General features: G+C 46.0%; 2 protein-coding genes across 2 annotated transcripts; both read right to left on the bottom strand.

The window, feature by feature from the left end:
* Window positions 1–90632: 90632 nt before the first annotated feature.
* LOC147712675 (opsin-3-like) lies at window positions 90633–91769 on the bottom strand. The gene has a single exon (XM_086919683.1). It carries the CDS (start codon window positions 91767–91769, stop codon window positions 90633–90635), a length of 1137 nt encoding a protein of 378 aa, XP_086775809.1.
* Window positions 91770–235800: 144031 nt separating this feature from the next.
* DDX20 (DEAD-box helicase 20) lies at window positions 235801–538708 on the bottom strand. The gene is made up of 11 exons (XM_086923351.1): window positions 538483–538708; window positions 465726–465820; window positions 462153–462321; window positions 411654–411768; window positions 411430–411572; window positions 375242–375380; window positions 345661–345719; window positions 296616–296698; window positions 294477–294582; window positions 260746–260847; window positions 235801–237587 (listed from the first exon to the last, which is right to left on the bottom strand). The coding sequence occupies exons 1-11, from the start codon at window positions 538679–538681 to the stop codon at window positions 236227–236229; spliced, it is 2571 nt and encodes an 856-aa protein (XP_086779477.1). The 5' UTR covers window positions 538682–538708; the 3' UTR covers window positions 235801–236226.
* Between the last annotated feature and the right edge of the window lie 38008 nt (window positions 538709–576716).

Genomic DNA, 576716 nt, shown 5'->3' with positions numbered 1-576716 from the left:
GTATGCCTGTTTACTAGGGACAGGTAATGCTCAATGGGGACATAAGCGTCTCAGGTAGGTGTGGCGGTGGCTAGAAAGAGAATGAAAAACTTACCTCTATACACATGGGGGGAATCTAAGGTGCGATGGGCTTCAAGGGCATCACACAAGGCTCTCTGTGTTGAAGGGTGGATAAATCTCAAAAAGTATCCCGATCAAAGGTTTTTTCTGGAAGTAGGTGGGTTCGTAGCAGAGGGGGTCCCAGGATTTTCTATATATGAGGATACAATATATCACATAAGGACAGGGAAGTGGACATCAGAGTATCCTCGCGATTAGGTCAGGGGAGGGGGAGGGGAGAACACAGATGGGGTAGGCGGATTTACCTTGTAGGGCATAGAATATCCTGGCGATGTTATTCTTCTTTTCAATAGGATATAGACTGGATCACGTAGATCTTAAAGCGGAGGGAAGGGGGGAGGCCCATAAGCGGTGATGAGGGTTTTAAACACCTGGTGATGCAGATAAAGATAATAAAGAGAAAAACACAGAACAATTCAGTTACGTAGGATATTTAGCGGATCAGTGATAGGTTTAGGGAATAGACGGGGCAGGTAACATGTTTACCTAGAGAGGTCACACCCGTGACTGAAGAGTCCCGCTTTGGTAGGAACGGATTCTCAGAGATATCAGGCGGGAGGAGCATCAAATATATAAATAATTCAATATCAGGTTCCGAATTATCGGTGTGGTTAACTCAGTCTTAAAATCGCCGGTAGTCGAGGGGGATCCTGTCAAGGTTGAAGAGACAGGCAAATATTCAACATACATCGGAGGTCGATCAGGTCACAGAATAAAGAGACAGGCAAATATTAAACGTATATAGGAAACCGATAAGGTCACAGGGAGGCAGGATCTTTATAAGATATGCTCTTACCCCGGGGAGACGATGCAAGGTGCCGCTTAAATCGGTCGATGTCTCTAGCTCGTCCCCAGTTATGCGTGGGCTCTGGGATGTATGCAGCGTCTACGGTATGACCTGCAGGCTGCAAGGACAGCGGCAGAGATACATACCCTATTATCGACAAATTGCCCCGTGCATTTCGTAGAAATGTTTAGCCAAATTTTAAACATGTCAGATACCAGTGGCATCGCATATGTATTTAAGACCATTTTTTCTGGACTGTTAGCACCATTTGAAACAGTTCTGGGCTTTTTCCCGAATTTTGTGCATTCGCTATTCGGCGGCCAGCCTCTTATTTTGGGACTCGTAGCAGTAATTTTATTTTTGTTCTTTCTGCTCCGATATGGCAAGCCAAGTCACAGACAAAACTCAGGCTACGATTGGAGAAACGATCCTAGCAATACGATACCGAGACCGTATTACTAAGGTCCTCGGATTGGTCGGGCTAAGAGATATGAATACTACCTGGTTTCTTTCATTCAGACCAATCTGGCAAGATTGCATCTTACCTGTGCTTCGATTTCTGCTATGCGGAGAAGAATGCGTGTTGAACGTCTGTCTTACACTACCATCAGCAGTACCAATGGATATCGATACTTTGTTCAGTCCAGTAACGACTCATGCAATGTGTTGTCCCCAGCGGCTACCGATTCTGATGACAGCATTCGTTGAGACTTCACCATTACGATTTGGTGGCGGTGAAGTACGAGATGAAAGCGGCACCACACAGGTACAACCTTCTGTGAACATTGCTGGTCCTGACATCGATGATAGCAATGCATCTCACATAAGCACTATAGCAGCTTTTTCAAACTTGGTACAACTTTCACCTACTGTAGTAGAGGAATTTTTCAACAGCCTACCTGATTTGATGTTCTCTCCTAACAACGAATAACTTTTGAAACAGCGAGCACACAGCGTTCCCTGAACTCTGAATTCGGCTTTCAGTTTTTATAAACAACACTACTTAAAACATTTGGAACTAATTTTTTTCCCATGAAAGCGAAATAATTTTTTCCCAATTTCCAAAATATTTACCCTTTTTTTGGCACATGGTACTCTGCTTAAAGTAGAACTATTCTTAAAGAACAGAACTTCTATTTTTAGAGACTCTAGAGACAATACTTTGAATCAAACTCTAGCACATGTACAATCTTGTATAAATATGTGATGAAATGGTCTCGACCTTCTCTTCTGTATTAAGAGCCATTTCATAAATGTAATTTTCGCAATTCATTCAGCTGATATTTATATTTGCATTATCTGAATGATACCACTGCTTGAAAGCGTACAGTATAAGACTCATGTTCGTGTATCTATACCATTTCAAATGCATTTGATGTATTTGGGGTGGGCTGGAAAACACATGCATACCTATATGTTTATATATTGCTTAGTATTTAGTAATGATGGACATTATACTTGGAGTGGGTGTTGTGAACGTTTCTAGGACCCTAATTAAATATTCCCGATTTATGCCCTTATGTGGTTATAACAAATCATATCCTTATAAAGGCATAAGAATCATATCCATATTTAGTCATAGCCAATGCAGTCCAAATACGGCAAGGCTACTTCCTTAGACTCCTAGAAAGTACAACGAGTTCTTTCAACAAAACAAACTACCAGCAACCTGGGAATTCCCCATGCTTTTGTTTTGATTTGTTCTAGAACTCCTGCGAGTCCGAAAGAACGGCCAGTTATTAGTGAAATCTTTTATTGACGTATTATGTCCAACCTTACGTCAAACACGGCACCTTCCAGGTATAAATATACCAGCGTTTGCCTTAAGCAACACACAGTGGTTTGGAGCAGAGCGGCTATCTATTTATCCGAAACCCAGCTGATGCGAGTGCCGAAGGAAGCCGTCCCTCCCATTTGACGCACTGAGAAAGACGCTGTCTTTTTCTCCTGCTGAGAAAATCCAGCTCGAGTGTTTCCAGTCACCCTTGCGGGTTACTGAGAGATCGAGTCCTGAGAGCGAGAGACCTCCTTAATTTTAAAACCAAGGTACGGAGCTGATTAGATCCTTAGAGAATTCTTGAGTCAGATTCTTGGCAAAACTAACTTAACTTAAAAACTCATTTACTCCTTCCCACGTACTAGGCTTAGGTTAGGTACACTGTGGTAGGCGTATTTAGAAACATCAGTTGAGTATGTTTAGTCAACTTTTATCATTGTATGTAATTGTATATATTTTATACATTTTAAGTATCATATGGCTCAGAAACCATATCAATGCTTTTACAGTATTATTTCATAATACTCCTTTTACTGTACGCACTTTACTTTATGACAAGTATTGCAATTGTAGCAATTCACTTCTCTTGCATGAGAAAGAAGACTGCTCAATAAATAACACCTTTTATTGAAAACGTCTGTCTCTCTATTTCTCTGCACTCTGGTGAAACTAAGTATGCACGATTGACTGAGTGAAATAGCTATCTATTGTTTTCACACAACTCTGGAGATATACTCCATATTCTGGGGGAGCAAAGTTGTCATGTTTATGCGGTTGTTCGAAACTAATCCCTTCTTGTCTAATCATGGAAGTTAACTCCTCCCTGTTCATTCGAGAAAGTTTCTAGTGACCTCTGAGCTAGCTGGCATACCTAATTAAGTCTAACATAGTCAATAGAGACCTAGTCGACCTCAGTCCTAAGTCTAAACTATTGTTTATGTTATTCCAATGTGCAGAGCCTTTTGGGAAAATAGGAACTACACTACAGGCTAAATCTTCCTTCATGAACTTAAAAAGACAGCTTATGGATCTCCTCAGCAATTGACACCTCAACCAACCAGATAGCATCCACCCAGTGCGACAGGGTGCCTCTGCAACAGATGATTAACAATCACCCAACGCAAGAGGGTTTCTACACACTGTGGCATTTGCTTCCCCTTCTATGTTCCTCTCTAGGACTTCACTTGATTCGACACACAACACTGCTGTTTGCTGAACTAACGCTTGTCTGTTATCATTATGATAATTGTACAGAGCACCAATACCCTCGGGTCTGGTCAGCGCTTTATAAAACTCTTAAATAAATTAATAAAAAACTGACATCCTTGGAACTCTCACCACCTTAAATTCTACAAATCCTGACATCATAACACATCCCCACCTGTCACCCAATAACAAAATATAACAAAGAATTCAATAGAACATGTAACATAACAGTAAAAGCAAAATAAATGAACATTACAAACAAATATGTTTAAAATGAGAAGATAAAATATTATAAAATACTAGAAAAAAATAACATTACTAGATTCCTGGTAGAAATTATGATCTCACACAGTCCTCAAGATAATAAGGTGATCGGTAAACTCCTGCCTCCCTGGTAACTCTCGAATAACAAATTAATTATTAGTGGATCCCCTTAATTCCCCTACTATTCATTTCTTCATCTTTCAGAAACATAACACCTGAACATCCATTATCCCCTTTTCTCACACACTCGCTTCCTTTTTTATATAAAGCCACATTTCTCAAATTACACCTTTCACCTCCGAACACAATTAAAAAAAATGACTGACCTTTTCAACACGAAAAGGACCCTGGAATTTAGAAAGTCCACCCTTCACTCATCCAAACTTTATTTTTACCCAATAACCAATTTCCACTTCGGAGTCACAACTTTCTCTTGTCCCAACAGTTCCTCTATCACCTGAATTGACCCATTCTTTCAATCAGGCAGGAATTGATTTGGTACCTGGGAAACATCCTCCCAACTCCTGGAAAGGACACTTCTGTGTGACACTAAGAGTAGTTGTACAAAATGCTCAATCCATTGAGGTTCTGTGAGAATCGTAACAATGTTTTTGGCTTGTTCGAATATGGACGAGTTTGGTATCTACGAACCGCAAATGACGAGTTCAGTAGGTGTACGCGTTTTCGCTACACTACCTGAAAGGGTTCGTCTTATTTGTGGGTTTCTCCATCTGAACCCTCGGGTTCCATTTTTAGATACGGCATCCATTTTGTTTCTTGCCCTCACGTAGCCGGCGAACGGACAAATGTTCGCTTGATGACCCTGGGTTTCCCAAGCTCTTGCGGAAGATGCATATTCCTTTGAATGTGCCTTTATGACTAGGGGGATGACACGGCAAAGGCAGATGGCTCCGCTCGAGGCTCAACTTGCCGTGTCGGTCTATTGTTTCAGCCGTGCATGCATTAGGCTTGAATCCTTTGATCCTGTGATCATGCTTCCGATATTGCCCCTACACTCTTTTCAATCTGTTGTCCGTCTTTGTCTTCCTTGCACCTGTTTCTGTCTCTTCTCTTAGCTCGTTTACAGCTAGAATGGAATGTGCCTAATGGTGAGATAACGTGCTTTTACAGTTGGGAACTGTCAATGTTACTGTAATTATGTTCCGGGCTTCTGAAAACATGAATGCAATTCTTTTGAAGTTTACTGTGGGAACTGAGTTGTAACCTTTTGTTCGCCATGTTGTGCAATGACGAAAATGTGTATAAAAGGAGCGATCCACTTTTGCAATTTGAAGCAGACTCTCAGAACCTACACTCTGTTGTACTTCTAGCGATTTCTGTATCCCTGCAGTAAATAAACGCTGATCTTTGACGCCGAAGGAAGTGTCCCGTGTCTCTGTGATTTGTACGCCGGAACAGGTAACCCATGAAGGTTTCAGGTGTTGTTCCCTGGCACCGCTGGGCCTTAAATTAGCCCAGTCCTTCAGTTGGCGCCCATGTGGGGCGACATCAGCGGTACCGGTCCAAAGCCTGACGATCGTGAGGAACTTTGTGTGAAATCTCCGAGGGAAGGTGCACCCCGCTTCATCGATCCTGTTGTCGAAATAAGTGGTCCGAAGATTTTTCCCCTGAAGATTCCCGCCTCCTGACGGCTGCGACGGACTGATGCCCTGACTGTCGACCTGTTTTGGCGCCTGGCGTAGTCCTTTGTACGGCGAGCTGATAGACGGGCCTTCCTGGTGACGCCATTGTTCTCTCAGTTAAGTATTTTGTGGGTCGCTCCCAGTCCTTGGGTTAACTCTTTGGTTAACATTTGTTGCTTCGTATTCTGATACTTGGTTGTTGTTGTTGAAACTTGGTTGTTTGCATGGTTCCATTGCATTTGTGGTTCTTAGTTGTTGGTTCTCTCCTTTGGGTTTTTCTTTGACAATTGCAATTGCCAAAAACCGAGGGTCTCGTATTTTTGCGAGGATATCGTAATTCGATAACCCTTGAAGTTTGTAAACTCGGTTAGTGTGCACGATGCCTGGCCGTAGTATTTTGTTTGGTTTCCTTAAATGTTGCAACACGGATTCCCGGTTGGAGGACTCATGTCCGATACCTCCAGTTGGAACTCCGATTTATGAGCTCTATAGTCGACATAGATTGGGGGCCCTATTGTATATAATGAATGTTGGATCCGTTATACTAGAAAGGATGGTGTCCTTAGTTGACCACCCCATGGTAGTTTTGAAACTGAGATTTTAGATAGTCTCGAAGCGAAATTGTTTAAAAAGAAAGCTAGGCCAGCAATGTTTGATTCCTTTCGGTTATGGCGCAAAGAGGCCAGACAGAAAGAAATCAAACAGATTAAGAAAAATAAGAGAGACGGTATCATTATGATGATGCAAAGTGCAGAACAGTATCAGCGTGACAAAGAAGAGAAGGAAAAGGATGTTTCTACCAGATTGCATCGTATGGCGGTGGATAAATATTATCCGGTTTTACCGTCAAGTTCTGAAAAGAAGGGAGAGGAATCGAAAGAGGATCCTTTGTTATCCTATTTATTAAAGTCACCACCTCCTTATGTACAGGGTACTACAGCCCCTGTAGTTCCTCCTGTTCCTCCGCCTGTTGTTCCGGCGGCTGCTGGTCAGCCTGTCGTTGGTCCTGTTCCTCCGAATCCCCTTGGTCCTCAAGTGGGCCCTGCTCCTTTACCTCCCCTTCTTCCTACTGCTCCTTTGCCTGTACCTTCTCAGTCTATTGTTACTACTACTCCTGCTGTCTTGACTACTCCTACTGCTCCTACGTTTTCTCCTAATATCGTTGCTCCTGTTCTTCTTTCTTCTACCCCTTCTGCTCGTACTCGTATACCTAATTCTGTAGCTACTCTCTATTCTCCACTTTTCGGATCGTTATTCGAGTCTGATGTCTCTGAAATCTCCCAGAGACGAAGCCAAATGCCTGGTGGTAGGGAGAGTGAGACGTTAGTGACTATGGCACGTAGGTGGATTAGACATCCTGCTAAGTACACTCCGCGCATAGTTTTCGATACGTTTTCTCAGTTTAATGAGCCCACACAAAGATTCGTGTTCGAGGAGATGTGCAAATCCTTGAGAGAAGAGTGGGATAATGATGATCTAGATAACGTACCGCCCGATTTGACTGAACTCCAGAGTCAGTTTTCGAACGGTATGATTGTAGGTGGTGATGTACGACGTGCATTAGAGCGTTTGTTAGCTTTTAGATCTACAGTGCCTCCTCGAGTGTCGTTTGACGACGACTCCGATGATTCGAAAGCACAATCTGGTCAGTATCCTATGCGGGAAGTTCCCCCAGTGTGGATGCCAGGTGATGCTGCTGCTAACCCTGCAATTCCGCCACACTTCCAGAGAGTTTGGATACATCTCCCGTGGAAGCAATCAGAAGTTTTACAGGTGAAACAATCTTTACCTGACCCCCGGAAGAATCCGGCAGGTTATTACAAGGAGTTATCCCAACTTGTGGATGCTTCTATTATGAACCTTGCTGATATTGATATGTTGTTTGGTAATGTAGTACCGCAACCAGTTTGGGCGAAAATTCGTCAAGAGAATCATGCAGCTGAGTTAGGTGGTGATTGGGCTGCTCTTGTAGCGGCTGACGGACGGCAAGTTGGTGGGTCTAAGCCTGAACAGTTAATTACGGATCTGCCCCAGAGGATTATTACGCTCATGAAAACACTTATGCCAGCAATGAGGGTGAACTGGGATAAATTGTCTGCTTGCAAACAGAAGAAAGATGAGAGTGTCTCCGATTTCTTTACTAGATTTGAAGAGGCATTTATCGATCATAGTGGTCAGGATATGAGCACTGAGGGAGGTCAGCGACTGTTTGTCGATAAGTTTGTGTTAAATCTGTTGCCTGAGTTATGCAACAAATTAAAAAATTCTGAAAGTGCATGGGCTGTTTCGACCACAGCTCAAATATTAGCAATGGCTCAATATTATGAAAATAGAGAAAAAGAAGAGAATGATCGTGCAGATAAGAAAACGAAAGAGCTAAAAACTAAGGTCTTATTGCAGCAAGCGTATCCTCCGCGCTCGAATCAAAACGACTCACAACAGCAATATCGTCCACATGCGCAGTCTTCTAGGATGCAGTCGCGCTCTGACTCTTCTGCATCCAGATCTATGCTTGGGTATAATCAGTGTGCATATTGTAGGGATGAGGGCCATTTGAAATTTAATTGCCCTGTTTTACGTGACCGAACGGATGGTGTCTCGGGTCGAGGAGGTCGTGGTGGTCATCAGCAGGCCTCTCGAGGTAGAGGTCGTGGCACCTCTCGAAATCAAAACGAGCGTTCTGCTCCTTCATCGGACACGGACAATTGTTTTGATCAACGGAATACATCGTCTGGTAGATCTGCACAGTATCATGTGGATGACTATTATGTCAAGCATGAGATTGGTACAGATGGTAATTACTAGGACAGCCACAGACAAAGAGAGGGAGTAGTATCATTTCCGGTTGATCAGAGAGGGCCTTACGTCGCAGTTGCCACATCAGGCGTAGTTGAGCCTTTTCTGTTGGACACTGGTGCAGCAAAAAGTTCCATCATGCATTCGAAACTCCCTGGCGCACCTTTGTCTGGCTTAACAAATGTTTCCGTTGGATTCTCTGGCGCCCCGGTTAGCAATCCAGTTTCTAGCCCTTTGTCCCTTACGATCGGGCCACGTGAGCTAGAGGCTCCTTTGATTTTAACTACTGGTTGTGGTGAGAATCTTTTGGGTCTGGATTTGTTGAAGCGGTTATATGCGACTCTGTATTGCTCTCCTACGGGAGTGGAGCTTACATTAGGTCAGAGAGTGATCTCTCCTATGTACTTGTCAATTGATAAGCTCCCACCGGAATTGAGTTCCCTTCCTGAGTCTTTATGGGCAACAGGTCCCAATGATGTGGGCCTACTGGACATTCCACCTTATGTCGTCCAATTGAAATCGAATGTGCGATTGCCACGTATTCCCCAGTATCGTATCTCTCTTGATGGTGAGCGAGCGCTCTTAGCGATTATTTATGATCTGATCGGAAAGGATGTCATCGAAGAAACTCGGGGAAATGTGTGTAATAGTCCTGTGTTACCCATTTTGAAACGAACTGACCCCTCTAAGCCTCCTGTGTACCGTTTTGTTATTGATTTGAGAGAAGTAAATAAGATAGTGATCCCACAGTTTCCAGTGGTGCCTGACATTACAGCTTTGCTGACCTTGATTCCAGCCTCTGCCTCCTGGTTTTCGGTAATCGACCTAAAGAATGCTTTCTTTAGCATTCCGATTGCTGAGGAAAGCAGAGATCTAGTCGGCTTCTCATTAGGTGGTCGCAGTTTTAGGTTTAAACGCGCACCTCAGGGTTACTGTGAGAGTCCACCGATCTACAGTCAAGCCCTTAAGAGTCAACTTGATGCGTTTGTGTTACCGGCTGGTGCGGCCTTGATTCAGTACGTTGATGATCTGTTAGTGGCTGCTGACACTGAGCAAATTTGCAAAACTGCTACAGTATTGCTGTTAGAGCATCTATGTGACTTACATCACAAGGTGTCACCTTCTAAGCTGCAATATTGTTGTCAAGAAGTAACCTATTTAGGTCACTTATTGTCAAAGGAGGGAAGAAGGTTGACCCCAGAAAGAATTGCAGCGATTGCTCGAATGACTGTGCCAACAACTCAGAGAGATGTCCGTGCCTTTCTAGGTATCCCGTCATACTGCAAGCAATGGATTCCAAACTTTTCATTGTTAGCGAAGCCATTGTTAGCTCTCACGTGCAAGGATGTTCCGACTCCTTTGCCATGGACCGAAGAATGTCAGAAAAGTTTTTCTGAATTGCGTGATGCGTTGTGTTCGGCTCCTGTGTTAGGTACTCCTGATTACAGCAAGCCGTTTACACTATACGTTCACGAGAGAGAAGGTTGTGCGTTGAGTGTTTTGACGCAACAATTTGGTGGTAAACAGCGTCCATGTGCATATTTTTCCTCGACCTTAGACCCAGTAGCTAGAGCATTGCCGAGTTGTCTAAGAGCGACAGCGGCGGCTGCGGTGTCCATTCGACAGTCCGCAGGTCTGGTCATGGATAATATGCTTACAGTGATGGTTCCGCATGCAGTTGACACTCTCTTGAATCGAACGAAAACTCAACACTTGACGAGCGCACGGTTGTCTGGTTATGAGTTGACACTTTTGGCAAGTCATATACAGATAAAACGTTGTAATGTGTTGAATCCAGCGACATTGTTGCCGATTAATGTGGAATCAGGTGATGTAGCACCACATGACTGTTACTTAAGAACCGAAGAAGAAACGACCTGAAAAACACTCCATTGGTAGATCCCGATGGTACTTTGTATGTTGATGGTTCATGCTTCAAGTTGCCTAATGGCGATGTGACGACTGCGTATGCTGTAGTGACGTTGAGTACGGTTGTGGAAACTGCGAGATTGAGTCAGAATTCAGCGCAAGCGGCAGAGTTGATTGCGTTAACGAGAGCGTGTGTTTTGTCTAAAGGGAAGCGAGTGAATGTGTTTACCGACAGCCAGTATTCATTTGGCATAGCACATAGCTTTGGTCGATTGTGGAGGGAAAGAGGATTTATGATGTCGCATGGCACGAAGATCCAACACGGACAGCTCGTGAACGATCTTTTGGATGCACTTACATTGCCTAAGCAGGTGGCAATTATTAAATGCAGCACTCATTGAAAGATTACGGATGATGTTGGTCGTGGTAACATGTTTGCGGATGAGATTGCCAAGGAAACGGCTAAGAATCTGACAACTCGAATGTATGTTACGAGTTCAGTGAGGTGGCCGACGGAGACTGGTATGTGTGAGGACACAGTTGAGAGTGTGAAAGCGATTCAGAATGAGGCCACCGAGACTGAAAAGACTAAGTGGAAAGAAAGCACGGGGAGTTAGATGTGAATGGATGTTGGGTTGATTTGTCAGAATATCAGAGATGGATGCTGCCGGATGCGTATGTGCTTGCCGTTGTTACTATGTCCCACGGCATGTCACATATTAGCGCGAAAGGTATATGTAAGTTGTTGTCTCCTGTATGGAAGAATGATGGGATTGCTAAGTGTGCTGAGAGAGTGGTTAAGAACTGTATGGTATGTTTGATGTATAATCCTGGTAAGGGCACCCCCACTCCACCTGGTCATTTTGCTCCTCCTACATGTCCCTTTGAAGTTATCCAGTTGGACTTCATCCATATGGAGAGATGCAATAACCTGAAATATCTCTTGGTTGTGGTTTGCGCGTTCTCTAGATGGATTGAGGCCTATCCTCTTAAGGATAATACTGCCCTGTCCACAGCAAAAGTTCTACTCAAGGAATATTTTCCCAGGTATGGAATGCCACGGATTGTATGGTCGGATAATGGAAGTGAGTTTGTGGGAAGTGTGATGAAGAGTGTGTGTAAGGGCCTGGGAATCTGTCAGAAGTTTCATAGTGCTAACCATCCCCAGTCGGCGGGTTTAGTGGAAGGGTACAATGGTACTCTGAAACTGAAACTTGCCAAAATCCAAGCAACGACTGGTTTATCATGGCCTGATGCACTGCCTCTGGCTCTCTTATCGACCAGGGCGACTGTGCACTCTCGAGTAGGGCTTAGCCCATATGAGATTGTGTTCGGCCGTCCTGCAAACATTTGGGGGGTACCGGGCCTAAAGAATTCGACAGTCTTGAATATCCAATGTTGATTGACTATCTTTATGATCTGACTGCTAAATTGAGTTTGATTCATCAACAGGTTTTTGAAGCTCTACCGGCACAGACAGAGGGTCCTGGTCATCGGCTCCAACCTGGTGATTGGGTTGTAACCCGCAACTTTGGGAGAAAGCGTAATCTTGAGCCAAGGTTTGTGGGACCCTACCAAGTTTTACTGGCAACGAGGACTGCAGTTCGGTTGGAAGGCAGGAAGCACTGGGTGCACGCCACCCATACGAAGAAAGTTCCGCTTCCTTTGCCAGCAGATCAGTGGGTGAAGCGAGGATTCGCCTCAACGGAGACTGATGCCCTTCCACGCTACGTGCCATTCAGTGATGCTCAACCTGTAGAGAACGATTCAGTTCAGTCAGATATACCTGTTGAATCATCTGGAACTGTACCTTCGTCTTCAGCATTGGAGAATTCAAGTTCTGAACTGTCATCTGAACAATCGAACACTGTTTTGCCATCTGAACCGTTGTTTGAAGAGCAAACTCGATCTGGAAAAAGTCGATATTTTCTTCGTTCACGTGACAAGGACTAATAAAAAATCCCTTTTATTTTTGAATATACATTACCCCCTCACTGTTGCTACGAACATTGTTAACATTTGCATTTTTTCATTGATTTTGAGTTTTTTAATTCTTGTTTTATACATCCCGTGTGTTCCTCTTTTGTGCAGCTAGGAGACTTTTATTAAATTGAATGTTTATTTGATTAAAACCTACCATCTGGGTTGGCCGTAGGGCCGTGCGGGTACCTACTTCTGTTTAGCAGGTTTCTGACACTAGGTCGGTTACTTTTGTCGATTCCTGGGAACTCCTGGGAATTGATAATCGCTACTCAGAACGAGGTGCGTCAAGAACGTTACGGACGGTCTTTAGAGGATGGAGTTCTCTAAGCTGTCGGAAGTAGAGAGGATGTCGGCGCAAAGATCCAAATTGCATAAGTTTTTGCGAACAAAATGTTTTTTGTTTCAGGTTTTCATGTTATTCCTAACTGTTTCTATGCTACTGGTGTGTGGAGTGTATTTTGGGATTCAGTCGTAATTACCTTCCACTTCACCTACTTCTTCTCATGATCTGAATTCTGTTCCCACTATTTCTCCACATTCCTTTCATCTTCTGCCCCAACATGAACAGGTCAGACGTGCAGAATTTATGAACAACTCCTTTGTCCAACTCCTGCATCAGCATCAGTTGGTGATGAATACTACCAACTGTTGGGTGTGTGGGTTAATGCCACATACCATGGATAAGGGTATTCCGTATTTGGTTCTTCCTTATAGTTCCCAGGGATCAGCTCGAGCATTCCAAACTATGTTCCGTAGTGCACTAGATTCCTACCCCCGTCGAGAGCCACGCTCAACAGACCTTGGTCCTGGCCCGTACCACAAGTCTTTGGCGATAGCGATTGCCGATTTAGATAGAGATATTTTTGATGCATCGCTTATTCCAGAGGAAGAGGTGCGAGCATACAAGGATCTGAGTGAGGTTGAGTATAGTATGTCAGTGGGTGATAGACAGCTTAAGAGCTCGTCTCCAATATGGATCGTACCTCATCTTGGTCATTTCTGCCTGCAAGGTCTTGGTCGTAATCCGAGAGCTCAGCTTGGGAAGACTGCTTGTACTGAAACATACGTTTTACCGATGCTCTCTTCCCCTGTCTTCCTGACTGCCAAGGGTACCTATTTTGTATGTTATGATCGCGCTTATACGTGGTTGCCCCGTGACTTCTCGGGCACATGTTATATTGCAAATCTTTTGCCACCGACTTTTACAATTGCCTCAGACTATCACAAGACTAGAGTTGTGAGAGGCGTTATTAGCAAAGAGGACACTGCCGGTCAAGAAGTAGGAGACTTCTTTAAGGGTTTCCTGCTGTTTTGGGGACCTATGGTTAATAGTAGGAACCTGAGACAGTTGACTCGTGTGGTTGAATCGACTGCTAACATAATTGCAAGTGCTCTTGGTAACCTGACAGCAGAGCTTCAAGCGGATAGACTTATGACGTTGCAGAACCATATGGTTGTAGACGTTGTACTCGCAGATAGAGGTGGTGTGTGCAAGGTGATCCATTCGAGCTGCTGTATTTTCATACCTGATAACGCTCCAACTGTTTATCAAGCCATTTCGAAGTTGCATAAAATCTCCGAGTCCATACACGTGGACGAAGGTGATTGGACGCTTCTAGGATGGTTTTGGGGTCTGATGTCGACTTGGGGTTGGAAGATTCTGATGATTGTAGGGGTTGTTGTGACGTTTCTGTTCACGTGCTGTCTTTGTGTACAGTGTGGTCCAGCCTTATGTGGCCTCTGTGCTACAACGTGTATAAGAAGGCCATCTGTTACCAAAGAGACATTGATGGATAGAATAATGTTACAGCAACAACTGAACGATCTGATGAATATCGATATTGATTCTCTTTTCGACTAGTGCTTGCCTACATGAGGGCAAAAGGAGCGTCTGAGGTTCTGTGAGAATCGTAACGACGTTTTTGGCTTGTTCGAATATGGACGAGTTTGGTATCTATGAACCGCAAATGACGAGTTTAGTAGGTGTACGCGTTTTCGCTACACTACCTGAAAGGGTTCGTCTTATTTGTGGGTTTCTCCATCTGAACCCTCGGGTTCCATTTTTAGATACGGCATCCATTTTGTTTTTGCACTCACGTAGCCGGCGAACAGACAAATGTTCGCTTGATGACCCTGGGTTTCCCAAGCTCTTGCGGAAGATGCATATTCCTTTGAATGTGCCTTTATGACTAGGGGGATGACACGGCAAAGGCAGATGGCTCCGCTCGAGGCTCATCATGCCGTGCCGGTCTATTGTTTCAGCCGTGCATGCATTAGGCTCAAATCCTTTGATCCTGTGATCACGCTTCCGATATTGCCCCTACACTCTTTTCAATCTGTTGTCCGTCTTTGTCTTCCTTGCACCTGTTTCTGTCTCTTCTCTTAGCTCGTTTACAGCTGGAATGGAATGTGCCTAATGGTGAGATAACGTGCTTTTACAGTTGGGAACCGGCAATGTTACTGTAATTATGTTCCGGGCTTCTGAAAACATGAATGCAATACTTTTGAAGTTTACTGTGGGAACTGAGTTGTAACCTTTTGTTCGCCATGTTGTGCAATGACGAAAATGTGTATAAAAGGAGCGATCCACTTTTGCAATTCGAAGCAGACTCTCAGAACCTACACTCTGTTGTACTTCTAGCGATTTCTGTATCCCTGCAGTAAATAAATGCTGATCTTTGACGCCGAAGCAAGTGTCCCGTGTCTCTGTGATCTGTACGCCGGAACAGGTAACCCACGAAGGTTTCAGGTGTTGTTCCCTGGCACCGCTGGGCCTTAAATTAGCCCAGTCCTTCACCATATCACATATCATTTTTTTTGCGTTGTAATGGCTTGATAATGCCATTTGAATGCTACATTTGACTAATCTGTTGGCCTGTTCCAACATACAATTCCCCATGGGGAATGTTTACCCCACAATGTTCAAGACATCTGACCATTTCATTGGATGTTAACTGGGTGCCATGATCCATTATAAGTACAAACATTTCTTCCAATATCGCTATGGTAGTTTTAGTGGTAACTTCTTTTATAAATTTCGCACTCAACTATTTTGGACACGTTAACAAACACTATTACAAACCACAGCTCAAGTGGCGATTCTGACATGAGACATATAAAATCGAAACATACAGTGTGCCAAGGCATACCAGGGTCTTTAATATGCCCTCCTTCAAATTTTTTTCTTACTCTATCTTTTTTCACTTTCTTTGCACATCAAGAACTTCACCACCCAACGACTAACTTGATCAAGTTCAAGTTCAAGTTCAGAAATTTGTATAGCGCACTACTCACCCAGAGGGTCTCAAGGCGCTTGAGGGAGGGGTCACCAGAATTCACTCCTAAGTCTTTTTTGTTTTTATCAAACATTGACCTAAATGACCCTCATGTGCTAAGTTGACCAACTTAAACCTCAAACCCCCAGGAGGTACAAAACGATCACCTGTCATCATGACGTTTTTACCACACATAAAGAGTTCATCAACAATCTTTAAAAATGGTCTGGCAGATATACAAATCACACTCTCCCTCACCACTCATCACAAATCATCTTCCCTACCTCCATCAAAACCACATCAGATTTAATTTCTGCTTCCCAGTCCTGCATAGTGAAAGCTCCAAACCCACTGTGCACTACATCTTGACTAGATGCTACTGTTCCTTCAGCTTCAAAATGACTGTTGTACCATCAACACTTTCCCAATCCAATGACATCCTAGACAGGAAATCCGCCTGCACATTCTTCCACCCCTGAACAAATTCTATCTTATACATGTATTCCTTTAGTCTAGCTGCCAATCCGGCTAGCCTCGCTGAACCTTTTACAACACCACCGTGCAACGGAATTTTAATTAAGGGCTTCTGATCAGTTAGCAAAATGAAACGCGAGCCCCACAAGTACACTAAAAATATTCAGCACTCCACAAAGCAGACAAAACACTTCCTACCACATTTGCACTAGCATCTACAGTAAGTACAGACTTTAATTTAGCATCATAAGCTATTAAAATACCGGCATCACAAATTTCCTCTTTAAAGTTTTCAAATATTTTTGTTGTTCAGCCTCCCACATAAATGTGCTTCCCTTTCCAAAAAATGGCTTAGAATTTCAGTTTTGTCTACAAATTTCTCCACAAATCTAGCAAAATACTCTATAAGACCTAAAAATGATCTCAATTGATATTTGTCTTTATTTAAGGGAGCCAAATGATTCGCTTCCCTAAATTAGAGGTCTTCAAACCTTTTGATGCCAAGACCCCCCTGTCAAAACTTTTTAGGCATAAGGACCCCCTCCTGACTAAAATTTCTAGCATCTGGTACTCCTCATCATTGACAACCATCAACAACCATACACGCCCCTAATTCCCACAGCAAATCCTTTTTACAGAGGGGAAATAAACTTTAAGAGGTTTGTGAGTGACTGTTGTTCGGTGTTAAAGGCTTACCAAACATTTCACACAGAAAATCCCCAAAACGAATTACCCAAAAAATGCACAATGGTACTTTATTTTTCACTGACAAAATATAATTTGACAAAACTTATTTGAATGATAACACCTTTCTGAACTGATGTGATGGGCTTGCCTGTTTTTCTCCAGAGAAACGGTCAATCTGTGGTTGCACCTCATTAGTACCAGATGAGCAATAAGCAACAAAAAGGTGACCAGTCCAACTTGGCAAAGGGTCTTTTACTGCACGGCAACATGTGTTGCTGCTTTTTAGTAACTTTCAAACTGCTTGAGTAAATACACATTTTTTTCTAATAGAATCAGCAGATTATGTGGCAGATGATGGATTATGTGGCAAATGCGACAAATCAATCATTATCTTAAAATCGCCATGGCCGCACAATCGCATAATTCGATTGGCCCTGAATATAATGATTGTAATCCATGGGCTACAACTTTAGTGCACGGCATCCAAGGAGAGGCACACTATATTTCATGGGATGCTTTTACAGCTGCATAAACTGGAGGTTGCTGAACATCATTCATCATAATTAAAAAATATCATTCACAATCATTAATGATGAACTGTAAGCTTTCTTTAAACCTAGGGAATTGGTCCCTTAATCATCTTTCCTTCTGTTTTTCCAAAAAAGGTTTTTATTTTTAACATTATGAAAACAGACGCCTCTATTTTAGAAAAAGCTGTCTCTTGGTTATATTAGTGTGCTGCTGTTATTGACTTCAGTCGTGTTTGGGGGTGGAGAGCCTTGAGAGTCTGAACATGGATGCGGGGTTAAAGGTGTGGCTAAAACAAAATATTCTCTTTGTTTTTTTAGGTCTTTCACCGTCAGGTAGCTATATTTAATAACAAGCAGCTTCAATGAATAACATATACATTTTATAAGTTGTTACTAGTGGGAAATGCAATATACTATATTATAAAACCTCTGTTAGTGAATGCACCACAAAGGTCTGTATGTAACCAGAGATTCACAGAATTAAATCTTGGTTGAGGCAGTGGATAATAGTGACTTGTGTATTTTTAGTGCTACAAAGTCTATTTTTAGTGCTACAAGGCCTGTGATAGAAAGCACTGTGAATATGCAAGTCATTCTTTTATTCTTGCATTACACACAGTATAGGACAGACTGCTATAAATGTGCAAAAAATTTAACAATAAAATAATGCTTCCAAAATATAGGGGCTTATTTACAAGCCTTGTGCACCACAGGTGCATCACTTTTTTGACGCTTTGGTGGTGTAGAATGCAGGCCCATATCTAGGAGTCCACACAAAGCCACTTTGCATGGCTTTTCAAGCCTCATAGATATTGTGTAAGACAATGCAGCACAAGTCAATGTTTTGCTTTACACTGCGTCAGGGGGACGTTCCGTGTGCGTTGTGTTGGGTTTTTCCGCGCAACTCCCAGGGATTTTGGCACATTCTTAGATTTACAAGGATCTGTAAACATGGGAATGTGTTAAAACCATGGTCCTCTCCAGGGGAGGCATAACAAGGAGAAATATCCTCCTTGTTTTTTCCTTGTTCTGTTTGCTTCGTTCTTCAACACACATAGAAAGAGGAAAATGCCTCCATGAATTGTTTTTGTTAAGGAAGGTGTTCCTTAACAACAATCCTGCCAACAACGCAGACACTCTTGCTCCATAATGAAAGGATGCCTGCGTTGGCGCTAAGCACCATATTGTGCACTGGCGCAGGCAGAAAGGACAGGAATGTGCCATATCTTGTAAAAACAGTGCATTCCTGCCCTTTCGGATCGGTGTAGCACTGCCCTACGCCAATTCATTCTGAATGAGGCCCATAGATTTGAGTCATTTCCAGTCCATATGCCGTATGTAACGCAATTTCTTTTACATAACAGTCCCTTCAACACCTCCTCAGGAATAGTAAGCGCTATATAAATACAATGACAATTAACTTCACAGATAAGTTGTTAACTCTTTTTGTTACCACTCAAAAAGAATACCTTTTTGCCATCACAAAGCTTCATGTTATTCAATGGGCTCCCAAGCTTCCTTTACATTTGCAGATTAACTTGTTGCGCACATTTGAATTTCTTTCAGGCCAGCAGCACACTGGTGTTTAGCTGAATGCTCGGATTCAGTTTCATAGTACAGGACACTCCCTGAGTGACACTTCAGCTGAAGCATTTCAACTATCAGAATTAACCGTTTGGTTGTTCCGTTAAAAACATACATTTTTCTTGACTTAAAGTCAAACCAGCTTTCCCCAACTTCTTTAACATCATTTTCAAAATTATATTGTGTTGTTTCACCATTTCTCTGACACCAGTATATCATCTTGAAAACAGATAACATTTCTCATACCCTAAACATTTGCACCATCATCCACTGAAACACACTTGCAGCCGACGCCAAGCCAAACAAGCATGCAAGTGAATTGGAATGTGCCTTCTGTCATTATAAATGCTGTTAAGGACTTAGAATCTTCATGTAACCAAATCTAACTTTGAAAAATACTTACCACCTTTGACCGAGGATAACAATTGATTAATATTTGGGAGTGGAAACGTAATTGATTAATTTCTGGGAGTGGAAATGTATCAACAACAATGTCATGGTTTAATGATTTGAGATCAACTCAAAACCTTAAACAACCATCTGATTTTTTTATAACAGATCTTTTTATTGAATACAAGATTTACGCAATGTACAATACAGTGACCATAGGAAATGGATGATAAAAACATTGTATAATACAGTTCCGCTTCACAAATAGCTCATTAGATTACAAGACTTGCATCACTAACCGCTCTCATGTGGGAATCTTGCACAATCAGGTGTCAGGCCCGCCCTGCCCTCCCTCCCCTCCTCTGCTGTACAAAACCCTATTGGTGACCAATTGGTGCTACACTTTCTCCCATTTCTTAGGGCAACCCCTGCCTTCATGCACTACTTTTTCTGCTGTACATCACCAGTTTAAGTCAGTCTTCCATTGACCCACCCTTGGCGGCAGGGCAGCCCCCATGCCCGAGCTATATTTCTTTTAGCCACCATTAGCCAGAGTTTCTGGTATTTCGGCAATGTCTGTTCCCACTTTACACACAGTATATGCCATCTGGCGTCTATAGCAATTTCTTGACCCAGGACCTTTGATATCACCCGTGTTACCTTCTCCAAGTAGTGGTGTATAAGAGGGCAATCCCAGAGGATATGGAAAAAGGTACCTTTACTGTTGCAGCCCCGAATACAGGTGTCTGTGTGTATGTGTCCAAGTTTGTTCATGAGCGTGCTTGTTGAGTAGGACCTATGGAGGATCCGCAACTGTACTAGTCTGAATCTTGCCCTAATTGCTACCTCTCTCGGGCTATGCAAGGCTTCTACCAAATCATCATCTTCCAGTAACCCGATGTCAGCCTCCCAGGCATCCCTTAGCACCCCCAAGGGATCGGGTGAATTATTAACAATCTTCTTGTAAGTTAGGGATAATGCTTTTTTGGGGATAGGATCCAGAAGAAGCCAATCTTCAAAGGGGCTGTATTCCAGAATACGTTCCCCCTCATGGATATGTGTACGGAGTTCATGCCCTAGCTGCATATATTTATATTGTTCTGTTTCTGCTAGCTATAACTCAGACTGTAGGTTTTTGAATGATAAATTCGCCGGGCCCAGTAATGCATCCCCTAGGTGGGCAATATTCAGCAGTTTCCATTTGACAAAGCCCTGCAATTTCCCGACCTCCTCTAGCATATCACTGTCTCATAGGGGAGTATTTTCCGTCAATCTATTGTCCCCACCCAAGGGATTTATTAGCTCCTTTCCACGCATACAACATCGCTTTTGTATGGGGGGCATAGACCTACCAGCTCGTTTGTGATATAGAGCGACAGGATAGCCACCAGTGCCCATCACAAGATGGTCAACACGATATGCCAGGTCGTTCCTGTCCCCGAAGATCGAGTCATTTATCACCATCAACTGCGATTCCCAGTAGTACTTCCTGAGGTCCGGCAATGCCAGGCCTTCCTCATATACGCCTAGTAGTAGTAGTTTGACCAGTGCTATTCTCGCACCACCCCTATCCAATAATAACTTCTGCAGTTCGCTATCGACACTCTTTAAAGAATCCATCAGGTATCTTACACGGGGTGTTCTGGAGTATGTAAACCATTTGCGGTAGCAACATAATTTTAACGAGGACGGCTCTCCCCATCAAGGGGATTGGCAACGTCCTCCAATGTACCACGTCTCTTCTCAAGCGTTCAAGTTAGGGTAACAAATTCCAAGCCAAGAGTTCTGCCTCTGTCTTGGTTACAACAATGCCCAGATATTTAAAGTGATCATGTACTTGAAGCTGGATCCCCTCGGGTGGAACGGATGGTGGGCTGTCAGAGAGCATAAATAGAAGGGACTTATCCCAATTAATTTGATGACCGGAGTACCCCCCGAATAAGTGAAAGATTTGTAAGAGCCTACTGATTGTAATGTGGGATATGGTTGCATATAGAAGAATGTCGTCAGCATATAGGGAGATGCTCTCTTCCCATTGCCCACCCCCATTAATTCCAGAGGCCACTGGTCTGCCTGCACCCACGCCGCAATAGGCTCCAGAGCTAGCGCAAATAACACTGGGGACAGTGGACATCCCTGCCTCATCCCCCTTTACAAGGTGAAGCAGCGGGAGATGGAGCCATTCACCAGTACTCTAGCCGAAGGGCTATTCAATCAATCAATCAATCAATAAGATCTTTATTCGGATATCAAAGTATCCATAAAAGTACAAGTACATAAAAGAAAAATGATAATCACTAAACAATTAAAAGAAGCATCTTAAATTCACATAATACATACATGTTCAAATGTCAAGCATAGTTTGTCTAGCTCGGACAGCTGTGCGCAGAAAAGTGCCAGTGCGGAATATGAGTTCAACATCATCCATGGTTAATATCATTAGATATGCATTTTCCAAGCTGATAGGTTTAGGTTTTTTAAAATACGGAGTTAAAAACCATTTAATGTATTTCATATAAAATTTACAAAAAAATAAGAAATGCAACGCAGATTGACCACTCAAACCATCACAAGGGCAAGGCAAAGAATCAAGGCCCAGATGTAGGTAAATCTGATTTACCGACTCTAGAATACCGAATTTTACCGATTCGGTATTCTAGATTCGGTAAATCAGATGTAGGTAAAAATTCTGTAATTTTTACAGAATCTGTATGATTCGCTAATTACCGAATCGGTATTAACGATTCGGCTATTGCCATTGATTCCTATGGGCCTACAGGCCCAAAGGAATCAATGTCAATTACCGAATCGGTACATACCGATTCAGTAAAATTACCGATTTTTCAAGGGTGACAGGGTGTCACTTTGACACCCTGTTGCACCCCTGATTTTGGCTTGTGTGCCATGCGACACACATACATGCCATTAGGGCATGTATATGTGCCACATGGCACAGGTGTATATGCACAGATGTGCATGTACACAGGTATTCGTTATTTACCATGCAATAGAATTACATGATAAATAACAAATCGGTAACGGCCTGTGGCACTGTTTTCAGTGCCACCTACATCTGGATTTACCGATTCAGTATATTTACCGATTCGGTATTTTACAGAATCGGTAAATTTACTGAATCTGTAAATTTACAGATTCTGTATATTTGACGGCCCCTACATCTCCATTTGCAAATACCGGTCGGTAACGGCCGTTACCGACCGGTATTTGCCGACCTACATCTGGCCCCAAGTTCTTTCTTATGGCCAAGGGGGAAACAAAGTGCAAATTTAATTGAGCCTGCCCTTAGGCGGAATAATAATCCCCGCACCCAATGGTTCATCGGAAGTGTCAAATAATAAGGCATGGGTGAAGTAAAAAAATCATAAGCCAGATATGAGGAAACGGTGATCTGTCTCTGGTAAGTGATTCCGCCGGGTTCTTTCAAATAGAAAGCCAAAAAAGGGCAGGGCGAGCACGAACTAAGTCTTCGATAAAATTCAGATTTAGCTCCTTATGACAATTGGAGCTATCTCTACTATTGTGTAGTAGAGATAAGGATACAGAGCATCTTCCTGAGAAATCTGCTCTCTTCTAGTTGGATGGGTCCACTCTTAGCCACACCCCAGACCTCCACGCCATAAGTTGCTACGGGGGCGCACTGGGCTTTATAAAATTTTAAGATAGCAGATAAAGTGCCAGTGTGTTTGGAACGGGGTAGGCTAAGGATTGAGTTGATGGCCTTTGAAAACCTACCCCTGGAGTGAGCAATATGCTCGGTCCAGGAGTTGTTCGCAGCAAAGACCACCCCTAAATAAGGAAAACTATTGGTGGACCACAATTTGTTTGCGCCCACCGAAATACTACCTAGCTGTCGTTTATTGGGGCCACAAGACATAATAAAAGAATTCTTAAAATTGTTTTTTAGGTCGAGAAACTCCATATTTTCGACAAATCCCTTCACCAAAATGCGTAAGGCATTTGGGGTGCGGCCCTTGAGGACCGCATCATCTGCATAGAGCAGAATGGGAGGGAGTTGCCCATGATTTTCAGGACATCATGAGAAAGAGGGATAAGAATTTTATGGAGACCGTTAATATAAATGATAAAAAGAAGGGGGGCTAAAACACATCCTTGTCTAACCCCTCTTTGGACTTTATTGATATTTGTCACTTCGCCCCCCTGACCAATCCTGACACAAGCGGTAAGGTTTTTGTGTAGGTAAGCCAAAAAGTGCACAAGGGGCTCGTCTAAGCCATAATTCAAGAGAGCTGTCCAGAGTTTCGATCTATTAACAAAATCGAACGCAGAGGACAGGTCCATGAAAGCGAGAAAGACTGGCGATCTGCGTGCGATATTGTATTTTCCCAAAATTAAGTTTAAATTGAGACACTGCTCAATGGTTTTAACCCTATTGCGAAAACCTAATTGGCAGCGTTCCAAAATGCCATTCTTCTCAGTCCAACACAGAATCTTATTATATAGGATCCTGCCAAGAATTTTTAGCGTATTATCGATGAGGGAGACGGTTCTGTAACAGCTAGGTTGAGAACGATCTCCCTTCTTAAAAATAGGAACGATAATGCTTGATGACCAAGTGCAAGGGAGGGGAGCAACAGTAATATTATTAAAAACATTTAAAAGAAGCGGAGCCCAGACATCTAGATTTAATTTGATGATACCAATGGGTAGGCCATCAGGGCCCGGTGCCTTATTCCCCACACTCACACTGGCAGAAGGACAGTGGGGCCGGCTCTGAATGAGGCGCGGCATAGATGGCATTAAAATGATTCACCCATGCTTCACCTGTGATGGAGCAACTGATCGGGGTCATGAGCTGTCCAGAGGAGCGTAGGTCTTCAACGGCGGTCCAGAAGGCATTTCCCTTCTTTAAATCTGCAGCTCCGGCCAATGCGGCCCAGCTACTTTCTAGGATCTCTGTTTTCCGTTTATTTATAGTAGCTTTATACCTGCGTCTTGCTTCTCTTACTTCAATGGGGCAGTTTACTAGAAGACAATGCCCTTCGCAGTTCCCTATTTGCCACTGAGCACTCCCTACGAGGTCCCTACGAGGTGCAGATAGTAAGGTTTTATAGGCTAGACAGATCTTGACAAAATCACAGATGGCCTTGGGATGGGGAGCCATGTCTGATAAACATGAGTTAAAGAGATGTAAATTATCTCTGACGAAGACATGAAACACTTCCCTGATGTTAATACCCCGCCATCTAAGTCTGAGTTTGTCTGTCGTGGAGTGGAAGTTCCTGGCACCACACTCCTTATTAAAGATGGGCCGTGATTCGAGGCTCATAACAACCCTAATAGGGTTGTGGTCCCCTTGGCTCGTTGGAATGACGGCACCATCCAATAAACAATCGGCTATACGGGGTGAGGCAAAGAAATAATCAATAGTTGAAGAACACCCCCTGCCTCTTAAAGTTGGCACTAGCTGGGCATTAAGAGAGAAATTGGCAACAATGTCCATAACATTTTGCAGGTTGTGAGTATTTAAGAGGGAGAACAATTCAGTTGCCCTTTGACAAAAAATGCCCTGCCCATTTGGCCTGTTATGCGAGGGCACACTATTCAGCCTAGCATTAAAATCTCCACCCAGCAAGATACCACAGGCCTTGTCGAAATCTTGCCTGGACTCTAGGTTAGTGATAAAATTAAATAGATCAATAAAATTCCTGTTAGGGGATGTGTTAAAATCATTATTATAAAAATTAATCAAGAAAAATTAAACTTTCCGTTTACATAAAAAAGCTTGGAAATGTGAGTTATCAGTTCATATATTCTTAACACACCCACCAGCAGAAATATTAATCCAGGTCGATAGACCGCCAGAAGGGCGGCCCAATCTAGATTTAACAGCTAGGGTATTATGGCATTGAAACCCATAAAGGTGCAATTCTTGTGTGGCCCAAGTCTCCTGAAACATCACAATATACTGCTGGTTTACCTGGCTAAACCACTTAGCGTCTTCTAACCTAGATTGGAGGCCATCAATGTTCCAGGTCAGAACTTTTAAATCATTAGCTCCCACTGTTCTGGTTAGTCTAGATACATTATTAAAGTCAAAGGTTGGGGGTAAGGGAGTGGAATCTCTTGCATATTCTACATGATGAGTTTGTGAAGATGGTTGTTAGTCGGGAATTTCCAAATCAGACAAAGCAGAGTAGCGGTTAACTAAAGGTAAATCTGCAGGTGTATTAGAATGCAAACGGGTGGGAGGTTTATAAAAGTAGCCCAGAGGGAGAGAGCAAATATCTGTACATGGCCCGAAGGTTTGCTCCCGTGAACAGAGAACATTACGCACCATCTGGGGTTTACGAAAATTGATAACAATGCAATCCCCCTTGATGTTTTTGGGGGATAAACCAACCCACCCCACTCTACGCACCATTAGAATTTCTTGCAAGTTAGCGGGATTGAAACCTTTATGTTTCTTGAGCCAATCCACGCACTTGTTCCACAGATCAACCCATGACTCCCTCCCGTTGGGTGATAGACAGGGAACGCCTGCCAAAACCAAAACATAGGGACAAGAGGCCGGGGGGAGAATCAAAACATCAGTATTAGAGTGTTTACAAATGGGCAACGCTCTTATGTTAACCAGACTGTTTTTATGCCCCCCAACATTAGAAGATATCAAAGATGAAAGCTGCTTATTACGGTCCTCCAACCCAGGACCAGAAGCAGCAGTGGGTTTTTAAAGTAATGCCATCCTGGTCATTAATACATCATTTACTGGCACTAGCTGCCATAGTTGCCGTAGTATGATCAGTAATTAAAGAAGTAGCACGCTCTCCGGGATTGTTCATGACAGACTCTGATGTAATCAACCGTTCCAAATCGTCCAGTCTTTTTTGCAGTGAACCAGTATTCTTCTCAAAAAGTGATTTTACATAGCTCATCATAGTTCTCATGCTAGACTCCAGGGCATCCATGATGTTATCTGTTCTTAATGGGGCTCATAAATCATCAGTCTGGGTGCCAATAGAGGAGGTGATCACTGTGGCTGTGAGAGAAACAATGCTTCTTGCAGTTTTAAAAAAATGATTAGGTTTTTTTAAAACAGGGGGGACAACTCGCTTCTGTTTTGCTGCGGGCTCGTGTAGCTTTGTTGAGGCCATAGTTTTGGGAGCACGCGCCCAAGCTACAAATTTTGGGCCATTAGGGGGGGTCAGGGGGGGCAATGGACGGAGTATCCATGATCAATAACGTTGGCGTTGGAGAGGGCGATGCCTCGGGCAATGGCTGTAAGTTCCGCGTTAAAGAAAGACGAGGATGAAGAGTATCACCCTGATTTAATGCGTCTAGGGATACACGTCTTTCAGCAGTTAAGGCATCCAGGGACAGGCGCCGTACAGTGAGCTCAATTTAGTGCGTCAGATAATTATCAGCCCTAACAAGGAAGTCATCCAATGTTCCCGCTGCACCCTTACGTTTAGTCATTGTCAAATAATTCTTAATGCCCCCTAAAAGCGACAACGCTGAAGTATAAATATCGGTACCTTCTAGCTGATGTAGCCCAGGTGGCAAGTGTCAGAGATGGGCCAGGCCGGCCTCCTCCGGCCTGTGACGGCCTGTGACGGTCCCGCCCTTGTACCGGGCTTTTCCCGGGACGCTCCTGCGATGCGGGGTGACGCTGGATTTTAAGCGCCTCCTGGCGCGCATTCCCAGTTGGCGGCTTCCGGCCGCAAGGGCAGCCGGGAGTTGTGGTTCTGCCCTCTCGGTCACCCCCCCACAGCGGCCGCGCTCAGTTGAAAAGAGCTGCGGCAGCAGTGGGAGACCAGGTCACGGGGAAGGGGCTAGCACCAACAAACGCCCCCAACAGAGACAGCAATGCGGGCAAAAGAACAAAGGCTGCAGGTATGGTCCCCGCTCCACCGAGGACGACGCTGGATTTTAAGAGCCTCCTGGCGCGGATTCCCGGTTGGCGGCTTCCGGCCGCAAGGGCAGCCGGGAGTTGTGGTCCTGCCCTCTCGGTAACCCCCCCCCACCGTGGCCACCCTCAGTTGGAAAGAGCTGCGGCAGCAGGGGGAGACCGGGTGCGGCGGCGATAGTCACGAGAAGGGGCTGGCACCAACAAACGCCCCCAACAGAGACAGCAATGCGGGCAAAAGATCAAAGGCTGCAGGTATGGTCTGTGGTAAATAAAATTACCGGGACTATTTTTCTATACATTAAATGACAATAAAGGATAGCTCAATAAATGAGAGGCAGAGTCCGTGGTATCTGAGTCATACGGGCTTTAATCAAGATTCTCGAGAACCGGGACATCGAGTTCCATCACCACTAAGGTTCAGGAAGGGACATTCAACATTTTATTAACATCACACATTAGATATATTAAAACAGTATAATTGAAATGAATTACAGTAGGCGTAACAAGTGAAAAGAGAGAGAGATAAGAACACATGGGCGTAAAAGAGGGCGTGTACAGGGGCGTACACGGAGGTGTGTACTGGAAACGTCACAGAAGTGTCATAGGTAGGTGGATACATAGAGAGATTCTGCAGGGTCAGCAGAAACCTTTACCCTGGGTGCATGCGCAACTGAGCATGACGTGGTATTGACGTGTAACTGGGGAGAGCTGGGGGGCTTGACTTTAGCACTAGTAGAGGAGACTGGTGTCTGGGATGTCAGAACGACCTGCACCTATAGCATATCTGGTATCTTATGTTTGGAGGATGTGTTATCTGAAGTAAAAGGTCTCTCGGGCAGAGGCCGTTCAATACTGAATGCTAGTGCGTGCATACGTGTTTAGGTGCAATGCGCGGGGCCATGGGCCTACCATGGTAACGGGTTCAGTAAATCACTTGCAAGGAGGACAGGAAGGCTCTTTGCTCTGCAGCCGGAAACATGTTTACCTATTTCACTAGACTGGAATGTGTTTTCGAGGAGGCTGAGCAGATAACTGTAGGCAAAATACTGTCTTGGCAGGCAGGCCAGGCCGAGCCGGGCACCGCTTCGCTGGGCAGGAAGTAAGGCAGAGGTCAGGGATGCATACCTAAACTGCAGCTTTCAGAGACAGACAGAGAAAAGACTCGAAGCCTCAATTAAGGGCCTGGCTCGACTGAGCCAGAAAAACGTGTGCTTCGCGTTATTTAAAAGTGCACCATGTAAAGACGTTGGCACCATAGGGCTAAAAGCCAAATTAACGTGGTTTTCTTGGAGGGCTGAATAACTGACATGTTAACGTTGGACGCAAATGCATATGCGTCTTCATGGCAGGCACGGGAAAGGAATTACACGACATACATGGAACATGGGTGCATGGATAGGGTGCGAGTGGGGGGGACACATTGATTACCTAAAATTTTCTATTTCCTCATTCCCTCCTTGGCCCCTACTACACCCTATGATATATCTATTTTCATGAGACCATCTATCTGTTCGTATACCATCATTTGCTCATCTTTTTTCATTCTGGAACGGGAACGTGAACTTGGACCGGGAATACAAGCTGTGGCGCACAAGCCGCAAATCGCTGGCCCACATTGTAGACAGAGACAACAACTGAATACTATAAGGAATACTAGTCCTAGGAACGACAGTACTTTCCATCCCCAGGCTGATATCACACTCCAGAGCCAACCGGACCAAGTCCAGGTACCTGGATTCTGGTGTATCAGGTGAGCTATTTCATGAAGCCTTGTTATTGCCTTATATACTGACGGTGCGTTATTAGGAATGAAAATACAACAACTGGATCCGATCACTCTACAAGCTCCGCCCCTATCGGCCAAAATGACGTCAAGGACAAGGCAGTTTTGAAGAACAAAAATTCTCATAGCAGACTGCTCTTCGGTCAGGTTACCCAAAGCAGAAGTAGTCTCATTCACTACTGCTTCCAAAGTTCTGGTTAATCTACGTATTAATTTACTATTTTGAATGGGGCCTATGAAGAAAAAGAATCCTTTATTGAAATCTGTATATTGTTCCAATGTTGTTTCAGTCTGGTCGACAATCGGGGTCTTGATCTCCCTTCTGTGTCTTACATGCACAAGATGTGAATTTCGATGATATTCAGGTGGGGCTAGAAAAACAGGTGGTAATAGGAACGCGATATAACATGTTCCATCCCAATCTAATGGCATACGTACATAGGCTGTCTGACCACATATAAAATAAGAATGGCGGGAAGCTTTGAAAGTAGACTTTCCTTTATCACTGAATCCGACCACAGTATTACAATCACTGTGTCCTAGATGTACTGAACCATTCTTTCTGACGCATAATTCACCTTTCACTGGTAAAACTGAAATAAACGGCAAGTCCGAATTAGTCTCGGACTGAACGTTCAGAATCATGAGGCTAAGTGTAAAATTTCCTAATCCATACACTTCATTTTCTAGATCGGTCCCTGTCCTTTGGGGAAGACCTTCCTTGTCTGGGAAACATGCTTTATACATAACTGTATTCAGATCTCCCCATATCCAATTGCCTTGGGAAACTGTGGACTTACTGTCTAAGGAGGACATTAAAGTAAACCATGCTCCGCACGAACCATTATGTGTAAACGGATAAGGAAAGAGGGGCAGAGCTCCCTTGTATTTCTGATAGGGAGGGAGTCGGCCACATACCCAGCAATTTGTGGCATTGCTGGTCTGGTGAGAATGGTGTAACATACGAATAAAAGTGTTGTTGCGCATTGCTATTCGATAGGACAGCTCGTGAGAGGGCAGGTCACTGAAAGTGTGTTCTACAGTGTCATTAGAGGAAGTATGTACATGCGAACCAAGAGGAGGAAAGAAAACATGTAGCATTAAACTTATGCATACAATCGATATACTCAGAACAAACATAAGAATTAAAGTAATGACGCATCTGCTGTGCAGGTTTTTGCAATATTTTTCTCTCTTTTCGATTCGCCTATCTTTCTGACTATTTGGGTCTATCTTATACATGTCAGAAACCTGTCTAACCGCTTCACCCGAGGGGGACTTAAACAATTAAACGCTGTCTGACTTACTAGACCTCAACTTTGTTTTTTACTCCTGTTGTGGTGTTTTCTCTAACAGGGGGAGTTTAGAGTCTGTATCGGGGCAGTCCTTGGGAAATGTCTTTGGACGCAGTCCATGAAATCGTTTGATGTGGCTGGAGTGGAGCCACCCTTTTCTTCCTTCAATCTTCACAGCGGTCCTTGTGGTCATTAACACCAGTTTAGGTTCCTTCCACCTGGGCTCCAGAGGGCTTGAGCGGTCAAAGTTGCGGACCAACACCAGGTCTCCTGGAACGATTTCATGCGGTTTCACTTGGGTGTTGTCCGGGAAGGCAGCGGCGACCTGTGAACGACAAGATAGTAGTGCAGACATCAAGGAAGCCAGGTAATCTGTCAGCATGTTACTATCAACATCTGTAATCGTACGAGGCATAGGCGTACCCCACATATTGGGGGGACGACCGAAGACTACTTCATACGGAGACAGTCCGGTTCTGGAATGAGCTACCATGCGCATGTAAAAGAGGGCAACCGGCAGGGCTACCATCCAATCTACTCCCTTTTCTGCACAGACCTTCGCTAACCGTGTTTTCAGTGTTTGATTATGTCTCTCAACGAGACCAGCTGCTTCGGGGTGTCGTACGCAGTGGAATTTCCACTGGTATCCTAACAGGAGTGATACCTGTTTCATGAGTTCGGACGAGAATGGCTGTCCATTATCAGAGTACACGACACGGGGCAAGCCGTATTGCGGGAAAAATTCACGGACCAACTGTTTGGCTGTAGTTACAGCAGTGTAATCTGGGACTGGGTACGCTTCTGTCCATCTGGAAAGGGCACATACAACTACGAGGACATACTTGAATCCTCTGCCTCTGTCCATCTGGATATAATCCATCTGGAGGACTTCAAAAGGATGGTCAGGAGGATGAAATCCACCTTGTTCCATGGGAATGCCTTTGCCTGGATTGAACTGAAAACAGATCATACAGGTACGTACTTTCTGTTTTGCTGCTGCACGTAAATGCTTGTTGAACCAGATATTCTGGATGCTGTCTAACATAGCTTTCTCTCCTAAGTGTGCTGGACTATGTGCTGTATTAATGATGACTTGAACCATAGAGTCGGGGAGAAACCAAGTGGCTTTTCCCTTCGTCATCCATCCCTGATCTGTCTGGACCCCTCCTTGTTCCGTCCATTTCTTTATTTCATCTGGAGTTGCATGTGTCTGTATGTCGAGTACATCTTGTGTGGGATCCCTGACTGTCATACAATATGTTGGTGTTGATACTTCAGTTTTTGTCGTGTCAGTCGATATGTCCGTTTGAGTCTGAGCTGTAAACTTAGCTGTTCGATCTGCCAGGTCGTTACCCTGGGAAATGGTGTCGGTGACTTTAGTATGTGCTTTGCACTTCATGATGGCTATGGCTGTAGGCAAGTGTATTGCTTCTAACAGTACTTGAATGAGGGGACCATGTTGTATCTTGGCTCCGTGGGAGGTCAGAAAACCTCTCTCTTGCCAGAGAACGCCGAAGTCGTGAACGACTCCGAATGCGTACTGTGAATCCGTGTATATGTTTACTTTCAGGTTCTTGGCTCGTATGCAGGCTTGGGTCAGAGCGATGAGCTCTGCTGCTTGAGCAGACAGTGTGTCAATACGATGTGTTTCTATGACTTCAGTTTCAGTGGTCACTGCATATGCGGCCACTAACTCTCCTGTACTTGTTCTCATACATGAACCATCCATGTAAAGTGTCAGGTCCGGATCGGGCAATGCAATGTCTGTCAAGTCTTGTCTGGGTTTTGTCACGGTATTGATGACGTCCACGCAGTCATGTGGTGCGGGATCTGCTGTAATCGAGGGTAACAGTGTAGCAGGGTTCAGTATGTTGCAACGTCTGATCTCTATGTGTGGTTGGAACAGTGTTAGTTCATATCCTGTCAGTCGTGCTATGGTCAAGTGTTGAGTCTGTGTCCTGTTTAGGAGAACTTCCACGGAGTGTGGAACCTGTACTGTCAATGGATGTCCTAACACTATGGAATCGCTTTGTCTGATAGCTAGAGCTGTTGCTGCAACTGATTTTAGACACGCAGGCAGAGCCTGGGCTACTGGATCCAATGTACTAGAAAAATAAGCACAAGGCTTGTGTTTTCCTGCTTGATCTTGTGTGAGAACAGATAATGCTGTGCCATCGCGTTCTGTGACAAAAAGTGTAAAAGGTTTACTGTAACATGGTGTCGCTAAAACAGGTGCTTGACATAGGGCTTTCTTCAGTTCATCAAAAGCTTGTGTATGTTCCTGAGTCCAAGGGAGGACAGTCGAAGTCGCTGCCTCCTGTGTTGTCAACTGTATGAGTGGCTTGGCTAGATATGCATACTGAGGAACCATTGTCTGCAGTAAGAAGTGAGGCCAATGAAGGCCCGTACTTCCTTTTGTGTCTTGGGCTGTGGAATATGTGCAATCAACTGGATGTGGTCAGGTGTCAACTGTCTACCCCTCTTGGACAGCAAGTGTCCAAGGTATACCACTTGCTGGGCACAGAATTGTAGCTTCGAAGGGGACACTTTATGCCCCTTTTCGGCCAGAAAATACAAGACAGTCAGTGATGCACGTTCGCAATCTCGTTCAGTTCGGGCTGTGATCAATAGATCATCAACATACTGGAGCAGGGCAGTGTCAGTAGGCATGTGAATACAGTCTAGTTGTCGTTTCAGTGCTTGGCTGTAAATACTAGGGCTCTCTGTGAATCCTTGAGGTGCACGTGCAAATTTGAAGCTTCGGCCATTTAAACAGAATCCGAAGAGATACTGGCTTTCCGGATGAATGGGGACACTAAAGAAGGCGTTCTTGAGATCGATAAAAGTAAAGAACGCTGCTTCGGAATCAATGGCAGTCAATAGAGAAGAAATGTCTGGAACCACTGGGTACTGGGGTATTATGCATTTATTTAATTCTCGAAGGTCAATCACCAGTCTGTAGACCGGTGGTGCATTCGGGTCAGTTCGTTTAAGAATCGGGATGATCGGAGAATTACATACATTGGAATCGGTTTCTACAACCACTCCTTGAGCAATGAGCTCGTCAATAATTTTCAGTAAGGCTGCTACCGCCTCGGGTGGTAACTTGTATTGTCGGATTCGAGGCAGTACAACTCCTTGCCTAAGAGTAACACGATAAGGTGTAATATGCATGCAACCTACATCAGTTGGACCTTGCGCCCATAAGTGCTGTGGTACATTCTGTAATCGTGGATCAAAATCTCTTAACACATAATGTCCTTTAAAATCACGTAAAAACAATCTCACTCCCTCTGGAGAACAACAAATCACTGCTCCTAGTGCTTTCAATGTTTTTATACCAAGCAAGTTTTCTGGACATGATTTCGTAAGTAATAAGTCTGTAGTACGAGACAATGAAATGAAATGAAATGAAAAAAATATTTAATAAAGCGCACTGCGGCCAAGCGGCTTCCTGGCGCTAGGGACCTGTTCAGAGCTCACAACGGGAAACCAGGAGAACTAAGAGAGAAAAGCCTGAGAAAAAAGGAAAGTTTTAAGGGCCTTACGAAAGTGAGTGTAGATGGGAATAGAGTGAATAGAAAGTGGGAGGCTATTCCAGAACTGGGGGGCCAGGACAGAAAACCGAGTACCGCCAGTTCTGGATTTGCGAAAACGAGGGATGTGCAAGAGAGAAAGAGAGGAAGATCGAAGCGTGCGACTAGGGGCGTGAGAAGAGATGAGAGAAGTGATGAAAGAGGGAGCGAAGCGGGAATGAGCTCGAAAAGCTAAGCAAGCCAATTTGAAGAAGGATCTGAATCGGATAGGGAGCCAATGAAGAGATTTGAGAGCGGGAGTGATATGGGAGGATTTGGGGAGAGACAAAATGAGGCGGGCGGCCTGATTTTGTATGGCCTGGAGGCGGCGAGTCTCGTAAGCAGGTATGCCCACGTAGAGGCCATTCCCATAGTCGAGGCGGGAGATGATTAAAGCCGCGACTATGGTTTTGAGTGCGTCGGTGGAAAAGAAACGCGAGATTTTCCGGATGAGACGGAGGGACAGAAAACAGGAGGACACGACGGAACTGATCTGGTTGTGCATGGATAAGTCATGACTGACTTTAATACCAAGAGTGCGAACGGAGGATACAGGTGAGGGAGGGGATCCAAAAGATGGGGGCCAGTGTGCAGGGGACCAAGGGTTAGAGGGACCACCAGTGAGGACAAGTTCCGTTTTGTCAGGATTGAGCTTAAGATGATTAGCGCTCATCCACTCGGAAATGAAAATTAAAGTGGAACAAAATTTAATGGACAATGGACCAACTTCTAGGGAAACTGGCTTTGAAACTTCGTTAACAATAGGCTTTCCTGAAAATCCCAGGGAAACATTCTGTGAGCCTGAGAGGGGTGCCCCTGGAACCTCGTCATGACTGATGGTAGTTCTGCTCGCCCCTGTGTCAATCAAAAATTTTCTGTCTTTCCCTAATACCTGACTATGTACATAGGGACCCTCTTGATCTACAGGAACCTCGATAAGGGGCAAGCCAACCTCCCTCTCTAGGCTGTTTCATGAGTACTGCTGATAATCGGGGTAATCTGACTGAGCATACTGGTACATTTGCTGTGTGACATGTTGTGTGGCAGCAATGGGTTGGGGCTGGGGTACAGCTACTGTCTGTTGTGCATTCTGTGGAGATTGCGTGTTCTGTGGAATATTCTGTGGAACATGTTCTTGTCTAGGCGGACACGGTCTTTCTTTCGTCCTACCTGTAGCAATATTGTATTTTAGAACGGCACATTTGTTTATATAGTGACCTGGCTGTTTACAATAGTTGCAATTCCCTTTAACAGGAGCTGCAGGATGACTAGTCTGTGTCGTACCCCTCTTCTGACCATCAGCTGGGACGGACTGGGCAACTAGTACTTTCATTTTCGTGTCTTTAATACGTCTCTGTTCATGTTCGTGTTCCTCTCTGATTCGATTCTGGTGGTACTGTAACATTTGTAACATTTGGGAAGGGGTATTAGCTTGCCATGTACTCTCGACCTTCAGTACTCTGTTTTTAACCTGTGGTAAGGAATTCTCGACTAATTTGGTCACAAAAAGATGTGGATACGATTCACTACTTGTTTTCAGGCCGCTGTTAATAATGAAACATTTCTCGAATCTAGAATAAAAATCACTAGTGTCTTCGTCTTGTTTCTGTTTGCAGGCTGAGATAGCATCCCAGTCTTCCTTTTTCGTAGTTAGTAATCTTGGTAAAACTTGTATTAACAACTCAGGTAATGCTTTGGCTTTTTCCCCCAAGACCAGTACCAGGGACTCGTGTATTTTCTTCGTTTTCTAATACTGTCCAATCAATCTTTTTCTCTCCCACCTCCCATTCTTTTTCTTTAAGTTTTTCGTAAATGCCGGCTGGCAACAGAACCTTTAACATTTTAAGGATATCGGGATACGTATACTCCCCCATGAGGAGCATGTCTTTTAATTCACGGTGGAACCCTGCAGGATCTTTATCATGACAGGGCACTCATTTTTTCATTTCCAATAATTCCATTTTGGTCAAGGGTGTGTATACAAATACTCGTTGAAGCTCACCCCCTTCCGTCCGGACGGGATGAACTTCTCGTAGAGGATTCTGTCTGTCTATATAAAATGTTTTCCTTACTGGAGGTGGAACAGGAACGAAATGTGGAGTCAGGAAAATTCTGTATTTGTGTCGTTGTTCTAGAATGATATTAATTAAATCGGTACCTAGGCCTCTCCATCTCTTTAGGAGTAATTCTTCCAATATATTATATAAGGGACCTGGATCAGAATGCTGACTTTCATACAATGTAATGAGATGTTGAATCATGTACATACCAGCTAGTCGTTGTTCGTCTGGGGAAAGACTCAAAAATGTTTGCGCTACTGAGTCATCTTTATATACGCTAGTATTGCCAGCCCATTGGACTTCTGACCGAGCTAGTTCCTGTTCATGCATGGTACTAAGTTCACTGTAACCAATTCGTTGTTTCAGTACTTTATCGGTGGCTTGGAATAGATGTTCAAGAGAACATTGTTCTGGTATGGGAGAAAGAAAACGTTTCTGGTTTTCTAGACGTATGGGTCTGTCAAAGGGCTTGTCAAAAGGTCTCGCCTTACCTACATACGCTATTCTATCTGCACTTGCAGTTTCTATATCATCGTCTTCTGAGACTTCATCATCCGCTGTCTCGGCTTCTCTCGCTGCTTTTTTTCTTGCGTGTATGTCTAGAATTTCTTTACGAATCTTTCTGTACATGGATTCTATACAACTTTGTTTACTATGTTTACCTTCAGCTATGTTGTCACTCCACTTTATCAGGACTTTCATCTCTTCTTTGTTCTTGCCTGGCTGGTCTTGTTCCCTTATCAAACAATTTATCAAAAACTGTAAGATCATATTTTGTGTCTCCACCTTGTTGTGTGCCATGGCCTCATGAATACTTTCTGGTCTCTCCCCCGTTCTGATAAAATGATATATGTTATCTAAATGTTCTCTCATATCTGGAAAAATAGTCAAATAGTTTGTAACCCGTCGTAAGCGTATTGAATATAGGATCATTTGGTCTTCGCCTGGTACTGGATCATATCTGCAATCAGTAAGGTACTGTTTAAGGGCTGTGTATGTAGTTACTTTTGGTGTGCGTTGTAATGCTGCTTCTCTGAGTGTGGTTCGTTTTATTTGAGGCGGGGTGATAGGGGGACCTCCTACTGCTCCTCCTGAAGCGGGATCTTCAACTATTACTGGCTGTGCTGTCGCTGGTGGCGGTATAGGCGGTAAGCTAGGCGTAGGTAATGCAGGATGGCCCTGAGTTGCAGGCGGATTAAAAGGATTGCTAGGGCCAGTGGCCGGAACAGTGGCAGATGAGACAGTGGGAGAAATCGTGTCATCTACAGGAATGTGAACAGGGTTGGGAGGATGAACATTTGGAGGAGGATTTCTGTTTGCATATTCTGAGACAGTGTCATCTAAGTATGAAGAAAGGAAAATTTCCGCTGCGGTCTGTTTATGACGTAATTTAGTCGGGACCAATGGTGGCGGCAAGTTACGGGGTACTTCCGGGGTCGCCTTGGGTAGGCCCTCGGCGAGAACAGGATACATGCCTGTAATAAGGGCATTTCTTTGTCTGTCTAATTGTTCTGCTCTAACTCGTTCACCTTCTTCTAGTAGCTCTTTTTCTCTAGCTTTTTCAGATTCTTCTCTACTTTTCTCTGCTTTCCTAATTTCTTTCTCCGTTCTTCTATGCGCTTCTTTATGCCACAATTCTATAGCATCTTTCTGGGATTGTCTGGCTTTCTTTTTCCATAGTGCTTCTTCTACTCTCATGATGCATTCAGCATCCCATGTCCCTGAGACAGGCCATCTACATTTCTCTTCCAGATCCTTAGTATAATCAACCCATAAGTCTAAGTACAGTATGGCATCTAAGCCATGTTTTTGGTACATAAAATGACCTGGAGTGTCCCTAGGCGGGACAGGAACTGCTTCTTCGAGTATCCCTTTCCTAGTTCCTATCTGACGTAATTTCGAGAATAGCGGCATATTTGAACTTACTTGAACGTGAACACAATAAACACAGTAATGAATAGCAAACAATCATTCATACCACGACATTAAACACATTAAAACATTTCGGACTGGTACCTGGTACATAGAAAGCATTAAAACTGAAATAATACTAGAAGACTGGATCACTAGATGCACTGCTAAAACAGTACAGACATACCGGTCCCATAAAGAGACACGTCATACCGTATTCACCTAAGTGAACACGTCTGGACCGGGTCTGTGTACCCAGACCCGTCTTGACCGGGCACAAATTAATGAACCCGTCTAGATGCGTTCCCACCAACGGTACTCACCGGGAAGCAAAACTGAAGGCCTCGGAAACTGGACTGGACTGGACTGCATGCGCTTCGGAACAGGTGGGCCTCCGGATACCTCGGACCTTGCTCTCTCGGCTTGGGGCTCTGGTCGGGACTCTCCGCATTCCTCACCGCCTCATCTGGATGCCGGACCGCAGTCTCCGTCTCCTCCGTGGGCCTGAGGGAGATAGCAGGAAAACCCGCAGGTGTGCACAGGAATCCATCACGGCTGTAGAAGAGGTCAGGGGCCTGCGTTACATCGCCGGCGAGTGGGGAAGGGGAGGAGTCCCTATTTGGGCGCCAGATTATGTGGTAAATAAAATTACCGGGACTATTTTTCTATACATTAAATGACAATAAAGGATAGCTCAATAAATGAGAGGCAGAGTCCGTGGTATCTGAGTCATACGGGCTTTAATCAAGATTCTCGAGAACCGGGACATCAAGTTCCATCACCACTAAGGTTCAGGAAGGGACATTCAACATTTTATTAACATCACACATTATATATAGTAAAACAGTATAATTGAAATGAATTACAGTAGGCGTAACAAGTGAAAAGAGAGAGAGATAAGAACACATGGGCGTAAAAGAGGGCGTGTACAGGGGCGTACACGGAGGTGTGTACTGGAAACGTCACAGAAGTGTCATAGGTAGGTGGATACATAGAGAGATTCTGCAGGGTCAGCAGAAACCTTTACCCTGGGTGCGTGCGCAACTGAGCATGACGTGGTATTGACGTGTAACTGGGGAGAGCTGGGGGCTTGACTTTAGCACTAGTAGAGGAGACTGGTGTCTGGGATGTCAGAACGACCTGCACCTATAGCATATCTGGTATCTTATGTTTGGAGGATGTGTTATCTGAAGTAAAAGGTCTCTCGGGCAATACTGAATGCTAGTGCGTGCATACGTGTCTTGGTGCAATGCGCGGGGCCATGGGCCTACCATGGTAACGGGTTCAGTAAATCACTTGCAAGGAGGACAGGAAGGCTCTTTGCTCTGCAGCCGGAAACATGTTTACCTATTTCACTAGACTGGAATGTGTTTTCGAGGAGGCTGAGCAGATAACTGTAGGCAAAATACTGTCTTGGCAGGCAGGCCAGGCCGAGCCGGGCACCGCTTCGCTGGGCAGGAAGTAAGGCAGAGGTCAGGGATGCATACCTAAACTGCAGCTTTCAGAGACAGACAGAGAAAAGACTCGGAGCCTCAATTAAGGGCCTGGCTCGACTGAGCCAGAAAAACGTGGAAAACGTGTGCTTCGCGTTATTTAAAAGTGCACCATGTAAAGACGTTGGCACCATAGGCCTAAAAGCCAAATTAACGTGGTTTTCTTGGAGGGCTGAATAACTGACATGTTAACGTTGGACGCAAATGCATATGCGTCTTCATGGCAGGCACGGGAAAGGAATTACACGACATACATGGAACATGGGTGCATGGATAGGGTGCGAGTGGGGGGACACATTGATTACCTAAAATTTTCTATTTCCTCAGGTCCCCGCTCCACTGAGGGTGATGCTGTATTTTAAGCACCTCCTGGCGCGGATTCCCAGTTGGCGGCTTCCGGCCGCAAGGGCAGCCGGGAGTTGTGGTCCTGCCCTCTCGGTCACCGCCCCCACCGCGCCCACGCTCAGTTGGAAAGAGCTGCGGCAGCAGGGGGAGACCGGGTGCGGCGGCGAGAGTCACGGGGAAGGGGCTGGCACCAACAAACCCCCCAAACAGAGGCAGCAATGCGGGCAAAAGATCAAAGGCTGTATTAATGATGTAATCACTCCTGTAAGGCGGTTCACCAAGGCCTTACCGAGGCCCTAGACTTCCATATGCAATAAAGATATGGGCCTGTAGGAGCTACAGTAGTTGGGCGGCTTACCCACATTAGGTATAACCACGATGGAGGCTGTGCGTTGTTCAACTGGTAAGCAGCCCGCGTCCCTGGTCTCTTCAAACATAGATAGGATGCACGGGCCAAAACGCTTGTCATGTTCTTGAATAGCTCCGCTGGTAGGCCCTTCGGCCTTGGAGCCTTCCCTGACTGTAAATCTTGGATTGACCCTTCTAGTTATTTATTTATTATTTACATTTATGTATAGGCGCAACAGCTACCCAAAAAGGGTTTCTAAGCGCCCGTCAAGAACAGCAGAGCAAAGAGAGAAACCTACTGATTAAAAAGCCAGGTTTGGAGTGACTTTCGGAAAAGTATGAAGTTGAACTGGGTGCGAAGAGACAAAGGAAGAGCATTCCACAGTACAGGGCCTAAATACTTGGAGGGAACGGCCACCCGTATGAGATAGTCTAACCTTTGGCACCTGGAATTCGGCCTGGGTGATAGACCAAAGAGTGCGAGAAGGCACGTAAGGACAAGCCAAGTTTTGCAAGTAAGGGGGGGGCTCTGTCGTGCTTAATTCGGAACATAAAACTCAGAGCTTTAAACTTTACCCGGTTTTCGACTGTAAGCCAATGGAGGTCCCTCAAAGAACTGGAGATTGAGGCGGTTCTAGAAACTAGACAGAGCAATGTGGCAGCAGACTTATACCTGCTGCAGCTGACATATCACGTCTTTATTGGCTCCCAGGTAGAGGATGTTGCCGTAGTCCAGCCTAGATATTACAAGGGCCTGGACTACTGTTCTCTGGGTAGAGCTAGGCAGCATCCACACAATTTTCCTCAGCCATTTCAAGATGGTGAAACATGTCACAGTAACCTTCATGGCTTGATGACGCATATATAGTAAGTCAGCAATAATAAAGCCAAGGTTATGAACATGATGGGAAGGTTGCGGGAACGCACCCATTTCTGTAGGCCAATGTTACGGATCCCAGAGATTTTTATCTTTACCCAGAACCAGAACCTCAGTTTTTTCACCATTGAGCTTGAGGAAATTAGCGTGCATCCATGATGCCACTTTGCTGAGCCCAGTCCTAAGATCTGAATGCTCTGCAGTTTTTCCAGCAGAAAGAGAGAAAATAATCTGGGTGTCGGCGGCATATGAGAAAAGCGACAACCCAGACTCTTCAACGATTGCTGCCAGGGGTCTAACACAAAAGTTAAATAGCAGAGGGCTAAGAATAGACCCCTGGGGAACTGCATAAGGTGAAGAATAGGTCTTAGAATTAGCTTTGGAGGAAAAGACCTGAAAAGTAAGATTCGTAAGGAAGGAAGATAGCCAGCTCAAAACAGGCCCGGTGCCCCCAATGGATTGTAGGGCCTTTATCAGCATGGCATGAGATACCGTATCAAAGGCCGCGCTTAAATCTAATAACACAAGAGCCAACATGTCACCTGTATCCAGATTCTGGCGCATCATTTCTGTGACACTGAGAAGCGTGGTCTCAGTAGAACAGCCGGTCCTGAAGCCAAATTGAGATGGATGTAGAAGCCTATGAGTGTCTATAAACTTGGACAATTGGCTGCCTCTCTAAAATTTTAGAAAAAACAGGGAGCAGAGAGATTGGCTGATAGTTTGAAGACAGTGCAGGGTCAGAATTGGCTTCTTTCAGCAATAGAACCACCATTGCATGCTTCCATTCAGAAGGAACAAAGGACTCCTTTAGGGATGCATTTAGAAGTTCCATGATATGTAAAAGTGCTGGAGGTTCAAGCTGCTGCAATTCTGTGATAGGAAGGAGGTCGCGAGGAGATCCAGTTTTAATACTACTTGAGCATTGTTTAAGGGTAGTAATGTCTAAAAGTGACCAGGTTTCCAATGTATTAATGGGGTCCATAACATGTCCATCTCTGCAGTCAAACAGAGAGCCAAGTTGAACATGAGTAGATAACGTAATTGTAATTGTAATTGTAATTGTAATTGTAACAGTATTTATTAAGCGCGGTTGCTGCCCGCAGGCGTCCAAGCGCTGGGTTGAAGGGAAAGTGACTGGAAGGAGCTAGGGTACATAGGATTGAGCAAACAGCAGTGTCTTTAGATTTTTCCGGAATGCGAGGAGGTCAGGGTTGGAGCGGAGTGAGATGGGAAGAGCATTCCAGAGCCTGGCGGTGTTCACGGAGAACAACCTGCCTCCAGACCTGGCTCGTTTCACTCTGGGGACAACGGCGAGGAATGCCTCCGTCGACCGAAGGACCCTCTTGGGGTGATAGGGGGTGATCAGGTCTGTGTTTATGGCAGGGCCCGTTTTCCAAAAGGCGCGGTGCGCCAAGCATAGCGCCTTAAAGGCCACTCTCTGCCTCACTGGCAGCCAGTGGAGACTTTTTAGAGCAGGTTTGGCCGATTGGGTACGCGGAATTTTCAGCAGGGTGCGTGCAGCGCAGTTTTGAACAATTTGCAATTTCCTGAGGGTCATCTCCGGGGCCCCCAAGTATAGCGCATTGTTTGAGTCCAGGCGGGATTGGATGAGACCTTGTACTGCCACCTTTTTGGCCTCTAGGGGAAGTAACGGGAGCACTTTCCTCCAAATTCTAAGCAGGCCAAAGCAAGTGGCGGATAGCTTTTTGGCCTGGGTGGAGAAGGAAAGTTTGTTGTCCAGCCATACTCCCAGGCTTTTCACACTTTCCTTGTGAGTAGGGGGGGGACCCAGAGCACTGGGCCATAAGGAGGTGAAAGACGTAGGGGAGGTTGGGCCTAGGAGCATGAGCTCCGTCTTGTCTCCGTTTAGTTTAAGGGAGGAGTTGGTCATCCATCCCTTAACGTCCTCTAGGCAGTTTAGTAGGTCTGCTGGGGAGTGAGTGTTGTTCTTCGTGGCCAGCGAGACCACAAGCTGGGTGTCGTCGGCATATGACACGATTTTAATGCAATATGGTTCGACAACACCCGCCAGCGGCCTCATGTACACGTTGAACAACACAGGGCTCAGGGAGGAGCCCTGTGGCACTCCGCAGCTCAAGGGTTTCCTGGAGGACACTGTCTTTCCGTCGAAGATCTGAAACGACCTCCCAGACAGGAAGGAGTCAAACCACCTTAAAGCGTCACCTGAAACTCCGATGTTATAGAGACGGTCCAGCAAGGTGGTGTAGCTGACCGTATCGAAGGCGGCACTTAGGTCAAGGAGGATCACTGCCACTGATCCTCCCTGGTCCAGTATCCTTCTAGTTTCTTCGGTGACCGCAAGTAAGGCGGTTTCGGTGCTGTGCTTCGGTCTGAAGCCTGTCTGGGATGTATGTAGTAGAGAGTGGTCCTCCAGGAACTGAACCAGCTGCGCATTTATGTGCTTCTCTAACACCTTGCTCGCCCAAGGGAGGAGTGAGATGGGGCGGTAGCTGGAGTGGTCGTCTGGGTCTAGGCTGGGTTTCTTTAACAGTGCCCGTACCATGGCCTGTTTCCATGCCATGGGGACTGAGCAAGCGGATATGGATGTGTTAAGGAGATCTAGGATTGCAGGTAGGGTGGTTTTGCTAGCCTGCATCAGGATCTCTGGAGGGGCAGGATCACAGGGGGAGCCCGACTTGACTTGTCGAGCCACCTTGCTTAAGGTGTCGAGGTCCAGAGGGTGGAAGTGCTCGAGGGAGGGCTGGTCTGGGTGGAGGGGTGGTCTGGGAGGGGGTGAGTTGCTCGAGTCCAGGGATGTGGCTGCAATTGGGAATGTGGAATAAATTTTTTGAACTTTGTCGTGAAAAAAGTCCGCGAGCTCGTTACATTGGTCCTGGGTTTTGTTAGGTGGGGGGACCGTGTTGACATTGGAGCATTGTTTTATAATTTGGAAGATTTCTTTTGGCTTAGATTTTGCTTCTAATATTTTCTCAGAGTAGTGGGTTGCCTGGGCTGATCTGATCCCTTCTTTGTAGGCTCTGATCGTCTCTTTGTAGGCAGCCTTCTTGTCTGGGAGGAAGTCTAAGCGCCAGGCTCTCTCTCGTTGTCTGCAGAGACGTTTTAGTTGTCTTAGAGAGTCGGAGAACCAGGGGGCAGAATTCTGTAGTCTCTTCGAGGAGGACCTACGAGGCGGGAGGATCGCGTCTAGCGAGTGGGTGATCCAACTCTCATAGTGGGCGTTTGCCGCATTAGGGTCTGGGCAGGGTAACGGGCGAGTGGAGTCTAAGTTGTGCATCCAGAGCTCCAATGGGAGTTTAGACCAATTCCTCCTGGTGGTGGTTTGGGGAGGTAGCTGGGGGGTCTTGTGTTTGACCCAAGTAAATGGGATCAAAAAATGGTCCGACCATGGAAGGGGGATGGGTAAATCCACAGTTAGATTCAGGCAGTTACTGAAAATAGGATCGAGTAAATTGCCTTTTTCATGGGTCGGGGCAGCAACCAGCTGGAGCAGTTGGAGAGCTTCCAGGTCCTCTTGTAGTTCCTGAGCAATGTGGTCTGAGGGGGAGTTGAAGTGAAGATTGAGGTCACCTAGGATAGTATGGTTGGCGGAGGAGAGGATTCTTTGCGCTGTAATTTCTGGGAGAGACCTGTGGAACTCTTTTACAGGCTCGGGGGGGGCGATAGATTAGGGTGCCGGAGAATGTGCTATTGGCGTTAAACTCTACGTAAAATCTTTGTCCATACTTTCCTCATCTTCACTGGACAATGTAGGTAGTCGGACGTCAATCAGCAGTTCTTGGCATTCAGCTTCCATTCTAGCGGGGTTTGAGGCATAAACTCTGCTCATAGTATTCCGCAAATGTTTCCGCTTTCCTCTTCCCCATTACATGGGTTGTCCCATTCGAGTCACAAATCTCTGCCACCAAATTACGTTCTCTATCCCTCCTCTCCAGCCAAGCGATCTTCTTGTTGGCTTTATCACCAAGGTCATATACCTGCCGTTGGATCCGTCTCTTCTCCAGCCAGGATTCTGGCCTCCAAGGTGACAACCTCAGCTACTAGCATGTCCCATTGGATCCTTTTTTCTTTTTTCAGCCAGCTAGATGGGCCTGAATATGCCCCTGCATCACCGGTTTGAACACTCCCCAGAGGGTGCATGCGGAATCTACTGATCCCTCGTTTTCCTGAAAGTACAGTTTAGCCCTCTCCCTTGTTTGGTCTACCAAATCCTTATTTGTAAAGACCAAGTTGTTTATTCTGGGCTGCAAGACAGTGGTTCGTATCGGGCCCTGGAGGGTTACCTCCACTGGCGAATGATCTGAGATCGCTCTTGATCTGATGTGGGCATTGTGGAGCCACCCTTCATTATCCCGAAGAGTCAGAACATGATCGAGGCGGGAGTAGCTGCCATGTACAGCCGAATAAAAGGTATACTGTTGCTCATGGGGATTGTGAAGACGCCATATATACGTTACGCCCATGGCCTCTGCAAAAGTACACAGTAGCGCCACCCCTCTCCTCATTGTTGCCCTGGTTACCCTATCCGGATCCATGGTGGAGTTTATGTCCCCCCTAATATTAAAATACCGGATGGGAGATCCACCAGCAAGGCCCCCAGAGCCGGCAGTGCTTCAGTATGTAATGCTGGCGGTATATAGCCCCAGTAAGTGTCACATATCTTCCTAAGGGGTCGTGCCAGATATTCCCCACCACAAATGGGAGGGCAGTCCTAACCAGAATCCCTACCCCCTCTGGAACCCGTTGTGTACCCAGAGTGTGCAGCAAGCGTATAGCCATATCTATCTAGCGCCTTGTACCTATTGCCTTTAAGGTGCGTTTCCTGGAGTAGGACCAGATCTGGGGCATGTCTATGGACGTATTGCAAGACTACAGTACGCTTGATATGATTACCCAAACCATTAACGTTCCAGGACAGAAACCTAAGATTACTGAAATGATGATGATTCCCCTGGCGCAACACATCTACACTCTGGTCTTCCATTTGGGAGGAAACGGCCCCTTCACTGTGCATTTAGATATCACCCACGTCAACAGAGCCACTGAGTACTGCATGAAACCTGCAAAGCAATGTTTCACTAACAAAAAATGCACATTCCTAATAAAACTAGAATAACCTCCCATACCCTGATTCCCCCTTCCCCTCTCCCTCCCTGCTACCCTGCTGGCAGGTGAAACAACAACCCACTTCCCCACAGCGTTCTCCTCAGTCTCCCAAGTAAAATGATATCCCTCTTGTGTGGGTGGGGTAAGGGCCTTTGACTGGGAAGAGCCTAAAACAAAAGGGATTAAAGGTTTAGGACCGAGAATGCTAAGCGCTACATTTTTTAAACAATAAGTTTTTAGCCAATTCTACATTGGACACTGTGAGAAGTTGGCCTGATATGTGATGTTTCCAATTCTGGAACCACCTTGTATCAGTCCAAACAATCCCTTATGGTGTCTGGTTGTAAGTCAACCTTGTAGACAAGCTATCCTAGGGGTAGCATGGACTAAGCAGCCTTAAAGGCTTAACTTAAGAGGTTGTGTTAAGCGAGCTGTTTTACCACATACAATCCTGTAATACCAAATGAAAGGACACCACACAAGTATATATTATAAAAATATATGTGTTTATTTCTAAATTAATCCCCAGTACTCTTTATGAGCAAAGGGGCACAAGCGTTAAATCAAAAGCACAGTATAGCATATAAAGTTGCACAATTATGGATGAGGGCGGGTGGCCACTCAAACCATATACTAAAGAAATGGTATTAGAGATACCAATCGAACAGTGGTTAGGCCTAGGGCCTAGAGAATCGCTGGGAGCAGTCAGGACTATCAATGCTGAAGTCGGGAGAAGCCCGCAGGACTCGGGTGCAGCACGTAAAGTGCGGCTGGCACCAATGCAATGCAAAGTTTAAAGATACTTCCGCTGAACCTAGAGGAACAAAACTTAACACACAGACCCTAGAGGTGTGTACCAGTGTAGGAACACCGGCGTTGCAATGTTACCTCACCCACAGGAAGTGGGTGCACAGGGTCAAAGTGGCGTCGGGTTTTGACACGCAGGCTCTTGGTGCTTGGAGCTGAAGATGCTGCAGGCGATGGGAAGCAGAAGTGTCCGGTGTGATCCAAGGGTGGATCTGAAGTGGTGAAGACCTGAAAGCAGAGGGGACAATGTTCAAAGTCACTGACCAGTGACCACCGTGGAACCCGATTGGAACCAGGCAAAGTCGGGTGCAAACAGGTGGTGAGGTGTTGCTTCTCTCTGCAGCCACGTGGACACGAAGAGGTCAAGGACGTCCAGGAGTCGATCACGAGCTGCCCTACAAAGGCTCTAGCTGATGGCCGTGTCTGCAACTCGATTGAAGCAAACAAGCCTTGGCTAATGCAAGCCACGCAGAAAGTGAAAAAGGCTTATTACTCGGACCAGCAAGGTCAAAGCGGGTACTCCTTTCTACAGGAGCGAGAGCAGGTCTGGAGCAACCATACCCACAGTGTAAATTGTAGGTTTCGTTGCCAAGATGGCCGCTGACCACGTGGCAAGTGGCCGGGATGGCGAGTCGAGTGGCACAAAGCAAAAGGGCCCCACGCAGATCGTGGAGATGCTCGAGGGCTGATCTTTGGTGCAAATGTTGCTCGGTTGTGTGGCTTCTTAAACTCCAAAGCACAGAGTCGAGGGTGCCTCGGGTGCTGCGCAGTCAGCGTCTCGGGGGTCTTCCAAGATGTCCGGTCCCACGTCTCTCGGTGCCTCCACGGGTCTCTTCTTTGCAGGGACTGTGGATCAGGCTGTGAGAAGTCTGGGAGGCTGGGTCTTGTCGGGCTCTGCACTCGGGCTCCGGCGGGAGGCGGTGGCAAAGCAGACGTCGAGGTGCTGGGTGGTGCCTGTGTTCACAGGGTGGCCCCTCCTAGGCCACAAGGGAGATGCTCTTCAGTCTTCTATTCATCAGAAAGTCGAAGTCCAGTCGTCTTCTTAGTTTAAAGTTGATTTCAGGATGATCTGATCTGCATTGGCACTGCTCCCACTCTTATTCCAATCTGAGGGGTGGATCTCCTGCTAGGTCCCTCCCTATGGGTGGGACCAGGAAGGGGGGTGGTTACACCCCCTTTCCTTTGTCCAGGTCACACTGGAGCTGGGGCTGGTGTGCCCCAGAACCGGTTTGACCGGATTATGCAAGGGGAAGCCTTGTGCTCCCCAGGCACTGCCTGGTTTCTTTCACACCTCCCTGCTACAATCCACTATCTCCTGTCTGGGGTGGTGTGACACCTCCCTGTGACAGGAAAACCTTTGTCCAGGCCTCCTCTGCTGAGTTTCGGTCAGCAGCAGGAGGTCAGCCATGTGTCTGTGGCAGAAGCATCCATTTTGTGGATCTGAGGCTCTTTTAAAAATCAACCGCGTTTTAGCAAAAGTAACATGTCGTCCCCTCTAGAGGGGTGGAATGCTACCCCCGTCGTCAGGACTGGCGAGGGGGTAGTATTCCAATTCGTATGACACCTTACACAACATGTTTTGATAAAGCCAAACCAAAGTTGACATATAACCGCGAGGATTATAATGCACTTAATAGTATATGGTTTGGCATTATCCCGGAACAGCTAAGGGAATTGGTCCCAACAGCTGCAGACAGGCTCAGCTCATGCTAGAGCACCATCTCACATTAAACCACGCACTCTGCCTTCAGGATTGTTAAGGCCTGCCATAGGAGTGGCTCACAGGTTTATATGTGTCCAGATAGGTTTAGATATAGGCATACTATATCTAAGCAAGGGGTGATTACACCACCTTGCCCCAGCTGAGTGATCAGCCAGTTGTGTCAATTTTAGATAGCCAGCCAGGGGTGGCAAAAGATATGCTGCAGCCCCTGGTAGGCCTTGGATGCACCTATGCCCTGGGCACCTATAGTGCTCTGTACAGGGGCTGATAAGGTGACCCAAGCCAATCTAGTTATGCACCTAGGGTACATGGAATCCATTTTACAGAGAGAGCAGATAGCCTGGGGCCCTGATTAGCAGGGAACCAGGCCAACCAAGTCGAAAACCAGCTAAACACAAGGCAAAAAAATCTGGGGTAACCATAGTCAGGTAGCCACCTTCCTACAGACACCCACAAAAGTGAGGTATCATTTCACTCTGGAGACTAAGGAGAATGCTGTGGGGTCGGACAATTGTGTCGGCATGGTGATTCCACACAAAAATATGTGGAAAATTTGTTTTTTTCAACTAAATTTGAGGTTTGCAGGAGATTATGGGTAGGAAAACGTTGGGGGATCCACGCAAGCCACACCTCGCTGGACTCCTCCGGGTGTTTCGTTTTCAGAAATGTGTGGTTTGGTAGGTTTCCCAAGATGACCGTCGAGCCCGGGGCAAAAAACCCAGGTGACCACCCTTGCAAAACCTGGTTGTTTTGTGATAGGTCATTTTAATGTCTCGTCAATACGTTTTGGGCCTTTGCCTGTCGCAGGTACTTGTCCCACCCACGCGAGTGAGGTACCATTTTTATCGGGAGACCTGGGGGGAATGCTGGGTGGCAGGAAATTTGTGGATCCATGCAGATTCCAGAACATTCCCACACAGAAATTTGCGAAAAAAAGTTATTATTTCAGTTAAATTCGAGGTTTGCAGGGGATTCTGGCTAGGAAAACGTTGCGGGACTCACGCAAGCCATACCTTGCTGGACTTCCCCGAAAGTCTAGTTTTAAAACATTTATAGGTTTGCTAGGGCTCAAAATCTACAGCTAGGCACTTTGCAAAAAAAGGGTCAGTTTTCACTGTGAAAATGTGGGGTGTCCATGTTGCGTTTTGGGCCGTTTACTGCCGCAGGCACTAGGCCTACCCACACAAGAGAGGTACCATTTTTATGTGAAGACTATGGGGAATCCGGGGAGGGTGGAATTCTGTGGACCCATGCAGATTCCAGAACTTTCCATCACATAAATGTGGGTAAAATATGTTTTATTTTTACATTTTAAGTTTGAGGCTTGCAATGGATTCTGGGTAACAGAACCTGATGAGAGCCAGACAAGTTACCCCATCCTGGATTCCCCTGGGTGTCTAGTTTTAAAAAATTTATAGGTTTGCTGGGCTTCCCTAGGTGCCAGCAGGGCTAGGGCTCAAAATCTTGAGCTAGGCACTTTGCAAAAAAAGGGTCAGTTTTCACTGTGAAAAGGTGGTGTGTCCACGTTGCGTTTTGGCTGTTTCCTGTCGCAGGCACTAGGCCTACCCACACAAGTGAGGTACCAATTTTCTCTGAAGACTATGGGGAATGCGGGGTGGGTGGAATTTTGTGGATCCTCGCTGATTCCAGAACTTTTCATCACACAAATGTGGGGAAAATGTGTTTTATTTTTACAAAGTTTGAGGTTTGCAATGGGTTCTGGGTAACAGAACTGGGTGAGAGCCAGACAAGTTACCCCATACTGGATTCCCCCAGGTGTCTAGTTTTAAAAAATGTATAGGTTTGCTGGGCTTCCCTAGGTGCCGGCAGGGCTAGGGCTCAAAATCTACAGCTAGACACTTTGCAAAAAAAGGGTCAGTTTTCACTGTGAAAATGTGGTGTGTCCACGTTGCGTTTTGGGCTGTTCCCTGTCGCGGGCACTAGGCCTACCCACACAAGTGAGGTACCATTTTTCTCTGAAGACTATGGGAAATGCGGGCGGGTGGAATTTTGTGGATCCACGCAGATTCCAGAACTTTCCATCACAGAAATATGAGGAAAATATGTTTTATTTTTTACAAAGTTTGAGGTTTGCAAGGGATTCTGGGTAACAGAACCTGGTGAGAGCCAGACAAGTTACCCCATCCTGGATTCCCCTGGGTGTCTAGTTTTAAAAAATGTATAGGTCTGCTAGGCTTGCCTAGGTGCCGGCAGAGCTAGGGCTCAAAATCTACAGCTAGGCACTTTGCAAAAAAAGGGTCCATTTTCACTGAAAATGTGCTGTGTCCATGTTGCATTTAGGGCCGTTTCCTGTTGCGGACACTAGCCCTACCCACACAAGTGAGGTACCATTTTTCTCTGAAGACTATGGGGAATGCGGGGTGGGTGGAATTTTGTGGATCTATGCAGATTCCAGAACTTTCCATCACATAAATGTGGGGAAAATGTGTTTTGTTTTTTACAAAATGTGAGGTTTGCAAGGGATTCTGGGTAACAGAACCTGGTGAGAGCCAGACAAGTTACCCCATCCTGGATTCCCCGGGGTGTCTAGTTTTTAAAATTTTACAGGTTTGCTAGGTTTCCCAAGTTATCGGCAGAGCTAGGGTTAAAAATCTACAGCTAGGGGCTTTGCAAAAAAGGGTCAGTATTCATTGTTAAAATAAAGTGTGTTCATGTTGTGTTTTGGGCCGTTTCCTGTTGCGGGCGCTAGGCCTTCAAGTGAGGTACCATTATTATTGGGAGTCTTAGGGTAACACAGAATTGTAGAGCAAGTTTTATTACCTATTGACTTTTGATGCATTTCTGCCTTCCAAATGAAAGACAATGTGTAAAAAAGAAGTCACTTTGAAAAATGTCCTATAATTCTCATGCTAGTATGGGTACTCACAATTTTGCAAATGTGCAAAAAGCTACTGTTTCTAAACTTAATACTGTGTTTCAATTTCAGAAATATATAGGTGTCTTTCATCCCGATTTTTCACTGTATATATTTTCCCAAATTAATTGCTAAATACCAGGTGCTCGGTTATTGGCTCTGGGTTCATCGGGTTCTTGGTGAACCTATAAGTCCTATGTATCACCACAATCAGAAAGGTCCAACGGATGTATTGATATGTTGCTTTCAAACATCTGTCATAATTAACCCTTTCGATGCTGATGACGAGCTCAGCTCGTCATCACCCACGGGTGTCGTGTGCTGATGACGAGCTGAGCTCGTCATGGTGCCACTAAAATGGCATTTTCCAGCACAGGGGGGGAAAACGCCCAGCAGCCATGTGGTTAAAAGAAGTATCAGGTGAAAATGTTGGCACAAATGGCTGTTTTTTTCAACTCATTTACATTTTTAGGGCTCGCGCCATGCGTTGCACTGCGTGCAAGCTATCCTGGCTGAAGAGGGCTGAAAGCCCGAAACCGGTCCTAGGATGCTTGTTTCCAGTCCAGGGAGGACCTGGCTTGGCAGTTCGGGCTGGACTGTTCATATGGGGCACAGGGTCAAGACTGATTTGCATATAGCTGGGTTCAAACTGGAATGGCATATTGAGCAAAGAAACGATGGATTAAGGCCCAGATTTCTGTTCTGGGGAGAATGTATGACATTGTTCTGCATTCTGTCCATCAACTGTTGTTTTTGCATTTGTCACCCCGAGTGGGACGGGTATTCTCAGACGTGAGTCCCGTGCTCTCCATGCCACTGGAATCAAGCTATCCTGGCTGAAGAGGGCTGAAAGCCTGAAACCGGTCTTATGATGCTTGTTTCCAGTCCAGGGAGGACCTGGCTTGGCAGTTCGGGCTGGACTGTTCCCATGGGGCAAAGGGTCAAGACTGATTTGCATACAGCTGGGTTCAAATTGGAATGGTATGGTGAGCAAAAAAACGATGGATTTAGGCCCAGATCTCTGTACTGGGGAGAATGTATGACATTGCTCTGCATTCTGTCCATCAACTGTTGTTTTTGCATTTGTCACCCCGAGTAAGACGGGTATGCTCAGACGTGAGTCCCGTGCTCTCCATGCCACTGGAATCAAGCTATCCTGGCTGAAGAGGCTGAAAGCCCGAAACCGGTCCTAGGATGCTTGTTTCCAGTCCAGGGAGGACCTGGCTTGGCAGTTCGGGCTGGACTGTTCCCATGGGGCAAAGGGTCAAGACTGATTTGCATACAGCTGGGTTCAAACTGGAATGGCATGGTGAGCAAAAAAACGATGGATTTAGGCCCAGATCTCTGTACTGGGGAGAATGTATGACATTGTTCTGCATTCTGTTCATCAACTGTTGTTTTTGCATTTGCAAAAAGAAGAGGCAGTAGTCCCTCATCCTCCACAAACACTCCCTCCCATGGGACCCACCCCTGTAGCACAAGCATGGAACAGGCTCTCACACTCTATAGGCGATTTATGTTGCAAACCCACTGCCACTGTTTAGCGAACTCAGTATCCCAGCAACTGTGGTGCCTCATTGAAGCATATGGGTGGTGCACCTAAGCAACTAATTCATAGCCACCAAAGAGATAGGTGGTGAAGTTGAAAGGTAATTACTGCTTCACTAGGCAGGAGAAGACATTTTCAAACTCTTTAAGAATTTGATGGTGATGATTTCTATAATCTGGATGTCACGTCCCTCGACATGTACTTTGATTCCCCAAATAACCATAGGTTCGAGTCCTACAAGCTTCGTTAGGCTCACCAATGAGAGGAGCAATCCACTGGTGTTTTGTTATGCTCAATTAGGTGAACTTCCAGTATTCGTACAGATTAGGACCGTCTAAAATAAATAAGGCCACAATGACAGCCTCGAGAGCAAGGGACAGCAGACGGCATCAAACAGTGCATGCCATTGTGGACAAAAACAATCAGATTACGTTTTCATGGAACACATTCACACAACACAATATCCAAGCTTGTTAGGAAAAAGTAGAATATGAGATCTCCCTCATCTCGTGCATTCTGGGCAGTCACGACAATGGAGGACATTCATGCCCCATGTGTTGAATCTCCGAAAGACGCACAACAATCACATGGTTAATTGACACAGTAGCATGTGCTAATGTATTTAGCAGGCATCAGTTCAAACAACTAGAACAACCACCCAAGCTCTGTCCCACAAACGCAGGGACTTTAGCTTATGATGTGGCAGAACCCTTCCAACTAGAGGGGATGGTTCAGTGCACCATCGCCCATGGGATGGCCAGCAAGCAGACCAGGTTCTTCGTAGCCACTGGCGGAACTGGCCTCTCTTAGCTGCTCAACTGTTGAACACCTTCAGCTGGTACTCCACAGCGACAGCCTGTGCACAGAAGACATACTTGATGCTTTTCATCACCTCTTCAAGTAACCCGGCTGCCTGTGAACTCCCCTTGTGTCATTGCACATTAATAACACTATTAAACCGGTTGCTCTTTGGCACCAACAGATCAGGTTTCACCTTCACCCAGTTGCTGAGGCAGAATTGCAAAAACTGGAAGATTCTGAAATCATCAAAAAGGTATCTGAGCCCACACTATCAGTATTTACCACCGTAGCTGCCGACAAACCTAAACAGCCTATGATGGGAGAGCAGAGTCCATTGTATATAGACGTAATTGATGTATACTACTGCCCTGAGTACCAAACTGTACTGTTGTCTGGATCCCTATTGCTGATTTTTGTTGTCATAGGCAAACACTAATCATGCGTGCGCGCTATGGCCTGTCTCGCGGATTGAGGTGTTGTTGGACTGGGAGGGGTGCTCAAAGTTCTAACCTCAGACCAGTGGAAGGCTACTGCCTTCACCAGGAGTTATGCAGTATGAGCACTGTGGTGACAGCATACTGTGCAGTAATCAATAGGAGCAAACAGGCCCTTTTTAACCTGTATCACTCACGTGAGTCCTACAGGTCACTCACCATTTTAAAGTTCTGCTGCTGTGTGCTTAACTATTGTTCTACATCACTTAGATACAATGTGCTGTGTTGTGTACGAGTGTTGGCTCTGCGCTGGATGTATGTGTGCCTGGGAAGGGTACAATACAGGGATAGAGCAGTGGTGTACAGTACATGCATGGATGTAAGTATACTTGAAGGATATAGTGCTGTGCAACGCATGTGCAGTGAAAGCATGTGCTGGGTATGCCTACAAAAAGTACAATACATGAAGGGTGCAGTGTTGTACAGCACACACATGGTCAATGTGTGTTCTGGCAGCGTCTGTTTTGGCAAGTGGCACAATACAGAAGGGCTACAGTACTTAACAGGGCACGCAGAGTGAATGTATGTGTGTCTGTGAGGGATGGAACTAACGGTACTGAATAGTGTGTGCTGTGTTGATACACTGAGTGCAAGTGTGCATTACATAGAGGATCCTGGGTTTCTTTTGGGACACCCAGGCCTGCCAGGTGGAGATATGAGGGGTATAGGTATCCCCCATTCAGATTTGTGTATTGCTGCATTTCTGTCAGCTGGGTGGGAATCTCTGGATTAACCTTTTGATGCATATATCACTTTGGTTGACATCAGGTGTGAAATATTGTCACTCCTGTGTCTAGTGTTGTGGGTCTATCAGCTTCTGACTCACTCCTGCTGTGACAGACATCCTTTCAAGAGGAAGAGAAGGATGCACTTCAAAAGAAGCAGAACCCCAACATCAAACTTCAGAGACTCAGGCCCTGAATCACATGGGTAGAGACCCCAAAAATGGTATCCTGCCAAGCAGCCAGATGAGTTGTATAAGGAGGGGAAATTCAGCAAGACTTCTGCCTGTCCAGAACTGCTTGTAGCCTTGCTGGGTGAGAGGGTGTCATTCAGGGAAATCAATACCACATGCTCTGAAAACTGGAGCAATAGCACCTGCCTGCTTGCCAAGACCAGAGTGCCCTGTTAGGAAGAGGAGTGCAATGGAGGGAAGCGAGGTCCAGTGGGGAGCTCTGCCAAGAAGACTCCCAGTGTCAGGTGTAAGTTGACAGCTGTGCACCGAACGGTTCATTGCCTGTGTGCAAGATCATTTTGACAAACGGTGCATGCCAGGAAGGGTCCGCCAATAAATCAATTATGAACTGAGCATGGAGGGGCTGCCTTGGATGTAATTGCTTCCAACAAAGCTGCATGACCTGTAGAGGCCACAGCTGTGACTCCATATGCAAGGACGGGCTGCCATAGCATAGGTTGCTGTGCAGTGAAGTCTGACGCTTTGCTAGCAGGTAACACGGCAAACCTGTAAGCCAGGTGGGGCTGCCGGTACCAGATACTGAGAAGTTCGGGCAGCTGCCCATAAAACTGAAAGTTGCAGCCTGCGGGTCGAACAAGAATGATGACCTGCCCTCGACTAGTCCCGTGGACTCAGGAGGATACTAAGAGTACCAGGAACAGCCCCCGCCCCATTTGGGGAACCACTGAACTGTGCCAACAGAAGCCCAGGAGCTCCAATCACTGCTGGAGTCAGCCTCGCAGATGACGAAGAGAGCATATGCAGCCGGGTGCTGCTGCATGTGTAAACTGACTCTACCGAGCAGGAATGGAGCATTGCAAGTGCTTGCAGTCGGGGAACCCATTGAGCGATTAACACTTCCTCATTGCTGGAGCCAGTAAGTCTTGTTGTGGGCCTACCGGGCCCTGGGGGACTTGCTGCTAAAGGTACAGTGGCACCACAGACACTTTTGACTATTTTCTAAGTGTCAGAGAGGACTCTTGAGTAAGGCCGACTAGTGAGCAATCCCTGGATTCGTCCACAAGTGTGTGGGGAATAATGCCAACCACATTACAAGGAGCATTCGGGAGAGGGAACACTAGAGTACTGAACTCACCAGGAGTTTTGTATTACTTATGAATGTAGTAATACTTCTTTGAATGTGTAGAGTTAGAAATAAAAATAAGGTTTGATTCAACATCGATTTATTAGCATTGCTAGAACTTCTGGCCCATCTCTCTGCTCCCCTTCCCGGCCAAGGTCATCGAGAAAATCATCAACAGACAGCTAACCCGATATCTGAAAGAGAACAGAATCCTGGACCCTTCCCAGTCAGGGTTCCGCAGTACCCAGAGCAACGGAACCACCCACATCGCCGCCACCGACATCAGGACCCTGCTAGACAACGGGAAGACCGCAACACTCATCCTCCTAGACCTCTTCGCTGACTTCGACACAGTCTGCCACCGTCTGCCACCGCACAATACGCTCACACCTCCACACCGCTGGGATCCGAGACAAGGCTCTGGAATGGACCACCTCCTTCCTCTCCGGCAGAACCCAGAGCATCCGCCTCCCCCATTCCGTTCCGAAGCCACCAAGATCATCTGCAGCGTACCCCGGGGATCCTCCCTCAGCCCGACACTGTATAAAATTTACATGGCCCAGCTCGCACATGTCGCCCGACAGCACGACCTCAACATAATCTCATACGCTGATGACACTCAACTGATCCTCTGCCTCACCAAGGACCCCATCCCCGCCAAAGCTAACCTCCACAAAGGAATGAAGGCCGTCGCCGACTGGTTGAAGATCAGCCGTCTGAAGCTGAACCCGGACAAGACGGACATCCTCATCCTCGGCTCCAACCCTTCAGCCTGGGACGACTCCTGGTGGCCAACGGCACTGGGGGCAGCCCCGACCCCCACCGACCATGCATGCAACCTGGGAATCATCCTCGACTCAATGCTCTCAATGACCAAACAAGTCAATGCTGTCTCCTCCTCCTGCTTTAACACCCTCCGCATGCTCCGCAAGATCTACAGATAGATCCCAACAGATACAAGAAAGACCCTAGTCAGCAGCAGACTCGACTACGGAAACGCCCTTTACGCGGGAGCACCTACCATGCTCATCAATCGACTACAACGCATCCAAAACGCCTCAGCACACTGATCCTCGATGTACCATGACACGGCCACATCACCCCCCACCTGAGAAACCTGCACTGGCTCACAGTCAACAAATGGATATCCTTCAAGCTCCTCATCCACGCACACAAGGCACTTCACAAGACTGGGCCAGCCTACCTTAACAGACGGCTCTTCTTCTACACCCCCAACCACCAGCTACGCTCAGCCGACCTCTCACTCGACACCGCCCGCGCATCAGAAGAACAACCACCGGCGGGAATACCTTCTCCCACCTCGCCGCCAAGACATAAAACGCCCTCCCACTGAGCCTACGACCGACCCAAAACCTGCTGACCTTCAGGAGGATACTGAAGACCTGGCTGTTCGATCAGTAGCGTCCCCTCAACCCACCCCCCCTCCAGCTCCTTGAGACCCTTGTGTAGTGCGCTTAACAAATTTCTGATTGATTGCTATGCTCGCTTTGAGTTATTAGTCTTGTTCAGTAACCCGCAGCTATACTTCCAATTCCCAATTCGCCCCAGTAGGGAGCCTCCAACTGCCCGTCCACAGCTGTCACTAAGAGTCAAGCGCAGAGGGGTCAACTGGCCCCAGTTGCTCAGGATCCATAGTAGGTTGGGCCCCAGGACGTCAGAGTAAAAGGACTCAATCACTACATTGGGCCCAGTAGCCCCTGCGTGCCCCATGGCCATCTGAAAGGGATTATGACAGCTTGACAATATTTCCATATGCAGAAACATGATCTTGCTGAATAAAGCTATCAAGGGGAGACCCCAACAATAGATGACCTCATCAATCATCTAAATGGAACTTGCTGCTTTTTCCAAGCTGGATCTGAGTTGAGATCCAGCTTGGAAAAAGCAGCAACTCAGGATGTGAAGCCAATACTTGGGTTGTGGAAACCGCACTCTCGTAGTAATCTTGTTTCTTGGATTCTCGATGTGGGTGGTGCAACTGAAGTTAACCCCCTGGGCCCGGGGTGTGATAATGCAATCTGGCGTCACTGCCCTTGAGAGTGACGTCTCTTCAGTGCACTCAGTTGGGTATGTTCCTTGGATTCTTTCAAATAAAAATTTCCATGTGTTTAATCCACGATTGATTTATTTTCAGTTATTCATCGGTTTACACATTATTACTTCATAATGTTTTGGAAACATGAAATATTTCTTCCGCCCAATGCATTTCGGGCATTAGCCCTTTGTCAGGGGACTTGGTCCTGTAAAGAAATCTAGTGTAACACACTTTCAGAGGACACGCCTGTTCACCCTGTTTCGTCGATACATTCCTTTCCCTCATTAGTCCACTGTTTAGACACAGTCCCACTAACTAACTGCCCCGCATATATCCAACCCGCTTGTCCTTTGATACTAATACAAGCACAAGTATGATGAGATAGTTGCAGTTACACACATGAACTGAAAGTGTGTTACACTGGATTTCTTTACAGGACCAAGTCCCCTTATGAAGGGCTAATGCCCGAAATGCATTGGGCGGAAGAAAGATTTCATGTTTCCAAAACATTATGAAGTAATAATGTGTAAACCGATGAATAACTGAAAATAAACCAATCATGGATTAAACACATGGAAATTTTTATTTGAAAGAATCCAAGGAACATACCCAATTGAGTGCACTGAAGAGACGTCACTCTCGAGGGCAGTGACGCTAGATTGCATTATTCCAACTCAGGATACCACCAGCTGCTGCTCCATGAAGACTGTTGTTACATAATGACTTTATCAACTCGCGTTGGCCTCAAAAGATACCGCTGCAGTCATTTTGGCATCTCTCTGTGGCTGAAGTTTTTTTAAATGCCATTCGGGAATTCTTGGCAGAGCTAGATTGTGTCATCAATGTCAGCAATGACAATCTGAAATGTGCGCCCACAATCTCAAACCACCAGACGACATTTGTTGCTGCCCTCCAGAGAATCAGTGATATGAGACTGACACTCAATACAAAGAAATGTCAGGTTTTACAACATGAAATGCAATTGTATGGCTTCACAATCTCTGGCCAGGCATCATTGTAGGCCCTCCTACATGGGCAGATATTTGAGAGACAGAACCACTGCTATTAGATATGCAAGATGGCGGCGGGTAAGGAGCTCAACGAGTGAGCTCCGAGGGCTAGGGATCAAAACTTGATAAATATCCCTGTTTAGCCCATGAGAGACCCACCTATCGTCTGAGACCCACCTATCATCTGAACATACCACATAGTACAGGATCACGCCAGCTGAGAGGATTTCACGGATCCCCGGGGAGGCCAGGACATCGGGTACACGGGACAGCAGGAGTCTGATCCGAGGTAGATGCGGTCGATCGGGCGTGTATAAACACCGTGCCTTACATCATCACCCAGAGCACCAGGGCGAGCCCCTCTGGCATCGAGGACCGAGAAGGCTGATCGGGCGGGTCCAGAGACTGTAGTTGACCCCATTCGCTGGAGTGCCTGGCGCCAGCACCCGGAGCACAAGGACGACCCCCGGCATAGGGGACCGAGACACAGGAGCAGTCCCGATCTTCCCCTGTGATCCCTAGCTGCAGTCATCATTGGAGCAGTCTCGCCTGACGCCTGGGACTTTGCGCTCATGAGGTGGGCAGAGTTGAGCCCGGAGGTGAGCCATGTTGCAGCCACGCTGTAGCCGACCGAGTTGAGGCTACCTTCACGAGTGGCACTGCGCTCCAGCAACCCTTCCCATTCCCTGGCCCCACGCATACTTCTGAGTTGCTCCCCATGCAATTGGAGGTCTGCTGTGCTCGCTCTTGCACGCTGAGGCCAGCACGCTGAGAGACTGATGCAGTGGAGCGTGTCGCACTCAGTGAATTCAGCTATTCGAGTTGCTCTCTCACATCTGCACACTTGTTTGGTCGTCACTCTTGAACTGTCTGTTGAGGGGCATTAAGAGCAGCACACAGAGATAGACGGAGGAAAGGGATCACAAAAGTGACGTAGATGGTCACACATCGATATTCAGCTCAAGCCCCACCATTTTATGCTTAAACTGTGGAACCTCAAACTGCTTAATAAGTTGTAGGGATAACACAAAGAAAGGACCACTCACCTCACGCCACTGCAAAGACATAGGACCTATAGCATTCCGCACATCATCAAACAGAAAGAAAGGACCATGCATAGTGTTGCTCATAGAAACAGACAGAGGACAATACTGTGGTAGTTTTTGTGGCATGGAAAGAGTAATAGGACTAATCCACTGATCTTTTCCATCATAAGATAAAGAAGCAGCCATCTTGGAACGATTAATACATTATGCAACCTTCACAGAGCTTACCCACTGTTCTCAACATCCAACACTCTAATCCACTAATCGATTGATATTATTTACTATAAATAACAGCAACCGCTAATTCTTAGACTAAGGATCCCAGGACACTACCTAAAATGGGACATAATAAGACAAGTTAATCTGACCCTCACAAACAACAAGGACCATCTACCACTACGTGACCTATTAAAAAAGTAAGGTAGCAAGGACCTATCCCAAGGACTCATCACCCGGAATAAACAGGGAGGCCTTCAACTTCTCATACTCCCCAAATATTGCTCCCTCCGTCTACCTCTCTTTTCTATAACTCTCATACCATATTATGGAGCCTATGGGCCCACACACCTATTCCATCAAATACCCCCCAACCTCACAAAAAAGGCAGCCGAAAGCTTCAAACATTATCTACTAAAATAGCACCCAGAAACCCCAATCTCTGAACCTTATTTTTCAAATAACACAGGACACAGAACAAACAACATCATCTACACCAAAAGGAGGGCACAATGGCGGAAAGCCTTTCTCGCCCTATTCTCAATTGCATCAACCAAAAAAACTCCCTCGCTGTTCTACAAAGCAACGGCTACATTTACCATTTATCATAATGGGATTATCCTCATGCAGGCAGCAGACCATAACCTGAATTTACTGGACAACATCTTCCCTAGTATCAAAGCGAAGGTCAGAAGATCCTATTCCACTCCCCCTACAAACCATTCTCCTAGCCCTCTGTCAGATTCCTCACCTGACGCCCCATCCAGACATTCCCACTTGGTATCCCACTGTTCATATACATCCACCTCAGACCTAACCAATACCGCACCAAATTACACATACCCACATAATTTCCACTCCTTCCCCAGCCAAACCACAATCTCTACTACATCCACCTCGCCTATCATTCGCATCACCTCACCCCAGATCTCCCTCATGCCTGCGTCCTCCTCTACCACTACCCATCTCCGCAACCGCACCTTCACCCACCTCACTGCTGGCTCCGCCCCAATCTCTTCCTCCCACACACTTACTCCAGATCCATCCACTGGTTATCTTCTCCCTTTCCCTGCTCTACAAATTTCACAGTTCCTCCTCCCATAGCTCATACCAATAACCCCTCATGTCCCCTCTTCAATTCCCCCTTCCTAGTTACCACCACTCTACAAATATGTCACACAAAGAATTAGATCCCACTAAAGTACACATCAACACCCCTTCACATCCATTCTCCACCCAGCCCTTCCCTATGGACTCCCACACTGAAAAACCATCATGCGTCGAACCAGTTCACCTCTTGCCCCGGAACACCACACTAGCAATAACCCCTCCTCATCTTACCACAGTTCAGGCCACCAACATGATAACTCCGACACCTGACCCCAGACTCGTTGACATACTTTTATCCCTTCAACAAATAAAAGAGGACATCCAAACGCTGCACGACCTGATCCGGCATCAACCCATCTCACTAACGAATCCTATGCATCGGCAATGCTCTAGCCCCCTACCTCAACTCCCCAAATGGAATACAGTACCCTACCCTAATGCCTCATCCCACCCGACCAGGGAAAAGCGAACCCTATCTCCAAGTGAGCTCCAAGTGGAGAAGTGTGGCTCAATGCTTAGAGCGGCAGACCTTGATGCAGAACGCTGGCCAGGGACCAGGGTTCGATTCCCGCCTCGGCGGGTTTCAGGCTTAAATTCCTCTGACCGGATATTCTCGCCTCAGTGCCGATTCTAAGCATGGGTCCCACGCTGCAACTCTGGGCAATAGCTTGCTTAGTCTCCACAAAGGCCCCCTGATACACAAGGGATGCCTGGTTTCACCATGGGATGCCCAGGAGTGGACACCCCAAAAGGAAAAGCTAGGAGGGGTTCCCTTGTGGGAGGAGTACAAGCGCCGGGATGCCTCCGGGTCACTGTTCGCGCTATACAAATACGCCACATTTACATTTACATTACTTCCCTGCTTCATTCCTACGAACTCCCTTCCCTTCCCTCTATACCAGCACACACAGACAACACACAGAAACTGTCCTTATTTCAACCCATCCAGCCCAATGCATCTAGAAGTACAAAACACGCCCCCAGAGGTATTGACGAAAATAACCTCGAGAATACCCATCTCCCATGACCAGAGCACCACTTTGACCAAGGTCCAGCTAAAATGTATCCTACCACACTGTAGATCAGCATCTTGTCATGCCGCCGATATAGCTGACCTCATTATAACTAATGAGCCTGACCTTATCATCCTGACGGAAACTTGGCTAAACGAATCATCCTCACCCATCTTAGACAGTTTAGTTCCCCCAAACTATTAAATCACAAGAATTGATCGACCTGATAAGCTGATAAGCTAGGGGGTGGCATTGCCTGAATTCATAGGAACAACCTCTCTGTGAACCGCTCTAACTCCCCGGTTTTCTCTTCATATGAATACCTCTGCCTAGACATCTCGAGCAATAACAAACCAATATGCTCACTCCACTCTTTCTACCATCCTCCCAGTAACAACCTTACCTTCATCGAGCACATCATGGATATTTTAGCAACAAATGTCAGTCAACAGATTACCCAGATCTTCCTGGGGGACTTCAACCTCCACTGGAACGATCTAAACGACCCAGAGGTCAATAGCCTCAAAGCTTTCCTGTCCGACCTCAACCTGTCCCAAATTTGTGATATTTCCACCCTGATAAGGGCTCAATCCTTGATCTAGTGATCTCCGAAGTAGACTCTAGTCAGCTTGAATCGATTCTTCCTTGCGACTGGTCCAACCATCACATAATCACTTTCCATATCAAGGAAGTAGTTAAATTACTCTATCCAACCTAAGAGAACAAAAATCTGGGAGGAACCTAGATAACCTCATTCCTTCCACACTCGCAACTTCCAGTCACATCTTCACGCCACCACTGGATGGATTAGAAGATGCACAGGACTTGAAAAATCACTACTTCAATTCTATGAACATGGTACTCAACAACCTGACACCCCTACAATTGAAAAGAGTCACCACAAAAGATTCAAACCTTTGGTACGATGGTAGGCTAAATGAAGACAGAAGATCGCTGAGAGCAATTGAAAGACAATGGAGATCCGCTCCATCCGCTGCCCACCTCAAACTACTAAGAAGCATCAGATACTCCAATTACAGAAAGATTAGATGTTCAAAAGCTGACTTCATATGTAAACAATTAGACCAAGCTAAGAATCGCACCAAAAAACTATTCAAAATAATCAAAACTCAATCAAAGGGTGTCTCCCACTCCCCCCAAGCCAGTCCAGAAACGCTCCCCACTTGCCGTCTTTTTCGCTACAAAGACTGAAAACTTAAAGACAGACCTACGTAATGACCCACTATCCCACACCCACACACACACATACTATTACCACAATGACCACACCAGTGACCCCGCCTAACTGTTCTTCAAAGCTCGACCTCAAGAACAACGCTTCCTGGACCACCTTCAACTTCTACAGCGAAGAAACTATCTTAAATACGCTCATGGCTTTGAACATCTCTAACCATTTCACAGATCCTCTCCCAGCAACCCACTTAAAGACCTTCATACCACAGCTAGTGCCCTTATGGACCAGGATTATAAACACCTCTATATTGCAAGAAACTATCCCGGACATCCTCAAAGTGGGTCAGGTATCCCCTATTCTAAAGAAAGTTTCAGCTGACCCGTCACACCTGAACATCTATCACCCTATATCCAAAATTTCCACCCTGGCGAAACTGCTTGAAAAATGTGTCCACATGCAGCTTAGTAACCATATAGACTACTTCAATCTGCTAGATCAATTCCAATCAGGCTTTCGATCTGGGCAAAGTACCGAATCAGCCATGACCCACATCATAGATGACGCCCTACAAATACTGGATCAAAATAAAGCCTGTTTGTTAATCCTACTTGACTTATCCTCAGCCTTCGATACAGTCACACACAGCAACCTACTAGAACTCTTAAGACATAGAATGGGTTTATCTGGAACAGTGTTAAAATGGTTCACTTCCTTCCTCCAAGCCAGAACGCAAAGATTCAAGATCAACCAATCTTTATCCAATCCCACCCCAGTCGCCTTGGGAGTACCCCAGGGATCTTCCAATTCAATTCAATTACTATTTATTATGATTTAGAATTCCGAAGAATTCCACATAAAATACATAAATAAAACATCATTCATTACATAAAAGAATGCGAAGTAAAAATACAGGTACAATTTTTTACTAAGATACCAACAATAAAAAGAGAACACTTTTTCCTTCAGTAGACTAAGCTATACACTGGGCAACATCATATCAATGCAAAAAGACTTCTTTCAGTTAAAACGCACTATGGGCTGTCAGGAAAACCTAATTTTAAAAAAAGGTACACAGGAGAGTTAATAACAGTTATGATCGGATTTAGGGAAAAGGAAAAAACACTACCTTATCATACAAAAGTGCAAGTGCACTGTGCAATTTCTGGAAGAGTATTTACCAAGAGCTCCCCTACAAAAAGTGCAAGTGCTCTATGCAATCCTTTTGAGGCAAATGTTTCCCACCCTCCCCTAGCAGCAGTATAGACGATTTAACATCAAGATATTATAAGTTCTCGAGTCAAACAAAAGGTACACAGAAGAATTAACACCAGTTGAAATCGGGATTTAGGGAAAAGGGAAATGCACTGCCTTATCATACAAAAGTGCAAGTGCTCTGTGCAATCTTTGGAGGAGTATTTACCAAAACTCCCCTAGCAGCTATAATCTAACCCAAAAGTATTAAAAAAAGACCATTTACATGTCATACAAAAAGTGCAAGTGCTCTGTGCAATGTCTTAAGACAAATATTTCCCACCCTCCCCTAGCAGCAGTAAAGATGATTTAACATCGAGATATTATAAGCTCTCGAGTCACTTAAAAATGTTCCAATCCTAATAAATATTTAAAAACTCTTTGAAGAAACGAAATTTTTTAAAACACATCCGTTCGGATGGAGGGGACAGTAGACAATTACGGGCCTGTTCAGCTGTTGAGATATTATATTTTAAAAAAGCAATCCTTAAATATCTTCGTCGTATTGAGTGGAGTGCAGGACACACAATCAAAACATGATTCAGATCTTGTATACCGCAATTACACAGAAGATAGTATCTTTGATTTTTGGGAATACCCCCCAGGCACCTGTTACAATTCTTAGGGGTAATAAATTCATTCTTAACAACAAAATCACCCTACGAACTCCGTGTTCCAGGTTCCATAGAACATACTGCTGGGGGGTTTTAACAATAGAGCTCCCAACAATGCAGTCCATCCTTCCATTCAATGAACATAGTATCAGATCTCTTTTGCGAGAAACCACATATATTGACTTCTTAATTATATGCTTTAACGAGGTTTTACATAAAGCTGCTGCACCTTCCTCATCTAAACCGAACATACTTAAGGCCTTTATATAATTTCTAAAAATAGCGCTTTTCCACATCATATTTACAAATATTTCCCTGAGCAGTGCTGCCCTCAATAAATTATCGGGGCCATTTATCAAAGCATTACACCACCTTAAACAGGCCGCCATTGATAGCACGTATGTCGAGGAAAGACTAAATTAGAGCCGAAGTGCCGCGATTGGCGCAGCATAATTCAAATTACATATTTGGCGCCAAATCTTTCCTTCCACTTTCTCAAATTTGGCCCATTCGCACTCATCTACTGTTTCACTAGCATAATTCAAAGTCGGTGGGATTTTTATTTTGTAAACCGAGATGATGTGGGAACCACATTGCATATTCAGGCGATTAATAGCCGAAGCTTGTGAAATTGCTTTCCCTTTACAATGGTCCATATGTCTGCTAGCAGAACATATGTTTGGGAATATTTTTCCTAAATATGGATAACATTTCACAACTTCCAGTTTTTCCCTTTCCAGAAACCAACTCAGATTTTTTCTAACCATACACCCTTGATAACTAAAAATCATAACTTTGCTCTTCAACATTTTTAAGAAGTATTCTTCTGTGTACCTATCCAACTCTCTCAATCTTCTTTGCATCCCAATTGGTGTTAAATCCATTATTAATGCATCATCTGCATACAACAGACAACTTAGTTTAAGAGTACCTAATTGTGGAGGGTCGCCTTTACTCCGTCCTACCCGACTCGGCAGATCATTGATATAGATAGAAAAGAGTAAAGGGGCCAAAAGGCATCCCTACTTCAGCCCGTTGTGTGTACATATTTTCCTTGATTGGCCTTGAGATCCCCCCAACAAAACTTTTGTCCACGTCAAGGAATGGAGTTCAATTATTAATCTTAAATGGTTCCCTGGGATCCCCATTGTAACCAATTTCCTCCACAGCATCCCCCTATCTACCCTATCGAACGCTGTGGAGAAATCTATAAAGGCAGTATACAACGGGACTTGTGGCCCGGTAGAAATTCATGCGAATAGGCATGAAAATATTAGTGTGTCAGCCAAGGGAAAAGCCTTCTTTTACAGTATACAACGGGACCCCTCGGCCCACAGGATATTTTTCAATTAACGTTTGTAGGACGGAAATGTTATCCAGAGTGCCACTATTCTTATGGAATCCTGTTTGTTCCAGAGGTATGTGATTATTTCCGAATGCCCACTCTTGCAAGTGGCCAAGGATACTCTTTGCAAATAGTTTTCCTGTTGCGTCTAAAAGGGAGATTTGTCTGAAACTGGCCGGGGAATTTCTTGGGCCCTTCTTATATAACGGGACCAATATACTTCCCTTCCAGGAATACGGGATGCTCCCAGTGTCATAACAATGAGCAAACAACGGATATAAAAATGTTGCCCAATCTTCACGATCCTGTTTTATTATGGCTATTGGAACATCATCTGGTCCCATTGCCCCAGAGTATCTTGACCCCTTAATATAACCTACAATTTCCGATTCTGTTGGTTCTCCTACATCAACCCCCAATTCTGAGTTCTTAGGAACCCCCTCAAACTGATCTGCTAATTGATTAGGAGCATACAGTTCGGAAATATAAGTGGACCATTCAGATTCGGAGATTAAAGTGGGTTGTGATTTTTCTCTACCATAACAAAACTTCGCTATTACTGCCCAATACTTTCTAGTATCCCCGGATAAGGCCACTTCACGAAGGGTTACCCATTTTTCATCTTCAATTTGTCTCCGATCTGAAACTATTTTTCTTTTCCGTACCTGTTTTAGTCTATATATCTCTCTCTGATTTTTTAAACTAGGAACTCTAAATTGGAGTCTGATCAACCCGTTAATCTCCTTATTCAGTTTTTTGATTTCCCATGGAATTAATGCTATAGGGGAGGTTCTCATATCTTGTTTATTTCTTCCCAATTTTCTAATTACTGCCAAAACTCTCTCGTACCTCACAACCGGAGTCTCTGGACTTGGCCTAAATGCGATATTCTTAAATACCTTCTGGAAGTTCGGAAGGGCCTATATGACCAACAAGTACGGCCATTATTTCGAGAATAGGTGACATTTTCCTTCCTCTGATTCCAGAGTTCAGGCTTCTCGATATTTATAACCATCTTTACCACTAAAATATCATGGTCACTCATCTTAGAGGGGAGCACCTTAAACTGTGTACAGGCACTGAACAATTGAATGGAAACTGCCATGTAATCAATAAGGGTCTGACCGTAAGTTCCGTTAAAAGTATAAGATGTAGGTGAATCCTCAGGAAATCTACCATTTAAAAGTACTAAGTCAAGATTCCTAAGATTTTGCAAGAGGGAAAGGCCGCGTTTATCAGATTTTAACTGGGCCGGAAGTAAAGACTCTGGAACTCTCCTTATTTAAAGCACCGGGACACTCTTTTTGAGTAGCCGTGCGCTATACAAAAACAAATATAACATAACATAACATAACATAACATAACAATAGCCCACACCTCCTCCAAATCCGTATTAGAGAAGGACAAAACAGCACTATTATTTAACTTAGCGTTAAAATCCCCTACCATCAATATGCGTGCATTTTCTTCCGTATTACATAAACTTTGCACGAAACTGCAGATGGAGTCAACCAGTGGGTAAAATGCCATCCCTGGGGGAATGTACACATTTACCAAAAACAAAACTTTACATGCCCTAAATTATCATTTCCTAATTTCAATTTTGCACAAATACAGCAATTTGAGGGGTGTTTGTATATCATGGGGTCCCATGCTATATTGCAACGAAGTAAAATACCTAGGCCTCCACTTGCGCGCCCTTTTGAGGATTTTTTTGCTATACTGCAATACACATAATAATTCTTTAGCTGGAACTCTTCCATTGCTCACGTCTCTTGGAGACAGATGATTATGGGGTTTAAATCAACAATCGATTTGAGCTTATAACAAGATTTTCCTAGCCCCGCCACGTTCCATGATGTAATTTTCCCCAGTTGGCTACCCCCGCTCCACGGGTTTTATACTTGATGTTTTTACCCCATTCAAGGTACCAGCAACCCAACTCCATTTTGTCACCTCATCATCCCCATCCATTCTAGGGGCCTCCTGAACCTCGGGTGTCGGAAACGTAATTTCTATTACTCCCGTTTTACTTCCTACCGTTATTTCCATGTCTTCAAACTTTTTGTGTGTATTTTCATCCTTATACTCAGTGAAGCCCCTCCCTTGCACCTAATAACATGCTCCAGAATTTTTGATTAGGGTACTATGCCGAACAACACTTGGTAAGATGTCTATTCCTCTTTTCCTGAAGCTATCAATATTTGCTAAAACAAGTGCTGATACTATCCCTGAGGAAAAAGTGGCTATAGTACCAGGGGGGGAGCTCCTCCAATCTAAGTATACCAATTCAATATCTTTAGTGTTGATTAACCCCAGATCCTCTATTTCAGAAATAAGTCTAAGGAGGGCACTTCTATTCAGTATCATTGGTTCAGCATCGGAAAGAGAGCTAAAGATTAGAACCTTGTTCACTTGCCTGGCACCTATATCAGAGTTCCTAGTTGTATTCATGCCTGGTTGACCCGTAGGTGAATTACCTTTTATCTTGCCCCCACTATTGTTATCAACCAACGTTATTCTCAAACCCCCACCCATACCCTGACCAGATACTGCACTCGTTGAGGGCAGAACATGCCCACAGGGGTGTTGGGTTACACCTCCTAAGGCTACATTAGGGTCTATTACGGGCTGTATAATTTGTCCAATTTTCTTCCTGAACCAAGGACACTGTTTAAGCCAATAATTTGCTCACTAGCTTCCTTACCCTCTTGAATCAAAGGGGCATTCATTTCTGTGGTTGAGCTATTATACTGAAGATCATTTTCCTGCCCATAAATTTGTCTCTCTTCCAATATGTGTTGCACCACGGACCTTGTATACTTTCCGATGGAGGGGGATGTGTAACTAATTCCTATTTCATTTTCGGGATGGAACCGTCGTTTTTTCTGTTTACGTTTAGGTAACCGACTGTTCTTCATCTTCTTCTTCTTCCCCCTACGGCCACTTTTAGTATTTCCTTTCCTCGATAGAGAGGCCTCCCGCACAAGTGGACTAACTGAGGAATTTCCTAATTCGTCAGATGGCTGAAGACTTAGTTCTTTTGAATTAATTTTATTAAAAATTTGAAAAAAACTTACTGGGTTTAAAACTGAGGGAACCTCTATATTTATCTTTTCCCCAGAAATAGGAACCTTGTCACATTCCTTAGGATTAGGATAAGGTGAACCTGAGATTGGGTTACTTTCAGGGGAAACTCTTTCAGAGCCATCAATAGGCTCTTTTAATCCCCCCACCACTGTATTTGTACCAATATTTTGCGTCACACTATGTAATTGACCAGCTTGACTAGGTACAGATGGGGCCATTTCCGGGAATAATGGGGCTTGTTTAAGATCTTGAACCCCTATCAATATAGGTGAAAGGACTTCCAGTATGTGATCAGAGTTTAAAGCACTTTTCTCCAACAAAGACATAATTGCAGACATGATTTTCTCCAATCTCAAAGAGAACTCCATGATCCCCCCTGACCAAACATTCTCACTTATATTCAGAGAATTCAAAGAGTTCACTACCCTTTTGTCCTCAGCCCCTGAAACTCCCAATATCTTTTCAACTGAGAGATCTAACAAGTTACCACCCAAAGACAGATTGGTAGGTGTGCTACTGTACATGGCTGGCATATGTGTTTGAGCTCCTATTGGTGGCGGGTGCACTTGAATATCCGGAGACAATTCTAAGTCCATCTCCGAAGTACCAGACTTTTCCAGCTGCTTCATTCGATCTGCATTCTTTTCTATTTGAATAGCAATGTCCTGTAATGTAAGATCCTCCGGTTTCGCCTGCCCGGAATTAAGGCTAGATACTAACCGGCAGTCGATCCTGGACAAAGAGTCAGTTTCTTTTATGGGCAGACAGGTCGGCACTGAACTCTGAGTCGTTTTTGTATTGTCCAAAAGGGTTACGAATTCTGCTAGTGGGGAGAATGAGGTGACTTCCTTTTTTTCGGCGATCTTCTCCCGAGGGTTACCATCTTCCTCCACTCTCAACAAAGCTGTTTCGGTTTCCATTTCCGGGGTATTACCCTCCCTTTCTGGTTGGCATGGATCCATTTCTCTTGGAGGAAGTACCACATCAGATTCACCCCCCTTGTTCTGACATATGATTACAGCGGGGTAAAGCGCCTCTGGTTTTATAGATTGGCACTCTACCCTATTCCCTGGTACTACATGGATGTCCATTGATTCTTCACCTGACTTCTCCCTTTTCTCCTCGTCTTTTAAGCCTTTTCCACGCTTAGAACTTCTTAACCCTTTTGAAAACATTGTCAACACCGATGGCTAAGATTTAATAAGTGTAAGATGCTCACCGTTTCTCCGGCGGCAAATGGTTTTCTGTGGCTTCAGGGAGCTCTTATACCTCAAATTACTACCTCCCTGATTTACTGCTAATTTCCCTTTTAACTGTGAGCGTAGAACCCTAACTGGCATTACCATTGCATAGGAAACGTAGGGACAGCTTACTCTTGATGCTTTTCGGTTATTAAGGCGTGGGGAATGAAGGATAGGAGATAGGAGGTAGGAGATATAGCAAACAGGCCCGCCGCTCCTAACCTTCAGCGGCTCCTACCACATTCAGAATCCAACCGTTCCCACCACGTTTTAGTTCTTGTTGGTTCCTGCTACCCCTGTGCCTGTGCTTTTTAGCGGCTTTCACCTGCTCCCGTTCCTGTGTGTTCAGCGGCTCCTGTGTCTCAAATGGCTCCACAGGCTCCTCAGACGCCTGCCACACTTTGGTCACACTTAGGTCTCTCAAAGGCCCCCTGCTCTGAGCCACGGCTGCCACAAGAACCACGGCAACTCCGACAACCACGACAACTCCGGCAACTCCTACTGCACTCAGGCCTCGCTCCTCCCCTGACCTCGCTCACTCGGCTCCGAGAGACTCCGGAACCGACAGGTGACAGGTAACAGGGTGATAGCGAAGGCCAGGACATGGCGACGGAGGCTACTCCCGCATTTTCAGGCTTTTCAAACTCCCAGCGGTTCCTGGCGGCTCCTAGCGGTTCCTGCCACACCCGCCTAGACCACCTCCAATGCCTGCCTTAGTTGCCTGAACCTTGAGACTCCTGCCCGCTTCGAGGGCGCTCCCAAAAGGTCCGATATGACCGTGCAGATTCCCACTGTACTGGCGCACTCGGGGGACAAAAATCACCCCAATCCCCAGCAGCTCTGGGCACAGGTTTTTCACTTTTACCTCTGAGCCTCCGCGCCGCAGCTCTGCTTTCCCCACCTCCTCCTTCTTTTGCGGGCGCGGCTATGGAAACAGCAAAGCTTCACTCAGCCTCCTTTAGCTGCTGCACCTCTGAACCTGCCTCTCGGCCTCACGGCCGCCCGCTGCCTTCACTTTGTCCACATACTCCGGCCCGGGCTCGTGCACAGGCTCGGGCTCCGGCACAGGCTCCGGCTCCGGCACCGGTCCAGTCCAGTCCAGTCCGCCTCAACTTCAATGCAGGCTCCCTGCCTTGACCTCTACTCAGCATCGGCTTCGGCTTTCAACCGCCGCTTAAGTTGTTGGGCTTTTGGCTTTTGGTTTAGGCTTGCGTGGGATACTGACTGAGATATGGACCGGGATACAGGCTTCTTGCACGACACGCTGCCCACGACCGCTACTCCGTTACACCGCTCCTCTACACCGCTCGTATCGTTACTCCTCCTATAGGGATCTTCCCTCTCCCCTACACTCTTCAATCTGTTTATGGAACCACTCACTGAGCTTCTCAACTCATCAAACATCCAATATCACATGTACGCTGACGACACTCAGCTCTACATTAAGGTCGACTCTCTTGAAGACATCAAGTCCCTTAACTCAACGCTGCAAAAAACACAGATCTGGCTGGCAAACAACCATCTAAAACTGAACACACTAAAAACAGAATTCCTCCTCATCGCTCCCCCCAAACACACACGATCCGCGAATGGATGCATCACCTAACTGCACTGGATGGTCAACCTTGCATTATTTATTCTGCGAAATCCCTAGGGATAACCCTGGATAATAGTCTAAACATGCAGAAACACATCAGCGCTGCAACTAAAGGAGACAATTTTCAGATGAACACCCTGAGAAGACTGAAACCATTCATACCCGCGAATGACTTTAAACAGGCAGTCCATGCCCTAGTATTTCCCAGAGTGGACTAAGGGAGTGTCGCTTTCTGCGGCCTTCCCAGATCAACAGCCGCTCCGCTAAGAGCCGCAATCAATACAGCCGCTAGACTCATCACTGGCTCCAGAAGAAACTGCCACATTTCCCCCGACCTTTGTGCCCTCAACTGGTTACTTTTTAAGGCCAGAATCAATTTGAAAATCGCCTGTAAAAACCCAGATATACCTTGCGGAGAAAGTAGTACTATTGTGTGGTAGCAGAACCGCTAAGAGTTCAGATAATCTTCTACTAAAACCACAACGTTTCTCCAAGAAAAAAACGTACAATCGAACCTTCTCAGGAATGTCCCCCAGGATTTGGAACGCCTTGCCCACAGAAACAAGACTGAATCGTCCACTGCTTTCTTCAAAAAAGACGTGACAGGGATTTTCTTATCTAGATTCACCTGAACTTTCTTATATACTTGTTGATATGTGCTAGTCGCTAGCTTTTACCAGGAATGCATTTGCTTAATTCATCTTTTTCTTATGTATTTGTCAATCACCTTTATGTGCCTTGTAAAGCGCTCCGATACCCGCAAGGGTCTTGTTCGCGCCATACAAAACTGTCAAAATAAGAAATAAAAAAAATCGTTGTCTCAAGATAAACATTTTTCAGGTCTAGCCACATACTGTGGGCAATTTATCTCCAACTCCGCAATACTTGCAGGGCCGCTGCGAACCTCACAAATTCGCCAACGTCATGGAACTGAGGACCAAAAGAGAAGAAAGCATTCTAAACCATCAAAGAGGCACTGTTGCAGGATACAGTAATGTCATATTTTGATCTAGTCAAGGAATCTGAATTTATTGTTGACACGAGCCCTCCAGGTCTCGGCACTGTCTTGATGCTACAAGTAGGCGAGAATCACTAGATGTGGATTGCCTTCATGATTAAAGCACTCACATACACAGAGAAAAGGTAGACACATCTAAAAAGAAGTACTTGTGATCAAAAAAAGCTGCACTCATTTCCATCTCTACTTGTATGGGCAATCCTTCAATGTCACCACTGATCACAAACCGCTTATATCGCTGTTCCCAGGAACAGCTTTGCATCTTCTGCCACCCCCCCCATATAAAAGGGCCAATTGCTGACGGTCTCTCCAGACACCCCAGACCATGGCAACCCACCAAACCTGGCCTGAAGATAACGGCCGACTAATACATTGAATGGGTTGCGGCATCAACTGTCCCTTAACAGTCCACCTCCAAGATATTACCAACATGACTAAATCAGATCCAGGGTCACCAGGGAGCATGCTTAGCCGCCCTGTACAACTAGTGGAAAGAGTTCCTTCGCAATGTCAGGTCACTTGATACTGAAAGTAGCCAAGAACTGAAAGAACAATGGAGCATACAAGGACACCAAATTGTAATCCTCTTTTCGCTACAGCAATTAATGCTGCATCTGGCATATACTGGTTATCAAGCATAGACAAAGATGTAAGCCAGGCTGAGGAGGAAAGTCTGGTTTCTGGCTCTCCACATGAGCATCACCAAATTATTTACCAACTGCCTATGGTGGCAAACCTTCAAGGTACCAGATAGACTGGCACCGGTTATTACTGAAGACCCCACTGAACTACAATGACTGGATGCAAGTGTAGATTTTGGCTCCCTGCCTGATAGTCACCACATGCTGTTTGAAACCAGATGCGTATTTGAAATTTTGCATTGTTGAGGTAGTGACCAGTGCCAACTTTGAACAAACAAGGAGCCAAGTGGACAAGATCTTTGATGTTCAGTCTACTGAAGACGTTGAAAAGTATGGGCCACTGTCCCAAGGGAATGAGTTTGGGTAATGTCTAGATTCCTGGGTATCACTCACAGAAATATTACACCTCAGTGGCCTCAGGCAAACTCAGCTCATAGCACCACAATATGCCCCTTGCCGATGGTATGTTTCGACAAGCTATGAGGGATGTTATTTTCCATGCAGACTCATAGTTTCCTACACCTCCGGATGTAAGTAGTAGCCAGTGGAAACAAACGAAGAACAATGCCTGTGTTAGAGCGGCCAGAAGAATAAGATGCTCATCTATATGAGGAAGGACGAGTAGGATTTCGGTCACGCATTCAGTCTCCTCTAATCTGGAGCCATCAAATAAGGGGTATAATGTTCCACTATGACTATGGCAGCCTCTCAGTGGAGTCTGCATGTAATCATTGGGAGCATGCACTCTTTTGAGCAAGTGACCTCACCCACCTGAAGGTGGCATGGTTCATTATTGGGCTAGCTCCTCTCCGGGCTGTAGGTACAATGCCCTATGGCCCTGCAAGAGGGCTTTTTGCCAATGGGTGGCTGGGGGTGTGAGTGTTTCTCCAGTCAGTCAGTGAGAAGATTAGGAAGAAAATGTGCTAAAATTGCCTTATAGACCTCAGTCTATAATTTGGTATAACTGAATCCTGAAAAAATGGCACATGATAATTATCCTGACACTATAAAGGTGTGAAACATTTCGACCAGGAACTGAGATCCGGACACACCTACTTGATCTCATACCCCATAAAATACCTTGACATTTGAAAGATTAGGACCATTATGTTCAAGAGTCTCTCACTTTGTTTTTACCAAGATGTAGACTCGGATCTCTATTAATTAGATAGCCCCATGAGGTCTAAAAGTCAATTTTAGAACACTTTTAACCCAATCTTCTCACTCACTGATTGGAGAAACACTCACATCCCCATCACCCATTTCCGAAAGATTTCCAACAAAGAGCCCTCTCGTGGGGCCCTGAGTGGCCAAATCTGTGGATTTGGATCATGATTCTTAATTTCTGGCCCTCGCATCACAATTGAATGTGTGCACGGTCCTCCATCCATCTCGGACTATGAGATGGCCCTGTATAGTCATGTGACTTGGAGGGGCATACCAAGCATACCCTCATCTTTTGACAGTGGACTAGTGTCCTTTTCATCAATTTAGCATGTAGCAGTGATGGCAGAATACCGTATTTTGTGGGGCAATAGTGTGACCAGACCTTTTTAAATGAGTCACTGGAGTGATGGCCTACTGGTCCACTCATGTAAAGATCCACTTCAGTGCTCTTAATCAGTCCTTTGCGCTAACACCCTTGGTGCATGTTAATCTTGTTGATGTGTATAGCCTGCCTAGCACATGCAAGGTGTGTGAGGGAACCAGAGTAATAGAGGCAAGTGGGATCCATTTTGGAGGTTAGGACTGTTCTTATAGACAGTGGAAGTGTATTGCTCACATTACTATAGAGGTGGGAAGAGACCTAGACACCAAAGTGAGGGGGAAGAGAGAGGACTTCTATAGATAGTCTATGAGGCCTTCTGTTAGCAAGGAGTGCTGACTGCCCTTTAGAAGATGGCAATGGCAAAGAGTGGAACTACAGACTCTTTTGTGAAAGGTGGTTGTTAGAAACGGGTAGCTGGTGCAGAGCGAGCGGGCCAAACTCCGGAGGAAATGTGTAAAGCATTCACGCAGGCACACTACAAAAAGAGACCACACCAGGTTGTGTGAAAAAAACAGTATGTGTATTCTAAGATAAACACATCAGAAGGCAATAACAGGTGCAGATAAACTGTGCCAACCGGCACTAGGTAATAATTCACATGGGAATATTTACAAGGCAGGGCCAATCGGGCCGCTGCCAGCATCATCACAAGGGACAAAGAATAAATGCAAAACTTAGTACAAAACGTAAGGCAGCCAGTACCTACTGGCAAGGTCAGGAGCTAGTATCTTCACATTAGTATAACTGTAACATCATTAGCACCACAGCATTTTCATAAGTCCATTATGCCTAGCCTTAGCAACATTGCTATAAACATAAAGCATGATCAATCGGCATACAGCTGTGGTCATAAACATGTGAACGTTAGGGGCATATTATGCACAATGACCATCAGGGTAAGGGCCTCCACACATTTGCATACATCATGAGGCTCCTCCCTAGGCATAAAGGCAAACTTAGGCATAAACCGAAACATCAGGTTAGGCATAGGCGAAGTCACATTTGGGGTGTCCTCAGGACACCCCCGTGCCGCACGGCCACCAGCTGTGTGTGTGTGCCCCCGCTGCTGCTCGCAGCCTCGCTGCTCCGTGTGCCTGCCGCCCTAGCTGCCCGCCTCACTGCACGATGCCCCCGCAGCTCCGCCGGTGTCTTGTCGGAATTTGTAATTGCCTGAGAGTTGTATTGCCTTGTGGTTGTTATTATTGTACCTTACCTTCTGTACTCGTTATCGTTCATTTTTTCCCCCCCTGTGCCTTCCCGCCCCGCTCCCCGCTGCTGGCCACGAGGCCACGCCCCCTTTGTAATCTGTGCCCTCCCCGCTCCCGCCTCCCAGCTGCTCCTCCCTCCCCACTTGCCCTTAAATGGCGACCGCCCGACGCAGGTGAGTGTGACCTGTCCTCAGGACACCCCCGCGCCGCACGGCCACCAGCTGTGTGTGTGTGTGCCCCCGCTGCTGCTCGCAGCCTCGCTGCTCCGTGTGCCTGCCGCCCTAGCTGCCCGCCTCGCTGCACGTTGCCCCCGCAGCTCCGCCGGTGTCTTTTCGGAATTTGTAATTGCCTGAGAGTTGTATTGCCTTGTGGTTGTTATTATTGTACCTTGCCTTCTGTACTCATTATCGTTCATTTTCCCCCCCTATGCCTTCCCGCCCCGCTCTCCGCTCCCCGCCGCCGGCCACGAGGCCACGCCCCCTTTGTGTTCTGTGCCCTCCCCGCTCCCGCCTCCCAGCTGCTCCTCCCTCCCCACTTAACCTTAAATGGCGACCGCGCGGACGCGCAGCGGTCACGCGCAGCGGGCGCGCCGATTGTGCGCCGAAGGCGCGCCAAAGGCAAGCCCGTCTGCGCCCGTCCGCGCCTGGACCGCGCCCAGTGCCAGGACTCCTGGCCCCTGCCGAAGCAAGACGACCCGACGGACCTACGACGCCGCAACACTCAACGCACTCAACACCGGACGGAACCCTGCCTGCTACCGAGCCACCCCGAGACGCACCCACGGACCCTTTGCCTGCCAGGCCTGCCGTTTCTCCTGCTACCGGACCTGTACGGCCCCCGCCAAACCCTGCTCCAGCAGCATTCACCTGAAGTGCATCCTGCTCAACACCCGCTCCATCCACAGGCACGCCGTGGAACTCTGGGACCTGCTTCACATGACAGCACCGGACGTTGCCTTCCTCACCGAAACCTGGATGAACGCCTCCTCAGCACCCGACATCGCCATAGCCATACCGGACGGATACAAGATCACCCGGAAGGACCGCGTCAACCAGACGGGAGGAGGCATTGCCACCGTACACAAGAACACCATCCGCATCTCAACTAACTCCGACGAAACCTTCACCGCCGCCGAACACCTGCACTTCCAGATATACACTGACCCCAAGACCACCCTCCGCGGCACCCTCATCTACAGACCACCGGGACCACGCACACAATTCAGCGAAGACATCGCAGACTTCATCAGCCCGCACGCCCTTCCCTCCACCGACTACATCCTCCTAGGAGACCTCAACTTTCACCTGGAGAACAACAACGACAGACACACCATCGCCCTGCTGGACAACCTCGCCAACCTCCGACTCAAGCAACTGGTGAACACCCCCACCCACTACGCCAGCCACACGCTTGACCCAGTCTTCTCATCCAGCAAGCACATCTCCTTCAGCCACGCCACCGGACTCCACTGGACCGACCACAGCTGCGTCCACTTCAGCTTCAAAAAAACTACGACTCACCACCACCCGCAACAGGCCCCCCGCCGATGCTGGAGCAAGATCACCGCCGAGCAGCTCACCGCCTCCCTCAGCCAGAACACTCCCTCCAGCACAACGGACCCCAACAAAGCAGCCAGCTACCTCACCAAGTGGCTGACCGCCTGTGCCGATGACCTCGCACCACTAAAGAACCCTCCCAGCAGACACAGCAGCAAGAAAACCCCCTGGTTCACCGAGTAACTCAAGGAATCCAAGAAGAACTGCCGCACCCTCGAGAAAGCCTGGCGGCTCGACCACACCACAGACAACAGGACCGCCCTCAAGCACGCCATCCGCAAACACCATCAGCTGATCCGCGCCACCAAGAAGACGGCACTCAAAGAACGACTGGACAACAACACCCACGACAGCAAGGAACTCTTCAGCATCGTCAAAGAGTTCTCCAACCCCAGCACCGGAAACAACAACATCACACCCTCGCAAGACCTCTTAAACTTACTCGCCTCGTTCTTCCACCGCAAGATCGCTGACATACACAACAGCTTCGACGCACAGACCACGCACCCTACCACCGAACCAACGCCCACCACCCTCCGCAACTGGACCCCGATCAGCACCGAAGACACCACCCGCACGATGAACTCCATCCACTCCGGATCACTAACCCATCCGTGCCCACACCACGTCTTCAACAAAGCCGACGCCACCACCGCACCCCATCTCCAAGACACCATCAACTCCTCCTTCCACACCGCCACCTTCCCGGAGAGCTGGAAGCACGCGGAGCTGACCGCCCTCCTGAAGAAACTAACGGCAGACCCCACCGACCTCAAGAACTACCGCCCCATCTCTCTCCTTCCTTTTCCGGCCAAAGTCATCGAGAAGACCGTCAACAAACAGCTGGCCGCCTTCCTTGAGACGAACGGATCCCTCGACCCCTCGCAGTCCGGGTTTCGGGCAAATCACAGCACCGAGTCCGCCTTGATCGCAGCCACCGACGACATCAGGACCCTGATCGACAACGGGGAAACAGCGGCCCTCATCCTCCTGGACCTCTCTGCGGCATTCGACACCGTCTGCCACCGAACTCTAGTGAAGCGCCTCAGCAACATCGGAATTCGAGAAAAAGCGCTGGAATGGATCATCTCGTTCCTCACCGGAAGAACCCAGAGAGTCCGCCTCCCTCCGTTCAGATCCGAGGCCACCGAAGTCATCTGCGGCGTACCACAAGGATCTGTCTCGTGAGGTGGCTAGCTTACAGATAATATCTAAGTGTAGCCCAAAAAGAAAGAAAAAATTTCTTTCTTATAGTCCCCTCACTCACCGGAGTTTCCTCACGGTGACATGCTTCATCATTGGGGTCCTCCCAGTTCTCTACGAAAAGGGGCATGCTACGACTTGCGAACTACGTAGGAGCACTGTAGTAGTGAAGGACTATGTGTGGTGTAGGGAAAGTGAAGTGGAGTGGATGGGTGTATGTGAGTTTAAAAATACCGTGCTAGTGGGCCTCAATGTTTTATTCTGCTCCTAGACCGGTATGTTAAAAAAGGGGTTATACTGTGCACCAACCAATAATGTAGTTGGATTCAGTATATGGTCAACATGTTTCACGCTACCCCTAGCGTTTTGTCAGGACCATACAGGGACCAGCCCTGTATTGTGCCACTCCTAAAAAACCTAGAATTAGGATTAGAAATCTGTTAGTGAAAAAATATATTTACAGTGATTAACGTTGTTCCTATTTGGTACACGTGTAGTTCAACATATATACGCTTGGCTTTGGGCGAATGTATTGCTCACTGGTGAACTTTTGTAGGTGCTTAATAGCACATCATGGTCTCTTAGGGGAGCGATATTGCCTCGGTGGAAACAATGTTCCGAATCAGCAATGCCGCGCTGTGTTACCTAGCTGCTTCCCCTCGGACGGCATCAAGATGCATCAAGACACATTAACAATCAGTGCCAGCACAAGGGAAGGGCATTGGCAGCAGCATCTCACATGAGGCATGCAGACATGAAACACAATTAGAATGGGGGCAATACTGTCACTAGGCATTAATCACAGTGGGCATAGATCAGCCTCACTGCATTAGACATCAGCATAAACCTTAGCAGCAAAGCAATAAGCATAAAAGTGTTAGCTTTGACACATTAGCATAAATGTACTAGGATCACCACATTAGCGTAAGTCTCATTAGGAGAGGGCATAAAACATTAACAGCCATGCAGTCATTGAGGGAAAGTGGCACACATTAGAAGTGCCATCAGCCTTGCAGGTTAGCCTTTAACGCCACAGCGCCAGGGAAAAATGGAGCCCCTCTTCCGGGACTCTAAGATTAAAGATGCCCCCTGTTGTGCAACCGCCCTCTCTTCTGCGGCGCAGCTGTGTTGTGTACCAGGAGAATTGACCTACTGTGTCCTGGGAGCCCCACTCCAGGGCTACTAACTTCAAAACTGCCCCCAAAAGAACACTGGGACATTGGAGTCCCTCTTCTGGACTCTGCAATTAAGAGTGCCCCACAATGTTGCAGCTGCCCGCTGTCAACCAAGCAGGCAGAGGGGAATCCCACACGCCAGGATTCCCTCAAAGCGCTTTAGAATCCAGGCGCTGCAGATGTCAGCTCCTCTTCTCCTGGGCACAGTTGGAGCGCCTTGGCATCAAGCAGAGCACAGTCAATGCGAATATGGCACTCTGACAGCACCCCAATGCAGCACACACGCAGGGGAATTTAAATATAGCGCTTTGACAGTACAGCGCTGCAGGCGTCAGATCCTCTTCCCCTGGCACCTTGAATATAGCGCTTGCGAGGCACTAGGTCCCACTAGAAGCTTCAGGGATAGAAGATAGTGTACCTCTTCTGGTAATCAGGAAAACAGTGCCCACCAGGTTCTAGAGTGCGGGCAGAGAAGCACAGTCACTTCAAATATGGCGCTCAACAGACGCTAGGTGACTCACAGTTCCCGGGGTCCCACCCGTGGGAGTAGCGCCCACGCTCCTCACCTCCTTGGAGTACAGGCAGTCAAAGTATAGCACTCATGAGGCGCTAGGCAGCAGAGCAGGCAGGCCAGGCTGGGCAAGATCAGCAGCCAGTGGGCACTCATCAGTACAGGACAGCAGCTCCTAGAAGCAGTCATCTCCCATAAAGTGGCACTCCACCTGACACAGCAGTCTTCACTCCAGCAAAGGCTCTCACTGGCCCTCTGGAAAGAAGGGGGGTACAGATGGGCTCAGGGGCTAGCACACAGGCCCATGCGGCGGTACCTCCTGGCAGAGTGTCCCCTCTCATTCCAGTCCACCCTCAGTCTGAGCACATGGTATCTCTACTGCTCTACATATACACCCCTCCTACCACCTACCAGAAGGAGCTGGAAGCTTCTAGAAGGTCCCTGGCAGTTCCAGCCTCACTGTCACTGGGGGAAGTGTAGAGCACCTTGTCACTTCAAACACTAGACGGCCAACCCACCTCAGTCAAGCGGCACAAGCAGACAGAAACGGCGTCCATTTCAAAAGTGACATTTTACAAAGGTGCATATCTACAGTGGTGAAAGTGACTCTGCGCACGCCATTGCGCAGCATGCATCACTGCATCTTGCACTACACATGGCCTATACATTCCTCTACCATGGGGGGAGATATAGGTGCGTACACCATTGCACAGAATTAAACATTTGCATTTGAAATACATCCATATGACATGTTGATTCCCACAAAAGTGAAAATATTCAGGGGAAAAAGGGCCAAGTCCAACAGTGGTAAAACCTTAAGGTGAGGCCTACCCTTATTACTCCTTTGGTTAAGCTGATAATGGCTAGGTGCAGGACTCTCACACCTCTTTGTGACTGCTGTGGGAGCGGCAAGATGGAGATGGCCCTGCACTTATGAGCATCACAGACTGGGAAGGACACTTGAAAGGAGAAGCACCCTAAACTGACTCTACAGCTTCAGACAGTGGATAGAAATCTCCTGTCTGTCAGTTGTGTATAAAAGTGGAACTCACTACCCCACTTTATTGTTTCAGTTCCATGTACCCAATGGCCAAAGAAGGTCGTGCTCTGTAGGGTCCTCAGAGGGCTTCTGTGAAACCAGGATAGTGAAGTCTGGATCTCTAGCTGAAGAAACTATAGATCAGTCTTGAGGTGCCTAGAAACCTGTTTTCCAACTAACAGTTGGAAGGAGCCTACCTTTCCTGCAAGAGGACAGACTGTCCAGGATGGAGTGAGTTGCAACAAGCTCCCAGTGGCTGTAGGGTGCCCAAAAGAGCAGTCTGCTGGGGAGCGACCTGAGAAGACGCAAGTATCAGAGGACTCCTGCCCCCCACCCCACTCTAAGACTCTCCTGACGGTACCAGTCAGCAAACTCCACAAGGACATGACTGACGAGGCTCAAACAAGGCTGTGATTGCATGTTGCCACTCGGTCCATGTAAAGGCTGCATCTACCTAAACTTGTCTGCCTCTTCAGGGCAGCAGCTACTAAAGTTGTGACAAGCCCTCGCTTAGATGCAACTATAGAAGTTGTGACCAGCCAATACGTGACTCCAACTATAGAAGCTGTGACCGACCAACGCGTGGCTCCAGGTGCTGAAGGTAGCGCCAGCCTGTGAAGAGCTGCAACTGCCAAGTGTTGCGAGCCTCTGTTGAGGGCTTTGTCTGTCATCGAACCAGCACCTTCATGGGTTTGGGCTACAAACCTGAAAGGCCCAAGGGACGACACTCAAAACCCATTCCAGGTGGGACTCCACCATCTCACAACTGCTGCTTTCTGCAACCACTTCAAAGAAACAGCCAGTTCTGTCAAGTTCTGCTCAGTGCTCAGGGCCGGACTGGGAACACAAACCAGCCCTGGCAATTCAGTTGGCCCGGCCTTTTGAGGGGTTGGGGGGCTGCTAGTGAGTAGCACTTCTGTTGCTTTTTGTTACAGGGGGCCAATATAGCAGCACTGCTGCAAAACCGGCTCCCCAGTGACAAAACAGGCCCCCACTGGTCAAAAACATGCCACCATCCTTCCGACCACCAGGACAATGCATGGGCCCGCTACGGCCAGTCTGGCCCTGCCAGTGCCCAAGGTGAAACATACTTATGAACTGCCTTCCGGTGTGGCACTGTCCCTTGGAGTGAGCGAGCATGCACCAGACTACTGGGCAGACCGAGCAGAACCCTGAGCAGTACGCGATGCAGAACGGCCTGAGCTCCAGGAATGACTGGTAACAGCTGCGCGGCAGCCCCAATGCCTAAAAGGCTGTCAAGCAAGGGGAAAGACTATTTTCAATCTGAAATCTTCCGCTGCAATACAAAGTAAAAGTTCAGCTGCAGAGAATATACTGAGTTGACCAGACATACACATGGCTTAAGTGCAAAGACCGGACAAAATGCCCAAGCAGAGATTGAACTAAAAACCAAAGGGTGCAGGCGTTGGCAGCAGACTTCACTGAAGCAATGAGCCGCTAGACATCCAAAGATGAAAGATCACAAAATACACTACCTTGAAGCTAGTCCAAGCAAAGATCAGTACTAATGTGAAAGTCCTTCAGTTAGCAATTCTATGAAATAAAGTATTGAAGGTCCTCTTGTTGAAAATAATCACACAGGGGTACAGCTCACCCTCGGCACCAATGTGGAGGTGTGGTAATCTTTCACTAAGCCCCAGACTCAAAAGTAAGTTAAGGTATTTTATTCTGAACATCAATCTGATCTGGTCCCAGATCTGAACTAACAACCTGTCATTCAAGTCATAACATTCCAATTCCACATAGAGCTCCCAGAACACAAAGAAAGTGGAAACAATACTCTATTCTTATAGCCCGCCGTAGCGGGCTATACCGGCTATTAAAGGCCTGCTGCACTGTTAAAGGCCAGAGCCGAACGCGAGGGACTTTGACAAGGCAGCAGGACTTTAATAGCCGGTATAGCCCTGCTACGAATGGCTATAAGGTTATTAGAACATTCAGCCACTAGAGGACAGAATGTTCTAACAAATAAAACAAAGCCTTGAGGGAGCACGAGGGGATTGAAATCATCTCAGGCTCCCTGAAGCCTTTGTTCACAGCCAGAGCTTTGAGCAAATAAACATTGGAATGTTGGATCTCCGGGTTTACACCAGCCATTATAAGCCCAGAGCACTCCATTGTTTTCAATGGAGCTACCAATATTCTAATATATACTAAACCCAAGTAACACATACCACACCCTGATTCACCTATAAACAGGTAAGAGATTTAGAGTTACGTGGACAGGGCATTCTGCCCCCAATTCAGCACAGTGCCTGGCACACCACACTCTTGGTCCGCCTGGCTCATTTAGAGATGGATGGACTTTGGTACATGCACTGCCGGGAAAAGCCTGGTAGTGAGGGACAGAAAAAAATAATAATGACCTCCACACTGTGTGAGAAAACTCTCCGGGTATGAGTATCATTAGTTTTTTGTTTCGGAAGCAAACTCTTTCTCTGGTACTTTTTTTCTGAAAAACAAAAAAAGTTTTAAAAGTAGTGATAGCCCATCAAAACCAATGGCGGCTGTCCAACAAAACTGTTCTACCTTGCAAAGAATCACTGTGATGGTGGTACCGTTCAAGGTACAGAGATGACCCCGGGATAGGGTTTGTGTCTAAATTTGATGGATGGAGCACTGTCAAGATGATGGACTTTATGTCCTCTGGCATCCCGAAAAAGACTCTATTCCACCCCCACCCTACAGTAGTACCTGTTTGCAGTGTGAACCAAAAATAAAAATAGGGTCTGACTCCCAGCTTCCACGTTAGTCCCAAATTATGTGATATTTTGTAAAAAACCTTATGTCACTGTACTTTATTGTCCTTAAAAGGAAAAAATGAGGAGCGCCAATGAGTGAATCAGCCAAGGCCTATCCCTATACAAAAAAACCTCATTAACATTTCATTTAATAGACTGCAATGTTGCTCTGTCTTTAATGTTATTTGATGCCATTTTAAGGGCACACAATTATAAAACGGCTAATTGACTCAATCAAAGGAAAGTCATCCAGAAATTTCTTCCTAAATCTTTCCAAATTTATGATTAGAAAATATGAATTTTAATAAAAGTCACTCAATGCAGGAGTTTATTATGAATCACCAATGTCAAAAATAACGAACTGTTCATTTCTTATCTTAAGTAATCTTGTTACATTTTTACCTGTTATATGATATGTAATTTACACGACACATCTATTGATCGCTTGGCACTTGCTTGAAGTCAAACCAACTGCCTTGCTCACATTTCCTTTTTTAAAAAGGGAGGGTTGGCCACCTCAACTGATGCTGTCATGACATCCCCTCTTTTAAGCCAAATGCGCTACACAACTACCCCCAGGTTAGCTTATTTTCGATCAGGCGGACGGACACAAACCCTGAAGTCTAGTTTGATGACAACCATTTTGGTTGAGTCCCTGACCAATGCTGGTTTTTAGTCTGAAAATCTTGCACGCTGAGCTAAGAAATCCAAGCCTCATTTGGCTATTTACAAACTACATCAAAATACGCAGGACGTCAGGATGAAGCTACCACGTAAAGCTGCCTCTAGTTACTCTACAATGTGTAGATCCGCTTGATGGTACAGCCTTAAAGTGGCACTATTTCAGATGAGAAATATGCATAGGTTTCACATTTACACATAAGTGAATTATAAAACCATATCTGATTCATCTAAGGTTCTCATTAAGAGTGGCCCAGAGTTAGGGGCCGGTAATTCTGCACTGGATGTTATCGGGTGTCGTTAATTCAAGGTCTAACTACGGAAGGGAAATCACAAGTTGATCCCTTATAGCTCAGTATGCAATAGGGAGTATCATATAGGGCCAAAACTGCTGGTTTTGTACCTGTGACAAAACCCTGCAAGATGTGCCCCTGTAACACATGCAGCCTTACGGTAGCAAGCGATTAGGGTATGGTACTCCCGCATCACTTACGGTTTCTTCTGGGTCGGTAGCTCCTCTTACTGGCCACGCCTGAGACTAATGGCACTCATAGTGAAGACCTAAACATCTTCATAGCGTAGGGTGGGACTCATCAGTCTAAAAATATATTGTTTAGTAGGATCTAGCTACAGGTCTTAATGCTGCGGACTAAATGCTTCGGCCCAATCTGTGCCTCTGAGCTCTTGAGGCAGCAGAGTGGGTCATGGACCTGTTACTTTAATGCCCTTCACCAGCCAGTCGCAGGATGGAGTGCGGGCAAGGCGGACACAGTCTTTCATTGTATTTATTTTTTTATAGCCAGCAGACTGGAGAGCATCATTACACTGTACAAGCAACAAGCCTGGGCAGAGAAGAAAGGACTGAAAGGGCTTCAGCCCCTCACCGTCCACCCCCTCTCCGTGAGCGTAAGCCCGGCTGAGACAGCTTCTCGGGCACACACACAGCCGCACCCGAGTACTTCACAGGCCTTTAAAAGACTTACTTGCTAACGAGGGTTTGTTGTTTTCTCACCTCTTCTTAGAGCCCCTGCATCTCCACTCTATCACTGGAAGAATCGGCCCCCATCACCCCGAAATGTGGTTCTAATTGCGCCTCTGAGTGGAATAAATACTGTCCAGCCTCCAGCACCTTAGCAGGAGGGAGCCGGATGGGGAACCTGGAGTCACCCCTGGAAGCAGGAAGGAGAACCGGGGACAAGTGTAGGTGAGGGAGGGGTGACGTGGGTCATAGTTAGTACAAAGGACAGCCGAGGCTTCCAAATGAAGTGAGCAAAAGAGACAGAGGTGATGCTTGATTACAGAAGAATCCCCAGTCCCAGGATGCTTGTTTCCGGTCCAGGGAGGACCTGGCCTGGCAGTTTGGTCTTGACTGTTCCCATGGGGCACAGGGTCAAGACGGATTTGCATATGGCTGGGTCCAAACTGGGGTGGCGTAGTGGGCAAAAGAACAATCGATTTAACCAAGATCTTTTGACTGGTGGAGAATGTTTGCATTGTCAGCATTCCGTCCATCACTTGTTTGCTGTAACATTATTTTGTAAAAGCATAAGAGCTGGAGCCCAAAGTTTGGGTCAAAAGCCAGTGGAAGGCTCTATTGAGGGTCTGGGGTGCCGAATACAAAGGCTGCGTGGAATTGATTGCTTTCATGCCTCTATCAACCAACGCCAGACACTCCCTGGCCCTTTATCCCAATTTTTCAGTTCTTTGCTTTCTTTCTGACTGCTTTTCTGTCTTTCTATTCCTCCTCCTTTCCCACTTTTGTATTTTTCTCTCTGCTGCGCTGTGCAAAGTCTGATGAGGAAAAAGAAGTGCCTGTCCCCAAAAATAAGTGCTTGTGGGCCCCACCTGCAACCACTGGTTCAAATTAAGCTGGGACATAGGGCCTCGATAGAAAAGGGGGTGCTGTGCACAAGGAGTGAAGGTGGGATCAATCAGAAGGGGTGATAAACAGGGTGCGGTGCGGCTGAGATATCCCTGTGGCTGAAAGAAAGTGGGGCCAGGATAGGAAAGTAGCATAGCCTCTGAATTCATAATGCATGCACGACTGTATTGTAGGTACATAATTAGACTCATTATGGCCACTTATATAGCACATTACTCCATAGTATTCTTTTCTACTGCCTAGCAACCACTGATAATTACAAACTGCTAAATGGTAGTCATTGTATTGCCTTCAGAAGAATGAGTAAGATCTGCAGAGGATCAAAAAATACTCTGCACATTTGGTGCGCTGGGGGCTGGGGGTGATGCGTATATTCCCTTGAGCTATTTTACAGAGAGAGTTGTTTGACCTGCAGGTTACACCTGAATTTCTGTATTAACTGCTTGAACATACTAAATTCTCGTATTGGGAATCACATGTGTGACAAGGAGATATTACGCCGTGCACTTTCAACGATGTGAGGTATTAAAACACTAACGGGTGCTGAAACTTCCTGGATTCACGCAGTTCTGTGCAGAGTGACCTGACTAACAGACTAAGACATTAATACCCTGATTACAACTTGTTCGCTAAAGGATGTGGTATTTCCCACAGCCAGTAAATACCACTGCAGCGGGTAAGGTATTTACTGAGTGCGGTAAATACCTTTTACTTAAAATGTTCACCTTAGAAAACAGGCATATGATCCAGGATTGGTAGTTAACACACTCAATTCTGCATCTTTAGTCTTTTCCCCGCATGCTTTTCCTCCGCAAAATTTCATTATTTGCAGGTGTGAACTGCAAAGACAATGAAGGTGTGATAATTATCACACAATTTGTAATTCCTGTCCGTTAGCACAAGGAGGGGAGCAAGACCTCAATTTGTAATCAGTGCTTGAGATAGTTCAGTGGGCTAATGCTCCTACTACAAAAATCTGCAGATAACTTGAAGAGAATATCATGGTTTCAAATGTCATGCTGTACTCTGTTGGTTGTATTTTGCATAAGCAGCCACATGTATGTCATACGACACTGTTCGCAATTATCCCTAAGTATTTCTACAGCTTATTGCACAAAGGTTTTCTTTGGTCTTTTGGGGGCTTATTGATTAGTTGAATTATTGATATAGATGACTGACATCATAATCTACTTTTTAAGATTTGTTTCACACACTGAATTTCTTGTGTGATTATTACAAAGTGTAATTTCATCTAAACATTCATTGGCCTCGCCATATTAAAATACACATCACTTTGTTAGTGTTAAAAACAAATAAACGTGTGGTGGATTCTGCTATTCCATTGTAATGTCAGCGGTTTGCTTTTCAGAACTTCAACAACACAGCTTTTACTCCACCGTGGAGCATTTCTAAGACTGCATGTGTGAATAGGTTTCATAGGGAAGTGAACAGAATCGAAAAACAATATATGTGTTTCTAGACCACAGATTCAATAACGCGTATCTGTATTAGCGAACACGGATCAACTAATATCTAAACAATGCAACAGGAGCAAAGGTTAGTTCAATTCACACTAGTGAAATAATAAGTCGGGGTTTCATATTATGGTTCCATTAATAAGGAAGAGTGGCTTTGTCACAGACTAAAGCCAGGTTCTTAAAACTCATGTTATCTGAATCCGCTATTTCATCTAAGGCTGATCAAATGAGAGCCGCTAAGTTGGGTAGTAAGACCAATATTAACCATGCAACAAAATTGCATGACTGTGGCAAAAATGAAACCAAAATCTAAAGCTACAGACTATAAAAGACCAAATCTAATATATATGCAAATATTTGTTTTCATTTACAGCAATTCTTGGCACTGTGACAGTGATATGCAAAAGCTTCCACTGAATATATGTGCAAGACAAGCGGAATTCAGTAGTTTGAGTGCCGGACTGAAATGCCTAGTCGGCCGTACAACAGTCCTACAAAGTAGTGCAGAATTAGGTGATGCACCCTGCCTCTCACATAACAGCCAATGTCCAATAACCTGCATTGTGTAACACTACCCTTACTCACCAGTCACTATTGACTACTTACAGTTGAGAAACTATCAAACAACGTCTATTTCAACAGCACAATGCCTGTTCTGGTGATCAGGGGTGGTTCATTTGTGCCTCAACTGTATATTCGGTCTGCGTACGTGCTTAGTAGTGCTTCATTTCGATTGCGACTTTGCAAACAACACAAAAATAAAATACTAATACAATAAAACACTGCCTATTAGGTTAAAAACTAATGGATTAAGTAAATGCACACAAGAATGGCCTTCTGCACAACACATGGATTGCTTGAATAAGACATACCATGAAACTGTCCTTCTTCAGGAATAAATTCAGGAAGAGGATAACGACCAGAGGGATCCAGAATGCTAGGAAAGTTATGAAGATGTATCCAAATCTTTTGGCAACTTTCTCTTCCATTCTCTTTCGGGCATGTTCTTTGGATTTCACAGAGAGGAGGCAAACAGCACCAACTATTTCAGGGATGTCTTCAGGGAGGTGGATCAGCGGCATCGTTGGCTGGCTTCCAGGGGAGCATATGGAAACAGAGAATGGGGTTTCCTTACTGTTCTCCTCTTTACTTTCGGTCATCATGATGGCCGTTGGGCAGTATGGCACTTGAGCAGTAGGCTGGGTTTGGCACTGTAGGCTGTTCGCCTTGGAGAACTTGACACAAGACCTTCCAGCCATTTGCGTGGCCGGCTTCAGAAGTATTCCACTGTCAAAGATTTTATTGGAGTGCTGCTTCACGACAAAAAAGATCCTCAGGTAGTGGAGTACAATGAGAGCCAGGCTGATGATCCAGATCGGAACCAGAATGCAAACCCCAAACGGGTCAAAGTAATTCTGAACATTTATCGGCTGGTGTCTGCAGGTCAGGTACACAGGAGTGTGTTTTGCAAATGTTATAGACATAATCGGCACCAGGAACCCTGCGGCCCAGATCATAAAGATCCATCGCTTGATGCGGACTGTCCTTTGCTGTATTTCAAATGGGAAAGCAATGGCTTGGAACCTCTCGGCGCTGATGATGACCAAGGTCAACAACTGGACGCAGCTGCTGAGCGAGTACGAAAACTGCTGGACGGTGCACACCGTCTCCCCCAAATCCTCACGGCTCACTGCCACGGTAAGCAGCAGCAGAGGGATGTCAAGGGAGCACTTCAAGAGGTCGATGACCGCCAGGTTGACCAGGAGAGCGTTGTTGGCCGTCTGCAAGGACTTGATGCTGTACACAACCCAGCAGACTAGGATGTTCCCAATGACCCCGGTGATGAATGTGAACCCCAGCACTAAGCTGGACGCAGCCAGAGACATTGTGTGGAGGGATAGGGCCATCTTTCCAGTGGCGTTGGCCTCTCTTTCGATTTCTCCCATTCTTCTCGGGACCTCGCTGGAAAAACTAGCAAGAACCTCGCTGGAAAAACTAGCAAACCGAGCCTGAAAGATGCACGGGAGCACAGCCTTCTCAATAAGTTGATAACAGGCAAATAAAGCAGTAGATCCCGAAGGCAGAGAGGCGGTGCGCCTTACTCCCCCTGATCGGCAGCATTTCCTTAGAGACACCTGCTTCACCAGGCTTCAGTTTCCCTGGACACATGAGCCTCTTCTGAGGGCCGCTCATTGAATTACAGAACTCCTTGAATTAAGGGGCAGGCACTTGGGCGCTGAACATCCTCCGCGCTCTCTGCTTGGAATTGAATTGATTTTCTTATCGTCGGCTTCACACTTACGACAGCAGGCAACAAGAAAAAAATTGAATCGGCCTCTATTTGCGCCTGCTTTCCTTTCTGACCAACCCACAGAGGCTCCTGCGCCGAAACTGCTTTTCAAGTCAGGGGAGCGCCAGTTTTTGGCGCGCGGCGCGTCGATGGGCGGACGCGGTTCCGGGGAACGTTCGAGAGGCGCCGTGATGAGCCCGCTAATGACTTCCAGTTCCACGCGCACATCTATTTCCACGGAGGAAAAAGCACATAATAGCACAGCCGGGGCTTGCAGGATGTCAGATTCTGATTCTGATTTGTAATCAAGACCCCTACGCTTTCCTTTTTTCCTAATTTCCATTTCGCTCCTGGAGACGAAAATGTGTTTTTGGCGCGCTGAAGAGGATGAAAGGAGGTCAAGCTTTCAAAACACAGGCTAAAAAATAATAACTATTCGGCAGAAATGGGTGAGAGTCCAGTGAAATCATGAACGTCACTATAAATGCAGGTGAGGCTTAACTTTGTTTGCAAAGCGTAGTGCCTCGCTAAATAGCTTCCAGGCACTTTGAAGAGTTGCTGGCAAGGGCCCCGCGTTACTTTCTCCTGCCCAAGCTCAAATGCGGTGAAAGGAACAAAGGTTAGACATATAGCAAACAAGCAATGGCAAAGCCAATAATAGGTCTCGGCAATGCGCAAGCTATTGGAATTGTCAATGTGAATATCTTTTAGATCGTTTTCTGTAGTAGCTTGTAGAATTGCGAGGCAAGCTTCGATGTGGTAGGCAGCTGACAAAAGTGTGTACAGCTAATACTGAATGTCGTGCTTATTTGTAAAATTGTAATGTGCACCACACATTGCCCTTACTATGCTGCCAATGATAGTAAAAACACAACTACTAACCATCACACTCTTACAAGTGTAACAGTTCGAAATGTTTCAGGTCCCCAAAACTATAAGAATGGCTTAGGCATCACATAATAATCATTTTTAATGGGCAACGGGAGCAACGACCGTTGGCCGACGCAGCCCCGCCCACCCTTCAGAACGCCCGCACCGCGGCGTAATGTTCGCCGCGGTAAACGGGTTAATGTATAATGAATTCATAATTAACTGTTGTTGTGGTAATCTCTACCCAAACAGCACCACCTTGTGGCAGACTGTCAAGCTCCGATGTTGACAATTAAGTGCAAGCATTGGAAACCACTGCCTCAAATTAAGCACTGGCGCCATCTATGACTGGAAAGATTTTCCAGGATGCTTGTTTCTGGTACAGGGAGGACCTGGCTTGGTATTTCAGGATGGACTGTTCCCTTGAGGCACAGGGTCAAGACTAATTTGCATATGGCTGGGTTCAAACTGGGGTGGTGTGGTGAGCAAAAGAACAATGGATTAAACCCAGATCTTTGTGGCTGGGGGTGAATGTTTGCATTGTTCCGGATTCCGTCCATCATTTGTCCCTTTTGCTTTTCGTGATTGACAACCAAAGATACTAACCAGTACAAATTTGGTACTAAGGAAAAAAATTAGTAATGTAATAATTATATATCATTGCTGAGAGATATAACACTCCAATAAACCGCGTCTAGAAGTGGGGGCGAGTAGGAGGAGGAAATAGGTACTTGTCCATACAGAATCAATTGCAAAGGCAAATTACAACCTTTTGAGCATCGAGAAGCTCTAAAAATATCTTGAAACAAATTAAAAACTCCTGAAATGGAAGGTCCTATTTAATAGACACAGAGTAAGTTGTAGAGACCAGTGTGTTTCAAAATAAAATGAAATTGAGAATAACTTGCCTTTGGTTATCAGTACAATATGGATGAAACTAGAAGTACAGTCTAGTAGGTTTATGCACATGCTGCAGAGTTTAGTGAACTTCAGTGCAGAAAGAGTGTGTAACACACCTGACTAGATGTATGAGCACTTATCCCAAGAGTCTTCCAAATTCTTCACCTGGGCTGGGCAGATGGGCCCCCATGCTGCAGCAGCAGTCATTGATGATTTATGTAAGTAGAAGAGCTGTGGACGGTCTTATCTTGGGGTGTCAGAAAACTCACCTGTATCTGCCAGCTAGACCAGAGAGGAAATCACTCCCATCTAACCCTGGACTGGGACAGAAAATAAGCCCTGGCACCATATAAAAGTGACCCCCATTAGCAAATCAGAAGGCTAAAAGAGTGGCCCACATTGCAAACAGTGGCAATTTTGAACTTATGAAGACACGCTATGTGGGCAATTTTAAAGGAATGGGAGACTGCATGAATTTATGCTTGCTGCAGCAAAGGGTTTGCGGTAATACAATGGAAATCAACTGTAAAATCCAGCATACCAGACTCAACAGGCAGACAAACAGCCTAAAAATCAGCCAGCTCACTGACCTGTCACACATACCCTCCAGGAACAGTACAGGCAGTGGCACAGGCAAGGAAAAAGAAAGATCTTAGCTGCAGCCTGCCACTTCGCACGCTGTATGTGTTTAGCACGGTATATATGTGACTGCGTTTGTTTAAGGATACTTCACGTAAGGTTTGTTGTGTTATATGGAAATCACCAGTAAAACCCAGAGCGCCCGACCAAACAGGTCTACAAACACCCAAAATAAATTAGCCTGCACAGCTACCCAGGGCTTTAAGTGGGCCGGGTCTCAAGGGGTCTGAGCACCGGCAGTTTTTTTCAGGGGGCCTCGAAACGGGTCTCTATCGGGCTCTGTTTTGAGCCCTGACACAGGCAGCCCTTTTTTTTCCCCGGACTGCAATGACCGCTGTTTGCTGTCACTGCAGTCCGGAAAAAAGTGCCAGGGCGCAAAACAAAGCCTGATAGAGACCTGTTTCGAGACAGCACCAGGCACATGGATGTGCGCTGCTCACACTGCTCACTTCTTAGTAGTAGAGAAGTTACAGCATGACGTCATGCCAGGGCAGCGTTGTGGGGGAAGAGAAATCCTTTAAGAGTAATTTTCTTTCTGGATTTCCCTTCTCTTTCTGAAACTCCGGAGCTGCAACATTGTGGTAGGGTCACCAGGGATTTATTTGGAAGCTTTGTCAATATTATATACAAGTCATAGTTGCAGCTTATTTATCTTCTGCAACTAATAACCATTGACAAAGCCAATATTCCTTACTTATTGTAGGTATGATGTTACTTGTATCAAATATCTGGATGCCACGCCCCTAATTACATTGGCCACGCCCCTTTGAGAGACCGCCCAGTTTTTTCATCCAACTTAAAGCCCTGCAGCTACCCCTCGGGACTCTACTGCACAGGCAGCGGGCCAGCAATGAAAAAGGAAGCTGCTGACCGCCATAGCATACACTTTATGAATGTTTTCCAAGGTATTGGAGATGTTGACTCTGCATTTAAGCTTTCTGCTGCAAGGTTTGTATAGCAGAGAAATCAGCAGTGAGTAAAACACAATGCACCTGTCAATCATAGCCTTAGGCGACATTATTGGCAGTGGGTGAGGAACGCAAAATTAATGTTTCCTTATGTAATGTAACTGGCGCTCATGAAAAGCACTTCAATACCTTTGGGTCGAGTTTGCGCTATACACAACTGTGCAAACAAATTTCTGTTCCAAGACTACTATCTCTGGAAGGTAGCGACACACGTTTCGGCTCACATCTATCTCCGCCTGAGTTCAGAACCTACCGGAGTCCAATGAGTAAGCCATTTACAAACTTAGTGCAGAGCTCTGCGTTCCAAGTGTCACTCTGATGCAGACATAGAATGTGTTAGGGTTCACTTCAGTTGTATAGTAACCAGACTGTTGAAATCGGTTGTAGTGAGCTCCAAAAAGCATTTTGATGATACAGAGAAGACCTCTCTCTTTAATGTACCCAGGTGCTGCTCGTTGACGATTTTATTGCATTTGCGTTTCAAGCCTCGCCTTGGCAGTGCTTCCGAGGTCCCATCAGTGTACCAGATATGATGTCACACCTGAGCTCTCATTTCTTTAGATGAGCGAGTTTCCTTTGTTCTTTGTATAGCAGCTCTACCGTCCGTGGCGCTACAGAGAGACTCATGGGTAGGATAGAAAGAAGAGAGGGGTGGATGATGCCCCTTTAATTGAATGTGCATTTAATAGCACACATCTGCCCATATTGTACCATACTATATGACGTCTGAGCCCCTAGGGTCAGCCCCTTGCTGACGTAAGCATACAATGACCCTATAAGGTGAGCATGTATTGCCTTGCTCCAGACATGAGCGTGCAGTGTCAGTTTGTGAGTGTCTGCTTCTAAATAGATCAACATTTTTAGATGAGTGTTGTAGCTGTGCTTAACTCCTTCGACGCTCATGACGAGCTCAGCTCGTCATGGTGTACACCTCCATACACTCATGACGAGCTGAGCTCGTCATGAACAATGGAAATCAACATAACTCAGCACAGGAGGAAAATAGCACTAGCATCGATGGTGTTAACATGAGCATATAGTGCCTGCTTTAATATGAGCTTCCAGTGTCCTCCCATAGCTCAGGTATGGAGTGTACCTAACTAATGTGTGAATATAGTGCCTGCCCCTAATTTGCACATGCCGTAGCTTACTCTAACATGAGTTAATGCTCAAGCAGGTGAAAAGAATAATGAGATGGCAAGAGCAGACAGTAGCACTTGTGAAAAGAGCTATTAAAGTAATAAAAAAGTGGTCCTAAAGCAATGCCTTAAAATGACTGTAGCGTATGTGTAGCAGTAATTGGTAGCTGCTCTTGGGGAGGGCTAAAGACAGGAAGAGGCATGATGCATGCATGCTAAGGGCAAATGGAGAAAACAAGTAATGAAGCGACAAGGGGCCAGCAAAAGGCAAGCCTATGGGCTGGCTGAAGCTCGCAAAGTACATACAACAGATCTCTTTTCGAGACAGCGCATGCGTGCCATCTAGAGACGAGACCTAAGAAGTATGTTGTACAAGGTCAGGAGCATCAACTCAGTTTACTGGTGGTTACAAAAATACAGCAATTACAGATATCTCTATGCCCTAAAAGGCTTTCGGTAAATACTAGAAGCACTGTGATCTGCTCAGTTTAACTGTTGAATTTCATTTAAAACCATTTATCATGGGATGATCAGATCTGAAAAAATTAACAGAAATAAAACCCATAACCCTTATCATGCTATGTTATTCAACATGTATCAGATTTTGTCACAGTGTTTACCCCTTCTCCGTACAAAAATATTATTTCCACATAAATATAGATTTTAACATATCTTGTATAATACTGACCCCTCCATAATGCTGATACCTGCCATGGTGAACCTATGGGTAAGGTAACATTCAGCCTTAATTAAGCCTCACTGCTAACTACAGGTGTCTGTGAATAATGGGGGGAACCCTTACTGGTTGTTTGCTGACGCTGGGAGCCGATTTTAAGATTTTACCCTCGCCTGCTTCTGCACAACCCACACCTTGCCGGACCCGCTTCGCGGGTCCCGCTGCGCCCTCCTGGTTCTTGGACTTTCTGGGGCTGTGAAGACCGAGTGATTGCAACCGTCTTGAGGCACCGGCAGGGCTGCGAGCAGTACTGCAGGGACTCAATATCCCAAGAGTCCCTGCCTGTCACACCTGTGGCTGCTCTCCCTGCCGGCAACGCCCCCGCCCCTTCTTAAACTGTGCTGGAGGTAGTGTGCTCTGGGAACCCTTACTGGTTGTTTGCTGACGCTGGGAGCCGATTTTAAGATTTTACCCTCGCCTGCTTCTGCACAACCCACACCTTGCCGGACCCGCTTCGCGGGTCCCGCTGCGCCCTCCTGGTTCTTGGACTTTCTGGGGCTGTGAAGACCGAGTGATTGCAACCGTCTTGAGGCACCGGCAGGGCTGCGAGCAGTACTGCAGGGACTCAATATCCCAAGAGTCCCTGCCTGTCACACCTGTGGCTGCTCTCCCTGCCGGCAACGCCCCCGCCCCTTCTTAAACTGTGCTGGAGGTAGTGTGCTCTGGGAACCCTTACTGGTTGTTTGCTGACGCTGGGAGCCGATTTTAAGATTTTACCCTCGCCTGCTTCTGCACAACCCACACCTTGCCGGACCCGCTTCGCGGGTCCCGCTGCGCCCTCCTGGTTCTTGGACTTTCTGGGGCTGTGAAGACCGAGTGATTGCAACCGTCTTGAGGCACCGGCAGGGCTGCGAGCAGTACTGCAGGGACTCAATATCCCAAGAGTCCCTGCCTGTCACACCTGTGGCTGCTCTCCCTGCCGGCAACGCCCCTAGCTCTATATCAGAGTTAGTGGATCCCGCTGCGCGGTAGCGCGCGGTAGCGCCCGGGGCTAAGCCCGGGCAAAGGGCGGGCCCTCTGTGGCCCTCCGAGACCCGTAGAGCCTGGTCTGGGCCATATCTTCAGGTTATTATTATTGATTGTTTGGTAATTGTTATAAATAAGGGTGTCTTTCATTACTTCTTATAGGGCTGTCCTTTGGGTCCAGGGATGTGCACTCGTGAAACCCGAAGTAAGGCTGCTGCTAGCGCCGCCAAACTGACGGGAACCCTGGATAATTTTATTGTGCGCACTAACTCGTTAATAGATGAGGGAATTGCCCTCATGGAACGAAGAGTGTCCAGGGATCTCGAGGTTGCTAGGAGATCATCGTTAGGCCCTTTAGCCCATGCACCCTCACCAATCAGTTCCCAATGCATTCGCCTCCTAGACCCTTCACAATCCATTTCTGAAAACCAACCGGGTTCTACCAGTCATACTGCATCTGAGGACCATACTCCCTTACTAACCCCCCAAGTTGCCTCTTTGACTTCATTAATAGTACATCCAAATAATCCAAATGAACCTGATGCTCTACTCGCACTTAAAGGTCTTAGGGAAGGTGCTATACCCAAATCCTCGCATTGTTCGAAACAGAATAACACTGTTTTAATACCCGTATTGGTTGAGGGGGGAACCCCTAGAGATCCAAACTGTTTGTCTGGTGGGTTGGAGGTAGAAAGCGATACTGTGGGCTTCGTATTAACCAGCGAAGACAAAACTGCGGAGCATCGTGCTTCTCACCCCCTACCATTGGGTATTCCCGATGACACAGCCTCAACCCAAAGTTTGGAAAACTTCCTTGAGGATTGTTCTCAGGTGGAGCAACCTGATGGGGAGGAAAACGAGAGAGGTATTTTTATGAGCTCTATAGCTACACTGATGGCTTCCCTTCTGGCCCCTATGGAAACTAGATTAAAGGCCATAGAAGATAATCTGAAAGCCTTGAATCTAGAATTAAAAGGTAAACCAATACCATTTCCAGTAAAGACCACTGGAGGGCAAGTTTTAGTTGGCGATATACCTTCCTTGCCCTCCTTACCAGCTGTAGGGAATGTCCCGGCCCCACATGTGCGTCCTGCTAAAATCCTCCCTGCCAAGACTGTTAACAATAGCTCCAACATCCTTCCCTCTAAGTCAACCAGCTTGCCTTTATTAGGGAAGGTTGCCTCAACTACTGCCCCTAAAACTCCCAATACAACTGATCCTAAACCACCCCCAGCCCCTCCTGTAGGTACTAAACCCCCCAATACAATTGATTCTAAACCACCCTCAGCCCCTCCTGTAGGTATTAAATCACGACGGAATATCAACCTACCCCCTGATGCTCACCCTTATGTAATTGTCTTAACAGGAGTTACCGAGCTACCCCCCTCTTCATCTGAACCATTTTGGGCTCTTAAGAATAAAGTATGCTACTGGCTTGACAGAAATTATCCTTTACCGCCAAATACTCGCAGTGACATGCTTATGTTAGAAAGAGCACCTTGGGTGGGCCAGAAGACCAAAAACATTCAGGGGGATTGTATAGTTGTGACATTTGGGGACCCGCGCACAGTAGAATTCATATGTGCCGGATCCCCATGTGACACTAACTCGCCTATTCAGGTTAAATCGCTCTCTTACTTTTATATGTCTCATGATCAACGTAGCAATAGATGGAGTTGGTTAAGAGCTCCGAACAATTCAAGATGGGGATCGAGAGAATCTTTCCGTGATCATAAAGCTAACTTCTGGGATGGAGGGGAAGATAGAGGATGGAGTACCGTACGAAGGAGAACAGGCAGATACCCTCAGGGGGCTAGCCAGTTTCAGGGAGATTGGTCGGGCCAGCAACATTACCCCCCCCCTCTTCCTTGTTTCAATTATTTTAGCAGCTTAGAGGGAGTAGATTGACTTCCAACACACACCCTAGGTGATAGGGTCCTAATACAGACTGGTGGAGAAAATAGAGAAGATTCTTTGATCGATATGCCCATTAGAGCGATTGAATCTGAGTGCAGTCCCCTGTCCTCAACTCCGGTAATAGTCACTGACTCTCGGTCCATCCATATTCTCTCTTGGAATATAGCGGGACTAAGGAAAAACCTTGAAATCCCAGAATGGAATGACTTTGTTGATAAGTTCCACATTTGTATGTTTCAGGAAACATGGTGCATGACTCCCCAATATAAAAATGGGTATTCTTCTTACTTTGTGCCAGCGGTCTCTATAGGCAAAGGGCGCCCCTCTGGCGGCCTGCTTATTTGGGTGAAAGTGATTTTGAATTATTCTGTTATGTTACATAACACACTGTCAAGCGATATCCTGCATATTTCTCTGAAAAGTCCCAATGGGAGCTGTGTTCATCTGTTTTGTGTATATGCTAGAGGGACACCGGGTGGTTCTATTTCCCCAACGATTGAGCTTTTAGATGTTAAATTGTCCGAGCTTCCACCTAAGTCTAGAATCTTGCTGGGGGGAGATTTTAATTGTACATTTGAACCTTTGGATGAGGAGGATGTCATGGGTTCAAATACCGAAGACGTGAGTCAGGCTATTCCACTGTTAACGTTGGTGCCTATCAAAAAGTGGACAGCAAGAGCATTACAGTTGAATGCATTAGCCCTGGACCATAACTTACGGGCATTAAATGGTCGGACAATTTCTGATCGTGAAGGAGCAATGACCTTCAATAGAATTAACTGCCCTTCACGTATTGACTATATCTTCCTAGATGTACCTTCTTGGGCTAGTCTAAAAGATATGGAAGTTAAACAGTCCTCTGACAGTGACCACAACCCACTTTGTATGGAAATTGACTGGGGCATTGGGATTAACAACAAAGGTGGCCCCGAGATGATCACAAAGGATGTTCAACCATCCAATTGCAATCGGAAACTGAGGTGGGAGGTGGTTAAGCTTGAAGAGGGGAAAATCGATAAAATTAGGGAATTGGTCCGAATAGAAACTTCCAACCTTGGCGAAATGGTAAGAAGTAATACTCCCCCTATGGGCCAAAAACTTTTGGACCAATACCAAACTTTCATTGACAAAGTAGGAGCAAATTTTGTTAAAACACCGCAAAGGAAACCCGCAGTGACCAACGGATTGTCTAAAGAGAATCCGTGGTTTACAGCAGAATGCAAAGCCAAGAGGAAAGCTATTGGCACAGCAATAAAATTAAAGGATCCACTGTTAGTTAGATTAGCAAGGAAAGAATACCGTGGTGCCATTGCCTTGGCAAAAAAAAATTGGGAGGAAGAGCACTGGCAGAAGCTTAAAACTGCTGCCAGTGGTAAAAATTCCATTATATTTTGGAAATTGATTAACAAGTTAGACAGGAGGGCTGGTAGCCCAATTGTAAATCATATTACTGATCAGCAATGGTATGCCCATTTTTTAAAACTATACTGTAATCCTGTTATTCAGGCTCCCATCCCGTCTTTGTTGGAGTTTAGTAAAATTGCATCTGGTTCGGAAATGTTGACTAACGGATTACCTTTCTCCGAGTTAGAAGTTAAAGCGGCGATTTTAAAGATGTATCCAGGGAAAGCAGCTGGCCCAGATGGCCTGCCGGGAGATCTTATACTACATGACCCCCCACTCTGGGCTAACTATATAGCTACTTTATTGGCTCTTATCCAGCTAGGCCACCCAATCCCTGCATCATGGAAAGGTGCGGAGGTGATTACAATCTTTAAAAAAGGAGATAGAGAGGACCCGGCTAACTACAGACCCATTAGTCTGATTGACACTATCCAGAAGGTAGTTGGTAGGGTCATCATAAACCGAGTAGAGACCTGGTTAATGGATAATGACATCCTCACGCATTTTCAGGCTGGTTTTAGGCGGAATGTTGGTGCTATGGACCAAGTCTTCCGGTTTTGTGCCGTATACTGGAAGTCAGTATCAATCACCAAGGGTTGCCTGTACTTGGCTTTCATTGATCTAAAAACGGCATTCGATGTTATCCCTCGGGCTAAGTTATGGGAAATTCTTGAAGCTATGGGGTTTCCATGCCCTCTACTCCAATTAGTTATTAAAATGCATGAGAACACCTATGCAAGAATACGTTGGGGAAAGCAGGGCCAACTGACAGAGAGGGTTCCAGTCAGCAGGGGGGTACGGCAGGGATGTGTGATGGCGCCAACACTATTCTCCCTCTTTATAAATGGGGTGGTGGACCATTTGAGGGAGGTTCCGGCAGATGCCCCCATTCTTGCCGGGGAGAAAACCCCGACCCTCCTCTTTGCTGACGACACCCTCTTGATGTCTAAAACCCCCAAAGGTTTACAAACGCTTCTTGACCGTTTCTCTTTATTTTGTGAGGACCGTGGGTTAACTGTCAACACTTTGAAGACTAAACTAATGGTCTTAACCCCCAATAGTAAGTTGAGAAAGGTACATGTTACCCTGTGTGGTTCACCCTTGGAGGTTGTGAGTGAGTTTGACTACCTGGGGGTGAGACTGTCTAACCGTATGACTTGGGACTCCCATATTTCTAAGATGGTACTGAATTTAAAAAGGGTGTCCGGTGCAATAACAAAAAATCAACGACTTTCCATAAGCCGCCCGGTAGCCCCGGCCCTAATAGTCTACGAAGGGAAGGCTTTATCTTCGGCAGTTTATGGCGCCGAACTTTGGGGGGCAGAAAACACTAGGCCACTGGTAATTGCTGAAAATAAGTTTATCAGAGATTTAGTGTCACTTCCGATTTCCTCACCCTTGTTACCCCTATTTTTTGACATGGGTAAAAAGTCAATTGCGGACAAAGTTCGGCTTCGGCCTTTGTTATTTTGGGTCCGCCTTAGAAGAACCGAGGAATTAAGGGGGTACGCTCGAGTGTTGGATGAGCTAATTACTCTCAATGTTTCCAAACAAATAAAATGGCTTAACAACCTCAAAAATCTAGTAGTGTCAGTAGGACTGGGGGAGTTTTGGGCGTCACAGGATCCACCCCCAAAAGAAAGTGTAAAAAAATTGTACTGGGATTGGGTTGAGTCCAAAATTAATAACAGTTCAAACTTGGGAACGCTAACAACGAACTTTCTTGCTCATAAACCACACATGAAGCTAGAACCGTTCCTAGATTTCATCCAAATAGCCAGCCATAGAACATTATATTTGAAATTAAGGTATGGCACCCTGCCCCTTAATGGTTTTGTGGGAAAATGGAATTCTAAGGGGGGAACTGAATTAAAATGTCCAGGGTGCCAATGTCCTGAGGAAACCCTTCCCCATTTCCTATTTGCTTGCCCAACGTATAAAGTTGTTAGAACTAAATGGCTGAAACCTGTATGTAGGGAGTTGGGGGTTAAAGATTGTATGTCAGCCTTACGTATTATTACAACCAACACGGTTTCTTTGTACATTGTTTGTGGGGTGGCCAAATATTTGGGGGGTGCGTGGATATTACGCTCTAGATTGGTGAACAATGTGTAAATTTCGGGAAAGGGGAAGTTAATTTCTTAAAATAATTTCTGTTTTTTCCTGTTTTATGAGATGTAATTGCAGTACTATGGATCATTTGTTTTATATGTTTGTACGCTTGTACTTTTATGATGTATGTTCATCGAATAAAGTATTACAATCAATCGAATAATGGGGGGGAGGGGGAATAATGTATTAATACCATACAGTACAATGTAAGTTAATGCCATGAAAAGTCAGGCTTGTATTCACAGCAACAATACAGTCTCTACTACAATCATAATTTCAGAGTCCATTTTTTTTGCATAGCCATGTTATTTTATGCACTTTTTTAGGTCGAGCATCAGCGCGCATGCGCTGTCTGCTAGACTTGCTGTCATCAATATAACCACTTTATTCCCACCTCCTGCTTACTGTTGGTTTATTCCAGCATTATTATTCTTTGCAGCCCCCTGTTTTGTTCTGGCTGCCAATACCTCACTTCCTTTCAGCTGAGAAGCACCTGTAAAGTACTGTGTACATACGCATGCCGTCTTTATCTCCTGTTTGGGAGATCTTTGTTTTTTAATGGACTCTTCCGTCACTATTTGTTTCGTTTTACTTTGTCTCTTCCTACTCCCAATATTCCGAGATCGCCGTTTAAAAATAAATAAATAAATAAATTAGTAGATCCTGTGATTTGTCTATTCAAATTAGTAGATTAGGGGATTTACTTAAAATCACAGAATGTTGAGCCAACGCCGAGGCTTGAACACTGGTCCCCAGCTCCCGAGCCTGCAGCTCTGACCGCTGAGCCACATCCTCTTCCTCTAGGACAGCACAATATTATATATATTTGCTTGTTATGCAAACACGTTCCGTTAGGAACTACACACAGGCAGATTTCAATTAATAAATGTTATTAACCAAAGCTAGAACACACTTGAAGGCATTCTTGCGTTGGTTATTAACATTTCTCCATTGTAATTTGCCCCTGTGTAGTTTCTATTGGAACGTGTTTTCATAACAAGCAAATATATATATTGTGCAAAATAGTATTTACTAAATGGCTACTATTTCATAACGTTGGGAAAAATATATCATACAAGCTCAAGTGCAGTGAGAATATATTTTATGTTTGTCTTTAAAAAATGGCCGACAGATTTACTTACACATACAAAGGATGGCTGCAATTAACTTGGCTACCATTATCTTGTCAGAGTTGTGGTCACGTGACAGTGCTCTAATGCCCAGTAAAGATGACAGCCAACATTCTGTTAAAAGGGGGCAAGTGACAGAACCAAATAGCATGGCTATTGCAGCATCCGTTAGTGACTTCTAAGACCGGGAGTGTGGTGCTCGCAGCCTTTTGGAGGGTAATCTGAGAATAACACCTGTGGCTCAGCTGCAGGGAATCCTGCCACTGACATTCATTATGCTTTACCCTGGCTGTACAATGACGCACTGCTCAGGCTGTACCAATTCTGCTACAGCATACGTTTATTTTTATTCTGTTTTCTAAGACACAGACCAAAGTGCTCATCTCTCCTGCTACACTGGAAGAGATAATATTGCTGCGGATGAGGTTACACCACCCCATGTAAGCCACAAACAGGGTGGTCCAACGCATTAAAAAAAAAAATTCTTTTACTTTTGCAGAATCTCCCTTGCTGTACCACAAGAGGCAATATCACTGCTCCGGGTGACATTACCCAGGCATGGGCCAAAGTATAATTTATCCATAGACTTAACTTTTAACTTGGATTCTGCAAATTGAAGGTTCGTTATTTGCTTCCTGCTTCAATTACCTATTCGCAGCTGAAGCCACACAGGAGGTTGCTCAGAAAAGAAGCATTTGCAATGCAATAGGTCTTCCATTAGTCAAAATGTGAGCTATTGGCGTTGCAGATGCCAATGTTTTTTTCGTTTCAAATTATGCCAGCAGCAGCATAATAAGCAAAGACATTTATTTCATGTAGGAAAGGGCACCGTACCACAGGCTGCTACTAGGTGTCCCTAGAATTTCATTTATAGGGTCCCAGGGACTCCTAGTAACAGCCTGTGGTGCTGCACCCTTTTCTTCGGGAAAGAAATGTCTTTGCATATTATGCTACTGCTGGCATCATTTGAAACAGAAAAACTATTAGGATCTGCAATGCCAATAGCTCACATTTAGATTAATGCAAGACCTTTTGTATTGCAAATGCTTGTTGAAATTAAATGAAAAATGTATAAAGCGCTACATAGACCTGAGGGTATCTAGGTGCTGGATAGACAAACAGGCAGTGAGGTCGATTGGTAAAGTAAGTTAGTAGAGCCAGGTCTTTAAGCTCTTCCTGAACTGTAACAAGTTGGGTTTCTTTTAAAGGGAGATGAAAGGGAGTTCCAGAATTTGGTGGTGGTATGTTAATGTTAATGACATTTGTACATCGCACAAATACCCTCGGGTGTCTTGGCGCTTACGGAATAGCATACTGTACTGACTACCACTACTGCTGAAAGAGGCAGGTCATTAATTGCTTCCTAAATCCCAGATGGTTAGTGACTTTCTTACACGTAACGGAAGAGAATTCCATTCCTTGATGGTGTTGAAGGTAAGATTCCCCCATCACAGCTCACCTTTTTGATCCTAACTGGCTGCATCAAATAGGTATTAGAAGAACACAGCGCTCTGCTCGGAGAGTACCATCTGAACAGGTCCTCTAAAAATTTTGGCCCTTCTTTATGTAATGCCTTGTGTGCCATGCAGAGGGTCTTAACTTTTATCCGCTGGCAGATTGGCAGCCAGTGGAGTTCTCGCAGTGCTGATCTAACAACTGATATTTTGGAATATCCAAAATGAGTTGGGCAGCCATGCTTTGCACTGCCTGTAACTTCCTAAGAAGGGTGGATTGCACCTTAATGTATAATCCATTACAATAGACAAGCCTAGACAAGACCAAGGAGGTTACAAGTGACTTTCTACACGACTTGGGAATGAAAGGGAGTATTTTTCTAATAGTCTTGATCATAAAGAATGTAGACGAAACAACCTTAGAGACTTGGGCTTTAAAACTGAGCTTTTCATCTATAATAGCCCCAAGGTATTTTGCCTTATCTACAGGCGTAGGGGGAGGGCCTAGATTGTCTGGCCACCAAGCTGGGGACCAAGGAGAAGAAAGATTTCCGAACATAATCACTTTTGTCTTGCTCTAGTTTGACTTTAAGCAATGAGTGCTCATCCAGTGGCTTAAGGACAGCATACAGTTGTGAAGTTTTAGTGAGTGATGGATGTCCTTATCCACTGTCGAGATCACCAACTGGGTGTCGTCAGCATAAGGTGTCGGAATCAAATTGAAGCTTCTCATCAGTGGTGCTAATTCCGCCACATATATATTAAAGAGTGTGGGGCTCAATGATGAGCCTTGCGGAACACCACATGGGAATAGAAAAAGGTACCGACTTGAATTTGTCCAAGTGAACTGATTGAGACCTCTCCGATAAGAATGATGTCAACAGGGTAAGGGCTTTACCTCCTATCCCAATTTCTTTTAAATAATGAACCAAAAGAGAATGATCCACCGTATCAAATGCAGTGGATAGGGCCAGCAGCACCTGACCCACCGCTGTCCAACGAAGAGCGGATTTCTTCTGTAGTCTTAGTCAAAGCTGACTCAGTACTGTGGTTCGCTCTAAGACCAAACTGGCTGAGGTCTAAAATTGGATTAGTTGCAATAAAAGTGGCAAGTTCCGCATTCATGATTTTCTCAAATATCTTAGCCGGGAGTAGGATTCTCGAAATAGGTCGGTAGTTAACTGTCTCCGATGAATCCAAGTTGCATTTTTTTTAAAAGAGGCAAAATACAAGACTGCTTCCATATGGCGGGAAAAGATCCTTGTTCTATCATCTGATTAAATATTTTTGACAGATGGGGACCAATAACATTGCTAATATTTTGTAAAATTTGGGAGGACAGGGATCTTCCGGAGTGCCTGACAATCATGGAAATCAATTTAGTGATTTGCATCGGAGAGGTCAGAGAAAAGTTGAACAGAGAGGTATATTCACTAATATTTTGAACCAACTTTTTTACCATCTGAGATCAAATGAGTGAACTGATCATAAATTTGGTCTGCCTTAGGTCTAAAGGGGAGAGCCAAAGCATCACAAAATTTTTGGTTAAACTTGGAAGAATCATCTTTTTTTATTGTCGTTAGGTTTTTCACGGTGCAAAATAATTCTTTACTTCACCCACTGGCCTTTTCTATCTCTTCCCTCTCTCCTCTCTCTCCTCACTCTTCCCTCTCTCTCCTCACTCTTCCCTCTCTCCTCACTCTCCCCTCTCCCCTCTCCTCTCTCATCACTCTCATCTCTCCCCTCACTCCCCTCTGGCTCGCATTCCCCATTCTCTTCCCTCTCTCCTCACTCTCCTCTCTCCTCTTTCATCACTCTCTCCTCTCTCATCACTCTCACCTCTCCCCTCACTCTCTGTTCTCTCTCCCCTCTCTCTCGCATTCCCCACTCCCTTTTTAAGTCTCGGCCTAAGCCATACGGTTAGGTTAACCAACGCCCCCCACCACCACCCTCAGCGCCTGGACCCAGATCAACACAGAAGACACCATCCGCACAATGAACTCTATCCACTCCGGATCTCCGACCGACCCCTGCCCCCACCACGTCTTCAACAAGGCTGACGCTGTCATCACACCCCACCTGCGGGACATCATCAACACCTCCTTCGACACCGCCACCTTCCCTGAGAGCTGGAAGCACGCCGAACTCAGCGCTCTACTAAAGAAACCAACAGCGGACCCCACCGAACTCAAGAATTACCGCCCCATCTCGCTCCTCCCGTTTCCAGCCAAAGTCATCGAGAAGACCGTCAACAAGCAGCTGGCCGCCTTCCTCGAGACGAATGGATCCCTCGACCCCTCACAGTCTGGCTTCCGAGCCAACCACAGCACCGAGACCGCCCTCATCGCTGCCACCGATGACATCCGAGCCCTGCTGGACAACGGAGAAACAGCGGCCCTCATCCTCCTAGACCTCTCCGCGGCGTTCGACACTGTCTGCCACCGCACCCTAGTGCAGCGCCTCGGCAACATCGGAATCCAGGAGAAGGCACTGGAGTGGATCATCTCCTTCCTCGCTGGAAGGACACAGAGAGTCCGCCTACCACCGTTCAGATCTGCAGCCACGAAAGTCATCTGCGGCGTTCCTCAGGGCTCCTCGCTCAGCCCCACCCTCTTCAACGTCTACATGAGCCCCCTTGCGGCCATCGCATGCCAACACAACCTCAACATCATCTCCTACGCCGACGACACCCAGCTGATCCTCTCCCTGACCAACGACTCCGCCGCCGCCAGAACCAACCTCCACGAAGGGATGAAAGACGTAGCCGAGTGGATGACGACCAGCCGCCTGAAACTGAACTCAGACAAGACGGAAGTCCTCATCCTGGGCTCCTCGCCCTCCGCCTGGGACGACTCCTGGTGGCCCCCCGCCCTGGGCACCGCACCCAAACCGACAGACCACGCGCGCAACCTGGGCTTCATCCTGGACTCCTCCCTCTCCATGACCAGACAAGTCAACGCCGTCTCCTCGTCCTGTTTCAACATCCTGCGCATGCTACGGAAGATCTTCCGGTGGATCCCCACCGAGACCAGGAAGACGGTCACCCAGGCCCTCGTCACCAGCCGACTGGACTACGGCAAAGCCCTCTACGCCGGAACCACCGCCAAGCTCCAGAAGAGACTCCAGCGAATCCAGAACGCCTCAGCTAGACTCATCCTCGACGTCCCCAGATGCAGCCACATATCCCGACATCTGAGAGACCTGCACTGGCTCCCCGTCAACAAGAGAATCACCTTCCGTCTCCTCAACCACGCACACAAAGCCCTACACGACCAAGGCCCGAGCTACCTCAACAACCGCCTCAAATTCTACGCTCCCAAACGCCACCTCCGATCGACCAATCACGCCTTCGCCGCCATCCCCCGCATCCGAAGAGCGACAACAGGAGGCAGGTCCTTCTCATACCTGGCCGCCAAGACCTGGAACACCCTCCCTACCGACCTTCGCCTGACCCAAGACCACCTCTCCTTCAGGAAGAAGCTCAAGACCTGGCTGTTCGAGCAGCAGCGGCACCACCCCACCCCCAAGCGCCTTGAGACCCTCCGGGTGAGTAGTGCGCTTTATAAATGCCTGATTGATTGATTGAATGCTTTGGCGAGATTAAAGTAAGGGCTTTCAAAAGTGCACCCTAAGTGTGGATCGGATACCGTGCATGTGAGCACAACCACGTGCATTGTGCACAGCTTCCATTTGCAACCAGACACTTCGTGCGTGTACTCTGCCTCTGCTGCCACACGCATTCTGCTCACCAGGCTGCACACACCCTCACCCCCATACGCTCGCCAATGTCCCTCCCACCCTTCCTTTGATCTCCTCGGCGAGTTCTCACAGGCTCCTCTCCGCCCCCTTTCTTTAATGGCCCTCTCCCTCCCCCAGCACAGAGCGCGCATCGCTTGTTTTAGGACTTGTGCCCTGGCCACAGCAGATCCATGAGACTCCGGGGTCCCCAGCACAGGACACAGTAGCGAGCGCTTCAAAGCCCGTGATTTCTAGAGCTCGCGTTAAGCAGGGAGCACGAACCGCTGCAGCTCCTTCAAGCCCTTGCTGCCTATAAAACACAAGCCGCTGCAGCTCCTTGTTCTCTTATGGTGTTTGAATTATTGTTTATACAGTTATATGAAGGTGAAAAAGACTAACATACTTACAGAAGAATATCTTGTGGTTTTTACTCTCGTTTTTAACCCTGCCCCACACTCACCAACCATGCCCTCATTACACTCGGGATCTTAGTTCCCATACTGTTTGAATGACTTCACCGCGGGCTGTAGTGGACACGCCTTAGCACGTGACCGTCTTTAATCCTCCTGCCAAACTATGCCAGCGCCGAAGGACCCGCACTGTGGGCTCAGACAAACTACTAACTACTTTCACATAATGACGTCAAAAGACTCTAATTTCTTGTCTCCATGAGGCCGTGACCAGAATGTTAGCCTCGCAGCACTGGCGGAGCCTCCCACTTATCTCACTCACACTGCGGCTTAGCACGGCGTGGGTCTTTGCGCTAAACATTTTTCTAAATGCCCTGTTCCTGCTGAAACGGAGCCCTGTTCGTGATTCGTGCCACAAACCGAGAGTTTTCTCGCTGTTTTTATATTATTACAAGGGAGCTTAGCTCCTATATTGCTACTGAAATGTTCTCCTACTGTACAGTGGGGTTTGCTTTTTGTGATAGAATGCAGGGAGTGGGATTGTAGCAAGGAGCACAGAGGACCAGGCGAAGCGTCACCACCAGACCCACCTCCACCACCACCCCGTCCACCACCACTACCACCGCCACCATGTCCACCACGTCCACCACCACCACGTCCACAACCAAATCCACCACCACTACGTCCACCACGACTACGTCCAGCAATACCATGTCCACCACATCCACCACCATGTCCACCACTACCACCACGGCCACCACCACGACCACCATGAAGCCACTACCATGTCCTCCACCACCACCACCACCACCACCATGTCCACAACCACCACCACTACTACTACTACTATGTCCACAACTACGTCCACCAACACCATGCCCACCACAACCACCTCCACCACCACGACCACACCCACCTCCACCATGTTCACCACCACCACCACGTCCACCACAAGGCCACTATTGAGGCCACTACCACATCCACCAGTATCTCCACAACCACCACCACCACTACGTCCACCACAACTACGTCCACCAACACCATGTCCACCACCACCATGTCCACCACCACACCCACCTCCACCATGTCCACCACCAGCACCACGGCCACCACCACGTCCACCATGAGGCCACTACCACGTCCACCATGTCCACAACCACCACGACCACTACGTTCACCAAGACTACGTCCACCAACACCATGTCCACCACCACCAACACGTCCACCACCTCCACAACATCCACCACACCCACCTCCACCACCACCACCACCACCAACTCCACCACCACCACCACACCCACCACCACCACATCCACCACCACCACATCCACCACATCCACCACCACCACATCCACCACGTCCACCACCACCATGTCCACCACCACCACCATGTCCACCACCACAGCCACCACCATGTCCACTACAAGGCCACTACCATGTCCACCACCACCACCACATCTACCTCCAACCACCACATCCACTACCACCACCACCACCACCACATCCATCACCAAGTCCACCACCACTACATCCACCACCACCACAACTACGTCCACCACCACCACGTCCACCACCACCACCACCACCATGTCCACCACCACTACATCCACCACGTCCACCACCACTACATCCACCACCACCACGTCCACCACCATGTCCACCTTCACATCCACCATGTCCACTGTAAAACATGAGCCCATTTTGCTATCGATGGCCAGGCTGCTGGCGCAAGACGCCTCTTAGTTTCCATTCTAAATAATTACCAAATGAAGAGACGGGCGCTGGAAGCAGGAATCAAGAACAGAGTTTATTTCTCATGAGGAGAGCCTGTCATTTCGGACACGAAACACGGTGTCTTTCAGGAGGTGCTCTAACAAGTGAGCTGAGACTCCGTCTTTTATACTTTACAAAACACTTGGTATTACAATCACGATGTTGTGAGACAAAGAAAAGACATCCCCATAATCCTCGTGTCAATCCTACCCCATATGCGTTCACAATAGGGACCCTTGACCTGCTGATAAGGGGGGGGGGGGCAATCACGCAGCTGAGTGTTCTGTCAACTGTTTGGATGTGTGCGCCTGATCATAGCCCAGGGGAGGGGATGGCCAGGATCAACAGTGGGGCCTTTGAAGAGGAGTGACTTCATACAATAAGGGCAGTAAATGGTATCTTCTGGCTTAGGCGATGGCCTCGGACATGTGTGGTCAGCCGGACTCGGGGGAAGGGGGTCACAAAAGGAGTGGTATTCATGCCGCGTGGACAATCGAGCACGGAGGGAAGGCTTGTCAACAGAGGGGCATTCATGGAAGGAAAGGAGGTGTTGGTCAGGCGCGGCCGTGACTCTCAAGGACAGGGTCTTGCAGAAGAAGGTTTATGACTTGCCCGTGTGAGGAGAAGGGAGGGGGAGCCGGGGTGGACACAAGGGCAGAGTCGCATAGAGAGAGATCTTATGACCCGTACATGAGAGAGCGGGGGCAGTCAGGTGCAGCTGGGGAGGGCTATGTCCGCTAAGGCGAAGGATGCCTCTTCAAGAGGGAATGGGGGGTTTGCGTGGGTCAAGCAGAAGGGCTGCCTTTCAGGGCAGGGTCGCGCAAAGGGAGAGGGTTTCATGGTTTATGCATGTGAGAGAGAGAGAGAGAGAGAGAGAGAGAGAGAGAGAGAGAGAGAGAGAGAGAGAGAGAGAGAGAGAGAGAGAGAGAGAGAGAGAGAGAGAGAGAGAGAGAGGGGTTTCAAATACACGCAGAAGGGAAGCCGGTGATTCTAATCTTAGGCGGACAAAAGGCCAGGGTGCCTAAAATGGCTGTCATGTACACATGGGTACAGGCCTTTGCTGGCAGTGGGATGTAGTTAATGCTTTACGGTATTCATGGTACGCACAGGGAGAGGAGTGGGAAAAGGGAAATGAACGTTGCTTATGTACATCAATATTTCTAATTTTCTACAGTCGCCCCTTTTTACATAGCAAAGTTCATTTTTGTTATCGATGAAGGTACATATAAACAGGTGCGGTCGAGGAATTAGCATTTGTCAATACTAACATATGGCATATAATCATGGACAGTTGATGCGATTGGCAGAATGCAGCATATAGGAGGTTGCATTTGTCGAGTTCCTATCATTTCAAAGCACTACATAGCATAAATGTTTCTGACTTAAAAATGTGACCAATGAACATTTTGACCAAGGAGTTGAGGGCGGAATTCAGTTCAATACACAAGATCTCTTCGTCACAGTGTCTTTTTAGTAGTGAGCCATCACTGGTAGGCTCTAGTCCGTGTCCTTTCGTTGGCGCTGTTGAGCACCGGCGGTGGAGCTATAGGTCCAGCTCGGGTCTATCCTTACGCGTTGCAGGGTGCAGTCAGTCCTCTGCTGTTAGACCACAGTCCTGTTCCCTAAACAATCCGTTTAGCGGCGCCTTATGCTCGGCACCTATATTTCCGTGGCAACACCCTATTCCTACTTGAATGCAGTTCTTCCTTTTGGCAATAAGTCACGTGGAAAAGAGGGTGAGTGGTTCAAATAGTCGATAGGAGAGAGGGCGGAGTTGGGTCAGAGTTCCTGGGACACACAGAAGGGACCAAGGGAGCAAAGGATAACAAGCAGGCAGGCCCATCAATCGGCCCCAAAGAAGGGGGACGGAGACTCCGGGCACACGTGGGTTAGCAGACGGAGGGCTTCAGGGCGGCCCGTCATTTCTCATTTCCCACGTTGAAATTGCTGTCTCGTCCCGTATCTTGTTGCTCTGCAGCTCCACCTTTGGTCGAGGTCACACGTGTCTCAAGATCTGCAGCCAGGCTGTACGTCACATCCGACCCTTCTCCTTCCGGTGATCGTGAATCTTTGAATAGGTACAAAACAAGTTTTAGAGAACTGGCAGAAGAAGACATCTACGCATGTGAATTCCTCCCTCAATCCTACATACTTGGGAGATACGCTCATCGGTCACAGTCAGAGGTCTATTACCAGGCAGTGCATATGTCGGCATTCTTATTGAGTTCATGTCAAGTTTATTCATCATCTATATATGCCACATATAGAGAAAAGTCAGACTCTTATCAACTGTGCATTTCATCAAATTCAACATTTCGGAGCTTCCAGGGAGACTCGTCTTTCTAACCTTAGCCTTAACAGTTCTAACATTTTCCTTCAAGGCTGGCTAACCTTTTCAAAACAGGGCAGGGGTTCCATCATCGAGAGTCAAGTAAAACAGGGTTTTCTCGAGGGACGACAGTTACTCATGGTCATCATGTTTTATATCCGGGACAGCAGCTGGGGTCTATCAAAAGGGGCGGGGATGCTTCGGGTGCTCGCGCTTGGGTGCAAAAGAGGGTGGGGCAATCTGGGCATTGGGGGTCAATCTAGACGTTGGCGTTCGTCTCTAATGAACAGAAATAAGGTGCCACTGACATACAGTTCCCCTATAAATGGCCAGATTGGGGGACCTTAGTCGTCTTACCTGTCCTTTCCTTCTCAGCCAATTCAAGTTCATTCATTTTGCAGAAAGGAGAGGTAGTAATATGGCGAGATACAATCATTTTGATTTTGGTCAATTTCGCTGAACACCTTCGCGTTCAATAAGTATCCAATCAGACTAGTGCCGGCGAGGCACGACTTTACCAAAAAGGAAGATGGAAATAGGGAGACTCTCAGAGAGTGAGAGCCGTCCGTAATCTAAACGAGCCATTTGGTACACGTAAGACATGTAGAGAGAGAGAGAGACAGACAGACAGACAGAGACAGAGACAGACAGATATAGGAAAAAGGGAGAAAGATAGAGAAAGAGAGAGACGTGTACAAACATAGGTCATTTAGTGCGTTCACAACACAGAACAACAGGGGGTCAGGTAACGGAGAGACGAAACAGAGGGAGAACACAAACCCCTATAGTACACACACACACACTCAGACGAAGGAAGACAGTACATGTATTACATATATATATAAGACATTCACGACGAAACAGAAAACAATAGTTGGCCAACAAAATCCATATTATATCCTACGTATCTTTACTATCCTATTTATCTACGTGCTTAGCTCTTTCTACCCTTCCCTCCTTTTCCTTCTCGCTTGTTGTCTCTGCGAGCGTTCTCAATTGCCAATACTTACACCTCGGTTAGTCGATGAGAAATTAACCTGGTCGCGCTATTTACCCATGGTTGGATCTTAAACCATTTTCAGTTTCTTCCTTCGGTGGGAAGTTCTTCAGGCTGGGGCAGCGGCAAGCATTGATCGGGAGAACAGTCGGACAGCTTCGTTATATCTATAAGAGTGTGAGAAAGGGGGGCAGTGCATTTTGAACATCAGCAACCTTTCTAACTTCCCAGACGGGTGGTGCCTGGGTACCCTTACCTCAGGACTTTCCCTAGTCCTTTCCCTATCTAATTAAACGTCATAATCGCGTTATCTAGCGTGCTAATGTCGAGTCAATTTCCGCCATTACAGTACCCGTCAAGTTTCTTATGTCAGTCCATCCTCCCAGTCGTTACGTTCTAAGGAGGAACAGTCATGTTTAAGTCTACGTCTTTTAAAAATTTTATCGTCATAAGGACTATGCACATATTCCCTCCTTCCCTTTTCGTCGGTGGTTCGATCATCGCTCTCCCACACTTCAGCCGACGTTTTGACGTGACCTGCAGAAGGGAGGAGAAAGAAGGGGTGGGGGGGGGGGGGGTGCGGCATTCAAAACACATCAGCGCGCATAAATCCGAAAATGTTTTTACCTACCACATACTCGACCTATCTCCACGTACTGCATTTCTTTACCATCTCGGCGTTTAAGCCCAGAGGTACCAGTAATGTCAGATATATAACCATTAATGATCTGCGTACCTACATGAGTTACTTGGTCGCAACCCCTCTTGTTGGGTGCAAGGGTAGCGGTCAGGTGGCATTTCTGTGGTGTCGATTTAAGTGCGTCTAAAGCATTTTTCCAGCTGCCTGTGACACATAATGCAGTTGCTAAATATCTGGTCCTTTTTAACCTTCAGCTTTCATCATACTTATTCTTCGCTCATCGTAGTAAAACATCCAGAACTCATTAATGCAACTGCTACAACCATGCTTTCTTCTTCAAAATACTTTTAATAAAAAGTGTTGATGTATAAATACAGGCCTACAACCCAGTGGACCGGCCACGGAGCAGATTGGAACTGTATGTAAGAAGAACGAAGTTGGTGGCAGTTCATTGCATAAAGTGCAGCAGTGCAATAAAATCGTATCAAACTTCCCTACAGAGCAAGCATGATGCATGTCAGTAATTCAGTTTTAATTAATTCATAAATTCATTATCCAATGCTCATTCATTATCTAAATTACACCAATTCATTTTCCAAATCATAATCAGTACCCACCCTAAGTCAGTTCATTGTCTAAACATATGATCAATATCTGTATCGCTTTCTTCTCTAAGCCCATAATCACTATCCATCTTATCAACTTTTATTGTCCAAAAAATGCACACTTATCTCAGAGCATCAAGATTCGAGCAATCCGGGTGAACAGGGAGTTTGAAAGTTTTGTTTCGTGCATCGGCGCCATTTTTGGGCGAGGTCAGGCAGGTTCCAGCATAGTCAGAATGTCTCCAATGACTCGTGGTTGGACCAGAATCTTCCGTTGGTAGTTCAAAAAGTTTTGCACAATGTGGTAACAGTCTAACAACAGTCAAAGAGTGGGGAGGGCGGCAACAATTTTTCCTACCGGGTCATTCTGGTGTTCCTCCGGAACTGAACAAGTCTGTGCCGTGGCTGCATTTTAGCCATTTCCAAACTGAGGCTGGCGCCGGCAGGAGTGCACCGATGTCGCTGTTCCCGGCGAGGGGGACGGGGGCGCCCATGTGGAGGGGTCGGGGCCCCCCCCCGGCTCTCATAGAATCTTCAAAGTTGAGGAGAGAAGGCATGGGACGTGTGCTCGTCCCGGGCAAAAGACCGCTTTTCGATGTGGACCCTCTTTAAGCAAAGAGCGTTGGGGTGTCGCTGGAAGCCTCCACCTGGAGGGAGGTGGGGGAGGCTCGTTCGCGTCACCTCCCCCTTCCAGCGACCCCGCGCCGTTCCTCGGCTCCACCGCTTCGGTATTGGCCGTGCCGGCTATTGAAGATGGGGGGGGGTCGGTGGCTGAGGCAAGACATTCCCCCCCCCCCTTCTGACATGTGGCGGGACTACCTACAATTGTCCATGCATTGACATGTGGCGGGACTACCTGTAAGCGCCGCCGTCCTTGCCTCGGTTTCGGCCTTCTTTGCGGACCGGATCAGGCGAGAGTGAGAGGGGGGGGGGTGGTCGGAGGCTGAGGCAAGACAGCCCCCCCGTGGCCTGCAGGGCAGCAGAAGAGGAGAGAAGGAGAGGTCATTATGATTCTTTGAGCCGTCCGCCCAACAGCCTCTCCTTCTGACCGCGGCCAGGCGAGCCCCGCATGCCTCGAGGCCTCGCCTTCCGGATGGGCGTAACCGCGGACCTGTTGCACTTCGGGAGCTTCCGGAATGGGGGTAGGTACCTATTGATTTGTATCTAGTTCATGTGACCGTTATTTGGGCGTGGTGGGCAATGAGGCAGACATGTTTGGAGCAGGAGTAGGCAGCGTAACCTAGCTACCTCGTGGCTGTCTTGCTGTCAAATCTTCGCCATTTTATATTTCTTATTACGAACTTTTTCTAATGTTTCTTATTTTTAGTGAAGTCAAGAGCTCATCAGGGGGTTACTGACTTAGCCTGATTTCTTTTTATTTTTCCTTCTCTTCCTTAGCGTGTTTCGAGCTAAAGCTTTCTGTTAGTAGGGAACGGTGATCACTTCATATTTTTATGTGTCCTTTTCACTAGGGGGTACTTCCGGACGGACCAGACGAGTTCCCTCCAATAAATGGTCCGGGGTGGAACGAGATTATCGATCAAAAGGGGAACATATATTCCTTCATTAGGGTATCATCCTGGACAGACCAAGCGATGTACTTCCACTTACTAGGGTAGCCTCCTGGACGGACCAGATGGTCTACTTCCACCAAATGGCCCATGAGTGGGGAGCATATGTCCTCCATAAGGGTAGTCTCCTGGGCGGACCATGCGAGCTACCCCCCAAATAACCAATCAGTGGGGAGTGGGTAGGACTGACGAATTCACAAAGGGGCATAACCTACCCTTTACTACTTGCAAAGACTAGATAGAATATTTCTACTCCACGTTGTTTGCAGGCAGAAAATACCTCAAACGAAACAATTCCTGGAACAACAATGTCCAGGCAACCAATCAATCAGTGGGGAGAAAAACAGGCATGACGGATTACAACGGGGACAAATGTCTGCATTACCTGCCCTTCGCTATCCAAAAAGGAAGACAGAATATTTCTACTCATCTCAGTTTGTAGACAGGGAAGATCTCAAAGAGCAACAATCGATTATTAATCGATTTCAAACAATCAGTGGGGAGAAAAGTAGGCATGACGGATTACAACGGGGACAAAAGTCTGCATTACCTACCCTTCTCTATCTGCAAAGAGGGACGAACGTTCCTATTCGCCGCTGTTTGCACACAGAGAATGTCTCGTTCTCAAGAAGAGAACCAATATTTCAAGTAGCATCCAAAGCTAAATGAACCAATACCAACAATATCAGTATACAAATACCGATTCCAATACAATCAATCAATCAATCAGATGGATAAAACCATCCTACCAATCAGGCGCAAAACGCCCTACGTAATCTTACCCGGACCGGACCATACGGACAGTTCTTCGTCTTCCTCCTCCAGCGCCCGATTGTTCTCTTTCTCCATGCAGCATTCCTGTGGGATTCCAGTCAGGACAATAGGTCACTCGAGAGAGGTCCGTTCAGAATTGGTGAAGTTCTTTCGATCGGCAGCCGGGCGAGGGCCCTCTCAAGGCAGGTATACTCCGATCATTTAGATGTTCACTTCTTCGTCTGGATCTCTCTTACCGGACCTTATGTCACTGATGGGCCCCGCGATGGGCGCCAATTGTAAAACATGAGCCCATTTTGCTATCGATGGCCAGGCTGCTGGCGCAAGACGCCTCTTAGTTTCCATTCTAAATAATTACCAAATGAAGAGACGGGCGCTGGAGGCAGGAATCAAGAACAGAGTTTATTTCTCATGAGGAGAGCCTGTCATTTCGGACACGAAACACGGTGTCTTTCAGGAGGTGCTCTAACAAGTGAGCTGAGACTCCGTCTTTTATACTTTACAAAACACTTGGTATTACAATCACGATGTTGTGAGACAAAGAAAAGACATCCCCATAATCCTCGTGTCAATCCTACCCCATATGCGTTCACAATAGGGACCCTTGACCTGCTGATAAGGGGGGGGGCAATCACGCAGCTGAGTGTTCTGTCAACTGTTTGGATGTGTGCGCCTGATCATAGCCCAGGGGAGGGGATGGCCAGGATCAACAGTGGGGCCTTTGAAGAGGAGTGACTTCATACAATAAGGGCAGTAAATGGTATCTTCTGGCTTAGGCGATGGCCTCGGACATGTGTGGTCAGCCGGACTCGGGGGAAGGGGGTCACAAAAGGAGTGGTATTCATGCCGCGTGGACAATCGAGCGCGGAGGGAAGGCTTGTCAACAGAGGGGCATTCATGGAAGGAAAGGAGGTGTTGGTCAGGCGTGGCCGTGACTCTCAAGGACAGGGTCTTGCAGAAGAAGGTTTATGACTTGCCCGTGTGAGGAGAAGGGAGGGGGAGCCGGGGTGGACACAAGGGCAGAGTCGCATAGAGAGAGATCTTATGACCCGTACATGAGAGAGCGGGGGCAGTCAGGTGCAGCTGGGGAGGGCTATGTCCGCTAAGGCGAAGGATGCCTCTTCAAGAGGGAATGGGGGGTTTGCGTGGGTCAAGCAGAAGGGCTGCCTTTCAGGGCAGGGTCGCGCAAAGGGAGAGGGTTTCATGGTTTATGCATGTGAGAGAGAGAGAGAGAGAGAGAGAGGGGTTTCAAATACACGCAGAAGGGAAGCCGGTGATTCTAATCTTAGGCGGACAAAAGGCCAGGGTGCCTAAAATGGCTGTCATGTACACATGGGTACAGGCCTTTGCTGGCAGTGGGATGTAGTTAATGCTTTACGGTATTCATGGTACGCGCAGGGAGAGGAGTGGGAAAAGGGAAATGAACGTTGCTTATGTACATCAATATTTCTAATTTTCTACATCCACCACATCCCCCACCACCACATCCACCACTACCACGTCCAGCACGTCCACCACCACACCCACCACCACCACCACCACCACGTCCACCACCACATCCACCACCACCACATCCACCACCACCACCACATTCACTACGTCCACCACCACCGCGACCACCAAAACCACCACACCCACCACCACGTCCACAACCACCACTCCAAATATCACTCAGTGCCACATCATTACACGCCACATAATTACACTGCACTCATTGCAACTTGAACTTACACTCCAAATACCACTCAGTGCCACATAATTACACACCACATAATTACACTCTACTGAATGCAACACACACTCCACACAATACCACTCAGTGCCCCATTATTATATGCTACATAATTACACTGCACTCAATGCAACATACACTCCAAACAATACTACTCAGTGCCAGATAATTACACACCACACAATTACACTCTACGGACTACAACATACACTCCACACACTACCACTCAGTGCCACATAATTACATGCTACATATTTACACTGTGCTCAACGCAACATACACCCCAAATACCACTAAGTGCCACATAATTACACGCTGCATAACTACACTGCACTCAATGCAACATACACTCCAAATACCACTCAGTGCCACATTACACGCAACATAATTGCACTGCACTCAATGCAACATACACTACAAATACCACTCCGTGCCACATAATTACACACCACATAATTACACTGCACTCAATGCAACATACACTCCAAATACCACTCAGTGCCACATAATTACACACAACATAATTACACTGCACTCAATACAACATACACTCCAAATACCACTCAGTGCCACAGTTATGTGCAACATAATTACACTGCACTCAATGCAACATACACTCCAAATACCACTGAGTGCCACATAATTACACACAACATAATTACACTCTACTGAATGCAACTCACACACCACACAATACTACTCAGTGCCACATAATTATATGCTACATAATTACACTGCGCTCAACGCAACATACACACCAAATACCACTCAGTGCCACATAATTATATGCTACATAATTACACTGCGCTCAACGCAACATATACTCCAAATACCACTCAGTGCCACATAATTACACGACACAAAATTGCACTGCACTCAATGCAATATACACTCCAAATACCACTCAGTGCCACATAATTACACGCCACACAATTACACTCTACTGAATACAACATACACTCCTCATAATACCACTCAGTGCCACATAATTACACGCAACGTAATTACACTCTATTCAATGCAACATACACTCCAAATACCACTCAGTGCCACTTAGTTGCACGCCACATAATTACACTCTACTGAATTCAATACACACTCAATACAATACCACTCAGTGCCATATGATTATATGCTACATAATTTTTTTTTGTATGTTCTTATATAGCGCTCGACTACCCGGAGGCATCTCGGCGCTTGCCTTGGGAACCCGTCCTGGCTTTTTCCCTGTGAGATAGCCCCTAACGGGCATCCCCAAGGTGAAAGCCAGGCATCCCGCCGCGGGGGGCCGTTGTGGAGATTAAGCAAGCTTAATGCCCAGAGTTGCAGAGTGTGAACCCATGATTAGGTCAGGCACCGAAGCGAGAATTATCGAGTCCGTGGACATTTGAGCTCAAGACCCTGCCGCGTCAGGAATTGAACCCTGGTCCCGGGTCTGACCTCTGCTTCAGGGTCTGCCTGCTCTAACCAGTGAGCCACACTTCTCCACTGCACTCAATGCAACATACACTCCAAACAATAGAACTCAGTGCCACATAATTACACACCACACAATTACACTCTACTGAATACAACATACACTTCCACACACTACCACTCAGTGCCATATAATTACATGCTACATAATTACACTGCGCTCAACGCAGCATACACTCCAAATACCACTCAGTGCCACATAATTACATGCCCCATAACTACACTGCACTCAATGCAGCATACACTCCAAATACCACTCAGTGCCACATTACAGGCAACATAATTGCACTGCACTCAATGTAACATACACTCCAAATACCACTCCGTGCCACATAATTACACACCACATAATTACACTGCACTCAATGCAACATACACTACAAATACCACTCAGTGCCACATAATTACAGGCAACATAATTACACTGCACTCAATGCCACATAATTACATGCCACATAATTACACTGCACTCAATGCAACATACACTCCAAATACCACTCAGTGCCACAGTTATGTGCAACATAATTACACTGCACTCAATGCAACATACACTCCAAATACCACTCAGTGCTACATAATCACACACAACATAATTACACTCTACTGAATGCAACACACACACCACATAATACCACTCAGTGCTACATAATTATATGCTACATAATTACGCTGCGCTCAACGCAACATACACTCCAAATACCACTCAGTGCTCCACATATTTATATGCTACATAATTACACTGCGCTCAACACAACATACACTCCAAATACCACTCAGTGCCACATAATTGCAGTGCACTCAATGCAAATACACTACAAACAATACCACTCAGTGCCACATAATTACACGCCACACAATTACACTCTACTGAATACAACATACACTCCTCAAAATACCACTCAGTGCCACATAATTACACGCAACGTAATTACACTCTATTCAATGCAACATACACTCCAAATACCATTCAGTGCCACATAGTTACACGCAACATAATTACACTGCACTCAATGCAACATACACTCCAAATTACACTCAGTGCCACATAATTGCACGCCAAATAATTACACTGCACTCAATGCAACATACACTCCAAATACCACTAAGTGCCACATAATTACATGCTACATAATTACACTCTACTGAATTCAATACACACTCAACACAATACCACTCAGTGCCACATAATTATATGCTACATAATTTTACTGCACTCAATGCAACATACACTCCAAACAATACCACTCAGTGCTACATAATTACACACCACACAATTACACTCTACTGAATACAACATACACTCCACACAATACCACTTAGTGCCACATAATTGTATGCTACATAATTACACTGTGCTCAACGAAACATACACACCAAATACCACTCAGTGACACATAATTATATGCTACATAATTACACTGCGCTCAACGCAACATGCACTCCAAATACCACTCAGTGCCACATAATTACACGCCACACAATTACTCTTTACTGAATACAACATACACTCTTCATAATACCACTCAGTGCCACATAATTATATGCTACATAATTACACTGCGCTCAACGCAACAAACACTCCAAATACCACTCAGTGCCAGATAATTACACGCCACACAATTACTCTTTACTGAATACAACATACACTCTTCATAATACCACTCAATGCCACATAATTACATGCTACATCTTTACACTGCGCTCAACGCAACATACATTCCAAATACCACTCAGTGCCACATAATTACACACCACATAAATACACTATCTATCTATCGCCCTCACTCCATCTATCTATCGCCCTCACTCTATCTATCGCCCTCACTCTATCTATCTATCGCCCTCACTCTATCTATCTATCGCCCTCACTCTATCTATCGCCCTCACTCTATCTATCGCCCCTCACTCTATCAATCTATCTATCGCTCTCACTCTATCGCCCTCACTCTATCTATCGCCCTCACTCTATCTATCTATCGCCCTCACTCTATCTATCTATCGCCCCTCACTCTATCAATCTATCTATCGCTCTCACTCTATCGCCCTCAATCTATCAATCTAACTATCTATCGCCCTCACTCTATCGCCCTCACTCTATCTAACTATCGCACTCACTCTATCTATTGCATCACCACAGTATCACTCAGCACCACCACAGCATCACTCAGGGGCACCACAACATCACTATGCGCTACCACAGCATCGCTGAACACCACAGCATCACTCGTCTCCACCACAACATCACTCAGCGCCACCACAGCATCAATCTGTGCAACCATTCAACAACAACTGGTTCAAATATGTTCTCTCAATCATTCAAGATTTATTACAAATGTCACAAAAAGATGTTAATATTTCACTTCTGTTCTTGGATTTTCGTCACAATAAAATACACTGAACATAATCTTCACAAAAGTTATTTACAAAAGTTTGAGCTATTGCCATTATAAATTACAATAACTTTTATTTAAGTATTAATTATTAAACAAAAATTAAAAGCCATTGTTATTTGTAATATGAATACATCTAAGTCACGTAAATACAACACATATTGCATTACAAATGCTATAGGTGTCACATTTACACAGGTTATAACTATTGGCATTGTAAATGACAAAGCTATTAATTTCGCTATTTTCAAAACCAACACATATATAAAAAATGTGTCATTTACAATACCAATAGCTCAAACGTTCCTAATGCGAGACCTATTGCATTGCAAATGCTTGTTTACCTTGCTGACAGGTATTGGAGGAGAATCTATCTAATTTGGCCACCAGCTGTCAGACCAGATACCTGGCGTCATGCCAAACAGCATGACATCTGTTTTTGACGTATTTAATTTCACACAGTTGTTCTTTTTTGGAGACACAAAGATAAAATAGGCCCTTGCCTTCCCTATTGTTGCTGGTACATCTGGAAGAGGCACACTTTTTATTCTTAACTTTAACCAGCAAAGACTTCATTTTCCACGCTGAATGTAGCAAGTAGTTGTCTTGATTGTCTTTGTAAGCAGGTCTTAGTCTTTATTTTTTCTTTTACGCTTACGTTTTAAATTCCTCCCTTCCTTTGACTGTTGTCGGCTGTCCCCTAGACTCTGTTCAATCCTTTAGTCAATGAGTTTGTATTATCGTTTTTTCCCCTAAACATGTTTTGCTTCAGCAGGGTCAACCCTTTCCCATGGTGATCAGTGTCTGTTAACTTGTACGCTTGGCCAGGTCCTTCTCCCACTTCACTGAGTATGACTTTTTATGTCATCCGACAATTTCTCCTCCTCGCTGTAGATTTCTAGGTTAGGACACTGTGGGGAGCTGCTAAATTGGTCTCATGGTTCTGTGTAATAATATTAAATTGATTCGCCGGAGGGTTTATACACAACTGTCAATGTGTGGCAGCGGTCGGTATTTGTGTTACTTTCCTTAGATGGCTGGACAATTCTGCCAGTTCCACAGTGATGATTTAGGCAGTTTGCGTGCAGATGCTGTGCCTATTTACTGAGCTAGAGGGGCAGGTTTTCTAAGAGAAGGTTCGTTCTATTGCGCATTCCGTTTTCTTGTTAATCTAAACTGGACTCTCATAAAATAAGATTGGTGTGGTAAGAAGGTTGAAGAGTTTTGCAGTTAATTTTATTGGTGGATTGACTTATGATAGTTGTTTTTTAAAACGCAGCAAGGTTTTTTTCTTGATTTGCTTTTATTGCCAGTTTACATCTTTATGGTATGCATAGTCTAAGTCTATGGAAGTGTAGTCTGTGCTCGACCTCTGCACAAATAAGAACCGGAACATACTCCAGTTATTCTTTGATTTTCCTTGAAATAAAATATCTATGAATTATTGGGTTTCACTTTCAGGGCTAATGTTTTTCAGCAGTCTTCTAAGAGGCTTACACTGTGCTGGAGACTTGTTTTGTGTAGGTTCTAGGATGCGTAGGTCATCTCCATACTGCAGCAACTATATTTCAACCATTTAGCATGTGGCTTGAGCCCGAAGATTCATCACGGAAGGCTGAGAAATCATTCGCAGAAATGCTGAACAAGGGAGGGCTGACAGGGCATCCTTGTCTGACTTCCCATTACTGTTTTTAGGGCAAGTTTTCATGTTTATCTTCCCTCTGAAGTTGAATGAGATAAGCAGTGGCGGCTGGTGACATTTGAAAGTGGTAAGGCCGGCATAAATACTGCACTGTGGCGAGCGAGCGCAGCCCAGCGAGTTAGGCCGAACCACCTATGGGGGGTCGGGGCTTCTCCCACGAGAACATTTTGAAAAAAGTGGGCAAAAGGTGCATTCTCAAGCACATTTGAGAAAGAGGTGGCTTGGCGAATACATCTCTGGGAGTAGCCAGACAGGTCTCTTTACACTTGCACAGATACATCTCTCTCTCTGCATTCATATAGGCACAGTCACCCTGCACTCATAGACCCATTACTCACCCTTCCCTGACACATCACTAAGCCAGCATTCACCCATCCACATCACTCACCCTGGCCTCACACAGGCACCCTGCTCACCCTGCACTCACACGGACATCACTAACCCTGGACTCACACAGGCACACTGCTCAACCTGCACTCTCACATACATCACTCACCCTGGACTCACACAGACATCACTCACCCTGGACTCACACAGGCACACTGCTCAACCTGCACTCACACAGACATCACTCACCCTGGACTCACACAGGCACACTGCTCAACCTGCACTCTCATAGACATCACTCACCCTGGACTCACACAGGCACACTGCTCAACCTGCACTCACACAGACATCACTCACCCAGGCTAATTCTAAAATGTGGGAACTCATTTAAGAGATGTTTATAAATAGTCACAAATTAGCATTTCCGTTTTCCCCTATGGACTTTGTACAATTTCTGTGGAAAAATATGCCCTGTGGCGGAGACTCAAAGCACTGGAATGTCGAATTTGCTGCCTTGTACTGTCAAGCCACCTGCTAGTCGAGTGGTGTTTCTTTAAACTCATGTGTAAGTAAGACTACATTAGTATGCTTGAGATTAGGCTGCATTTCAATAAACTGATGCGATAATGTGGTGTCCCATAAAGCAAGTAAAAGATTCGTAATTGAGTGCTATGCTGCGACATGGATGGATGGTGACACTTCACAAAATTATAAAAAACAAAAGCTTAATCTATAAAACTTCGACACAGGCACAGCAGTACTATAATTATTAAAACATATAATAATCATGTCGTACTTCCCTCTAAGGTTAAGGGCTGCTGTTGTAAATATCCCACTAAAGAGACTCGGGGGAGGGGACAAAAACAAATGAAAGAGTAATTTCCCCCCATTTCATATAGGTTGCTACTACCTCTTCTCTCTCTGTATAAATAATTATTGCGTGCTCACTCACCTTGAACACGTCCTTTCCCCACTCCAGTCACAACATTTATTGACAGTCTGGAGGTCACAGTTTTGTCTGGAGCACCGGTGATTATGTGCTGCTGCTACCACCTGTGAGTGCTGGGGCAAGCTGGGAGCGTCTCCGAGAAAGTGAAGGAGGGTGGGTGGAATAGTCAGGAGCCTAGAGGCCCAGGATGGTGAGGACTGAAGAATGGCTACAGGCACGTAGACTAGAATACCAGAGGCCTGCCATGTGAGAGAGTGCGCGCAGGCCACCAAACACATTGCAGCATGTCTCCATCTAATGAGGGGGCTTTCTCCCTTCTCCCTCCACCCGCTCCACTTGCATGCCCTTGACACTGCGGCAAATCACGTCTTCGGTGCTGAGCGGACTACACCACAATACTTCAAGGCACCCAGAGAGATGACTGAGGCACCTACAGAGCTCTGGGACAAGTAATGGGCAGAACCCAATGAACACTGCGAAGTGACCTGGGTGACACCGGAGTTTGAGCTCAGTTACACTGCACCGCCTAAAAAGACCCATAATGAAGACATAGGCCAAAGTGGTAATTCCAGGTAGCGTTCCACAGTACACTTCAGGCAACAAGACAATCTGCCAAGACAGAAGACCACGTCATCGGGGTGAAGGCAATCTGCTTGTGGCCCTGCACAGGAGGATAAGTGCAAAGGTAGTCCGATTTAACTGGGGGAACACCGACAGCTCGCATGGGGCATTGGAGTGCCTGCAGGCAGGCGTTTTGATGAAATAACCCAGCAAATAAACCACCCCAGAAGACCCACCTGAACATTACTTTTAACCACTGCACACCATGATGGGAGGAAAAGGTGTACGTTACGAGAGATGTTCCTAAGTAAAAGTAAGGGTGAGGGAGGAATGTAATTAGTAAATGCTCACAGAGTGACTCACAGTATCCGGCTACCGGCTTTGATGTCCCCAGTTTCTTCAGCCCGTCCAAAGGCAGCAGGTCGGCTGAGTCATTGTAATTGTGCATGAACTGCACCAACTTCTTTATCCTCCTCCTCTGTTGCTACTTGCTCCCTGATCTCGGCCTCCTTCCTCCCCGAGTCCGACAGCATGCCCGGCTGCCCGAGTAGAACATCTGGGTGGCGGACCCCAGGGGGGCATACACTTACAGCGCTCTCTCATCCATTCTCTAAGCTTTCCTTAACAGCTCCCGCGACCCGCCCTCATTATAAAGCAGGAGACTAGGTCGGAATCGGATCTCACCCAGCTGGCAGCTCTACCGGTACGTACTACTCAGAGAGTTTAGGCGGGGCAGCGGGGAGTACAGTTTTGCTTTGTTTTTAGGTCTCGTGACCTATCAATGCGCATGCGCATTGAGAGAAGCGAGACTATAGGGCTTTAAACAGACTTTAACTAACTGGCGATTTGGTGCTGTGCCCGTGCGCTTTTAGGTCAATGCGCAAGCGCATTGACCTACAATGCGCGTGCACAGCATCAAATTGTCAGCCATCTGTTGCCCAGCTTGGTGCCGCTCCACCCCCTGCGGCATCAAAGGCTTTCACAGCCGGCTGGCCGTGCTTTCAGTTTCACGGCCGGCCGGCCGTGTGAAGTGTACTTCAAAGGCCGCTCTCCCTGCTCCGCCCCCTGCTGCGGCCGTGTCTCATTTCTCCTCCCGCCTCCCCACAGCAATGCCCTCCATCTTGGTGTCACTCGTGTTTCTCCTCGCATGCCTGCCTGTGCGCGCCACGTTGTGCGACTATTGCCCCCTGTCCTCTCCATACCTCTGTGCCGTCCTGTCTCTTTCTCTGCCGCTGTTCTCACAGGTATCCTGACTCTCAGCATGTCTCTTTAACACTATGTCTCCCCGTCAGTTTCAGCCTGTTTCTCTGTGTGGGCGTGTGCGTCTCGGGGTTCTTACCCCCTGTCTCTTTCGAACAGTGTCCCACTGCGTTTTCCACTGAGTGCCACTGTGACCCGTTAAGATTATTATCCATGTCCAGTTTATCGTCTTTTCGGGATTCAAAGACGTGGCGGTAGCTCAAACCACTGAATCTTTTCCCCTACAACTACCTTTACGTGCTTGGAATCCTAAAAAAAAACAAAGGTAATAATAGTCTTATGGAACTAGCACATTTCTTTCTAAAAGTGGTTGGAAAGTTACATTTGTGCATACCGAAGGCAGACGCTTTTCTTGAAAAAACGCACGATGCTGGAAAATTATAGCAGGCCTGGACTTGGACACCGGAGCAAATTATTTTCAGGTGGAACAGCGGGTCGAAGTGCCCATAAAACACGGGGTGCTTTATAAATCTCTTACGCGAACGAACCGATCAATGACCTTTAAAAGGTGAGAAACTCGTATTTACATTTTCAAGGCTAGGCGAGGACGTGTGGATAAACGGGACTTCAAGAGCGAAATAAAAAAATCACAACCTTGGAAAATATCGAACTTGCAATTTAGCCTTTCAGAACCGGTTTATTGACTCTCTCCTCTCGTAAAACCTCTTGCAGATGCACGTTTGGTACATACATAAACCCACAAGCTCGTTTATATAATAAATCCCTAATTAAGCCACTGTCATGCTAGAAATGTGGGAGTCCGTGTTTCCTTGTGTTGCTATCTGAGACGCCACACCAAAGTGATACAAACTCTGGAGCGGTTATAAACCGCTCTGTGCATCAGCTATAAAAACCGGGGCACAGCCCCCACACCCCTTCCCGGCGCTATCTGTGCGATAAATAAATTATTAAACGGGTTGGTGGCGCGAACTAGTCCACGAGTCTCTGACTCCACAGGGCTTCATAGTATAAGCCGCTTTATTGCCAGTTCTAGGAAACACAACATATGCCAGGGAGGAAATAGTTAGTCAACCCACTTTAAAGAGTACTGCTAACAATATAAACCTCTCCGCCACTCGGGAAGTTATACAAGCCTCTTGTTAAAGGAGCTCTGAATGTGGGAACAGGGACTCCTGGGGCCTATTTGTGGGGAAATACATATTAAACACACCAAAGGTAGGATTCGATTCTATGTTGTGTTCACTGCAAAGCGGTTTACAATATTTTAATTTTCTGCAAGGCAATTAACTACCGCCGTGTGATAAATTCACACCTCCTGAAAAGAAAAATCCAAACACTTCCATGTTTTGCAAATTGTCATGAACGAATGTGAGATTGTACAAGCTGATCTACTTGCTATGTACAACTCCTGTCCAATCATTTGCCCCCCAATCAGTTGGAGTGCGTTTTTTTCACACCTTATTGATAAGACCTCCCTGGATACAAAAAAATGCAAGTCACAAACCTTTTTTAAGTAACTGAGCCTATATAGTCTCTTCACATTCGTACGAAAAGTAGGGTGGAATAGGCTTGGAGTGCAGTCTCCGACTTCCTGAAACATGTTACACCACCATTTGTTCTTCATTATTTTGCATGCTCCATAACAGGGAAGTTTCCAGCAACTGATAAAAGACGCAATAACATGGCTATCAAGTGAAGCACAAATACCTCATAAATCATATGCTTGTCTCCAGGAAGTGCATACCTTAGTTGCCCTCGAACCAAGGACTGGTTAGAAAGGTCAAATTAAAAAAGGTTGAGAGATTTTTTTTAAAGGCTTTTTGAAAAGTGGAAAATAACTCTCCCCCCTCCCATCTTCCCTCTCTCTCTCTCCTCAACCTCCCCTCCCCCCTCTCTTCTCACTCACCCCTCATTCTCTCCCCTTTCTCCCCTCGCCTCTCCCCTCTCACAACTCTCCCCTCCCTCTCTCAAATCCCACTCTCTCCTCACTCACTCCTCTCTCCTCACTCACCCCTCTCCTCAACCACCCCTCTCCCCATCTCCCCTCTCACCACTCACCACTACACTCCCTCTCCAATCCCTCTCGCTCTCCTCACTCACCCCTCTCTCGCCTCTCTCCCCTCTCCTAACTCACCCCTCTCCTCACTCTCTCCAGGCCTGACTCTCTCCTCCCCTCTCACCGCTCTCCCCCTTCACCACCACTCTCCCCTCTCAACACCACTCTCCTCACCACTCTCCCCACCACTCTCCCCTCTCCACACCACTCTCCCCTCTCCCCACCGCTCTCCCCTCTCACCACCACTCTCCCCTCTCACCACCACTCTCCCCTCTCCTCACCACTCTGCCCTCTCACCACTCTGCCCTCTCACCCCTCTCACCACTCTCCCCTCTCACCACTCTCCCCTCTCACCACTCTCTCCTATAACTATCTTCTCTCATCCCACCTCACCAGTATGCACTCTCACCACTCTCCCCTCTCACCATCACTCTCCCCTCCCTTCTCTTTTTCCCCTCACTCCTCACTCTCCCATCACTTTCACCTCCCCCTCTATCCCCACTCTACCCTCCCTCTCACCACTCTCCTCCCTCTCCCCTCTCACAACTCTCCTCTCTCCTGTCTCCTGTCTCCTCTCTCTCCCCTCCCCTATCCCATCTCTCCTCAAGGTACACACGATTGTCAATGAGCACTAACACAGCATCATTTATACCAATTCGGCATTAGTCAACACCACTAGTTTTTCCCTGTTGTTCTCATCTTCATCTCCCCCATGGTTAGTCCTTTCCCAGGTCTATCTCCATTGCTCTGCCTTCCACCTCTTATGCTTCTCTCCCAAACTCATCTTCTCCCTTTCTATACTCAACTCTCTCCCTTTCTATAATCTCAGACTCCCTCTCCCTTTCTATAATTTCAGACTCCCTCTCCTGCTTCTCTCTCTTGCTTCGCTCTTGGGCTCCCTGTCCGTACTTCTCGGCCCTGATACACTCTGTCTCCCTCTCCATGCTTCTGTCCCCTGCTGCACTCTCAGGCTCCCTGTCCGTGCATCTCACCCTTGCTTCACTCTTGGGCTCCCTCTCCATGCTTCTCTTCCTTGCTGCACTCTCTGCTCCCTCTCTGTGCTTCTCTCCCCTGCTGCACTCTCGTGCTCTCTAGGGATGTGGCCTAACGACCAGAGCTGCCATCTAAGTCACGTAAATACAAAACATGTTGCATTCCAAATGCTATAGGTGTCACATTCGCAAAAGTTATAACTATTGGCATTGTAAATGACAAAGCTATCCATTTAGCTATTTTAAAAACCAACACATAAATAAAATATTTGTCATTTACAAGACCAATAGCTCCAACTTTTCTAATGCGAGACCTATTGCATTTCCAATGCTTGTTTTTTTTAGTTAACTTCAGTGCCACATCGGGGCTTGCCGTGCCCTGTCGCTCATCCTGGTGGTGGCATGCTCAGACTGTTCTGGTGGTCTTGCAGGGCAGCTTTCATGAGCTGCTTACTGACTGACACTCGCAGGCGCAGCAATCTTCCGGGCATCGCTGACGCTGTGGGACACCCAGCGCTGGAGATGCGGCCGCAGCGCTCCTCGTGCCCGTGGTGGGCCTAGTTTAAATTCTAGGGCTCGCGCGCGGCGGTAACTCAGCCAATCCTGGCGCAGCATAACATCGCCACTGCGCCAGGATTGGTTAAAGAGCAGGGCTTATAATGCCCATAATGAGACCCGGCTCCCCCGGGTCTCTGCCTGTGTTCCTGCTAGAGGAGGAGGAGGAGGGAAGGGGCTACTGCGTGTGTGATCATGCGTGGGCAAGTCAAAAAAAATGACTTGTCCTAAATGCGCACACACTGCTGCCCTCCCTGACACGCTGCTATCTGCCACTCACTGCCACAGGCCCGCCCCCCACCCTCCCGCGATGAGGTCACTACAGTTACTGACTCACACTTCGAAAATAAATCATTATGACTGTCGACGCTGGCCGCGCTGAGCTCGTAATTCTAATTTTTGGTATGCCCTGCGCAGTGTCAGTGGCGTGACGGTCGTCCATGGGCCATGGCTAGTGGGGCAACGCCCCAACGCCCCCAATGGACGAACCGCCACTGGAAAGCCCAGCTTTTCATCGGCTCTCGGCCTATCCATTATTCCATCCCCCATTAGTTTAACGTATATTCCATGATGCAAGGTCAAATTAAATTATTTAAATTCAGTAAAGCACCCAAATACTTTTTAAAATATATATATATTTAAGTATTTGTTGACCACAGTGTGTAGGTGAAGAAACCAAGCTATAATTACACTTTCCCATGAACCAAGTCTACACACTAAACACTATGCCAGGCCTCATGATGAACACAACCCTGCTTCAAGCTGTAATGTTGAGTAAGTGCTTGTCACTTCAACAATAAATCCATGAAGTCTCACCAGTCTATGTACAAATCAACCATCTGGGAGAAATTAGCTTTCATTTTCACCATACACTGCATGTAGCGTTGTATCAAAATCACATAATGGCCAACGACCCAATGAGAACAGTCATTCAGAGATAATCACTGGGGAACCGCACATCCCATCAGAATGAAAGAAACAACAGCATCCTTTGACAATTGCATTTATGTGCATAACACTCAAAACAACGCCATGCCCTATGTAACCAGCCACTACCCAATATAACCAATCAGTAAATAATAGACTAGTCTTTTTTTAACATGCAGTGTCTGCACTCTGGTATCTTCTATTATCAGACACTTTGAATTTTCCATTATTATGCCCTTGCAAAGCTGTACTGCTCAGGTGCCTTCATGCCTTGGTCTTGAGAATTCCACCCCAGATCACTCTTTTTTTCTGTTTGACTAGACTCGTGAGTACGCTCATCAGTAGTTTGTGTGAGTGTGGTTAAACGTTTTGTATGTTTTTGAGTTTACGTGTAGTATGTGAAAACTGTGATCTGTAACGATTTGGGTATTTGTCAACTGGAGGATTGCAATGCGCATTACCCAGGTTGAGAATTATGGTGGTAAAGAAGTTCTAAGAAGTAACGTATCCATTCTAGAGCTCTCTATGTAGCTAAAATGTAGCAGGTACAAACGCATGGCAAGTCCACTTAACCTTCCAACCTTCCGAGATCAATAAATCTATTACTTGTGAATTGGGTAATAATTTACATGCTATCAAGCCATAGATATAAGACAAATCATGGACTGGCATTATATAGGTGCATTGAATAATATGTGCATGAGGTGACAGCCTATAGTGTCTCTTTAAGATCCACAACATCACTTTCAACCAGTTTAACTGCGAAGTGTTGGGTTGGGACCAGACTATGATCATCTCAGGGTCGTATGCAATAAGTATGATATAATTCACATCATTTTATAGTTTATTTAGTTTTTTAGAAACTGTTCTCAGTAATTCAAGATTTGTTGCACTGGGGTTTTTAGTAAGAGGCTTTTGTAATAAAATCTGAGGGTAGTTACAAGGGACTATTCAAGCCTCTTCAGTCGGGAGTAGCTTGACTCTAGAGGCACAGTAACAACTAAACCCACGTCTGGGCAAACCTGTAGCAATTAGGGTGTCAAACATGCTCACTGTGCCGGTGGAACCAAGTTGAGCCCAAATAAGGTGAACTCACTCTTGGTGTTGTAAACTTCCAAAGCTAGTCTCCGTTTTAGGCACGTTAATTTATTCTTTCTGCCTTTGGTCCACAGTCAGCATGTCGTTATCTTTTGCGGTACTCATGAAAGTATCATCTCATCGAAACGTGGACTTTGCTAATGCATAAGCTGACACAAGTCTGCAGAAAGCTCCATGATATCTACACTTCAAGGTCTGACAGTGGATGTGTGAAATAAACATGTAGCCCGTGTTGACATATTTTCATCAAGCTGTTTCATCCCATTTACAACGCAGATTAATGGAAAAACCCCTGACTGTAGGGTATTAGTCAGTGTTCAACCCTATGTATTGACCACTGAATTGGAGAGGCGTTCATACCAGGTTATTATGAGACATCCTGCTAGATTGCTCCAGCATCCACTCCTATTCCGAGAGTCCATACAGAGAGGAGGGAAGCTATGCCTAGCTGATGTGCTTTTCCCATCCAAGGGAAAACACTCTAGCTGAAGTCTGATAACCAGAGCTGATCTGCTGTGAGCAGTTATACAGTGTGCTGAGCCCCAAGAAACTCTAGAGGCAAGTTAGCTACTCCATGTTCTCCTAGTGTAGCGCATAGAATTAGTCTTTAGGTTGTTAAGTTGCTAGAAACATTCAAATCATGTTAGCACTGTTCATATGGGAAGAGGTGTGGCACCGAGACCAGGGCGACTGACGCTGGACGTGGGGATCACGGTTCGATCCCTGGCTCCGGCGGCAGGGTTCTGCCCAGCATCATGCGACTCTGGTCAATAGCTCGCTTAATCTTCCCAATGGCCCCCAGTGCAGAGATACCCCTTCGTGGGCGATTCGTGCGCTATACAAGTACTGGATTTTTTTTTTTTATTAGTGCTGCTGTCATAAACATACATTGTGCTGTTTTTCTAATTTATTCATTATTATTTTTTTTATTAAGGTGCTTCACAACATAAGAGACTACAAGTCTTGATACAACATTCCACTTAATCGACTTCACAGCTTACAGACCATATTTCTGCAAAAAGTACACAGCCATCATGCCAACAACACGGTTCGGCAGGCGGCGATTGCATTAAGGTGCCACTATTTAAACATACGTACACTTAGCTTGGCATCCCCGGAGACCTAGTATAGAGACATAATCTGTTCTTTATGTGGGCGCATTCTCCAAATTTCTCCTATTTTCTACAGAGTCCCACTTCCACCCTATTCCCCCTTCCCTCCGTCTTCGCACAAGTTCAGAAGCCAGACTGGCACCCTATGGTGTTCGCACAGTCAGCCTCTGGGGTCTCCCCAATAGAACTTCAATAGCTACATTAGGCTCCACCTCCCTTCCCCCCCCCAACAGCGTTGAGCTTAAATCTAGTGCTTAGTCCCCCAAAAATGTTAGGTTCGCTTCTAGGCGGGAGTAACTCGCTGTAAGTTTCAGACTGCGTGCAGCAATACATCATGTCATGTGACCATTGCCATAATGTCGGGGCAGGGCCCCTCATCCAGCACATCGCAGCCCTACGCTTGGCTATCATAGCCCCATGTCTACCATTCTACTGATTGCTTTGGGTAATTTCTTGGTATACCCCAGTAGTGCCATCATTGGGTCCAGGCGCCAAGTCTGTCTCAACCACTCTCCCCAGTTCTCGGAATGTGTTCCCGGGCACCTTCAGGCCAGATGCAAAAAGTAAGCATTCGGTGCTCGGCATCTCTCGCAAGTCGCCTCCTCCTGGAGGCCATACCTGCAGAGTCGCTCTGTGGTGTAATAGACCCTATTAATGAACTTCAAGTGTATGAGTCTATGCTTGCCATGTAGTGAGATCTTCCTAGTATTCATACAGCAATAGGTCTACATTGGGTCATCCATTTGTACCTCCAAGTCCCTCTGCCACGCTAGTCGGGCCGCTGTATATTTGTTTTCCCTGTGCACAATGGCAAGTTTGTACAAGACAGTAATCATCTTGCGGGGTGATTTTGACATAATCACGTGGGACAGCTCAGACACCTCTGGTGGTTCCTCTCAGTCATCATCCAGCAGATCACACAAGGCCCCGCGTACCCTATGGAACTTGAATCGACACAGCAGCGTGCTTCCGCCTACATCTCCCTCAACTTGCTCCCAGGTTTTCACCACTCCCTCGAGGAAGGTCTCCGGTCACCTCCATTGATAGCTTGCGTAATGCCTGCATCACTCCCCTATCTTTACGCGTCTCAAGCCATCGCGCCCACTCGGGCGGCATTGCGGGAGAGTACAATAACGCTCCAGCCTGCTGTTGTAATAGACAATGCCAAGCATGCCGGGTGGTGTTGATGGAGTCCAGGATACCAGTTCTGCGATCCAGTGTCAAATATTGTGGCCGGCAGTGGGGTTGGTTCCGCAAGTAGGGTCTCCATTCGCAAATATAATGTATTCACTTCCCCGTGTATCCAAGCATGAAGGTGAGCCCCCTGTGCAACCCTATAGTATAACTCAAAGTCTGGGGCGCCGAGATCACCCATATTGTACTGAGTATAAGAATGTTCCACTGTACCCTTGCTTGCTTACCCGCACAAGCCAACTTGATCATGGATTGCCGAAGTCTATGAAATAAGGAGCTCGGAAGGACTATCAGTTTGTTTGTAAATAGAAGTAATAGCCTGGGTAGGACCACCATCTTCATAATTGATATGCACCCCATCAGCGACAACGAGAGACGGGACCAGATCTCAACATCATCTTCAAGTTTAGCTATAGCTGTACCATAATTTTTCCAAAATACTATCTCTGAATCAGTATGTGACCTGATACTCAAATATCTTATAGAGTCAGTGGACCATTGCAGCAGGTATTCCATGTCAAATTCCACCGTGGCAGGGGTAAGAGGGAACACCCCAGTTCACTTTCAATCCAGATAGTGCACCAAAGTGGACTACCTCCCTAATAACTGAAGATAAATTGTTCTCGGGGTCCATGACGTACAGCAGCGTGTCATCTGAATAGGTCGAGACCACTATTCTATAGGTTGGACGCACATGCCAATGGTTCTGCCACCAAGACATACAGTTGTGGCGGCAGGGGGCAGCCCTGCCTGGTCCCCCTGGATATGGGAAACAAGTCAGTAACCAAGTCGCTCAAATAAAACACGCGCCGTGGGCCTGTGGTATAAGATTCCTATTAGCTGCAGGAAGACTAGCCCCAACCCCATTCTCGTCAGCACTTGTCTCATGAACGCCCACTCTACCGAGTCAAAGGTTTTTTCCATATCAAGGAATACTGCAATCGCCTTCTTTTCCTGTCTCACGTGCTGCATGGTCCCATACACTGTGCGAACATTGTATGTCAGGTTCCTGATCGGAATGAACCCCGCCTGCTCCGGGGCAACCAGAATATTTGACAGAAGGGCCAGTCTGGTAGCCAAGATATTGGCAAATATTTTAGTATCCACGTTGAGGAGTGAGAGGGACCGATAAGAACTGCACTCTTCAAGTGGTTTCCCTGGTTTAGGGAAGGCAACCAGAAGAGCCTCCCTCATAGTATGCAGCATAGTGCCCGTGACGCACATATCTTCAAACAGGGCTACTAGGTGCGGAAGCAATACGTCTATGAATGCTTTATAGAAGGAGACCGTTAGGCCGTCCTTCCCCGGGGCACTGATGGCCCTCATCCCTGCAAGGGCTTCCGTGATCTCGTCCCTCTCGATCGGATGCATGAGGAGCTCCCTGTGTGTGTTCGAGAGGAATGGTAACTCAAGGTACTCCAATATTTGCTTGTCCATGCACTCCGTGCTGGATTTATACAGGTGTGAATAGTATTGTTTGAAACGCTCTGCAATTTCCGCCTACTCCATCAATAATTCTCCATCTGCTGACCTAATCTACCAGATCTGTGTCTTATTTCGTCTCGCCTTCATCAGCCGAGCTAACACCAAATCAGGTCTGTCCCCTTCACCATAGGTCCTGGCCGTTGCGTATTTGCTCATGTGTTTCACTTCGCTATCCGCAGTGTCATGATACTCCTTTAGGAGGCTCTTGATCTCGTTTTCTAGCGTTGCACCCCCGCCCCCCAGCCAATTGCTGCTTTTCCAGGTCCTTCACCGTTTGTTATAGGTTAGATAATCTCTTCCGTATGTCTTTGAGGACCCCCGTGTGCTTAGACATCACGATGCCTCTGATGTATACCTTGAATGTCTCCCAAATCATCTGGAAGTCATCAACAGAGACAATATCTGTGGAAAAAAAGGTCTCAATGGCGTAAGCCATTTCCTCCCTGAATAACGGATCTAATAAAGAATAAGGGGGGGGAACCGCCACGTGAACTGAGGTAGGGTCCTCTTTGGCGCATCAAGCACCAACAGCAACGGGGAATGGTCTGAGAGAGTGCGCGGCAGTGCCACACAGTGCCGGACCTGCTCCAACAGTGGGGTTGAGGCTAGCCAGTAATCTATACCCGTATGGACATTATGATAAGCTGAATAGTGGGTATAACCACCCCTGTCACTATGACGTGTCCTCCATACATCGCCTAACTCCATACTAATCATTACACTTTCCAGCTTTCTCGCGGCTGCTGACGGTTTTCTAGGTGGACCCGTGGATCTATCCAACTCTGGGTCTCGAACCAAATAAAGTCACCCTCCCACAAAACTTGAGCGTTCCAATAGGGCTTAGCAATTTTTGCCAGGGATCCAAAGAACTCGGGCTATCTTAATTGGGGCCATATACATTAATTATAACCAAATCCATGCCCCGTCCTGTACAATGGGATATTACATAGCGACCCCCTGAATCTGCGTGCAGCTGCGTGAGTGTTAAAGGTGCCCTAGGGTTGACCTATGTCATCACCCCATGACGTGTGAAGTAAACCCAGCCGTGTTAGTGTTGCCTGTTAGTCCCCTACTACGTAACATTGTGCTCGACTGGGGAAGGTGCGTTTCCTGTATGAGCGCAATATCCACATTCTGCCTGTGTAAGTAGGTAAGCACTTTCCGAAGTTTCCGATGGTCTTTAAGGCCCCTGACATTCCAGGACAGGGCCCGCAGACAACCTGCCGTACCCCGGGTGTCGCTTGCATCAGGAGTCATCATCGCTGCAACCAGCACCCATTGTATATTCCAATGCACTGTGTAGTCGTGCGTGGTGCACCCTTGATATAAACAAATAAAGTCTCCCCAAATACCTCCCCCTCAGAAACATTCCCTTTCTCCCCCCTACCCTCCGCCCACAGCAGACCTCCCCAACTTGGTTTGCATGAAAGTTCAAAGAACATACCGTCATCCCCTCACCTCCCCCACCCCCAATATCAGCCCCCAGTGTTGTAACTGCGGTGCCAGGCACTTGTGAGCAGAGGTAGCTCCCCATGCCATACCCCTTCTTTCTGCTCCATCAGGTCAGTCTTGCCTTGTCTCACGTGCGCTGACACCAATAAGTTGCAGCTATTGCTGGTCCTTAAAATCTTACTATAAGTATAGTGTAGTAAATTACTTCTCTACTCTTCTCCACTGAATAGAATGTCCATGACATGACATGACATCATAGAATGCCTGGGTGACTCTCTGGCTCACAGTGTCAGTTAGTCAACTCAGGCTGAGCTGCTTGGAGCCTGCTCCTGGTGGGGTTTTACCTATACTTCCTATCTTCTCCTACTCATCTATCCTAGAAGGAATCTACAATAAAGGATTATCTAAATATACAGCTGGACTGTGTATCTTCCTTTACTACATATAGCATAATGATTTCTGCACACACTTTCTTCTGCTCACCCCCTTACCTCAAATCAAGAATCACCAACCCCTGCGTTGACATGCCACCCAAATCCATCCAATACAGTTCTGCGTTTGACGTGAACACACAGTTCAGTTCCTCAGACGCTACAATTGTAGTGCCACAACCTCCTCCAACCACCGGAGGTAACGTTACTCATTGTGTACCAAGTGACCATGCACTAGTAACCATCCCCCTACTCCCCCACCCCGCTTACGTTCCTGGTGACCATCACCATACTTCCTCAGTCCTGTTCCTCTAGGGATCCTCCTGCTGCCTCCTCCAGTGGCCGCTTCCCTGGGCTCTGCCTCTTTTCCCTCGACCAACTCTTGAGAGTCTGCTGCAACACCTTGGGGTCCGTGAAGATGTGTGAACGGCCTTGTCAATTCACACGGAGCTTCGCTGGGTACAGCATGGCATAGTCTTTTCCCAGGTCGCGGAGCTGTTTCTTTACCGGAACAAAATGCCTGCGGGGCTCTTGTACTCGTGCAGTGAAGTCTGGGAATAGTGACAACTCAGATCCCTCGTACCACAGATTTTTCTTCTCCCTGGCTACGCGCAGTACTGCATCCCGGTCACGATAGTTCAGCAGCTTTGCGATGATCGGTTGCGGGGAGGGGCACCAACCGGGGGCCTGGGCCCCAAGGACCGGTCCGCCCTCTCCACCACAAACATCGTAGAGAAGACACCTTCCCTCAGCAACGAAAATAATAGCCGCTCCACAAACTGCTCCATGTTCCCTGTGAGAGTAGTCTCCGGGAGGCCAGTGTTTCGCAGGTTGGACCGCCGAGAATGAGCTTCCAAGTCCTCCATTTTGTCCTCCAAGACGCAAATCACATCTGCCAAGTTGTTTGTGATCTGCATCCAATGTAGTTTGTGCTTTTTCCACCTCAGTTAATCGCCGTTGTGACATATCAAGACGTTCTACGTGTTTATCGAGTCTGTCTGCCATTCTATCCATCCTATAAGTAAGGGTGTCCATCTTTGTGCCCAGGGAGGTGATGTCGCTCTGTAGGGACTTCTCCATCGATTTAAGGATGTAGCGTATATCAGAGTCGTCACCCGCCGGAGGGGGAGACCTTGCTCCTTTACTTGTGGTGGCATCATGGGATTTTGACTTCTTCATGTCAAAGGCGAGTTTCGTTTGGGTTTTATCCCCTCTGTCCATGTTGCTTGCTGTAAGACGTTGTCAACAGATAGAAGAGTGAAGCCCCGACTTCTCGCCCACCTCGAGCCACACGACAGATGTGAGCAGACCAGAGGCCAGCTTGCGCAGCAAACTTCTTAGCGCCGCGCCCATGGCACCTCAAAGTATCTTTCCGGAGCCTTTTCGCCCTCAGGTCATCCAGAGGTATCCACTCGGCCCCCTCTTCACACAACCTACGGGTGCCAGACAGCCATCTCACGTGTGGCTATCAATGATGCAGAGGGACAGAGCTGCCAGAGCATTCCTCGCCTCTCCAAGTTGTGTAGGCCTCTCTACGCTGTCACCACTGATCCCCTCGAATCTCTCCAGGGCTTACGGGGAGGCAGGGTGGGAGGGGGAGTGAGGGGCACTGCCAGTCTTCCCCCAGCTACCTTGCAGCCACGCTCAGACTGGGCTTCAATTCACTCATGCCCCCAGTGCCCGAAACAGGCTCTTCAATCACTACTCCCAAGTCCGCATGATCTGCAGTCTGTCCCAGGGCAGGCTCCCGGAGCACCTGTGTTTGTCTTCCACACCGCCAGCCGCCACCACGCCCTTCACTTACTTCAAGGCATCGCCACCACCACACTGGGACCGCCTGGGGAGTTCACTGGGCACTTCCAGTGCTCTATCACTGGCTCCTCGCAGAGCTCGCACGCTCCTGTGGTCCGCTCCAGGAAAGGACTGTGTGAGCCTAAGGAGTAGGTGTGAGTGGAGCCCTTCGCGCTCCTCACCACTGGCAAAACGCTTCACTCTGTCAGGGTCCGCTACATGTCCCGGCACTAGGGACAACTGCTCCCTGCGTCACTAGTTAATTAGAAGCTCATTAGTGCCAGTCACGCCAAACATCCGCAGCCCGCGCCCCCAGGAGAAGACCGCCACCGCACGCAGAGCGACCCCGTCCAGCCGGTTCTTTCACTCCAGCGCGGGGCTGTGCGGCCTACCAGCCTCGGTGGTGTTGCATCCGCTATCTTCTGTTTAATTGCGCGGGACACAGTGGAAGCGTCCGCACCTCGTCCGCTGGCCGGGGCAACGAACAGGTGTGCTTACAAGTTGCAAAAAGCTGCCGGATTCTGGAAGTATAGTATTCAGCGCCACGGAGCTCCAGACTCAAGCGTTCATTACGGTCGCAAGCTAGCTACCCCCCCCCCCCCGCCCTGTTTTTCTAATCATATTCTGTACAGGATGTGACTTTAAACACTTTAAAACAGATATAGTGTCTTTTCTTATTGCAGCGCTCAAGTCTGCTAGACTAAGGAATTCTATTGGGTTTGAATTAGCACTGTGTCCCTGACCCTTTAACTGGACTATTATTAACCCAGAAATCACAGGCAGCAACCAGTAGGTATGTTCAGAGGGGTTGTGTGGGGCTACAATAACCTGGACTTCCCCTAATTGATGATGCACTAAACTCAGTCCAGACACCCGTGGGTGGGAAAATGAAGCCTTGTAGACAAACGCCAGGGACCTATATTACGCAAGATTATGACGCTTGTATCCTGGTTCAGAGAGGACCGGGCTTGGCAGTTTGGGCTATACTGTTCCTATTAGACTGACTTACATATGATTCGGTCATATCTGAGGTGGCATGGTGCACAAAAAAACGAAGTGGGATGCGGCCCGAATAATTACCAGTGGCTGTATTGTGCGGCTTATCTTTCCGATATTTGGCAGCCAAGCTCTGGAATATTTTACCTCCCCAGATCCGTGGTCTGAATGACCTTCTGCCTTTTAGGAAAGCTTTAAAAACCTACCTCTTCTGCTAAAAATGTTTATGTTATATAAGTGGCTATCTACATCAACAGCAACCCTCTCTGCATTGGTCTCAGCGCCCGGACGCCCCTTTGCTGGGGCGTCCGAGCGCTACAGAAATTTATATAACATAACACCCAACACTTTTATGTTTACTTCATGGAAACTTGTCAGGCATTGGGCTAACAGACACTAGTGGATCTTTGTGTTTAAATAGGTCAATGTTTGGAGCTAAATGATTGGAGGGTGTTCTCATGGTTTGGTGGTCTGGACTACAGATGCTTGGATGGAGGTGTTAGAAAACGGTTACCAGTGGATGATGAATCCTGTTTTGCTTAGTGAGGGATATCTGTTATCTGCGAAGGTTTAAAATTTAACAAGCTGTCTTTGGTGTTATCTGTCTAGGATTATGAGTTTAGTGACCCCGGGTTCTGTGGTAAGGTTGGGGCGATGAGCAGATTAAGAGTTTCCTAACCCTAGGGTTTGTGGTAAAGTTAGCGGTGGTCAGCTGAAGTAGCTCGAGGGTAGGTCTGAAAGGGGAAGGATGCTCATTTTCTACCAGAAGTTCTAGAAATAATTTCTTTAGGTTCTGCAGTGCAGTCTAAGGTTCTATGGGATGTTTCTAGGAAATTTCCATTAGTGGAGACTAAATGTTCTCAGTGGAATTAGTATGTCTCTTTTGTTGCTGTATATAAGTTTTGGAAAGACTTGTTGAAAAGATGAAGCACAAGATGAGGTGGAGCACGGCTAAGAAAGGAATTAAGGGTTGTAATTCAAAAGTCAGAATTTGTTAGCATACATGAGTACCAGTGCATGATTGCCATTAGTCAGGTGGGCAGTTTGAAGGAGGCATAAGTGGATGGATGTTCTGTAAGTACCTATAGTAGTGTAATCATTAAATGTAGACAGTAGTCAGTGATGAGAGGTAGTGAAAAGTTTAAGGGAAGAAGCAGAGGAGTTTATGTTCATATTATCAGGTTCAGGTTTAAATAGCTTTATTCGACAACATGTATCATAAAAGCATTATTTGACATTTATACAATAAAACAATATATATATATAGTGAGAAAAAAGATCTTTAGATACAAAAGTTTGTTAAAAAAATATCTTGGCATGGGGCAAGATGGCAGACGCACCGGCGTCCAAGTGAGCAGCATCGCTAGTGGTCTCGCTGCCTAAACCTTCCGACAGTATTTGCCCTCCATAGCTTACGAAACTCGGCGACTAACGGTGATTAATGGCATAGTATAACAGGGGGAAATTGGAGCCCTCTCTGAGACTTCGAAATTTTCAAACTTCTTTGCCTGTCTTACCTGGGATGCGGCTGGACCTTTGGTGTTGGTTCCGCCGGTCGCTCCAATTTACGTGGCGGCGCTCATCTCTCCCGTGTTCAAGGGTGAAGACGGAGCCCCGGATCAGAGCAGATTTCTGTGGAGGAAAGAGCATATATCGACTCCTATCAGTCTACAGCTCTTGGCAGACAATTCCGAATACGACAACGATGCGGGGAAGACGCCAGAGGATCAATGGCCCCAAAAAACCCAGCGGCGGCTCCTAAGCCTCGAAACAAACCAAAGACAAGGGCGACCACGGCTGCACAGGAAGGCGTTCAAAACGCTCAGAACAGCGAAAACGGCGTTAGCACTACATTGCAGGATAATTCTCAGAACCCTCAGCAGGTAACTCTCAATTCTAACTTTTCCTCTTTGCCTGCCCTGACAGTGGCCCCAGCCGAAACCACTGTTACTGTTACCACTCATCCGATAGTGGGGGATTCTGGGAGTTGTAGGCTGGGAGCTGTTCCCAAAATTCCAGGCATGTTTGCACTGAAAAAAAATAGTAACATTCTAGAACCGGGGAATATCCGCCTAAGCGGCAACATTGGGAATATATCAGCAAATGTAATTGAGAGTACAAATATATCTAGTGACACCGGGCTGAATACAAATATAGGTAACGCCAAAGACGGGTCAAAAGAGAGTCAAAATCTACCGCCTCCACGGACAATCATTCCGGAGCCCTTACAGACATCTGGAAATTCAACTCATGAGGCACTACCAGAAGCAGTGCGGGAAGCTGCAGAAATATTACTAGTCGTGGAAGATGCTGAATCAGTAGATTCTCCAGTATTAGGGGTGTCTTTCATAGATTCACATGCCTGAATCGTTCCCCGTCGTCGGAGTGGGAGTCCCACGGTATATAAAAAAGCAATAATATGCCTATAATAACCAAAAAACCTTGGTAATAACCAACCAGGAAGTAAAGTAGACTTAGCTTACAGGAGCAAAAGCTCCCACACTCATGACTATCCTAGTCATTATGTTAGACCAAACTGCAGCCAATCAGGCGACAGCACCCACCAGAATGTTCTCCCCAGAGGCTCAGGCTCTCAGATTTTCTACCGCACGTTGTATGAAGGGAGTCTCCCTGAGCTCTGCTCAGTTTCTTCTTACTTTGGTTGGTTTGTTAACCTTCAAAGAATGTCTACTTCTAAATCCCTTTTTCGGGCTTGTGATTCCTGTGGAAAGTTGAGGCTGTTCAAGGAGGATCCTCACAGAAAATGCATCTACTGTCTGTATCCTGATCATGAGGCGAAGGAATGTAAAATCTGTAGAACCTTCCCTCAAAAGACCCTCAGGGACAGAGAGGGACGTCTGCTCCTGTGGCTTCAGAGGATTAAGGACAAGGATAACCCTTTTTCAGAGGTAGGGAGCATTGCCTCAGGGTCTTCTGTCTCCTCTAAGAAGAGAAAATCTGAGGTTGTATTGGCTTCTCCAAGGGCTAAAACTGTGAAAAAGACCCAATCCTCTCAGGATTATGGGTTGCCTTCTACTTCCAAGAAGGTGTCTCCATCTGTGGTATCTGCGCCCTCAGGAAAATCTGGAAAGTCTGCAATTTCCAAAGCACCTGCCCATAAGGTTTCACCTCAGGCCTTGGCAGACTCAGGAGCAGCCTCATCGTCGCCATCTCGTCATGTGGTCACTTCTGCCACTTCAACAGTGACTGTCTCTTCACCAAAACCATCTATGGTGATGTCTTCAGCCTCCTCACCGTCGACGATGGTGTACGTCCAGGTTAGACCCATCTCGTCGACGAAAATTGTCCCGTCAATCGTCGACGCTCCACCGTCGACGGGAATCCTGAAGGTACCGTCGACGACCTCTTAGACGACGACTCTGGCGTCGACGGCTCTCTTACCGTCGACGAAGAAGGCCCTTCCGTCGGCGACATCCCCGTCGACGATGCTACTGTTTACGTCGTCGACGACGACACCGTCGATGACGCCTTCGACGACGAAATTACCGTCAACGACGAAATTACCGTCGACGAAGTTACCGTCGACGAAGAAGACGAATCCGTTGACGACCTCCTCATCGACGAAGAGAATGGAATCGTCGACTACCTCCTCGTCGACGAAGACAATAAATCCGTCGGCGACCTCGTCGACGAAGCTGACAATACCGTCGACACCGTCGACAAAGAGAAAAACATCATCGTCGACGAGTTCATCGACGACGACGCCGCAACCGTCGACGGGCGCACAGTCGACGACGGATCTGAAGGAAACAGGCTTGTCATCAACTTCAGTGGCTCCATCTACACCCCCACTATCGACCTGTACAGCAATGCAGGTGTGGTCGGCAGGAGCATCCACAATACCTTTGCCATCACCAGCTACCACTACTTCGCTCCTACAGAAGCAGGGGTCATCCTCCAAAGCTTTGTCTCCTTTACAGCTACCAGATCAGTTGTTGGACTCTGAGGGGGAAGAATCCTACGAGGATGAGACATTTCGGGCAGCCAGGAGCCCTTCGGACTTGCTTATAAAAGTACAAGATCTAGATCAAGAGGAGGAAGAGAATTCCCAGGAGCACGCTAATCGAGAGACTGGTTCTACACCTGGCATGCAAATGCCTGTGGATTTGTTCCAGAATCTCCAGTACATGTTAAGCGATTATTATCGCAGGTTCCCCCTTCTGAATCAGGCGATTCTCATGTCTCTACACCTAGGCCAAGAGCGTATACTACAACTTTAGGGCATCAAGAATCAGTTTCTCAAGGGGCAGCGGAAGATGCACGCTCTGCACCACCCTCTTCTCCCATACAATCCCATCAGGCAGAGGGTGAAAATTCGTCTGAGGACGAACGAGAGGACGGCGAATTAGACGACAAGTCGGTATCGTCGGAGTGGGACGACTATCAGGCACAAACTTCTTCTTCAGCAGCCCAGCCTGCAGCGGAATCTCCTCCGGTAGACATTGCCAGCTTCCATAATATTATGGATAGAGCCACAAAAAGATTTCTCATATCCATGGAGGCTAAACAGGAAGAATGCTTCCTTTATGATTTTAAGGACTTGCCACAAAAACAATCTTGGTCTATTCCAATAATTGATTTTATATTGAAGGAAGGTTTAAAGATCATGAAGATGCCAAATTCTCTACCCGCAGTACTACCTAGGGTAGATAAAAAATATAAAGCACCCAATTCATCACTGGCATGCCTGGTTGGTCAGTCTAAGACGGAGTCCGTAGTCACCCAGGCAGCACAAAGAAGAGCCAAGAATCCGTCTACACATATCACTACTCCCCCTGATAAAGACGGTAGACGTCTTGACTCAATAGGGAAGAAGGTGTCTACTATTGCGGCAACCACGGTCCGAGCCGCAAATTCACTGGCAATACTTGGAAGGTATGATAGGCAAATGTGGTCCGACATATCGCCCTATATAGAGAAGCTTGCAGAACCGGATAGAACTGAAGCAAAAAAGATCCTGCTAGAGGGAGAGAGCGTCTCCTCTGAGATAATTGATGCTGCAGTGGACGTGGCAGCAACAGGTTTTAGGCAGCTGGCGGGAGCAGCTGTTCTCCGAAGGCAAGGCTGGTTAAAGGCTACGTCTTTTCGTCTAGAGGTCCAGACGAAGATCGTGGACATGGCCTATGATGGAGAGTTCCTCTTTGGTCAACATGTTGACGAGGCATTACAATCAATAAAGAAAGACACAGAGACGGCACGGTAGCTGGGCTCTCTTCAGTTTCGAAAGTCTTCCTTTTGTGGCGCACGAGGAAGAGGCAACTACTCGAACAGAGGAGGTTATAATCAGCAACGCTCCTACAGTAACAACCAAGGGAATCAGAGGTACCAGCCATACCGTCAACAAACATATGGCCAAAGGAGAAGTAATTACTCTCAACCAAGAGGAAAAACCTCTTATCGAGGGAGAGACAACAAGAACAAGTGAGAGACACATCCTGCCACCACTTTGTCCCAGCCTGAAACAAATTGGAGGAAGAATATCCCGATATTGCTCAAATTGGTCCAAAATTACCACGGACAGATGGGTTCTGGACGTGGTTTACAGAGCTCACATTCTCGAATTCGTCAAAGCCCCTCCAAATTCTCCGCCAAAAGGTCCACCTCCAGCTCATCTCAAGGAGCTGTTTTCCCAAATACACTCAATGATTCGGAAAGGAGCAATAGAAAGGGTACCTCAACATCAAAGGGGAACAGGATTTTATTCAAGATTTTTCCTGATCCGCAAGAAGTCGGGGGAATGGCGCCCCATCCTCGACCTGCGTGCCCTCAACAAGTACCTCAAGAAATTATCTTTCCGAATGTTAACACTTCAAGAAATCCTCCAGTTTCTCACAGTAGAGGATCACATGGCAACACTCGACCTTCAGGACGCATACTTCCATGTGCCCATTTTTCCAAGACACTGGAAGTTCTTACTGTTCAGAGTGGCTGGCAGGGACTTCCAGTTCAAAGTGCTTCCCTTTGGACTACGTTCGTCCCCCAGAGTGTTCACAAAGATGTTAGCCCCGGTGGCCGCACGCCTGAGACTAGAGTGAGTTCAAATTTATCCATATTTGGACGACTGCCTTATCAAGGCCAGTTCCATCGGCTTGGCAAGGACTCACATTCAGAGATGTCTATCACTATTCCAGAGCCTGGGTTTTTCAGTAAATTTCAAAAAATCTCACCTAACTCCAACACAGAGGAAGTCGTTCTTGGGAGCCACACTGGACACAAGACTCGTCCAAGTGTTCATATCAAAAGAAAGGCAAGTGAAGATTCGCAAGATGTCCACATCACTGCTAGAAAGAAAGTGCGTTTCTGTTCGCAAGTTCAAATCTTTCCTCGGGATGATCTCATCCTGTATTCCGCTCACCCCGAATTGCCGCCTGCGAATGAGACCTTGCAAGAGGAGCTCAGTCGTCAGTGGGTGCAAGTAACAGGCTCATTCGAGGACGTCATCAACATAACTCCTCGTATGAGAAACTCCATCCAGTGGTGGGGACAAGATGTGAACCTGCAGGAGGGATGCGCTATCCTGTCAGAAGGACCCAGATTCATCGTGACCACGGATGCTTCTCTGGAGGGCTGGGGCGCCCATCTCCAAGGGATGACAGTCAGTGGCAAATGGGACATTCAGCAGAAAAAATGGCACATAAACCTGCTGGAACTAAGAGCCATTTTTCTAGCCATGAAATCCTTTCAGGCGACCTTGGAGGGCTCTACAGTATTGATATGAACGGACAATACAACCAGCATGCATTACCTGAACAAGCAGGGGGGCACAAGATCGGCCCGGTTGTCCCGTCAGGCGCAGGAGATCTGGAATTGGGCCCTGGATCACAACATCAATCTGTCGGCGGTCCATGTCCCAGGGATTGCCAATGTCCTAGCGGATTCACTCAGCAGGTCTGCAGGAAGCAATCACGAATGGGAATTGCATCAACCATCCCTGGATCAGATATTCCAAGTGTGGGGTCATCCCGACCTGCATTTGTTTGCGACAGCCCTGAACCGGAAATGCAAACAAGGACTCGTGCGGGGATGCCCTTTCGATGAATTGGTGTCGAATATTTGCTTACGCTTTTCCGCCAATTCCGCTAATTCCCTAGATCATCAGGAAGATGAGGAGTCAACCATGTCGTCTAATCCCGATTGCTCCAAGGTGGCCCCGGCAATATTGGTTCACCGAGCTTCTCCTCCTCTCGGAGTGCGAACCAATACAACTGCCTCGAATACCGAATCTGCTCACAGTTCAGCAGAGCAGGTTGTACCATCCGGACCCAGATTCGCTGAAATTGTCAGCTTGGCTCCTCAGCACAATGAGTTCGCCCACTTAGACATTCCTCGCGATTGTCAAGAGGTATTGGCTAATGCCAGAGCACCGTCAACCATCAAGACTTATAAACTCAAGTGGAAACGTTTCTGTGCCTGGTGCCAGACTGTTGATCTGCACCCCTTTCATGCTACACCAGAGCAATTATTACCCTTCTTCCTGCAACTGGCTAAATCGGGTTTGGCGCATTCTACCCTGAAAGTATTTCTGGCAGCCATTTCCCGATTCAGTCAGGACGGATCGAACTCTTTGTATTCATCAAGAATAATCCAGCAATTTTTCAAGGGCTTGTTTCCTAGGTTTCCTCCAATCCGTCGGCCACCTCCTGCTAGGAATTTGAATGTGGTGCTATCCCAACTCATGCGTCATCCCTTTGAGCCGATACATAAGGTTGACCTTAAGTTTATCACCTGGAAGGTCTCCTTGTTCTTAGCTTTAACATCTGCCAGGAGGGTCAGTGACATTCAGGCTTTCACATCTAAATTGCCTTTTTTGCAATTTACCTCTGATTCGGTGGTACTCCGTACCAATCCAAGGTACATGCCTAAGGTCCCATCAGACTTTCATTTAAATGAGCCGGTAGTCCTCAAGACATTTTTCCCAGATCCACAAACAACGGCTGAAAGGGCGTTGCACTCTTTGGACATTAAGAGGTGCCTAAAATTTTATCTATCAAGGACATCAACTTTACGCGAGACAGATCAGTTGTTTGTGGCCTATGGCAGACTATGCCAGGGCTGTGTAGTGTCCAAACAGACTATTGCTAGATGGGTCTCGTCAACAATTGAACTCTGCCATCAACAAGCAGGAAGACCTTTACAGGCCTTACCAAGGGCGCATTCCACAAGGGCAGTTTCCTCTTCCACTGCTCTGTTCGCTGGTGTGCCTCTTCATCAAATCTGGAGAGCTGCAACGTGGTCCAGCAGGCACACTTTTACGAGGCACTACTGTCTGGACTCAGCGAGTGATGCAGATGCTTCGGTGGGAAGAGCAGTTCTTCGCAATCTTTTTCAATAAGGTGAGCCTCTGTTCTCCCGCCTCCTCTATGCTCTTTTTCTAGACGCTTTTCCATGTCTTTGCATTTTCTCATTATGCATGTATACTGTGATACTGTTAGCGTCTATGAGCATTGGTTTAGGTGTACTGCTATCTATTCTGATTCAGGCATGTGAATCTATGAAAGACACCCCTAATACTGGAGAAGAACAATAGTTACTTACCTGTAATCTGTGGTTCTCCAGTATTGGTGTCTTTCATAGATTCACATGCAACCCGCCCACCTTCCCCACAGAGGCTCCCTCAGGCAATTGTGTCGGTTTCACTCCTGTGCGAGAAAATCTGAGAGCCTGAGCCTCTGGGGAGAACATTCTGGTGGGTGCTGTTGCCTGATTGGCTGCAGTTTGGTCTAACATAATGACTAGGATAGTCAGGAGTGTGGGAGCTTTTGCTCCAGTAAGCTAAGTCTACTTTACTTCCTGGTTGGTTATTACCAAGGTTTTTTGGTTATTATAGGCATAATATTGCTTTTTTATATACCGTGGGACTCCCACTCCGACGACGGGGAATGATTAAGGCATGTGAAATAATGAAAGACACCAATACTTGAGAACCACAGATTACAGGTAAGTAACTATTGTTCTCTGCGGGTAATTTTTACTCAATGACTGACTTGTCGGTGGCTCTAGATTCAGAAACCCTTGAGGCTGATAGGGGGTGGAGAGGCGATATGAGCGGCAAGAGCTTGAGGTCACAACAAGAATCGCTTGGCTCGGTGGGACAGGAGTAGTGTGAGGAGGAGGATGAGGACGCCCCCCAACACAGGTCGGAATGGGGCACTGAGGACAATACAGTACTCACAATAGATGGAGATACTCTCCCCAGTTCATCAATTACGGGCATACTACAGGAACCGCAGACCCAGGATAGTATGCAATACGCTAGATACACTTTGTCAGCTCATGATTCAGCATCGGGAGGAGACAAGGGCAGAAAACCTCCGCACGCACGTTGCCATTCGCCGGCTCCAAAACAACCTCAGAAAAGTCGCCAAATCCTGTAGCGAGATGTCTGTCAGAGTGACTGAGGCTGAGGGGAGAATCTCAGCGATTGAAGATACTGTGACAAACCAACAAACACAAATGTCATCACTGGTAGGGTTGAGAGATGAGATAAATTGGAAACTGGTGGACTTGGAGAACAGGTCACGTCGGAATAACCTGCGAATCCTGGGTATTCCTGAGGGAAGCGAGGGCGTGAATATAAGACAATTTGTAATTGATCTCTTCTCGGAAGCCTTCCCAGAGCTTGTGCAATGGAAATGGGATATGGAACTTCAACAGGCACACAGATTCCCATTCCAAAAAAATACCAGACAGGATTCTCATGCAAAACCTAGGGCAATCTTGATTTGTCTAAACAATTTTTTGGCAAGAGAGGCTCTTTATGACCTGGCCAGGCCAGATCGGAAAAGAAGGGGGAGAGGCGTGGAATTTTTCATCCGGAATGACTACTGTCATGCCACAGTGGAGCAACGTTGGCAGTTTCGACAGCTAATCCCTGCCTTCCAGGCTAAAGGCGTCCAGGCCTTTCTTTTGAACCCTTCTAAACGTAAAGTAATTTTCAAAGATAAATTGGACTTTTTGACTTCAGAGGGTGCAGCTAAAAAGCTTCTGTCCTCATTTTGAATGCAATTGATGTAACCAATGTAACAAGTATAGGCATTCTTCTTTTTATGCTTTATGGGGGGCACAAAAGGGATATTAAGATTTGATAAGATTGCTGAAATTATGATATTCTTCATGGCTATACAGGCTTATTGACAGCTGGGCATATAACTAGCTAACTAACTTACCTGCTGACTAAAACAAACCAACTTTTTGTTATTCGATCTGGTTTTAAAGGTGGAGTCATAGTGGGTGCATGGTAAGAGATCAATTATGAAGGGAGGAGGCAGTGAGACACCAGATGCTTCTCACATCATCAATACTAGGGACTACCAGTCCTTATGCCCGAGATGGGTTGGGGTCAATGGGGAAGGGAGAGGGGGGCTCACCAGGGTGGGTGGGGGGGTGCAAGAAAAATCAGAAAAAAAATCGATGTGTCGATTGATTGGTGCTCTATTAAAGTTTTTTAGTTTTTTGACTAAAAGGGATGAGAATAGGATTATGATTTGGTACGTAAATAACAAATGTGTTAACTATCATGGATGTACTAAGGTGGACAGATGTGGAGATTGTATAACTATTGAAGATGGGTAAACTTCGAGTCTGCTCTTGGAACGTCTGTGGAATTAATAACAGAAAGAAAAGGGGGATTTGTAATCAGATTATGCAGAGTATGAAAATAGATATAGTGTGTCTTCAAGAAACACATCTTAGGTGGAGTGATAGACATATGTTTAAAGATCTGGGACTGCAGTTACTAGCCTGTACTAGACAAGGCACTACCACAAAGGGTGTGGCAATTCTTATGAGGCAGGGTCGGGATGTTTAAAACGCACTAAGGTTGATCAGTATGGAAGATGGGTAATAATCGACCTTCAGATAGATGCTAAATTATGGACAATATGTTCAGTCTATGCCCCAAATTCAGACGACCCCGAGATCATGAACTACCTAAGCCTAGAATTAGCGGACTGGCCGCCCTCTGTACTTTTTTGTGGAGATTTAAACATGCACTTTGAAGGGGGGATAGATATATCTAGTGATGCTGTATACCCAGGCCCAAAAAAAGAAGACTTACAACGCAGTCAAAGGCTTAGTAACGGAATATGGTTTAAGAGATGTGGGGTATGCAAAAAACCCTATTTTAACCTGGTTTTAATTTTTTCTCCAATCCCGCATCAGAAATTTGAACGACTAGACTATTTTTTTGTGAATTGCGGATTAATCAATAGTATCATATTTGAAATCTTCCCCCGAATAATTTCTGACCACAATCCAATAGTAATAGAGGTAGTGACAGAGACTGGCTCTGCCCCAACTTTGAGATCCTGGTCATTTGATCGGAAATTACTAGCAGATCCAGTGTATATAGAAACATTGAGGAAATGGATCAAAGAGTTTTTTCTCTTTAACAGAAGCAGCACATCCATTCAAAATGTGTGGGATGCTTTTAAAGCTGGGGTCCGGGGCGAAACACTTTCCTACTCAATTAAGAAACAAAAAAAATATTAAAGAGAGAATAGATCAGAATTTTAACCTAGTACGAGAATGGGAGGAAAAATTAGCCACAGCTATCTCTAAACTTCAAGATATTTAACAAATTAAGACTACATTGGATATACATAAGGCAAGGGTCTATGAAACATTTGCAGCTAAACTAGCGGAACAGCTTGCAACATTTAGATCTCAGATCTACGAAATGGGAGAAAATTCAGGAAAGATACTAGCGAAATGAACTAGAGAGAAAGAAATTTTGAATTCTATTAATGCGATACAAGATGAGGCAGGTCAGGTCCATAATCAGCCAGATCAAATTCTCGAGGTATTCCGGCAATTTTATTCCCAGCTGTATAAAAACGATAATGTGGCTTATTCTTCGGATATGTTGCTAAATTTTGTTGGAGAAAATAATATTACAAAACTGAACGATTTACAATCATATTCCCTGAAAGTTGACATTACATGGGAGGAAATTGAATCAGCTTTGCTCTCGCTGGCTACGGGGAAAGCTATGGGCCCTGATGGCATCCCTCTTGAGTTCTTTAGGATTTTTAGAAACGTTATGAAGGAAGATTTACTGATTACATTCCAGGAAGCTCAGAGAGGGTATCCACCAGCATCGAGGAGCCAATCTACATTAATGGCATTTCTCAAAAAGGATAAGCCTCCCCTTAATCCGGCGTCATTCAGACCGATATCCTTGATAAATGCTGATAGGAAGGTCTTTTCAAAAATACTCGCTACCCATATGTCAACAGTGATATCTTCCATTGTTTCATGATGACAACACAGGTTTATCCCTAATAGGGACACTGCGGACCATGTCCGAAGAGTCATTGCTATGATGGATTGGGTGCAGGCTACTAATACATCTATTGGAATCACCCTGTTGGATGCCGAGAAGGCATTCGACAGGGTGGCATGGTCGTATCTTTGGGATGTTTTGGCTTTGAAAGGCTTTGGACCAAAAATTATTGTGGCACAGAAAGCCTTATATTAGCCACCAACGTCATGTGTTAAACTTGTGTCCTGTAACTCTAGCCCGTTCTCTATTCTTCGGGGTACTCGGCAAGGGTGCCCTTCATCTCCATTGCTTTTCTCTATATATATTGATATTTATCTTAATCAGCTAAATCTCGAGGAGGAAATAAACCCGGTGGAGGTTGCAGGGACTTCATATAGGGCATTGGCGTACGCTGATGATGTGGTGGTGATTACCACAGACATTGTAAAGTCAATGCCGAAGATTGAAGGGATAGCGGCTGAGTTTGGTGCTTTTTCGGCCTAAAAATTAAATTCCTCAAAAACACAAATTTTATTTGTTGGTCAGAATCCACCCACACATCTTAACATAGTATCTACGGCAACATATTTGGGAATTAAGATTACAACCCCGAGTTCTGATATTCCTAAACTTAATTTTATCCCCATCCTTAAGAAAGCAAATACCACTCTGGAACGCATTAACCCTTTACATTTGTCATTATATGGCAGAAATAATGTACTAAAAATGTTAATAGTTCCGCGATTTTTGTATCTTTTTCGAACCATACCTCTTGATTTTCCAATAGAATTTTTTAAACAACTTGAGAGAATGGCCGGAAGATTTTTATGAGGATACAAACGTCACCGCAGAGCTTTTAAAAAGCTGACTCTTCCAAAAGATAGAGGAGGATGGAGCACCCCACATTTCTTATTTTATTACCTAGCATCAATATTGCGGTTCATTAATCCCTTAATTATTGGTATCAAAGCCCCAATTCATGAAGCACATTTCCCCTCCATCTATGAATTTTCTTTAAGGGCAGAGGCTCGTGGCTGTCTTCTAAAAAAATATAGAACCTTGCTATTACAAGAAAATTTAATTCAAGATTGTAACAGCAGCATATCGGGCATGGAAGACTATTAAGCGACATCTGGGGATTCCAAAAATTTTGAGATATACCCCCTTGTCATCCAAGTATATTCCTCCTACTATCTTTAGGGACTATATTATGATAAAATGGAGCAAACAAGGAATTAACTGTATTGGTGATTTATGGCATAATGATGAAATGATTCCTTTCCAGACTCTCCAGGCCAAGTTTAATATTTCAACTCTGGATTACTTCAAATATTTTCAATTACATAGCTATTTCAACACTTTATCATCTGATGAACGTTTAGGGCTCCAGAAAATATCTTTGATTGAATCTTTATACACCAAAAGAAGGATCGCTGTTTCTATAATTTATTGATTTCATTTTATTCAGATGACCTATCATTAGTACAAGAGCAGTGGGCAATGAAGCTGGGGTGACAAATGTGCTGATAGAAGATTCCATTTTGATGGCTAACTCCATTTTATTAACGGGTAGATCTCGCACTCAGCACTATATGGTCCTCTTTGACTTATATCATACCCCGGAAAAAATTTCTAAATGGGGACTATCTCCAGGTACAGCCTGTAAGAGATGTTTTCTGGAAGCAGCGGATGCAACTCACATGTTGTTTCTATGCCCGCGGCTATCATTAGTACTTACTGAAATACAGACTTTCTTGTCCTTAATGCTCGGCTGTAGTGTTACCTTGACGGCAGAGCTGGTATTGATAGGTACATCCTCTGATAACATCGCGGAAGATAAGAAAAAGCTGATATTTATTTGCATGTCTGTTTTTCGCGCCTGTGTCACTCAGGAATGGATAAGCCCAGACCCGCCGCTATTTCATACTTGGAGGGCTCGGCTCTTAGCGAAGTATAATTTAGAACAGGCTATTTATGCTGTAAAAGGGTGTGCTAGAAGACTAGTGGGGGGAAAATATGGGCTCCAGTCCAGCAATGGATTCAGAGAGAAGTGGGGGGCTAGAAGGTATGTGTCCTTTTTTTTTCTTCTCCTTTTTTGATTTTTTTTGTCTTTAAATATTGCTTCAAATGTGAACTAATAAGGTTATTTACGTTATGAGCACCTGTTGAACTGTAATGTTGACATTTTTTCTCTCTGCTGTATTTGTGTATTTCCTAAAAAAAACAAAAAAATATCTTGGCATGACATTATTAGCAGTGTGTTAAAATACAAAGCATAAAACAAGTTTCACTAAAAACCTAAATCTAAAAAGAATATGCACATGTAACTTTCTACGAGTCCCTTCCACCCCAGGTGCTCAATAGGTATAATAAAACATTTTTTTAAAGGAAGATAAAAGGGGCATAGTCCATCACAGTAATCAGTACATAAAGGGCTAGTGCTATATATATCATAAGTGGTATTCAAAAACTATAGAGCAATCAATGTGATCTGTAGGTTTAGCACATATTATGTAACACAGCTGCCTAAATTGAAGTAACACCACGTAGGGCTTTGATTCTAACTAACGAAACTTGACCTAATAACTTGGCCACTCCACATGAGAATGAAACACTGGGGTCAGATTTTAAAATGTGCAGAGCAAACCGGTGATCGCGGGTGCCCATGTCACTGCATATTGGTTTTAACCATTTGATCCTTACTTTGTTGTAAGCAGGGCAAGCAAACAAGACATGAGCAACACACTCAACTGATGATCCACAGCAGGGGCAACTCTCTGTTGTGTTCTCAGCTGCGTGCCACTTTGCCATTAGGGTATTAACAGGGAGCGTGTCAAACCTAAACTGAATATACAGAGTCCTATCTCGGGGGACCTGGATCACGTCTAGGTAGGGCTCTAAGCTTCCAGTTTGCTTAAACATAAGGAACTCCTCTGTCAATCTCTAATAGGCTTGCTGAGCTCTTGGTTATCCATCCAATCCCAATAATAACGCTTAAGTTCCACCTTACTAGAGGGAATTTGGGTATACCATGATTCTTTAAAGCCTAGTTACATCATAGTTTTTTTCACATATGATATCCACTTGACCCTATGGTCCACATTCAAATTCATTACCTCCATTAGAGCAGAGGCGTAGTTGGTAAGCTCTTCAGTACGCTTTAGGTGAGCCCAAAAAAGAAGTGGGCATAGCCAGGCAATTGCTCTAAATGGTTGCCTACCCATGTCATACATTAAAGGTGTTAATGGGGTGTTATGGGGGAGCTTTGCCAAATCCCTCAAAAATTGGTGCTCAGACCTACTTAACTCGTCCACGTTTTCGAACCCCCATAGCTCGGCTCCGTACAGAGCCGAGCTAACTGCCTTTGCTTCATATACTACGACCGCTGGGGCAACTGGCCTATCCGAGGAGCGATGTTCTTTGCTAAGTGGCCCGGTCACACGTTTATGGTTCAAAAGCACTTTAGCTAAATGGGGCCTCCAGTGCATTTTATCAGAGAGTCGTATGCCAAGATACTCAAAGTTCCTGACTCTCTCCAGGGGATTACCATTCAGTGTAAAATTATTCCTAAAAGATTCGTGGGGATTAAAATCCATGAGCTTTGTCTTTGTGGTATTAATAACTAAGCCCCGTGCATCACAGAAAGATTGATATCTGTTCATACATTTTTGTAATCAGACTGGGAGTCTTTGACAAGAACAAGGTGTCGTTAGCGAACAGAAGCGTTGGCACTTTGTCGCCCGCCAGGATTGGGGCGTCAGCTGGGTCTTCTTGCAGAAACTTCACCACCCCGTTCAAATAAAGAGAGAACAGGGTGGGAGCAATAACATAGCCCAGGCAGACTCCCTTGCCAACAGGAATCTGCTCGGTCATCTGACCTTGGGCACCCCATCTCACCGGATGTATGACATTACAACGCATGCTTTTACCACGCATGCCTTTACAACGCGGTTTTTACATCGCAATCCATTACAACGCATAGCGCTTTGGGGTGCTGGATAGTGAAAAGTTGAATTTACTATTCCAACACCAGTCCCCGTGGACACTAGGGAAGGTGTTGGATAGTAAATTAAACTTATTCCCTATCCTAGAGCGCCCCCCAGCGCAATGCGTTGTAATGGTTTGCGTTGTAAATACCGCATTGTAAAGGCACTGCGTGGTAAAAGTTGCGTTGTAAAGGTTGTTTACCCATCTCACCTGAGCATAATTTCCCTCAGGAAGATGGATTAGTAAATTAAGAAATAACAGTGGAATGCCCATATCTTTTACAATCTGCCATAATTTAGCCCTAGGTACCAGATCAAACGCTGTTTTTAAGTCAATAAATGCCAGGTAAAGGCTGCCTTTTAAAATTAAAACGACTTTCCAATATACAAGCATTAGTCTAAAAACCTGATCGATCGTCCCGGTACTGGCCCTAAAGCAAGCCTGGTATTGTGAGAGGATGTCCTTCTCCTCAGAATATGATTGAATTCTCTGTAAGCGGACCCTACCTAACACCTTTTGCATTACATGAGTCAGACTTATGAGCCTGTAATTTGAGGGGTCTTCCTGGTTACCTTTTTTGTAAATAGCAACTACTTCTGCGCCTTTACAGGATTCTGGAAGTGGGCATCCTGCAGATATGGCATTAAACAATAGCTGAAAATAGCACAACCACCCTCTAGGATCGGGCTGCCTCCACGACTGGTTGGAAGCTACGAGACGGTCAGTGGGACCTAGCCACTTGCCGGTCTTGCATTGGACGCGCTCTTACTCGCGCTGCTCGCGCTGCCTTTCGCGCTACTCGCGCATGTTTAAATCTTCATTTTTAAAAAACTACTTTTAATTGCGCCGCCAGCCAACTAACCCCCTTTTTGTTGTGCAGGTTCTGCTACCACCTTCATCCTGGTCAGCCGCCCTCGCAGGAGATTGATTCCCGCAGGGTCGCGCTGTTTGGCCGCCATATTGGGTGAGGACGCTGAGGAGGCGAGCGGTGCAGCGCTCGGCCACTCACGACCTGAGCCCATAAAATGGCCCCACCCTACAGGGAGCGCAGCGGGCACGCCATCAGCGCGCCGAAGTCGCGCCTAAGTCCAGCCCGTCTGCGCCCGTCCGCGGCCGGACGTGCCCAGGGGCCAGGGATGCTGCTACTCCTGTATCTTACTCGCCTTCTGCTCTTAGGTGCTTACATGCCTCCGCCAGTCCTCTCTCCCTCGACACCTGGGCTCGCATCACATCTCTTGGCATTGCAGGCATTTCAACCCCTAACCTTGCGCCGATACCATCACTTATTGCTCCGGCTCTTATCGAGTCGTCCATTCGGGTCCTATACCTAGACACCCGCTCAATGGTTAAGCACCAAGTCGACATCTTACATCTACTTATGTCTGAAAGTCCCGATGTCTTATTGCTATCAGAGACTTGGCTTACCGACGACTCTCTCCCAGACATCTTGGCCACGCTATCCCCCGACTATTTTTTGCTGAACACCAACCGATCAGGGGGTCGCATTGGGGGAGGGGTGGCGGCGGTAATCCGTAAGGATCTTAAGATCATTGCCTCGGCGGCCATGACCTTGCCGGAAGTAGATACCTTGGTCCTTAGCCTGGGGACTGAGGTAGGTGCAGTCACTCTTGTGCTACTATACCGTCCCCCCCACTCTATGCCATCTTTCCCTTCATCTTTTATCGACCAGCTGACCAATATTGCTACCTGCTCCCCCCGTATTGTCATCATTGGTGACTTTAATTACTGGTTCCAGCACGAGGACGCTGGCCCACATGCCTCCGAACTGTTCGAGGGTCTTTCGAGCCTGAATTTCACCCAACTAGTCAGGTCTGCCACCCATACGGGTGGTCATATCCTCGACCACATTTGGACTCATGGAGTCACGTCCTCTCGCCCACTTATAACACCTTGTGTGTGGTCAGACCACTTTCTGATCGACACCACATTCTCGGCGGCTGGTCAGACTAAGGTCCCCCCACGGGAGGGTGGCATGGCTCGCAAGTGGAAGGCTGTCGACCCCTCCAAACTATTGGATCATCTGTCCCAAACGTATCCCCTGCCACCCAATGACACTGGTACCGACGAGCTTTGTGGGTTTGTGGCAGACTGGCTCACCACAGCCAGTGACATCTTTGCCCCCCCCACTAAGTTTCCCCAATCCCGGCACAGTCATTCCCACAAATGGTTCACCCCCCACCTAAAAGCTCTTCATTTAGAGCTTCGCCAGTTTGAGTGCAAGTGGAGGAGGGACTACTGCTCCCCAAGCAGAGATGCCTATGTGGCTGCACGCAATAGGTATAAACTCGCCATTTTGGCTGCCAAAAAAACCTACGCCTCTGGCAAAATCCTATCTGCCCCCTGTCAGTCTAAGGAAATCTTTAAGGTGCTTAATGAATTCACTTCCGACCCCAGGACGCTCCCTACTCAGGCCCCTACACAGGAAGCATGCAATACTCTTAGCTCCTTTTTTATTGAAAAAATCGTATTAATTAAGGACACCATCCCCGTCACATCTCCTGGCGCTGGATCTGTTTCCCCTCCTCACAACTCTTCCTCTCTCTCACAATTTCCCCTTCTAGATTCTACATCTCTGGCCACTCTTGCTACCCGCATTAAGTCGGGATCTCCAGATGACTGTTGCCCCCCCTCCATACTCCGGGACATCTGCCATTCTCTACCCAACTGCATTCTCCCCCTGTTAAACTCCTCTCTTTCTTCCGGTATTGTGCCGGGCTCCTTCAAGGAGGCCGTGTTGGTGCCCCTCCTGAAGAAGCCGGGGGCCGACCCCGCCGTCCCGGCAAACTACCGCCCTATCTCTCTCTTACCTTTCTTCTCTAAGATCCTGGAAGCCCACGTCACCACCTGTCTCTCACAATTTATCGAGAGTTCCAACTTTCTCGAGGCCAACCAGGCAGGCTTCAGACCCGGCCACTCTACGGAGACAGTGATCTTGGCCGTGCTGGACGCCCTGAGAGACGGTGTTGACAAGGCTGTTCCCCAGGCCCTGGTATTACTAGATCTGTCAGCCGCCTTCGACACGGTGGACCACAACATCCTTCTCCACTGTGTCGAACAGGCTGACATCCAGGGCCTGGCGCTGGCCTGGGTCAGTTCCTTTCTGACCGGCAGGTCCCAGACCCTTAGCCTGGGCGCCTTCAGGGCTCCCAGAGAGCACTCGCTCTGCGGGGTCCCCCAGGGTTCCTCTTTGTCCCCTCTTCTTTTCAATCTCTATCTTCGCCCCCTTCTTTTCTCTTTGAGGCAGTGGGACGTCACCGTGTTTAACTACGCGGACGACCTGCAACTCATCTTTTCTCTTAACTCCCCCTCTGCTATCTCCAACTTTCAGGCAGTTATGTCCCACATTCTCCAGTGGATGGGCCATAATCAGTTAAAGCTGAACCCCGGAAAGACGGAGCTCCTCCTTCCCGGTAGGAGCGCTACCTTCTGGGGGCCTCAATTCTGGCCGGCGGATCTGGGCCCCTCTCCCACCCCCGTAGCCTCGGTGAAGAGCCTGGGGGTCACTATCGATTCCGCCTTATCCCTAGGGCCGCAGGTAGGGACCGTGGTCTCGTCCTGTATCTACCAACTACGCAGGATCAGGAAAGTGGCATACCTCTTTACACCCGATGCCCTCCTGCAGGTTATCATGGCCCTCGTCCTCTCCCGCCTAGATTTTTCTAACTCGATCTACCACGGTCTGCCCAAAACATCGACGGCTAGACTGCAAGTGGTCCAAAATCAGGCGGCGAGATTGGCCTTAGGGATTCCGAAGTGGCAATCCGCCAGGCCCCTTCTTGTCAAACTCCACTGGCTCCCAGTCATCTCTAGGGCAGCCTTTAAGATCGGCTGCCTTATTTTTAAGTCATTAGCTGGCCCCTGCCCTGCTTTCATTAAATCCCTCATCAGACCCTATTGCTCATCCCGCAACCTGAGATCCTCCCACCTCCATCTCTTGACTGTTCCTCCCTACAAGCTTTGTAGATCTGGTGGCCGGAGATGTGCTTACCTGGCCCCCAAGCTTTGGAATTCTTTCCCCCTCTCTCTTAAAACTTCTAACTCTCTAACTCTTTTTCGTAAGTCTTTAAAAACTTGGCTCTTTCCCCAATCTGGTTAGTCTTTCTGTCCCCTCTACTTCCAACCAGCGCCAGGAAACCCATGGTGTCAGTGCGCTCTATAAGCACCCCATACGATACGATACGATACGATAGGATCGAACAAAAGTAAATCTGGCAGACCATCTGGTCCTGGGGCTTTAACAGGGACTAATTTCAAAAACTCAGACTCTATTTCAGTCCGCGAGAAGGGATCACTCCTATAGGAGGGATGTCTGTGGTGCTGCATGGCTCCTCCAGACATCCGTCCTCTGAAGTGGAATATAGTTTTGCAAAGTAATCCCGCCACTCGTGGCAGGTGATATGGTTGAGCATAGTGCTTAAATCTCTATTGTTTCCCTGACTCACTAAGGATCAGAATAAGTTCTTGTTCATTCCCAGACGTGCGTCCTTCAGCTCTTGCCAATACTGTTCATCCCACTCAATCTTTGCTTTATGCAAAGCAACCTTATAATCCTACCTGGACGTTTTAACCCTGGAGCAGTTTTTAGTTTTAATTGCTAAGGTTAGAGATTGTCTTTTGAACTTGCAGTCTTTAGTATACCACAGGTGCTGTTCTTTTGGCGTACACGCAGAGTGTTATTCTTACCAGGAGCCTGAAAATAGGAGCTTAATGTCTACAGTGCAAGAATGGACGGCAGGGACCATGTCACACTCAGATGTATCTATGACCACAGCCCGAAGTTCTGCTGTTTTCTCGGAGAAGGTCTGACGAATAGCCAATAGATTTGATTCATGCAAAGAGGCCATGTCCCACTTTAGGGGCCTTTTACAATTAAGAGGGGACGAGGTTGGTAATGCAGGTTGCTGCCCTATTATTCTGAGGGTCTGGTGCAGGAGCCCACAGATTCCTCATGGTCATACATAGAGGGTTGTGATCGCTATCAGTCATAGTAAATACAAACAAGTCAGTCATCTCATCCCACAGATTTACATCAAATAGAATATAATTGATTTGTGCGGGACAATTGACTCTGTTGAAGGTGTTAGCCCCCCTCTGTGTCCGAAGGAGTTCTACCGTTGGTTGCCCTAAGATCAAACTCTGTTATGTTATGTTAAATTAATTTATTTCGCGCTCGGCTACTCGTGAGTGTCCCAGCACGGAACCATAGGGAATGGTAGAGGGCTTCACATGAACAGATTAGTCTTCAGTTCTTTCTTGACTACACTAAGGTCCTGGATGGTACGCAGGACCAAAGGAAGGGCATTCCAAGCAGCTGCAGCTTTGACTGAGAAGGAACTACCCCCTATCCTCTGACGCTTAAAACGTGGGCTCTGTGCCAAAAATAGGGACGAGGAGCGCAGAGAATGCGTAGGATCATAAAAAAAAACGCGCTTCTGCAGAGAGAGAGGGCCATGCCCGTGGAGCGCACGGTGTGCCATTACCAATGTCTTAAATTTCACCCTAGCAATCAGGGGGAGCCAATGATACAGTCGCAGCTTGAGATGAACGCTGTCCCTGGATGGCAGTCCCGATAATAGTATGGCTGCGGTATTCTGTACCACCTGAAGCCTCTTAAGCCAGTAGCCAGGAATACCAGCGAAAAGGGCATTCGCGTAATCCAGCCGAGACAAGATCAACGCACAAAGATCAACTCTGTGACTAATACATTAAGTTGAATAGCTAAATTGGTCCATTTTTGACGGGGGGTAGATTAGGTGGCGGGACTGCCCATTTGTCATCAACCCTATCATACTCCAGCATATCATCTGAGCTCAAAGGTTCAAAGGTGGAGTTAAACTCTCCTGCAATCATAATAAGATTACCAGGCGAACAGCTGGATAAAGCCTGCTCTAAGAGCGTAACGGTGGGCGATTGGTTGCCCCCTTGGTTCCTCTAATGTAGACATTAAAAAAGTCTAAAATATCTCCACCATTTAGGCCCCTAATAGTCAGTTGCATGATATCATGACTTAGGGATGGATGCGTGAGAATACGACAGCCTAAGGCAATATTCGCCCAAACAATCAAACACCCTGAGGGGCGCCCTCTCCTCACAGTTGTCACTGGAACGCAATAACAGGCATAAACTGTTTTGGTTAATGACACCAAACTCCATGCCCCCTGGAAGATACAAATATCAAATCCCTCAATAAGTTAATTCCAGTGCGGGAGCAGGAGTTTATTTTGTAAACTTGCTACATTCCACAATATAATCCTAAACTTAGTAGAAGAGGGAATCGCAGCCAAATTATCGTTTGTCAATTGAAGCAGTCTTGGCTGCGCTTGCGGATCGGGCACTTCACGGTAAACTAAAGATTTACTTAATCCTGTCCCATATATCCTTTGATAATTTTCAAGGTGATCACTTAGACCCCTGTTCCCATGATTACCTAATGCTATGTCTTGCGCGTCAGAGTTAGGTAAAGGGGTTTGCGGGTTATACATGGAGTTAAGGATGATAGTACATAGGTCCATGTTAGAGCTGTGGTTGCCTGCTTTGAAGGATGTCCCTTGCTCCGAAATATCGGTTGTCCCACCCCCAATGTGAGAACGTGTGCTCCTAAGTTGTATGGATGAAGCGGACGGGGACAGGTTCTGAATTCTAGGGCGAGAAGATTCTCTGCCAGATTGCTGGAACAAAGTGTAAGTTCAATATGGTTATATATTTGCACGGTTTGAACATCTGCTTGTGCAAATAATATCCTCGCGTATCAACGAGCGGCAGCCCCTAGTGTGGCGGATCCAGTGTATCACTTTGTTTGTTAGGGAGTCAGGACTTTCATAAGCAGCATTAGGATTAAGCTTGAGAACATTGGTCATAAAAATGGTTTGGCCCTGTAACTGGGAAGCAACGGGTGGGTAGTGCGCCTGCAGGTGTGATTTAGCCAGAGTGTTTCTTACCGAGGATATGCTACTAGAGCTTACTTGGTCCAATCGTGTTCTGGAGGCAGTTTGGTTAGGGCACTCTCTGGGTGTGCAGGGCTTTGAGATATTGGAGCCTTTTAATTCAGTAGTATTTATACAGTTATAGAGTTTGGGAGATAGAATTTGTGGGAAATTAAGTACAAGAAATAGCTGCTCCACTTGATCTACCCCTTTGAATTGGAGGCATTTTATTTGGCGATTCCTTTTTTTTGACTAGGATGAAGCAGATGGTTTACTTGCTGCTGGCAATGCGGAACCAGTGGTAATAAAAGTTTGAACAACACAGTGAGATCTTCCATCACCTGTCTTATAATTATTATTTCACCCATGAGTGAATTAATAGTCGGAGAAATATCCTGCGAAATAGAAGATTGTTGATCTTCACTGCCTTGTGCATGTGATTGTACTTGTTCTGTGCTTGTCAACTGTGTATCTATATTTTTGTTGGGGTCAAGCGTGGCCAACAGAACAAAACTATTTGAACAGGGGTGTCATGTCTGGCATCTCTCCTATGCCAGTCTAGTTATCCTGTAGAATGTTATCATTGATATGATGTCATGGAATTCTAGGAACTGGACTCTAGGAGTCAGTTGATAACTGGGCTGAGCAAGAACATACTGCTCCTGGTGGGGTTCATTATTTCCCTTCTTCCTCCTTAACTTATACCTGTAACCTAACTTGGAATAAATACCTTAATCTACCACGTCGTCTGAATCCTGATTACTTCACCAACAATACAATTTTGGCGACGCTTCTGGTGAATTTCTACTTACTACTCCAAGGACTTCTAAGATTAAAGCAACTTAAAGGTATTGAACTTCCTTTTCTTCAATCTAATAATTCTTAAGCATATTGGCACTCTGCGAGCCCCACCAGTGACCACTTTACTGTCGCCCACATGCTTTAAGTGCCAATTTTCGCTTAAGTTTTGTGTCAGTTCGCACTTTATTTCTACTTCCATGTGCCAAGAGCTGTTTAATTTATTTCTGCCTTTGACTGCTGCAGACTGACCTGTTAGTGTGACACGTTCCTTTTTAAGTGTACACATCGTTCGGTCACACTGAAACCAGTTCATGGATTTAAAGCCGATTTTAATGGGAAAATAACTGTGAGCAGTTTTACTTTTGAACTACTTGACCTGTCATCGTTTATCATTTCGCACTAAAGATTAGTCAGCTGCATTCTGTTACAGCCGCTTTTCCTACTCTTCAAGATTTTCGACCTTTCATTTTAAATTCCTGGCAGCTTGGAAACATTTTGTTCTTTAGAAACAGCCTGCAGTCCGCGATTTTTCTAATGTCCTGACATGTGACTGTTCAACTGCCTTTCTATATTTAAATTCTGCTCGAGCTTCATGGCGAGCGCACGCATTCAGCGCATGCCTCCTTACCTGCTTCCTGTGTCACCGTCATTTTCTTCTGTGACGTGAGTCAGCCTTCTGCCACAGCCTTCTGCTACCGCCGGTGTTCTGAGAATCATTGGGTCCCCGTGAGTGGCTGCCTCCCCTACGTCACAGGGTGCAATCATTCTCAGAACCAAGCTATTATCCGTCGCTCCCCCATGGCGGTTTGCCTCCCCTACGTCACGGGGGCGGAGCCGTTCTGGCGCTTTAGTGTAGGGCGGAGCGGCCCCCGCGCGGTGTACTCCGCAGAGCGTTGCCTACATTGACAGTGGGCCCCTTAGACCATGTTTAACTCCCCCCCATGGCCTGCTTGCGTGGTGGAGTGCTCCGGGGAAGCGGCGTACTGGTGTTGCGCCTTCTCCCGCTGCAGAGTCTGTGGAAGGCTCGGTGCACGAGGCTTCATGGCGGAGCCAGACAAGTGCAGGCGTGAGTCGTCATAATTCAAGCACGCTTCAATAGCTCAGTTTGGAGAGCGTTTGACTGCAGAGCTGGAGGACCCGGGTTCAATCCTGGGTTCGGCATAGTTGCAATTTCGGCTTTTATTTTTATTTTATTTATGTATGTATTTATGTATTTATGCGATTTTATATAGCGCGGACTTTACCCGAAGGTGTCAGAGCGCTTCACTTTAGGACCAGTAATGATACAAGAGGAAACAATTGCAAATTAACAAATTCCAAAAGCAAACGTTAAGTTACATGATAAAAAAATTACAATAGTGAGCAACCAAAATACATGAGATAGCAATCGGTACATTACAGGAGAAACAAGCACTGGCGTTGCCAATAGGTTTCGCCTTTGGAAAGTTGGAGCTATTGGTTTTGTAAATGACATTTTATATTTATATATTGTTATTGACAATGTCACGGGCGCCCTCAGGGACCCAATCACTCACCACGTAGGAGGACCCGCCCTCCCCGCTGTGGGTCTCGGTCTCTGGGATGGAGAAGTGCATGTCCCCCGGTCTCGCGCACCACGCTCCTCTCTCCAGGCACGGCACGCGCCGTCTCGCGCCTGCCCCTCCCACACACCTTCCCCTCTCCTCACAGCATCACAGACAGTGGGTGGGAGGGCGGGAGGTGGCACGGACAGTGGGTGGGCGGGGGGTGGCACGGACAGCGGGCGGGAGGGAGAAGGCAGGACAACGGGAGGGATGGGGATTTTATTTATGAAGGCATCTGAAACGGACAGTGGGCGGGCGGGAGGGAGGAGGCACGGACAGTGGGCGGGCGGGAGGGAGAAGGCAGGACAACGGGAGGGAGGGGGATTTTATTTATTTCTTTTATTTATGAAGGCATCGAACACGGACAGTGGGCGTGCGGGAGGGAGGAGGCACGGACAGTGGGCGGGCGGGAGAGAGACGGCTAAAAAAACAAGGCCAAGGGAGAGAGGAAAATCCCTGAACATCGTGAAAGAAACAGGAGCCAGTAGTTGATGTATCTAGGATGTTTCTGTTTTGCATGTACTACACTAAGGGGATACTCTCATCCATCACTCTGCCAGGTTTGTAGGAGGATATTGGGTGGTGGTGTATAAAACAACTGAGAGGGATAGGGAAGGTTCAAGGTTCTATAGATGAGTTATAGGGCCGAAGGGAATGGGATAATATGACTGGGAAACTCCACAAAAAAGTGCCTTTGAAAAATCATGTGCTGACTGGCTCAAAGTAGCGGGCAGAGCGGAGCAACAACGTGAGTGTGTACAGGAAACAATTCTCCAAAACGTAGTGTGCTGGCCGGCTCAGCTTGAGTACGTGAGCGGAGCAGCAAAACATACGATAAAAAGAAATGATGGGAACTCTGAGGAGTGACACCTATGACACGGCGTGCTGACCGGCTCAGGAATTAGGAGCGTAGCAGCAATGCGCGTGCAGGCAGAGCACACGAGGCTGGGGGGGTCGCGTGCTGGCTGGCTCCAAGTTCACAGGAGCGGAGCAGCAACTCGAATAAAGGCGAAAGGGAGATGCCAAAATTAAAGGTGTGGTGCACTGACCGGCTTAGAAGCGGGCGGAGCGGAACAGCGACGTGCACGCGAACAGGAATGTACCTCTCTTGAAAGGGGGCCAAGGAGGTCCGCAGGAGTCCGGGGCCAAGGCTGGATAAACCCATAATTAAAGACGGGACGGAGAGCTGGACAATACACCAAACGCGCAGCAACCAGGAACCAAAATGAAACAAGGGGGGCGTGGTCACGTGTCAAGAACAGTAAGCCAAGCAATGGCTTACGTAGGAGATGGCCTGTTACGAGCCTTAGGGACCATCTCAAAAGTACTCGCATCAGTGGATTTCACAATCCCTGGCCATGCATTAATGTTCTACCTGTTTGTAGTCCTCTGGAGGCATGGCGCTAAACCTAGTTCCTAACACACTAGAGATGTGTCATAAGTGTAAGGTGGTCCTGCTTTGGTGAGGGGGCGAGATAATAAAACAAGTCAGGTCCCGGGCCGTGCTGTGATTGGCTGACGTCACGGGGGTGTCCCGGACCGGCAGCCAATCACAGCGCGGCCCGGGACAAAGGGGCGGGACTTAAAAAAAGCCCGAGAAACGCCCCCGAACCGCGTTTTCCCTGAGAATGCGTGATTGACAGCCTCTGTCTCCCAATGGCTAGCCTCCATTTATGGAGCTAGCCAATGGGAGGCGGTCCGAACATCCCTACTGTAGACTAAAGTTTTCGATCTGGGAGGGGCACTGTGTGCCCCTCGCCAGGTCGAAACCTAAAAAGTGATATGTGTGCAGGCTACAAAAGCATACAAAGTACAAGTAGAGGTATAATACTGCAATAAATGGCAGACACTCCAGCACAAGAACAAACGTTACGTAGGCAATGGTGGCACTTGTGCAAGTATCTAAAGCAAACAAAATGTGAGAGGTAGCAAACAGTGTGTTACAAGAGAAAAGTGACATGTGCAAGTTACAAAACGGTACCATACACCGGTACAAGGATAATACTGGAAAAAATGGTAAACATTCAAACTACCAGAACACACTCGGAAGGAACTTCCATAGTCCAGTACAATAGACTTTTCGATAATGGGAGGTCTTCCTTCAGAAGATAGCGAGGGTGTGAATTAGATTTGGAGGTGTCTTTGGAGGAGCAGTCAGTCTTAAGTCAAAATCAAAATCAAATTAAGATCAAAATACGGCGGTCTATCCTCAACGCGGGTGGCCTTATTAGACTTAGTTTTTATACCCGTTTTACACCCCTTTTACAATAAAGGCCTGACGGATCTCTGTTATATGTGTTCATATGTATTTCCACCTGTAATAGAAGGGACCTTGCAGCTTTTCTGTGTTATTTACTGTCCCTTGGTTTCTCACGCTTACTAAGTGTTCCCGACAGGAATTGTTTTCGCCCACGGGCGGGATACTTGAAATGTTCCTTGACCGGTGGGGTTTTACCAATGTGCGCTTCTAGTTGCAATGTCTGTGCAATTTGCATTATAAGCTTCATGCCTCAACTGCCTAGACGATGTCTTTGTGTCATAACACGAAATGGTTAACACTTCCAGTCACGCAGCCTTAAGACGCTCACGTTGGTGTGGAGATGGCGTGCTCTCATGTTATAGATTGACTCTACATACGATGGCCCAACTGGACGCTAAATCCAGACGGGGCTGGGAGAGCTTGGCCCCGCACTGGGGTTCCAGCGTTACTACTACACCACTGTCGGGTGATGGTAAGGTATCTTACTAATGCCAAGGGTTACCTATTCAGTGCAGGTAGGTACTATATATTGTCCCAAACTAGTACCTTCACAATGTACTTCCATGAGTACATCGGGGACTACTTCCTATCATGGCGCAGTTTCTCGCTTATCCGCGACAGGCCTTCCCAAGTGGCTGAGTGCGGATTAGAGACGATTACGAGCCGGGGGGCGTAACCCAATCAGGTTCCACTTATACCAGTTTGGATTACGCCCTTCGCTCGTGTTCTCAAATTGCTCCTAGGCACTGTCGTACTAGATAGTTCGGTCTCTCTGGGGACTCCCCGGGTTGCAGGGTCCACGATACGGTTTTGGGTACGTTTTTCACCCCTTCTCCTCCAAGAGATGTAAATCCCTTTTTGTGGGAAATGGATGATTTATCCATGCCACATGGGGGGTCGTTCACCATTAACTTTGTGGCAAGGTATCTGGAGTTTTTGGGGCAAGTTTAGCCTTCCCCTAGACCCCCGGGGATACGTCATAATAACGGTCCTTTACGTTTGCACCTTCTTATCGCCATTTTCGCCTATAACCCCTTATGCTTCAGGGTTTCTGCTTCCGGTCCCTTTTCGGGAATACACAATATCAGGGCCGGTTCCAGCTGCACTTCCGTTCCCCTATGCCTCAGCGGGTTCATCCATTATCTCGTTCTCTGGCATTGTCTGAGGGTGCAATCCTTCACATACTTCCCCTTGAAGCTCACTTTGGAGCTCTCCGTGCAAGGGTTCCTTCAGGCGCTTTGGTGTGCTGGTATTATTACCTTCGTTCCCATTAGCCTCTTTGGCTCTTTCCAATATATTGTAAACGGAGCTACCGCCAACTTAGGAGGTTCCTGTTCCTCCTACTAAAGGAGGGGTTGACTCCTTTTCCCTTAGACACCCTTCTAAGGCCTTATATTGGAAAGGGGTGTGGCGTTAAGGCGACTGACGCTGGAATCTGGGGATCACGGTTCGATCCTCGGCGCCAGATTAGCCTGGCACCATGTGACTCTGGCAATAGCTTGCTTAATCTTCCTGACGACCCCTACAGTGGAGGGGTGGAGTGGAGAAGCGTGGCTCAGTGGTTAGAGGCGGCAGACCCAGAAGCTGAGATCAGCCGTGGTCCAGGGTTCGATTCCCCGCCTCGGCGGGTCTCGGGCTCAAAAACAAAAATTCCACGGGGTCGTCAATTCTCGCTCTGGTGCCTACTCGACCCACGGGGTCACACTCTGCGACTCTGGGCAATAGCTTGCTTAATCTCCACTACGGCCCCTCGCGGCGGGATGCCTGGCTTTCACCTTGTGGATACCCGGCTGGGGTATCTCACAGGGGAATACCAGGACGGGTTCCCTAAGCAAGCGCCTTGAGGCCCCTGGGTTAAAGTGCGCTATATAAATCGAAACACATTTACTTTTACAGCTCGAGACCCTTACGGGTGATCGTTTGCGCTTTGCCAATGTGAATTATTATTACACCTTCACTGTCAGCAGAAACAGATCCTATAATTTCTGATGTATGAAGACCTCCATGCCGACTTCAACACCCATGGCCAAGGGTTGTGTCCTGATTACCAAGGTTTCTTGCATGTCCGCCGTCAAGTAAGCAATCACCTTTTTTGGGTTCAGGGTTTCCGATAACAACTGAAAATTGTCAGGCGTTTAACTGCGTGCTGGCGCTCCCCTATAACTCCAGGTTCTTCAGTCCCTTGCGATTCATTCAACGTGGGAGTGCCAGGTTTGCTGGTGGATATATGACACGGGACTCTGCTGTGGGGTTAATTTTCCCCACATGGCGGGCGCTCTTATCCCAAATGTGTGCATATTGATTTTTCGCTCGGTTTTTCCAATGGACCGGGTTTTAGACTATTATTTTCCAACAGAGGGTGAATGGATAGGTTTGAGCCAATATTTCTCGTTAGGTATTCCGTTCACTCCCTCCCAAATCAGAATATTCCTCAGGGGAAGGGTTTTTCTCTACTTTCCCTTATTGATAATGGCCTTTTCATACATACTATCCAGTGATGATAGGCCTAATCTACTTTGCCAGTGTGCAGTGTGTACGGTTTGGCTGGTGTGGATGGGGAGCAGGTAGTATTTCTGCTCCCCGTGGTTTTGTGTACCCCCTAACTCAAAAGGGAGCTTATACAGGCCTAATCTACTTTGCCAGTGTGTGTTGTCTAGGGTTTGGCTGGCGTAGTATTTCTGCTCACTGTTGTTTCCTGTACCCCCTAACTCAAAAGGGAGCTTATACAGGCCCGTTCTAGTTTGCCAGTGTGCGTTGACTAGGGTTTTGCTGGCGTTGATGGGTAGCAGGTAGTATTTCTGCTCCCCGTTGTTTTGTGTACTCCCTAAGTCAAAAGGGAACTTATACATGCCTAATCTTGGTTGACAGTGTGTGTTGGCTAGGGTGATGGTGTTTGTATACCCTCTTTGCAGCTCCTTAATCATTCTAACATATAATTTCTGCACTATCTTTTCAGTTTTGGACAAAAGAGTGTTACCCCAGTGTCTTCTCATCAGGTACGATATCTTTTTCACCTTTTTAGGGCTTGCAAGCGAAGCGAGCGAAAAGCACTTTTACTAGGGTTTCAAAAATGGACCTTGAAATTCCACATAGGTCGTGCATGTGCATTTCAAGGACCATTCTGATTTGGCTTTGCATGCGTGCTGTTATATAACAAAACACGCAATAGGCCATAGGCGGTCGCTTAACTCCGCCTACGGCCTATTGGTGTTTGTTATGCGCACCAAAGCCCATGTGTCTTCAATTATGGCAGCCAGACACGGCGCCACTCAGGAGCTTATTTGTTTTGTTTGGGATCCATTTCACTGTCGAAGCAACTAAACGCTGGATGGTGCCTGGTTGCCCAGGGTGGTCACTCCTTGGCCACAAGGGAGAGTCTTCAGTCTTCAGCTCAGGTTAATGTCGAAGGGCAAGGGACTGAAGGGCAAGGGACTGTGGGAAGTAGTGCTGTCAGAACCATTCGGGAACATGAAATGCCCCGTGTAGATAATCCAACCCTCTACAGTGCGTGGGCACAAGATAACATTTTACCTGGTAGTACTCATGCCCACGCTCTGATACCCACAGATCAGCCTGATCTGATTTCAATATCTTCTGCCTCACATAATCAGGAACTAACACAATCACAAGGCTCCTCTGTTGCGCAAGTGGTCACTCATCACTCTAAAATTAGGTCATTGGCCTCCAAATCTAAAACTCTACCCCTGCCCCCACCACATCTTCAACAGAGCCGCCAACACCATCGCACCCATGCTCCGCCAAACCATCAACCGCGACCGTCTCGTTCCCAGACGACTGGAAACACGCCGAGGTCAACCCCCTCCTAAAGAAACCCTCAGCGGACCCCTCCGACCTCAAAAACTACAGACCCATCTCCCTGCTCCCGTTCCCAGCGAAAGTCATCGAGAAAGCCATCAACAGCCAACTTGCCACATTCATTGAAGAACACAACATCCTCGACTCCTCCCAATCCGGCTTCAGAAAAAAACAGTACGGAAACCGCCCTCCTCGCCGCAACAGACGACATCCGCACCTTACTGGACAAAGGAGAAACAGTAGCCCTCATCCTCCTCGACCTATCAGCGGCGACACTGTCTCCCACCGCACCCTAATACGCAGACTCTACGTTGCAGGAATCCAGGACAAGGCCCTCGACTGGATCTGCTCCTTCCTCTCCGGCAGGACGCAGCGGGTCAGACTCCCCCTCACCTGTTCTGAGAATCATTGGGTCCCCGTGAGTGGCTGCCCCCTCTACGTCACAGGGTGCAATGATTCTCAGAACCAAGCTATTATGCGTCGCTCCCCCATGGCGGGTTGCCTCCCCTACGTCACGGGGGCGGAGCCGTTCTGGCGCTTTAGTGTACTCGAAGAAATTTCTTGAGACAGCGCTCGCATGCGCTATTGATTGTTATGGTTATTTAGGGCGGACTGGCCGCCGCTGAGAGCGGTCCACTACGCGGAGCTTTGCCTACTTTAACATTGCGGCTTGACTTTCCCCGATGTCCTGCGGCATGTTAATTTTTTTCCTGTTTTTGGTATATTTTTCCGGTTATTTTTCGAGCGGTGTATTCCGCCGAAGCTTAAATTAATTATCACTGCTGCCCCTCCAGACAGCTTTGCTTTCCCCCGATTGCCCGCTTGCATGGTGTAGTGCTCCGGGGACGCGGCTAATGGTGGTGCGCCGCTACAGTCTGTGGATGGCTCGGTGGACGAGGCTTCATGGCGGAGCCAGACCAAAGGGCAGGCGCGCGTCGTCTTCATTCAAGCAAGCTTCAATAGCTCAGTTGAGCGAGCGTTGTACTGCAGAGCTGGAGGACCCGGGTTCAATTCCGGTTATCGTCACACTTTCAACTTCCGTTTTTTTTTTTTTCATTTATGTATTTATTGTTTTTTCATTCCATTTTATATAGTGCTATTCATTTATAAATTTATGTATCCGAATTAATGTAGTGCGAAGGTGTTAGAGCGCTTCACTTTCGGACCATTAATGATACTAGAGGAAACAATTTCAAATTAACAATATAAAAAAAGTATGTTAGAGGTAGCAAACAGTGTTTTAGACGAGAATAGTGACCATGCCATTCCAGTTTGGTGCCAGCCTCATGCAAATCAGTATTGATCCTGCACCCAATGTGAACAGTGCAGCCTGAACTGCCAGGCCAGGTCCTTCCTGGACTAGAAACAAGCATCCTAGACCGGTTTCGGCCTTTCTGCCCTCATTACCCAGTATAGCTTCATTCCATTAGCATGAATAGCATTGGACTCATGTCTGAGCATACCTGTTCCACTCTGTGTGAAAAATGCAAAAACAACAATTGATGGACATTGATCACCGACGTCACCTTGGCACTTGTATTGTCGACCGGAACCTTTTTTTATTATATTAAGAATTTAGCAATGTTTTATTAAAACTCCTGCACTTGTACAATACCGTTCCCCCCCCCCCCCCCAAAACTAAACTGGCCCCCTACCCTTCCAGTCGCCCTGTGAAATGCCTGTTCCTGCCCTTTCAGTACTACTGTTCAATTAGTACTCCTGCTTGATCAACATGCCTGGCCCATCCCTTCTCCTGGCCCGCCCCGTCCCTTCTCCTTGCCAGTCACATCGCCTGCCCGTCACTTCTCCTGGCTGTCACTTCTCCTGCCGTTCACTGCTCCCAGCCCGTTCCCTGCTCCCACCCCGTTCACTGCTCACGCCCCGTTCACTGCTCCTGCCCTGTTCACCACTGCTCCTGACCCGTTCACCACTGCTCCTGCTCTTTTCACTGCTCCTGGCCGGTTATCACTCCTGCTCATGCCTAATCACCGCTCCTGTCCCATCACCTCTCCTGCCCTGTCATCTCTCCTGCTCTGTCACTTCTCCTGCCCAGTTACCTCTCCTGCCCAGTTACCTCTCCCGCCCAGTGACATCTCCCGCCCAGTTACCTCTCTCGCCCAGTTACCTCTCCCGCCCAGTTACCTCTCCCGCCCAGGCATCTCTTTTTCATTTTGCCTCTCCTGCTCTGTCATTGCTCCTGGGCCGTGACTATTGTGCCTTGTCACATTTCCTACCCCATCACTTTTCCTGCCCCATCACTGCTCTACTTTCCCTTATTGATAATGGCCTATGCATACATATAATTCAGTGATGATCGGCCTACTATACTTTGCCAGTGTGCAGTGTGTACGGTTTGGCTGGCGTGGATGGGGAGCAGGTAATAATTATGCTCCCCATGTTTTTCTGTACCCCCTAATTCAAAAGGGAGTTTACACATGCCTGTTCAAGTTATTTGTTGTGCTTTGTATAGGGTTCGGCTGGCGTTGATGGTGAGTAGGTATTATTTCAGATACTTGTCGTTTTGTGTACCCCATAACTCAAAAGGGAGCTTATACAGGCCTAATCTACGTAGCCAGTGTGTGATGTGTAGGGTTTGGCTTGTGTAGAATGTAGTTACGTCCTCCCCGGACATACAGGGTGTCTCGCTCGAATGGCCAAATGCCCCTAAGTTAGCAATCATAAGTGTGTACTCTCGTCCAGTTGGTCCCACCATTGAGCTACCTACACTTGATTTTTTTCTTGTCCTTTCTGGGGCAAGTACCCAAAGACTGTAAGATTATGATGGGTGGAGACTTCAATAGTCACTTCGAAACAATGGAAGGATTGATGGAAGGCGGACGCACAGCAGAAGACGAATTTTGGGTTGTTCTGGTGTCAATCTCCACACCCCAAATCTTGGTCTCCTCTTGCTTGCCAAATTATGTCTTTGACACTTAGTTTGGCTCTAAGGGCTTGCAATGGGTGAACAATCTCACACACCCATTCACAATGTACTTTTAAAAGGAAGGATCAGGAATAGCGGCAGTAGCACATTTCTGTAGATATTAGCCTTTGGTCCAAGGTTAAAGATTTTAAAGTAGTTGCACGAACGGACAGTGAGTACAATGCACTTTTTAATTAGACATGGTGTATCCTGTAGCTGCAGTTTGATTGCAGCACGCTGAGAGCATGGTGGACCAAAGTAACTTGGTTCCCACCTTCGTCCAGCGTAGGTTAAAATGGGAGAAAGTGGTAAATTCGCAAGAAAGCATTAGGAAATTGTATGAGCTAGCACTCCCCAAGTTAGAGGTTTTGGATAATTTAATTAAGCAACCCAGACTTCAAAACTTCATTAATAAATTACATTTATTCCACGAAGAGTTAGTGGGCGTTCTGGGTGATGTTCTTTTGCCTGAAGTAGTGCAGCGCAAGCAAAAGAGTGTAACCTCTACCTGGTATAACTCACACTGTAAAAAGGCCAAGTCTGACTTAATAACAGCAATAAAAGCTGGAACAGCCAGGGGCTAGGTCGCTGAGCTTAGTCGGGAATATAAGGACATAATGGTGCGGGCAAGGTCATAGTGGAGCTGGTACAGATGGCAGGATCTCTCTCTCGCCCTCGAGACGAGGGATTGTATGAGATTCAGGTGTTTGGTTAACATTTTTACCGGTGAACTAAAAACTGGAGTGGAGCCTAACATTGCAGCCTCTGTGTGGGAATACCACTTTGGTAAGCTCTACGAAGATCTCTTCGAATGTTCCAATGATGTGGCTGCTGCCGCACTATCTTAATCTGGCGATGGATTTGAATTTAGCCTTGGGGATTTGGTCAGTGCAATATAGAGACTGGCACTGGGTAAAGCACCGGGGCTTGATAGATTGCCTGGTGACCTCTTTAGGTCCCCTCCTGAGATCTGTTCCCCGTATCTCCTTATTTCTTTCAATTCTATTGCGAGTGGCATGGAGATCCCCTGAATTGTCTGGGGGCGGAGATAGTACCCATCTTCAATAATGGCCAGCCAACTACAGGCCGAGCAGCCTTATAGATGTGCCTCAAAAACTTTTTCCCCGCCTTATACTGGACCATCTCTTGGACTGTATGTAGGACAATGACCTTCTAAGTCCACCACAGGCTGGCTTCAGGAAAAACATGTCCACACTGGACCAGATCTTCTGCCTTGTACTCCTGTATTTGCATACTGTGAGGATCGAGGTGGTGAGGCTGTCCTCCTAGACCTCTCCGCGGCATTCGACAGCGGATCCAGAACGCCTCAGCCAGACTCATCCTCGACATCCTGCGAACCAGCCACATCTCCAGACATCTGACAGACCTGCATTGGCTCCCCGTCAACAAAAGAATCACCTTACGCCTCCTCACCCACGCACACAAAGCCCTACACGACTAAGGCCCGAGCTACCTCAACAACTGAATCAACTTCTACGCTCCCCAACGCCACCTCTGATCAGCCAACCACGCCCTCGCCACGTCCTTCTCCTACCTGGCTCGACCTACCTACGCCTGGCCCAAGACCACCTCTTCTTCAGGAAGAAGCTGAAGACCGGCTGTTCGCCCGGGTCAGAGAAGCAGCGTGGGTGGTGGACTGTTCTTGAGTCTGCCTCCTACCCGTAACATCGTGCCCCCCCCCCCCCGACTTCAATTTGATGGATGCCGCCGAGGCAGACCTTCCTGCCACTTATCGGACTGCGCCCCCGATGAATGCACTCCCTACAGAATCCAGGTTAGGTCTTCCACCTTCCCAAGGGAAGCAGTCATAACCTGACCGCCCCCACCGGCGATACTTCTACCGTCCCTCGTGCCAATACGAGGGTGTCGCCTGTGAGTATCGGCACCCCCCAGCTGCATGGACATGTTGCGAACAACGCTAATATGGGCGAAGATTGCTGCGCCCTTCGAATGATTAACTAGTATGTGGTGGGTGTTGTGTGCGTAATGCGCTGTATCACCATTATCTTGCGACCAACCATGTATGCCGAGGCGTAAGCATTACAAGGATACTGAGGTGTGAATTGTTTGTGATACATACACCGAGACTTCTTCACCAATGCATTGCCGCCGTTTAGGAGGCCAGCCAATGGAGAAGAGTGGCGGGGTTTACTGTGTATTACAACGTAGGACACTGATTAATAGGCTGAGCCTTCACCACCCACGGACCCTCCACCATTTTATTTCTACCTCTTTTTCAAAGCCTTATTTATTATATTTTTCCTCTGTATCGACAGTTCTGTACTACGTTTATCTGCGTTATATTACACTTATAATCTTTATTGCAGTTCTTGTTCATCCTGGTGGGGGGAGGGTGGGTGCATGAGTTTAACAGAGATACTCTCAGTAACAGTGATACCATTAGTACCGAATTTTATTGACTGCTAACAAACTACTCCATCAAATCGGTTGACTTAACCTGTTACTCCTCACAGTGCAAACCTGCATAATTCTTCTGTCATTGGCCTCTCACTGCATGTTGGATCCACCACTTTATATTCATGATTAGACACCACCTTGTGTGTACCCACCCTGATAATGGGTCCAATGGGCATTGTTCATGCACACTTTGTCCTGCTTTTTCTTGCATTTTCCGTGCAAATAGTTTTTGAAAGACCTCATCAACCCTTCTCCTTAAAAACACTGCAGGGTTTGTAGGAATTTTATATGCTAGCTCTGCATGCCACAATAATCCCAAAATCATTACAGTAGTTTCTCTTCCCCTTTTATGCAATATTATGTATTTCCAGTATACTTTTGTGTTAGTGTGTTTCACAACAATTGAATTGACCAGCTCCATGCATATTGTGCACGAAAGTAATTGACAACGGAGTCACATTATTTATTTGTTATTATTCTTTATTTCATGTATTTCATTAAAAATTCCACATGTACCAAATACATTAATTTATTAGCATAATAAATATTAAATACATTTAACATCATACATCGCAAATGCAAACAGTACAGTAACGAAGTGTTGAGAATGTTTCCAAATGCACAATTGATTAACATTTTGCAATTCCAACAGTAACATTTAAAAATACAATTCTCTACCTGACACTAAAATTTGTGGGCCCACAAATACTAATTACTATTCTTACAACTTCTGTACTCTTTCACTACAGACCTATGTTACATATGATAAAAATCACTTACATAGTAAGTATTTGTCTTGCATGTTCGGCTGTACATTAACATGGTCGCTGTCTCCTTATATTTTTTCTACGGTCTACATTCTTCTGTTAGCATCAATGTATTGATATGGTGACAATAGAATTTTGAACTCTGTAATAATTTTTTCGGTATATGTTAGTAATTTAAAACATGTAAACTTAAAAAAAATAAAAATATTAATAATTTGCCTTGGTAAAGCGCGAAATCACAAGGAAGGGGCAGGAAGGGGCACAGTGGCCCATCTGTTAGATAAATTAAGCTATTGCCCACAGTCACATGCTGCTGGCCTTATCTGCAGCTGATCGATCGGTGTTCCCCAGATTCTGGAGTCAGTCACCCTACGTGGTGGCACATCTTTTCCCTAACTGGACTGTGCAGCCATGACATCGTACTGATTGATGACATTATATACGACATTGCAAAATCGCAAAGACATTCAAGTCTTCTTTTTTTTTTAAAAAATGTATGTGCACACTTAAGTTACTTCTAATTTCCTCTGTAGACAAAAAATTTTTGATGCTTGTAAATAAATTCATCTACTTTAATGTAAACCAACTTTATGCAAATGTTCTCCTCTATATTTCCAGGCAAATAATGTAATTTTATTTATTGAGCAACTACTCAGATGTCGTATTCAGATTCATTAGAGTTTCATTGATATTTTCAATACTTTGAAGAACCGGACAACTTTTTAAACCAGATAGATTTAAATAGGAAAAATCGGTCCTGTATTTCGATTGTTCTCTTGAAGTACCCATGGAGCCCTACAACCCATGCTCAAAGTGGAAGAAGACCCATGTTGAAAAACCATTGTAAAGTACTGCGAAGAAGCATGGATTAATAGACAAATCAAGTGCACCTTTACTTACTAATGGCATCTACAGAGGTACTCACATTCCAAACGGAGTCTACAGAGGTATCCATGGCTGTTTCAAATGTGTTACGCAGGCTCATACAACATGTTACCTCTCTCTATCAATTTGCTTGCTCAATACGATTATTCCTTATGACTCTAGCATGAAAGGTAATGGACTGAAGGGTGCGTGTACCAAGAGGGGGAGAGAGAGGACCAGAAAGCTAGTCCAGAGCCCCAGTTTATATGTCAAGTTATCAAAAAGAGACTAGCTATGGAAGGGGTTGGTATCATGTTTATTTTATAAAAATGATGGTGACTCAGTTCGTTTTGTCTAATAGGGATGGCACCTGTTGGGTGTCTTTAGAAAGCCCTCACCCACCTACCTAGTTGGTGGTATGCTTCTTTATCGGGCCCACCCAGTGACACCTAGCGTGTCCCGGGTGTGCTACGACGCCTGGTTACAGCAGAGCAGGCATGTCACTGTGTGTGCGGTGAGGGGTAGTGAGATAGTGAGTGTAAAACGGCTTGGCTGGGGTCCCAGTCCTTGAGAACTTTATTAGTCTTGCCTCCGTCAGCGGTTACAAATAAGGCTGTCGGACGTTGGGGGCAGGTTATGACCTCCCACGTCCTTTAAGGTGTCGACATGTTTCAGACAGTGCCTTATCAATATGCTGGCTTTCTTCGGGACTAAAATGTGAGGCAGAAATAGGAATTAAAACTAGTGGGTGTGTAGTGAGGACTATGTGTGTACACGCCCTAAAGTATATCTAACTGTGAGAGGGGGGGGGGATTCCCATATGAAGATCACAAAACGATATAGGTCATATATATCATATCAGCCGCCTTCATAGCGATGAGGTGGAGGCTATCAGCGGCCCAAGTGCAATGGTATAGGTGGTACCATTATGGTGGAAGATCGCACTAGAACTTCGAGGTGAAGTGGTTTCAAAAAACGAAGTGTTGCAACAGTGGTGAGAGAGTGAGGAATGAGGCGTAAGGTGTATGGCTTACGCTAGTTTTTAAGTAGTGTCCTCTTCAAGGTATGTTGAGGCGGCAAGGGGTTCCACCATAATGGTACCACCAATACCATTCCACTGGAGCCGCTGATATATATGACCTATATCGTTTCCTGATCTTGAGAAGGGAATCCCCCTCTCTCACCGTTATATATACTTTAGGGCGTGTATACACATAGTCCACACTACACACCCACTAGTTTTAATTCCTATTTCACCCTCGCATTTTAGTCCCGAAGAAAGCCAGCATATTGATAAGGCACTGGCTGAAACATGCTGACACCGTAAAAGGACGTGGGAAGTCGTAACCTGCCCCCAACTTCCGACAGCCTTATTTGTAACCGCTGACGGAGGCCAGACTAATAAAGTTCTCCAGGACTGGGACCCCCGCCAAGCCCGTTTACACTCACTATCTCACTACCCCTCACCGCACACACAGTGACATGCCTGCTCTGCTGTAACCAGGCGTCGTACCACACCCGGGACACGCTAGGTGTCACTGGGTGGGCCCGATAAAGAAGCATACCACCAACTAGGTAGGTGGGTGAGGGCTTTCTAAAGACACCCAACAGGTGCCATCCCTATTAGACAAACCGAACTCAGTCACCATCATTTTTTTAAATTAAACATCATACCAACCCCTTCCATAGTTAGTCTCTTTTTGATAACTGAAGGTACTGAAGGGTACCTATTAATTTTTCCCAAAATATATTCTTTTTACCATGAACCACCTTTTTAGAATATACATGCACCTTTATCGATACTTTAAAGTATTCGTTCTCTGACAAATACTCATGTTCATTAATTATTAAAGTTCTCGTTTACTTTAAATCATCTACTTTTGCAACGTGTCGACACCACACATCTGTAGCATTACTTCTGTACTAGTGGATTTCTTATTTATTGATATTTGATTTTATTTAATTTTTTTTGTAGCGCAAACCAGATTTTGGAAGAGGGGGGCCTGTACTTTGAAAATGGTGTCCTACAAGTACAGGGCCACAAGTGTGGAACCTTCAAACCACAGTGAATTTTGAAAGCGAACAATTTTCTAGAAAAAATATGCAGAAAACCACTGCAACAGAAACGTACATTGACATCAACGGGTCTATCCACAGGTGTAAGTGAAATCAAAATACAAGCTGTCTTTGACTTCTAGGTGACAAATACCTGACGGGTGAACAAATGACATGAATGGATTGAGGGGAGAAGATGCACCGATGAAATAATGAAACAGGCAGCGGAGTGAACACCATGACAAAGCAAATGTTAACAAAGGCCCCTGGACGAGGGAACTGGCCACACGCATATCTCAAAGAGAACAATAAACAGCTGGTGGTCTACAAGGTAGGCCAAAAGACAGTCGACAAGACCAAGCAAACAGCAGCCAATAAAGGTGTCACTGCCGACAATGCTCAGGCACAGGGTGAAGATGCTGTTCTTTTGCACAGGTAAAAATGGAATGCAGATGTAGACCATTCCACGGAAATTGAAATGACAAAGCATCCAGACTTCTAATAGGTAACATTAACACAATATAAGAAAACTTATATGTATGATATTACAATTTAAGTGGTTTTGTTTAAGTGGAACGGCCGATGGTTTTTATTTTTTGCCCTTCGTTTTGTGCTTTCCTCAGCTTAACCAACATTGAACACCACATTGCTCATCCATTCTTTTGTATTAACACTGACTCTTGCAGCCAGAACCAGCAGAACAACAAAGAGCTGGAGGCCTTCATGGCGCATGAGAAGACTGTGCCCAACACCAAGAAACCAGGGGTTAAAAAATGCAGCAAACCGCGCCCACAAGTTGGAACAGGGGCACGGGGCTGGAGGCTCCCATCCATGTGCAATTGCCACGTGGCCAAGGGATGTTTGCCCCATCCACTGTCCCGAACTCATGGTGATCCTGTCAAGCGTGCAATTCTGTTTAATGTCATAGGAACTAGTGTCAATATCATGAGATGGGAATCGTAGAGTATTCTGAAGAGATGGAGGAAGACACACTTAATGTGGATGCTACTTTAATTTTGGAACATCACACATCTCTTATATGTTCCTGTTTGAAATTTTTTACTTCCATAGGTTCATTGAGTACTGTGCAACCGGAAGGACGGATATGATGCTCTAAATCATTCTGCTGCATGTGGGAGCGTTTGGCTGATTCTCGCATCGTCAAAACCAAGCAAGCAGCGGACCTTAAAGCAGCGGACCTTAAACGTGTCCACGCCGACAAAGCTCAGGCACGGGGTGCTTGAAGAAAAAGCACTTTTGCACACTAACTTAAGCGGAATGGGACCAAAAGGCAGCGGTCAAAACCAAGTAATCAGCAGACAATAAAGGTGTACCTTTTCGCTGTAAAATCTTCATATTGAATGGCAGCAGGGCCAGTGCTTGACCTAAAAAAAACAATGTTGATTGATCCAAGAAATGTGCACAGGTGGGAGAAAAATTAATAGTAATGTTAGCCTGTATGGCCAGGTACTTGTGAGTCGGATTTCATCAACCCAAAGAAGGTTGAAATGCTACAAGCCTGACAAAGGCCAAATGTAACCTTAACAAATCGGTAGGCCTGTAAGGTCGACAGTTTTCAGACAAGTCTCTGCCATGAAGGAAAAATCACGATCTGGTATTGGAATACGAAACTCAACTTCTTCCCCTTCTGCTGGATCATGGCAGCAGAAAAACCAGCTCAAAAGGCTGAAGGAGGAGCCCACGTGTTCCATATGTCTGTGATATTTCACGGACCCCGTGCCTTTGGAGTGTGGACATGCCTTTTCTCATTCCTGTATCTCTAGGTACTGGGAGGGGGCTGCAGACAGAATTCTACTGCCCTCAGTGCATAATAATACTTGACAGTAAAACCCTCCGTCCAAACAGGCAGTTGGCAAAAGTTCGCCAAATCGCCAAAGAGTGACACCTATAGCATTTGTAATGTAATATTTGTTGTATTTACTTGACTATAAAAACAAAGAGGCTTGTAAATACAAACGTTTACAATTGCACATAGAAATTGACGCGAACACATACACAAATTGTGAGGATATTTCAGTCTACTGTTTACTACTGTCCAAGTGTCTGTGTCATAAGTACAACCCTGTGCCCCGTGTGCATGCACATGTACGTACTGTGCGCCTGGCCAGATACCACTGAAGTTATTATCTTATCTCACAAGTACAACTAAGGATTAACACAGCAGAGTACGCTGACATGCTGTTTCCCCAAAAGCTGACACGGCGGGCAGGGGAGGTGGCGGAGCGGGGAGAGGTGCGCCTCGGCAGGCAGGGGAGGAGAGTAGGAGGAGGGGGGAAAAGAGTAGGAGGAGGAGGTCAAAGTAGCGAAGGGCGAGTGCGTTTTACTCGTACCCTGGTCGCCATATCCCAGTCGGTGGCTCTATAGGTCCAGGTTACGAACACCGCGCGTCTGCGTCACAAGCCTCGCTCCGTAGGCACACTGATTGATTGAATCGGATTGGTGGATCGAATGCAAGAACGAGGCTTGACACACATAAGTTGACAAAGCTCACAAACCCTGGAAGACACAGTGATCAGCCATAGCGATGTCAGAAGCTGCTACGGTTGGTTTCTTCTAACGAGCGTTATGATATACAGAACAGGACTACCTCGATGATTTCAATTATTTCAAACTCCGCGAAAAGTCTCTGGCCCTTTATTGCTACAGTAAAGGAGTTTGTTAAAATACATGGCATTGAAAATTATTAGTGGAAACATTGTTTGTGTCTGCTTTGGTAGTTTTACCATTGTTCACAGTCAAATTTTAGTAATAATTTTTGATTCTTGCGTCTCACTGTGACCCAGCTGGTAAAGCAGACATATCACAAAATGGCCGTCTGCAGCTGGGTACATACATGTTGTCTTATCTTTTTGTTCATGACGCTCGCTCCTCTTTATTAAACAGGAACGGTATAGTGTTTCAGGAAGCTACAGTTTAGGCTCTCTAAACGAGTGGTTGTCTGCGCCATCTGCTGATTGGTAGCGGTACAGTTTCAGCTGCCAGCCTGCCACTCACCATGCAGACGTTCCGCCCCCGCACAGCCCCGCTTCTTCTTAGACACTGCATGCGGGATTGGGGACCATTTGGCTGCGCGTGAACTACTGCCATGGTTGACAAGGGCGGATCATGGAAGAGGGGGAGGAGCCTGGCAGATTGGGAAAGACTGGCCCCGGGGGCAGGCTGGACATGAACCACGGCTTCGTGATGCACAACCGCCGACAAAGCTCAGGCACGGGGGGAAGAAGCACCACTCTGGCACACTGACTTATGTGCAAAGGGGACCAAAAGTCTGCCGCCAAGACCAAGCAATCAGCGGCCAATGAAGCTGCATTTTTTGACATTTCAATCGTATTATTCGATGGCAAGGATGCTTGGATTCCCAGGTCATTACACTGATGTACGTCCCGGTGGTGAATCTCATAACAGCAGGACCAAACAATCAACGGGCAAAAAAGGTGTCCCCGCCGACAAAGCTCAGGCACGGTGGGAACAAGCATTTACAATGCAATGGTTTCGCCTTTGGAAAAGTTAGAGTTATTGGCATTGCTCATGACATTTCTTTTTTTTTTTTAACTTATAAATAAATGGCATTGTTATTTACATTGCCAACAGCTCTCTCAGCCCACACAGCCCTCACAGCCCACACAGCTCTCACAGCGCACATAGCCCACACAGCCCTCACAGCCCACACAACTCTCACAGCCCACACAACTCTCACAGCCCACACAACTCTCACAGCCCACACAACTCTCACAGCCCACACAACTCTCACAGCCCACACAGCTCTCACAGCCCACACAGCTCTCACAGCCCACACAGCTCTCACAGCCCACACAGCTCTCACAGCCCACACAGCTCTCACAGCCCACACAGCTCTCACAGCCCACACAGCTCTCACAGCCCACACAGCTCTCACAGCCCACACAGCTCTCACAGCCCACACAGTTCTCACAGCCCTCACAGCTGTCACAGCCCTCACAGCTGTCACAGCCCTCACACTTAAGTTTTTAAGGCACTCCTGATGCAGCAATATTTTACCTGAAAATCCCGAAAGCATGGAGTGTGATAATTTCCGGTTATGGTGTTACCCTTCCATTAGGAGACTGCCCTGAGGGTTTTAGAGTTATTGCTGAAATTGTTATTTTTACATTTCAGCATTTGCCTTCGACACTCAGGGCTATATTACATGGACACACTTTGCCAGGTCTTACCTAGTGAAAAGTGTCCTTGAATAAGAATCAAGATTCCGCCTTTTAATTGTAGCTCTATATGTACATATTGTATTTCAATTTATTGCTCTCAATATCTTCCTGTATCTTTTTACTCGGCTGAGAGGATGTCATTATCAAACCTAAGTAGAGACACAATGACTACAGCATTAGGAGTAACCTAAAAATCAAAAGAAAAGTTTGATTCGCTTTCTAAAAGTCAGTGTGTGAAACACAACAGGCCTGAAAGCACTCGTCTGTGAGGTCACTACCTCTTCCAGGCTCATCACAGGTGAGTAATGTTCAACACTGCCAACACTGCGAATGGAAGAAAATAGAAAACCCCTTCCACTCCTAAATCAAAGAACACATTCCTGAATTTCCGATTAAGGAAATTTCACCCGAAAATCAAGACAAGAGCTACACTGCTAAGGAGTAGCCGCCTTTTAACTACAGTAAAATGAGCCTGACATGTTGAGCTCTCAGGGCCATTATATTAAATGTGGCCTTACCAGGCACCTGTCAAAGATGATGAATGGATCAGTGTATTTTTGGAACCCGTCAAAGTTAGATTAATAAGAGAAAGAGTGCAGAGTGTTTGATTACCCATGCTGGCTGAGACACCACTTACATGTAAAATACAGCAGCAGTGGTTCCACACAGGCAGTGGTTCCAGGCAGCTTTGTGTCGGTCAGAATCTAAGAACGAAGCAAGATCGTTCTTAGGAGAGTCCAAGTCCACAAGGGAGGTGGCCAAGCGCATAGAAGGGAGCAGGGATGGGGTATGTGCATCTTACCAGCCTAAAAAAAAAACTTGCCATTTTGAATCGGAGAACAGGTGAATGAGACTGACAGGATACCAGTTCTCCGGATGGAGTTTTTTTTACTATTATTATTATTTGACATTTGCAAGGTGCGTGGAGTGGCACGGTCTGATATCACAGCACTATGGGTTGTTCAGGGATAACTGGCACGTTTATGAGGTGGACCATTGCAAGCTGGTGGCTCACTAGGATTGTGGGCATGTGTGAACGTCCAGTATTGTGAGTAGTGCCACTTTACAGAACTACTTGAAAGATAAATAGCATGTTTGCTCTTGTGAAAATTATATGGTTTTGGCATTTTGCAAACACCTGAAGAGGTGGTGATACAATTCTATGACAGAGAAATGGTGCTCGCAATGGCAGTATTTGACAAGAGAAAGGCCTTCACTGTGAAAAGGGAGAGGTGGCTGCTCTCCCTCTCTCTCGAGATACCAAGCAGCTCAAACTCAAGGTTAATAATTTCCCAGCCTGTCAAAATGGAGAATTATGCAGGACGTAATGCGGACACTGGGACATCCACAAAAACAGCCAGGCACGGTCGCAAAGGCCCAAAAAGGGTGACAGGCAGGGCAATTGAACATCCCGTCGAGCGTGATGGTCTTGACACACAATGATGTTGAAGCGTCTTCTGATTGTAGAAAGCCATAAACGAAGTCTGACTCTTGGCGGCTTGTCACTGGCCCCTGACCAGAGGTGCATGTCTCAGGATAACATTATACAACTCCACAAAGGAGACAGTGACACATTGCCTGATCTACACAGACACACTGTTCAGAGAAAAGGATCTTCTGTTTCAAATGAAAGAATAGATAAAATACACCCTTTATGACCAAGGAATGGGTGGCCAACAAAGGTCTCGCAGGGGACAAGAAGACAGCCAGCGTGTTTAGTAGTCACTGTAGAGGTAGAGCACCTCGTTAGCATAGTGGTAGAACCCCCCGTGACACGTCTCTGGATAACATTATACAACTCCACAAAGGAGACAGTGACACATTGCCTGATTTACACAGACACACTGTTCAGAGAAAAGGATCTTCTGTTTCAAATGAAAGAATAGATAAAATACACCCTTTATGTCCAAGGAATGGGCGGCCAACAAAGGTCTCGCAGGGGACAAGAAGACAGCCAGCGTGTTTAGTAGTCACTGTAGAGGTAGAGCACCTCGTTAGCATAGTGGTAGAACCCCCCGTGACACGTCTCTGGATAACATTATACAACTCCACAAAGGAGACAGTGACACATTGCCTGATCTACACAGACACACTGTTCAGAGAAAAGGATCTTCTGTTTCAAATGAAAGAATAGATAAAATACACCCTTTATGTCCAAGGAATGGGCGGCCAACAAAGGTCTCGCAGGGGACAAGAAGACAGCCAGCGTGTTTAGTAGTCACTGTAGAGGTAGAGCACCTCGTTAGCATAGTGGTAGAACCCCCCGTGACACGTCTCTGGATAACATTATACAACTCCACAAAGGAGACAGTGACACATTGCCTGATCTACACAGACACACTGTTCAGAGAAAAGGATCTTCTGTTTCAAATGAAAGAATAGATAAAATACACCCTTTATGTCCAAGGAATGGGCGGCCAACAAAGGTCTCGCAGGGGACAAGAAGACAGCCAGCGTGTTTAGTAGTCACTGTAGAGGTAGAGCACCTCGTTAGCATAGTGGTAGAACCCCCCGTGACACGTCTCTGGATAACATTATACAACTCCACAAAGGAGACAGTGACACAATGCCTGATCTACACAGACACACTGTTCAGAGAAAAGGATCTTCTGTTTCAAATGAAAGAATAGATAAAATACACCCTTTATGTCCAAGGAATGGGCGGCCAACAAAGGTCTCGCAGGGGACAAGAAGACAGCCAGCGTGTTTAGTAGTCACTGTAGAGGTAGAGCACCTCGTTAGCATAGTGGTAGAACCCCCCGTGACACGTCTCTGGATAACATTATACAACTCCACAAAGGAGACAGTGACACATTGCCTGATCTACACAGACACACTGTTCAGAGAAAAGGATCTTCTGTTTCAAATGAAAGAATAGATAAAATACACCCTTTATGTCCAAGGAATGGGCGGCCAACAAAGGTCTCGCAGGGGACAAGAAGACAGCCAGCGTGTTTAGTAGTCACTGTAGAGGTACAGCACCTCGTTAGCATAGTGGTAGAACCCCCCGTGACACGTCTCTGGATAACATTATACAACTCCACAAAGGAGACAGTGACACATTGCCTGATCTACACAGACACACTGTTCAGAGAAAAGGATCTTCTGTTTCAAATGAAAGAATAGATAAAATACACCCTTTATGTCCAAGGAATGGGCGGCCAACAAAGGTCTCGCAGGGGACAAGAAGACAGCCAGCGTGTTTAGTAGTCACTGTAGAGGTAGAGCACCTCGTTAGCATAGTGGTAGAACCCCCCGTGACACGTCTCTGGATAACATTATACAACTCCACAAAGGAGACAGTGACACATTGCCTGATCTACACAGACACACTGTTCAGAGAAAAGGATCTTCTGTTTCAAATGAAAGAATAGATAAAATACACCCTTTATGTCCAAGGAATGGGCGGCCAACAAAGGTCTCGCAGGGGACAAGAAGACAGCCAGCGTGTTTAGTAGTCACTGTAGAGGTACAGCACCTCGTTAGCATAGTGGTAGAACCCCCCGTGACACGTCTCTGGATAACATTATACAACTCCACAAAGGAGACAGTGACACATTGCCTGATTTACACAGACACACTGTTCAGAGAAAAGGATCTTCTGTTTCAAATGAAAGAATAGATAAAATACACCCTTTATGTCCAAGGAATGGGCGGCCAACAAAGGTCTCGCAGGGGACAAGAAGACAGCCAGCGTGTTTAGTAGTCACTGTAGAGGTAGAGCACCTCGTTAGCATAGTGGTAGAACCCACCGTGACACGTCTCTGGATAACATTATACAACTCCACAAAGGAGACAGTGACACATTGCCTGATCTACACAGACACACTGTTCAGAGAAAAGGATCTTCTGTTTCAAATGAAAGAATAGATAAAATACACCCTTTATGTCCAAGGAATGGGCGGCCAACAAAGGTCTCGCAGGGGACAAGAAGACAGCCAGCGTGTTTAGTAGTCACTGTAGAGGTACAGCACCTCGTTAGCATAGTGGTAGAACCCCCCGTGACACATCTCTGGATAACATTATACAACTCCACAAAGGAGACAGTGACACATTGCCTGATTTACACAGACACACTGTTCAGAGAAAAGGATCTTCTGTTTCAAATGAAAGAATAGATAAAATACACCCTTTATGTCCAAGGAATGGGCGGCCAACAAAGGTCTCGCAGGGGACAAGAAGACAGCCAGCGTGTTTAGTAGTCACTGTAGAGGTAGAGCACCTCGTTAGCATAGTGGTAGAACCCCCCGTGACACGTCTCTGGATAACATTATACAACTCCACAAAGGAGACAGTGACACATTGCCTGATCTACACAGACACACTGTTCAGAGAAAAGGATCTTCTGTTTCAAATGAAAGAATAGATAAAATACACCCTTTATGTCCAAGGAATGGGCGGCCAACAAAGGTCTCGCAGGGGACAAGAAGACAGCCAGCGTGTTTAGTAGTCACTGTAGAGGTACAGCACCTCGTTAGCATAGTGGTAGAACCCCCCGTGACACGTCTCTGGATAACATTATACAACTCCACAAAGGAGACAGTGACACATTGCCTGATTTACACAGACACACTGTTCAGAGAAAAGGATCTTCTGTTTCAAATGAAAGAATAGATAAAATACACCCTTTATGTCCAAGGAATGGGCGGCCAACAAAGGTCTCGCAGGGGACAAGAAGACAGCCAGCGTGTTTAGTAGTCACTGTAGAGGTAGAGCACCTCGTTAGCATAGTGGTAGAACCCCCCGTGACACGTCTCTGGATAACATTATACTACTCCACAAAGGAGACAGTGACACATTGCCTGATTTACACAGACACACTGTTCAGAAAAGGATCTTCTGTTTCAAATGAAAGAATAGATAAAATACACCCTTTATGACCAAGGAATGGGTGGCCAACAAAGGTCTCGCAGGGGACAAGAAGACAGCCAGCGTGTTTAGTAGTCACTGTAGAGGTAGAGCACCTCGTTAGCATAGTGGTAGAACCCCCCGTGACACGTCTCTGGATAACATTATACTACTCCACAAAGGAGACAGTGACACATTGCCTGATTTACACAGACACACTGTTCAGAAAAGGATCTTCTGTTTCAAATGAAAGAATAGATAAAATACACCCTTTATGACCAAGGAATGGGCGGCCAACAAAGGTCTCGCAGGGGACAAGAAGACAGCCAGCGTGTTTAGTTGTCACTGTAGAGGTAGAGCACCTCGTTAGCATAGTGGTAGAACCCCCCGTGACACGTCTCTGGATAACATTATACAACTCCACAAAGGAGACAGTGACACATTGCCTGATCTACACAGACACACTGTTCAGAGAAAAGGATCTTCTGTTTCAAATGAAAGAATAGATAAAATACACCCTTTATGTCCAAGGAATGGGCGGCCAACAAAGGTCTCGCAGGGGACAAGAAGACAGCCAGCGTGTTTAGTAGTCACTGTAGAGGTAGAGCACCTCGTTAGCATAGTGGTAGAACCCCCCGTGACACGTCTCTGGATAACATTATACTACTCCACAAAGGAGACAGTGACACATTGCCTGATCTACACAGACACACTGTTCAGAGAAAAGGATCTTCTGTTTCAAATGAAAGAATAGATAAAATACACCCTTTATGTCCAAGGAATGGGCGGCCAACAAAGGTCTCGCAGGGGACAAGAAGACAGCCAGCGTGTTTAGTAGTCACTGTAGAGGTAGAGCACCTCGTTAGCATAGTGGTAGAACCCCCCGTGACACGTCTCTGGATAACATTATACTACTCCACAAAGGAGACAGTGACACATTGCCTGATCTACACAGACACACTGTTCAGAGAAAAGGATATTCTGTTTCAAATGAAAGAATAGATAAAATACACCCTTTATGACCAAGGAATGGGTGGCCAACAAAGGTCTCGCAGGGGACAAGAAGACAGCCAGCGTGTTTAGTAGTCACTGTAGAGGTAGAGCACCTCGTTAGCATAGTGGTAGAACCCCCCGTGACACGTCTCTGGATAACATTATACTACTCCACAAAGGAGACAGTGACACATTGCCTGATCTACAAAGACACACTGTTCAGAGAAAAGGATATTCTGTTTCAAATGAAAGAATAGATAAAATACACCCTTTATGACCAAGGAATGGGTGGCCAACAAAGGTCTCGCAGGGGACAAGAAGACAGCCAGCGTGTTTAGTAGTCACTGTAGAGGTAGAGCACCTCGTTAGCATAGTGGTAGAACCCCCCGTGACACGTCTCTGGATAACATTATACTACTCCACAAAGGAGACAGTGACACATTGCCTGATCTACACAGACACACTGTTCAGAGAAAAGGATCTTCTGTTTCAAATGAAAGAATAGATAAAATACACCCTTTATGACCAAGGAATGGGTGGCCAACAAAGGTCTCGCAGGGGACAAGAAGACAGCCAGCGTGTTTAGTAGTCACTGTAGAGGTAGAGCACCTCGTTAGCATAGTGGTAGAACCCCCCGTGACACGTCTCTGGATAACATTATACTACTCCACAAAGGAGACAGTGACACATTGCCTGATCTACACAGACACACTGTTCAGAGAAAAGGATCTTCTGTTTCAAATGAAAGAATAGATAAAATACACCCTTTATGACCAAGGAATGGGCGGCCAACAAAGGTCTCGCAGGGGACAAGAAGACAGCCAGCGTGTTTAGTAGTCACTGTAGAGGTAGAGCACCTCGTTAGCATAGTGGTAGAACCCCCCGTGACACGTCTCTGGATAACATTATACTACTCCACAAAGGAGACAGTGACACATTGCCTGATCTACACAGACACACTGTTCAGAGAAAAAGATGTTCTGTTTCAAATGAAAGAATAGATAAAATACACCCTTTATGACCAAGGAATGGGCGGCCAACAAAGGTGTGCCAAACTGACCAGGCCCAGGGCCAAGCTGAAGATACAGCAATTATGGATTTGGATGAAGCACATTAAATAAATAGACTCCCGCCACGGTCAAGAAGAGAGCCAGCTTTCGAAGCAGTCAGTGTAGAGGTAGAGCACCTCGTTAGCATAGCGGTCGAACCCCCCTCACAGTTATGGATAAGGTTGTTAAAAATTACACAGACATTGGACAAATTTTGAGGGAATTGATAAAGATGGTATTGGAATGAAAGTTCCAGAAATAAGCAACTCTAGAAAAGTGGACTCGATAGTATAGGAAACCAAAAAATAACAACAAACAGCTGGTGCTCTACAAGGTTCACAAAAAGACAGTCATCTACACCAAGCAATAAGCGGTCACATGACTAGACTAAACACATTTATCAGTTCGATCTCATCATACCTTAATCAATCAGGCTTACAAGCAGGAAATAGTACACTAAGTGGTATGACTGACATAATGGTCAAAGCCCAGGAAATCAAAGATCATAATGGTACTGGCCTACTCAAAGTATCGGGATTGAGGGGCCTGTAATTTGGAAACTAGAAAATAAGTTTGAAATTAGAACAATGAAATTACAGGTACAAAATGGGCCTGTAACTATAAAAACACTCCAATAAAGATACCATGTGGTTATCTATCGAGTGTTTCAGGAACTTATAAGGGACTGGACTCGGGAAAGCAGAAGATAAAGTTACAGGCAACGTAGGGGCCCGTACTTTGGAAAACAGAATATAAAAGTACAGGGACAAAGCAAAAAGATCTATAAACAAATGTTCCGTTTGTTTGTAAACCAAACATGCAAGGCTCCCCAATAAACTGTTGATGTGTAATGTCTTAGCAGTTACACACATTATTTTTTGGTACCAACGGTATCATTAACCCTATTTCGCTTTCAAAGAAATTGTAGTAAAATTGGATTCTTGTATATGCACTACAATTCTGAACAACAATAAGATGCCATTTGTCTACTCTATGGACGTTTGCTCGCATTTCACACCTGTTAATGGGGCTAAGATTTGATTAATGACCCGCATTTCTAGACCTTCCCAAACGTTACCTTCAGATTTTGTGACTTTATAGACGATACTCTATTTTGGAAGTTATTTTTGTAGGTACAACACATCTGACCTTATAGCACATTTCGGTTCTGCCTTAACAGAAAATTAAAACAACGAATGAATTCCAATATTTCAAGCTTAACATTTCCATCGAAGGATGCCTACCAAACAATCTTATTAATGATGGGGTTTAAAGACATTTTTATGATATTTAGCTGGCGGGGTGTCGTTGCCCCAAAAACATGTAGAATGTTCCAGACAACGGTTTACTAACGGCCAACCAGGAGTGGTTTCTGAAATGTAAGTTCAGAGACTGATCAGGGAGTAAGGCAAAGCACAATATGTGTTTTACTTTCCGTTAACAACATACTTTAGTATTTGACCCAGGTAAAAAAATTATTGTCTTGCACAGGTGCATTAGACTTTTGTAATTTCTTATAGCTATGTGAGGAGTACAACCAAAAACTACAAAGCATAGAATTTATATTTAGTGAGCAGTGTGGTGGATGTGTGGATTTTAAACAAATATTAAAAGGGCAAAGTTTGCATTAACCCAGTAGTGGGACTTGTACAGGTGTGTTTTAAGGAGGAGCCAAGTGGAGAGACATTAAAAACGTTGAGAAAATGCATTACACATTGAAAACAGAAAATGACTACCTCTTCCATTGTACTAGTATGCCGACCATACAGAGACCGGCACCTTAAAATTGTAATTATTAACTGTCGGTACATGTTGCCGGAAGGGCATGGTGGGTTTCTGGGAATTCAGGTCAGCACGCTGCCATCAACAGGCCCACAGGCAGATAAGGCAAGCTCCATATGAGTGATTGACATAGGTTAGTTGACAAATACATGGCTACAGTTCATTCTCTCAATAAGGGCTGATTTTAACGTTTGGATTTTGGATTCCAACCGGACTTTTTTTGTAAATTCGTAATAGCAAATACAATGGTATACATTGTCTGCATTTTGCAATCATGGCTTTAAAATGAAATGATAACATATGGCCAAAAACTTTGAGAAAAGAGGCCACTTTCTTACCCGTGATAATATGAAAGAACATGAGTTTACAGAACATGGTGATGTACAGCCGACTTGCAAATAGTTGATAAATAACATTAATAGCAGACTTTCTTACAAACATTTGCTACAAAGGAAGCCTTGAGAAGGATGCAATACAGAGGGGTCATTTTTTATGCACCGAAGATGTATCCACCTAAAGCAATCGTGGCAAAGGACACTACTCTGAGATTGAAGACTTGAAGACGTACAACTACATTCACCACAGACATCTTGGACGGAATCTAAATTTGTAAAGAGAAACAAACATGAAGGCAATTTTAGCATCAACTGGAGAAAGTGTAAAGATTTTCAGATTACGTTTTTAACATAAACGAGAATAAATTTACCAATGGAAAATATAAGCAGCTATCGATTTGAGCTTTAATGAAAAATTGGAAGAACCACTAATAACTACAAAAATGTACAGTGAAGGACTTAAATTGTGATAACAAATGTGGCAATAAAATACACTCTAACCTGAAAACTTCATGAGCTTCATTGCTATGAACAATCTGTATTCCGATAGAAAAGAGTCATTGATTATGTCTTGCTGTGGAACGGGAAAACCAGCCACGTAGAATTCAGCAAACTAAGAAGACCATAAAAAAATATAAAGTGACACTACTAACCAAATGTAGAGAACATTATCTTTGTTAACAACAAGGTTGTATATTTTATTTTTTACAAAATCTGCAAAGATCAGTTTCCTTTCGAGTTAATGTTCTTAAGGCCAAAACGTAGGCTCCCACAAACCACCCACCTTACACTGGTCATCAGTAAACAAACCACGAATGTAACAGAAAATTACAATAATATAGAGAAATTACCAGCATGCAAAAAACACCACAATTGTAGCTGTCCTGTTGCTTGACGTTACTTTCTACCACTAACTGCCAATGCTCATTGTCTTGAGAACCGATTGCCTGTAGGAAAGCCCTTAAGAAACATAGGGACAGTTATGTTTCATATTTGTCCCTCCAGAAAAGGAAACTAACACAAAGGAAATGAACAAAACGTACACTTCGACTATCCATATATCTGCAGTCTAAAAAGTACACAGTTTTGCAGATTACAGACATTTTAGATAGATTGAAAGTAGAGTGGTACCTCCAATTAGTTAAACACTTCTGGTACTTGACAGCATCGCCGACCAATGAGTCGTATAGTAATAAACGTTTGGCCAAAGGTTTCACTATCTGCAACGGAAAGGATAAGATTGCCAATCAATACTGGATACATTCCATGTTAACATACATTTGCATCATCGAAACATGTGGACAGAAACTGCATGCTAAGGAATAATATTTTGGTAACAAACATGGAGGGTGAGAAAACTTACATGTGAAATTAATGTATATAACTAATGAAAGTTGACACTCACCAATAGTATCCAATGCATTCCGGTATTGGTTGGACAGAGGATAGTCTCATTTTCAAAAATAGGAAGCTATGCAATGGGAAACAAAAAGGAAAAATGATGGAAGTCAGATACAACAAACAAAGTAAAGCAAGTAACCATAACAGATCATGCGGTTGACAATTGAATGAAATTTTAACAAAGATTACCCCCAAAAGGGCAACCCCAAAAATGGAGACTTGCAATAGCTAACATGAAGCAATATTAAGAAAGTTTGAAGTACATTAGAATTCAGAAACGATTGGACCACCACAAAAACCAAGATAAATCAAATAATAGCATTGAGGAAAAGAACAATATTTACCCGGCAAGAAGATGAAGGGTAATTGCCACTGAATACACAGGAAGCCACTGTGGCAGACATCAATAAACACTAAATATAACAAACTAAGTATTAGGGAATGAAATATACATCATAAAGTGAAATTTCATGGGTATTAACAATGAAAAGTAGACCTATGACTTATCATTCAAAAGTTAAATACCTTTGGTCGGATCAAACAGATTGTGGACAGATAAGCATCGATTACCTGGAAAAGAATTACAAGAAGGGAGAATCTGAGCGTTACTCCTAGGAACAACATGAAAAGCATTAAAACGAAACAATACGTACAATAAAATAGAATTGCAAGTACACCTACCTCATCACATATCCATTCTTTGTCTTTCAAGGTGCAAAACGAAGAATCATATAACTTAAAATTTGAAACTACTGCTTCAAGCCTTCCAGTCTGAGGTTTCTTCCACACATCTGACACTTTTTTCTTGACCACAGAGTCAGAAAATGGAGGGGAAATCAGCCGTGATGGGGAAACTTCGACCTGAGCTGTTGAGAGTGACATGTGACCTGCACTTGGTGCGAGGCCTGCTGGAGATGGGGCGACCCGTGCCGGAGACAAGGCACACACATCGGAAACTTTTTTCTGGAGCACAGAGTCAGAAAATGGGGGGGATATAAGCCGTGATGGGGAAACTTCAACCTGAGCTCTTGAGAGTAACATGTGGCCTACACTTGGTGCGAGGGCTGCTGGAGATGGGGCGACCCGTGCCGGAGACAAGGCGAACCGTGCTGGAGATGATGAAAGGTGACTTGGTGACGATGACATTTGAAATTCGGGAAGACGTGATGGTGACAGTGGAAGAGGTGTAGCACATGAAGGTGCCACAGAAGACAAAGTATCAGTATTTCTTTTGCCTGCAAACATGTATAAAAATGTAATTTATTAACAAGTTACATCAACCTAGAAACTACCATTAAATATATCCTGGCCAAATAACAATAATAACAATTGCTCAGGAACATCGAGGAGTGGGCTTTTTAAAGGTTCATGTGGAGAACAACAAAGTTGAAAACAATTATAGAAAGAAGGAAAGAGGCTGCGGAGGTAACATGAACATGTCATGGATAAAAAGGTAATAAACCAGAAATTACCTGGATCGCTAGCATTGTACGGCCTTAACATGTCCAAATTACATGTTCTACTTAATAATTTGTTTCGATCATTTATTAGCTTTACACGCTTCCCTTTAATTTCTGCAACAGAGTAGGGTCCTGAGAATCTAGTCTCCAAAGAACCGCCTTTTCTCATGTTTCGCCTAATATTTTGCAAAAGCACAAACTCTCCTTCCTTGAAGCTGTATGGATTATATCTCTTGCAAAGTCTTTTTTTATATTGCATTTTTTGCCTTTCCTGGCCAAGCGCTATATTCTGCTTCGCCTGCTCATGCAACTCTGCTGCTCTATTTTTCATTTCTGCAAGAATTACGGGATAATCGCTTTGCGATGGTTTTACAAACTGCAGCTAATAAAGGAAACATAAAAAGCAACATTTTTTTGTTACTTCTTGAAAACTCGGATAAGTCTTTAAAGAAAAATATGTAATAAGACTTAACTAATCCTGAATTGGTATATCAACGAAATAATAGAAAAGTACATGGAGAATATAGGGCACATAACATTTTAAAAAGACTAATCTTAAGTAATGTATTCAAAGTCTCATACCAGTTTATTTCCCAGCTCACATGGGAATGTTGGTTCACGGCCCATGTAGAGTAGAAACGGGGAAAATTTTGTGGTAGAATGCGGCTTTGAGCGTAAAGCAAACAAAACATGGTCTAAATAAAGATCCCAATCAGTCTGATGCTCATTCACATACTTTGCCAAAGCGCTGTAGAAGGTAAAAAAGAGGTAGAATGTAACTTTTCGAAAGAACGGATTATTAACGAACATTGATTTTAACTTACATATGTGTTTAAGAAAAACAATCGATAAAACATTGGAAAATGAGCCAAAAAGAAACATGACATTAACTTATGCACTAATCACAATAACACACCTTACCTTTTAATGTTCGCATTTGTACGCTCATCTAAGCCATTTGTCTGAGGATGATAGGCTGAACTGACAGCACGTTTGATGTTTAACAACTCAAATAATTTATTGTTCACCTAAAAAAAAACACAAAAAAAAACAATCGGCAAAAGAAATGAAACACAACGTACAAAGATGAATGATGAAAGAAAGATTGATTATACTTTTCAAAAGAGGAAAAAGAAAGAATATTAAAACATAAGAACGGCAGCAAAAGGTAGTTCACTCACTGCGTTCAAAAACTCCCGCCCTTGATCAGAGAGGATCTTTTTCGGACAACCATGGCGGAGAAACAATTCCACAAATCTCGCAGATACCTCAGATGCATTCTTCTGTTTTAAAGGAAATGCCTCTACCCACTTGGAAAAGTAATCGGTTGCAGTGAAAATATATCTGTAGCCTGCAGCAGTTGTAGGTAAGGGTCCCATCAAATCCACGCCTATTAGCTCCCAAGCACGGCCAACCTATAAATAACCACAATGCAAGAACTATAGAATACGGAACTTCGAGAAGAAAGAATCGGCTGACAGGCCTTCAAGAAAATGTATGACAATTTAAAACATACTTTAATTGGTTGTAACTCTGGGCACTTCTTGAGAGATGGCTGTTCCTTTTGACAAGCATCACAATGTTTAATCTGCAAAGACAATTGCAAAACCCTAATGAAAATAATGGGTGATTGTACACAAAATCAAAAATGTAACCAAATACAAGTAACAAAAGATACATTTCAATGACTACAGAACCATGTGAATGGTTTACGATCACCAAGGCAAACGACATTATGACTCACCCAGTCTTTAATATGAATAGTCATATCGGGCCAAAAAAAACGGGCTCCGATGCTTCTCTGCGTTTTATTAATCCCGGAATGCCCTCCAAACGTCGACGAATGAAATTCATGAAATATTTTTCGAGCAGCTTCAACACCAACAACAACTTTCCTCTTCTCATCTTTAAATGTATAGAACAAATCTCCATCTATCAACAAAAAAGAGGAAAAATTTCCCATAAATAGACAAATCAAAATAACAGTAAAAGACATCGAGAGTCGATGCAAAACATGCAGACAAAACATGGCAAAATAAGATTAGCAAGTAAAAAATAATACCTTGGACTGTGTAGTTTCTGGACATTCGGCGCAATGTTTTCTTCTCCATTTTGGTCAAGCCAACGGGATACTCATTACGACTCAAATAAGCCACAAGGTAATTGAACTTGCAGGGATCCATTTATATTCCCACTGAGACTAAAGTATTGATAGAAATAAAATACAAGCAAATTGGGAAAATTAGATAGGAACAAAAGATATAAATGTCATACATTTACTTGATCACAACAATACTAAGGCTTAGAAACAATCATCAAGAAGGGAAACATGGCATATTCAGAACTGGAACCTGACATTGCAATAAAACACAATATACTAAAATGAGTTAGAGATGAAAATAACGTACATCTATTGAGGTCATCCGCAATTACTCAAAAGGAATTTCTAAAACATTAAACATATAATGAGAATCTATGTACTTCGCAGGGCCAAAATTAGGTGACACATACAAGGAATCCTCAAATAACTAATTATACATTAATTTTAATGGGGAGAAAATTGTTCACTTTCAGGAAACCTTATGGACAAGACTAGCATTGGAAAGACTGCATACTTCTGGAGTAGTGAGTAACTTTGCTGGCGTAATGACGTTCAGGGAGAAGCAAGAACGTACTCTGAAAATGATGGCTCGCAAAAACTTGATAAAACATTTAGAAATCATGACTTCAGGACACGACGGGCAAAAAAAGTACATGAACACACTTGATTCAACCTGTCATGACAATCAGTGTAACGCCTAAGAATACTTTGAAAATCAAGGCTCTGAAGACTTGTTAAAACTATGGGTTGGAATTGCATGCTCACAGGGCAGTGACAACAACACTCACCAAGTATAAGAAACGCAATAGTGGGTTGCAGTAGACAGTCAAGTCTGGAAATAAACAAGGGATGGACTACAGACTGAAGTGGAAGAGACCCAAAGCAAGACTTGGACTGAAGACTAAGCAGGGCTGTCACTGCGACCTAGGCAAAGTTGGAGAAAGTTTTAAAAAATGATGATTCGTTACAACGAACATTTAATCTGCACACGCTGTAAAATGACGGTGTTTGTGAAGTACTCATGCATCAAAATCACTTAAACAAACATTGAGGTTTCATGAACTTTGTAAACGGAAGGGCAAAAAATGTTCACCAACTTTAAAGAAGGCTGAGGTGAGTAGCAGGAGACTGGACTACACAGTGGAGTGTCACAGAAGCGAAGGAAACAATGGCCCTCAGACGCAGAGGTGAGAGTGCGACCTAGGAAAAGTAGTGGGGAAATAAAATATTAAAACTATTAAGAACAATTTGTACAATAATGGTGTCATGCTCACCAACAACTTTAATACACCAAGGGTTTCACCAAATTTTAAGAGAGAAAGGAAAAAACATAACACCAAAATTACATTCAAGAATCGGTTGGTTGCAATGGACATTTAGGTGATGGTGAAAAGAAGGTAGGCTACACACTAAAATACAAGAAACGTGGTGGAACAAGAATGAAAGCATTACCATTAAATGCAAAGTAACAATGAGAAATAAGAGGAAACACGAGGGATTGCACATTGATCAAGGACTCGGAGCATTGCTTTCTAACCACATTGGAAATAAAAACACATTATTGGGTGCCAGTAACATGCACGTGTGGCCCTGGAGCCCCGCTCTGCCTAATGTTGAAAGCTCAGCCCCCAGGGAATGTTTGCATACCCCCCCAACACAGGCGAATATTGGGATCGGGTTGACCACCATTTTCAAAATGTTAACCACATTGGAAATAAAAACACATTATTGGGTGCCAGTAACAAGCACATGTGGCCCTGGAGCCCCACTCTGCCTAATGTTGAAAGCTCAGCCCCCAGGGAATGTTTGCATACCCCCCCAACACAGGCGAATATTGGGATCGGGTTGACCACCATTTTCAAAATGTTAACCACATTGAAAATAAAAACACATTATTGGGTGCCAGTAACAAACACGTGTGGCCCTGGAGCCCCGCTCTGCCTAATGTTGAAAGCTCAGCCCCCAGGGAATGTTTGCATACCCCCCCCCAAAAAAATAGTGCACAAGATAAGTATACAGGTAAGTTATATTCTCATCTTCCAGAAAGGGAGAAGATTTTATCCCCAAAAAGCCGGCTACCTGATAAACAAAATCAATGGTAACCAACTGATGGTTATAATCAACAGTGTGTAAATGAGCATTAATGTATTTTTATTTCATTCCTTTTTTTTTTTTTTTTGCGCACCCCCTCCCCCACCGCCACGCACATGCCAGCCGATGTAATGCGCAAAACACCTAGGAGTCACTGAAATCGCACCTTGAAAAACCGCGACTTCGGCCTTTCACCAGCGTCAAACAGCCAAATCACGCAAAACGCACTTCGAAAGTAGGCCCACAACACACCTTCCCATCCATCAATTTTCCTCAAACCACTTTTGTTGCAAACTAGACATTCCCAAGTGTCATCCCAGCACCGTCACTCTGCTCGCAAATAGCTGGAACACACTCCAATCTGGCCCGTGAAATTCACAACATTCACAAACTGCAAAAACCTCAGATCGTGCCAAAACGCACTTACACACTAGGCCGCAATAACCCCTTCCAGCCAGCGATTCCCTTCCAAACACCTACCACCAACCAATAACATCCCAAATTATCAACCCACCTCGCAAAATCCACTCTCAAGTACCTAACACACCCTTAAATCGCGCCCTCAAAACACGCAAAAATCTCAAAAACAAGTAGGCCACGAATCAGGCCTCACAAACAACCACCAAAACACCTCTTCCACTACACCAAATTCCTCCAGACCAATTTCCCCAAATGTTCACAATCCCGACTCTCAGCCCATCGCGTGAAACCTGCTAAGGACTAGCTGGAAGACCCTCAAATGGCGGCCTAGACACAGGCCAAAATCCAAAGCACACCTTTTTGGCAAACTCCACGTTGCACAAAAACACGCTTCCCTTCAACCCAAAAATTAGGCACACTTGCCAATCCTCTCTTCCTACAGCTCACCCAACCCACGTCCCTCTAGCCCAACTACAACACCCCCAAAAGCACTTGTCCATGCGCACCAAAAATCCCATTGGATAACATGGCAATTCGCAACTCCGCACAAAAATTGCTCTTTGAGGCACTCCCACTACTCCGATCCGCTTCAAACTTGGCGGGACACTAGTTCCAGCGAATCCCTAAATTGTCACCAAAAATCAACCCAATCCATCCACTGGAACGGGAACGACTTTTAACCCAAAGACGCGCCCCCCGAAAACACCCAAAAAGCCCATAAAACGGCCAATTGTCAACAAAAAAACGCCCAAATCCCTCCAAACCTTGCCAACCCCAATACCCACGAAAGTAAACGGTGGTGGAGCCGCACCCCCTCCCCCACCGCGCCTCCGTTAAACGGATCTGGGCCACGCACATGGCACCCCCTCCCCCAGTCAAACCTTGCCAACCCCAATACCCACGAAAGTAAACGGTGGTGGAGCCGCACCCCCTGCCCCACCGCGCCTCCGTTAAACGGATCTGGGCCACGCACATGGCACCCCCTCCCCCAGTCAAACCTTGCCAACCCCAATACCCACGAAAGTAAACGGTGGTGGAGCCGCACCCCCTCCCCCACCGCGCCTCAGTTAAACGGATCTGGGCCACGCACATGGCACCCCCTCCCCCAGTCAAACCTTGCCAACCCCAATACCCACGAAAGTAAACGGTGGTGGAGCCGCACCCCCTGCCCCACCGCGCCTCCGTTAAACGGATCTGGGCCACGCACATGGCACCCCCTCCCCCAGTCAAACCTTGCCAACCCCAATACCCACGAAAGTAAACGGTGGTGGAGCCGCACCCCCTCCCCCACCGCGCCTCCGTTAAACGGATCTGGGCCACGCACATGGCACCCCCTCCCCCACCGCAACGCACATGGCAGCCGATCGGAAAAATATGTTAAACAAGTAGGCCACGAATCAGGCCTCACAAACAACCACCAAAACACCTCTTCCACTACACCAAATTCCTCCAGACCAATTTCCCCAAATGTTCACAATCCCGACTCTCAGCCCATCGCGTGAAACCTGCTAAGGACTAGCTGGAAGACCCTCAAATGGCGGCCTAGACACAGGCCAAAATCCAAAGCACACCTTTTTGGCAAACTCCACGTTGCACAAAAACACGCTTCCCTTCAACCCAAAAATTAGGCACACTTGCCAATCCTCTCTCCCTACAGCTCACCCAACCCACGTCCCTCTAGCCCAACTACAACACCCCCAAAAGCACTTGTCCATGCGCACCAAAAATCCCATTGGATAACATGGCAATTCGCAACTCCGCACAAAAATTGCTCTTTGAGGCACTCCCACTACTCCGATCCGCTTCAAACTTGCGGGACACTAGTTCCAGCGAATCCCTAAATTGTCACCAAAAATCAACCCAATCCATCCACTGGTACGGGAACGACTTAACCCAAAGACGCGCCCCCCGAAAACACCCAAAAAGCCCATAAAACGGCCAATTGTCAACAAAAAAACGCCCAAATCCCTCCAAACCTTGCCAACCCCAATACCCACGAAAGTAAACGGTGGTGGAGCCGCACCCCCTCCCCCACCGCGCCTCCGTTAAACGGATCTGGGCCACGCACATGGCACCCCCTCCCCCAGTCAAACCTTGCCAACCCCAATACCCACGAAAGTAAACGGTGGTGGAGCCGCACCCCCTGCCCCACCGCGCCTCCGTTAAACGGATCTGGGCCACGCACATGGCACCCCCTCCCCCAGTCAAACCTTGCCAACCCCAATACCCACGAAAGTAAACGGTGGTGGAGCCGCACCCCCTGCCCCACCGCGCCTCCGTTAAACGGATCTGGGCCACGCACATGGCACCCCCTCCCCCACCGCAACGCACATGGCAGTCGATCTGAAAAATATGGTTAAAAAAACAATGAAGCCAGCTTACAACGTTCTCCCCCACCGCAACGCACATGGCAGTCGATCGGAAAAATATGGTTAAAAAAACAATGAAGCCAGCTTACAACGTTCGATCAAGTAAAACAAACACGCTGGGAGAAGTAAATCAAATATGTAAAGGAGCAAATAGTGTACTCACCGAGGAGCTGCGGTAAAAGGAAATTTTCTGGAACGTCACGCTGTTATATACAGCACATCATTCGAAAAATGGATACATAATGGTGATACAAAATATTAGGAACCGCTGATTGGACGGACTTTCATACAGAGTTCTGATTGGCCTGCGACAAACTGTGCAGAAAAGCGGGAGGCAGCCAAATATGGCTACGTAGTGCACACGTCATAAAAATGGAACTGCGCATGCGTAAAGGTTGTGCGCATGCGCAAAATGACAGGGGGGGCGCTCAATCATGGGAGCAGCGGATTATAGAACACCGGAGTTCCTTGAGGCACGCTGGCACTGACAGCCACCCGGCTCTTCACACGTCGACGTGCTACCACCCATTCATCAGCTTCTCATTTCGTGTGCAGTCATACCTCTTCAGTTTCTCTTTTCAGCGATAGGCACGCTCTTGTATAAAATTGCCTGTCGCATTTCAGCATTTTTAACGGCGATAGGCACGCTTTGGAATAAATTTGGTTTCTGCCTTTAAGTATTTACAACAGCGATAGGGACGCTCTTGTATAAATTTGCCTGTCGCATTTCAGCATTTTTAACGGCAATAGGCACGCTTTGGAATTAATTTGGTTTCTGCCTTTAAGTATTTACAACAGCGATAGGCACGCTCTTGCATAATTTTGCCTGTCGCATTTCAGTATTTACAACAGCGACAGGCACGCTATGAAATAAATTTGGTTTCTATTTTTTTTAGTATTTACAACAGCGATAGGCACGCTTTATTTGTCTCTTCAAAATGCTTTCCTGCATTTTTCATCAGAGTGATGGGCACAGAGATCTACCCTTCTTAACGATCTTCATGAGAAGGTACTGTTTACTTACTACACATATTTCCATGGAGATGTTTACAGAGCTACTGTCTTATTCCATGACTACGGTGTCTACTTTATTTATTTTAATTTATTGTTTTCATGAGACTTGATTACAGCTCTGCTTGTCATTCCTTGCTCATGTTCTATTATTTTAACTTAATTAATTATTCACTATTTTCCTTGACTGTTCAAATACCTGATGTAATTTCCATTTCTCCGTTAGGTGAGTGGATGTTCATGAGTATCATTTGTAGGTTAGGTACGGCTTAACTTTTTGATGCATTTCCATATCTCTTTTATGTGAGTAGATGTTCTTGAGTAATTTTTGCATTTTAGGAAATGTTTAAAATTTGCAGTTTAGGAAATGTCTAAAATTTACGGCTTTAACTTCAGGTTGTGATTTCCATTTCTCTTTTAGGTGAGTGGATATTCTTTAGTAATTTTTGCAGTTTGAGTAATGTTAAAAATTACTGCTTTTTGTTCTTGATGCAGCAGTTGGTAGTTGATTACTGCTTATACTATGTGATGTAATTTCCATTTCTCTTTTATGTGAGTGGATGTTCATGTTTTTCCTTGTCATTCTTTTCTAATGTCCGTATAAATTTCCTTCAACTATTCGTAATATATATATTTTTTTAAATGTTCTGCCAGTTTCTATTTTACCTTGCGCAAGGGTTTCTTTCCAGAAATGTCTGTCTAGATTTGTACTGGCAATTGTTTTTTGTTTCTCTCCTTCTAATTGTTCGTATCCTAGTTCGGTGTAATTTTCACCTTCCTTTATGTTTACTTTCCGGGAGATTCTTGTGTTTTCTCCTGTTTTAGATACTTTTCTTTTTATCCTTTTTCTGTTTTTCTCCATTGTCTTCCGTTCGCCGGTTCATGTCTTCATACCAGTCTGGCCAATTGGTGTGTTTTACTACAACCTTGAACGTTTTGACTACTTCTCTTTTGTCCTTGAAGGAGAAGATGTGTTTCCTTTCATTTCTTTGCTTTTCTATTCTTTCCATTTTATTCTAAATACTTTTGATCTATTCTTTCCATTATATTCTGTATACTTCTAATCTTTTCTATTCTTTTCATTATATTCTGTATACTTATAACCTTTTCTATTCTTTCCATTAAATTCTACATTCTTCTATTGTCTTCTCTTCTTATTTTGTTGTTCCGTCTTTACTCTTCCATTTATGTCTTCTTCCATCTATACCCTTCCTTTTAGTTTCTTACCTTTTCCTTTCTTCATCGTTCTTTATACCTTCCTTTGAGTTTCTTACTATATTCTTTCTTCATCACCAATCTATGTTCATTTTGTTGCTGTTATGCTTTGCATTTTCGATTCCATTATAAAGGGGAAGATGTGTCATGTCTGGCATCTCTCCTATGCCAGTCTAGTTATCCTGTAGAATGTTATCATTGATATGATGTCATGGAATTCTAGGAACTGGACTCTAGGAGTCAGTTGATAACTGGGCTGAGCAAGAACATACTGCTCCTGGTGGGGTTCATTATTTCCCTTCTTCCTCCTTAACTTATACCTGTAACCTAACTTGGAATAAATACCTTAATCTACCACTTCGTCTAAATCCTGATTACTTCACCAACACTACAAGGGGACTATAGGTTTGGGGTACACACTCAACAGTACCTGTGGAAGACTGTGGGGTTTTAGTAACCTCAACCTGTCCATATGAGTGTCCTTTTGCTTGAACAACTGATGTAATAGTTCCATTATCGGAATTACCGTTTCTAGAATGTTTCTGGAACATTGTGGGGATAATTGTTGGGCATGGCGGGCTGGCGTGGGTAGGAGAAGAATGCCCATTATTACGTGGTAATGAGGGTTCTGAGGCTAGGATATCCTCACACTCACTGATAAGAGTATCAATTCTATCTATGACACAGTTACCAGCTGAGTGCTTCTGATTTTTCCTAGCCTTTTTTCCTTTACCTGCCCTACTATTAGTGTTACTACCCACCTCTGTGCCCTCCATAGTTTTCCGTTTCCCCATAGTTCAACAAGGATAAGTTAGGCAATTCACAGATCATGCCTCTGCCACAAAAAGTTTTAAAACGTCACCAATGTTGGATGTCAATGACAGCAGATACAGATTAGGTCCAAGAAGTGAAGTTCCAGCGCAAAGGTAAACAGTTACAGTGTGTTCAGAGACACCAAAGTAGAGGGATACACACAGTACCTCATCTGGATGGAATATGACCATGACAGGAAACGCTCATATCAGCTGTAAGATGAAAGGGGGTGGCCCTGCCCTGCCTCTTCCTGTCAATGATGGGCAAGGACGGGCCCGCCCTTGGCCTGAGCATGCTTCCCGCAAAGCGGGAGCCGCTAATGCCTTTATGCGGGAAACATCCGTTACAACGCGGATGTTTCAACGCGGTGCTGTTACGACGCGTCCGTAACAACGCAAGTCGTTACCACGACTTGCGCTGGAGGGCGCTAGAAGATTAAAAATAGTAAATTTACTATTCCAACACCTTCCCTGGTGTCCACGGGGACTGGTGTTAGAATAGTAAATTTTACTATTCGATATCCGCGCCCCCAACGCAAGTCGTGGTTACGACTTGCGTTGTAAGGGACGCGTTGTAACAGCACGCGTTGTGACGGTACGCGTTGTACCGTCACCAATCCCTTTATGCGCCTCTGGGCGCGCAGGAGGGTGACGGCGCCTCCGGGCACGAAAAGCAGCAGGGCAGCCTGGGGGCTGGAGTCCCCCCTGCAGCTGTCAAGTATGCGGGTCCCACGTAGCGGGAGCCACAAATGCCTTTATGCGCTGCTGGGAGCGCAGGATGGTGACGATTTATCCAGGCACGAAAAGCAGCAGGGCAGTCTGGGGGCTCTAGTCCCCCCTGTAGCTGTGAAGTATGCGGGTCCCACGTAGCGGGAGCCGCAAATGCCTTTATGCGCTGCTGGGCGCGCAGGATAGTGACGACTTATCCAGGCGCGAAAAGCAGCAGGGCAGTCTGGGGGCTGGAGTCCCCCCATGCGGCGGCGAAGTATGCCGCCGCAGGGCCACTAAGCACTTTTACAATTGCTTTGCTGCTTAAATTGCTAAGCCAATTGTTTTTAATGTGAGATGCGGTCTCTGCCTCCTCCCTCTGAAGGCATAATTGGTGTTTGAAAGCTATAGTATTGGGGGTTACAGAGCTGTTTTTCTATCGAGAGAGTTGGTTGTGTCAGAGTTTAGGCTGGGTAAAGGTAGGGGGTTGTTGGGTTTGGGTGAGGGAAAGTAATATGTTGTAACCTGATAGTTTCTTTTTGTAGCCATGTCTAGGCTTGCATTTCCATTGTGTGGCTTGTTAGGGATGACCTTTTCTGAGGGGAAATGCCATGTTACATGTTTGATGGGTGAGATTATGAGACAGAAATATTTCTTGTGGGTGTCTGGACATTTCCTCCTGAGGGGGAAGGAGGGAGGTATAACAGACGAAGGAAGGTCTGTCGAGGGCCGGCTGGGTAGGTGACAGTCAAAGGGAAAGTCCACAACCCATCACCTCTTTAGCTATCCAGTAGCTCCACGGGGCATCAGTCAGAGAGCTAGGTCTCCACTGAATAACATTAAGGATCATAGCAGGCAGGATGAATTGGAGCGAGAGGGTTAGGAGCTAGGGTGATGGCAAAGGAGGGAGGTACGACAGAGACGAAGAAAGGACTGTCCAAGGACCGGCTGGGTAGGGGACAGCAGAGTGGGAAGACCACAATTCATCTCCTCTTTAGCTATCCAGTAGCTCCACCGGGCATCAGCCAGAAGGCTAGGTCGCCACTATCAGAGGAAAGATCCGCGAGGACTAAGTCCTGAGGGGTAATCATGATGGGTGATAGGTAGAACATTGAATCGTAGTTTGGTTTATGTCCCATAATAGTAGCAGAGCTTGGTAGGGACTACTGTGGGAGCCATCTTGAGGTCAGTTGAGGGCATTCTGACATTGCTGTTACATTCGGCTGGTCCCAATGTTATCTTTTGCTCGAAGGGGGGTATTTGTAGAGCAGTGGGGCATCTAGAGGTCAGGGTTAGTGACCGCTCGCCTCCCGAGGAGGAGGAGAGTATAGCAGTATTGTAGCAACAAGGGGGAAACTGCTGACATTTTAGGATCAGGCGTGGCGCCTCCTACATCCTCTTACTCTTCACTTAGCGATAACAAAAATGAGTACAGGTCTTGAGGCGCTGTTGGTTGAAAGGAAGGTGGGTGACAAGGTATCAGCGGGATATTTAAATGCTAGTGATCCCGGCCGTGGGAGCTTCTTGTCCAGCTTCAGATCGGAGGCCCTCTTGGTGCTGGCTGACTTAGTGCTGTAGGTCCTTGGAGTTCAATGGACCAACATTAACTTGGGCATGCAAGCCTTAGGGTGGTGATACCGGGGCAAGGATTCGGCAAAACCTTCTGTTTTAGGGCCACCAGTGGATGTTTGCTCAGTGGCGATCCTCCACTCAGTGCTGCCTTGCGGTAATAGAGGGATTAGGTGAACGCAGCCATTAAGGGATCAGGCAGCCAGCTCCTGTCGGTGACAGCCTCCATTTTAAGGTCAGGTGGCCCGGGACCGGCACCCCACGTTGATTAGCACACCTCAGAGGCAAAGGACCTTTACCCCCCAAAGCTTGCGGTGGCTGCATCTTGGGACCCCCTCAGTGGGTTCGCCAGTGTCACCTCCTGCCACTCCTCTCACTGTATCAATCGTCTCGATAAAGAAGGTGGGTGCAGGCTTCACCGCTGCGGCGCAGTCTCCCGGACAGGCTGTCTGGTCGCGTAGCCCTCCTCTTGTCGGCCCGTAAGTTGTCACCTCACTGCATGATGGGATCGGATCTTGTGGCGGCTTTCAGGGCTCCTTCCAAGTGCAGAAGGGGAGTCGTTGCTATAACGACTGCCGCCATTGAGGGAGCTTTGGCTGCTCCACCTCGGTTCAATTAGGCTGTTAGGCTCGTCGGCGATGTCTCTCCGGACCCCGAAGCGAGAGGTAATGCGGGGGGATAGGGTTGGGGGTGAGATGGCAGGGTAACAAAAGGATTTTCACTAAAAGTGATTTTAACCCTCAGGAGCTCATAGAGAGCCCTATTGTTTCGACGCCATCTTGGGAAGCATCATTCTCACTGCTCAAGTGTGCACTCTTATATTGTCAATTGCCTTTCTGTCCTGAATTTTTGTGTCGGAGTTCTGGTATCTTTCATTCTATCTAATGTCCAAATCCCTCCTGTGAAGTTTGTCACAAATGGTGTCTTCTTGATTCAATATAGAGGTTTCTGTCTCTGTGTTGGTGACAGTGTCCCACTGTCAATGTCTTTCTCACTCCAGGTTCTGAATAATTTCCTTATGGTGTGCATGTCTTCCTGTGTCTCCATGCACGGTGTTGAAGTGAAATGTTATGATCTGTGAAGAATGAGTTACTTACTTTCAGTAATAATCTTTCTGGTGGATATTCTATCTAACCTCAGTTTCTACACCTTGTGAATATTCCCTAGGGGTCAGACTGGATCAGGAAACTTCAAACAGCACTCCTGCGTGCTGATAGGTGGCATTGTGCGGTGTTGTGCTGACATTGTTCCGCTCCCGAAGTGACAAGCGGAGCTGAATATACATGCCACGCAGGGGTGCTAACGTCAGTTACTCTTGTAGGCTCTCCACGTACTCTGAGGCAAAGCCTATTGCATACTGGTATGACCATTGTGCAGATCACTAAATTGGGACCTTTTTAAATGAAAAAAGAGGACTGTCCACTGAACCGGGTGGGGGGATCTGCAGGTGAACAGAGTATCTAGAAAGATCATTACTGAAGGTAAGTAACCTGTGCTTTTGATGGTTAACTAACTCTAACCGTACATTCCTCACCTTGTGAATAGATACTATGGAAGTACCTCCCCAGGTGGTGGGTCTGTGAACTGGTTCAGACTAAAAAGTCCTACACGACTGAGCAGGCAAAATGACCTCCACAGACCCGACTGTCCGAAGCAGTAGTGATTCGTGAACGTAAGTACCAACACCCTTTAGCCGCCTGACAAATATCCAGGACATGCACTCCTCATACCAGCACAGTGGTAGCAGGTTTGGTTGTGGTGGTATGAGTCTGCTTCTGAGCCAGTGTATATCTTTATACAGAGAACAATACATTGGGAGATTGTCCGCTTTTGCATTGCCTTGACCTGCTTTCCTGTGGAGAACCCCACAAAGAGTTGATCATCCAACCAATGTTCTTTGGAGAAATCCAGATAAAACATTAGTGCTCTCTTAGGGTTCAAATGATGGAGCCTCTCTTCCTCCTTAAAGGGATAAGATGGAGCAAAGAATGCCGTAAGGGTGCTAGCATGCTCAACATAAATTGGAGTGACAAAATACAGCAGAAAAGAAGGTTGTGTCCTCAAGACCACCTTATTTGGAAAGAATGTAGTATAAGGTGTGTTGACAGAAGGAGCCTGCAGCTAGCTCGATGATAAAATGGCAATGGGAAAGACTGTTATTAATGTCGATTTTTCATGGAGAACTGTGCAAAAGCTTAAAAGGGCTGCATATCAAAAAAGTGAGACCTAAAGTCCACTGTGGCATTACAAAGGGTGTTGGTGGAAACCTTTCAAAGATCTCATCACAGCAGGTAATTTAAATAAAGGTTGATTCTTCTAAAATCAAAGAAGCCAAAAAGGATGACAAATAGCTGTTAACCATGCCCAAAGCAAGTCCTTGCTGGGCCAAGGACAAAGCAAACCACAAAACATTTGGTTTCTAATGGGTCAGTTAGGTAGGTGCAGCACCAAGCCACAAATTTGTCCAAACGACTGGTGGACAGTGATTTTGTAGTCAGGTAGGTCAAGGCCAAGATGATATCAATGTCCTCAGGAGGAAGGTCAGATAGAGTCACCTGCTGCTTCCCATCTCCACACATGGAGATGCAGATAGTGCAGGCCCAAGTGCAGCACCCTGAAAACAGATGCTCATGCCCAGGTGTTCTTGATAACACACTCTCCTAGCTAAATCTGGTACTGCTAGGATGACTATGACCCAGTCGTTCCTAATCTTCTTCAGGACTAGGGCAGCAGAATAGATCTCTGAAAGAGACAGAGCCTCTTTCGGAACTCCAACGCACAAATATCCTGCCACTGCTCGCTACTGTCAGTGGCAAAAAACTGAAATAGGATTCACTCCACTTGGGAAAGTGCCCTGCACTACTTCTTGTTACCACTCTACTACTTGTTACCACCCTGCCCTCCTTGTATTACCACATGGTGGAGCTGTTGTCTGTGAGCACCTGCATCAGTCTCACTCTGTTGAAGGCTTTCAATGCAAATGAAATTGCCTTTAACTCCAACCAATCAATGTGGAGTTGAACTTCTGCTGGAGACCAGAGGCCTGTGATCTCCACCTTTTCCAGATGGTCTTTCTAATCCAGAAGCGATGAATCTACCACCACTGTCAAATCTGAGTGGGGTACTCACTGCCACTGACCCAATCACGATCAGCAGCCACCACAGTAGGTCTTTTACAGACTCCTCCTAAATCTAGATACAATCACTTGTCCTGTTGTTGTGGTTCCCGCATATGCCACCAGTCATATTTCACCAGCAGGATGCAAGAGGCTAACAATCCCAGCAGCCTCAGAGTCATCCACACAGAGATCCAGGACAGAGGCTGAAAGATTCTTCACATGTCATAGCCGGATGTCATGGACTCTCTGCTCTGTGAGAAAGGCACAAAACCACACCCTATCCAAAATCGCTTCGATAAAAGGGAGTATCAGTGAGGATTTGGGTGTGACTTTGGCACGTTGATAGTGTACCCCTACTTGAGATTTGCTGTTGCCTGGGGTGAGCCTGCCTTCAAAAGCCAGTCGTTGAGGTAGGGGAAGTCTGGTACTCTCAAACTCTGAAGGCATACTGTGACCACCATTATAACTTTTGTGAACACCTGAGGGGCAGTGGTGAGGCCAAAACGGAGCACTGTGATCTGAAAATGCTCCAAGCACTCCACAGGTAGCGTTTGCGGGCCTGAAGGACAGGGGTATAGAAATAAGCGTCCTGCAGGTCCTAAGCCAAAATCAAATCTCCTGCGTCTAGGGCCAGCAGGACTTGGGCCATCATACACATCTTGAATTTGTCCTTCTGCAGTGACGTTGAGAGTGCCAGTTTCCACTCTTCTTCATGGTGTGTGTGCTCCCTAGCTTCTAATATCACAACATCAGTGCTTTAAATAGGCAGGTACTCACTGGTACTTAGTACCGGCACTTCTACATTTTCTTCGTTTGAGAGGGGCTACAGGAACAGTTTCTTGTTTTCGGAGGCGGAGCTAGTCCGAGTAGCAGCAGCAGCGCGGTGTGTGTGTCCTCGCTGCAAAACTTACCGCGGGTTGTTCGTGTCCCGTGCCCCATGGCGCGTTGCCTGTGTCCTGTCCTGTCTTGGCCCGGACAGCGGAGGTTGGGGCCCGGCGTCTGGTGCGGTGCGGTCGGCTGAATCAGAGCGAGCCCAAGCCCGTAGGCCCACGAACACACATTCGCAAGCCTTGCCAGGAGGAGAGGAGGCGGGGCCGAAGGCAGAAGTCGGGGCTGGTGTGTGGCTTCCAAACCGACAAGCTGCAGGAAAAAAGTGAGAGGCAGCGGTGGAGGCAGGCAGGCGGCCACGGCGACGGCAGTGGGGCAGCAGCAGTGGAACAGCGTCTGGAGAGCGAGAGAGTGAGAGTGAGGTGAGCAAGGCAAGCAAGCGAGGCGGTCAGGGGCTGTTGGCGTCCACCCCTCCCTCACCCCTCCCCAACCCTTGCCTGCTGCTGTACATCAGAGCTTGGATCTCAGGGATATTCTTCTTGGATTCCCCAGTGGTGGGTCTCCTATCAACTTGGGGGTCCTGGCCCAGGCCCGTGGATTTGTGTGGACTGAATATATATATGAATAATTCTTGAATAATTTCAGTAAATCCTGATAAAACCTGGTATAGACTGATATAGTCTCTAACCAGTCTCCAAAACAGCCACTTGGTCAGTGCGAGCGGTGCGGTGCATACAATGTGAACTGGTAATAACATCGCGGCAAGCATTCAAACTTAATACCCACTGAGCATCCTGTTCTACCATCATCTTTGCCACAAGCTTTACCAGTAATCCGCAAGAGCCTACTACGGTTACCACGCCATCCCATCCCCAGAGCCAGACGGGGGTCGGCGTGTGGTTCTGATTGGACTCTGATTGGGCCACTGCTGAATCGCCTAGGTCTCGGGCAAGGTGGTATGGTATGTGAATAGCAGCGAGGTATCTGCGAGGCAACTGAGGAGTATCTGAGGCAGAGCCAACTCCCTCAGGGTTGTGGTTTTTATTCATTCATTCATTTAACCTCATTCGTACTGTTATCTGCTACTAACTTTTCCCATTAACAGCTGGAGGAGCAACAAGTCTAAGTGGCGTTATATTACTGGGGCAATGGTAATGTCTGTTAGGCGACTGCGCTCACAGTCAAAAGCAAAATCTCCAGAAACCCTAGTAACCAGCAATCAGAGTGCCAAGAGCGCCCTGAGTCCCCTAAAACCTCAGAAAACTATTCGTTGATGCAAAAGCGGAGCACATTTAACACTATTGAAATCCTATCCATCGGTAAGGTCAATGTTTACCAAAAAGGGAAGAAGTTCTAAGCACTGAACTGGTCTAAAAAATGGAGATGAAGAAAAGGAGGGGAATCGATCAGAGGTTTCAATGGACTCCGAAATAATAGCCAAGAATGGAGTAGAGAGTCATTCAATAGGACCAGAGGTGCTTTTCTCCATTGTAAATATACTAAAGATAAATGGTGATGAATGTAATGCAACACCCCTTTTATCAGTAAGAAGGGCAGATCTGCAGCAAGAAGAAGGGGAGGATAATATTTCGGAAATGGAGATGGAGATGGCCCTATCCAAGCTTGAGGTAGTGGGTTCCCCTCAAGGCAAGGGTAGTGAAAGAAAGGAAACCACCCCAATCTCTCCATTAGCAGATCTGATATCCCTTTTTGAAAAGGGCAAAAGACAATGTTAGTGCTCAGAGGTTCATGTGGGACTGCTCATTAGTAAAAGTAAGAGATTTAACTCCTAAAATGGAACAGCAGAAAGATTACAGCTTACTTATTGGGCAGGCAAAAATAGAGGACCTAACTCTTCCGGACATTGCCATCCCATTAGAAAAGAATGCTGATCGAGTGAAGCAGCTAGAAAAATTGGATGCTCAAGGTTTGGATTCAGAGTCTCAATCTAACAAAGTAGTATTGACATCTCGAGAAGGAGCTCTCCCACACACATGCCTATCATGTATAGTAGTACTCCTAGTAAATTATCTTTGGTTTCGGACTCACATGATTTTTCAGGTGAAGAACTATCAATTGTAACAACAATGGAGGAGTACCCCCTGGGAAAAACAGAAGAGAAAATTCTATGCTTCTAGAGCTTAAAGCTCAGGTCAGCACAGTATGCCCCAACCTGTTACCGGACAGTGCATGTCCTACTAGAAGACCCCTCACTCACCAACCTAGTTGGTGACATGCTTCATCATCGGGGTCCCACCCTATAGGCCGAGTGCCCATAGGGTGTGCTGCGACACCTGATTACAGTGGAGCGGGTTTCTTTTTCTTTTATATGTGCATAAAGATTACAGTGACAAGTGTGTTAAAAAGGGCCAACACTCCTCACTTCAAGACTTTATTCTTGAGTGCTTGGACCCCTATAAAAACAGTGTGTCACCCGTGCCTAATTAGGTAGGCTTTGGTGTCTCAAAATGTGTAATGCGTTAAAAATAGCGTAGTGTGCTATGTGAGTGTTATAGAAAAAATAATAATAAGGTCTACATATTTCAACCATTGAAAAGATTCTTAGGTTTCCGTCAGGACCGTGGTGATTGAACTGGGTGGTCCGCCTTCGTTCAATTGGAAGACCGCAAAATTGCGATCAAGTGTAAAAGGGTGTGTCTTTTCCTCATTCAGGAGAAAAACCTGTAAGAAAAATGGGGAACAGGGTTGGGATTATGTTCCAGGGTGCACAAAACAAGGATGTACACTTTAACATATCATGTGCTGGTCGTAGTCACCTGTGAGAGGTCACTTCTATGGAATACCCATGCTCATATATCGTATTAGTGGTAGGGTCCATCTAATCCGATCAAAAAGTGCTCCAGTGTTAATTACCGGAACGTGCTTAGGTAAATAAAACCCCAGCGCCGTGGTGAGGTGTCGGTCTGGCAGTTTGACTGGGTTTGTTGCAAGGGGAAACAAGTGTGAGGGAGAGTGATCGCTATCGTGCTGCATGGTGGAGCGCTATGGTGTAGTAATCATAGATACCTCAGGAGGGCGGCTAAACATTCAAACCGCAAGTAGGTTAGCATGTAGGACTAGCATGTCCTTGTGGTTTAAGAAATAGCGTCACAAAAATATATAATGCTTACACTTGAGGCGGTAACTACCCCTTCATGGGCATCTGAAATTCCAAGACGGCAAGTGTCCGTCACCTAGATATGTTCAGAGACAAGGGCAAAAAATGAGCAGAGTTCTGCCCGTATGAGACAGAAAAGAAATGGAAATAATGCCGGAGTACAGTGTGGGGAATGCCGCCATTGTACGAAGGTCAGCGTTTTTACACTTACTTGCGGCTTCTGTTCGTCTCGCGGTAAACCTACTTGGTTACTGCTCGAGATGCCCCGTGGAGTGACCGGCTGTATTCGTGTGCCGGTAAAGTAAACCGATCGGTATTTCCTGGTTGGGCGTGGCGCGACTCGTGACCCTCGATGAAACAATCGGGGTGCGCTCAAGGGGAGGGACAACTTTCTCTCCCGACCACGTGGTGACTGGAGCGTGACGCGCAGCGGTATAGTAACCATGACAACCACGCTCCAATGTTCGGAGGAAACATTTGTTTAGAAAAAGCCATGCATGTTGGTGCAAGGGCCCCCTCCTCTCAATGAACGGGATAAGGAATAGCAGGTATTTACAAGGGACGTCAATCGTTAGTAATCAGACCTGAAATCACCCCAACTCAAAGAGTGATATGCAGCTGGATATATCAGGTATAGGCCATCTACTTGGTTAGTATAGCGCAGATGGGCCAGCAGGTTAGAAGAGCGCACTCTGCTTAGATTTAAAGTGTACAGGAGAAAGTATTTATCCCATCACTGTGTTCCACGGGATATTATCGTTCAAACCAGTCTTGTGAGTAGAAAACCTGTACACCCACCTTTGTTCCTTCTCGAACAGGCGTTGATTCAAATTGGTTCCTGGTTTGACCTGTTCGATAACGGTCCATTGTAAATCATCAGGTGTATGCCCAACCAACAAATAATGTTCGGTGAGCCTTGTGTTGGCTTTTTGCACCTAATGGTGCTCCTGTGCTCTCCAATGCGTATTTTGACCTTTCTGCTAGTCGTTCCTACATAATGTAGGTTCCAAGGACACGTTAGTCTGTAAACAAAGTTCTCGCTGTTACAGTTGGTTTGCCCTCTAATTGTCCATGTTTTGTTAGGTTGCGTTGTGGGTTATGTTTTGTTAATTGCAGCGTGTGCCCCATCACCTACAATACCAAGACTCTACAGTTGGAACCTAACAAAACATGGACAATTACAGGCCAAACCAACTGTAACAGTGAGAACGTTGTTTACAGACTAACGTGTCCCTGTAACCTACATTTGGCCACTCCCTACTTGATTATATGGCAGTGTCTTTTCAATTGTTTGGGGCATGTTCACAGTTTAAAGTGCTTCCCACTAAATTGAGCGACCACAACATTTTGGTGGTAAATTTAGTATTACATTTCGAGAAACCTGAACTCTGGAATCGGAGGAATGACAACGTAACTTATTCTCGAAATAATGGTCGCACATGCTGGTCACATAAGAGCCTTCCGAACTTCCAGTGGGTATTTAAAATTATTGCATCCTAGTTTATTCTGGGAGAGCCCGATTGTGAGATATGAAAGAGTAATGGCTGCTATAAGAAATCTGGGAAGAAAGAAGCAAGGTGAAAGAGCCGCCCCTAAAGCATTATTCCCCACCAAAATTAAAAAGCTTAATAATAAGATAAATGGGCTGATTAGAGCCCAATTTAGAGACCCTAGCCCATTAAGACAAAAAGAGATATACAGATTAAAACAGGTCCAGAAAAGAAAATTAGCAGCTGTCCGTAGGGCCTCCGAAGATGAAAAATGGGTTAATCTTCGGGAAGTGGCACTCTCTGGAGATTCTAGAAAGTACTGGGCCTTAATAGCCAAATTCTGTGACAGCAGGGAAAAATCTCAACCCATGTTAATTCCAGAAACAGAGTGATCTATTTATATATCCTTATTGTATGCCCCTAATCTATTAGTTAATGAGGGTGAGGGGTTCATTAATACCATAGCACTGGTGGGTGACGTAGAAGCGCCATCAGTGAGGGAAATTGAAGGATATATTAAGGGGGCGAGATACTCGGGCGCAATGGGTCCTGACGATGTCCCTGTAGCTATAATAAAAAAGGACTGTGGCGATTCGGCAAAACTATTACAATCTTTATTTGTCCATTGCTACAATTTCTGGGACATCCCTTACTCCTGGAAGGGAAGCATAATAGTTCCGCTATATAAGAAGGGCCCTAAAAACTCCCCGGCTAGTTTTAGGCAAATTTCCCTTCTAGATGCAACGGGAAAATTGTTTGCAAAAAGTATCCTGGTTCACTTACAAGAGTGGGTATTTGGAAATAATTTAATTCCCCTTGAACAATCAGGGTTTCGGAAGAACAGTGGCACTCTAGATAACATCTCTGTTCTGCAAACACTAATTGATAAATATCCCGTTGGTCGGAGGACTCCATTGTATACAGCATTTATTGATTTCTCCACAGCGTTCAATAGGGTAGATCGGGGGACGCTGTGGAGGAAATTGATTACTATGGGGATCCCAGGAAATCTGCTAAGATTGGAGAAGTGTGGCTCAATGGTTAGAGCGGCAGACCCTGATGCAGAGGTTTGGCCCGGGACCAGGGTTCAATTCCCCGCCTCAGCGGGTCTTGGGCTCAAAATTCCACGGACCTGATAATTCTCGCCTCGCTACCTATTCCAATCATGGAGTTCCACTCTGCAACTCTGGGCAATAGCTTGCTTAATCTCCACAACGGCCCCCACAACGCTAAGGATGCCTGGCCTCCACCTTGGGGGTGCCCAGGAGTGGACGCCTCACAGGGAAAGCCAGGATGGGTTCCACAGCGGTATTCGTACAAGAGCCTTGAGACCCTTGCGGGTGAGTTGTGTGCTATACAAGTATCAATTTACTTTACTTACTAAGAGTAATAATTGCTCTTCACTCCTCTACATGGAACCAAGTTTTGTTAGGGGGGACTCAAGGCCTTTCAAAGAAAATTTCTACTAACAATGGGTTGAAGCAGGGGTGCCTATTGGCCCCTTTACTCTTCTCAATCTACATAAATGACTTGCCGAGTCGGATAGGGGAGAGTAAAGGGGATCCTCCACAAGTGGGTGACCTAAAAATAAATTGTTTGCTGTACGCTGATGACGCTATAATAATGGACTTAATCCCAATTGGGCTGCAGAGACGACTGTTGGAATTGGTTAGGTACACTAAGGAATACTTTTTAAAAATAAAAGTGATGATTTTTAGTCATAATGGCTGTAAGGATAGATCAAATCTAAAATGGTTTTTAGGAGATGAAATGATGGAAATAGTAAAATTTTACCCTTACCTAGGAAAATTTTTCACAAATAGGTGTTCTGCTAACAGACACATGGACCACTGCAAAAGTAAAGCTATCTCACAAGCCTCTGCAATTAATCGCTTGTACTTGCAATGTGGGAAAAGACATTTTTCTCATACTATTGCCGTATATAAAATAAAGATTCCCCCGACCATGAATTACGCAAATGAAACGATAGATGAATGTGAATGGGCAAAGTACGAGAAAGTGGAAGGTTAAATCTGGCGACAATTATGCAATCTGAGTCATGCTGCGTCAATTGCGGCCCTTAGGCTCGAATTTGGCCTTCTTTCAACATATGTCTTAACAATGGCAGCTTGTTTAAGATGGGGTAACGCATTGATAAATTGTCAGGATAACCCATTAAGGTTGGCATTGCATAAGGAAATTTTCGTTCATATGCTATCAAAAAGTGTACTTTTTAGAAATTATTTAAAGGCTTTAAGCAGTTTTGGTATAGATTTTGAAGGGGCAGCAGGTTTGGATAGAATAGCATTAAAACATATAATTAAAAGAACTATATATGTGATTTCACAGAAAAGAGATTTGAAAATATGCGGTGTGAATGGAAGGTTGGACTGTATCGCGGAGAGCTCTATAGTTAAAAATCCTCAGCCGTACGTTCTTTGGAACTTGAATCATGGAGTTCGCAGAGTGATTTTATTATTAAGAATGAACCTGCTGCCTTTGAGGATTGTAACAGGTGCCTGGGAGGGTATCCCCAAAAACGAAAGACACTGATTTATGCAATGGCGGCATACAAGACCTTAACCATTTTTGATTGTGTGCCCAGCACTCCTTTCAATACGCCGCAAATACTTAAGGCATGTTTTTTTTACAGTATAAAATCTCAACAGAAGAACAGGCCCGTAACGTTCTTCTGCTCCCACCATCTGAACTGATTTGTTTTAAAAAATTTCGCTTTTTTAGGTTTAAAGTATTTTATTGAAGCAGGGTAAGGAAGGAAACAACAGGGCAAGAAAAAGAGAAACCACAGGTGCCCCACAATCAATGCGTACAATACAGTAGATACATCAAAGCAGTTCTGTCCCTTCAGTAGGCACCATCCGGCTTGGAAACACAGCTTGTGTGCCTGTGGTTAAAGATAAAAAAGAAGGGGGAGGGGAGGGGAGGGGCGGAAGGGAAAAAAAAAGGGGGGGGAGGGGAAAGGGGCGGGGAAACAACCCTGCTCCACAACCTACCCAACCAACAAAACCCCCCAACTACCGCACCCCAACCCACCCCCTGTACTGTGCCAATAACCATCTGCTCTCCCCTCGTATCGACCCTCCGGTTGACTCCGCTACTCAATGCCAACTCCGACCAATCAAACAGGCGGATCCGGTGGCGGTGTCAGCCGTAACAACCTGAGATACCTCGGCCAGGTGATCTCCCTGAACTCAGAACACAACAGGCTATGGAAAGGCGCCCACAGCTCCTCAAAAGCATCTGTATCCCCCAGGGCCACTAAGGACATCTTTTCCATGCCAAGGACATGCCACAATCTATGCAGCCAGCCGACAACAGTGGGGAGTGTGGTGGAGCGCCAGTGTATGAGAATGTTTTGCACCGCTGACCCTAGCGCTATCGCAATCTGTCTACCCCTTCTAGACCTGAGGGGGTACATCAACCCATTCGGCAAACCCAGTAGGACATAGGCAGGGAACCACGGCAGCTCTATCTCAAAACATTTGTCCACCTCACCCAGAACCTCCTCCCAATAAGAAGCCAAAAGGGGACAGTCCCACAGTATGTGTGTAAGCGTGCCAGTTTGGCCACAGTTACGCCAGCACGTCCCCGGTATTGACCTATCCATCTCATGTAATTTCTCATGAGTGCGGTACCAGTAGGTCGAAATTTTGGTGAAGGTCTCCGTGAGCCCCGTGTGATAGGCCGAGTGGCGTGAGCGGTAGGAGATGTGGTCCCATTCTGTGTGGCTCAACACTCGTCCGAGCTCCCGTTCCCAACGCTCCCGACCGGGGTTGTGAATGTGAAAGGGGGGGGGGGGGGGCTGCAGCATCTTATACAAATCGGAGATTAGTTTAGCGTCCGACGTGCGAGTGATTAACCAGCGCTCGTACACCGTGATCTCCCGGTCCGCCGTATCGCGCACTTGGGGTTGTAGTGCCAGTGGCGCGCCTGCATATACCTCATGCGCTCCGTCTCAGGGAAGCCGTAGTCCCGCTGCAAGTCCTGGAAGGGGATGACACCCTCAGGGCCGTATAGGTGATACAAAGTGCAACAGCGGGCTGCCCGCCAGCGCTCGTAAGCACCAGGCTCAGTTCCCGGACCGAAGTCCGGATTGCCAATTAACGGCGTGAAGGGAGAGGGAAAAGTAGTAAGTTCATGCCTAAAGGCCACTGAGTCCCACGCCCGAAGCGGGACACGCGTCACAAGAGATGCGTAAAGGTTAGGGGGTCGATGAGCCCGCCTCAAGAATGGGACCTCCTGTAGCGTCCTGCCTGCCACCGCCTGGTCCTGGAACAGCCAGTGTTTGTCTGACTCCCGCCGGCTCCATTCCACCAGATAGCGGAGTTGGGCGGCCTGGAAGTATTTCCGTAAATCTGGTATCCCCAGCCCCCCAGATTCAGGCGCCAGCGTAGCGATGTTCCTCTTAATCCGTGGTCTACGGCCCTGCCACACAAACCGCGCAATGGCCGATTGAGTCTCCGCGAGCCACCCTGCGGGGGGGCTGGAGTGGCAACGCCCTAAACAGGTATAGGACCTGAGGCAGGAGGGTCATCTTCACTGCGGCCACCCTACCTAGCAGCGACAACGTGCCCTTATCCCACCGACCCAGTTCCTCTCTGATTTTCGTGCTCAAAGCCGCATAATTGGCCGTGACCATCGCCGGGAGGGAGGGCGCCAACAGGATCCCTAAATACGGAATCCGGTCTCCGGACCAGCTCAGAGGGTAAAGCCTCTGCAGTTCCGCCCTGGTGGCGCTGGTTAGCGAAATGTCGAGGGCAGCTGATTTCCCGAGGTTCACCTTAAAGCCCGCCACCGCGGCGAAGAGGTCCAATTCCGCAATGCAAGCCGGCAGCGACCTCCGAAGGTCATCGAGCGTCAAAATGACGTCATCTGCATATAGGCTAATGGCCTGATGAAATTCGCCCATCTTGACTCCGACGATATCGGGGTTCTGCCGAACCCTTTGAGCAAACGGCTCCATATAGAGAGCAAAGAGCAAAGGGGACAGTGGGCATCCTTGTCGCGTACCCCGTTCTATGGGAAAGGGCCGTGAACTGCCTCCGTTCACTCGGACCACCGCGGACGGGAACGGGTAGCAGTTGAAGATCAGATGCCGGAACTTCTCGCCTATCCCGAACTTGCCCAAGACCCTCTCCAGGTATGGCCAGTGCACCCTGTCAAACGCCTTCTCCGCGTCTATGGAAAGGAGCATCCTTTCCCCGGGGATCCTGGAGGCCTTCTCAAGAATATGAGTCACCCTCTTCGTGTTGTCCACTGTCTGCCTGCCAGGCACAAAGCCCGCTTGATCCGAATCAACCATGCCAGGGAGATGAAGTGCCAAGCGTGCTGCCAAGATGCTGGTGAACACTTTCAAGTCCGTGTTCAGCAGCGAGATAGGACGATAGGACCCACAGGCAGTCCTGTCCTTGCCCGGTTTCGGGATCACGGAGACCGTGGCCTGAAGAAATTCGGGGGGAATGGCACCCGGCTCCGCGAACGTGTTGAAAAGGCGGGTCAACAGAGGCGCCAGCTCCTGACAGAAGGCCTTATAAAACAGAGGGATGAAGCCATCCGGTCCCGGGGCCTTGCCCGGTTTGAGCCGGGAGATCGCCGTGACCACCTCCTCGATACGGATCTCCCGTTCCAGATACTGAGCCTGATCCGGCGTTAACGACGGGAGCGGCACCGACTCCAGATAGTCCGTCTCCGCCCGGTCGGAGGGGGCCTCGCCAGTGTAGAGGTCTGTGTAAAAACTACGGAAAACATCCGCTATTTGCTCATCTTCCGTGACAGAACCTCCGGCCGGGTTAACCAGCTCCTTCACTCGGTGCTGTTGGTGTTGCACCCTGAGCTTGTTGGCCAGGAGCCGTCCGCATCGGTCGCCACCGGTATAATACTTGTGCTTCAGACGAAGCATCGCGTACTCCGCCCGGTCCGTGTCCAGGGCAGACAAGAGTTTCCTGGCGGCTTTCAGCTGCCTCCAGACTCTGGGGGCTCCCGTTCTATGATGAACCTGCTCCAGCTCCCGCACCTGCCGGGTAAGCTCGTCCCTTTTGAGCTGTCGATCCTTGTTCTCCGCCGAGGAGATCGCGATAAATTCGCCCCGGAGCACAGCCTTCAGGGCTGCCCACTGCGTCGCGCGGGAGGTGTCGTCATTGTCGTTTACGCGCTGGAATTCCACAATGGCCGCGCGAATCTGTTCCACCGTCGACCGTCTGTGCAATAGTGTGTCCCGGAGTCGACAGAGCCCTCTCGGCCGAGCCACCGGGGGCAGATTGAAAGTACCCTCCACCGGCGCATGATCGGAAAGAGAGAGGACCCCCATGTCAGCGTTCGAGGCTAAAACGAGCATCGGACCCGACACAAGTAGATGGTCCAGTCGCGCATAGGACTTGTGTGCGTGTGAGAAGTAAGAGTACGCGCGGGTAGTAGGGTGGAGGTGGCGCCACATGTCATGCAAGTCCAGCTCCTCAAGTCGGGTGCGAACCGAGCCCGAAAGCTCTCCCAACTGGTGGCGCCGCTGCACAGACCTGTCCAGAGCCGCGTCGAAAACCAGATTCAGATCTCCCCCCAACACTATGTGCCTATCAGAGGTGGACGCCACGTCTTCCAGTGCCCTGTGCAAGAATTGATCCTTACGATCATTGGGGCCGTAGAGAGAGCCTACAGTCAGCACCAAGCCTCCCACCCTAATCCTGTATGCCAAGAGCCTCCCTTTCTGATCCGCCACTTTGTGTAAGATCTCCCCCCTGAACCCCCTGGAGAACAGAAGTGCCACCCCTGCCGTTTTGGAAGCGCTGGAGGAGAAAAGCTGCGTGGGGAACTTGGGGGTACGCATTCTGGGACAGTCTTTGGTCAGCAGATGGGTCTCTTGTAGCAGGCAGATATCAGCCTGGGAGTTCTCCAACAGAGACAACACCGCCCGCCTTTTAACCGGATTATTCAGCCCTTTCACATTCAGAGTAACAACTTTAAGAGCCATCAAAAAGGGGAATCATTGAAACGCACATAGGTGGGCAAGGCCCAGCAAGCGAACATGGAGGCCACCTCACGAAACCTCAGCGCACAGCAAACACAGACATCCCTACGGCACAGTACAGTCCCCGAACCCCAAAACCCCACTACTAGAGGAACCCCCCCCTCCCCTTGGAACTTCACACACCCAACCCCACACCACTCCCAACTTCCAGCCCCCTTGCAAACCCCCAAACTCAAAACACCCCCCTGCAATTCCCATTCCCGCTCCCCGCTTCTCAAACTATGCAAAGAAGTCATTGTCCCAGTCCGGTCCTTATCGGACAAGGCCGCGGAAAGTCAGTCTAGTGGACGTCCAGCCACCACCACCTGCACTCGCCATCCTGCCCCACCCACCCCCAGAACCCCCGCACCTGCAATAAGAAAAGGCTAGTGCAGACTCCCCCCGGAGTAAGTTCAGGCCGTCAGGGCCACTTCACCGGTCGCCGTCGCTCTGGAGGCCTCCTGAATGGCGGCCGACATGTCCGCCCGAATCGTGGGCGAGTCCGATCGCTCCGGCGGTGGGGAGCGCCTCTCCCCAGCCTGCTGCCAACCGTCCCGAGTGCTTCGTCTGCGGCGCGGCGCCGGGGTGTCTGTATCCGATGCTGTGATGCCCAACACCGCGCAGACATCCTGGAGGGACCGGAGCTGGTGCAATGTGCCGTTCCACCGAAAAATCAGGCGGAAAGGGTGCCCCCAAGAGTACTGCGTCCCCTGCTCCCGGAGGAAGTCCGTGGCGATTTTAAAGGATTTTCTCTTCTGCAGTGTGACCGTAGATAAATCCTGATAGAGGGCCACCGGGTGGTCTCAGAATCGGAAAGGCTGCTGCCGCCGCGCCTCGCGGAGGATCCGCTCCTTCAGGGGGAAGTCAGGCAGGAAGGCCAGGATGTCCGGGGGTGGCGCTGTAGCCCTGCGGGGGCGGCCCACCCGGTGCGCCCTGTCGATGCGAACCTGAAAGTCTTCTGACTCCCCTAAAATTGCACGGAAGAGGGCCTCCAGGTATGCGGTCACATCTTCACCCTCCTCGCCGGACGGGACGCCTCGGACCCTGATGTTATTCCGCCTGGACCGGTTTTCGAGGTCCTCGGCGTGGGCCTGCAGCTCGATCTGTTGCTCCCGCAGCCGCAGGACCTCTTGCTGCAGGTGGGTGATCTCCTCGTCCCTGGAGTGACCAGCTTCCTCCACGGTGTTGACCCGCTCCCCCAGGGAGTCCACCTCTCTCCGTACCTCGCGGACCTCCCCGGCCACCTCCTGCTTCAAAGTCTGAAAATCCTCCCGCAAGGAGCTGAACAGCGACTCAAGGAACGATCGTGTCACCGGGGGCTCTCCGCCATCAGCGCCCCTGGAAGGGGCCGGGGAGGTCGTGGCGGTTTGGCTCCCTCCGCTGCGTAGGGCACCGCGCCCCAACATGTCCGGCAAAGTCCGATCGCCCCTCCTTCGTCCCCTAGCGTTCGACATCCTGGCGGCACGGGAGTCAACGACGGCCGTCGCTCGGCGAAGAGGTCACCAGGGGCCAGGGCAGCTATACACCGGCCAGGAGGTACCGCCACACAGAGACCCCGAGCAAGGCCGGGCAGCCGGGCCGAAGTTCACAAAATGGCCGCCCGTTACAGTCAGTGGGCCAACGCCCAGGGAGTGAGGCCTACCCCCGTCGCAAGTCCAGTGGCGAGAAACACAGCCGGAGGGCAGGCTCGCGGGGCATGGGCAGCCGGGGCTGGCCCTCCTAGGGGAATATATGCTCCGGGGGCGCAACACCACTCCTCCACAACCGGCGTTGGGCCGGAACGGCCGCACGAGGCGAGTACTCTCAAGCCCCGGACTTGCGTAGCAGCCGGATGCCGGCTCCGCCTCCGTCGACCTCCGTTCAGCTCCGCTCACGTCGACCTCCTCCGGTCGGCTCCGCTGGCGAAGTCCCCTTCGGCACCCACTCGGGCACCGCGGTGCAGGCACTCCAGCGGGTCACTCACAGGCAGCCGAGCACACCGTCGAGACCCCAAGCCTGGAGGTCTCGCGGCCTCCGGATCGCACACAAGCCGCCCAGCGGGCTCCGCCCCAGGCTATCTCGGTCAGAATCGCACCTCCGGCGGGGCAATCAAGGCTCAACGATCACTCCACACCACCACCGGGGTCTCCAGGCCCAGTCACCGCTTGATCCGGGGGGGAATCAGCGGTTGCGGGCGGTGCAGGGTTTCAGGGGCCCGGGAGCTCTCGGCAAGTGCGACCTCTCAGCCCGCCATCTTGGCCACGCCCCAATTTCGCTTTTTTAAAGAATTTTTGAATGTATATTAGAAATTAGCGGTTGTGGGTGACCCTTATGCTTTTATAGTACTGTGTGATGTGTTCTCATGCATTAGCACTTTGTTATGCACTTTAAGCATTTTAATTAGTTATTAAATATGAAAATCAATGCCTAATTTTAATTGTGTACTAGCATTCCTGTAAGATAGTTAATTTACAAAGCACATTTCCTTAGAAACATAGCTCCTGGGTAATTATTTGTGAGAAATGGCCTAGAATAGGGTATCAATGCACTAGCACTTTTGTAATGCATTAGCACCTTATTTAGCACTTTATAAAAATATTTGCTGCTATTTCTATTCCATGATCTCAAGTTTTTAACTATTTTGTAAATTGTTATGTGTATATTGGATGGTAATGATATTTTGATCTTAACTAAGTGCCACCCAAACGTAGATTACTTTAAAAAACCAGGGTGAGAGCCAAAAGTTTACCCACCTGATAATGATCATCATTGGCCGCAAATATATTTTATTAGAACATTGTTGCCCACTGTAGTGATGAACAAAATGAAGAAAAGAGATTCTACCACATGAGAAATATGCAATTTACGAAAACTGAACATGTAACTCTTTGTGTTTTAGACACTGTCCTCTGTCGTCCTCCATAGTGCAAAGTCTTCTGAAGATAAGTGATTATGTACTCTTGCGTGTAATCTAGGAAAATAGAAGTTGTATCTTTTCGTGTTTTAAATATCGTGATTTATATGAAATGTTATTTTATCTGTATTTTATGTGGAATTCCTCGGAATTCCAAATCATAATAAAATAATTGTCCATTGAGTACCGAAACTTCTCCTTGTCCAAAGAGAGTACCGGTACTCATGGGGCAGCAATTCAAACTCTTTGTCATTTACAAAAAAGAAGCACAACAGAGCAGGCTAGGCGGCCATTTTGTTGAAGTACTCTGATCATGGAGTGCTAATCTACCCTTTCAAGGTGCTAATTGAGCAGCGGCCGGTATGCATTTATTTAGGGCTGGCAGGGAGCTTGGGGTGGGGCCAGAGTCACGCTGCCATTATTGACACAGGGTTGACCCAGGCTCCTTGGAATCAATAGCACAGTAGGTGTGTCAGCAGGGCTTTCTAAGGGCCATGTCTCATGACAGGGCTTCAAAGTAGGCTTCCTGCTGGCATAGCAGAGTAGGGCAGCACTTGTTTGGAACCAGGCTGAGGAGGTGGAGATAGTGACACAGAAGCAGAGTGGGAATGGTTAATAACATGGATGTCAGCAAACGAGAGCATTTTCTAAAACACGTATTGAATGTCATGTCTGCGTGCACCAATGCTTCTATGTCACTGCGGTGTGGATTGCATGAGTGCTGTTGTCTGCAGGGTCCATCACCAGATATATAGCTGCAAGCCTTGAATTACCACACTCTGCCCATAATGTAATGCACGTGAGAGGGTCCGCATGTTACAAGCGCTAGGCCACTTTCTCTCCAGTGCAGATCTGCTTTCTCCGCAGTTTCAGCACAACTGTATTTTGTTTTTTTAGAAGCAAGGAGAGCCCAGTCAGAGCAATACCACAAATTCTGGCTTGGCCTTAAGCGGAGCCTGGACAACATTCCCACGGAAATAAAAGTGTGTTTTTTTATCCCAAGGAAGCATTTCACATTGGTGCATAAGCTTAAATCACAGCATTGAGAAGAGTTTTTGCTCTCACGGTTACAACACTGCCATTAGTGCACTAGGAGTGTTACAGCAAACAAATGATGGACGGAATGCTGACAATGCAAACATTCTCTCCCAGTCAAAAGATCTGGGTTAATTCCATTGTTCTTTTGCCCACTATGGCACCCCAGTTTGGACCCAGCCATATGCAGCTCCTTGTGACTGGGGATGAATGTCTGCATTGTCCAGCATTCCATCCATCAATTGTTTCTTTTGCATTAGTGAACTAGGAAGCAAGGAGATTTTAATGTATACATTATGTATGGCCGATTTTCTTTTCATGAATGAAGCAACACTATAGTGTATTAAATTTAACACATGATTTTATTGTACAGCACACATCTGGCACTTTTGCATTTGAATATACTATCTATCATATGTGTCAACGAAGAAAATGGAGGCTTAGTGAGATAATAAATATTTCTGGGATCACACAATTTGGTCAGTGGGGAAGCTGGGATTGTTCCCAGAATGTCTGCTTTCACTGTGTGCAATTCAGCATCTAGGAGGCTGTATCTTTCTTTCTCTGCTGTATTACAATAAAGTTCACTATTTTGTCTTTATTGTTTGCACATGAGATTAGAGTTTCGTTGACAGGGAGATGCAACATCAACGTTAAGTTCATTTTTGGCTTGAGGGTGCAGGAGGACCTGGAACTGAGCCAGAGCCAGGCCTCCTGGAACGATTTTTCAGCAGCTTGCCCACCTCCAGAAAGAGAGAATCACACTTTAGAACAAGTAAGGAGCTTTGAGGCAAAGATATGCCATCTGGGGGCGGGGTTGGATGATGCCTGCTAGGTGGCAATGAGACAAAAGGGTTAACCATAGATAAATGTTTCCCAAAAAGTTGAAGGAAAATATGTAGTGCAAGTCATATGTGATGTAGGTGTTGCACCATGAGAAGCCCACTTTCATATTAAATGTACATTTCGTATGTATAAGGGGAAAGGAATACTCAAGAGATACCGGAAAGGCTTTAGTATCATTATACACATCTGCACACCAATTAAATCTCAGTTAAATTAAATGTGTGCTCCTGGTCGGGTCCCATAGCAATGCCCGTAGCCCCGCCCCTGTAGCCCCACCCTCAACCCACCCCCTAGTCCATATCTTAATTTGGTGCATACCTGCACTTATTTTTTTCCTGTTAAAGAACTTCACGGGAGGATGATATGGCACTAAAGCTTGCAGCTTGTTTTTGAAATGCGGCTTTCTTCTAATGTTTCCAATCTCAAGTTTAACATGGGCAATGAAAGAATGCCAGCAAGCATACAGAACAAACTAAGTATGTTATTTCCACAGAGTATAATTAGTATATACCCAAAAATGATTCAGGTATGTGGAATTCCTATAGCCTAACGCCCAGTAAATATTGTGTGTGGTCAAGGGCAACACATTTTCAAGTGTATTTTGTCCTTGGGACAAGTAGGCCCAGCCTCCTGCAGCAGAAACCCTTTGGTTCCCAGTTTGCAGTACCACAATAAGGATCAGGGAAGGGCGCTGTCTCCCGTTAAGGTAATATTTTTGTCCGTATGTTAATGCTGTTCATACTTGTATTGATGGTTCATCAATTGAAAGCCTTTATTATTAGGGTGAGTGCTCTAAGTAAATGTTGTAAGCTCTTGCTACACTACTGACAGTGGTTCCAGTGTAAAAATGTGTTCACACGTTTTCAAAGTTTAGCAATATGAGGCTATGTATAATTCTCCCGAAATGGTGTCTGATTTCATGCAAATAGTTGCAGAAGCTTTAAAGCAAGATTGACGATTCTTTGCTGTCAAAATAAAAAAATCAAAGTAAGAAAAAACATTTTGGTAAATACTGTAAAATGTCAGGTACCATTTCTTTGCAGCATCATTTAGTAACATGTGTTGAGGCATGCTTGTATTTCCCAAAAATATTCATAATGGAAAATCAGTGTAACCAGTTTCAATAAGGAGTATTGAAAACAAAAATAAACAAGCATTAGCAAAGCCAGTAGATCTGAAATTGGTGGTCAGCTTTTTAGGTTTGTCAATGTGTGACTTGTTTTGGCATGGTTTTGTAAACCCTTATTGGCGTGGGAGCAGCCAGGCCCTTACCATTATAACAAATATGTATAAAGTAGAATAACAAAAAATAATAAGGTAGATATATGATCCTTAGTATTAGGGCACTTCTTGTGAATACTAATAATGTAAGGCCAAAAACGCGAGAGTAGTTTACCTGACTAGCCGCATTCCCCCTCCTGTAGTTCCCGGCGCCGTGTTTCAAAAGACGGTCACCTGACTTTAATCTAATTTCGTGTAGAACACCCTTACAAATGCATTTTTTGTATCTATACCCAGCCCTGAAGATTCGCAGTCTGTTCCCTGCGATGAAACACGTGTTGGCCAGTACAGAGGAACATTAAACCGGTGTTATACACCAAGAACTCTACATCTTTTGAACTCTTTTATTGCATCAATTGGTCGACTTACTTAAGTCTTGATGTGCTCAGTTTACTTTTCTCATTGAAACTGTAAATCACCCAGAAATTACTGTTTTTCTCCAGTGCAGGGGCTCTGTTACTAAACATTGTTTTTATGTCTCATAAAGCACACCCTGCCACAGTAGTTACTGGCACTGAACAAAACTACTTTGTGTGCCAATATGCTCCTTGTGAAAGTGCAGAATGCTGTCCCCCACAGTGAAGCCAGCCGTTACAAAGAGCGAGTGAGAGAGAATTTTAATAAACACAAAAGGTCACAGTCAACGCCAGACTACATTAGGGGCCCAATTATTAAAGAAAGTCTCAAAAGTGCACCCATGGTATAAAAGTGCAGCTATATGGCTTTCGTGAACTCCCACGAATTTACAGAAGTAGGACAAGAAATAGTACTTTAGCATGAGCAAATATACATGTGTACATTTGCTCATGCAAAAATCTGAGTGTTTGCAAGTTCACTTTCCCTCCAACCACTTTTTCCCCCCCGACTCTGGAAGAAGCTTTACGTCTGGCATTGTCAGGACTAACCTTCCAGCATTTCTCAGTATGGGAAAAGATTAGAGAACAGTTGTAGAAAACACTTAAAACATGCAAGTTAGTATGTTTGCAAAGACTCAAAAGGGCATTCTAACCCTGAACTATTGCTTACCACTACCTTCAGCTCCAGTATGTAGATCTGCAGAAATGTGGCAATAGAAGGGGATTGCAAGCATTCAAACACTACTATGTATGAGCCCTGGCATAATCAGAGAGGCTATATCAGAGTTCTTATATAATGGAATTCCTGCCATAATGTGTTGCTGCACTACATGGAACCAAAAGGGCAAGTGGATTTTGATACAGACCATTTATGAAGCAACCTGCCCCATGGACAAGTAGATATTTTATTAAATTCCACACCCCTGAATGTTTGGAAAATGCATAAATATCTATAACCTATAATATATACAAACACAATTATACCTTGTAGTTCAAAACATGACATTAGTTGAGAGTTACAAAATAAGCTCTTTGGATAGTATATCATTTACGGTTTCAAAAGCTATCACATGCAACATGAACCCTCACAATGGCCTTTAAGCAGATTCACTTTATTATTCAGGATTTTCAATTAAACAAAAAATAACATTGAGCACATGTAGTTGTAATATGTTAGCCAATAACATTACACACAGTATTAAACAGGTCTGCTGCTGGAGCACTGTTATCATTCAGCAAAGCTATATGTGCAAATGGCATCATGTGTTTATAAATCATTGATTACCCAAATTATAAATTTATTGGCCTCTTTTGATTCGTAAGAAGTTTCTAACTCAGGTTGAATTGGTCAAGTCTACATTGCCTTAACTGTTGATTAGGTTTACTTCACCGAAAAAGGTACGTCCTTGTCTTTTAAGTATACTCTGAAAAACATATTACAAAATGAATTTGCAGAAACACAATCTACATCAGAACTTTACTGTAGCCTAAGATTAATGTTGCACTGGCAAGAGACGTGTCAGGGCTTTAGCAGTTCTTGGAGATAGACAGAGTGCATGTGGTAAGCAGCCATCCAGCTGGACCGCTTACAGAAGTTTCTGTAGTAGGGATTGGAGGCCGCAGAGTAGTAATCCTGCCACGCCTGATAATAGGACCTCCAGTAATCTTCATAAGCTTGCCTTTCATATGGCGGGAAGCCGGGGTTTCTAGGCTCCAATGTAGCTGAAACCTCTTCCTCCCTATGCTTATGAATGCCTCTCTGAGAATGGTTTGGAGGATGCTTGGCTTGACTGCTTTTAGACCATTTAGTCTTTGCTTTCACTGGCTTTTGCCGGCTCACTTTAGATTTTGTAATTGGTCTGTTTTCTGAGAGTCCCTGCAAATCACGGGAGAAATGTTCCACATGTGCTACCGGGGCACTGTTTGGTTGGACATGGTCTGTGCTTGATGAAGATAGAAACTCTTTCTCGTCCTCTGGAAAATCAATGGGTCGTTTTTCAGTTTCACGCGCATCTTTGTTTTGGGGCTCATTCTTCAGGTGCTGCTCACGGCACTCATAGTCCGATGAGGAGCTAGAGCTGAAGGACTCCTTCTCGCTCTTACTACCATACGTTGCACGCACACTAGAATTTGCAATGGAGCCACTGCGGCCAGGCCACTCACTGTCGTCATTCATTTCAGTTTCAGGGTCATCAGTCCTTTCGGTTTCAGAGCCGTTATCCTTTTCCAGATTAGGGTGGCCATTTCTTTCCTTTTCATAGCCATCGATCATTTCCGTGATAGGATCCTCGCTCTGCTGAGGGTATCCGTGTTCACCAGGCCCTGTGTAAACCCTGATGATCTCTACATGCTTATCTAAACCCTCCTTGATGAACTGCTCGTAATCTTCCACCAATTCAGTAAAAGTCAAGGTGAGGTCACTCTTGTGTTTAAATGAAGCTAAGGAAAGTATTTTCGGACGTGAATGATCGGAAGACTCTTGTTCCCCCGCTGCTTCAGGGGAGTTCTTAAGCAGCCGTCCTTTCCCCGCATCAAGACTTAAACTCTTCCTAAGAGAGGGGACTACTGGGACATCAGCAGCTGATTTTGTAGGCAATTCCTCTATAGTTCCTTTCATAACCGGGTTCAGTATGGATTCCTCTGTGGTTTCTTTCAGCATATGTTTCTGCTTTAGACCCTTCTTGAAATTTGATCTTAAGGATTTAGAAATTAAACCAGTTGGGCTTTCAAGCGCACTCTGTGGATTCGTCCTTGTGCTGGTGACAGTCATAGCTTCAGCGGGCAAAATGTCAGTCTTCGGCAATGGATTCGCTCGCTTGAGAGGTGTCACTTCAACGTTCCACTTAGGAGAATCTTCCATTAGATCAGCTGTGATAGGCTCTGAAAAACAAACACGTATCTCAGTCAACATGTGTGTTATCGCCAACACTCTAGACACCTAGAAATCACAACCAAACTATGGGCCGAAGAAACACTAAAACCATATCATGCAGAGTTAACAACACCATGTGTGTCGAAGCACATTTATCCAGTCCTGGCTTACTTGGCAACACTGCTTTCTGTGTACACTTGCTAAACTATACATGTAATGCATAAAGTGTAAGTACAAGCACCGGCATTCAAAGAATTGTTGGGTTCAAAAGCCAGGGATGAAAGTGCGCCTGATGACACAGAGAGTTAGAAATTCAGTATGTTACCTTCTTTATGGTATATTGGAAGAAAAATGGATAGGGATGTAAAAAAATGCATAGTTTGATTGACTTGTAGTCTAATAAAACTCGCATCCAAGGGCATTTCAGTGCTCAGTCGTGGCTGCTGGATGCATAAATCCCAAAGCACTAGATAAAAGATGTCACCTAAAGGATCGATGCAATTTTATATCAAGAACGCATGGCATGCCCCTGAAAAGGAAAAGCCTCTATCAAACTCCACTGAACTGTATGGAAAGATAATCAACTTGGAAAGTCGTATTTCTATAAAATAGTTACGGTGAAAGGGTGAGAGTTTTAGAGGCTACGTTCTCGGAAAGCTGGGCTTTTGTACAACTCGGCAGCAAGGGTTTCCCTCCAGACACGATTACAGCCTGCAGATGCTCATTTCTAGGAATCTCGGGCATCCTGCACAGATCAATAGAATCACAGAACACCACTCGCCCACGCTGGACCTTTATAGCTGCTAAAGGCAATGACGGTACAGGGTTATCTAGTTAACGTGTTTTGATACTTCTTTAGCTGGAAAACAGGAAAAAAGGTAAACAACTGATAAGTAAGTTAAGAAAAACCATACCTGCCTGCAAGGAAATAGATAGGCCGTGAGGAAAATGAACGAAAAAAACATCTGCCGCACATGAAACAGCCAGAACAGTAGGGGGGTTTTATGATCTCATCGGCCTTTTGGACACAAACAAAAGGTCACAGCGCTCCGACAGAAAACACTAACAGACTAAGCAGCCCAAAGAGTACATGGCAAATACTTCTCACATCAGCCATTTTACACAACGGCGAAACCCTACATGTGCCACTCGGAGCCGTACAAAGGGACCAGCTAAACTGTACAGAACTTGAACTGGGTGTAGCGCAAGGACACAGAACATGGCTGCTGTGAGAATACAAGAAACTTGTGAATATTAGCAGCTGGTACAAAGAAGGCACAAGCAGCCGGAAATAACATGGTCCCAAATAACGACAGCACCAAGAAAACATTCGACAATGTTTACTAGATTTATGGGGTAGAAGCAGCTAGTTGGCTACACCAGTAAATCATTGGCATCATTCAGGCATCACCTTCTGAGAAAAATAACCAAAATGGACTGAACTGCACACATTTATTAAATCTACAGCCCAGAGGGCTGGTGACCACTGTGAAAGACACAAGGCCAAGACGAGGGCTGCAAAACTAGCTACATGACATTTAGCAGAAAACCTGCCCGAGGATTGTCATGCAAGGCTCAAAAGACAAGATTAGTTGCAAGCTTTAGCAACGGCAAAAGGTCTGGCTATAAAGGAATATTCTACCATGGTAATGTGAAGCATTACAAGTAGATGGCATGGCAATGGGTATGTATTTTGTGGAAGCAAAGAACTGTAGAATAATATTAGTGTAGGTTAAATGGTCAGATGAGAATTGCATTGTCAAGCTGGACCGAAAATCGTCCATATAAGTCACTGACTGCCCTCCTCCCATCTATGCCGCAGCCAGAGAAAAGAACATACATTATATAGTTATCTAAGACACTTTTATAGATTTACATTATCATGGGGGTGTCTCTGAACGTTCAAGATCAGGCAGCTAGACAAATAAAGCTGCGCAGAGGGCATACACTTTTTTGTGGAAGCACACAACTACTTCCCAATCAAAACATCTACTCCTGGCTCCTAACGTGGGCAGAGCCAGACCCGCTCTAGTGATGCCAGAGCCAGACCATAAAACGGTACCGGTCCTTGCTAATGAAGTCCAAACTTTCTGAGGTTAGAAACCGATCACACAATCTCCCAGTTTAAAAAATGCGTTAATCAACCCCATTACACAGGCACAAAATAAGGCAGGTAACCTGCTTGCCCACGTATGCAGGAGGTGGTGTGGCTCAGGACTCAGATTTCCCCTGCGAACCACATAATGCAAAGAAAACTCACTACACATTCGACAGTCACACAGGATAGGATTTAATTTCTCAGGGTCCAACTACCTCCTTTCGGAAAAACGTAATAAGGCTAGAAACTGCAACACACCTACCCACCCCAATATGCTTCAGGGACAAACTACACCACTGAAGAATCTTCACTGGATGAATGACAATTGCAGACTAATAACTGCACGAAATGCAGAGAGACTATGCAACTAAGGATGTGGCACTATAAAAACATCTTTTAAGGAAGAGAAAGCTGATGCCTTCCATACAAAGAAGGTCGACAGAACAAATGAAAACTACAAGAGTAAAAAATTTAAGCATCCTCAAGATTTTTATGAAGATTTATACAAAGAATAACACATAGATGACATTCAACCAAAAAACGTTATTAATAAAGCAGACGCCTTTGAGAGCATTGTCCTTAAAGAGTTGACACCATGGCTGTAGAAAGCTGAAACTAGCTTCAATGCACTAATTCACAAGACCTTTTCAGCACACTTGCTACAAAAACACTAACAAATTACTTAACTGTTTGGGGGTGATGCCAGCTATGGCTGGGGCAGCACTTTTAATTTACCCAAAACTTAAGAGAGACCCAAATGAATTTGGCTCTTGCAAACCTACTGCATTTCTCAATGTCGATGTAGTGCAGCCAATTCGTCAATTCCTGGTCTACTGGATGGTTACTACTGCAACTTATTTCTGGACAACCTATCTCTAGACAACTAATAGATGGGCACTATGGGGCTGGTCAATGAAATGGTAAGAACTTAATTTTTGATCTATGCTCGAGAAATAACACATGCCTGTTAAAAGCTGATGTGAATGGATACTGCATGTCTATTTGGATACAAAACAGTCGAGACAAATTTGCGAATATGTTTACGATTATTTGTTTTTGAGTGCGTGTGAAACTGCAGCCCCAAGTGTAGTTTCCATCCGATCCATGTAGTTGCACTGTTGGTCACTGGGGCTCGCAGTTTGCCAGTGGGGCTGTTTAGGGAGTTGGGCTGACTGCCAGGATATAGCCACGGTGCCTGAAGAAGGGGTCCCCTGCCCAGCAGCGGCCCGTGCAGGGAAGATCGGTGGGGCCAGGTGGGGGTGGGAGGGCAAATTTAGACAGGCGACGAAGGAAAATGAATTATTTATTTAATTTCCCCTCGTGGCAGTCTGTCTAATCCCCCCCAACCCGGTCCCACAGCTCTTACCTGCACAGGCCGCTGCTGCCCCAGCCTTACGGAAGCAAACGTAAAAAGCAAAAACACCAGATATGCTAGTGAGGGTGATCACTTCTGGGAGTTGATGCTGGTGAAGACAATTGGCTGCCAGCAGCAAGTGTTTAGAAGTTCACAGTGCGAAAAAGGACAGGGAGTGAGCAAGTTCAAAGGCAGCTTTTGGCTAATAAACTGGCAAAGCAATCCCTACATCAATATATTTCCTCTTCGGTGGGATGGGATTCTGCCACAGCACTCTAGTCATGGCACCAGCTCATACCATAAACAGGAGGTTCTCAAAGCAGGGTTTGGCGTGGTTTGGTCTTTCTGACTCTCGATGCTAGTTCAAGGTGGGTTCGCAGCACGTGCAACATTATATCTAGTTCCATTTTGAGGCACAGGAAGAATAGGCTTCTTTTTCATTTTTAGAGTTTACTTCTGACTCCAAAGGAGGGCAGCAATAATAGTCCAGCCCCTTGTTCCATCTTTCGTTTGTGGAGCATGTCATTTCTCTTAAATAAAAGGTGAACGATATTCTGGTCATATACACCAGCTTATATCCTAACATTGACGCAGTTGGCGCCAGGCCAACCAGCCACTCATATCGTGAGCTGCATCAAAAAAGTGAAGGCAGAGAAGACATTTCAAGAGCACTTTCTACTGTACACAGTCAGGTTCTATGGTGGCAAAGCATGCCATCATATATGCAGTTTCACAGGGTACCTGGTTATGGGAGACATCAATATCTGGTGAGGGGAACAATTTGCAATACTTGCACAAGATGTAAGTTCACTCCAAGTTCACTCCATACGGGTGACAGACAGTTCAAGCCTGTTGGTTGGGCAGCCTCAGATTGTCTGATGCCAGGCTGCCACACTGAACACAGGCGATGGACAAAGAGCTATTAACAGAACAATTGGTCAAACCCCTCTCGATCTTCAGTTGATGCCACCAACTGCCAAAACTGTCAATACCCACCGGGCATGATAACCTCCCTTCGTTACACGAAGTTTCCAACTCCAATAGAGTTATTAAGCTTGTATCCGTGTCGCTGAAATATATCTCTCAGGGGGTTGTTACACGAGTCTCCTTAGCAAAAATAAAATGCCAGGTGGGACGGAACTGATTAATTCAGGAACATGATGGCATAGGAGTATTACACTGTGGATTTCTGACCACACTGATGTTCACCAAAACCATGGTAATGCATACAGAGGCCATTTGCTTATCCCTGACCAACGGGGCTATATCTGTAGAATACAGGTGTGAAAGGAAACCAAAAATGTTCCAGACTTCATGGCAAAAAATATTGCCATAATTCTATCGATCCACAAAGAGAAAGAAAGCTTTCATCCTAGTCAACTTCAACTTCTTGAAATAGATACACATCTGCTCTGGTCATCAGTATAAACAAATGGGTGTAGCAAACTACGGATGGTTGATAGCCAGAACTAAACACAGCTCTCTCTAGACCTAGGCTGTAAATATATAAATAAGCATGAGATAGGTTGCCACTGTCACAGCTGCTATTTAAACTTCAATAGGAATAGTAATCAAAAATTGTATTGCTGCTCCATTGAAGGAATATGCATATAACTGAATGCACATGGTGATGAATCAGCTACAAAATAGTAAACCTGTCACCCCGGTTACCAAATTGTATCAAATCTTCCGTCACTCAACTCTCACTTCATGTCTGGGACCAAGGTATTCAGAAACTTAATTGGGCAAACTTACCCTCACTTTCACATAACTAACCATCAATCAAGAGTTACACCCATTAGCAAAGCAGTTAGTTTAAGCAATGGAAAGAATGAGCATGTATAAAAACAAACATTGCCAATGCCAATGGGGTTGCCTTAAGAATGAAAGTGCCTTTTTTGTCACTTAAGGATTTAGGGACTCAAAAAGTCACACATGTGAGCTCTGTCGCTCTTGTTTGCACTCATGCATCCATTCATCCATCCATCCATCCATCCAGTGACTTATTCTTGAATTCACGCTCTGACACACCCACAATAAAACAAACTCAAACACATATTCAAGACAAATTAAAATAAGAAAAGTACAAAAAAAAACTACTGCTATCTGAACAAAGCAGAAATATGCTTGCAATAATTAAACTAGACGTAGCAGAAGGTATCTATCTTGCAGTGATATGTAGTCTACTTTTGTTTTAAAGTTCCAATATGAATGCCATTTTAGAATCAATGTGTTCGCCATCAAGGAATGATAAAACAACAATACACTTGGGCCTATAGCATTCCATAATATAATTTTGTTTAGACAGAGTGGTCTTTCAGGATGCAGCACACTGCAGGTGAAATGAACTGTAAGCAAAAGGTCATTTATTTACCACTTTCTGGGAATCTCTAATATCCTCTTCAGAAAAGTTAAAAGTAACTATTAAAGGAGGAAACTGAAAACTAAAAGACTGACCAAACAGACCTATAGCTGAAGTACACTTATTTTCCACTGTATGTGCACATATAATCAGAAAATGCCATTATTCACAGCACGAAAGAGCCACTGACTGACATGGTGTGAACCTATCCCCCATGCAATAAGCTTTCATGTGTGGCAGCATAGCGTAAATGACACTCAGCCAAACCAATGGCAGAAAAGGGCTAATCCAAAGGCCCTCTATGTATCTATACATACACACACACCGACATACACATACATGCATACATATATATACATGCATATACATACACATACATACATATATATACATATACATACACATACATACATACATATACATGCATATACATACACATACATACATGCATATACAAACATACATACATGCATACATATATACACGCATATACATACACATACATGCATACATATATACACGCATATACATACACATACATGCATACATATATACATGCATATACATGCATACATATATACATGCATATACATGCATACATATATACATGCATATATATATACATGCTTATACATACACACAACAGATAGAGATAGAGATATAGATAGAGATATAGATAGAGATATAGATATAGAGATATAGATCGAGATATAGATAGAGATATATAGAGATAGAGATAGAGATATAGATAGATAGATAGATAGATAGATATAGATAATATATATTATCTACTGGCGGTCGCCAGTAGGTAGTTATAGTTAGGACCTCGTTTCCATAGGAAATCCGCAACATTCTATTTGGAATAACTTTGGCGCCGGTCGACGAATACACGCGAAATTCTCCAAAAAGATGGCCTGCTCCACTCCTTCCCTGAAAGTTTCGGGGTGATTTGTGAAGCGGGGGCCGAGAAAAAAGGGGGGTCCCAAAACTTGTTTTCCCCATGCAATTTTCCACAGGGACCTTTAAGTGAGGCTACAGCCCGAACTGCTGAACGGAATTACACCAAATTTGGCAAAAAGGTAGAGTTTGGTTCGCAGATGAAGCTTTTTGTTAAATGGTGTAAATCCGTTCAGTAGTTCCTGAGAAAATCAAAAGTAAAATCATAGATATATCTATAGACCAAGTACGGTACACGTATGGTACGCGTACCCTCCGGTGCAAGAGCCGAATGCTAATTGGCGGTCAACACTCCAAACCAGGAAGTGTTGGCAGCCATCTTGTGCCTTGGTAGAACTGAGGCACAAAAAAGCAGTGAAAGAATCGCGAAAACACGCAAAGGGGGTTGGGTAGAAACACCATGACCCCCTAGGCCTGCTCAGGGGGTCCCACAAGGACCCCCAAGGCCCAAAGAAGATTTGTATTTTTTTTTTTTTTTTAAATCGTGGGATACGCGTAGGGTATGCTTACCCTGCTGATAGAAAAAATTATGGATTGCACCACTCTGCAAACGCGCCCCTTGGAGGGTTTGCAGAGTGGTGCAATCCGTCACCTCAAGCCCCGCCCCCTCCCTGAACCACTCTGCAAACGCACCCCCTGGCGCGTTTGGAGAGGGGGAAGTAATTCCCCTTCAATACTGGGGGTTTCTGGGGGCTAACTAGCCCACCAGGTACCTCCAGTAAGCGCCACGGAGCTGCGTTGCAGAGTGTTGTAAAAAGGGGCGTGGCCTCATTACACCGGCCCCAACAACGCTAGGATGCCTGGCTTCACCTTGGAGGTGCCCAGGAGTGGGCACTTCACAGGGAAAGGCCAGGAAGGGTTCCTCGGCGGTATTCGTACAAGCGCCGAGATGCCTCATGGTGATTCGTGCGCTATACAAGTACCACTACATTACATTACATTACACACCTCTCTGCAACGCAGTCCCCTGGCGCATACTGGCGGTTCCTGGTGGGCTAGTTGGCCCCTAGGGAAACCCAGTATGCAAGGGGAATTAGTTCCCCTCTGCAAACGCGCCAGGGGGCACGTTTACAGAGTGGTGCAATCCGTCACCTCAAGCCCCGCCCCCTCCCTGAACCACTCTGCAAACGCGCCCCCTGGCGCGTTTGCAGAGGGGGGAGTAATTCCCCTTCAATACTGGGGGTTTCTGGGGGCTAACTAGCCCACCAGGTACCTCCAGTAAGCGCCACGGAGCTGCGTTGCAGAGTGTTGTAAAAAGGGGCGTGGCCTCATTACACAGGCCCCAACAACGCTAGGATGCCTGGCTTCACCTTGGAGGTGCCCAGGAGTGGGCACTTCACAGGGAAAGGCCAGGAAGGGTTCCTCGGCGGTATTCGTACAAGCGCCGAGATGCCTCATGGTGATTCGTGCGCTATACAAGTACCACTACATTACATTACATTACACACCTCTCTGCAACGCATCCCCCTGGCGTATACTGGAGGTTCTGGTGGGCTAGTTGGCCCCCAGGGACCCCCAGTATGCAAGGGGAATTAGTTCCCCTCTGCAAACGCGCCAGGGGGCGCGTTTGCAGAGTGGTGCAATCCGTCACCTCAAGCCCCGCCCCCTCCCTGCACCACTCTGCAAACGTGCCCCCTGGCCCCCTGCATACAGGGCAAGTATATATATATATATATATATATATTTTCCAATGTGACCCTCAGACCTGCGATACGCTCTGCTACCAGTGCTCTGCGTAGGGGCTGGATCAGGGCCCAGACAACAATTTTCTCTCCAAGGACGCGGCACTCTAGGTTGGGGTTTTAAACTTGATTTTATTATTAACTTCTGCTCGACCAACGTGTTTCAGCCTACAGCAGCTTTGTTCATGGTAAGTGAGCCTTGTTTGTTTTTACTTTTTATCCCATTTTATCCATAAGAGGGCATTATGGGATATGTAGTTTTTCTATGTTAATACAATTATATATATATATATATATATATATAATATATAATATATATATACAGTTTAACCGACAGTCCTTGCTTGAATTTTCGTTATTTATGAAGGTATTCATAAAGCAATTTTATCTTAGTTTTTTGTCACTGATTTAGTACCCAATTAATAGGTTTGGCAGTCTTTCATTATAAGTCTTGTTTCCACATTCATTTCGCCAGCGCTTGTGTGTAGCCGCCTGGGATATGTAGTGCACCATAATGCCCTTATTTTAGATGGTTTTTTGGTATCATTTTTTATACTCTGCCTTCTAGTGACTCAATTCATATTCTTTGATGTCAATATCAATTTGCGCCCTGTATTCAAGTTCCTCTTTTAATAATGATTTTGAGCGATGATTTTTCAAACTGCCCATCATCCGTTTTTGTCATTTCATATTGATGTGGAACTTTACATACAGCTATGTTTCTTTCAATGATGTTGTGCTGTTAGAGTCATTGAGCAGGGTATAGTACCCTTTTTCAGATTTGATACAGGGACAATTGGTATTGATTTTGTACTGATTTTTCAATAATTTCCATTTTGCTGTTGCATCGTCACTCAAGATGTACATAGAGTTCTTCGTCGCAGTTCATCCCTCTTGGGGCCTTGGTTTTGAGTCTGATGATTAGACGCGATTCAATTAGTCTCAGTTTTGTGCGTCTGTCACTCCTCTCTCATTCAATAGTACCATGAAGATCCCATAGTACGACATAGCTCTCCAATTGCTTCCTTGGCACAATGCCATGTGCTTTGCTGTGGCGTACGACATGTCTTTATTCTTTACTGCACTTATGTGTTCCAATATTCTTTTTTTGAGCATACATGTTGTGCTACCACTGTATTTCATTTTGCACTCACATTCAATGATGTACACCACATGTGTTGATGTACATGTGATTTTCTCTTGGATTAACATCGTTTTTCCATTTGGCTCAAGGATGTTATTCTTGTTCAATCCAATTTTACATGCCTTGCATTTTTTGAAACCTTTTGATGATCAGTCAGCCAACTACATTTTCCTTTTGTTTTTTTTACCTTGAAAGTGACTTCTCACTAGTTGATCTTGTAGTGAGTCAGTTTTTCGGTAAGTTATCAGCATCTTTCCAATATCTGGACCCCCAGATATGAGATGCCAGTATTTTCGAATTTTGGTAGCGATAATCCGACTTTCTTTGCTGTATGTGGTGATGAATCGTGGGGGGCTCTTGGTTTCCTTCGGGGGTCTCGTTTTTGGGTTCAAGAGTTCTGTTCTAGTTTTTTGCGAAGCCCGCTTTTTACTTTTTCCTAGACTTCTTTCACTGTAACCTCTCGTTTTAAGTCTGGTCAGGGTTTCCTCTATCTTTCTTAGGCATTTGTTTCTTTCGAGCAGTTGCGTTTCATCCGAAGACATTCGCCATAAGGTATACTGGCGATTAATGGTTGAGGATGGAAGCTCGTACCATGGAGTATGCTGTTGGTTGAATTTTTTTTACGAAATAGAGATGAATGAATTTTATTATTTTCAATGTAGATTTTTAGATCCAAGTCGTCTATTTCCTTTTTACTGGTTGTGCAAGTAAATTCTAAACCAACATCATTCTGGCAGAGTTTCAGATAATAGGTGTTAAAATCCTGCAATGTACCGTTCCAGATTTAAAACAAGTCATCTATGTATCTGACCCATAGAATTATTTTGTCTAGATCCATTTGGATGCTTGAATCCCAGGCTATTGTTTTCTCCCACCAGCCCATCGTAATGTTTGCATAATTTGGCGAAAAAGAAATGCCCATAGCTGTTTCACATTCTTGTTTGTATAATTGATGGTTAAATAAGAACACATTATTTGTCAGGGATATTTTGATCATCCGCAAATGCATTTTCGTATGTTGGAGTTCCTCAGTATTACGTATTACGATCTATGGCATCTGAAATACTTTTTCCTAGCAAACAAACCTGGCCTATAGCTGTTATCATTGGCTTCCCACCATAACCAACTCAAGCCTCCTTTATGGAGCTTAAGCTTTCCCACAAGATATCCACCAGTTATGCTGCAATAAAAATACACATATCTACAAAATGACTGCTGTTTAAATAATAAAATATCCCTCCTATTAGAATCTAATAAGGACTATCATAGTGAAAGTCTTCTATCCACATGATTTGTTTGGGTGAGTCACAACACCAAAACTCGTCTACCATAGTAATCTGCAAAAGTTTGTGTAACAAAATACCTACCTATGGACTTTAGCACAGCGTCATAAGAATCCATCTTTAAAAGCCTATTCCCTTTGACAAATGCAGCTTACAAACAGTAAATAAGTCAGGCCTACTCTTGTTGTTATAACCTTTCATTTTAAACAGGTCACACATAAGGAATCTGACATAACTCTTCCTAGAGAGCAGATAAGGCCTATATCCTTTCCCACTGGCCTGAGTCGGACGCTGCAACTGACACAGGCCTACTGAAGTGAGCAGAGGCTGCCAACCATAATGCATTCAGTTATAAAATCACAAATAGGTCTGGAATTACAAAGGAATAAATAAGGTGAAAATCTACTCTCAGGATTTTTCAGAGTGGATGACTAACACCCGTAACTACTATGGTAATCTATCAGTTTACATATAACAAAATACCAGTCTATAGTCTGTAACATCATGTGGTTGATATGTTTCCTTATACTTATTCAGAGTATGACATGAGCTTTAGGGTCTCCAGTCCCTCTGGCAGTGTGGACTTAGTTAACTTATCAATATGAAACTGAGAACCCAATAGACTAACTGTAACCAGCAACATTAGCTAATAAACAGAATATTAAAATTGCAGCATTATAACAGTCATTTAAAATTTTGGATTTCCTTCTATTTGTCCTCCAACCTCTCCTTTCTTGATTCTAAATAAACAATAACCGCACAAAATGGAGACTGTAAGGTTTTCGTAGTTGGCCTTGCCTTTCACCCACATACCTTAATAGAACAAAGGAAGCATTGTACTTTATGAAGAGAGGTAGTGTCCCACCAAGCACATCAGGCCTGTCTGGTGAACCTTCGAGAAGATGTGAACAGCTCTTATCTGAACGAGCCCAATCTCTCAGCTTCTTGCTGAAGATTCCCTTCTCCCCCAAAATTGTGCGTATTTAGCCCAAATACTATTTTCAGAAAGTTTTGAAAAGAACGGGTCTCTTATTTAACGTTATTAAAACTAACTGTCAACATGCACCTGCACCTACTTCTGCTAAACATTTACTGTCTAAAACATTGAACTGGTTTGTTAGCTTGTCAGCATAATCAACTCATGCCTACTGTACTGAGCATAGGCTTGCCCACGGGGAAACCTTTAAGTCATAAAATTACAAATGTATGCTAAATTACAGTTGGCAATGCAAAATAGTATCGCTCTTCAGAGGGCCTAACAAGGATCCTTACATTCCAAATATTTTGTGCCCATGGTTTTTCAGAGACCGTAATCAACACCAATCCCCCTTTCTTTTTACAGTAATCTGCGAGATTCCATTGAACTAAATCCTTCTCTGCAGGCTTTCATACAGAGTAATAACCATTCACACTTTACTAGATTAATGTTATCATATGCTTTACACAATTAATATATCAGGCCTACTGACTTTATTATTAAATTTCATAAGAAAGAGATCAGGCCTATAGCTATGATCATTCACTTTCCAGTTGTATAACAGAACAACGCATTCCATTGCAACCCATGCCTTTTACAAGCGTGTCTTACAACGTGAACGCCTTACAACGTGAATGCCTCTACCACAGATAACCTTTACCGTGGATATTCCAACAGCGAATAAGCATTTACTAAGCATGCTTAACCAACCAATTTCATTGTAAAAGGAATATATGTGGTAAAGTTTTTTCCTGATCCCTGCCCGGAGCTCCAAAAACCGTTGCCCACCACGAAACCCCCTGGCCCCTAGCCCTAAAACAGTACCTACGCGCAACCTTACCCACCCTTCAGCCCTTTCCAGAAGTACCCATTCCCTGTTCTGAACCCTATAACAGGACTTCTGCACGGCCACCCCCGTAGCCATTTTTAAAAATACCCTTAAGTCCTAAAACCATGGCCTGGCCCCAAAGTCCTAAAATCACCCTCTGCTCTTTGCCCAATCCCCCTTACCTCACTCACAACGACAACCAGACATCTCTTCAGGCACGGCGCAGGTTGTAATGAGGAGGCGGAAGGATCTCCGTTTCCGCTAATGAAGCCAATAGCCTTAACCACACCAGCAGCTTTACCACGCATATGGCCGTACTACATGCCAGCACTTTTACCATGCATATGCCCTTACCACAAGTATCACACATATATGCCCTTACCATGCATACTTTTACAGCTTTAATTCATTGTAAAGGCGTGTGGTAAAGGTATACAAGTTGTAGAAAAATGTGTGGTAAAGGTAAATGCGTTATAACTCATACGTGGTAAAAGGCATGCACGGTAACACCTGCGCTGTAATGGGCGTTCCCTTCACTTTCCATCATCGCTACCTCAGTCATTTTGTATTGGGTACAAGCTTTGCGATAAGCCCAAAGCTACAATACACAAACATATTTCAGTGGAAACACACAACTCTGAGTCAATCAAATCCTGCACTTGGAGAATCCCACACGTGGGTGGAGCCAAAGCTCCTCTTTCAGTAATTCCCTAAAAGCTCTTTTTTGTCACATAAGGTCTAACAATAACTGTGCTTAAAATTGCGGCTTAATGATTGATATTTTCATGGTAAATGAATTCTCTATAGCACTCTCAGTGTAAATGCAGAAAAAGAAAGACAAAAGATCTGACAAAAAGGTAAAACTATATGCAACCACAGCTAAAACGTGCATCAGTTTTCAAGCACACCACTTAAGAATATTGAGCAAGTTTTATAGGAGTGAGCAATATCCAAATGAGTGGCAAATGAACTGTATTAAAAGCCAGAAAATTCTGTGGAAGGGGGAGAGAAGGGAAGTGTTATATTTCCCCCCTATTATAAATATTTAATAACTCCAGAATATTGCAAAAATGCCTGTCGATCCATATGTACAAGATTAAGTACAATCCAATATGTCATTGTTGGAAGGTGGTTTATTAGTAGGTGCACATAGGTACCTACCACACCACAATCACAAATAAAGACCAGTCAAGTTCTCAATAAATGAATCCTTCCTCAACCCTTGGTAGTTTGGCTGTGAGCAGACAGGCTTTACTGAGGAGAGGGAGAGGTGTGGCGGAGCAGCAGCAAGACTGACTGACTCTGGAGCACGAGGCTCACAGTTCGATGGTTAGCATCATGTGACTCTGGGCAATAGCTCACTTAATCTCCCGGATGGCCTTAGTGACTTGAGACCATTAGGGGTGATTAGTTTGCGCTTTACAAGTATCGGATTTACGATTTATTTTTTGGAGGAGACAAGTGTGTAAAGCATTTAAAAACACCAATACAGTAAATAAGTAAGACACATCACACAATAAAAATCCAACACCCATTTATAAAAATATTATTTTCTTTTATGATTAAAACGACACATAAAAGATAAATATCCAATGTTGTGAACTAGTGATATAAATTTTTAAAGATTAAGGGCTCGATGTAGGTGGCTCATTACCGGTCGGTAAATCCGAAATTCTGTAAATTTCAGGCTTACCAGCCGGTATTGAGCCATTTCCAACATAGGTGATGATTCGGTAAATACAGAATCGGTATTTACCGATTATGTATTTACCGAATCATTATTTACCGAATCGGTAGATGGTATGTAGGAAGCACATTTAAGACTGCTTATGTGCTTTCAGCATTCGTTATTTACCACCAACTACAAGTTGGTGGTAAATATCGAAAAACCATTGGAAAAGCAATTGTGTGCTTTTTAAACAGTGCCATGTGGCAGACATACATGGCCTTAGGGCATGTATGTGTGCCACATGTGCACACATGCACAATTCAGAGGTGCAACAGGGTGTCAATGTGACACCCTGCCACCCTTGAATGTGTTCCCCCTATTACCGATTGGTATTTACTGAATCGGTAATAGTGAATGGCTTCCCATTTATTCCTATGGGCCTTCAGGCCCATAGGAATAAATGGGAATTACTGAATTGGTAAATATCAAATCGGTAATACTGAATATTACCGAATAGGTAATATTTACCGAATCTTTAGCTACATACCATTTACCGATTCTGAAATACCGAATCGGTAAAATTCAGTATTTTAGAATCGGTAAATAGTATTTTCCTACATATGGCACTAAAAACTTTATAGTACCAACTTGGAACATCTGATCACGCAAGACTGGGACAAAGTTTGAGGCTGACTGCAATGGAGCACGTATCAAATACAATGGTCGGTAAGGCCCGCTCAAGTCTTCGGACTTCGTTTTTTTTGGGAGCTTTTTCTTTCTATGTCGAACAAAGTACCCTGTTGGGCTGGCCTGCGGGTTAACAACGATGGCTTGGTCCGGGGTGAGGCTTCAGAGAGGTCTTGGAGCAAGAACGTGGATTTCAGACCGGTTCCTTCGACTTTGGTGGATTGATCCTAGTCGACAGGTAGGTCACCTTATGGAGCATTTTACCAAAAATCTCCCAATGTCTCCAAACTTCTGGAACTACTTCCAGAAGATCCTTTTGGGGATCCAAGGCATCCAGAACACAAATTCAAGGTTCCAGAAGCTTGTTGCTCATCAGGATGTTGGGACTACATGTCCCACAATACACCTGACCAAACCCTTGGCGGTCAGCTGGTTTCTTTTTCTGGAGAGGATGCAGGTGGAGCTCTTTTAACCTGTTGCTATCAGTCCACTCCTTCAGTTTTCAAAACAAGGCAACGTCCTCCTTTTGCTGTAGTTCCAAAGTGCTGGTGTTGTCATTTCAGAGTGCAATCCTGTTGGTGCAGGACAGGGTTGGTGCAGGACACTGTTCCCGCAGGACAGTCCTCCTTGTTGTTTCTTCAGGCAGGCATCTGAGTTGCTGGGCAGCTCTCCCATATTCATCCAGTGTTCTGGGGTGACAAGCGGGGGGCACCCCTGACCAATGGGGTACAGGGTGCCACCACAGATGTATGACATCTTCCTCCAAAGAGTGGCATAATCTTGTCCCAGAAAACACCTTTTGACAAAATCCCAAAAGGAGAAACTCTCTCCTGGGGTTTAAGCTCTGGCTAAGCCAAACCAGTAGTGTGGCTAACGTTCCCTAACAGTCCCATTCCAGCCCCTTTGCTACTTCCATTACTGGGGCTCCTGTCTGGCTGGGGGTGCAGGAAGTGGAGGTGAGCCTGTGTCCTGTCCTAAATGACATTCCCTCCCACGAGATGTCCTTTGTCTCTATGCAGGCCACTTCACACCTCATCAGAGCAGTTTAGCTCAGCCTGGCAAAGGCTGGCTCAATCAGGAGAGGCTGCTAGAAGGCTGGATTTTGGCACATAAGAAAAGCAAGTCCCAAGACCTCCCCTCTAAACACGGTAAGAGGTCTAAAAAAAAACAAACATTGTGAAAGCACTACAGGCCCTTGCGCCTCTCTCAGTACAGGAGGTCCTAGCACCTCACTTGACCTTGATGTCCCTCGCGACACTGCCTTGAACGGTGCCCATGGCGGCACAAATTTGGACGGTGTCCCTCGCGACACATTATGTAGTTGTGCTAATAAAAATGATAACAATGAATTTGATACCTCTTCCTCTGAAGGCTGCGTCTCCAGGGATCCCGACGACGAGTTCGTCTTTGAACTAGATGAGGTTGAACCTGACTTTATTCTACAACCTGATCTTGAGCCAGCCTCTAGAAATAATATTCTTAACCCTATTGGTGAGGAGATGTTCTCTCCACTTAATTTCTCACGACCAAATACTTCAAAGTGGTTCCCTCAGGAACATGTTTCCCGCTTTGTGACTTGTTGGTTAAGAAACCTTCTCAATAGGGATACACTTAACACCATGAGATCTGAATCTCCAAGACCTACTATCGTGGAAAAGGTCTGTCAGACTCCTAACCTGGATCCAGACCTTATCAAATTTTTATTCAAGTTAGGGCGAGACCCTAGAAAAGGACTGGAGAGAGCACTTAAAGGCTGTCAAGACCGACTTTTAGATGTCCTTGGACCTCTAGTTAGAATCTTAGACATGGCGGAGAAGTCTCACCTCTCCTATACCCACTTAAACGTTGACCTGATCCGAGGCTGGAGCCAAAGGGCTGTCGTTCTCCTCGGCAACGCTAATTCTAGTTTAAATGTCGAAAGAAGGAGATCTATTTTAAACAAAATAAATCCAAAACTAGGAGACATAGCAGAGAGAGGATCCTCCGAGAATCCCAAGGGTCTCCTTTTCGGAAAGGATATAATTAAGGAGATTGGCAAATATGTGTCGACCTTCACTGCCCTTGATAGGGCACAAAACAACCTTAGACGTGTGTTTAACACCAACCTTTTTGGTCAGACCGGGAGAAGGGGTCGTTCTTCCAGCCGAGGCTCCTAACGACCCTACTCGTCATTCAGAGGTACCGGAAGAGGTTTCTACCCGCCTAGACAACCATTATTTCCCCAAAGAGGAAGAGGTCCGAGAAACCGAGGTTCAAGAGGTCGTGGTACTCCCAACACCTCAAATACTACAAGTAAGTACTACTCCTTCTTCTTCCCCCCCCTCCAATATTAGGGGGCAGACTAAAACAATTCTATCATGTTTGGGAGTCAGTCACCCATGACCCTTGGGTTCTAAAAACAGTTATGAGCTTCAAAAGAGACGTTGTACAGTTCCCTTTCCAAACTTATTTACCCCAACCCTTTGTCCTTTCAGAGGAACAAGAAAAGATCGTGGAAGAAGAAATTCTTTCTATGCTCAAAAAGGGCGCAATTCTGGAGGTTCCCTGGTCCAAAGCCAGATTCATAAGCACACTCTTCTTAGTTCAGAAAAAGGACAAAAGGTGGAGACCCGTGATAAACCTTGGAGAAGTCAACAAATTCCTTGTCTATCGCCGCTTCAAAATGGAGGGTATCCACCTCCTGAGGGATCTCCTCCTCAAAGGAGTTTGGCTAGTCAAGCTGGACTTGAAGGATGCTTACTTCACCATCCCTATGTACCAAGACCACCAAGCTTTCCTTCAATTTGCTTGGAAGGATCGTCTATTCCAATTTCAAGCACTTCCCTTTGGCCTCTCGTCCGCCCCTTGGTGTTTCACCAAGATTATGAAGTGTATTGTTACTATTCTCAGAGAAAGGGGAATCAGACTCCTCATCTACCTGCACAATATCCTTTTCATGTCCCAATCCCACTCAGACCTCCTGAGAGATCTGAATACTTCCATGAATCTAATAGAGAGACTTGCCTTCATTATAAATAGAGAAAAGTCCATCCTATCTCCCTGCAAGACGATATAATTCCTTGGGTTCACGGTAGACACCTTGAAATGTCTTCTTCTTCCTGCCAAGAAGATTGCCAAGATCAGAAAGGAGATCAGATCCGTCCTAAAACAAGATTCTTTAACACTCTGCGAACTAGCCAGACTTCTTGGGCTTCTTTCTTCTTCTATCCAGGCCATCTTCCCCGGTCCTCTGAATTACCGCGCGCTTCAGAGAATAAAGAGAAAAGCGCTCAATTCAGGTCTCTGGTATGGGGATCTTGTCTCTCTGGACCCAGATGCCAGAGCAGAGCTCTTTTGGTGGCTGGAGAACTTAGACGCTGGAACAGCAAAGCTATCTTCGGTTCATACCCGGATTTCGTCCTAGAATCAGATGCCAGCCTTCATGGCTGGGGTGCACGTTTGAAAGACCGGAACACCGGAGGGGTTTGGACCCTGACGGAATCTTCTCCACACATACATTTTCTGGAATTGACAGCTGGTTTATACGCTCTTATGAGCTTCAAACACTCCTTGGAATTGACAGCTGGTTTATACGCTCTTATGAGCTTCAAACACTGCATTCAAGGGAGGTCTGTTCTGAAAATGGACAACATTTCTGCTGTGGCCTATCTCAATCGCCTTGGAGGAACGAGATCTGCAGATCTCTCCAATCTTGCCAGGAAACTTTGGATGTTCTGTCTGGAACACAAAATTTCCCTCAGGGCGGAATATCTTCCCGGAAAAGCAAACATTTCTGCAGATTGGAATTAGAGATTCCTTCTAGACTTCTCAGACTGGAAACTCAATGTGAACGTCTTCAATGCCCTCTTCCATTTTTGGGGTCCCATAGACGTGGACTTATTTGCCAGCAGGTTAACCTTCCAGTTACCCAACTACTTCAGTTGGATGCCAGAACCGGGCGCACTTGCTGTCAACGCCTTTCTCCAACCATGGTCTCACTTCCTGGGTTATGCCTTCCCTCCTTTTGCCATGATTCAGAGGGTCCTTCAGAAAGTCAGGAGGGAAGAATGCCTTCTGATCCTAATAACTCCTTTTTGGCCGTCCAAAGCTCGGTTCCCGACAGCCCCGGAACTAGCATGCGACATTCCCTTTCTGATCCCAGCGTCTCCAGGCCTGGTCTCAAACGCAGACGGGGAAGATCATCATCTTATTCTCGAGGGGAATTTGAACCTTCTTGCCTGGAAAGTGTCAGGCAATCTAACGAGTTGTCTGGATTTTCGTCGACGGCTCTCTCTCTTCTCGGAGAATCTTGGGCACCCGGAACACACCTTAGGTATAACATTTGGAAAAAATGGTTTCATTGGTGCCTGGAAAGGAGTCTGGATCCCGTGGAGGCTCCTGTCGTCAATATCGTAAATTTTCTGGTCGAACAATTTGACAGAGGCCTATCCTATCGTACTATTAATTACTTTAGATCTGCAATCTCCGCGGGCCATTCCCCTATCAACGGTAAATCGGTAAGAAAAAGTGCTATCATTTGTAGAGTCCTCAAGAGTATAAGGCTAAGGAGACCCCCTAGACCTAAGTATCAGACCCTTTGGGATGTCAAGTGTACTCTAGACCTTTTTTGTTCTTGGCCAGATAACTCTTCCCTTAATAGAAAATGTCATTCCTTCAAACTCGCCACTCTCTTGTGTTTAATCTCCTGTAGGAGAGTATCGGACATCAGAAGCTTAGATATTTCAAATAGATGTTACAATATATTTGGTGTCAAGTTTGAATTACTAAGAAGAACTAAAACCATGTCAGATTTTATCTTTTATCCTCGTTTTGACAGTTTCCCTAAACTTAGCGTGGTTGCTTGTATATAAGAGTATGACACAAGGATGTCTCTCCTACATCCTTACGATGCAAATCAACTTTTAGTTTCTTTTGTTAAACTTTTTAAACTTGTTTCATCCACCTCCATAGCTAGATGGGTTAAGTCTACCATGAGTCTTGCTGGTATTGACCTCTCTAAGATTCAAGCACATTCTATCAGAGGAGCTATGGCCAGTAAATCCTTCTGGTCAGGTGGTAAGCTGGATGATATCCTGAAAGCTGCTGACTGGTCAAATGCTAACACCTTTGCTTGTCATTATTGTAAGCCTATCGAGCATATGTCTGATGTTGTCCTTCGGGGCTACGAACATGCATAATGTAGCCTCCGGTCTTGTAATGAAATTGCGATTCTCCTATTAACATGACCAGAGAATCTGGATTTCATTAAAGACACGGAGGCTGACATTATCCCCCCCTCCTCCCTTTTACAACTTTTGATATGTCTTTTATTAATTTATTGATTACTTCAATTGTTGTTATTCTATGATTTATGCCTATGCTTCTGTTATCCTTATTGAATGTAATGAAGTCTTTTGGCTCTCTAGGCTCTTCACTATGGATTTCGTTCTTAATCCTTTCTTTCTCCTTTCAGGTAATTCCGTTTAACCGTCTGATCTTTTCCATTTGAGATACTGACGTTTATTCCATGATGTTTTCAAGCTCTACTTGGATTTCTCCGTTTATGAAGTTCTTTCCTGCTGCGATTCTTTTAAAAGAGGCAGATCATCCTCCTGGATACATCCTTTGTCCACTGTTGTGTAAACTCTAGAGCTTTATCCTTTATGATGTAGTGCGGCTGCTGTGATTTGCTATTAAAGGATAATGCATAATGTCAGCCGTGTCTTTAATGAAATCCAGATTCTCTGGTCATGTTAATAGGAGAATCGCTATTTTGGCACATCAGAAAAGCAAGTTCTATAACTTGTTTGTCTATAAAGTATATAATAAATCTAACATTGGCAAGTTGTTGGATTTAATATAACTATCCTTTTAAGTCTTTGAATTATTATTTTAGCTCACTCCAGTCAACATTGACATTTTTTCCCTCAGTGGGGCATATAAAACATTTTAAAATACCCCTGCCTATTTTAACAATGCACCCTACCCTTGGGGCACCTAGGGTTGGCCTCAGGGGTAACCTATATGAACAAATAAGATAGTTTAAGACTTTGGAAGTACCTTTAATTCCAAAGTCGACATTGGACACAGTTATGTTTTAAAAGCAGCTTGCAAAGCAGGGCTGGTGTCTAAAACGACAGCAGGCAACAGAGGAGTGAACACTAAAGTGCAATGAATCTAATCCCAAATGCCCCACCATATACTAGGGACTTAAAGGGCAGTACCAATTGCAATTATACCTAATTGCCATTTACCTTTTACATAGATCACAGGCTCTGGGCCTTGTTAGCAGAGCCCAGTGCAAAATCTGCCAGAAAACTAGCATCTAGTGGTCAAAAATGGGGGCAAAATGTGAGGGGGACACTGCACAAAGCCCTGGCTTCTCACAATCATTAAGCCAATTACATAATGAAGAAGATATTCTTTCACAAAAATCATATTAGTACGAACAATCTTATTTTGAACTAGTACCAAAATTTCGCTTTCAACAGAATCCTTTTTTGAAATCTAAAAGTGCAGTGACCTGAACTGGGAACACAAATAGTTGCCCTATAAGATTTGGCGCATGAGAAAGACACTACAGTGAGAGGTGGAGCCTAAGCGCGTCGAGGCAAAGGCCCTGTTTACCACTTCCTCCAATGGAAGAGGAGAGGGAGATGGCGCCAACTGACCTCACACTTAATGTGGTGGGGTCCTCGAGTTGAGGGGCTATTCCAATTGCTGAGCTCAATCAACATGAACAGTACATTACTTAGGAATCATAATATACGGCGGTTTTAGCCTTTCACCTGGCACCTAACAGTTAAAACAACACAATTTCACACCAATCTTTTACCAACAACACACAGATTTTTTTTATTTAAACCGGTTGTCAAGGAGAGGCAAGCTAGGTGAAAGATGATACCTGCCGAAAGCAGTTTAACAGTAGCTAAAGACATACTTCAAATAAACCTCCAAAACTGTACAGGAAAACACGACCATCAGAAAAACCTAGAACAATATATATATATATATATATATATATATATATATATATATATATATATATATATATATATATATATATAAACAAAATTACACAGACAACAAAATAGAATTACTGATCAACCTAAAACGAGGTGATGCCACGAAAATCGTTATTTGCCTGGAAATGTAAATAAGTTAAGCCAGCGAGTTCTAAAAGGCCAGCAGCTAACCCATTTAAAATTTTTAATGTAAGATTTGTATCCAAACAAAACTTTTCCAGCAATCTGTTTTAACCAATCACGCACCATATTTGTAGTCAGTCACATACGCTGAGCTATTCACGTAAACTACACCCAAGAGTTATCATCGTAGGACAAAAATACAAATCAACTCCATAAAGGGAAATACATACACACTTCTCCCATCAACGAGTATAATGAAATAACAATACATGAAAGCATCAAGACTGAAAGATATGAATGAAAGAAAAGATCTACACATGTAATAATAACTTTCTTCAGTAAAGCCTTTATTTAGCATTTCCTTGCCGACTTTAATACTGTACTCTCTCCATAATCCTTCCTAGGACTTCAAAAATGGTGCAATCAAGGTGGAGGTGGTAATAAAAACTGCTATTTACTACAGTTTGAAGTTTATATCTGGTGGTAGATAACACTGTACACATACTTCATTTATAAAAATATTTTCTTTCGATCCCCTCTAGGAGTACCAGAGGCCAGATTGGCTCTACATGTGGTTTCATATAGAGTTTAAAAGATGCATTATTTATAAAAGAAAAAAAACACTGTTTAAATGATTTAAAAATTTTTAAAACTGTAAAGAAGCGACAGAAGAAAATACAAAAAAGGTACGTATTATAAAGGTGACTTCTTTATTGAAAACAGGTTTTCATTTCTCATGTCCAAAGAAGGGCTAATTAGTAAAAAGCAAAGCATTCTTTAAGTAAAAAAATAGGAACACAGAAGTGACCAGCAGGCAGCGTAAACATAAGCTGCATTTTATAAAAATATGCATCCACGATGTTAAGCACGAATCTGACCTTTCAGAAGATAATGGATGCTGTAGGCTGTACACCTATAATGGATTTGCCGTTTAACTCGAGCATTAGTAATTAAGAGCAGGGTACAGGATATGAATAGAGAGGACAGTAAAGCCATACCAGGGAGACAGAGCAGTTGAAGGTTGCACTTCTGAGCAATTAACATCATCATGTTCTCCTCTTCTCCACGGCAACAGTAGGTTACAGCTAGCCCATATGTCCCTGGAATCAACATATAAAAACACATTATTTAAATTCAATGGTGTAGGCATTTTGTTTGTAGCCCACTTGCTATCTAATAATGTATTTTTTAAGTTGTCACTGAGAATTCAGAAAAAGGCTTTGAGCCTTTCTAGATATTGTCTAGATTACTTACCGGTAATTTTCATTTCTCCGATTCCTCACTCCTTGTCACAGTATTAACTTAATGAAGTACGGAAGTGCTGCTCCTCCAATGGCCACCCTTTCAAAAGTCTTTTTTATTTTAACTACATATTAGACACACACTCTTTACAGTGTAAAGGAAAATGGTATAATTAGAACTTCATGCTATTATAAAAGCACCCAATGCCAGCTACTACTTAACACTACTTGAAAGTCTTCGTAGCTTCAGACATCCAATGCCTCAAACACAGCTTGCACATCCTCCAGTCCTAAGTGTCCAGCGCCTACCTGAAGCTCAACTTAACAAACATAATTCCTGTTATTTGTCAAGAACAACAGAGATATAGTATAAACTTTGCTCAATGACATGAACCTTGACATCTCTCAAATCCTAACTTTCACTGAATGCCAAATCATTTGAATTTACCCAGGGCACCAACCTCACCCTTCAAGAACATATTGCCAAATAAAGCGGCCTGGTAACAGCTCTCTCTTCCAAAATGTTTTTTTCTAGAAAGCGACTTTGGAACTGCTGCTCTGTACTCTTGCATCTGGATGAAGTTAAGGCCATTCTCCATGGCCTCCCGGGTTGCATACTGGCACCCCTCGTGGCATCCTACACACCGCAGTACCTCTAATCCAGGGATTGAAGAAATGTGATCATATCACTCATATTGCGATGGTACTCCATCGGCTCTACGTACTAGGCCACACTATAATCAAAACCACCAGTATTATTTGCAAAGCTATCTCGACCAGTATCCTCGCCTATCTTGCAGGCAAGCTCACCATCTCTGATGGTTCTCAGCACACTTGCACCCAGGACAACATCAGACTGCAGACTAAGAAGTGTAAAAAATAGAAAACCAGACAGCAGCCTCGGATCTGTAAAAACATTCCCATATTCGTCATAATTGCCTTAAAGATGCTCCAACTTAGGAATGTGTTCAAGACTTACCTCTTTAAAGAGCCCTACATTACAACGCATTAACCATCCACAACCTAGCTATGACTATTACTAGTTTACTTCATGCTAGATACATACATCCATACCTAGCTGCAAAGAAAATTTACAAGTGAAAGGATGGTAACATTAGTACTAGGATGAGGAAGGCAGAATTGGAGTAATGAATATTATGGTATGTATTCTAGACATTACCTCTTCACTCGGCATTCCTCAGCCCATTCCTTACTAAATGCAGACATGCCAAAGCATAAATGTCTTCTTTGCACAGGATTATACATACATATAGTCCAGACAGGAGCCAGATAAACAAAATAATGTCATTTTACCCACAATGCTGCTACTGAATGAACAAAATAAACATTTTAAATTACCAAAATCCAATACTTCATTTTGACCCAGAGCCAACATATAATGAACAACAAATGTTGCCACAAAAGAAGCAGCACAATTGTTCAAAAACAGAGCTTCCTTCAATTCTACATACGAGGCAGGAAATCCTCTAATGGAGGATGTATGAAACCATATGGAAATGTATCTATTTATTATATTCACAATATTAGTTGGAAAATCCTAGTCTGTAACTGGATTCAGATATCAAACAGAGAATTAAGTCTTGATTTCAATAGAGAACTGAGCTTATCGTAGAAATGAAACTCAAGTCTAATGTAAAGACAATTCTGCCTTTGGAAAGTCATAAACAATTGGGAAATTCATATCTATACCATCAACCTCCAAAGACTGATAAAGGAATCTGAGGACTTTAGATTCCCTCTTTGAACTCAATGTGGCTACAAGAACAGATGGAATGCTGAACACATCAAACATTCATCCCCACTCACAGATCAGGGTTAATGAACAACTGACTTCATCAGGGCTACAAAAGTAATACAACACTAGATCCCAGACCTATAGCGGGTTCGTAGATCACACAGTGTAACCGTCTCGGAGTTGTCACATGTGTGCATAATAAGTTATTGCACATTGATGGAATCCAAAAGAGACCGAGTACAGTCCCACCACGTGTCGATAGACATGCTGTTCTATAACTTGTGCAATAATAGTTTGAATTCAAATGAATCCCAGGAAAGTGAAGTGAAAACATATCTCATATAGCGAGGCAATTGACCTGCTATATTGTGTTGTCACACCCTGGTGCCACCTTATAACCCTTGTAGCTGTTCTTGTACCTTACTATCTCATTACTAGCTCCCCTGCTATCAATTCATCACACTGTAACGTTCTGTCGTTGTGCAACCTTATTAGTTCCCCAAAAATCTTCATTAACCTAGTTTTAAATAAATAATGAATGATTACTACCACCACCAAATTCGCACAGTAGCCACCTTCTACCATAATAGCTTGCAATTGTGATATCTCACCAATCTTGAGATAGTATTAATGCTCCTCTTCATATATGTATTTAGGCTCCAATAGTTAAAGGTTCCAATACCCTGTAATCTAAAACAACAAGAAATGAACTACCAGAAAGTCCTTTAGCTAATAGCGTATATATAACAGAGAGTCACAGCCTAGCACGGTGTTAGAGTTTAATTGATACATCCAAGTGCCCATTCTGCAGCCCCTGCATGCCCCAAGGTAATATCTCAAATTGATGGCCACCATTACATAGAGAAATAATTATTGCAAAGTCTCTGTAAGTGAGACATAATATTAGCATTCAAACCAACAAAGGATAATCACAAATCTGGTATTGAAATTAATTGATACTGAGATATGACAGAGAAGTAAAACGCTCCTAACAAATCTAATATCCAACAGTCACCACTACAGAGTAGAAGTCCATTGTGCATGCTGCACGCAAACGCCTATAATAATAATAATAATAATAATAATAATAATAATAATAATCCACATTTGTAAAGCGCAAACAAATCACCCGTATGGGTCTCCAGGCGCTGGGGGCCGTCGGGAAGATTAAGCAAGCTTTTGCCCAGAGTCACATGGTGCTGGGCTAATCTGCCGCCGGCGCAGGGGATCGAACCGGGATCCCCAGATTCCAGCGTCAGTCACCCTGGCCGCGGCGGCACACCTATAACAGTAACCGTTAACACAGTACCTGGCTCCATGATCTTAACTGAGAGGAGAGTACTCCTAGCATTTGCGCAAATAGTTGTGATGGTCAGGCGCCATCTTATGCCGGGTATATATACCATCTGTGTACCCGGTTCAGTCTAAACTTAAATTAAAACAAGCTGCCTATTTACCTATCCGCACTACTTCTTCACAGTAGTCCCCATAGCCGTAAGTATCAGCAAGTGTCAAATTGTAGCGCGCAACCCATTTAGGGCCAAATACTCTATACTTAATATGGCGACCAGTATTTTCCTGCCTGATAAACCAGGTTTTAAAGGGGCAGCCAACACAGAATGTGCAAGCAGTATGTATATTCAATTGACACTAGTTAAATTAATAATTCAAAACGCCTGTCAAAACTCAAATGTTTTGAGATCATTCAACTCGAACACAATATAAGCCGCATTCAGCATTTCACAGCTATACTATCAGGTGGCCATCTACGAGTCTATAAAAAAAAAATTATATGTGGAAATGATATGTTTTTTCCAGAAGTTTTCTTTCAAGAACACAAACTGTCATTGCTACTGAAAAGGCAAGATCTACACTTCAACGCCCTCTCCGCTTAGTCTGCAACTTGCCAACCTAGATGTAGGCGCAAAAATCAGAGACTGAAGATACAGATGTAAAGAGCAGACTGAACTAACTGCTGGTTACCCCATCCTCTTAGAAGTGAAAACCATTGCATTTTCAGACGATAAATGGAAATACATACTATTTCAACCTCCTCTTTCTAAAATCTGAAGAATAAACCAGGACCCAAAGGAAAAAGAGGAAAAGACATTTACCCAACCATAGGTCTACTGCCTCATAAGAGCCTCCACCTCTTCTAGAATTCGGCCTTGGAATGAAGGAAGATGATGAGAAATTGTGAACTGTGTCAAAGAGAAGTCTTTATGAGAAAGTTACTTCTGGCTGCACCGTGTTTAGAAGAAAACTTATTTTCAACATATTTTCAAGGACCTGAAGTGGCCTTAACTTATCACCCCTGGTTTACCAACCTACTGTTTAAACACTGAAAGATAATGCTACTTTCTTTTCAGTTGCTTTGCATATTTATTTTTTTTACTTTATTTTCAGGTTTGGACATAGATACAAACTTAGAAGGTGCATTCGTATACATAGTCAGAATAGGCTTGAAAAAAATAATCACCAAATGGCTCTCAGTACATTATACAGCATATGACATCAGGCAGGAAGCTAGAAATCAGGGACTGCAATATACTCATAGGCAATTTCAGCAGGGTGTGTCATCACATACAACTATGCATATCAAGGAGAGCAGTGAGACCATGATACATGGGTCCCATAGAGCATCAGCACTCATAGCCATTACAAGTTATATGTGCGGTATATCATTCCTATACATTCTCGGGGCATACATCACAAACACCCCAAGCGATCTTCCTTCAATATACTCCCCATCTCCCAGGTCGGTATATAAAGGGGCTGGAAGTTTCAAGCTGTCAGCCCGACTAGTGTGATTCAACAGATAGCACTGCAATAGGGCCCAAATGTCGGACGGCCGGGAGGCCAACTGTAACAGTTCGGCATATGTTGTCATTTGTTCCTGACAGTAAACGAGCTCATCTATCCGTTCCTTAAATTTGGGCGCTCTCCCCCTGACCCATCTGCACGCCACTCTCCTTTTAGCCACTAGCAACGCCAGCGCTACAAATTTGCGGTGTATAGCTTGGATCGGTTCCACATAACCCAGTAATGCCAGAATCGGAGAGGGCTCCACTTCAACATTAATCATTTCAGAAAGGGCGGTGAACACTTCCTGCCAGTATGAGTGGGTGCTCGCACATGACCATGCTACGTGTAGAAAGTCAGCTCCAAGCGCATGGCATCGGTCACACTCATCAGAGTCACGTAATTTATATTGGGGCAGAGGGCAGGAGTATAATACAATCTATGAATGAATTTATACTGTAGTATTCTAAACCTACTACTGGCCGAAACTCGCTCAGTTTGTTGCATGCAGAATTCCCATTGTCGATCCGTAAGCTCCAGCCCCAGGTCACAATCCCATTTTGCTCTGGGAGCCGGAGCACACGGCTCCTGTAGTGAGCGGGTCGTCTTATATATAGTGGATACCAACCCTTTGGGCGTAGCATTATGGAGAATCCGCTGCAGCGGTACAAACACCTGAGGTTCTTTGGGGAAATCTGGTGTCAGTGCTCTAATCCCCTGGCGAAGGCGTAAATATAAAAAGGTGTCGAATGACGTTCGCTGTATGCCAAGAAAGATGTGCGGAATATCCCCTCGTGATAGAGATCACCCCATGTTCTAATATGTGTACGTTCCATGAGTTTGTGGAATGCTGTTTCCTGCAATAAAAGCATATTTGGATGGTAATACAATGGGAGGAGGGGCGAGTACAGTAGTTGCGTATTTAGCAAATCTCCCAGTTGGGTCCATTCATTAATCGTGCTCATGACTGTCGTGGGTGTCTCATCTCTGCCCAGAGACGGCATATACAAAGCCCCTTCAATGTGTACAGGGTGCGCCAACCAATGTTCTGCAGCGACTTGCGGCATGTACCGAGGCTGATGGATCCAATAAAAAGCATAGTGTGCCTGAGTACTATAATAATACATTTCAAAATCTGCTATGTCGAATCCGCCCTGAACGTATGGCCTAGTGAGAGTCTCCCATTTGAGCCGTGGGTTTTTACCTCCCCACACCAATCGAGTCAGTTCGGATTTGAGCTGTTGGAAAAAATATCTTCCAGGGTGAAAGGGAATGTTCAAAAACAAATACAGTAGTCGGGGCAGCACCACGATTTTGATTAGGGATGCTCTGCCCGCCATAGAGAGTGGGAGCGTAATCAAACGTGTTATGGTATCTGAAAGACGATGTAATGTAATGTAAAGCACATTTCTATAGCACTCCTATCACTCCAGGGAGTATCTTGGCGCTTAACCAACCCAGATGGACGGGTAGGGGGCAAGATGATGAGTAACCCATTGCATCACACTATTAGATCAAGGCTCTGCAGGCGACATCAGTTAAAGAAAAGACCCAAGTTTTTAATGCTTTCCTGAAGTGGGTCTCTTGGGATAGTGCTCTTAGGGAGGGTGGTAACTGATTCCAGGCCTTAGAGCCCAGAGTGAAGAGGGATCTGCCACCTCTTGTAGTCAGCTTAAAGCGAGGGATTGTAAGCAAGTTCTGGCTAGCAGATCTCAAACAGCGGGTGGGATGATACCTCTTAAACCCGTTGCAGAGGTATTTAGGTCCCTGCTGTTGGAGCGCCCTGAACGTGATGACAAGTATCTTAAATAAGATCCTTTTACTGATAGGCAACCAGTGGAGCGCCTTCAGGGCCGCTGAGGCTGAAGACCTACGTGGCCGGCGTAGTACTAGGCGCGCAGCGGCGTGTTGGACCATCTGCAATCGGTGCAGGACTGACTTGTTAGCTCCAGCATACAAGCCATTGCAGTAGTCCAACCTGGAGTTAATTAAGGCCACTGCCACCGTTTTTCTGGCTGGCAGCGGGAGGAGGTCGAAAAATTTCCTCAGTGCCTTTATAATCTAAAAGCAGGTCCCAGCTATAGTTACTGCTTGGTTTTTAAAAGACAGTTGGTCGTCGAACTTGATGCCCAAGTTCCGAGCCGATGTGATGGTGTTGGGTGGTGCTTCTGCCTCAGCAGGCCAACACCTCTTTGGGGAGAACAGATTGTGTTTCCCAAACGGCATGATCTCGGTCTTCAGGGCATTACATTTCAAATGATTGTTGGTCATCCAATTGAATGTCGCTGTTAGGCATTCCTTTAGGTTTTCTTGGGCGCCTGGCCTATCCCTGTCCAGCACCAGGATTAGCTGGGTGTCGTCAGCATAAGAGATTGTACTGATCTTAAAAGATGCGATCAGTTCCATAAGTGGGACCATGTACAGATTGAAAAGTACAGGGCTTAAACTAGAGCCCTGTGGTACCCCAGAGCTGACGACCTTTGCTTCCGACTGGAAAGGGCCCAGCACAGTGACCTGACGTCTGTTGCTGAGGAAATTCCTAAGCCATGCCAGGGCTTGTCCCCCTACCCCTGCGGCAGCCAACCGGTTCACTAAGATATGGTGTGAAACCGTATCGAAGGCTGCCGACAGGTCAAGTAGGATTAGGACGGCCTCCTTTCCCTGGTCCATGGCCGCTCTTAGGGTCTCTGCTGTGAACAGTAGGGCTGACTCAGTAGAGTGATGTGATCGGAACCCTGACTGGTTGGGGTGTAGGATGTTATTCCCCTCCAGGAAGTTCGTTAGTTGAGTATTGGCAAATTTTTCCGCCAGTTTGAACAGCACTGGGAGCAGGGAGATAGGACGCAGATTGGAGAGGGTGGTAGGGTCAGCCAGTGCCTTCTTCTGTAGAGGCTTAACCGCTGCCAGCTTCCAATCATTAGGTATGTCTCCTGTGGCCAAGGAGGTGTTAATGATCCTGTTGATGATGGGATTGACCACCTCTACTAGGGTGTGGAGCACAGAGTGGGGACATGGGTCGAAGGGGGATCCAGATTTGATGGCCATAATGGCTTTGTGAGTGTCTTCAAGGGGGATAGCTGCAAATTTCTCCAGACGGGCGTTGGTCCATTTCTTTTCAGTTTGTACAGCTGACAGCTGTATAGTGGGTATTGGTGGAAAAGTGTTCACGATGTCGGAGATCTTTTTATCGAAGTAGTAAGATATCGCATGACAGAGATCTTGGGAGGGAGGGATCTCCTGCGAAAGAGCTGAAGGATTCATGAAGTTTTGAACTACCCTGAAGATCTCTTTTTGTCCTTGGCCTTCGATGGAAATGGCCTGAAGAAAGTGAGCTTTCTTAGCTGACTTTATTCCTGAGTGGTAGTTCCTCCTAGCCACTCGGTAAGCGTTGCGGGCGGTGGCGTTATAATTCCTACGCCACCTCCGTTCCAGAGCTCTGACTGCTCCGAGTTCAAGTTTCAGGGCCAATGTGAACCATGGGGCACTCTTTTTGGTTTTGGTGGCGTTGGGGTTCATTTTGCCGACTGATCCCAATAATGCCCCTGCACTGGCTATCCACTTGCCAAAATTCTGATTGTCAGTGGAGGTGTGACCTGTGAGAGTCGGAGTGCTGCAAGTTAGTTTCCCTGGGTCGATCTAGGGTCGTACCATAGTTAAGTCACATAAGTTTGTCCTTGTCTTTAGATATGCGAATCCCTAAATATTTAAACTCGTTGTCACACCATGAGATAGGGTAGTCCATGGCGAATTTAGTAGCTTGAGCTGTCAGGGGGAATAAACAAGACTTACTCCAGTTGATATGTATACCAAATAATCTACCAAATCTTACAAATTCCCTAAGTACAGGGTTTAGGTTGAGTTGGGGGTCCCTGACATACAGCGTGATATCATCTGCATATAGAGATATCAGAATTTGTCGCATGGGACATTGCAGCCCTTTATCTTTATGGTGTTGCCTCAGCTTTGCAGCGAGGGGCTCCACCGCCAAAGCAAAGAGTAGAGGTGACAGCGGGCACCCGTGCCTTGTGAGATGGGTATATCAGGAGATATTTTACCATTTATGAGGACTTTTGCTACGGGCACCTCATACAACAGCTCGATCCAAGATAAAAAAAACAGGGGGAAACCCCATGCGCTCCATCACTGCTAATATGTAGTCCCACTCCAACGAGTCAAAGGCCTTAGTGGCGTCTAAAGAAATAGCAGCGAGAGGAAAGTCGTCAGAGACATTGTTCATTATAGTAAAAAAGGTTCGTAGGTTGTGCGAAGTCGCTTTACCAGGAACAAAGACCGACTGGTCCGGTAGCACCAGGTTGGTCGTAAGCAGATTAAGATGCGTGGCGATAAGTTTAGCAAGGATCTTGACATTACAGTTGAGCAATGACAGTGGCCTATATGAGTCACAACTTTGAGGGGGCTTTCCTGGTTTTAGCAAAGATATAATCAGAGCAACTCTCATGGAAGGGGGGGGGAGATGTCCCACCTCCAACGCGTCTTCGTATACTTCCTTAAGAATTGGGGCCATCAAGTCGATGTACGTTTTATAAAATTCAATCGGGACCCCGTTTAATCCGGTGGCCTTACCGGATTGCATATGCATGATGGCCTCACGTACCTCATCTAACTCAAAGGGGGCAGTTAAAAATTTGCGTTGCGCATCACTTAGCCAAGCTAGGGAAAAGTCTTCCAAATAGTTGTGCAGATCAAGTGTATCAGTCCTGTTGGTAGTATATAGTGTAGTGTAATGCTGTACAAAAGAATTCAATCTACTCGTTGTGTCCCTATATACCACACCATCTAACCCTTCGAGTTCCAATATAACATTTGTCCGTCGCGTCATGCGAACTACCGCAGTCAGTGCTTTGCCCGGCCGATCTCCCTCACTGTAGCGTCGAGCTTTCCAATACCGTCCCCTAAATTTAGTTTCCCTGTCTGCCTCAGCAGTGTATTCAGTAAGTTTCTCTCTGATTTGGGACTGAGTATTCCCGTCAGGTCGTCGGGCCAGAGAGCGCTCAAGGGTCTTAAGTTCTGCCTCTAGTTTAGTGAGTGTAGTCAGGATGCTCTTAAAGACTCCCGATCCTTTAGCAATACAAATCCCTCTCAAGGTGACTTTGAAGGCCTCCCAGATTGTTTCCAGTGCCACGACAGAGCCTTTATTTTGGTTAAAAAAAAACAACACTTCGTCCCTTAACTCCTCCTGGAAAACTGTATCCAGCAGCATCGTAGGCTGTAATCGCCAGTAGGTGCTCGAAGGGTTCATATGAAATGCGTTACTTACCTGTAACAGCAGTTATCCAGTATTGGTGTCTTTCATAGATTCACATGCCTGAATCATTCCCCGTCGCCGAGACGGGAGCCTCCGGTACATAAAAAAGTAATGTCCTAAGGACATACATAGAGAATATAGGCCGAAGGGCCTCCCCTTTGGGGCCTTTCCACGTCCTTATGTAAAAAGGACCGAACTCTCATCGTTAGCCAATCAGCTCCGACCTCCCTCTAGAACCTTCCCGGGAGGAGCCTCAGTCCCTCAGATTTTCGTACGCACCCAGCTAGGGTGTCGCACTGTAGACATAGAGGTACGTGAGTCCTTACCGGGGAGGCGGGAGGGTTGCATGTGAATCTATGAAAGACACCAATACTGGATAACTGCTGTTACAGGTAAGTAACGCATTTCTTATCCAGTATTTGGGTGTCTTTCATAGATTCACATGCCTGAATCAGAGTAGTTAGCAGTTACACATGCATAGTGGCAAAGCACATTCTCACAACCAGCAGGCCTGCATAAATCACAGACAACGTGAGAGAAACATGGTAATATACAGTCATGCATATAGCAGAGATAAACAAAGACCATGAAGAATGTGCATACCTGGATGGCGGGACTAGGTAAGGCTCACCTTATTGGAAGAGATGGCGCAGCACCGCTTGTCCCACTGCAGCGTCCTTCTGCAGTTCGATGTCCAGGCAGTAGTGTCTGGAGAAGGTGTGCGGGGACTTCCAGGTCGCCGCTCGGCAGATGTCCAGGATCGTCACTCCAGCGAAGAGCGCCGCTGACGTTGACATCGCTCTGGTAGAGTGGGCAGCCACTCGGTCCGTCAAAGGCCGTCCGGCCTGATCATGGCAGAAAGCAATCGCTGAAGAAATCCAGCGGGAGATGCTCTGTTTCGTCAAGGGCAACCCCATGCGCGGGTTGCTGTAGGCTACAAAGAGTTGAGAAGACTTTCTGACGTCTTTGGTCCTGTCCAAGTAGAATTTGAGACACCTTTTAAGGTCCAAGGAATGCAGCGCCCTTTCCGCCGCCGTGGAAGGGTTCGCAAAGAACGACTTGAGGACAATTGGTTCGTTCAGATGAAAGTCCGACGGCACCTTAGGGATGAATTTAGGGTTGGGCCTGAGTACCACTCGGTCGTGCCTGAATTGGAGATACGGTTCCTGAATAGACAGCGCCTGAAGTTCGCTGACCCGTCTGGCTGACGTCAGGGCTAGCAGGAGTGCCGTTTTCCAGGAAAGATGTTTGAGTGAGGCCCGGTGTATGGGCTCGAACGGGTGTTTCATGAGTTGGTTGAGCACCAAGTTCAACTGCCAGGTTGGAGGGACTTTCCGAGGCCTCGGAAAGGACCTGTAGAGCCCTTTTAGAAATTGCTTTATCAGTCGACTGGACCATAGTGAGGTTCCAGATGGGGTCCTTGTGAATCTTGAAATCGCAGCCAGATGAACCTTAATGGAGGCGTGAGCCAGCCCCGATTGAGCCAGGTGGAGGAGGTACGGTAGCAGCTGTACCGGGGTGACCCGGAGGGGGTGTAAGTCGTGTTCCGAACACCACAGGCAGAACCTCTTCCACTTGAGTGAGTAGGTTTTGTTCGTGCTGCCCGCCCTCGCTTTGGCCAGTACTGCTCTGCAGTCCTGCGGGATCTCTAGGTCTCCGAACTCTCGGTGCTCAGGAGCCAGGCCGATAAGTTGAGCGAACGGAGGTTCGGGTGGTGTACCTGGCCTCCGGACATCGTTAAGAGGTGCGGGTGTTGTTGCAGGTGAATCGGGGGCCTGATGGACAGGGGAAGCAGGTCCGAGAACCAATGTTGTCTCGGCCAGTACGGCGCAATCAGTATCAGGGTGCACGGTTCTGTCTTCATCTTCCGGAGGAGCCTCGGTATCAGTGGGAACGGAGGAAAAGCGTACGCAAACACGCTGAACCAGCCGATGGAAAAAGCATTTCCCAGTGACCCCCGTTGGGGATGCCAGCTTGCGTAGCTTTGGCATTTGGCGTTCCCTGCCGTCGCGAAGAGATCGATCTTCGGGGTCCCCCACTGCGAGAAGACGTGGGCTACCGTGTCGCCGTCCAGCTCCCATTCGTGGGAGAGAGAGGTCTGTCTGCTGAGGGCGTCCGCGATAGTGTTGTCCTTCCCGGGAACGTACTCCGCTTTGAGGGAGAGTCCGTGGGCCACCAACCAGTTCCAGATTTTTTGCGATTCTCGTGAGAGAGAGAGAGATCGCGTTCCCCCCTGTTTGTTCAGGTAGTGCATCGTCGTGGTGTTGTCTGTTTTGACGAGCACCGGGGAAGTGCCTATACGTGGCAGGAAGGCCTGCAGAGCCAGATACACTGCTCTCAATTCCAGTAGGTTGATGTGTAGTTGTTTCTCCTGGGCGTCCCATTTTCCGCTGACGCGAAGGTCCAACAGGACTGCCCCCCAGCCTTCCAGTGAGGCGTCTGTCGTGATGACCAGTGGTGCCGGTGGCAGGAGGAACTGCAAGCCGGTCGTCAGGTGAGTTCGGTTTCTCCACCACAGAAGGGCCCTTGTGATGGCCGGTGTGATTGTGATAATGTCCTCGAAGGAGCCGGAACTCTGTTTCCATTGTCTCGCCAGCGCCTCCTGCAGGGGACGCATGCGGAGCCTGCAGTGTGGTATGAGGAGAATACATGAAGACATCATCCCTAGCAAGGAGGTGAATGTCCGTACCTTGATGCGAGGCTTCTTGGCCACCGCCGCGGCCAGGGACAGTATTTTGTTGCTCCTGTCCTCTGAAGGTAAAGCCTTCGCGCGCTTCGTGTCTAGGGTAGCCCCCAGGAAGGTGATCCTCGTTGAAGGGGTAGTGCAGGATTTCTTGAGGTTGATCGTCAGACCCAGCTGTTGAAAAAGAGCGCTGCAGGCGTTGGATGAAGCCGTCGTGCCTTCCGGGGAAGGCGCCTTCACCAGCCAGTCGTCCAGGTAGGGGAACACCTGGTGACCCCTCTGCCGCAGGAAGGCTGCCACTGGCGCCAAGCACTTCGTGAAGATACGTGGTGCGGATTTGAGGCCGAAAGGCAAAACCTTGAACTGGTAATGTCTGCCTGCTATTTCGAACCGTAGGTACTTCCTGTGCCTTACGAGGATGGGGATATGGTAGTAGGCGTCCTGTAAGTCCAGGGAGACCATCGAGTCTCCTCTTTCCAGTGCTCCCAGGATCTCCTGGATTGTGACCATCCGGAAGGATTGACTCCGCAGGAAGGCGTTGAGCGCCCGGAGGTCCAAGATCGGCCTCCACTTGTCCCCTTTCTGTTGGACTAGGAAGAAGTGGGAATAAAAACCCTTCCCCTTCTGGGACTTTGGGACTCTTTCGATGGCTCCTTTGACCAACATGGCGGATACTTCCTGGAGAAGGAGGTGCAGGTGTTTGTGAGCACGCTTCAGCGGAGGAGTGTTGGGAGGGGTGTTGACCAGTTCGAGGGAATGTCCAAATTGAATTATCTGCAGTACCCACCGATCCGTAGTGATTTTTTGCCAATTTTTGAGGAAGTGGGTCAGTTTTCCCCCAATTCGAAAGGATTGAGACGGTGGTGGGACTGGCTGGAGTAAGTGGTCACTGGCGGCCGCCAGCGCCCTTCTTGGCGGATTTGCCTCTGAAGGACGACCTCCCATAGGACGACTGACGGGACTGTTGTTTGTGCTGGGGCTGGTTCCTGTTGCTGTAGGAATAGGACGACCGATTTTGGTAGGAACCCCTGTAGGAGTACTGACCTCTGGATCGGCCCCCCCGAAAGGATTGGTTCCGGGACTGGAGGGAGCCCAGAGCCCTCGCCGTATCTGTGTCTTTCTTGATGGCCTGGAGCGCTTCGTCTATCTTTTCTCCAAAGAGGAATTGACCATCGAACGGCATGTCCAGCACCTTAGATTGGACCTCCTGCCGAAAGGACGTTGCTTTGAGCCAGCCTGTGAGTCCCTTGCTCATTGCACCATCAGGATTCAAGCAAGCCGGGCCGAAGAGGCTGAAATGCCAGAAACCGGTCCCCGGTAGCTTGTTTCCTTCCCAGTGTAAGAATTGGCTTTTGTAGTTTGGTTTGCCCTGTTCCCATCATGCACTGGGACAGGAACAGACTAATTTGCATACAGCCAGGTTCTGAAACTGGGATGGTGCAGTGAGCTAAAAAACGGTGTTGGATCTAGCCCTGATCTCTTGACTGGGTGAGAGTATTCTGTTTAATTCAGAGACTCTGTCCCTCACCACCCCTTGTTGTAAATATTTTTGTCCACCCTAAGCGTGGAAGGGTATACTCAGATGTGAGTCCCTTGCTCATTGCACCATCAGGATTCAAGCAAGCCGGGCCGAAGAGGCTGAAATGCCAGAAACCGGTCCCCGGTAGCTTGTTTCCTTCCCAGTGTAAGAATTGGCTTTTGTAGTTTGGTTTGCCCTGTTCCCATCATGCACTGGGACAGGAACAGACTAATTTGCATACAGCCAGGTTCTGAAACTGGGATGGTGCAGTGAGCTAAAAAACGGTGTTGGATCTAGCCCTGATCTCTTGACTGGGTGAGAGTATTCTGTTTAATTCAGAGACTCTGTCCCTCACCACCCCTTGTTGTAAATATTTTTGTCCACCCTAAGCGTGGAAGGGTATACTCAGATGTGAGTCCCTTGCTCATTGCACCATCAGGATTCAAGCAAGCCGGGCCGAAGAGGCTGAAATGCCAGAAACCGGTCCCCGGTAGCTTGTTTCCTTCCCAGTGTAAGAATTGGCTTTTGTAGTTTGGTTTGCCCTGTTCCCATCATGCACTGGGACAGGAACAGACTAATTTGCATACAGCCAGGTTCTGAAACTGGGATGGTGCAGTGAGCTAAAAAACGGTGTTGGATCTAGCCCTGATCTCTTGACTGGGTGAGAGTATTCTGTTTAATTCAGAGACTCTGTCCCTCACCACCCCTTGTTGTAAATATTTTTGTCCACCCTAAGCGTGGAAGGGTATACTCAGATGTGAGTCCCTTGCTCATTGCACCATCAGGATTCAAGCAAGCCGGGCCGAAGAGGCTGAAATGCCAGAAACCGGTCCCCGGTAGCTTGTTTCCTTCCCAGTGTAAGAATTGGCTTTTGTAGTTTGGTTTGCCCTGTTCCCATCATGCACTGGGACAGGAACAGACTAATTTGCATACAGCCAGGTTCTGAAACTGGGATGGTGCAGTGAGCTAAAAAACGGTGTTGGATCTAGCCCTGATCTCTTGACTGGGTGAGAGTATTCTGTTTAATTCAGAGACTCTGACCCTCACCACCCCTTGTTGTAAATAGCCTTGGCGGCGGAGCACAGCAGCCCCGGCCAACTGGCGGAATCCCGTCATGGCTGCGTCGATAATTTCTGCCGCGGAGTTCTGTCCTTCCGCTAGAAGAGCTTTCACCTCGTCCTGGACCGCGGCTGGCAGACTTTGTAGATAAGGAGCTATGTCTTCCCATAGCTGGCGGTTGTAGCGGCCAAGGAGGGCGATGGAATTCGCTACCTTGATGGTCATGGCGGACGTGGTAGAGAACCGTTTGCCTATGGTGTCCAGCTTCCTTCCTTCCTTGTCAGGGGGCGCGGACAGCGGCGAGGAAGGGTTGCGGGATTGTTTTTGGGCCGCCTGAGTCACAACCGAGTCCGGTCTGGGGTGGCCGGTCAGGCAGGCAGGCGCGGTGTTCGGGGCCTTATATTTCTTGTCTAGGCGCGGAACCACCGCAGGTACCGAAGCAGGCGTGAGCATCAGCTTCTTGCCCTGTTCCCACAGAAAGTCTATAAGTGGAATAGACTTGGCCAATTTCTGGCTGTGTTCCTTGAAATCATGGAGGAAGCATTTCGTTTCCGCGGATTCCACTGCCATGTGAAACCTCTTTGCAGCTCTGTCCACCAGTTTGTGAAAACCTCCCAGGTCCGCCGCCTCAGAGTGGCGCGGTCGCGGGGATGCCGGGGTAGACGAATGGTGTGATGACGCAGCATCGGCATCGTCGTCTCTGGGGTCCGAGGCGGCGTCTTGCACCTCGCCTTCCTCTAAGTCCGTCTCCTCCTCCTCGCTTTCGGACGAGTCCTCCGCCTGAGTTTGCGGTCGAGTGCGAGGTTGGGGTTGGTTCCGAGGACGGGCCTGGGGAGCGGAAGGTTGCGAGGCCGATGGTTGCGCTTGGGTGACCGGCACGTGGGTGCCGCTGTCGGCGTCCGGGAACCGTTGTTTATAATCCTGCACCAGGGATTTCAAATCGTTGACCAGAGACAGTGGCAAACAGATCATCGGGGTGTTCACCGTGTCGACGTTCAGGGAGCGCCCCTGTTCGTCCCGGATCTCGTGGACGTCCTGGTGTTCCTCATGATCCTCCTGTTCTTCGTCTGACTCTTCACTCTGGAGTGTCTCCTGATCCTGCTCGGGTGCCAACTCCACCGTTGGGTGAACCGAGGGCGTTGGAATCGAGTCAATAGAGGCTTCGACCAATCTCGATTCTTTCCAAGATGGCGCCGGGGTCTCTTCCGACGACGTGCGTGAAGATGGCGCGCCCGCCGTGTGTGTTGGTGACTTGGGCACCTCCGTTAGGGTCGATGGCACCACATTTTGCGGGGATAAGAGTTTCGCCGGCTTACTGGTGGTAGGGCCTTGGACTTGAGTTATCGTTGTCGAAGGCGTGCCTTTTGAACTTGACCTCGACCGTTTAGGTGACGATCCTTCGGTATGAGATGTTTTCGGCGAAGGCGTACCTGTAGATTTAGACCTCTTAGGTGACGAAGACTTTGTATTAGTACTGGATTTTACATTCGTACTGGATGAAGGTTTCAGAGGAATGGTCGAGGAGACCGGTGCGCCTGAGGACGCAGTGGTGGACGTCGTGGCCGTCGCGGAGGGCGATGAGGCCGTAGTGGTCGACACAGTGGTCGTGACCGAGGTGGTCCGCTTAGTAGATGGAGCGGGCTTCTTGAACCTCTGGCCATCCTTAACAGACACGGAGGAGGTGGTGGAACGTGCCTCCGAAGGTTTCCTGTGCGCCTTCTTAGGAGGAGTGTCTGTCTCTCCAGGGGACTGCACCCTGGGTCTCTTCTTGGAGACTTTGGAGGTCGCGGAGACACTACCCTCGGAAGATTCCAGAGTGTCTCGGACCTTAAGCCTGTCGAGCCACTCGCGGAGGCGAGTTTCCCTTTCCTTAACAGTCTTCTTTGGGAAGGCTCTACACACCCTACACTTGTCAGTGACGTGGTCAGGGTACAGGCAATATAAGCACAGGTCGTGCTTGTCCTCCGCTTGAATCCGTTGCTTGCCGCAGGAGGAACAGGCCCTCAGAAGGGCTTTCTTCTGCGAGTCCGCCATGGACGAAGCTTTCTTATCAGATTCCGACATGTAGTCGAAGATAGGATATATAACCTTTCCGTACAAAGTGTACTTCAGCGAAGTTTGAGACTTCGAAGCCAGGAAAACCTGAAGAGCTCAGGTTGGAGACTCCCTAGCACAACGTGCGGTAGAAAATCTGAGGGACTGAGGCTCCTCCCGGGAAGGTTCTAGAGGGAGGTCGGAGCTGATTGGCTAACGATGAGAGTTCGGTCCTTTTTACATAAGGACGTGGAAAGGCCCCAAAGGGGAGGCCCTTCGGCCTATATTCTCTATGTATGTCCTTAGGACATTACTTTTTTATGTACCGGAGGCTCCCGTCTCGGCGACGGGGAATGATTCAGGCATGTGAATCTATGAAAGACACCCAAATACTGGATAACCTCTGCATTCAACGTTAGTCGCACTGGAACATGGTCCGAATAGATCCTAGCCAAGTGCTTCACATCAGTTATCGCTGGGCAGAGGTTAGTTGATAGAAATATATAGTCTAATTGTGCCCACGATGCAGCATGTGCGGTGAAATGCGTGCCTTCCATGTCATGGGGATGGATATGCCTCCAAGAATCAGCTAATCTGTATTCTAGTAATATGTCGTGTAGCGCTTCACGGGCCTTGGTGTAATGGTGGGGAGCTGGATGTGATCTATCAATCGTAGGGTCATACGATACATTGAAATCCCCACCCCATATTATGTGATCAGGCCCCAAACCCACAACTGCAGCCCACAGAGCAATGAAAAATTGAGGATCATCCACATTCGGGCCGTAACAACAGACCAGCGTGAAGGAGACATGACCCATACGTCCCCTCGCCAAACAATACCGGCCATATGCACTACTCTTTTCACCTACGAGTGTGAACGGGGTGCCCCTTTTAATAAGAATCGCAGCGCCCCTTGCATATGTTGAGTATGAGGAGAATATTGCGTGATCCGCCCATCTACAGGCAAAAGAATAGCTGCCCTGAGGCCTAAAATGAGTCTCTTGTAAGAAAGCAATGTGGATATTACGCCTGTCGAGGTATGATAACACCTGCCGCTTTTTCCGCAGGTCACCTAGCCTACGCACATTCCATGTGATGAAGTTTAACGCAGTTCTTGCCATATCTAGGGTATAATGCTGCACTGGTGCTGGATAGTGTCTGTGTGCCCTCTCCAGGCGACATTCTCCCTGTCTGCGTTCCGCCTGAGCCTGCTAATCAATAGCATCACGTAATACGCCACTGGTCATAACAATCTGTACCCCAATGGTAGTGAACAGCACTGAGGTATACGTCATCTAAATGCAACCTTCTAGAACAATCTAACTTCTGACCCACCCCCACTCGCCCCTCCCTCACCAACAACCACCGCCACCAACATGGCACATGCAGAATCCAATCCTTGCCCTTTCACCTCTCCCTCCTCCCACTGAAGCAGCCCCAACTTGCCAGAATACACTACCTACCCGCCCCTTACCCCCACCCCCCAAAGCATCAAAACTCCCCAAATAGCACACTTCAATACAGGGGTATACCCGTAGGGGGGAAACCACATAGAGAGCACACAACCACCTCTCCCTCCTCCGCCCGTAGGTCCCGTACCGCCACCAGGGTCGGTCGAGGAGGGAAAGTGGGCCCTGGAATACATTACCACTGGAACAAATGTAACCTTCACGGCCCAGCAAGCCTTCAGTGTCCCCAGTCTCTGTACTTCACAGGAGCCCATCAAGCCTGTAGCCCCAGCATTATGATAGTTAATACATAAGTCTCATAATTCAAGCTTCTTAATAAGGTTCTTGCGCATTTCCTCGGTGCGCGGCATCACGTCCAGTCCCTCCTCTATGTGCCTGTTTCACAGATTTTAGATAGTCTTCCACATGTTGCGGATTCGTGAAGAATCGCTGCCTCTCCTGGTGCATCACTCTGAGTCTCACAGGGTACAAAAGTGCGTAGTCTATTTGGGCGGCTCGGAGTTTCTTTTTGACATCTAGGAATATACAGCTAGATTCATCATTGTCCCGTATTGCGAGTCCTTAATAGCGAATATTAAGGAATCGCCTTAAGAACTTGCAAAACGGGATTCATGTAGGAATCGCTAAATAAATTGCGATTCCTACAGCTTCCTTATTTGCGATTAGCAAATTGCTAATCGCAAATAAGGAATAACTCCCCATTCATTCCTATGGGCCAATAGGAAGGAATGGGGAGTTATTCCTTATTTGCGATTAGCAATTTGCTAATCGCAAATAAGGATGCTATTTCAAGGGTGCCAGGGGTGTCCAAAGGACACCCTTTAGCACCCCTGAAATGTGAATTTACACTGATGTTGTGCACACACATGTCCAAAGGACATGTGTGTGTGCAACATGCAACTTAGAAAAATGCATTTAAATGCATTTTTTTAAGTTTTCGCTATTTACCACGAGGTTTGACTTCGTGGTAAATAGCGCTCCTAAATTGCGAATTCGCAATTTTTAAATGTTTCATGAATAGCATTTAAGGAATCTCTAATAGAGATTCCTTAAATGCTAATCCTCGCAAATTTGCGAATTCTTTATTAGCGATTTTTACATAAATTGCACTCACAAAGGGCCAGATTCTCAGAATCTGGCCCTTTTGCGAGCGCATTTCGCTTGATGAATCTGGCTGTTACGCCTTTCCTCCTACACAAGTGGAGTGAAGTCCGGGAAGATGGAAATGATATTCCATTGTATGTCAGGTTTTGCTTAGTGCGGGCCGTTCTCAGGGCAACATCTCGGTCTCGATAGTTCAATAATTGCACTATGTTGGGTCTAGGAGGAGTCCCAGGTTTTGGCACAGGCCCTAGCGAGCGATGAGCGCGTTCCACAATAAAGTGTGCCGAGAAGGCCTCAGCCCCAATGGATGTCAGGAGCAATTTTTCTACATATTCTTCCATCCGCCCCGTGGACTCCGAGACGCCCATGACGCGGAAGTTATTGCGCCGACTACTGGCCTCCAAATCCTCATTCTTGGCTGCAATCACCCGCAGCAGGTTATCCATCCAGGCCAGTCGAGTGGTGTGGCCTGCAGTGGTGTCATCAGTTTTGGATATCCACCGTTCGGCCTCTGAATCCGCTCTTCGTGCTGGTCTACTTTGTGTACCATCGCATCCATTCTGGAGGACATTCTATCAACTTTATCCACCACTGTGGCAAACCCCTGCCGCATTTCTTGCAGTATTGGCTGCATATCTAGTTCCGTGGGCGATGGGCTGTTCCCCGCCGTCTCTGCACTGTTCTTGCTTGTTTCCCCAGAGGTTGGTATCGGTCCTCTTCTTGAGGAGTCAAAGGACAATTTCGGCTGACTGTTATCCAGTTTCCCCATGGCGCTTCGGTCTGCTGGGTAGTGCACTATTGCAAGCCTATCACTATTCTTGAGCAGCAGTGTCTATAGGCTACAAGCCAGCAATCCTGTAGTGGTGTTGTCCACTTAGTGGTCTGTGAACCAGTGTACAGCGTTATGAGTGCTCACATAGGATTTCAGGTGCCACAGCGTATGCAGTTCGTCATATAAGCCAGATTCCAGCCAATTTTAGTTTCACAGGCCTCCTTTTACAAGCCTGCCCGGCCGTACCGTCCGCTCCACCAGTTCGTCGATCTCCGTCCTGGCACTTTCACTCCCCCTGCGGCAGCTGATCATAAGCAGTCCGTCAGCTAGGTCAGTCCGGTAGTTAGGGCGGGATATCGGGGGCGCCCAGTTGCCAACAGGTTCCAGATTACTTGCGTGTGCGCGGACTTAACTGCTGTTGCCACAGGGTAACACCTTCTCCACTCCTCTGCTTGTAGTGTGTCGTAGTGTGCCAACCGCTGGTATCCAATTTTCAAATCTGCCGCGTTAGGCGTGTCGCAGTCACTAAGCCGTCCCCCGACCCAGTCCACTAACGCACCTCTGAGTAGAAGGTGCAGCGCTAGGTGGGGGTGCACATCCAGTAATAGCAAAACGCACTTCGCCGGTCACAACCGCAAATCAGCTCCGGCACTTTTCTCACCCTACGCAATGATCAGAGCTCCAGCCTCCATAGGAGATACCAATAGTCCACGGATCAGTGTACCTCCCCTTATATGCAGCAAGGAGATCGGTGTAGAGGGGTCCAACCTGTTAAATGCCAATCATAGGTCCTTCACGGGCCCAGTACATATCAGGGTTTACTGCCACAGATCTCGCCATCCGACTCTCTATCCACAGAGCCAGTGCTTGTGTGGGCACAGTGATGGTCTCGGCCTCTCTCTGCAGGAGGTGCAGGGGTCACAAAGCCCGCTCCTCAGGTCAGCGCTAGGCAATGCTCATCCAGGGGCCTATATCATCCTAAAGGGCCACAGGACACTGCCGTCGTTGTTCGATTCATTCACCTCCCCCCTGTCCGATGCACTGCCCAACTACATCCGGCAAAAGGGGGAGCAACATCACACTCGAGACATCGGGAGCAGCAGCGCGGCCAATCGCGGCTCTACAGGCTGGGCCTACCATCCTCGTGGCGATCCCCGGGCTCTCCCAGCGTCAGTCGCCGCCCACCTCAGCCGCTCCAGTTCCAGCGCCAGCCCCGGGCAGAATTTTGCGCTCTCCAAAGCCGGCATACAAGGTCCGATTTTTCTCAAAAGCGGGTCGAGTCGGGGGTCACATTTAATCTTCAGTATTCCGTCGTTTTGGCCAGGATACAGTCCAGTTTTCAAGGATAAATACAGGATGTTTGTTCCAGGGATCGAGAGACTCACCAACAGGCGGCCATTCAGTTTGTGCGCCCTCTAGCGCCCCCTTGCTTCGCATTTTTCTTGAAAAAATATTCTTTTTGATCCCACCAACTCCTGGACTAAATGAGGAGGGAAATGAATCTGTTCAGAAGAACCTGTTGCTTCACTGTCTATCCCCAGAACATGACTTGCTCTGAAAGACCAATGGTTTCTCTGCATATATCAAAATTTCTCATAAGAAACTATTTAGGGAATACGTACTGGATTCAGACAGTCCATTCTGTAGAGTTCTCCATTCTGTAAGTCTCTAACCTAAGAGACCGACTACGTTCTTGTGGAAAACACTGACTCTAAACTGTTTTGAAACCTCAGACTGTTATGAAACCACTCTTTTCACTTCAATTGATAGCCTAAATGAGAAAGGTGACTTAAGAATATTTCCATTTCCAGAGTTTAGGCTATAAACTAACATTAAAGCTGTTATCTGAGAACTTGAAATATCCAAATCAAGAAAATTAGGAACTGAGAGACTGATGCACGTGCATAATATGTTGAAACAGAGGAACCATATTTGGCCTCAGCCAAGTTGCCTTAAAAGGTTCAGAAAATGATAGTATCCAAAATTATCTGGAACACCAAGTACATCCTCTTGGGTCTGGATCCAGTTCAGGGCAGGCAATACATTCTTCCACACCAATAACATAGCCTCTACTCCAAGTTTATGCTTCTCTCAAATGACAAAGATACCATTTCCCTGTCTAACTAAACACAGATGTCGATACACTACAGAACTTTAAGAAAGCCAGAACCCCAAACTTTTCCAACACCAAAACAGTTCTTTATATGTTGTGTTTTTTAAACAAGTCTTTGTCATACCCTTGTGAAAAGGCTGGAGATGTGCCAAAGTCTGAACTGCAATTAAGAAAACCGACATGCTGCCGAAAACGGAACATTTGGTGGACAGATATCATGGTCAGGTGAGGACCTAAAGGCATTCAACCTACCATCCAATTGTTGCCCTCACTCTATAGACCCAGCAACCTTTGACCCCGTCCAAACTTGTAGCAATTGCGGGATAACGTTTGACAGCGCTGCCCCCGCAATACACCCCAACCCTAAATCCCCCCCTCAAACTAACCTCAGGGCGGGCCTACTAAACTGTAGATCCCTCGTCAAACACACTGATGAGGTCTGGCTCTTATTACAAGAGCAGGATTGGGATATCCTGTTCCTAACTGAAACATGGATCAAAGAGGACAACCTGACCTCTATCGCTCTTGCTATCCCTCCGGGATTTAAAATATGCCTCGCCAACCGGCCTGGGACAAAAAGAGGCGGTGGCGTAGCTATTATTTTCAAAGAGCATCTTGTACTGACTTCCTCGGCTGCCACGGCTATCCAAGGAATTGAGGGTCTTCACTTCTGCTTCCAAGTGAGCCCTCAGCTCTCACTAGCAGGACTAGTGATATATCGCCCCCCGGCCAGCGCGGACCCCATTCTAACTACCCTATTAGACACGATAGTGCAGAGCTCACTCCTCCACCCCCTTTTTTTAGTGGTAGGTGATTTTAATATCCACATGGATAAAGCAGACTGCGCCACCGCAGAGATTCTCCGAACAACGTTAGACGCGGCCGGCCTCAGATTGATCAATGAAGGCCCCACACACACTGGGGGCCATACTATTGATCTCATCTTTACTAATATCAAGGATGTGCGGCCTGAAAAACCTCTCCCTTTGATATGGTCAGATCATTCACTTGTCCCATTCACTCTGAACATTCGTAGTGATACTAAGGCGTCAAGTAAATGCTACTTTATGAAAAGACAATGGAAAAAACTGACCCCTGAGGCTATGTTCCCGGCTCTGGCGCAAACCACCCCCCCCTTGACAAATAATCCCAATATGGATGCTAGACTACTCAATGAATGGATAGGAGGGATGGTTTCTTCTATTGCCCCAGCCTCTCTGGCTTTATCAAAAAGAGAATCCCCCTCAGCTCCCTGGTTCACGCAGGAACGTAGGGAGGAGAAAGCGGCTTGTAAAAAACTGGAAAGACTCTGGAGAGAAAACTACGGTTTAGAAGAAAAAACTAGATATAAGGAAGCATCAAAAAAATTCCGGAAAGCTATTAGGAATAATAAAAAGCGCTTCTACGCGGACTCGATTATGCAGGCAAAACAGTCCAGCAAACAAGTTTTTAAAGTAGTACAGTCCTTCCTCAAACCTCAATGCATTGAAAGAGAGGTTGTTCCCACACCATTACTCTGCGAGCAAATTTCAGAATACTTCGATCTTAAAATTAAGAAAGTATATGACTCCTTTGGCCCAGTAATAAATACTGTGAAACAGGACACAGCGAACAATGGCGAGACAGGAGAAACCCTCACCCAGTTCGCGCATATCCCTCTGAACGAGGTGAGGCAAGAACTCAGCCGCTGTAAATCCGGTTCCCCTGATGACCCCTGTCCGGCTAAACTATGGAGCACCATAGCGGACTCTGTAGCGCCCACACTCCAAAGTATCTGGAATTCTTCCATCACGTCAGGAATCTTCCCAGACGTCTGGAAGCATGCCACTCTCCTTCCCCTAAAGAAAAAACCAAACGGGGACCCAGATGACCTCACGAATCTCCGCCCAATATCCCTTCTAGCCGCCCCGGGAAAAATGCTGGAAAAAGTGATACAACGCCAATTGAGTAAATTTGTGGAATCCAACAACATTCTCCATGAAACTCAATCTGGCTTTCGGCCCGGTTTCAGCACAGAAACAGCGCTCCTAGAGGTAGCTGAGTCAGTGAGGTGGTCGATGGATGCAGGAAGTTCAGCTATGCTGGTACTCCTGGATCTGTCGGCCGCCTTCGATACGGTGGACCACGCCAGATTACTCAGCCGGCTGGCAGAGACAGGCATTCAAGACAACGCGCTGAGGTGGATAAACTCCTATCTATCTCAGAGAACGCAGAAGGTGGCACTTGGGACGATTTCTTCCACACCTAAAACCCTCAACTGTGGAGTCCCGCAGGGCTCGGCCCTCAGCCCTCTCTTATTCAATATCTATCTGGCCCCCCTCTACGCTAATTGCCAACTGGGGTGTTAAGGCAATTTCTTATGCCGACGACACCCAGTTGGTATTTCCTTACTCTGAGATGACACAGGAATCCTTCGCAAATTTTAAAGGCTGTCTCCAGGACATTGCTCACTGGATGAATACTAACAAACTAAAACTAAATGCCAATAAAACCGAAGTTATCTTTTTCGGTAAGGGTCCTACCCCCGCCCCAGAGCTATGGTGGCCGGTGGAGATAGGCCCCCCCCCCCCTTGCCCAGTCATTCGGCAAAAAACCTTGGAGTGAGATGGGATGATAAAATGTCTTTTACTTCCCATATCCAACAAGTGGCTGGTTGCTGTTCAAGTAAATTAAGAAACCTCCGAAAATTTCTTAAACTTCTACCAGAGAGCTGCAGAAAAATGGTAGTCCATGCAACTGTCACTTCACGGCTGGACTATGCCAATGGTCTATACCTGGGCCTCCCAAAATTCCTAACCCATAAACTGCAGGTAGTTCAAAATGCGGCTGCGAGGCTGTTACTGCGAATTCCTTTCAAGCAGTCAGTCTCTCCGCATCTTCGAACCCTGCACTGGCTCCCTGTGGCCAACCGGATAAAATTCAAAGCTCTGACGCTTGCGTTCAGATCTTTGCATGGCTCCTGCCCACTTTACCTAAAAAAACGCCTTCCAAGGTATTCCCAAAGCCGTGCATTACGGTCAAATGACCGTGTCCAACTGGTCGTCCCACGAGCAAAAAAGGCACGCCTTGGCGGTCGTACCTTTTCAGCAAACGTCTCCGCTCTGTGGAACTCCCTACCTCAAGCAATCCAGCAGGCTCCATCTGAACCTTGCTTTAAGAAGATGCTAAAGACATGGCTCTTCTCCCAGCCTCGCTAGGTCTCCCATCTCTGCCCCTGGACTTCTGTGGTTCTTCTAGCGCCGGGACACCTCCTCGCGAGGTAGCTGTTCGCGCTTTATAAAATACAGTATTATTATTATTATTATTATTATACCACATACTCCGGTTCCACGATACTCTCTTAAAACAGGGGCATTAAGGAAGGTATATTGAAGTCCACTGGAGCAAGATATTTACCAGAATATCTCTGCTGGATGGCTTCCTCTCAAACACACCATTAAATGGTCTAGTACAATAATAATATTAAGTAATATTCACAACACTGTTCCCTGTCAAGACCTCTTTCTGAAGAACAGGGATAGGCAAAATCTTAACTCTGTATGGGATGCCTCAAAGTGCATTGTCAATCCCTGAATCTGAATGACTTGACTGAACCATCTGCCTTCACCTATTCTGGGTGAAATATGGACCCCCATCTGCTTACTTCGAATCAGCTTCAAAAGGACCGATGTCTCAGATTACTAATAAATTGTGTGAAAGTTGTAGTCTGTTGTCAAGTACTGATAATAAAGTATCAACTTCTGTCAACCTCCCTCTTATTTATGTAATAATGCACCTAAACATTTATTTAAATGGTTGCACCAAATATAGCACTGTATGTGTTTGGTCCACAGCCCCTGGTATTACTATGAGTATTACCATCCAGGTATCAAGTGTGACCAACCTTACTTAATGTCTGCCCTCAAACCAGCTCAGGTGAATTCATGATGGCATGGCCGAAATAAGCTACAAACACTTTCTTCAGGCTATTAACAACCCTTGACTATATCAAACATACCAAACTTGTGATCGATTTCTTATCATTGTTAACAGCAAGTCCCCCGCCTCCACTTCTGGACTGCTAAAGATCGAAAGCGGTATAACCACATAAATGGCAGTTCTCATTAAAAGGATCAGACTGTTAACAGTGCTATGTCCTTACAATGGAGTAAACATTACATTTTGAGGGGATTTCATATCCCTTCATGCCAGTGTGCATGACATACCCCAAAACCTTGCTCTTGTGAAAATAATTACTGTAGATGAGGGCTTTTTTATCCCACAATTATGACCTGAGGGTTCATCGCAAAAACATAACTTGATGAACATACTCTCTCATCAAAATCTGGAGAAGATCAAAATGAAAACAGGGAGAATTGAGAACTCTCTGCCTTTAAAACAGACCAAAGCAGTTGAAGTCCCACCCTTTAGGCTGAGACTCTAACACTTTACCTTCTAGGTCACAATTTTCTCTCTCTACCCATCAACATGAAGAAGGGAACTCCTTGATCATGCCATTTCCCTCACTAAGCCGAGGATCAGGATACCAGTGTTTGCAACACCCCTATTATTCACTATAAATGGTTACCTATTATCTAGTTCCAGGCCCTCACCAGCACTTAAATATACATTGGTCATTCCTGAGCTAATCCATTCACAAAGCACCCTGGCTAAACTCTGTGCATGTTCTTATGCCATTCGCCAATGGTGGGAGTGAGGCACATATTCACAATAGAGAGTGAGCGAAGCAGATTAATTGAAAACTCCCAGGTACAATCTCATCACAAAGAAGCAACTTCTGTGGTCTGTATGTCCCTTACGGATGTCCAGACTTTCAAAACTAGGGGGACGATAGAAAGAAAAAGTGCAAGAGATCCCAAAAGATAGTCCCTCATTCCTCAAAATATCTTCGGGTGGTGGGATATCCAAAGATATTGGAGAAGACGCCTCACTCCCTTTTCGTGACATGCTTCATCATAGGCGTCTTTCCACACCCAGGTAAGATGGTACTACCTTGGCGGACTCAACCAAAGATTTTATGGGAGTTCTTATATAAAATGTTAACTGGTCATGCAGGGAACCAGATGAATGATGTTAAAAAAACCTACAGGTATACCCAAACAATATGTTTATTCGTAGGGTACCTGGAGTATGGAATAAAATCGTGAGCAAGTAAAGAATTAGGGGGACCCCCTCTAAGGTAATTTGTTTTAGGTCAGGGAGAAGCGGGGAGAAGGAACCAAGAAAATGAGAAAAAACTCCCTCGTGACCTATTAATTTCTCAGGGTAATAACTCAAATTATACAGGCATATCAATACAACACATTTGTTTTACTTTTGCATTATTTTTTATTTTTCAAATTCCTTTAACATTCAGTTGATTCTTTTTTCATGATTTTTTTAAAAACACATTTTCTTAGGTATCAAAATTCCATCATAGATAACAAATTATTCAAAATCCACATTTCATTATATCTAAACTTTTATACATATATCACCAGGTAGAGAATAGAAAATACCACACATACCACTCTCACTCTTTCACAATCACAACTTCGCACATCTGTGCCTACAAACACGTCTATTTAGTTGTTCTCTCTATAGCCCAATATGACCACTCGGATTGGTCAACGCGTTTCGGTGTGTTTGAACATCAATGGGAACCACCTTCATCAGGACATGCCAGATAGAATAGATGTTCTCTAAAACCTGGAAATATTCATAGTATTTTTTCAGAGCAGATAACAGTAAATCGTCAAGAATTTTTCTTACGACCACACAGTGGCAACAAAAAGCTCAAAAAGCTCGCCAGCCATATACTTCTAGGGTTCCACAGGGGAGGATTATTCTTTAAGGGAAATAGCTCCAATGTCTGTACATATGGCCAAGTGGACACCTTGAAATTATGTTCTTTTCCACTTCATAATCATTCCCTTTATTTCTGTGGATAACGAAGCTCATCCGTCTGAATCAACAGTTATTTGGCAGTATGTCACGTCACGCTGTGATGTCACGTTCACCTCCGTCACAGTCCGTCTCCCTATGAAATGTGTTGTATTGATATGCCTGAATAATTGGAGTTATTACCCTGAGAAATTAATAGGTCATGAGGGAGTTTTTTCTCATAAAATCGTGAACAAAACAGGGTTTATTCTGAACCCTATTGATTCAGTTATACCCTCTTCAAAATGCCAACACGTTTATTCGTAGGGTACCTGGGGTATGGAATAAAATCATGAAGAAAACACACCATTAAATGGCCTAGTACAATAATTAGTACTACTGGGTTTCGAAAATGTGCACTATGTGGGTCAGGGTTCGTGTTGCTGTCTTTTAGTCACACAGTCACAGCTGGAGTACCTATCACTCGGCGGCGGGGCGAGAGACATAGGTACTCCGGCAGTGACGTTACTTTGACAAATGTGTGACTAAAAGACAGCACCACAACCCCTGACCTGCATGGTGCAAATTAGCAAAACCCAGTAGAAAAACTACTGGAAAATAGAAAATACAGGAGAGCAATCTGGGCCTCACTTTGCATGTAATGCGTGCTGAGTTCAGAGCAGGGACACCTACGAGTAGATATTTTAGCCCTGAAGAAGACCCCAGACCTGTGAGGGCTCACGTTGCAGGCCGAAACATGTTGGCATTTAGAAGAGGGTATAACTGAATCAATAGTGTTCAGAATAAACCCTGTTTTGCTCACGACTTTATTCCATACCCCTTGTACCCTACGAATAAATGTATTGTTTGGGTATACCTGTAGGTATTTTTAACATCACTCATCTGGTTCCCTGCATGACCAGTTAACATTTTATATAAGAACTCCCATAACATCTTTGGCCGAGTCCGCCCAGGTAGTACCATCTTACTGGGTGTAGAAAGATGCCTAAGATGAAGCATGTCACGATAAGTGAGTGAGGCGTCTTCTCCAATATCTATGGATATCCCACCACTGGAGATATTTTGAGGAATAAGGTGTGAGAAGTTGGCCTGGTATATAATGCTCACTAATTCTAATGACCACTTTGAACCATGCCAAGCAACCCTTATGATGATTGGTTGTAAGTCAACCTTATAGACCAGTTATCCTAGTGGTAACGTGGACAAAGCAGTCTTAGGCTAAACTCTGAAAGGCATGTGAAGCCAGCTGTATTACCATACACAACCCTCTTGAATACCAAATGAAAGGACACCACACAGATATATATTGATTTATTAACTAAAAGTATCCCCTGGACTCTTTATGAGCACAGAAGCACAAGCGTTAAACACAAGACAGTTTAAAATACACAAAAGTTGCACAATATGGATGAGCCCTAGGGGCAACCTAAACCATATACTAAGAAAGTGGTATAAGAGATACCAATCGGAAAGGAAACAGGCCTAGGGCCTTGGGAATCGCTGGAGCTATTCGAGACTAGCAGTGACTAAGTCGGGAAAGGCCCGCGGGACTCGGGTGCAGTGTTTAAAGTGCACACACTCACCAATGCAAAGTTTATGGTGCGTAAAAAGTTCAAAGTTAGTTAGTTCGGAACCTTCCGAGTGACCTAGAAAGCTGAAACTTGAGACACAGGCCCTAGAGGTGTGTACCAGTGTAGGAACACCGGCGGAGCTGAGTTACCTCACCCACAGGAAGCGGGTGCATAGGGTCGAAGTAGTGTCGGGTTTCGTCACGCTGGTCGATGGTGCTTGGAGATGAAGATGCTGCAGGCGGCTCGATATTAAGAGTTCCGGTGGATCCACGCGTGGATCTGAAGATGTGAAGACCTGAAAGCAGAGGGGACAATGTTCAAAGTCACTAGCCAGTGACTACCGTGGAACCAGATTGGAACCAGGCGATGTCGGGTGCAAACAGGCGTTGAGGTGTAGCTTATCTCTGCAGCCACGTGGACACCGGGGGTCGAGGACGTCCAGGAGTCGGTCACGAGCTGTCCCACGCAGGCTTCTCGCTGTTGGCGGTGTCGGCAACCTGATCGGAGCAAACAGGCCTTGGCTAATGCCAGCCACGCAGGAGTCGAAAAAGGCTTAACACTCGGACCAGCAAGGTCAGAGCGGGTGCTCCTTTTCACAGGAGCGAGGGCAAGTCTGGAGCAACCAGACCCGCGGTGTAGTTCGTAGTTGTAGTCGCCAAGATGGCCGCTGACCACGTGGCTAGTGGCCGGGATGGCGCGTCGAGTGGCACAATGCAAAAGAGCCCCAGGCAGATCGTGGAGATACTGGGGGGCTTATCTTCGGTGCAAGGGCTGCTCGGTGGTGGGGGTTCTCAGTCCCCAAAGCACAACGTCGAGGATGCCTCTGGTGCTGCGCTGTCAGCTCTTCGGGTGTCTTCCAAGAAGTCCGGTCCCACGTCTCTCGGTGCCTCCACGGGTCCCTTCTTTGCAGGGACTGTGGATCGGGCTGTGAGAAGTCTGGGAGTCTGGGTCTTGTCAGGCTTTGGGCTCGGGCTCAAGCGGGAGGCGGCGGCAAAGCAGACGTTGATTCGCTGGTTGGTACCTGTGTTCACATGGTGGCCACTCCTAGGCCACAAGGGAGATTCTCTTCAGTCTTCTGTGCAGCAGAATGTCGAAGTCCAGGCTTCTTCTTCTTCGTGTAAAGTTGATTCAGGATGATCTGCTGTGCAATGGCACTGCTCCCACTCTTATTCCCAATCTGAGGGGTGGATCACCTACTAGGTCCCTCCTCTGGGTGGGACCAGGAAGGGGGCGGTTACACCCCCTTTCCTTTGTCCAGCTCCTCGCCAGGCCTGGGTCTGGAAAGTCCTAGGACCGGTTTGGACTGGCTTATGCACGGGGACACCTTGTGTGCCCCGGGCATGTCTCAATCTATTCAGCCCTGTCCTACCCAATACACAAAACCCTGTCTGGGGTGGTGCTCGCACCTCCCAAGGCAGGAAACCCTTTGTCCAAGCCTCCCTCGCTGGAAAGACTCCTAGCAGCAGGAGGTCAGACTTGTGTCTGTGGTGGCAGCATCCATTTTGTGATGCTGAGGCTCTGGTTAACTTTAACCGGGGTTAAGGCTACACACATGTCGTGTCCCTCTAGAAGGGTGGAATGCTATCCCCGTCGACAGAACTGTCGAGGGGGATAGTATTCCAATTCGTATGACACCTTACTCGACATGTTTTGATAAAGCCAAACCAAAGATCGCATATAACCGCGAGGATTATAATGCATAAAAAGAGTATATGGTATGGCAATATCCCGGAACAGCTAAGGGAGTGGTTCCCTACAGCTGCAGACAGGCTCAGCTCATGCTAGAGCACCATCTCACATATTTCCAAGCACTCTGCCTCCAGGATTGATGAGGCCTTCCATAGGAGTGGCTGATAGGAACATATGTGTCCAGTTTAAGGTCAGGTATAGGGATACTATACCTAAGTAAGAGGTGATTACACCAACTTACCCCAGCTGAGTGATCAGCCAGTTGTGTCAAATATGGAGGCCAGGCCAGGGGTGGCACAATATATGCTGCAGCCCCTGGTAGGCCTTGGAAACACCTATGCCCTGGGTACCTAGGGTACACTGTTACAGGGGCCAATAAGGTGAACCAGTTCCAATTGTGTATGCACCTAAGGTACATGGAGTCCATTTTAAGGAGAGAGCAATTAGCCTGGGGCCCTGAATAGCAGGATCCCAGGCCAACTATGTCAAAAACCAGCTAAACACCAGGCAAAAAGTTTGGGGGTAACCATAGTCAGATATCCACCTTCCTACATAAGGGACTATATTTTGGGATCTCTTGCACTTTCTTTCTATCCTTCCCCCTAGTCTTGACAGTCTGGACATCTGTAAGGGACATACAGAAAACAGCAGTTACTTTTTTGTGATGTGGGAGTGAGGCACAGCCCTTCATTCCTCCAATGTCAGGAATCAGTGGCATTGGACCTCATGGGAGTTCAATTTCGCACCGTCCCATTCTGAACACAGGCAACTGCACTGCTGCAATAGGGATTCAAGGAACCCTCCCTGTCTCAGAAATGTGGTATGAGAATAAGCTGCCAACTCGCACAGCTCTTAATTGCAGGCAAATGCACAGCGTGCATGACAGTATATATGTGCCTGCTTAAATACCGTATTGATCACTGCAGGCCCATGAACTGTGGACCTGATATACTATTATACCATTAGCATATGAATGTTGCAAACTGCACACAGGTCTTATGAACGAATACTATTTTGAGAACCAACTTGTGTACGAATAGGTCTCTTCACAAAATACTGAATCGCTGAGAGTTGGAGATAGGCCTGCATAATTAATATTCATTACACAGGTTGCGATTTTAGACCCTCGACAATTGGCTGCAATCACAGCGAGTAGGGACGATGTCTGGCAAGGGACAGCAGACCAACATCCCTATGACTGGGTTGTAAAACTGAAAAACTTTTTTTTCCCCTCCAAAAAAGCAACACTTGTGCTTTAAAGGAACCAATGCTGCATTAAAAAAGGATTCGGTTTTGGAAGATTCAGGGGGGTGCAGGCAGTGATCCTTTAGACCACTGCCTATTCCCCTCCAGGCTGACAACACAATTTCCAAAGAGGAAGGATCCTAATAGGACCCCTTCTCCTTTGCCATTCCAACTCATAGGTCGGTAACTCAATGGTTTTCGACAGCAATAGCGGTTGCAAACCTGCTAACACATTCCTTGCTGAAAACACCACCTTCTAAAGTCAGCAATACGTACAAACTGAGATTGTGAGTCTATTGTCGGTTACTGGTCCTGCCCCTAAAATAAAGTGAGGGTCATAGGGGCCACTTTTAAGAAGAAATAGCTACTGAACGATCACTGATAGATAATTCAAAAAAGAGTTTCAAGGTACAGAAGACATGCTATCCTGTGAGTTTCTTACTATGGTCATATTTTAAAATACGGCCAGCTACACATGTTTCTTGAAGGATTAAATACTGTTGATTACGGAGGACATTACCGTAGCGTCCAGCTCTTCCTATGCGATGCATGTATGTTTCCCAGTCCTGTGGAACATCCAGATTAATGACCAAGTTCACTTTCTCTGCATCGATTCCTCGTGACGTCTGAAAGGTATAGAGAGAGTAGTTCATCCACTTTTCAAAGCTTCCAGAAAGATGACAAACAATTAAAGAAAGCATTCACAAAATATTGGAAAAACAAAATATAAAAAAAACAATATAAAAAAACAATATTAAAGCATTGAAAGTTAGCAGCAATAGATAATCAGGCTCAAGGATTTCACTTTAGATGACACATCGACTTGCTAAAAATAATGGTCCTCAGAGTGGAAAGGAGACCAGGGGAACATTCAAAATGCTCATCATAGGGGTGGGAGAGGGCCAAAGGAACAGCCAGAAACCTTTGAGAAATGATCCGAGAGCACAAGAGAATTTATGAGGAAAGGAATGCTGTACCTGTACTTTTGTTCTAGTCAGCTAAAGACATCCAAATAGCATTTTTGTGATGAAAGTAACTTGAAGATACCAAGTAAATATAACTTCGTCATACAAGCCCAAAGTAATTAATTCTTTGATTTTAAGAGGTTAGAGTAAAATGTACAACCATGCTCCTTCTCAGAATTTTTTTTACTAGCTCAGAGATAGAAGTAACCTGGTGAACTATGATTTTTAACATTATGTCGATGGGTTTTTATCCCATGTAAAACCTGGTGAAGAATCTCGGGAACCCTTAGGGCACCAGGGCCCTTATTACGAATTGGGGGCACGTTTCCGGTTTGCACCATGGCGCACCTTTAAATAGGTGTGCCATGCGCAAACAGGGAAACTGTGCTGCCCAAACACTTGCTGCCCTGGGGGCAGCCCTTTCGAGTGAAATATGGAGTGGCTGCTTTAAAGCTGCTCCGTGTTTCACTGTGCAGGTGGCTACTCGTTTGCACTGTAACGAGGGATTAGAGATCCATTTGCAGGCGGCTGCACTGAAGGACTGTACCTGCCTGCAAAGGGATGTCTGGGTGGTCCATGGGACCTCCTTTTCCCGCCTCCAGAGGGTGCACTGTTTCAATGCATCTCCTGTCAGCTTCTTTGCCTTTCAGCCCATAATACAGAACAGGCGCAGAAACAAAGATTCCCTTATTTGCATAGGGCCACACCCCCATCCAAATAAAGAATTGCCCTCTTGAGATAGCGCTGGCAAACATGTAGCTCCGGGGCTGTCAGTACTATAGAAAGGGCCGTACAAGTGTCTGCATCCTCTTTAGTAATACCAAAATGCCCCGGGGGTGTGCACAAAGTGGGTGCACATGCCTGTTGGGCTCCTCATGCATTTTCTTTAATACTGCCCCAGAAGTTATTATGTCACAGTTGATGCATGAATGCCCCCTAACAGTTTCCAAGGATCTACAAGATGAAAACCAGGTGGTGCAATCAGAGCGAGTAGCTGGTTAGTTCTGGCGGATTATCCATCTTCTGGGACACGTACTGTACCCGATACTTAAGCTCTGAGCTGGCTAGAGGGCCTTTGATGCTGTTTCCGAGTTGGTTTGCTTAACCACGATCAACTGCCCAGTGTAGACAGACATCTGACATCCCCTGTGGTATTAAAATGGGAAATGTATCATAAAATGTTATTGTCGTTTTTTTCATGCCCACAGGAGAATGTACATAAGTTTCAGAGGTCTTAAAGAGGAGATTCAAACTTAAGAGGATGGTGGCAAAAACTTGCGCTCTGTAATCATTATTCTTCTCGAGGTTCGCCTCCTGCCCCATTGGGGGCAAAGTCTTGGAGTGTTCCAGATGTACTCACAGTCGGGCATGAAGAAACCCCTTCACCACCTGGCTGGCCTGCCTGGAACAGCATGGAGTGGCATCTTTCATCCCGAGCGATGGGGCTAGGTTGGGGGAAATATACAACATGGAAAGTACAATATAACCAGCACACTGTGTTTTCCGGAATAAATTAAGATTCCTAATTGAGGCACCCTGAGTGAATTTGTACAGGTGGCTTAAAAAGCGATTTGCAGAACAGTTCTGTAAATGACTGCTAAAAGCCTTAGGTTGGAAAAAAACGAACTGATTATCCCAGCATTATACAGATAATATTATAGACTCAGGCTTCATAAAAAGTTTTTGGAACTCACCAAATCAGTTGAGATCAGGACCCGACAATGAAACTGTTTTAGTTTTGCCATTGCATCCAGCCTGTGGTCCTGGCTCATGCTCCCTGGTGAAAGAAACAGCAGTAATGACCGCAGTGAAGAATCGCTCTCTTGGCACAAGTTACAGGAATAGGACTTTAAAAACCTTTTTGCTTTGTAAACTGGCAGAATTTGACAAGGAAATAAATATTTTTGTAAATTATGCTAAAACCTACTTTAAGACGACATGTAACAAACAGGTAATTGTAAACTTTATAAATCCAAAATATTTGCGGGTAAAATTTAGGTATCAGATGCATACATAAGGTATTGCAAGCCGCTTTACTGCTGTCATTATCAGCAATTGGTTTATTATGCTATATTAAGTGTAAGACTGTACATAACCGTTTAATTTGCTAATATTTTACATTTCTACCGTGCACTGTAACCCGTCAATACTATTTTAAGTACAACTATAAATGCAGGTTGTCATAAAAAAAAAGAGGTTATTCCAACTGTAATTTGTTATGTTTATTTGTTGAGAATACCAATACCAGTGGTTTCTTGTTTCTGCATAGCTTCATTAGGCGCAGCCCATGACAGCAAGTAACATGGTTTCTGAGCTTAGTACCCAGGACCAGTCAGAAATCATGATGCTGGGGAGGCAGAATTAAAATGGAATCTGTTCTTCTACTCTAGTGGCCAGTGTAGGGACTCCATCATCAAAGAGATGTGATTAGGCTTTCATAATAGCAGGAGAGCCCATGCTAGGCCCCAGTGGGAGCAGTATAACAACCACTAAGTAGGGTGTAATTTACTATTCCAATAAGTAGGAACCCATAGAAGACTCATCTTTGGAGTACTGCAAGGATCTTCCTTCAACCTGACCCACTTCAAAGTCTACATGATCCCTCTGGTCAACATTGTCCGCTCCAAGAGATAGATGTCCTTTTCTACACAAACAACTCATACTCTCGCTCTCAGACAAGACTCCCATCACCAGAACACAGACTGGATGAAGAGCAACTGTCTCAAACTTAACAACGACAAAGATAGAAGTTGTAATCTTCTTGAAAAAAACCTCACCAGAGGACTCCACCTGGTAGCCTGCCATACTAGGACCCACACTGACCCCCAGCACTTACGCAAGAACCTTGGGATCATCACCATCAAACTTGACCGGACCGCCCAAGACTACTGCATCACAGCCTCCTGCTTCCACACACTGAAGATGTTGAGAAAATACTTCATATGGCTCACGAGCAGCATCAGCAAAAATGTCATGCATGCCCTCATCACTAGCAAACTGGACTACGGGAACTCCCTTTGCTCTGGGGTAAAAAATCATCTCACTAGGCGAGTGCAAACATCCAGAACTCGGTAGTCCGAATCACACAAACTCCTATGTAGCACACCTATCACAACTCCTCAATGAGCTCCACTGGCTTCCTATTCACAAATATCCACAATTCAAACTCCTCACTCATACCTTCAAAGCACTACACAACTTTGACCCAGCCTACTCCAATACTCACATACATTACATTACGTTACATTTCACAAATCATCAAGGCACCTCTGATTGGCTGGAGTCCATCTTGCACATATCCCACTCATATGCAAAACCAGATACAGAGGTCGGGCCTTCTCCCACATCAGTCCAAAAGTGTGGAGCGACTTACCGCAACACATCAGAGGCCCCTCCTCACTTCTTGAGTTTTGCAAGAACCTGAATACCTGGCTCTTTGAATAGCCCTCCTGCCCAGTGAAAGGTACACTACCAGGTGCACTTTACAAATACACAACACAAAACCAGGATCCAAATCACATACATATGGCACACTTTTCTTGTTTGTGCCATAGGGCATTACAGCCAGGTGAGTGAGAATACAGAAAAAAAACTGTCCCGAGTTAGCGATTGCACAGGGTACAGCACATCAATACAACGAACCAGCAGTTTGAACCGTTGCTCCTGCTTTTAATAGAAACACATCCAGCACAATTTTTCAGAGTTCCAGGGATCTCTCCGTAAAAGGGCGCAGTTTATGTCTGCTTCCACCTGTGTGGAGATGGCGGCGGGGTCCATGGGATTCATGTCCTGTCTCCCAAGGAGCTATCTTGGGTTGTACACCTCATAGTGTCTGGCAAATCAGTGTCCCCGTCCCCTAGACAGCTTCTTTTCCCTGCACCCTCATCTGTAACAGTATCTGGGCATCATAGCAAAGGGACTTCACATTTGCATAGGGCCACAACCCCACACAATCAAGGGTACAAGCACTGGGGATCGCACAAGCACACATTTTGCTAAGTCACAGAAGCATCTTTGGCCCCTTCTGCAATACCAAATCGTTCTGGAATACTAACAGCAAGTGTAAATACCTTCTGCGCACCTAGGACACCATATGTAATACAGCTCTAGGAATAATGCAAGTTATACTGCTTTGTGAGACAAAGGTATTACCTCCTGTATGGTCTCATGCACAGGTGATAAATGTTGCACTTTCAGGGCTTTCCATTGAAATCTATATGAAGAGTACAATGCCTCCTCAAGGAAACTTGCTTCACACACAACCAGTTGTCTCTTACACATCCGATATACCAATAGCTTATTACCACTGCTAACTATGTAGATGAGGGACATCAATCTTTGCATTAAGCAGGGTCTATTGGTCTGACAGTGAATTGGGGGGGGGGGGGGGGGGGGGCTTGTGGTGTGCCAATAAAAATTGGCTTCACAGAATAAACCATGTCATTAAGGGAAAAAATCCATAATACTTACAACGTAAGATCTACTGACCTCTCACAAGGCCTTCATTGAGTTCTCTACAACAAGTCGCAAATCCTAATTGGTCTTCTTCAAGCCATCATCGTACATAAATCCAAAGGGATTAGACTGATGAGTGACTCGAGTTCTCACCCAATAGATCATCAGGCTGGAACAAACTGGATTAGAATGTTTGAGGCTGTAGGACACTCAAGGGACTACACATCACACCCCTAACAGATAAACAGATTACCAAAGGTCATATGCTAGGCAGACTTCGGAACTAAGCCTGATATGTGGCCAGTGTCAATAGCCTGCACTGGCCACGAACTAAAGAAAGGCGGCAGCAGGCATACGATGCCGACATACAGTACCCCATTTCTGGCTCTATCTGGTTGGCCATTAACTGTTCCATGGAATAAAATAGTAGCAGACTCTCCTAGGGTCAACCAACAGGATCATCTGAAGCCTGTCTCAACCTGGAGAGAAGGGGAATCCTACCGTTTCAGAGCAGGGTACCCCTAGGTGAGCAAATCCTGCTAGCGCAGTACCTCTGCCCTCTGAATTTTCTCGCTCACTCAATACAACATTATTTGCCTCTAGAAGGACTCAGCAGTGTCCTAGCACGCACGCACTCACTCCATCCATCCATCCATCCATCTATTCATTGGGGGCTAATAGAAGGCAAGCTGCAGAGTTCCAGTACAGGTGAATATGAAGAATGGATGTAAATTAGGGGTATCCAACGTAGGTCCAGAATGGTTGTTTCCAAGACAGATTTTCAGTAACTACACATACCATACATTTAAATAAAGCAAATTAAAAAAAAACGTGTTTACGTAGTAGGTGGTTATTATGAATATCTGGCTTGAATTAGACTGTTTGGTACCTACATTTAAAACCCCATCTATAGATGGCGCAAAACTGCATAGACTAGTCTGGAAGATATGAACACATCTGTGGTGGAGGCCGAATGTAAAAAGAGGAGGAGAAAGTGTTTCTGCATAGCCTGATTGGATTAAAACAGATGTGTAAACGGCATGGATCTGGGCAGTCAATGTCAGACTGTTTTCTATCAAGAGATACAGGTTATTAACCACTGTGGCTGTGTCAGGGCAATCACCCATGTATTCAGGAAGCTATTCTCAGACAATCGACTCTGTTTAGTTAAAGGGCCTTCTAATCTGATAATTCCAGTTAGCCAAATAGTTTCTAGGTTTCAAGAGCTCATGCCACACATAATTAGGACTAGTCAGTTCCTACGGAAGGGGAAGCCAATAAGGCGCACATTCACATGTGGGTCTCTAGGTGCTAAAATATCAGAGATTTTTTGGGATCCAACTCAAGGGTATTCATTATATATTCAACTTGGAAGGGTGAAAGGATGAGTAGACCCGCCAAAATTGGAACCTGTGCCACGAGGTCAACAGAGTCCTGGAGAGGATGCATTAGTCCACTGAGTGACCAACTAGTTGCGATTGCCAATGACTGCTTTACAGTCATTTTTTAATATATATTTACATTTTTTTTTATAAAGATACAAGTTTTTAGGTTTTTGTCCAAGACCATGCATGCCCATTGCTTCCCACTGGCTGGCTTCATTGGTTCTAATTCATCAGCTTCCATAGGCTTCTTCTTTCCTCTTCTTGTGTTTGCTCCTCCCCTGGATTATGGATGGATTACTTTGTTCCTTGCTCTTTCAAGCCCTAGTTTTTTCTTTTTATTTAAGCACTCTACAAAAGTGCACTGATTCTTCAGCTACCTCCCATGTGTACTTCACCCCCTCAGTGTTCCTCCCCAGTCCCTCCTGCCCACCCTTCCTCCTTCATGTGCTTGCCTCAGCCTCACCCACCAAAACCCTCAGGTGTTTGTTTGCTTCCCCCTGTTCTTTCTGCCTGCCCCCTGTTGTCCTGATTGCCCCCAGCCCCTCCAGGCCACCCTCCCTCAGTGTATTCCTCGATCCCATCCAGTATCCATGTTAACCTTCTTCCCCTGCTACAGAAGCCCAATGCAGTCCTGTCGACCCTCATGTCTCCCGACCCTAGATGTTTGAGCTGTCGCGTTCGGAATATGGAGACCCAGGTGCTAACTGTCTTGGTGCTAGACTCAACATCGTCTGATTTTTGGCAAATCATTCATTCTCCCTGTGCCGAAATGTGACTAAAATGTATTTATGTTATCCCCACTTGAAGTACGCAATCTTGTAGAGCATTTACCAATGCCTCCCGTAATGTACAGCACTCCATTACTTCATAGCTAGCTTTGTGCTGTATAAATACCGGTACCTATATAGATACTCACCTGCTTCCACTTTTGCCCAAGAGCACTGAAAGCACCACAAACTCAGATTGTGCAGTCTGTGCCGACTGGGCTCAAGGGGATTTTCGGCCAAGGCGCAGATAGTGTGCTAGTTTTAGCGCTGGACAACCTGCCCATGACCATGGATGCAGGAGACACATCCTCTCTTACCCTACTTCAGCAGCTGAAGACCAGGCTGTTTACAGCTTCGTCTAATTTAATCAGTGTAGCCGACGATTTGCAGTCTATCCTCAGTGCCAGACACCTTACAAGGGCACTGCTCACACTTCATAAAGCGCTCATTAATCCATTCAAATTTTAAGTCTCAAACTAGTGTAAAGAGTAACTTTTTATTTTTACTTTGAATTTGTACAGGTGAAGAAATAAGAGATTTTCTATGTAGCATTAACATAAGAACGTGCCCATTTTTACACAAGCGGTTATGGTAAAAACGTGTGGAAAACCACCTATTGTAATTGTAGAGATATTTTATCAGTGGCTTCAGACACACTGTGGACAAACTCTATGGAAAAATATCAGATAGGATGAAAAATAATTGAAATGGGTAGAACAGGGATACCTGTTAAAATTAGCCTTAGGCGAGGAAGCTGATTTCTCAGCAATAGGAGGACTACGGCTTGGGGATCAGGTGGCACTCAACCTGGTGGCATTTAGTTTATGTACTTAGTGCCTTCTGAAAGACATGATAGGTTTTAATGAAAACATTTGGAACGTACACTTCCTTAAAAGTTGTGCATGTAAATCAATGATTGTTAGGGCTATCCCTAAATATGGAAATTGAAACAAGAATAAATAAATCCAAAAAATATCGCGGTTTTACTTGGTTTCACGCTGTGCCCAAGGTTGGATATTGTAGCTCTAAACCAACTGGAATAATACTATGCAGTGCTGGGACCTTCGAAGCAAGAGAAAAACAACATTGATTTATAAAGTTGTTCTCTATCAACTGTGACTCAGGGAACAACGCAAATTGATGGGGATTTTGGAGGGAAAAGGAGAAAAGAAGTAGGCTCACACCTTTTTGCAACGATACAGGAAAATGCATTTATTTCTGGGAGCCGACATCGCTACAACTAGTTCATTTCAATTTAGTTTACAAATTGTTCACAGGGGAAATAGGATATCACCTCAGCATGGACATCAAGTAAGTGTGAATTACTTCTTGGAAACTGCAATTGTTTAATTGTCTTCGATCGGCCTTCACACGTTTAGCAGTCAAATTCAGCTCCATAATCACCCAATTGAAGACATTTTCCAATGTCCTACTATTCTACTGAACTTAGAAAAACGCAGATAAACTAAAAACACTTGGGTTAAGCTAGTTTGTTCACTTTCAACACACGCTATGCAGTAACATAATTTACACACAGTGCATATTTGATTGGGAGGCCAATGTCCTGCACATAAACAATCCAGCAATAGTCCGGGACTGAAAAAGGTAGGAAAAAAATAACCAACGAATTCAGCCTTATTGGATTTAATTAGAAAATATAGTTTAAAATAATAAAAAAAAAATTAAAAAAAATCTTTCTCTAGGTAAATCGTTTATTTCAGAATCACAAAGCCAGTCGGCAGGAGTTACTTCCAACTTGTGGATTTAGGCCATAGTTCTTCAAGTCCCAAGTCTTTTTTTTAACTTTTATTTATAGTTTGTCAACAGATACAGGCAACAGTAACAGCCTTCGCAAACCAGGGGTAAAGAGAGGGCAAGCAATATCATCAGAACTGCGCATTATCTTCATGCATCATATACATCAGCCAGAGGGTGTTGCCAGCTTAACAAACCGTATAACATTCGTATGTCCATGTGGTAAGCAAAGGCCGCTTGGAAGGAGATGGGTTGTGAGGGAGAGGAGATCTTGCTTGGAAGGAGATGGGTTGTGAGGGAGAGGAGATCTCTCTGGCCATCAGTTAGAGAGTGCACTCGGAATTTTGACAGTACGTTCACATCTTACGAGGGTGTTCTTCAGGCGCCTACTGGCTAATATTGGTAGGGGCCGCCACCTGGTCACGCTGTGCACAGGTATAAGCTCCCAGAATTCCGCCAGCTGGTTATGACAGAAAGCAGCGTCTTTAAGCCATTCAGACACCTGTGGCCAAGTCCCAAGTCTTAGCTACATTAGAATAACTGAAGGAAAGTCCGTGCCTTTTCTTCATCTCACTGCCACTGTCCTGCACGGATGGATTCTCTCGATGGCCAGCTCATCTAGGCAGTTACTCAGGGAAACGGAAACCAAAGAAAACGTGAAGAATCTAATGTGACCCAATGCCAGGTACCCAAAAGTCCCAATGCCAAGGTAAAACAGCAAAATGTCACTTCACATAGAGAAGCAAATATTCCATCTGCACAGTGTGTCTCTTGTCTATTTAATTTGTGTTTTAAGATTCATCTGAAGAAAGAGGGACAGGAGTTCATAAGTAAATCTGATGATTTTTACAGATTGTCACATGATCCCTTTATTTAAAATGGTCCCGGTCTTTGAGAGCCTGTGTTACATATGTCTAAACAAGCTTTACTACTCCTTAGACATGCTCTAGGAGAACTGCTGCCACCCAGGAAACTATCTAAAGGATTCTCCCCACCAACTCAGCCATCCCACGCCATTAAGCTGGGCCACCATGAGGAACTGCACCCACTAACTAGAAGATCTGGCTGCAAATACACAGTAGAGTACAGACCACAATAAGAAGGGCCAACACAGAACTGACACCCCAAATACACAACATTCAATTCAGATAGTAGACCACTGTCTAAGAGTGGTGCAGCCCACAATGGGAAGAGAATTTTTGTTACAGTTATGTCACTGTTAATGCAGAATCCAAGATCAATGCTCTAATATTCAATGATTTTTTAACATGAAAATAAAAGCAGCTTAGGAAACAATTTAATAAGCTCGTCCTTGTGTTTAAATGTTCTAAAGACACACTTCTGACTGCTGGTGGTTGTGACAAACAGAAAGTTAAAGGAGGTCATTCATAAGTAATTTTTTTTTTTCCTAAATTGGTCATGTCTGGAGGATCAACCTTAGTAGCTCTTTTGCTCCAGGATATTGCAGAGATAACCCCGATGAATATCTTCATCCACACCTCTTTATTTCTCTCATAAACTGCTTGATTAAAGACTTGGTTAATTCTTAAATGAAAATGGTAAATGGTTCAAAGCAGGATAGATGTAATGAGTTGTTACGATCACTCTTTTTGGTAAATTTTGAAGTCTTCAATGCACCTGATGTTAATTCTTAAGGAACATTAAAAATAATTTGCAGTAATCTCACTGATAGCCTAATAATTTAAATGAAAATCTGGCACGAAGAGGAAGCCAGTGCAGATACTTACGGACAGATGTAGCACTTAAAAAGCCTCCAGCCAAAGTGACAACAAATGCTCCCTGAGCTAAATCACTTAATAAACACGGTAAAAAGGGACGATTTAATGGCCAAACAAGCAACACTGCAATAGTCAAGAAGCATGTTAATGAGAGCTGATATTGTAGAGAGAAGACGATCAGCGATCAGAAAAAGCAGCAGGAAGTTAAACGTTCTTGTATTGAAAGGAGCAGGAGGAAACAGTTGCTGAGGCCTGAGAGGCCTGAGCTGATGTTTGAAGCGAAGGCTGCCATCACTGCCTCTATCTTATCGGTCTATGGATTAACCCCTTCCGTGCTCATGACGAGCTGAGGTCGTCATGAGTTGTGCCGCTCGCATGCTCATGACGAGCTCAGCTCGTCATGTAACGCGGCTTTTTGAAAAAAGCCGCACAACGCAAAAATAACCACCGCACGCATGTGGTTAAGCATGAATTTCCATTTCCACTCGGTAACCCCCAAGTCTACACTCCCCACAGACGCTTACTGTTTGAAGGTGGTTTATTAGTAAGTGTAGGTAGGTAGGTACCTACCACTAGTAAGAAGGCCACAACAAAATTTAAGGTCCATTCAAAGTCTCCATAAATGATAACCTTTGCTCAATCCTTGGTAGCTGGCTGCGAGCAGGCAAGTTTAACTTGGGAGACAGGTGTATAAAGCATAAAAATAAATAAATACATATATTATATATATATACCAACATCAATTTATGAAATATGAAATATTTTGATTATTAAAATGACACAAAACTACAAAAATCTATTGTAGGGAACCAAAGATTTGAATTTTTAAAGATTAAAAGTAAAACTAGCGCTTAGAAACAAATAGAGCTCAAAGGGTTGTAAAAGATTGTGCTGGACCAGGACACCAGGACAAAGTCAAGAGTCCACATCGCCCGCGATGTACCACTTTGACACTTCAAGAAGTGTTTCTTGCTGCAGGTAAATTGGTCCACATCACCAACAAGGGCTCAGAAGCTCTGGTTTGCCTCTCAGGGTCTGGGACTTCAACTCCCACAATGCACCTTGTCAATCCAGTAAAATCCAGGTGAAGCTTGTCAGCTGGAGTTGTCCGCATTGTTAATGTGCAGGCAGCACTTGTAACACTTTTCTACCTGTTTCTGATCAGGGAGTTGACTCCTTATCCTTCAAGAAAGGCAAAGTCCTTTTGTTGTGAAGCCTTGTGAGTGCACCTGGCGCAGTCCTTAAGAGTGCAATCCTCTGGTGTGCAGTCCCAGGGTCCAGCAGGGCATTCCTTCTCCAGATGTTTCTTTTGGGTCTTTGAGGGTCCACAACACCAATACAAGGTTCCAGAATCTGAGTTGCTCCTTGGGAAGTTGGGAGTACAAGACTCACAATGTACCTGGCAAAATCCTTAAGAGTTCACCGAACGCTGTCCAGCTTGGTTCTTCTTGGTGGAGATGATGCAGGTGGAGCTCTTTTAACCTGTTGCTTTCAGGGAGTCCACTCCTACAACTTTCAGAGCAAGGCAAAGTCCTTTTTGGGCTGAAGACCAAAGCATGCAGCAGGTGAAGTCCTTATGAGTGCAGTCCTCTCTTGTGCAGTCCAAGGGTCCAGCAACCCAGCCTTCCTTTTGTAGATTCAAGGCAGGGATCTCAGTTGCTGGGCAGCTCTCCCATATTTATCTGTGCTTCTGAGGTGACAAGGAGGGGGGGGGGGAATCACTAACCAATAGGCTGCAGTGTGCCTCCCTCAGGTATGACAACTTCCTCCAAAGTGTGGCATATTCTTGCCCCAGAAATCATGATTCTGTAAAATAAGAAATGGAGAAACTCTCTCCTGGAGGTTAAGATCTGGCTAAGCAAAGCCACTGGCATGGCTAACTTTCCCTAACACTCCCTTTCTAGCCCCTCTGCTAATTCAATTACCGGGGCTCCTCTCTGGCTAGGGGTGGAAGAAGTGAGGTTAAGCCTGTATTCTGTCCTAACTGCCATTTCCTCTTTGAAGACCAGTTTGGCTACTTCACCCCCATCCTGCCATTTGCTCTGCTTCTGCAGATTTCCTCCCAGCAGATGCCCTTTGTTTCTTTGCATGCCACTTCACACCTCAGTGCAGTTTGGCTCAGCCTGTCTAAACCCTATCTAATAAGGAGAGAATGCTGTAAGGCTGGATTTTGGCCCATGAGAAAAGCAAGTTCTATAACCTCTTTTCTGGGATAGTTATAATAAATGTAACCTTTGCAAGTTGTTAGATTTATGCTATCATTTTAATACTCTAAAGTATATTTTGAGCCCAATCATGTCAATAGTTATACTTTATTGAAGTATTCCCATGTAAACCTATGTAGTCAATGTGCTACAATGGAAAAACGCCAAATTGGCAGTTTTACCCCTCACCAGGTCATATAAAAATCTTTTAAAATGTCCCTGTTTATTTTTAGATGGCATCCTACCCTGAGGGCACCTAGGGCGAGCAGACCTTAGAGGTGACTTGTATGTAAAAATAAGATTGTTTAAGACTTTGTAACCAACTTGATTTCCAAAGTTTTTGCATATAATTATATTTTAAAAGCAGCCTGCAAAGTAGGGCTGCCTTTAAAATGACAGAATGCAACACAGCAGTGCCCACTTAAGTTAATGAAATCTTCTGGGCCTCTAAACCTAATTGCCCTCCCCTATACTAGGGATTTACAGCTAGGTTGTCAGTACCAAAATTAATTGCACCCAATTACCATGGACTCTTCAGAGCACAAGTCCTGTGTCTGGTTAGCAGAGCCCAGGGCACATTCAGAGTAAAACAAACAGCATCCAGTAGTCAAAATGGGTGGTGGGGGGGAAGGGGTAAGGGGGGGAGGGGTGTAGGGGGAACTGCAAAAATCCCTGGTTTCTCACACTTACCACTATCTTAACAGATGTTGTGTCGAAAGATAATTTATATATTATTTGCACAGGTGCATAGTTGGAAGTCACGGGAGGAAATAAGGGCCATGTAAGCCTGACTTACTGATTAAAGAGAAATGGGAAAACTGTAGCCGTCTACAGAACACTGGAGGAAGAACAGGGTTTATTTATGCGCTTTTATACAGCGCAAACCTTACCCGAAGGTGTCACAACTTTTTACAATAGAACCAATTACATTACATAATGACTTCAGAGTACATGGATTACATGTAAGATACAGGAGTCTAAACATAAAAGGAAAACATTACAATGGTGTTTACGAAAAAAAATTGCAATTTAAACTAAGAGTGTAGATAGAATTGCCAGTATTGGCAGGAAGTGAGCGCAAAGAATATAGACATAATTTAATGATATTATATAGCATAATTTTATGAACTTGGCTGGTTGGTTATATCGAAGATAAGTCCAAACAACATCCAAGGGCTACAGCCGCTAGTCCTGTCCCCACGGTTACACTACATAAGGGGGGAGTAAGCCAGGCTGTATTCCATGTGCCCCAGGCGGGACAACCTTCCCGGTTGTACCCCGGCACTGCACCAGGGAGGCGCAGCAGTCTGATCTCTTCAATGTGGGCCGGTTCAGCACTGAAGCCTGGTGGAAGCCGAATCACAGAGGGGCGCAGCACTGGTCTCCTCAACCCCAATATGCCCACCATTCTCTCACCATTCCCTGCACCGGCAGCTTGCGGCATCCCGGAGACTGGAGAGTCAGCAGCAGCCCACCCCTACAGTTGGTCCTGGAACAAGTTCATCCCCTTCCTGTGGGGCTGGGACTAGTCTCTCCCCTGGGGATGATCACATGTGCACAGCCATCTTAAAAGTAGTTCTCTTACAGGTAGTCTAATGTATGGTTTCATTTGGGCTATTTATATATTTAAAAGAACTGCCTATTAAAATGTCCCCCCCCCCACACCCACTGAAATGCTTAAGCCCACAGGCCTATTGCCTTAGGCCCGGGTGTACAGCAGCTCCACCTATGAGCTTATCAGGCCACACAGGTAAGTGAGAGAGCAGAACATTCTTTACAGTCTTTGCTTCTTTATTTTTTATTTTTTGCTGGTATGTCAAAACTATTAGTTCCATCCATCCTCCCCTTTAATTACCACACTGTAGTACATGTAGGTACAGATTTATATTTTCTATGCTGGGGTCTTCACTCTGCACATGTGCAGGAGACCGGAAGTAGTGTGAGCTTACTCTATCTGGAGCCGACCGACCCGAGGTACCCACTCCTCCACCCAGGTGACTGCCCAGCCATAATTTTACTGCCACAGGTCCCCCATATCTCTGCTCACCCATACCTTCAGGGGGAAGTCTATGTTAAATTGCAGAGTAGCGGGCGTTAAAGGGGAGATGATCAATTTGATGCAATTAATGGTACTCCACAAATCAAATGAATTCACGCAGGATATGCGGTAGGTTAATGTCTAGCTCCCTCACATACACGGTCACATTGTCGATTTACATGCAGACCTGAAATGAAGCCCACGGCACTGCAGTGCTGGTGGAAATGAGCCAACAGGGGCTCCACACAGCTGCAAATAATATCGGGGACAGCGGGCAGCTTTGTTGGGTGCCCCAATTGATGGGGAAGGCAGTTGAGACCACATCATTTACCCTGAGACATTGGTTGATTTGGTGTATAGTAGTTTGATCTAAAGGAGGAACCCTCCACTGAAGCCTACTCATCATGGAAGCGAGAAGAGGGAGGGTCACTAGAGAGAGTCAAAGGCATTGGTTGAGTCCAGGAAGGCAGCGACAGCTCGCAGTTCGGGTGTCAGGGAATGCATCATGGTGAACAAGGTCTGCAAGTTGTGTACAGTAGATCTGCCCGGCACAAAGCCAGATTGATTTGGCCGGACAATTCTTGGGAGGAGAGACAGCAGTCTGTCTGCAATGAGGTGCACTAGAATTTTGTTGTCAACATTGATCTTGGACAGTGGTTGGTTGCATGAAGTGGCTGTTTTTTTAGGCTAGAGTAAGGTCACTATGAGCACCTCCTGTATTGACTGGGGCAATTCTCCAGTGCTCAGAGCCTCTGCGAACACATTCCTGAGGTGCGGGCCAGAATGTCATGTTATTTTTTATAAATTTGGACTGTCAGGCCAGGTAGGCCGGCAGCCTTTCCGCTAGGCATGCTACAGATGGCCTGTAAAATATCATCCTCTTCAAAGGGTACATCAAAGTACGGTTTATGGGCATCATTCAGCCACAACAACTCTATGGTATCTAGGTATTCTCTCAGAGGATTAAGTGAGAGATTTGAACTATATACCTTGGTGTAATACTGTGCCATTACCTTAAAGATGTCACTGGTGGTATACTGGCCTTGGTTCTCGTCATCCAGCATTTTAGTAAGGTATGAGCTAGACTGTGCGATTCTAAGCAGCGAGGCCAGGGCTTTGTCAGTTCGGTCTCCCTCCCCATAGCACTTAGCAGTAGCCTCTTTGTACAAATAATGAATTTTCTTTCAGCTTCTTCTTGGAAGTCAGAGCATGAACAATTGTTGCTTACAGTGTGCTGAGGACTAACTTGGAACCTTTTCAGAGACCACTCTACAGAACAAGTTGTCGGGTCCACAGCAAAATATACACCAACGCTACCCATGATAAGTAAATTCTTCTTATGGATACTTCTATTCACATTCCTCACATTAGAATAGATACCAATGGTGTACCTCTCCAAGGTGGAGGGCCTGTGCAGTGGACTCAGCCCAAAGGGTGTTTCAGCACAGAGAGGGCAAAGAGTGCCTCCGGCTAGACCTGGTCATGAAGTGATGCTTCTTGAATGTATGCACACCTATTTTGCATTCTGACAGAAAAAAAGACACTCCTCACACCAGCGTAGTGGTAGCTGCCTTAGCCCTGTTAGAAGGGCTCTCAGGCCTTCCAGGAGCTACTTCTTGGCCACTGAGTAGCAGATCTTAATAGAGAGGACCAAACACCTTCACATGATCTTCTTCTGCACAGCCTTCCCTTTTTTCCTCCAGAGCACCTCACAAAATGTTTATCATCTACTTAATAATCCTTTGTACAATCCATTTAAATCTTAGAGCCTTTTTAGACTTCCACTCGATGGACCACCTCCCCCTCTTTTTGTAAAAGTAGCAAATGCTGGTAGAGTGATGAATTGACCAGTGGGGAAGGGAATCAAACTTTCTGGCAGGAAGGTCGCCCAATTTGTCTGGTGAAATAGGTGGTGTAGGGCAGTTGCACTGAAACTATGCATCGGTTCAAATGGTGTGCACATGAGGAATGTCAAGGTCAAATTAAGGTCTCACTATGGCATCACAAATGGCTTAGAAGGAAACAGGAGGTTCTTTCGTTTTCATAATCAAATTTATTTGCATTTATAGGAAACAGGCAAACAAAAGACTGTAGGTAAACATGAGGTTCTGTAATGAACCTCTTCATAACAGGTGATCAGAACAAAGGCATCAGCTCAAAACGAATTCCCCCACTTTAGGAGGCAAGTCAAATGCAGCCAATTGCAGTCACTCAATCTCTACAAATGGCGGTGTAGATGGTAATGATTCTGATGGAGGACCCAGCCCTGTTTCTGAGAAATTAGGATCTCCTGAAGTGACTGCCTGATTGAAGGACAGATGCTTTTGCAAAGGAGTTTCGGCACCACACTCTCCTGGCCGAATCTTGAGTCTGGCTTTCCTGATATTCTTCAAAGCTCGGAGAGAAAGTGACAGGAGGGCATACAGAAGACCAATGTTACATTCCAACTGGAATGCAACCCCTAATGAGTGCACTTGCAAAAACTGCAGCACGCAAAACTGAATGACACTGTGTTCTTGATGATTGGGAAAAGATCTAGCCAGTGTTCTCCCCACTTTTGGAAGATGGCCTCGGCCACCTCAAGATGCAACTGTCCCTTATGATCCGCTCTACGGCGTCTACTTATTTCATCTGCTCTGGATCAGGAACCTTTCCAGGTGATTGGTTACCAGGAAGAAGCCCTGGCACTCCAGCCATCTCCAGAGACGCAAGGACTCCCGGCACAGTACCGGGAAGAGCGTCTCAGCCTGCTTATTGCTGAGCCTTATGGCGGTGGGTTTGCCCATGAGAAACTGCACCACCATCCCCATAATTAATGGCAGGAAGCTTTCAGAGCCAGACAAATGGCTAAGAGTTCCAGGAGACTGATGTGGCACCGGTCCACCACTGGAGAGAAGAGTCGTGTGATATGCACCTTCCCCAAACCAGAAGTGAGGCATCCATTATCACCGTCTACTTGTGGTCAACCACCACTGTAGCTCTAGAGCTGCCTCCTCTGAGATCACAGCAGTGCCAGTAAGGCGACCTTGCTGCTGGGCTCACTGGGATTTCAAGTTCCACTGTAGACCTTACATCTGCCATCTGGGATGGTTGACAAGAAGGAAGCACAAGCTTAAGAGGCGAAGAAGCATTAGCACCACGCTAACCTGGATCCTGGAGTGAGCCGGAAACATTGGGATCATAGTCCAAATGTCATGGACTTGCTGCTTTATAGGGAAAGCCCTGAAATCCACTGTATGCAAGATCACCTCAATAAATGTAAGCCTCTGAGATGGAATGAGGTGAGACTTCAACTCTTTGATGGTGAACCCAAATGAAGTAATTGGCCAAAGGTGGGCCACGACTGACTGCGTAATCAGGTAGCCACTGAGGTCCAGAAATATAGCACATACGGACCTCCGAAGATGGGCAGCGAATATAGACGTCATTTTCATGAAAACACAAGACTGAAGTGGAACATGGCAAACTGAAAATACTCCTCTCCCGCCTAGAACAGTAGGTAATGCCTGTGGTGCAGCAGGATAGGTTTAGGCAAATACGCTTCCTACAAATTCAAACAGTTGTGTGGGACCAAAACAGATAGGATCTGGGGCACAGTCAACATCGAGTCTGTCCTTCCACAACAAAATCAAAAGATGAAGTTGCAAGAAGGCCCTGAGGCACCATTCTTTTTCGGAACAAAGAAATTTTGAATGTTACAATCCCTGCCTTTCTGAGTCCGGTACCTTCTGTAACGCACTTTTGGCAAGCAACAGGAGCACCTCCTGCAGGAGGATGGGCAGGTGCTCCTCGGAAATTTGTTCTGGCAAAAAAGGGATTTGGGGTGGAGAGGGAAGAAACAATAGGACATAGCCATTTTGCATAATAAGTAAGATGGTCGGACACAATGGATCGCCAACAGGAGAAAATGTAAGATCCTGCCTCCCATATGTGGGCGTGAGCCGCTGAGGACAAGCTACAGAGGCTTGTTGGCTTGTGTAGCAGAGGAGGCAGAATTGGAAGACCGGTGCTGCTGTAAGATCTGCCAGTTCTGCGTCTGCAGCCTCAAAAGCACTGGGATGCCTGATGCATCAGTGGATATGTAGGCTGCCTTTGTCTATATGCCTCCACATTTCCGAAAGTGGTGTACAAATTGTTTTGCAGGAGACAACAGTCCCAAGGAATGCACTGGAGCGCTCCTATTTCTACAGTTTTGAAAAGCAGAGTTCACCTTTTTACAGATCAAAGGTCATGTCCATTAGCAAAGCCTGCACATTGTCAGAGAACCTGGTAAATTTCATCCAAGCAAGAAGACAAAGTACCACACTAGAGCCAACTACCATTCCAAGGCAAGCAGAGCTATCCAAACGTAAGTGGATAACTTATTTGGCTGTGTCTTTTCCATCATGTATCATCTGGGACATGGAGGACCTCAGATCTTTAGGGACTGCTGGCAAAATCATCTTGTAGGAAACATCCTTCAGGACATGGGTGTAACAACCAAACCGGCAGGCTGCACTGACAGAACACAATTCTAGGCTAGGTGAAAAAGATGCATTTGCCAAAGGCATCACTCCTCTTATATTTCCTACGTGGAGAAGGGGTGTTGACTGAATTGGGATTCATTATACAGGTTGAAGCCTGCACAACAAGTCTCTCTGGAGTGGGATTCTTGGTAAGAGAATCCAAGTCATCAGGTGCCAATCTGTGACATCTGGCCACCTAACATGAAGGCAAAACCATGGCTTTGGGCAGTTAGCACTTTGAGTATCTGTAAGAGCATCAATGAAAGGAAGCAAGGACTCAGATGTTGCTAGTGCAGGCTGCAGGAATATATATAGGAATCATGTGTTTTTTGTCTCAGTGGAGGACAGCGGTAGCTCTAGCACCTCAGCTGCCCTCCGAACCACCACTGCAAATGAGGAACTCAACTCCGATGGTAGCCTTTTAGAGAGTCAAGCTTTCTCTCAAGGGAGGGGTCAAGCCCACTGGCATTTTGTAAACCAAAGGTATAATCCCATAGCAAATTAATGAGGTGGAGCAAGTCACCTCCTTTATTATAATCATTATCAACATCCTACGGTGCCCCCTGCTCTGACACAGCATCAGAATCAGAACCCAAATGAGAATGGAACCTTTGCTGGTAGCTACGATGAGGGTGACTTACTCAAACTGGTTGTATTATGATTGGTTACTTTTTAGTAATTTTGGATTGAGACATTGGTTGAGTTCAGGTGGACGTTGGTTCAGGATCTGACGTAGGCATTGGTCATCTTTCACCGGAGCCAGGGGGGTGTAAGGAGACAGGGCAGGATTCACTGTGGATCAAGGGGCCAGTGTGGAAGACTGTACAAGAGATTATACAGACCAGGTAGAGGGGCTTAAGGGGACAGGCTGCCGCAGGGGAGGGTACCTCGATGGCATTCTGACTGGAGGCTTTTGCGGTTCCTTAGGGCCAAAGGTGCACCAGAGGGAGCCGCAAGTACACTGAATAGCGGCTGCATCTCCTCTTTGAAGGCCTCAATGGGTTGACAATGTCTAGGGAAATTCTGAGCATGTTGGGATCAGCTGAAGAAGCAGCTCATTGACCAGAGACATCAACGAAGTATGACTCGTATCTTGATGCCCTCAAACCTTCACTTTGGAGTCAGAGTGGTGGGATGGGGTTTGAGCTTCGCTTTTTTTTTACTTGATTTTGAATTTAGACTTACTAGAATACCTTGAGAGGGAAGTGGAATGGCTGGAGTCCAGGACTGCAACTTGGAGCAGTATCTAGGCGAAGACTACTGCTTCTTGTGTGCAGCAGCATACAAAGCTGCCTCCTGATTGAATAGCTATCTGATGCACACAAGTGCACTATCACATGGCATAGAGTTGTGTTCCGAGCACAGACACCAAAGATGCACTTTGTGTGGATCCGTGACAGACATCTGCTTTGTAGATTCGCAGCATGGCATGAATACAATAATTTTTCGTGGGAAATTTAGTACGCTGCTTTCGGAAGTTGCTGGAAAACCAACAAATTCAGAAGCAGTGCTTCAGATTAATATTGAAAGGTGAACTGGTGGAAGTGGAGGCGGCATTTGACTTATGCTGGTCCAATGATATGCAGTACCTTGTATGTGTGTGTTTATCAGCAGCCAGTGGTGATCTCAGAGAGGAAGCGTGATGTGGGTGCGCTGAGGGAGGTGCAGGACGAGTCTGGCAGCTGAGTTCTGGATGGTCTGAAGACAGTGGAGGTGGTGGATTTCGGCATACGGCGTTCCTGTACTCAAGTCTGCTGGTGATTAGGGCTTGAGTGATGGATGTGCAGTATGTAGAAGTAGGAGGAATGTACTGTGTTCACATGTGTGCCCATATTGAGTTCATAATCTAGTATGATCCCCAAGTTGCGTGCGCTGTTGGAGGGGGATGGATTTAGACCGAGCTCTAATAGCTGCCAAGTGGAGTTCTTGTTCCCGAAGATCAGCACTTATTTCCTAGCAGTGATGAGTTTCAGACAATTGCTTCTCATCCGTGAACGGATCATGCATTCTATTAAGTTGGCTCTGGTCGTGGAGACCATGTTTGATATGGAAGGGATGAGCTGGGTGTCATTGGCATAGGCGATGATGGAGATACTGTAGGGTCGGATCAGCGAGTGGTATCATGTAAATGTTGAACAGGGTGTGGCGAAGTGATGATCCCATAGGGACTCAAACTCAGGTTCTTCCGATAAAGGCAATTTACTCCTCGATCAAGAAAGCAGCAGATCTCATCTTTGGTCGTGATAAGTGCTGTCTCCATATTGTGATGGCTACAAAAGCCAGATTGGGAATGGTCGGGAAGATTGAAGAGCTCCAGGTGGTAGGTGAGTTGCTGATTGATTGCATTCTCTATCACCTTTGCTGAGTAAAGCATTAAGGAGATGGGTTGGAATGGAAGTTGCTTAGTTAATTGGGGTCAGACAATTCTTTTTTTAAGTAGGACTGTGACTACAGCAGGTTTCCACTGTTCTGGGTTGGTTGTGGACTCTATGTTGATGATGTGGGTGAGAAATTTGCAGATAGAGTCCACCTAAGTTGTAAATATGGTGTGCAAAGCAAACACAAGGAGATGATAGACGGAGTGCTAAAACTTTTCAGACACTCAACCCCAGTCAGTAGATATGGTGTGGACATGAGGACCCCGGAGTGCAGAGTCTTCATGCTTGAGGTGGTTTCTTCTTGGGTGAGTGTTCTCCAGTGGCTTAGGTGTCTATCCAAGTGGTAAGTGTGCAGTTTGCTGATGAGGTCTTCAGGGTTTGGTTGCTTTTCAAAGTTATTGTAGATCTTCTCGATTTTGCTGTTGAAAAAATTTCAAAGGTTGTTGCAGAGTGCCTAGCAAGGGGTGATGGAGTTGGTGGAAGTGACTGGGAAGGTGAATTGCCTCATGATGGCAAATGTATGGGGGCGGGAGGGGGGTTAGTATGAGTATGTGTCTGTGGTTTTGCCACTGTTTCAGTATATTTCCGGTTGTTGTATAAATATCATTTTTGTATGCAAGTCCAAGTTGGGGGGGGTCCACCCAAAACCCTGCTATTGCACAGGGCTTAACGCGAGGACAGTCATGGACCATTCTGGAGTTGCCTGCTTAGGCACTCCATGATCTAACCAGCTTTGGGCGATTATCCCTTGTTTCTGCGATACCACAACTGTGACATCGTGATTCCAACTTGTAATGTTATTATGTAGATGAATGCTTAATTGACATGCCCAGACAGCTGTGCTGAATCGGTTGAAGTTCATATTGTACTATGAAAACGCTAAAATGCCAATAAACAGCTTTGACAAAAAAAAAAAAAAGATGGCAAATGTATCTTTGTTGTTGGCAGAACTGTCTTTGATCCTATCCGTGAGGGCTATTTTCTTGTTAACTCTCAGGACTTGGTGGTAGTGCCTAAGGGTGGCCTTATAGGTTGATCTGGAGTCCGTATCATAGTTGGTTTACTGCTTCCTTTCCAACTCGGGCAGTATCTTTAAGGGTTCCAGAGTTCTTCCATGTTCCAAGAGGCCCGGTTGTTGGTTCTGAAATTTTATGAGTTTCGATGGGTGCAAGAGTGTCAGCGCAGTTGGAGATCTATTGGTTGAAGTTAGTGATGCCCGCTGTTGGTGGTGTTGGATTTGTTTGCAGAGTGTAGCCTAAGTCTGTTACAGTCATTCTGCTCCAGTTCTGGCTGGGTTGGGTGGTGTTGATGGGAGCGTTGGCTTGTGTTGTGGAGATATTGGAATGGATAATGTAGAGGTCAGTCTATGTGTGGGGTGAAACAGTGGTAGCCGATGCAGTTGCAGGAGGCAAAGATTGCATCTAAAGTGCATGCTACATTGAGTGTAGGGTCCATGATGAGCTGGGAAAGTCCTATACGTACAAGTTACTTACCTTCGGTATTGATGTATCTGGTAGAGACGTTGTCTAGTTGCAGATTCCTTAACTTAGAATTACCCACAGGCGTCAGACTGGATCCGGAAATGTTTTGTAGCAGCACCTCTGCGCGCCGGGGGACGGCGCCACGTGACCCTGCCCTGACGTCATCCACGGATGGGACGTCAGCGAGGTCATACCAGTCCCTCCCGGCGCGCTGACGTCAGTTTTCTTTGGAGAAACTTTTCAGCTACCACGCGATGCCACCAACAAAACTGTGAGAGCATTGGAAAAGTGTGCGAAGGAGGAAAAATCATAAAACAAAGAAATCGGATGGTGCAAAACATAATCATAAAGGACATTGTTAAGACACTGTGTACCAAAAAAAAACAAGAAGTAAGAGCAGAGCACCGCTCTGATAAACAACCCCCTAAAGAGAAGCGTAGACCATCCCCAGAGGCTGAGTAACAAGGGAAGAATGTCCTGATAGACAACAGGAAGGCTGGCATTACAACGCAGAACTGTGCCGCCCAACAAAGGCGGACCACAGCAAGAATAACATTCCACTGCGAGGCGACATTACAAGGAATAGCGCATCTCCCTGTAGAGATCGATGGGGCGAGTCACAGTCCAATAGACCCAAAAGAGGCAACTGTAGAGGAGACAAGAAACCCTAAACCGATGGAGGAGGCGGGAGGGTGGTAAAAGAACAGAAGACCCCACGCTGGAAGGACCATAGTGGAAGAATACAGAGAAAGCCAAAAAATGAATCTCTAGTTGAAGGCGAAAGCTAAAAGCACCACTCCACAGGAAGTTAAGCCACCCAGATGGAGACAGTTGCATAAGGGAAAGTCTGAGAGGGTCGCACCAACTTGAGCCCTCTGAATGAAGACCAGTGCCAACTGAACGGAGGCATGGTGGAGAACTCCACCTGGAAAGGTCCTCGCAGAACGGGGAGGATGGGTGGGCGTTAAGGAATCTGCGGCTAGACAACGACTCTACCAGGTACATCGTTACCAAAGGTAAGTAACTCGTACATTTGATAGAGACATCGTGCCGCAAATTCCCTAACTTCCAAGGAGGAGGTGAGTCTGCGAAAGAACAACAGAAAGTGCCGAAGAGCACTGAGCCGGCAACAGGGTGATGGACTATTGGGAAAGCTGTGGCGGTGCAGCCAATCAGCAGACCAAGCAACTCGGAAGAGCAAAAGACAATGGGAGGCGAAGGCACCACAAGACGACCAGAAGGGCATGAGACCTCACCCGTGTGAATAAGAGATGGAATAACGGCCCTAAGCCACAATCCCAGAGCCCAATGGCTGCTAAGTTGCCACCAACCAAGATCCAGCTTACAACTAGAGCCCACCCGGCGACCCTATGCAAGGGAGGCTGGACAGGCAGCAGCCAGGAGGCAGAGGGCAAGAGGCAGGGACTGAGCAACGTCCCAGAAGGGCAGGCGTGAAGCACAAGACACACCAAGTGCAATACTCAAGTCACATGAAAGCGACAGTGTCTGAGGACAACCCGCTGAAGCACACCGAGGTGGACCACAACAAGGAACATGCACGTAGCAGACCGCTATGGAGACAAGGACAGTGGCATGGCTAAGACGATTAAGGGACTGCCCAGGAAGGCAACTTGAAGGCCAAGGGGAAAAATGCACCCAAAGGGAGACAGAGAAGCAGGGCGCAGCACTCAGGACGACCCCCAGAGGAGGAACTTCCCACAGGCACACCAAACACAGATAATGGTGAAACCTGAAGAAAAAAGACACATCCGAAGGTGTGCCATCCAAAGCACCGAAGGTCCCTATAGGAACCATGAATAAGTCCACGCAGAGCTGTGGAGAACAATCTCACATCTCCGGAACCACCACCTCCGACTGAGACGAGAAACCCCCCCCCCCCCCAAAAAAGGGACTGTTTAGTACATGAACGGGACAAACAAGACCCCGAAGAAGAAGAGCATCCAGAAGAGGAGGCTCACCCCAGAGAGCGAAACCCTGGGAACCCTTGTTGGCGAAGCCGCATGAAAAGGCACCAAAGTGTACGATAAAACATGCAAAAGAAAAACGCTGCCATGTAGAACGATGGCAAACCTGAGCACAAGGCACCCAACTGCTCCCCAAAAAACGGGGATAGAGGACCAGACCTCGCAGAAGCGAAGAAAGGCAGAGTCGTATAAAAAGGATACCCAGTGGTCATCAACATGTGGGTATCTATAGAAAAGACGAGCCACGAGACCAGCGCAGCTGCGGGCGCTATAGCAGGAACCCGCCTAATGCACCAGTGGCAGGGTGGCAGCCTCAGAAGAAGCATGCTGAAACACACTGAAAAGACGTCCCAAGGGACAATGGTTGTAGAATCATTAAGCAACAAGGAGAAAAAACCTAAAAGAGGAGTATGAGACACACACGGCGCAAGCAGGGCGGAACCTGTGGCCTGTGGGAGGCAGTACTAGAAGGCACAACACGGAAAACCGCCCTAAATGGTTAGATAATGACGCCAGGGGAAGAGAGGACCCAAAGGGACCTCCACGCCAGTCTGGCGCGGAGCAAAGCTATACAATAGCATACAGGTACCCCACCTGGGGTATATCATGCCCCCAAAAACAAAAAACAGGGGAACACCTCTTGGGGTAATCCACAGTCAGAGATCAAGACGTACAACGTGTGGAACACCGCCACAGTCGGCTTACTGTCAGCCCAAAAACGCACAGTCCAACTTGTGGATGCTGCATGAATGTTGTAAAAGGAAGGAGGGGCAACCACCCCAGTGTAGAATGACATGAGACCTGCCAAGTACAAGCCTATAGGGGGCAAAAGCCCGCAAGAAGGCGTTAAATCGCTGAGTCGGCGTGGGTACTAAACAAAAGGACCCCATCAAAAGGCAGGTCAACAAGGCGCTCCCGAATATTCTCCGGTAAGACGCCATCCCGCAACCAAGCATGGCGGCGTAGAGCAACAGAACTGGCCATGTATCGGCCAAATGAGTCTGAGGTATCCAGGGCCGACCGGATAGTAAATTTTGCCAGGTCACGTCGTTACATATATGATCGAGGAGGTCAGCACGAGCGCCATCAGAGATTGAAGAGATACGAGACTCGGTAGAGACCCAAATCGCAGAAGTAGCCGGAGCCAACGCACATATTGTATTGAGGGAACGAAGAGCCGTGCTAGTGGAGGCAAAAATATTATGGCCCCAGGACTCCAGCCATCTAGACTCCCGGGAGGGAGGAAGCAACAGCGGAGGCAAGGAAGGATAAGTTACTTACCTGTAATCCTAGTTCTCTTCCAGGGGTATACTCATCAGAGTCATAAGCACTGAATAGTCCCACCCACGTGCGGGACCCCATGGAAAACGATTATTCAGGCAATAAGCAGTGCAGTATTCTTCCATATACTTTTCAGCAAAAAGCCTTGTTCACAGCTGGAAGTCCTGATTAACAACGCATTGCAACCTCATAGTAAACAGTTTTTTGGAAAGTTCTCATCATTCCTTTCACCATTATTGTGGATTCAGTATTCTTACTTGGCAATGACATTGTTTTGGTGTGGTGTTTTCAATCGGAGCCATCAGGTGAGTTAGCAATTCCTGCATGCTATTTTTCGATTTTCATTTTGCTTTAAAATAAACCCCTTTATCCAGCAAGATCGTAGAAGGATGTCATCCCTCACGAATCCTTTCCACCACGCGGACATTTTTCGCTGCATTGGCTTTCCTTCTGTAGGCTTGGCGCGTGGGTGAGTCATGCTCCTCGTTTTAAATACACACAAAGAGATTCCCCGAATCTGGAGCCTCCGACGCTTCAAGGCGGCCTAATGAAAAATGGGCTCGGAGAAAACCCATCAAAAACACCCTCCGGTGTAGCACAAAAAGGGAGGCCCATTACTGGAAAACGAGGCTTTCATTCAGGCAATAAGCAGCGCAGTATTCGTCCATGTACTAACGTTTCAGCAAAAAGCCTTGTTCATGGAAGTCCTGATTAGCAAAGTGCGTGCTTTTAAAATATCAGTCACCTGACCATGCGTTCAAAATACAAGTTCCGCAACTTCATAGTAAACAGGTTTTTGGAAAGTTCTCATCATTCCTTTCACCATTATTGTGGATTCAGTTATCTTACTTGGCAATGACATTGTTTTGGTGTGGTGTGGTGTGGTGTGGTGTGATATATATATATATATATATATATATATATCCCGAACACTCGGAAGGAGACACAGACCTCGTAGCTTTTAGGTAGCGAAATTATTTATTCAAGTTAGACCCACACACAACGCGTTTCGAGCTGGAAAGCCCTTGCTCACGTGTAATTTGGTAAAAAGCACCATCTAGCATTTAAAGAATCCATAACCACACCTCTTGCAGGACTTGATGGGTCACATGGCAATCTTGATGGAAAACAGACTCGGTAGTTTGGACATTTTACATAATGTCAGGGGATCCATTAACACATATAGATTATACCTATGTACCAGATATGTAGCTGCTAAATATAAGCATAAAAATGAATATTTCATCCTGGCAATTCGTATCACATTCTAAAAAAACATAAATATAGTTTTTAGATAAAAGTTACATATTATTGGATAAATCCAATTATACCCCTTGACAACACCAGGTCATACCGTCTTTTAATAATACTCTAACTGGATAAATCCATATTATGGTCATGCGACAAGTACAATATCCTATCTAGATTATAGTACAAATAAGCGAAAACATTTTTTCCCCATTTTTTTCTTTATATAAGGTGCAAACTATGTGCCTAATGTGCAAACTGGTGCATATATAAATATAAAGTGTAAAAGATGGATGATATAAAAACGTTGTGATCTGTCAAGTCAATTATTATATCCACAGTGTTCACCCATAATAATATATAGGTTTGAGAACAAACTATATATATATATATATATATATATATATATATATATATCTCCAATCCTGACAATCGGTTGTGTATGTGGACATGTTCCAAACAAATTTACATAATATATATATATATATATATATATATATATATATATATATATATACACACACACATATATAAATATATATATACACACATACACATATTATTATTATTATTATTATTATTGCATTTATTGAGCGCACAGCTACCCGGAGGTTTCCCGGCGCTTGCCTTGGGAACCCGTCCTGGCTTTTCCCTGTGAGATAGCCCCTACAGGGCATCCCCAAGGTGAAAGCCAGGCATCCCGCCGCAGGGGGGCCGTTGTGGAGATTAAGCAAGCTTAATGCCAGAGTTGCAGAGTGAGAACCCATGATTAGAGCAGGCACCGAAGCGAGAATTATCGAGTCCGTGGACATTTGAGCTCAAGACCCTGCCGCGTCGGGAATTGAACCCTGGTCCTGGGTCTGACCTCAGCTTCCGGGTCTGCCTGCTCTACACCGTGAGCCACACTTCTCCACTTCTCCATAGAATGTGTATGTGTGTGTATATATATATATATATATATATAATGCATATGCAGCCTGAAAAACACCATACTAGGCTCAAAAACTGCCATTATTGCATTTGCCAAATAAAGACATATAATTCACAATATATGATAATGTACAGAAGAACACTGCCCTGGGTTTCTTTGAAACACACAACCTTTATTTCCAAAGGTAAAAAACAGGCAGGATCATAGAGGCAGATTTAGCCTAGATAGGCTCCATAGTAACAATTGAAAAATAGGCGTGGTGCCTTTAAGACCTCCATGAGCCTCCAGGCACCCATCATGCACCACAGGTGACCGTTAGGTCAGTTCTTTTGGAGGGCATATAACAGTGTGATAACAGCATGGGTACCATGTAAATAGACAGTCCTGGCATTCGTCCGACAACAGGCTCCGACTCCAAAGTAAGGAACGGAGCCGGAGAGGCAAGACTATGGCGCCGAACCGCGCTGGCTGGGCCTCCGAAAAGGCAGCTGCCTGTCCGGAGGGCCTAGGAGAACTCTGAGACGAGCTGCGGGTATCAGCAACCACCTACGACACCACAGGGAGCCCACTGGACTATACAACGTGTTAGGGGTGCTATGGGCCAAAGAGGGGGACCCAGTCGGGCTGCGCCATACCTCCATCCCCTGGGGCAAGGTGCTCAGTCTGCGCCGGGGGCGAATCCACTGACGAGTCCACCAGAGACCCCGCAAGCAGCGGGGGTCCGAGGACGCCCTAGGGAGAGGAGAGGACCCAAGGGAGGCCTGCAGGGCCGCGGCATAAGCCGCCATTTGGGTCAGAGTCGCCCCCTCGCTTAGAAATGGCAGATAGTGGAGGGCAGACTCTTGGGATGCACGTCCGGAGAAGTTCAGGAACTAGAGCCCCCTACAACAGGAGGAAGGGAGGTTGATGACCTCGGCAACAGGTGTAAAGACTTACCAAGGATGGGCGAGCGACGCACACGGGAACCAGACGGCAATAACAACGCAAAAGGAACCCTCTGCTACCAGGATCTGCCACCGAAGAGGAGGCCGTAGGCCATGACGACTCCGACCGGGACAGGCGAGCGGAAAGCAGCTTCATCCGACGCTACTGCCAGGACTTCGGCTTGAGCTGTTGGCAGGCATCGCGATCAGTCGAGTCGTGGTGTTCGCCCAGGCACCACATGCAGATGAGGTGTGGGTCCGTCGCGGACAATTGCTGCGAACAGGAGGCACATGCCTTAAAGCCCGAAGGCATCGCACACTGATCCAGATGCAAAGAGTCAAAGGGGCCTGAAAACAGGCCAGAGGAACAGCTGACTCCAGATCTGCGTTGCATGCGAAAAAGAAGGAAAACGGACGTCAGCACGTCGGGAGGGACTTATATGAACTTGCTGACGTCACAGGGTGGGGTCGTGTGGTGCCGTCCCCTGGCGCGCAGAGGTACTGCTGCAAAAAATTTCCAGATCCATTCTGATGCCTGGGAATAATTCTAAGTTAAGGAATCTGCGGCTAGATGTCTATCAGATTCTGTAGACTTTCAAGGAGGTCAGAGGAGCAGTGGTAGGAGGGTTCTAATAGATGAAAGCTGAAGTCGCTGAGAAGGAAGTTCTTGGAGGTGATGGTGAAGCAGGGCAATGAAGTCTGAGATGAGATGGTGCTGTTTGCTTGGTGAAGTGCACGTATTCCATGAAAGAGGCATCTCAGTCAGTGGTGGTTGTGCATTTGACGTGTTGTGTGATTCCTACTAATCTGTAGGACCTGCGCATTGTTAGGACAACATAAACTTAGGGCTTGGTGCCTAGACTGGTTCTGGATACCCCTGCAGGATATGCTGGCCTATAGACCAGCCAACTCATAGTGCCCCTATAAGCCCACCTAACCTAACAGGGAGCAAACAGTTTTTGGCAACCAGTGAACATGACAACCCTGATTACTCCGGAATCATGGAATGGAAACAGTACAGAATCTTTAGCTAGGTCTCTCGTGCTCACTTGTTCTCAGAGAAATATACAGAGAATACACAGTGGGACGTTTTCAATCATATTTATTGAACCAACGTTATTCTTGCATAAAATACGTGTTCTGCAATGATTTGGAGACAAAAGCAAATAAAGGAGATTACAAGCACCCAAAGAGTAAACAGTAGATACATTTCTACCATGGTGCTGAAGCAATGAATATATGCAGGCATATATGCATATTGGTAAAGTGACGTACTCCTACGATGCGGACCCTAGTATAAGTGTACTTAGAGTGTGTGTAGGTGTAGAGTCACGAATCCCACTTAGGGAATATCCAACCCCATTACCTGATGGGAGAGAGTGAAGGATCCCGTCTTGGTCACAAGTTGGACACCCTCACAGAATGTCAGACTGGTGCATGGTGATTTCTCCTCATCCAGGGGCCTTTGGTGTCAGCAGAAGTGCCTCCTCTACCAACCTATCGAGATGCCTATTATTTATAATAAAAAGCAGCCTTCGCGATGTGTGTGCTAGATTAGTGATGTTATGGATAGGTGGATAGCGCGGTCACCACGTAGATGTAGAAAGGACGACTTTTGTACCTAGTGCATAGAGGCCTAATGCATGATGTTCAAGGCATCAGGATAATGTTACACAAAACTAGGTGTGAAACAAAGTAGTTTCAAAGAAACTAATTAAACATTTTTGTGCATGCAAATGTGTGCAAAAGGTCACTGCTGAAATGTACTTTTCTAGGACAATGTAGGGAGTAAACTGCCTCGCTACATGGGCATAACTCGGGAACATAACAGAAGGTGCCTTTGTAGATGATGGCAAGACCTCCACTGGGTTGTGGAGGCGGTCCTGGTGTGCAATTTTGTTTCCTGCTTGGACAGCCACAGCAATGAATGGAGCGGAGGTGATGTTCATCCAGGTTTCTGTTAGGAAGAAAATAATGTGTTTTTGAGAGAGCGGGTGTTTAGGAGCATGTATGTGGGGGTATGCTGAAGGTCAGTGGTGGTGTTGGGTGGGGTGAGGTTGTGAGACCGTGACGTGGGAGTTTGAGTGAGGAGGAGTGTGTGGTGCGGAGTTGCTGCAGGTGAAGTGACAACAGAAGCAAGAGAAATGTCCTACCGGTGTGGCAGCCTCATGAGGAGGGGCATCCAGGAGTGGTACATCAAGAGATGCTGCGGATTAGTAGTTGATCCGACCACAGGTCATGGCCAGACAGGCGCACCAGCTGCACGCTCGTATAGCAGCCACTATTAAGTAGGTCCATGGGGGGAGGAAGAGAGGAAGGTGGGGGGACTAAGGAAATGCGAGAGAGACACAGGAGAGCAGGTAAGAAGTGTACGGAGGCAGGAGGTGGAAAAGCACAGGATGGGGTTATGGGGCTTAGGTTAAGATTGAGCCTCTTTACTTTGAGCCCCCAAGTAAAGAAGCACAAAGAAAAGAGGCACAATTGATGGAAACGTGTGAGAAAGAGGCACAAAGCAAACAAAGAGACAAAGCATGAGAGAAAGATTCACAAATGATGGAAATTAGTGAAAAAAGAGACAAAAGCAAATGCAAAATGCAATAGAAGAAATCACTAGTAATGGAAACAAGTGCAGAAAGAGGCGCAAAGGAAAGGAGTAAGAGAGAGTTATTCAGCAAAGGCAAAGAGTGAAAGAAAGAGTCAAAAAGTAAATGAAAAAAGTGAGAGAAAGAGGAAAAAGAGTGTGAGAGAAGGCACAGAGGCATGTAGAGCAGTGGCAGCGAGGCCAGGTCCGAAAAAGGCCTTAGACTGGTTGGGGGACTAGTATCATTTAAGTTGGGGCCAAGGTATCATCCAATAACATGTTATCATAACAGCAAAGTAAAACACAGGACTGCTCAAGGGTGTTTGCCATGGTACCTTTTTAGGTCTTGGCTCTGGATGGCGCACATGCGCTGGTCTCAAACTGAGACATACTGCATCATCATCTGGGCTTAAAGTCTGCCCAATAGGCTGTCCATTTGCTGGCACCATGGTCGCTCCACATTTTACCCACTTCCCCATTTGTCAAGGGCATGCATAGGTCATGCCTCTTTTGATGTTTAGCCCTCCCAAGTGCACCGCACAACTACTTTTCAACATGCACAGCGGGCATTGTAGGGCATTATTTCTGGACTACTTTTTTAATTTCTGGAAATGGGTGACCGGTCCCACCACACATTAGGAGCGCTAGACGAATGTTGCAGCATTATACGCCATGCTCAAAAATTATCTAGGGGCGTGGCCAACAGCCGATGGGAATGGTCGCCTGCTAGTGCGGCTCCCGGACCCTCGCCTGAATATCCAGCTAATTGATCCGCATCTGAGCACAAGACTCACTGCAGAAGGGGAGTATCGATACTGGCTCCTGGTGAGCGCCCTGGTATCTCCAAACAGAACTCTTTGTCGGAGCGGAGGCAGTTTGGGCGGCGGAGGAGACTCCTACTCGAAGGCTCCGGGTAAAATGGCGGCCTAACAGCGCGGCCGGACTCCACACAGCGACACTCCGGGAGCCCTCCTTACGAATCGGACCTGCAGTCTGCCGTCGGGGGGCCACCGGAGGTGGCTGAGCGCCCTTCCCAACTGCTGGGACCAGCGCTACACGTTTTAGAGGGCCGTGCCGAAGCACCGGAGAGAGCGTTGCGAGTGGCCACCTGCTTCAGGTACTCCAATCAGGGCACACCCCGGCTTTGCGGCCTACTCCCCGGCCGCCAGACTTCATCATTCGGAGCTCGGCTCCTTTGGCGCAGCACCCTGGTGGCTCCTTCTTTTTATCTTTGTTCCATGGATCCTGTCACAGGCTAGAAATTCAGGTTCGATGGTTTCTTTAGTTTCTTTTGTTTTTCACAAACTTTGCAGAGTCCTCCTCTCCGATGGGCATGATCGACGTCGCCGACTGACCTCAGTTGCCATTCTGTCCTTTAGGGATATTGTTTCTTGCTCCCGATTGGCTCAGCCTCTAGCTGCTGTTCTGCTCCCCCGTCTTTTACCACTCTATCCACCATGACACACTCACATATTAGGGCACTTACCCTCATGACATGGAATGTTAATGGTCTTGGTAGTACGATCAAGAGGGGAGTGGTGCTGCAATACCTCAAACGCCATGCAACTGATCTGGTGCTTCTCCAGGAGACACACTTAATGGGCAACACATGTCGGGCACTCCACCGTGGGGGGTACAAGTTATTGGTGCACGCCGGTTTCACCTCTGGCTCCCGCGGCACCGGTATCTTGTTTAAGAACCTTCCACTTACCTGCACAAAGACGTGGGCTGACCCCCTTGGCCGCATTGCAGTGGCTGAAGCCACATGGGAAGGGCGACACCTAAACATTATCTAGGCCTATATCCCGCCAACGCTGGGCACTCTACTTATCGGCGGAGACTTTAATATGACTATGGATGACACTGTCGATAGACACCCCCAACGGGGCTCCCATAAACAGAGTTCGGACCTTAGGGACTTTGCGCAAGCAATGGGGTTAGAGGACCTGTGGCGGGCGTCTTACTCTGACACTTCCTACTACACGCATTACTCTTACGCCCAAAATAGTATGTCCCGTATTGACTACCTGTTCAGCCACATGTCGGACATGGGCCTTTTTCGCGATCCAAACGGACTTCCCCGAGGCATCTCGGATCACTCTCCTCTCACGGTTCAACCCACTTATCAGAGACAGGTAACCAGAGGCCCCATAGTTATCAACCCATGGCTCATGAAAATTCCTGACATTAGAGACAGTCTTCTAGAACACACTGAATATTATTTTGCCGAAAACCTTGGTTCGGTCCAATCGGCTGTTATGATCTTGGAAGCATGTAAGGCCGTTATCAAAGCGAGAGCGCTAGCTCTTAAATTGGGCTACCAACACAAACAGGCCGAGCTGCTGATTCGGACGGAATCAGAGTTGCTTACCCTAGAATCTGACTTTGCCACTACCCCGTCCTAAGAGACGGCTGCTCGTCTTCGTTTGAAACAGGCAGAATACAGGACACTGGCCTTGGAGAAGGCTCAGGCGAAACTGTTGCAAACCCGCCACCGGGTCTACTAGCTGGGAGACAGGGCAGGTAGAATGCTTTCCTGGCTGGAGCGCCGAGAACAAGGCTCTAGATGGGTTCCGTTACTACTTCCCCCCCGATGCCTCGCGCATTACAGACCCTCTGGACATCGCAGAGGCGTTTGCGGACTACTTTGAGGAAGTTTACTCCTCTAGAGCATACTATTCTGCAGACGAATCCCGCCTCCTTCTGGAAGAAATGCATTTGCCCACTATCTCCGACCCCGATAGGGAAGAATTAGACGCGGGTATTACGACTGAGGAGCTTACGAGCGCCCTCTTTGCTGTTAACTCGGGCAAGGCTATGGGACCTAATGGTGTCCCCGTAGAATTCCTTAAGGGGATGGCCCAAGAAGTGATCCCGCATCTGAAGGCCATGTTTGAGGAAAGCCTCGAACGGGGCAGTCTCCCACTAGCCTCAATAGCAGTCATCCATAAACCTAACAAGCCAGCCACCGAATGTGGCTCATATAGGCCAATCTCTCTCATTAACACAGAGGTCAAGATTCTGGCCAAACTCCTAGCGACCAGACTCCTCACAGTCCTCCCTTCCCTAGTGCAAGATGATCAATCCGGATTCCTTCCAGGGAGGAACACGGCACTGAACCTTCGCAGACTACATAATGTACTGGGAAGACAATCCTTTAAACAAGAAGATGCCGCAATTCTGTCCCTCGATGCCACCTAAGCGTTCGACTCCATAGAATGGCCCTATCTCTTCGAGGTCCTGAGGCGGTTTGGTTTTGGCCCGAATTACATCAAGAGGGTCAAACTGCTTTACACAGACTTGTGGGGCCAGGTACGAGTAAACGCCCATACCTCCAGACGATTTCAGCTGCATATAGGTACAAGACCGGGATGTCCCCTCTCCCCTCTTTTATTTGCGCTCACGCTGGAACCCTGGCCCATTGGATCCATACGGATGCCTCCATTAAAGGAGTTAGATGGAACGATGATACAGTTGATAAAATCTCCCCATATGCGGATGACATCCTGGTATATGTTTCCTCCCCTAGATCCTCCATCAATAGCCTGTTTCGTGTAATTAGGAACTTTGGGAAATACTCTGGTTTCTCAATCAATTGGTCCAAGTCAGCCCTGTTTTGTCTCCATGGTCCTTCACCTGTTCTCCCGAAAGAATTCACTATCGCGATAGCCAAAGACGGCTTCAAATACCTGGGTATATTTGTAACTCCAGATCCCAAACTCTTATGATCACAACTTATGGGGCCCACTTCAGCGGCTCCACAGCGATGTTTCCCACTGGCGTAACGCTGCCCCTATCCCTCCCGGGCAGGGCGGCACTTTTCAAAACTCCCACGTTTTTTGTATGTCTCCCAAAATTGCCCATTCGCAGTTGCTGACTCCTTTTTCCGTACGCTAGATGGTGAATTGCGACTCCTCATGTGGGATGGTAAAGCACCTCAAATTGCCCTGCATAAACTGACTCAGGGATGGTACGACGGGGGTATCGCCGTGCCCAACATGCGACTATTATTGGGCCTCCCAACTTGTGGCCACTAACTCCTGGCTCCATGGCTCGCCTACCAACCCGGCCTATCATTTAGAGCGATACCAGACAGGACGTGAAGGATATCTAGGCGCCCTTTATGGAAAATTTCCCCGAAACCGCTACGTGGGACCCATGACACAAACCATTGCTATCTGGCACAGGGCTACTAGGAGCTTTGGTTGGTCTGACGTATTCACCAAGGCTACCCCACTCTGGGCCTCCCACAAACTGGGCTCCCTCTGTCACCTCAAGGGGTTTGACAGATGGGACACGATAGGCATCTCTACCCTTGGGGACTTGATCCACAAAGGTAAATTGTTGACTTTTCCCGAACTTCAACAGAAGCATGACCTGGCTCACTCCGAGGCATTCAGGTACATCCAAATAACACATGCTATCACTACCTCAGTGCCGGATCTCTCTTTCCTTCCAGAGGTCTCCCCCCTAGAGGATAGGTTTCTCTCAGAACCACTCCAGACGAAAGCCATATACTGTACCTATCGCAAACTGTGCAACAATCTGCCCAACTCATTCCAGGCCCTTCGGATAAGTGGGAGGGAGACGTGGGTGACTTAGACAAGGAAGACTGGAGGACAGCACTGATGTCCCCCAGGGAAACCACGATAAACGACCGTTTCAGACTGATCCAACTGAAAATTCTACGCAGAACATATATGCCTGCCCCACTCCTGGCCAGGTTGAGAAGACGCCCTGATGAGATGTGTCTCCACGGCTGCGGCCTCCCTGGCTCCTTTTATCATGTCCTATGGGAATGTCCAGTTATCCAACAGTTTTGGGACTGGGCGGTTCGCAAATTGACTGAGGCGGTGAGGAAGCCCATCCCTGTCTCCAATAGGGAGGGATTCTAAATGTGTGGGGTGCCACAGACCTTACGGAGGTGGAGCTTCAGTGGGCGGCTCTGGGCTTCCTGTTGGTGAAGCGCGCGATAGCAATGCATTGGGGCGCCCCCCAGAGGACTCTCCTGGTAGGATGGGTGGCCGAAATGGATAGGTGCATGCTAGCCGAGAAATCTGTATACAAAGTCAGAGGGTGCCCCAAGAAATGGGATAAAAAGTGGGGACATTGGAACGCGTTTAGAGGAGAGAACTGTGCCTCTCCCTCTGTGGACATGGCACTAGATAAGGTTGTATCGGGACGGCGTGATGATCCTTGGGTGATTGTTTCTTGGATATGCCTGATAAATTTGATTCTGCTTTGTTCACCTGATTGATTGTATGACGACTCTGCAGTTGTTTTTCTCTCAATAAAATGTTAAATCTAAAAAATAAAATTATCTGATTCTTCCCATGCACTCACAGCAGGCGCCCAACGTCCATTGGGCTCAACTCCCCTCCCCCCATCCTGTGCGTCAGCCCGGGCTGAGACAGCTTCCTGGGCTTATACACAGACCGTTTTTGAGCTGCCAGCCGCACCCGAGTACTTCACAGGTGTTAACTAAGCTTCATTGTATTTTTTCACCCCCTACTTGGAGGCCCTGCAAATCCACTCTGCCTATGCTTGTGCACAGCAATTCTTGTTTCCTAGCACTTTTTCGGTGCCACATTCATTTAGCGTAAGTTGTCTGCTTAGGCGCTGCATTCTCTCTTCCAGAGTGGCTGCTCGGGGCCACATACTCTACCCCAGAGCGGCTCTTGGGCCGGGTTCTCTCCCTCACTGCAGCCGCTGGAATATTGCAAGCTTCACTGAAGCGGGTGCTCTGGCCCTGTGTCTTTATATCTTGGGTAATTTCCTTTTAGATGCTGCTGCCCGGGCACCACATTGTTATTTCATAGCAGCTCACCTTCGAGCTCTGTCTTCCTCAGATGTGTCCCTCTTCTCCCCCTCCCCTCGTTTTCCCTCGTCTCCTTTCCCTGCTTTCATCTCCCAGCAGTAGTATTCATTCCTGGGCAGGGTCCCCACCGCCCCAGATGCCCACATCGTAACTTGAGTGCTTTCATTTTCTTAACTGCTTTCACTTGAATCTAAAAAAAATCACAAATAGAAATGGGGCATTCTCTGTGTTCCAATTGTGGATTCCCTCATTTGAAAAAATACACAGTTCCACTCCTAGTTCTTATCCTTCTCAGTATCATTTTGGAGCAGTGTTCTCTCGTGATTCACCTCCCCCCCTCATCTCAAGGTACGCTTCTCCCCCTCTGTGTATACTGCAGCAGCTCCCTCTCCACCGCAGCCCTCTTCCGGTCTATTTTTGTACACAACTGGCCATCCAACGTTCGCTACCCCCTCAACTACGCCCTCGCCCCCCTTTGGTGTCCTCTGCGTATATGTTCAGCGCTCTTGCACGCTGCTGCGTCTCTGTCGTCCAAGAAGACCCGACAGTAGAGTATACGCCAATCTGAGATAGCGCATTAGTAGCTCTAAGTAGCAGCAGAGCGTTGTGCTGAAGAGAACATTTTTATTGCAGCAGGAGTAGTTTAAACACGAGGAACTGTACTTTTAACAGAATGGTAGAGCGTGGATCACCCAAACCAGATGTGATGAGGGCCGGAGGAAGAGGGCTTGATGAAATAATTAGGAAAATATGGCATACCTTTTAAACACTTACGTTATACACACTTACATTATTGTAATATGTGGAAATCCCCAGCAGTTTGATCTCACCGAGTTGTATAACCACACAAAGAAACAAAGCGAACATAGAGCTTTATGAAGCACTTTATTTCTTGTACTTAGGGTCACAGGAATTGTGTTTCTTGATGTTTTGCATAATTAAGAATTTGCCACATTATCCTCATGCAGGTACACGATTTGCAGCTTTCATGAAAAAAAATGCAACTCAAATGGCTTACAAAGTACTTGAAGAATCGCCAAATGAAATGGCATGCTGTGACAGACTTTTTGGCAAAGGTTAACTGCCTTGGTTTCAGTTGCTGATTGATATATTACGGTGTTAAACTGATACCAATAAGTAGGGGTCTTAAAAACAGACAATACTGCCACAGAATATGCCACATAATTTACAGTTGCTGGTCACATAATTTAACCCTGCTGCCTAATTTGGTACTCCATTGTCACATAATTCCACACATGGCCCTACTTCTACTACATGGTAGCGGAATCTGCCCCAATGCAAGCGGGGGTCATAGTGTATATTATGTATTCTGCTATTGCCCTAGGTCATATTAGGATTACTATTTCCAGTTCTAATCATATTTTTTTGGTGTAGATCTGGTTTACATTTTTATTAGTTTTGAACCACACACTTTGGTTGGGGCCCCCTTAACGTAATATGTTTGGGGGCCTTAAATCAAAGCAATTGTGCTTTTCTTTATGGATTTGATTCATTTTGATTAGGGTTACATTGCAACTGTTGCCTCTTTCACTCTGTATCCCCCTCCTCACTCACGGTCCTCACTTGTATTTCTTTTTTTTTTTATTTGTTTTTATTGTTGCATCCATACAATCATATTCGCAGGAGTATATATTCGTCGGTGCAGCATCAACATTCAGCTACAACCGACCGCTAGCGCAACTTTTTCCATTTTTATTTTATGTAACTTTCAACTTTAAAGGTCATTGATTGGATATTTGGCACCGGTCAATTTAAACATTGCTTTGCTAATTAGAAACAGTACAGCGTTTTAAGGCCTTGTACTCCACAGTTCGCATGCCTATTATCCCAGCCAGGAGGGCACGGGAAATCTTGGGGCCTTCCCTGCCATTGCACTTTCCCACCTCCCTTCCCACCCCTACTCCATTTCATCTTCCTCCCCTGAACTGTCTACGTCTTCCTCCTCAGGCAGTGGCTCGCACAGATCCCCCCTATATGTGTTCCAAGGTGACCATATTTTGTTCCATTTACGTGGGTTAGCTCTTTGTTGATATACCGCCCTCTCCACCATCATAAGCATGTCCATGTTTCTGCACCACTGAGCTAGGGTCGGTGGTTCCGATGCCCCCCATTTTTGCGCTATGTCTCGCTTTGCCAACATCATTCCAATGACCACCCATTGCCTTCTGTGTGGTGTCAAGTTATTTGAGCCCCATACATTCAACAAACAAACCCTGGGGTCAGGCGTGATTGGGATTTGTAAAGTCTTGGCGACAGTGCGAGTTACCCGCCGCCAGTAATCTACCATGCTGGGGCAAGACCATAGGGTATGGAACAATGTGCCTTCTTCTCCGCAGTGTCTCAGGCAGTACAGGTGGTCTGCTCTTTGGATTTTATGTAGAGTAGTGCGTGTATAGTATACTCGGTGTAGTATTTTAAATTGTACTAGCCGCAATCTCGCCGAGATACCGGCTTCTTTCGGTGACGCCAGAGCAGCATTCCAATTCGTCTCATCTAACTCCCCTATCTCGTCCTCCCATGTCTCTTTCAGTTTCTGCAACGGGTCAGGTAGGTTGTTTATCAGTTTACGGTAAGTGAGGGAAGTAGCGCTGGCTTCCATGTAGTCTGTGAGTAGTCGATCCTCCAGCGGAGCCGACTCCGGGACATTAGTACCTGGCTCTATTGCGGTCATTAATGCGTGTCGAATCTGTATGTATCGGTATGTTTCATTAATGTCCAGCTCGTATTGTTCCCTCAGGGTCTAAAATGAAACCACCCCATCCTTCGTCCACATATCACCCACACTGGAAATTCCGATGCTGTCCCACTGATCAAAGCCTTTACTGTGCCTCAGATTACCCAGGGTCTTGGAGTCCCACAAGGGTGTAAGTCGTGTAATCACACCCTCCCATAGCAGTCGTGTTTGGGCTTTATGCCATAGCGTTACAGTGTGTTTAGTTGGGCCCTCAGTTTTGCCGTCAGTCATTTGTTGTAGAGTGGGGCCAGAAGGGTGTTAGTGCCTAGCTGACGTCTGTCTGCTAAATATGCCGGGTCATCTTGTGGTCCATGTATCCACTGGTTGATCACCTTGAGGTGAGCTGCCCACACCTGTATTTCTTTAACCCCCCCACACACCGTTTCTGGACAGGAAACCGAAGATGAAGGTAATTTCTTCTTTAATGGCTGCAGATACTCTTAATTTATAGGGCATCACTGCACACAAGATGCATCTGCCATTGTTTAGCACGAGGTATACAACAACTTTATTCTGCCTCTCATGATAATGCACATTTAAAATAAACAATGTCGTAAATATGCTGCCAGCAGCAATCTAAACCGAGCAGAGATCACTGCTCAAGCAGACCGGTGAAGTCAACAACGATTCAACAACGATTCAACTCCACATGATTCAACACAACACCACACAATTAAGTCTCACATAATTACACAACACACTGCATTACACAACACATTTAAAAAAAAAAATGATTTGCATTTTTTCAGAACTTAACAGTAGAGTCATGTAATTAGCAGTACTCAACCCCCTACTCCCACACCGACCCTTCCACAATCGGGCAGCGCTGTTATATTTATATCATACTCGTTCAGTGTCCTTAAGATCGATGTGCCGTAGTACCTTCCTGGAGGTGCTCACTTAGTCTTATAGCCTAATACTAAAAAACTCACCTCCCTCACAGCCCCCCATCCAAACCATGATAGTGGCGCCACCTGGTCCAGATCCTACGGATGAAGTGTCCACGTTATACCATGGTCAAAATCAATTACGTTCTGTAATGCAGTTTGCCTGGACTCTACAGACAATTAAGGCTGGTCGAGTTCCCTGGACCTCGTTGAACGTTTCATCACTTTTTGCCCCTTTTAATCTTACTGATAAACAACGCATGCTTTCAATGCGTGATGCATCGTTTTCTATGTTACATATTGAGAAGCTAGAATCCTTACCTTTTTCTGTTGCTGAAACCACCACTGCCACGTGGCTTATTCATGGTTTAATTACATTACCATTTCCCTTATATAAATTTACTAACTGTATGCGGTATATTGCTATAGGACGATATGAGCCACTAGGCAATGCATTCCTACATGAGGCTTGGTCATTACCATACACATACAGATGTCTGAAAGATGGAAAAGAAGTGAATCTTAATGGTGAGGAATGCACACAGTCACCTGACCATTCATTAATATGCAGACACATTCAGTTACACGGTTCTTGTAATCAGGACCGCCCAAATTTAGCATGTGTTTTAAAAGGCACGCCAGTTCCAGCAGTAGTGCCCACATTTACATTATTAGCTAATGGTAGTTATTTGCTTTTAAACAATGAATTATGTTGTGGTTTATTAATTGGTGTGGCTTATATAGTTACTGTATCAGAGCGTGTAGTGTGCTGCAAGAACGTTCTATACCCACCCACGCATGGCTCTTCAGATGTCTCCATCTGGCCTCGGATCCCAACCTTGGAAGCGAAATTCAATGGTTTAAGCAGAATAAGGGCTCTTTTGTCTCAAAAACAAGTGACCCTGAGTTCGGCCCGGGAAACTTATGTCCTTCACATAGCTAACACCCGCACAGAGGTGCAGGCGCTTTTAAACACTGATTTGCCATTTCATTTCTGCGAGCTGGTACACCAGATTTTTAATGCTTCTTCAACGACTGGGCTGGCGCATTTTTTTAAACTAGTAAGCAGTGGACTCGTGACTACGTTTGAAAAAGTTTTTGGTATCATTCCCACGTTTTTCCACACTATTTTTGGGAGTTTGTTTGGTGGAATACCTGTGTTGCTGGCTGTGGCCGCAGGCTTTCTGTTGGTGTTTTACTTCATAAAACATGGATGCCCATCCTGCGCAAGACGCCGTTCAACGCCTCCTGACACTGTGCCGTAATCGGATGCTCAATTACTATGGAACTTTGCCGCTTGCAGCATTAAGCACGGCCTATAGATTGTCATTTCGGTTCACCGACTTCACGTGTGTCCAACCTGTGTTTCACTGCCTAAACTGCGAGTTCGATTGGGCCATTGATTTGTGCCTATGCTTGAGGACTGCTCCTGACGTCGATTTTGATCAGCTAATGCGTCCCGTTGTGGCTCACGAGCTGATCTGTTCTGGCGAGAGAGTTATGGCCTTGGCAGCGATAAATGGAGTTCTGGGCCAATGGGAGATCTCTGCAGCGGCGAATGCCTTTCTGACACACAGCGTTCTGGTGAACCCACCGAGTTGTCCTCTGACGTTGCAAGAGGATCCGATGCTGGAAGAGCACGTATGTTCTTTCCCATTGCTAAATTGGATGGCTGAACTATTTTCGGATGATGGCAGTGATTTCATACTGGAGGCTGTTGCAACTTTCTTTGCATATACTTTCCAATCGTGAAATGCCTGGAAGGAATGCTTTGTTGTGAAATATGACTTTCCCCTCGCTGAATTGGAGGGATGGACTATGTTCAGCTGATGGAGAGTTCGCTCACGTGAGGTTGCTGGAGATAACGTCTAAGTGGCACATGACTTTGGATATCGGATGAGTGCCTTGGTTTTTTCTCTTACAAACATTTGAATGGAAGCGACCTGGTCATACATTTCATAATTTTTTGAACCGGGCGGAAGACTTTTGGTTCAAGACTTTTGATATTTTTTAGATTTGATGCCACTGTAGGCATTCATACATATTCATTCATACATATTCATTCATACATATTTTTAGCTTATTTTGGCTCAAGACTATTGAATTTTGCTTTCAAATTGTGTATCTGATTTAGTATTGCCTTTTCCCTTATGATTGGCGGTGCTCGGACCAATGGGGGGGTGTCATATGGATACTTCATTACATATATTGCGTTAAGTTAGCATGAGTGTATTACATGTTTAAACAGCCGTTTTTCCTTCAGGCTTCAGTTTTGCACACGACACGTACTTGTTGTTGTAGCTTTCAGCCTAGAAGTGGTGAGGTGTTTTATTTGAGAATAATATGTTATTCCTAAGCTATCAGCTTTGCCTTGTACACTTGGTACAACTGTCTGCACACTGAGAGCTGCACACTCTAAGATTAACCTAACACAAGGTTGCTGGGAAGTCTGATCCTCGCACCACATTAGACATTAGACATAACACAAATAATGTTGATGCCAACATTTTGGGCTCTACGCGGGTTTAAGATAGAGTTACACGGAATGAACGCAGACACTTGGTGCTGCGCATGAAGAGAACTGGTAGATGCTGATGTGAACTGCTCCTACTGACATTGAGAGGTATGGGGTCGCCCTGCTAAAGCCCGAATGAGACCTTCTTAGATATAATATAATATGCTAGATAGGGTGCGCGAAATATAGGTGATATAGATTTCTATAGAAATTGCATTATAACATGCTAGCACCTTTTGCTTACTATGGATTAGTGACTATGCTGCTGACTCTGATTTTTATAATCTGCATTTTGGTATTATACAAGATACTGCGTTTGAGAACTTTGCATTGAATAATAAATATTTCAAACTTGCACTTGTGTTCTTTGACTCTCAGTTTTGGTTTGAAATGATTATAGAACGAAAGAGTGTTCATGTGTTCCACGACTCCTGAGGTATTCTAAAGATCATGTTCTGGTTTGTCTAATACATGTATCATTCCATAATGATCCATGAGACACTGTAGCTAGCTAGGTAACTAGATTTCTGACACTGAGATGAGTTTTTGGATCATCCTAACTCACTAAGGTTCTAGATCTCTATGCACAGTTCTGTGGGAGAACGGAAACCCTGCTACACCCTAGCTTTATAAGTCACTCTCTCGGCTGCCATATAAAGATCCAACCCTCTTCTCCATTCCTCTATTTCCGGCGGTGCCGGTGACCCCCAGTGTTTCGCTATGTCTCTTTTAGCTACCACCAAAGCCAGTACCAAGAAGGTTACGAGAGGGCGTGGTTGGTCCACGTCATTAGTCATTCCCAACAGAGCCAGCTTGGGCTCTGCTGGGGACCCCCGATATCTCTCTCAGTTCCGTGAAGATGTGGGTCCAATAATTTTGTATCAAGTCGCATGTGCACATAATGTGATAGAAGTCTCCGTCGTCTCGGCGACATCGGAGGCATTTAGTGTCATCTAGTTTACCCATTCTATGGAGTCTCACCCTATCGTAATAGGTTCTGTGGAGTACATTAAATTGGATGAGGCGCAGCGGAGACTTAATCGCCACCTCTCGGGGATGCATCAGTACTATGTCCCAGTCTAGGTCGTCCAAGTCTCCCACCTCCTCTTCCCATGTCTGTCGGAGTTTCGCCAGGTCTCCTAGCATGTTGTTGGTTAAGGTTTTAAATGTGAAAGATACTGCCTTTCCCTGGATCTGTTCCTGTAGAAGCCGACCCTCGAGTGGTGCATACTCCGGGAGCCCAGTTAGGTGGATGTTTTGTGCTTGCCAAGCATGGCGCAGCTGCGTGTATTTGAAGAGCGGTGAGTGTTGGAGCCCAAACTCCGACTTCAGGGCCAGAAAGGATTTCAGTTCCCCCCCTAGCAATCACATCCCCTATGGTGGAGATACCAATGTCATCCCATCTTTGGAAGCCCTTACGTTTATGTAATTCCATTAACCATCTGCAGTGCCATAGCGGTGTCTGTCGGGTGGGTTTCTTCTCCCAGCTCGTGCGTTTTGTGGCCTTGTTCCATGCAAGTAGTGTAATAACAGTCGCAAGGATGAGCGGTCCCCGTCCAGGCTCCATACAGATAGTACAGTAAATTGTGCAAGGACAGTTTGTGTAGTTCTAGGGCTTTGGTGGGATGGTCTGCCTGAGTATGCAGCCAATCATTAATCAGGGTCATGTGTTCCGCCCAGTAATAGGCTTCTAAATTAGGAAGCGCAATCCCTCCACTGTATTGGTGCCTCTGGAGAGTAGTCAATGCTATTTTAGGTTGCTTACCTAACCAAAGAAAAGGTCTCAGATCAGAGTGGATCCTGGGCAGCATCATTGCTGGAATCGGATAATATTCGTTCTGTAGGGGGTACAAATATTTGACCGCCCCATCTCCCTCCTGAACACGGAGGTAAAACCCCTGGCGACTATCTTGGCGCTCCAACTGAGGTCGTGATTCCAGACCTCATACACTTGGATCAGACGGGTTTCTTGCCAGACAGAGCCACCAAGCTTAACCTTCTTTGCTCTCTATATCCACCCTCTGTACCCGCTCTGTAAGTGCTGGGCACAGGCTTGTGTTCCACACTGGTTGACCTGTGGAAGGTACTCTGTGTGATAGAACTACATAAAAATTGAGTCAACTATGAAAGACCACTGTCCGGCTGGACATGTCTCTCTTAATATAGATTGACTCTGTCTATATTTTATTCGCTTTCAACTCTCCTGCATGCATGGGACCAATGTTGTTTGAAAAAAGTGTGGCGCACCAAGGCACATGACTGCATTCAACTGATTGTCTCACCCTCCTCCCCAACCATTTCCCCCCCAACAGAACTTTGCGGAAACCCTCAACCCCATCCTCCCCCCTCCCCACCTTTTCCTACCGTCCATCCCATCCGTGGAACAGGTAACTTACAGGACTTTCAGGTGGTAAAGGTCTATCGCCCTCCCAGTGGAAACCCTAACTATGCTATCCCTAAGGCTCTATCTGAACTGCCCACAAGGCCTTCCGTGTCTCGATTGCCAAGCTAACAGTAGGACAGGTCTCCCTGTGCTGTGTGGGCCGACAGTAGAACTAATAAACCAACAGCAGTGGGACGTGCCAAAACAGGAAGGAAAGTGCTTGTAACTTGCGTGCCCCCATAACGATGAGCTGCAGTTTCGGATATCAGTTCTATTCTTCCTTAGGAGTGGGAATCCTGTGTTTCAATGTCCTGGTCGTCCAATGTGCCAGTCGCTCCTTGCTCCAGCTCTCGGATTGCTGTGACCAGAGGATGTAGGGATTGTTCCGTCAGTTCCTCCCCATCTGACATACGGCCACTTCGCTCGTCCTCCGCCTCTGTGTCTGTGTGATTGACCAGGCAGCTGAACCTGGATCCCAGTATCACATCTCCCTTCTCTGGCGTCGTAAGGTTCTGTCCCCCTCGACCCATCGCGGAGTGATCAGGGTATGGAGTCGTATGCGAATGCCTTCTGGTCCGCGGATTCTGGGACCTCTGCGACCTAGGCGGGCTCCTCCGGAAATTGGCAGCCGCCATTTCGGGTCGCAGTCTGCGGCCTTCCTCCTCGGCCTCCCGCAGCAGTGGGCGTTCTTCTAACCTGTGCCAGGCCTCCTCCGGACGATTAAAAAAGTGGGACTTGCCTTTGAAAAGTACTTTCAATTTCGCCGGGAAGAGCAGCATGTATGAAATGTTTAGATCCCGCAATTTTGCTTTCACTGAGTCATAGGAGCGTCGTCGTTTCTGTACATCCCGAACTGTAATCCGGGAAGATCATGATATGCACGTTATCCAATCGAAGTTCACCCTTTTTTCTGGCTTCTCTTAGGATGAGGTCTCTGTCCGCAAAATTGAGAAAGCGTGCAATGATCGTGCGCGGTCACGCTCCCTGCGGCGGTTTCACCAGCAGGGCCATGTACGCCCTTTCGATGGCAAAACAGTTCGAAAATTGGGCCTGTGGGAAAGTTGATGTTAGCCAGGAGTGTAAGAAGGCCGCTACATTCGTCCCCTCGATGCCCTCTCTAAAGCCCACGAAGCGCAGGTTGTTGCGTCTTGCCGTATTTTCCGCATCGTCCACCCTCCACAGCAGTTGCCTGTGTGATGCTTGTAGTTCAGCCATGTCCTTCTGGAGGGTGGTGAGGGAATCCTCTGCTTCGCCGATTCGGGTCTCCGCAGTAGTTACCCTCTCGTTCAAATTCCGAAAGTCTTGGCGCAGCAAGAGGACTTCTGAGCCCACCTTGCCTATTTTGACCTCTAATGCTGCTTTAGAGTCCTGTATATCCGTCCTAAAGGCTTGGATCTCCTTCAAAAGCATGGCGGTGTCAGTGCGCGAGCCAGGAGCCGCCGGGATCGTCTCCTTCTGCGCACGGGTCGTGGCATAGCTATCGATAGTTTCCTGCCGCACCGTTTTCGCCACCGGATCTCTCTTCCCCATCTCGTCTCCCAACACTGGTCAGGATGGCCTTAGAGGGGGAGCTCGCCCATATCTCGTCCGGTCCAGCGGGCCAACTCGGGCGGAGGAGCAGGGCGGGCGGCGAGGATGGAGGACCGAGTCGGCAATCGTGTGCCTCTCATGTCCAGGCGGTGATGCCGCACCACTCGCCAGATCTCACAGCCGGTGGCGAGCTCCCACTCCGGATGCCAGTAGTGACCGGAAGGCCTCCAGGAAGTCCAGCACTTATAGTTTCAGTGGGGGGCACCCCTTGTCAGCAGCGGCGGCCCACAGGCTCTTAGTGGGGGCCGACAGGCACCGAGTGTGCCCCCTCAGGCGTGTCCCTTGAGGTTGACCGCTCAACCCTGGGGGGGTTCGCAGGGCGGTTGGGGCTCTGGACCCGCAATCACTGCCGTAGGATAGCCCCTGAGGTGGAGTAGACCGGGTCTGTGCGCGGGGGGGCCTTCCCCTTCAGCATGCCTCACGCCCGGCAATCTCAGCCAGTCTATGGTGCCCCAGGCCAGGATTCCCCGAGGTCACGTACAGGGGCCAGAGCCAGGTCTCCATCAATGCCGAAGGGGGGCAGGCCGCTGATCACTCACCGACCGTCGCAGGCGTCCCTTGGACCATCGACTCTGGATGCCGGAGCCCCCAGCCAGGGGGCCGCCACCCCCCAAGGAGCTCTCTCCGGTCCACGTCGCACCTCACCGGAGCGGGTCTCAGCGGCGTAGGTGATGTCTGGCCGCCAGACGAGGAGGGCCTACCGGCAGGTCCACTGGGCGTCCCCGCCCCTTCGCCTCCTTCGGGCCGCCCGTCTTAACTCTTTCTTCGGTGGCGGCTCTCCCTCAGCCTCCGCGCGTCCCGAAGCAGCGCTCAAGCAAGGCGCCAGGTCACAGCCGGGGGCTCACCCGACCTCCGCAGCCACCGCTAGTCTCGTCACCCTCGACAACACTCCACAGGGGGGGCGGGGGCCTCACCGCAGTCAGCAGGGCCCGTCTCTCGAGGCTCGGGTGAGTAGAGACACCAGAGGCGACAGGCTCCGATTCCGGGGTAGAGCTACTCTCGGGCCGTAGGGACGTGTCCGGCCGCCATCTTAGTGAAGGGGTTTCGCGCCAGCAAACTTTCCACGGCCGATTTCTGCACGTAGGCAACAGGATTCCTCGAAGCCACTAGCTCCGCAGGTGCAGCGTCTGGTCCGGTCGTTAATTTGCTGTTTTTTGGAAGATTCAGTTGCAATATATGGCAGATTTATTGCAGGTCACCAGGAGCTACACAGAGGCTCGTCCTTGGCCACGCCGCGTATACACAACACATTTAAACCTCTCGTAATTACATGCCACACAATACAACAACACACAAATCTACTCCACCTCATTCCACTTCATGCTACATAATTACAATCCATGTCGCACAATTCCACTCCACACCACATACATCCACTCCACTCCATCAACTCCACTCCATCCACTCCATAAAGCATGGCTAAAAGACATTAACATGGACAATGAATCAAATTGCTGAGACCTATTGGCTTTGCATATGCTCGTTTATGAATAGCTTAGACATCTAACCAGTAAAGCCATGAACCAGCAATTAAAATGTTGTGCCAGCAAAGTAAATACATCAAAGAATACAAACTGTAGTCTCATTTTCAAGCTAATAGTCATGCTGCATCTGCAGTTGAACAAAATAACTACTTGAGCTCATCACAAATTATAACGGGAACAGAAATTACCATACTTAACTAACAAAAGGGACAATACAACATCCTCAACTTAAAGGCAACAGCAAACCACTGGCTGCAGAAATTTGAACCAAAGCCCATTCTCTCTGCAAACCTCTGCATACTTGTGGATGTTCTGAAGACTAAAACCCTCAGAATAGACCACGGGTCTCAAACCTTTTCTGTAGTGAGGGCTACTTTAGTGAAAGTCACTGTGAGCTACTGAAGCTCAAGCCACTTGCTGTAAATGGACAGTTTTATAAAATCTAACCCTAATGTCCAAAAAGCCAAAAGACTAGTGTTTGAACAAGATAATTTGACTATGACAGGGCTACCACATGTGCCAGTGAGAGCGTGGTCTTTGGGGGATGTATGAACATGTGCGTGTATGAATAGATGAATGAGAGTGGGTTGTATGTATTTGTGGCAAAGGACATACCTTTCACCATATGTGGCACTAACACATCTATAACACAAACTGACAACCATTTTTTTAATGGGAGAAATTTAAAGTGCAGAAAAATATTCTGCTCAAAATGTTCAGAATATGGAACATTTTTCCGCACTTTAAATATCCCCCTTCTAAAAAATAGCTGCATTTTTGTTATAAATATGAAACAGTGTCTACCAGTATCTGTAAGCAAGATGCCTGCTGTGTGTAAATGCCACACTTTGAAATGGGAGAAAACTAGACTGAAGAGTTAATGTTAACTTTATATATATATTTTATAAAACTCCTCATTTAAATTTCCTCTCATTTCAAAGTGTTGCATCAAACAGCAGGTATCTTGATCCCAGCAGCCGGTAGACACTGTGCCATATTTATTTTAAAAAAATACAGTTGTGCAGATTACAGGAGGAATTTAAAGTGAAGAAACATGCTTTATAAAATATTAACAACGTATTTGGCTCAATACAAGGTGGAGGAAAACATTGAGTCAGTGTTTAATAGAAATATCTTTTTCGACTTTAATCATTAAGTAACTTTTTCATTTGAATTTTTTCTCATTTAAAAGCATTCAGAAACACCATTTTGTTCTCATGCTCCAATATAGAGTTGACAAGGACTTTTATTTAAGATTTAAATACCTCAGTGCTTCAGTTCTTCTCCTCTGTGCCATGGGTCCTAAATGTGACTCCAGCACAGCTTAATATCAGGTCCTGCTGTCACAGCCTGAAGATCATAATGTAAAATAAACACAGCCTTCCCTTAACTTTAAAAGCAAATTTGACCCTGTGCTTATTTAAAAATGAACTCGCTGCTATGATCTACTCTTCAGGTGTCTGTGAGCTACTGGTAGCTCGTGAATGACTGGTTGGAGACACATGGAATGGACAATTAACACTGTAATGAGACCTAAACACCACAAGCAATAAAGCATTTTTTATGCATTACAGAATTTGAATACAAAACCCATTTTCAAACAAGGCTACTGACAAATGAAACTACCCAAATGTCTTGAAAACATCCTTACCAGATATACACACAGCAGGAAATCCTTTCGAGGTAAGGATATCAGCCAGATGCTGAGCCCTAAAAGGAGGAAATAAAAATGAAAGATGAACATTTTTAAAGATGATGCTTTTTGTTGAAACCGTGCCGACAGCAACCTCTACGAATACTATCTGGTTTCACAAGTGATATAACTCCTTCAGTATTTATTACTTCAGTCACAGGCCTTGCATATGCACAGTTCACATGTTCTTCTTTTGCTTGTGTGTCAATAGAAGGCACTGATGTCACATATGATCACGTATTCATTTTAATCTTTCCTGTTCGGTCTGCAGTCTCAGCCCTAGTAACACTTCTAGCTACTCGTTTAATAGGACTCGTTAAGAGGGGGACAAGGAAAACACTGTTGTGGGGCATCAACTTATCCAGAGGCTTATAACACACATCTTGACGTCGGTGTTATCCTGCTGTTTGTAACAGAAAAAGCAGTGTATTGCTATAAAAATACAAAAACTGATACAAAACGTTATCTGTCCATTTCTCATTCAGGCATGAGAGGATTTCCATCTCCAAGTATACCTTGTTGGTTATAACCCCATTTGACTTGCAGCAATCAGAGCTTAGTGGATTGAGTGAACACTGTAAAGACAAAAGTACTTCTATAGCAGGAAAACTATGCCCACTAGGCTTAATTGAGCTTTTTCTGGTCTTCTCTCTGTTTTTTCACTAGGGCACTTGACAATCTGGAAGTCCACAGGACATGATCTAGCCTTCATTTTTATCCTACAGCACAGAAAAAAAGCTCAGAGTGGACGACATATCCTTTCCTGGTGTCAAGTACCTCAGGCTACATATTATTATGGCAAATAAATAAGGAGACTAGCTTCAGTTAGTTATTCCTAAAGTCTAAAAACACCTTCAGCTGACAATTATGTCCATCTTAATTACCAGCCCATTTCTCTCCTTCGTTTTCTTGCCAAAATTCTGGAGAAAGCACTCAATACAGAGCTATCTGCCTTTCTCGAAGACAATAACCTTCTTCATGGCTTGCAGTCTGGTTTTTTTTTCTCGCTGCAGCTATGGTACAGAAACTGTGCATTTTACTATCTCGAGGAAGGCACTGATCCTACTTGACATATCCATAGCTTTCTATATGGTCTCTCATATCTTTACCAGTGGGATCTTCAAGAAAGCCCTAGTTTGGAATATCGCTATTCTTGCAGATCATACTCAAACTCGCTCATCGGTCTCCGTTGCACTATGCCAGTCTGTCACTTCTGGTGTTCCTCTAGAGAGAGAATGAGATAGATATATATACATATATTTATACATTTCTCAACAACTACTGAACGGACTTACACCAAATAAGCAAAAGGCACTTCCTTGAACCAACATTTACCTCCCTGCCAAATTTGGTGTAAATCTGTTCAGCGATTCAGGCTGTAGGTGTGGCTAAAGGTTCCTATGGAATATTAGCATTACAAACGCAACCTTATTTCGCACCTCAAATACTTGATCCCCACTGCTCGGATCACCCCCAAACCTTCCATAACAATAGTACCCCTGACCCACCTTTCTGGGAAAATTTAATGCAAATTAGTCAAAAGACGCCAAAGTTATAGCCAAGTCACAAAATGCTTTTTCTCTGGAAATTAGGTCTCAACTCCAACTACCTACAGGCGACCGCCAGTAGGGGATATAGAATATATTTTTTCACTTGCCAATATTTTTGTCATCATTTGACAAATCTTCACTACATTTTTCAAAACAAATGTCATAGTAAGACTTGTTGTGCAGGAGACTTTTTTGGGCAGAAAGTTAGATGCTATCATGCAGATTGTGCTTTTTGTTATTTGGTGCAAATGCATTCAGCAGTTTGAGAATTTTAAGTTGAAAATTATAGGGAAATCTGTGGTCACAAAGCCTTTGCGAAAAAGACGAGCTCATGCAGGGAAATGCACAGCTCTGATCACCTGCCAACACTACAACAAGAAAGTGCTGGCAGCTATCTAGGGACCGAGTCAGAGTCCCAAAAAAAAGTGAGAATAAAGAAAAGGGGCTAATACGAATACCCTGACCCCCAAGCCATGGTTTTGACCCCACCACACAAAAAAGCGAATTTGCAGTTAAAATTAAAAAAAAATTTTTTTTTTTATAAAAGCACTGGCTCCTGCTCTTGGGTTTAAAAAAGCACCCAGCTGGGCAAGTCCCGGGGGCATATTTAATGGTATGGGGGGGAGGGGGAGGGGGGGGGGTGATATGAACTATAACAAAGATGGGGGGGGCGTGCGGCACCCCGCAGACTGGGACCACCACTTCCCCGGGGCAATTAACATAGAAATGTGGGGGCCCTCCTGCACCCCCTGGAGCCGCGGGGAAGGCCACCTCCCCGGGTCCCCCTCCTAGAGCCAATGATCGTCCAAGGGACCGCCAAACCCCAGGGCCAGCTCCAGCTATGTCCCAGGGCACCCACTCTCCCAGGATAGATAGATGTTTACTAACGCTTGGCGCAAGCTTTTCCACTCCCGCCAAGCCATAGAAAACAGTGCTCCGCTTTGAGCAAGCAAGAGCATTTTGCTCTTGTTTGCTCAAAGCGAAGCACAATTGCTTTCACAGAGAGGGAGCTGCATGTTAGCAAGTCTCTCTGTGTCTAAGAAGTGCCGGCCCCCTCAGTAGGCGGGGAGCCGGCAGGGACCACGGGGGCTTGAGGCTCTGCCACTCAGCCCCCCTTCTCCCTTTTATACAACAAAAAATTAAAAAGAAAAAGCTGGACCCCCGGGGATGGTCCTCTGGACAGATATCGGAAAGGGAAGGGAGGGACGTGCTGCCCCTCTCCTCCATTAAATTAAGGTCTGGCCCCAGGGAATTGGGTCCCAGTTGCCCAATTTGTGCCCCCTCATGTACAAAAACTTTAAAATGAGGTACCTGCAAGTCGCCAGAAGCCCCCCCTTTCACCATTACAATGCCAACATGCCTCCTGGCCCACTGGTAGTTGGGGGATGAAGTCCTGTTGGATGTGGAGGGTCTTTGGGGGCATAAACCCCTCCTGTTCCTACAGTATGTCCCAGACTTCTGCATTTCTTAGAGATCTTTGGAGGCCACCCGCTCCTCCTCCACCACTCCCAAATGTGCCTCCTGGTGCACTACGAGTTGGGGGATGAATTCCCTTGGTTGCTGAGAGTCCTTGGGGGCGAACAACTCCTTCAGTAAGTCCCACACAGCGGGAATGCTAAGAGGTCTTGCCGGTCACGATTGTAAGGGTGAGCGACTCTTGCCTTAGTGGGTGTATGAGTGAGTAGGGGTGTGAGAATGTGCATGGCTTAGTGAGTGTCTCTAAGTGGCTGCAATGGAGAATGAGAGTCTGTTTGAGTGGGTGTATGTGTGATTGTTCCGGTGAATCAAAGGCTGTAAATGTTGTATGAGCAGGCAAATCACAGACTATATGGGTGAGTGAACACTTATGTAAGTGTCTCTATGGGTGTGAGAGGAAATAGGAGTGGCTGTATGGGTATGTTAATGGGAGTGTAAGTGAATATTTGGGTGACTGAGTGGCACAATTTTGGGGGATAGAGGATTGTAGTTGATGATTTCAGAGGTATGTCTATATATCTTTCAATTCGTTTAACAGTATGGAAGATAAGGGGGCACTTGCCGCAACGTACAAATATATTTTCAGCATACACACCTTAACTTATCCTCGATTCTTTACTTTCCAATGTCTGTGATAGTATGGAAGACTAGGGGCATTTGCCAGTGTGTTGACCCACCAATGTAATAGGCAGCAGGAATAATACCATTGCGCAGTAATTAAGTTGCAATATGTTTTATTTTTACTTCATTTTTGGTTTATTATTTTTTTCTTCACTTTGGGCACTTTAGGTACTTTAGTGTAATTATATACAATGATTAGGCAAATTATGCACATGATAAGCACATGATAAGTCCATGTAATAGGACAGTAAGTTGGAAGTACTTTTGTGACCGAGGTGATCTTTTGATTGGATATCTTTGTTAATTATGTTCAGAATGACATTGTAATATAATACAATATTCCAAATACCTTCAATCACTTCGGTGATCATTATGCGTAAAAGATGCAATACTGATTGATACTCATTAACAATGTTGATGGAATGGATCGCAATTTGGTCGAGATTGTATTTGTAGTATTTTGTCGATGTCCATGGCCTCACACATACTATTTCTATGGGAAGTGGGGTGTGTGTGCTCACTTGCGTGACTAAGGCTTTCACCGAATAGCGTTGCTTGCACAATAAATGCATGTGCTTTCCTCTGGCGTGCCGCTTTCTCTATTTCCTATTGGTTTTATGTCATATTTAGACCGCGTGGCATAGGGGAGAGAGGAGAGGGGAGAGAGGGGAGAGGGGAGAGGGGAGAGGGGAGAGGGGAGAGGGGAGAGGGGAGAGGGGAGAGGGGAGAGGGGAGAGGGGAGAGGGGAGAGGGGAGAGGGGAGAGGGGAGAGGGGAGAGGGGAGAGGGGAGAGGGGAGAGGATCAATATAGCACATTTTAACCATCCATGGCACACGTACAGATTCTGTGAATCATGAATTACTATCCTATGAAATGTTGTGCATAAATATTAAAGCTGAAAAGCAAGCCTATGAATAAGCCCTTCAGTTGAGCTCCGAGGGTGCCTGGGCACTTTGCATTTGGAAAGGCTTAGCAGTAGCCCTGGCAGATTTGCTTCTATGCTGCGTGGGCTTCACAGGGTGACTGTTTATATGTGCGCTCCTTCATCGCCGACTGGAAAGATTCATAGATGTGATCTGAAGTTTTACTTTTGCTTCCTCAATTCAAGTTCCCCCATATGCTGGTGTCAGACAATTTTGAACATCATTTCAGTTGTTATTTCCACTACTTCTGCCGGAGTTGTCCTAATGCACTGAATAGCATGCTTATGAAAAGGGGCATATACTATATATAGCGATCCTGGGAACATAAAAGATTGAAAATGTCACAAGCTATTTGTTACCCAACACAAAGATACTCATTCTATCAGCCTCAGAAAGTAAGAATAGCCTCTCTTAGGATCCGAACAGTTGACGAAGAGTGTGATTATGCGCTATATAAATCTAAATAAATGTGCTATATAAATCTAAATATATAAATAAATGCGCTATATAAATCTAAATAAATAAATAAACAAACTCAAGTACCCCTTTTATCACTATCTATTTCTTATATGATATAAATAATGCAGAGTCTCAATCCAGCAAAATATCATGCACCTGCTGTGGGAATGCCCCTGGGCTTACAATGCAGTTAGTTTCCTTTTTTTTCTTTGCATAAAGTTTTTTTTTTTAAACAATAGAATATTATATTCCCTTAAAACCCATATCTATACCACACCACCTTTTGCGTACTCAAATTAACAAATTGATTCATCGGTCAAACTTGTTTTTATTTTAAAAATGACACCAGCATTCAATTTATTCTTATTTCAAGAAAAAATGTACGATCAGGGTACAAATTAGGTATAAAATAACTCTGTTCAGTAGGCTGAATACACAAAGTAGAAATTGCATCTTCATAACCAAATGTAAATTTCTGGGAGTAAACAAAATTTATAGAGAACAAAAGGGGTAACAATCCCAGCCAGATCCCAGTTGTCATGGCACCTGTAATTTGTATCATTGAGGCGTTCGGTTTAGAATAAATAAAGAAATATACTTGGAATAAAACATAGCGTTCTAAAACAGATCACAGTGTGTGTGTGTGTGTGTGTGTGTGTGAACAAAGCAAGCTACAATAAAACAAATCACAGTATAGATGTATATCTATGTTTTGAGGTTTAAATAGTTTTATTGACATTTAGCAAGAGTCTCAGTTACAAAATACAGTGAATTCCCAATTAAGTGGACGCCCAATCCTAGTGATTTCTAGCGTCTTTTAAATACATGTTATCTTGTTAGAGCCTATTTATATATAACAGAGGACAAAAACTGGACAGACACATTTTGAATTCACGGTATGAACTTAAGCCTAACCACAGTGAATTCTTTCAAATGTCTGTATTTTCTACTCACTTGCTGAGAAGGATCCTGCCTCCTGGTCTGAGCAGTATTCCTTCTCCAATCATATACTCATATGACATGGGGCTGAACAAAGCAGTGAAGATTATGGCGGCCTCCGTAAATTTCACACAAACTACATTTAAAGCATATTAGAAAGCCTTGTTCACCTGCACCAAGACAACCAGATGTACATAGCTAGCACAAACTGGAAGAAAGGGATCCGTTTTTGCAAAGACAGAAGGCTGTGTGGTGCCAAGCCACAGAGACTGAGCTTCAGCCCACGGTATTATTTGAACATAATGGAAATGCAAGTCTCCTCCCTGCCCATTCTGTGGAAGCAACACGAAAACCAGGATTTGTGGCCACTCCATCAGCTAATGAAACCAGCATGCACAGCTTAATTTGAGCCAGTGGATGCTGCTTGGGCCCACCGGAACTCATTTTGGGGACCGGCAGTTATGTTTCCGCATCAGGGATTTACTGTGAGCAAGAAAGGGAAAAAAACACAGACTTGAAAGATGAGAGAAACCGAAAACCGTCAGAAAGGGGGCAAGAATGAACCTGCGGGATTAAGATGAAGGCATAGGGAGTGCATGGTACTGGATTAAAGAGGCATGAGGTGAATTCTAGACTACCCAGCCTTGGTATTCAGTGCGTCAACATTTCATAGCATCGGCCATGTGCTTCTGAGCAGAGCTTTGGGCACAAGCACGCATTCTTTACAAATTAAGCACTAACTGTATAATCTTAGAGTAAAAAAAAACACCTATAATATCTGAAAGAGGCGCCCAGGTTTGTCCCTGCCTGTACAATATTTTATATTGAGATAATTCACTTCTACTTACTTCCATTAAGTAGTAGAATACTGGTGCGGGCCAGCCTAACTTCAACATAATGTCTGTTATGGCCAGAATGTCTGAATCTGGGGGAGCATAGGCACACCTAGACAGCTGACCTCCTTTACGGGATGCATCTTAACTTCTTATATAAACACTGCATACAATATGCAAGAAAGTCATCAGTGTCATCCCATCTCCATATTCTATGTCAGGACCGGAGGCTTCAGATTATGCTATATCTTCCTTCGCTTTATTAACAGAAAGACTCCACAGCAGCTTAGGAAAAGATATATAATAGTAACAAAATGCTTTAAGACATAAAGCATTGACGGAACGTTCAACAGATCAAAATAACAACTCCCAAGAGTCTCCTTGTATAATGACAGTTCATAGTCCTTCCACTCTGTCCATCACCGCTATAAATCCAGCCTTCTCCTCCTCTTTCTTCGCTGCTCCCGCAGCCAGATAAGTGCTTTTCATGTTTTCTCCTTTCGGTGTTTGCTGATTGTATTGTGTGTACGAGTTGGGGGACTCTCTCCATGGTTTCTTCCCTTGCAGAGTCCCCGGTCGCGGGAACGCTCTATCGTTCCTACGCGATCTTTCTTTCCCACTTGTGTGCGGTGTGTGAGTAAGCCGCCAGGGGCGCCCTGACGTCTCGTCGACCCTTCGGCGCGCCTCCGCAGTTACAGGGGCCGCGCCGTGGAGTCTGCTTGCGCAGGAGCCAACCCTCGCGTACCCCTCTGACACCTGGTGCTCCGGGTCTGTATCTCCCTGCTCCTGACGCCCCGTTGGGGTCTGTATTGCGGCTCTGACCGCGTGAAACACCTTCGGGTGAACTTTGTGCACCTCTTTGATCGAAGTGTGGCTTGGCGCGCTTGAGGGGTGCGGAGACCCGGTCCCGGCGAGGAGGGTCTGCGCGCTGGGGGGTTGGTGCAGCCCCACCTGCCACGTCAGTTGGCCCAAAAACGTGATCGCAGCCAGTTGGCCTGCCCATATCCGAGACCTATCTCGACTGCCGCCCTACAGGGTGCCCCGGATTTACCCCTGTGCTTCAGGATGGAAGGGGAGTACGAGGAGGAACCCTACTCCTATCTGCAGGACGACGAATTTTACCAAGGGGTGGACAATTCGATCTACCGCTGCGTGACGGAGGTGGTAGGACCTATGGAGGACCGCCTCTCCGCCCGCATCGTGGAAGAGTGCGCGAAGCTGGCATCGGCGCACGTGCCTCCGACCCCCGATCTCCCGGGGTCGTCCGGCGGGTTGCCACCCGCCCCGAAGAGGCCTTGTAAGGAAGGGCCGTCATCGGAGGCCCAAGGAGTGGACAGGGGCGCGTTTGAGCGTCTTCGGGACGCCTTCCTGGCGAATGCAACGGCGGCGCCCCCTGCTCCCTTGGTGGATCCTGGTGCTTCGGGGGACGTGTCGACGGCCCCCACTTCTCCTGTGTACGACTCTCCAGACACCGATGACGACGGGGAGTCGACCCGATCTTGGCTTCCGGCGTCCTCTGCCAAGGAGATGCCACGGGATGAGTCGGGCATGCTGGACCCGGACGAGATCGTCCACCCCCGCTCCGCGGCTTGGACGCCGGGGAGACAGTGGCTAAGTTTGTAGCGGGCAGGCTGCGCAAGCCCCTGGAGAAGGAGGCGAGGGGTTGCCTGCGTGGGGAGTGCCCTAGGCCGACTTTGGAAGGCAAGGTGGCCATGACCCCGGAGTTAGATGCCAAGATGGCCACCTTCCTGGCGAAATTTATGAAGGATCCCAGGAAAGGCATCGATCGGTCCTGGCGGGCCTGCCAGGATAAACTGCTGGATGCGGTTGGGCCTGCCACGAAGATCCTCGATATGGCGGAGGAGGCGAAGGCGAATGGCACCGTCATTTCTCCGGAGGTGCTTTCGAATTGGGCCCAGAGGGTGATAGTGTTCTTGGGCAACGCCAACTGCGCCCTTTCTACAGAGAGGCAGCGTTCGCTCCTGATCAAATTAGACCCGAAGTTGGGAGACCTGGCCTCGTCGGAGGCGGGTGCTGTGGCCCAGGGAGGCCTCTTTGGCGAACCCTTCATCAGGGAGCTGGGCAAGTTCGTGAACACGTTCACGTCGCTGGATAAGGCCCAGTCCAGCATTAAACGGGTGTTTCACCAACGTTTCTCCGGAGGGGCCGGTCGCGGTAGGGGCCGCGCGATCGGCCGTGGCCAGCAGACCAACAATAAAGGACAAGGCTCCGGAAGAGGCCAATACCAGACCTCTGCGAACTTTAACAACTTCTACCCCACCAGAGGGCAGCGCTTCGGCGGCAGAGGGTTCAGGAAGAACTCCGGTCAAGGAAATGCCCCCGGTAAGTGTCCTTTGTTTGGCTCAAGTTCCAATTGGGGGGCGGCTGGCAGCCTTTTACAAGGAGTGGGAATTGCTCACTGCCGACGCTTGGGTCTTGCAAACTGTACGTGGGTTCCACATAGAATTTTACGACCAGCCCACGCAAGCGATGCCCCGCGCCCAATGGTCTTTTCAGAGTCCGACGCGCGGTTGATAGACAGGGAGGTCTCGGACTTGCTCCGCAAAGGGGCCATCCGTCTATCAACGCGCCACCCGCACGGGTTCCTCAGCAACGTCTTTTTGGTGGACAAGACAGATGGGGGCAAGAGACCTGTGATCAATCTCAAGGAATTCAATGGGTGGTTGGTCTATCGACATTTCAAGATGGAGGGTATCCACCTCCTTCGAGACGTACTCCTCCCTCGGGATTGGATGGTGAGACTGGATCTCAAGGATGCCTACTTGGTCGTCCCCATCCATCCCCCACATCGTCGTTTCCTTCAGTTCCTATGGAACGGCAATGTGTTCGAGTTCACCGCGCTGCCGTTCGGTCTGTCGTCGGCCCCATGGTGCTTCACGAAGGTTCTCCACCCGGTAGTGGAGTTTCTCAGAAGTCATGGGGTCCGTATGTTAGTGTACTTGGACGACATCCTCCTCATGGGGCAGTGCCCGGAGGTGTTGGCGGGCCAGCTGCGGCAAGCGGTCCATCTCCTCCAGAGACTGGGGTTCGTGATCAACGGCTCCAAGTCGGTTTTGGTTCCCACTCAGAGGATCGTCTTCTTAGGTTTCGTGGTGGACTCGGTGCAGGCGGTCTTGAGCCTGCCGGGTCGGAAGGTCGCAAAAATACGACACCTGCTTCGGCAGACGATCGCACGTCCCTGCGCCATATCGCCAAGGTGGTAGGGCTTCTCTCGTCCTCCATCCAGGCGATTTTCCCAGGCCCGTTGCATTACAGGGCTCTCCAGCGCTTGAAGGCGCAGCACCTGCGTCGTGGGATGAGTTACGATCAGTGGGTCCCCCTCACAGACGAAGTGAAGGAGGAAATGTCCTGGTGGCTGTCTCACATGGAGGCATGGAATGGTCGGGCGATCTTCGGTTCGGCCCCGGACCTGATCATAGAGTCCGACGCCAGCAGGTCGGGCTGGGGCGCCCAGTGCGGGGATTTTTCCACCGGCGGCGCCTGGTCTTCAGAAGAACAACGATTGCATATCAATTGTTTGGAGCTCCTGGCGGGCTCCTTCGCAGTTCGTTGTTGGACCAAGGATTCGGTCAAGGCCTGTGTCCTTTTGCGGATGGACAATGTTTCGGCGGTTCGTTATGTGAACCATTTAGGGGGTCCTCGTTCCCGCGCTTTGGCGGATCTGGCGAAGGACTTCTGGGACTATTGCCTATCACGTCACATTGCGGTGACAGCGGAATATCTACCGGGTCAGTCCAACCAGGTAGCGGATTGGCACTCCAGACACCTCAGGGACGCCAGCCAGTGGAAACTGGATCCGGAGGTCTTCCGGTGGTTACAAACTCTCTGGGGTCCTTTTTCGGTGGACCTGTTTGCGTCCCGTCTCGACCACCAGCTGCCGCGTTTTTTCAGCTGGAGACCGGACCCTCTGGCGGAGGCCACGGACGCCTTTCTGCAGGATTGGAATCGGGAACAGCCGTTTGCGTTTCCCCTGTTCTCCATGATAATGCGAGCGGCGGCCCAAATACGCCGCCAGGGAGCGGAGTTGGTGTTGGTTACACCGCTCTGGAGGTCTCAAGTGTGTTTTCCGGTTCTTCTGGAACTTTCTTGGGATTTTCCAATCCTACTCCCCCTGTTTCCTCTGCTCCTGACAAATCCGGATCGGGAACCACATCCTCTCATCACGCAGAGCTCTCTCCGCCTCGTGGCGTGGAGGCTCTCAGGAGACGCTGGTCGCTCCCAGGCCTTTCGGGGTCTGCTGAACACTTGCTCTCCAAAGCATGGGCCGATAGTACGACGAAGCGCTACAGATCCGCTTGGCTTAAGTGGATGCGTTGGTGTCTAAGAAGGGATTTGGATCCCTTGGTCGCAGGCCTCGTTCCCGTGCTGAACTTCCTGGCTCACCTAGCCCTTAAGGGCTTGGCCTATAGAACGATCAATGCTATTCGATCGGCGATTTCGGCAGGCCATGACAGCATCGATGGCCACCCAGTAGGGGAACATCCTTTTGTTTGCCGGCTTCTGCGGGCTATTCGCCTCGCGTTGCCTCCTGAACCCAGGTACTCTGTCCTTTGGGACGTCAATTTGGTTCTGAACTTGTTCTTGTCCTGGCCGGCCAATTCCTATCTGTCTCTTAAGGAACTGTCGGCGAAGTTGGCCATGTTGTTATGTTTGATCTCTTGTAGACGCGTCTCTGATGTGCGCGCGCTGGATGTCTCTGCACGCATTTTCTCCCCGGATGGGGTTACTTTTACCGTGGGCCGACGCACTAAAACGTCGTCGCGATCCATTTCCTATCCAGCTTTTCTTGACACTCCTAAGTTGTGTGTTGTGCAATGCCTTAAAGCATATGAGGATCTGACCTTGGATTTGCGCCCTCCGGGCGAGCGTCAGTTGTTGATTGCCCTGCGAAAGCCACACAAAGCTGTCTCCTCCCCCACTATTGCTCGGTGGGTGCGGTGGGTCATGCAAGAAGCGGGCATCAATACTTCTCTCTTTGGAGCACACTCCGCCAGGGGGGCCATGGCCTCTAAGGCATTCTCAGTGGGTGCTCGTTTGGAGGACCTAATGCGAGCGGCGGATTGGTCCTCGGATTCCACCTTTAAGAGGTTTTATTTTAAGTCGGTGGTGGATTTGGCCCAGTTGGTGGTAAGTAAGCTTTGAACTAGCATAATCTGAAGCCTCCGGTCCTGACATAGAATCGAAATTTGCCTAGCTTACGTAACGGTAAGTTTCAATTCTATTAAGGACACGGAGGCGAGGATTATCCCACCCAGGCTACAGTGGTGTCTCTACCCACCCGTATGGCAGTAAGTAAAGCGTTTTCCTTTACATTGTCTGTACTGTATTAGTCACTGAATGCTCCTCGCCTTATTGTTGCATTCCTGGGCCACCTCGCTGATGCTGTTTCTTTTTCGACAGGCAACGAGGGTGCTAAGCAGGATCAATGAGGCTCAGGCGTGATCTGCGCGAAGAAAGAGGAGGAAGAGGAAGAGAAGGCCGGATTTATAGCGGTGATGGACAGAGTGGAAGGACTATGAACTGTCATTATACAAGGAGACTCTTGGGAGTTGTTGTTTTGATCTGTTGAACGTTCCGTCAATGCTTTATGTCTTAAAGCATTTTGTTACTATTATATATCTTTTCCTAAGCTGCTGTGGAGTCTTTATGTTAATAAAGCGAAGGAAGATATAGCATAATCCTCGCCTCCGTGTCCTTGATAGAATTGAAACTTACCGTTACGTAAGCTAGGCAAATTTCGATTCCCTCTGGTTACATGTTTGGGCTTCCATTGCTCTGCAAGCAGTTTTTTCGGAATTCTCCTCACTCCTTTGGAAATGGTCCCAGCATTTGGCCATATGTTTATGAAAGATTCATATGTTCGGTGCTACAGCTGCTCACATTGCAAGCCTTCCAACAGGTCTGTGTAGTATTAGAGTTGCAAACGTTAATAAGGCTAAACTGAAGAGGCTTGCAGAAAGTGCACACTTTTTCCTTGAGAAGAAAAAGAAGCACATTTATGGCAAAAGCTAGCGACAAGGGTGTGCATGGTATTCAACTGAGACAGATGAAATGCAAACTGAATGTGGTGAGTAACTATTTGATATCAAACGTGGCTTTTCCGATATGTCAATACTGTATCGACTTATCTTGATTCAATCCTCGTACAATTCAGCTTTGGCACATATATGCGTCACTAGGGCTTGGCTGCATTCCCTGGTGGATGAGGTGCTAATTTGATTTCAGATCACAGCTGATGCTTTGCCTCTGCCAACCGGCCAACCATGGCTGCATTGTGAGAACCCGTAATAAGCTCTTGCCCTCTGAGTAACAAGAGCCTGACGGGAGAAGCAGCCAAGAGGCAGCTCACAGGATCCAGTGACTAATTTTGAAGCAGATGGAAATGGGTCATTTTTGAAAGGCCCAGGAGCTGGTGTGTGCTTTTAATTTAAAATGAAGGTGGGGTAGCCAAATATTCAGATCCAAAACAGACAGCACATCAATGTAGCTCGTACAGTGCAACTGTTCAAGTAAGCGAAGTGCCAAAAAAGAAAATAGGAGTGCTGCTTTTTCTAAATTTATTGCGTACTTAATAGCAGTCACCTGCACTTCCTTCTCACCCAAACTACATGGACAGATTCCCTCTCTTAGAGCGCTGGCAACTTCAAACTTCGGGCTAAACGTAGAGAGTTTGCAGACAGGGTACTACGACACAGTAGTGATGGAGTACCCGGTCTGCTAGCCCTATTTTGAGTCAGGCCAAAAACCAGGTACGCGCAGATGGAGTAAAATTTACTCTGTCAGTAAAAACATTTCTCTGACGGCTCGAAGGAATAAGGGCCATTGGAGGTAAGCAGTCTGACCATCCCCCCTATTCAGAAAAGACTGTTGAAAGGGTTTTTTTGTTTTTATTTTTACTGTCCGTCCCCACCGGGAATATCTTGGCAGTGAGTCACAGTAAAAATGAAAAAGTCCCGACACCAAAGTAGAAAACTCCAATGGTGTTGGAGTCTTTACTTATTTTTCTGAGAACAAACTCCAGCTTGGAAATTTATATTACAAAAAAAAACAAACGTTTGGTGTAAACATCCATCACCACTGGCTGATGCAAACAAAACTTTTGAATGAGTTTATATGAACTGCTATAAAATCGGTTCACACAAATCAATGGAGTTTACTGCAGGCTTGGCAGTAAACTCTAAATTTGACAGGCAGTGCAAAGGCAAGGAAAACAGGTAAAGTCCTCTGCCACCCGGAAAGGCCTTTAATCCATTCACCAAGATCTAAATCAGGCCTGCAGGAAAGTAGGGTCAGCTTTTATGGTTACCCCCTCTTTTTGCTGGCGTCAGTATGTTCTTTTGACTAGTTTGACTGTGACCCTGCTAATCAGGACCCCAGTCACTGTGTTTCCTCCCTAAATTGGCCATGGTAAGTACTGGTGTACATCCACAATTGTCTACTTGTGTACCCTTGTAAGTCCCTAGTATATAGTACTAAGGAACCCAGGGCATAGGTACCCCATGGGTCTACAGTATGTATTGTGTCAACCATCACAGACCACTCAAACTGTGACCACAGCCTTGCCATTGCAGCCTGTGTGAGTTTTCTTAAATTTGAGGACACTACACTTAAAGGCTATAAGTCAAACCTCTGGCAGGCCTTTCAGTCCAGAAGGCAGGGAGCTTGGTAATAAGTACATGAGCTGGACAGCCATACAAACCCCGGAGTAGATTCTCCAAACCTTCTAAGTGCGATCATCCGTTTTAATATATATAGTGGACATCAGTCATTACAAGATGTCTAACTAAATAGTGGCTGCAACGAACCGGTCATGTTTGATATAAAACATGTTGAAATAATACCCCAACACCGATTCCTGTGTTGGAAGAATGATGCATATACTGGGGGGGCTCCCTTTGGGTACCCCCCTGTAACCCGGTTACAGCCTTTCAGGGTCTGGCAGCAAACTAGCGCTGCTGCAGATGACAGACATGATTTGCTCATCTGCTGCTGAGCCAAGCTTGATTAGGGGAAGGTAGAACAGAAGATTACCTGTTGCAAGGAGTTGTGACCATCTCCCAGACAGACTTTGTGTAGTGGGCAGGGTTGGGGCACTTGCCAGCACCACATTTGGTGCCCTCCTTGCATACTCTAATAGTAACCATTTCTGGGAGACCATGGATCCCACTCTGGTGTGAAACTAAACAAAGGACATAGGGGGTATCCCATCCTCTGTCCAGCCTCTCCTCGGTCCAGCTCCTCCTCTGGGAGGGACCCCTGAGTCGTTCAATCCCTTTTTCTGCGTACTTAAGGGTCCCTTAAGGTCCCCACAGTTACAGCGACAAGGTCACCGTCGACTCTTCTGAAATGTACATTATCGGTGAGTGTTAGAACTGGGGGTCTCTAGTTGGCAGAGGTAGGTACCACTGTTAAAATAGGGACCCTTGCTTCTAGTCAGGGTAAGGAGGAAGCACTCTTTAGATAACCTCTGCTCACCCCCTTGGTAGCTTGGTACAAGCAGTCAGGGTTTTTCAAAAGCAATGTTTAAAGTATTTCTACCAACACTCACAGCAACACAGTGAAATCACCACACACTGACTCCACAACAGTTTAGAAAAAGGAAGGTATTTAATCTAAACTACACAAGACTAAAACAACAAAAAATCCAACATACACAGTTCAAAAATATGGTTGCAAAAGAGTTCTTAAGGTTGCGATAAAATAATCCACAGTTGCGTGAAAAGTTCACAGTTGCGTCACGTTTTGCCAACTACCTTTTAAAAGCTACAAAGTTACAAAGCAGAACCTGGTGCGGTGGAAAACAAGCGATGCGTTGCTCCTGAGACCCTGGGGAGGCGATGCGACAACCCCGCTGCAGCAGCGGGCGTGTTGCGACAAATCCAGTCTGTATGGGGAGGAAGACAGACTTGTATGGATTCCAGTGTGTAGGTTCCGTAGGAAGTTCTCTCGCAAAGGCACGATGCGATGATCTTTCGAGTTGCGACGATCTCCGGGGCGACGATGCGCGGACCAGCGGTGATCTCTCTCTTGCAGCTCCTCGATGCGATGGCTTCTGCGATGACACTCGCAGCGACGTGATGCGGTCCGCAAGCAAGCGATACGACGATCTCACCCAGCGACGACAGGCTCTGCAACGACACTCGCAGCGATGATAGTCTTCCCGCACCGGTCTGGTGCGTCCCGCAAACTAAGGATGCAAAGGCAACAGGCGCTGCGACGATCTCGGCCTTCTTAGCGGCAGGAATTTCCTCGCACTGTCGGGGATGCGCACTGCAAGAGAGCAATGGGACAAAACTTGCAGAAAGTCTTTAAAAGCTTGGTTTCCAGAGACTTTGTTCCCTTTGTGCAGGAGGGATCTGAGCTTGGTTTGAACCAGTTCTGGTTGTTCCTTGAGCACTTTGTTTTCCTGGCTTCTCCTTTACTTTCAGAGTGAGGGGCAGGGTCGTCAGCCGCCCAGCAAAAGGTGGAGCCAGCATTGTGGAAAGCAGGCACAGCCCTAATCAGGCCCAGGTGCTATCCCCTCTCACCAATCAAGATGCAGATCTAGTCATTCAGCCTAGGGATGACGCAGCCAACCTCCTGGGGGCTCCCCAGCCTCAGTCACTCTCAAACCAGACAGTCAATTCACAAACAGGCCAAGGCACACACAAGGGCCAGACTAGAGAATAGCAACATCCTAAAATCGCTGTTCTCAAACACAGGATTTAAAAACAACCTTTCCTAAAAGATGTGTTATTAAATTCTGAGTTCAGGGATCCTAAACTTTTATGTCCTATTTGCTCCTATGGGAAGATATGCTGGTAGCCACTGTAGCCAGAATCCCCCATGATAGCCTATTGAGCAAGATAGCCTTACAATAGTGAAAAACGAAAATAGCTGTAATTCACTACCAATTCAATTTCAATTCAATTCAATTTTATTAAATATGATTTTGGAACTCCGTGGAGATCCACATATTATACAATAACAAACAAAATATGAAGATAAAACCGTATATAAACAACTCATGCAGGCAGAATTTATACAAAGACAGTATACCGTTCAGCTAGTATAGTTCTAAGAAACATTTAAAAAAATTAAACATTTTGTTACAAAAAATTCCATTTGGGGGACTAAAAATAGCGTCCAACAAGGCTGTTGCGGAAGAAATACCAAACTGGACACATGCCGGTTTTACCCAGAGGCGACGGTAAGTGAGTAATGCTGGACAAACTAGCAGGACGTGTTTAGAATCTTGAATTGCAAGGTTACAGTAATTGCACACATTGGATATGCCGTGCCATTTGGCCAACAACTTATTCAGGGGGAGCGAGTCCTGCCTGAGGAGTAGCCAAAAGCGGCGTAAACCGTGGGGTATGTTCCATGACAGGTAGGGTTGTACTTGTCTAATTATACAGGAATCGACAGCTTGTATGACCCCTTCTTTTGTATTATCAGGTTCCGATCCCTCTCATAACTTAGCTTCCATGTGGCTTGTTTTAGCTGTAATTTTAATTGGTTCATGGAAAGCTCTAGAAGAGATGCTTCCTCCAAGTCCAAGAGAGTGATGGCTCTCCTATAGTTCTTTATGAGGGTCGAATATTCATTTAATGGGCCCATCAACTCTTTTGTAATAAGGGATCTGAGAGTAGTTGGCTTTCCTTTAATCAAACAAGTAACCCAACGGATAACTCCTGCAAGGCCTTGTGCCCAGCTGCTCCTTAGACCAAGTTCTAAACGCAGGGTTGCTGCACTGCAACTGTTGTTAACAGAGGTTAAGTTTCTCAAGAGGAAGCCCTCAACTGTGTCCAAGAAGCCCCATTCCGCTAGGTCAATTAATTCTACACCATAAAGCAAAGACGGGGGGACTTTTGCCCGAAAAGCCTCCAGCAAGTGAACAAAGTGTCTTTTGCCTGTTGATTTATACAATGCTCTTAGGCCATTTCCCTGAGACTTTGCTTTACGGGAGCTGTTTTCTATGTGTGATTTGTTACCCAAGCTGCTGTTGACAACCATACCTAGGAAAACATACGTTTTTACTCTTTCTAATTTTTGACCTCCCAATTCCCAGCTAATGTGCTCCAACTTTAATTTATTTCGTCCTTCCAAGCACATTATCTTACTTTTGGAAATGTTTATTTTCAGGAAGTGCTCTTCGGAAAAGGTGTATAGTGTATGTAGACGATTATTGAGACCCTTAGGAGTAAGATCTAAAATTAAAATATCGTCCGCATACATTAGACAAGAGATGTGTCTTTCACCCAAGCGTGGCGCAATTCCTACACATGTCGATAAAGTGAAGGGAAGGTCGCTAACATAAAGGGAAAATAAGAGGGGAGCTAATAGGCAGCCCTGCTTGAGGCCGTTTGCCGATGGAATGAGCCGAGAAAGACCCCTTTCTTCCCCCAACAGCACTTTGCACCATGTGTTGTCATGCAGATCCTGAACCAAACATAAAAGTCTGTGTGGCATTCCTAAGGTGTGCAGCTTTCTCCACATTACTTGACGGTCGACCTTATCAAAGGCCGTGGAGAAATCTATGAATGCCGCATAGACTCTCCCCTTTCTTGCTCTAATATATTTGTCAATTATTACCTGGAGGGCGGTTAAATTGTCCATGGTCCCATGGTTTTTTCTAAAGCCTGTCTGTTCGAGTGGAAGAACATTAGAGGACTCCACCCATGCATTTATCCGTTTGAGCAGGCATCTAGTAAAAACTTTGCCGATTGCGTCCAACAATGCAATCTGGCGATAGTTCTGGGGGAGAAGGCGATCGCCCTTTTTAAATAATGGGACCAGGATACTTCCCTTCCAGGAGGGTAGGACCTTTCCGCTTAATAGGCAGATATTAAAAATTGGACATAAGAGCTTGCTCCATTTAGCCCTGTTCTGCTTTAGTACATTAATGGGCACTTCATCGGGGCCCATAGCCCCTGAACGTCTCATTTCCCCAATGGCAAGATCTATATCTTTTTCTGAAAAAGGCTCTAACGGCGGACTCGTTTCCATTGGCCATGCTTGGGGAGATACAGTGTGGTTTCTAGCATAAAGGTTTGAGACAAAATCCCTCCATGTATGTTCCTCGATAGGGATGGGTAGCGGACTAGTTCTCGTTCCGCACCCCTCACCTATAAGGGACCAAAATTGTCTCGTTTCCCCATTGGTTGCAGCTTCCCTTATTTTTACCCAGATGGCGTCCTCTTTTTCTTTGCGTAGTGAGAGTAAGAGTCTTCTCCTTTTCCTTCTTAGTGTTGTTATTTGTCGTGTTAAGGCGTTAGTTCTATTTAAATATTGGGCCCTTATTAATTTATTCAGTTCTATGTTGAGCAGTTTCAGAGGGCAGGGGATTAAGTCGATGGACTTTTTCTTATTCTGTTTTTGTGCCCCTGTTATCACCGACTTCAGAAACAAGGAAAAAAGCTCGATTTCGCGACCATACCAGGAGGGGAGCTCTGATATTGCTACATCGAGCATAACTTCCAAGTTTCGATGTGCCCTTGCGTTCCAGTAGCATCTTCCTGAACTGTTACCAAAGTTTATTTGGTCACTGTTCAGAGTCCATTGATCACATTTGGGAGGGTTTACGTTCATCGAGATAAATAGGATTCTATGGTCGCTAAATATAGTATCGATTACAGCGATGTCCTTTAATAACTCAAATGATTGAGACCCTATTATGACATAATCGAGAATCGATTCCCCTTGATACGATTTGTGAGTAAAGTTTGCTGGGGAATCCGAAGGGAGTCGCCCATTTGCGATTATCCCATCTGTTTCTGCCAACTCATTTAATAATAGTTTACCCCGTTTATTTGTTAATATATTTTCGGGGAACGTTGCTCGGGGAATATGAAGTGTTTCTTCTCTTATTTTATCGCAGAATAAATTTAAACTAAAATTGGAAATCTTACAATTCAAGTCCCCAGTTAGGATAATAACCGTTCTTGGATCTTTCTCCTTAATACTCTGTATATGGAGGAAGATTTTGTTTAAGATTGCATTAAAACCTGCTTCAGGCGGTATATAAGCATTTATCAGAGCCAGACGAATACCGGCTAAGGGGTTGCCTGACCCAAATAAAGTTACTACCTGAAAAAGTTTACTCGGGTCCATGAAATGATCATAGTCCCAGTTTATACGGTTTGATAGGAGACAAGCTATACCCCCACTGGCGTGGCCTTTTTTGATTGCAGTGGCGCTACCTTCCAGTACGTAATAGTCTTTCCCTATTTGGATATTTCCGCTGCACCATGTCTCCTGGAGGCATATTATATTTGCCTCTAGCGACAAAAGGAATTGTATTTTCTCCGGATTGTTTTTTAAACCTGCTGTATTCCAAGATATTATGGACAGATCTTTGCTAAAGGTACGGGTTGGATAATGGTTTACTTGAGGATTTTTCAGCCAGTACTCTGGGCAGCCAGTTCCATTGATCACTTTCCTCTCCATTAGTAGTTTGATAAGATAAGAAAGAGGGTTTAACGTAGGATACTACTCGAGAATCATTAGACTTGCTTATTTTTAATTCTTTGATTTCCCCTAGTTTGTTTATGTTACCTGTTGCAGCTAGCAACAGAGAAGAGGGAGGTTTCTGTTGGTTTAAAGATTTAAGGACATTATTTTGTCTAGTGTGCATTAATACAGGGATTACATCAATTCCTCTACTCTGTAGGTCTTCTGCACGTTGTAAAATAAGGTTAGCTACTAATTTGGAATGAAATTTCACCCTCGTTACCGTCCCCACTTCAGATTTTAGTTGTTGAACTATGTCTAGGTCTGCTGATTGGATAAGTTTCAAATTGGCAGATTCTTGAAAGTATTTCAACAAGAGAGATCTGTTCAGGATGTAATCAGCTTCAAAAAGGGGAGAGAATTCTACCCATACAGTATCTATATTCTCTTCCTTAGGTTCTTTACACGAGGTACCTTTTGCAGGTGCTCCCGAAGAAGCATTTATAAAGGGATTGAGTGATGAAACTTTTTGGGCAGAGGGATTTTGCTCATGCCCTAGGGAGATTGGTTTATCTGCCTCAATAGAACCTTGTGGGGGAACACCCATAGAGGTTGCTCCCCGGAAAACAGATGCAAAGGGATTAAGTGATAGAGCAACTTGGGTAGGGGGGTTTTGCACCTGACCTGGAGAAGTTGATTTGTGTACCACTATTGTATCCCTATTATTGTTACCTTGCTGACCGAAGGTGAATATGTCAGCTATTGCAGATGAAGGGGATGTATGGATGGATAAGGGGGCTGGCGTTGCCTTAGATGGAGAGGCAATGTTTTCTTTGGCTGACATATTATCGAAGTTTTTATTTTTTCCAACTGCCATCTATACTTGGTGTGTCGCTTTCTGTAAGGGAGAGTTTAGATGTTTTCTAAAGAGGATTTTCCTCCGCCTATTTTTTTCTATCCGTCTTAACAGTTTCCTCTTATTCTTTCCGTTCTTTTTTATTGTCTCAATTTTCCCTTTATTATCATTTTCTCCCTGGATAGCTTCCTCCTCTATATCCCCATCCCCCTTCTGCTTCTTAAAGATCGGGAACAGCTCATTTCCAGTTTTTAGCGGGATTTCCCCATAAGGTTTTGTTTCAGAGTCATTACCTGACAAACCATTTAGGAGGGGGGGAGGCTGGGAAACACTTATTTTTTCCTCTTCATGTGCTTTTTTTGTAGTGTTTTTAACTGCTGGAGATTGATCTTTTATACCTATCTTATCTGGGGCCAAAAAAGGAGAAGTGGGCACCTTCCCGTCCACGTCCTTCTCCCTTTGGGACCTCAGCAGGACTTTTAGAATTTGAGTCACTGTATCGAGCACACAATCAGATCCCCCTACAAATGTTTCCAGTAATTGTAAAATGGATGCCAGTAAGTGTTCTAATATGTGGAGGGAATCGGAAAACGGTTTATCGGACCCCTTACATTGGAAGGTATTTATTCCGGTCAAGTTTAAGTTTGGGCTTGTTGAGAAGTGTGAATGTGAGGACTTAGATGGGGTACTGCTGTAGAGATGTAAGCCGGCATGATTCGACATTACCGGGGTGTTCTGGGGTATCTCGACTTTTGTCGGGTCAGACTCTAAATACCGTTGACATAGGTCTTCATCTAAGATCATTGGGGACAACCCATTGTGAAAAGGCATTTTAGTTGGTGAATTGTTAGCTGCCTGGGTGGCATCATCGTGAGGTATTATCACGATATTTAAGTTATCTTGCTCTATGTCTTTTTTTGTTTTTATAACTACCTCTGGTACAAAGTCAATGTTGTTTTTCAAAGTTAAAAATAGGGGGGGGTGAAAACTCACACTTGGGGGGCGATTGTGTCGCCCTTGTTGTCCCTGGACTCATATCCACAGTTATCTTTTTAATTTCAGGGCTTTCTCGCGAGTTATTGGGGACAGGATCTAAATGGATAGCTTCAGAGTCCTTAGCTATATTGTCCACCCCTGCAGCTTTGTTCTTACCCCTTTCCCAAAGATTGAAGAGCTGACAAGTGCTTTTCATACTAGAGGCTTGACTAAGTTTGTTTCGGAGGGGATTCGATCTTGTTTTAGTGCCTGATCTTCCTACTATTATTTTCCGAGACCTTAGTTTCTTTGTCATCATCGCAGGCAAGCGATATCGTGGTTAAGCAGAGAAACAATGTGGGCAAGATTGTTATGAGAACACCAGGACTAAGCTACCAGGAATTATTTCTAGGGTCTGTTAATTAAATGCAGAGCCTGCAACAAACCGACTATATCTACAAAATCAGAGGGGGCAATGCAATCCTACCCAAACCTCTTCACAAGTAATATATGACAAGTGAATAATTTACCAGGAGTAAGTGAGGTGGCCTAGCCTGGCCTTCTCGTGCCTCTGAGGGCCTCAGAGGGCCCGCCCTTGTCCTGAGCTTCTCCCGGGCGCTACCCGCGCGCTACCGCGCTGCGGTGTGCTTACACTCTATTAATAAGTCACGAGGTAATAGGGGCGTGGCCTACAGGGAGAGCGTCACCGGGTGGAATTGGTGATTGAGACTGCTGGGACTCTTGGGAGTTTGAGTCCAGCAGTGCACACGCTCGCAGCCCTGTTAGCCTACAGCCCTGATGAGGTGACAGCAATGAGCAGCTGTGAAGCGGGACCCGGGGAGCGGGTCCAGCGAAGAGTAGCGCCTTGCAGAGCGCTTCCAAAGGGCCGTATTGCGCTTCCTCTGTCCACCAGCGCCAAACACAGTCACGAAGTCAGCAGGTACAGAAGAAGTGGTATCCGCTGATTAGACAAATCCGGTGCCTTTTCTCCAAGCAGCAGGGGGCGTGGCCTTCAGGGAGAGCGTCACCGGGTGGAATTGGTGATTGAGACTGCTGGGACTCTTGGGAGTTTGAGTCCAGCAGTGCACACGCTCGCAGCCCTGTTAGCCTACAGCCCTGATGAGGTGACAGCAATGAGCAGCTGTGAAGCGGGACCCGCGGAGCGGGTCCGGCGAAGAGTAGCGCCTTGCAGAGCGCTTCCAAAGGGCCGTATTGCGCTTCCTCTGTCCACCAGCGCCAAACACAGTCACGAAGTCAGCAGGTACAGAAGAAGTGGTATCCCCAAATTCACTACCAGAGGATGTCACCTGCAAGTACATGCTCTACCTTTCACATACACTGCACCCTGCCCAAGGGGGTACCTTGGGCCTTCCAGAGGGGTGACCAATGTGTACAGTAAGGGAAGGGTTAGACCTGGCCAGTGGGGACACTGACCAGGAGGACATGGCAGTTCACAGACTGCACACAGGCACTGCGGTGACAAACCTGAGACCCCATTTTAGGGCTACTCATGTGGGTGGCACAATCAGTGCTGCAGGCCCACTAGTAGCATGTGGCTAGTAGCCCTGGCACACTCCGTGCACTTTACTAAGGACTTCTTGGTGACACAAATATGCCAATCATGGATAACCAATCACAATATCAATTTACACAGGGAGCATTTGCACTTTGACACTGAACAGCCGTGGCAAAGTGCTCAAAGCATCTAAACCAGCAGAAACGAAATTCAGCACAGCATCAAAAATACAGGAGGTAGAAGCAAAAAAGATAGGGGGTAACCACGCCAAAGATGCCAGGTCTAACAGTGGGCATTGCGCTTCTGTGTCTTATGGTCACCTTCGAGTGGCATAGACTGTGTCCGCTCTGCTTACAAGTTCTTCAATTCAAGTATCCACCCATGGATTCCACCGTACTCTTGTACAGTCTTCTCAAGCAGCATCTTTTCTTAAGTCCTCCATTTTGGTCTACGAACGTTTAGGACGTAACCTCTCTACTATGCGCTGACTTCCCTGGTGCAGGTATCCTGGTTCCTGGGCTATCCACGAGTGGGGTGACTCTCCAACCTTCTGTCTTCCACTGGGTTTCTTCAGGGTCCACTGGAAAGGGTCCTTCTTCAAAGTCAAGTCAAGGCATGGGTATTTATATGGCGCACAAATCACTTCCAGGAAGTCTCATGGCGCCTAAATGGCGTCAAAACTGCAAGCGCGACTTCCCCGTTGACTTCTATTGGACACATGACTTTGTTTCCACTCTGCATACAGCCTCCGGGGTGTTCCTGGGTATTTACCTTGGGTGGGTCCATGTGTCCCCCACTCCTCTGAGTTTTATGGTCCAAGTCCCAACTTCGGTCGCAGTTCGCATTCCACTGTATTTTGTGCTTACTTACCTTATTGCAATTGAAGTATTGTTGTGTATTTGTGTTTATATCCCCGGGTAGGAGATAGACCAATGTGTTAGTGAGTGCTGTGTAATAAATATACATTTTTATATATACAGTGTGAGGTTCTTTTTCATTTAACCTACACTACATGCTTTGAATTGGTAAAGGCAGCTGCTTAACACTCATTCAAGATAAGCCTGAAAGCTGCTCGCCACGATTTCAAGGGTGCTAGGGTGGTCCAAAGGACACCCTGTAGCACCCCTGAAATGTAATCTACATTGGTGTTGCACACACACATGTCCAAAGGACATGTGTGTGTGCAACATGCAACTTAGAAAAATGCATTTAAAAGCATTTTTCGAAGTTTTCGCTATTTACCACGAGGTTTGACCTCGCGGTAAATAGCGGCCCGAAATTGCGATTTCGCAATTTAAAAATGGTTAATGAATTGCATTTAAGGAATCTCAAATAGAGATTCCTTAAATGTAATTCCTCGCAATTTAGCGAATTCGCAATTACCGATTTTTGCATTTGGGATGATGAATCCCAAATGCAAAAATTGCGCTCGCAAAGGGCCAGATTCGCAGAATCTGGCCCTTTGCGAGCCGATTTTTCAATGATGAATCTACCTGTGAGTTCCCACTAATCCCTAGGATCTGCAAATTTGCGGACAACAAACTTTGGGTGAGGAACCTAGACAGATTCCAAGCACCCCCGCAGGATGTTGGCCTTGAGACCAGCTAACTCACAGTGCCACCATAAGCACCCCCTTCCTAGACAAGAAGCAAATGGTTCCTGGCAACAACTGAACAGGACAGCCCTGAGGGATCATGGTAACATATCAGGACCCTTCCGTTCAGACACCCGTGCCCTTTGCTCTCAGAGAAATATACAGAGACTAAAGAATGGGACGTTTCCAAAATATTTATTGAACAAATATTAATCTTGTATAAAATACATGTGCTGAGATAATGAGTAGACAGAAGCATATGAAATTGATTACAAGCACCAAAAGAGTAAAATAACAGTGTACATATGCAGGAATATAAAACAAGGTAGTAATCTGGCGTACTCCTACTAGGCAAACCCTACTCTATTTGTGTCTAGAGTGAGCATAGGTGTAGAGCCAAGAATCCCCTCCACGGGATGATCCAACCCAAACATGGCGGGAGCGTACGTAGGACCCTGCCCTGGTCATGAACTGGACACCCCTCAGAGAGATTTCAGACCGCTGTGTGGTGAAGTCTCAGCATGCAGGGGACCCTCTGTGTCAACTCAATGCCTCCTCTGCTAATCCTCGGAGATGCTTGCGAAGTACGTATAGATTAGCAATGCTGTGGATATGTAGATAGCCCTGTTGCCTCATGGATGAAGATAGACCGACATTTGTACATTGCGCATAAAGGCCTTGTACTTGGTGCTCGAGGCATTTTTATAATGTTATGCGAAGCCAGATGTGTAAACAGAAGTGGTTTCAGAGAAACCGATCCAAAATTGTCACACATGCGAATATGTGCAAAAGGACACAGCAGTAATGTTATTGTGCAAAAGAGGACGATGTAAGAAAATGTGCACCTATGTTACATGGGCCTAGCCTGGGCACATAACATCCACTTCCCATACTATGGGTCGATATAAAAGCAGCAAGCCTACAAAAAATCCAAGCTAAAAAGGTCCAATATCACTTTTTAAATCATCTAAAAGCAAGCTTCCCTTTGAAAAATTCATAAACGCCATTAAAAGTCATTATACTGTTTGAGATCCAAAACACTCAAAAAGTCATGGATAGGTGCCTAGAAAAAGCGGAAAACCAGGCAAAATAGTTTCCATCAAACGGAAAACGCAATTGTTTAGGTTTTCAAATTGGTAGTCGCAACATTGTAGTCGCTAGCAACCAATGATCACCTTCCCACAGCAGCCGCAGAGGGAGGGACTAGATCCTGTAAGCGTTAAGCAGAGTCGGTATCCAGTTCATTAGGAGCAAAAGCATTTCAGGGTGGATCAAAGAATTAAATCATCAGCAATTGAATACGCTGGGGAGAACTATACCCAAGGGCCTTTAAAGGGTTCGTTAGTACCTCCATGTCCAATGGCGCAACCAATTGTGACCGAGACATCAATCCAATTCTCATTCATGGCTGCAAAGCAGGCAGCTGAATACAAGTTGTACGCAGTGAAGCCAAACAGGCCAGAATGACGGGAACCAGTGCTCATTCAGTTCTCGAAGCCGCGCTAGGCCAAAGCAATGTATAATGCGCTCATGGCATCATAGCACATTCGCAGTGAAAAATGCACAGAGAGCTGCACTAATGAATAACATTGTGCGGAAGAAATACAAACCAACACTAGATATCTCAAATGGATTCTTCTTCCAGAAAATAGCACATGAAAGCAGATATTTGACAGCTTTTTCAGCTTTAGGCTCACAGAGGTAATTTTGCTCACAATGTCATTGAAGTCAAGCTAGCATCGCTGATATGGGGTGATACCCTGAAACCAATCCCAGGATGATTGTTTCTGGTCCAGTGAGGACCTGGCTTGGCTGGAGTGTTCTCATGTGGAGCAAGGTCAAGACTGAGTTGCATATGGCTGGGTCTGAACTGGAATGGCATGGTGTGCAAAAACTATGCATTTAGCCTTGATCTCTGTACTGGGGGAGAATGTTTGACATGGTTTCAGTATTCCATCCACCAAGTTTTCTTTTTACAGCAAGCACAGAACAGGCAAGTCTCCTCCAAGCCCAAATGCTTTGGCTTCCCTACCCACAACATTGCTTTATCGGCTGATAGAAGATTCCTTGTGGACTAGTATTTCTCAAAGCACTGTCTCAGAAAATAGGTCTATGCTATATGTGCCCTTCTGGAAATTGCAAAGCACTTTGAAGTAAATGTGTGCTCAAAAGGGAGACAGTGAAGGGCACCTGCTGTGAAGATGTTTCTTTTGTTGTTAGCCAATGTAGCCACTGCTGCACTTCAAAGAAGGTGATGTAGTATCAGCAGTTTATTAATTATCCCATATGTAGAAGCTGTCTGCAAAATCCAAAAGGGATATATGACAACAACAAGTATTGGCTGGAAGTTTTGAAAATTATATACATATCACAATTTTCTTGTACATACTTGGAGAATAGAAAATTCCACTCACTAACTCATTTGATATGCCATTAAAGGTTCATCATCCATCCATGTACCAAGATGTTGTTATCTTTGTAGCAGAATCCCCTCGGCAGTCGGATTCAAAGAGGGAACTCTGACTCAATGTGCATGAGGGAGTTCCAGCAAATACTACCAAAAGGTTGGTTTGTGCTCTGGCTGATTAGTATATTACCGCCATGCATTACATTACCCTGCAGAAGTTAGGACAGATATACCCAGGGACCTCTTAAGCCTGCACTCGGTGCAGGCATGAAGAAGTTACCTTTCAAAACAAGCTATAGTATCACCCGGTATTAAAGAATTATTGGACTACAGTAGTAGACAATTCGAATACATCTCTGGGAGAAAAGCCGTGAGGAATATAGACAGTACCTTACTGGGGATACAAACAAGGTCCTAGAAAAACAAAGTGGCATTCAAAAGTCCAGTCCTGGAGTTTTTATTGGCTAAACAGTCCGTTATGATCAAATGGAAGGCATCTATACCTTCAACACTACACAGCTGGAAGTGGGATGTGCTATACTGGGCGGACATAGAAAGCAAAGTACTGCCAAGGGAAGAAAGTAGAGGACTGCATACCAAAAACGAGTGCAGGACTGTGGGATAAAACAGCCCCAGTGTACAAAGAGGGCAGGGGCACCAGGAATGGACCACCTTAAAGCAACCAGAACGCTAAACATTTGGAAAGCATCACACTGCCCAGGAAGTAGGTGAATAAAAAGAAAATGCCCCAATAGCATTATACAGGCACACAACGTGTTGCATTGAAAGAACGACCCGCAATCTAACGATAGCCAAACCCCATGGCAAAATAACCCATGTATAGGTTGTGGAGTAAAGAAAAAAACTACCCACCATAGTAGCATTGTAGAGCAAGGGAATATCCCCTACCAACATGTTTTTCTTTCTCAATGATGCTTCTACAATTGGAACGTTACTCTTGTGGGGAGGTTAGATGATAAGGCAGGGGAGGTAAGTTGTTACACCGTTGACGAAACTGTTTGATAATCTGTTTGTGTTATAATACGCGAGCTGCCAAGTGTATATGAGTATCGCAATACCTTTATTATGACAAACTCATGCGATTGCAACAATGACGACATACCTTACAGATGAAAGAATCTCAAAATTCAGCAATACTTACTATATAATTGAAAAAGAGGAAAGACCAATATAAAGTGGTTTTAAAAATTCATTGCAGTGTATGAAAAGTATGGGGTCATAGCAGAAATGGGCAAACATAGTGACTGGTTTGAGATCACAACCATAGTGCATTGGGCCTTTAATTGGTAAGGTAGGAAGGTGAAGCAATTTGAAATTAAGTTGGTATCCTTATTCATGGCAGCAGTGCAAGTACTGCAAACACAATCTAGCCCGGACAACAGATGGCCTGAAATGAAGCGCTCATATACACAAACAAAATTAGAGCAATGTCTTTTAGAATTAAAAAACGAATTTAGACAAGCTCCAATATTCCCATTAAAATTTGCATTGCTCCGTATTTGTATGTGTATTAAATTAAATAATTCACAGTTTCTGTATTTGTTTGACGTATACTTGTTTTTGTATTTTGTGTATTGTTTTGAAGTTTAAATTGTAGACATTGCTTAGGCCAGGGTCCTCGGCTTCCAGTATGACTTTGTGGTGGTCCCTGAATTGCAGTAATGACTCGGTGAGGGCTCCCAGAAATGATCCCATTGGGGTCCATGAATGCAGGGAATGATTTAGTGGGGGTCCCAGAATTCAGGCAATGATTCAGTGGGGGTCGACAGATGTAAACGTTTAAAAACTGTTAGTCTACGAGATGCACAGACTATGAACACAATTACAGCTCAAAGATTAGAACAGCAAAAAAAACGATTAAAACAGAACAAAAATCATCGACACGAGCAAAAAAAAAGTACATAAACAAGCATCACCTGCTGTGGAGGTTGGAGAAGACTAGTGCTTGGTTGAAGGGGATTTTGCTAAACAGCTCCTGCAAATGTTGAACCTTCTCATCAAATATTTTGTGTGGCAACGGGTAAGAATTTACCACTTTGTAATACTGCTTCAACCCTAGAGAAAAAAGAAATCAGTGTCAAAACAATCTCATTTGCATTTGTTTTTTAAAACCCAATGATTGATTCATATTTCTTTTTGTTTATATATCTCGAAATCTCTGGTTTATAGTAACTAAGGGCCAGATGTAGGTAATTCCTATTTACCGACTCTTAAATACCGAATTTTACCTATTCGGTATTTAAGAGTCGGTAAATAGGAAGGGGGCAGATGTAGGTAATTCTAATTTCAGAATTACCGAATCGGTGTGATTCGGTATTTACCGATTCGGTAAATACCGAATCGGTATTGCCCATTGATTCCTATGGGCCATGAAGCCCATAGGAATCAATGGGAAATACCGATTCGGTATTTACGAATTGGTAAATACCGAATCCAGCAAGGGTGCAGGGGGTGTCACTTTGACACCCTCTAGCACCCCAAGTACAGGCTTGTGTCACATGTGGCACACATACATGCCCTAAGGGCATGTCTGTGTGTCACATGGCACAGGTGTACATGCACAGATGTGCATGTACACCTGAATTCGGTATTTTACCACCCAATTGGATTGGGTGGTAAAATACCGAATCCTGAAGGCCTTTAGCACTGCAAACAGTGCTACCTACATCTGGGTTTTACCGAATCGGTAAAATTACAGATTCGGTAATTTACAGAATTGGTAAATTTACTGATTCTGTAAATTTACCGATTCTGTAAAATGAAGGGCCCTACATCTCAAAATCCAATTACCGGTCGGTAACGGCCGAATTCGGCCGTTACCGACAGGTAATTGCCGACCTACATCTGGTCACCAAAGAACTAATTTTTCCCATCCAGGGGTTTCACTATTTAAACCATTGCCATCTTGAACTTGATTCCATATAACGGCTGCTGAAGTCAAGCAAGATTACAACTCGTAGTTAATGTTAACTTGCCAAAAAGTCGAATACATGTCAACTAGTCATTCTTTAATCCTTTATAAAAGTGACTTCAATTGTATTGATGAATGTTGCTATATGGTTGTACCTGTACAAACCGAATAAAGCATTTTGAAACGAACTAGTCAAATAAATGCCAAGGACAAAAAAGTGCCCCAAGATACAAAGATTCACCTGGTACCTCAGCTACTGAGCATACTTATGCCTTTCTTATTGATTTGCTGGCGGGCATAGCGAAAAACTAGGGAAGAAACAGCATAAATTGCACAAATACAAAATTGTACCCAACCACATCTACGGACATTATTTTAACAGTAAAGACACATTACGTGTTTTCTTTGAAATTTCATATCACAACGATTTTTAAAAATGTTACAGATTATAGTAAAAGTCACTAAAAGGCAGGACAAAACGCACATTCTAATCAATAAACTTCCACAAAACTACATCAAATAATTCTAATACAGGCCTGTGGATTAGAAGCCCCACAACTTTCAGTGACAGGGGGGGCCAGGGAAAGAGGTCGACAGTTTCAGATACTGCATGAACAAAAGCTGCTTTTAAATTGGAGAGGAGAGAATGGGTCCAAGAAAACTGCTTCCGCTGGAGAGAGATATTCATTAACAGCAAAGCAGAACTGAAGCAAAATGGGATAAATACATATAATGTTATAAAGTTCGTTGAGTGCTCCACACCAAATTAGTCATTCATTAACAACATTTCTGTATATAGAACAGTCAAACTGGATGTGACCCAGGGTACACATTCTTCACTTTACAAAGGACTTTTTCTATTTCGCCTCTTAGTTCACAGAGACTAAAACGCTTTCAGTCCTTCCCAAACAAGGTCCAGGCTGCGGAACCTGTCTCCGGTCGGTGAGCTGCTCAGACATACTCAAGAATACAAGGTCAGGAGTGAGCAAGGGGCTCCAATTAGAAGGCATGTCCTCGCCTACTTTCCTCTCTCTCGAAGGCACTTCGGGCAGTGAGACAAAACTGAGAAACAAGAATAACAAAATATTTAGAATGCCTCTTGGTTCGGCCCCCCCACTCCCCAGGGGGAGGGGGACAGTGGCTGGACCGGGGGTCTCAGTGGAGGCCGCCCCCGGGAGGCAGAGCCCGAGCGCCCAATGATTGGCGCGAGATAAGGGGAGCAAAGGCAGGGAAAGAGAAAGAGCGGGCCCACCAAGCATTGGGGCTGGGCCAGCTCAGCCATAAATTTAAGGTAGGAATGTCGTAGGGAGATAAGGGCTATTTAAGGGTGGGCACCGGGCACAAGGCCCTCTTTCTCCGGGGAATTTTGGCAGGAGAAGAGCTGCAGCATCGACAAAGTGCAAGGTGAGGTGGGGGGAGGCGGGGGAGGGAGGGATGGATCTAGGGTGGGCTGCAGTGTAGTGGGTACAGAAGAGAACGTGTGGGGTAGCAAGGGTGGGGGGACTTTGCTGGGGCTGGGTGTGCAGAGTAACAAGTAAAGGAAGGGCCGCCACAGACCTGCGGTCACTCCGAGCATGGTCGTGACGCCACCCATCCATCGGCGGCGATCTGGGAGCTGGAGAGTCGATTGCTGCCCCCAACACCGCACTGAAGCACGAAATAGCCCCCGATCGGCAACAATCGCCTGACTCCAAAATGGCGTCCAGTGTTGAAAACGGCCGACGGAGCCGATCCTGAATATCTGGGGGTGTACAGCACCATCGGGACAGAGGTGAGCAGCGGACCACGCGCTTCCAGGGACAAACCTAAAGGGATTTTCTCTCTCTGCAGCAAGGACATAATTAACACACGAGGGTAATCACCCAACCGTTGCTTTGGACTGCCTTTCTCCCCCCGGACTTGCAGCACTCTTCCTGGACTTTCAGACCTGGACCTCTGTGTTCCCCGCCATTTTCTCTCTATGACTCACTTCTTCTTCTACCTTTCTCCTCCGCCTTTTTAGCGATCTCTCACCTCCCCCTCTCTGTCCTAGTGACCTCTCTATTGTCTCTCCTGATGCCTACTTGTGACTATCTGCTTCCCTCTCTGGTTTGTCTCACTTTCCTGCCCTTCTCTGTCCCTCCCTTGGTGATGTGACTTTAAAACCAGTCTTATCCCCTCCCTATGTATACAGAGATAACTCTAATCACTAGTATATACAGTAGATGTAACTTTTAGAGTATATCCATGTGTATCCCCTCCCTATGTATATAGAGATAACTCTAATCACTAGTATATGCAGTAGACCGTTGTGCTCTCTTCCATTCCTATGTGACTCTTAGGGAAGGGGTAAGACTGGATATACTCTAAGAGTCACATAGGAATGGAAGAGAGCACAACGGTCTACTGCATATACTAGTGCTTAGAGTTATCTCTATATACATAGGGAGGGGATACACCTGGATATACTCTAAAAGTCACATCTACTGCATATACTAGTGATTAGAGTTATCTCTATATACATAGGGAGGGGATACACATGGATATACTCTAAAAGTCACATCTACTGTATATACTAGTGATTAGAGTTCTCTATATACATAGGGAAGGGGTAAGACTGGATATACTCTATGTATATAGAGATAACTCTAATCACTAGTTTATGCAGGAGTCCGCTCTGCTCTCTACCATTCCTATGTGACTCTTAGAGTATATCCATGTGTATCCCCTCCCTAAGTAGAAAGAGATTTCACTAGTATTTGCCTAGAATATATCCATTTGTATCTCCTCCTTGTGTGACTTTATCTCTTGTACATTTGCAATTTTTTTTCTGTTTGTACCTTTTTATAACGCATGTAATCCTAAGTCCGTATGTTTTCAACTGGTTCTTATGTAAGTCAAAAATTTGCAAATTCGTTTTGTACCGTCAGTCCTTATGTTTGAAACTGGGTCCTATGTAAAGCGCTCTGACACCTTCAGGTAAAGTTCGCGCTATATAAAATTGCATAAATAAATAAATAAATAAATAAGAGAGTGTGCAATATTAAGAAAGATAAGGAGGGGTGGGAGTAGCAAGTTAAATACTCCCCGCAATATTAACAAGCGATGGATGGGGGAAGGGGACCTCTGTGGAAGTGGGGGGCCGCTGGGGTCCGTGGCGCGGGCTTTAATGGCACGGGACAGTGGGGTCAGGCTCCTACAGCAGAGGGCGAGGCGGCGTTCTGGGGCAGGGCGTCAGAGTGCCCATGCAACAACAATAGCAGAGGGGGGAGGAGGCCGAGCACGAGGGGGTCAGGTGCGAAGTCTTGGGGAGGGGGGGGGCACGGGAGGGCTCGAGCGCTCAGCGCAAGGCTAGAATAAGGAAGGGCATGGAGGGATGGTGGCCAGAGGGGCCAGAAGTAGAGGGTGTGCTCTTCCATGGGGCGGGGGGGGGGGCTCAAGGATATTCAAGGGGCGGTTGGGGATGTGAGCCAGGATAAGTGTGTAGAAGTGGACCCCCCCCCCCCCCCCCCCCCAGGCGGCGGGTAAAAGGAGGACGGAGTGGAAGGGTTGGTTGCTGGTTTAAAAGTTACTGAGATGGGGGCCGGGTAGTTGATGCCCCTTAGTGTCATGGGGCTGAGGATAGGAGTTTGGCGTAACAGGAGGGGAGGTGCTGGTTCTAGGTACTGGGGGCTCTGTTTTCGAGGGAAGGCACAGCCTCCGGGCGTCAAGCGTATGAGTAGTGATAGCAGCGGGAACTGTCACTGTTTTGTCCGGCAGTATGAATGTGGTGAAATAAAAATAGGTTTAAGTTAAAAGTCAAATACGTACCAACGCATATAGGACAGCACCAAATGTAACTCACATACAGGGTTTTCGTAGGCAATAAACTTGCCCCCTAGCTAACTCACTCTGTGATCTTCTCGAGGCTGAAAGGCTAAGTCGCAGTACATTGATTTGCCTTAATTTACAGCGCTTAGAGGATGGGGAGAGGTTGGGGGAGGGTAGGTAAGGAAGGTGCGGAGGGACTATGGGAGGTGCAAGAACGGACATACAAGGACAGCGGAAAAGGGCGCCAAGCGAGGAGGCATAATGGGGGTCGGATGGCAGGGCAAAGGAGGGATGAATTGGGTTTGGGGCCGTCCAGGAGAAAGAAAGTGGGGAGATAGGGTTATGGGCGCGGGCGAGAGACGTACAGTTAGGTGCAATTCGGAGAATAGGCCTCCGATGCAAAGGGAGCAGAATGAAGACGAGCGAAAGATGTGTAGCATCAGCAGATGTTGGATTGGCCTCGTGGCGAATAGGCACTAAAGGTATACGGCAGGAATGAGGCATAGATTGGGTAACACGGAACTTGGTGGCCTTTAGGGGGTACTAGCAGATTGAACGAGAAAAAGTTGCACCTTGCCATGAAGGGATAACAATAAGTGAAGGTCGGCTCGATGTCCGGTGGGGCAGTTGCGCGCGTCGGAGTCGGGCAGGGTTTCCATGGTGCCCGGGGGACAAGAGTAACAGCGGAGGGGCGAGGCCGAGTGCATGGGAGTCGGTGTGAGGGGTGGGGAGGCGGGCCTCGGGAAAGGTGCGCAGGGAATGGCGCCAGGGAAAGGGTGCCTGCTTGTGGGGTGTGGGGGCGCGCAGGGGAGGTTCGTGATTGCGTGGTTCTGGTCGGGAGCGAGAGGGGATGTGTCACATCCAGTTGGTTAACTCCTAGAGCATTCTCTCCAGAGGATCATCCTTTTTAACTGTTTTTGCGAGCTTTTCTCCCGGCTTTGGCGGACCAAGAATGTCTGGCTTTGTTGTGCTGAACAGCGTTTGCGCGGTCCTGTACTTGCATGCAGTAGCACATTGCTGCCAGACCTGTTGACTTTGCTGGTGCTTGTTGCACCAGTTACTCCTGTGATAGGTGGTGTTTTGTAGAGAAGTGATTTTTTCTGGTGGCGGGCCTCATTTCGTGCACGACATTTTCACAGGCAGCAAGGGAAGATACAGCGGAGGGGGTAGTGTCAAGAAAGAGGGAGTCATCACAGGAAAGGAATTTGTAAGATGAGGAGAGCAGGGAGGGCCGCCTATGGCACTAGGGGTTGGCGAACTAGGGGGGAGGGGGGCGGAGCCGGCTCCACCAGGCATGGCAGGGAGAAGCGGATAAGGGAGGCGGGGGTTGGGGGGGGGGGGGCAAGGGTGCAGGGAGCTTGAGAAGTGCCGGCAAGGAGGAGTTCGGGACCCCCCCCCCCCCTCCCTCCCCCCTGGTAGTCAAATAAGGAAACATGGGTCAGCGCAACGGGGATACTGGCTACGGAACAAGTGGGTAGTTAGGGGACTCAGGTGGGAATTGTTCGTGACAGACCTCTGCCTCTTAAAGAGCGAGGATCCTATTCCTGGCATCGTCGGGACGAGGGCAATAAGTGAAAGTCGGAAGCAGTGCTGCCAGGAAGTGTTTTGGGGGGACATTTAGGACAATGTCACGAGCAATGTGCCCGTGGAGGCGGGGGGACACAAATGGGCAGTTTAAAATGAGCACAAGAGTGGGTAGAGAGAAGGGATGGCACAACGCTGGCGGCCTCAAACGCTGCAATGCTCTGCTGGGGTCTCGTGCCTTGCACATATGAGGACGGGGCCCAGGGGGAAGAGCTGTCTGGTCGTTGAAAAGGGAATAGAGCAGGCGGCTGTCAACACGTGGGTTACAGGCCGCGGCTCTGGGCATCCACGGAGTCAAGAATGTATAAGGGGTGGAAGGCGGATGAGGACGTCGCGCAAGATGAACAATGGCTTCTAGGGTGTCTAGCGAAAGATAAATAGGGCAGTAGGGGGAGGGCGGACCCGAGAGTGGAGCTGCCATCGGGGTGCCGAGTCTACGGTGCCAGGAGCAGTGGTTGAGGGGGGGGGGGGGGGGGGGTGCGGAGGAATAGGCGCGTGCGGAGGGATAGGCGCCGTGCACGGGCCCTTCATCCTTCCGGGGCAGATTGGGAGGAGGTAAATTGTTTTCCCGATGGGTGGTGTAGGTCGGCGCGTACCCCGACGGATGCTGGTCTCCCCAATATCGCCGGTCAGATTATTTGAAAGTTACCGTCCTCTCCCCTTTATTTAGTTTTGTCTCTCCTTAATTTGCGGCACCCCCACTACAAGAAGAGCTACGTGCTCACACGATTCTTCGCACATCCTAGTCCCTGCCTAAAAAGTAGGTTTGAAATTCTCCACCTGAGAACTGGCGAATGAGGTCGCACGTTTCAGTCCCCCAGCTCACGTAGCAAAAAATGCAACTAACGACACCTAGCAATTAATTAGCACCCAGTTCTCGGATGCCTTCCATTGACGGTGTGAAGGATACTACAAGGACTGGGCAAATGAAGTGCCAGTCAAATGTAACAACAGTAAATTGGTTACTCAAAAAAAATAAAAAATAAAAATCGGCACATTTACAGCAGCTGACCGTAAAGGTTTGTTCTCTGCCATCAGTCTTTTCTTAGTGCTTAAGTCAAGTACGTGCAAGGGCCTTACATTCCCAGATATCTGACAGCCTATTCGCAGGAGGAAGGCGGGGCGCTCTCGGAATGGCTGCCATGAAGCGGGCTATATCTTTGTCTATGCGTTTTTTCTCTCGCGCGGACTTTACCCGGAGGCGTCAGAGCGCTACACAATAAGGACAAGAACAAGAACGGATACATGAGAGCATTGCAAGTGAACAAATTACAAAAAAAAACAAAACAAAAAAAACGTTAAGTTATATACGGAATAAACAGTGCTTTTGTTGGGCCGGTACTCGCAGGTGCTGTGTACCGGCACTTCTAAATGCTTTAGTATCAGTATGCACATTTGAACACCAATTCAATTTCAATGACATTAAATGTGTGCCCCTGGCCGGATCCCCCTCACGGCCAAAGCCCCCCCCCCTCCCCCCCAAGCCCCGCCCCCTAGTCCAACTAAAAATACAAAACGTACGAATGGGTACATTACAGGAGGAAAAGTGATGTGTGGAGGTTACAAAGTACTAGTAAAGGTATAATACTGCAATAAATGTCAGACACTCCAACACAACAACAAAAGTTACGTAGGCTATGGTGGCACGTGTGCATGTATCGAAAGGAAATAAAATGTAAGACGTAGCAAACAGTGTGTTACAAGAGAAAAGAGACATGTACAGGTTACAAAAGAGTACAGAAGACAGGTGGAAGGATAATACTGGTCCTGCAGGGGCTAGCGGTTGGGCCGTCAGGATTGACGGGTGCACCGAGATGTGGTGCGGAGTGTTGGAGGGTAAAGTAAGGTATACAACACCAGTTAGGCAATGTCCTTTCCCCTGTTCTTTCTTTTGTGTATATGTTTTCCCCTTCTCTTCTCGGAGTATCCGACTCCTATCCCCCCTAACACTCATGTTCAAACATCGCCCCCAGGGGTAGCCCTATCTGTCCTGCACTGACGTGGTGTAAGCCCTGCCGCTCTCAAGGGGGGGGGGGGGGGGGGGGGGTACACAGCTCAAGTAATGGCTGCCTGCCAAGGCTGAGATCTGCTAGTCCAGGTTAGATCAGTGACTGCGCCGGCCAGCTGAAGTATTCACGGCGCATTCGTATTTGCTCCCTATATGAGTACTCATGTAGACCGCAGGAGGCATTATATATAAATAAAGACTCATAGTACTACTTCCATTTCAGTGGGGAGGAGGGCAAGGCAGCCCGCGAGCACGAACCCCTGCTAAGGGTCGCAGGGACAGAAAGTGACACATACTTCCCAAAAAGTGACAGAAAGAGCATCCTATGAGTCCCACTCTATACAACATAACCCAGCCTAGTTGTCCCAGGGGATCGCCACCGACGCATGACCCGGGACCTGTCTCCCCCGGTGGATATATACCAAGGCGGTCCAACAATATTCTTTCGAGACTCATTTGCAGAGTTGGACATTGCCAGTTATAATTATTCAAAATAGAAGGCCATTTGGGGGATAGCATTAAAGTCAAAGGGGTAACACAGGGTCCCTCGCAACGTGGGTATTAACAATAAAGGACTTTGTGTCGGGAAGAAATAAAATTGCTTAGCATGCAAAGAGCGGATTAAAAGGATAACGCCAGCGGCATTGTTATTATAATAGAGGGTGTGGCTGATTACGGGGGGGGGGGGGGGGGGGGGGGGGAGTGCTTTGTGTGGTGCATGACTTGTATTTTTGTGTCTGTCATTGCACTATATATATGTCACAAGAAGTAGCAGGATTTCCTTGCTAAAACCCACGGACTACGGACCTGCTGTTACTGCGACTGAGGAGGGAGCTGAGGGCGGTCGTTGCTGCCTGTTTTGCCTGCCTGTTGCCTGCTCCCGACGCTGCCTCTCGCCGGACCCGCTTCGCGGGTCCCGCTTCGCGGCCAGGAGCGGCTGTGAGGCTTTCAGGTGTGCTGCTTGACAGACCGGCAGGGCTGCGAGCCAGAAGCGGGGGACTCCAAGTTCCAGGAGCCCCCGCGCGCCCGTGGTCACCTGGGCTGCTCTCCCTGCCGGCTCCGCCCCCACCTGGACAATTAAAGAGGCGCCCTTTTTTCCAACCGGCGGATTTCCTTGCTAAAACCCACGGACTACGGACCTGCTGTTACTGCGACTGAGGAGGGAGCTGAGGGCGGTCGTTGCTGCCTGTTTTGCCTGCCTGTTGCCTGCTCCCGACGCTGCCTCTCGCCGGACCCGCTTCGCGGGTCCCGCTTCGCGGCCAGGAGCGGCTGTGAGGCTTTCAGGTGTGCTGCTTGATAGACCGGCAGGGCTGCGAGCCAGAAGCGGGGGACTCCAAGTTCCAGGAGCCCCCGCGCGCCCGTGGTCACCTGGGCTGCTCTCCCTGCCGGCTCCGCCCCCAGAGTCCAATTAGCCATCTACAAAAGAGTAGTGTTATCCCCGCTGCGCGGGAGCGCGCCGGGAGAAGCCCGGGACAAGGGCGGGACCGTCTGTGGCCGTCCGGGGCCGAAGGAGGCCGGGCTGGGCCACCCCTCTTGGATTGTGTGATACAGCATCTATCTCAGTAAGTGTCACAGATTCTCTTGTATTACTTCGTATCCATTATGGCGACTGCTGCTAACACAAGTCCTATAACCAGCAACTTGATATCTCTTCCAACGGAGTCTGGCCCTTTGGCCATTGGCCCCTTAGATAAATTCTTTTTCAATCGCTCACTGGCAATAGATAAAGAACTAACTTTGGCAGAGAAACGCGCTGAGCGTAGGCTATCTATTGAGATACTTAAGAACTCTACAGACAAGTCTTCAAATGTTGTCTATCCCACTTTGGTAACTCCTCTTTCATCAGTGAGCCTTCCAGTTACAATCGAAGGCTCTGAGGCCTTGGGTGACAGCATAATAAAGACTGCCGCGATAGATTCTATCAATACTTGTGGTAGTACTTCTCACCCATTATCGCCCTCTGACTTGGGCCATCAAGTTATACCTGCCAATTCTAAAACTGGGGCTAAAAGGAAACGTCCAGCTGCTGTAAAAAAATGCAAGAAAATGGCCCGACCTCCACCAAAAATTAGGAAGTTACATACATCAGTGAACATTGGGAGTACAGTTAACGAGCCAGTACAAAGTACAGGATGTCTAATATCAACTACTCCTATTCCTCAGGATAACCAAGACAAAGTGGACGATTCTTGTTCTGTTCCCAAAGTACCAAGTAAAGACAATGATGTATTATTTGCAACTGTGCTTCCAGAACTGGAAAAAATGTTTAGATTAGTACTCACTCCCATTGAGGATAGAATTGCTAAACTCATTGATAGATTAAACCACTTTGAGCAAAAAACCTTAGACAATTTCTATTCCACAAAATCCCTGATCAAAGCAAACAGGGCGGAAACAAACCCAAACCCTCAGGACATGAACACCCCCCACATTCAGGACAAGGGTAGAAATCCTAGAAACGGCTCCCCTATACCTTCTAAACAAAATAAACCCCCAGCAAAAGTTATTGCAAAACCCACAGCTAGGGCCGGTAAAGCGTCCTCGGGCTTTGAACCATCGCAGTCGAATCCAACACATCCCACACAGCCCTCATTACCTCAGCCACAAAACCAACCGGCTGTTGTAAACGTTGTGGCTACCTCGTGCCAACAAGCGGGTAAAGTATCAACACCTGTAAGCGTAACTACTAACATATGTATACCCCCAAACACCAAGGGGGTAGGAAATGGGGTTAATGTTCATCAGCCGGCTGTCAGAGCCTCAACAGCGTCCCTAGCTAATAGCAAACAGGTCCAGAAACCTGCCCTTCAACCTGTTCCCCAAGTTCCCAAATCAATCCCAACGCCCTTGCCAAAGCCACCTCATAGAAAACCCCCAATTAATCTAACTCCAGACTCCTTCCCCTATGTGGCAGTTCTCATCAATGTACCACCTCTACCCCCAGGACAGAGAGAAAATTTCCAGATGCTCAAAAACAAGACCATGCACTGGTTAAAGGAAAATCGTCCTCTGCCGGGTGGCATTGATGGGCTAATAATAGGGGCTAGGAGAATAGACTGGATGGGCTATACACCAAAAACCCTGGGGGGGGAATGCATAGTGGTTAATTTCCAAGATCCTAGGGTGGTGGGATGGATAACAAGGCAGGGATGGGGAACAAACAAGGGTGGTATTGGTATTGTTGACCTCACCTTCTTTTACCCCAGACCAACAAGTGTAGCTACAAGCCTACTAAACGAGCCCATAATCCCCCCCATCGCGCAATGGCCAGTTGTCTCTTTACCACCTCCCCATGCTAGTTTTAATTATACTCCATATACACACAATAATCCCCATGTAGGATGGCAGGATTCGGGTTGGGGGTATTGACACACTGGTATAGACAGCACGGGTGGAATTACAAACGAAGTAGAGGTCTTGGGTGATGTTTGTGGTAATATTACTGCTACAAATATAAAGGAGAACAACACCGAGGCTGGGTGTATGGACAAAGACGGTGGCTCCAGACTAGGAACATTAAATGCCTTATACCCTGTAATGGATGACTTAGTTGAGGGCTTAATGGATGACTCAGATAGGCTGGATAATCTAATGGGAATTTCTATGTCATCCCATGAATCTCCACTTGCAAAAGCTCGGGTCGGGACAAATGTAGATATTGGCACCTTCTTGTCCTGGAATGTCGCCGGGTTGGCTAGTAAGTTGGACTCCCAGTTTTGGGTAGATTTCATAAGTGGCTATGACATTTGTTGTTTCCAAGAAACCTGGGCTTGTGATCCTCTCTTTTGCTTAGGTTACTTGAATTATTATATACCAGCCATAAAAGGGGGAAGAGGGCGGCCAAAGGGTGGCCTAACAGTGTGGGTCAGACTGGGGTTGCATATTGATATAAAAATCCTTGACCTGGGAAATAGTGATTTACAAGCCCTTAGAATCTCCGTTGCAAAAGGCCAACCAATAGATTTATACAATATCTACGTGAGAGGCGGTAAAGTAATAAATCTATCTACCATCGAGTTGTTGTCTGATGCTATGGAGGCTAATTCCCAGGGAAATGCAAAGATAATCGCTGGGGATTTAAACAGGACTTTTGAACCCTTGAACTGTACAAATGACCTTAATGAGTGTGAAGAGGATAATCTCTGGGGAGTACCATCTTTAAACTTACAACCTGTGAAGCGATGGACAAAAGAGATTTTATTGTTAAATGGAATATGCTTGGAATATGGTCTAAGAGCCCTCAATGGCAGGACACCTGGTGATAGGGAGGGCAGTTTCACTTTCGACAATGGCATTAATAAGAGCCGAATTGACTACATATTGTGTAGTCTCCAGCTGTGGAACGGGGTTGTTGATATGGCAGTAAGGCCCCGGGTTGAAAGTGACCACAACCCCCTATGTGTGTCACATAAGTGGTGGAATGCAGGTCCAGGAAACCCTACTGAGACACACGATGAAACCCCTCTTTTAAGTAACGATGAGCGAAGGTTAAAATGGCCCAAGGTGCTAGCAAATGAAGTCACTATGACATATATTACTAATAAGGTTGATGGTGCAATTTCCGAGATTGAAGCTGCAGTCCCAGTGGCTCCCGGGGACAACGTTATCACTGAAATCCACAACAAGTTATTCTCCTCTTTAAGACCATGTTTTTTTATAAAGAAAAGAAAAGGGAAGAAAACTAAAGAAGTGGGTAGGTGGTTCGACAATCATTGCAGAACAGCACGTCTAGAACTGGGGCAGGCAATAAGGAACAGGGATCGTGCTTCAGTGATTAAGCACAGGAAATTGTACAAAGCAGCCATCTATCGTGCAAAAAAGAAATGGGACGAAGACCATTGGGCCCAATTAAAAGTAGCCTCCGATAACAAAGACTCAATGTTATTTTGGAAAATTATCAAGTGGGGTAGTGGAGCGGGCCCAGCAAAACCCGACAATAATGTACCAGTGGAATCCTGGGTCGATTATTTCGGGCCCCAGTACGCGGAAAGTAATATATCCGTGACAGCTGATGATATAACCCCGGCCTATGCAACCGAAGATTTATTCTCCCTCAGTGAAGCAGAAATTGCCATCAGTACTGCGAAATGCGGGAGGGCGCCAGGCCCAGATGCTATCCCCCCTGATATTTTTAAACATGACGTGGCTAGATGGGCGAGATACATTTTGCTTGTAGCAAATGCCCTAGCAAAGGGGGCAATGGTTCCAGACATTTGGAAAGGTGCTACCATTATCCCCATTCACAAGAAGGGCGATCGCTCACTGCCTGCAAATTATAGGCCCATAAGCTTAATAGCCACCGTGCAGAAAATAGTCGGGAGAATGGTAACAAACCAGCTAATGGACTGGGTAGAAGACAACAGCGCCCTTTCCCCATATCAAGCGGGATTTAGGCGAGCTACCAGTACCATTGACCAGGTCTTTCGCTTCACAATACTGAGGTGGAAAACTGTTGAGCTGGGAAGGGGCAGCCTGTATGTCGCGTTTGTCGACCTGCGGGCCGCATTCGATCTAGTCCCCAGGTACAAGCTATGGTCGGTGCTCCAAAAGCTGGGGATCCCTGCAGAACTGCTAACACTAATTATGCGACTGCACGAATCCAACTTTGCCAGAGTCCAATGGGGAGGAAGTAGTGAGACAACAGAGGACTTCCCTGTGGAAAGGGGTGTTAGGCAAGGCTGTTCTATGGCCCCTCTACTTTTCTCGTTATTTATTAACGGGATAGTTGAGAGAATGTTGAGGGCTAGTGTCGATGCCCCTTCGTTGGCGGACATCAGGGTTCCGATCCTGATGTTCGCTGACGACACTCTTATTTTGTCCAAGACTCCCATGGGGCTGCAGCGTGCATTAAGCATTTTTGATGCTTTTTGCATGGAGCACGGGCTAGAGGTAAACGTAGGAAAAACTAAACTAATGGCCTTCTCTGCTGGAAGAAGAAGCCATCCTAAGATAACCCTAAATAACAGCAGGCTCGATATAGTTAATGAATTTACATATTTGGGAGTGCAGATCGCGGGGGGGACTGGCTGGACGCATCATGTGAACAAAGTAGTCCTAAAGCACCAGCAGCTATCAGGTGCCTTAAGGGGTGACCACCGTAAATCAAAAACAAAACCTATAAAACCCGCACTGACAGTGTACGATGCGAAGGTTTTGGGTGCCACCTTATATGGCGCTGAACTATGGGCTTGGAATAGTCTGATGGCTCTTCAGACCTCTGAGAACAAGTTCATGCGCGGGATTAGCACCCCCCTAATCCCATTGTTTATGGAGCTTGGTAGACGCACGATCGTCGACAGAGCTCGATTGCGACCAGTTCTTTACTGGAGACGTCTCTGGACGACTCCAGAAATAAGACAGTACGCGGAGGGCTTTTTGTGGATAATCAAGGAAGATACCTTCCATAAGATAAAATGGTTAAAACATCTGAAGACCATGTTGGTAAATCTAGGGTTCTCAAACCTTTGGAACAACCCCGAGGGAGAAACCTTCCCAAGCAAAGAAGCCCTCAAAGAGCAATATTGGGATTGGGTGGGAGGCAAGATGCTGAATGACACCAGGACAGATTCAATGTCTGGTCGTTTCCTGGAGACTAAAATTCTACCTGTCCTAGAAAATTATTGGGATAATATCACGGTACCAATGGACAGGAAACTCATTTTCCAGCTAAGGTCAGGATCTATCCCTCTTAAGAAATTGACATCTGGTTGGCACAGACCCACTAATAGCCTATGTCCTGCCTGTGAAAATGCCGAGGAGAGCTTAGGTCATTTTCTCTTTTCATGTGAAGCCTATGTGAATCCAAGGAGGAAATGGCTCTCGCCGGTATGCAAAAACTTGGGGACACGCGAAAGTTCCGTGGCTCTAAGAATCCTATGTACAACACATCAGGACTCGATAGTCATGGGTGTCGCCAAATACATGGGCTGGGCTTGGGCGATAAGACGACGGTCCTTAGGGGATTGCAGGTAATCAGGGACTCCTTTTAATAAATTAATAAACTTTTATGTATTGGTATAAATAGTTTTATCTGCAATGTTGTATGAGCTGTATTGTGTTTAATGTATTTTTACTCTGTACTATGTATTTTGTGAAATTGTTCTGATTTTATGTGCTTTTATGAGAATTGTCTCGAATAAAGCTTATACAGGACAAGGCATACTGACAGGAAATCGGGTCTATGGGCTTTGTCAATGGTGGTTAGTTGCAGAAGATAAATAAGCAGCAACTAAGGCTTGAACTAAAGTATGTGGCAGGGTTGAAAAATTATGCGAATTGCTGAACTTATCCATCGATCGCTTTGTATACGTAGTAATAGAAATGGTAGTATTCAAACATAACATAATACGAAAAGAGCCTCGGATTTAAAACTAGGAATTCGCTAAGGTTCACCATCCCTTACAAAATATGTTTTGTGGTTTGTTTTTATAGCCTCAAAGGTAGTTATTTTCAAGCTAGGGTGCATGGATTGCATGACAGGTGGTGGTGCAGGATTACTAGCGGTGGCGAAATGGGAATGCAAATTCACAACCGGCCTTGGGGAGAGGGGCAAGGCTCATGCCGGGTGTTTGAGGTGGGGGGTGTTGGGAGAATGACGAGCTCCTAACACCCTCTGCCCCCTTCCCCAGCACGCCTCCATCAATGCCGGATGGTGGGGGGGTGGGGGGGGGGGGGAGTACAAGGGTGGCATGAATTTGGTAAAGGGTCAGTGAAGAGGATAGAGCGTTGTTGGTAGGTCACACGATGAGAAGTAGTCCACATGTAGTTGGGGTAACAACATAGGGAAGGTACGGCGCACAAGAGTTGTGAATCAGAGATTAGGTACTGGTGGTATATTACAGTGGGAGTTATGCTACAATCAATAGACATGCCTGGGGCTCAACACAAGGGGGGTGCCTGTAGGTGGACAACAGCAAAAAAAAAATAAAAAAAAAATATATATATATAAATAAACAGTAATAGTAAGAATAATAAATAAAGAAAAAATAAAATAAAAATTAAATTAGAAAAAAAAAAATATATATATATATAAATAAATAAATAAATAAAAATAAATAAAAATAAAAAAGTGCCAGTGCGGTTAACAAGGGCGTGTGCGACGAAGTCGGGGCACAGGTGGTGCGAGTAAGAGGGCTAATATGTTGCTTTTAATTTGGAGTATAAGTAAGGAGCATGCATGCGGACAGAGAAAGGGGCAGTAGTGGTGGAGGTCACGGACTGGGCAAAAAAAAAAACAAAAAAAAAACAGCGGGATGGGCAGCTGGCTTGAAAGTATAAGGAACACCGCCAAGACAGCGCTGGGGGGTACAGTAGCAAGGGGACGCACGACTGCTGCCAGGCTCATTGCCATAAGTGGGGGGTTTAAGAGCTAACATGGGCGGGAGATGGTAGGTTAACATATGTTGCAGGTGGGCCGACGTTGGCAACAGGGGAACATGGTTTCCAGGTCAGAGTTGGCAGGTCATTGGGTCGGATTGTTTGCGGCAAGGTGCTACTAAGATAGTGCCCCCTTTGTCCAGACCAGGGGGGAGCACTTGCCGGGTCACAGATGCCGTGCTAGCGCCAATTCACCATAACAGATGCGAATATGCAGCAAGGACACACCGTAGTGGATGGGATCTAGGTAGTTGGAGTGAGTCTTTGGTGGCTCGCAGGCACACATGTCCTGAAAAGGAGAATAATTGGTTAGTGTAGATATGGACCTACCACGACGAAAATGCAGAGTGGGGGCATACGGCAGGTGGAGGGAGCTGAGCTGGTTAGAAGGTGTTTTGGTTGGAAAAAAAAAAAAAAAAAAAAGGAGGCACCAATGTGAAATGTTTAGTCGAGCTTGCCAGTACAACGTTTGAGGATAACTACGATGCAGGAGAGAGTATAAATAGATAATTATGCTTAGGTAAGACACAGGGACGGGAGAAAGTTATACTTTGCACATAATACTATAGAAGGTATATAGGAAGGCGTAAAAGGTTCCAGGTTTATACAACAGAAGGAAGTTTCACATGGATGGAGTGTCGAGTTGACAGTGTGGTTATCAAACAGGGCAAATACGACAGCTGCGTAAGTTAAACAGAAGGAGATTTCTCTGCAGGTTCGTCAATGTTCACATGTTAGACAAGTTAAATAATGTTTTAGCCTTTAGTTTGTAGGGAAAGAAAGAGCATGCAGCCCGGGGGCAATTAGCTTCTGCCCGGTGAAAAGTGTGAACAGCTGAAGTATGAATTAATTGGTACGAAAATAGTTAATCCGGACCACACAGCATAGCCTTTTCATTAAGCCATATAAAAGAGATGAAATTAGCAGGTGACACTGAATAACGGTATATAGCATACAGGTGGATGGCCGGCATTGCTCAGTTAGGCTCCTGGCTGGGTACAGGTAATAACAGGCGGGAGTCCTTTACTAGAATACATCCTAACTCAGAAATATGGGATGCTGGAAAAAGGGAAATATGGTGTGGAAATCGGTGCAAGAAGTAAAAAAAAAAAAAAAAAAAGTTGTAATGCTTATGCGTTATATGAAAGTAATTCCTAAGAAATTTGAGTCACCATTGCTGTGTTTTTCTTCTACTTCACAGAGTGCAGAGCGGTGTTGGCCAATCAAGTACTGTGACCTTTCCAGGGCTACAGACAGAGCTGGAGGCAATAAAGGGGAATTCAGCATGGCTTTTCAACAGTCAAGGGTGCACTGCTTAAAGATTAAAAAATGCCGCAACTAGTCAAAAAATGCTAATGTTGTGATTATTGACTTCTGTGGGAAATAACTTCCCATCTATATGTAGGGGCAACTTTTTTCTCATTATAAAGACATTTTTAAAAGGGGTAGGTTTAGGTAGCATCAGGCGCACCATGATTAACTTGCGTCAGCCGCATTATTACAGAGCAGATGGGGTGTACCTTTCTGACACTGGGACGGATATCCTGCTACGAAATATGCTAGCAGTGTTGTATGCAAGGGGCTGTTGGTAGTTTGCAAGAATGGGGCCGCAGTTAAGGCATGGGGGGGGCCTCGCAGGCAGCGATAGCTCCCGGCGAGGCATGGCGGTACTTACAAAGCGATCCAAGAAGAATACAAAAAGCAGGTGGCGCAGCGGGCTCAGACTACAAATGGGGCAGGCAGGACCCAGGGGGTCACTGGCAAGCTCCCTGAGCTCCCTGTGTTCAGGTGAACCGGAAGTAAACAATTAATTGCGCAACTCGGGCGGGGACAAAAGCCAACCCGGAAGGGAATGTGTGGGCCCCGGAAGTGAAAAGGTCACCCGGCCGGGTGGGAACCGGCTGGTTACCCGGGAGTGAGTGGACACCGGATGCAAAAGGGGCCATCCGGTTGGGTTAAAGCAGACGCTTACCCAAGGAGTGTGTGGAAACCGGAGGTAAAAGGTTACCCGGTCGGGCCGGAAGCGGAAGCTTGCCCGGAGAGAAAGGAAAAGGTGTGTCCCAGGGAGGGGGTTACCTTGGCAAGGATAGCTGCACTGAATGTAGGGCACAGTGCAGAGGCAATTGGTGGTTAAGGACGGGGACAAGTCACTTTGAAAAAGAGAGCCGCACTGAATGTAGGGCACAGTGCAGAGCTGGTTGTGTAAGAACGCACAGTCGCCAGACAGAAATAATGGCGTGTAAAGGATCGCTTGTAAGTGATAATGCCTAATAAACTGCGGCCTTAATTCTTCCATAAAACAAACTGGTGTGGTCTGAATTTATTGGGATTCGGGCGGTGCGACCATGTGGGGTGTGCCTCTGCTGTGCCCCTTGGTTCGGCCCCCCCACTCCCCAAGGGGAGGGGGACAGTGGCTGGACCGGGGGTCTCAGTGGAGGCCGCCCCCGGGAGGCAGAGCCCGAGCACCCAATGATTGCCGCGAGATAAGGGGAGCAAAGGCAGGGAAAGAGAAAGAGCGGGCCCACCAAGCATTGGGGCTGGGCCAGCTCAGCCATAAATTTAAGGTAGGAATGTGGTAGGGAGATTAGGGCTATTTAAGGGTGGGCACCGGGCACAAGGCCCTCTTTCTCCGGGGAATTTTGGCAGGAGAAGACCCACCCACCCACCCTTGGAGGGACATGAATTGAAGGGGGGGGATAGACAAAGGGGGTGAGATTTGTCGCAGAGGCATATGGGGCTTACAAGAGATCCTGTGGTTTCGGAAGAAGGGACAACAGGCGGTACTTACAAAGCGATCCAAGAAGAATACAAAGAGCAGGTGGCGCAGCGGGCTCAGACTACAAATGGGGCAGGCAGGACCCAGGGGGTCACTGGCAAGCTCCCTGAGCTCCCTGTGAACCGGAAGTAAACAATTAATTGCGCAACTCGGGCGGGGGCGGGGACAAACACCAACCCGGAAGGGAATGTGTGGGCCCCGGAAGTGAAAAGGTCACCCGGCCGGGTGGGAACCGGCTGGTTACCCGGGAGTGAGTGGACACCGGATGCAAAAGGGGCCATCCGGTTGGGTTAAAGCAGACGCTTACCCAAGGAGTGTGTGGAAACCGGAGGTAAAAGGTTACCCGGTCGGGCCGGAAGCGGAAGCTTGCCCGGAGAGAAAGGAAAAGGTGTGTCCCAGGGAGGGGGTTACCTTGGCAAGGATAGCTGCACTGAATGTAGGGCACAGTGCAGAGGCAATTGGTGGTTAAGGACGGGGACAAGTCACTTTGAAAAAGAGAGCCGCACTGAATGTAGGGCACAGTGCAGAGCTGGTTGTGTAAGAACGCACAGTCGCCAGACAGAAATAATGGCGTGTAAAGGATCGCTTGTAAGTGATAATGCCTAATAAACTGCGGCCTTAATTCTTCCATAAAACAAACTGGTGTGGTCTGAATTTATTGGGATTCGGGCGGTGCGACCATGTGGGGTGTGCCTCTGCTGAGACCACTGCGTCAATTTCCCTGCCCTGCCTATCCCATTCTCTATTCCTGAAGCTATCATATGAAGAAAGAACCTGTCAATCTCACGAGATCTTGAGTGAGCAACGAACATTTAGATAAAAATGTTTATAAGTCGAGCTCTATGTGTAAAGATAGCCAGAATCTATGAGAAAAGTATTTGTTGATTTCATCGCTATCCACGGTGTAATGTTGAGGGTCTGAGAACAAGAGGCCCCCATAGAAGATTGAAAAACATCAGGATGTTGGGCGTGTGGCCATGCACCGTGCCAGCTGAGTCTGAAACCCATATTTACTTTTGGGGACTGAGAAGCTGCGCTGCCAGACCGTGGAAAAATGAGGGTGGACAACACACCTTGAGTCCCAAGGTGGGTAGAGGTCCGTACTCACAGACCCTGGAGTAGAGAGACGGAAAAGCCAGGGGACCACCGGAGGCCAAAGCAGCCTTACACAGAGAGCCGGACCATGAGGAGAGGGAGATAAAAGGGGTCACTAAAGGCAGGTTTGAGGTCAGTGTGGAGACTCGAAGAGGGATAAAACTTGCAGCGAGTGAGGTGTGTATTGGCTACACAAACGCTAGTACACAAGAACTGAGTGGTAGGTAGATTACGAAGTTATTGTTATGTGCAGCAGGCATCTCTTGGTGGGCGGCTCAAAGAAGCGTCAGGGCTCTGCAATGAACTGTGTTTGAAGTAGGCAAAAGGCTTGGCCTCACCTAAACAGCCTATTTCAACCTGCAGCTCCACCCCTACTCAACCACAGCCTCTACAAAAGGGGCAGTGGTTCAGAATGTCTAATAAGCACCCATTTGCCAACAAAAGTGTTCATTGAATTGGTAAAGGGAGCCTTTTCACCAACCCCACATACACCCTAGTGGATGCATCCCCTGCCCTCCATCCACTGGAATACGGGTAGGACACTTCCACTGCCTGGGAAGTTGCCTTCGCCTTCCATCTGGTGCTAATGCGAATCAGAGGCATTTAAATGTAGCCCGCTTTGCTGTATAATTAATACTCAAAGTCAAATCGGAGGATGAACACCAGTATCTCTTTTCCATTGTGTACATTATTTCCCATGTATTTTCCTGACATGTGCATCTAGCCTTTATTTTTTACTTTCAACCCTTGAACTGATCAACGGAGTTGGCTGGATTGGTGGTCTAGCAGTAGACTACCAGCAGAGAGATGGTTTACCTGATTCTAGTACCAAATATAGCACAATCTTCACAAGGAAATAATGTTTCTTTTTACATTCTTGCATCCTCAAACTGCATGCAGTCTCAAAAATATTCACTAAAGTACAGTTTGTCACCTCTCCTTTTTTCTTCTCCTTTTCAAATGTCCCTTTCCTTCCCTCCTCTGAATGCCTTCTCTATCTGAGCACAACCTACACTGACGCATGCACATTGGACTATTCTCTATTTCAGCAAATTTCCTGTAACTCATTTTCAAAAACCACAATCTCTCCTTTTCTGCTGAAAGTCATGCCGATGCAACCTAACAATACCTAATTACCTTTAACTCCTGTATTAATTCCACCAACCATGTGCTTGATCTCACCCTACCACCCCACAATGATCCCAACATACCACTATTACTTTAGTCCACCATACAAAATTTTAAAAACTGAAATGACTGAATGGAATGGTTTGCTTTAAGCGCATAAGACAAATCCCAATAATTAACAATGAGCAATAACACTGAACTAATCAATAACCTTGGGTTTCGGAGCAGCGTACTGCCCGGCATAAAGTGCCACGGCACCTTGTCAGGGCTAGTAAGCACTATATAAGTGCAATTACACTAATTATAGTGGCATACACATGTAATCTTGGAAGCTTGAAAGAAAATTGTCGGAAAGAATTTCTCCTATCAATAGCTCACCTGAAATACTGATTTCTACCGCAATAATGGAGATATCAGTGCTAGAACGTGAAGATAATATATTAAACAAGAATCTTTTAGTCTTCCAGAAATAAGAAGGAGGCACAGGGAGAGAAAAATAAGTATCTGAAACTGTTAGAGTGCACTCCTCGGAAGACACAAAAGTTAGACCTAGAGTCAGACTCTACTTCAACGCCAGTTGTATAACATACAATGCAGTATATCCTTTCCCCATCAAAAATGGTGTCAACAAAACACCAGCTCTCCTAAAATTCGAAATAAATCTCAAGCCTCACCTCTTCAAACAGTACCTGCATAACCACCCAGATACCAGATGTCACTGAAGACCACCAGCATACTCCTTTTTAACTCTACATTCAACCACGGTAGATAGCTCTGTTCCTCCTACGCATGCTTATCTTGCCTGTTTTCAACCGCATCTGTTTGGTTTCCTGCTTTAAAGCAGGATGCTCTCTTGTGTAGCTATAGCTACACCATAAAGAACAAAAAAACTATTTAAACAAAAATATGCTTGTACACAGTTGTAGTGTAGTTCCTATATTCCCAATAGGCTCTGCGCATTGGAATAATATATTCAGCAGTGTAGACGTAGTACTGAGGTCGACTAGGTCTCTACTGACTATATTAGACTTAAGTTTTGCCAAATAGCTCAGAGGTCACTAGAAACTTTCTCGAATAAACGAGGAGGAGTTTAACCTCCCTGGATAGACAAGAAGGGATTAGCTTCTGACAACCATATAACATGACAACTTTGCTCCCTCAGAATAAGAGTGTATCTCTAGAGTTGTGTGAAAACAATAGACAGCTATTTCACTCAGTCAATTGTGCATACTTAGTTTCACCAGAGTGCAGAGAAAAGAGAGACAGGCGTTTTTCAATAAAAGGTATAATTTATTGAGCAGTCTTTGTTCTCATGCAAGAGAAATGAATTGCCACAAGTGCAATACTTAATGTAAAGTAAAGTGCGTACAGTAAAAGGAGTACTATGAGATAATACTGTAAAAGCATTGATATGGTTTCTTAGCCATAAGATACTTTAAAATGGATAAAAGATATACATACATATATACATTGACTAACGTACTCAACTTGTGCTTCTAAAATACGCCTACCCCGGTGTACCTGACCTAAGCCTAATACGTGGGAAGGAGTAAGTAGCAGTTTAAGTTAGGTTGGTTTTGCCAAGAATCTGACTCAAGAATTCTCTTTAAGGGTTTAGTCAGCTCCGTACCTTGGTAATAGAATGTGGGAGGTCTGGTATCGCTTTCCTCAGGACATGATATTCCAGCAACCCGCAAGGGTAGGCTGGAAATGCCGGAGCTGGATTTTCTCAGCTGGAGAAAAAGACAGCGTCTTTCTCAGCGCGTCAAAGAGGAGGGGCAGCGTCCGTGGGCTCTTGCATCAGCTGGGCTCTCGGGCAAGTAGATAGCTGCTCTGCTCCAAAACCACCACCGTGTGTTTTGCTTAAGGCAACGTTGGTATATTTATACCTGAAAAGTGCCGGGTTTGACGTAAGGTTGGACATAAGACGCCAATAAAGATGTCACTAAGAACTGGCCGTTCTTACAGTGCTCGCAGGAGTTCTATGACAAATCAAAACAAAAGCAAATGGGGATTTCCCAGGTTGCTGGAGGTTTGGTGTGTTTAGAGAACTCATTGTGCTTTCTAGGAGTCCGGGGAAGTAGCCTTGCTTAATGTGACTGCATGGGCTACAACTAGATATGGATATAATTCTTATGCCATTATAGGGATATTATTGATTATAACCGTACAAAGGCATAAAATAGGAATATCGATTTAGGTTCCTAGATAAAAACACAATACCCACTCCACGATCTAATGTCCCTCATTACTAAAACTAAGCAATAGAAAATATTTAAAGGTGCATGTGTATTCCAACCCATCCCAAAATATTTTTTTTTGCATTTGAAATGGTGTATGCGAAATACACGAAAATTATTATTGGTACTGTACGCTTATTAAGCAGTGTAATCATTCAGGTAAAAAGGATGCATATATATATATATTAGCTGAACGATTTGCGAAAATTACACATGAAATGGCTCTTAATACAGAAAAGAAGGTCGAGACCCTTCCATCACATATAAATACAGTTGCTGTAAATGTGCTAGAGGCTGATGTAATATATTGTCTCTAGAGTTACTAAAAATAGAAGCTCTGTTCTTTAAGAATAGTTCTACTTTAAGCAGAGTACATGTGCCAGAAAAAGGGTAAATATTTTGGAAGTTGGAAAAAAATAATTTCGCTTTCAGGGGAAAAAATAGTTCCAAACGTGTTCAGTAGCATTTGTTTATCAAAGTTGAAGGCCGAATTCAGAGTTCAGAGGAACGCCGTGTGCTCGTTGCTTAAACAGTTATTCTCTCTGTTCAGGGGAGAACACATTTCAGACAGATGTGCAAAAAAGCAGTCTACAGCTTCAGTTGAAAGTTCGACTAAGTTTGAAAATGCTGCAACAGTGCAGTCGTGAGAATGATTGCTGTCATCGATGTCAGGATCAGCAATGCTCACAGAAGGTCGTACCTAGGTGATGTTGCTCTCATCTCTTACTTCACTGCCACCTAATCGTAGTGGTGAAGTCTCAACGAATGCCGTCATCAGAATTGGTAACCGCTGGGGACAACACAATGCATGAGCCGTTACAGGACTTAGCAAAGTATCGATATCCATTGGCACTGCTGATTGTAGTGTAAGACAGGTGTCCAACACGCATTCTTCTCCGCATAGCATACATCGAAGAACAGGTAAGATGCAATTTTGCCAGATTGGTCTGAAGGAAAGAAACCAGGTCATATTCAGATCTCTTAGCCGGGCTAATCCAAGGACTTTAGTTATGCGGTCCAGATAGCGTATAGCTAAGATCGTTTCTTCCATCGTTGCTGGAGTCTTGTCTGCGACTTGGCTTGCCATATCGGAGCAGAAGAATCAAAAATAAAATTCCTGCTACGAGTCCTAAAAATAGTGGTAGGCCGCCAAAGACAGAATGGACAAAATTGGGAAAGATGCCCAGAACTGCTTCGAATGGTGTTTACAGTCCCGAAAAAATTGTCTTAAATACATGTGCGATGCCACTGGTATCAGACATATTTAGGATTTGGCTTAGCATTTCTACGAAATGCACGGGGCAATTTGTTGATAAAAGGGTATGTATCTCTGCTGTTGTCCTTGCAACTTGCAGATCATACGTTTCTTTTGATGACGTAAGAGGCACGGTTGTCTGTAAAAGAACAGACTTCATTCTGCTTAAAGTATCAATTTGAATAGAAGAGATATTCAAAGAAGGCCAAATCGTCGCCTCCATATCTGGAGAGCCGTTTGGATACAATACATGCATACAGCAAGTGACCATGGATCAAACGCTTACGAGATAGGCTTTCCCTGGCACCATGCCACAACAGCTGTGGTCCATTATTAGAATTTAACTCCCATTTGAAATTGGTCTAAAGAATGGCTCTATTTGTGTTGCAGGTGTGCCGTGCTGGTGGCATGAAAGGTTATTTGAAGTCCCCTCACAGGCCCCATGCAAATTAATACCTTGGCACAGAAGTATACCGCTTAGTGATCGTTTACAATTGTTACCACTAAGAAATACATTCTGTTTTTTGTCACTATAACATGTGTGTGTGTAAGGTAATTTCCATGATGACTTAATGTACCCTTTACCCAACCTTTCATACTGGCCTGCTGGCATATACTCTTGGCAATTTTTAAATTGGAAAGTTGTTATCGGAATCGTGATTATTCCGTGTATTATCCATTCAATGACAGGTCTTTCTGACATTGTCAACGGTAATCTCTCAAGTTTTTCAATCCTCAGAATCGTATAGTCTGCTCCTTTTTGTGACAAACTGATTTGTTTATCAGTAAGGTTAAAGATAGAGAATAATGACGTTGTGTTGATTAAACGCCATGGCACGTAGCCTGAACGCAGATTTTGTAACGTCCAGCCAAGCTGTACAATAGAACGTAATTGGGACTGACCGTGTTGTAACATTAGTAAGTCCTGATCTATTATATCGATAGCAGATGATACAATACTGTCCAGTGAGTATATTCTGGAGGACAGAGTCATTAACCCATTGTCCACAACAGAAAGTGATTTTTCCAAATTAATACGATCAATTTCTCGTATTTTTTCCGCTGTTTCAATTTGCATTACTTTCCAAGCTTCGTTCTATGCAGCGTATATACCGGCCGCTATGAAACGTTTGACGCCGTTTGCGTGGTCCCATTAAGAAATCAAGCAAGTCAGCACCGTCTTTAAGTAAAGTCAAGTGTTGCTTAATTTCAGCCAGTGTGGGTTTCTCTAGCCACTCAAGGCATAGTTTCCCTACCCTGTATTTTGTTACTATCCCTGGATGTTGTCTCTGGGAGTATCTAGGGTCTGGTGTGGTCATTTTGAACCCCTGTATTTTGTTCAGGAATCTATCTTGACAGTTATTTGTGTCAATTGACCAGATCAACCATTTTTTCCAATCAGAATGTGTTCTGTTTTGGTGTAAAATATGGGATATGTCTATCTCAACATCTGTAGTGGTATTACTATCAGGTATTGGCTTTGGAATAGACAGTTTGTTTAAGTCTTTAATCTTAGCTAGGCCAAGACAAGTAGTCTGTTGAATGGTGTCATTCAAGAATATAATTTGTTCTGGGATCATGCAGGCTCTAAATAATGCTTCTAGACCTTGGACCTGCCATTCTTTTGAACCCCAGATGGTTTTCGTTTCGATGTTGTTTTTCCAGAATTCAAAACCAAATGTAATCATTTTTTCATAAAATGTTTCAGAATAAATCAATTTAGTATTTGTCAACATCGTTTTTATCCCTGTCCTATCTGACAGTTTAAAATAAAACTTTTCTGCATCACTTGTGTTAAACCCTGAGAAGTATGGGAATTTCTCATAAAATGTTTTCGAGCTGCTTTTAGGTGGAGTTGCACAATGTTCCCATTGATTATAATTGAAAACATTTCTAGGTGGAGCAGATTTATGTAAATAGTGATGTGCATAGTGATTGTAGCAATACATTTGTTCATAATTCGACGAACCCTGTAAGTAATCATGTTCTGTAAATTTTGCTGACATTACTAAATCTGACATCATATTATTTATAATTTAAAAGTCCCAATCATCAGAGAATGTACTTGGTTTTACAAAGTCACTTAATGAAACCTTGAACTGATGTGGATATTTCAAGAGTTCAACCGGGCCATATATTTCGTAATCGGTTTTGTCCCAAGCTACCCCACCGGGTATTGGAATGGCTGTGACATTCACTGATGATAGTTCTCTTTTCTCGATGTGAGATGACTAGTGTGGCTTTAGGACCAAGTTGATGTTCTGGCTTGCTGTGTCCATTGTACTGTATTTTCCCTCAATGAATTTTCCCAAACAGAGAACCATGATGAGCCAAAGCAGGAGGAAAAGTACACCTAACAACCCAAAATTCAATCCATGGGGAAATCAGATAGGTTTCTTTGAGTTGATGACAGAGTTCAGTTACTTTGTCTTTTAAAGTTTTTGTTGCTGGCGTTTCTTCAGGTTCGCTTGGATCTTCAGAAAAGTTATCAAAATTGATGAAGTAGCAAGATGCAGTTCTGTCAATTGTTGGAATTGCTTCCGAATTTTCCTTTGCCTTTTCATCTTTTCTTTCATTAGCATAGTCTGAGGCTACATCGTTGTAGACAGGTGTTTCTTGACGAACTGTTGTGATTTGGGTTTCAAGAAGCACAAGTTCCATGGCATTGTTGCATAGTCCTTTTTGATTCACTGCAGGTTTATCAAATGTGATTAGTCTCTCAGTTTGAACCTCTTGGATTGTAGCAAACTTTGGTATTCTGCTATTTCTTGGGAGTCCACTGGGCCTACTACTTATTATTGGCCACATGATTGTGGTTTTACCAGGTCGATGGATACAACTCGGTTCTCCTTTTTACCAGCAAGGGGCGGTAGTACAACTGATCTTGTTCCGCTGATAGCTAAGACAGGTACTGCTTTTCTGTAAGAAGGCCCAAATTCTGTCTTCACCGCGATCTTCTCTCGGACTAGATCCCCAATCTTTGGAATCCAGACAGGCCTTGCTGGGACAGGTGGTTTATCTTCAGTGGCTTCTGGCTGTTGCTTCAACTTTATGTTGCTTAGGGCTCTTCTTGTTTCATTTAAGTCCTGTAAAACAGCTAAACGGTCTTTGATATCAAAGCATTTTTCTTTTACCACCGAAGTTTGACTATCTAAGTCCTGAATATGCATTCTAGTACCGAACAATAGCTCGTACGGGCTGAAACCTTTTAGAGAATTTCTTGGCAGGTTATTAAGACTACGTTGGACACTTGTTAAATGTTGGACCCACCCATCACCCGAACCTAATACCTTTGCCGGTATAGATTGCTTTATGTCCCGGTTTTTTCTTTCCACAATCCCATTTCCCTCAGGATGGAAGGGACAAGAGTACCGCAAGCTCGAGAGCTAAAAGCAGGTCCCTGGTCAGAATGTAGCATGCCAATTGCGTATGTGCCGATAAGGACTCGCAAATCTTTTATAACAGTTCTGGCGTCGGCCGAGCGCTGGGGTCTGTATTTTTACGTGAATCTAGTCTTAAAAGGAAATTAATGCGACGCTGGTTTTTACATATAGTTAGCCTTATGCTAACTACAAGAAGGGCCATGGCAATACTCCGGTCGGTTCGCTTCTGCGATCTCTGTTGCAGTTTGGACAGCTCTTTGCAAATTTGTAATGTTGCACGCTCATCCCCGGCCACCAGTATTCTGATTGTAATTCTTTCAGAGATTCCTTGATCTCATTGTGCCTTAGACCTTCACCCATGTGTGCGTCTGCTATTAATAAGACTCTCCTGTTCGTGTTTGGAATTACTCTATCCTCCACTCCAGGGATTCGAGCAAAAGGAACGGAGTTTGTGTCAATTATGTATGAATATTTGAGTGGATAGTTCACAGGTAGTGCTGCACAGTCGCCTTTTGAAGACGTTTTTACCGCCAGCATGGTTTCCCCGTCTATGTATTTTTCTGAACGCTTTTTTGTGGCTATGGAAGCCGGTTGAGCTGCTTCCGCTGTGGCTGTTTTAGCCAATGAATTCCCTGCAACGTGAACGCCATCACTTTGATGACTCAGAGTGTGTATCACGTGAGTCTTTCGTAGTACTTTCTGCAAAAGAACTACCTGTTCGCAAAGCGTCTTATGCTTTATTGTAGCACCTGTGTCATCTTTGTAATTGTTTTGAACCCAGTTCTGCAAGTCCTTATTGTAAGATTTGACGCAAAAATGCGAATCACACACTATTAGTGTTGGGAATTCACGATCGGCATTTTCAAGCGCCATCTTTAAAGATCTGATTTCAGCTCGCTGAGCCGAACAGTTTCTCAGTGATTCAGTTTTTGTTATTTTTGGTCTGAATTTACCACAGAGCCAGCGACCTTTAACAATCGTGCACGCTGCATTGTAGGATTTATTATCCACATCGTAGTGTTGTGCAAATCTGTCCATATAGATTACACAAGAGTACTGTTGGAGAGGCAGAATTTCGATTGGCAGAGGATATTCTTCTCCATATATTAGATCTTTCAGTTTTTTCATGTTCGGGTCAAAATAGTATTTCACGTCTTCTGCAGCAAGAGAATTTTCCCACTGTATCCATTTTGGATCTAATGCCACCATTTTTAGATTAACTGGGCTTAATAACGCCTCAAAGGCTGATTCTGCTGTATAAACAGTTATTCTTTTGCCTTGGGCTTGGGCTCTTTCTTTTGCTACAGCAGTTTGAACCGCATTTACAATATTTTCTGTAAGACTGAATGTTTTTTCAGGTTGTGTGTACAAATGTGATTTGTATGCTATTGGTACAGTTTCTCCCTCATTAGAGGTCAGGTACGTGAATCCGCTTCTTCCTGGGATGACTCGGATTACAAGGTTGCGTGTATTGTCGCGAGTTTCTAATTTTGTTTTAGCTAACATGTCTGTTTGCAATGATCTCAAAATTTCTGTGTTTCTGAGTCCAAATGATTGGTTTAAAATCAGGTTTTATTAATTCATAGAGAGGTTTAACCCTCTCTGCACAATTTAGAATGTAGGTTCTTCAGAAATTCAGAAAACCTAGTATGGATTGTAAGTTCTTCAGCGATTTTGGTGCTTGCAGCACAGCGTACTTCTCTAAGAAGTTGTCTGGTAGGCTTTTGCCTACACTTGATAATTCATATCCTAAAAACAGGACAGTTAGATGGGCAATTCGTGACTTTTTAAAGTTGAATTTGTAACCCTCTGCTGCGAACCCAAGTATTCTGGAGTTCACTCTTTTCAAGTGAGTATCCAGGTCATCATCTGTGAGATAGATGTCATCGACATAAGATAATGCCTCATCATCATATATTTGTAGTAACTCTGTTACCCTTGCTGAGAATAATCCTGGGCTATTCTTGAATCCCTGTGGGAGTCGACAGAAATTTTCTGTGACCCCATTATTGAGAAAGCGGTTAAATACCTGCTTTCGGGTGCAATGTTTTGACAAAAGAATCCATTAGAGATGTCTAATGTTGTTTTGTATTTTTTGCGAACTATGTTATTCATTAGTGGCGCACTGTGTGAGTTTTGTACTGCAAATGTCTTGCAACATGAGTTAAGGTGTCTGTAGTCCAAGACTAGACGATATGAATCGTCTGGTTTGGAGACAGGAAACAAAGGATTGTTCATTTGAGAGGTGCATGTTTCAATCACCCATTGGTATTCAATTGATCTAAGATCTCCCTGACTTGTTTTTTAGCTTCTTGCTTAATTGGGTACTGCCTTTGTGCAGTGGGTTGACATTTTAACTGGATTTTGTGAGGTGGAGAGTCCTCCTCCCATACTACATGATTTTTATATAATGCAGGAGCTTGGGCTACTGCCCACTTTCTTGCATATGTGTATTTTTTATGAATTGGAATATGATTTGAGAAGGCAGGCATAATCATTTCTTCGCCATGAGGCACTCCCTGACAAACTATGATGGCCAGTCTTTTTTCAGCTAGAAGGATGTCATAGCCTTTTGACAGGTTATCCCAAAACAGACCCCTTACTTTCCTAGTCTTATCTCCCTCTATACGCAATGTTATTTCGTATATTTTGTAAGGTTTGCTAACTCTGGTATCTGCAGTTTCCACCTGAATGTATTCATTCGTGTCCACTGTCTCCAGATGATTCATCAGGATCTTGCGAGCTATTGTCACTTCTGCTGCGCTGTCTAGCATTGTCTAGGCCCACTCTCCGTTTTTCAGCTGTGTCCTCAGTATCCTCGGCATGTTTGATTATTTTAATACTGGCTACCTTCTTTCTTGGAAATTGTAATTTTTTACTTTGAGCAGGTTCCTTGTCTTTGGACTTGACGTGCTCTTCCCTGTGTTCTGACCGTCCTCTTCTTTCCGATTTCTGCGAGGAAGTCTGAAAAGATCGAAAAGGACGTGTATCAATATCTTGATATCTATCAGGTTTTTTCAAATTATTATTATCAATGTATCTTTTCTCAGAGGGCTCCCTCTGGGGAGACTTGTGTCCTTGATCCGGAGATCTTTCTCTCCGCCGAGGAGACCTTCCTCTGGACTGGAATATTTTTTCTTTGGGAGTGGATTGTTTATTTCCATCCCAGTTCTTTTTTGGAGTGTTTAGATTATTTTTAATAAATATCTTTTCAGGATTTTCAGTTAGTTGGGGTTTTACCTGTTTCCCACCCAAACTAGCTCTACCTAGTTCTTCATAGGATTTTTCTAGGATTCTGGCAAGTTCAATTGGTTGGTCTGCTATATCGGTTTCTTTAAATTTCTGGCGATTAGTTATATTCCTCGTTGCCAATTGAACTAACTCTCTATATGCCTTTGTTAATTCTTTCATTTTAACTAAGACTTCTTCCTTTGACATTTTATCAATGTCGGGGTTTGGTGTGTAGCTGGCTAGAACTGGCCACGTTGCTCCTGGTCTACCTAGTGGACCGAGCCTGGTGATGTGATTATTATGTTTTAGGGCGCGTTTAAACCAGAGCATGTGCTCTTTGTAATTTAATGGGATTTCAACATCCTCGAAAGGAGTGTATTCCTCCGGAGGTTCCTCTATTTTGTAATAGTGGAACTCATGTGTTACAGCGTTTGCTGCTGGAAAGTTTATCCATGAGTAGAATACCTCTGTCTGCCGTTATTCATGGGCCTCTACCACGAATATGACTGTACCACCTCATGATGTCAGTCCGTTTTCTATACGTTTTATAGTTATTGTTCTTCTTATATTTGCCGGAATGAGTATAACATTCGGGTCATTTTGTAGGAGACTCGTGTCATCCATTATTAGCTGAGCTGCTATTCTAGCTTGCTCTCTTTCGTCTTCACTTTCCCCCATTCTGCTGGCAGAAAGGTTTTTGTTGCAGATCAAGTTTCAAGGAAACCAAGATTAGGTGCACAATATTTTGGAACACTGTATCCTTCAACGTTGACTAAACCAAAAACTATACATAGGAATCTCTTCCTACTAAGTTCCGGCGGATTTTAACCTTTCACCCGCTCCAGATGTCTTTTGGAGTATTTACGGGAAAATGGGTCTGTGTGAAAAAGCACGATTGAGTTACTTTAACGTCTTGCGTTAGTTTTATCGTCTTACCAAACGTTGGGCGCCATGTAGTGTAGTTCCTATATTCCCAATAGGCTCTGCGCATTGGAATAATATATTCAGCAGTGTAGACTTAGGACTGAGGTCGACTAGGTCTCTACTGACTATATTAGACTTAGGTTTTGCCAGCTAGCTCAGAGGTCACTAGAAACTTTCTCGAATAAACGAGGAGTTTAACCTCCCTGGATAGACAAGAAGGGATTAGCTTCTGACAACCATATAACATGACAACTTTGCTCCCTCAGAATAAGCGTGTATCTCTAGAGTCGTGTGAAAACAATAGACAGCTATTTCACTCAGTCAATTGTGCGTACTTAGTTTCACCAGAGTGCAGAGAAAAGAGAGACGGGCGTTTTTCAATAAAAGGTATAATTTATTGAGCAGTCTTCGTTCTCATGCAAGAGAAATGAATTGCCACAATTGCATTACTTAATGTAAAGTAAAGTGCGTAAAGTAAAAGGAGTATTATGAAATAATACTGTAAAAGCATTGATATGGTTTCTTAGCCATAAGATACTTTAAAATGGATAAAAGATATACATACATTTATACATTGACTAACGTACTCAACTGGTGCTTCTAAAATACGCCTACCCCGGTGTACCTGACCTAAGCCTAATACGTGGGAAGGAGTAAGTAGCAGTTTAAGTTAAGTTGGTTTTGCCAAGAATCTGACTCAAGAATTCTCTTTAAGGGTTTAGTCAGCTCCGTACCTTGGTAATAGAATGTGGGAGGTCTGGTATCTCTTTCCTCAGGACTCGATATTCCAGCAACCCGCAAGGGTAGGCCGGAAACGCTGGAGCTGGATTTTCTCGGCTGGAGAAAAAGACAGCGTCTTTCTCAGCGCGTCAAAGAGGAGGGGCAGCGTCCGTGGGCTTTCGCATCAGCTGGGTTCTCGGGCAAATAGATAGCTGCTCTGCTCCAAAACCACCACCGTGTGTTTGCTTAAGGCAACGTTGGTATATTTATACCTGAAAGGTGCCGGGTTTGACTTAAGGTTGGACATAAGATGTCAATAAAGATGTCGCTAAGAACTGGCCGTTCTTACAGTGCTCGCAGGAGTTCTATGGCAAATCAAAACAAAAGCAAATGGGGATTTCCCAGGTTGCTGGAGGTTTGGTGTGTTTAGAGAACTCGTTGTGCTTTCTAGGAGTCCGGGGAAGTAGCCTTGCTTAATGTGACTGCATGGGCTACAACTAGATATGGATATAATTCTTATGCCATTATATGGATATTATCGATTATAACCGTACAAAGGCATAAAATAGGAATATCGATTTAGGTTCCTAGATAAAACACAATACAGTCAGACTTTAAAGTTTAACCGCATGCGCGCTAGCGGAATTCCGCTCCTGCGCTGAGATTTTTAAAAACGCATTTTACGTGACGAGCTGGGCTCGTCATCAGCGTGCGAGGAGGCTACGCCATGACGAGCCCAGCTCGTCATCAGCGTGGAAGGGGTTAAGCACTCAGAACTATTAGGAGTAGCCACCCATACTGATTTCAGCCTTGGGCAATACCTCAGTCCTTAGCAAGTTTAGGCTGGGGGAGGAAGGGGAGAGAGAGAGAAAGAGAGAGAGAAAGAGAGGGAGAAAGAGAGGGAGGGAGTCTGATTTTGCACCAAAGAGCCTGGCTCCTCAAAAGGAGTGCCCATTATGGAAGCTTGGAAGTCTCTGAGAAACCCAGTAGTGCATCCAAACATGCCACTGAATAACAACACTGGTGCCCATTGCTCTGGTAACACAATCTGTGGTATCTAGGCTGACCCTCAAGATATACTAAATTACGTCCTCGCCCTCATGTACAGTTTGGGAAAAGGAGCTGAATGTGTTTTTTTTTCCCTTGATCTTCTGCAATTTCTTTTACTCATTACCTTTCACTCTCCTATGCAGCCTACACTTTCACTTCTGAGAACAGAGGTTGGATGTGTATTTAGCTCAGTGCAGAATATTCTTTACGAATACAGATGTAAGGGTCTTGCTAAGGTGTAACGGCGTAAACTTGAACAAGTCCTGCAGGACAGGTTCCCACCCTCTGCACAAGAAGGTAGAGACCAGCTGTGTTCCAGGCGCTAGAAATGAAAAAGGAGACTGTTAACACATAGGCCACAGAGTTCTCCAGGGCCATTACATGACAAGTGGAGGTGGTTCTGTACAGCACTTAAAAAGGGGGGAGGAACTGTTTTACTCCCACCACACACATCAGGCTTATCCAAGCTTGACACGCAGGAAAGGAAGGCCTTAAAGCGGGAAAGGACTTTCCCTCATCCCACCACAACAGACCCTGGAAAGCAAATTATAATGTAAATAATTCTAAATCTGGTTAAACCTCAGCCCAAAAAAAACTAGCATAGTTTTTAGCAAAAATCTTAATCAGTTGAGTAGAATTCCAGGACCCCGAAAGGACAGAGTGGCACAACACGGCCGAAATGACCAAGTATAATGTCAGTGGAGAAAGCAGACACTCACCAGGCTACAATCATATGTGCTGAAGCCCCATAACTCAAATAGATGTACGCTTGCAAGGAGGATTACCTTGGACGACGGTCCAGCTAGGATTCAGCTCATTCCAGAAGACTGAACAATATCTCATTAGATGGGGAGTTATGCTACAGAGACAATATGTGTATGGGTAGATACAGGCAAGTTCTGACCTAGAAAGTGCTGGTACCTCATCCTGGATACAATACAGGTAGATGGCTTAGGAAAGAGTCACAATAGAGACCAGCAGGACCAAACAAATATCTGTATTTGAAGGAGAGGCGTAGACCTCTAGAATTTAAGTACAAGTTCAACCAGTGCTGCAAGGTGTGTCAGGGATGCTTGAAGAACTCAGACAACCTATCTTTATTGAGCAGCTACGTGCCAGGCACTCAGCACAGCAACCAAGCGCTAAACACAAGTCGCCTATTGTTCCTGAGATGTTAGGTGGAAAGACAAAGAGCGAGCAAGATGCCTTTTAAGGAAGATAGTAATGTTATATAGTAAGAAGAGGCAGACATTCCATTCAAAAAATCCGTCTTTTACAGGCATGTTAACACCAAACAAGGAGCAACATTTTTAAGTGGAACTTTCCCCAAAGCATGATACGGTTTAATGAAGAAAAAAAAAGAAAAACTTGTACATCAAATTACAGATTCTTAAAATAGACTGCAAGAACAGAAAAAACTTTAATTGACAAGAAAAAGGGAAGAATTTGATTTAACACGAAAACAACTGATCAGTAGATCGGTTTAGAGTGTTTTAAAATGCAATTATCTGTAATGCATGGATTTCCAAAGTTTTGAAAAAGAGTCCTGCAGCAGAGTTTTAGAACAAAATAAAGCACATTAAAACCATCTTTCTTAGTATTTGCCAACGCTTAGCTCAAACACTTATACGCACCAATGAGACCGGGATCCGAGGCGTTCAACCTGACGAACGTTGGCTCCCTCATGTACCTGGCCAGAGCACTGGCCATTGATTCTGGGTAAGTAGCAGAGACTGCCAGCATTTGCTTGTTGGGAGGCAGAGAGGAATAGATCCAGCTGAGCGAAATAGGAAAAAGCAAATGTTATAAATGTTTTGGCTACAATGTTGAATAAGCGGATTCTTGGCTGGCGTCTTACTTGATTTGTTCTTGAAAGCTGCCTTCCTCCAGGAGCTTGTCGGCTTCATCGAGAATAAAAAGACGAATGCTGGCTGTGTTCATGTAGCCAAGTTCTATCAACTGCTTGATTCGGCCTGTGGGGAGCAGAGAGAAGTTGTAATAAACTTTGACAAACGTGAGACAAATTATGGGAAAATGGTACAGTCATCAACTACTTATTAAGATGATTTGATTAAACCGACCTTCACATGTAAAAAGCATTTGAGGTGGGAGGAATTTACGCCCTTCCCCTGCTCATTAACCCCTTCCATGCTCATGACGAGCTCAGCTCCTCATGAGGCACAGTTGAGCTGTGCTGATGACGAGCTGAGCTCGTCATGACACCAGCAAAATGGCAATTTCCAGCACAGGGGAAAAATAACCACAGCAGCATTGGTGAACTCATCTCTCTTCAAAAAGGACACCGTTTTGATCGGTTTGCAGATCTTTTTAGGTTTGCACCCAAAGTCAATAGGTGACAATCAGTAGTTGTAGGTAGGAAGCCTACACCATTCCTTGTCAAACCATAAATCTCACTCATCTGGATAACCCTTCTATAAACATTAAAAACTTAACTAAATCAACTTCCTAATCACCATTGACACGCTTGTTGTCCACAACCGAGGTAAATAAGAGTTGCCTCATAACTGTACAACATTGCAGATACGCTCATCACCGTTTTTGTACATTGTTTTATTCCGTATCCCCACAGCAGTAAACAACTAAATTGACAGGTAAACCAATGCATTTTTTTTACACAAGTCAGATGTGTCGCCCACTTTTATCCTTTCCTTAACAGTTGCTTTTTTTCTCTCTCGTACTGCTACAGTACATCAATTCCTTCTGCCTGAGTAAGAAACGTAAGTGTTTTCCTACGCGGAATGCCATCCATTTTGTAGTACTGACTGGTTCGAGTTTCATCATTCCAGTTCAATAGTTCCAGCGTTTCTACCCAGAATGTCGTTGTGACCTAATGAAGACACCATGAAGTACCTTTTCAACTGGGTTGAAACATTAACAATATCGGTTTTGGGCTGTTTCCTTGTACTGATTATCATTTTAGGACACGTTAAATAGGTTGACACTTAATTACATTTAACCTAATAAAAGACAGCAATTGCTACATCGGGTTCTTGTTGTGCAAACACTAACTTTATTATTTGCCTGTTTGATCCTTACAAGCACGAAGCAGACAACCATGATGTAATGTAGCACCCTTTAGTTTGCTTTTTGGATATATTCGTGCATGATTCTGGACCATTATCTTATAATTTATTACACATATTAAATGTTGAGGAATTAGGATTATTCTCCGACACATTTATTTCGGTACAGAAAGCATGATGGACTACTGACCCCAGAACCCAATGCTCCTGAAATGTTTGAGAATGAACCTCTGTTTTGGCACGCTTTGTCACATTCCCACGAATACATGGTTGCCCAACTCTATTGAATGTCCAGCAGGATTACAATCGTATCCATTTCCAGTGTATAAACTATAATCCACCTAGCATAAAAAAATACCGAAACAGCTTTTAATACAGTGACCGGTTTTAATAGTGTGGTCCAGAGTCTGACTGTGTTCATAGCCAATCAATTTTATGAAGCTAAAAATGTGCGCAGTTTGCTTGCAACAAGGAGAAAATGGTATGATAAAATTGGTGAAGGAAAGAGAGATTGTCAGATTTAATTTCACATAGACTATTTACATTTGTAATCCACTAAATTACAGGATATTATTTAGATTACGCAACATATTTATGAAATTGATTATGAAGGTTTACTTTTTTTTTTTGTAAGTCTCTAGTAAGCGCATTGCAAGCAAGATGTAGTCTTGAAGTTATAAATGCATAAATGAAATATGACAACAAGGCAAGCAGCAAATCCATATCAACAAAGGAATATTTAGGCTGAGCACTGTGAATGTGGCTCAGAGCAGAAAGAGTCCATCTATTTGGTCAGATTATCGAGGTTTCCAACGAACACATGATTTATCTGGGATGTGGGCTTTGAGATCTGATCGTGTGCCAACTTTCTTTTCCGGTACACCTATTTTCCGGTACACCTATGTCGGACCAGTGCGCTGGGGCATATAGAACCTAAAGACAACGAGGTAATTTTAGTGAGATGTATTGCTATTGTCCATGGAATCACAGAAGCGGGTACAACTGCAAGCTTGTGGAGAGGAAGAGTAACAAGGTTGAAAAGTCGAGACGTAGACTCGGCTGGTGCTGGGCGTTAGAAAACCTAGTTTAATTAGCACATTTATCACTCACAATAATTAAAAAGTTCGTACAGCGTTATTGTTTTTGAAAAAGAAATTAGATTTGCCTAGCTTAAGAAAATACGTTTAATAATTTAATGAATTATTATGGCATATATACTTTCTCTTATTTTATTACTGCAATTAACCTGTAACCTGCTCTGGGGTCTTTCATGGTCTGTGTATGGAGAGTAAAATTTGCATTTCTAGTAGTTAAATATGCAGCAGTGAAGGAAACGACAAGGGTCGTTTCCATGTCAGCGCTGCTCAAACAGGGCTAACAGACATACAGCCCCGCCTCACACAGGCATCAACGCCGCTAGCAAAGAAGACCAGACATACAATATTTCAGTTGAGACGGTGGTTCCCTGTGGCGGCTCGTGGTGCTTTCATCTGAACGGGTGACAACCCTGATTGTCAGAGATTCAAAGTAAGCAGTCTTGTAATGCTGCTTCTGTTGTTCGGCTTGCTGTATTGAATGAACCTCCAACATGCGAGAGCATTGTACCACCTTGTGGTAGAATAACAAAACTACAGCTTATTAATAAAAAATAAAACAAGCATTTACAATGCAATGGTCTCAGCATCATTAAAAGTAGAGCTATTGGCATTGCTCATGACATATCTTTTTTTTTCCTTAAATCATAAATAACAGCACTCTGCACTCAAAAGCACACACCACTCTGCATTCTGCACTCACACTCTGCACTCACTAGTCTGCGCACTCACTAGTCTGCGCACTCACTAGTCTGCGCACTCACTAGTCTGCGCACTCACTAGTCTGCGCACTCACTAGTCTGCGCACTCACTAGTCTGCGCACTCACTAGTCTGCGCACTCACTAGTCTGCGCACTCACTAGTCTGCGCACTCACTAGTCTGCGCACTCACTAGTCTGCGCACTCACTAGTCTGCGCACTCACTAGTCTGCGCACTCACTAGTCTGCGCACTCACTAGTCTGCGCACTCACTAGTCTGCGCACTCACAACTCTGCACTCACAACTCTGCACTCACAACTCTGCACTCACAACTCTGCACTCACAACTCTGCACTCACAACTCTGCACTCACAACTCTGCACTCACAACTCTGCACTCACAACTCTGCACTCACAACTCTGCACTCACAACTCTGCACTCACAACTCTGCACTCACAACTCTGCACTCACAACTCTGCACTCACAACTCTGCACTCACAACTCTGCACTCACAACTCTGCAAAGCGCGTCGATTATAATATTTTTTCATGAACTTCCTTTAAAACACACCTTTCTGCAGTGTTGTATCTCCATTGGCGCACGCACCGGAAGTCAGGCAATATCGCATGTGACGGGGGCGGGGCGTCGTCCGGACGGAAAAGGAGGCAGGCGGACTAAATGCGTATCGCGGCCCGGGCAAACGAACGGTCCGTGAATGATTACGCTGCCCGTTGGAAACATTTCCCAGGTAAGAGAAGCATTATGCCCCCCAAATAGTCTGAACATCTGCAGACAGTGACGCGTAGACAGCGTGTACACTTGTTCACAGCCTCACACTTCGTATAACTTTTTGAGAGCTACGCCGCGGCAAGCAAAGCACGTGTACGTAGCATTGTTTAAAAAAACCACAGCGCGATCCTGTAATCAAAGTGCCTGGCCATAGTGTCTTCAATAAATTAAATTCTGGCGACCTTGTGTGTGTGTTTGTGTGCGAGGGGGCGGGGGGAGCACTCGTGTGTGTGTGTGTGTGTGCGCGTGTGTGTGTATGTGTGGGGGGTGTCTGTATGTGCGTGCGTGCGTGCATGGGCGCTGGTGTGTGTGTGTGTGAATGCACGACAGCAGCTGCCCACAGCGAGCGCGATCGCGTGCGCGTTTCAATTCGCCTCCAAGGCGATGCGCGCGATAACTTTTTGAGAGCTACGCCGCGCCAAGCAAAGCCCGTGTACGTAGCATTGTTTAAAAAAAACCCACAGCGCGATCCTGTAATCAAAGTGCCTGGCCATAGTGTCTTCAATAAATTTAATTCTGACGACCTTGTGTGTGTGTTTGTGTGCGAGGGGGGGAGCACTCAGGATCTCTAATGTAAGTCTAAAGGAAAGAGGAATCATTCAACTAATTGCTATTTTAATGAAACTCTTTGAGCTTTCTGCACCACTGTATCATGGTGCCTATTTAGACCTATCGCACACACTCTTCGACCAGGCGTCCTTCCATGCACAAGTGTGACAATTTAAATCGCATCCCACCATAATGGCGATTTGCTGACATGCCATGAGCAGCTGCTTCTATCCCTTTTAGGTACGTGGACCTTTCGATGGATTACTTTCCTTGTGCCGGTATTGGACTGCACTGTGGCACCGCAGTAAAGCGGTTTACTATGTTTGTAGACTGTGTGCCGTTCGCGAGTGTATCGTATCCTACACAGCCCATTCCGTATTTCTGTTTTGCTTCACTTCATCTGCTGTAGAGCACCACATTTTGTATGTAAGAGCACTACGTTATAATTCATTTTAGAGCATTCTCCCTTCCGTAGTGTAAATGCCCTTCTCGGCCGGATGCGGTATGTAGGTACTCTCATATATTTCTTGGCACCTACGATGTAAGACTGTGTGTTGGATCTAGGAGGACATATATAGCACAGCACCATATTTTGTTGCACTCACTGCACTAGCACTGTGCTTTTATCCTCTCTTCTCCGTTTGATTAAACACATAAGCCAGCATGTAAACATTTGTATTAATGCTTCGCACGGACTGCATCCACAGGTAAACACTTGCTTTTCATTTTTTGGCTTTCATGCACATGTTATTTTTCAGGGTTTTTTCGGTACGTTATTATTTCACACATCTGATTTAAGCTTTTCGATTTTTAGTGCCCATCACAGCTTTAGCATTCATGTTTAACTTCTTTTTATTCGTTCTGTCCACATTATTTTTACTTCCTTGAAGCATGGCACTGTATGAGCAAGTGCGTGCATGGGCGCTGGTGTGTGTCTGTGTGAATGCAAGACAGCAGCTGCCCACAGCGAGCGCGTGCGCGTTTCAAATCTCCTCCAAGGCGATGCGCGCGGCCAGGAGTGTCTCCTGGGAAGCACACACGCTAACAATAAGTTCTCGGCGACAACGCGCTTCCGCGCGTTTAGCCGAGACCTAAAAACGCAGCGAAGAGCCAGACAGGAAGCATAAACTATAAAGTATTTACCATAAACTAGGAACTCCATATATTGTGAATCTCATTGTTTTTTTTATTGACCCGATTTCAGTTACAACCAAAACACAACTTCGGGCACAAAATATGAAGGTTCTAATCAGGGCCAGACTTGGAATCCAAGCTTGACAAATGCTGTCATACCAGGACCTGTATGGTGTCCAGCAATCGAGCGCAGCGCGGAAGACTGGCGACTACAAGAGTGTGGAATTGAAATTATACACCAAAACTTAGTGTAAGCTTGAGAAACTTATTTAATGCCGGAGCGCCGGGAATTACAACCTCTTCTAGCAGTCGGCGCCTCTAATTAAGATGGCCGCCTTCCACTTCCTCCTGCTCCCCTTCCTGTTCCGGCTGCGGAACAACTAGAGCGCTACCACATATCTCCCCCCTTTTAACCAACACAAACAATGTAACATTAAGTCCTTACTTCCAGTTCATATCAAAGTCCTTGAACTTCTCCGGTACCTTTACAGTCCTTCCCGCTCTGGTTCTCACCCCTTCAATACCACCTTCTCCCGGTTCCTTCCTGTTCAGACTTCCTCCATCACTTTCTCCCTCTGCTTCAATCACTTCCTCGCTGCTTTCTACTTTGCACCAGCTCCTCGTTCCCTCGTTCGTTCCTCCTTCACCTTCTCTATCTTTCACTTGCAGCATTCCTTCTTCGACCTCCTCATTTCGCCTTCTGTCACATCCTTCTTCATCCTCTTCTCCTACATACTCTGCGCCTTCTTCTTCTTCGTTACTCCATTTGATGATCTTGCTACACCTTGCCATTCTGTCCTGTGACCACACTTTCCCGTCACTGAGCAAGGCCGAACGTGCGTAGGGTTCCAGTACCTGCAAGGGCGGTGAGAATTTGCTCTCTCCCTTCTTCTTGAGAACGGCTAGTTTTACCCTTACCCAATCGCCCTTCTCCAGCACTGCACTCTGTACGTTGCGTCTCTTGTTGAAGTGTGTAGTGTACGTTTCTTGAGCCTTTTCCAGATTTCTTCTGACCACTGCAGGCGACCATTTGCTCTGCACCACTAGTTTTCTCCATGCTACGTTGTCTCTAGTGAATGCTTCTCTTCCTCTTAGAACTTTAAACGGGCTGTAGCCCGTGCTCCCTGGGGTGATTCGATAGGCCCAGATCATTTTCTCCAGTTCCTTCTCTCAGTCCAATCCATCATTAATCGCCGCTTGAATGGTGCCCATGATCACCCGATTGAACCGCTCTACTTGGCCGTTGCCGGCCGGGTGATAGATGGGTGTGTGCTTGACCTCTATCCCATTCCTGGTGGTGAAGGCCTCCCATTTGGCTGAGGTGAATTGCGGTCCAGTGTCGCTCGTGATTACCTTCGGAATTCCTTCCCTGACAAACGTGGAGCGCAAGAAATTCACTACTGCTTCCGTGTCCACGTTCTCCGTCACCTCCACCTCTGGCCACTTGGAAAATCTATCAATGAGAACTATGACGTACTTCTGTGTACCTGCACTATTGAGGATGGGGCCCATAATGTCCACCGACAACATTTCCCAAGGACCATCCGGGACTGGGAACTTTCCCAAGGGTGGTCGCAGCATGCTCTGTGATTTGTCCGCCTTGACACAAGATTCGCACTGTCGCACATATCGTTCTAATTGAGCATCGATGGCCGGCCACCAGTACGCTTGTCTAGCAAGGGCCTTAGTCTTTGTGATTCCCTGGTGTCCTTCATGCATTAAGGCCATCAGATGATTAAGAATGCCTCGGGGTGGAACCACTTTGTCGCCTCGCAATAGGAATATCGGGTTCTCTGCCAACGACAGTTCTTCCCTTACTTCCCAGAATTTCCTGAGATCCTCCCTGAGGTGCCTCTTTTCCGGCCACCCATGGATCACATATCCTTTGATGGCTTCCAAGTCGTCGTCCTCTTTGTAAGCTTCTTCCCATTCCTGAGCGCTGATTACGTTCTCCGTCTCCTGTATGGTGGCCACCACAAATCCTTCCCACTTATGTTGCTCCAGGTTATTCGCCTCTTCCATGGCCGCTGCTCTACTAAGGAAATCCGCCACTTTGTTTTGTGGCCCTGGGATGTGCTCTACGTCATACACATAGTCCAAAAGTCTGAGTGTCATTTTCGGGATTCTAGGTGTCGCATGGGCATGGCCACTGGAGGTCAGCACCTTGACCAAGGGTTTGTGATCTGTCTTCACCAGGAATTTTGCGCCCCACAAGTACTGCCTGAATCTTTCCATGGCCCAGACAACGGCCAGCATTTCTTTTTCCACCACGCTAAACTTTTCTTCGTTGGGCGCAAGCGATCTTGAGGCAAAGCTGACTGTGGACATGTCTCCGTTATCGGATTTCTGCATCAGCACCGCTCCCAAACCTCGGTCACTGGCGTCTGTCGTAAGGATAAACGCTGCAGTTGGGTCAAAACCTTTAAGTGGAATGGCGGCCCCCATTTCTCTTTTGAGGGTGTCAAATTCTGTCTGCTCTTCCTGACTCCATACAAACTTGTTCTTTTCCTTCAGTAGTTGGCGCAGGAGATGAGTTTTCGTCGCAAAGTGAGGAATTAACTTGCTGTAGTATTCGGCCATTCCCAGGAATGACCGAACGTTCTCTTTCTTGCTCGGGGTGGGAGCGTGTAGGATGGCGTCCATGTTGGCTTTCTTCGGTTCAATCCCCCTTTCGATCACCTCGTGGCCCAGGTAGGTGACAGATTTCACTCCGAACTTGCATTTGGTCCATTCCGCTGTCAGTCCATTGTCTTGTAATGTGTGCAGCACTTTGTAAAGCTTCTCATTGTGGTCCTGTTTCGTTCTACCCAGGACTAAGATGTCGTCTTGAAAAAACTGTACATCTTCAACGTTCCTTAGGATTCTGTGCATCATCTTCTGAAATACAGCCGCTGCTGAGGCCAGGCCAAAGGGCATTCTCACAAACTCGTAGCAGCCGAAGGGCGTGATGAAGGAAGTGAGATGACAACATGATGGGTGCAGTTTCACTTGGTGGTAGGCCGACGATAAATCCACTGTGGAAAACCACTTGATGTTCTTTGTCTTTGTCAACATCTCATTTATGCGGGGCAGAGGGAATTTGTCGATTACAATGTTCTTGTTCAATTCCCTGAGGTCGACACACAGCCGCACTTTACCGTTGGGTTTCTGGGCTACCACCAGTGGTGAAAGCCATTCTGCGCTCTCTATGGCTCTGATCACTCCTTTTTCTAGCCTGTCCAGTTCCAACTGTACTGCTTCCCTACAACGGAACGGGATGTTTCTCACCTTGTGAACTACGGGTTTGGCCCCTTCCTTGAGTTTTATTAGGTGTTTGTACTTCGATAGTTCTCCGATTTGTCCATTGAAGACTTTGGGGTATGCTCTGTGCCATGATTCAGCATCATCTTTCTCTTCCCAATCCATTAGCAGGATTTTCTCGATGCCTCCTGGGTTGAGCTGTATCCCCAACGCTCCCTGGTCCCTCCAGCTCAATACTGAGGGTCCCTTCTCTGCGATGTATAGCTTGCACTGTGCGTGACGACCCCTGAACTCGAACAGGAGGGGGCAGTATCCCAACATGGAGATCTTCTGTCCCGTGTATGTGACCGGCCTCAGGTCCATCGGGCGTAGATCCTCCTCAATGTTGGAGACAAATTTTTCTTCCCACACTCGCCTCTGTATGATGGAGATGGGGGCACCGCTGTCTGCAATCATTTCTATGGGAATCCCTCCTATGTGCATGTCCAGCCGGGGTTTGTCCGACTCTGAGCCATCCATCTTTAACACTTGCACGTCAATGTAGAGAACCTCTTCTAGGTCATCCTCTTCATCTTGGTTGTCCACATTCTCTTGTTGCTCTTTGTCGACGTACCTGACCATAGCTCCCTTTGGCTTCCGGCGGCACACTTTCTCGTAGTGTCCGAACACGTTGCAGAAGTAGCATCTTGCTCTGAATGCCGGACACTCTTTGTCATTTCCTAAATGTGCTGTGCTCCCACACCTGTAGCAGCTTAGTCGCCCTCCTTTATTCGTTCTCTGGTCCGCTTGATTGGTTGGGGCTGGGCGTCGTCCCTCCTGATTCTTCTGTAGGTCTCTTGGCTTTGGCCGCTTGCTCTTCCCCGGTGTCATTATCTTGCACACGGTTGGCGATCCTCCAATTTCTTTCTTGGCTGCTTGTGCACATCGTTTGGATAATTCAGCCTTCTTCACCATCGCCCAGATTTCTTTGAGGGGTGCATCCCCATTCACCCACAGTTTCTCTTGGACGTGAGTGCTTGATGTGTGCATGATGATTTGGTCTCTGATTAGTTCGTCATGTAGGGTGCCAAATTTACACGATAGGGCCAACTTTTGGAGGGCTACCATATACTCGTCCACTGACTCACCGCTCTTTTGCTTCCTTTGAAAGAAGTTGTGTCTGTCAATGGCGACACACACTACCAGCCAGTAATGTGCGTCGAGGTCAGCAATGGCGTGGCTGAATAAGTCTGTGTCGTTGGCGTCCCTCGCTTCTTTTACTATGGTGTCGTATACTCTAATTCCTTCCGGGCTCAAGTTGTGTAGCAGAATTTTCTTCCTTCTCTTGCTAGCAAATTGGGCACCACCTTCCTCCTCGAAGGCGTCAAGGTAGTTCAAAAAGTTCCTCTTCCAGTCTTCCCATTGTCTTTCTGGCTCAACCCTCTGTTCCTTAGGAATGGCACCAGCTGGGTGAGGAAGGAGGACTGGACCGCCATTTTGGGAACACCTCGCTGGACTGCGGTAGCAGGGATCGCCCGACTGGGTGGACTCCCAGGCGTAGTTTGCTCGGCTGCGTCCCTCTCGCTGCGATCGCCGTCGCTATCTTCCCCACTCTCCCTTTCAGTGGGGCTAGGTGATGCCTGCACTCTACCCCTCCTGTCAGGGTCTGAAAAGCCAGGTGCTTCCGTGCCTGATTGCTGCTCCGACAGCTTGCCGGGTGTAACTCTGCGTGGCCTGGGATGGGACTCTCCTGTGGATAGGGCCAGGCGTCCCCTCTATGCTCCCTATGCTGCCCCAGTCTAGGCTTGCAGCCTCACTGCTTTTGCTGTATGCCCGGGTGGGGAGCACCAATTCTCAGGGCTCAGTGGTGTGTCCTGTGTTTTTGTGCACCAAAAACATTTATTTCTCCCCCCAGACCTTTCCTCCTTAGGCAGAGCCCGGTTCCGCTTACTTGTTGGCCTCGTGGTGCCTTCTGGAGGGCTGGCGCCGATTCGCGCCCTTTTGCTGGGTCAGGTCGGGACCTCTGCCACGCTCCGGCGTTTTCCCCTGATGGTCGCGCTGCCCTAGGAAGCAGGTGGAGCGCGGGGTTCATCAACTACTCCTTGTCGCCATTGTGGAATTGAAATTATACACCAAAACTTAGTGTAAGCTTGAGAACCTTCTGTAATGCCGGAGCGCAGGGAATTACAACCTCTTCTAGCGGTCGGCGCCTCTAATTAAGATGGCCGCCTTCCGCTTCCTCCAGCTCCCCTTCCTGTTCCGGCTGCGGAACAACTAGAGCGCTACCACAAAGAGGCGATTGCCGCCGCTCCTCCGCCCCCCGCCCCGGAAAAATTTGGGGGGAAATGGCACAAATGGTGCATTCTACAACACATTTTTCGTTATTTGTTCGACTGTATTAGCTTTTATAGCATAGTAAATTATGTCCTTACAGTGGACCAGGATAAGCAGCCATACTCACATTCTTACGGAGAACACAAAAAAATAAGAGATCAAGCCTGAAACATGAATTTAAATGTAATGTAAGTGACCCATTCACTGTTCAGTCCAGCTAAGAAGCTGAGAAAACAGTGGAAATAAAATTCCAGCAAAGTTAGCATCTTCTACCCCAATAAGCGGCAAGGTAGGGTGCCTAGTGCAACGATATCTTTGAGCACGGCCCCGTGAACTCTACCTTCACAGATTCACTCACTATCGCCCCTCATCTCTCCATATCCCCTCTCGCTCATATGTATTTAATTTGCCTCTCATACCAGTGTTGGGTGTTGGAGCACCTTCCATCACACACTTACAGAAACAATGAATCATACATGTGTAAATCAGTGTATAGAACATAATGACAAAGGTGACTACATGGCGTAGGATTTAAATGTCATGCATACTGGTAAATGAAATACAACAACAGTGCCCACACCAACCAGAATTTCAAACAATTATTTTAAAGGTCAAACCAAAAAATTCATTTAAGTTTTGGCCGGGTACTTTTATTTATACCCCTCCGATTTATACAATTCTTTTTATAAACTTTTTTTAATCTCATTTATGAATGAAAAAAGAAGCATATAAATATTCAAAGCTATTTACACAAATATATACAACACATACCAACTACATACCATTACTTGATACACAAAATAAATACAGTCCATACATCCTATGTGCAATACAAACAATAACTTAATGCATTTATATTCAAACAATCAATATTCAAAAATTAATTATAGACAAAGTCAAAACAGGAGACAATATCACCAAACAGTGACCTATTTTTCAGAGCTAGCAGCCGCTAGTTCATCCAACCAATGATATTAATTGCTCCTTAAGTTTTTGCCGACGCGTTTCGAATCCAAGTAAAAAGTTTCCTGGATTCTCATCAGGGCTTTGTCACTTATCTGCAATAGGTGTAAACAACAATAGAATATTTACTTGTTGACTGCAAGATGCCTCTCCTGTACCCCCACACCTTTATACCCAAGAGTAGTTCTATATATCTACCTGCAGGGATTGGGCCAACTATATCTTCTTGAGACTCGGATATGGCTTTTACTGGCTACTCGGTTGTGTCAATGATTCCTGTAAAAAAGGGGGGAAGGAGTTTTTATCACAAGGGGACGTTCTACTTAGGCTACAAAATCCAATTGAAGTGACACCTATAGTGGCAGGGGTGATCGTACCTTTATATTGATGGAGGCGGGCTCAGGTTATTCAAGACCCCCAGGCCGGGGTCCCTTTCCACACGTGGTCTATGGAGATCTATGGAAATTAATACCATACGATCACTTATAGTGTCCCATTAACAGCGTATTACATATCTATAGTATTGGATAAAGCACGTACCTTCCTAACTTAGATGAAGGCCGACTTTTTCACACACCATTTCTTTGAATGTTTGTTCTTTCTCTGGCTGGTGGGCAAAGAATAAGATGGAAACAATCAGTGTCTGCCAGACTTTAGAACACAGCCCCACGTCCCAGTTGCCAGCGTGTGTTAGTTCCAGACTGCCTACCTGGTCCTAGCCGTGATGTCGTTTTCAACCGTGTGTCCGATGCGGAAAGAAGCCGCCTCTGTCTCACTCAATCCTACTGCATGAGGATACACGCAAATTAGTCAATATTACGCTGCGCCCTCGCTAACATACAATTTTTTATGGGTGAGATTGAACACGTTACCTTTTTTTTCATGACACAGTCCCGCCTCAGATTCCACCGCAACAGCGGCCATCTTGGAATCTTTCAATATACGTGTTCGCTCAGACCGCAAGCATCATGGTACTCGTAGTTACCATCAGAAAGGTTTTTCGGTAGCAGTTCGTGTGATCTCCCAAAGCTCACAAAAGCTCGTATAAGTCATTATATTATGTTTTTCATACATAATATTGAACGGTGGTCCATCAAATGCGTATTGCCAATTTATAAGGGCATTTACAAAATGGGAAACAGTAGTTTTATAATGTCAACATGGAACATGAAACCAGTGGAGGGTCACCACAAATGTGGTAACTGTGTGGCGTGTTCTAATACTATCGAAGGTAGCAAATTTGAACATGTGGGAGTTAAATGGAAGCATTCTGCCTTCTCTAATTGCAAAACGAGAAACGTCGTCTATGTTGTAACTTGTCCATGCAATAAGATCTAAATTGGGAAAACTAATCAGCAAGTGAACATGAGAATCACCCAACACAGGTCGAGGCTAAAAAATAAAGTAGCGACGGCCCCAATGGTGGAGCACTTTGAGGAAAAGGGTCATGGTGAAAATGACTTTAAATGGTCAGTCTTATTCAGCATGAACAATACAAAACGTCTTGCGGATGTAGAGAGAGTGCTGTTACAGAAGGAGGCCTATTTAATTCTAAAATTCAATACGACACAAACTGGCCTCAATAGTCTCTCTGAAATATCTAGGCTATGATAGCGTAAAGACACGGATGACGCCTCGCAGTTAAGTTGCTTGGAGGAATAATACTGGGACATTATGATATTACCGTTCCCCATTTTGTAAATGCCCTCATAAATTGGCAATACGCATTTGATGGACCATCGTTCAATATTATGTATGAAAAACATAATATAATGACTTATACGAGCGGTTGTGAGCTTTGGGAGATCACACGAACTGCTACCGAAAAACCTTTCTGATAGTAACTACGAATACCATGATGCTTGCGGTCTGAGCGAACACGTATATTGAAAGATTCCAAGATGGCCGCTGTTGCGGTGGAATCTGAGATGGGACTGTGTCATGAAAGAAAGGTAACGTGTTCCATCTCACCCATAAACAATTGTATGCTAGCGAGGGCGCAGCTTAATATTGACTAATGTGCGTGTATCCTCATGCACCAGGATCGAGTGAAACACAGGCGGCTTCTTTCCGCATCGGACACACGGTTGAAAACTACATCACGGCTAGGACCAGGTAGGCAGTCTGGAACTAACACACGCTGGCAACGGGTGAGGTTCCGTGACGATTTGAACCCGTGTTTTCAATATTGTCGGAAATACATAATATTGGTATCAGCGAACCGCAAATGATCCATTTAGCATGTCCTGGTGTTTTCGCTACGTTACGAGCAAGAGTACTCCTGTAACAAACACATTTCTGATCTACCCATGGCATCCATCTTAGATCATGGCAGCCATTTTGTGTTTCTTGCCCTCACATACGCAATAACCTTTGATCACTTCATTTCGATTAAGGACACGTAGCCTCAGCCGGAGATTCACCTCTCTAGTGACACGTGCACCTTAGACCAGAACACGCTGTAGCTGCATGACTCGACAAAGGCTGCCTCCTATGCCCGAGGCCAGTCCTGCTATACTGGTTCTTGTGGTCGTTGGCTTGATCACGATTAGGCGGCCGAAGCCGGTGTCCTTGCCCATTTACAACCCACAAACATCCCTTATCCTGCTTTTCTATCTTCTGCACCTGGCTCTGCTCCTTTCCTTCTGGGCCTTTATTAGGGGGAGGTAACGAAATTTACGATGAGGCGGTCCGGGTCTTGAATGAAAAGTTGACATGAGATTATGATGGAAAAGTGGGAACCCCTCGTTCGTAATGTTTTGACATCAGATATTGTCGACGATTCTTGTGCAACGCCAAATATTTATTGTTTAGGACACAAAGGTTTGGGAATGTACTAACATGTGAAGAATTTGCCTGAAGCCCAATTTTTAGTATATAAGGAGCAACCCTCTTTGTACAAATCGAACAGGCTCCTAGACACTGTCCATGCGTAGTTTCTGTGACTTCTGTGTCCCTGCAGTAATAAACCTTTGGTCTTTGACGCCACCATCGAGAAGCCCGTGTTTCTGTTCATTTGTGCACCAAGACAGGTGGAACTCCGGGGTCTTTGGGTGTTGTTCCCGGACACCTCTGGACGGAACCAAAAAGTCCAGAACTCCAATTGGCGCCCCACTTCATCGATCCCGGCATATCGCAAAAGTGGCCCGACGTTCTCTTCCACGAGGGTTCCCGTTCAGGACGGCTGCAGTGGGCCGTTGCCTTGACCGTCGCCCTGTCTTGGACCCGAGGTGCAGTCCTTAGTACGGCGAAACGTGACGGGTTTCTCCTTGGTGACGTCTTCAGTGCCTCAGTTAAGTATTTAGTGGTTGCTAGCTGGTTATTTCGTGAGGGTTGTTAAAATCCTTTTTGGTTCTTGGTTTGGTTTCGTAAGATTATCACTGGTTGTTGTTCTGGTTACGATAATCTATTTGGTTTGGTTTGGGTATCGATACATCAGTTCGTTTTTGGTAGGCCTAAGTTCTTGGTTCGAGTGCACATTCTTGTTTGTGTTGTTTGTTCTGTGTTCCGGATTACAAAATGGTAAGTCGGAAAAATTGTATGTTGTCGTGTTTTGGTTGCAACAGCGATTCACGATTGGAGGACTCATGTCTGGTTCCTCCGATTGGGACTCCGTTATATGATCTTTATTGTAAGCATGGTGTGGGTCCTATATCTTATAATGAGGTGTGGGTCCGATACACTGAGAAGGATGGTGTCCTTAGTTGGCCACTGCATGGTAGTTTTGAACCCGAAATCCTTGACAATTTAGAATTGAAATTGTTTAAGAAGAAAGCCCGTAAGGCAATGTTTGATTCTTTCCGTTACTGGCGAAAAGAATCTAAACAGAGAGAGATTAAGAGGTTAAAGAAAGAACAGAAAGAGCAAGAGTTAACCATAGAACAAGCGGCTAAGCAGCTGCAAGATAACGAGTCGGAGAAAGCAATGGAGGTGGCTACTAGAGAGCGTAATTTAGCGATAGATAAGTGCTATCCAGCTTTGCCATCGAGTGCAACTAAGATAGTGGAGGACCCCGAAAACGATCCTCTGTTGTCTTACTTGTTACGGTCACCACCACCGTATGCACAGGGTATTACGGCTCCACCTGTACTGAATGTTCAATTGCCGGTTGCTGGACAACCTGGTATTCCTGCTCCTGCCCCTCAGAATCAAGTTCCTGTACCTCCTGTAGTTAATGTAAATGTTCCTACGGCACCTCCTCTTCCTGGGTTGCCGACTACTTTGCCTGTACCTGTATCGCTTACACCTACTGTTTCACAAGCTATCTTCCTCGATACTCCTACTGTCCCGCTATCTGTTCCAACTGCTACTGTGTTTTCTGCATCTGCCAGTATGTTGACTCCGCTTTCTGTTCGTCGGAAAATCACTGATTCTGTTTCTAGCATTCTATCTCCCCTCTATAAATCTTTAATTAAGACTCCTAATTCTGACTCTGTACAGAGACGTAGTCAGCTTCCAAGTACCGAGGAACGGGGAATATTAGATTCCACGGCTCTCAGATGGATTTCGAAAAGTAGGAGATATAGTACGAGAGATGTATTAGATACATTTATGCAGTGGAATGAACCAACGCAACTATATGCCTTTGACGAAATGTGCTCTCTTTTACGTGATGAGCTAGAAGAAGATGACTCTGAAGTGAATCTAGAAGACTTAATTAAGGTTCAGAAAGAGTTTGCTGCAGGAATGATAGAAGGTCAAAATATTAAAGAAGCGATGGAACTGATTTTAAGTTATAGGAATGATCCATCACTTCGTTCACCGAGAGACTTAGAGAAAAGTAGTACGAAGCAGAATCGCCAATATCCAATGAGGGAGGTTCCTCCAATTTGGCGTGAAGCTGTGCAAGTTAATGTGAATCTTGGTATTGCAGCCGCTCCGGCGCAATTCCAAAGAGTGTGGATACACATTCCGTGGAAGCGAGCTGAAGTGTTAGCAGTGAAACAGGCCTTGCCAGACCCGCGTAAGAATCCTGCTGGATACTATAAGGAGTTAGCACAGACAGTAGAGGCCTGTGTGATGAATTTAGCGGACATTGACATGTTATTTGGGAATGTAGTTCCGCAACCAATTTGGGCTAAAATTCGTAAAGAGAATCATCCAGTTGCCCTAGGTGGTGATTGGGCAGCTATCATTGCAGCAGATGGTCAGCAAATAGGTGGTTCCAAACCCAAACCTCTAATCTTCCAGGTAGAATAATCGACTTAATGAAGACTCTGATGCCCGCATTGCGTGTTAATTGGGACAAGTTGTCCGCATGCAGGCAAAAGAAAGACGAAAGTGTCTCCGACTTTTTCACAAGGTTCGAAGAGACTTTTGTAGATCATAGTGGTCAGGATATGAGCACAGAAGGAGGACAGAGATTGTTTGTCGATAAATTTGTACACAATTTGTTACCTGAGCTATGCAATAAATTAAAAGATTCCGAGAGTGCGTGGGCTGTCTCTACAACTGCGCAAATACTTGCAACTGCACAGTATTATGAAAATAGGGATAAAGAAGAGAAAGAGAAATCAGATAAGAAAACGAAAGACTTAAAGACTAAAGTCCTTCTGCAACAGGCGTATCCGCCTCGCATGAATCAGACTAATACACAGCAAGGGTCGTATCAAAGGACAGATTATAGTTCACCTAGACCTCAATATCAGTGGAACCAGTGTGCGTATTGTAAGAAAGAAGGTCATTATAAAAATGAGTGTCCAGTCCTAGCGCAAAATAATGCAGCAGCAGCTCAGAGAGGTCGTGGTGGTTTTGTACAGAATTCTAGAGGTCGAGGACGAGGTGCTATGCCTCCACAGACGAATTATCGCCCTTCCAATCACTTTGATCAACGAAATGGAGTCTGCCCAGCAAAATAGATCTCAACAGTATCATGTTGAAGACTATTGTGAAAATGATGAGGGATTTCAGCAAAATGGGTACTAGGACAGCCATGGACAGAGAGAGGGAGTAGTATCAGTTCCAGTGGATCAGAGTGGGCCTTATGTCGCAGTAGCAACATCAGGTGTAGTCGAACCGTTTCTGTTGGATACTGGTGCCGCAAAAAGTTCGATCATGCATGCGAAACTCCCTGGCGCACCTTTGTCCGGCTTAACAAATGTTTCTGTAGGTTTTTCAGGCGCCCCTGTTTACAACCCGGTATCTGGTCCTTTGTCTATTTCTGTTGGACCGTGTCAATTGAAAGCACCCCCGATTTTGACGACAGGTTGTAATGAAAATCTGCTTGGTTTAGACTTGTTAAAACGCCTATATGCGACATTGTACTGTTCTCCGGAAGGAGTACAGCTTACATTGGGCAAAAGAATCACCTCTCCGATGTACTTGTCAATGGATGCACTCCCGCCAGAGCTGCGTTCACTCCCTGATACTCTTTGGGCGACTGGTCCTAATGATGTAGGCCTTTTAGAAATACCACCATATGTAGTCACTTTGAAAGCAAATGTAAAATTTCCACGAATTCCTCAATACAAGATTTCTAGTGAAGGTGAACGTGCACTTTTACAAATTGTGCAAGATTTGATTAAGAAAGGTGTGGTTGAAGAAACTAGAGGTAATGTCTGTAACAGTCCTGTATTACCGATTTTGAAACGCACTGATCCTTCAAAGCCTCCAGTTTATAGGTTTGTTATCGATCTCAGAGAGGTTAATAAAATTGTGGTTCCGCAATTTCCTGTGGTTCCAGACATTACTGCCTTGTTAACATTGATTCCTGCAACAGCTACATGGTTTTCAGTCATTGACCTAAAAAACGCCTTTTTCAGCATTCCAATAGCCGAAGAAAGCAGAGATATTTTCGGCTTCTGTCTAAAAGGTCGAAGCTTCAGATTTAAACGCGCTCCACAAGGCTATTGTGAGAGCCCATCCATTTACAGTCAGGCATTAAAAAGTCAGTTAGATTCCTTTGTACTTCCTCCAGGTTCTGCTCTAGTACAGTATGTAGATGACCTTCTGGTGGCTGCCGATGACAGGGAAACTTGCAAAGCAGCTACAATTTCGTTATTGCATCATTTGTCTAATTTGAATCACAAGGTGTCACCTTCGAAAATGCAATATTGCTGCCAAGAAGTGACCTACCTAGGTCATCTCTTGTCAAAGGAGGGAAGGAAGTTGACCCCAGAGAGAATAAAAGCAATTACGCAGATGAGTGTTCCTCGCACACAGAGAGAAGTACGTGCCTTTCTAGGTATTACCTCTTACTGTAGGCAGTGGATCCCAAATTTTTCTCTTTTAGCAAAACCGTTGGTAGCCTTGACCGGGAAAAATGTTCCGAGTCCAGTGCCATGGTCTGTTGAATGTCAGGAGAGTTTTTCTGAGTTACGGAATGCACTATGTTCAGCTCCTGTATTAGGTACACCCGATTACAGCAAGCCATTCACGCTCTATGTTCACGAGAGAGAAGGTTGCGCGTTGAGTGTTCTGACACAGAAATTTGGTGATAAACAACGCCCTTGTGCGTATTTTTCATCAACATTAGATCCGGTAGCTAGAGCGTTACCTAGTTGTTTGAGAGCTACAGCGGCAGCTGCGGCTTCCATTCGACAATCTGCTGGTTTGGTGATGAACAACATGCTAGTGGTTATGGTTCCTCATGCCGTGGATACGCTCATGAATAGAACCAAGACGCAACACCTTACCAGTGCTAGATTATCAGGCTACGAACTGACACTGTTAGCGAGTCATATTCAGATCAAAAGATGCAATATATTGAATCCAGCAACATTGTTGCCGACTAATCAAGAGTCGAGTGATTCTGAACCACATGATTGCTGTTTCAGAACCGAGGAAGAGACAAAAGGACGAATTGATTTAAAAGACACTCCATTGTCAGATCCAGATGGCACGTTGTATGTTGATGGGTCATGCTTTAAATTGGAGAATGGTGACGTAACTGCTGCTTATGCAGTAACGACTTTGAGTACGATTGTGGAGACTGCAAGAGTGAGTCAGAATTCTGCCCAAGCTGCAGAGTTAATAGCTCTAACAAGAGCGTGTGTTTTAGCTAAGGGAAAGAGAGTGAATGTGTTCACAGATAGTCAGTACGCGTTTGGCGTGGCCCATAATTTTGGCCGTTTGTGGAAAGAAAGAGGTTTCATTACGTCCCATGGGACTAAGATTCAACATGGTCAGCTAGTTAACGACTTGTTGGAATCTCTAACCTTGCCGACTGAAGTTGCGATTGTGAAATGCAGTGCGCATAAAGCAATCACGGATGATGTTGGTCGTGGGAATGCTTTTGCTGATGAGACTGCTAAACAGACAGCTAGAAATATGATGAGTAGAATGTATGTTGCAACATCTGCAAGATGGATTTCCGAGTCTGGAATGTGTGAGGATACAGTGGAAAGTGTGAAAGAGATTCAGAAAGAGGCAACTGAGGAGGAAAAACGTGCATGGAAAGAAAGTACGGGCAAATTGGACTCGAGTGGGTGTTGGATTGATTTGTCGGAACAACAGCGTTGGATGTTGCCTGATGCGTATGTGCTTGCAGTGGTGACAATGGCGCATGGGGTAGCGCATATAAGTTCTAAAGGAATCTGTAAAATGTTGGCCCCGGTCTGGAAGAATGATGGGATTAGTAAATGTGCAGAGAGAGTGGTGAAAAATTGTATGGTATGCCTGATGCATAATCCTGGCAAGGGAACCCCAACTCCTGCTGGTCACTTCGCTCCACCCTCTTGCCCCTTTGAAGTAATTCAGCTAGATTTCATACACATGGATCGTTGTAATAATCTAAAATACGTCCTGGTGGTAGTTTGTGCTTTCTCCAGATGGATCGAAGCATATCCACTAAAGGACAATACTGCCCTATCTACTGCCAAAATTCTTCTCAAAGAATATTTCCCTAGGTATGGAATGCCACGGATTGTATGGTCAGATAACGGAAGTGAGTTTATAGGGAAAGTTATGCAGAGTGTGTGTGCCGGTTTGGGCATTAAACAGAAGTTTCACAGTGCAAACCATCCCCAGTCTGCTGGTTTGGTTGAGGGTTACAATGGCACCCTCTAACTAAAACTTGCTAAAATACAGGCATCCACGGGTTTATCCTGGCCAGACGCACTACCCTTGGCTTTGTTATCGACGAGAGCGACTGTGCATTCTAGAGTAGGGCTTAGTCCATACGAAATTGTTTTTGGCCGTCCTGCAAATGTTTGGGGAGTACCGAGGCCAAAGGAGTTTTGTTCTCTAGAATATCCAATGTTGATTGATTACCTTTACGACTTGACTGCTAAATTGAGTCTTATTCACCAACAGGTTTTCGATGCATTGCCAAAGCCTCCGGAGAGTCCAGGCCACCAGTTGAAACCCGGCGACCACGTTGTGGTACGAAATTTTGCGAGGACGAAAAACCTTCAACCCAAGTTTGTCGGCCCCTTCCAGGTGCTACTTGCAACGAGAACTGCCGTTCGTGTGGCTGGACGTAAGCACTGGATACACGCAACTCATGTCAAACGTGTACCTTTGCCACTTCCCTACGACGACTGGGTGAAGAAGGGAATTGGTGCCTCTGAATGCGAGCAAACACCCAAGTTTATCCCTTTCAGCGATGCCGAATTGATCACTCCGGACTCTGATTCTCCTCCTGAAAAGACTCCTTTGAACTCTGAACATTTGTCCTCTGCATCAGAACAAATTCTGTCATCTGCGAACCTGAACACTGCAACAGCTACTAGTGAAGCATTATTTTCTGATCAAACGGTTCCTGCAAAACTAAGATATAACTTACGATCTCGTAACATGGACAAATAAAGCAGGAAACTGCCTATTGTAATATTTGAAATTTTGAACTTTTGCCTTCAGCCAGGAAGTTTGCTATTGTTTTATTGTCTTTAAAAATTGCCTTGCCGTCTGGGTAGCCGTAGGGTCGTGGCTGAGTACCTAGTGGAATCTGCGGGGGTCTGACACAAGGTCGATCTTTCTGTTGGTTCTGGGAACTCCCAGGGCTGATAGAGGCATTTTCATCTACGTACACATCATCAGTGGTCGCGAGCGGATTGTAGAAGATGGAGCTTCCTGCGCTGCAACGAGAAAATGTGATTTATGTTCGCAGAAACAGACTTTACAAAATCCTTCATAGTAAATGTTTTCTGATGCAATGTGCTATTACATTTTTAATTGTTTTGATAACGTTGGTGGGTGGAATCGTTTTTGGTATAAATTTGATCTTTGTGCCAGTAACTACAGTACCTCCCCTTGATCCTGCTACTTCTACTGCTTCTTCTATGCATTCTTTTCACTCGTTTCCTGAACATGAGCAAGCTCGACGCTCAGAATTTATCAATAACACTTTCGTACAGCTCTTGCACCAACACCAATTGGTAGTTAACACTACAGACTGCTGGGTGTGTGGCTTGATACCCCACACTATGGATAAAGGCATTCCTTATCTGGTTTTGCCTTTTAGCTATAATAGATCATTTCAGGCCTTTCAAACCATCTTTGCTTATGCCCTTGAAACCTATCCTCCACGTCCACCACGTTCCACTAAATATAACTCTGCCAACAAAGCTTTAGTCCAGGGAATTATTGACATGATCAAGGACGTCAATAATACTCCATCTTACCCTAGAGACGAATTGCGAGTATATTTGAGTTGGAATTCTTCAGAGTATCGCCTTAGTTTGGGAGAAAGCAAGCGAAAAAGCTCAACTCCAATCTGGGTCGTACCTCACCGAGGTCAGGTCTGTTTGCAAGGAAATGGGAGAAATCCGAGAGCTCAGCTAGGGAGGAGTGAGTGCGTAGAGACTTACGTGTTTCCGTCTAACTCTTCTCCTGCTTTTCTTACTGCTAGGGGTACCTACTTCATCTGTCAAGACAGAGCGTATACATGGTTGCCTGCTGACTTTTCAGGGTCATGTTATATTGCTCGACTGTTGCCTCCAACATACACTGCTTCTTCTGATTATCACAAACCCAGAGTAGCAAGAGGTGTTTTCAGCAAGGAAGACACCGCCGGTCAGGAAGCTGGAGACTTCTTCAAAGGTTTCCTTCCGTTCTGGGGGCCTATGGCCAATAGTAGAAACATACGTCAGCTAACACGGGTAGTTGAATCTACTATTACCGAAACTGCTGGTGCCCTTAGCAATTTGACAGCTGAGCTTCAGGCGGATAGACTCATGACGTTGCAGAACCGTATGGTTCTAGACGTAATACTTGCAGATCGAGGTGGGGTATGCAGAATGATCCAATCAAGCTGCTGTGTCTTTATTCCTAATAATGCTCCAACAGTATATGAGGCGATCTCTAAGCTACACAAGATTTCCGACTCCATACACGTAGACAAGGGAAACTGGTCCTTCATGGAGTGGTTTTGGACTCTGATATCAGCGTGGGGATGGAAGGTTCTGATGGTCATTGGTGTCATCTTAGTATTTCTCTTCTCATGCTGCCTGATTATCCAGTGTGGTCCAGCTCTGTGTAGTCTTTGTGCTGCAACCTGTTTTAAGAAACCACCTGCGTTTGGAGAAAAGGCACGAGAAAGGATGATGATACAACAGCATGTCACTGACCTGATGAGCATAGAATTAGACTCTGACATAGATTGAGTAATTGCCTATGTAAGGGCAAAAGGAGGGTCTGAGGTTCCGTGACGATTTGAACCCGTGTTTTCAATATTGTCGGAAATACATAGTATTGGTATCAGCGAACCGCAAATGATCCATTTAGCATGTCCTGGTGTTTTCGCTACGTTACGAGCAAGAGTACTCCTGTAACAAACACATTTCTGATCTACCCATGGCATCCATCTTAGATCATGGCAGCCATTTTGTGTTTCTTGCCCTCACATACGCAATAGCCTTTGATCACTTCATTTCGATTAAGGACACGTAGCCTCAGCCGGAGATTCACCTCTCTAGTGACACGTGCACCTTAGACCAGAACACGCTGTAGCTGCATGACTCGACAAAGGCTGCCTCCTATGCCCGAGGCCAGTCCTGCTATACTGGTTCTTGTGGTCGTTGGCTTGATCACGATTAGGCGGCCGAAGCCGGTGTCCTTGCCCATTTACAACCCACAAACATCCCTTATCCTGCTTTTCTATCTTCTGCACCTGGCTCTGCTCCTTTCCTTCTGGACCTTTATTAGGGGGAGGTAACGAAATTTACGATGAGGCGGTCCGGGTCTTGAATGAAAAGTTGACATGAGATTATGATGGAAAAGTGGGAACCCCTCGTTCGTAATGTTTTTACATCAGATATTGTCGACGATTCTTGTGCAACGCCAAATATTTATTGTTTAGGACACAAAGGTTTGGGAATGTACTAACATGTGAAGAATTTGCCTGAAGCCCAATTTTTAGTATACAAGGAGCAACCCTCTTTGTACAAATCGAACAGGCTCCTAGACACTGCCCATGCGTAGTTTCTGTTACTTATGTGTCCCTGCAGTAATAACCTTTGGTCTTTGACGCCACCATCGAGAAGCCCGTGTTTCTGTTCATTTGTGCACCAAGACAGGTGGAACTCCGGGGTCTTTGAGTGTTGTTCCCTGACACCTCTGGACGGAACCAAAAAGTCCAGAACTCCACGGGGACGAGGGGCTGTGTTCTAAAGTCGGGCAGACACGGATTGTTTCCATCGTATTCTTTGCCCGCCAGCCAGAGAAACAACAAACATTCAAAGAAATGGTGTGTGAAAAAGTCGGCCTTCATCTAAGTTAGGAAGGTACGTGCCTTATCTAATACTATAGATATGTAATACGCTGTTAATGGGACACTATAAGTGATCGTATGGTATTAATTTCCATAGATCTCCATAGACCACATGTGGAAAGGGACCCCGGCCTGGGGATCTTGAAGAACCTGAGCCCGCCTCCATCAATATAAAGGTACGATCACCCCTGCCACTATAGGTGTCACTTCAATTGGATTTCGTAGTCTAAGTAGAACGTCCCCTTGTGATAAAAACTCCTTCCCCCCTTTTTTACAAATCATTGACACAACCGAGTAGCCAGTAAAAGCCATATCCGAGTCTCAAGAAGATATAGTTGGCCCAATCCCTGCAGGTAGATATATAGAACTACTCTTGGGTATAAAGGTGTGGGGGTACAGGAGAGGCATCTTGCAATCAACAAGTAAATATTCTATTGTTGTTTACACCTATTGCAGATAAGTGACAAAGCCCTGATGAGAATCCAGGAAACTTTTTACTTGGATTCGAAACGCGTCGGCAAAAACTTAAGGAGCAATTAATATCATTGGTTGGATGAACTAGCGGCTGCTAGCTCTAAAAAACTGGGTCACTGTTTGGTGATAATGTCTCCTGTTTTGACTTTGTCTATAATTAATTTTTGGAATATTGATTGTTTGAATATAAATGCATTAAGATATTGTTTGTATTGCACGTAGGATGTATGGACTGTATTTATTTTGTGTATCAAGTATTGGTATGTAGTTGGTATGTGTTGTATATATTTGTGTAAATAGCTTTGAATGTTTATAGGTTTCTTTTTTCATTCAGAAATGAGATAAAAAAGTTCATAAAAAGAATTGTATAAATAAGAGGGGTATAAATAAAAGTACACGGCTAAAACTGAAATGAATTTTTTGGTTTGACATTTAAAATAATTGTTTGAAATTCTGGTTGGTGTGGGCACTGTTGTTGTATTTCATTGTTTATAAGGTCCTGCCCACCCCAATGTTCCAGGACCTAACTCCTTAGCTTTAGAAAATGCATACTGGTAGGCATTTTTTAAGAGTGCTTTGTCAGGAGCAGCACAAACTCCGGATTCAAAACGTAATAGTGGTTAGGGTTGGCTTTACTAATAATAATTTTTACCCAAACAAACCCAATAAGGATTAATGACAGACTGACAAAAACATAACTTTCTAACCTGTGTGATGCAGTTGGCATGCAGCTCTTTGATAACAGTTTATAGCGACGAGGCGGGAAAGAGAGCAAAAGTGCAAAAAAGCAAGAAAATCTGTGGTATATTACAATTGTAACTTATGAACTACAAGTAACAAAATGCCCTCTATGACAAAAGCAGTAGCCCAGTGAGCTATCCACATAAAGGAAAATGCTACTTACCAGTATGCATCTGTTCTTGGCATGTAGAGCTGCAGAGTTGTACACTTAGCATTAGATCGCCACCTGGAGTTGGGCTCGGATGATCGCAGGTTGTTGTTGTCTTGGAAGAAGTCTTGTAGTCACGAGATAGGGGACTCCTCCCTTGGACAATACTGCGCATGGGCATCGGCTCCATCCTTAGATTGTTTTTCGCCATGATGGGAAATGATGGAGTTAGTATAAGTAAAGAAAAAAAGGATGTCCATGCGTGTGCATCTAAGTAAGATGAAAAACTGGAACAGATACATGTCCCGGGGAGGCGGGAGGGCGTGTACAACTCTGCAGCTTTACATGCCAAGAGCAGATGCATACTGGTAAGTAGCATTTTCCGTTCGAGGCATATGAGCTGCAGATTGTACACTTAGCATTGATTGTACAGCAGTGTCTCCCCTAGCGATGGTCTTTTGTATCCGTTGCAGTTGTTTGAAAGAGAGTTTTAAGAACAGCTTCGCCTACTGCAGCTTGCTGCTTGGCTTGCACATCAACACAGTAGTGTTTAGTGAAGGTGTGTGTTGTAGACCATGTTGCTGCTTTGCATATGTTCTCTAAGGGGATGTTCCCTAAGAAAGCCATGGAGGCTCCTACCTTGCGTGTGGAGTGCGCTCTAGGAGGAACTGTTAATGTACGTTTTGCTTTTTGATAGACTTGTATACATTTTACAATCCACCTTGCAATTCCACCCTTAGAGATGGGTTGCCTTTATGAAGTGGAGAGAAAGATACAAATAAGTGTTTTGTCTTTCGAAAAGATTTAGTCCTATCTATATAGTAGAGAAGAGCTCTTTTAACGTCTACGGTATGTAGAGCTCTTTCTGCTACAGAGTCCGGGTTTTGGAAAAACACTGGTAGCTCTACAGATTGGTTTAAATGAAAAGGAGTAATCACTTTTGGAAGGAATTTAGGTTTAGTTCTTAGAACAAGTTTGTTACGATGGAGTTGTAAGAAAGGTTCTTGTATAGTGAACGCTTGTATCTCACTTACTCTTCTAAGAGAGGTGATAGCAATAAGGAAAGCTGTTTTCCATGTGAGGAATTGCAGTTCACATTTGTGTATAGGTTCAAGAGGGGGTCCCATGAGCCTTGTAAGAACCACGTTAAGGTTCCACACTGGAGAAGGTGGTAACCTAGGTGGAATGATTCTTTTTAATCTTTCCATAAATGCTTTAATTGCAGGTACTTTAAAAAGAGACAGATGTCTGTTTTGTAAGTATGCCGCAATTTCTGCTAGGTGCAGACGTATGGATGAATATGCAAATGTAGAAGGTAGCAAATGATATTTTGGATAGAAGCATCCAGGGTATAAATTTGATTATTATTGCAGTAAATGGCATATCTTTTCCATTTAGCAGCTTAACAAGCTCTGGTAGTAGGTCTCCTGGCCTCTTTAATGATGTTCTTACAGTCTGGTGGTAGGTTAAGATAACCAAACTCTAAGACTTCAGGAGCCAGATCACTGAATTCAGTTGTTTTGGGTCTGGGTGTCTGATTTCCTAATGGTTCTGTGTTAAGAGGGAGGGTGTTAGCTGTAAGTTTTGATGTGGAACCAGAGAGAGATCCAGTAGTGTGGTGAACCACGGTTGGCGTGCTCATGTGGGAGCTACCAGGATTAGTTTGAGAGACTGTTGTCTGAGCTTGCGCACTTCCAATGAAATCAGTGGGAGAGGCGGAAAAGCGTATGCAAATCTGCCTGACCAGTTCATCCATATCGCATTGCCCTTGGATAATGGTTGTGGAAACCTGGCGGCGAAGGTTGGGCATTTTGCATTTTTGTGGGTGGCAAACAGATCTATGTGTGGATGACCCCATCTCCGGAAGAATGGCTGAAGAACTTGTGGATGTAGTTCCCATTCGTGAATCTGTTGTGACTGCCGACTTAACAGATCTGCTATCTGATTGTTAACTCCTGGAAGGTGTTCTGCCAACAGATGTATATTTTGAGGAATGGCCCATCTCCAAATGTTCTATGCAAGCTGGGACAGTTGTAGAGAGTGCGTCCCCCCCTGTTTTTGTATATAGTACATGGCTGCCATATTGTCCGTCCGGATTAAGACAGCTTTGTTTTGTACTTGTAGTTAAAAAGTTTTGAGTGCTAAGAATATGGCTAGCAGCTCTAGATGGTTGATATGGAACAGTTTTTGTTGATTGTTCTATTGACCTTGAGTTGTATGATGTAAGAGATGGGCTCCCCATCCTGTGAGAGATGAGTCTGTTGTGAGCACTAACTGTGGAACAGGTTCGAGGAACGGCCGTCCCTTTGTCAAGTTTTTGGTGTTCCACCACTGCAGAGAGCGATGCGTGTGGCTGTCCACCAACACCAGGTCTGTTAGTAGACCTTGAGCCCGGTACCACTGTTGTGCTAGGCACTCTTGTAACGGGCGTATTTGCAATCTTGTGTGCTACTATGAAGATGCAAGATGCCATCATGCTTATTAGTCTCATGAACACTCTGGCTTGCAGAGATTGTTGTTGTTGGAAGACTGTGAATAAGGCTTGAATGCTCTGTATCCTTGCTGGACTGGGATGCACTAGAGCTGCAGATGTGTCTATTGTAGCCCCAAGATATTGGTGTACATGAGAAGGCTGCAGGTGTGACTTGGTGTAGTTGATCGTAAACCCCAAGTTGTGCAACGTTTGAAATGTTTGATGTGTGTGTTGGACACATTGTTTGAATGACTTGGCTTTTATGACCCAGTTGTCTAGATAAGGGAAGACCTGTATCTGCTGCCTTCTGAGATGTGCTGCTACTACTGCTAAGCACTTTGTGAACATGTGTGGTGCTGTTACCCCAAAAAGAAGGACTTTGAACGGATAGTGTTGTCCTTGTATTACAAACCTTAGGTACTTTCTATGAGCAGGGTGTATAGGAATGTGAAAGTAGGCGTCCTTTAGGTCTAGGGTTTAAAAGAAATCGCCTTGTTGCAGTAGTGGGAGCACTTGTTGCAGAGTGATCATTTAATTTAAATTTAATTTAATTGCGGGTTTATATAGCGCTAGGAATCGACTCCCGGAGGAGTATCTCCGCGCTTCGACCGCTGGGGAACCCGTCCTGGCTCACCCTGAGAGATGGTCCCTAATGGGTATCTCTAAGATGCGACCAAGCATCCCCGGCGGTCTGGGGGGGCCGTTGTGAAGATGAGGCAAGCTAATGCCCAGAGTTGCCGAGTGTGGTCCCTGACTGGAGTACGAACCAAGGCGAGAATTATCGAGCCAGCTGACCATGGTCCACGACCCTGCCGCGTCGGAAATCGAACCCTGGTCCCAGGCCGTCCTCTGCTTACGGGTCTGCCGCCTCTAACCAGTGAGCCACACCACTCCATATGAAAATGATCTGATTGTATGTACTGATTGAGGGGCCGGAGGTCGAGAATTGGTCTTAGTGTCATGTCCTTCTTGGGAATTAGAAAATACAGCGAGTAAACCCCTGTTCCTTGTTCTTCTAAAGGAACCAATTTAATGGCATCCTTTTGTAAAAGTGACAGAACTTCTTGTTGGAGCAGGGTCAGGTGGTCTGTAGACATTGGACGCTGCCTGGGAGGTATGTGTCGAGGGGTTGCTGTAAGTTCTAGGCAGTAGCCATGTTGATCAATCTGTCTTACCCACTTGTCTGTTGTAATAGAGTTCCAGACAGGCAGGAAATGTGTTAATCTGCCTCCTACAGGAGTGAAATGCTGTTGGGGGAGCAGAAGGAAGTCACTGTTTTGTGGCGGAAGAGGATCGATTGCTGTTACCGCAACCTCTTCCTTTGTTATTATTGCCTCTGTATCCTCATCTAAAATATCCCTTGTTAGAGGATGTTTGTGTGTGAGATTTGAAAGATGTTGTAGTGTCTGCTCCAGTTTGTTTGGGGCCTCCTCTGTAGAAGGAGCGACGAAAGGAACCTCTAGCTGGTGTGGACTGTAAAGCCCCCATAGACTTGGCGGTGTCCGTATCTTTTTTCATCTTTTCGAGTGCAGGGTCTACTTTTGGGCCAAATAACTGGTTCTGATTAAATGGTTGGTTTAAAATGGTAGTTTGCACTTCCTGTTTAAACCCGGAAATGCGTAGCCACACATCTCTACTAAGTATGACACTGGTATTGACAGCTCTAGATGCGGTGTCTGCCGCATCTAGTGCACATTTTATTGAGACATTTGAAATTAATTTGCCTTCCTGTATGAGGTCAGTTGCCTGAGCTTGGTAGGTGTTCAATTAGTTTTTCTAATTGATCATAATGGCCTCTATCGTACCGAGAGAGGAGGGCTTGTGTATTAGCTATACGCCATATATTAGTGGCTTGTGCAGCTATTCTTTTACCCGACGCATCAATTACTTTGGATTCTTTATCAGGTGGCAATGCTCCGCCAGAAGTTAGAGAATTTTCCCTTTTCCTAGCATGGAACACAACTAAAGAATCTTATGGTAGGTGTCCTTTAATGTAGACTGGGTCTGTGGGTGCAGGCCTATATTTTTTCTCAATTCTGGGGTTCAACACTCTAGTGCGTACACGATCTTTAAATACCTCTGGAGCATGTTTAATGACTCCTTTAATCATGGGAAGAATTTGAACAGCCCGTTGAGACTGTTCAAAGGTATGTAAGCGAAAATCCTCTTCAGTCTCATCAGAATGCATAGTAACTTTATGGTATGCAGCAGTTCTGTGTAACAAATGACCAAAACCAATGTTATCCTCCGGAGGGGAAGGTTTTGAAGGGTATAACTGCGGGTCAGGAATATCAGGCGCATTTTGTGGGTTTCGCAAGTCCCATTTACCGTCATCCACTGGGTATGAGAAAGGCTCATTTATATTATCCCCTCCACCTAGACTATATTCATCATCATCATGTTGAGGTGAATGTGATGATAAAAGTAGAGAATGTGCAGGAGAGATTTGAGGTGATATGTGAAGAGGAACAGGAGAAGGAGGAGGTTGTATAGGAAAGGAAAAGTGCATAGGGGATGTAGCACAGTCCTTTTTCTTGGCAGGAAGCACAGGTGTGGGCGGTGCATCTGCTGGTCTTTTCTTGTGAAGTGTAGCTTCTACAGGACCTGTTTTTGGGTTGATGTAGATCTTCTTTTGTCGAGGATCTGGCAAGAAAAGTTCCTCTTCATGTACAACCTTCTTGGGCGTCGATTTTTTCGGTTCCATTAGAGGTTGTTTTGTGTGTTTAGCCTTGGGAGGTGCTAAAACATCCTTTGTCGTAGTTTTTGGTGCCGAAGGTGTTGTTTTCGGCTTGGTAGGCAGGTCCGAGGGCTCGGGCACATCGGAATCAGGACTTGTGAGCTTCGGCACTGAAGAAGGTGTTTTCGGCGTGGGAGCCGGTATCTTCGGCTTTGAGGCGTCAGACGATGGCTTCACAGTTTTATGTTTAGGAGTGGACAGCTTCAGAGCCGGCACTTCTTTCAGTTTCGGTGCTGATTTAGGCTTCGATGCCGAGAAGTCTCTGTGTCGGTGCCGAGCCATCCTTTGGTTTCGGTGCCGAGCTAGCTTTGGGTTTTGGTGCCGATGGAAGAGGTGGAATCGGCACGTGCGGTTTGCTTGGCGCCGAGGCACTAGAAGGCTTAGTTGTTTTCTTCGGAGCCAGGCTCGAAGGCGGGGCTTTCGAAGCGGGTGTTCAGTCTCGACTGGGCCCAGTGGGCGGAGTGCTGACCTTTGCCTTCGGTTTGGGAACTGTATGTGTTGCAGGGGCAGTAGTACTCACGCGCGGACCCGATGGAATGGAGTCGTCTGCCTCTGATACGATCTGGAGATCAGGTGAATCTTCTTCGGGAACGAGCGGAACCTCTTCATCGAAGATATCCTCCGGTTCCGGGGCTGATCTCCTCATTTCGTGTCGACGGGCCCTCCAATCGCGGATGGTTTTCTTTGATCGGAAGGATGCACAGGCTGTGCAGGTTGATTCGTCGTGTTCTGGCGATAGACAGAGGTTGCAGATCTCGTGGTGATCGCAATGTGGAAACTTTGCTCGACATACCGGGCATCTTTTGAACGGAGTTCTTTCCACGAGGTGTAGGCCGCACGGCGTCGATAGGCCCAAAGGCCCGCGTGGATGACCGGAATCGAACTGATGGCGTTGAAAACTGTTGTAGTCGCTATCGAAGATAGTTTTTAGTAGTTTGAGAAAGTTTTGTGCTTCGAGGTGCTTGAAAAAAAAATTTCTAGCCGGAGCTGAGAAACTTTCATCCGAACCCAGTGGCGGAAAAAAACAATCTAAGGATGGAGCCGATGCCCATGCGCAGTATTGTCCAAGGGAGGAGTCACCTATCTCGTGACTACGAAGACTTCTTCCAAGACAACAACCTGCAATCATCCGAGCCCAACACCAGGTGGCGATCTAATGCTAAGTGTACAATCTGCAGCTCATATGCCTCGAACATACAGTTCTGTGATCTACATGATACCCGTGTTTGGCAGCAGGCAGGTTAACACTCTGCGCTCCTTTAAATTAGTTGAAACTGCCACTAGACAATCCCTCTCCAGCAGGAACAGTAATCACCAGTCATCTTGACATTTTCATTGTTGCCTGAAAGTGGCTGGCTAGAAAAGCAACTCTGCAGCAGGTGTTTTTTTAAATCCATAGCAAATTGCAAAAACACGCGAATTCCCCTCAGCGCTCTACTCTTCCAGTGGAGGCAGCCAAGGCATTTAGGCCCAGTCCTCCTCTGCACCGGTGTAGAGTCTTCTAACTGGAAGGTGACGTTTGAATACAACAGAGGGGCCAGATTATCTACAAAATAGCGGTAGCTGGGCTAATTCCAACTGGGAACTCCAGCTCAAAGTTGGTACCACATTTTTGGAGGAAGACCTAATCAGATCTATTTCCTTTAGGTGGGTCACTGCTCCAAAGCAAACAAGGCAAGCCCTTTCCCCAGTTTATGGCTGGGGTTCCATGTGACACCTGGGCGCCTGTTGCTGACCTCTTAGCAGCCCCAACCCACAGAATGTAGGAGGGTGGGCAGGAAGCCCATGTTCTCTGTACGTGGGCAAAACTGCCCATGCACTTTGCCCCCTACCAAACTCTTGCTTCTCCCAGGCCAGAAGCCGACCATTTTAAACAGTCCCGGTGCTGGGAAGGTGAACACAAAAGGCCTTCTCTGCCCCATTCATGGGCACGTGGTTTCACAGATGCACTTGTTTTTTAAACAATTTTTACAGAACGGGGGAAAGGAAAGGAACAGCAGGAAGTGAGGAGAGAGCGGCTCCAACTACCACTAGAACCCTTGGAGCATTCTACAACCATAGGCGCTACACACATACAGGGGACAGCCCAATCAGGAGTACCCAACATCTCATGCACCCAAACACTATGTATGCACACTACCTACTGCTCGTGGTACCAAAGGGTCAATCGTGACAGATTACTAAAATGTACATAATTTAAATTGGCAGGTAGTTTCTCCACAAGGGTTCAGGTAAAAAAAACTTTAGAATGCATGGCTCTAAATGAGCTGACACTGACCATTAGTGAGATTACTGGCTGATAGCAGTCAAACAGGAGGACACAAGTACCACCACTTTGGGTGTAGATACATCACACCATAGAGTGTAACACTGCACTGGCTAACAGAAGATAAGTCACGTGGAGCAGATGTCATGGGACTCCTGTCATGATTCACCTCTACAAGAATACAATCTAGATCCGTCAGAATGAGGAACGAGGAACAGGATGCCACACAACCACTCTCCCAGGACCTATGTCCCTACAGTTTATATGCCTGAAGCATGTGCACTATATATTTTTCTATGCAATGCAAAATAAGAAGAACTTGAATCAGGGCAAAAACTAACTACACTGCTCCACCTGACTAGACATCAGCCTCGCTGACTTTAGAAATCATGAACGCCTGGAGATAAAAAATACATTGATTAATTGCTAGCCAATTTGATGAAAAATGTATTTTATATTATGTTATCATGTGTACGCGCTTAGGTGTCTTGGAGCCACAGCAAAGGAAATAGTGTCAGGCAGAGAGCAATTATACAGTGAATAAAAGGATTCTTGTAATTTTTTTCTGCAAATGAAGTGATTAGAAATGGTTTTAGACAGTGCAATCCAAAGTGGAGGTGAAAGGACAGAAAAAGCATGCCCCCCACTACCCAAAAGAGAATGCATTAAAGGGACAAGCTAAGTCAGGGCAAACTATGATGAACAGAGGGATCGATCACTTGTGCACATAGCTAGAGAACCAGTATAGATCTGGATTTTACCAGAACGAGGGACTAACACAATTGGCTGCCGGCTAGACTTTGTAACGAATGAAAGTGCCACATGAGGGCTTTATTTGTTTTCAGATACAGGGGGTCTCAATAATTGGCTGAGCCACTATTCTGCCTTAGGTGACCATCTTCTAGTGTAAGAAGAGAGATGATGGGATTAGCTTGCGCATGTGAAGGGATACTGCAGAAACATGGGTATCCATCTTTAGAGCCGACTCTGACTGCCAAGACTTTCAGATTATTACTGCCGGAAAAGGCCAGTTGTTGTGCATACGTTCCTTAACTCCCCAGACATTCTCTCATACTTATTGATTTAGAACGATCACCATTCAGATGGCAGATCGACTGAGTGTCATATGCACATAGTACCGACTGCCATAGCTCCCAACTTCTCTAGATTGCGGTTGTATGTAGAGACTAAGTAAGTGCAGAGAGAATAATTACCTTTGCCGAGTACATTTGGTTATAAAAACAAGGGAAGATGTGTAGTGAGTGGCAATCACTCGCAGAGCCCTAGCTTTCAGAAAGGATGTAGTTCCACTAGGATTGTTATCCGTACAGCCCACAGAGATTGAAATTGGCAATCAGGATGTGCTAGTCAACAGTGTTCAATTCTGCAAAGAGATGGAGCGGAGGTAGAGCACTGACATTACCTTCATCTACTGTTATGAGGTGGTCTACAGCAGCAATCATGGCTTTCTTTCCATGTAGAGGGAGTTTGCTTGTGCTGCTCCCTTCATTTAAACATGAGTGGAACCAGATTTTTTAAATTTAGAACAAGTCTTAAAACCAGCCTTTTGACTCAATAAGTTCGTCCTTTACTTGTAGTAGCACAAATTCAGGTTTATTTCAGTGGCACCAGGAGAATGTTTATAAGCGACAGTGCAGTTTATAAATCCTCAAAAACATAGTCCAACCCATTCTCCTGTAGCAGTGGAATGCGGTTTGGGCATCATCAAGAATTTTAGGTTTTCTTCTAGCTAGGAGGACCCTGGCTTCCATGTAAGGTTTCCCAACAATTTGGCAACATTCCATGCTTTACTTAATCAGAAACAGCACATGCACTAAGGAAAGATAAAACATATCTCAAATAAAATAAATCGTGGGGGTGGGAGGGCTGGGGGGCTTTGCAGTAAACACTGGAGCGCCTGGTTCCTGAACTGCACAACCTGCTAATTGCCAACAACATATCAGTCTAATAAATGTACTGTGTTGCGTACCCTCTCCTCTAGAGTACTAGGTTTTAGGTATTATCTATGCTAATTGTCCCAAAATCCCATAAATGCAATCCTTTCATATGTGCAATCCTATCTAACTCGTATTCTATGATTTATTTTCAATTAGAATCCTTTTTTTCCATCACTAGTTTTATTTAACCTTACAAAGTTGTGTATTCTCCTTTTGTGCTCTACATAATCTCAATTTGTTACATCACAAACATGGTCATGCATAGCAATTCTTATTTGGTCATCATTACAATTTGTCCCTGAAGCCTTTTAGACGGAAATCCTTCACCAGGTAACATATCAGTCTACAAATAGTGTGAAACATGATTTCAACTGCTCACTAATGAGCACAAAGAGAAAGAAAAAAAGAATAAACCACAAGTACAATTTAACATCACAAAAACTGAAGATAAAGCGTAAAAAAACAAACCTAGTATTAATCTAGCACACTAATGGAACAACTTTTGATAATTTTTGAATCTGTAATTTAATTATTCATATTTCAATTGCTATAGGAGAAAATCTCTACCACAAAGAAATATTGAAGGAAAGGCTTTGGTTAATTGATATCCCATTTCCCAGAATACTCTTCCGCAATCGTTTCATGGTAGTTCATATATTCCTACAACTCTACATGTCTTGCACTGGCATTTCTCGGTTTCACACTTAAGCGCAGAACATCACAGACTCAAAACTGTAGCAGATTTGCAAGTAAGACATGTCAGCCTCATCCAAAGTATGGCTGAACTCGGGGGCAGCTTGCATTGATGAGCGTGAGGCGCATCGACCTACCACTTTGGGGGGACCAACATGAGTATGACATGTACTCCGAGCAGCTGGAAACAAATAAATTGCAGCGGCTGCTCGTATGCAAAGTGGGCTGAATCTGTGGCCTTGGGAGGTGAGAATGGGTTGAAAGGATGGCCTCTTGTACATTCACTGCCACTGCACGTGCGAGATCTCCCTCGACTAGTAATAATAAGCTACAACAACTGTGTCACAGTGGTGGGTTTCATTGTTTAGTATGGGGTTTAATGGGGGCGTGGCCAAGCAGCATGGCTGACAGGACGTGAGCTCCTTCAGCTCCCGGCCGGCCAGCTTAAAAATCCTGCATACCATCTGATCCTGCAGAACTCGGACCAAGCAAAAGGGGTCCAGGAGTCCTGGTGACCCGGGGGCACACCCGGACCCGGAATTGGCACACCCGGACCCGGAGTTCGCCCACCCAGTGGACAGTGGGCGGTGGTGGCCGCCGAGCTGCGGGACGGCGGGCCCGGAATCACGTGAGGTAGGTGCTGCGGCCTATGTCGTGGCGAGGGCGGCCTGCAAACTGGGAGCCCCTCGCAGCCGGACTTGTGGGCAGCGAGACGGCGGGGGAGGCGCCGGCTGCCATCGGGGGCCTCCATTTGAGGTGTGGAGCCCCTCTGGTCTCTCCGGAGGACGGACTACGAGACTGAAGCGGCAGCCTACATCGAGGCGGCGGAGGCGGTCTGTGCTCCCGGTACCTATCGGCACTGAGCAGACAGTGTGCAACTGCGGCGAGGGAGGCACCCACTGCCATCGGGGGCCTCCCGTACAGCACGGTGCTCCTGAGGCCCGACCGGCCCTGCGGTGGGCGGGTGGCGCAGCCGAGCCGGCGGCCTGACTCAGAGCGTCGGGCAGGCCCGAGCTCCCGGACTCCCTTAGATCTGGCCCGACAGTGAGTCGATTGAAGCCGGGGAGGTGCCCACTGCCATCCTGGTGCCTCCCGTGCGGTGTGAAGCTCTGGTGGCTTAAACGGAGCGGCGGGGCGGCCCGCGATCCTTGTCCCCCTGGAAACCGGCCCTGACCCCAACGATCCGGGGAGTCCCCGCCACCATCTGGGGGCCCCCAAGCATCTCCGGAGGACCCGGGGGACGACAGCGGGGGGCACGGGCCTGGCCTGGCCTGCGGCCTACGCCAGTGGGGCGGAGGCGGCCCGTGCAATGGGTGCTCCTTGAAGCCGGCCCTAACAGGGACAGCGGATCAATGGGGAAGGCTCCCGCTGTCATCGAGGTGCCTACCAAGTGGGTAATTGCAGCGGCCCGTCGAGATCCTGCGGGTCCCCAGCTTTGGTGCCAGGTGAGGCCGGGACTGAGGCCTGCACTGGCGGACTGAAGAGCCGAAGCCAGGCTACAGTGTGAGCAGTCTCGGAAGAAGACTGTGACAGCCCTGGGAGGGTTGGACCCTCATCCTGCTTCTGGATTGTACTCTCGGTGCCCAAGAAAGAGCGGTGGTAGCCGTGGGGTTTGAGGAGCTGAGCGGGCCCACACTGTGGGGTAAAGGACGTTGATGCCCCTTTGCCACGCTGCTGCCCTGGTTGGGTGACGAGGAGTGAGTGGTGACTGCTGGAGCTGCCCTAGGGGCCTGGATGGTCTACGGCCCTAGCACAGTGCCCGTTATCTTTGGGAATCTGCCGCGGCTGCACCAGTCCGGCCTCTGCAGTGTCTTGAAGCGCGGCGATCGGGTTCCGAGGGACTCCTACGCAAGACGGACATTTCGTGGTGAAGCTGTGGGGGCTGGTGTTGTGAGTAGCCGCAAAAGTGCACAACCAGAGAGACTGCCGTGGACTCTGCACATCTCCGCGGGCCTTTGAGGGGGGACTGCTTGGGGGTGACTCTGCTGCTCGGACGCCATGGGAAGGTCTCATTAGGCTCCCGCGATGCGTAAGGACAGGATGCCCCGCGCCTCACAGCCAAACACCATAACGCAGTACACCACCCAACGGCTCCCTTCACAGCGCATTACGCGTCAATCAGGACAGGATGGAGAGAGTGAGATCCCCGACAAGTCCTCCTGGGCGGAGCTGCTGAAGGCAATACAGGGGTCCCACTCCGCCTTGGAAAGGCAAATCGAAACAGTGTCCATAGATGTGAACCTTCTGAGGGCGGACCTGCGAAAAGTAGCGGATAAAGTCTCCACTCCAGAGGGGAATATCGTCCAGCTGCAGGGAGAGGTGGCGTCCCTCAAACAAACGGTCTCGCAGCTCGCTGCCTCGACGGGGGATCTGGAGCGCAGGTCGGAGGAAACTGAAGGGAGGGCCCGCAGCAGTAACATTCAGGCCTGGGAATTCCGGAATGCGCGTAGATGGGAAATGCGGATCGCTTTCTGGAACACTGGATCCGTACAACACTTTGCCCCACAGGACTGTCTGATGTATTTGTAATTGAGGGCACCCATAGAGCGTTGGTCCCGCCGCCGAGGCCGGGCGCCCCACCGCGGGCCCTCATCGCTAAGATTCTGAATTACCGGGACAGGGACTGCACCTGAGAGCGGCTAGGGAAACAGCGAACCTTACTTTTGAGAACGCCAAAGTGTCCGTATACCCGGATTACACTCACCAAGTTCAGGAACAACGGAAATCCTTCCTGGCAGTCAAGCAGAAACTTCGGGAGCTACACCAGCAGTATATGCTGCTTTACCCTGCTAAGCTTAAGGTCATATCCCAGGGAAAGGCACATTTCTTTGAAGCCCCCCGAGGAGGTATGGGAGTGGCTGGAGATCAGGGGGGATGCCCTCCCGCAGGGGGAACGGGAAGGGGCCAGAAGTACATGGGGGACACGACCTACGAGGAGACGCAATAACAGGCGCAGGCGTTCACCTGACAATGCTGAACGCGAGGAGAGGCGGCGAGTCACGGTGGGCGACGATGGGGCCCTCCGCCTGGAGTTGTCGGAGTCCGAGGGCCTTCCGGCGCCTCTGGTAGATCCACCTCAGAATAAGATACTGGTTCCGGACACTCTGCAGCCTACCACGGACACTCTCCTGCCTATCGTTGACACGATACCTGAAACTGCGGGGGATTCACTGGCTGTATCTGTGGGCCAGTCCTGAAGGACATGTTTGGTTGTGCTCTGATCGGTCCTGCGACGTGAACGTTGGCTGACTTGCCTGGACTTATTCAAGATGGGGAAAGTGTTTAGACACATTTGGACTGGAAGGAAGGTGCTGTTCCTGGAGGGGCAGGTATTCTGGCAGTTGTGTATGTTTCACCTCTGAGGGTCCGAGTCCCATGTTAACGTCATGCTAGCTGGTTGCGTTGGGAGCTGGGTGGGTGGAGGGGAGTCTTCTTTTTCATCTGTTGGGTGGTTTAGCCCTGTTGGGCATATGGGGAGGCTGTGTACATCCTGGCACCAGCAGGGGAAGGGCATATCAGCATGTTTTGTTGTTGCAAGTATATTGCTCGTGGGAGGGGGGTGGTGGGGTTTTTTGGAGGGATTGTTGAGGGGGAATGTTGCAGGCATCATATGTATCACAGTTCGGGCACGGGGTAGGGATGGCACCAGGGGTAGAGTTGTATGGCCGGGTTGGCCACGTCATCAGACATGGGGAATACGTTTTTAAGTTTGAATGTGAGGGTGTTAGGCACATGCACTAAGATATAGGGTCCTGTCCTTCCTTCGCAGGCATGGAGTTTCCATTGCGTGCCCACAGGAAACCCACCCCGATGACGATGGTGCCCAAAAATTGGGGAAAAAGTGGCGCGGTCAAGTGTTCCAATCTTCCTTTTCCATATATGCCAGGGTAGTCCTGATATGGGTGGCACCCAGGGTCCTGTTTGCCACCAGTGTGTGGAGGCGGACATACACGGCAGATACCTGCTCCTGCGGGTGAAGCTGGATGGCAGTGATCTTACCATACTGAATTCATACGCACCCAACATAGATGACCCTGGTTTCTTCCTGACCCTGCAGGAGGTCCTGATCCCCGACCTGGAGGCACCCGTGCTTTGGTTCGGAGACTTTAACTGTGTCCTGGATCCCGTTCTGGATAGGTTTCCACCCCGAGCTGGCACAAAGCCACGCATGACAGCGCAGCTTAGGGAGATCATGGGAAATTTTGGGGCTATTGATGTTTGGCGCCTGAGAAACCAGACACAGAAAGTGTGCACCTGTTTTTTCCCCACTCACAACACGCATAGTCGCTTGGACAGGATACTAGTTGCGAATACTGAGTCAAATATGTCCCTTGAGATTACACATCAGTCCCGCTTCTCTTCCGACCACTCCCCGGTGGCGTGCGTCTTGAATTGGGGGACTTCGGTTTCCCGCCCCCGGACTTGGAGGTTGCTGGCAGATATCCTTCAAGACGAAGTGGGGAGGGGGCATATTGAGACTGCCCTTACCGACTACGTAGACCTCAATTGGGAGGCGGGGGAGCTTACTTTAGCCGCTAGGTGGGACGCCCTGAAGGCGGTGATCCGAGGAGCGTGTATGGGCCTCACTTATGGGGTCCGGAGGCAGCTCCACTAGGACTTGCAGGAGGCGGAGGATAGTCTCTTAAACTTGCAAACATCGACAAACCCTGATGCCTTGCAGCAAGAGGAGGAGCAGACTGCTCGGTCTCGCGTTCATGACATCCTAACCAACTTGACAGGTACACCCTTGGCCAATATAGGCAGCGTCTTCACAGAGAGGGCGATAAATCGGGTCGCCTGTTGGCCTGGATCCTTCGGCGGGAGCAGACCCCGGAGCGGATAGTGGCCCTGCGGGAGCCTACAGCTGGTATGGTCCACTCAGAAGTGGGCATCCTCCGAGTTCTGAAGTCTCACTTACAGCTGGTATATGCCGTCGACCACGCTATCACGGAGACCTCATCTTCCTTACCTTCAGGGTTTGACCCTGCAGTCCCTCCCCAAGGCGGTGCAGGACGGGTTAGATGAAACCCTGACACTGAGTGAGGTGCGTGCGGCGATGACCCGCTTGCCGCGGGCTAAGTCCCCGGGGAGTGATGGCTTCCCTCCTGAATTTTATCAGGCACTTGAGGGTACACTTTCCCGTCTCCTCTTGCAAGTATTTCTTGAAGCGTTTGAACGCGAGGCTCTCCCACCGAGTATTAATCAGGGCAAAATCTGTATGATCCTGAAACGGGGGGGGGGGGGGGGGGGGGGGGGGGGGGGGGGTTTTGATGAGCATGACCCTTCGGCATATCGTCCAATCACAATGATCAACACGGACGTGAAGATCTTGACCAAGCTATTAGCCTTGCGTCTGGCACTGCATATGACCCACCTGTTCCATGCGGACCAGTGCAGGTTTATCCCAGGACGCAACACGGCCATGAACCTGCGGCTGTTGACTCACATTATGCACGAGGTTAGCGACAGGGTGGAGCAGATGGTACTGGTGTCAGTCGACCTCGCTAAAGCATTTGATACAGTCGATTGGGGATATCTGCTGGAGGTCCTCCGGGCGGTGGGGCTGGGCCCCAACTTTTGTCGCTTGATTCGCATCCTATACATGGCCCCTCGCTCCAGGGTGAGACTGGGAGCAGCACGATCGGAGGAGTGGCAACTGGGATGGGGTACACGCCAGGGGTGTCCCCTCTCACCGCTCCTGTTTGCCCTGATTATAGAACTCTTTGCTGTCCGAATCCGTACGGAAATGGCGCCATGGGGCATTACGGTGGGGGACACGTGCAGTGTCATCTCCTTGTATGCGGATGACGCCTTATTTTATTTGACGGCTCCGCAGGAGGCAATGTCGATTTTGCTACACCACCTGGATCGGTTCTGTGAGGCGTCGGGACTGAAACTCAACCGCGGCACGTTTTTGATATTGCCACTTGCGGGGTATAGTTTGGTGCCACTGGAATACTTGCCGGACCTCGGGCTGCGCTGTGAACAGGAGGCATTCCATTATATCGGCAACCAGGTGGCCCGACGGACTCGCAGCTGCTGGTCTGGAATATCGATCGGACTCTTAAGTCCCTACAGATATCGGTGTCCTTTTGAAATTCCTTGCCGCTTTCTTTAATGGGACAGCTAGCCGTCGCTAAGATGGTGATGCTTCCCAGGATGCTATACGTCCTCCAGAATTCCTTCCTTAACATGATGCTTACGTCTCCGCTTTGGGCGGGACGACGCAGCAGGGTAGCCCTTCATACTGTCGTTCAGAGCTATGAGAAGGGAGGCCTGGAGGCGCTGCAATTCGACCTATAATATTATGCGGCATAACTGCAGCCGGCAGCCCGGTGGTTTGCGGACGCAGACAGCTGGGAGACACGACTCTTGGCGGGCATAACAGGTCGCACTGATGCAGGGTAGGGGAGCTGACGACACTCTGCATATGTTGTACGCCACACTGCAGGTATCTGGCAGCGGTATGTGGAGTAGGTTTTACGGCGGGCGCCCTTCCATAAGGAGCTACCGATCTGGATACTGGCCCCTTTAGTTGCCATGGAGAAGTACATATCCTTTGGCAACTGGCGGGCGGGAGGATGTGAGACACTAGCTGATCTCTACCCTAACGAGTCCTTCCTGACTTATGAGCAGGCGGAGTAGACTTTCGGTCTTAGAGGGGGGCAGTACCTGCACTACCGGGGACTCCAATATGTGGTAAAAGTTGCCTGGTCTCAGTTCCCGGAAGCACCCCCGATGTCCCACACTCTAAACATCCTTCTTTCCGGCGGTAAGGGGTGTAGATTAATCTCACTGCTATATTCAGCTATGAAACAGGATTCCACTCCACCGGTGTCACCTTCCTGGGTGGCATGGGAGGCAGACCTTGGCACTACCCTGGAATAGGGGCAGTGGAAGCGTATAGGGTCCCTCACGCGCAAGGTATCGTGCAATGCACGGTTCAAAATAATACACTTTTATTTCATGCACCGTACCGATCTGACTCCGATATCATTGAAACGTATCTCTGGGGACAGGGGGGGGGGGGACAGCTGCCCCAGATGTGGTGTGGGGGGAGCGGGATTCCTACATTTACCCTGGGACTGCCCTTTGGTCAAGAGCTTCTGGACGGTGGAGGTAGAGCGCATAGTCCTCACCACAGGCCTTCGGATAGCCATGAATCCCTTACATTGTTTACTGGCGTTGGTTCCCAAGCCCAAGAGATGGAACCTTTCCTATAAACTATTGAAATTAATGTTGGTGCTTGCTAGGCGTAGAGTGGCGATTACCTGGATAGGACAGAGGGTCCCAGAGGTGTCCACCTGGCTCAAGAAAGTGAGAGAATGGTCCCTGTCTGAGGAAACGCATATGCAGCTCACGCGGAGGGACGAGAAGCTGCAGGATGATTTACTCGCCTGGGGAATTATGTGTGCCTCAGGGCTGGCAGAAAGGGGGCGGTCTTCCCAAAGTGAGTCTGATGGGGCAAGCGACAAATTGTTCTCACCAGTGGGGTCGGGGTCTGACGGGGAGGGAGGGGGTGGGGACTACTAGGGCTTATTAATTACAGGGAATTGGGCGGTGCTCAGCTGCTGCCTCATGCTGTTATTTATTCTTTGATATTCTGTTACTCCTCATGTGTCTTACCTGTCCAGGTGATAGCTGTGTCCTCAAGTGCCGTAATGAGGTTATCGAGCTGTCTACATGTGTTGTAACGATGCCAATTGGGGGGGTTGTACATTTATAACCAAAAAAAAAGGAAAAAATAAAAAAAGTGAGGCTGAAGCATGTATTATGCCACTCCTGGAAAGCCTTCCAAAATGGCACCACAGGTCTGCTACTGCAGCCTGGGTAAGGTGGTGCTTGCACTCCTTACGAAGATATAGGCCACCTATATCTACTTTTAAATACAGACACATATAAACCTAAAAGTCACTCCTATTGCAGGCCTTAACAATCCTGAAGGCAGAGTGCTTGGTTTTGAGTGAGAGGGTGCCCAAGCATGAGTCGAGGACCTCTGCAGCTTTCGGAATCACTTATCTGAAGCTGTAATGTGATACAGCCAAACCATATACTCTTAAGTGCATTATAACCTTGCGGTAAATGCTAACTTTGGAACCGCTGGAACATGTCGTCTTTAGTGTCAAACACTCTGGAATCCTAAACCCCTGCCAGTCCTGGCAGCGGAGGTAGAATTCCACCCTTCTAGAGGGAGAAAACATATACACCTTTACTTAACCGGTAATAGTATAAAAGAGCCCCAGCATCACAAAATGGATGCTGCTGCCACGAACACAAGTCTGACCTCCTGCAGCTGGACGAAACTCCGGCAGGGGAGGCCTGGACAATAGGTTTCCTGTCACAGGGAGGTGCAACCATCTCCCCAGACAGGCTTTAGTGTATTGGGGCTGGGCGGGTGCATTCAGTGAATGCTTTTCAGACAGTGCTGGGGGCACACTTGGTGTACCTGTGCATGCCCCAGTTCAAACCGGTTGCAGGGGCACTCAGCCCCTGCTCTGGAGCAAAACTGGACAAAGGGGAAGGGGTGTAACCACCCCCTCCCCAGGTCGTCCCATAGGTGGGACCTTAGAGTTAGTCCAATCCCTAAACTTAGTATAAGTATAGGAACCCATTCCTTAAGACTTCAGATTACCCTGGACAAAACTCTGCAACATATATCCTGGAACTTCGACATTCTATTTTGACTAGAAGACGGAAGGATCTCCCTTGGGGTCAAGGAGTGACTACCCTGTTCAAACAGGCACCAAAGAAGCATCTTGCTGGTCTGCATTTCCAAGGCTCCCGCCGGATCCCGGAGGATTTTCGACACTGACTTCCAGACATCTCCGAGGCAGACACGAGATCACAGCAGAGTTGAGACCTGTAGCCATCACGAGAGACGTGGGACCGTAACTCCTGGACACTGTGCACATTTGCAAGTGCATCTACTACCCGAGCTTTACCAAAGTTGTGCATTGGGCTACTCGTAGTCCAAGCCCTGAGCACCATCTGCACCGAAGATTGTGGGCCTATACCCCACGAGTGTCCGTGGGCCCGCTTCTAGCATTTCTGCTTGAGGCCCCTTCGCGAACCCAGGTCCGTCTACTGGCGAGTCCCCACAAAGGTAACTCTTTTGTTTCGTGGGTTTCCATGGTTGCTCCAGATGTGCCCTGACTCCCCTCCAAAGGGTGAGTCCCTCAGACCTTGCTGGTCTGCTCCGAAGCCAATCTTTGCATTCTGTGTGGGTTGCTGTTGCCAAGGCTTGTTGGGTCCAATCCGGATATAGACACCGCAGCACTCTATATCCGACGTGGGACAGCTCGAATCCAGCTCCTGGTTGTCATCAACGCCTCCTGGTCCTTGTGGCTGAAGAGTCAAGCTTCACCTTCTGCACCTGAAATCACCTGACGTCGGTGGGCATCTTCTTCTTGCCTCTCTGGTCACTGGCAAGTGATCCACTATGTCCCCTCTGCTTTCAGGTTCTTCAGATCTCCGATCCACCCTTGGATCCATCCAGACACTTTTCACCTGGTCGCTTGCAGCACTTCTTTGCAGCTCTCCATAGGAAATGACGACGAAACCAGACACAAAAAGACACCTATGCACCCAGGGAAGCCGGGTGAGGTAACAAGAGTACTTCGGTGCTCCCGTGGGTCTCGACTCTCGAACTATCCAGTTCTCAAGGGGTTTGCTCCTAGTCCACTCCTAAGTGTCCCTAATTTTTAAAATTCTAATCGCAACTTTCTCCATAGAAGGCAATGGTGGTTCGCGGCTGTGTTTAGACACTGCACGCGTCCCCCGTGGGTCTCCTGCGTCCCTACCTTGGGTGGTTCCTGGTTGCCCCAGCCGTTCTACCGGCCCCAGGTCTCATCTCTATCTCTGTAGTGGTACGTATACCACTTTTTTAGTATATGGTTTACGAAACCCCTAGGGCTAAACGTATACTGTGCTAATTTACTGTGTGCTAAATAAGTTAACTGTATGTATTTTTGCATCTAGCCTCATAAAGAGACTAGAGGGATGTGTTAAGATTAAATACATATATTTTATATATATACCTGGTGTGGTTCTCCTTTCATTTGGTCATTACAAGAGATTATAGACTGATAAAACAAGCTGCTTTACATTCCTTCAAGACTTAGCCTGAAGGCTGCTCTCCAAAACTACCACTAGGATAGCTTTCCATATAGGTTGTCTTTAAACCTACAATCAATAAGGGTCGTTTGGACTGGTGCAAGGTGCCCACTAGAATAGTGGACAGCATATGCCAAGCCAACTTCACACCCAGCAACTGCGGTTGTTGCTTATTGATAGGTGAACTGGACCAGGTGGTTCAAAGAGAAAATGACTGCCAGTTTTTCAGGGCACACAGTTCACACGTTCCCGACCTGACTGGATGGAACACAGGAAGGAAAAGGGAGAGTTGATCCCTCCGAGCCTCAGTTCTAGCACCTCAAAGGTGAGTTCCCAGTCTAAAGGGGCAGTGGGTCATGGACTGCCCACTTGAGCAGCCTCATGCTAGGCCTGGGTTGTGAGGGCTACAAACTGAGTAACTGATGTCACAAGGACATGGATGTGTAGTTTATTTTGCTACCTACTTCATTGCAGTCTCATGCAGCACTGACAACCAAAATTGGCAAGCATCTACAGTCAATGGCAGTGAGACACACTGAATTAGTTAGGGAGAATCCAAGTCACTAGCATGTCCACCCACAGCAGAAAAGTAGATATAGATTGAAGGCGAGTGTAAGCCACAAACAAGCCTTCTTTATGCCCTATGCCTGCTGTTCCAAAGAGCACTCTGCCATGGGCATAGCTTCAAAGGGCTGTACAAGCGGGGTCCAGTCACCAGCATCTTTTTCAATTTTTTCACTCAGAATAGGAGGGATGACCAAAACCAGGCCACCAGTGGCCAAGGAGTTCCGTAAATGGAAGTCCTTGGACCTTCCTGGTTTGTTAAAGACCCTGACCACTACCCTTCCTTCCTTGGGCGAGGATGCAGAATCTAGTGAAGGGGTGCTCTCAAACTGGCTACTTCAAGCAGCCGACCTTCATGCCCCTGTGGTGAGTCTTCCAAATCTACGAGAGAATGACGCCCACAAATGGTTTTCCCCTGAACTAAAATTACTTAAATTGGGGATTAGACAAAAGGAAAGGAAGTGGAGAGCAAATTACTTGTCACAAGATAGAGAAATATATTGTTTGGCAAGGAAACTATCAAAAAACCTTGCATCAATATAAGACCAACTACTTCTCTGCAAAAATGTTGAACTCTACGAATAGGTCCAAAGATATTTTTAACATTGTGAATGAGCTTTGTGATGACAATCGAACCGCCCCGTCAATAGCACCCACGCAAAAACTGTGTGATTCCCTGAACGAGTTCTTTTTTGAGAAAATCGTGACCATCAAACAGAGTATCACTAGTTCCCCCACCCCACTACCTCTGGCCGACATTTTTTACAATTCCTCTACGCTTTATGTATTTCCCCTCATCGACTCCAAAACACTATCTGAATTGATGGCACGTGTTAAGTCAGGCTCACCAGATGACATTTGTCCACCTTACATCATTAAGGAGATAGCACAGGCTATCCCCCAAAGCATTCTCCCGCTCTTAAATAAATCTCTTGAACAAGGCATGGTACCTGATAGCTTTAAGCAAGCACTGTTGATCCCTTTGATCAAGAAACCTGGCCTGGATCTTCATGATCCCTCAAGTTACAGGCCGATCTCCTTGTTGCCTTTTTTGTCGAAAATCCTAGAAGCACATGTCTCCAACTGTCTATCCAATTTTATCGAAAGCACAGAATATCTAGAACCCAATCAGGCAGGGTTTCGTCCCTGTCATTCTACAGAGACAGTGATTTTGGCAGTTCAGAACACCTTGCGTTGCAACGCAGACAGGGACGTCCACCAGGCACTGGTACTCCTGGATTTGTCGGCCGCGTTCGACACGGTTGACTACGCCATCTTGGTCAAGCGTGTCGAACAGGCCGGCCTCAGGAGGCCCGCCTTGTGCTGGTTGAAGTCCTTCATCTCCAACCGCACTCAAGCTGTGAGATTGGGAACATTCACAGCCCCCAAGAGAAAGTCCACCTGCGGAGTGCCTCAGGGATTGTCTCTGTCTCCACTTTTATTTAATCTGTATCTGCGCCCCTTACTTTACTCTTTGAAAAATTATAAGGTCACTATTTTTAATTACGCAGACGATCTGCAACTGGTATTTCCTCTGAATTCCCCTGATGCCGTGTCGGAATTTCAACAGGTCATGTGCCACATCCAGAGATGGATGAATCTAAACCACTTGAAACTTAACTCAGGCAAGACAGAGTTGGTCTTGCCTGGGAAAAGTGAAATTAGCTGGGGGCCTCACTTCTGGCCTCCTGACCTGGGTGCCCCTCCGACTAAATACAACACTGTCAAGAGTCTAGGGTTTACTCTTAGCAACGATTTAGCTCTTAAAGCCCTGATTGGAACGGTTGTATCTTCTAGTTTTTTCCAACTGCGGAAGAATAAGAAAATTTCTCATTTGTTGACCCACTCTGCACTCATTGAAGCAGTCATTGCCCTAGTCTTGTCCCGCCTAGATTATTCTAACAGTCTGTATCTAGGACTCCCAGCTGGGCAACTGAAAAGATTACAGTATGTCCAAAATCAGGCAGCTAGGCTTATCTATAATTTACCCAAATGACAATCTATTAGGACAGGACTAGCTAACCTTCACTGGTTACCAATAGGTCAGAGAGCTATATTTAAAACCGGTTGCATTATATTCAAGGCTTTACAAGGGAAAGGCCCCAAATTTATGATCAACCTGGTGTGTAAATATACCCCTTCACGCAATCTTAGATCTGCTCACAAAGATCTGTTAACTATCCCCTTAGTTAGGAGGAAGCGTCAAGGTGGTAGCTCTTTTCAGTTCTTGGCCGCCTCTTTGTGGAACTTTCTGCCTGCCTCCTTGAGACAAAGCGATAGTCTCCTTAATTTTAGACACGCCTTTAAGACCTGGCTTTTCAGACAGGCATATCCTTAGATTAGTTTTCTGACTTTCATGTTGTTGTGCTGTTGTGTTGCTGTTCCCAAAAGTTTCGATAGCGCCATGAAGCCCATGGGCGTACGTGCGCTGTATAAATTAAATTTAACATAACATAACATTTAACGTAAGGTGGTACCACACGGCTTCCCCTCCCTCCAGCATCCGTATGCCTTTGTCCTTGAATGGGACAGTTATAATTCTTAAGAGGTCTTAATGGTGTGATTCAGCTGGCCTCTAAACATTCCAAAACCACAAGAGATGAGAGGGGTCTGACCAGGGTTGTGCAGTCTGGTCATGTGCAGACGCAGTGATTAGACTTCCTGCATTTGTTAAATGTAATGTCATATCTTATTCATGATCTGCAATGAATCATATAGGTATGTTTTACAGATGTGGCGGATGGTCTTGATTGCTTCAAGATTCTCTGAAAAGTTACAGCTTTTTAATGCACAATAGACTGTGCTTGTTTTATAAAGAATATGGTTGGAATAGTCTGAAAGACAGACTGTCTAAAGAAACGTATTATTGAACTGATTTCCCTAGTTCTACAGAACAATGTATGTGCCTTTTCATCAGTGCACAATATTTACGCGAATTACTGATGAATGTTAGAGGGACGAAACCCAGTGTCAGCATTCCCAAAATGGTAACCCACATGCCCATGTATTGCTCATATACAGTCGTTATCTAATCCTGCGTTGTGGCAGTCACTTTCAGCTCTACTCCACTGATAGGAAAGAGAAACTACAGCCCGGGATGCTCAGCGAGGAGATTTGTTTTTTCTAAATGTTGTGAGTTTGTAGTTTTTTTCATGCACCATATGACTCTTGTATAGCGCCTACTGTAGACTGAGCTGCCTCTAATGGTGCCTGGGAGAGTACAGGTTGTGGCGAGGTGTTCACGATGGGACACATTTGAGATCTCTAGAATCGAGGCTGAAGTCAGGTTAAGATTCTCACGGGCCTGACTTTGGATCATAAGGGTGTGCAGATGCTCATCCGGTCCCTGGTATATCGTCTGGGCTGAGCACACAGAGCGATACTCACATGTGTGCAGATTGTAATTACCACCTTCCGTGAAAGTGGAAAGGAGGAATACACAGCAGTTGCAATATTGACAGCCCCAAAGGAAAAGAAACCGCTTTATACAAAGTTAAGGAGAGTGTATGCTTATTGTGAGAGTAAGTAATGAGGAGTGAGTGAGAATAAGTGAGTGATTGAGAATGAATACAGTGAGTGCTGTGGAATGATAAAAACGTGAGTGAGTAGAATAATCTAGAATAATCTGGGCTACCTTGCTTAGCTGGTTTGCATTCAGTGCATGCTTTACGCCTCACCCGTTTCAAAGATCACCAGCCGGCACTGGCCTCACTGACCTGGAGAGCCAACAGCTATGTGGCATTTCTTGAGTCTGGCCTTATCCAGCTGCAAAGGGGTTCCTCCGATGAAGACGTGGCACTCCAACCCCTCCATCTTCATCCCGATGGCCATGGTGACCGAATGAATCTGCACAGCGATTTCTCGTGTGGGAGCCAACACAAGGATCTGAAAAGGAAAAAACACCTAAGCAAGGGATCCAAAAATTGTTATTTGGTAAAACATTAATGACATCCCATTTCACATCCGACACGGTCATATACTGGCCCTATTCCCATTAAAAGGGGTGTCCTACTAATTAAATGTATTTGGGTGGAAATTGAGATGAGGTATTTACTAACTACATTCCTTCTCCTAAAAGGGGAGCATATGGACTTTTTCCATTTAACTTAAGCTACATGATTTTACTTAAAAACAACTTCTCCTCTCAACTAACTTATCTACATTGCACACTTTTTAGCAGCACACATGGGGTTTGGGTTTTTCATTGGTTTGTTGTTTATACTTTTGACAATGCACCTGCATATAGAAGCGTGCATACCCAGCTTAATACGTAAAATGGCGACTGCGCTTTTGTTTTCTTATGCGGCTCACCAAAAATAACTTTACAAACACAAGTCCGGTGAAGCACTAGGGCTGTGTGTTGGGTGTAAGCAGGACTGCATCCTACTGGCCAGACTCAAGGCCGATGGGGCCAGCGGCGTGGTCCACACAGTGTCCACAGAGGAAGAACGTGGGGACTCGTCATCCGGATTCTGACGGGGTTCTCCTGCTTTCCGCCATGTGCTGGTGCTGGGCGCTGCAAGGAGGTGCAGAGATGACTGCAACAGAGGCGGCTCTAGGCTCATGGTGGCCCTGCGCAGGGAGCGTAGGTAGGGGTCCCCGGAAGAGGGGGTCCGGGCGGGGCGGCGGGGGGTTAGGGTGTTTGGAAGTGGAACAGAGCCGGAGGCCACTAAATCCCTGCCTGGGGCCTCCACGCAAATATGTATCCATCCTCAGAGGATTATTATATTAAGGATATATATAGGCTTTCCTGTTTTCAGTTTCTATTTTTGGTAAATTCTGGTGGTGTTTTTTCAGTGTTTTCCAGTGATTTCAATAGCTTAAAAAAACAGTGGTTACCCATTTTCGCTCCATTAAAAACAACAGAAACAGTGTTTTTCCGGTGTTTATGGAACGTTTTGCTTTTATTATTGCTTGCTTTCTGCACTGATAATGCATGACATATAGAAAGTGTACCACAGTGTATGTGAGGTCCAAATACATTTTTACAAATCAAACTTATTGTAGTACACCATAAAATACCTTCTTCAATGAGTCTTTCATAATGCTCGCTCACTCTTTCCTTCCCATGTATCCGTGAAAAGTCCCTCTCAACAATGACGGATGCACAACTGTTTCACAGGAAGGAGCCTGTGCTCCAAACCATCGAAACAGGGCTGCAGCAGGCTGTGGCCAGATGATGGCTCAGACCAGGGCACATGGGAAGGGTTCGTCCACAGCAGAGGTAAGGAGAGGCCCTCAGTGAGGACCATACGGCTGCCCTACTCTAGTGACAGCTCTTGCGCATGTTTTACCAAATGTATTTGCTCCCGAATTCTCAATTCACCTCTTGATTGCAGTAACATTATTACTGCTGGGGGCCCTATCCCCCAAAGTTAACGCCCAACTGTAGATGAGGGCCTCAGTAGGGTCTGTCTACAACATGCGCCTCTACCAACCCTGCGGTCATACACAACAGAGTAGCTTCTTACTCAACCAACCAGAAAGCACCTTGAGGCCTCTACAAGAGGTAGGAGAGCACTATGGCAGCACGATTGCAGTGACATTCTGAATTTGAAAGAGCAATATCAGCATATGCCTCTTAATGTTCAGTGGGAATTGGCATTTTGTGCTCACTTTGTGACTGCATTAACTTTGTAGAGCTGCCGCCAGACAGGTAAGATCACAGCATAGTGCTACCTGATTCGGAATACCAGTACTGGGCAGCTCAGGGAGTGCAGCAGACAAAAAGATCAATCAGCAAATTATGCCTGATGGTGCTGACCGAGTAGCTACACCACACAAGGCCTAGTTGGATCCCTAGTCTGTCTGCTTTTCTGACACATCCCAGCTGGAGACCACTTCCCCTATGTAGGGCCTGAGGGTACGCCAAGTGTCAAAGTACTGTGCAGAGTGACATTGTATGATCTCTCCATTACTGGGTTGGTACGATCACAATCTAGTACCACCTGACTTAAAATCGTTGTTCCTCATAGAGCTGAGACAGGAGTGTAGTCAGCATAAAAACACCCACTCTATGCACAGGCCCACAAGTGAGGCACCAGCTATCTTGTTCAAACATCTAGTCTGCTAGGTTTTCTCTTGCCGCCAGAAAGGCTGCTTGTTCTAGGAATGGGCCCTGATAGAGGCTGGTCAAGGAAGAGGGTTGACAAAGATCCGACCCTAGTTGCCAGGAGTGTGCATGAGCTGAAAATGAATAATAAATTCAGAGTTGTTCAGTGCAGGGAGCTCCAAAGAGATGCAAAGCACTGTGCCAACAGATATAGGTGTAAGGTACACCATTAGTGGATATAAGCACTCTGCCAACAGATAAAAAGTGTAGCATGTGAAAGGTGCATCGTTACGACACCTCGTTTGTTGATGACAGATGATGGAGTGGTTTAACAACTGTAGCAGCCACCCCGTCCTCTCAAGGAACGAGTCAAGTACTGCCTTCTGCGGTCTTGGTGGTGACTACTGGAGGGTGGACAGCATCACTCATACACTTTGTCACTGTGGCCTTGTGAGAACCACTTGATGGGGATTCTGAAAGGCTACTTTGGGCAAGAAAGTGACAAGTGCTCTTTCAAAAAACTAGCCCGCTTTGCCCATAACCAGCTCACCCACAGAGCCTTCCTTCTTCCCCTCTCCTATTTATGCAGCTTTCTGGAGAGATTTGCCTTCGGTAATTGAAAGTGCAGTTAAAGAAAATGTAAATGTGTGGGGGAGGGGCTGTGGCCTTTCTTCCAAAGAGTGTGATTTATTAAGTGTACTTTTAAAATATAAAGTAGTCCTTAGTGTTCTGCAATGCACCAGTCAAATGGTGATGAACGGATACGCCCAAACAGTCAGTGGCTCTCGGGTGAGAGAACTGAGCAAAGACCTCTTGGGAAAGAAATCCCTCAAATTAGTTGGGCGCTGGTCATCAGTGCTGCTCTACAGATTTGAAAGCCAGAAGTTACTAGAAGGGTATGACGCGCGACCCTAGAACTACCACCTACTAAGAAATCAAATTAAGCATGCTCAAGAAAGCATGCAGCTTCTGATAAATCGTAGAGCAAATGTGTAAAAGTTAAAATAGGTCACCCCACTGGGCACATTAATGGGTGTAATATCAGAAGGGCTTTTTCTGAGGCCACCAACAGTGACCCCACGCCATGGGTAACATCTGTTAAAAAGAAAATGGTGGCAGAAACAAATACAATGCAACAACAAACATAATGTAAGGAAAACCCCATTTCTTTAATTCTTGGCCCATTAAAAACTGTGGATTGCCACCAACTTGTCAGACAACTCCGTACAAAACTTACCTGCGTTTCTACATTTTCTAATATTAGCGAGTCCAAAGCAATAGTTGAAAAGACGCAAGTCTTCCCAGTGCCAGACTTGGCCTGCACTATTAAATCTGTAAGAAAAAAAAGAAATATCAAATTAACATTATGGTTGAAAGTCACAAATATGGTCTCTGAAGAACTGTCCTTGCAAAGGTGCGACTTTTGCAATATTGGAGTACGCAGGGTGCAATTCAAGCGATCTGAAGCCAGCAGCGCCAGGAAATTACATATGTGCGGGCCACTGTTACAATTAGTAGCGGCCAATCTGGGGACTGGTTTTGGAGGTTGGAGGAGGAGGGGAATTCACTTAGCCAGCGAATCCAAAATTAAGTTTTAAACCTTTCAAATTGACGATGAGGTTGACATTGTAACAGTATTTTAACAGCGCCCGAGAGCCTAATCAACCAGAATTGCAAAACGAGGACTATATTACAGCTGCATCTCAGGATGTATTTTCGGAGTGTAAAACAAAACATTGTTTGCTGTGTGGCGGTAAAATGAATAGCAGATTTTTAATGCATCACAATTGTCTTCTATGCTGCATTTCTTCTAAGCAAAGGTTTCAGTAAAGTGCCTCTCAATGAAGACAGGAAAAAAAACACTAATAGAGTCGCTTGTAAATGGGCATAAATAAGATAGAGCGTCTTGAACCTATGAATGAAGCATTTATGCATAGCTTGACCTCGAGGTCGGTGCTAGTATTGGGGCACCACATGCCCTCTTGCTAGAATTATGTAGTTAATGGATCACTTTTGGATATGGTGAGCACACGGACAAAAGCGTGACAGTTTCTGACCAAACCACAACATTACTCTTACATACAAAGGCCAAACACCATAAGCCAGGTTTTGTCGTCGGAGCAGAAAGAATAATGTAGGAGAATCTGGTTACACTTTAACACAAATGAGGCAACTGAGCACATGCTTCCCCCATAAATAGTAACTCGTGGAAAAATTGTATCACACCGCAGTACAAACATACACATATTCTAGTGTACAATAAAAAACAGGCACAGGAAAGCCAATATGTCTGACCCTGGCACAGTTGCAACTTTATTTATACAAAAATATGAAAAGGCATTAACAGTTTAAAAGTATAAGGTAGTAAAAATGCTGTTTGACATATACTGGATAGCAAAAAAATAAACAGGCACTGGCAAACCCAAAAGGTCTGGCCCATGGGCGACCTCTTTGGCAATCGGGTACGGAGGGGGGTGGATAAGGGGATGCTTGAAAAAAGTGCTATAAAGCGGCCAGCACTGGCCGCTTTATAGCACATTTTAAGTGGAAGCACTAACATTGTAATTCCTCTTAGTGCTAGGACTATCAGCCGTTATTGGCTAAATGAAGTGGGACAGCCTACCCAACCATTTCACTGTTTAGGGGATTGGCTTGTGGTGTGCTTAATGGCATGTTTGTCAATGGTTTTTCTACTGCCACTTTAAGTAAGAGAATTCTCCTAGTATTGGGTGTTCCATATTCTTTGTAGAATTTCTGTAATAGAGGTTTGGCCAGTTGCTGCTGAACCTTCCTCTGTTGCGGTGGAGATGTTGCCGTGGGTCCCTTCCTTTGGATTTATGGAATAAACTACGTTTTTGATATACTATGAAGTCTCCAATCTCGGTCTGTCAGTTTCATCCCAATACTACATTTTGGTACCAGGAGGAGGGTGGAACTGTTTTTGACCGCTACATCGCATGTGTTTGCTACACTCGACCCACTGGCTGAAACCCATACTTTGGATCTACAGGGAAGCTTCTCATGGAAATTGCGTTTACACTCACATAAAGGTGGGTTACAACTTACTGTACATTTGACCCTGTATACCGTCCGTATTGTCAGTGACTGTCTGCCATTTTTAAGGTGTAACCAATGGGCCCTGCATTTACAGCATTTTTTAAACTGTTAACCTGTGCCACAAACCTGTTGGTCGTGCATGTGGGCTATGCGACCTTGAGAATGTGGTATATCAGCAATGGTATTCTTGCCCCAGCCTGCTTGCGTTTGTTCGGCTGTGGGAGCTCGAAGTTGCCTGCAGCAATAGAGTTCTCGCTCGGGCCTGCAAGGCTGTGGGAGCTCGGGGAGGTTGTATCTCAGCTAAAACATTCTTGCTCCAGCCTGCCTGTGTTCGTGGGAGCTCGAGGCTGTCTGTTCCGGTGGCGTTCTAGCATCGGCCTGAGAGCTCTTATGCCCTGTTCCCTTCAGAATCGTACTGCTTGTGCCCTAAGGATTCTGGTTAGAAACGTGTTTTTATCACACGCATAGCAGCCATTTTACTGCAGATTGCCTCTTGTTTCGACCATTGGATTACTGTGCTTGTTCCGTCACACTTCAACAGGGTAGTGTTTTTGTTGCAGCATCATTAATTCTCAGCATAGAAGCTATTTACTGTTTCGAGTTGGAGCGAGCTTCAGAAATAATTTTATTCTGGCTCGTGAAGTTAATCCCTTGTAACATGAACTAATTTATTAATGAGTTATTGCACGATTTGTTGTACTAAACCAATCTAGATTAAGGTTCTACATTTCATTACACGCGGGATTAATATTAAATGTGCTCATGTTGCATTTGCGAGTCTGTTTTAATAACATATAACTAATGTTGTTCTGTCTGTCCTATTGTCTTTGTCAACATTAATGCGGCTGATTAATTGATGGCATGTGCTTAGTTTAAATGTGCTATTGTCTATGTTATGTTGTTGATATATGTTGTGTTTGTTTATCTTTTTATCTGAAGAATCCTGTTGGACATTATGAAGAATGGTAGATTATAAATGTGCTGCTTTATTTGTGTGCTTCTGCTAGGTGACATATATTAACAGGTTAACATTAGCAATGAAGGGAGGGTAACAAAATGGTTTACATTGCTTGAATTAATTACTCTTCTGTGTTTGTTTAAATACTAGCCCGAGTGAAAGGTTTGAGGCCTATGGAATTATGGAGAGCGTTGCTTAGCCTGACTTAGAGGAGCCAATGTTATGTTGTATATTCCTTTAATACCGCGAGGTAAGAATGTAGAGTGTAGTGCGTGCATGTGTTCTATGTGGAACTGCTGTTGTAGGCTGAGCTGTTGAGAGGAAGACATCGCTTCCCTGGCTCTCACCTGTTTGTCACCTTTACTTGGAATAAATACTTTATTCTACAACTACAACGTGTTGATTACCTTACTACAAATTGGCGACGAGGGAAACTGGAGTTTGAGCGTCCTTACGAGAATAATCTTTCAAGAAGAATATCGAAGGAAATCTCGTTTAAAAAAAAGGAAGAAAGCGGACAGGAGCAAAAGACTTTCTGTGAGTTACATTTATTTTTTTTGCCTTCGTTTTGAAGTTGCCACCGCTTGCCGACTGCGCCTTAACTTATTTAACTATTGCGGGATTATCTATGCTCAGTGGCCTTAACGGAGCAACCGTTAATTGTCATCGCCTACCTGCATCATTTCAACTGCGCTCGCCATTCCACTGCATGCGCTGACTGTCAGGGGAACTGCGCGCGTCACTCATTAGCACGTCTTCAACAATTCCCTCAGGAACTGACGTCAGACGCAGGTCACGCAGCGTGACCCCAACGTGGCGGCCATTTTTAGCAAACTATGTTTACTTTTCGAGCATTTCTCGTGTTGAAGATCGGCATGTTGAAGAGATGTTTTGATACATCGTGAAGAGGCCTCGCACAAAAAAAAAAGGCAGTAACTATCTACAGAATACACATTCCGGACAATACAGTAAGGTGAAGCTATACTTATAAAAAAAAATATATAATATATATATTTTGTTATTGTGACATTATAACAGGTGAGAAAGTCGGGTGAAGGTTGTTTATTTTTTTCTAGTTATATTTGTACTTTCCAGTGCATGGAAGAAGGTGACTGCAGTGTAACTACTGTTAATAAGGACAGAGACATGGCACAACAAAATTTTTCCATTAGTCCTCCTGAACCATTTTGGGTTAAAGGTACCCAACCCAGTATAAAATGGTTAGAATGGAAAGAGTATTTTATTAATTATTTGGAAGCTGTTGATGAAACCAAAAAAATGAAACCTGAACAAAAAAAAGAGACTGTTACTACATTCTTTAGGACCCATAGGTTTAAAAACATTTTCAAGGATGAGTAAATCTGATGACTCCGATCTCGATGAATTTGAGAATGCCATCAAAAACATGGATAAGTACTTTGCTCCCAAAGTATGTATCGGGGTCATAAGGCACACATTTTTTCAAAGGAAGCAAACTAAAGAGGAAACTGTGGATGAATGGATGGACGATCTTAAAAAACTTGCCATTGATTGTAAATTTGACAATTTACATGATGACTTGATACGTGATCAACTTGTGATGCACAACAACAACTCTAGTCTGCAAGATCGTCTTTGGGTCAATGGAGATGCACCTCTTGATGATGTGGTAGCTATCATGAGGAAATCTGAAATGTCTGGAAGGTGTGCCACGGTTGTGAAGGAGACTGAAAAAGATTTGTCCAAGACTTCTGGAACTGTTTGTAAGATTCAGGCTCCCAATAGAAATTTTCGTCAACAGCAGCAACAAGGGAGATGGACTGGTCAGCCTACAAGAGTTCAGAACAAGAACATGGAAGATAGGAGATGCTATAGATGTGATAGTAAAGAACATCTAGCATTTAGTAGACTATGTCCAGCGTTAAAGAAGAAGTGTGGTATTTGTGGACTTTTAGGTCACTTTAGCAAGATGGGTCGCAGACGCAGTAATGTGAAATATGTGTATGAAGATGAGGGTGAGAGTATGGAGGAAGTAGAAGATGAGGATGAATGTTGCATAAAGAGTGTTCGTGGAAACTATGTGATTAACATTTCCGAGGATTCCCTAAAAGGAAAACCAATTTCTGAGATATCTCTTGGTGGGGTGGTGATAAGTGTGTATGCGGACTCTGGTTCCCCGTACACGATTATAAATGAAGAAGTTTGGAGGAAGAAATTTGTAAATAAGATTGGTGAGCAATTGTATCCATCAGATGTTTGCCCCATCAGTTTTACAGGTAATAGAATTGGAATGATTGGTTTTAGGTGGCTTACATTTTTATTTAAAGGCAGATCCACAAGAGCGAAGTTATATGTATCAAAGGTAGGACCATCAGTGTTAGGGTGGTTCGACCAGAAAAAATTGCACATCATCTTAGATCCTAATTCTAAAGATAAAGTATTAATTTTAGATGACTGTAGTAGAATGGCGGAAACACTGTCCGAAAAATTTCCCAAAGTGTTTAGCAAGGAGTTAGGTGTTCTGAAGGGATTTGAACATAGGATAATTTTAAAAGCTGGCGCGCAACCCAAAGTTCACAAAGTGAGACCAATACCTATACTGATAAGAGAGGAAGTTAAAAAGGAAATTCAGGGACTACTTGCCAAAGGCATTATAGAAGAAATTGAAACATCAGAATGGATTTCTCCGATTGTGGTTGCCCGGAAACCCAACGGAAAAATTTGTTTATGCATTGATTTGCGCCACTTGAACAATAATATCGTGGTTGAAAAATTTCCCCTTCCCAGAATCAATGAGATGGTATCTTCCCTTAAAGGTGCTACATGGTTCTCCACGGTTGATCTCTCTGCCTCTTACCACCAGGTAATGTTAGATCCCGACTCTAAGAACCTTACGGCGTTCATTACACCATTTGGTTGTTACCAGTTCAGGCGTATGCCTTTTGGGTTGGCCTCAGCCGCTGCTGTTTTTCAGCGGCTGATGCACAAACCTTTTGGAGACATGGAGAGTATCTCATTTTTTCAAGATGATATCCTGGTTGCGGCAAAAGACAAAGAGAGCCATGATTCTAAACTTAAGCAAGTTTTGGAAATCTTACAGTCAGCTGGCCTGACTGTAGAGTTATCCAAATGCAAATTCAGTCAAAGAAGTGTTTCATATTTGGGACATATCACAAGTGAATAAGGTGTTGAACCCAAACCAACTTTAGTTGAGAATATAGTTAAATTCTCTGCACCTGTTTCAAAAGATGAGGTGAGAGCGTTTCTTGGCATGGCCGAGTACTGTGCCAAGTTTATAAAAAATTTTGCTGCAAAAGTTTACAATATGCGAGCACTATTGAAGAAAAACACTAAGTTCACATGGAGTGAGTTGTGTGAAGAAGAGTTTAAATTGATCAAGAATGAACTACAAAATGTGAATGCACTTGCCAGTTTTGACCCCAATATCGACTGTTTGTTAACAACTGACGCAAGTGGCAAGGGCTTGGGTGCCGTATTGTCACAACATGATGGGGAAGGTAAAGAAAAGATCATTCTGTTTGCTTCTAGGGCCCTTTCCCCTGCTGAAAGTAGGTATCCCATCATCGAAAGAGAAGCCCTTGCGTGTGCATGGGCATTAGAACATTTTCGAGCATTTGTTTGGGGCAAGCCTGTGACCATTCGTACAGATCACAAACCTTTGATCCGTATATTGTCATGTGAAGGCATCTCTGGTGCGTCTGCGAGATTAGCCAGATTGTCTATGCGGATGAAGGAATACATCTATAAAATGGTTTACCTACCTGGGAGGGATAACCGTATTGCTGATTGCCTATCAAGACTTCCACCTCCTCTTGAAGTATGTGAAGACGACCCTTGGAGTGAGTATTGTGTGGCTTTAGTGCATGATTGTGGTGAGCCTGCCATAAGTAAAACTGAGTGGTTGGCCGAACAAGAAAAAGACACGGTTTTGAAAAACGTTTTAGAATACATCTGCAAGGGCTGGCCCAAGAAGAAGAGTATTCCTGGATTGGATGCCTTTTGGCAAATCCGTATGGAGTTGTCCTCTGAAAATGATATACTCTTTAGGGGTGATAGAATTGTTCCACCTGTGTCATTGAGGAAGAAAATTTTGCAACTTTGTCATGAGGGGCATTTTGGTATTATGAGAACCAAGTCTATCGTCAAAGGAATGTTTTGGTGGCCAGGAGTTGACAGTGAAACAGAGGTGTTTGTTAAGAAATGTGTGGTTTGCGGGTCCGCTGACAAGACCCTTAGAACGTTTAAGCCCAAGATGAGTGATGGTTTAATTCCTGACTTCCCTTGGGACACTATTGCAATTGACATTATTGGACCTATTGGGGACTCTAAAGAATACGGGTTAGTTGCCATTGACCTTTTTTCCAAATGGCCTATTGTAAAATTTGTAGACAAAGTTGACACTCGGACAGTACTTAGTTTCTTAGATAAAATATTCATGGTGGAGGGTTTGCCGGCTTGTGTGCTATCTGACAATGGTGTCCAATTTACGTCCAAGCAGGCTAAGGAGTATTTTGACAGGTGTGGCGTCAAACACAAGACTACTGCACTGTATAACCCTAGTGGGAACGGCACTGTTGAAAGGTTTAACAGAGTAATTAAAGGTGTCATTCAGGCCTCTGTGCATAGTAAACTTGATTGGAAAGTGCAGGTACAGAAAGCAGTCTGGTCATACAGGGTTACTGTGCAGAACAGCACTAGCACTTCCCCGTTCACCATGATGAGAGGCAGAACAGCAAGGTGTAAATTTAATCCTGCATGGCTTTTTGATGGAAAAATAGCTTGTTGGTCTCCAGTTGGGGTCAGAGATAAATTACTGTCCAGTCACGACAAGAGCAGAGAGTTTTATGACTCATCACAACACCAAAGATGTCTCTGTCAAGGTTGGAGATTGGGTAAGGGTTAAGAAACCTTTTAAGGTACCCAAGGGGGAAAGTCGCTTTGAACCACCGTGTAAAGTTGCTGAAATCTTAAGGAATTCGGTGAGATTAGATGACGGAAGGGTGTGAAATCTTAAAAACATTGCATAGAATCCTGATCAGAATTATATAGAGGTATTTTCGAATTCTAGTGTCAACAATTTTGATTGGGTGGAAGACCATTTTGAGAATAGTCATGTTCAGTCTCAACTTGGCAATGATTTTGCGTCTGTTTCTTTTGATGAGCCGATGCAATCCAACCTTCCTCCGCATATTGAGGGGGGAGTGGGCGAGGGTTGCAGTCATGATGTCCAGACTAACACCAATGCCTCTACCTCTACGAGTCTGGGCACATATGGTACTCAGGATAAGGTCAGTGTCTTGCCTGACAAAAGAACAAGAGTTGTTCCCAGATGGCTTAAAGACTTCACTGTATAGCATGTTGTTTTTTCTTTCTTGTTTTTTCTCTATTTTCCCTTATTATTCCTTTCCTTACGTTTTACCTTTTTTTTCCTTTCATTGTATGGGGGGGGGGGGGATGTGTTATGTTGTATATTCCTTTAATACCGCGAGGTAAGAATGTAGAGTGTAGTGCGTACACGTGTTCTATGTGGAACTGCTGTTGTAGGCTGAGCTGTTGAGAGGAAGACATCGCTTCCCTGGCTCTCACCTGTTTGTCACCTTTACTTGGAATAAATACTTTATTCTACAACTACAACGTGTTGATTACCTTACTACAGCCAAGCACAGCCATGTTGAAGCTTTTTCACAAAAACAATTCTCTGAAATAAACTGTAGCTCAAACAAAGACATTTGTGCATGGTGTGCTCTGAAAAGATATTTTTTTCAAGGCCAAGGAAGTGACCAGAGGCAGTTTGGCCTAGTTCTGGAGGAAACCGTGAACTTTTTAGTATAATGTTTCAAATCTTCGGAAGCCGGTGTCGCTTCACGTCAAAGGACAATGACAAGTGACGTAGTGGTATTCTGAAGCAGTGGTTCTCGATGGCCTAACTGTCAGCAGCCAATCAGGCTGCCAAAAGACTCTTGAAATATTACTTTTTAGTTAGATTAGTGAGTTTGTAAGGTATAAAAACTGAGCCCATTGAGGGGAGCGGGGCTGACTGATCCTGAGGGTGAAGTGCTGTCCGATCTCCCTTTGACACGTAAGAAAGCCAAATGCATTTTTGAATGACTTTTTCTTTACAGGTCAGAAAGCTTAACTTGAAAATTAGGGTTGATGTCTATTCATTAATTTATGCAATTTTTGAAGTGCCAGACCTTTGTGCCAATAAACTAATGGATAATACTGATTTAATAAAATGTTTGCAATTAATTGAGCTAATAAAGGGTTTGAAGTTGAAATTTTGAAACTTTAAAAATAAAAGACTTAAAACGTCAAGCTGGTCTTGATTAATTTAGTCGTTACCATCAGTTAATCCATTGACCAAAGTGGTCTAATTAAATGATTTTCTTGAATATCTATGAATAAAATGTTATAGTGCAGTTGTATATAATGTACATAATTTATTTAGTTAGTGTGATTAATTAGGCCACATGATTCAGTTGCTCACTTTTCTGTCTCAGTTATATGGGCCTTAGTTTTGATTAGTATGGGGAGTATTAGGTAGAGATTGGTGCTTATAGAGAGACAGAATTTCTATAGTGACGCTGGATCATGGGCCTTACACCAACGTAATCGTAATCCTCTTTGGCTGGTCAGTTTTGTGATAAATTTTTATTTTGCTTTTTTCTCTTTTTTATTTTTGCCTTCAGGTTGTCATATACTCACGCCTACAGGACCGAATGTGGTACATCCACCACCGTTTTTACAAAAACCTGAGATCAAGTGGAAGCAGTGGATTTGCATATTCGATAACTATTTAGTAACTCCACCTAGGAAATTTGCTTTGTTGTTAAATCACTTAGGTATTGCAAGTCAGAATGTTTTTCACAACCTTCCCTCTTCGCTATCTGCTGAGGGTGATTGTGTTTGGAATGTTTATACTGAAGCCAAAGGAAGGCTTAAGAAGCAATTTTCTGAAGAACCCAGTATGGCTTTAGAAAGGCACAGTTTCTTTAAGCGCAAGCGAGCTGGTAATGAACCTGTGGAAGAATTTGATGCTGCTTTGAGAGTATTAGCCTAGTCTTATGAATTGCATAATTCTGTTGATACATACGTAAGGGACTAGTTCGTCATTTAACTGTTTTTCTAAAATGAAGGAAAGACTCCTTACTTGCCCAAATCCACCCCTTTCAGAAGTGATTGACAGAGCCAAGAGCACGGAGCACTCTATTGTTTCTACTCAAGCTTTGGCCTGTCATGAGGAGCATTCCCCAGTGTCCTAAATAGTAGCTGACGGTACCATTTCTGCTATCAGGACAAGTAAGGAAGAATAGCAGTTTGTTATCACTGTGGCTCTAGGAGTCACATGGAGAATAACCTACCATTGGGGAAAAATGTGCTAAATGCAACACAAGTGGACACTTTCAAGCAGTTTGTAGGTCTAAGAGTGCAGTTGATAATGTCAGAATACACAATTTGTGTGTACATGTTCCTTCCAACAGCTCTTGGGAGAACAATATGTCTGATTGTACTTACAAATTTTCAAATGTTATTTTGCCCATTGACGATTCCCAAGATATTGTTAAAGTAGAGTGTCCTCTATGTCAGGCTTTGGTTGATCGTAAATCTATTCAAGTAAGGGCCGATTACGGTGCTCCTATCACAATTTTGGTAGAGAGTAATTTCTATTCGTTTTGGTCTACTTCGTTTAAACTGAAAGCTCCAGGACATATGTCCCAAGCCTTTTGGAGACAAAGACATTTATCTTCTGGGTTTTTTTCATGTGCATTACAAATTTTAGGTTGAAGTATCTGCACTAAGATTTATGTTGCTGTAAAGGGTAGAGATCTGGTTTGATGGAAGGACTTGGTCGAATTGGGCATTCACCTTAAACTTGGCAACAAGAACCCAAATGTATTGGGAGCGTTGTTCATACTTTCCATGGATGAAAAAACCAACAGCGATCCCAATGATAACTTTCTGCCAACCCTAACTTCTAAATTTCCTAATATTTTTAAAAATGAATTTGGAATTGTTGATGGTTTTGAACATAAGATAAGACTGAAGGACAGTGCAGTACCAGTTATTCACTAAGTCAGGCCTGCCTCCATCAGCGTTCGTGCTGATTTGAGGCAACCTTTGGATAAATTAACCAAAGGAGGAATAATCACACCCAATGGTTCATCAGATTGGGTTTCTCCCATTGTTATTGCAAAAAAAAAAAAAAAAAAAAAAAAGGGGCAAACAAAAAATATACAAGGGCAAAAGCAACAAGGCGAAGGAGAGAACAAAACACAGAAGCAAGAGAACAGTGCAAGGGTGGAAGATAGCTGTAGACAGAAAAAGCAAAAGGATAGTTGCCTTTAACTCAAGCAAGAGTATGGGGAAAAAGTCCCCAGAAAGACAGCAAATCCTAGGTATGGCAGAAAGTGCCACATGGTACATTGTAACATATAGGAATGCAGAACTAGGTGTGGCGGAAAGTACCACATGGGACAATGCAGTAAAGAGCAAGGTATGGCGGAGAATACCACAAGGTACATTGCAATACGTATATGCAAACAGCAGAAATAGGTGTGGTGGAGTATACTACACAGTACTATGAAATATGCACGAACATTTGAACCAGGTGTGGGAAATACCCACACAATATAAAGCAATAAAAATTAGGTATGGTGGAAAATATCACACAGTATAACACAAGGTATGGCGTAAAATACAATACAGTAAAAACGCAAAGTATGGCGTAAAATACCATTTGTAATGATGTAAAATGCAGGAACTGTTAACTAGGTGTGGGGCGCACCACACGGTACAACATACAGCAAAAACTTTAAAACTGGAGATGTGGGAAATAACCACACACTACGAATATGAACTGTAAAACTACCCCAAACACATGAAAGATGTGGCCAGGCACCTGGCGGCCAAGACATGGAACTCCCTCCCCATCCACCTTCGGCTGACCCAGGACCACCTCGCCTTCAGGAGACAACTCAAGACCTGGCTGTTCGAGCAGTAGCACCCCCCTTCCCCCATGCGCCTTGAGACCCTCCCGGGTGAGTAGCGCGCTATACAAGTGTTATGATTGATTGATTGATTGACTACAATACAATATGTAGCATAAGCAGAGGGTAGAAACTACAAGAGCAATAATATTACGTAATGAAAGGTTCCCTAGAAAAAAACAACAAGCAAGAGAAAAACATGCAGTCATGTAAATGTAGATTGCGCAGGACATCGCAAGATAATAAATAAACAAATGAAGGAGAATAAATGTCAAAGCAAATTGCAGGTTGAAGAATCCTTGTACCACAGCAGGGTAAATCCTTGTAGCGCAGCAGGCAAAATTAAAGAACTAAATGCACATTGCAGTCAGGTAAACGAGAATTACCTCTCCGTTTATCTTGAATACCTAACTGAGGTGAAGCAGAACAGGCTGGAGCGACGTGTAGGAGATATTTTAAATGAACTATATATTTACTATGGGATCTTGCCCTGCAGCTTGTCCAAAGTCAATAACCTTTATGCTGCAGCTTGGTAGAATAAAACATTTAGTCCCACCTTACATCCAGGCTGGCTGTGGTGAAGACTGCTTACGATGCTGCAGGTAAAAGGTTTAACAAGGGGTGGTGATGGACAGAGTTTCTGAATTAAGCAGAATACTCTCACCCAGTCAAGAAATCAGGGCTAGATCCAACACCGTTTTTTAGCTCACTGCACCATCCCAGCTCAGAACCTGGCTATATACAAATGAGTCTGTTCCTGTCCCAGTGCATGATGGGAACAGGGCAAACCAAACTACCAAGCCAATTCTTACACTGGGAAGGAAACAAGCTTCCGGGGACCGGTTTCTGGCATTTCAGCCGTCGTCGGCCCGGCTTGCTTGAATCCTGCAATAAAAGGTTGCACTTAGTCAGGAATGCGGGACTGTGACTGAAGACGACCCACCGGCAAGCAGTGTAGGCATCCACCGCATGTTCAAATTAACTTTATTGTACCCCAGAAGGAAATGTGGATGGTATATAGAGATGTTTGAAAAGTCCCCAAATGGCGGCACGCACAGTGGCTCTAAGCCGGGTGGCTCACAGCGCGTCTGTGCAATCGGAGTCCATGAGCAGGGATCAAATGGCTAGAGTCGGAACGTGAGAAGACTGCCTGATGACATTGTGAATTAGATGCGAAGGCTCGAGGATGCAGGTACGATCGCGTGCTTGGAACACGTGCCGTTTAATTTCAAAGATCAGGGTAGCAGTTAAAAACTGGCAATAGTGTAAAACAAAGGCAAAATGGGCAAGAAAACTCGAAGATGGCAAATCAACCGCAAAATATACATGTTGTCTTCACTGTGAGAAATTGGACAGTCTCACTCCTTGCAGCACATAAATACAGCCCTTAAGACGTGCTCAAATGAAGCATGTAATTAACGGTAACTGACTAGTAGTCAAAATGAGCTTGTGGAAACATTTTCTTAAAAAAATGAAAATGCAGGCAAATAAAAGTTAAACTGACCTCCAGTAGATGGCAGCAAATGTCCATACATGTCAGTTTGTAAACCCAATAAAATTAGAGCGCAGTTTAAATTGTAGAAGCGTGAAATTGACAATTCAGCTCGGCTCTTGATTTTCTCAAACAGCGTCTAGACCTGTAGAATCTCCGGTTAAGGGTCTCTTTCTCCGGTTAGTTACCCTTTGCTGAGATTGAAAACTTGGACTATGATCAAAGCTTGTCCCGGTTTAGATTTTCTTCCCACGTTATGGACTCTCTGTAACTTGAGCAGGAATCAACAAATTGTCGCAAGAACTGGCAGACAGCAGGTTAGCAAGCAGGAGGAGCTGGTAGATTAAAATTGAAACTGGCACGTTTGGTTGTGGGCGACCGATGGAAGGTCACTGGTGGGGCTCGTAGGTGCGTTGGTGCCATTTCGAAATAGAAAAACTCTGCACTGTATTGAAAGAAAGTCCTTAGCTTGATTGTGGGTTCTGGTTTTGTCAGCTTCTTCTTTTCAAACTGTAGACACCCCACTCCTGGTACCAAAATGTGGTAGAATGAAAGTAGACGAATCCATGTAGATTTATTGATTAAGAGATTACATGGAAAAGAGCCCCACCAGGAGCAGCCTACCTGCTGCTCAGCCGATAGACCAACTAACACAGGCACTCCAACATTCTACACACAAACATTCTCTCATGCATTCATTCTGACTGAGCAGCAGGATACCACATAAGATTGCCTTTCATGGTTACCTTTGCCTACCAATGACGATGTTGAGGAAGATTGTGAATGTGTAGTCGCTACTACTGATGCAGTATCCTCCAGCAATGGGGTAATTTCAGAGAAAGACTCGTTGGAGGCTGCCTCTCAGGATGACATTTTGAGGAAGGTTGTACAGTGCGTTATAAATGGTTGACCTTCAAATCGCAATCTTTCAGCTGAAAGAAGACCATTTGCTTAGATTGCCTCTGAGCTTTCTGTTGAGAATGGTCTTTACACTAGAAATGGCAATTTTGTTCCTCCCTCCTCACAAAGGCAACAACTTTTTAAAATTGCACATGAAGGGCATCTGGGGAACACAGTCACATGTAAGAAATTGAGAGAGTATTATTGGTGGCCTTCTATGAATGCACAAGTTTAATATTTTGTTGATTTATGTCCCTAATATTTTATTTCGGACAAGCATTGGAAAGCAGTGCAAAAACCTCTCCACTCTGGTCCAGTACCTCATGGACCATGGGTGAGGGTGGCTTTAGTTTTCACAGGACACTTCAATCTGTTGCCTACCTGTAATACGTTTTTTTTCTTTGCTTTCACCCAATCGGTATTATGCTTTCTTCAAGAAGTTTTTTCCCATGAAGCCACTCCAAGGTAACTTATAACTCACAATGGTAGTCATTTTGTTTGTTCCTCTATGAAAAAGTTTTTGGGATTTTGACGTGAAGCATCTTCAAGTTGCCTTATATAGTCCACCAGCTAATGGTTTGGTGGAAAGGGTCAACCGTTTCCTTAAATAAGGTATTCAATCAGCTCTATCATCTCGCTTTTATGTTAAGCATTTCCTTGAGGAGAAAGTTAATGTTTACCACACTGCACCACTTTCAAATACTGGATTCACTCACTTCGACTTCAGAGGGAGGAAAAGCAAATCTAAAATGTTACCCTGTTAGTTAGATGTGCAGACCAATCACAGAAACGAAAACATGATATCTGTACCTTCTTTGCTGAACATAGTACTTTTGAAACAGAAGATTTACTATGATGTTACTAAATATGTCTACGATAGAGAATTTACTACAGGTGCTTGGGTTTTTATAAGAAAGCCTGTTAAAGTCAGGAAAGGAGAGTACATTTTCTCTGTTCCTTGTAAAATTGAGCGTGTGGGTAAGAATGCTATATTGCTACAGGGAAAAGGGTGGTAGAATAAGAGCAAGTTGGTTCCTCTCTCTCATGCACAAGTACAGATCTACAATAGTACACATATACCGTTTGAAGACTACTCCATTATGTACAAGTGTGGTAGTTCTAATAATTGTACTGGGTCTCTAGAATTTATGCAAAAACAACAGTTGATGGACAGAATGCAGAACAATGACATACATTCACCCCAGTACAGAGATCTGGGCCTAAATCCATCGTTTTTTTGCACTCTACACCCCCCCAGTTCAGACATGGCCATTTGCAAATCAGCCTTGACCCTGTGCCTCATAGGAACAGTCTAGCCCGAACTGCCAGGCCATGTCTTCCCTTTTTGTAAAAAATATCTTTATTGGGTTTTTAGTTTACAAAGTACCCCCCCCCCCCCACACCCAAGGCAGACAGGTTCAGCACATATAAACACAGAGAAATTAGGAAATTTGGATTCATAACTCATACATTAATGGCTAAATAAGTTAATCAAACAACAAAGAACATTTCCCTTCCATTTGGAAAGATACAGGGAACATCTGAGTGATTATAGATTTATAACAATTTACAACCATAACAAATTAAAATTTTTATTTTAGCAGTTTTTAAATCACGCTGGTTATGGCCTTATGTTACAGGGAATTACCTTGGGATTGAGACCACTCAATTAAGGAGTTCCAGATTTTCAATCCCCTGGCCCCCTCCGTCTTCCTTTTCTTTTATATATAGCCATTTCCAAGTTAAATATAGCTAACAGTCTAGAGAACCACTGTTGGAAAAATGGTGGGTTAGGGTCGAGCCAGGCGGAGGCAATACAGATTCTTAAAACCGCCATGGCAATAAATACTAGTTCATGTCCGGGGGATGGTTCTGCGAGATTAATTGCCCCAAGCAAAATCATTTCATTAGAGAGGACTATTTCGGTCTTTAGGACATTAGTTAAAAACCGTTCAATGCTCAGTTTTAAGGAGGATAGATTTGCACAGGAGGAAAATATGTGTACGCTACCCGCATTAGATAATGTACATCTAAAACAGCATCCCACTCCCCCATTTAGCAATTCTATCAGGGGTATAGTACATAAACAAGCATTTGCAATGCAATAGGTCTCGCATTATTTAAGTTTGAGCTATTAGCATTGTAAATGGCAATTGTTTTTTGCTTTATGCTATATATTTTTTTTACATAAAAAGCTTCATATAAAATATGTTTTATTAAAGTTATTTATGCAGTATCTAAATTTTGTTTGCATAAAACAGTATAATAATATCTTAGTAAAAAAGTCAAATATTTTAATGGAAATTCACCAAACGTTCATTTATGTGTTGGTTTTGAAAATAGCTAAATTAATAGCTTTGTCATTTACAATGCCAGTAGTTATAACTTTCGCAAATGTGACACCTATAGCATTTGTAATGCAACATTTGTATTTACGTGACTTAGATGTATTGATATTACAAATAACAATGGCTTTTAATTTTTTTTAATACTTAATAAAAGTGATTGTAATTTATAATGGCAATAGCTTAAACTTTTGTAAATAACTTTTGTGAAGATTATGTTCAGTGTATTTTATTGTAACAAAATCCAAGAACAGAAGTGAAATATTAACATCTTTTTGTGACATTTGTAATAAAGCTTGAAACATTGAGAGAACATATTTGTGCTGTGGTGGTGCTGAGTGATGCTGTGGTGGTGCTGAATGGGGCTGTGGTGATGCTGAGTGATGCAGTGGTGGTGCTGAGTGGTGCTATGGTGGTGCTGTGGTGGTGCTGAGTGATGCTGAGTGATGCTGTGGTGGTGCTGAGTGGTGCTGTGGTGGTTCTGAGTGATGCTGTGGTGGTTCTGACTGATAATGTGGTGGTGCTGAGTGACTGTACTCACTGTCACTCTGCACTCACTGTCACTCTGCACGCACTGTCACTCTGCACGCACTGTCACTCTGCACGCACTGTCACTCTGCACGCACTGTCACTCTGCACGCACTGTCACTCTGCACGCACTGTCACTCTGCACGCACTGTCACTCTGCATGCACTCTGCACTCACTGTCACTCTGCACTCACTGTCACTCTGCACTCACTGTCACTCTGCACTCACTGTCACTCTGCACGCACTCTGCACTCACTGTCACTCTGCACTCACTGTCACTCTGCACTCACTGTCACTCTGCACTCACTGTCACTCTGCACTCACTGTCACTCTGCACTCACTGTCACTCTGCACTCACTCTGCACTCACTGTCACTCTGCACTCACTCTGCACTCACTGTCACTCTGCACTCACTCTGCACTCACTGTCACTCTGCACTCACTGTCACTCTGCACTCACTGTCACTCTGCACGCACTGTCACTCTGCACGCACTCTGCACTCACTGTCACTCTGCACTCACTGTCACTCTGCACTCACTGTCACTCTGCACTCACTGTCACTCTGCACTCACTCTGCACTCACTGTCACTCTGCACTCACTCTGCACTCACTGTCACTCTGCACTCACTGTCACTCTGCACTCACTGTCACTCTGCACTCACTGTCACTCTGCACTCACTGTCACTCTGCACTCACTGTCACTCTGCACGCACTCTGCACTCACTGTCACTCTGCACTCACTGTCACTCTGCACTCACTCTGCACTCACTGTCACTCTGCACTCACTGTCACTCTGCACTCACTGTCACTCTGCACTCACTGTCACTCTGCACTCACTCTGCACTCACTGTCACTCTGCACTCACTGTCACTCTGCACTCACTGTCACTCTGCACGCACTGTCACTCTGCACTCACTGTCACTCTGCACTCACTGTCACTCTGCACTCACTGTCACTCTGCACTCACTGTCACTCTGCACTCACTGTCACTCTGCACGCACTCTGCACTCACTGTCACTCTGCACTCACTGTCACTCTGCACTCACTGTCACTCTGCACTCACTGTCACTCTGCACTCACTGTCACTCTGCACGCACTCTGCACTCACTGTTTCTGCACGCACTCTGCACTCACTGTCACTCCGCACTCACTGTCACTCTGCACTCACTGTCACTCTGCACTCACTGTCACTCTGCACTCACTGTCACTCTGCACTCACTGTCACTCTGCACTCACTCTGCACTCACTGTCACTCTGCACGCACTCTGCACTCACTGTCACTCTGCACTCACTGTCACTTTGCACTCACTGTCACTCTGCACTCACTGTCACTCTGCACTCACTGTCACTCTGCACTCACTGTCACTCTGCACGCACTCTGCACTCACTGTCACTCTGCACTCACTGTCACTCTGCACTCACTGTCACTCTGCACTCACTGTCACTCCGCACTCACTGTCACTTCGCACTCACTGTCACTCCGTGTGTGTGTGTTTGGGTGTCTACATAGAGCCTCTGAACCCCGGCACCAATGCTCCTGCTGCGCTAATGGAGGCTACGGCTCTGGTCGGTGCATCTGATTAACGAAGGAACTGAGATTAGAGAAGGTTTAAACCTAGTTCATGGCTCTGGGCCCACGGCAATGGAGTACTGTAATGTTGCTGCAGCACCTGGCCTCGCGCTTGTTACATTAGGGACAAGCGTACGTTTTCCGGTCCAAGGTGCTTGAATGTGCAGAAATGGAAGCGAGTGACAACGAACTTCTGCTGCATGTCTAGCTGCCACAATCTGATCCGAGGATGCATGTCCATTTTTCTGTACTACACCGGACACTCAACACTCCTCACTGGAAAGCACAGGGAGCACATTTCCTTAAATAATGTAAGAGCAGAAAGGTATTCCATCATCAAACCTGCACCATTAAAGGCCCTTCCATGATGTTAGCGTTTCTGACTCCCCTAGCTCCGATACCCCTGTGTCACATCCTGTTCGGTGACACACTAGCTCCTCCGAGAAGAACAGATTTTCCGGGAAGTATTAAGGAATATCTGGTTCTAGACAAGAAAATATACAAAGGTACCATGTGCAGCAGACAGCCGCCTTGTGCCCTACAGCACATTACACTCTATGACGCAATGCAAAATGGAGGGGGCCCACAGGCAGAATTTGAAGAGGGCCCCTGAGTCTCCCGTATCTCACAGACAAATCTTGGCCTTCAGTGTGGGCTCACTGGAGGATTTGCAGTCACTCTGCACCAGAATTACGGCAGGGTGTACTTTATGCCCTTTTTACATTAACATAGTCCCTCATATTCAAAACTCCCTCTCCGCCATTCTTCATGTCTCTACATGAAGGAAATGATGTCTGGTGAATGTTGGAGCTGTTCAACAGGGCCTCAAATCACAGCAGCGCGTATATTGTAAAAGCGGTGCCAATTCTGGAGGATTGCATGCAATACGTGTCCCCTCTTTTTGTTGAACACGGTCCTCTGCCTACCTCCTTTAATCCCACTTGTAAAAGAAATATGTGCTGTTAACAGTGAAAACGAAAGCCGGTTGTGACAGTGACTGTAAGTGCTCAGAGAAAACCTGCATTGCAGCATCAGTGTTCTGATGCACCGAGTCCTCTCAGCACCTCAGCCGTCCCCGCTGCTCCAGCCGGATCGTGTTGTTAGAAAGATGAGCTCCGGAGCTCATCCCTTGAAAGGCCTTGCCTGATAATGCGCAGGTAACACCTAGCGTTACTGAAATCCGGAAGTGAGTTTGATCGCAACACAAGGCAATCCGCAAGTCCTTTGGAGAGGCAGTAGTGGCTGGCCACTGAAGCACACATAGAGAGAGGACATTTCTGCTCTTGCCCGCATCCAGAGATAGATGCACACGTATGCATGCACACCTCCGCGCCAGTCAGACGTGCGTACATTCACAACTACAGGTGCAACGTCATATACACACATTAACACACACACGGGCCACCTGTGAGGGAATTAAACTGTGTCAATGTCCTGAAGAATAGGCTCAGGGAGCAACTCTAACGTGTGTTATATAATGAGTTGCGAACTTACAATACAAACCAAATGGGCACCAGGGGCATAGTACAGGCCCCTTCAAGCGGGGGAGGGGGCACGGTTGAGGGAGGCAGGGGGCTCTACTCGAAACTAAATTAAGCGAGATCACGTCCCTCGCCTCACACCCCCACCACCTCCTTGCGAGCCGCTTACCTTGTGCATTCCCTCTGCTGGTCAGCACCGCGATGACTTTACCGGCGCACGAAAGATTCTTAAGACACTTTTTGTCTGTCTGTTTGCCATGAACATTCCGTGTCTTCTACCAGGAAGTCAGGCAGGCCGGGCGGGACAACCGGAAGTAGGAGGGCGGGAGCCTACCCCGCCTCCCACGGAAGAGCCGCGATTGTTTGGCGCACCGGAGCAGGCAGGAGCCTACCCTGCGCCCCGGTGCCGAAGAAGGGAAGAAGAGTCTTGCTGCCGGTGGGAGCCGCTGCACTGAGGATGCCGGTGAGTGGGGCGTCGCCTTGTTGGGGGGGGCGGGGGGCATCTGTGTGCGCGCGCGCGGCGGCGGACTGTGTATGTGTGTGAGCGTGCATGTGTGTGTGTATGTGTATGTGTCCTGGAGTCTGTGTGTATGCGTGTGTGTGAGGGGGGGGGGTTGCCTGTCTGGGTGCCTGCGTGTCTGTGTAAGTGTAAATGCGTGTGCGTGTGTGTGGAGCCGAGAGGAGAGGGGCTGGTGTGTGTGGAGGGGTCTCTGTGTATGCGTGTAGGTGACGGGGGTGTGCCTGTGTATGCGTGTGTATGTGCGCATGCGTGAGTGCTGTGTATGCGTGTGGCTGTGATGTGCGCATGCGTGAATGTTGACGCGCGTGCACGCAGCTCAATCCACGCTCGTCACAGTTTTGTGTCCCTCATTCCCCCGTGTCAGCCGACTATAAGTCTCCGCCCTGGACGCATCCTTCGGATGCGAATTCCAGGGCGAGACCTAAAAAGCAGGTTTTATAGAACTGTGTTTGCAGTTTGGTTGACATAAGGATAGTTTGGGATAGATCATAGGCATAATTTAATTCTTCCATGGTGATTGCTAATTTTCCCTGCCACTTCTGTGCTGTTTTCTAAAGATTGTCCGGAAGGAGGGATAACAAGAGAGTATATCTCACCAATTGTGTTTTTTTTTTTTTTTTTTTTTAAGGTTACTGCTGTCAGTATTTTATCAAATGAGGTATTTTCCCTAATCCTTTGTGTTAAAAAGTCTCTGATTTGCAGATATTTAAAAAAATCCCTCCACTCCAATTGATATATTTCCCTCAAGGTTTCAAAAGAGTGTAACCCTTCATTTGAGAAAAGACATCCAAGATGTGTAATTCCTGCCGTAGTCCATCTATCAATACAGGCTCCTCCAAAGATTTCCGGGAGAACGGGATTGTTGCCTAGAGGAGAGTAGAGCGAGAGTCGTCCTATGCCCAGTAATCTCCTCACAGCTTTCCACTCTTTAAACCCCCCCCAGTAAGGTCTTCAGGCGGACCTTTTTGTGGTAGCTATCGTAGAGAAATCGCCATAGATAGCCTTTGCTCTTATTGCCTAGTACTAGCTGGTGAATTGATGGTTGGTCTTCACCTGAGACTATCTCATTGTTATCTAATAGAAAACAAGCCATGTCTTCCCTGGACCGGAATCAAGCATCCTAGGACCGGTTTCTGGCTATCAGCCGTCATCAGCCAGGATAGCTTGACTCCAGTGGTGTGGAGAGCACGGGACTCACGTCTGAGCATACCCGCCTCACTCGGAGTAACAAATACAAAAACAACAATTGATGGACAGAATGCAGAACAATATCATACATTCACCCGAGTACAGAGATTTGGGCCTAAATCCATCGTTTTTTTGCACTCCACACCACCCCAGTTCAGACATGGCCATATGCAAATCAGCCTTGAACCTGTGCCTCATGGGAACAGTCCAGCCCGAACTGCCAAGCCATGTCTTCCCTGGACCGGAATCAAGCATCCTAGGACCGGTTTCTGGCTATCAGCCGTCATCAGCCAGGATAGCTTGACTGGACTGGACTGAAGATTTTCAAGAGTGTTACCGGTATTATGATGTAACTTGCAATGAAGTCCTGTTTCCACATCAGAAAAAGGTTCTTACAGTAAGAGAATCTCAAAGTTTACTATCCATTTTAAAGATTATGATTTAACTTAAGTTTTCTTTTTTGGCAAGGAGATTATGTGGTGTGCTTAGTGGCAGGTCTGGTTTTACTACTGCCACTTTAATAAAAAAAAAACATTCTCAAAGTATTGTGTGTTCCATATTCTTTGTAGAATTTCTATAGGTTTGCTCAGTTGCTGCTGAACCTTCCTCTGTTGCAGTGGAGTTGTTGCCAGAGGGGCCTTTCCTTTGGATTTATGTAATAAACTACGCATTTTTAAATACTTTGAAGTCTTCAGTCTTGTGCGATCAGCTTCACCCAAATACTACATGGCTAAACACAATTCCTCACTCAACACCTTACATGCTCACTCCTACAACATCCTAATCAGCAACAAAAGAAACTTGAGCATACTAAAATCACCACAAGCGGCGGGTGGGAGGGAAGGTGTGCAAAGTAACTAGCGCTTATGTGAAGCAGTCCAATACCTTTGATCCAACTGGTGCTATATAAAGCTGCAAAAAGTAAAATAAAAGCATTGGCGAAGCTTTACCAATGCTTATTTTTATAGGGAGTTGGACTGCTGAAAGGAATGGCAGGTGGGTTTTTTGGAATAATAAGAAATGACGCGAGGGTGGGGTTGAATTGAAAGCAGTGACGGATGGACAAAAGTAGCGTAATTGAAAAAAGCATAATTGAACGCAGCGTTGGGATGGGGGCACCATTGAAATCAATTAAGTAAAGGTGAGAAGTTTTGAAAGCAACTACAACAGAAAAAAATAATAAGGGCAAAGCCCACCATATTCAAAACTCACCAAGAACACTCGGTAACATGGTGTGGCTTTGTTGGCGATCCTAATAGTCGCCATATTAGTATGAACATATACCCAGACTGCAGGGACTATGGATAGGTGACCCACCTAGATGAGGTGCAGTCGTAAAATACCTGTGTTGGACTTAGCCCTTTTGGCAGGTTCACCCCTGAACTTTTTTGCCTTAAGCTCTGACATAGTGGTAGTGATTGTTGGCCTCTGCGCACTTTAGCATTGTGGCCCAGTGTATAGTGCATGCGCTCTCTGAGTGTGTGTGGTGAGATTGGCCTGCCCTCCCATAGGAATGCATGGGGGATATGTGTGTCCATGGTAATGCCTGGTATGAGGAGTGCAGGGGCAAGTTTAGTATGTATGAACTCCTGAGGATAAATGCTTTCACTGGTGTGTGCAGATTTATGGTGACTGGTGGGGAAATGCCACTTTTAGAAGTTGGCATTTCTGTGTACTGTGTGTCTGCCTGCCTGATGTGAGTTGCATGTCTGGCTTGTGATTGACAGGAGCTGAGAGGAGTGGGTGGCTCCAGGAGACAGGGGGAGTCTGCCCAGTGGTGAATAGGGAGAGCTGCATGTAGATGGGAGGGAGGAGTTGCACCTGGGACCTGAATAGGACTGTGTCTTCCTTCCACAATGCTGGCTCCGCCCCCTGTGGTGGGTCTAATCCCCGAGCCCCCACCTAACAAAGGAGAGAGGAGCTGAGCAAAACAAAGTGCTCCAAAGCTCCCCTGAACTGGTTGCAACTGGTTCCCCCATGCCCTGCACCTTTACACAAAGGGATGCACTAATATAAATATAGGGGCTGTGACTCCATAAAAATGTTCAGTCTTGTAGTGCTGTTCCTGCCGGGCGTGCCAATACTTGGGCCCAGGGAGGAGGACTGCCATGAGGGCTTGCCTCCCTGGGCCCTGCAATGCCCACTTGATGGCTAAAGGACTTTCTTGTCGGGACCTTCTCAGTCTTGGATTCCTCATGACCTTTGTGCACCGAGCGCCCTGTAAGCGCTTTTGATTTAAATTCGCCCAAGAAGGAAGCGAGCGTGGGCTTTGCAGCACTGCGCTGCCTAGAGAGAGGGAGGGAATCCCCAGCGTGGGTATTCCCCGTGACACCCGAGGATCAGGTGCCCACCCCGCGTTTCCAATGGTACTCGCTGGTGCCCACCCCGCTTTTGTTACTTACTGGTGAGTGGGAGCCCACCCCGCCTTATGCTGATTTTGCGGGTGCCCATCCCGCATTCTTTGGGAGCCTAGCGGGTGCCCACCCCGCAGTTTTGCGCTTCTGCGGTTGCCCACCCGCCGTGACTATTTATTTCTTAGCGGGTGCCCATCCCGCTTCAAAGATAAATCACCGCTGCTGCCCTGGGCGAAAAGCGGAAGTCAGGCATGTCTGCCTGACTCGGGGCAGAGCTATCACCGGAAGAAGAAGCGCTGTGGCAGTTCGGCAGGGCTCCCGTGGAGAAGGGAGAGCCCTGCATGTGCCGCGTTGACCGTAGAACCTGCAGCCCGTGGTGTTGCAGGCGGAGGGGGCCCGAGGCACATTGTAGGTGTCTGCCCCCGCCGCACGAGCGAAAGTCCCTGCCCATCTGGCTAGAGGAAGTCTGCCCCTGCCACACTGGAGAAGAGCCCGCAGCGAGGGAGGAAGACCTGCGAGAGAGAAGCTCCAAGCCGGTGAGTAAGGGCTCTTTCTAGGTTGTGGTGCGCATCAAGGTACAACCTCGGTGCAACATTCCTGAGCGGCCCCCGCCTGATAGGGGGCCCCTCCAACGAACATTGTTGTTTAAGGGCCTCACTGGGTGTCCAGAGGGCCAGAGAGGCCCGTTCTGTTCCCCAGGTCACGGCCTATTTTTCTGAGCGGACCCGCCGTTGCGGGCGGCTCCAACGAGGCGGGCATGTTTTGTCTAAAGCGCCAGTGCGCTCAACGATGGGGGCCAAGTTTACTTACTAGCCCATGGGGACCAGCCGGCACCGTAGTGCCAGCCCCCTATCTCCATTTACAGTTGCCCGCTTGCTAGACGGCAGCTGCCACGCTTTGGGGGCATGATGGTTGGAGAGCCTGTGTGCTCCAGCGAGAGGGCCAATGTGATTTAAAAGCCCCTTTCCCTACCCACAACTGCCCCGCCCCAGCGCAGGCAGCTGCAACATTGGCAAATTGTTCCAGAGGGCACTGTAGTGCCAGGCCCCTATCTCCATTTACAGCTGCCCGCTTGCTAGACGGCAGCTGCCACGCTTTGGGGGCATGATGGTTGGAGAACCCATGTGCTCCAGCGAGGGGGCCAATGTGTAATTAAAAAGCCCCTTTCCCTACTCACAGCTGCGCCGCACCAGCGTGGGCAGCTGCAACGTTGGCAAATTGTTCCAGAAGGCACAGTGGTGCCAGGCCACATTTTGAGAGACACAGCTCCCTAGTAAATAGTGGGCAGCTGCATTGTTTAGGCCACAGGGCTTTGGGGGGCATGTCTTTTGAAATTAGGAGTGAGATTCACTCCTTTGCCCCCTTACATTCACAGCTGCACAACACTTAGTGCCAGCTGCTACGTTCAGGTAATGTGGTTTTTATGATTATGAGGTTGTTTTGCATATTATGGTTTATGCTAGTGAGATTATGTTTCACTGTGTGATTTATGCCCCTAATGTGAGTTATGCATAGGAGGTTAGGGTTTAATGTGTTTAGACTTATGAGAGGATTGCATAATGTATTTATGCTGGTGAGGTTGGCGCAGAATTTAATTTGTGCCTGATGTGATACCGTGCATAATGTAGTTTATGTTACAGGCTGATGCTAAGTACAGTGCTTACCAGTGGTTACTGGTTGTACATTTATGATCGGTTTTACTTTTACTAAGTTTGCTTTGTGATGGTTCTGACAGTGGGCCCTGTCCGATGTATATAATCCTGTGTAGATACGACCCAGTGCCAGGTGGCATCATGTATATTATGTGTTTACTATTCTAATGTGTTATGAGAATACAAAGGCTATTTTTGATATAACCTTGTGTGGAATTCCTTTTGTAGTGTGCCTGGGATGTTGTTGCTGTGTGCGTGCACAAATGCTTTACACATGGCCTCTGGGATAAGCCGGACTGCTCGTGCCAAGCTACCAAGAGGGTGAGCAATGGTTATCTTTGGCGTGTAACTTCCTTGCCCTGACTAGAGTGGTGGTCTCTGCCTGTTTTGGCGCAAGCCTTAGCCAACCAGAGATACCATTTCTAACAACCTGACTAGGGCCTTCTTCCACTGCCTACTTACAGATGTCGAGGACTTCAATGTCAAACTTGACAGGACGTGTAGTTTTTTTCTGCTTTTCGGTTAGAGAATAGCTTACCCCCATGGACTTTTTAATCTGAAAGAATGCATCAATGTGGCTGAAAGATCGAAGGAGGAGATCCAATTTCAGGCAAACAAGAATGCGCTATATTAAGAGGTCTTTTGAGCAACTATTGAGCAGAGACTTTAGGATGCCTCATCATTTCTGGGCAAGAAAGCAATTCTGTTGCTGGGGAGTTCCTAGTCCACCTGATGTTCTCTCTTGAAGGTAAATCATTTTTGGCTCCACACCTGCATATGTTCCTATGCTTTTTAACATCAATGACCCCTACTGTGCCACCCAGAGACAAGGTAAGTGGACCTCAAAAGCCTAGGGACTTGGGTACTAGAAGAACGAAAGGTCCAGCAAGGATTGCAAGGAGACATGCAGACGTGGTGGAGGGATGTGGAAGTCGCACCCAGCATCATAGGAAGTGCACTAATTTTCTTCATTCTTTAGTCTATATTGTTCTTCTACTTTAAGTGCATATCACAGTGTTGCTTATTTGACTCATTGTCCCTTCTACCATGTTACGGATTATAATCTCCCCAACGTTCTATGTGAGACATACCAATATGCATAATGTGACACATATGGGGTGTTGATATTAATTAGGCCCCTAGCCTTTTGGTCTCAACTTTGATTCAATCACATTATAGAGGGCCGGCCCAAAGCAAATGGCGCGAGTCTTTACGGTGAGGTTATTGTTATGTTTGCTTGGTGGATTTGTATATATCTTTTGTGTTTGTTAGTGTTCTTTGAAAAGTCTGTGGTATTTTTGTGCAGTTTAGCTTCTGAATGTGGAGCCACTCAAACAGTGGGCCTTTTCTAAGGAATGCCTATCTTTTAGAGTCTCAGCGGTTTCACTGAATGATTCTGTGTGGGGTAATGGGTGTTGCCAGTCTTTTTTTTTTTTTTTTTAACTGTTTATTAGCAGGATAACATCACATAATCAGTACAGTACAGTTAGTTATTCGTCAGAGTATCCAGTGTTGTACGTCCATAGTACTGTGTTTGCCCCACCCAGCATCCCTCCCCAGGCACTCCCATTCAGGCATAGCATAAGTTTAGACATGGCGGTATAACCTATAACCTATTCTTCGTGAATCCAATCCTGTGCCGCAAGGCCCTCCAGGTCTCTGTAAGGTACATCACAGTTTCATATGAATATCTCCCTAGTCAGTGCACCTGTGTCTGTGCATGAGCTGCCATCCCTTGCCATTCGGGCGTGTAGGGGAGTCCAAATAAGCGGTGTCCACAATGCACTCACCACATTTCAGTCATCCATCATCGACCCCTCAGAGGCAGTATTCCCATCCGACATTTCAAAGGACAGCATAACAGTGTTCCATTCAAGGGATATAGGAATCTTTCGCAAGCCTTTGCGCTCTTCTGTCTGTAGTGCCATTCCCTCCGCCTTACCCCACCTTATTACTTCCGCCCTCCACACGTTCGGGTCAGGTGGCCTGCTCGATTTCCATCTCATGGTAATAGTGCGCTTGGCCATGAGCAATGCGAGGTCAACAAACCGTGTGGCTACACTTTTCTTACGTTCTACGGGTCCCAGTCTTAGTAAGCTAGTGGATATAGTGTTGTATTCTCTGTTGGGGGACACTTTGTGTAAGGCGTTGTGTATCGTTGCCCAGTAATATCCTAATTGCGGGCATTCCCATAGCATGTGTATTATCCTCGCATCTTCCACGCCGCACCGGGGGCATGAATCTGGTGTGTCAGGGAACATTACGTGTAGTCGGTGGGGCGTGAGGTATGCGCGGTGTAGAATCATGAGCTGGATGAATTTAAATTTTGGGTTCCGTGAAACTTTCCTGGGGAATGCAAGGACACGCTCCCACTCTTTATCTCGAAACACTCGGCCGGCATCTCTCTCCCACGCGTCTCGCAGTGGCTGCAACGACATCGCCCTCCCATTACGTATACCACTCGTAATCCATTTTGTTAAGTGACTCCCTGAACCCATCAGGTATTGCATCGTGTGTAGTGGATTCATATTTGGTTCGTTGCCGTCCGGTGCCCATATTACCAATAACGAAGATAATATACCAGAAAAGCTAATCCCAAGGAAAGGGATCCGTTTTATTCCACAGTGTGTCTCTTAATTTAAGATTTTGCGTCCGATCATCTGGGGCCGTATTACAGATGATGCCCTGGGTACGCAACAGGCGTTTGGCTCGCTTCGCGCCCTCGCCCCGGGCACGTTGGTATTATAGAAAGGGAGACAAACGTTTGTGCATCCCCTTCTATAATACCAATAGTGCTGGTGCACTTAAAGCACCAGCGCTATCAACAGAGAGTGTCCCCTCATTTGCATAGGGGTGTTCCCTATGCAAATGAGCGGATTCCTTTGTCTCTGCTCCATATTACAGACGTGGGCACAGAGTCAAAGAAGGCATCAGGAGGCGCACCGACAGTCTGCCATTTAAAAGGTGGCGCAATGACTGTGCGCCTCCTGACAGCAGCCCTCTGCAGGCGGTAAAAGGGGTCCCATGAACTCCCCCAGACACCCCCTTACAGGTGCGTGGAGTCACTGACTGACTGTGACTTAGCCTCCCCACTTGGCTTTGGGGGGCTCTCCCCCAAGAAAATTAGGGGGGAAAAAACAGTGCTTCTACAACGAATAGGTCATTATGTATTGAATTGTATTAGCTTTTATAGCATTGTAAATGATTACCTTACTAAGCACTAGGATAAATGACAATTTTTTGGGGGGCTCTTCAATGATTCCCTCATTATCAACCTCCAACAGGGCCTCTTATCTCACCATAGCCCCTCGGTCACGTTCATTTCGTTTGTTTTATAGAACCTCTCATACCAGTGAAGGGTATCAGAGCACTTTACTCTACAAACACACACAATTAATCATACGTGTGTAAATCAATTTAGAGAAAATCTTACATAAGGCAGAGGGGACTACAAGGTGTAGGATTCACATGTCATCCATACTGGTAGGCATTTTTTAAGAGTGATTGGTCTGGAGAAACTCACTCATGATTCAGAACATAGCACTATTTTTCAGCAGACATTAACCCTCTGCACTAGCGTAGATGAGTCAAAGCGGCCACTGGGCAAAAATCCCATCTCTCCTCAGCAGGTACATTAATCACCCGAGTTACCTTGACACTTATCTTTTAGGAACTCCCGGAAATGTGTCTCAGTCCGCAAACCACAGTTTGGGAACCACTGGGCTATATTGTACGAGCAGTAAGAGCCAGGAAAAGTATCTAGAGGCTTCCTCCGGAGTTCTTCGAGAACATGATGTCATTACAAAACAAACAGTGCCCATTTTGCAGCTGCTGTATCAATGACACACAGTAAACATTATGAAACAGCAGCCATGTTAATATAAGATGGAGTTGAGGCCTAACTTTGCGTAGGTCAGGAAAACATATTTGTGTATGTCCCATCATTTTAATTTTAATTTCAAATGAATCCTATTAATAATCACATATGAGTTTATGAGAAAAAACTCCCACATTTCCATGGCTGCAAACATATAAGCTGGTCTGAAATCATGCTGCACAGAACTACAGGCTCTCCTAAATTGTTCGCATCATAATAGCAGGCTTTACTGCCCATCATTATTAAAAATGAGCATGATTGAAATAATTGCATTACACTATTCTTTACGCTCTATTTAGCAGTTTTCATTTGCAGCAAATTAATTAGTGTGTACTTACAAAACAGAAAAGATATTTTATTTGCATTAACCATAATCCGTCTCAAGAAAATCCAAGATCAACCATACTGCAACGCGCCTAAAATAAACATTCTAGAAGGAGCGTTTTATTTTCGCTGAGTACATAAAATTAGTTTGAAAGGAACTAATTTGCATTGGTCGTTAAGAAAAACAATAAACACCACAGATGTTCTGCATTTTAGCAATGATCTCATATTTCCCATATTGAGCAGCCACCCACGCAAGTGAAAGCTGTCCAGTGCTGGGTGTAGCCTTAAGGGAACCTATGAGGCAACAGAAAGGAGGCAGCAATGCAGAGGTATGTTCTGGAAGCGAGGCTCCGTCGACAAGACGGGAAGAAAAGGCAATGGAAGAGCGGTAGGTTAGAGAAAGGCAAACGAAAGCATTAGGAGGAGCAGTTATGGTATAATCAAAGGAAAAGATTAAGAAAGAGGCGTGAAGACTACATGAAGAAAATCAGAATTAAGGAAAAAAAGAGTAGCCACTAAGAGAAACAAAAGGAAACCGGATGGGGAAACCTGAGAAAATTGGCAATGCAGGTGTGTAGAACAAGGAACCTCTATTTAGATGACCAACAAGGCACCACAATTTGATATTGATATTAATTAGAAAAAAATATTTTATCATCCACACTTGACTGTCTAGCCTGTGAATGAACATTTACTCAGTCGTGGCAAAACACCCTCACACTAGATGAAATGCACAAAAATAACTATTGATTACAATTTGATAAAAGCACCACGCTAACATCAATATGTACTACAGCAGAGGGGGGCGCTAGAGTGCCAGCTGCAAGAAGGACGCCACATTGTGAGGCTCTGCAGGCTGGACTGCCAGTCCGTCCTAAATCCTGCAGTCAGAGCGCCCATCGAAGCTTGTGGCTGCATGGGGGGCGGCTTCCAAATAACTTTTGCTACTGTGGAGTATAAAATTCTCCTGTTTGGCGGCGTAGGAGACGCTAGCCGAGTGTGATCATGGAGTCTGCCCGAGACAGGAAAATGGCAGCCCGGACTAAGCTGCACCGGGGCGGAGGCGCCGGACTCGACCTGCGGCTAGCGGTGTGAAACGGCCCCAACTGCTGGGCAGAGGCGCAGTCGAGATGACAAGATCTGTGGTGCTTAAGGCCTGGGACCCGTAAGCGGTGAAGACTAGCGAGGGGCAGTTGGTCGGAAGACCCTGCTCCGGACCCTGGAGTGGCTCGTGATAGGTTATCTGGGGCTCCGCCGGGCACTCTCCTAAGCTGGAGATGAGCGGGGGCACGATCGGAGAAAGCGCCTCTGGCCAGGAGGTCGCCCGGCGGGGGAATTGCACCGGTGGCCGAGGGGCGGCCTGCGGGGCACTGCGACATCAGAGTACTGCTGTGGCTGGGCCTGCTGAGCACATTCCTGGCTGGGCCCTTCTGGGTCGATCGGACGGCATTAGACAAGCCGGGACGCCAGCCTCTCTGCGCGGTCTTGCTCCATCTCGGTGAGGCGGTGAGGCCAGCTGGGCTCCCTCTCCGCAAGGCACGGGCAGCTGTGAGCATGGCCTAGGGCACAGGTGAGCCTTCGGACCTCGCCACGTGGTTGGGTCAGGAGTAGCGACGGCTGTGGTGGATCGGCAGAACGGCCTGGGCCCCTCCCAGCAGGACCCCCCCACCCCCGCCTGCCAGAGAGACATACCAGGGCAATGGAACCGGGCCCCTGAAGCCCATGAATCCCACAGGCACATCTAGCGGGGAACTAAGCCCGGATGACTGCAGAGAAGTGAGGAACTGTGACAGTGTTTACAATGGGCATCTGAGAACGGGCCTGGAACGCTGGGGAACCTACTCACAATCTCCACAATGGAGGGCCCCGCGGGGCTGCCCCTGGACTCCAATCGGCGTGTGTCCAGCCCGCAGAACAAAGATGAGGAGCCTGCGGACGCTACCGGGCCCCCATCGGAGCTGCTGAGAGCTTGCACTATTCCCTGTGCGCAGGCTGGGACAACCCTGCCTGTGGGTGGTCGCTGCGGCGGACTGGGCCCACGGACAGTTGGGCGAGATTGCGGGCCTAGAAACACGCCTGGCTGTGCAGTGGCTGCCAATTTTCAGCGCTGTCTGTAACTGATAAGAGCTACTGAGCCACCACCAATTGTGACAATCCCTAACGGGCCTGGACACTGTAGAAGGAGGAGAGCTGCCCCCCAGGTGCACAGGCCTTGAAATCGTTGTTAGGTTGTGCTTGGGTCGGCCGAACACGGTCAGACCTGCTTTGGAGAGGGCTGTCCCCGGCTGGACAAACAGGCAGTGTGCCATGGGCAAGACTGATGCAAGACAACCGAAGATCTCATCTGAGCAGCGTAAAACCCAGAGGGGCGGGAGCCCCCCGGTGGAAGAGCAAACCGCAGTAAGCATGCCGTCCACATCGATCTTCGAGCCAAATGAGGATCCCAAAGCTAGATCCCGACGCAACAACTGGAGTACTATTGGAATACCTGAGACCACGGTGATGACCAGTGTGGAGGATTACGTGGAAGACATGCTCCAATCATTATTTGGCAAGGCCCTATCGGCTGTGTATTGTGGAACGGGCCCACAGATCCCTCGGGCTGAGGCTTCAAATATTAAATTGAGCACTATGAGGCCAGGATGGCTTCTCTGTGTCTTTTAATAAAGCAGTTCTAGGTATTGTGGCTGAGCCCCTAGCTGCGGCTTTAATTGCTTCAGTTCTTTAGGGATACGATCTGAATCTACAATAGAGTTGTTAATCACTCTGGTGTTAAAAACTGACAGGGATTCCTAGTTTTGCAGTTCTTGTCGTATGTTAGAAATGGCCCTTTCTAGGGTGCTTTCCCTCGACTTTTTGCTTTTCTTTTTCCCAGTTTTCCGCTGAACTGGATGCCAGGCTTGGGGAATCAGTGCATTAAGCTACCGCTGTGCAGTGTCAAAGAGCTGTGTCCATCATATGCATACTGTGGATCACTGTATATGTGATTGGGTGATTCAAGTTAGCTGTAAGTCCCTTGTCATGGGGTAAGGCCTATACCCAGGGCATGTATCTCAAATGCGCCTCCATGGGCCGCACTGGTTGTGCCATCTACAGAGGTAGCTCATTGATTGTGCCACGGGTTTGCCCCGGTGGGGCCTGTGTGCCCGGGTTACTGTTACTCGAGGTGTGGCTCACTGGTTAGAGGCGGCAGACCCGAGTGCAGAGAACGGCCCGGGACCAGGGTTCGATTCCCGACGCGGCAGGGTCTTGGACCAGGATCAGCGGACTGATAATTCTCGCATCGGTGCCTACTCCGACCAGGGAGCACACTCGGCAACTCTGGGCATTAGCTTGCCTCATCTCCACAACGGCCCCACACAAACGCCGGGGATGCCGGGTTTCACCTTGGAGACCCCCAGGAGGGACTATCTCACAGGGAAAGCCAGGACGGGTTCCCCAGCGGTCTATAGCGCTACGAGGCCTCCGGGTAGCAGTGCGCTTTACAAGACACAACAATTTACTCGGCTTGGCATTTAAAAAGCTACATACAAAGGTTCTGCATGTCTCTGGCTATTTCGGAGTTCTACCTGGTGAGAGGGTACGGTGTTGGGAAGAGATAGAGCATGTGTGCTACATTCAGGGGTCGTGAACGGCACTGGGTGGTATGTTTGGTATGACAGGGCCTGCTTCTCCCCTTGGATTAGCATGAGAGGGTGTAGGGAAAGGCTATCTAGTAGTATTTCCTACAGGCAGCATAGTAACAGTTTGGTATAGATGAGTTCGTAATGGTGAATCCTCTCCGGTAGTGGGAGTGGGTTCGACATTACAGTGATGGAAATGTCACTTTGGGAAAGTGGGCATTTTGATGCTCGTGGCTCTGGGTGCCTGGCAGCCTGTCTCCTAATTCACAACTGGGTACTAGGGGGACAGCCACATCTGTGCATTCCTGATAGAAGGCCATAAACTAGGACTTTACGGGAAACTGCAGACTTCTGCCTCTAAGGGGCCTTTCCGGGACGGTTACTTGGTGTTGAATTGGCACCTGCATTCCAAGGGGAAGGGTTTTGGCCACACTAAAGTTTGTGATAAAACCTCCCAGGGTTAAGATGGTAGACAGGACACATTTTTCGAGACGACCTGTGCATTTCAAAGTTGGTCTTTTGAACTGATCATATCTTCAAAGGCCATGGTGGGTATTGGGGCTTCAGCCTCCGAAAGTAGAGACATATTTGTATTTGGAACCATACTACGCTGATTCGATACAGGGACATTGTTACGAGGAACAATTAGGGCAGGAGGGGCGGCAACTGGACTATTGACAGACTTGCAGTGGCTTGAAGCTTGTCGTGCTCCAGGAACGGACTATCACTTGGTGGACTTTGCCTGGATGTTGCTGGCCTGCAGCTACGTGCCAACTGTTGAGGCTTGGATCTCAAAGTACTCTTCAAGGGCCGGTGAGCTGACCTCCTGTCCACAAGATCCCAGGGGCACAAAGGATCTCAATGTTTCCACAAGATCGTAAGGAATGCACATGGTGTGACGGAGACAGGTGGAAGTGATTGTGGGTGGGACAAGGACTGTCCTGACATCCACCATATTCTCACTGTGCAAGAGAAGTGTGAGCACAAAAATCAGCAACCGTGAGATGCTGGGATGTGACGAGTTCTAGGAGTGCAGGGGAAGATTGCAGAGTCCAAGGCACCTATGCTTGCAACCAGAGGACCTATGCTAGCTTGCGCTCCAGAGCCTGTGGTGTCCGAGGGGTTTTGGGGGGAACCTGAGCCAGGAGCTGAGACTGTCTTCCGCCTCCAGAGCGGGAGGACGATGGTTGTTGGCTCCCTGACACTGGGCCCACGCCACAGGGTGCTTTGTTGTGGGAAACCCAGTGAGGAGACCTGAGGGGTTTTGTGTGCTTTGTGGGCATCTACAACCGACTGTCGGGGGTCTATGGCAGGTCACACCTCTGTTTGAGGGGAAAAACATTTCTCCAGATATGGAAGCGTGCAAGCTTCCTGGGTCACAACGTTTTGCCTTCGGGGGAGGGGGAAAATTGTGATCCCACACTCTTGCAGATGTTGTTGGGCACCTAAAGGTCTAATCCATATGGACAAAACTAAGTAACTGTTTCTTTCCGTGTTATGTGGTTCCGACTGTCTGGTCAACAGGGCGCCAGCCGGGGCAATGTGTATCGTTGGCTGGTGGAGTTGAAGGATTGAGGGGCTGGGTCACACAGCACAGTCAGAGACTGGTGACTGAGCTTTCTGCAATGGGAAACTACGACAATTGCATATGACTGTAAAGTACATATAAAATGTGTGTTTGGTTTTGATTTCAATGGAGATGTTGGACAATGCGTTTTAGAGTGTTTGGCAATGTGTATCTCATTTTGATTTCAGTGTGTGTAACTCAACGATAAGTGTTTTTATACATACGGTGTGGAGTATTTTTGTAGCGTACGCTGTGTGTTGCCAGGGGGTGTTGTGTCAATACTTTACACTCGAGCCCTGAGGATAAACTTTACTGCTCGATGCCAAGCTACCAGAGGGTGAGCATAGGTTATCGGACAACTGTATCATACTCATACTATTTGAAACAGTGGATTCTGACTGGCTTCGAGGAGTCTTAGCCAGCCCGAAATCGCTAGGTCTATCACCATCCAATAGGACTTCTTATCCATTACATAGAAATCTTTACCAGAAGCTTGGTTTCACGTCTCCTTAGAGTGTGGCCAACCTTCATGTCCCTTTATCGGGTTTTGTGAACAGCCGCGGAGCAGGTGAGAACACTAGCCAGCAGCGAATATAGTAGACATATGACAAATATTTACAGGCCCAAAGTACAGCCAGACTCTCCTTCTCTGGCTGAGAGTAGGCACATTCTGTTTTAGGTTTCTACTGGCATAGGCCACAATGTGTCTCTGGGCATTCGGATGGCCATTGTGTTGAGCAAGGATTGCCTGTAGCCCCACCGGGCTCAATCAAGTATGTAACTTGGGGTAAAAATAGGCCATTTCAGTTGCATTCTCAATCACATTTTATTTCTTTGAAACTTTGGTCTTATTGACCAGGCCACTGGAATAGAACATTTCTCTTTGTTAAGTCTCTAAATGGGGCACTCACTGTAGCAAAGCCACAGATGTATCTTGAGCAATATCAGGCCATACCTAAGAAGGATCGCAGCATGGTTACATCTTGTGGGGGGCAAGTAGGGGTATGCTTGCACTTTAACCAGGCCAGGAGTCATTCTCACATCAAAAGATATGTGCCCTAAGAAATTAAAGTTTAGATTTGTAAAAATCACACTGCATCCAGAGTGAGACCTGCATCAGCAAGTGATTGGCCCACTTGTGCAAGAGCCTTGTCATACCACTTTTGTGCTGACCCAAATATCAGAATGTCACTACTATAATTGGAAGCATGTGTAGCAGGGTGAAAACTAGATGAAAACCATTTGGAAATCTCTCTGCAGCCAAAGATACTCCACAACTCGTTTTTTTTTTGTATCTCAAGAAAACTACAGTTCTCTTCCAGCTCAAGTGGATTGTATCCTTTGTTTAGGTCGAGACAGGAAAAGACTTTGGCTCCGTTCAGCTGCATGATCATGTCCACTATGTGGGAACAGGATGTCTTTCGCTCTCGACTGCTTAGTTGGCCTGGTGCATGTCAACACAAATGTGCACTGCCCCTTTTTGGCACAGTTAGGGGCGAAACCCACAACACAGGACCAGTGGAGTGTCCTTGATTGTCATGCTTCAACAGTGTTTCTCATTCTTTTTCAATGGTTTCTTGCAGGTGACAAGTGACTCTGGGGTGCAGTTGGGCAACAAGGTGAATGTCCTCATTGATATGAAGTTGCACTTTCATTTTCTTGAGTCTTCCTAGGGCACAAAACAACAGTTGGAACGGACTTACAATTTCAGAAAGAGCATGGATGTTGTAGTTGAGAGATATCAGTCCCATTTCAGCAGAAGTGGCAAAGCTAAGTAGGCAAGCACTAGATGAAGTTCCCTGAAGGACATGAATTGGCGCTTGCACGGACGTCGTTCTATGTAACAGGTTTGCTATAAATGACGCTTAACTCTACAATGGTTAAGAAGCAGCCCACATGTACACCTACGTGTTTGACGGAGTAAGGTGTGGCACAGGAGATAGGCTATTGAACTTTTCTACTGGCATGATGTTAATCGACGCACCACGGTCTATGATGAAGGTTATGGGGCAGCAGTTCACCTTTAAATGAAATTTTAGGACAGTGTCCAAATGAATCTAGTCACTTCATTTGGCGATTCTTATTTTACTTTTGATGGTCTAATCAGCTAATCCCACATGTGCATTCCATTCCTTAGTCAATATCAATGCACATGCGTCTTCTTCGCTAGTGCTTGATATTGAGGTTGAATAGCCTTTATATAATGAACTTGATGATCGACTGTGCTTGGTTTCTAGTTGTCATAACTGAGGTTGCCTTTTAGGCATGGCAAGAATGCTTCTGGAACCTTCTGGTGTCCATTTTCACTTCTTGCTGTGACGCATTTGGTTTCTTTAGCGCTTGACAGCTATGAAGTGTTTTTCTTTCTAGCAGCCTTTGCATTTCTGGTCTATGGCTGGACAGGGACTGGAAAGGAAAACCCTGAAAACCCACGACGGAAGCATAACTTTTTCTTCTTCAGAGATGTCGACTTGTGTGCATCTATTTGGGTTCTTATGCTTGCTTTTATAATCAACACTGATCGATTATGCGCTGTTCCTGCTTCCACATCAGCAGATTATTGATGATCTACTCGTTCTTCTGCCCTTGCAGCCATTAGTATTTTCTCTAACCTATTGTCTTTCTCAACGTTCATCTTCTGAAGGATTCTGAAAGACAGCCATCAATGACTGAGGCGCTTGGCTTCTTCCGACAATAAAATCTCAGAACTTACAGTGCTTAATAAGTGCACCACGTCACAAACTCATTCATCGTTTCACCAGCCTGTTGTCATGCTTGGTTGAAGATGTACCTTTCATAATAAACATTCGGTATCAAATTGAACTTGGCTTCCAATACTTCTTTTATCTTTTGGTACAATGTTGCATCAGTTTGTGAGACTTTCTTTAGCACTTCTTTCACTCCATCACCAGCAAGGTTTTAAAAATATTTCATGATTTTCTTATTGTCTTCTTCTACTAAGTCAAACATTTCGATCCATGCAGCCCACCTTTCACCAATGTATTGTTTCTTTGCTGTATCAAACGGTGGTGGTAACTTCAGGAATGTAGCCGCATCGTACTTCGCGCCTCCTTGCATCGCCACTGAAAGGATGTGCTCTTCAGGCAGCATTCCTCATGCCAAGTAGGACTGGCAACCTCTCCACGCAACACCCCTGTGGCTTGGGCCTGGTCATCTTGCTCGATTTTGAGGTTGCATAGCTTTTCAATCACTTGTGCCAGTAAATACGTTTTTGTACCAGATAATCAATGCCTTTAGTGATTGCTTCATATGGATGATGGCGCGGCCCAGTCTCTTTTCTTTTAGCCTTAAAAGCGGGTTCTGGTAGGTTTTTCCAAATGTGCTCCTAAGTAGGGCCTTCACCTTCTTTGATGGCTGTGTATGGGCTGGACCAGGGTTTTGACTCCACATAAGCCAATTGCAGACTGATTTGCATTGATTTGGGCCGCACGTGGCACGCACAAACAGTTTGCAGTCCCATTGCAAACTCTTGGGGAGAGCAGCCTTGTTTCATTGGGGCACGTATCCCCTACTAGTCACGCCACGCACACAGTTGTAGCGTCTTCCTTAGCCTGGAAGCATACAAATGAACACGCCACACATGCAGCTCTGCAACTGAAGCCTTAATTCATTTGAATATGATCACAACCTATTCGCATTCCGTCATAACGTTCATAACCACACCTCAACACCTCCCAGCAGACTATTCAATCTCTGTTTAGTGTCCACCAAGAACCGCAAGGGTCTTTGAAAGCATAATATCAAGACACTACAAATTATCTTATTTGCATTTCTCTATGAACACTGCCTTAAAGTAACCATTTTTTTCTTCTGTTTATATCTCACACATCCCGCACATTTATCTTGATTAATGTTTTAATAAATACTTATAAGAAATTGTTCCATCTCAGACTGTTCTCTACCATTTGTAAGATGTTACTATGTTATGGCTCTTTGCAAAGGATTACATGCGTAACTTTGCTGTTCTGTGCCCAGCGTACTGACACCTTCCGGTACAGTAGCACTAAATGCAAATGTAAATAAAATAAATAAATTAAGGAAATACCTCAGGCCGAATTAAACAGTCAGAAATATTACCAATGTGGCTAGACACATTCATGTGAAGGCTTAAGGCCTGCAGAAAGACAGGCGATATAACAAGAAGCTAAGAAAATGCTTCTGTTGCTATGCAAATCATAGTTGCAGACCTAAGGAAAAACATGAAGGCCATCTCAGAAATATACAAGGGCAGTACAACACAAGAATCTATAGCATCTAGGTTTCCTAGCTCATCACAAAATTCATGTTCAAGTTATTTGCCGAGTGACAGTGAGGATTCAGGCCCATGATTGGGTTTAAGACAACGATACTCGTTTGGATGAGGTTCTCAAGTCCTTGACACAACATCCACAAATGACGAATGTAGGAGAGTAGGGTCTGCAATCCTATGATCACCCAGATTTTTTGCTTTTGTTTCACTGGTTTACGACTTTCTCTGGCTGTGGGCCTGCTAATCAGACCCACAGCCTGGCTGTTCTCTTTCTAAATTACGAGATGTACCCTAGGTGCATTTACCAATTGGTACTGGGCCACCTTATCAGACCCTGTAACTCAGGGCATAGGTGTACCCAGGGCCGCCAGGGGCTGCAGCATGTATTATGCCACCCCTGGCTGGCCTCCTAAATTTGACACAACTGGCTGCATGACAGCTGGGGCGAAGTCGTGTAATCACCCTTTGCTTTAGATATAGTAGCCCTATATCTAACCATACAATGGACACCCGAGTTCCTATCAGTCACTCCTATGGCAGGCCTTGACAATCCTGAAGGCAGAGTGCGTGGGCTCGTGTGAACTGTGTTCTGGCCCGAGCCGAGCCCGGTTGCAGCTTGCGGAACCAAGACCCAATGGCTGTTCCATGATAACGCGTACCATATCGGTAACTTCGGTGTCGCGTTATCAAGACATGTCGAGTAAGGTGTCATACGAATCGGGATGCTGCCCTCTCACCAACTCTGGCGACGAGGTTAGCATTCCGCCCTTCTAGAGGGACACGACATGTACGTAACTGTGAACCCCGGTTAAAGTTAACTAAAGCCTCAGCTCCACAAAATGGATGCTGCCACCACAGACACGAGTCTGACCTCCTGCTGCTGGGAGTCCTTCCAGCGAGGAGCGCTTGGACAAAGGGTTTCCTGTCGAGGGCGGTGTTCGCACCGTCCCAGACAGGGTTTGTGTATTCTGGGTAGGTAGGGCTTTTTCGAGAAGGTGACTGCGGAGTGGCACCCCGGTGCTCACTACGCATCTGCCGGTTAGAACCAGTTCCAGGGGCACCAGCCCCGGCCTGGGGAAAGTCCGGCAGGGGAGAGGGGTGTAACTACCCCCCTTCCTGGTCCCACCCTTAGGGCAGGACCTAGTCATGTACCCACCCCTTTCTTTAGGATAAAGACCGGAGCGGGGACCCTTCTAAATTAGATCATCTTTGAATCAAGAATACTTTCTACAAAAGGACTTCGAGACTCTTCTCAAGATTTCTCCCTTGTGACTAAGGAGTAGTCACCCCGCATCAGCGGGCACCATCTAAGAACTCTGCGGTTTGCTGCAAGTCCTTCCTCAAGGAATCCGACGGCCCAGCTCGACGAGAACCTGCTTCCCTGGCACCTCTGACCTCTACCCACGTCATCAGCTCAGCTGTGATCTGTGGGTGCGACGAGACCTCGAGGGACCGGCCATCATCAAAACCTGCACGCTTTCTTAACCAGCACGACCATCGAGGTAATTCTCTGGTGAGTGCTCTGGGGTCCGAGAAGCCCCGACCCTGAGCCGCTCCAGCACCGAAGTGCAGTCTCCCAGCATCTCCACGATCTGCGTGGGGCCCTTCTGCTCGCTGCTCAGCACGTTGTCTGGTCACTAGCCGCTGGCTTGTGCCCTTCCTTGACGACATCCGACAAACAACGCTGCTGGTCTGGTTGCTCCAGACCGGCCCTTGCTCCCTTTTCCGAGAGGAGCACCCCGGACCCTCCTGGTCCATTCAAGACGCCATCTTAGGCCCACCACGTGGCCCGAGATCTGCCAAGGCTTGTTGCCCCAACCCTGGGCCCAGCGACGCCGACAGCATCATCCTTCGTGGGACAGCTCGCACCTCCGCCGTGGTCGCCGACATCGCCTCCTGGTCCGTGAGACTGCAGAGCCTAGCGTCGCCCACTCACCTGGTCGAGGTGACGGCCAACCGGTGCCTTCCTGGTACCCTCTGACTACTGGCTAGTAGTACGAACTTGGTCCCCTCTGCTTTCAGGTATCATCGATCTCTGATCCAGGCTTGGATCTCTACGAACTATTCATCACTGGTCGCCGGCCAGCAACTCCTTTTTCTTCCGGCTCCTGGCTCGTCAGCAAAGACCCCGACGCCTGTAAGACTTGTGCAGCCGCAGCCCTCGTGGCTAGGTAACTCGGCATTTCGGTGCCTGCATAGCCTCTTTACTCTAGGGTCCCGAGTCCCTCGCTTCCGACTTGCCTTATCGGGTCCGCCCGAGACCACTAAACTTTCCGTGTCCTCGGACACTTGTTTTAATTGTGCACTTGAAGTATTTTCCTAAGAGATTTGGTTTGTGCTTAGTACCCTGTCCTCATAAAGAGTACAGGGCTGTTGTGATTCTTAATAAATATACTGTTTATTTTCATAACACTTGTGTGGTGTCCTTTCACTGGGTGTTCAAGGGGTATATGTGGTATAACAGCTGGCTTAACACGCCCTCTCGAGTCTTTAGCCTTAGACTGCTCGTATCCACGCTACTAGGATAGCTGGTCTATAGGTTGACTTACAACCAAACACCATAAGGGTCGTTGGAACGATACATAGCGGTCGCTAGAATAGCGAACGTTGCATATCGGGCCAACTTCTCACAACGAAGAAATATATTGTAGGGAAAATGGACAATGCGATAATAGAGGACTGGTGGACTAATAATAATGAGGAGGCCCCTAGAGTTTTAAGTAGAATATGGAAGAGGTCAAATGAAGGTATGTTGACTGCTGTTCCCTTAAAACAAGCGGTGGAGGATATTTTTGTTAATAAAAGGAAGCATAGGAGATTTAGGTCAGCTTCAACGAAAGCCTTCTCTATGCGGGAAGCGGCTCCTGTGTTTCAGCCTGCCACAAGGGATGGTCAGGATGCTAATGCAGCCCGGTTTCAATTCCAATGGATCTATTCCCCTTGGAAACGATGGACGTATTAACGCTTAAAGCTTCTTTGCATGATCCTAGAAAGAATCCTAGTGCATTTTATGAAGAAATGAGTGCTGCATTGACATTTTGTGTCATGACCCTGGCAGACATTGACATGTTTTTCGGACTCTCATTGCTCCGTGACATCTGGCCTATGGTGCGTAGACAGGACCATGCAGATTTTGGGGGTACCTGGGTACAGGTAGAAGCAGCTGATATTGATAGGGAGCCAGGGGAGATACCACCACAGATATTAGATTTACTGTATCACATACTTACCTATATGAAGACTGTAGTGCCCTCAAAGAAAATATCATGGGCAAAATTAGCAGCTTGTAAACAGAGGAAAGATGAGTCAGTCCCCGATTTCTACACCAAGTTTGAGAGTACTTTTCACAATTATAGTGGGCAAGACACAGCTTCTGACACAGGCAAACACCTATTTGTAGATAAATTTGTAGCCAACTTGTTATATGATATTTCGCAAAAACTAGAAGTGGCTGAGAGTACATGGGCCACTTACACTCCACCTACAATTCTGGATATGGTCCACTAATATGAGAATCAAATTAATGACGAACAAGACAAGAAAGAAGGTAAAAATAAGGACTTAAAAACTAAAATATTGTTTTAGCAGGCCTACGGATTACAGAGAATTGGGGGGGCAGAGATTTTCAAGGTTGACCCCCCCACTCCCCGAGAAGGTTTATGCAAGATCCCCTGATGTCTGACCCATTAGGGCCAAACCAATGTGCATACTGTAAAAAAGGACATTGGCGATCTGAATGCCCAGTAGTCCGCCAAAAAGGTAGAGGAATGACAAGGGGTCTCCTACAACGACCTTTCGTTAGTGACAGACGGAATCATTTTGATAATACTGTCGCAAAAAAAACGTATTATGCAGATGACTAACACATCAGACGCCACGGGCATTTATTTCAACTAGGACAGCATAGGACGAGAGGAGGGATCAGTTCCCATACCGGTAGATCTGACAGGCCCATATGTTACTGTTGAAATATTGGGAACCCTGCAGCAATTTCTGGTAGATACTGGGGCTACACGAAGTGCAATTTCCCAAAAAACTGATCCCTGGGACTCCCTAGTCTGCCTATGACCATGTATCTGTAGGCTTTGCTAGAAAGCCAATTCTCAGTCCTGTGTCTAAATCCCTGGATCTTACTATTGGTCCATTCACTACCAACACACCATTCCTTCTCTCACCAAATTGCCCCGACAATCTGCTAAGATAAGACTTACTCAAACATTTTCATGTACGTATTTATTGTTAACCGGATGGTGTATACATTACGTTTGGTAAGCCTAGTCGTGATAAGCAGTATATTATTATTGAATTGCCACGTGAATTGTCCACTGTACCGCCTTCTGTGTGGGCAGAGGGTGATACTGATGCTGGATTATTATCCATTGAACCGGTATGCATACAGGTTAAACAAAATGCTATTTTGCCTCGAATTGCGCAGTATAAGATACTGCAGGAAGGCGAAGGTGCATTAGTTCCAATAATAGAAGAGTTCGTTGATAAAGGGGTGGTGGAAGAAACCGATAGCAATATCTGTAACAACCCTACTTTACCAGTTTTAAAGCGTTCCACCTCTGATGATATGAAAGAAAAAGTCTATAGATTTGTCATTGATCTGTGTGAAATTAATAAAATAGTGGTGCCACAGTTTCCTGTAGTCCCAGACATTACTACTCTATTGACAATGATCCCGCCAACAGCTTGTGTTTTTTCTGTCATTGACCTTAAGAACGCACTCTTTTCTATTCCTACTGCACCTTCTAGCAGGTATTTATTTGGATTCTCCATTAAAGGATAATCCTTTCAATTCTGTTGTGCTCATCAAGGGTATACAGAAAGCCCAAACATTTATAGCCAAGCTCTTAAATGCCAACTTGATACCTTACAGTTACCCCCAGGCACCTCTTTGTTACAATATGTTGTTGATTTCCTGATCGCAGCCGACAACACAGAACTTAATATTGAGGCTACAATGATGTTATTGAATCACCTTGCTAAATTGGGCCACAATGGTCAAAGAATAAGTTACAGTTTTGTCGACCAGAGGTTACCTATTTAGGTCACCTCTTGTCGAAGGAGGAACATTTTTTGACAAAAGACAGAATGAAAGCTTTCATACACACACCTATTCCTCAAACACAAAAGGAAGATAGGGCATCGATTGGTATAACATCCTATTGTCGCCATTGGATCCCAAATTTTTCCCTCATTATCAAACCTCTCCTAGCCCTTACGACTAAGAATACCCCACTCCCTTTGCCTTGGTCTTCAGAGTCATAATGCCTATCAACAACTTCAAACAGCACTAAGTTCTGCTCCGGTATTAGGAACACCGTATTACACAAAGCCATTCTGTCTCTATGTACACGAACACAAAGGTTCGTATTGTCTGTCCTAACACAGCCACATGGGGACAAACAACGCCCCTGTGCATACCTTTCTGCAGTTCTGGATCCCGTAGCCAGGGCACTCCCTCGTTGCCTGAAAGCTGTGGCAGCAAGTGCCATTTCAATCAGACAATCAGCAGGACTTGTAGTGGACCACAAATTGACGGTTTTGGTTCCCCCATCGGTTGATGTATTACTGAATCAGACTAAGACACAACACAAGACGAGTGCTCGTCTTACAGGGTACAAACTCACTTCACTTGCGCCACACATCACAATTAAACGCTGTTTGACCTTGAATCCAGCGACTTTGTTGCCATCACCCTCCGAACAACCTAGTGACATACAGGACTGCATTTTTACCACTGAAGAACAAACAGAGTCGAGTGGACCTTACTGATATTCCCCTGCCGGACGCTCACGGTGACTTGTATGTAGGTGGATTTTGCTTTAAGTTACCTGATGGTACCACCACAGCAGCTTATGCGATTACTACACTGCAAACAATTGTGGAGACAGCTCGAAGCCCCAACAAATCTGTACAAGCGGCAGAACTCATTGCACTTTTAAGGGCTTGTGAGCACAGTCAAGAGTTAACTGTAAACATCTACATGGATATCCAGTATGCCTTTGGAGTAGCACACAATTTTAGACGCTTATGGCAGGAAAGGTTTTTTTTTTAACTCTTTATTATCAAACAAAATCGACATCCTTACAATTCACATCATATGTGGGAGTCAATACACAAATCAAACAGTTACACATGTAGACAAAGGTCAAATGCACAGTGACAAATACAAGATGTTTAGGGGGTGTGGGTTGGTCACCCTCAGTTAATGGCGCTGGTGGGGTGCAAATGTCTCCCCTGTATGTGTTCCAAGGGCCCCAGACCCTATTCGACTTCCCGGGACATCCACAGGCTATGTACACTGACTTTTCTCGGAACATACACCAGTCTAGATCTACCCTCCATTTCCCTATCTGAGGCGGCGGCTGCTGCGCTCCCCAGTGCTGTGCTATATTCCTTTTAGCGATCATGACTGCTAACGTTGGCCACTGCTTGGTATGTGTGTTGGGGTCTGTCGGTTCCCATATATTTAATAAACATCTCCGTGCCTCAGGCCGCAAATCTGTTGCGAGAACCTCACTCAGTGCACGGTGTATGGCGGTCCAGTAACCCTGTATGTAATCGCATTCCCACAGAATGTGAATAAAGGTACCCTCCTTCCCACATTGGCCTCTACAGTCCCCCGTTAACAGCCCTTCCCATGTGCACCAGTCTGGAATCTGTTACGTAAACCCTGTGCAGAAATTTAAGTTGCACCAATCGCAATCTTGCTTGGATCGCCACCACCTTCGGGGAGGAAATTGCCTCCTGCCAGTCCTCCTCATCCAATTCAAGGCCATTCCTCCCCCATTTGTGTTTAAGGGCTTGAAGCAGGTCGTCCATGTAGTTGATTAACTTTTTATATATCAGTGAGATGGCTTTTTCGGGTAAATGGCTGTCAAGAATTCTGTCTTCTAGCGGAGAGGAAGGTGGCGGGGCGGAGCCCGTGGTAAGATGGGGCCTAAGCGTATGTCTCACTTGGATATATCTAAAGTGTTCCGAGTCTGCAAGACTATATTGTTTCTGAAGGGAGGCGAATGGGACAACCCTACCCCGGTCCCAAAGGTCTTTGATTTGGGAAATCCCGATTAGATCCCATTTATCAAATCCCTTAGTTTGCCACAAGTCCCTGAGTTTCTGGGAATTCTACAAGGGGGTTGTTAGTGTCAGTCTGCCGTTCCACCCAAAATACTTCTGAACCACGATCCAAATATGAACTGAGTGAGCGGTTGGACCAGTCAAAAGATATCTACCAGGTTTGGAGTATAATGCCCTCCCGTAAGCCCCCCCTGGGAGAAGCCATCTGTCCATGGCGTATCCAAGGATCGCCAAGGCCTCTATACGTTCCATGATTGATAGCTGCTAGGTGTGCTGACCAATAATATTTTTTGATGTCAGGGAGGCTGATGCCTCCCTCATACCAATTCAGAGTGAGTTTGGCCAATGCAATCTGGGGGTTACCATCCCACAGGAGGCTCCTCTGGAGACTCTGTATTTCTCTGAAGTATGAGGCAGGGACTGGGTCCATCGAGTTTTGGAGGGCACAGAGGAAGCGGGCAGGGACATCATTTTAAAAAGAGAGTTGCCCTGCCGAACAGCGAGAGTGGTAATGCTTTCCAGGCCAGTATATCTTTCTTCAAACGTTGTACAGACGGTAGGAGATTATGGGTGAAACGACTCAAGGGGTTCAACGAGATGAAGATGCCCAAGTACTTGAAACAGTCGGTCGCTATCTGAAGAGGGCAGTTCTTCGGAATGGCGGGGGATGCTCACCCGTAGCGGGTGGAGGACAGATTTCTTCCAATTCACGGTAAGATCTTAATATCTCCCAAACACCGCCAGGATATCAAACAAGCCTATCAAGGAGGCCCTCGGGGAAGTCAAATACAGTAGGATATCAGCCGCGTACAGGGATATTTTATCCTCCCAATTTCTTGCGCAGCGCATTCCACGGATCACTGGATCTTTCCGGACCCAAGCCGCCAGGGGCTCCAGAGTGAACAGGAGGGGTGATAAAGGACACCCCTGCCTCATTCCCCTACTGAATTGAAAAGTCCTTGACGTGTGATTATTTACCACCACCCTCGCCAACAGCTCGGAGTACATTAGCCGTCCCCAACCAACACATCTCGGTCCAAAGCCCATTTTAGCAAGTACTGCGAAAATATATGGCCATTCCGCCATGTCAAAGGCCTTGGTGGCGTCCAGCAAGACCAACACCGCCGGTTCTTGCATAGTTTCCGCTCTACCCAAGACACCATGCAATCTACGCAGGTTTAAGGCAGTATTGAGATGTGGCATGAATCCGGATTGGTCTGGATGCACCAAACTATCTATCACTTTTACTAGACTGATCGGCAATAACTTTGCAAGGACTTTGGGTTCCATGTTAAGCAAGGAAATCCGTCTATAGGAGGCACAACTGGTCTTGGGTTTCCTTTCCTTGTGAATAACTACTATATTAGCAATCCGTTGATCTAAGGGAAGTGCACCCTTCTCCCTACCATCCTCAAACATTGAGCGAAGATATGGGGCTATTTTATCCGCCGGAGCTTGTAGAGCTCAATAGGCAGACCCTTAGGTCCAGAAGCCTTCCCAGAGTTAATTGCCCGTATCGCTTGGGCCACTTTGTCATTCAAAAACTCGAACTCTAGATATTCCTTATTTTCATCTGACAGTTCAGGGAGCGAGATGTCTCGAATTAATTCGCAGTTCTCATCCAATGAGTAGTTTCCTTCAGTACTATATATGTTTTTGTAATACTCAGCAAACTCATCAGCAATTGCCTGTGGGTCTGTGACCGGCTCAATTCTTTCCACCCTGAGCTCCGGCACAAGGCAACTGGCCTGCTCCTTATTGTCTAGCCATGCCATTAGTTTCCCTGCCTTGACCCCCTGTTCATAGATTCTACTCTGCGTTTCCCTTTCCTGAGCCTTGGCCCTATCTGTAGCTATAGCCCTGAATTCATCTTGTTTAAGATGTAAGAGATGTACACTGTCAGGAGACACCTCAGTTTCTAGTTCGGACTCCAATCTTAATACCTCGTCCTCCACCTGTACCAGTTCCCTCCATTTTTCTTTTTTCTAACCTGCTATCAAGGACAGGGCACGTCCCCGAATAACCGACTTCTAGGCTTCCCACAGAATCTGAGCTGACTCCACCGTGCCCTCATTGTCAAGAAAATAATGATCCATTTCTTGGATTAGTTTATTACGGATACTAGGATCTCGAAGAAATAATGAGTTTATGGGGGCGATTCTACCTGCGCTCCTCTGGCCTAGGATGATATGTGTCCAGATCGGAGAGTGGTCAGAACCTCTACCAAGGTGTTTTATTTCCTTGATAGCCCATGCCGAGGCTGTCGGAACAAGTATATAGTCAACACGTGAGAGGCTGTGATGGGCGCTCAACAAGAAAGTGTACCGAGTCCTCTCTGGGTTGTGGGTTCTCCACCCATCCACTAATCCCATTGTGTCAAGAAAGTCCGGCAACCACAGACATGCAGGTCTAATGTCTCGCAGAGGGTGACAATCCAATATGCCTGATACTACAGCATTAAAATCCCCTCCCACCTTGATAAGGCCTTCTGGGAAGGACTGCATGATTGCACCCAGGTCCTTAAACGTCTCACTTTGGAGGCCAGGGGGAATGTACACCAACATAAATGTGAAAACTCTCGCTTCCCAGAGGCCCGAGATACCCATATATCTGCCTCAATTATCGGACCAAGTGGACTGTAAAGTAAACGGGAACGAGTTTTTCCCCGTGATCCGGTTGTAAAACCGGCATGCACCACCAGCTTATAACCTCCACTGTTCATGGCCTTACACAGGTTTCCGGCCAGGTGTGTTTCCTGCAGTTGGACACCATCCGGGGACTGTCTTTTTATATATTGAAGCACCAGGTCACGTTTGAGTTTATTCCAGAGTCCGTTGACGTTCCAACTGAGGACCTTAATCCCCTTATCCCACTGTGTACCCATTTGGACCTGTATTTCCATACTGGGCCCGCTCTGTGCTACGTTGTGTTGGCATCGATAGAACAATTATTAACCTCAAAACTCTCAAAAGAAATCAATCCTTCCCAACCACTCCCCTCCCTGCACCCCTGCCCTCTGGGCTTCAAACTGCCCATGATCAAACTTGCAGAGTCTCAGTCGCTCACACACACCAACTAAATGTAGTAAATTCGGGTACGTGGTGTCCCCCCCATCATAGAATTGCCATACTAACGGTCTCAAAATTCAGAGCTACAAATACCCTGATTTACATTAGACTCTTCTCTACACTTAACGATGTATGGCATCCCTAATCGGATCCCCGGTTCCCACCCACGGCCAATCACACCACCAACAAACCTCCAAGTCCAAGGCCCCTTCTGGTTCCCCCCCCCCCCCCCCCCCATCACCCATACGTTACCCCCAGTCTAATGTCTCTTGACAATCAGCGGGCCTCCAACCAGTCAGCTACCAACTCCGGCTGATCAAAGAACCAGGCCCTGCCATCCCCTTCCACACGGAGCCTAGCCAGAAAAAGCATTGCGTATTTATAACCTTTATCTCGCAGCGCCTTTTTTATCCCAAGGAAGGAGCGCCTGTCTCTGCACCATCTGGGTAAAGTCCGGAAAAAAGGAGATTTCCGCGTTGTCTTATCGGAACGGGGATCCTACTCTGCCATGTTGAAGTATAACATCTCGATCTCCGTAGTTTAGTATTCCGGCGAGGATTGGGCACGGAGGGGCCCCCGACTTCGGACGACCCCCCGGCACTCTATGAGCTCTTTCAATGACAAAAAACTTCCTGAGTCCCTTTGGTTGCAGGTGTTTAAGAATGAGATCTTCCACAAAGAGATCCGTAGCCTGTCCCTCTGACTTTTCCGGAACTCCCAGGATAAGCAGGTTATTACGTTGCAGCTTCCCTGCGTAGTCATCCATCTTTGTTTCGGAGTACTTTCGAAATGCATGTAGTTATTTAATATCGGTTTGCACCTGGGAAGTATCTCCCACCAGACTTGCAGTTGTAAGTTCCAATTGCTTTATTTTCTCAACATGTTTGTTCTGGTCTTTCCTAAGTAAGTTGACTTCCACTGTTATAGCATCCATTTTAAGCTCCAGGGAAATCTTGAAGCCCGCAATTGCCTCCAGCACATCTTTGAGGGTAGGCTCCGGGTCCAACTCAGACTGTGCTCCATCCGTCTTGCCCTTGAGGGAAGGATCGGGCAGTGATGTCTTGGGGAGAGTGTAACGGTCCAGCTTATTTTGCTACACCGGTTTGCTGCCCATTGACGATGCCATGATATCTCCTGCGTCTGTTCCGCTCACACCACCCAAACCAACCGATAAGCAGTCAAACCAGTTAGGGTCCCCCAGGAGCAACGGCCACCCGGCGTCTCATGCAATGTCATCAGAGCAACTTGTAGTTCAGGCAAGGATGCGACCGTAGATTGGAGGCGTTTCAAAGAGGAGTTGTGTGGAGCTGTGTGATTCGCAGTGATGGGTGCCAGGCAAGCACCTCCTCGGATCTCTAGCACAGCTGCGGTGGGGTATTACTCAATCAATGGGGGCCACAACCATTACAGGGCCTGATGACCCAGCCAGCGAGATTCTAGACGTACCGCCCGCACACTACGATGACTCCAGGAGAGCACTCTGGACACCCCATGTTACGTCTATTTAGTAGATTTGCTATCTCCAGGCCCTCTCTGCATGGACTACTGCTGATGGCCCCTGATAATAGGCGAGAAATGAGTGTCACTCGTCACCTCGGTTTACGAGGGCCACCCAATCCACCAGGTGCCACCTCTCACCTGCTCGGAGTCTAGCACCGACCGGGCGCTGTATCCACTATGGGTGCCTGCTGCAATGCTGACCTGAAAGACCCAGGGCAAACCAATGAGACTTCTTCAATTCTTTAGGCTTCTGTCCCCAATGAGTCAGCTCAACCCCATTTGCAGGGATTCTCCACAGGGCAATACTCCATTCACCCTCGCCTCCATGCCTGAAGGCCCATCGGTGCAGCCCCGGAACAGGCCTAGCCTCTGTTGATCTTCACCACCGGACTGTTTTTCTCACTCACTGGCGTCCCCGCTGCATGTACCAGCAATCGCTATGTTATTCCCAGGCAAAGTAGGCTCTTGAGGGAGTCTCCTCAGCCATGCCACTTGCGCACGGCATCTGCGGTCACGGAGGCACTCAAGGGAAATGCCGATAAGCACCAAGTTGCAGACGGTATCTAGGGGCCGAAGAAACACTCACCCCTTCTTCCGACTGCAATTTCCTGTTCCCGACCTCTGCTGGCACCACCTAGCACCAATGTTGCAGGCCACTCCACCACTGTTGCGGCCTCCGCGCAAGACCCCGGCTTCGCCCTGCCGCAAGGCCTAAGTTGTTTCCGGCCCCGCGCGCTGCCCGGATCTGTTGCAGCGCAGCAGAGGGAGGACGCACCGCTCGCGTTGTTGTCCCGGTGCCAAGAGGGGGCTCAATCCGATCTCCGGACGTCGGCGCTGGTCCTCTGTCCTCCGCTGGCGTCACCAAGAGCAAAGCCCCGATTTCTTTGTCTACTTCCACGGCCTCTATCACCACTCAAGACCCCGGAGTCACTTCTCTATGTAGGGCCGATGTCTAGCCTTCTCCGTCTGCGGAACAGCGACGCTCCCGCGAACTCAGACACAGCCGGACCAGATGGTAGGGATGTTCCAACACACGGGACATTGTTCTGGCCCACGGATATATGTCACGGATATGCAGGAGAAGGGGGAAGACACAAAGCTTTGCTAAGTCACGGCCATCATGCCTCGCGGCTCAACCCCGCCTCAGGAGAGGGGGGTTCTTGACATCACATGGCAGCAAGATACAACACGGGGAATTAGTTACAAATTTGTTAATTGCATTAACACTACTAAAGCAAGTGGCCATCATTAAGCATAGTGCACATCAGAAAATAGTAGATGACGTGGGTCGAGGTAATGCTTTTCAAACAGTACAGCAAAAGAAAAAGTATGTAGCCAACAGGAGAAAATGTATGTAATGCACTCTACCGCAGAAAAATTACAAATGTGAACGAAGAAGTCGGGGAGATCCAGCAGATTGTGACAGGAAAAAAAATTGAACAGTGGGAAAAGACAGGAATATTGGACAGTGAGAATTGTTGGAGGAAAGGGCCAGATGGGGACATGTGGAAATTACCCAGCTCTTATGTCCTACTGTTCGTCACCATGGCACACGGTCCAGCACAACAGCGCCAAAAGTATAGCTACACAATTAGAACAGGTATGAGAATATCCAGACATAAGAAAGACAGCTGAACACTATGTTAGACATTGCATGATCTGTTTACAACATAACCTGGGGAAAGGAGTAGATACCCTAAAAGGAGGGTTTCCCCGTCCAGTGCACCATTCTAAGTCGTACAGATGGACTTTATTGAACTTGAAAGATATAATAATCTGAAATATGCTTTAGTGATAGTATGTGCTTTTAGTAAGTAGGTTGAGGCCTATCCTTCAAAAGATAACACTGCACTCACTACAGCTAAAACACTTTTGAAGGAATATTTCCCAAGATTTGGGATTTGCAGAATGTTATGGAGTAATAATGCACCTCATTTTATTGGACAGGTTATCAAATTGATTACTGAGAGTCTAGGTATACGCCAGAAGTTTCCGACTGCTAATCATCCACAATCTGCAGGATTAGTGGAAAGATATAATGAAACCCTGAAACTTAAACTGGCCAAGGTACAGGCATCAACAGGACTTAAATGGCCAGATGTTCTGCCCCTAGCACTTATATCGACCCGTGCTGTTGTGAATAGCAAGTCCGGTCTCACACCCTACGAAATAGTTTTTGGGAGACCAATGAATGTATGGAGTCCTCCACGTCCCAAGAAAATAAGAGAACTTGTTGTATAGCATTTTATGACCCTAGTGTAATTTTCCCTAATCATGCCCTTATATAGGTATAAATCACCATGTCCTTATTTAGGCATTGAAATCATAACCATATTTAGACATAGCTCATGCAGTCCAAGTACCGCATCGCTACTTCCACTAGTACTGAAAATCCACAACGATTTCTTGGAAAACTCTGCTTCAGCAGTTAGAGACTTCCCTTTGCTTGAATATTGATTTGTCCAAGAACTCAGAGTTTTCAAAGAACTGGCACACTTTGATGACGTTATCATGTCCACCTTTGCGTCAAACTCTGCACCTTCAAGGTATAAATATGCCCACACTTGCCATAGCAAACACACGGTGGTTTGGAGCAGTTCGACTATCTACTTGCTCGACGCATCTCGCTACATCAAGTGCCGAAGGAAGCCGACCCTCCAGCAGACGCACTGAGAGAGACGCTGGATTTTATCTTGCAGAGAAATCCAGCTCCAGTGTTTCCAAGCTCCGAAATAGAGTCCTGAGACGGACCTCCTTCATTCTAAACCAAGGTACGGAGCTGATTAGACCCTAATAGAAATCTTGGATAGATTCTTGGCAAAAGAACACTAAACGAAGCTTATGCTACACCACACTTACTACTTCCCTTGTATTAGACTTAGGTTAGGTACATCGGGGTAGGCGTATTTTAGAAGCACCAGTTAAGTACGTTTTAGTCTATTTATTTATGTATGTATGTATTTTTTTGTTAAAGATATTTTTATTGAGAACAGAGAAAGGAAGAAATAATAGAAGAGAGAAGGGATAGAAACATACGAAATGCAATAAGAGCCCTCGCAGGAGCTGACTCCACATGGCCAAGAAGCAATATCAGCGTTGAAGATTTGTACAACGCGGCAACCCTAGTCCGGATAATTCACAAAGTCCGCCAGCCAACAGCGCTGTGCCCAACGAGGAAACCTTGGAAGGGCGTCAATCCACATCGGCTCTAGGCAGAAGCTGTCCGAGTCAGAGGCTTGTTCTACCAGTTCAAGTTGCACCTCTAAGTGTCTTGGCCACGAGAAAGACGTGGCAGCGAGGTAGAACGGAAAAACCCACCCCCCCCCTTAACCCCTTCGGGGCTGATGACGAGCTGGGCTCGTCATGGCGTAGCCTCCTCGCACGCTGATGCCGAGCCCAGCTCGTCACGTAACATGAGATTTAGTAAATCATCGCGTAGGAGGGGAATTGCGCTAGCGCGCATGTGGTTAAAACAAACAAACCAAATCCCCCCCAAAGACTCCAGCCACCCACCAACCCCACTCCCCCCAGTGGTGGCAGACCAGCAGCAGGCATTCACTCAAACATTCTTCACACCTGAAAGAAATGTAGTGCACGTAAGGTGGGTGGACAGACCGCCGAAGGCAAGCCCCGAGAAAGAAAGCGGACTAGCGGGCCCCATCTGAAGATGAAGTTCTTAAAGTCACCTTTGAAAACATCAGCCATACGTTCCACACTCAACAGCTTCCACAACTTAGCAAACCAGAGGGAAAGTGCAGGGGCCTCCTTCTTCGTCCAAGCCGCAGCCAAGGTCCACTTGGCCGCACCTATGCAGAGCCAAAGGATTTGCTTATCTGCCTTGGTCTGATGCTCCAGAAGCGGGTCGCGAAGACCCAGGAGCACGAAGCCTAAGGAGTCCGGAATCGGGTAACCTAGCATGTCCTTGATATATGACAATATCTCCTCCCAGTAGGGGCGTATAATAGGGCAGTCCCACCAGATATGGCGAAAATCCTCAAGGAAACCACACCGCCAACACCTATCTGACGCAGTAGGAAAAATCTTTTTCAATCGGGTCGGGTAAAGATACCAATCCAGCATTGTTTTCATATGGGCCTCCCTGAGATCAATAGAATGATTGAATTTGTGTAAATCGCACCAGAGGTGAGCCCATTCCTCGTCGGAGATGTCTCGCCCTAAGTGCTCTTCCCACAGACCCATGTATCGAGGACGAGGCGAGATAGCAGTAGTCAATAGAAGATCATAAAGGAATGAGCTCACCCCCTTCATAGACGTAGCGCGGGTGATATATGATTCAAAATTTGTGGGAGGCCTCATCGCTGCATCTCGCACCTCCGGTGACAACGCCCAGTGAAGCAGTTGGGCATGTCGGTAACGCTCGGAAGGTAGCACCGCGTAGTCACGCATGCAATTATGGAAGGTGATCGGTTCATACCCGTGGAACAAGTGTGTGTGTGCGTGGCAACCCCCCGCCCTCCACCCATCAAAGGGGCCCTCAACGAGAGCCGGCGGAAAGGCCGGGTTAAAGTGGATAGGTGTGAAGGGGGACGGGAAGGAGGTCCACCGCTCATCGCCGGAGACGGAGTCCCAGACGTTCAGAGTGTTACTCGTAGGAGAGCTAACATAGGCGTTACGAGGCCGATCTCCCTTTGCCTTCCAAACCAGGTCCCATATCGATCTTCCTGCCACACTCCTGTCCATATGTAACCAGTGCTTCTCCAACTCCAATTGAGTCCACTCGGCCAGCACTCTGAGTTGCGCTGCCTTATATAGAGGTGCATGTCCAGGAGGCCGACCCCACCCCTCCTCAGGGGCCGACGCAGCGTAAGAAAGGAAAGTCTAGCGCGGCCTCCCTGCCAGATATAGCGCAGAATCATGGATTTAATGCGCCTAAAAAAGTCCCCCTCCAGGGTGATAGGGAGTGCTTGGAACAGGTACAAGAGCTTGGGGAGCAGCGTCATCTTAATGGCATGAACGCGACCCATCCAAGAAATGAACATGGGTGTCCATCGATTAAGCTCGTTCTGTATCTGGGTCAGCAAGGGGGGGGAAGTTGGCCGCATACAAGGTGGTCAGAGAAGAAGTCAGCCTGACCCCAAGATACTGTATGGAAGAGCTGGACCATGACAGGGGCGTGAGCGGTCGAATGCGTTCCACCTCAGCGGGCGGCAGCGTGAGATTGAGGATGTATGACTTGCCGGGATTAACCCGAAAGCCCGCCACCACTTCAAACTGAGAAAGCACTTCTTGCACCCGTAGAAGGGAGTTCCCCGGATCCGCTAGGGACAACAGGACCTCATCAGCAAAGAGGGATATTTTATGCTGCTCCGCCGAAAAGGGGAGTCCAACAATATCCGGGTCCTCCCGGACCCTAAGGGCCAGAGGCTCGATGCTGAGCGCAAAGGTAGGGGAGATAGGGGGCAGCACTGCCTCGTACCCCGTGAATGTGCAAAGAAGGGTGAGACATGGCCATTCACCATAACCATGGTAGTTGGCCCGAAGCATATCGATGAATTTGGGTGAAAAACCAAAGGCCTTCAAGGTACCAAAGAGGAAATTCCAGTCCACCCGGTCGAACGCCTTTTCAGCGTCAAGGCCCACCAAGACCGCTGGGATCTTGAAGCGGTTGGACTTCTCGATCAGATGAATCAGCCTTCTGGTGTTGTCGTGGGTCTGGCGACCTTTTATGAATCCCGATTGATCGGGGTGAATAAGAGCAGGCATGAGGTCCTGGAGTCGGGCAGCCAGGATAGAGGAGTACAGTTTAGCATCCACATTTAACAGGGCTATGGGCCGGTACGACTCACATTTAGAGGGGTCCTTCCCGGCTTTGGGGATGATCGAAATCATCGCTTCCGCCATGGTGCCCGTAGTTTGGCCCGCCTCCCTCATACCATTGAAAAGTGTCACCAAAAAATCCCCCAGCTCAGAAGCAAAGGTTTGATAGAAGGGAGCGGTAAAGCCGTCTGGGCCAGGCGCCTTGAGCGGTTTAAGGGACCTAATGGCGGACAACACCTCCTCTCTAGTGAAGGGAGCCTCCAGAAGATCATTCCACTCCTTCGAAACCTGCGGCAGTGGATGAGCCCCTAAATATTCCTGCTGCTCCGTAGGCGCCAGGTTATCTGCCGAATATAGGGCGGCATAAAAGTCGCCGAAAAGCTCCGCTTTGGCCGCGTCCCTATGTTCCATGACGCCGGAGGGCGCCCAGATGCCACCCACATATTTCGTCTCACGCTTATCACGGAGCTGCCGAGCTAGATGTTTCCCCACTTTGTTGCCCTGAGCATAAGAATGGCGCCGTAAGCGCAAGAGGGTATACTCCGCACGATTATTATAGTGGGCCCTGAGTTTACCCCGCACCGCGGCAAGAGGGCGAAAGGTCTTTCGAGAAGGATTCTGTTTATGCGCAGTTTCACGCGTCGCCAGCTCCGCCTCCAGCGCCTCCCTTTCCTCGCGCCTAAGCTTGTTCAGGGCGGAGTTTAACGCAATGCACGTGCCTCGTGTCGTCGCGTTGAAGGCGTCCCATTGGGTGAAAACCGAGGTGTCCCCAGTTTTGTTGAGCTCAAAAAATTTGCAAATGGCTGCCCTAAGTTTTTAGCAAGATACCTCATCACATGTAAAGGAGATAGGGAAGTACCATTTGCGGTGTGGGGATGTCTCCGGGGCCCAAGTCAAGAATGCCGCCAAAAGACTGATCTGATACAGAGAGCGGAAATATTCTGCTGTCCCGCAAGTCCCCCTGCAGTGATTGATTTAGAAAAATTAGATCGAGACGTGAATACGTATGGTGAACATGGGAATAAAACGAGTAGTCCCTAGTGTGGGGGCGGAGGGCGCGCCAGCCATCAATAAGACCCAGACCATCCATGGCGTCGCGCAGCTCAGGGGAGAAGAGGGCCGCCTCCGTCCTTTGCTGGTGCGAGCAATCAAGACCTTTGTCCCAAACCAAATTAAAATCTCCCATTACTATCAATGCTCTCTCCCCAAAATCCCCCACCTCCCTCATGAAGGCCTCAAGGAACCCATTCTGTCCCGTGTTCGGTGAAGGGTGAGAAGACCCTCAGCTTCCTTGCAACCAAAGCCTGGAACAAACTACCCAAATCCCTCAGACAACAAACCCAGGAAAAACCGTTTCGAAAACTGCTAAAGACCTGGATCTTTAATCTCCCGGACGATCACTCCAAAGCTTCCATCTAATCCTCTTGCACTGGCTCACTTAGGTTCCCTAGCGCCAAGATGCTCCCTCCGGAGCGAACGTCGCGCTCTATAAATACCCCACAAATATACAAATATACAAATATAGAGAACTACCCATGAGCAAAGTTTACTAAGGAGCATCCCCTTCACCATCAGCCATCTTCCCTCCCTATCACCTCGCACCCCCACGGGTTGAAACTGAAGTGTGGAGCGGAATTAGAGTGCCACCCCCCGGTGCTTAGTGGAGGCAGAGGATTTGTAAATCAGTGGGTATTGCCTATGCTTGAGCCTGGATTCGTCTTTACGGGCCAAATGAGTTTCCTGGAGACCCACCACATCCAAATGATGATCAAGAATTTATTTCCACACTTTGACGCTTTTGAGGAGAATTAAGGCCTTTAACATTCCACGAGCCTATCGTAATTGGCATCATTTAGTCAGTACCCTTCCCCCCCGCTCCACATAGTGCCCCCCGTAGTGCTAGAAGCAAACCAAACACACACGCATTCATACCAAATCCCCAGCTGCCACCACTGAGCCCACTCCAAAACAACCCTTCCCCAATCCAAAGGAGCCTCAAGACAATATAACAAAAAAGAAAGATTCAGAACTAGAAAGAGAACTAAGAAAGTCGGACATGACCATAAGGGTCGGGGTTAGAAGACTCGGGTAATGCCCCCCTCGAGTTCAGGGTCGGGGTAACCCTCCAATGGAGCACGGTCCTTCAATGTACCTGAGATGGTAGAGCCCCACGGGCCGCTGTTGGGGGAGCCTAGGCCTCTGAAGAGCTATCCACCCGGCTCGACTCAGTCACCAGGGCCACCGAAGCCAAAACCTCTCCCCTCTCACTTTGGCTCGCTGATGGAGTCGGACCCTCCGCCACACCATGTCGGCCCACTCTCTGCCACGCCGGGGAGCGGGAACGGCGACGTCTTCTCGGGGAGGCGCTGGCGCCCGCCGACGCGGCTGCTTCCTCCATGCCCAGAAGCTCCTTGGCGGCTGCCAATGATCTCACTTGCATTAGTCTGTTCTGCCATCTGAAGATGAGCCGAAAGGGGTGACCCCAAGAGTAGGACACCCCGTGCTCCCGCAGAAAAGCCGTGATCGGGCGGAAGTCCAGCCGCTTTTGCAGTGTGGAAGCCGCCAGGTCCTGAAAGAGCTGAGGGTTATGCCGTCGAAATTGCAAGTTGTTGGTGTCCCTTGCTTTCCGTAGGATTTTCTCTTTCAATTGGAAATCATGGACACAAACTAGAATGTGCGGCGGCGAGCGCGTGCCGCGCGGCTGCCCAACCCGATGGACCCTGTCCATGCGAACCTCCGAAAGGTCGTCCTCCGCCAGAATTTGCATAAACAGGGCTTCCACATTCTTCCGCAAGTCCTCACCTTCTCCTTCCCAGGGTACCGCTCGGATCCGAATGTTGTTACGGCGGGACCTATTTTCCAAATCCTCGCAGTGGGCCTGAAGATCTAAGTTCTGCTCACGTAGCCGGAGCATGTCCCGCTATAGTTGATGGACGTCACCGGTGAGGCCCAGATCATGATCCTCCAAGGTCGCCACCCGCTCTCCGATGCCATCTACATATCGACGGACCTCACGCAGATCGGAGGCCAGCTGCGACTTCAATTCTGTGATGTCGTCCTTGATAGACACAAAAAGTTCAATCAAAAAGGCCTTCGTGACTGGGCCCTCTCCGTCATCCTTGGCCGGGGACTTGCTAGAGCCGGGGGGCGATCCGGATGGACCTTTCCCAGGACCGTCCTTCCCAGGTCTATTCATGCGATTCCTCGTCGCCATGATGAGGCGCCTCAGTCAGCCTCTGGGCTATTTGCGACCTCCCGGAGCGGCCCGAGATATCAGGCCTCGCTTCCTCACACCTTCCGCAGTCTCCGCGTCGTCGGCACCGGGAGGCCGGGGCAATCCGAAGGCAGCACTCGCCGTGTCTCTCAACGCCCGTTGAATCGCCCCCAAGCTATGAGGGGTTAGAGGCAAGTCAGCACCTCTTCTTCTCACAGTCTTCTGCGCTGTCCAGCAGCCGCTAGACAGGTCGGCGCCTCCTCATCACCTCCGCTCTGGCGCCGCTAGCCAGATGGATCACAGGGGCGCCGGGTGGGCTCGTGACGATCCCAGTCAGGGGGTCCTGCAGTGCAAGCGCCACACTACCCAACTTGCTGAAGTCCAGAGTCCCCCCTTGCTAAGAGCCGATGCAAACCAAGCGAGGCTCTGTAGGCCGCATCAGCGCTCGTGCGTCACCACTTCGACACCTCGGCTAAGTCCGCCGTTCTAGGTCGTAGCTCGACGGGAGAAGGCTCAAACGCATTCAGGGCACCTCAGCGACCCCAGGGAAGTCAATTCCGGAGCTGAAATAGCCCCAATTCAGCTACACAAGGCTATGAATGGCTCGGGGTGCCAGAGGAGCTCGCAGGCACGTCTTACTCCATCGCCATCTTGGCCACGCCCCCTATGTATGTATGTTATGGCTTAGAAACCATACCATGCTTTTACAGTATTATTCTATAATACTCTTCTTGCTGTATGCATTATACTTTACAGCCAGTATCGCGATTGTAGCAGTTCATTTCTTCTGCATGAGAAAGAAGACTGTTCAATAAATACTTTTATTGGAAACGCCCGTTTCTTATTTCTCTGCACCTCTAATGAAACAAAGCATGCACGAATGACTGAGTAAAATATCTATCTATTGTTTCCACGACTCTGAAGATCAGTTATATCTTGGGGAAACAAAAGTTGTCATGTTTATGCAGTTGTCAGAAACTAATCCCTTCTTGTGAACTCAAAAAAGTTTCTGGTGACCTCTGAGCTAGCTGGCACTCACAATTAAGTTTAATATATTCGATAGCGACCTAGTAGACAGAAGTCCTACGTCACATCTATAGGATATATTATTCCAATGCGCAGAGCCTATTGGGAATATAGGAACTACACTACATGGCGCACAACGTTTGGTAAGGCACCAATTTAACGCTAGATACTAGAGTAACTCAGTCGTGCTTTTCACAGAGACCCCTTTTTTCCCGAAAAATACTCCAATAGACGTCTGGAGTGGATAAAAGGATAAAATATCCGCAATAACCGAGTAGGACGAAAAATCCTATGCATTAGTTTTTGGTTTTGTTCAACGTTGAAGGATACAGTGTTCCAAAACTACTGTGCACTTTATCTTTGCCTCCTTGAAACTTGCTCTGCAAAACTTTCAACAAAATATCGGATAGCGACACCGAGAACGGTGGAGCTGCAAGAACTGCTGCCCGACCAGATTTAAACCTTACAGGTTTTCAAGAAACAGATGCGGATGCTATAATCATCCCGGAAAACCTAAGTAAAACAATAGCTATAAAGCTTATAAAAAATGGCCTATCACCAAGAGGTGGTAGGGTTATATTGGTCATAGAGGCACACGAATATTGGCAGACAGAGGTATTCTATTCATGGATTATCTTCCCAGAAGCAAATTCAACAACATGTGTTCCACTTCTACAAGATAGAGGAACCTCCAGCGGAATACGTTCCTTTTGAGAAAATTGAAATTCCACTAACTTACCAAGAGCATCAGTTCTGGTTTAAAGGCGCCCTACAACATCAAAATCACATTGCCAGGCTCGTCCACTAAGTAGACCAGGAGCGACATGTCGGTACTAGCCAGCTATACATCACATCCTGACATTGAAAGAATGACAGATCTGTTAGCTCAGCTAAAACAATTAAATTAAAATACATAGACAATTGGTACAATATGTCATGCGGACTCTAACAGTCCAACCGACTATCAGGATTCCACAGCAAACCCTTCATCAAGGGAACACAAATAAAAATACACCACAGACTATACAATCAGTCATTGGTAAATTACCCACAAAAAGAGAACAAATTCCATTCTGGTTAGTTCAAAACATTACTCAGATCGAGGCAGTATTTCCCGATAGTACACCTCATGAGAAACACAGGATTCTAACAATCTGTTTACCAATGGGGAAATCGCACCACACCTGGAGGACTGTGACACTTGGGGTACAGTCTTTGCTGCAATCTACACAAAAACACATGGTCTTCCGTCTATGAGGGTAATACCAGACGTCCTGAAATAGTCTCAAAATGAATATGGGGTAGAGCCTGCTTTAAATCTCGGTATGAAGTTACTGAAGGGTTTAAAACAGGTCTCAGCTTGAATATTAGCTAATATTAAAGGTGAAGCAGCATCCGTGGCAATCCACCAAAAACTAAAAGAACTTGATGTAACTGAGCAACCATATGAACTGGCCAGAATAATAGATAAATCCTATGAGGAACTAGGTAGAGATAGTTTGGGAGGGAAACCAGTAAAGGCCAAACTGACAGAAAATCCTGAAAAAGTTTTTATTAAAAATACACTCACGACTCCTAAAAAGAAGTGGGAAAATACTAGACAGACACTTCCTAAAGAGAAGCGTTCTCAATCCAGTGGTAGGTCTCCTCAAAAGGAGCCCTCTGAAAAGAGGTATAACCTCCGAAACAAGGATAATTTGAGAAAACCGGATAGATATCAAGATACTGATACACGTCCCTCTCGTACCGGTCAGACTTCCTCGCAGAAATCCGAAAGTAGAGGACGATCAGAACACAAGGAAGAACGTGTGAAGTCCAAAGACGATCAACACGTTCCAAAAAATAAGAAAACTCAATTCACCAAGAAGAAGGTAGCAAGTCTAAAAATCAGACATGCCGAGGATCTTAAGGACAACTCAAGAACGGGGAGTGGGCCCAGACAATGCTGGACAGCGCAGCAGAAGTTACCATAGCTCGCAAGATCCTGAAGGATCATCTGGATTTTCGCACTACAATTACGATCGTCCGCATCGCTGGGCCAGCTCTTTGTGCGACGACGACTATCTGCGCCGCTTTCCTTGCTCCTCGCGGCCTTCTCCACCATGAATGCAATTCTTTGCGCCAGACTTTGTGAAGGTAGCTTTTTCAGCTGGACCAACCTACTCTTTGTATCTGGCCGTGCTCCATTTCATTCGGCCTGAATTTGTGACTTTCACCCAGTCTAGTACGACCAGATTAGCATGTGGCGTTTTGTGCATTTAGGCGCGATTGCTACCTGAAATTTTTTAATTGCCTATCTCTGGTTCAACTGATTGGATTTTTTGTCATTCTGGTCTCATTTTAGTTATTAAAATACTCCCTATATTTCTAAAATGGTGCAAGGTTTTTCTTGTGTTGTGCATTCACTTTATTACTATTTATGTGCTGCATTACTACTTTACACAGCACCTCTAAGTTAAGCCTGACTGTTTTTGTGCCAAGCTACCACAGGGTTAGGCACAGGCTAATTCAGTGACTTTTACGGTTTGCCCTGACAAGGCTTGTGGTAGTTGCTTTAGTAGGGTTTTCAGCAAGGCTAGACTGGTCGTAACGGGCATTTATCTGGGAGGCTGGAAGGGTGGGGGCCAGTTCTGTTACCAGTAACAAAAGCAGCAGTGCTAGGGCTGGTTTTAAGCAGCTGTGTGCCACGCTTGCACTCCCAACCTCCTGCCCCCACAACGGGTGGGGGCCGGACCGACAAAATTGTTAGGGCTGCTTTGGGTTACCAGTCTAGCCCTGGTTTTCACCCAATCTCCACCCCCACACATCCTACCCCCCCAAATAACAACTTCTTACAAAGTGCATATTAAGCACCACTGATTAACTGTAGATATATTTTGGTTGGCATCATCACTATATTGCATTAATTAGCAAATGATGTTGGATTAAATCAGGTTCCCAATTATAAGTAACTGTTTCATTTTGGATAACTAACATAGGCTTTGATTGATCCCCACTACATACCGTCTTATCGTGTGTGAAGTGCACAAGTCAGCAGCAAAGAGGGCCGGTGCTGAGCTCCATGGATTGCACGTGTGAGAAAGGGGTGCTTTTCAAATCAGCTTTCTCACACATTCACCTTTTATATGCTGCACATGTTCTGTGAAGCACAGAATACCTAAATATAGGTGACACATTTTCTGTAAAGTCCGCCCATGCCCTATCAGAAACTAGGACAGAGCAGGGGTGCACAGAGTTTTTCCTCAAGCTCTAATGTGACCTCTGATAGGGCAGGCATAAATCAGGGGCGAAAGAGGGACAGTGTAGATATTGTTAACAGTTCTGCAGTTCTAGCATTGGTAACTATTGCAGAGTTCATCACCGAGTTGTATTTTTCTTTTTCAAGTTGTTCTCGTAATTTAAGGGGGGATTCATTAAAAAATGTTCACAATTTTGTGTATAATGTTTTTTTTTTCTTTTTTACATCTGTACGGTTTGTGGTCTCTGCTTCTGCTAATTGCTGGCTATTGGCCTTCTAAGGCATGTCTCCGTCACCGATGCCAAAAAATATACACTATTCATGTGCAATGCAGCACCGTGCACTCTCTCCATACCTCTGCAGCACCATAATCATGGCCTAGGATTGGACCTGACTTTGACGCTGTTCATATCATTCCACGAGCCCCAGTTTAGGCACAGTTTATTCCATCGACTTTTTTGAAGCGTCTCATATTAATGAAAGCCCGGTTTATAGTGTTGTGGTATGTGGAAGTAGGATTTAGCAGAGTTAAGGGATGTATCATTTGGTACCTGCAATTGTTTATCAATTGCAATACTAGTAATAAGGCACTGTGTAATGTCACTTCTGTACATTCATTTTCTTGCAATGTATTTTTTTTATTTAGGTTGCGTTAGGCCAGTTCTCTCTTCAAAATTGAAGCCTGCTAAATAAATATGACTATTAAAATATATATATCACGGCAACCTCCATCCTCCCAGTGTATTTTGGTTTTTAGGAAAATGTAGGGGGAAGTACTGTTTTAAAAAATTAATTAATTCATGTTTTTTTTTAAATAAGGTTTTTTTTTTTACTAATACACTGAACGCTCTCCTGCATTATTTCTTTGCAGTAAGAGATGTAGACTAGCAGCCAAATCTGCCTACCTTGAAACTGGAATACCTGGATCGAATCCTGCCTGGGCTCTGTATCTGGTCATTATAAACAAATCGCTTAATCTCCGTGTGCCCAAAAAGGTCTGATTCTGTTGTAAAGCGCTCTAGTGCAATGGGCAATGTTTACACTATAAAAAGCTATCAAAATATATCGTAGTAGAAAAAAAGAGCACCAATGCATATAATTATAACAGAGACTCCAATGGCCGTTCTCTAAATCTCAGGTTTAACAAGCATTTACAATGCAATGGTTTTGCCTTTGTTAAAGTTAGAGCTATTGGCATTGCTCTTGACATTATTTTTATTTATGTGTTTTTTTTAAAACATAAATAAATGGCATTGTCATTTACAATGCAACTAGCTTTATCTCTCGCAAATGACACACACAAACACCCACAGAGAGCCCCCCCACACACACAGAGCCCCCCCACACACACACAGAGCCCCCCCACACACACACACCCACACAGAGCCCCCCACACACACAGCCACACAAAGCCCCCCCCCACACACATCCACACAGAGCCCTCCACACACACCCACACAGAGCCCCCCCACACACTGCGACCCCCCCCCCCCCCCACACACTGCAAGCCCTACACACTGCGACCCCCATTTCAATTGATGTGTGATGCTTACCTGGTTCTAAATTGGTCCCTGCATGGCTGAAAGGTTGAAATGGTGTAGGAGGCAAGGGGACAAATTTGAGCATGGAGAGAAAGGAGTATAAGTTTGAGATTAGTGACTAGGTGAAAATAAAATCAGGAAGGACACAGGGTGGTCTTTCCAAATTAGATGGTCTATTTCAGGTAGAAAATGTCAGTAGGTTCTTTGTGTTCTTGAGGGGGGATAGGTCCAACCGGCACCATAATCGGACGTTTATTGTTTATACCCATTCACAACAGGCAACTAGGCAGGATGGCCGTCTCAGAGCCCAATCAGCAGTGAAGAAACAAGGTCCCTAAACCTCCGTAAAAGCATGTGTAACACTGAGGGGCCCTCCTCAACACACACAGGGCTTGATAGAACTTAATTAGTTCCATACTGACAATTATTGCCAGACCAAAAATGTGTTTAAAAACAGTAACATACACACTTAATATCTAGGAAAGCTCACCGTGTAGCACTGCAGACCCCAATTTTACCCCCATTTTTGCCTGCAAACCCTAAAAACGACCACATACAACATGTATACACTTTACGCGTTTAATAGCAGTTGACTAGGAAGTTCAGAAAGCTTTTTACAAGCGAGTAGTCCGCCTGCTCACGTTTTTTCTGGGCTTTCCGCTGCTCGAGTTTGCATTTTTAACATGAAAAGCAAAAGGAAAAACACAAACCGACTTGATGGGCTACTCAACATATCTAATAATATACAACCGGATATTTGTGTGTCTAAAGTTCAAAAATGGGTTTTGGCAACTTCCAACTGAGCGTTGAAGGGACTGACTGAGAAATGTGTGTCTCCGAGGCAGGGTGACAGTGTAAACAAGCATTTACAATGCAATGGTCTCGGCAATATTAAAGGTAGAGCTATTGGCATTGCTCATGACATTTTTTTTGGGGTGTTTTTTAAAAAAAAATCATAAATAAATGGCATTGTCATTTACATTGCCAATAGCGTAATCGTTAAATAAATGGCCTTGTCATTTACAATGCCAATAGCTTAATCGCTCGCAAATGCATGACCTATTGCATTTTACACCCACACAGAGCCACACACCCAAAGCCACCCACACACACATAGTCACCCACACAATCTGCACTCCGAATCTGAATCTGCACTCCGAATCTGAATCTGCACTCCGAATCTGAATCTGCACTCTGATTCGGCACTCTGATTCGGCACTCGGCACTCTGATTCGGCACTCTGATTCGGCACTCTGAATCTGAATCTGCACTCAATCTGAATCTGCACTCAATCTGAATCTGCACTCAATCTGAATCTGCACTCAATCTGAATCTGCACTCAATCTGAATCTGCACTCAATCTGAATCTGCACTCTGATTCGGCACTCTGATTCGGCACTCGGCACTCTGATTCGGCACTCTGAATCTGAATCTGCACTCAATCTGAATCTGCACTCAATCTGAATCTGCACTCAATCTGAATCTGCACTCAATCTGAATCTGCACTCAATCTGAATCTGCACTCAATCTGAATCTGCACTCAATCTGAATCTGCACTCAATCTGAATCTGCACTCAATCTGAATCTGCACTCAATCTGAATCTGCACTCAATCTGAATCTGCACTCAATCTGAATCTGCACTCAATCTGAATCTGCACTCAATCTGAATCTGCACTCAATCTGAATCTGCACTCAATCTGAATCTGCACTCAATCTGAATCTGCACTCAATCTGAATCTGCACTCTGATTCGGCACTCTGATTCGGCACTCGGCACTCTGATTCGGCACTCTGAATCTGAATCTGCACTCAATCTGAATCTGCACTCAATCTGAATCTGCACTCAATCTGAATCTGCACTCAATCTGAATCTGCACTCAATCTGAATCTGCACTCAATCTGAATCTGCACTCAATCTGAATCTGCACTCAATCTGAATCTGCACTCAATCTGAATCTGCACTCAATCTGAATCTGCACTCAATCTGAATCTGCACTCAATCTGAATCTGCACTCAATCTGAATCTGCACTCAATCTGAATCTGCACTCAATCTGAATCTGCACTCAATCTGAATCTGCACTCAATCTGAATCTGCACTCAATCTGAATCTGCACTCTTAATCTGAATCTGCACTCTTAATCTGAATCTGCACTCTGATTCTGCACTCTGCACTCTGAATCAATATCAAAGACCCTACAGAGGTGGCGTTGATCCCATTCCACCCCACACTTTGAGCTGGAGTTGCAAAAGCCAGATAAAAGATAGGTGTAGTCCAACCACCCCATGATTTTGGAATGTCAGCAAACTGACCTAACAGGGCGGTCTGCATGACATAAATGTTTGGCTGAGTGATCGAATTCCTTATAAATTAAATTAGGTTCTTTAAATATAACTTCACATCAGACGTCTGCCTGTCTAAGCTCCGTGAATGACAGAGGGAATCCATGGTGGTGAGTATAAACCATGCCAGCGCAGGTTAACATGTAGAATCCATATGAACGCCTCGCGGTTAGTGACAGCTTATATATTCTGTCCGTTCCTATAACTTAAATAGTATCCCGATAAACGATGTAACTTGTACTTTAATAGCAGAAATAGCCCTCAAGCAGGCGCTCGCAAGTGTAAGATTATAACCAACTGCAGGACTGTACATTTAATTCTAGTCCGAGCTGCTCTCAGAAATAACAGTGCCCCCCTGACAGTCCGCGGTCTGGATCGAAGAAGGAAGAAATCCAGATGAGCTCAGCACCTCTATAAAACTCCTCCAGACCGTCGCCTCGTTCAGCTAATGAAGAGAACGGGTTCAGCTGGGATTCCCATACATCTTGTTTATTGCATAATTAAAGATCACGGCAGGTCGCGTGCGGCCGTCTCCACCGCTCCGAGCTTCACGAGTGATGTTTCCAGAAGCATGGCTTTTCCTCCTTTGGTTTAAAGGCACAGAACAGGAACATGCAGCGGTCTACAGACCTCAACAGAGCAAAGGGAATCTCCTAGCACATTGTCTGCTTACAAGTAGTGTTACCTTTATTTATTCTTTATTTAATAAAGATTGCAAAAAATTGTAGGAGCAATTTTCCACCCGAAGATACCGTACGAAGTTCATGTTTTTATTTCCCGAAGGAACACGTCCCTCCTTCCGTGTCTTTAGGTTTGCCCTTGTTTTCCATCTGATGCTGCTCCCACGAGTCTTTCTGCATGTTTGTGGTGAGTTCTGTGTGAACCACTCCTGTCTGGTGACGGGAGCGCATTTACTACTTCATGTCTACAGATACATAGTCCTAAGCAGTCCCCATCATTGGTCGAACATGGTGCTTGCGGGCTGTTTTGATCGTTACGTACTTTCTTTCCTCTTTCCTTCTTCTATTTGGGAGTTCCTCTTCATTTAATTTCTTATTTAAAACAGAAGCCTTTTCGGTGACTCGTCCATGTCGGACCAGATTCGGGGGCGTTCCCAAGAACAGGCTTTCGGCTGACGTAGCCAAAAATTCTCGGGAACGCCCCCAAATCTGGTCCGAGATTGACGGACAGAGCCTTCTCCCAATGGCTAGCCTCCATTTATGGAGCTAGCCAATGGGAGGAGGGGGTGTAGACCCGACCCCACACACAAATCATAAGCGCCAATCAAAACCTAAAAAGTGAGCTGTAAGCATATCACAGTATGTGACTGGGCCATAGATCCCTCAGCTATGAAAATAATAGTGAACGCTCAGAATATGCCTACTAAAGCTAAAGGAGGCATCCTTTGCAATATACACCAAACTACTGTCATTGGTATGCGTACCCCTGAAGACCATGCAAGTCATTTCGAATGACTTTGCTTCGGTTCTCTAGGAAAAACAGTGATGACATTTTAGATTATTACTGACTGGCAATAACTTTTAACAATATCTAAAACCTTTGAATAAAACAGGATCACCAGTTTACTGTCCAGAAATCGAGGCTTCGTCCTTTGCATGTATCGTATGCGGACAACACCCAGTTGATGGTCTCTCTGTCCAATGGCCCCAACCAAGGGAACCAAGCACTGGCTGCTTGCCTGAACAAATTGTCTCACTGGATGTCGAGCGGGTGCCTAAAACTGAACGGAGAGAAGGCAGAACTCATGATATTAGGTAACATGACCATTCCCAGGCCACTGAATAAAATTGCACATCCTGCATGGGAAACCCACCTGATCCTAAACCTGCTGTAAAAAATGTAGGTGTGTGGTAAGATAGCATCCTTGCAATGAGCCAACAGGCAAACAAACTGTCTGGTATCTGCTTCGGTATTTTAAGAAAGCTGAGAAAGATACTGGATCTTATCCCAGAGCAGCTAAGGAAATCCGTCCTGCAGTCCCTTATAGTCTCATACCTGGATTATGGTAACTCTCTTTACCTAGGCTCACCAAAGTATGTGATAGAGACTTCAGGCAGAGCAGAACGCGGCGGCAAGGCTCCTGCTCAAACTACCTAGACACATATCTGTAAGAGAATCCCTTAAACAGCTCCATTGGCTACCATTGCAGCGAAAGGCAAGTTAAAATTCCTATGCATCGCTCACAGGGCGGTAAATAAAAATGACCCATAAAAACTCAAATCTGATATCTGCCCACGCCCTCACCAGACTACTAAGGTCCTCCCATCTACACCGCCTCCACACTACCAGATTAAAAAAATCAAGATGGGGAAGAAGATCCTTTGCACATCTGATTCCTAAACTGTGGAACGAGTTCCCTCATGATCTAAGAGCATTGCAAAACAAACCGGCTTTTTAGAAAAAAACTTAAGACTTGGTTGTGTCCTTTATATCACTAATGTGCTCTGTTCTTAACACAGCACTCACCATCAGCGCGGGGAAGCCTTAGGGTAGCCATGCACTATACAAAGCCCAAAAACCAATCAAAGGATTGCATAAAGAAAGGTGAAGCTGTGCCACAGCCCAATTTGCTAAAGTTATCATGTTCTCCTGTACCATAAAAGACTCTGATGAGGGGTGGCTCAGACACAACCAGAGCCTTGAAAGTGTAAAATAATAATTATTTACATTTGGCTTTAAAGGCAATTATTGCAGCCCCTATCTTAGCAATTAGTAGGTATTTTGCAGATTAAAGAAAAACTCTTTAGTAGCAAACATAAAGCATCCTTGGAGGAAAGATGGTTTAAGCACATGGGTAAATTGTTCGTATAAACTAGGCATTTAATAGGAGGTGGAATAACTAGAAATTTCTAATATGACCTCAACTTTTACACCATCATACAAAATGATAAAGTAATGCCAGTGTATGTAATAAAACAATGCAATGATGGAAACAGAATACACCAAAAGTACAGCACATGCACAGAGGTTTGTATTGTAATATGCTCTGTAATGTGTTCTTCTAAGGTGCATAGTCCTTCAAGGCACTTTATGAACTGAACAGAGAAACTTGAGGAGTAGCATATAATCTTAGGTAGATTGTATTTTAGGACAAAAACAATACTATCACTGCCTGGACCTGTAAGGTTTCCATCACCTGTGAAACAGCACTGCTGCTATTCTAGCCTATGAAGTCTGGTGAGCTGCATAATTCTACCTACGAACACAACATTTGCCATATTATATTTTTCAACCCTACCTATTCAATGTAGGTGCTCAGTCATAACTTATGACGGAGTTTTTTGACTTGCTATCGGAAAAAAGAAATGATATTTTGACATTTAAAGAAATAACATGGTAGAAGGAAGACAGTTTTAACGTGCAGTTTCTCATTTGTCTACTACACAGATTGCCATTTAATCATTTTAAGAGAAACTGTTAAAAAAAAAAAAGTACAGAACCGATCGCTTTTTAGCAAAGCACATGTTGTTAACTCCCCCAAGATACTTTGCTTGCTGAAATTCAGTACAGGTACTACACCGGACCACTTTCAAAGATCACCATTCGCCACTGATTCCATCCCTCACTTGGCTCTCTGTATCACAATATTCCGGCGATTGCTAACCTATGCATTGTAGATAGGTTAATTCTTATAGGGCTCTGTGTATACCTAACCCCAAGTTTGAATTAAACGTTCACAAACTTGTAATTTTAAGTTTCTTTAAAAGTCTGAAGTAACAATTGCAAAAGAAACAAAAAAATGAAGGCGTTTTTGGCATTCTAAGTTAAAGCAATTGAGACTCCATACACCAAAACAGTAGGATAAAAGTTCACAGTTGCACAGCACTGCCTCGCAGACACGCAAACTTAGCCGCAATACTGGCATGATTTTCATGACCGTTGACATGTTATAACCACAAAGGGAATCAAAGGGAAACAAGCAGACTAACGAGGTTTGGGCATTAGTACCTTATGAAAACAGATCGTTTACAATTAACTATATAACTAAAATATGGCTACGAAGAATAGACAACATTTTTCCATGCTCACTGAGGTTTCGAACTAAGAGCATCCTTCAAGCAGAGGCAACATTCACGATTTAGTGTAAACGTGTATAAAAAGTTTCCCCCTAAACAAATGACTCAAACGCTCTTATTCTCGGTATGTTAAAGATAATACGCAGATCGCCGTGCGTGTATTTTGTCAACCGACTACTAACTGCCATGTGTTTTTTCCGTTTTAAACAGTTCAGCTGCTGTAGTTGCGACACCCGCACTACCACACCAAGGTGGCGGCCAGTCTGTTCGCCATCTAGCTCTGCGTTACATACGGAAGTAAAGCGGATGGGGCGTGCCAACCTTAGGGAATGAGAGGATGCAGACATCCATATTGGTTTGGGAGTACTTCGTAGCTTTGTCATGTTCGCAACAATCTTAAAGACGTTAGATGGCTAGTCACACTACACTGTTTAAATATTTTTTTTTTAAAGCATGGCGGCCCACTTACCCAAGCCGCATCTTCCCAGTGGGATGGCTTTCAGTTGAATGGGAGACGGTCGCTCGAAACCAGAGGCTGCCAGGCCTTGCAGCACGGTTTGAGACAATAGGAGTGAGCTAAAGTCCACATTCTCCCCAGAGACAAGTACATCCCCGGTGCGCTGCCGTGCACCGAGTTTGTGTGCCGCCTTGTTCCAGGGCTCGGCCATCTTGGAGTTGGAAGAAGCGTGGATGTGGTGTATTTCTTCCTGTAAACAACAAAGAAAGCTTTATTGATAAGTTGCTCACGCACACTCTCGTTGTCGTATTTAAATAATGAATACGTGATTTCGCCCAGGTAATCCAAAAATGTATTGCAATTGCAATTATCATTAGGAAGTTCGAATTGTATTTTATTTTCGTGAATAGTGTTAATTTCTAAAGACGCATAGTAAATATCATTCACCTCAAAGGTTAAAACATCAGATTTAATTAACGATATTTTTACCTCTTTGCGTGAAAATACCGACCACGTTTATTTACTTAATTATATGTTTTTTCATATAGCGCAAACTTTACACGAAGGGGGTCAGAGCGCTTTATAATAGAACCAGTTAGATTACAATAGGACTTCAGAGCACATAAATAACATAAAGATGCAAATAAATAAACTTTGAACTCGCATAAGAATGGCAGTAAGTACAAAAATCTACTACAGATTCTAGTTTTTATAGTTAAATAATATACAAGTTCAAATTCAATCAAGATTACATTTTAAGAAGCGATAAGTGTTGGACAATTATATATTACATATTTACAGAGCATGATATTCTCGTTGTCGTTCAGCCAGTCCTTCAGGGTGCTGTTGCACTCACTGGTGGTGATCTTGGGGCTGGAGGGAACCCTGAGATGGTGATGGCCATAGGGGTAGAAGGCCGGTTGGTGGGCGGAGGTGGCATGTACGATCTCAGGGCTAATCTTGGGCTTGTGCGTCTTGAGTCTGCCACTCGTTGTGGACAAATAATGAGGCATACACGCTCTGTAGTCAGGTGCTGGCTGAGGAATCTCCTGACCACAGTCCCAGCCTTCTTTATTATTTACTACTTACCGTTCCGGGTCAGACCACTCGATGCACTACTACAGGGTTCTGGAAAACAAACACCCATAAACCGGTAATGCATAATAGAGGAGTCAACCCCAAACATAACATTCCTCCTTTACCGAGACCTTAAAAAAAAACATTAAACAGTCAAGTCGTACTTAATACAAATGCACAATGAGAAAAATAGAGCATGGGACAGCAACAATTAACAACTTGGTGAAATGGGGGAAACAAGAAAAGGAAAAAGAGAGAAGAAAAAAAACATTATTAGCTGTATTATAGTATTGGCATATTACATCAGTTTACCAGAAAGTCCGTCAGACGAGAGGACCTAATTGGATGCGGCCTGTGGTGGTACCTGTCAGTCCTGTGTCGCCTGATTGTCTCACCACTAGCTCCAGATCGGGGTTGACAAACCTCAGGATCATAGTTCAGACATAAACTGTTCTGTATCGCCCTGTCACTTGACACGGACATGGTTTCTGGCATAGGATGTTCATCATCCACTGGAGAGGGCGTCAGCACTGGTGAAGAAACTTGGCTCCTGGACATCTGGCCATTGGCTAATCCTCCTCAGGTATAAGGACACCGCAATTGGGTTATGGTGGTGGATCAGCGACACTGGCAGCCGGTCACCGGAAGAGATTGAAGAAAGACGCATTACTTGTGACAGACTCACCTTGTTTTTGAGCAGGTACCATAGTTCCTTTGACAGAGGTCACTTTTCACAGGTCAACCTCAAAAGGCAGCAGCAAAAAAGTACTCCGGGGATGCTGGTTCTTGACTAGCACCATGTCACCAACTCAAATGACTCTCCTCTTGGCACGTCGTGTTCTTGGTTTTGTGAAACTGAGGGTTTCTCCACATGGGGAATGGTATTGTTTACGTCCTGATTCAAGGAGAGGGCACTGGGGCTTATCTTGTATGTGGCGTGAGGCGGTGTTCCCTCAGAAAAGCGCACAGGGCAAACTCTGTCCATTCGCCATGCAATTCTGAGAGCCATGTTCAGAGTCCACATAAATCTATCCGCTTCTCCATTGGATTGATGCCAACGTGGTGTAATACGTCTGTGATGGATGCCACAAGATTGTAAGTACTCCGTGACCTCCTGACTGGAGTACGGGGGACCATTGACTGTTCAGATTTCAATCAACAACCCAAGAGTGGCCATGGCGTTTTTTCAAATGGGTGACGGTGTGTCTGGCTGTCATTGACTCAATGGCCTCAACTTCAGGGTATTTTGAAAAATCATGTATGAGCACTAGCATGTGTCTCCCATTGGGTAGACAATCGAAATCAGCACTGGCTCTGTGCCACGGAATGGGTGGAATTGTCTCCATGATGATGTGTGCCTATGACTCCACCGGTTCAGCAGCTTGACACAACGGGCAATGCGGGACGGTACTCTACACTAAAGCATCCAAGTTCGGGAACTATTCTTTGCATCACAGTCTTGATTTGGTTCTGACGATCCCCTGGTGAGCTGTGTGAGCGAGGTCGACCACCTGTTCCTGCATGGTTCTCAGGATTACTAATCAGGGACCTCTCATTAAACACCCTTCCGGAGAGACAGCTAGCTCCAGACGAACATTGCGGAGGGAGGTCAGAGTCATCCTCGCTTCCTGAGTACGATGGGAGGCTTTGTTAGTAAGGGTGCCCCTATTTCAAGAAGTTACCACACAGATGGTCAATTGAAGACATTCATCATTAGTAGTGATTTTTTTAATGTCCGCAAAGAAGATGGACAGCGGCCTGGACCATTCCAACAGCAGTCAAAATTATTCCTCGACTTCCTCAGCATCTGACTCTTCCACAGTGGTGGGTCTTGCATGCCTTGACAGATAATCAGCGGGATTTTGTGATCCGGGTTATATATGACAGAGAAATAGTATGCTTGAAGTTGAAGAATCTATTTTCCGAATCTAGGATCTGGTTTAGATGAGGATCCAGTGAAAAGAGGAACCAGTGTCTGATAGTCCGTATGAACTGTGAATAGCTGGCTAGATATAAAAATGGAGGGCAGCCCCAATGCACCGCAATGGCCTCTTTTTCAATATGAGAATAGCACAGCTCGGTCTCAGTCAGGGCACGACTGGCGTACGCCACTGGGGCCCATTCACCATTAGATTGTCTCTGTGATAAAGCAGCCCCTAAACCAATGGGGCTGGCATCGACTGACAACTCTGATTCCCGGCTGGGGTCAATATAATCCAATATGGTGTCAGTGGACATGGCACATTTGGTTGCCCAAAAGGCTTCTTCCTGGGGGGCACCCCACGTCCACATGGCATTAGCCTTTGTTCAACTCTCGAAGTAGGACAGTAGGGCTGTCAGGTTCTGCATAAAATGCCTGCAGTAAGTAGCCATTCCTAAAAAATTGCGCAATCCATTCATAGTTGTGGGTGCCAGTCCTGATTGGATGTCATGAACTGTTGCGGGATGAGGCATGACCCCCTCCTTTTAGAAACAGTACCCAAAGAATGCTATCTCCTTTTGAATAAAAGCGCATTTTTGTTTGTGGAGCATGAGACCATTATGCTTAAGTCTTTGAAAAGTGTCTCTCAGGCAGTTGAGATATTCTTCCACTGTCGGGCATGAAATAGAATGTCATCACTGATATTAATTACTCCTGTGAGGCTAGTCAAGAAAACCTAATTGTGTCTTGAAATATTTATGCCACACTCGACACACCGAAACTGAGGCATTTGTACCTCCTCAGACCTACATGGGTGGAAATGTGGTGATCGCTCTAGAGTCCTGGGCAAGCATAAGCTGTTGGTACTCTGCATGGAGGTCCATTTTGGAAAACCACCTGGAGCCGCTGATGTCAGCCCTGATGTCATTGACCGTGGGTCTTTCACTGTGAATGGCCAGATTGCGTAGGCACATGTCAACACAAATTATGACTTCCCCTAGCTGCTTGGGTTTCCTTGTCGCCACTATTGGGGATACCCAGTGCATAGGGCCCTCAACCATCTCAATGATATCTGCTTGCTTCAGTTTCCGCAGTTTAGCTTCCTCTTTCGGTGGTAAGTAAAAGGCTACCCTCCGATGCTTTAGCACAACAGGTTGGATAGAGTCATCAATGTTGAGGTGTATCAGACGGTCCTTGAGGCACCCTACCACTTCTAACAGATACAAACTCAGCCACCAGGTTGTCCACGCTTCCTAAGTCGATGCTGAACGCAAACGCAACAAGTTGAAGACACTGCAGTCCTTCAACTTAACTGCATCCCTGAACCACCTCTTTGGTTACATACACCTTGACCCTAGTCGAATGAGACTTGTGTGATTTCCATCGCAAAGATGCCGGCTAGAGGGAGTGGCGTAGATGATCCATGTGCTCTTTATACTTTATTTTGGTCAGTTTGACCATAAAAGATACATTTTAAAAACATTTCATAGAATTACCAAGTACCCGAAACATTGCATAAATTCAAGGGAAATAGTACACAAGCACAGGGGATAAAAAAAATGATAGTTCGTCAAATAGTTGGCCTCTACACGCCCTAGTTGCTAGATCATAATTCATTATCTAAAATTAGTGTTAAAAACAATATAAATATATCGACGTTTTAAAAAGGTTAAAAACATACATAAAGTTGAACAGTATGGATTGGTGTGGATCACCTGAATGTTAACTCTATTACAGGGTGATTAGCGTATTTACCGATTCAGAAAAGGGGGTGGTGATGAACAGAGTGTCTGAATTAAGCAGACCACTCTTACCCAGTCCAAAGATCAGGGCTTGATCCATCACCGTTATTTATCTCACTGCACCATCCTAGCTCAGAACCTGGCTATATGCAAATCAGTCTGTCCCTGGCCCAGTGCATCATGGGAACAGGGCAGACTAAACTACCAAGCCAATTCTTCCCCAGAAAGGAGACAAGCTACCGGGGACCGGTTTCTGGCATTTCAGCCGTCTTCGGCCCGGCTTGCTTGAATCCTGATGGTGCAGTGAGAAAGGGACTCATGTCTGAGTATACCCTGCCACACCTATAGTGGCCAAAAACGCTTCAGAAAAGGGGGTGGTGATGAACAGAGTGTCTGAATTAAGCAGACCACTCTTACCCAGTCCAAAGATCAGGGCTTGATCCATCACCACCCCCTTTTCTGAATAGCGTATTTACCAGCATATGTTTTGAAACACAGTTTAGAGTAACCCCTAAAATTTGAGCCCCATTCTCTTCCTAACCAGGAATACATTGAATAAAAACCTGCTTACAGAGAAAACTATTGGTTGTGATGAGTCAGTATCCAATATGCGCTCAACTGTACTGCAGCGCCTGCTGTCTAGGGCCCTGCAGAGGTTTGATTCAGCGTTTTCTAGCTTTAATGTACGCTGGACAGAAGAATAATATGTGAGCTTCATTTTCTTTTTCTGGTACATCACAAAGGGGACAAGTATCGCTTCTAGAGCTCCCCCCATTTCCATTCCATCTAGAAGTGTTAACACCTATTTGGAGAATACCATATCGAAATTGCAGGTATAAAGATTTGGCTAGTGGGGGCTCTTATCTCGTCGAGGAAAGGCTCTAAATATGCTACGTCTTTGAAAGCCAGAAACTTCACGGTTAAGGACCCAACGGTCGTGTTATTTACTAGATTGGTCGTTAAGTGGGCCCGGAATGTCTCTTTAGAGTGTTTTTTTAGAAGTTACTGTTAACTGTTCTGGGTCATTCCAGTAATGAGATAGATCTAGCTTTTGCATCCATGTCATAACATGTGTTAACCACGTAATGTCTTTGGGTCTTCTCACTTTTAAAATTTCCTCCAGGACAGTTTTATAATGAGTCAGTTCAGGGGTTGACCTGATCCCGATCCAGAATAAAAGTGGCCTTAGTGCCGCATGGTGGTCTATGCGTTTTATATTCAGGTCCAATGTTACGGGTAGCAGCGGCGTCCTGTTGGGGAGTTTTAGTAGTTGTCTGTAAAATATGTTTTCTTCCCGCTCAAAGTTCTTCTTGCACTGTGGGCCCCAGATCTCGGCCCCGTATAGCGCTGCTGCTTGTGCTTTAACTTTAAATACCTCCAGTGCAGGAGAAATTGCCCTACATGAGCTAGCCTCGTGTTTTTTTAGAATAGGTGCCGAATTCTGTACCAGCATTAACCCGTTTTTTTTTCGATTTGGCCTTTCCAAGTCATTTTGCTGTCCAGGTTAATTCCCAGGTAATTGAAGCTATCTACATACTCTAATGGTTGATTGTTTAAAACAAGGTTCTTTTTAAAGGTCTATGTGGGTTTAGTGCCATATATTTGGTCTTGGTGGAATTTATTTCTAGGCCCTTTTGCAAGCAATATCTATCAAAGGTGTCCACTAGGGATTGAAGTCCCTTAGGAGTTTGGGATATTAAAATGGTGTCATCGGCGATTAATAGGGCCGATACTGCTTCACCCCCAAGGTGAGGGGAGTCGTGCTTGCAGTCTGATAAGAACTCGGGGATGTCTTTAACATAGAGTGAGAAGAGGGTTGGTGCCAAGACGCACCCCTGTCTTACTCCTCTTCTCACTGGAATTGGTTTAGTTAATTCTCCCCTTGGTCCCCATCGCACTGTAGCAAAGTTTCCTGCATGTAACTTTACCATTTGTGTTAGTAATTCCAGTGGTACCCCGATTTTCCTTAATGTCTCCCATAACTGGGGGCGAGGGACTAAATCAAAAGCAGCCCTTAAATCTATAAAAGCAACATAAAGGCTGCCCTTCCTAAAAATAATGTATTTCCAATAAATGCACATAAACCTAAATACTTGGTCCAGTCTACTTGTTTTTGATCTAAACCCTGCTTGGTATTTAGCTGAGATGTCCACCTCATCCATCCAATCTATCTATCTGTTTAAAATATGCTTAGCATACATTTTCTGAAGTATGTCTAATAAACTAATTGGGCGGTAGTTGGCTGGGTCCTGTCGGTTACCCTTTTTAAAAATAGCGACGATCTCCGCCCCTTTCCACGTGTGGGGAATTGGTTTTCCGGCAGTTATCGAGTTACATAAAAAGTTTATATAGGGACCCCATACTTCTAGATCGTGTTTTAAAAGGTCGCCTGGAATCCTATCTGGGCCTGGGGCCTTCCCTGCTTTAATGGCCCCTATTGCAGTTTTTGTCTCCTCCAAACTAAAGTGCAAAACTGTATCTAGAATTATGTCCTCTGTTTCGTCTCTGGTGGCGGAGACACCCTCGCTGTAATCCTGGTAGAGATTGGTGAAATGGTCTACCCAGGTTTTCTCATCTAAATAGAGATTTTTGTTGCTTTTCACAGTTTTATTTCCCTTGGCGATTAGGCACCAGAAAGCAGCCTGGTCTTTGGCTCTGGCAGCGACAATTAAATCTGACCATATGTCATTATCCCAGGCCTTATTTTCTTCTGTTATAATCTTTTTATACTTTTGCCTACATGCACTAATTTCCGTGTGGGTCTTGTTTTTGATAGCGTGAACAAGCTCTGTCTTTGCTACTCTGCATTCTTTACTGTACCAGGGGTTAGTTAGCTCGTGGTGTTTACTTATCCCTGTATCTTCCGTTTTGTACAGCTTTGTCAATAGCGGGAGTAGGGCTTCTACTAAGGTGTAATGTAGTTTTAGTGTCCTTTCATCTCCTTCTTTGAATTCTTCCAGTGGGGCGGCAATGTCAGAAAATGTATTGTAAATATCTGCCATTTTATCATCTTTGGCTAAGATATAAGGCCACTTCAGGGCCCTTCTATTATTACTTGTTTGTAGCTCTCCATTTAGTGTAGTACTCCTTTCCGCCCTTGAATTTTTTATTTTTAAATAGGTGGGGTTCTAGTTGTAATTCTAAAGGGTAGTGATCGCTCTCCTCCCTGTTCATAACCCTCAAGTCAATAGTGGTGTACCATAAGTTCATGGACACCATTATATAGTCTATCTGGCTTAATGAATTACCTCTATGGAATGTGCAACCTCCGGGTCTATCGGAGGATAGGCGTCCCTTACACGCCCGTAATTCGTGTCCTACCGTAAATCTTAGAATCTGGGACGCCGCGACCGTGCATTTAACCTCGCTGCTGGCGTCAAGGGTGGGGATCATGTATGCCATATCTTGCTCTTCGAAAAGGTCACTTATGCCAGTCATGGGTTCATATTTGCAGTTGAATTCCCCTCCGCAGATTACACTGGACTCCGCCTCAACTGAATCTAGGAAAAAATCAAGTTGTTCTATTGCTGGTGATTTACTACAACTACTACGTGGTCTTTTGTAAACATTAAGCAGATATATAATCCTTTTATCCCGCGTTACAAGTTTTAACCCCAGTATATCCGGGGAATCAATATGCAAGGGAGTTATATCTACTTCTAGGGTGATGCTTATCCATATGACCAGTCCTCCGGAGGGTGTACCTCTTCCACACTGAGTAGCATTTACACTGTATGTTTTGTATCCCAGTCTTTGTGGGGATTCTTGTGACCAGGTCTCGTGCAGGAGCACTACGTCATACTGATCTATATACTCACTCCAGGAACCATCAACTAAGTTCTTGTTGAGTCCTGCAATATTCCAGGAAATCAACTTTGTGACTGTACATGTAGTGTCTCCCCCAACTGCTACCATAACTTCAGAATCTATAGTTGTTGGTAGGTTGTTCACTGTCTCCTGCTCTGTTTGTTGGTTTAGGTTTAAATTGCCATCTGCTAGGTCTATTCTAGGTGCAGGGCGTCATTTTTAAAATTTTTCCCCGAGGCTCCCAGTGTTATCTTGTTTACATTATCTACTCTAGTAGGACTGTTTACCTTCTGGCCTGCTGTTTCTTTATAATCACTTAGTCAGTCCAGGTCATCTAAGGTGGACAAATCCGAAAATCTGTTGGTTACTGCTAAGTTGGGGGTCATCATGCTACACTTACCACCCTGAGCAGGTTTATAAAAGTACCCCAGTGCAAGGGTGTGAATATCTGTATTCTGGTAGGGGCTGTCTTCCTGGCAATCTAATATCTTCCTTACGATTTGTGGCCTTCTAAAATTTACTACCACGCAATCCCTTCTGATGTTTTTGGGGCCTTCCCCCACCCAACAAACTCTACGAATCATCAATATTTCATCAGCTATTATCACCACGGTTGCTAAATTATGACTGAAACCTAGAAAACACGACTATTAGAAAAACATAGCTTTCTGAACACCACTAAAGTTTCATCTAATGTTATTATCAAGAGCTGGCGGATAAAATAAATACCCTTTTCTAGTTTGCATATCAAGGTCTGGATACCGTTGGTTACAGCAATACACGGCCACCTGAGGAAGGCTGCATTGGCCGAAACGCGCGTTGTGAACCATCTTGCCGTATTGCTAACACTATTTGTTCTATTTTCACTCACTGTCTGTTTATAATTGTTTTAATAATTTATGTATGTGACTTATTAACTATTAACTGCTATGTAATAATATGAAAAAAAGAATTTTATAAATAATAAGAACACTAACAAAAGAAATATAAAAAAAGTTTTTTGAAAAGGCTTTATTATAAATAAATGAAATTATCTTTTTCTAAATTGGTTTGCTGGGTGACTCTTTCACTTAATCACTGGATATTGATAAATATACATATCATAATGAATATCATACAGTTTTTTATGAGTTTTGAATTTACTTGGCTATAGAAGTCATGATAAGTTCCACTCCTAGAATTCGACGCTCTCAGTAGCTTTGCGCCTTGAAAAACTGCTGGCTGCTGTATGATATAGCGTTGTGCCTCACTTAAGCATTGCTCGTTTATTTGTGCAGTCCTAGTCTGTATTGCTCGCTTGTGAAGCTTGGACCTTTGATTGTTATTTGTATTGCTCGTTTTGTGCAGTGGTAATAGTAGCGCTCACATCACTGATTTTATTACATTCATCAATACCTGATTGTGCCGGTGCCACTGCCCACAGCGTATCCCTACTTTGTGCCCCATCCTGTTCCGGTTTCACTTTTGCTGCCATTTTGTTGTTGTTGTGCCTCGGAGCCCGTCCTCTCCACCCCGCTCCCGCCTCCCAGCTGCTCCTCCCTCGCTCCGCCCCCCTCCTCTATCCACAGATGCCTTTGCGCGCAGCGTTCACTCGCAGCGGAAGCGCCCCATGCGCGCCGAAGGTGCGCCAAAGGTAAGCCCGTCCGCGCCTGGACCACGCCCAGCGCCCGACCCCCTGGTCCTCGCAAATCCCACTCCACCCGCATAACGTATGATGCCGCATCCCTCTCAGCACTCAACCCCGGCCGCCTCCAGAACTGCTACCAAGCCGCCCCTGGACACACCCATGGACCCTTCAACTGCCACTCCTGCAAACTCGACTGCATCAGGACCCACACTAAATCCACAGACTCCAAACAGAGCTCCGACACTAACCACCTGAAGTGCATCCTACTCAACACCCGCTCGGTCCACAGACACGCCATTGAACTTTGGAACCTACTCGACACAACCTCGCCGGACGTCGCCTTCCATACAGAAACCTGGATGAACACCTCATCAGCCCCCGACATCGCCACAGCCATCCCGAACGGCTACAAGATCATCCGAAAAGACCGCTCCATCCAAACAGGAGGAGGCATCGCCATCGTACATAAGAACTCCATCCGTATCACGACCAGCTCAGACGATAACCTCGCAGCCGCCGAACACCTTCACTTCCAGATCCACACCGACCCCAAAACCACACTCAGAGGCACCCTCATCTACAGACCACCAGGACCCCGCACACAATTCAGCAAAGACATCACTGACTTCATCAGCCCACACGCCCTCCCCTCTGAGGACTACATTCTACTGGGAGACCTCAACTTCCACCTGGAAAAGAAAAACGACAGCAAAACCACCACCCTCCTGGACAATCTCTGACTAAAACAACTTGTTGATACCCCCACCCACTATGCCGGGCACACGCTCGACAAAATCTTCACCTCCAGCAAGCACATCTCCTTCAACCACACCACAGCTCTCCACTGGACGGACCACAGCTGCGTTCACTTCAACTACAGAAAGACCACGACCCACAACCTCCCTCAACCAATCCCCCGAAGAAACTGGAACAAAATTACCACCAACCAGCTCTTCACTTCGCTTCACAAAAACCCTCCTGCCAAATCATCGGACCCAAACCAAGCTGCCACCAACTTCACACAATGGATCACCCACAGCGCCGACGAACTAGCACCCTTGAAAAACCATCAAATCCAACAAAGTAGCAAAAAAGCCCCCTGGTTCAACGATGACCTTAAGACATCCAAGAAGTTCTGTCGTACCCTCGAGAAAGCCTGGAGAAAAAACCCAACCACTGACAACCTGACCACCTTCAAGAACGCCACCCGCAAACACCACCAACTGATCCGGTACACCAAGAAATCAGCATTCAAGGATCGACTCAACAACAACGCCCACAACAGCAAGGAACTATTCAACATCGTCAAAGAATTTACCAACCCCACCGCCGGCACCAACGACATCACCCCATCCCAAGACCTCTGCGACTCCCTAGCCTCTTTCTTCCACAACAAAATCGCCGACATACATAACAGCTTTGAAAACCAGTCCGGAGACCAGTCCACTCCTCCCACCCCGAACCAAATCCCCCCTCTAACAACCTTTGCGCCTGGGACCCAATCAGCACTGAAGACACCATCCACCTGATGAACTCCATCCACTCAGGATCGCCTACCGACCCATGTCCCCACCACATTTTCAACAAAGCAGCCTCCATCATCGCACCCCATCTCCGAGACGTCATCAACTGCTCCCTCAACTCCGCTACCTTCCCGGAAAGCTGGAAACATGCGGAACTCAGCGCCCTTCTGAAGAAACCCACAGCAGACCCCACTGAACTTATACCGCCCCATCTCGCTCTTCCCATTCCCTGCCAAAGTTATTGAGAAAGCCGTCAACAGTCAGCTCGCCAACTTCCTCGAATCCAACAAATCCCTCGACCCCTCACAGTCCGGCTTCCGAGCCAAACACAGCACCAAAACCCCCCTCATCGCAGCAACAGACATTCGAACACTACTGGACAACGGAGAAACAGTTGCCCTCATCCTACTTGACCTCTCTGCAGCCTTGGACACAGTCTGTCATAGCACCCTCATACAACGCCTCAACAACGTCGGAATACAAGGAAAAGCATTGGACTGGATCATCTCGTTCCTCACCGGAAGAACCAAGAGAGTCCGCCTCCCCCCTTTCAGATCGGAGCCCACCGAAGTCATCTGCGGCATACCACAAGGATCTTCACTCAGTCCTACCCTCTTCAATGTATACATGAGGCCGCTCGCATCCATCGCGCGCCAACACAACCTCAACATCATCTCCTACGCAGACAACACCCAGCTGATCCTCTCCCTCACCAAAGACCCAAACACCACCAAAACCAACTTACACGAAGGAATGAAAGATGTAGCCGAATGGATGAAGAACAGCCGTCTAAAACTGAACTCGGACAAAACGGAAGTCCTAATCTTAGGCTCATCCCCCTCTGCTTGGGACGACTCATGGTGGCCACCGGCCCTGGGATTAGCACCCATACCAACGGACCACGCACGCAACCTGGGCTTCATCCTGGACTCCTCCCTCTCGATGACCAGACAAGTCAACGCTGTCTCTTCATCATGCTTCAACATCCTACGCATGCTCAAAAAAATATTCAGTTGGATCCCCACCGAAACAAGAAAAACGGTCACCCACGCACTGGTCACAAGCCGACTGGATTACGGAAACACCCTTTACGCCGGAACCACAGCCAAACTACAGAAAAAACTCCAGCGCATCCAAAACGCCTCAGCCAGACTCATACTAGACATCCCCCGCCAAGCTCACATTTCCGGTCACCTGAAAGACCTCCACTGGCTCCCCGTCAACAAGAGGATAACGTTCCGACTCCTCACCAACGCACACAAAGCCCTCTACGGCCTAGGACCCGAATGCCTCAACACGCGCCTGTCCTTTTACACCCCCACCCGCCAACATCGTTCGTCCAATCAGGCCCTCGCCGCTATTCCGCGCATCCACAGATCCACCATGGGGGGAAGATCCTTCTCCTACTTAGCGGCCAAAACCTGGAATTCTCTACCCACCCACCTCCGCCTTACACAGAACCACCTCTCCTTCATAAAGCAACTTAAAACTTGGATATTCGATAAGTAAAGTACCCCCCCCCCCTCCTCTCACAAGCGCCTTGAGACCCTCTGGGTGAGTAGTGCGCTACACAAATTTCTGAACTTGAACTTGATAAAAAAGGAAAAGGGTTAAAGTCACAAACCAGTTATCCTGCTACAGTCACCTCTTGGTACACAATGGAGTTAGTGTTGCAAAATTAAGGGGGTATGGCCCGGCCTCTTCTGGCTCCGGATGGCAACAGATGGCCCCGCTCTTGACCTGGGCTGATCCCGGGCTGATCCTGCTCGCGATCCAGCATCGCCGAGTCTGCCCTCCTCTTAAATGAGCCTCCTGGCGCGGAAATGCTGATGTCAGCTACCGCTGGGGAGTCTGGGATACGGAGTCCCCACCTCCACTCGGCGGCCGCTTAGAGGAAGTGCTGCGGCGGCGGGAGGGGGGACTGGATGGCCGAAGGTTGCTGCTGGTTCTCGCGTCAAGTTGTGTGCCCAGAGTTATATCCACGAAGGTAGAAGAAGCGCCCGCTCTGCCGACTCTGCCCTCCTCTTAAATGCGCCTCCTGGCGCGGAAATGCTGATGTCAGCTACCGCTGGGGAGTCTGGGATATGGAGTCCCCACCTCCACTCGGCGGCCGCTTAGAGGTGGTGTTGCGGCGGCGGGAGGGGGGACTGGATGGCCCAAGGTTGCTGCTGGTTCTCGCGTCAAGTTGTGTGCCCAGAGTTATATCCACGAACGTAGAAGAAGCGCCCCACATATGCAAAAACGTTGGGTGAAAGTGGCACGTAAGCCTGATTGAAAAGGGAGTGTCTTTAAGAAATTTTGGGCCAAAATATGGATCAAAGCTCAAGTGTTGATTAATGCCGGTATCTGATGCCCTGCTAGGAGAACATTGCACTTGGGAATGCACTTCAGATAACCACCAGGTTGGAGTGAATGGATAATATGAACATTTCCTTCTGGGTCATCATCGTCATCTATATCTTTGTCATCTTTTGGCATAGTGGGGGATTGCATTGAGTTGATTGTTTTGGGTCTCTGCCCCTTTTTGGTTGTGGAAGAATGGCAGACCTTGGCAAAATGGTTAGGCTTATTGCATGCCGAACATCGTTTTCCGTGAGCAAGGCAGGGTCCTTAGTGTGGATATGACCCTGCACAGCTGTAACACATCTCAGGAGCTGAGTTGCGTTAGGGTTTCTTTTTGTCTGCCTCCACAATAGATTTTCCCAGTTTGTGAACTGCAGCCCCTCCCAAATGTCGGAGCATTGGACTCATCGAACTTTTCCAGGCACACTGCCGCAAAATAGGTCTCTAGTTGCTCAGCCCAGTCCTTCCATCTTGCCGCATGAGCAGGTGAGGGCCATCCATTACAAACTGTTCCAGAGCGGGTACGGAGGCCATGATGATGGCAGTAGCAAAAATTGGAAGAAGTAGCACAGGGGTCCACAGACTGACCTTGGATAAAGACGACCTCTACTAGCGATGGAGCAGTTTAGGAAAAGCAGGTGTGGGATGGCAAGAAATGCCACCAAGCTTGCTGTGGTACAGTTTTAGAGTGTTATGCACATGTGCTGGAGGCTGGATAGCTGATGGTCTGTGCAGGGGTGGGGTCTAGTGTTCCATATGTTTTTCAGGCGAGCCTGAGGTGGGAACCTGAGGCAAGGATGCTTCAGGTGCAGGCAGGAGGTGGCAGGTGCATATTTCATGTCTCACCAGGCAGCCAAATTATGTGCAGAGAGGCAGGTCAAACAGCGTTCCACGCCTAAAAAATGGCAGCTGAATCAGTGAGTGGACCAGTACTATGGCCGGTCTGCGGGCACTTCTCCAACAAGGCCCTCAAAATCCCAGGGAAAACAGCTGTAGTTGAGGATCAGGTATACTTGACAGGCATCTCTCCCAGGAAAATTACAGGGCTGGAAAAGCAGCAATGTGGTCCCTGGTGCAGGAAGAAAAAGAAACAGGGTAAGACAGGCTCTTGGGCACCACAGCATGCAGGAGGCCAAGGACGTGAGGCACGATATACCGCCCCTTTCTTCCAAGAGACTATAGCGTGCACACGTGCACAGCGCGATGCTGCGCACTCTAGCATCAGAGGGAGGTGCAGGCCTCGGCGAGACAGCAGGAGTAGCAGGGGATGCTCTGCACCCCCCACCAGATGGCCTGCCGCTCCACATCTTCATACCGTGCTTTTCGGACATCGCGGGTCATACAGTAATTGGCATTACCCGCTCTCACCACCAGCCAGCCACCTTACCACAGCTCCACACCACGCTAGGCACTCCACCCCCTCTGGACCTATACACCAACCACACACTCCGAATTCCTTTGCTATACCCTTCCACTAATCAGCCAGCCCATATATTCCCCCCCGCCCCTGTTCTTCCCAATCAGTCCTAGGTTAATGCGCCTCTCTCCCACCGCATGCCCTCATATAGCAACACGCGCGTACCCTTGGTCCACGCGCCCCAGCCTCATTCATTTCTTTTACCCCCATGCACAGCACTGTCTTCAACCCATCCTCGTCCTGAAGTTGTTCCAGATTTTTGTGGATCGAAACGCCGTTGACACACCAGCGCAACCATAGGCGCTTTTTCACAAAGTGGTTCACCAACAATGAAATAGAATTGAAGTAGAAACGTACTCTCTCAGTTACTTGGAACCATACTGTGACAACTATTCACTGTATATATTGCTACACTAGTCACCTTGCACTGCCCAAGCTGTTCACACTGTCACTTGAGCTGCTACCTAGGTTTTCACTCACAAACCACGAGCACCATGTACCACTTGGGTTAAACCAATAATTTTCATTTATGTATTACAGTGCTGTTACAGCTGTATTATTTATTTGTTTCCTTTCCAATTTTACCTCAAATTGCTTATATAAATGATGCCAAGAGCACATACTATAACTAAATAGATTATTCTTGCTTTCCTTGTGGATAATGTTGCATGCATATTCTTAATAATTGCCTATGAATCATACCAGTTGGGATATCCTTTGTTTGTACTACATTTCCCCCCAATCCCAACACGGTTGACGGGTCACGCTCCTGTTGTTTGTTACGTAAAAAGAATTTGGGCAGAAATCTATTCTCAATGCTAAAGTGAACCCCTAATTATGGTGTTTCTTTTTACATTCTGAGTATGTGCTTCTCTAGACCAAGCACTATTTAACTATCCTGCCTACCAGTGTTGATCACATGTGAATCCTACACCTTGGAGTACTCTGTCTTATGGAACATGTACTAAACGCTGAGCTACGCTCCTATGAATTATTGTGTCTGTGTAATGTGTGTCAGATGCAAAGTGCTCTGACACCCTACACTGGTGAGTGGCGCTATATAAGCATCTGAGCGAGAATGCTATATATACATTTGAGAGAGAGTGGTTATGGTGACTTGGGCAAAGTTAAAGGGTTGTGTTGACGGAATTTGTGTTGGAGGTGGGCATTGGGGGGTGCCAACAAACATTGTCGCACTGGGTGCCACCAGCTCTAAAGCCGTCCCTGCCCACTCATTGCCAATTTGTTGAGTCTGCACTGGTGCTATCGGTGTACAGGCCTCTCAGTGTGGAAGGAACAAATTATGGATGGAATGCTGAACAATGCAAACATTCACCCCCAGTTACAAATATCTGGGTTTAAACCATCGTTTTTTTGCTCACCGTCCCTACCCATTTTGGACCCAGCTCTATGCAATCAGTCTTGAAGATGTTCTTTATGGAAACAGTTCAGCACGAATTGCCAAGCCAAGTCCTCCCTGAACCGGTAACAAGCATCTGAGGACCCGTTTCAGGGCATCACCCCTCATCAGCCAGTCTAGCTGGAATCCAATGGCGCAGTGAGCACGGGACCCATATCTTGGCATACCCCTCCCACTTAGGGTGACAAATACAAAAGGAACAAATGATGGAAGGAATGCTGAACAATGCGAACATTCACCACCGTCACAAAGATCTGTGTTTAATCCATTGTTCATTTGCTCACCACGCCACCCAGTTTGTACCTAGACATAAGCAAAACAGTCTTGACTCTGTTCCTTATAGAAACAGTTCAGCCCAAACTGCCAAGCCAGGTCCTCCCTGGACCGAAAACAAGCATCCTGTAACCGGTTTCGGACCATCACCCCATATCAGCCAGGCTAGCTTGAATCCAATGGCGCATTAAGCTCAGGGCTCTCGTCTGGGCATACCCTTCCCACTTAGGGCAACAAATACAAAAGGAACCAATGATGGATGGAATGCTGAACAATGCAAATATTCACCCCCAGTCACAAAGATCTGGGTTTAATCCATTGTTCTTTTGCTCACCACACCACCCCAGTTTGGACCCAGAAATGTGCAATTCAGTCTTGACCCTGTTCTTTATGGGAACAGTCCAGCCCAAACTGCCAAGCCAGGTCCTCCCTGGACCGAAAGCAAGCATCCTGAGAACGGTTTCGGAGCATCACCCCTCATAAGCCAGGCTAGCTTGAAACCAGTGGCTCAGTGAGCATTGTCCCCACGTCTGGGCATATCCTTCCCACTTTGGGCAACGAATGCAAAAGGAACAAATTATGGACAGAATGCTGAACAATATAAACATTCATCCCCAGTCACAAAGATCTGGGTTTAATCCATCTTTCTTTTGCTCACACCACCACCCCAGTTTGGACCCAGCCATATGCAAATCAGTCTTGACCCTTTTCCTTATGGGAACAGTTCAGCACGTCCACGGGGTCCAGTAAAATAAACACCCCTACGCTGGTGATGCATAATAGAGGGATTGACCCCAAAAATAACAGTGCTGGGCTCCAGCTATAGGAAGGGGAGAATGCTCAGGGCAGGCGGATCCATGCTACGAAGTCAGATCGCCTGCTAGAATCTTGCAGCCACAGCACCACTGGGTCGCGAACTCCACACCGCAGGGTCTTGACTCAAGGCACCCCTGGTATGGCACTCTCGCGACTATTTCGCTCCTGCCTCTAGTCTCAAGCTCTCGTCCTCTCTCGGCAGCAGGCCTCCGGTTCTGATGGGGCTCGCTTGGCAGCTAGTCACAGCCTTCCTCCGTCATCTTGAGGTCCACTTACAACTCCGTGGCCGTCATCTGCTGACTGCAGAAATCAGCGCTGTTCGTTGCTCTGGACATGGCACTCAACACTGGGGGGTCCAGAGGGGTTTCATCTGTGCTCACTGGTGCTCCCGGGGCCCTTCTCGCCAGCAGGATATCATCGGAAGGGGGACTCCGGCGGGACCTCACCCTGTGAACGTCCCGCCGGATTAGCACCAGGTTAGGCTAATGCATTCTGGGAATTTCCCCGCATTACCGCATGGTCTGTGAATGCTCACATCAACTGTGCTGTGCCGTATTTCCCATCCTCTGATTCTGCCTTTTCCAGTTTGCGTTGTTCCCATCCCTTTTTGCCACCAGGATGAAAAAATGCAAGTTCGGTGGCCTCCCAAATCATGTCTCTCAGCTCTGATCTGATGATGAGTCCAAGGAGGCTAACTCCCTCATCTGGAGGGAGTTAGCCTCCTTGGACTCATCATCACCAAGGGTATGCAAAATCTGAATAATTTGCATTTGTGTAAGTGTGCAAAATTTGGGGAGAATTACGTGTAATTATGTGAAATGGAAAACCAGCATTTAATAATATAATTTAGTGTGAAACGCGTACAGACATTTATTTTGGACACGAGGACTGATATCAACAAAAAAATTTGGAGTAAAAAAAACACCAAAGATGCCAACAGCAGCCACTCTCTTTCTGGTTATTTGTGTTGTTCACTTGCGCTTATGCTACATTTTTCCCCCAATTGATGCATAATTGTGTGATGTAGAATCCTAGCATCATTTCAGGAATTTAAAGTAACAGGCATACTGCAAAATTACCAAAAAAAGTGCACTTGTGCCAGCGTAATGGAAACTTCGCCCAAGCCCAACCTTCAAGACAAGCAAAACCTCTTCCACCTCTCCCTTTAGTGTGATCATCTAGCTGAAAACATTCCACACCCTCCAAAACATGTTACCTCCACTGATTTCAATAGCATCACCTTGCAAAACCTCTCCATGTTAAGTGGAGAATCAATATGTTCAAATTGTACTGCGTACATGCAGTGTAGGCTTTATACAGTTTTAAGAGGTGCAACACTAAGGATGGCATCACATTTAGTGCAGTGAGTGCATGCACATTCAAAACATTTTTGAAGAGGTTGGCAAGTGTGATCCAGCGCTCCGGAACATATAATTTTCCAAAGACAGGGCCCGATTTCCATTACCCAACAAGCTCCTTTGCGCTGGGATTAGTTTGATTCTAAAAACTATACCGACTTACCAATCTCCATTATTATGCTCTTCCTAATTTACCAAATATGGCTATGCAATCTTTATATTGTTGATCTTGTAGACAATTCAATACTCATGAATAAAAATACTCTAATAATGATAGACTCATTTATACATTTAAAATGTTTATTTAAATAATTTAAAGTAATGTTCATTAAGTATCAAAATACAGCACCAATTATCGACTGTCACAAAGCAAACAACATCAGAATAGAAAATGACAAATTCATAATCTATGACAATGCATTAAGGAGTGGCTAGGAGAAGAGACAAAATATTCAAGGGCAAAATACATTTGCAAAAGTTATGCAAATTCAATTATCAGGCTATACTAACCCAATTAGGAAACACTATCTCCTGGCCAGGGAAATAGCAAGGGCCCCTCAAGAAGATTTGAAGAGGCAAAGACTAAGTCAGGAAACACAGGAAGAACAGCAAACCGACGACGTGTAACCATCGCACCCCAACAGTCAGCAAAGATGTCTGTCCTAAAGCCCTCCCTCCGGTCACCTCATTTATACCCTAAAACCCAAAAGACCAACCCACAAAAGTATCTAACTTAGGTAATGCTTCACATTTGATTGGTTAAGGAAGGGGATGTACTGTCACACCACTCTCTATGTACACATGGGTTTTAAAGACTTCTTTGTTTTAGTCATCCATATTAGATTAACTTTTCTCCCCAGGAAATAAAGTTTCAGTCTCTAACATTTGTTTTCTCTTCTCCGGCGGTTATCTATTACTTTGTATAACTTTTCCGCTGAGTGCCTTTCTACAGAGGAAGCTTCCCTCCACGTTCATAACATTGTTCTTTTCATTCGGATTTTGGCAGGCACTCAGGATTTGAGGGACAAAGAGAGGTTCCTCTTTCCTTCTTGCTCACATTTTCACATTTTGTAGGATTTAATTGTCCAACGCAGCATACTTTAACCCTTTATCTGTCATGTAAAACAAAACTCATGCTTGTTTCTACAATGAACAAAACACAAACATTTATTTTTCATTTGAAATGCATTTCTCTACGCACCAACCCAAATGCTGCATTTATCCCTGCACAACCCATGTTAACGTTTGCATTACAGCTGTTATTGATAACGTGCACTAAAGCAGGTTTAGTCCTTTATTTTTCATTAATCAAAAGCATTTTTACGGCCTAATTCAGTAGTTTAGTTCGAGCTTGCGCAGAAGCATTTTCTCGTTTATTTTTTACTGCACACGGTTAGTAAATGTTACTGAGGGTTCAATCCAAGCAGGTTTTATTTTACGCGAAAACCCTGCTCCATCAATCCCCCCTTTGATGGCTTTGTAAACCATCACCAAAATACCCACCCATACAGATTGTTATTTTTTTAGAAGGCAGTTGTTCTTTCATGTTTAATCATCATCCCATCTAAATCCGTCATTACTTCATAATATTTCCCTTTCATATCTTCTAATTCTATTTCTTCTCTCTTTCGTTTCCTTGTTCTACGTTTATTATCTAACATAACTCTTTCGCATCTACAACATTTATAGATCAGAAAAATCATTAGTATTGCTGTAGCCACTGCAACAATGGATGTTAGTATTCTTCCCAAAACAACACTATTTCCAAAAGTAGAAAACCAATTACCTACTGAGGAAAAACTCTTACCAAGTTTCTCCCAAGCACCGTCAACCTTCAATTCAGACAAATCTTGATGAAGATCTGTAATATTCTTAATATACCCTTCAAGACTTTTACTCTTATCAGGAATATAAGTGCAACATTGTTGTATTTTCAGCATATTGCAGACTCAACCCTCTTTAACCAAAATTACATCAAGGGCAAGTCGATTTTGAAAAAAACCATATACCTAATTGCAACCATTTCAGTAATAACGATTAAGAATCCTCCAGCAGTGTCCGTTGATAAACGATCAACAACTGTGGACAATTTTCAAATTCTGTGTGAATTCAGAATAACTCCAACTGAAAGTATCAGTGCTCCGAAAATATTTCCTACTATTTCAGAAAAACTCGCTCTCTTATTGCGTATTAGTCCATTCTTTACTTCATTGATTCTATGATTCTTATCCACATGGTATATCTTTGGAAAGACAATACCAAGATACCAACATCCATACCAATGTGCAGGCAACCTGTAATAGGCATTCTTACCACACACATAATGAATTCCTGGAAAAACATGATTGGCTCCTCCTTTTATTCCCCATCCTCCTTGGAATAAGTGATCACATTCGCTAGAACCAATGAAAAAATTATTGTTATCAGTCTTTCGCCTAAGCAAGCAAAGCTTCCCTCTATGATACCAATCTACAGACATTGCAGCGTATGTCTAGCCTTTCTTGTAATCTCCTTCTCTGAAAGCCCATGGAGGTACATGAGACTTTTGCTCAGCTGCTTTTCTTTGAAACTCCTGTCTTCTGTCTTCTACCATGTTAATAAATTCTATCTCTTCAAACCGCAAGCTACATGTAAGATTGTGTCTATGTGCATATTCTGTGTCCAGTGCCTGTGTAGTATGAAAAAAATCTCCCATGTATTCTGCATTTCTAGCACAATTTTTCTTATTCATGTACTTTCTAATAGTAACTTCTGAAAACATTAAATCCATATTCGAATAGAAATATTGCAATTTCCCTGTCTCGTAAAAGAGACTTGTTAATACACTACAAGACACACAATATATTATAGGTAGGTGATGGTAAGTCACCCCCTCTGAAACAGATGACGGTAATTGCATGCACACATAACAATCTCTTGCATCCATTGTTTCCACATACTCCTACAATAATTTTGTGAATACATTTAACGAAAAATCATTAATTGATTTATCATTAGGATAGATACTGTCATATTCCATCACTATATTTGTATTTGGAACTTCTTTAAGATTGTTAGTATCTACTTTTTCACTCATCACACCATTAGTATTCGTGTTATTCTGATGATTAGTTACCAATAGGACAGGCACGATAACAATTAGTATTAACCATAACATCATTTGTAGTAGAATACTAAATAAGCAAGCCTTAATACATCTACATTTAAAACTACGATTTTGATGTCCAGTCTCTGCTTTTTCTGCTATTTCTAATGAAAAATGTATAATAAATCTGAAAAAAGTGTAAAAAAACTCAAATATCTAACTCAAAAATTTAATCTATAAAAATCTAAAGTATAAAAATCTTCAAAATCTATCCAAAGTAGTGTATCCTCACACTTATAACTTTATGGCTTTCTTCTTTACCCCCTCTTTTTTCTTTTTTTGTTTGTCTTCTTTGTCTTCAGATTTCTTCTTCATTCTTTTCAATGAATTTTCAATTTGTTTACTTTCATTGCACCTTAATTTTGCACAGTTCTTTTAAGGTGGTTCAAAACTGTCTCCTTCACATTGCTTTGTACCAATGTCTTGTTTGATCTGATCTAAATCTTCAACTTCTTCTAGCACTATATATGTCCATTCCAGAGCTGTGTACTTTTTATTTGGAACCCTTATTCTTCTTGTCTTTCTAATTGTTCTGATTCACTTTGTTCAACCTGATCTTATACTTGTGTTATTGTCTCTGGTGATTTCTGTTTCAGATTGTATTTCAGTTTGTTCACTCTTTTTGGATACACATCACCTTTCCTCACTCTTTTAGCATATACTGCTTCTTCTGCTTCGTTGTCAAGATCGCAAGTTCTCTTACTCAGTTCTTTTTCTTGTTGTCGTACTTGCTCTTGATTTCCATTCAGCACTTCTCCATTGTCACATTCGACAGCAGTCTTCCCAAGACCCAGTAGCTGGTGCCCACTTGTTTTGAATTTTCTGCTGTCTAAGCACGTGTTCCACAATTTCAGAATCTGCAGCTTCAGACTCTGTGGCTTAATGTTCTACAGCTTCTGGCTCTTCTTGTCTCGCCACCAGTCGCTGTTCTTCTTCTTCTTGTCCTTCAAGTGGACTTGGGACTCTTGTTAGACTTGTGTGTATCCAATTCGGCAAGCCACCACACTTTACTGCTGTTGTCGTTTCTAGTATGATCTGATAAGGCCCATGCCATCTATGTCCCAAACACGACTTTCTCACATGTTTCTTCACCAGGATCCACTCACCTGGACTTAAATCATGTGCTCACTCCTGCTGTGTTGTGGTTGCAATCTCTCCAACCCAATGAGACACAGAACGCATCACATCAGCCAATCCTTTACAATAATCAAACACTAGATCATCAGTAATTTTCATTAGTTGATTTGCTGGTACTATCAGCTGTCTCATTGCTCTCCCCATGATCACTTTGTGTGAGGATAATCCAGTCTTTTTATCAGGAATGCTTCTTAAACTCATCAATACCAGGGGTAAATCATCTGGCCATTTCAGTGTTGTGGATGCGCACACCTTAGACAGTTTAGATTTAATAGTGCCATTAATTTGCTCGACCACACCTGAGGCTTCTGGTTGATAGGCACAATGCAGCTTTTGCTCAATTTGTAATGCTCTACAAATAATGCAAATTCTTTCATTATTAAAATGAGTACCTCTATCTCTTTCTAAAGAGGCTGGAAATCCGAATCTAGGAATGATCTTTCTCAATAGCAGTTTAGCAACTGTTAAACTATCACTCCTTCTTGTTGGATATGCTTCTACTCAACGAGAAAACATACAAACAATAACAAACACATATCTTAGTCCATTACAAGGAGGGAGCTCGATGAAATTGGCTTGCAACCTCGTGAATGGTCCAGCCGCCTTTCCAATTCTGCCACAACTAACAACTGTTTTCTTCTCTGCATTTTGCTGCTGGCATGTTACATATCTTTGGCACAGACTCGCTGCAATGACCCTAAACTTGGGCATATACCATAACTGTTTGAAGTTTCTAATAATAGCATCTCTCCCTACATGTGTGATTCCGTGGTAAACCCTACCCATCTGCGACAGTAAACAATCTGGCATCTGTATACACCCATATTTAATCTTCAGGCCTCTTTTATTTGTAACCTGCTTTGATCCAAAGTTCTTTCTCTTCCTCACTAGCTTCTTCCTGCAACTGTCTAACTTCATCCCATGTTTCAACTGAAGAGAACATCAAATGACAATCTGTATTTTTCTTTTCTGATCCTTTCTTAATTGAAACTGAATTTTGTGCATAGAAACAAGCCACTTGGTCAGCGTATCTGTTTCCACTAGTCACATAATCATTTCCTGATTTATGTGCTGGACATTTGACTACTGCAATCTCTTTGGGCAATTGTAATGCTTTCAACAAATCCTTTACATCTTTACTATTTAGTATTGGTGATCCTGAAGAAGTCAGAAATCCCTGTTGCATCCACAATTGACCAAAATCATGCAACACCCCTAAACCATATTGACTATCCGAAAATATGGTTATTCTCAAATTCTTGCCAGTTATACAGGCCCTGGTCAAAGCGACCAATTCAGAAATTTGGGTCAAATTTATCCCTCTTATACAAGATGCCTCAAGAACCATAGCCACTGTACATACAGAATACGCAGCACGCAGAACACCTCTTTTGTCCCTCAAACTGGAACTATCCACAAACATAACACAATCTTACTCTGACAACGGTACATCTTTTATGTCAGGCCTTGGTTTCGTGCACAATTCTGTCATATCCAAACAATCATGACCTGCTTCATCTTTCACTTCTGCACAACTCGAACTCTGCAACTATGTCGCTGGGTTCAGTGTTGTACATCTTGTTACTGTCACATTTTCAGCACCCAAAATGACTCTTTCATATCTAGTCAAACGACTACTTGTCATATGTTGGGTCCTGGTACCTGTTAATAAAATTTCAACAGAATGTGGCACATACAGTCTCACTGGATGTCCCATCACAATCGACTCACTCTGCTCCAAACACACACAAGTAGCAGCCACTCAAACAACCTAGCAACGCTGCAGCCACTGAATCCAAATAGCAGAGAAATATGCCACTGCACGATTTGCCATTCCATGTGTCTGTGTCAAGACTGAAAGCGCACACCCATCTCTTTCACAACAGAACAATGCAAACTCTTTACCATAATCTGGCATTCCCAATGCAGGTGCTCGACACAAACTATCTCGCAATTCTATGAATGCTTTCATACTCTCCTCATCCAACTGAATCAGATCAACCACATCCTTGTGAGTCAATCTCTGTAATGGCTTAGCTATCAATGAGAACCCATGTATCCATTGCCTACAGTATCCAACCATACCCAAAAATATTCAGAACCTCTTTCTGCGTTTTGGGATGTCCCATTTGCAAGATCACAGCAATCGGATCTTGTGATACTTTCCTGACTCCTTTTTCAATTTTGTGTCCCAAATATTGAACCTCTTTCTGACAAAACTGTAATTTTGCTGGTGACACTTTATGCCCACCTTCTGACAAATGATTCAGTAAAGCAATTGTATCTGTCACACATGCCTCTCGTGATTTTGATGCCATTAGTAGGTCATCAATATACTGGACCAAAACTGAGTCTTCTGGCATAACCAATGACTCCAGACACTTTTTCAGGATCTGATAAACAATTGAATGGCTCTCTGTATACCTTTGAGGAACTCAGCACCATGACAAGACACGTCTCCAAACCGGAATGCAAATAAATACTGGCTATCCGGATATAGGGGTATCGAGAAAAACGCTTGACACAAATCAATCACTGTGAGCCACTCCGCGTCACAAGGAATTTGATAAAGAATCACTGCTGGATTGGGCACTATCAGTCAGCAAGGTACCCCAATCTAATTCACCTTTCTCAAGTCTTGCACAATCCTATACTCACTCGGTTTCTTAATTCCCATTATAGGTGAATTACATGGACTTCCAAGTATTTCTCTCAACACTTCTTGTTCAATCATCTGCTCAATTACAGGAGTAACTCCCTCTATAGTCTCAGGACTCATTTTGTACTGTGGTGTTTTCAGAAACTCTGTACCCTGTTTGACCAAAATCTGTATAGGATCAACATCTTTCATCAATCCGATGGCTATCCCTGAAAAATCTCACACATCAGCTGCCACTGTATTTCTCAATTCAATAGGCAAGTCATTTGCTGTAAACAAAGGGTATAGATCATTCACTTCTGTCCCTTGCTTTGCCATCATCATTTTAAAAGCAACATCCTCATCTGGAGTTTGAAAAGCAATACATCCGGTGTACAATAAATGGTACAATTCATCTTGCACAACAAATCCCTACCTAAAAGGTTCACCAAACTTGAGTCACTCAGCACAAACCGATGCACATCTTTGAATCTCCCAATATGAACCTCCATTGGTTTAGGTACTGGAGTCTTAATATGCTTATTTGAAACTCCCACAACTTGGAAAGTCTCTCCCGAGAGGGGTAGGTTTGGAATTCTGCTGTTCTCACAGAAAGGGTAGCACCAGTGTCCACAAGGAATGTAATATCATTACCTTCCACTTTTCCATCCACCAAAGGACCAAACCTCTGGAGATGTGCCATGCACACACTCTTCCTCCCCACATAGGCACTGTCATTGAGATGAATCTGAGTCACTCTCAGAACATGTAACAAATATTGTGGAACCATTTGTACATTTTGATTCTTACCAACTTGTTCACTCGTGTGAAATCCAGTATTCACACTATATCTCTGTACCTTAGCATTCACATTATTTGGCATAGGTGCTTGAGGCACTTATACCTGTTGTACCTGTGGTGTAACTAACTGTTGCTGGTGGTGCAATTGTTGTTGATTCACAACCACCTCATTCTGCATCTGTGGATTGAAATATTGAATCGTTCCATTACTTCCTAGCAAAGCCTTATACTTGTTCCTTCAATGTCCTAACTGACCACATCCATGACACAGAATTTTTTTTTCATCTCTTCTTTGTTACCTTTGCCTGTACCTTTTCCTGGTAACTGTACTTGAACAACTCCATTCGGTACAATATTCATAGGCACTTGACCATTTTTAAAATATTGATTCTGTCCTTTTACTTGGAAATTTGCTTGTGAAACATCAACAAAACTCCATTTTTTCTGATTTGCCACTTCACCTGTGCCCACACCACTGTCTCATTCAATTTCTTATGTCTAGATTCAATGTCATCACTACAATACTTTGCATACCTCAGAATCTCATTGACTGTCTTATTTTGCCAACAAATCAAATGCTGCTGAATCATATTACTAATCTCCGGATTTTATCCAAACATAAACTTAAAGAGAAAATGGCCCAAATCCTTGTCTGTGATGCTCTCAAAACCACTATACTGTTTGAACATTTGTAAAAGCCTTTCATAATAAGCTTGTACTGACTCTTTTGACTCCTGGATCGTCCTATCAATCTTAACCCAATCAGTTTCTTTCTGGTAAATGTTACCCTTCAAATAATTAATCACCTGATTATATTTTAGCATCACCTCTTCCTATGGCGCTCCAGTTTTAATATCTCTAGGATATTCATCTTTTGGCCAATCTACTACGATTCTACACTCAGCCCACAAATCAGCTGGAACCACAATATCGAACAAGCTATCCAAATCCTTTGACAAAACTTTTGAAGCTTTTAAAAATTGTTTTACTTGCTTGTACCACTCAACCGGTTTCTCTCTCAATCTGGGAAACCCATTTGTAAAAGACAATATATCCTGTCTTGTCCAAGAGATATGAACATATCCACCACGCAGAACTTTTCTCATTGGATATATAATTTCAGCGGGCTCGCTCTCTTTTAATGGAAGCAAAAGAGATGCAACCACACCCTTGTTCGCAAGAACCTCCTCTTTCTTTCTCGTCCATCTACCCTTCCATTGTTCTACAACACCCCATTTCTTCAAAGTATTTATCAACTCCTTTATCTTTTCCAGAAGCATTCAAACTCTCTAAGTCGTTGTCACTGAAATCCAATCTATACATCTTTTGCAAAACTTTTGACTTCTCAATTTCAATACCATATTCTTGTGCAGCCTCTGCCAACTTCTCTTGCAAAATTTTCGCTTTACATGTAATGTTCCTGCACAGGAACAACAACTCTTCATCCTAATAAGTACTTAGTCTCTCTGGACTAATTGTACCAATAATCATTTCTTCTAGATCTACTTTCAACCTACCTATATCCATTCTTGGTTTTGACTTGCTAGGTGCCATTCCTTTTATCCATTCATCCAACTCCTCCCGCGAAGTTCCCACTGAACCAGTAGCCCCTGACATTGGAGTTGTTTCCCTCACATTCTGCAATATTTTCCTAGGATCTATCTGTACACTCCTTTTTGGTGTTTCAGTCACATTTTCATTTACTGGAAGATCAATGAATGAGGTACTCTACTCTGATGCACTAACATTCCTAGCACCATTCACCGGAACCGTCAAAGCATGTACTCTTGAAATATTTTGACCCTCACTATACAATTGAAATATAGGACCAATGGTCACTGGAACTGACAACGCTTCTGCATTCAAGCTCATCTGACTCATTTTCTGAGTCAATTCTTCTTTTGCTCTATTAAGCATTTCAATCTCTTTTTCCTGTGAATTAAGAGTAGCCTGTGAAATCGGTGAAACTTGGGGAGCTTCTATTTCCATTAAAGGTGCACTTGGAGTAACCCCATCTGGATTCTCCTGATATGGTGGATGTATTTTCAATAACATTTCTTCTAATAACTCATCATCAATTTCATTCGGATCCATATCTGATTCAGAAGTCTCTACATTATTCTTTTTTTCCTTACACTTTCCACCAGCCTGATCCTCGGCTACTAACACTGGATATAATCCATCTAGGATCATATCTCTCCTCCATCTCTTCATTTGAGCACCCCACCTAGCCTCTGAAAACCATCTCATTATATTCTTATATTTTAATCCATTCCTGTCTCTCTCTCTCCTGTACTCTTCATGCTCCCACTTATCCACCGCCTCATACTGCATAGGTCTAAGATTTTGTTTCAAGGAATTAATCCGCCTTATTAAGGTATCTAAAATCCTTACATTAAAAGTACCATGCTCTGGGAAAGCTAACATTCCATCATCCTCAGTATACCTCACCCAGTTCTCCAACCATGTGCACGTATGATACACATGTTCTAACATCATAAACGAAGCAGGTGATCTTGGAGGAGTCACAGGAAGCCCCTCTCTAGTCACAATCGGTTTATCCTTTGTAAAGAAATCCTGAATCACTTTTAACAACTTAATTTTTCAACACTCGCTTTTTCTTCGCTAAATACTCTAGGGAAACCATTAAACCTTCTGTAATTCCGCTCACTCTATTGACTTACACTCATCCAATACCAGCGTGACTCACACCTACCAACCAATCAGAGCCTAATACGCACCCTATACTCTGACCAATGCTAGTGCAGCTTTTTGTGACGTCAGTATAACTCCTGTTACTGACCCTCCCTTTACAATAATAACACGGCAATGTAAAACTAAATATTTCTAACTAGATTTTTATTAGAAACTACACAAAACAGCGCTTTTGTCTGCTCCATTAGTAAAGGAATAGTTCAATTACTCAATAGGATCTCTTTTGCTTCCAGTAAAATAAGCCCCACTTTACCTTCAAACAAGTGAAAAGAGGTTTTAGTACTCCTCTAGGGATAAGGCTAAAGTTTCACAAAAGGACTTTTTTATTAAAAGAGGTCTTGGTACTCCTGTAGGGATAAGGCCAGAGTTTTGAAAGCGGACTTTCCACTATTTCATAAACTCTCCTTACATTAGAGTAAGTCCCTAAAATAACATCAACAGCCTTTCGCCATTCGATATTACAACAGCAGACAAAGAACTTCCAGTGTAGTATTTCTCCACACTATGACTTTCACTGTGGTTTCTCTCCACACTATGACTAGCACATAGGCTTACTATAACATCCCAGGATCTTAGGCAACTTTGTTCCTGTACCTTCAAACTACATCAAAATAAGACACTACCTTCATATTAGTAATCAAAATCATTAAATCAATCATTGACTTGCCAAAATAACCAAAACAACCATCAATTTCTGCTACCAAAACTGATCCAGTGCTCCGGTACTTATAATTTCAGGAAAAACAGGGCCCAATTTCCATTACCCAACAAGCTCCTCTGCTCTGGGATTAGTGTGATTCTAAAAACTACTGATTTACCAATGCTCTTCCTAATTTACCAAAAATGGCGATGCAATCTTTATATTGTTGATCATGTAGACAAATCAATACTCATGAATAAAAATACTCTAATAAAGACAGACTCATTTGTAAATTTGTAATGTTTATCTAAAGAATGTAAAGTAATGCTCATTAAGAACCAAAATACAGCACCAATCATAGTCTGTCACAAAGCAAACAACATCAGAAGAGAAAATGACAAATTCATAATCAATGACAATGCATTAGGGAGTGGATTGGAGAAGAGACAAAAGATTCATAGACAAAATACATTTGCAAAAGTTATGCACATTTAGATATCAGGCTATACTAACCCAATTAAGAAACATGGCCAGGGAAACAGCAAGGGCCCCTCAAGAAGATTTGAAGAGGCAAAGACTAAGTCAGGAAACACAGGCAGAACAGCAAATCGCCGACATGTGCCCATCTCACCCCAACAGTCAGCAAAGATGTCTGTCCTAAACCCCTCCCTCCGGGTACCTCAATTATACCCTAAAACTCAAAAGACCAACCCACAGAAGTATCTAACTTAGGTCATGCTTCACAATTGATTGGTCAAGGGAGGGGATGCACTGTCACACCACTCTCCACGCACACATAGGTTTTAAAGACTTCTTTGTTTTAGTCATCCATAAGAGATCACATTTTCTCCCCAGGAAATAAAGTTCAAGTCTCTATTATTTGTTTCCTCTTCCCCGGTATCTATTACTTTGTATAACTTTTCCGCTGAGCACCTCTCTGCAGAGGGAGCTTCCCTCCATGTTCATAACATTGTTCTTTTCATTCGACGTGCCATTCGTGGCACGTCTTGTGGGTCAGAGGTGGAGAGGGACATTGTGGTTACCTTAGTAAACAGTGAAGATAAAGCTGAGGAGCGTTGTATTTCATACCCCCTACCACTGGGTATCCCCGATGATACAGCCTCAACCCCAAGTCTGGAAAACTTTCTTGAAGATAGCAGCCTGGATGAATCTTTTGATGGGGCTGAAGACAGGAAAGGTATTTTTATGAGTTCTATAGCAGAACTGATCAAATCCTTACTGTCCCCCTTGGAATCTAAACTACAAGGCATTGAAGATCAATTGCAGGCCCTAAATCTGGAATTAAAAGCCAGACCAAAAGCTCCCGACAAAAAGGCAAACGTTGGAGTAGCACTGGTTGGTGATATACCACCATTGTCCAACACACAAGTAGTAGGGAAAAACCTTACCCCAAAAGCGCATTCATCCAAAATACCTCCAGGCAAGGCTAACACAAATAACTGTAATAAACCGCCCTCCACTCTGCCTAGTATATCCCAGAAAGTAATTGGCCCCACTATTGCTGCCTCTAATCCTTCCATCACTGTTGATCCCAAACCGCCTCTATCCCATTCAGGAAATATTAAAACACGTCGGAATATTAACCTGCCCCCTGATGCCCATCCCTATGTAATTGTCCTAACAGGAGTTCCTGAGCTCCCCCCTCATCATCAGAATCGTATTGGGCTCTCAAAAACAAAGTCTGCCATTGGTTAGATAGAAACTATCCACTTCCGCACAACATTCGCAGTAATCTGCTTATGCTGGAGAGAGCACCTTGGGTGGGTGAGAAGCCAAAAAACCTCCAGGGTGACTGTATTGTAATGACATTTGAGGATCCCCGCACAGTGGAGTATATCTGTGCCGGATCCACACGTGACAACAACTCCTCTATTCTAGCCAAACCCCTCTCCTATTTCTATATGCTTGCAGACCACCGCAGTAATAGGTGGAGTTGGTTAAGGGCTCTAAACAATATAAGAAGGGGGTTGAGAGAAGAGCCTTTCCAGGACTACAATGTTAACCATTGGGATGTTAACCATTGGGATGGGGGCGAAGATAGAGGGTGGAGCATAGTACGAAGGAGAGTACGTAGGCCCCCTTTTGGGTTTAATCAGATTCATGGGGATTGGTTTGGCCATCAACATTACCCCCCCTCCTTTACCCTTCTTTAATCGTTTCAGTACCCTGGAAGCAGTTGATTGACATTCGATCTATGTTTCCGGACAAAAGGTTTCGAAGGAGGAGGAAGGGTTACCGCAGGCTATTTCTACACTTGGAGAAATTACTGAGGTGTCTGTGGATAATGTGGCCACTAGAATGATTGAATTGGACTATACCCCATCGCCCACAACTATTGTAGCAACCACACCTCTTTCTTCTATTAACATCATTTCTTGGAACATAGCAGGATTAAGGAAAAACCTTGACAATCCGGACTGGAATGATTTTATTGATCCCTTCCATATTTGTTTGTTTCAGGAAACCTGGTGCTTGTCCCCACAATATAAAAATGGGTACTCTTCATATTTTGTCCCAGCAGTTTCTATAGGAAAAGGCCGCCCTTCTGGTGGCCTGCTTATCTGGGTAAAGGTGAATTTGAATTGTACTGTTACTACACACAATATACAGTCAGATGACATTTTGCATATTTCCTTGAAAAGCCCATATGGGGGCAACGTTCATCTGTTCTCTGTTTATGCAAGAGGGGCTCAGGGCGGTTCAACTTCTCAAACGATTGAGTTGTTAGATGCTAAATTGTCTGAGCTTCCACCTAGGTCTAAAATCCTGCTGGGGGGGCGATTTTAATTGCACATTCGAACCACTAGATGATGAGGATGTTTTAGGTTTAAATTCTGAAGACTGGAGACAGGCCATACCACCTCTATTGTTGCCCCCTATTAAGAAGTGGACCGGCAGAGCAATACAGTTGAATGCATTAGCTTTGGACCATAATTTACGGGCTCTAAATGGCCGGACCACCTCTGATCGTGATGGGGCAATGACCTACAATAGGATAAGCTGCCCATCGCAAATTGATTATATCTTTTTAGATGTTCACTCTTGGGCTAGTTTAAAAGATATGGAAGTCAAGCAGTCCTCAGACAGTGACCATAACCCACTATGTATGAAAATTAATTGGGGACACGGGTTTAGCAACAAAGGGGGTCCTGAGATGGTCACGTAGGATGTTCTCCCTTCCAATTGTAACCGGAAATTAAGGTGGGATGTGGTAAAATTCGAAGAGGACAAAATAAACAATATTAGGGAATTAGTTAAAGCTGAAACCTCTAGCCTTGCAGCGGTGGACTGGGGAGAGGTTTCCACTATGGGGCATAAATTATTGGGTCAGTATAAAACATTCACAGACAAAATAGGAGAAAACTTCCGTAAAAACACCCAAAGGAACTCCGTGGCGGCTAATAGACCGCCGAAGGCGAATCCGTGGTACACAGCTGAGTGTAGAGCCAAGAGAAAAGCCATTGGTTTAGCGATAAAACTAAAGGATTCGACGGCAGTAAAACTAGCTGGAAAAGAGTATCGTGGTTCCATTGCACTAGCAAAGAAAAATTGGGTGGAAGAGCATTGGCAGCAGCTTAAAATTGCTGCCAGTGGAAAGAACTCTACTATTTTTGAAAAATGATTAACGTGCTAGACCGGAGGGGTGTTGATCCTATTTTAAACCATATTACTGACCAGCAATGGCACGCTCATTTTTTAAAATTGTATTGGGACGTTCCCGATCAAACTCCGCTCGCTCCTTCCACTAATAGAGCGTAGTAACAGCAACCCCGGCTTGGAATTGATGGGTAATGAAATAATATTCTCCCAGCAAGAAGTTAAGGCCGCAATCCTAAAGATACTTCCAGGCAAAGCGGCCGGTCCAGATGGCCTGCCCGGTGATCTTCTATTACATGATCCCTTAATCTGGGCAGAGTATATAGCCAGTCTAAGACTCTTATCCAGCTAGGCCACCCCGTCCCGGAATCATGGAAAGGGGCGGAGGTGATTACAATTTTTAAGAAAGGCAACAGAGAGGACCCTGCCAACTACAGACCAATTCGTTTAATCGATACCATCCAAAAGATAGTTAGCAGGGTCATCATAAATCGAGTGGAGTCATGTTTAATGGGTAATGACATTCTTACCCATTTTCAGGCAGGTTTTAGGCAGAATGTCGGCGCTATGGATCAAGTCTTCCGGTTTTGTGCGGTTTATTGGAAGTTAGTATCGATTATTAAGGGCTGTTTGTATCTGGCTATCATTGATCTGAAAACGGCGTTTGATGTTATCCCACGTGCCAAGCTATGGGAGATTCTACAAGCCATGGGGTTTCCTAGTCCCTTGCTACAACTGGTTATTAAATTGCATGAGGACAACTATGCAAGGATACGATGTAGAAAAAGGTAGGGCTGGGACCTTTCTCAAGATTTGCCCGGCGCTAACCGCCCTTGTACCATTCAAGTTTACCAAGCAATGAGGCAGGCGCCGGAGACCAGAAGGCAGGAAACAGAAGTTTATTCCGACGGAGCAGAACACATCAGATCAGACAACAAGGTATCGTCTCGAGGTGCTCTAACAGCCTCTCGGAGGCCTGGCCTCTTATACACTGGTTTATGGCATGTGACCTTCCTTTATTACAATCAGAACTTTGTAAGGCAAGAAAAAGACATCCCCGTAATCCTCGTGTTAATCCCACCCCCATATACCTTCACAATGGAGGTCCTCAACCTGCTGATAAGAGAGGGGGTCATCACGCAGCTGAGTGTTTCGTCGAGTCTTAGGATGTGTGCGCCTGATCATATCACAGGGGGTGGGGAGGCCTGGATCAATAGAGGGTCCTTTGAAGGAGAGCGACCTCATACAATAAGGGTCAGTAAATGATATCTCCCGGCTTATGCAGTGGCCTTGGACCTGTGTGGACAGCCGGACACGGGGTGAGGGGCTATCAATGGAGGGGTATTCATGCTGCGTGGACAATCCAGCGTAGAGGGGAGGTTTATCAACAGAGGGGCATTCATGGGAAGAGAGGAGGTGTTGGTCAGGCGCTGGCGTGACTCCCAAGGACAGGGTCATGCAGAAGAGTCATGCTCATAAGGAGGAGGGAGGGGGAGCCAGGGTGCGCGGAGGATGCTTGCTGGGTCAGAGGGGCGCGCTGGTGATCGATCGTGGACAGGGAGACCATGATATCTAAAATGGCTGCCGTGCGCGTAGTACATAGGTGACCTAGAATGGCTGCCGTGCACGTAGTGCATAGGTGACAAGCTGGCGCAGATGATGTTCAGATCGCAAACTAAAATTCCACAGTCCTCCCTTTTAACATGTCTCGCCAACTTGTCAGTTCGGATTTATCCCCATAAGGCCACGTATTTCTACTTCATAGAGGGGGCTCATGTGCTCATTTCGGAAGTCCACAGTCTTTGGGCACACACAGTTAGAAACAAGGCCGAACAAAGGTGGCAGACATTGGTTACCTAGGCAACACCCACATAATATCCCAACAGGTACCAGCACGAAGGAAAACAACTTCCAACCCCAATTTTTCAAAGTGTCCCAAAACCAGCTCCCAAGCGACCATCCTTCCTGTTCTTGGTGAACCTCCGAGGAAAGTCTGTGGAGGTGTTCGATGGCTTTGTAGACTGAAGGCGAGTTATCTGGCACGTAGGTGCAGCAGCTGGATCCGATGATGCGGCATGCTCCTCCTCGGTCGGCTAGGACCACGTCTAGGACGAGTCGATTTTGAAGGGTCACAAGGCGGACCGCCTGAAGCTCCGCAGTGTTGTTGGCGAGGATGCCAGCCGTGATGTTGATCGTTGTTTCTACGGCCTGGGTCAGGTGTCGGATAGCACGGCTGTTTGCCATTGGACCCCACAGAGGAACAAGTCCCTTTGCTGCATCCAGGAACTGTGCTCCGGTGGAGTCGGCTTGTCCAAGGTCGTCTGCACGCCTCTGCCGGTGATGGTTGGCAGGGGCTACATATGTGGGTGGAAGAACGAAGGCAATATAACAGGTGCCCTTCCAACCTCTCGGGAGCCAGGTGTAAGCCTTGGTGCCACACACAAAGTACATGTTTGGAGAAGCAACAAAAGAAGGGGGTTCAGCTGAGTCCAATGTTCTGGTGATTCGGCAGGCGCTGTAACCCACCAGCTGCGTCCCCTGGCCTTCGAGACACACGAGACCGGTGACATTGATAACAGACAAGGCCACGGTTAAAGTGGCGGTAGTTTGTTTTTGCAGATGAGTGAAGGTGGTTCTGGCCGGATTGTGGAGCACCTGTACTTCGACTCGTTCTTTGGCTGGAATGTCTTTGATGAAGGTGGCGCCTGCGAGCGCAGGACACAGGGCAGCTGGGGTCTTTCCTGTTTTGTTCAGCCAGAACCCAGAGTAGAAGTGTGACACTGTCCGGCTGGAGGTGGCGTTGTCCCTGTGGCTCTCTTGCATGAGGATCAACCAGGCGAGGCAAGAGCCGTGAACTGAGAAGGGTGAAGGGATGAAGGGGATGGAGTGTCCAGTGGCATGCGGGAGCAACCCGCAGATCCAACAGTTCGTAGCATTTGCAGCAAGGTTGTGTTGGTGCAACAGTTGCACGAAGGAATTGTTCCAGAATTCCCTGCGCCTTTCTCGGAGCTGAGGCGACAGAGAGATTAGGTGATGCTCTTTCAGGGGTGTTGGCTGTGCAGTAGGTAGCAAGGTCTCGTGAGCCGGTGTGCTTTCCTCCAGAATCCAGAAGGAGGTCATGAGGAGGAGGCAGAAGAGGAAGACAATGAAGAGTGCAATTGTCTTTGATTTGTGCAGGTTGTCAGTCTTTGGATTTCTATACTGGGTATTTCCCGCTGCTTCCATCATCTTCTTATCTGGCGCTTCCATCATCTTCTTATTTGGCGCTTCCATCACCTTCAAGGGGCTCGGTAGTGGGCAGAACCACAGACTTCGTTTAGCTTCTCTCCCAGCGACCCTTGATTGTGTGTAGGTCACCGTTCTGAGATTTAACTTAGTCCGTGGCCTACTTAGCCGAAGCTCCCTCCTTTCGACGCAGGAAATACCCTTCTCTGGATGGCACAGTGGGATCAGAGAATTTTGCAAGTTCGAGTGCCTCAGTATCGGGATAACAGTCCAATATCGGTCGGTCTTTGCTCAGGAGCTCTTCTTGGGTGCTGACGTTTTCTGTCGTGGCCAGGTTTGCAGGGACCTTCCGGCAATGATGCGCGTGCAGCCAGTGCTTCTTCCCCTCCACTCGGAGTGCCGTTCGGGTGGTGATCAGCACTTGCCAGGGGCCCGTCCACCGAGGTTCCAGACTCTTGGTTCGCTGGAAATTTCGTATCAATACGAAATCTCCCGGTTGGATGTCGTGGCCGGGGCCCCTGGAAGCATCGGGGATGGCCTGCTGCACCTGTTGATGAATGACAGACAACGTTTTAGTTAACTTGCACAAATAATCAGATAGTAGGACGTCTGGGACGTCATGAATGGAGGTCGGTTTGGGAGCAGTCCAGAGATTCATCGGTCGCCCAAACACGACCTCATAGGGGGTCAAATGGTGCTTGGTGGGAGTGGAGCGCATCGATAACAAGGCCAGTGGGAGGGCATCCGGCCAGTTAAGTCCAGTGGTGGCCACTATTTTTGCCAGTTTCAGCTTTAGTGTGGCATTATGGCGTTCCACTAGACCAGCGGATTGGGGGTGGAAGACCGCATGGAATCGTTGCTTCACCCCCAACCCCTTCAGGATTAGTTGGATAACCTCAGCTATGAAGTGGGGGCCATTGTCGCTCCATAAAATTCGGCAAAGGCCATAGCGAGGGAAGAATTCCTTCAGTAGTACTTTGGCAGTAGTCATGGCGGTGTTGTC

This window comes from Lissotriton vulgaris, chromosome 5 (genome assembly GCF_964263255.1).
Source record: "Lissotriton vulgaris chromosome 5, aLisVul1.2, whole genome shotgun sequence".
NCBI lineage: Eukaryota > Metazoa > Chordata > Amphibia > Caudata > Salamandridae > Lissotriton > Lissotriton vulgaris.
This window is presented reverse-complemented; position numbering and strand designations above follow the sequence as displayed.

Coding starts and splice junctions, on each gene's coding strand:
- LOC147712675 (XM_086919683.1), bottom strand. CDS start 91,769: ATGGGAGAAATCGAAAGAGAGGCCAACGCCACTGGAAAGATGGCCCTA.
- DDX20 (XM_086923351.1), bottom strand. CDS start 538,681: ATGGCCGAGCCCTGGAACAAGGCGGCACACAAACTCGGTGCACGGCAG. Junction 411,573..411,653: donor AGCTTTCAAGAACAAATCAA/GTAAGACGCCAG, acceptor TATTTCGCTCAG/CTGGATCTATTCCTCTCTGC. Junction 294,583..296,615: donor TCCTGATCTCAACTGATTTG/GTGAGTTCCAAA, acceptor TATACCTTTCAG/ACGTCACGAGGAATCGATGC.